The 576,716-nt window shown below is 37.7% G+C and overlaps 6 protein-coding genes and 1 long non-coding RNA gene across 17 annotated transcripts; 3 read left to right on the top strand and 4 right to left on the bottom strand.

Moving 5' to 3' along the window:
- Positions 1–15,258: 15,258 nt before the first annotated feature.
- FAM3C (FAM3 metabolism regulating signaling molecule C) lies at positions 15,259–45,086 on the top strand. The gene is made up of 10 exons (XM_079303074.1): positions 15,259–15,405; positions 28,535–28,594; positions 32,755–32,859; positions 33,917–33,946; positions 34,334–34,457; positions 38,215–38,273; positions 39,706–39,756; positions 40,234–40,318; positions 42,231–42,357; positions 43,309–45,086. The coding sequence occupies exons 2-10, from the start codon at positions 28,582–28,584 to the stop codon at positions 43,396–43,398; spliced, it is 684 nt and encodes a 227-aa protein (XP_079159200.1). The 5' UTR covers positions 15,259–15,405; positions 28,535–28,581; the 3' UTR covers positions 43,399–45,086.
- Positions 45,087–48,861: 3,775 nt separating this feature from the next.
- WNT16 (Wnt family member 16) lies at positions 48,862–59,872 on the bottom strand. The gene is made up of 4 exons (XM_079303063.1): positions 59,500–59,872; positions 59,176–59,423; positions 57,013–57,299; positions 48,862–50,604 (listed from the first exon to the last, which is right to left on the bottom strand). The coding sequence occupies exons 1-4, from the start codon at positions 59,868–59,870 to the stop codon at positions 50,140–50,142; spliced, it is 1,371 nt and encodes a 456-aa protein (XP_079159189.1). The 5' UTR covers positions 59,871–59,872; the 3' UTR covers positions 48,862–50,139.
- A 14,046-nt stretch (positions 59,873–73,918) lies between these two features.
- CPED1 (cadherin like and PC-esterase domain containing 1) lies at positions 73,919–214,736 on the bottom strand. Of its 4 annotated transcripts, none has more exons than XM_079303056.1 (23): positions 214,599–214,736; positions 213,654–214,119; positions 202,334–202,520; positions 180,957–181,063; positions 179,068–179,143; positions 169,149–169,290; positions 167,489–167,657; positions 155,361–155,503; positions 153,921–153,993; positions 152,151–152,318; positions 151,122–151,226; positions 149,862–150,031; positions 143,734–143,801; positions 143,361–143,405; positions 141,319–141,505; positions 139,054–139,222; positions 98,933–99,050; positions 92,294–92,430; positions 83,021–83,241; positions 82,658–82,759; positions 82,366–82,453; positions 80,383–80,529; positions 73,919–76,904 (listed from the first exon to the last, which is right to left on the bottom strand). In XM_079303056.1, the coding sequence occupies exons 2-23, from the start codon at positions 213,903–213,905 to the stop codon at positions 76,677–76,679; spliced, it is 3,102 nt and encodes a 1,033-aa protein (XP_079159182.1). In that variant the 5' UTR covers positions 213,906–214,119; positions 214,599–214,736; the 3' UTR covers positions 73,919–76,676. The 4 variants fall into 4 exon arrangements, with proteins under 4 accessions (XP_079159182.1, XP_079159181.1, XP_079159184.1 ...); XM_079303055.1 differs by having other exon boundaries at positions 214,588–214,727; XM_079303058.1 differs by lacking the exons at positions 202,334–202,520; positions 214,599–214,736 and having other exon boundaries at positions 76,556–76,904; positions 213,654–213,792.
- An 11,132-nt stretch (positions 214,737–225,868) lies between these two features.
- On the bottom strand, positions 225,869–242,499 carry ING3 (inhibitor of growth family member 3). 4 transcript variants are annotated; one of them, XM_079303064.1, is made up of 12 exons: positions 242,339–242,499; positions 242,099–242,170; positions 238,055–238,155; positions 236,633–236,698; positions 234,588–234,684; positions 232,391–232,462; positions 231,999–232,118; positions 229,901–230,058; positions 229,290–229,480; positions 227,977–228,169; positions 227,448–227,486; positions 225,869–226,814 (listed from the first exon to the last, which is right to left on the bottom strand). In XM_079303064.1, the coding sequence occupies exons 1-12, from the start codon at positions 242,364–242,366 to the stop codon at positions 226,698–226,700; spliced, it is 1,254 nt and encodes a 417-aa protein (XP_079159190.1). In that variant the 5' UTR covers positions 242,367–242,499; the 3' UTR covers positions 225,869–226,697. The 4 variants fall into 4 exon arrangements, with proteins under 4 accessions (XP_079159190.1, XP_079159191.1, XP_079159193.1 ...); XM_079303065.1 differs by having other exon boundaries at positions 229,901–229,959; XM_079303067.1 differs by lacking the exons at positions 242,099–242,170; positions 242,339–242,499 and adding an exon at positions 238,339–238,467 and having other exon boundaries at positions 229,901–229,959.
- A 23,316-nt stretch (positions 242,500–265,815) lies between these two features.
- TSPAN12 (tetraspanin 12) lies at positions 265,816–305,260 on the top strand. Of its 3 annotated transcripts, none has more exons than XM_079303072.1 (8): positions 265,816–265,983; positions 266,352–266,488; positions 277,741–277,823; positions 278,452–278,587; positions 291,583–291,657; positions 295,866–295,973; positions 298,317–298,460; positions 303,699–305,260. In XM_079303072.1, exons 2-8 carry the CDS (start codon positions 266,423–266,425, stop codon positions 304,002–304,004), a joined length of 918 nt encoding a protein of 305 aa, XP_079159198.1. In that variant the 5' UTR covers positions 265,816–265,983; positions 266,352–266,422; the 3' UTR covers positions 304,005–305,260. The 3 variants fall into 3 exon arrangements, with proteins under 3 accessions (XP_079159198.1, XP_079159197.1, XP_079159199.1); XM_079303071.1 differs by having other exon boundaries at positions 265,830–266,007; XM_079303073.1 differs by lacking the exon at positions 291,583–291,657 and having other exon boundaries at positions 265,833–266,007; positions 303,699–304,668.
- Positions 305,261–309,581: 4,321 nt separating this feature from the next.
- On the bottom strand, positions 309,582–568,734 carry KCND2 (potassium voltage-gated channel subfamily D member 2). 3 transcript variants are annotated; one of them, XM_079303060.1, is made up of 8 exons: positions 568,642–568,734; positions 567,706–567,821; positions 565,391–566,564; positions 329,103–329,265; positions 319,381–319,479; positions 317,727–317,822; positions 314,501–314,748; positions 309,582–312,755 (listed from the first exon to the last, which is right to left on the bottom strand). In XM_079303060.1, exons 3-8 carry the CDS (start codon positions 566,503–566,505, stop codon positions 312,578–312,580), a joined length of 1,899 nt encoding a protein of 632 aa, XP_079159186.1. In that variant the 5' UTR covers positions 566,506–566,564; positions 567,706–567,821; positions 568,642–568,734; the 3' UTR covers positions 309,582–312,577. The 3 variants fall into 3 exon arrangements, with proteins under 3 accessions (XP_079159186.1, XP_079159187.1, XP_079159188.1); XM_079303061.1 differs by having other exon boundaries at positions 567,706–567,812; positions 568,642–568,733; XM_079303062.1 differs by lacking the exons at positions 319,381–319,479; positions 568,642–568,734 and having other exon boundaries at positions 567,706–568,043.
- LOC306801389 lies at positions 504,166–507,051 on the top strand. Its single transcript, XR_013774077.1, has 2 exons — positions 504,166–504,335; positions 504,542–507,051. It is a non-coding gene; the product is annotated as an uncharacterized lncRNA (long non-coding RNA).
- Positions 568,735–576,716: the final 7,982 nt, after the last annotated feature.

The raw sequence follows: 576,716 nt of genomic DNA, 5'->3' as shown, positions 1-576,716 counted from the left end.
ATAAAAAAGAGCTGAAGATGTTTAGGTGATTTACTTGATTAATCATAATTAATAATCATATTATTTGCATGGGGAAAAAAGCACTTTAGTACAGGAACTAGAGGAATGACTCTTAATTTGCCATGTTTCACCTTGTTGTCAGGCTAAAATTCCTGCAGAGACTTTGATCAGCACCAGCTTTTAACTCTGAAAAGCAAAACAACTGAGATGTTTCCTAGTGTTATAGTATCACTGCAAAAAAAAATTATACTGAGGTCATGTATGAAAGACAAAAATTTTTGTATCTTTGTGAGGTTCTCCATCTTTTCACCCATTTGCCTTTTTTAGACCACTATGTGGTAGTAGTCTCTACAAATACAAGGGGTGTTTTACATACAATCTGAAAAATAAAACAAAAACAAAATTAAACCATCACAAACCAGTGAATTCACATTTAATGTGAATTAAATGCACATATTTTAGTGAGTATACAAACTTTTGTCCCCACACAAAAAATATGCATTCAAATAAATAAGTAAAAAAACCAAAATCTTGTCCTGAAGAGATAAAAATTATGCAATTACTTTATAATACTTATTTTATCTATATCCTCATTCTTATTTTTACAGTATCAATTTTGTGTTCTCAAAAACAGGTTTAATTTTCACAGATACTTGTTGAGTTTCCAGCAGTTAAATATTTAATAAGAAATGTCAAGGCTACAGCATTAAACGCTGTAACCTGCTACCACCATATTAATATTCCTTTCATCAAGCAACAGTTGCAAAAAAATCAATTAGGTATCTTTTTCCAAGGTCTTAAATTGAAGCTCTAAAAGGCACAGTATGATTGAAACTAATTTATTTTTTAATCTGCAGTTTAAGTGAAAACTGAGACAGTTATCTCACACAGGCCTATGTTTAGATCACACTTGGCCCATGCTGGGGATCAAAACAGCTTAGAAGCTCTACATCCTGACTGGAGTACTTTTACAAAACAAAGTGGAAAAACCTGTATCTGTATACCTCAAGCCAGTGCAGTTCAGATTGAATTGATATCACTTCACAGTTTTCTTTACCAGTCTAGTGGAAAAAAAAATAAGTTATTTCCTGGTGATGCAACACCAGGTTGATGTCTTGCAACAGAAGTTATCTACAAGTACAAGTGTGTGTCAGTAAAAAAGGAAGAAATAAGAAGCAGTAATTATATTAGTTTCTCATAAGACCCTCTGATGGACTTTTTACAAGGACAATTATTGATAGAACTCAAGAAAGTGCCTTTGCACTGAAAAAGGGTAGGTTCAGATAAGATATTAGAAAGAATTCCTTTGCTCTGATGGTGGTGAGATACTGGAACAGGTTGTCCAGATAAGTCCTGAATGTCCAGTCCCTGCAAGTGGCCAAGGCCACGTTGAGCAGGATTTTGAGCCAAGAGGTCTAGTGGAGGGTGTCCCTGCCAGTGACAGGGAGGTTAGAACTGGATGAACTGGAAAGGTCCCTTTCTATCCAAACCATTCCATGATTCCACTAATGCTCAGGTTACTCAAAACTAGCCCTTCTACAATTGAAATTATTACAGTGGAAATATACTGTACCATGCTCATATGTGCATAGCCCATTCAAACTCAGAAAGTTCTGTGGGCAGGTTTGGTGGTTTGCTTGCATATTAAGAAAACAAAATTACTTTTTAGCAGCTATTGCATCACTATCTGTTTCTTCATTTCTTTCAGCATTGAAGCCTAAGATTTTGGTTTTGTCTGATACACAGGCTTAGATTTTATTCCTTGTTTTGTGTTGTGTGAAAGAGTTCTCAAAGCATTGGGATAAAATGACAGCATCGTGTCCTTACAGTAAGTCAGGAAAGTTTCCCACACACTGGCTATGTAAGGCAGATAGTGATACCTCTTCATGTGACACATTTTCTATTCTGATCATGTGGCAAATACTCATCTTGGTCACACAGGTTTGAGGGAGAGGTCATTCTGTACTGCCTCAGGTCTTAAAGAAGTAACAATTCATGCAGAGCCATTTATTCTGAATTGTGATTGTGAAGTTTTACATAAGTTTTACCAGGGTATGAGACTGAGATGAGAATACTTTTTTCCTTCCTTAGTGATGAGCACCCTGACTCTCTGATTTAAAACTATCTTGGAGCCTTAGGGAAAGGACCTACATTGCCTGAAACCAGTGATATTGAAAACATATGTTGAGCAGCATGTCATTCTGCTGGTGAACACAACAAAGTCACAGGAAGACTGTCATCTTTTCAACCCCACTTTTCAAGCCTACTACCTCTGCAATCTTCTTTCAGACTGACACAGATCATATGTGTTTGCATATGTATGAAGCCTGATGTATCCCAGACACAACACAGCTTGTGCATGTGCAGACTGAACTTCAATACATGTGCTGCAAAACCAGTGTTCAAAATGAGTCTTGCTTCCAGTGCATGCAGAAATCAGTGGCGCAGTGGATTCCATATGCCATAAACCTCCCAGGCTGTGCCTCCACACTACAGCACAAGTAAGCACTAGAGAAGTGTCTGTATGTCCTGGATTTTCATCACACTGAGATACTTAGAAATCCTTGACAAATGACAAAAACCCAAGTAGTTTAGAAGGTGATTCATGAAAGCAGTAACCAACTTCTAAACTTGGTAAAGCAAGAGTGTGCAATGCCTGGCAGAGCTGTGCTGCAGACTAGTTTTCCATTATGGTCCCAGTGCAAGCTCAGTCATAATGCCAGACTGCAGTGTAATCAGGGAATGATGACCATTTACATTACAATGAAACCAATTTAGATTCTTAGATAGTTTCAGTGAGCTTGGAAACTGTTTAAACATTTTATACACTAAACTGAGAATAGGAGGTCTGAGTGGATATATTTGGCTTGAAACCTGTGTAAAAAATTGTGAGGATAGGTGACTAAACTTGAAGATAGGTACAACTAAACTTCCACTGATATCTCTGACTCGTCTGGATGGGTTCTCCACTCTGTGCCAAATTAGATGCCTTTTCAGCTGTGCTTTTCTGACTGACCAGGTAGTCAATAGAGTGAAGCACTTGGTTCTCTGGTCAGTCAGAAAAAATAACTCCCTGTCTTGCTCTTGAACCCAATATTTCCTTTTCCTATCCTGCAGCAGTTATAAGTTCTAAGGTTGAAAAATCCTATCCAAGAGCAAGAAAACTCACCAGTGGAACTTCCAAGCACTGCAACATACAGAGAAATGAGACCTGTTGAAGCAAGCCAAGACAAATAGGAGCAGGAGCCTAAAGATACACAGATTTCAGATTGAGTCAAAACCACACAGAGGTTTTGCTTAACGAAAACCCCAGAACTTTATTTAAAAGAAGCCCATTAAATACAAAATGTTGCAACAAAGTACATGAAAATGTATCCACAGAGGGACTGATTCAGCTTGGTTTGAAGTCAAAGAGATGAAAATTGGAGATGCAGTATTTTGGAAAGAAGATCATGAAATAAGATCACCCTTGAGGCAAGAAACTTGAGTGTAGGTTAGCCTAAGAATGCTGTAACACAGAGAAAAACCTCAGTTTTGAGGTAGGCCCAGACAGCAGCCTTTCATCTGCTTCCCAGTCATTCTGTCTTTTCCATCTATGGAAACATACATCATAGTAGTTGTTATCCCATAACATGACTGGATATTTGATTAAGCAAGAAATAAGGTTTAATCACCACATAACAGATAATTTGATACTAGATACAACTCTGTCAGCAGATCGTGCTCACTTTTGTCAAAATTTGCCTCTTGTGGTTCATAGAGTCATGTCCATACCAGCTGTTGGCCAATAAGAGCAAGAGGAAGTTTGCCATGATTTCAAAGGAGTCAGGATCTCCCCTATATTCATCATGTGGCAGTGTATTCAGCATGACAGCAAAAGTGAGGATACTTTAAAACTCCTTTAATTTGTTCAGGGAGTATTAGGTAACCATCCAATGGCAAACTCCCTCAATGCCTCGACTTTGCCAATACATATCTATCCTCCAAAAAGCACACTATTTTGCATAGTGTGGTTTCTAAAATGCTCATATTCTCTATTTTAGTAGAGTGAGTGGTAAATTAGGACTGTTTTACAACCTCTTAAATGAGCAGATTAAAACTATATGCTTGAATACTGTTCCACTGAAATGGATACAAAAAATGTTCCTGAATGTTGCATAATACCAGGATTTATGCTGCCTCAGAGGCATTATCTGAACATACTGTGTCTATCAGTTGTGGCTGTTGACTGGATGACAGTCAGACTTTTTGTTATCTTCAGCAAATATTTACATTCCACAAATGCGTAAGAGGCATTGCTATTTCCCTTAGGAATCTAGAACCAGTATTTTCCTTAATAGACAGGTCAATGGTCCCTTTAGATCTGTATTTGACAATAGCTAATACTATATATTTGTGGGGGAAAGGTCAGGAAAAACCATGAATAGAACATATTTTTTCATGGCATATCCTACCATAATATCCTGGTTATTTGCAATAAGGGAACTTCCAGGGTCTTGGTTTCAGTAAGACAATTGGGTTGAATATTAATCAAATAAAATTGTTGAAAATACAGTTTTGATGGAATCATAGAAACGTGGAGGTTGACTGGTCCATTCTCACTCAAAGCAGGATTTTAGCTTGTCTCACCTTTAAACCCTCCTTCATTAAACAAGTTAAACTAGCAATTGTATTATTCTCTTGGGTTTTTCTTCAGGCTGGACAAATCCCTGACATGCTTCTACCCCATCACCATGTTAGTGGCTCATACTCAATCTCACATCTACTGTGACATCCACCATGAGCTCTTCTTATCAGTGCTGCTACTCAGCCAGTTAATTCTCAGTGTATGGGGTAATCCTGCTCCAGGTGTAGAACTTTGGACCTCTACTCTTACAACTCAAGCTCTCAAGTTTCCAAAAGTCATCCTGGACTGAAGCCCTACTCTTTGGCAGGCCACCTATTACCCTGATTTAGCAGATTTTTAGTAGTTTTCATCACATTTAGTAGTTCTAATTGTATATTTGACATCGTGCATCACAAAAGGGATATTGGAGCTTTTCCCAAAACATTTTAAGCGTGAGAATACCAAATAACTATGAAACATGTAAGGAGCAGATTTTTTGAAAAACTTGGTGTGGCTTTGAAGTCGCTGCTTCCATCTCCTGTTTGTGTAGATCACCAAATCAAAGTAGCATCAGTACCCAGGTCATGTTGCCATGTTAGTTTGAGACAGGAGCAACTGCATCACATAGCATTGGAAAAGAAACAGAACACATAATCACTCTGTGAGCTGAGTTGTAAGAGCTGTGAGTCCCTTGACTGCAAGACTAGCATGTGAGAAGTGAAAAGTAAAAAGAGCAGGCAAGGAAGTTATTTTCTTTGGCTGAAGACAGAATTGGATGATCATCAAAGGCACAAAAGAAGGCATTTAATTTTAACTAAGACACTTAATAGAATATGCTGGGCATTGTAATAGTAAACCAGATGATAATAATATGTTTTGTGGTTCTAAAAAAACAGTAACACTTCCATATCTTTTTATTTTGCTTCTAAAATGGAATATTATATATTAGGACTTCAAAGATATATTGAAGGAAGTAGCCAGTTATTAAGTACTGTGAAGAAGGCATTAGCAATAGCAGTGCTATATGCCCACATCAACTGCTGCCTTGTGGTGTGGCGTTTGTCATTTGCATGTCTATGTATAGTCATCCTGCCAGAACTCCATTAATATCTGTGTAATTTTATACAACAGCTTGTAATAAATAGATATGCACATGCTTACAGGATTAGGCTCTGATCTGGAACAGACTCATTAGAGCATCTGGAAGAAATGCAAATTTTTTTTATACAATAGAAGATTTTAATATCTCAGAATTTGGAATGAAACCAAGGAGTGTTGAGTCTTATGCCTCAGTTCTGGGGAAGCTTGTTGCCCCCACATCAGGGGAATCAGGATTGCCAAGAAGCCACGCAGTGGAGGGTCCTTCCCTCCCAGCTCTCAGCCCTCTGTCAAACCCAAGGCACAGCAGACTGTGAGCTCCAGTTCTCCTAGAACCAGCCAAATGGCTGTTAAGAAGAGAACTGGCAGGCTCATTTGTCTTGGAAACTTGCCTAGATTCCATTGGAAATTTGTCAAAAATGGAAATTCTTTTGTGGAACATTTTGATTTCAATGAATGGCATACCCTGATGAAGAAATGTTTCATCAGAAATATTCTAGCCAGATTGTTCTCTGTTGGAAGCAGATAAAGCTATTTTTATGGGTTGTTTTTTTATTTCTCATGTATTTTTTCTACTCCCACACGGTTTGGTAGGATCAGGTTAATGAGCAAAACACTCTGAACATTCAGTGGCATTTGATTCTAAGGTTTTGCTCCAGCAGCTCCTCCCTCTAGTTGAAATCTAAGTTCCAGCTCCATCATTCAGGCTTCACTTAGAGAAAAGTGAAGCTGATACCAGGAGATAATTAATTGCTCTCTACTTACCCATTCCATAAATGCTCTTAAGTTCAGAACAATTAATTGAACTAGAAGCCTGCCTCTGATTAAAGATGGGCATTAATACCAGATTAGTCCTAAATACAGAAAAGGGATATTTCCTATAGAAATCCTGGTATATCTTGCTGTAAGTAGTTTTTATTCACTTAGCTCTTAATAGTGCTACAAGAAATAAAATCTTGTAGCCCCAAAAGCAGGTTCAAAAAGTGTAGGATTTTCTGGTTATCTCAATTCTAAAATGGTTATAAGTAAAAAACCACTCTGTGGCGGTAAATATATTTTATTGGTAGGTGGGCAAATGTCAGATTAATGTCATTTGTTGCTATGAAATCAATGAGCAATATGTTAATGAAGAAGAAAGGTTTCTGCAAACACCACAAGGACTAAATATCTTTCCTCAGTTATCATAATGTTAAAGAGAAATAAAATTATTTATGTGAGTAATCTAACCAAGTCAACAGTCTATGCAGATAGGAGAAATGTGGGGCTGTAATATGGCAGGAGGGTTGTAGACTCTGTCTTTTTTGAGATTTTTAGGTGTCATCTTGGCACACAAGACCTGAAGAAAACTTCCATGACATAGGTGCAATACTGCTGGAAGAAAAATGCACTCATCTGTGTTATGCCAAAATTCCTATGCTACTCCCAACAGTCTGTCCTGTCCTGGTTCTAGTGAAGAACACAGCTCCCATTGGCACTCCGGATGATGGAGCATTGCATAGCTAAATAAGGAGCTGCAATCAATCTGTAAGAGCCTGTGAGGGTTTTAGAGAACAAGAATATCTTCAAAAATATCTTGGCAGAGAACAGAATGATATAAAAAAAGCTCAACTTAGAGTTCAAATAATCAGCTGCATAAATATAGGACTGCAAACTCTCAGCAGGGTAGTAGATCCCCAGATGAGGTTGTAGGGGTCATACATAGCCACAGCCAAGCATCACTAAATGAAGCTGCTGTGGCAAAAAATGGAAGAAAACATCATGTAGGAGTACTGTGTGCCATAGATAATTTTATGTTGGTGATGGCTAAATAGGAAAGGTGTATTGAGGTTTGGCTACCGTTTTAAAGAAACTGCAATCCAGAGAAGGAGACTGAAAGTCTGTAAAACATTAATTGTGAATAAGAATTAAAGGGAGTGTGGCTGTTTTGTTTAGGGAAGGCTGAGACAAAACAGAAGAAAAAGTCTTCAAACAAGAATAGCACAAACAAGAATAGCAGAGGCAAAACAAATATGTGGTTCTCTGTACGTCATCACTGCAGATGAGAGGAAGAAATGAGTGTGCACTACAACAAGGAAGGTTAGACATTAGGACCATAAATATAGATAGGCAATGGCATGGATGATTTAGAGAGACCAGACTCTGCCTCGCCACATGGAGTGTGAAGGAAAGTTTCATGATTCTGATGGGAATTAGAAAAGTGAATTAGGAGACCACCAGAAGCCCCTTTCAGTTTCTTCCTGACATCTATGAAAACTGTGTCTTTATCTGACCAACAAATCAGTTCTAGCAAATTCTGAACGGAACAGATTTAGGGATAATTTAAACCGTTTTACTCAGCGAAATATCTTCAGTGAGCTTGTAACAAAAATACAGCACTTCAAGCAGGAAAGTACATTAAAGGGATACTTTGTAACACAAATATCACAGTAACACAGTAAGTAACACAGTAGTCTAAGTGGAGTGACTTAATTTCAGTATGTCCTGTCTAGGAACTAATTGTTCAAAAGCAGAACAGACTTTCACTCCTCTGGTATTTTCCTTTCCTCTTCCTTTATGCTCTGTTTGAAAGAGAAAAGACTGATTGCAAGAAATAAAAGTTTAAAATTCAAATCTTGCCTAGATTATTTTTAAGTAGTTAATGGATTTTCCTTTTGACAAGATTCATGGCTGAAAATCAGAAAAAAAAAAAAGAAAAAAAAAAACCAAAACAGAACACCCCCCTCCCTCCCCCAAAAAGAAAAAAAACCCAAACCAAAACAACACAAAAAAAGAAACCAAACAAAAAACAATCCCACAAACCAATGAACAAAGAAGAAAAAGAACCACATTCAGGCAAATACAAATGCCCAAACCCAAAACTGTTGTTTGTTTTGTTTTAGGAGTGTTGCTATGAGGGACTTTTAGCACTTTATTTCAGAAGTGCAAGACATTTTGTGCACAAACACTGCAAGACACGTGCAATGTCACATTCTGTAGAACCAGTGAGGTTTCCAACAGAGACACAGGGTCACCAGAGGGGCCATGGTCTGCTGTGCAGACCTGATGGAAAAAAGTTCATGCTTTGGAGAAGTTTGACTTCCTTTGGATGTTGTGCACCTCATCATTTTTTTAGCTGGGGGGTGGTATAGGAAACTTTTCTGTCTGAACAATCTACAAACTAGTATTCAAGTTGAAATTTGAACACAAGTTTAATAAACTGGATGAATAGACCCAGCAAAAGCAAAGCACAAAACACCACAGCACCAAGGGGTACCTGCCTTGGAGTAACTTACAAGCTGCATCTTCTCACACTTCATGAGCTCTTTCTTTCCTTTGATGTTTGTACAGCTCATTACTGCAAACCAAAGCAAACTTTTTTTTTTTTTTTGTGCCATTGCTTGAACTAAAATGTGAGTTATCTGTGGTAGCATCATATGGAATATATGTTTTTTTAAATTCAGTAAAAATCATACTATTCTTTTGTCAGAAAATCTATCACAGTAGGCTTGTACACTGTTGAAGCCAGCAGCATGAGAAACAGTTAAAAGAGCTGATGCATAGGAAGTTGCTGTCCTGCTGCAAAAAGGAGGCATCAGTTCTGACAGGGTACTGTGCTTAATGAGACCATTATTAAAATTGACTGGTCTCATATTATACCACTTTGGCTATTGAGATAAGCCTCCTTCAAAGATATCTGAGTTTAAGTGACCATGTCAACTCTGCAGTAGAAGGAAGTAACCAATGAGAAATAGTTTTTCGTCCTAAACTGCTGAGCTCAGAAAACCACCATGCCCATGGTGAATAGAAAGTCTTCACTCATTTGTTTTATCACTATTGCTACATAGATACAAAGAGGCATAACACCCATGTGAAGGTGGCAAGAGAGCAGTATCAGAGGGGCATATGGGTTAAATGAGGAGCCTGCAACTTCCAAGTTATCCCAGAAGTTCTCATGTTTCCAGTTCCTTTGCCCACAGCTGCAAAGCAATGCTTTCTAGCCTCAGCATCCAAACTACCATAGCTTCAGAATTTTAGTCTCAGAGTACTGTATCTTCTGGCCCTTGAAGAAATCATTTTTGGTGTGTGATCTTAAGGCTGGTGAGCCATAATCTCTGCTGCATCACTACATATCTGTTCCTGGAGTGTCCACAGTTATCAGAGATCCTTTGATTAGAGCTGCCTGTACTAGCTTGAGCCTAGTCTAGTCTCTAGATAAATCCCTTTGACCTGAAAACTTCTGCATTTTGGTCTGCTGCACCCAAAGTGTGTCTGCTGTCCAAGTTTTCTTTTTCACTTTCAAGGACATTCAGATGCCTCCACTACCAGTTCTGTAACTATGTAGTTAGAGCTAGAACCCCCTTTTCAGGGCTGTGCCTACCAATCTAGCTAAGGAAGCAATTTCTTTTCTGTGGTCTAGCCAAGCATGACAGTAAGGATGGAATGATCACCACTGCCTCTGCACTTTTTAATCTTACTCATCATTTGAAGCTTAGGTGGATGGGATCTGGTCATTCCATCCTGGTGAAAAATGTGTGAGCTGGCAGAATCCTTAATTATACAGGCTGCTTTCTATTTCTGGATACACAGGATTCAACTTTTTTTATTATAGTAGCACCTAAGGGCCTGAGCACAGTCTCCATCCTGCAGATATTTGCTAAGCTGCCCTGTCTTTTTGCCCCATCACCCTGACAGTTTTTTATCAGATTAAATTCTTTCCTTCCCACTAGAAAAACACAGACATGATGATTACTGAGGATGGTTTATAAGTTGGTAAGACAGGGGGACTGGTTATCTTGATTAAGCACTAAGGTGTGGGTGGACATGGAGAGACTGTCCATCAATTCCTTTCTCATAATTTGTGATGTGTTGCCAAAAACAGAGCACATTCCTCACACATTCACACAGGTGGGGGGAAAGAAGGCTGGAAACTTGTGGAGGAAGGTTCCCACTCCTGTCTGCAGACCTGGACCTACAAAATGCTGAGTGCCCTGGCAGTGGGGGCCAGGAGCTTGGTCCAGGAAAATAGTTGAACCAGTTAAGCCTGAATCTGCAACAACACCAGGTGGAACATGCAAGTGAGAGCAGGGACAGACTCCCTGCTATGGGGAAAAAGGTCCCCACAGGCTGACCTCACCTGCTGGCAAAGAGCATTCTCTTCTTGCTGGAGCTTGTACCTCAGATGCTGAAGAAAGACTTGTGGAGCCTTAGACTGTTATCCTTTGATACTCTCCCACATGGGCAGCAATGGTATTTGGCCATGGGGAGCTGTGAACATATCAGGCATAACCATGGCTCAGGTAGTGAGGGTTGAGGACATGGTGGGCCAGGTGGTTTTCTGGTTGATCCTGCCAGAGAAAAGAAAGTCCAGTCTTGAGGACAAGTGGACAGACACTGCAGATCATCAGCTGGCATCATGCAGCTGGTATCAATAACAGAGATCTGGCTTTTAGGATTATAAGGTCCTATCTGAGTGTCAACAACTCCTGTGCACAAACTGGTTGTTTCTGTTAGCAAAGCTGCAGCAGCTCTGCCAGTCTCATGACTGGCAAGCATGGTAAGGAGAGCTGTCAATTAGGAATGACAAAACAACAGGGAGGGAGATTGTGGCCTGCCTTTAAGTGAGGAAATGGTGTGGGATGAGCTGTGATAAACAGAGGAGGGTGCAAGAAGTCAACTTAAGCAAATATGCAGCAATAAGAGAGTGCCAACTATGGAAAAACTTCATATCTTTTTCTGAGACATCATCTCAACATGGTGCCTTATCTGTCATGCTTGTACATGAATGCATGCAGCATGGAGAATCTACAGGGGAGATTAGAGATCTGAATGCAGCTGCAGAGCTACAGTATCTCATTGGGATCACCGTGATGGCACAGTTCACACATGGGGATGCTGCAGCTGATGGATACAGGTACAGGCAGTTTAATGAGGACTGGGAGGGAGAGGAGGAACTGAGATTATTTGAGAGAGCAGCAGCATGGAGCTCTGCCTTAGGAAAGGTAGGATCTGGTTGAGAGCCTGTGGATCAGGAAAAATATCTCACTGAAATGAAACATTAATAAACTTGGAAGCAAACTCCATATGTTTTCTATGATGAAGAGTTACATTTGGAGGAGGTTTATTGTGTGGAAGAATTCTCATACTGTCACAAGATGTTCAGAGTGGTGCTCATGACCTTTTACAATGCAGCTCATGAACAATACAATCTGTAGTCTGTCTTTCTCAGGACATCTACAATTTCCAGCTGCTGATGCTTGTTCTTGATCTCCATGAGTACAACCTCACTTGGAAATGTTCCTCACATGCTTTTCATCTAAAACTAGAACACTGATTTTAGTTCTATACCCACTGTTACCCAGACATCTCATATCAGACCTGCTATTTTGGCTGCTTGAAAATTAACTTTTGATAGCAACAGGGTGAAGTCACAAAAATGTATACTGCATGTGCATATTTTAAATTCTACCATATCACTGGACAAACACTAAATAATACATCCTCTTTCAGACACACACCCATACTGTTTATATAAAACCAGATAACACCAGTCAGAAAGCCAACAGGACATCATTTTAAGGAAGATTTTTTCATACATGTTCTCACATGTTTGGAAGAGGTGGAGAGAAGAGAGGAGTGAGCTTCATGTTGTACTTATACATTTCAGTTTCCATTCATAGTTAAAAGACTCACAACTTGGTGAAAATCACATTTTCCAATTTCTTAAAGGCAAACTGCCTGTAGCATTCTCTAGGGAACTTTCTTCTCTTCTATTTCTTTTTTTTTTCCTCTCTATGATATTTAAAAGAGGGCTTAGGGTTGCATTTTATTTATCACAGCACTGTAATACTGATGCTAACAAATGCAAAGTTTTTCTTATGACTGTACTACTGTGTTGAGAAAAGTAACTTCTATGCCACAGATATTCCAAATTTTGGAGAGCTGGCTCTCTGCCAGTAATCTGAGTCTGGCTCTATTCATGGAAAGATTTGCTAGGGCAAAAGTATTAGTTTGCAGCATATGAACATGAAATGTAGCCTTACAGGGAAATAGTACTTTTAAAAGTCACCAGAAACTGCTCTGATTCCAGAACTGAGAATCGAGACTGATGACTAATTAGCAGAACATCTCTTGCCAGAGGCAATAATCAACAGAACAAAGATAAAACACCTGAAAGGGTTTGCTTCTGTATTTTACTTTATTTTCATTTATCCCTGTTATCCCTAGGATGCTAAATGAGGCTTCAAGTTTTTCTGTAACTACATAGAGGAAATTCTTTCATTCTCAATAAAACAATCATAGTACAATGCTATGATTTCACTTAGTGAAAAAATGAGACAGACGAGAAAGTTCAGTGTCTAGAGGCACTAGCAAAGAAATTTGTCAAAAACACAAATAAGGCCAACAAGGTCATCTCTGTTCAAGCCCTATGCGCCCAAATTCTTAAGGTACTTTGGTTTCTGATGCTTGCAAAATAAATAGGTGTAGTATATGTTTTTCCTAGACAGTGTAATCATAAAACCAAGTTATTTTGTTGATTTATCATTAAATAAATATAAACGTTTTGGAATAAAAATTGTGACTTTAGAACATATTGGGTCATGATGAAACATTTAGAACATACGTAGCTATGAAACACACTGTTTCATGACAAACTTCATCTACAGAAGAAAAAAATGGTCAATTCATCACAGACAATAATAAAAAGCAAACTCCTGGAGGTATAGATATTTATACTTCTTATGGAAGACCTCTACTTAATGGGTGTAACAATTTTAGTATATGAAAAAGGGACAATTATGGACAAATTAGAAATAATAAAGGAAGAGAGGACCTGTGAGCCTTCTTGAGACACTGGGAGAGCTGGCATACTCCTTTGGTTCTGTCAGCTGCCATGTTTCCAGGGAAATATGACTCTACACACTCTGTGTGTTGTGGCACCTTTTCAGCCAAGTAAATAATCAATGGGATTCAACTGCACCTGTTCTCAAGTCTAATTTATTTCTTTGACTTTGATACAGATGTATTCTGAGGTATTGGTTATTGTGCAGATAATGTTATTTCTTTGTTAAATAATTTGATATTTCTACTTACGTAATCTTTTTTAAATGTTTGTTTCAATTGCAAACATTTGCTTACCAAAGGAGTTAGCCTCTGTTAGCATACCAGCCTTACTAATCTGTTACTGTAGACAGTGCCACCTAATTAGTAATCAGGGGAACATGGTTAATTTTAATATAAGCACAAACTGTCAAACTATTATATATCCATATCAAAATTTGGAACTAAAAACTATAAATACCTTCCTTTTGTCTAATGCTCCCACTGGGATCATTTTGCTTTTTTTCAGATTACAGTATGCCTGAAACTTCATTGTATTGTTAAAGTTCACTAAAGAAATTACTTGACTGATGTTCAAATAACCATCTCATACCAAGGACCAGTTGGTCTCAAAGCATGCTATTTTAAAACTAATAAAAGAGATATCTATTGCCCAGAAGTCGTTAAAATAAGACACAGAAACTTCCTTTTGTCTACCTCACACTGATGATGTGTGATATGCCCTACATTTTGGCTGTGGCTTTGTCCCCTGCTAAGAGAAGTGCCACACTGATTTTGTAAAAATGCTCTCTTGCTGGTTTGACAATAGTGGAATTTACAAAGTCTGGAGCTCTGCTTCCCCAGCACTTTCCATACCTACCCCAGCAATAGTCCAGCTGAGTTAGGCTGCTGGAAATCCTTCACAAAATAAAATGCTGTTCCCAAATGCCCCTAACTCCCTACCTACCCCACATGGTGGGACTAGAGGAAAATCAGTGGGAAAAAAAAAAAAAAAAGACCTTTTCTTCTTATGCGATAACACAGATCACAGATTGCTTCTGTCCTGCTGATGATATTGTTTTTGAAAGAAAAAGGTTGGGCTTCATTTTAAGCAGAAAATGCGGTAACAGAAGATAACTTCTGGTGTGCTTGGGTAGTAAAAAAAAAAAAAAACCAAAAAAAACCCCCCAAAAAACAAAAGTGTGTAAAATACGAGAGAAAACAAGCAGAAAAAAAAACCTGGGTGTCCAAGCCTTCCCCGGCCGGGCACCAGGCTGACGGTGAGACACGCCTGGCACGCTCTGCCAGAGGCGCACCCGCGCAGCGCCGCGCATTCCCTGCACGGCAGTGCGCATCTCCCCGCGCATCCCCGCGCATTCCCTGCACAGGCAGCGCGCATCCCCCGCGCATTCCCTGCACAGGCAGCGCGCATTCCCCGCGCATTCCCTGCACGGCAGTGCGCATCCCCGCGCATCTCCCCGCGCATTCCCTGCACGGCAGTGCGCATCCCCGCGCATCTCCCCGCGCATTCCCTGCACAGGCAGCGCGCATCCCCCGCGCATTCCCTGCACGGCAGTGCGCATCCCCGCGCATCTCCCCGCGCATTCCCTGCGCAGGCAGCGCGCATCCCCGCGCATCTCCCCGCGCATTCCCTGCACGGCAGTGCGCGTCCCCGCGCATTCCCCCGCGCAGCCCCGCGGTCCCGGGCGGGCGGGCGGGGCGCGGGGCGGGGCGGGGCGGAGCGGGCCCGGTCCGCCACCGGCAGGGGGCGGGTGCGCCCTCCGCGCCTTCCTCTGGCTGCGCGGCGGCGGCGGCTCCGCTCGGTTCCTGCTCGGGCCGGGGCAGCCTTCGCGGCGCGGCCGCCGAGGGGACGCTGCGCGACCGGTCCGCGCCCTCCGGCCCCGGTGAGTGCTCGCGATCGCCGCGGGGCTGCGCGGCCCCCGCCCGGCATCCCGCCGCCCGGGCGCGCATCGCTCTCCCCAGCGCGATGGGGGCAGCCGCTGGCTGCCAGCCCCAGCCCCAGCCCCAGCCCCAGCCCCGCTGCCGGCTTCCCCCGGCCGTGCCCCTCTCCGGGCCGCCCGGCCCTTCCCCCGTCCCTCCCGGCCCGGGAAGGGCGGGCTGGGCCGGGGCGGCGGGCCGGAGCCGGGCGGGGCGCTGGGGGGTGTCCGTCCCGCTCTCTCCTCGGCGGCCCGGCCCGGCTCGGCCCGGCCCGGCCCGGCCCGGCTCGGGGGCACGGAGCGAGGCCGGAGCCGCGGCGGTGCCCGAGGAGGAGCAGGAGGCGGCGGGTGGCCGCGGTCGGGCCGGCAGGACGCCCCGGTCCGGGGAAATGAGCGGAACGCGGGCAGCGTGGCAGCCCCTTCCTGCTGGAACACACTCAGCTCGGTGCGGGTGTTCCTCGGCTTTCTCTGTGCAGACCGGGTCGCCGACGCTGTTGCCTCGTAGGTTGTAGGGCTCAGCTCTTGTTTAACTAAAACGCTAAATGCATCTTTGCAGAGAGCAGCCGTGAACTCGTAAGGAAGTTAAATGTCTGTTTGCAGAGAGATGCTTCTCGAAGCATCCTATGTGCATTTGGTTACTGGCCTCCGACTTGCTGAAGTTGGAAAACATACAGAATGTTTTTTTTTTTTTTTTTTCTCCCTCTTAGGTAAATGCTACCAAATGTTAAGTCACGTGTTTGGCAGAGCCACTCACCTGATTTGTTTAGCTTCCCATTTTATCACATTTAAACCGGTTAAACGTCAAGGTAACAGCTCCAGACTTGGGTGAAGGTCTTTGCATATACCAGGTATTTTAAATATTCTTCACGGCCTGTTATGCTCACAGACTTGGGGCCCATGGTGGCTCTTTGCTGATGAACTCAGCTGACTGTTCCTCTCTTTTAACAAGGTATTTTTTTAATACTAACTGGGGAGTTATTTAGAAAAAGTATCAAAACCACAAACCCACACCAGCAATGGCTATTTAATGACTGTCATGTTGTTTGGTTTTTTTTATAGCTTTTGAAACTTCTCAAGGCATGAGTATCTTCATTAGCACATTTTTCCCCTTAGGGTTTCTTTTAAGTATGAAGAAATCTTGTTTAACCATTGATTTGCATAGTTGTTTGTGTGGCAAAACAGGTTGTGTGACTTGCTTTAAGCCTGCAGGTAGGCTCTTCACAAGCTAATAGCTTGCCATCCTCATGTAATAGCATCTAATCACTTCAGGATGGAGGCAGCACCTGCTTCTTGTAGGCGTTGCTTCCATCCCTTTGCAAAAGTCCTGACCACTTCACCCAGTAAGAGTGCCGAATAAACAGATAATAATAGTTGCTTCTCCCAACCACAGGTTCCTGCCCAGCCTCTCTAAGCAGCCTGAGTGCTTCAGGGTATAAAATAGTTTGGGTTAGAAGGGCTCTTAAAGACAATCTATTTCCAGCCCCCCTGCTATGGCCAGGGCACCTTCCTTTAGACCAGGTTGCTTAAAGGGGATGGATTGCCTGCCACCTCTCTGGCAAACCTGTGTCAGTGTCTGATCATCATCCCAACAGCAACCTGTGAGGCACACTGCTCTAATCCTGTGGACACTGGGCCACTGACTGCAACTCTTGGAGTGCAACCATCCAGTGGCCACCAACTTTGGAAAATTAATATTAAAGAAGTGAATTACTGAATGTTTAGTTTTCAGCTTTTTGGGGAAAATACTAACGTGCAGGAAACAGATTTTTAAATTTTTTTAAATAAAATCATAAGATGGATTGATACTGTGCAAAAATACCTTTCTACTTACAGGTTATATTGCAGCCTGAAGATTAGGTGTCCGTAAAATGAATCCACAGCAGACACAGAGAAGCTGTTCTTGAAGATTTAAATTGATCAAAGAGAATTTCTTATTCAAATAGAACTTAGTTTCTGGTTTTTAAACTTGTGGCTCCAGTGGAGTTAGGGGATTGACCTGTGAGTGTAATGGCTGCAGGTCTTTCTAGTTAGATCAGTAATCAGTATGTCCATTAGATAAGTCATATGTATGTTTAGTTCTGAGTTCTTCACTGAAATTTGCTGAGACTGTGTAGGGCTTGAGGAATAATTATTATAAAGCTCCATGTTCTACCTGCCAGTGTCCAGCTGCATTAACCCCGTGACAATTGTTTTGCTGTCAGCAATACTGGAATTATTGTAATTGTTTTCAGTTTGGAAGAAGCTGTCTGAGAAGTCCTGCATTGATCTGAAACCAAGATTGTACATAAATTCTCAGAAAAAATGTCATTTGCATTAGTGTCAGGAGTCTGATAATCTTGCAGTGAGATCATGGCATAGTAAGCAAAGCTAGCAGCCCAATGCTGCTGCACTTTGCCTCTAAACACTCTTGAAAGTTGTCCTCCAATCTGTTATAAGCTATAGTCTCTTTTACTACATTGTTTCCTTAGTGAGCAAAATCATATGAGCTGGAACAGCCTGGCATGTGAGCTCACCTATCTCCTCAATTTTTATGCATTTTAATATGCTTCCTGATATGTGTCTGAGGTCTCGTGGCATGAAGACATGATAGAAGGGTAATGAGGAAGTAACTAAACTGGTATTGCTGCTTGAAATCTCATTTCATAGTATTTCTTAGATTAAGCATCTGCAGTCTATAGATAGGTGCTCCTGGATTCCTGCATCATCATCTAAAATTCTGTGTCTAACCATGAATCCAAGCATAGCCTCCTCATACTTTTGTTAAGGGTATATTTATCCTGAGAGGACTTTAGGCATTTTTTTGTTAAAATAAATAGGTTATTATTTTTTTGAGTAATTTGTAACTAATTCCACTCTGGTTTTTTTTTCCATGTACCTGCTTCTTGGTGTTATCCACAAATTTAAAAATCTTATCCTTCATTATTCATTGATGTTTATAATAAGCAATGGATGACTATATTAAATGGTATTTCACCCAAGGTTCCTGAAATTCAATCACACTGAAGTTTTCACAGGGCATTAACAATAGTTACTCTTTTGGAATTTTTCAACTATTTTTGCTCCCCATATACAGTACTGTATTTTTATAATACAAAAAATAGTTTTTGTATCTTAATGTGCACAATGAGCTGCACTGTAGCATTTTCCAGCCTTGGCCTCATATGTCCTCAGTGCCAAGAGACAGAGGAACAGTCTTTGAGAAGAGAGGAGAAACTTTATAAGACTCTCAGGATAGAGGGAGCTGCTGGAGTAAATTTTGCCCTGCATTTCATGTGACTATTGAGTCAGTACTAGTGGCAGAAAGCACAATATGTTTATATGTACAAACATGTGCTAGTTCTCATCACAGTCCAGTTAAAATCTTAACATGGAAATACATGACACTCTCCTCTCTATTCATAAAACTTTCTTTCTTGTGACTGGCTGGCTTCCCTTCTCCCACCCTCTCTCCAAGTGTCTTCTGTCTGAGAAGAAAGTAACCATCTCCTAGTAGCAAAGGTTTATTTTCTTTTTATTTTGATCTGTTTTGGTATCACCAGTTAGTTGAGTCACTGTTTCACAAATGTTTAAGCTGGTGTTTGTTAGTATGGCTGATGCTAGAAAACTGCTGACCTGTTCCCAGACACTTGCACTTTCCAGGAGAGGTGGCTGATGGAACTGCCACGGCTGCCTGTGTGCTTGCTGGTCAGCTGAATATCAGTGACACTGAATGGCTTTGGAACTGCACTGGAGTTGATTCAGACAGAGGTTCATTAAAGGAGTTCTCGTAAGAATTAGATAATTTCTCTTAAAACAGCATGATGCAGAGGGCATTGCATTGGTAGCTGTTAGAGTATCAGTGGTTGCATACCAGCACATCAGTGGTGTATATCAGCCTATCTCTGTGCATAGAGTCTCAGTGGTAAGGTCACTGATATAAGCACCTTTCTGTCACTGAGGGATGCCATTCCTCAAAGGAGTTTATATGTTCCCAATGTGAAAAATTTCTACATAGTTAATGACATACAGTGAATTGTTATGCAGCATAATTTTAGATTTCCCCACTCATGATGATGCTTAGATTATATATATATATATATATAGATTATATATATATATATCAAAGGATAGAAAATATGTATTGGATTTAAGTTAGTGGGTGTATACCAGTTGTTAACTAAATATTATGTAAATATATAATATATAAAAAGAACACATTGTCCCTAGAATTTTTTTTTTCTGTGAAATTATTCCTCACAGATATGGCTTATGGTTTTGGTAGTGGTTGCTGTAAGATTATACCAAGCCAAGATGTAGGTTGTAGATCTTTTTTCTGATATCTTCATGCTTAGAAACCTAGAAACTACAGGTTTTTGGGCTATTTTGTGTGTCTTCAGTAGGAAGAAGTGAGTCACTCTAGCGCTGTTAAGAATCACATCACTGACTGACTTCCTCTCCATCTTCAAGCATCTTTAACCTCATCACTCACAAAAGATGGCCTGTCTAGTGCTAATATGGACCAGCACTGACTTGCCTGCACTGCAGGAACACTTTGGTTCTGGGTGCCTCATGCACATGAGTGATCAAGCACCAGCAGCAGTCCCATATTTGCAGTGTGATCCTGTAGGCATAGCATGAACCTTCTGTGTGCTGAGCCTGCTGCTGCCCTTCTTCCCAGAGCTGATGTGCAGCACTGCCTCTGCTGGGTGCTCTGCTCAGCCAGTGACATGCTCTTTTAATCCTGCAGAGCCAAAACCTGTCCAAATGCTTCCTCACATGGGAGATAAGTAGATGAAAAAGGGCTGTGCAGTGGAGCATGGATTTCAGTGTCCCTTAGAACAAGAGGAACTAGAGATGCCAATAATGCTGTGAGCAATGACTGTCACTGTTCTTTCCCAGTTTCCTGATGAGATGATTGTGCTACCGAGCAAAGGTTAAAATTCCTCTCCAACATGCAGCCTCAGATCATGCTGAGCTTTTGTTAAAGAAACTTAAATGCTTGGTGGGTACAACAGATTGGGTTTTATTGTATGGAAATGTCCCTTGTTATTATTAGTGGTCTTAATCCTCTCTGCCTTGCAAAGTATATACAAACTCCATGTTTGTAGTCCTGGGATGAGGTTAGTGTGGCGGTCTGTGCAGTAAATTAATCTCATTCAAAGGATGATCATCTCATTCTTATACTTTAAAGCTACTGTCTAGAGTCTTATTGTGGTTGGAGAGAAGTGTGGAGGAGCTGATCAGTTTTCCTGAAATAAACCTGGAACTGTAAAGGAAGTATTTGTAATGCTCCTTTCCTCTTCTTGCTTGATAAATTTATGTAAAATGGGCCTCTGTGTGAAATGATGTTCCATAACCATACCATCAAGTCAATTTATGTGGTGGTCATATGTGGTTTTATCAAGTTCTCAGTACATGAGAGACATGGAGCTCCTGGAGCAGGTCCAGCAGTGATGGTTAAGGCATGGAGTGCCTTTCTTTCAAGGAAAGGCTGAGAGAATTGGGCCTGTTCAGCCTTGAGAAGATGACTGAGAGGGGACCTCATCACTCACTGTCTGTCAGTATCTGAAGGAAGGGGTCAAGAGGATGGAGCCAGGCTCTGCTGGTGGGGCTGAGCAGTAGGACAAGAGGCAATGGGCAGAAACTGATGCATGGGGAGTTCCAACTTAATAGAGTTCTTCTGAGGAAGAACTTCTTTACTGACAGTGACCATGCACTGGAACAGGTTGCACAGGGCAGTTGTGGAGTCCCCTTCCCTGGAGATATTCAAGAACTCTATAGCAAGGCAGAATAATATTGCTTGATAGTGATGCAATATTCTAGTAAGAGGCTTGGTGTTTTTATTGATGTAAATGTTCTTGTGTATTTGAAACACCTGCTAGATTCTGGTAACACCTTAAAGTGAGAACTGGTAATCTCACAGATTAGTGTGTTGTAAAGTTTTATTTACTTCCTGTTGTGGAAAAACTGGACAGGCTTTGCTGTCTTATGAGATCAAGGTCCTAATTTGTTTCTTAGGAATATTACAGAAAATAAGTAATTAGTTTTGAACTTTTGAACAGTTGGTAATTACAGCAGTGTTTCAGTTATAAAATAGTTCGAGGTACCTCATTGTCTTAAATCTTTATTATGAGATTTATGTAGTTTGCTGTGATGAAGTGGGGAAGTAGGTGAATAAAGTTCAGCGATTTGTCCTTGATTGTTTTATCTATCTGAACTTCAATATGTGATATTATCCAACCCTATGAAACACAGAGCTAAGATTCTCTTCATTAGGTATGTCAGCAGAAATGGTATAATTTACTTTATCACATATAAATAGTGTGGGGTTTAGAGATCATAGATCACATTCTTAACTATATGGAATTTTTGTAATAGTAAATTTTTGTAATAATTGAGAAGAGTCTTTGAAGTATGGATTGGGTGCTTATAGGACAAAAAATATTTTTTGTTGTTGATGGGTTATGTTGCTTTTGTTTTCCTTGGAATGGTTTGGTTTTGTTGTTTTAATTGAAGGAATGTGGGTTGAGTTTCGGTCTCTTTGGGAAGAAAGAATGCCTCAGTACTTTTATCTCAGCTTCTCAGGATTCAGAAGAATTTTTCAGTGTTTGAGACTGGCTAGTTTGTGTGTTGCCTAAGGTGAAAGTACTGGCTTGATGCCACTAGCAAAAGCTTGCATGGTTAGTGATTTGACATGTCATTTGGGAAGCGTTTGTTTTGCACATCAAGTTTCAAAACACTCCAGCATAATCCTGCTTCTCATGTGCATTTCCTTTCCTAAAAGTGAAACCACAGAATGGGAGTCACAATACAGGACATGCAACATGTCATAGCTGGATTATCTATTTCTAACTTTGGAATAAGCTGGAGTTTCATTTCCTACATTTATCTACATTCATTTGTTGTAGATATAATTTGATAGAAGTAAAATAAAATACAAGCAAACACTTTGGATCTGATTCAGTTGTCTGGAATACCAAGATGAATCCTGATATGCATATGGAAGAACATGATTCTTATAAGAATTCTCATTTTTATAAGAAATTCATAATTTTACTCTGTGGTACTATTTATCACAAAAGAGAAAATAAAATATGTATTCCTGAGTCTCTAATTTTTTCTGTGTGGACAAACCTTTTCCCTATGTGGAGTTCTGCCAGAACCTCAAAGAATTTGTATGGATTTAGGAGTGCTGCCTGTAGAGTGCAACTACTTTGGTCATAGCTTGTGTTTGCAAAAGACACAAAGGGTGCATGATTATACAACTGAGTTATACTATTTACTATTTCAAAGATATAATTCTTTTCCATGTGTGTCCTTTACTAATTTCAAATTAAATTAATTTTGTAAACATATTGGAAAAACTATTCATAGCCTAGCAGAAAAGTAAGCAGTCATCTGGATAAAAAAATGCCTCCTGCATTTAAATAAAAGAGTCTTGGATGATTTTGGATGTCTCAGCTGTTTTGTCCATAGCATATAATTCAGGTTGGCACAACCACTGGTTTAAAACCAGAAATCACATAAGAATAGCTAATGCTGTCCTTGACAAATCTAATTCACTGTGTAATATTGAGGGGGGAAAAAAAACCAACCAAACACTGCTCTGAACTGCTTGAATACAACACACTGAAATATCTTATCAGCAGAGGCTGGATTAAACACAATATTGTTTCATTGATTATATTTTACCAGGCATGAATAGCTAGTTGTTGGTTTTTTGGTTGTTTTTTGTTTTTTGGTTGTTTTTTTGTAGAATTTTTTGCTGTTCTCTGACAGGAGTAAAATGTATCTGCTAATCATTAAGGAATGTAGTTTGTGCTAAAAAGGGAAAATAAACCCAAAACAACAAAAGATAATATCCTAATCTGCTAAAGTCTTGGAAATAAAAAAAAAAAAAAAAAGAAAAAAAAAAGCTCAAGTGTTTTGTTTTTGTTTGGTTGTTTTTTTGGTTTTTTTTTCTTTTTTATGGAGGGGTTGGTTTTTTTTGGTTGGTGGGTTGGGTTTTTTTGGTGCCAAGTAATTTTGAATGCTTGTTTAACTGCAGTGTAATGTATGCTATTCATACAAAACCAGGTATAGCATTATTTGACCTTGCTGGAAAGTATACAAACACTGGTCTGGGGGAAAACTTTCCCCCTGAATTGAATGCAAAGCATCTCAGACTGCCATACATTTAATATTACATAATCTGGGTACAGTTGCATATACAGTATTTGCACTACAAAAATGTGGGCTTAATATTGAAGAGGACATTAGCTCACACCTTGTAGACTACCTGTGTTAAGAAAAATTGTCTCTTTCCAGACTTTTATGATGCTTTACAGCCTCTTTCTAAATTTTTTGTTTATCTTTGTAACTGTAAGGTTGTTTTTCTTTAATATTATAACTGCAAATAGGTAAGCAGCAGCCAGAGAATACTGAGAATTGTTCTTATCAGCATTTACAAAAAACTAAAATATATATTTAATGTCTAATATATATTTTAGCTTTGCTATAAATAATAGTATTTTTAAATAGATGTATTTGCTTCCAAAAATTTTTAGAATAACACCTTGAAGATTAGAGATAAAGGTATCTAATCCTGACTTCTCTCTTTCACAGTTCCTTATAAAGCATACTTGATTCTTTTATCCCTTAGTTGGTTTATTTAGGTCATGTAATTCTTATCTAGATTCTTCCATTTGGGGATTATGCATTGAGATAGACTTAGAAAAAAACTGCACATGGGTCTTAGTTAAAAGTCAAGATAGCACACAGAACAGGGTATTTTTTGTTTATTTAGGCAGAACAGAGTAATTGCTTTTTTTTCCACTACACAGCAGTCCTATCAGTGCAGTTCACAAGGAACACTTACTCTTTTGTGCCAGTATGACATTGTTGACCCCAATATTAGAGAGCTGCTATAATCTCCTTTTTCCATTTCTGCTGCTTGTTTTGCAGCACTTGATGTCAATTTTGGAGTGCATTACTTTCTGTTTCATTAAGTACTGTTGAATTTGGGACCTCTTCCTAATCAGCTAAGGTCAGAATTCAAAATTATCTTGACCTTCTAAATTCTTCCTCTCATCTTTGCTTGTTTGTGTGTGCCCATTTTGTAAGCATAATCCACACACTTTATCAGGTTGCTAATGGAAGTGCTATTATCCTGGGAGTGAAATGGACTAATCTACATGTTTCATTATCATCCTTCAAAACATTAATTACAGTCATATTTGAAACTCCTTTTAAACCAAAGTTAGTGGCAAGTGGCCACAGCTTCCTGCATGGTAAGTAGGGCAGAGGCTGTGCTCCTGTGACGTGTGTCCCACAGCACTGCCTCTGGACAAGTCTGGAGAAAAGCCTGATAAAGAATTAACCACATTGAATTGCATTCAGCTTGGCACTGAAATTTGCTCTTCATTCAGTGTTATGTCAGTGAGGTAGGATTAATAGGAACTGTTAATTTGTCTCTAATGCAGTTTCCTCTTGCACAATGATTCTGGGAGGAAAACTTGCATGATGACCATTCTGTCTAACACATTAATGTAGAAAGAACTCAGCCTTGGTGTGTTAGAAACTTTATATTGTCTAACAGAATATTATGATGATTTGCTTGGAAGGATTATAGACTTGTGATTTTCCTAAATGAAGTCATATTATAAGCTTCCTCCAGCAAGGACCTAGCAGGGTTCCCTCAAGAGACACAGTTTACTTTTAAAAGCAAGCATCTGCTGGTCTGCTGATTGAAACTAGTTAGGGTATGAACAAAAACACATGCAGTAGTTGTGGAGTTGTGTATTTAATTTTTTGTATTTGTGTTGAGTATATCATAGCACACAATCAACAAGTAGAGCAGAGTGGGGGAAAGCCCTTTGTTTTTCTCTTCTTTTTTTTTTTTTTTTTTTTGGTTTGGTTTTTTTTTTTGTTTTTTTGTTGTTGTAAGCTACTGTTTTCTATGCCCTATGGAGAGCTTTTTAGTCTGTCATGGAAGTTGTTTGGGATGCACAAGGATGCAGGAAAAAAGGCAACCAGAAACCTCAGCTCCCAGCTGTCTTTCCATGTATCCTCTCCCTAGCTGTATGCAGAATAAATAATTTTTTTCTGCATGGATGGTTGTGCAGCTCCATGCAGGGAACTGGACAATGACATGCCAACATTCAAGAAGGATTTATGATCTCCAATTTCTTGTCTTCTTCTGTTCAGGTTCTTTTGTGGATTACTTTTCATTTTGATACACTGCTGCACGAGAGAATTTTTGGTTTCTTTCTGCTGTCCAAGTTGTAGACCTTGACTGAAAAACCTCCTAAGTTTTGTGCTAAGAAAACAGTCTGAAAAAATAGAAAATTTGTATTTAAGTCACATAATGCTTCCCAAACCTAGGCATTTTTCTTTGCAACTTGAAGATGTTGATCACTTCTGATGCCTGTTTTGTGGTGTTTTCCTTGGTCTTTGCAGCTCTGTAGGGTTCTGCTGTACTCACTGGGACACTGCCTGTCAGCCCTGCTATGGGCTGCACCTCCTGCCCCAGTCTAATGAGGGATACTGGGGAGCCTTTTTGTACTGCCTGACAGAGCATGGTGTAGTAAGAAATGATTATTTGTGTTACTTGGCACTCATAAGTCAGGAGGATACTAAGGTTCTAATTCTTCTGCCTCTGCTTGATGGAATCTTGAAGAGAAAAATAGTCTTTAGGTTATTTTGGCCCATTTCTGAAGCAATCAGAGGAATGTTTTTAGTACTGGTTTTGTTCATCTGACTTTGAGCAAGCTCAGTTGTGATCCAGTGTTCTTTGTTTTTAATGATCCTAAAATATGCGCTATTAAAAATTCCAAACCAATTTTCTAATAATTTCTCTAATTTCAGTTATGAAGTCTAATATTGAAGATGTGGAGTGATGGTCCATGAGCATTTATAAGGGTTCACAGCTTATCCTGTTTTGTCTTGAAATACTTTTAAAAAAATCTTAGATAATAAGTGTAGGAAAAGGACTTGATGTCCATAAATTATTTTCCTGCAGCTGGAAAATGCTGTGCAACACTTGCCTGTACTGCATCACTACTGTATTATTATATTATACTGCATATTCATGAGGTAAATGAAACCTCATGATTTTTCAATATGCCGTAATTTAGAAAAATAATCACTAATTTTTAAAATTCCTTTCAAGTTGAGGCATAGCATACTCATTTTTTCTTTTTCTAAATCAAAATGCATTCCATACTTAAAGAAGAATGCATATTCTTATTTGTTGATTGCAACAAATAATGGTCTCTGAGATGGGTGAAAGGGGATGTTGGGATAAAAGCAGTCAAAGTTAGATCAACAATTGCTTCACGTAGATTCTTCTTTCTGGTGTTCATATTCTTGTTTTCATTCTTTGAATTGACGTTGTGTTTTTGTTCAGAGTAAAACAAAAAAAACCCCTTTTTTTTTCATTGCAGACTTAAATCAAGCTTGTAGCTGTTCAAATTACAGTCAGTGTTTATTGTAACATTGATATATTTCTGGGTGTCTTGAAGAAGCCTAGAATAATTCTGTTCACAGACTTTGAAATAAAATTACTTAATCTACCCTGACAGATTATTTTTTTCCTTTTTGTCTTGCCTTTACAAGACAGATAAATACTGGGGTTTCACTGAAAGAAGTTATTATGCGAGGATATGATATGTGTGGCTATAGTTAAATGGATATATTATGGTCTATAATAGGCTGTGAGATTTCCTTTACAGTACAACATTAGCACTCAAAAACATTTGTCTGCTTTTAGACTTTGGTGATAAGTATTTTGAAATTTGAATAGATTGGAAATAAATATTTCTGTATTTGCAATTCTTTTTCCTGTTTATTTCTCTGCTGACCATTTTCTTGTAAACTTTAAGGGATAGAGCAAAATGACTGAGTCTTTGAGAAAGAGGATCTGGATGCAAATCACTGAACTTGAAGATACTGAAGGCAAAAGGTTTTCTGCATACTACCAATTTTTTCCTCCCTAGTATAGACCATAAAACTGTTGGTGTTTTGGTGCTTGTGTCCAAATAATTTGTATTTCTAATAACAGCAATTTCTGTAATAATTTCTGAAGAGAGTGTTTTTGATGTTTCATGGCATAGTACTGCAGAGGGCTAGGGATGCTATAGCTTTTGTGATGGGGTCTGGGACAGATCCTTGCATTAGACTGATAGCTAACTACATGTTTTCAAATATTCCTTAGTGTAGCTGGTTCAATGAGATCCCTGCACTGGGGGAAGGTGGGGGCAGGTGTCCAGGCTCAGTGCAGTGAGGGCTCCAGCTCTGAGCAGGAGCATGGTGCAGAGCCCCTTGGAGCAGCTCTGCTCTGGTGTGGCCCCTGCAGCCTGTGTTACCTGAGGAGGGGGAGGAGGGAGCTTTTGTTCAGAGCCTGTGGAGTTTGTGGCCCATTTTGACTCTGTGTGGTGAGCTTGTGGATGCTTAGGCACTGTTTGCTTAGAGTGGTTTTTAGTTAGTTCTGAAATAATTGGAGTGCTAGGGTTCATGCTTCTGTTGTTCTTAACCATCATGTTATTCTTTTGGCTGAACCTATGAGTGACAAGTGTTATGTTTCTGTAATGCATAGATGAAAGTGTTGACCTTCTTTCAGTTCTGTTGAAGGCAGGTTATGTAGTATCCTAGAGACCAAAATGCTTAAATATTTTCCCTCCGAAGCATAGTTTGCTATGCTATGTTGGCAAATAGTAATTTGCACCCAGAAGCAGGTAGGGTTTTGAAGCAGTGGAGATGGAGTTGTTGGCTCCTACCACATAGCCTAAGGAAACTAAAGACTGCTTGGATAGAGCACTGGTAAGTACTTAGGTCACAAATCGAAGGACTGAAAGTTAAAATCAATTTGTAGGGTATTAGATTAATTTAATGTTTTTTCAGAACACTTGTTTTATGGAGAAACAAATAAAAGCAGACATCTGAAATCCATCTTAAATTTTCCCTTAACTGTGAGTGTTAAGAAATAGGTATTCAGAACAATTGTCATTAATTATATTTACTAGAAAATCAATGGGGTTTTCTACATGAAAGTGCTTTTTTGACTGTAATTATTGTGAAGTTGTTTTTTTTTTTTAGATTTTGATTTATGGGCTTTTTTTTTGTTGTTTGTTTCCTATAGGTGGCTGTTTTAATGCAACAGTATTGTTAACTGTCTGAAGACTAAACATGAGAATAGCAGGTAAGTACACTTAGTAAAATCAGACTTTGGTCATTTATGAAACCACTGCTATGGACAACGTTAACAAGTTGTGACAATAAGGTTTTAAGTCATAGAATCAGAGAATACCAGGTTAAAAGGGATCTCAAGATTTAATCATTTCTTGGCAGAAGCATGGGCTAGATAAGATAGTTGTCATGTGAAAAGTGGAGATTTCCTCAAACCTTTAGTGTTTGGTTAGTCTGTCAGCACACCAGGAAAGCCAAGACCCTTGTGTTTGACTGGTCTGTGTCCTGTTATGGGCACCCTTCCATGAACTTCCTTCTCATTTGGGGGGATCTCGAGTGACTCTAGTAATACATACTTTTGTTACTCTTTGGTGTAAAGTTCTCTTGCTTTGCTGTTACAGAAATAATCAATATATCATGCTCAGTGAGGGATAGCCATACATTGGAGGCAGGTAACTATGGGATGATAGTGTGAGTTAATGTTTCCATTAAGTTGCATAGAACCAAGTTCATCTCAGAAGAGTGATTTCACCACAGTTGTTGGTTCAGTGGCAAGATACTTGCTCCTGTCTCCCTTGGCTGATGGGTGCTGTGCAGGTTTATCAGCTACAAAGTGCCATCTGATTTCAATAGTCTGGCTAAGGTGTTTCCACTCTGCTCCACACCCTGTTTCCCGTTAGCATGTGCTTGAGATTATAGATTGTGTGTGTATGGAGTCATTGTGGGAGAGGTTTTGAGCATACTCACAGTGTTCCATCCAGGAAGTAGCAGCTGTATTTTGCCCTATAATTTTCATACTGCTATAACTTTCTCTAATTTGAACCTTAACCCAGCACTCTGTCCAGACAGATTTTAAAATGGCCACTGTTGGGGAGTTCACCACTTCCTGGGGAGATTATTCCAATGTCTGATTGTTCTCATTGTGACAAATTTGCCATGTCTAACTGGAATCTTCTCCAGAATAACTTGCATTCACTACCCCTCTTGTTTTCCATGTGATTCCTTGCAAAAGGAGAGTCTCCATCTTCTTTGTAGCCACTCTTGAAATACTGGAACATGGTACTAAGTTTTCTCTAAGTCTTTTCTCAAGGCTGAACAAACACAGCAGTCTCAGCCTTTTCTCATCTGTCAGGCTTCCCAGTCCTTTGATTATCTTTGTGTTGAACGGTCTCTAGATTGTCCATGCCCTTGTCTTTTTTCTTTTTTTAATACCAGGGTCCAAGACTGAGGGGAGTGTAACAAGTGTGGCCTGATGAGTGCTGTGAAGAGAGGAATAATGGCTTTATCTCTCTCTACTGGTGATGCCCTTATTGATACAGCCCAGCATCCTGTTGGCTTCTTTGCCAGCACCCTCCATTTGTATTGAGCTTGTTGTCCACCAGAATCCCCTAGCCTTTTCCACAGAGCTGCTCCCCAGCTGGGTAGATTCCAGTCTGTTCTTTACTGCTGGGTTATTACTTCTGTGGTGGAAGACTTTACATTTGTCCTTTTTGAACTTCACTGTTAGTGTTAGCCTGTTCTTCCAGTCTATCCAGGTGTTCTTGTATATTGACTCTCCCTTTAGACATTGCCACTGCCACTCAGTTTGGTATCCTCATCAGACTTTGTCAGGGTACATTTCATTTAACTGGCATATCAGGCATTGCTGTTCTACTTCATTGGTATTCAGTGAAACTGGTTTTGGGATTGGGAGGGTCGAAGAACCATCACCTTGTTAAAATGCTGTAGCTGATCTGCAATGACTTCTTAAGGTGCCATGACTTGACATATTTTGGCTGCTATTTCTGTAAGATGATGAAGGAATAAGGAAATGGCAAATGCTTGTCTGAAGCTCTTTCTTGTCCACCTCACTAAAATGGTTTATGTGCTGTTTTAAGTGTCTGAAACTTTTTGAATTGTTGTTGGGAGTTTGAAAACTATAAAAGCCTTTTCATAGAGCTAAGTTACTATAGTACAGGCTTTAAGAAACTAATTCTAGTTGACAGAAGGTATAGTGGTTGTAAAAATAAGATCTTTGCTAATAAAATATTGAAAGAAAATATTATTTTAGACATTTTGTCACAGTAGAATAGCCTGTGTAGCAGTTGAACAGTTTTGAGTTTCTGGTGCATTGCACTTTTATCAATAGTTAGTGTTATTTTGCAGAAGGAGAAACTGTTGCCTCTTCTAGAAGAAAATAACACCTTTCCAATTGCTTGTTAATGCATCCAACTTTTCTCACTACTCCTAAGTTTGTTTTATTAACCACAGTATGTATTATTGGGAGCAATTCGTTAAAGTGAATCTGATAAAGAACTGGAAAATGCTCCAATTTTTATGTGCCTGATTCATCTGGAAAATCACTTGCCAAACATGTTTAGGTTTTTTTTTTCTTCCCTTCCATCCAGCTTTTTTTTTTTTTTTTTTAATTTTTTTTTTTTAAAGCCACAAAGTAGCTATGGCAGTTCCTATAGAATGTTTCACCTGTAGTAAACATGTCAGTTTTGGTTCAAATGCTTAAAGAACCTTCTAGGAGATTTCTTACTGTTCCTTTGAAGGGAGCACTTGCAGTTCAGTTGAAAAGCTCAGAATATAGAGTAGAGGGGATGGTTAGTCCTCAGACTGAGTTCTTGTTCATCTCACATACTGTATACTGAAACATGCTCTCCAAATGCCACTTGCTAGATGACACATTCCAAAATCTGGTACCATCTTGTGGTTTTAAGCAGTGTTGCTTGGAAAACCTTTATCCCATTTCTTAACTTATGTCCAGATCTGTTTCTCCAGTGCTTACACATGGTTCCCTTTCTTTTAAGTGCAGTGATCTTTGGAGTTCCAGCATATTTTTAAGTTAGGTTTGCACCTCTGTTTTCTAACATCATAATATGTATGTGCTCACATATGAAAAAGACTAAATTACAAGCAAAAAACCCTTGTATCTTTCTTCATCTTTCTGTTCTTTTTCTATCCCCTTATCTTTTTTTAGCCTTTTGGGAGGATTGATTAGCATCTCTCATCCTTCTGAAGGCTGAGTAATCTGTCTATTTTAAGATTTTCTGAGCAGCCCATCACAGCAGTAGTCTGAGATCTGCAGGAGTATATAAGTGTGGCTTTTTCTAAAGGATTTGGCTGGCAATCTGAAAAAAAGGCTTGCTTTAAGGTTCCTTCTTTCAATTAGTTTGACATACTGCAGTAAGATAGGAAGGCAAGAGGTTGATCAGATGTCTGCTCACCTGGCTTGTTCTCACAGTCAGTATTTTACGTTCAGTTAAAGAGTGGAGGATTCTGTAAAAATGTATTGCAAATTATGCTGAGAAATGTTGAGGTTTGTAGCAGTATCACATACATTTCCATTTCTGGTGTGAGCTGCTGTGGTTGTGTGCTTACAGCTCTTCTCTCAGGAAGCAGATTGACCACTCAGCACTGCAGGAACTTAGCCTTGTAAAACTTAGAGCTGCCTATTTCAGTATATTGAAAGAGGGATGGGAGAGGTACTGTTTTTTTTACTTATTTTAAAATAGCCTTTGAGTCATCAAACTTGCTTTTTGAAGGCCATTAATATAAATTTCTTGATAAGTGAGAATGCTTGTTTCGGGTTGGCTGCCTTTTTTTTTTTTTTTTTTTTTTTCTTGTTGTGGTTGGTTGCTTTGTTTTTTTAATGGCATACTCAGAGCTGACTGACCATAGTAGCCAAGCTGCAGTATATAAACTGATCCATAATCACTCAGTCTGGGCCATATATTAAAACTGAGGTAGCTCAATTTGAGGAGAAACAGTATTTATGAGCAGAAAGGAACCAGCTACTCATGACTAAGAACATGAAAATGGAATGGGGAAGGTGGAAACACCAGATAGATTATTTTATTTCATTTGGTTAAACTGGATTTTCATGGCAGTCTGGTTTCTCCTGGCTGCTGAGCTGAGTTGGTGTACTATGGTGTCAGACAAGCATGAAGGGAGTGCATCTGGTATGGTAACCTGATGGATTGGTGCAGTTACATCCTACATTATAATATCCATCCATAATATCCATCCTTTTTTTCATATTTATTATTCTGTTTAGTAGGTCCACAAATGATCATCCTGTTTCTGAGTTCCCCAGAATGTTATCTAGTACATTTCTCACTAATTTTGGTGAACTAATGTTACCATTTGCAGATATTTTTTGAAGTGTTTTTTTTTTTTTCTTAACAGGTGCTGCAAAGTTGGTAGTAGTCATAGCAATATTTTTATTGACGTTTTATGTCATATCTCAAGTGTTTGAAATAAAAATGGATGCAAACTTAGGACACATATTTGGTAAGTGATGACTTTGTTTTCTCTAGATATCTATTAATATTTACTTGAGCCTTTTTCAAGAATATTGTATTTGTTTGACCTTAGGCTCTTCAACTTAATTCTGTGTTTATTTTTAATATGTGTACTTGTTATTTTTTTATCTATAATATCTGCATTAAATTATTTTCCATATTAAATATTTAACCTACTGTTTTAATCAGTTGGACTCTTTTGTCTACCAAGGATACATAACTTTACCTTCCTTTTTATTTAGTGGAAATGCATTCTTAGAGTAATAAATTAGGTGACTTAAACCATGTTTCTGGAAATTTGTGTTCCGCTTTACTACTGCTAAAGAGATTTAGAATTTTTTTGGGGGGGGGGGCTTTTTCTCTTGTGCAGGTATGCTACTGTGCAAAATTGAATGTGTGGTAATCAAAACACTTCAGATGTGCCCAGGTGTTCTATGCAGATAAAGATTAGCAGTTGAGGGTATCAAATTTCAGAGTCACCCCAAATAATGGGTGGAGTTAGTGTTCTTTAGCTCTGGATGACTGCAGTGTGAGCTGCCATCCAAACCAGTCAGCAGAAACATCTTCAGTAATCATTGAAGAGAGAGGCTGTCATTGTGCATGGAGGGGGCACTTGTGTCTCTTCCTGTCTCAGGAAAGGGAGTCATCAGTGGTTGGGTTGAAATACACCTGAGCTGCAGGCTTCCAGTTTAGGTGAAAGGAACCCCATCCCAGTGAAGCTGTGAGGAGGGAATTAATTTCACTTCAATGCCCTGAACTCCATAAATTCCTAGAGGTTTTGTATCTCTGTGGGATTTTGACTCCACAGCTCTCAAAGAGCAATAAATTAAAGCAGTGCTTCTGAATGGGATTCCTAATCACTTTCATTCTGTAATGCATAAAAGTGGGGTTTTTTTATTGGAGTATAATATTCAGGTGTATTTGATATTTCATTTCAGCCAGCCTGTTTTTATAGGGGTACAAAAAGATTTTACATTTATAGGATATGAAATAGCAGATGATACTTTAATAGTAACATCTTGTAAATCTTTCTTTTTTCATTTTAGCTAGATCAGCACTGGATGCAGCTGCACGCTGTGAGTATTCATAGGCATATATTACTTGCTTTTACTAATAACAGAAAGACTGATGAATTTTCATAGTTAAGAAAGTCTTAATTACACTTCAGATGCAATCAGAAACTAATTTTCCTCTTCTCCTGATTTTCCTAAATTTCTAGTAAAGTTTGTTTTGTAGTATTGGATTGTGGCTTTTGATGACAGCACCAGAGCAACCAGCAGGGTGACAATAAGAAGTTGAAATAATGAGGTGCTTCAGGAACTTAGATTTTTTTTAAACTGATATGTAACTACACAAGCAATAGTGTTTGTATTTCCTCTCTTCTTTGAATTCCCTCAGAATATATTTATCTGTTTGCCTATCTGTGGTATTCTCTAAAATCTTGGTTTCTTTCCTTTTGAAAGCTACAAAACCTCCAAGATACAAGTGTGGAATTTCTAAATCTTGTCCTGAAAAGCATTTTGCATTCAAAATGTCAAGTGGAGCAGCGAATGTAGTTGGACCGAAAATTTGTGTAGAGGATAATGTGTAAGTATTCTTCCCTGTGGTTTTAAGTGTATTTTTCAAATACTTAGGTCACTTTGCACATAAAATCAGCAGTTTAAGACATGTTAGTGTTGTTGGAAGGAGATTTTTTTTTTTTTTAGTATCGGTCACACTTAATGTCTGTGCCTTCCATGTGCATTTAAGCTACTCCAGTTTAGGTGTTTCTCAGCTCACACTGTATTAGTACATTTAGCATGCACAGCAGCTAATGAATTCTAGAGCCCATGGCAACTTCTCTGTGAACAGCAGAACCCCACATAGTAGAGTAAATAGGATAATTCATGTGTAAGAGAAAAAAATGTGTTGGTAACATTTTCCATCACTTTACTCTCTAAAGTAACTATAAGACTAGTCTCAAGTGGTCTTAAAGAGAAGCTGTTTTGAGCACTGAGTAGCAGTCCTGTGTGAGGCTGGCTTAGCTCAAGCTTGCTGGCTTGTGTGGGAGTCAGTTTGCAGCAGAGCATCCTGGTGCAGCCTGGAGCACATGCTGGGGAGAGCTCACCTTGGCAGGTACAGAATACAGGCTGCTCCTGCTTTCCTGCTTCTTTACTGGTGACTTGCTTGGTGACCTTGGGCAGGCTTATCTAATCTCAGCATGGTGTTGCTGCTGGTGTTACAAAACATGCTACTGTCTCATTCTGGTTGCTTAATATAGGAGGCTTAGTATCTGTGAAGACTTAAGCTGATTCAATGATTAAAAGTTGTGAGAATGCAAGTAATATTTTAATTTCAGGATTTTAGGGTTGCTCTCTTTGGGACTTTTCACTTTTTTTGGGGTTTAATGTTTTGCTGACTGATGAACTAAGAAGAGTTTTATTTCTGTCCAAAAAAAAAGGAAAATCCTCTAATAGATATTTTGCTGAAGGAAGTGATTAAAATAAAATAGTTGCTGGAAAAAATCCTCTAAGTGGGCACTTTAGTGCACAGCTATTGTATTCTAAAGTCCAGCTTTGCATGGCAAACATCTTTCTGAATTCCTTCAGAGCAAACTGGTTATGTGTGTCTTAAGTGTCCACCAGAAAATTTGATTGATTTAATATGATTTCCTGCTTTGCTGATCAGAGGTTTTATTTCTCTATCAAAAACTCTCAACTTGTTTGCTGTAAATTCTTGGAAGAATTCTAAAACTGATGAAGGGCTGCCCTCCTGTGAGAAGCTGTTGCATTGCAGCCTGTTGTGTTTGATAATGCACAGGCTGGCTCAAGTGTATAAAGTAATATAGCAGAGCTCTGAAAAAAGCTCATTTACTCTTGAGCTCTTTTTTTAGAGATATTTTGTGAACTCACACCCACAAAAAGATTTTTCTTTTTCTGATTACTTTGTGTCCTTCCTACTTCCAAGACAGGACACAGGAACAAGTTTCCATAACTGGTGAATGATTTATGCAGAGTAGAGTATTTTCCTATGTATTAAATATAAGGATGTCACTTGACTTATGAAAGCACTAAAGTTGCTGATGCAATTCAGCATGCAATTTGTCAATTTTTCTTTTTTATTATATAGATATTTTAATGTGAAACAGGAGTTTTGCTTTATACAAGTTCAGTTATAGATAGCCTTGTTCTATATTGGGAGGCCATAATCCCAATAAGAAAAAACATGCTGGACTCATCATCAGAATATTATATATTGTAGTTGCTACTTCATGGGCTTTTTAGAAGAGGCTGTATTTACTTCTTTACCAGTAACTTCTCCATGCAGTTTTATTTTTTTTAAGAAATCAGTTGCACAGTAGTGCCACAGTAACCCAATAGCAGGGTTGTATGTATTGCATTCCTTTAGTAACTAGCAATTCTTGTATTCAGAATTGCAGATTTTATCTAGATCCATTATAAATTCATGCATCTGTGGAGTTTTAGTGTCTAGTCACCTTAGTATTAAATATGTTTCTACTGGTATTTATTTACAGAAAATTTTATAGTCCAAATGAGAGGAAGTTCTTATTCTTTGTGTTAAATTAAATGCCTACTACATTTTGCAGGAGGAAAAGAATCGGTTCAGAACTTCATTGCCTTTATTAATTTATGTTTCAATTTTTTATTTGCCCTATGTTTTTCTTGTTTAGAATGGACGTTCAGACATGATATGAAATCCACATGATGAGAGCAGAATTGATCCTCCAGTGGCTAAAATACTTCTGGAGTTCCCTACTAACCAGAATTGAATTCTGAATTTCAAGTATTTCCTTTCAGAAATTACTTAATTAGAGTTTTAATTTAAATCACAGTTTTTAGCAGATAGGATAACTTAAGGGACAAACAGAAGAATATGAACTCTATCATTTCAGATTACTAGTTCTCTAAAACCTTTTAAATTCACTCTGCCAAGAGTTGCCTTTATCTGGTAGTCTTTCACAGCCTCTGAATACTGAGTGTGTTTCTGATACTGGTCTATTCAGTTTGTCATTCCTCTAAATGTTGGCTTCTGTCTTCATCCTGGGCACAAGAGAGGGCAATAGAGAGGAAGATTTTTTACATACTTCTATGATAGACCATTTCTTGTTTCTAGCTCTATCACTAAGAAGTTGACATGGAAGCTGTGTGTGTAAGGATGCATTGCTTAGAGTAGGTGTTCAGACATGACCAGAAAATCATGTTGCTGCAGAAGAAATGTGAAAAAAATTTGAATGTTACAGGACTGTACACATGTGCAGCCCCTTCCTAAAGCCAGCCAGGGAGGTTAAAGAAATCCTGATGAGGATGTAATTAAAGCATCTTCCAAAGTGTGTTTGTAACTAATCTGTGTGTGCAGCTGTATGATTTTGCTGGGTTGCTTTCCTTAATCTCAGCTGAAGGCTTCTTCATTATCTTAAATTATGTGATTATTCCAAACTTCTATTTGTCCTGTTATGTTACCTCTCTTAATCCTTGCTTCAAAATGTTAATGCTGGGATATTTGGGGCCTGAAGGCAGAACAGAGCTCCTCACATTGTGTGAGCTGCCAGTGAACAGGGGTCAGGAGGTCTGGAAGCTTCTCTCACTGGAGTGGTGCAGCCACCATGGTCTAAGGCAGCAGAGCATCCTGCCTAAATGTTAATGTTCCTGTTACCTTTATACCACTCTGCAGGGCTTCCATATCACAAGGGCACTCTTCTTTTCAGTCCCTTTGCCCCTCTTGAGTTTGGTCAATACATTTCTGTCATAGATTGTGACATTTTTTGGGGATGTGTAGTCCAAGACTGTATGCAACTTTTGCTTAAAGTCCCATCCATGTGCTAACTATTTTTCTTGCAGTTGGGTTTCCTGTTATTTGTATGAGTAGCTAAGTGCTTTGTCTTTCTAGTTTCTTGATATGAATTTTAGGTGCTTCTGTTTGGTTAGCTTTTAAACTGATTAACACACTTTTTTTCATTGTGTGCTTACAAAAGAAAGATTAAAATATTGATTATGTGACTGTGCTGAGCTCCACAAATTAATATTTGGTTATTTTTTAATACATTAATAACATAACTGCATAAATAAAGCTATTTTTTGTGACAATATATAGATATACTTGGAAGCCATGATTAAGCAATCAAATCAAATCAATACAGCTGGGGATACTTGATGTATTGTTCTTAATTCAATGGTGCTTCAAGAACACAGATTAGTTCAAGGAGATTTTGCTGTATTTAAATACTCATGAACATGCAGTCTTTTAACTATGTCTCTCTTAGAACTTGATCCTATTTGAAAAAAACAGAAATATTTCACATTAGAAGGTTGTCCCATTAAAAGTCAAAATATTTCTTTTGTTTCAGTTTAATGAGTGGAGTTAAAAATAATGTTGGCAGAGGAATAAATATGGCCTTGGTCAATGGTAAGTCATACTTTAAGGGATCAGATTGTTTTCATTTTAAAATTGTTTCTGAAATGTAAGGTGAAATACTATGGGGTGGTGAAAGTCAAGGACCAAGGAGAAAAGCAAGTATTCAGCTTATTTATACTGAGATAATATCAGAGACTGGCACTTACACTTTTTTACAAAGCAGAAAAACTCAGTGCATTTTTGCTTCTTAAAATGGGTTGTAAAAGTAGTAATATGCAGTTCTGTGGTGACTGCCTTGTTGATACATCATGTGAATTCCTAATGCACAGGAAGATGGAAAAAGCCATGAGATGCATGCTAGCTGCTTCTTTTGACCTTCTGTGTTGCCACCATAAATTAAACTGTGGACTGTATTCTTCTGTTGCTTTGTTTTCAATGAGACTTCTTTAGCATCTTTAACAGTTTTGTTACTGCACAGAACTTGAATCAGAATATTTGATAGATATTGTCCATAAATACAATGCATTTGGTAATTATGTTCAGGGTTTGTAATTTTCATTAAAACCTAACAAGTTTAGCTGTGTGTTATGTTGAAAGCTGAACTGAATGTCAGCAGTGAGATAGCACTTTGTCATTTTGCTGCAACATAAATTCTTATTTGTGGATTGTATTCAGATTTACATCATCTAAATTATAACTTGAACAATATTTCCTAATCCTATGTTGCTTTCTTCAAATGACTTAATCTATTCAAATCCAAAATACCTGTCTTTGTATTTTGTTGCTTCACTCTGTCTTCCAAACTTTAAATGAATGTATATATTAAACTACCACCTTCCATCAAATACTCCTTTATAGACAGCATAATAATAAAAAGTATTGAGATATAGTATTTGTCCACTTTTTCCTATTTACTCTGGATGTTAAATCTACTAACAATTTCCAGTCTCTAGCAAAACATGAGTATAATTTTAATCTTACTGACTTTCTATGTGGCACAAAAAGCAGTCTAAAGCTGTACTATCTGTTTTTGAAAAACCAACTTTAAAAAAAGCAGATATACGTACTGAATAGTCTTTGTCGATTTTAGAGCCTGTGAGGTTACCATTTATTTTAGATTCCACTTGAAACAAAATCATAAATTTGCCTAAAATCACAGACTGATCTCTGCTTGAAGGGATCTTTAAGATCACCTAGTTCCAACCCCCTCTGCCATGGCAGGAACTCCTTGTACTAGACCAAATTGCTTAAAGCTGCATCCAGCCTGGCCTCCAACACTTTTGTGCATCTTCTCACTTTTTTCCTCTTACCTTTTCCTGCACTTTTTCACAGACCACCATAAAAAGTTACCATAATTCATTTATCTAGTGTCTTCTGCATCACTTTGTCTGAAAGAGTGTAAGAGGAGTTGGGCATGTTATCTGTAAAATAATTTTGGCTATATATGATGGCATCAATTGGGTTTTTTTCTCTTTTTCTTCAGGTAAAACAGGAGAATTACTAGATACTAAGTTTTTTGACATGTGGGGAGGAGGTAGGTGCAATTACATTGGTCAGAGAGAAACAAATGTGCTTTTTTCTTTCTTCTTGTCCAGACTCCATTTGCTGTGTGATTTAAGGTGATAGTTAAGAGATAGTTAAGAGGCTTCACCTCTGCCTTTGTGAGGAGAATGCAGCTTTAAAGAAACACAATTCCCTCTCACCTCCAACTATTTGTGTGGTTAATCAAACAGACTTGTTCTCCAGAGTAGTTCTCATTAGTGGTTATGTCTTTACACAATATGGATTAAACTCTTCCTATAAAATAAGAGTTCTCTGATGCATTTTAGCTCTCTCTCACTCTGCATTTTTTTATAAAGATATATTAACAAATATTATATATGTTTTATATATATAAATATTATCTTTACAAATATTCTTAAAAGTAATGTCTTTGCAGAAAAAATTACAGGTATTTAAATACAGAATTGTTGCCTATTATTAAACAGTTTTATGTTCTCTTTCTTTTCAGATGTGGCCCCACTTATTGAATTTCTGAAGAGCATCCAGGATGGAACAATTGTGTTAATGGCAACTTATGATGATGGTGCAACCAAGTAAGTAACTCATTTTAAACAGCAAATGTTACTTACAATTTTACATGCTGCTTTATACTGAAAAAAATACATTATCACACGACCACTTTTTTGTTCTTCCAAGGTGACAGATTTGAAACTATACTCTCAGTTTATTAGTTTTCCAATGCAAATATTATTTGGGCACAACAAAAACTAAAACTAGGCAGATATACAGGTGTGCTGATTTTTCTACTGCTGATAGCTCATTCTGTCTTAGGCTAGAAAATTCAGATAGGTCCAGACGTAGGAACGTGATTATGAGAACATACTATGGTGGAAAGTGTCTATTCCATCCAGCACTTTTTTCAGATCAACTCCAAGACAGAGTTTGGTGGTTACAGGATTGCAGCCTTTCCCAACCAGCCTTGCCTGTATCCTTGCATTTAAAGTCACACAGGTTACTGGTGTGAGCCTTGAAATTTTTGGCCTCAGTGTTTTACTGTTTCACTCTAAAGCTATTCAGTTTATTAATCTAAATGCCTAAGAGGGTGTAGGTCTCTCAAAGCATTGTCTTCCAACCTTCACAACTTGGGTCAGTTTCAATAGATATTAAAAGTTACTGTAGAATATGTATTACAATCTATTCCTCACTGAAGTTATCCTATCCAAATGATTGCTTTTCACAGTGAAAATTGAAACTTCTTTCCTTTTTCTCTGTTGTTTTACTAATGACTAACTTTTTTGTTAGTGTGGTCTGTACATTTTTTCCCCTCTTTTGGTTCAATTTGTTATCTACATCCTGTCTGTATTTTTGGTATAGAAGCAGCTTCCCTATGACTAAGTCCTGACTTTGCATTCACAGTAAATAATCAAGTGTGTTTACATTCACTCCTTTTAGGAAAGAAGAAAGTAATGTACTGGGGTTTTAGCCAAGGTTGGATCTTCTCTCTGTTGTTCTGTTCACTTGATTTTACTTTACATTTTACCTGGTTCCTGTTCTTCAACATTTTAGATAATGAGTAGGGTTAGTTGTGCTTCAATAATCATGTTCCAGCTGATATTTTTGAAAGTTTGTATGTTGATAGAATGCATCTAAACAAGAAGTTGTATTTGGCCTTGTCACACTGACAGTCTACTGCTTACTGACAGTACCAGAACTGCCACTGGTAGTTGATAGTAAATATAAATGCCAGTTCTTGGAAGCAAATTTGGGAAGAATCAAGCTGCCCTACTGCTTGAGAAGGCTGGAGTATGGGTTGGGCAAATAACCTCCACAGTATTAAACTATTCTTATAATTTTGGCTGAAGTGAGTCATACAGCTGTATCTCAATAGCTGGTAGTAATCAGAAGTTTTGTGTCTTATTTGATAATCAGGCACATTTAGTAACCTAAAGGAAGAAATAAAGAGCTGTTACTTGGAGATTTTGAAATTATATCCAACAGAACTGTTTTCCTTTTGATACTTAAAATTACAGGCACTGAAACATGCTGTGAGGCAGCATTCTGAATTTTTAATTAACTGCCCCAAGCAGATGAGAACTTATTTCAGATATTTATTTCATTCTTCTAATCTGAAATAGCTTTTACCTTTATCTAGACTTCAGCTTCAGCCTGCAAACAGTGTTTACCTTAAAGGCTGACTTTTTAGTTGCTTGGAGAACTGCTAACAGAACTTGAGATGTTTAAATTCTCACAGGTGAGGGTTCTTGGCTTTTGTTGGTGTAGTGATAGGTTTAAGTCCTGGTTCCTTGAGATTATAGTGTGAAAGAGCAGCCCTTGTTGCATCAGGTGATTTCAGAACTAGCCTTATCTGATTCTGAAAAATAGATCTTGCCCAATATTGACTGACTTAAACTGTATTAAATAAGATCAAAGCAGACTGGTTCACTGAGCAGTGAAATCTCTAAGGCATGTGTTTTATTCACATACTGAACTTCTCTGTTTTTCAAGGCTTAATGAGGAAGCACGGAAACTGATTGCTGAATTAGGAAGCACCTCCATTACTAACCTTGGCTTCAGGGACAACTGGGTCTTCTGTGGTGGAAAAGGAATTAAGACTAAAAGTCCATTTGAACAGGTTTGTGATTCTGTAACTTCCTGGAATTTACCAGCTTGCATTAATAGAGGCATAGTATGCTTTATAAATGCCATGCATTTGTTCAGGATGGGTATCTATTGCAGTACTGGCACACAGGGTTATTTTCAGGTTTTTTCCTTGAGTAGCCTCCTCATTTTAAACATACAAAAAAAAAAAAAGATTCTTTGGTGACTCCTAAATGATTTAAAAAAAAATATATAGGGTAGATCTTACTATGCCAGTAACTAGATTATTCCTCTTTTTAATGAATTTAATTAAACTGAAGAATTCAAAACTTTCTGCCTGAGTTGTATTTTAGATGCTCTAAGAACAGTGAACTTTCAAGAGATAAGTGGATAGTTAAGATGTTTCCAGTTGTTAGCTTAGCTAACAATTCAGCATGTGTCAATATTGCCTTTAATTGCTGGTAAAAGTAGCTTTGTACTAGCAGAGTAAGGAACATGTGATCTCTTCTGCCAGCATATAAGAGAGGGGAAACTAAGTGCAGAAGCAGTGGCAGACTCTTGGAGGCAATAATGTCTTACCTGACTGCAGATGGTTGCTTGGTGGACAAATAAAATGTTCTTTCAAATCTCACTATTTGTTTTCATTGCCTTGTAAGCTTAGTATCCTTATTTATTTTTACCTAGTAGTTCATGCTTTAACGCAGTTGATATTTCCTTGCTTCTCTCTTCCGAAACAAACATCTGTAATAAAATTTAAAAATGTTTTCCCTGTATGGCTTAACTTTTTACCATATACTTGTCTGAGCAAGTTACTTTAAATGGTGACTACTTAGAGATTGTTATATTTGATTCAAAACACAAGAAGTTAATAATGATGTATTTTCTTTGTCCATGGCCTGAAAATAAGTATCTGTCTTAAAGCTATGAGTTAGAGCAAAAGGATAAATGACTTTACATTAACAGCATTGATATTTTCCATTTACAGCATATAAAGAATAACAAGGACACAAACAAGTATGAAGGCTGGCCAGAAGTTGTGGAGATGGAAGGCTGTATCCCTCAGAAGCAAGACTAAATGAAAACAGAGGAAAAGGAAAAAGACTATGGAAGAAAATGCACTTTCTGCTATTATTAGAGAGAGGGCTATGAAGGAGACTGTACTGTAAAAATTATTTTTAAAGCATGCAGCCATCTTGTCAGTGTGTGCATGAGCACTGACATTTTGAATATTTGGATTATTTATTGCTAACACACATAGAAATTCTTTTTGTAAATATGTCCAAAATAAACGAAACATCCAATCATTTCTATGCAGGTTTCTTAAAAGCACAGTATTTAGTTTGCCTGTGGTAAATAATACTTGTAGATAGCTGGCTAATAAATTACATATGTGAACAATAAACAGATTGTGACAAATGTACTGTCCTCTTAACAGTGCAATGTTGCTGTGACTATGTAAACTTGGTGGAATATTGTAGATTTTAGTAATACATTAATAAGGAGCTTTAATTTTTTTATCCTCTGCCTTTTTAATGGCAGCATCAATTTTTATTAAAAATATTTGGTTATTGTAATACCAAGTGCTTAAAAAATTTATTTTGTAGTCCCCCATCAAAACTGAATAATCAGCAAAGGAACACTACATGATAGTATAACACAGATATGCCATGAAAAGCACAATAGAATTTTTTTTCTACCTTTAGGGGATGAACTAAGGTCAATATATAAATAGTATATGTGATATTTAAAAGCAGCTTAGAAGAATTTGTACTTGAAAGTATTTACTTTATAGAAGGGACATTAAGCAGCAGTACTGTGACTAATTTTTTCATTTTTTTTATTGCAGTTTTTGTACTGCTGCTAGCCATTGCTTCTCCCTTATGGCTGTTCTGCTGCAGTGGCTGGTCACACAGTGAATGTGTTTAATGGAAGAGCTTCCTCTTTCAGTTCTAACATCAGGAATGAATTTCCCATCACAAAGAGCCTGTTAGAAAGCAGACTGCCTTTTAGTGAGAGTTCTTTCAGGGTACACAGTTGTGCACCTTCACCAGCTACAGTACATCCCATGAGCTGAGGCAATCTCTTCAGTGGAATGTCAGAGCATTGTATGCAATGTATGACTTGTAAGCTTACCTGATGATGTTTCCTTCATCCTTTTCTTTAATGGGAAAAAAGAAATGGACCAAGTTTAAGTGGCCTTATTCTTTATCTTAGAGCTGTGTGAAGACCTTGCTTTATTTCTAAACTTGTATTTCTTTTAAGTAGGGCCAGGTTGAGCTTTTCCTGAAACTAAGTTATACCATACTGACTGTGTCCATATTCACAAAATTAGGGCTGGAACTTTGTGTCATAAATTCTGGTATGTTCCTCAAAAACTTCAAGCTAGTAGTATGGGGCAAAAGCCACAATGGATTTTTCAGGAACCCACAGTGAGTTTAACACAGATGAAATACATTAAAAATGGTATTATTGTTGATGTTTTCTGAGTCAAATTCTGTGCACTAAAAATTTCAAGAAATATTGAGAATTACCGTATAAGAAAAATAGATAATCTCTGATACCAGAGCAAGACTGGATTCTGAGTTGTTCTCTATGTTTAACTAGCTTTTTAAGTAATGTGGATTTCCCTCAATATTAATGTAAAATATCTATAAATGCATCTGACACAGTGTTTTTGTTAAATCTTGCAGATTTTCCTGTGTAGGAGGGTGTGTTAAAATCATATGTATTTTTTCATTGAAGTAAAATCCCCTTTTCTAATCAGTTTGAAATTCTATTTCATTACTTAAGGGTGTAGTGAAAAACTAATGGTGTAATTCCTGGGATTTTCACAGAAAAGCAGTTCTGTTGGTGTACATGCCAGTATTGCCTATGTTGCTATCCCAAATAATACCAAAATAATTTGAAGTTACTCAGCAGGGTTTTAAGAGGAAGAAACCCTATTTGGCTGCATTAACAATTTCCCTGGACTGCACTTGTCTTCATTCTTTTTGGCCAATGAATATTTCATCTTTCTTCAAATTAAAAAGTTCAAATCTCCTCTACGAAATTAAATGGAGAATGTGTGCCTTTATTAGCAATCCAAGTTGAGTAAATATGATTCTCTTAACCCATTAAAGTTGTAGCTGCAACAAACCTTTTAAGCAATGTATTTTAAAACAGTAGAATAGTAGCATTTTTTTTACATCCTAAATAATTTGATTCTTAAAATTTTGATTGAAATCTTCCTCTTTAAGCTGTGTCCTCTTTAAGCTATATGCTATCATATTTAATAAGATTCTTGCCAAATATTTCAGTCATACTGGAGTGGCCACACAAGTGGGGTCTCCTTGCTTTTCTCCATCTTCATGCTCTGTTCTCTTGCTGCAAAATTGGTCCTGCCCTCTCTGCCATGAGTGGGCAAGCAGCTGTGTCCTGCTGAGATGAACTCTCTGAAATCCATGACACTTTCTAGTATTCTGTAGATTTAATTTGAGTTGCCAAGCATGAAGGTGACTATTCTGTCCTCTCTCCAGCTGGGGATAGGAAAGCAGTTGCAAACATAAAGGTACAGGTGTACAAAAACCTTCGTGTGTGACAAAGCTTCAGGATCCGTATTTTCCTATACACAGTGATGGGAATTTTTTGCAGCATCTTGTAGACTTGTTGAGAGCACAGCAACAGGGGAAGGGAAGAAAAAGGTTATGAGATGTCTGCCTCAAAAAGTAGAGCTGTGAGAAGAGAGGGGGAAAGACACAAGGTTTTAACTTAATTTTCACCAAGGAATATCCAACTGGGATTCAAGGCAACTGAAGATGACTTCAATGTAAACCACAGCTCTCAACTGCTTTACTAGTGGTGCTTTAGATGGATTAATAGGAGTCCTAAGAAGGCAATGGAATGGGGTCTCTGCCCTGATGTACCCTTTGGACCTTCCCCAGTGCCTTTCATGATGCAACTTTTTTTTTCCCCTTCTGGAAAAAGCAGACCCTTTTACAGCCTTAGTTTCCTGATTGCCAGTTTGGAAAAGGCTTTATTTTGCTCAACATGTTTTGCTTTCCAGATGTCTTACTGTGGCACTTCGTTTCCTCCATCATTGAATTGACTGCTAAATGCTTGATGCGTATGTAATGTCTCCTGAACTGTTTGGGTTTTCTGCAGTCTGAGTGTTTTTCAAGAATAAGTGTGTTAATAAAATAAGAAGCCAGGTGGGTGATTTCAGAAGGGGAAATAATGCTGCTGCCATAGGTGCAGACTGACTTTCCTGTGTGAGAATGGGAAGGGCTGCAGTGCCTCCCTAACTGACTTGGGTTCTGGCTAAGGTGGATACTAAGCAAAGGAGTTTTTATTGATGAAATTCTCTTCAGTTTTAAGGCTGTAAGGGATGGGAACTTTGAGGCTGAAGCAGGAAAGTGTGAGAACAGCTCTTGATGTGTTCAGTGATATCATGGGGTGTCAGTGGTTCTGATGCTGTACAAGGGACCCTGTTCCTCACTCTCTGAGCAACAGGGCACAATCACCTGAGTTTCAGCCACATCCTGCTCCTGCCTCCCTGGGGGGCTGAAAAAGGGAAGAATGGCAAGAGAGAACATGCTCTACTTGGGCTGTTTCTTTGCATTTCTGATAACATTAAAGCCACTTTTAATTCCTCCTTGCTGTATCTGTGGTTACACCTTTCAATGTTACAAAGATGTAAGGCATCCGTCATAGACTCAGGTTAAAAGAGATTCCTCAGATATCACTTCCTGTGCCTGAATGTTCATGTAGGTGGGTTGGCTCATGTGACTCTCCACTTAGGTATTTTTTTACATTTTTCTTTGCCCTGTGTTCTCTCCAGAACACAAAGCAGTTCCTTTACTCTTGTATTTCAATTGATATGATCTCTAAATCTGTAATCACCTGTTGCCTCAGAAAGGTCTGTTCCTTTCTTAGGGTGTTGTTCACAGCATGATACAGTGACAGGCTCATGCAAAAACATGAAAAAGGCACTTAAAACTGGGGAGGAATCATGACTCCTCTTTGAGCTTGATGGATGGCAGTGGAAGACAGTGCTATCTTCTGTGGAACATAGCTTGCGAATGTTTTTTCCTACCAAATGCTACAGCAATCTTCACTACTTACCCTTTTCAGACTTGAATGTTTCAGCATTGTTTTCATCAGTACCAGTTCCCAGGTCTTGGCAGCTGAATCATCCCATTGAAAAATTTGGTGGATGTCTTGATTTCTGACTTTTATATCTTAGTTCTCCTAGATGCCTCAAAAGGATCTAACCCACCATGTAGATAACTACACCTTGTGTTATGTTTTTTAATATATTAATTAATAAAATGAATATAATCTGTTTATTATCATTTGAAGTATGCAGGTATGAAAACTTTGTTTCAGGGCATTAGAATATATATGGACAGAAGTAGGGATCAGCACAGAGCACTGTAATAGTTCAACTACATTGTCTACTGTGTAAAATGCATGGAAATCACTCCATATTCTGGGAAGTTTCTGATCCCTGGAGGCAGCCAAAGCAGATAATTCCTTTTCTCTTGCTGATCTTGCAATCAGTGCACAGGAAAAAAAAAACCAAAAAAACAACAACAAACCAAAACAAAATAACAAACTACTGAGCTCAAATAATATTTCAATATTATTTTGGTGGTCAAAATTGTATTATCCCAAGTGTGGTCTCAGCAAGAGAGTATGATACTGTTCTGTCTGGACTTAATGCTGTGTAGTCATCTCCCATCCACGCTGTCAATTGGTCCTGTGGCACAGCCTGAGGAACCTGTGGGTTTATTTTCACTGCTGTAAAAACCTGGGGGCCCAAGTCTCTCTTCAGGGTCTTCCACCATGATATCTCCTCCCTGTTTAAGTTTTCACAGAGAAGGTGTTGAAACCTCCTGTGACAGTGCATTCTGAGCACCCTTCCCACAGACAGCAGATTTTGTGGTCCCAAGATAATATTTGGTCAGACAAACAGAGATGGACTGGCCAAATGTGGAGTAAAGGTCCAAATGGCAGATAATATACTTCACTGTTGCTGAACTGATGTTCCTAAAATAATCCACATAAGGCAATGAAATACCACATCAGAGAAGATTTTGTTTCCTTCTTCCTGACCCACACATCCAATAAAGAGTCACAGTTCAGAATCTGGTTACCATCTTTCCTGGGAAAATAACTGACAACTAGGAAATCGATTCTTTAAAGGAACTTTGAAAGCCTCAGCCAAACTGTCCCAAGTTTCTAAAAACTGGCTGTTGGTATGGAAGAAGTTAAGGGGTTGCAAACCCTTCAAGTTCCCTTGATTTCAGTGGGAGTACTTACTGCTGGAGCTGGGATTTCAGTGTTGGTAAAATGCATTGAAGAAAACAATAAAAAGAAAGTATGCAGAATACTAATTAACCAACCATTTAAAAAATCATAGTAAGTGTTTCTCATCAGTGTGTATGAACTGCAATAGTTATAACCACCCTGATGATTAAAAACCCTAACATTTATGCAGTTCTCTGACTAATTTCCCCCAGCACATGCAAATAAAAATCAATTAAAGGCTACTACAATATTAACAAATGTCTACCCAACAAATCTTAAGGGCTGTAGTCTTATCACATTAGCTTTGGAAACCTTTTACATAACTTGCATAATTTAAATATTTACAAAATATAAACTTTTTTGTTTTATCAAAAATAGTACTTTGCACAATTAAACAACAGTAATCCTTTCACATGATGCTTTTAAAGCCAGGCATTAAATCACTGCATAAAAATAAACAACCTTTTACAGATGAAAATAAAATTAAGCCAACATATGGAGACAGAGAAAATGTTATCATTAACAGTTTAAATATTTTAGTGGTGTGTGCCAATCCATAAATAACATTGTGCAGTCAGCTTACTGAGGATGCAGCCTAATTAAAAATTCTAGCTGCTGATTCTGTAAAGAAAATATGTTTTAAAAAAATCCTTTGTTTCATGGCAGATTCCTTTGGGCTAAATCTCATGTGGTAAATTTTGACAAGGATGGTGAACCACCAGTGATATGGTTGAATGTGGCAGGTTATTGCATAGAATTCAAGAGCAGCTGACTCTCAAAATATGTGCTCAGATACTCAGGAAATGCCTGCAGAGGGTTTTATTTCCTTCAAATATCAAACTGTATTTCTGCCCCTTCTCAGACCTGTCCTTTGTATGTTTGAAGGACATCCTATCAAAAATCCTGAGGCTGCTATTTGGAACCCCATTCACACTCACCAAGCTGTGCTCCTGCCTCTCTCCCCTGGGCACAGCTTGACGCTCCTTTTCCAGGCAGACACTGCTGAGCTCTCTGCAGTCTCACACGTTCCTCACTTCCCCAAGCTTTCCTGCACACTCTGCAGAAGGCACTTTTCTGAACGGCTGCAAAGCAAATGCTTCGTGGTCAACAGCTGAACCCTTTCCCTATCTTTGTGGGTTTTTCTGAAGTCTGCAGAAATGAGCTATCTGCTGGTTCCAAGTAGCTCCACTTTTAAAAGCACAGACATAAGGACTATATCTAACGTGTCTTACAAACTCTCTGGCTAATGAGATCTTGAGATTTCTCCATTGTCCCAACCCACCACACGGATCTTCAGGACATTGTGTCTCTTAAATACTTGCAAAGTTCAGCATCTGTCCCTTCTCATGCAGTAACACGTTCAAATGTTCCATCAGGAGTCCTTGTTGCTGTTTAAGCTGTCCCTGCATGCAGCCAGCTGTGCACTCAGCTGTCCTTTCAGTCGAGGCATGCTTGCTGGCTGCCAGCACCTGTCCCCCGGGGCGGTCCCTCTGAACCCTCCTGGTGCCATGGCCCCGCTCGCTGTCCCTCACTTGCAGGTGTGCAGGTCGCTCACGGTCTCGCAGCGCCGGCAGCGCACATGGCAGCACCAGACGAAGCTGCAGTGGCAGCGCTGCGCCTGCCGCACCAGGCGCGTGTTGTAGCCGCGCCCGCAGCACAGCAGGCTGCAGCCCTCGGGGCCCTGCGACGTGCGGTTACACTCTCTGCCCTGAGTGCCAGGGATGCCCAGCTTCTGGTCTGCCACGCAGTAATTGGGAGATTTGTTCACATACAGCAGGTCCTCCTTCCCTATTGGTATTTTCCTCTGGCTTTTCTCTTTCCTGCGCAGCTTTTTTTTCGGTCTGTCTGATATTTGTATGCTGTTTTCATACTTATCCTTTAAGAACCGGCCGATCTTTTCAAAGGATGACATGGTTTTCCAACAAGTTTTCACAGCACAGGAGCCAGAAACACCATGACAACGGCAATCCACAGACATCAGCTTTGCTACAGCCTAAAAGCAAAGGAAGAACAACATTTGGATGTGGTTCTTTCATTCATCAGGAATGCTGCCTGACATCAGTAACACAGAGGTTTGAGAGTATTTAATATTACAGCTGCCACTGCCATTTCCGTAACAGGGAAGTCAGAGCACATGTTAGGAACCAGGTTTCCGGTCCTGGACCCCCACCATGAGAGGAATGATCTTCAGATGTGCTCTTCATTTGCAGTTTGTAAGGGCCATAATGTAGCAATACTGATCACAACAGTGAAAGCTGTGATTTCTGGATAGCTTTTCATTCTGGAGGATCCTAATTACCTGAGTGACATGTCCTGTGTCGCTCCTCCCACCGCTGGAGTGCAAAAGCCTCTCATGGTTGAAAGGGTGCAGTGAGGAATAGCAGGAGGGGAAAGCAAGAATAGGGCAGGTCATGGCACCATCCCTATGCTGGAAGACATTTACTGGGCAAGTAAGTGCCCAGTTACTTTGCCTTTTAAGGATACTTACAGCTACCATGAAGATCACTAAACATTCACAACCCTGTTTGTAACTAAGGCCACAGGAATGGCTGAAGTCACACAACAGTGTCTGGGCAGCCAGTGAAGCTCAGTACCCAAAGCAGCACAGGAAGAGGCGCCTCAGGGCAAGCTGTTGGAAGAGCAGGAGGATGCTCACATCTCTGAGCAGCTCACATCTCTGAGCTTCACAAAGTCTGTCAAAAGACCCACCAGGTGTCTTAGCAGAGGTGTCTTTGGCTCAGATATTCTGTAGTAAATTTCAGGTGCTTCTCACTTATGGTCTTAAACCCTGTTCTTTTAATTTAGATATAGCTAGTTCTAGTACGGGTTTCCAGTGTTGCCAGTTTCATAATGGCTCTCTTTAACATAATTAGACAGTTGCATTCACATTACTTTTATAACTGTCAGTGTTTTAGCAAGGTTTCCACAGTTCTTGCCAACACTCAAATATCCTTAGCTGAGTTCCTTCTCCATGCCCATGCAGAAGCAGGGGCTGGGCTGAGCAGTAACTGTCTGACCAACAACGGGAATCTGAAGCCTGTGTTAAGTTTTGTGTAAGACACAACAATTTTGGCTCAGTTTATAGGATATCAAGCCTCAAACAACTGGAATCTGTAAACCAGCAGTAACTTCCTTTATCTGATATCTTTATTTTGAGACAGACTCAAGCACACTAGAGACAATCAGTGCAATACTTCCTTCTCTATTATCAATCATAGCATAAAATCATACCATTAGTCTTGTGACAACCCTCACATTAGAGTTTGAAAAAGGCATTGAAAAATCACACATGTACAGATGTAGCACAAGATACCATAATTTTTGTTTTGTTTTACATTTGCAATAATGCTTTCTGGAGCCATCCTATGGACTCATATGGGCCATTGGTTAGTAGTGTGGAAAGCCCATGTTGCCATCTTCCACTTTACTAGCCTTTCCCTCCATATTTAATTTCCACAATCAAAGAAATTGGGAAATTTAGCAGTAAGTGTGGATTTCAAATCAACTCATTATAAGTGTATCTTGAAACTTCTCATGCATCACTGCCAATGCTTTTGAAGGAACCACTTTTACCAAAACATGGGGAAAACAAGAAAAAAACCCAACATCCCAACTACATGATGTTTATTAAATTTCATCCTAAGCCTTCACTTATCCCTCAGCCTCCACAGATACTAAGTGCTGTCAGTCTGTGTCTTTCTGAAACTGAATTAAAAAACCAGAAGACACATCTAACATCCTCCTCTGGTTGCCCTTAATAAAGTAGTTTCATTTGTGCCAGTTCCTAAGCCTTGATTCTGCAGTAAGATCTGAGACCTGAAATCCTACCAAGCCCTTCTGGTCCTCTGCAGGACCAGAAAAATCACAAGTCCCAGACTCCATGCTGGTAACTCAGGCAGCACAAATGCCATCCCCAAAATTCCAAAACCAGTCAAGGTATAGGGCAAGTCAAATGAGCTATTTCTGATCTATGTGCTAAACTGGGACTTTTCACCATGGTGACTGTGGTCACTGAGGTTTGGGATGAGTCCAGCAAGGTTGCTCCATTGGTTTCAGTGGGCATCGAGGCCTCCTGGCACATTCTGCCCCAAAGGTATTGACACAATCTTGAGCTGGCATTTGCAGAAAAGTCCACAAACATTTTAAGAAACACATGACCAAAGTGTTTGTTTGGAAACACATCTTTGGTGAATAAACAGGAACAATTTCTAGGTTGAGGTTACTATGGAAGTCAAATATGCAAGACATTCACAAAAAACATTAGCAAGAAAGAGCAGGCATATGCCCTGACCTAGAACAGCCATTAGCCTTTGCAAACTAAACCTGGTGAAGAGGTGCACCTGTACAGAACATCCTTCCACATGCTGTGGGCTGCTTCTGCAATTGCAGATTTTTCTGCACTACTGGAAGAAATAAGAATATTGCAACAAGCAGCCTCTCACCCATGAGCACACACAGACACTTTTAGTGGCAAAAAAAACTTCTAGTTAATACTTGTAGATACTTACCATCTCTTCTACATAGACTAATTTATCTTTAATAGACAGACTTGACCTTGCTCAATCTCATGAATCTGTCAATAACAAAATCACTGGGTAGTCAGAATATTAATCATTTAGATGCACAAGTAGATGAGGCAGATGAAAATTTAAGATCCAAGGTCTGTCATAAGACAGATGGTCCAATAAAAATGTGAAGGAAAAGAGAAATACAATATCAAAAGATAAATTTTATGCACAAAATAGAGAGGATTAATAAAATAGAAAGGATTTAATAGTATTTTTCCAATTTTGAATGATAAATTATTTTTGTCAAGTAACTAGAATTTTAAAGTAGTTTTAAATCATATTGTGCTATTAGATTTGTAAAGTTACAGATGTGTTCCTTGTTTTCACTGCAATATGGTAAGATACTTACTAAGGGCAGAAGAATCCAGAAATTGTCAGAGGAAGCTCTGGACATGCCTGCTAGGTGCTAAGGGTGAGTTTCTTCCATGTGGGCAAGTAGCCCAGCAGATGACACTCAGAGTCTTTCTCTGAGGATGAATTAAACAAAAGTAGAGGGAGACAGAGTTTCCAAACAGGAGCAGAAACTGATGTTGAAGTCTTAGATTGACATAAAAATACAAAAATGCAGCATACATTAGCAGTGTACAGATGAGCAGATGAATGCAAGAACTTACAAATGTGGTTCAGTGTCTTGCTCCCCAGCTGATGGGATGGGAAAATTTTCAGCCTAGACTCCAAAATACTTTAAGTTGCCAACACAGGGAAGTGACATTTTGCTTTGCCTGATCACAGAACCTGCTACTGCATCTCAGTCTACCATGTGAACTTCAATGAAAAAGCTCCTATAATTGAACATCTGGCAAAATTTAGGGATTAGGCATCTTCTCCTGATGTTGCAAGCAAACCTAAGACTGTGCCTATAAAGCCAACATGGGCTTCAGGTGGGATCCAGCTGCAGCACACACCTGTGTCTCAGCAGTGCACAGTGACTGCAGAGTTACTGGGACCATGACCTCCAGACTGACTCCACTACTAGTGCTCTGTTTCACACTTTAGATTCAAACAGTGAATCTGTTCAGATATTCGTGAAATAGTGAGAGGATTCTCACTATGAGACAAAATTCCATGGAGAGCCTCAGAGGAGCACTGTTACAGAAAACTAGTGGATAGATGTGTCATTCTGACCAAGCTGGGATAAGCTTTCTTAGGTGGGTCATGGAGCTGACTGATAGCTAGTGAGAAATGACCAGTGGGGAACTGAGCTGGGCCCACAAGCATCCTGGTCAGCCAAAAGCCCCTATTCCCACTCAGCCTTGGTGGTACAACACACATAACAAGAGTGCAGGGGTAAGTGATGAACAGGGACCAGCACTGCTCTTTTTTAAAATTAAACCTGAGAGAAAGATAATTTTTAAACCATCTTCCTTTTGCTGGTCCAACACAATTAACAGAGGGAGCAGCAGAGGGTGGGAATCTGTGGCTAGAACAGACAGATGGGGCAGAAAGCAGAGACTGATTTGCAGCAAAGAGTGTCAATGGAATCACAGTTTGCATATCCTCTAATGCCAGTTAATGCTTAACATGTCCAAGTTAAGCTTTCTGTTTGCAGGCACTGTTCTCAGCTGTGACACAAGGACTGCCAGTACTAGTTTTGTCACAGGAACCGATGCCTGTAATCAAATGTCCCAGTTTTAGGCACTGGTAGAACTAATATGATTGTTCATAAAGACAAGCACATGTTCCACCAGAGGTGCATCACTTAAGAACAGTTCCAGACTTGGTGAGTCTCTTACCAATCCACAAGCATCAGTAAAAACAAACTCTCCAAACAAGCCCCACATCAAATAAATTTCCACAAGTGGAAAAGTAAGCTGAATTTTTCCAGCAGTAAAATAATACTAATACAATGATAGTCAACCCATAGTGCCAGATGCAATCTGAATCTTCTGTGAGTCAGATTAGTGGACAACTCAAAACACACACAGTTTTAAAATTGTCATATGTTGATATGATAACTATGAGATGTGGAAGTATTAAATAACATTTTGTACTGAAATAGGCAAGAAACAAGAGAATTCTGCACATACCAGTTCTGTTACTAATGCCAAACAAACACAGAATATTGTCCCTGGAAGACTGCTCTTGCAAGACACCAAACCAGGAACATGATAGTATTTATTACAAAAAGGTCATAAGATATCAAAACATCCTTCTTGTAAGCCCCAAAACATGAAGGCCACCATTTTCCAGCATCTTCTAGTTAACATATAAAAAGGAAGAGTTATGCTAAACTTTACTTTAGATAATATTGCTGCTAGAAATCCCAAGTACCAACAATAAACATTCTTTTTCATTCTGGACAGTTATCAAAATATTTGCTTTATCCTACATTTTGCCATTAAACTACAAAATATTTATGCATGGAAGATGACTATATACTTCTTCCTTAACCATCTCGCTCTACAAACATGATGAACAACCCTTTGCTCTTTCCCTAAGGAAATAATCATTTAATCTTCTGTTCCTCTTATTAACATCTACTACTGCACTGCAAGATACCAATCACCTTTCCTTGGAGATGATTTAGCTGACTAGTCTCTAATTAAACTCATAGTAACTGTTCTCAGTTTTTACTTAGGTTAAAATTTGCTTCTTCAACTTCAGTTATAAAAAGGGTCTTTGTCACAGTACCATGGATTCATGGATGGTTTGGGTTGGAAGGAACCTGAAAGATTTTCTGCTTTCCCAGCTACATAGCTTAAATGAAATAACACCTATTACCTGTGAATATTACTTCAAATTAAAGTAATTTTCAATTATACCACCATGGCTCTTATGGTGGCTTACTACTGTGATTCCTTATCTACAGCAGATAGGAGAGTTGATTACAGTAAAAGCCATTGATGCTGATGTTGCTTTCAGCTACAGGAAATTTCAGAGTCACAATGGAGTACATCAATATGTGTAGCCAAAACCAGAGGTTTTTCTTTCCTTTTTTTTTTTTTTTTTTTTCTTTAAAAAAAGGAAAAGCTGTGTCACTGAGCAGAACAGATTTAACATATTACTGGCCCAGAGAGAGCCATTAAAGATAAAATCTACAAGGTAAAGCAGAGAAAGTAACTTTAAAGGAAAAATAAGAATAAAAATCTCTGCCATTCCAGATGTAAGCTCCAGGCACTCAATTTTACAGTCCCACATCTCCCTGTATAGGCTATTTCTGCTCCCCTTTTACATCCTCTGCAGGACAGGAAGGAGAATCCAACGTCACACACTCAAACACACAGTTTTCCTCAGCAACCCTGGGTTGGAAGTTCTTTGGGCTGAAAAAAAGCCATCCAAAATCAGTTTCCTTTCACTTCTTTAATGCATGTCCTAACCAATGAGCTGCTTTGAAGGTGTCACTTCTATCCCATTTAAAGAAAATATTAACTCTTGATTTCCCCTCTGAACAATGTTAAACTTGCACTCTCAGGTGTGGACTGCAGACTGCAGATGAGTAATGAGCCTTTTGTCCAGCTGGCCTTCTCATTCAGTGTTAGAGAGAATTAAAAATGCAGGCCATGATAGTGACAGAATAATCAGTAACAAAAATCATATCGTATTATGCTGGTAACAGGACTATTTCGAGTTTGCAACTGAATATCAAGTACCTAATTAAGATAAATTTACTATTTAAGCACTGTTGATCTTTTTCTTATTTTGTGGATTTTACTTTAGCGTTGGTTAAAACCAGCTCTGATTCTGAGTTTGTCCGTGTTTCTTTGGTGATGTTACTGCTGTTCTTGCCCCTGGCCACACGAACACCTGCAGCCAAGGACACACCTCCTTTGGCCGATGCCACTTTGTCACTGAAGGAGATGGAGCAGCTGCTGCCACATCTGGGCGACACCTACCTGCCTCCCAGCCTCGTTGTTGTGCAGGTTCATCGCCAGCAACCCGCTCCCGCTCTTGCCTGTGCCGTTCGTGAGAGGCAGGTCCAGGAACATCCTGCTGAAGGACATTCCGTAGTGGATGTCGTCGGAGCAGCCGCCCCAGTGCCAGCCCTGGCCGGCCGAGCCGCCGTGCCGCAGGGAGCCGTCGCAGGAGCACTCGGTCACGTTCCCCGCGCTGCACCAGCGGGTCACGGCGTGCACCACGCCCGCCGCCGTCACCGCCGACACGAACGCCACCTCCTTCGTGCCTGCACGGACAGGGGCAAATGTCACTGCACAGCTGCCTCTGAGCGCCTGTGCCCGGGCTACAGACAGCCACCTCACAGGCCAGCTCATCAGCTCGGTCTCCAGCGTTACCTGCTCGAAGCAGAGGATGCTCATACCCCAAAATGACTTCATGACGATGCTATTAATGGTGGTGTTTCTGTACCATGCAAATTTGGGTAACTTCTTTCTAAATCTCATTTGCCACAGAAATTTTCAAGCCAAATAATATATATATATAAAAAAATCAAACTCAAAACTAACCACATTTCAAATCTCTTAGTCTCCACTCTGCTTTTCACTATTCATATTGATTTGAAGAAGAAAAGGTCAGTTTAAATCTCAGAGAAGCTGTCATGATCCCAGGTTACTTTAGTGCAGTGCCAAAACTTACCTCATGCTAAATTTAGCAAACATTGATGTTCTTCTAATTCACAAAAGTTGCAAAGATCCCCAAGAATCTTAAACAAGGAAGAAATCAGGATGGCACAAAGATTTTTTTAGGCCATGCACTTTCCCTAGAATAAGATGGCCATGGGAAAGACAGCAGCATGAAAGGCCTTTACTTGCTAGATTATATCTCAGAGGAGTCATGGAGGGACCTGCCAGGCCTTTTTATGCCTGTGCCATTCTCTGAAACTTCTGGCATAACATGGTACACAGCTTTATACTGTGTTAAGCAAGCCATACTGTAAGTACACTGAATATCAGTGAGTGATGAGTGAATGTAGCTGAAAGTTTACTGGAATGGGCCAATTTTCACTATTGTGAAAATTCTTTATTTCCAGTCTCAAAGTTCCTGCTCATGGGCAGGAAAATTTCTGTTTGTCTCTCCTGTTTACATTAGTCTGTGGTGCCAGTACCATCATAAAAGACTTCCACATTACACACTAGTGAAGCTTTGTGGGTGAACAGTGACACTCATTTATGGGTCTTCAGGAACAGTCCTTCCTGTTGAACAGGATTAACACACATATAGGTCCATGCATTGTGGAAAATTATCTTTTTTAATTTTTTTTTTTTTATTTTTCCCCTTTTCTTTTTGGAATAAGCACCACTTTTTATCCCTCGCTTAATATTTGCATTATTAAAGCTTGGGGGGTTTTACACTGTTTCAATACAAAGTGAAGATTGCATGAACACGAAGTGGAGATTGAATGAACACAAAGTGGAGAAGTGAAGTACCACAATGCTTAAAATCACATCTATCAAACAATCAGTGACCAGGGAGCTGGGAAAAAAAAAATAATTGCAAGATCCTGGCAACTTTCAGGAAAGTTTTGGTGTGACACTTGATACAAAAAAGTCCTCCTTGTTGAAAATTCCTGCAATTTCGTAATTATTTAATGCAACAAAAAGCAGCTTTGGTTTCACTGTGCTGATCAATACCACATAACTGAGCACATATATTTTAAAGCATGTCACGCTGTATTCTGTGCCCTGAGCAGACTTTTTTACCTGCTAGTTACCTTTGGAAATATGCCATAAGCCCACTTATTTAGTAACTATGACACAAGGGTCTAAACCTAACCTAAGTCTAAGAATAACAGTATTTCAACACAGTCAAGTGGATCTACCTGCGGGCAGTGTCATCCACGGACGTGCTACGCGGAAATGTCAAGAAGCAACAAGGACATTGCAAAGACAAGGGCAGGTTCGTCTGCTCTGCGCGTTTCGTGTGCCCGCGGTAGCTCCCGGGCCGGCCGCGGTGACCCCGCGGGCTCTGCCCGGCTCTGCGGGCGGGCGCACGGACGGACGGGGCGCACGGACGGGGCGCACGGACGGACGGGGCGCACGGACGGTGGCTCCCGGCCGCCCGGAGCCCCGGGCAGCCCCGGCGGGGCGGTCGCGGTCACTCACCGCTGCTGAGCTGCTGCCCGAAGGCGGCGGGGCCGGCGGTGCCGCGGCGGGCGGCGGGCGGCGAGCGGCAGTCCCAGCGCTCGTGTCGGAACTGGCTGCGGCACTCCTGCAGCCCCAGGCGCGCTCCCTCCCGGATCGCGGGCATCAGCTCCGGCTTCTGCTCGCACAGCTCCTGCTGCGGCCGGCTCAGCGGCGGGCTGGCGCAGCCCGGTTTCTCGGGCCCGCCGGCGGCCGCGATGCCCAGCCACCTGCGGAGGCAGCCCCCGTCAGCGCCGGGCCCCCACGGACCCGAGGGCAGCCCTCCCGCCCTGACCCCGTACTCACATCCAGGTGCCGCCGGCGGCGGGGCAGAGGGCGAGCAGCAGCGCTGCCCGCAGCAGGCACGGTCGGAGGGGAGCCCCGCGCCCCATGGCAGCCGCATCAACCCCGCCGAGCCGCCCCTGCCCGGCCCGGGCAGCAGGGACCGAGGGGGCTGTGCCCAGCGGCTGTGGGTTCTGTGTACCCGAGTCCCTACTCGGGCTTCTCTCCCTCCAGGGAGGGGGCGCGGCGAGCCCCGGCCGTCGGACGGCCCTCCTTGGGAGGCTGGGCTGCCAGGGAGGGACACATCGGGAACCCTCGCTTCCCGTCAAGGTGAGAAAGTTGGGATTGATGTTTTCCCCGGCTCCTTCCCCGGCCGTGCCTCCCCGCCCCTGCATTGGCCGCCCGGGGGCCGGGGCGGGCCGGGCGGGGGCGCGGAGGGGACTCCGCAAAACACGGACCGCAAAACACCGCTGCACAAAACACCGCTCCGCAAAATACTGTTCACAAAACACCGCTGCACAAAACACCTCTGCACAAAACACCGCTCCGCAAAACACGGACCGCAAAACGCCGCTGCACAAAACACCGCTCCGAAAAACACTGTTCACAAAACACCCGCTGCACAAAACACCTCTGCACAAAACACCGCTCAGCAAAACACCGCTGCACAAAACACCGCTCCGCTAAATACGGTCCGCAAAACACCGCTCGGCAAAGCACGGCCCCGCGGTGCCGCTTGGGCTGCGAGCGGTGTAGCGGGGTCCGGGCGCGGCAGAGCGGAGCTGAGGGCAAAGGAACCCGTTGGTCTGCAGTGACTGAATCCACAGAAACGAGAGAGATGTTAATGTATCATAACATTCCCTACACTTTTTATTCAATTTTTCTAAGGCTTTGGCAGTATTAACTGAGTCAGCATCAGTATTCATTAGGACAGCATTTGTTAATTCCTGTTAACTTCAGTGAGATGGTCTTATCAACTGCTCCCTCTATTGCTAGTCCTTAGTTACACATTAAAAGCCAATGAGTCAGCTAGCACCTGATGGAGAGCTGGCGTTGGCACTCTGGACTTTCAAGTCCTCTTTGATCACAATATATTGCTGCTTCCTTCTGTGTAAGCAAAACACCTGCACTAAAAATAATCTGGATAAAATGACAGGTCTGTAAAACTTTGATTTGACACAGCTGTAAATTAGTGAGTGAAATAGCTCCAAGTGAAGAACACAATAAATCATCTCAATGACAAATGAACATTTTTAAGAGTACAACATGTTGGGAAATAATCACGTAGATGTGCTGTTTTCACTGCCTTTCCCCCCATTGAATGTGCAGAGATGTTTTAAGAGCACAGTCTGTTGCCTATTTAGATCTATTTAGATCATATTTAGATCCTTCCTATTCCATGCTCTCAAAGCATCTCCAAAGCATCACCAACTCTGGGCAGATTGCTAATGACCCCACTAGTTATTTAAACCTTTCAATATAACTTGTTTTATCTGTTCTGAATTTCAGTCCAGAGAACATCTGCTTGTGGTTGCAGAGGAACTCAGACCAGAGTGAGGGACATTGTAACACAGGGAACGAGCCATGAAACAGGCCTGAACCAGCCAAAATGTGTGGGCTGTGTCAGAGAATCATCTAATTATTCCAGGACACATGGTTCATTTTATCCTCTTTGCTGCTTCCTGGCTCTATCTTCTAAAGTTAATTCAAAGCCTTGGTCTAGCAGGCATGGATTCCTTATGTGCTGCTTTATCTGCTCTATGAATTTATCATCTGCTCTGAAATTACTTTTTCCTGCAGGTTCTTTGAACAAGTTTCTTTTCTGTGATTGTTTTGATTTTGTTGTTGCTGGTTGTCTTTTAAATTTTTTTTTATTTATTAATGTTAATATGGCTCTTTTGGTTCTAAACTCTTAAATGTGAATTCTTCAAAGAGGCTACAAAATCTTATATGCAAATAGCAATGTAAGATTTAAATCTTACAAATATTGATTTCAAAAATTCCAAGCCTATTTGTAGCATTTCATATATATATGCCCACTTAAATAGATAAATTACCTTTCTATTGGGCTCTCATGGGGAACTGATTTTATATACATTTTTTGCTACAATAATCTTTATCTAGTTAGAGTAACCCTTTGATCATATACACTGTAAAGTGAAACACTTGCAATTTGGAGAGCTGATGCTAAACAAAAATTAATATTTATTGCAAGGGACTTCTTGAGATCATCCAATTCAATCACTAGCAATGACTGGAAGCAAACTACATTTTTCCATGACCGACTGATTTTAAAAAGTTTGGGTTACTGTGTGTTTGAATGCTGATCTCCCATCTGCCTTTCTTCCCATCTGTTTCCTTACAACCACTCCCCTGTTGCTGTTACAGCCCAATTCCCCACCAGATCCCCATCCTCCACCTTTCTCCTGCATTTCAGCTTCCTGCCTGGCATTTGCACCATCTCTGCTTTATTCCCTCCAGCAATACTCTCTTCCCCAGGCAAAGGCAGCATATGCAGTGATATTTCTGCTAGTCCAGAGCTCTGTGTCTGCATGCAGGTCAGTTGGCTGCCAAGAGTGGGAGGGCAAACACTTTGCTTTGCACATTATGTGCTTTACAAACCTGCAAAGAGAAACAATTTAGTAATGCCTTACTGATCTACCCAAATTTGTTGTAATTTGCCAAATGTTTCTGAAGACTGCAATTCTAATTCATTAATGCTTCAGAGCCCTCTGTGCTGGTAGACCTTTCACTCCATCACAAACAGCCACATGAATGGGATGCAGAGAGAGGGAAGCAGAATCCAAGCCAAGGTCAAGTGCCAAGCTTCAGTGAACAAAACTTGCTATAAATCAGGGAAGATATATTTGACTTTCTGCTTATCTTGCTTTCTCTGGCCATGGTGGGGCTGTCTGTGGCCGTTCATACTAAAATGCCTGCATTTTTCATTAAAAAAAAAAAAAAAAGAAAATCAAATATTGATAAAAGAAAAAAAAAAAGGAAATGTGTCTATGTAGGTTTTTATTCATTGATAGGATATTTATTGATTTAATATTTAATGAACATTACTGTGATCCTGACAGGGTCAATTACATACATACTTACATGTATGTATGATTCACTAAGATATATAACAAAATACTCCTGTGCAGGCCTTGTGGAAATAAGCTTTGCTTCACAGATAAGATGCTTCAGAGACAGACTAATTATCTCTTTAAAAAGATAGTGGCCAGTGCTTTCACTATAATCAAGGTTTGTTGTCTTATTATATATAAGTACATAAAAAGTTAACTTCTCCTAAACAAGACACCCCTTTTGAAAGCTTTATTCAAATTATTTTCCTTCTCCTGAACTTCTGATGCCCATCAGGACCATGATTATGACAGAACAAACTGCATTATCCTACCTGTACATACAATGGGGTCGTTATCCCCTTATCTTATAAAAATGAACAGAGGGCAACCTATATCAGGTTATCCCTTCAGCAGACATAGCATATGAGTTCACAAATGACTGGGACAGCAATTAAAGTGCATCCAGTAGTGACATGTTGTCAGATGGAGACTTCACAAACAGACCCCACAATCATGTAATGATTCTAAAGCTACCCCTGAATATTATGTTTATAGTAGCTACACAAGACAGTATACAGAACCACATTTTCTATGTGTATGGATATATATAAAATAGAGAGATGTAGTACCTGGAAGGTGAGGAAAGAGCATGCATGCTTCTCACAGTCCCTTCTGTTCTTTCCAAAGGATCCAGAAAAAACTAAGCTTTCTGGAGCCCATAACTCCAGGTAGTTGCTGAATCAATTGCTGAGCAGGTCTTCTGGCAATGTGCATTCTCTGGTGATGTGCTTCCACAAAGCTGGGGCTTAGACAGGGAGAACTCAGCCTGACTTTAGAGTATGATGTTTCCTGTGGTCACAAATCTAGAAGCAGTGTCCTGGGCTTGCCAATATTTACATGAGTGCTTGAGAATTCCTCAGTTTTGGGGGAAGCCTGGAAGTAGGTATGGGTTTCTTCTGAAGTGCTGCTAGCAAACTCTGTTCTCTGACATGGACCATCTAAATATAGGTATTTTCTAGGGTTACCTCAGGGAGATACTTTCAGCATACTATTATTAAGTAAAATTCATTAAGGGAATGCTGTAAATGCTCCAAAGCATAGTGTGAAAGATGTGGGAATAAAATCCACTTATTAATTCTGATTTCACCCAGACTTTACTTACTGTTGAAAGCCAAACTTAGTAGTAAAATTGTATTTGATAGCAGTGCACGTTTATGGCATCAATGAATTTCCCTGGTTGTTTTGAGGATGATGAAAAATGCTCTTGGCAACAGGACACAATGGAAAAAGGAACTCTTTTATTGACTTAAAGTTTGCTTAATGTTTTCTTTGTACTTAAAGCAAAATAATTTAATTTTTTGTTGTTTTTTAGATCAAGTGTATGAGATTAGAGTAGGCACTGCTGGCTGGTGTTACAGAAGTTCTAGAAGGTAATTGTGTAGTTTTTTCATTGTTGCCTGTAAGAAAACAATCTGTGCCTTCATAAATGCTCATTTTAACATCAAATAGTTACAGGATGCTTTACACTAACAGGTTTTATAAGATTGTCAAAATTTTTGATTGGGTTAGATGACAAGCATCAATTTCTTCTTTGAATCTTACTAAATCTTGCCAAGTGCTGCATGTTACTTGTTTCCTGAGCCACTTCCTTATTTTCTCTCCTCAGTGACCACTTTCTTCTCTCTTTCTAATAATTTTTTCTTTTGGCTGGGCCTGGCACCAGAGTATGTGAACCCACTTAAACTTTTTAACACTGTTGTCAAAGAAAGTCTTTCAGCTTCGGAAACCTTATCCTTCTTATATTCCAGCAGCTGTGATATCTCTCCACTGTTGCATAAGACAGGGTGGTTGTGGTTTAAAATGTGTGTAGCTGTGGGCAAGATGCCAAAGTCTGCAGGGTTTAGACTGCCCAGCTAATTGAACTCTGCTAAACTGGCAAGTTATCAGAATTGCTGGGGTTTAACATCTCAGCAGCCTTGTAATAGTGTTGATCTAAATCATGCAAAAGTTAAGGCCATGGGGATAGAAAGGGAATAGTTTGAGTTGTTTGGGGATTTTTTTTTTTTGTATTTTTCTGCCTTTCCCATTGGTAATTTCCTATTGTGCTTATAATTATTTATTTGAAAACTTCCTTTTACTCCAGTGTTCTGAGGTGTTTGAGCAGCTCAACAGCTGTGACCACCAGTGAAAATGGGGTCAGTGTGGAGCTCAAACACCTGCAATTTCCCCTGCTCCTGTGGGGAGAGATGAGTATTCCTCAGCACGGGCAGTGGCAATCGTGCCTCAGGGTTTTCCTGGAGAAGGGGGCCAGACACCCTGCACCCCAACCATTTCAGGAGATAATAGATCCAAGCAGTCTTTGCTGGAAGAGACAAGCAGGAGGTACATGGCCCAGTATTGCCCTGGAGCATCCAGGTGATGCCAGAACTCCATAAACACCTCTGATGGAAGTGCCTCTGAGCCTTAAAAGTGCAGTGGTTAATCCTGACTCCCACAGTGGAGCTGGGCAATTTGTCACTTCCTCTGCCTTTCCTCACCATCCTGCAGAGACAGGGCTGCTGCCCAGACACCTGAAATCTCTTGCTTGTTGCAGGTGCTAGGGTATGTGAAAGATTCCCCAGATAAAGTGTAAAGGCACATCTGAAAAATTAAGTGCCACAGTGCCATAAATATCTGGTTTTAATAGTGCACACAGTATTAGGTTTCTCTCCTGAATGAAAAAATTATTTACAGCATCAAAACCAAATTAATGACATCTGTCTAGAAATAAGCATATTTCTATAGTTTGGATACACCCACAGAAAATGCTTTCAACCTCTGTTACTGCTCAGAAAATTCAACCATGTTGTTTTTGAAAATTTTCCTGCCTTTTAGGTAGTGAGTGACAACAGGCAGGACCATCAAGTCCTTTAATTTCTCATTTCTGTAAATATAATCTATTTTGCTTTCAAATTATCCTCATCAATTGCATTAGAATTTGTGTGGGCTCACCATTGTCCCAGCTGTGCTTGGTACTTTTGCATGTGAGACTCTGACAGGTGCTTCATTGCTGTTGCTGATTTTTTTTTTATATTTTTTAATATCTGTGGCTATTTCTGTGGAAGTGATTAGGAAATATTTTTGGATAAGGAACTCGGAGAGTAAGCTATGTGTTATTCCTCAAAATTGTTTTCCAGTGGCAGACATCCCATTATCTGTCTTTTAATGGAACATACACCCTCTTCAGCTGCTGTGGGAGGTGTTATCTGCAAGGATCCAAGAGAGTCCATTTGGTCATGGACAAACATCATGATGATGTACAGCAGGCCTGGTCCACACCAAAAAAAGGGATAAATAAAGCCTGTTTTCCAGAAATTGCTATCTTTAGATCTTTACATCATCTTGTGTTTTCCAAGGCTTGCTACACTTCCATATCTGTTGGAAAAAAGAGAAAGAAAGCCCTACAGGCTTTCTATTTTTATTATCACACAACTGACTTGGTTAGCATGCAAATCTAGTATCTGTGTGCACTTCTGTTGATCTCATCCTCAGGCTATCCAGGATGTCATAGCATGCTGGCCAATAGTACAGGGAATCCAACAGGAAAGATTTTTAAACTGACTTGGTGATACTTGTGCTTTGAAGTACAACTTAATGGGCACATGTGATTAAAAGCTTTCATGGTTGTAGAGGGAGCTTGAGTGTGGGATTCAGGTGCAAAAATACATGAAAGAGAAGTCAATATATTTTTTTATTGCAGCTGTCACATATTTAATATTATCACAATTATGAAGAACTGATATATTATTTTTATTTTTACATTTGAGACTGCAGATGATATTGTTCAGCAGTATCAACACTAATGTCTCCTTATGATAAATGTAGATATTGAGAGTTAAGAATATACTGACAAAGACAAAACAAAAATATTAGCTGAATTTAAGGACAGAGAGTAAATACTGATCGTGTATCTTTTCCAATAAATTACTTTTATAGAAACTGGTGAAGACAAAAACTAATGCAGCATATCTCAAAGGGGAGCATAAATGCAAAATGTTAAGTGAATCAAGTGTATTCAAAGTGGAAAGAAACATATTCTCAGATCTGATGATAAAATCTTCAGAGCTTGCAAATATTCCATATGGTCTCAATTTTATATCTGTTGCTACTTTCAAGGAATAAATGGTGCTTTCTGTACAGTATAGATAAAGCAGAAAAATAAATGTCTGGTGAATCAAGCTATATCAGGCTATATTTACATCATATAAACTTACCCCTAAGTGTCTACTGGATCAGATCCATGCAGCAGTATTGGAGGACAAAGATTCATTGTATTATTTGTGCCTATAGAAGGGCTGTATATTAACTTTAAATTTACCTGCCTTACAAAAATAAGCAAATGGGCTTAAAAAAATGTAATCAAATGTTAAACTACTCCCTAGCTGCAGAATCTGTCACTTTCAGAAAGTGGCCAGGAACTATGGAAACAGCATTTTTATAGAAGCTTTAAGACCCTTAAAGCTGTGTGCTGAGGTGATGTGTAACAAGGGGCACTGCTCTGCAATACGACTCCTGAGACCACTTATGCATGTGTGAGTGTGAGAGTCAGTGCAATTTACTCACCAAATCCCAAATCTGCCATGTTACGGGAATACAGCTCCACCTATTCAAATCAGGGGTCTCCAACTCAACAAAATATAACTTTCCTTCCTTTACTACACTGTCCCTGTATTGGAATCAGCTAAAAAGGAGACATGGCTGTGTAAATACACCATTTATTTTTGCCTATACAGGCAAAAATAGTTGGAAGGGTAGGTAGGATATGGAGAGGGAGGATACATTTCTATGAAAATAGGAATTTGATGAAATTAATTAGCTGGAGAATAAAATGAAGGAGTGTAAAGAAGAGATGAATCTTATAAGAAAAAAATTAAGCACTGAAATGCATTCCCACCTTATTTTAATTTTTGACTTTTTTTAGTAAGGAATATTCAAAGAAAGGTAGGAAAAGACTGGGAATGCTTTTATAAAAGGATGACAATTATTTGTTTGCAGGATTCATCAAGATGTACCAGGAGAATTCATGAATTCCTTGTATGCAGTCATGTCCATAAATGTGTGCACCTAAGTAAAGCATGAGCAAATTTGAAGAACTTTGGGTTTCAGAGGCTTGTCATTTTCTGCCCACCTGGAGGACCTTGTTGGGGGATCATTTTAAACAAAAATGTAAATGGAAAAAGGAGTCTAGGCATGACCAGGTCCAGATATTGTACCTATGTGTAAGACACAGTACTATCTCCGTTCGTGGCTAGATGGCCATAAAATCTTTATGTATCCAGGTGCATTGATTGCAGTTGAATATGTGACCATAACAGGGCATTTTCCTAGATGCTTTCATAACTGTTGTCTCTAAATCTGTCACAAGTAACCTGAAAAGGTACAGAGAGTTTCTGATGGATATCTATATTTTCTTCAAAGTTATCATGCATGAACAAGCCATGATTGGATTTCAGATTTCTACTTCAGCTTGCACTGCCATTAATATTGTTGGATGATTTGAAAAATCCTGCAAAAATTCAATCTGAAAAAAAAAAAAAATCAATCTTGATCCGTCAATATTATTTGGTGAAAGATTTGAAGACTCAAATCCCTATTTAAAATCTACCAGTTTTGTGTCATAGCATTTTTACCAGAGCCCTTGTGAATCAAGCCTTGATTTTTCTTTCATTTTATGTTACAGTGCACTGCCACTTGGACATTAGCCATACTTTTCACTTCAGCAGCTTGTCTGTGGCTGAAATACTGTCAAACCCTTAAATGTTCTATAGGACTTTTCTCCTCAGATCTTCAATGCTCTGTGTAGAAAGCCTTTGCTCAGCAGAGGCAATGACAGCTTGAACCAGGCAACAAGTATTCAGTGTGGTATTTTCACTTACAAACATCCCAGAAAATGTGTGGTCAGGATGATGGAAAAGGACAGGACCATCCCAGCTTCCCCAAGCCCCAAAAGGAGACTGAGACCTTATTAGTATGTACAGAGCAAGGCTAGATCTTAAGTTCCCAGATGGAATAAACTGAAGCAAATCAAGTAGCATCTCTTCTGAACAAGAGAAGTCTTTCTAGATGTACAAGTGCAGCTCTTGTCTAGCATAGGGCAGTCACTTTGCTTGCCAAAGATGGGGCTGTGCTACTGCACTGACTCTTTTCCAGTAACTGCAGGACCATGTTCTGTAGTGTTGAGATGGTGGTGCTGTTCTTTGGAGGTTGGGAGCTTTTAGGCAGCTCTCCACCTCATTGACCTGCCCACAACCAAACCAGATTGTCTGCAGTTTGTCTAGTCAAAACTAGAAATTACTGTGAGCTTGAGGGCTGATATTCTGTCCTTCCTGCCTTAGGAAATAACCCAAGTGCCCAGGCTGGAGGAGCATGGAAGATGACATACCAGATACAAAATGTGGTAATTGCAGCATTGTCTAGACAGATGCTCTGCTCCAGACTGGCTCCTGTGGAGTGATAGATCACTCATTTCAATGACTTGCATCTCTACTGAATTTTAATTAACAGAAGTGTGAGGAGCAGGTGTGAACTTGTTTTATAGATTCACAGTAGTCCTTCGGGCTCCCTAGACACAGTTAGATATCATTACCAAACACTTAGGAGTTCCTGCCTCTGAATCTTTTAATCTCATTTACAAAGTTGTATTTGTAGCAGGTACTTATTCATATTAAGAATGTTACTTTTCAGCCAGGCATTTACACCCCAGGAGGTTTAAACCAACAGCACTTCAGTGGGGATGGATGGGGTTTCACTGCACCTTACTCGTGGGGAGATTGTCAGCTCCCTTCTGGCTCCTGTTGCCTTTCCCCTCTATGTCTTCAGGGATGCCACCATTCACCCTGTCATAACTGCTATCTCACAGCTGCCCCACTCAAATCATCTGAAATTGCACAAGTTAGTTTACACACTACAATTCAAAGAGGTCTCTTCCATACTGTATTGTTTTGAGCTGAGTAGAGAGCAATTACATGAACAGCTACACACAGAGCAGTAATGTTGGGGGTGTATTTGTGTGTGAGGTGTGGAGAGATGTTAAGGGCAGTAAATTCTTCATATATAAAAAAAATAAAAATGGGGAATGTGGCCAAGGTTAGGCTCGTTTTTTAATGCCTATTAGATATTTTTCCTGTACAGTGGTCACCAGTCCCTGAGTTAGTTGGGCTCACAGTGCAGTTCTGGTACAGAAATAAGTGCTAGAAGCTGGGGCTCTCAGACACCAACCAGGTACCTATCTCTGTTATGACCTCTAAACTTGAAAAATAATCTCTGTTGTTTTCTGGAGTTAGGTGCCTGTCAGCTTGGCTTTTCTCACAGAAACAGACATTCACCTAGCCCTCTTGTAAGGCAGTAGGTGGAGTTTTGTTCTTCATTTACCTAAATGAAGGGTCTTAAATCTGTTTATCCCATACTACCATGAAATGTTCTGCTCACCTGCAGGACTGGGACCCCTTTGATCCAGTGCACTTTTAAACATACAAGTAGCTCCAGGAGTAGATGTTGAGAATGTTCCATGTTATCCATGCTGGAAAACATCTGGGGATGGTGGTGGTGGGCTTGTGATCAAATTCCCACAGTAAAGGACCAGAAGAGGGATGTAGAAGCATCTTTTACCTGCATAATGAATTCCACAGACATTTCTCTATTGAACTGAAATTCTTCTCTCAAAACTTTAGGCATCAGTCAGAAAAATCTGAGTTTATTTAGGTTCCATTTACAGTAAGCAATATTGTAAAAATAATAGGCACCTCTAGAGAATAATTCAGATTTTGGTCTTTGTGTGATGGTTACAAAGCACCTAGTGTGACCACAATCATAATTACAATGCTTCTATTAAATATGTAAAATTAAGCAGGAAACCAGGTTTTGGTGCCTGAGAACAGTCTCTAGAAGCTGTTGTCCTTGACTTCTAGGATGGCCTTGATCCAACAGGCAAGTTTTAAGTGTGCCTGCTGGCTCTGCTGTATCCATTTCACAGCTGAATGTGTGTTATTTAGATAATTCCATCAGGGCTACAGTGCTGAAGTGATCTAGAGACTCAGGAGCCCTGGATTAAGAGGTTACTAGACCCTGACTCCTTGTTGTTGCACAGAAATGATGCAATGTAGAATTTAGGGAACAGGAATGGGTGGAGCAGTAAGACCTGTTATGATTTAACCTTTTACCATCAGCAGTAAATCCCCTTGTATGTATGTGTTTTATAAGAAGTGGGCAGGACACAGTGTCAAAGGGTGTTGAAACAGGATTTTACAGTAGCTAATGGATACCATTTGCTGTAAAGTGAGCTCAACAAAGGCCCTGAGATTAAAAAAATACATCTATCAGTCCACACAAATAATGTTTAAATTGTAATCACTCCAGTGAAAACTTAAATAGAACACAACTGTGTTTCTTTATTTCAGAGGAAGCCATTTGTGGCTAGATCACACTGTGTGCTGCATATCTCATGGCTTGGAAGGTCAGGTTTTCAAGGCTTAAAGTGTTTTCCATCCTGTTAGGATAAATAAGGATTGGCAGGTTTCTTTGAATACATTTTGGGCATTAGAGTTATCATAATTAAAGCTTTCTGTAAATATAAAGAAACTTTGGAACTGGCATATGGAAGTAAAGGAAAAATACAGTTCAGAACTAATAAAAGTTCTCTCATCTGATAGATGATTTGACTACCATCTGAGGAGGCTGCACAATCATTGACAGGAGAATAGAAATATTACTTCCAGCTTCATAGTACCACAGAATCATAACAGAAATATGGAAGTTGATAATTACAAGAACAAAAGAAAATATAAAATGTGTTTTTGGAACATGGCAAGTGAGAAACTGCCAAACTCAGATCAGATCTTCCAACCCTCACAATAATCCATATAATATACTAACTTTAAAGGGCTCCTGACAACATTAATTTCACACATCTGATCTGCAGTGAGCTCTTCATAACTGCCCTTTGTCAAGAGGTGTTTGAGTCATTTTTATTCCTCACTCAAGGATTTTAGTTCTGCAGTTCTGTCTTCACCCAGAGTCTACTCAGTCCTTAGAGCAGCACTGGGACAAGCAGTGCTGGCAGACACTGAGCTATCCCTTTTAACCACATGGACTGTGACTGCTCAAAACAGATAAAAAATCACAATATTGAAAACTCTATCTGCTGTGGGAATGTTGTCCCCACAATGAGGTATGGGAGGGAAATGCCCACTGCAGTGGCACTGTTAGGCAGGAACATGCAGAGCAGTTCCCACCCTTCATTTCAGGCAAGCAAACAGTGGGAAAAAAGTTTGTACAAAGTTAGGAAAACACCTTGGTATTTGAGTTTCAGCTGAAAGGGAATGAATCCTGCTCCTCATTAGGGAAGTTCAGTACTAGAAGAAATGCAGGTGATGCTTAATAGATGCTATGTTTCATAAAGACCTCAGATTTTATTTAAACATGTGCTTGATCTTCAGCTCAGGGCTGCTTAATGTGGTGTCCCTTGCCAAGGCTGTTGAACATGCTTGAGGGATTGCAGGAAGGGCTGCCCACAGGTGCCAAGAGCTGCCCACAGTCAGAAGAAAAAACATAGAAATGGCAGAAGACCATCACAACAGAAACCTGTGCTGCAGATGACACTGCTGTGCCTCACAGGCTCATCTTGACCATCATTAATTAATGACTTGAGGAGTTTTCTAGGACACTTAGCTCCAGGTACTGGCCTGGACTGACATGTAGCACTATTTTCAGTACAAACTTATCACAGGCAAATAAGCCTAAAATGCACAGTGTCTTGTTACTGTGTAGTGAGAGCTTTTCTATTCAATGGATACTATGAAGGTACTGGCAAATACCAGCAAATATGTACCAGCACCAATAAAGAGTTATTCCTCCATTTATACAGACTGTTCTTGTGTTTGAAGATTTACACAGGTAAAGACAGCAGTGGAGCTTGAAAGGTGAATTATTGCTTGGCAAAGGCAAGCTCCATGAAGAGCTAAGTGCTAGTGCAAATTAACTACTTAGTACAACACAGCTAGTTTAAATTAATCAGAGAAAATCACTGCTTTAGATAAGAGGCTTGCTCTATCCCTACTGTATTCTAGTGCTTTTGTGCTTGTCAAAAATGTATTTTGAAGATTCAGCCTACTGAATTTGCATCAAGATATCTCAGATTTCCAGAAGTTGTTAGTCTGACAAAACACAAATTTTTAAGGTCATCTGAAAAAAAGGCTGATGTGGAGTAGAGCAGGTGCAGATATTCAGTGGGGTAAAACAAGCCAGATGCAAAGCTAGCAGGCAAACAAAAAGGTAAGACCATATTTTTCATGTGACCCTACAGACTTGTTTAGCAGTTTGAGTCTATGCCAAATAGTTCACTGCACCTCTAAAAATTGCTTTACTCTAAAAGAGTAATCTGAAAGATCCCTGGACTGCAGTCAACTTAATATCACACATATCTGCATCTTCAAAGCATTCTCTTTGGCTCAACATAGCAACAGAATCATAACTATTAGTGGTTATTTCAACCTTGAGGTAATTTGATGCCTCACTACCCCACCCACTAAGCAAATAAACTTACTTTGATGTCCCTTTAATGTGTCACAGAGGAGAAAAATAAAGGCCTTGTATTTAACAGTGTGAAAGAGATTATTCTAAAGATTATAATTTTCAAATGAATACCAAGACTAAATGTTGTATTTGGAGTCCATTCTAAAAACTCTGATGACAGAGATGACTTCTCAAGGCATTTCCCTATGATAAGGGAAATATTTTTTTATTCCAAAGTTAGTTATTCCAAATATATTTATTAAGATGGACTTGATCGTGGTGGCCAGGTTAGACCCTGCAAGGCTATAACCCAATCACTGTTCAACATCTATGGAATTATATGAGAGGTGAGGAGCTGCAACCCACTGGACCCTGTAAATCATGCTCCAGCTTCAGCTAAAGACATGCAATAATAACCTTGACTACTGCTCTGTATATCAGAGTATTTGTTTATCAACACAGTTCTATTCTTTCCCTACCTGTAGCTTAAAGTATGCCCTGGTTCTATTCTAAGCTCCACATGCTGCTGAGCAGACATTGAGCAGGAAACCCCACTTCTCAGAGTACTTGCTCCCCATCTTAAATATTTCAATTCTACCACTAATTCTAGGGCCACTCATGCCTGTACTAGGAGGTGGAACTAAACCTGATAGCTAAGTCCTTTGTTATTTTAATGGCAAGTAATGGGACTAAGGTAGATATATGGACTATAGGAACACTTTAAGGTTTATTCAGGTAAAATGTCACAGCAGATATAAAAATTCTAGAGTAAACTGTAGATAGCAATATGTGATCTCACTGGAATTCAAACACAGTAATCCTTTTATTGTCTTAATCCTTAAATTTTAATGCATATGAGCAAGCAATCCTTGCATGTCAATCTCAACTCTCATCTTTCACACACATAAAGATACTAGATATATTTTAAAGTTAAGTAACAAAAATGTAGCTTAGTATCCTTTGTTTATTCCTAAAACTACGTAGATCATACATAGTGTTGGAAAAAGCTTATTCAAAGAACTCGTTTAAATAAAGATCAATTTGCAAATTGTACCAATGACTTTGTGCAGACAAATAAATGTACATAGACATGTAAAAAATAGAAAACACACAGGAAAATATGCACTTAATACATTTGAAAAATATTAAGATTTGGAAAGCATTAAGACATCTGGGTGTACAACACATGTAAACCATTTTGTGGTGAAACCAGAACTGATGAATTGCACATTCACTGATATCCACTACAGTATAACAAAGTCAGCTCTTTCCTTTTCATCACTAAGCTAATGCTTCAGCAATAGGTTTTGGCTAAAAAAAACCCAAAACCAAAAAAAACCAAACAAAAACATAAAACCCAGTTAATGCCTTAAAAACATTTGTGTACAGAACAATAACAGTAACAGCATGTGGATTTAAATGAGCTACAAAAATATTTTATCAGAGGCAGAACTGTAATGCACCTATCATTGAACATCTTAATGCCAAAGACATCTGGCTGTATTTTGCCTCTGCTAATATTAATGACAATGTTCTATCCTTCAGCTTTAAGGTCATCCAGCCCTGGATTTCCAGACCCAAGAGAATATATTACATCATTTGCATTCAATTATATTCTTTGGATAATCATATTGCTCAAAACCAAATGCTGATATTTTCAGTATTTATGCACAGCTCCTGACCCTTCTTTCACTAGATCTCCATGCCAGGGAAAACCTTACATTGATATTTGGGGATATTGCTGTAAACAAACAGCAGCATATTATACAGAAACAGATATAATCATACCATCTCAATAATTTTGTCATTATCTAAATTAGAAGCTTTTTCATATATAGAAAAGTGCCTTAAATTAGGTATGCCAGACTATTTTGGAGGATATTCTCTGTCATCTAGGATGCCAAACTCCATATTGCATGACATTTTCCTATTACAGCTTTACATATCATACCTGAAGAAGCACAAATTCACAAATCTATAGCTGGGCATCCAGACTGTTGGTAGATACAGGATGTTAGGCAAATACTAAATGCTGTGTCATGAATTGCTAGCCCTACTTCTATACAGGGCAGTCCCTCTGTGTGCTACTAAGGCAAATAAGATGATGATTAACTCCTTGCTATAATTTATTTATTCCCTGACATTGTTTGTGGTTTACTTTCCCAAAGCAGAAGCTAGTAGGGGATTATATGTAAAATTGTGACAGGGAAGCACGACACAGAACTCAGCAGATCCTTTGTTGGATTGCACCTGCCTGGTTAAAACACCCTTCTCTACTGCATGGTGGTACAGTGGTGTCTTGATTGCCTGCTGCATGACTGGAGGAATAAAAATCCACAGCTGGATAATTTGTAGGGACAGCAGTACTACAGGTTGCCACTAACCTGTCACCCAGCTGCTAATCCTGGATCGTGCAGGTTTCCATTGGGCACTACAGCTGTGAATGAGTGGGCTGCCAGTGCCAGCTTCTCCCTGGGTGACACCCACAGGAGGTCTGCAAACACTGGGGATGTAGCTGGGCTGCAGCATGGAACTGCAGTTCAGAGAAGGTCTGAACTGAAACTGCCATTCAGGTCTCGTCCATGCCAAGCAAGAGATTCTGGCACTACATTCTGCTGCCATCACATCACACACTTCTTATGATAGATAAATTACCAGATCCTGAAATTCTTATGTGTGCTTGCAAGTGTGATTTTTGCTATGTTTGTGGCATTGGCTTCACACATTGGAAAGTATTTTATAAAAAAAAAACATTAAAGAAATGCATTCCTTCCATGCAGGAAGAATACTTGATTGGCTCACAGGCCAAGGTAGATACTGAAGCACTTACCTAAGCATTCTTCCTGCATATGGACACTCTCCTAAACTGGGACCATAAATAAATTTATGTTAACAAATTCTCTATATTTACATGTTGCATTGAGACAGTTACAATCAATCTCAAGTGTAGGTAACCTATCTCCCTATTAGCTTCAGAACATGCAAAAAAGTATATTTCATCTAAGATGCAAAGAAGAGATGTGTTTTCACTAAAAACACTAGAGTTCAAAACTCAGCATCACCAGTAAAATGCTAATAGACATTTTCAAATTCTATAAACCAAGTGTCTAAACAGAAAATGTTTGATATGGAAGGGAAACCTGTCCACATTAAATAAAACTCTTTCAAACGGAATGTTGTCAGTTTCTAAATACATTCAAATATTACAGTGTCTCTATAAATAGAAAACTAGATAGTGCTGAAGAACTAAAGCAGCCTTTTCCAAATGTTCAAGTGAATATCTTTTTACTATCATTAATACACACTTGCTTGAACAACAGCTGTTCTAGTCTTTGGAAACAGTTCAAGTAACTTCCCTTCTTCTCTCCTTTGTTACCCTCTATCTTCCATTTTCACACAACTGAGTCACCAGGGCATATCTTAATTTCATAAGGTTTTTGGAAAAATACCAGATGTCCCAAGCTCTGTGTGTGTGTGTGTGCAGTCAATCAAGGCAGCATATCACAAATCCACCGTGGTCCTCCCACTGTGACTCAGGCAGTGGCACTTCTCCAGTCTCAGTGCTATATCCAAGGGAAGCTATGTGCTGACAAACTGCCTCTTTCTTGCACAGAGCCTGCTGAGAAGGATTTCAGAATACACTTGATTTATTGGGCCTCGGACATGATAGGGGGACTGAGAATTTGCAGCATAGTCCTGCAGTTGTGGTGGTTTGCTTTGACTGCCGAAATATTTCCCCAGCGTGTAGTGCCTCGATAACGTCATTGTTATGTGTGGCCTTTCTTCAGAGGGATTGGATTTCACCACCTGCAAAAGAAATGACATATGTGAGTGCTTTCTGCCTGCACCTACAAAGACAGACACACAGCTGTGTGTGCAGAAATGCTGAGGCAGTTGTCCATGAAGCAGGTCCTGATACTCTTACCTTGAGGCACAAGTTGCTCATAAATATTATTTTAATGGCCAACTTGTTATGTTGCAAACTAACCAAAGAGCAAGATCTTAATTTTTGAAATCTACATGCATAGGCTCATTATACTCAGTCATTTGACTTTGTAATGCCTTTGTGTATTAGACTCTGTTCTCTTCATTAGAGACAATTTACCTAAAACAATAAAATTCACACTCAACAGCTTGTTTGTATATTTTTAACATGTGGAAAAACAATGACTGCTCCAAATTGCAGAAAGGTTTAAATCCTCCTCTGATACCAAGCACTTGAGGCACATATACTGTGAGAATGCCTCATTCTGAGGTTTTGATGCAAACCTGGCCCAGCCCCACACTGAGATAAAAACCCTCGTGTGTTGTGTTTCTTCAAGAAGGGAGTTATTGTGCAATTTGACATTCCTCTCCCTAGAACACCACAGAGACAGAACCACAACATGATTCAGTAACTTAGTATTGAAGAATGCTTCACCTTGGCCCCTGAAATATGCATAAAGCTCTGGAATGATCGTGTTCAACTTGTATGGAATAAAAACATGCTCAAGAGACTAACAAGTGAGAAAATGAAAGGTATGGTTGTCAGGAGCTTAACAACTGGGGGGTGATCTGTGAAATGCTGAAGGTCTTGTCTCAGTGAATACCCAGTCACTGATGAATAATGAAGCAGCTTTGAGAGAGACAAAACTCTAGAACCTTGCACATATGCAGGACAGAGGACCTCATCCCAGGCAGTGGCAAACCCAGAGAATGCAGAAAAGGTGGATAACTTATTTTTAAAATGGTACACATATGCTGCCTTGATAGCTCTGATGCCCACGAGTTTTCCTGCTAAATCAATCACAGCAGACACTTGAAAATGCAGAATTCATTCATTAATTAACATATTTATGCATGTTAGTTTTAAAAAATATAATGTATATTTAGTGTCATTGAACAATCAGAATCAACACTCATACGTGGTGAATAAATGAAATAAATCATACAAAATTAGGTATGAGTGAAGAAATAACATGTGCAAAGGCTTGAAAGACTGAGCAGAGAGACAGTGAGGGAGCTGGCAGAACTGAAAAGAGGAATTATCCAAGTAGAAAATTAATATATCCTCTGATCAATTTCATACAGCTAAGCCAAGGGCTATTATTTGTTTTCATGCAATTACTGTAGGTTCATTTTTCTAAATGAGTGCCTTAGATCTTACAATTATTTCAAAATGATGCCACCTTGAACCAATCACCCAAACTGCATTCCTGTTAGGCATAATCTCCCAGGAATGCAATCTAATGTTCACCCAGCCAACAGCAGCCAGACACTGATCAAGATACAAAAATCCCAAGGTTGCTAATTTTTTGGTAGCAATTATGATTTCATTGCCATTAAAATATGAAATAAATCCAAATTAAAAAATAACTTCTGTAATAATAGTATAATGCTGACCAATGTCTATAAGAATTTTCAAAGAATGAGGTAGATAAAAAATCAAGTTTTCATGTGTGCATAGACCTAGAATTATGTTGGCCAGTAAGTGCTAGGGTTATGCATGGTATTTTATCCCAGCTCAGTAAAATCCCTTTGAAAGTCCAGATCCCCTAGAAATCTGAGCAAAGATTGTAGAGTCTAGAGAGATGGAGATTTCTATGCCATCAGGGACACCTGAGAAATGCGTTGGTGGGAACTCAAATAATTCTTCAGGCCATTCAGAGGAAATAGCTTTCTCTTCAGCCAGCTAGTGGGAACTAAATGAGAACTGCTGAAGGCATTTCGGTTCTTGATTTTTGACTGCACAGACTGCCCAGTCCTCCATTCCTGCACACCCATGGCATTTACAGAGGAGTGCCATCTTCTCAGACTTTAGGAATGTCCATTTTTAAGAGAAAGAAAGTGAAAGTGCAAAGTACAATATTTGATCTGTTTCATCTGTTTTCAGAAAACATGGAAAGTGCTGGAGTTTTACATAGTGTTCTTGGCTTTATCCTTGGGGGCAAAATGCCATTTTTGTGGTGCAAACTGCTTCAGCACCTAATGAAACTCCACTAGCCAGGATGCAAAAATAAGCTGATGACAAAACTATTAAAAATAATGAAGTATCAAAAGAACTCAAGACTTTCTTTTTGCTTTCCTCAAGGATCAAAACTGGTTTTTGGTGCATAATGGATTCTACTGGGCATATCTATGGCTCTTTCAGGCACAATGACCTCTTAAGCATCATTAATAACACCTCTGTGAGCCAAATTCTCCCCTGATCCTCTCCAGAAACTCATACTCTATTGAGATTCCTTCAGCAGAGAAGCAAGACTAAATCTGCACATGAGCTCATACAAAATGATGGAGGAGTACATGAAAAATGCTGATGACTGATCACACCCTGCTGTTTTTCCACCCAGTTCCATACAAAGTATTTGAAATATTTCATTTTGAAGCCCTCTGTTTCACTCACAAGATCTGTGGAAATGGCAAACATCAGCAATCATCGTAAAAACACCAGTATCTGGGTTCTAGATAAAAAAGGGTCAATACAGCTGTCTGGGTAAAATAGAGGGAAGCATTTGGTCCACGGGACTGTTTATCAATCACATAAATATCTACTCTGGGACTTACTCCCTCCTTTCCAGCTTCATTTGGACTGAGCTATGTTTGTGCCTCTCAAGTATTGAGCAGAGTATATTAAAGGAGTGGTTAACTAACCACACCTGTTGATGTTGGCCCCAAAGCAGGATAGAGGCCATGGCACTGGCCTGAAAACACGTGAGCTAATGTGGAGCCTGAGGTGGAAACCAGTGGTGAAGTTGATGCATGGCACATGAGCTTACTTGAGTCTGATAACACTCCCCCAAAAATTCTATAGATTTTAGTCAAGAAAACAGGACTACCAGTGTGAGAATAAGAAATCTACCCTTCTGTTTGTACAGTGGATCATGGTAACTACTCCAGATTATTTTTTCTCAGACATAGGAAAACAGATATATAGCAGTAAGATTGGCTCTTCAATTTTAAGGTCCATTTTAACTGTAATTATGGCTGATGTGTGCTGAGCTGTTTAGTTAGAAATACATCAGTCAAAAACCTGTGACACCGAGTAAAAAGAGAAACTGAGTCCATGCAGAAGTAGCAGAGATATCATAAAAAATAATACAAGAACCTGGAAACTGTGCAACATCCTTTTATGTGAGTTACCTTTGCAGAAGGGCCCCTTTGTTTTTATTTCACCATGCCAGCAGTTTTGTATTCAGGCCTAACTTTGAGTGAAAGATGCTGATCTTACCACATGCCTTCTTCTTTCCAAGATCTGAAAGTTAAAATATCTTAAATACCTGGGACAGATATAAGCATAAACTATTACCTCATGGAAATGGCAGCCGCACTTCCCTCGCAGGAATTCTTTGTAACGTCCCATGGTGATGACAAAAGTGTCAACCACTTCATAGCCCAAATTTTTTGCTGTGTCCAGAATAATCAAGTTTTCATTCCACAAGTTTTGCACTTCTGCCTGCATTTCAGATAAAATGTTGCAATGTCTTGTCAGAAGGATTGTTTAAAGGTTATTGTGTCATGGAAAAAAATAGCAAAACTGTGTTTTGAATAAGCAATTATGTTATAGTACAGACATGAATTACTGTAAATTCACTCTTGATAAAAGGTACTACTCCAGGACTGATGTAGGGTTTTTCATAAATTATAATTACTTTTCAGTAGATATGCAGCTTCCTTTATAGGAAGATTTCATGACTGTTTGAAATATAATTTTTGGGTAATGGTTTTTAACATGTACTTCACTAATATGAGGTGTAATTCAGAAAAAAATCCATTTATAAAGTTTATCTGTAACAAATGGTGAAACTGCTCCTTTAAAGAAAAATTCAGCTTCAAATCAAATTCATTCAGTTACTTAAAAGGAACTATAGTGACATAGGTATCCTAAATATGATTAAACTGAAGAGCAGATTATTATTTCTGAATATACTTCAGGAAGATCAAGAATTAAAAAAAAAGTTAGCCATAAAGTTGGCAAGGCAGTGGATTCAACACGGCAACAAAAGGCCTTTGAGAGTAGCTGGGGTAATCCTGAAGCCTAGAGCATACAAACCACATGGATAATTTGGCATATGATTCCAAAACTGAAAGGGAAAAGAATGTTGGTTATGCACTGTAGCTGATTTCTGGAGTTTTGTAAATTTAATGAATGAAAATACAGTCTTAGGAAGTCTTTAATATTCTATCTTTGCGTCACATACCCTGGATTGAAGCTCTTCATCCTAGGACTGAACTTCACTGAAAACTATGAAAGGAGCTATGAAAATGTTTCTTCATGTTGATGACAACTATTTCTTTACTTTATTCTGTTTGGGTCCTCCAGATAAATTAGGAAAATGGTTTGAATCAATAAGGCAGCATTCAGTAGAGACAAGGCAGATAGGCAGTACTAACTTAGAAAATACGGGAAAATCTGACAGAGCAGTCTCTGTAGCAAGGAGAAGGGTGAGAGTAGTGGGAAGTCACATGCTGAATGCAGCAGTGTGTTATGGTTGCAAAAAGACGTGGGCGCCAGTCCCCAGCACACAAGGAGTGCTGTACGTAATCTGTGAAAGGTAGTAATTTTCTCTTTTCAACACCTGGGAATAACTGGAGCATGACACACATCACTGGTAGGCATCACTTACTCCATTCTGCCTTCCAGTGCTTCTCATCCATGCATTTTATGTGTGGTCAATAGAGAATCATTGTCCAAATTGTAAATAAAAATAATGAATCGAGTGAGTCACACAGTGCATTGAAATCAGCACATTTGTTGCTCTGAGAGACCTGGATGTGATTTAAAACAACTGTAACATCTGATTAAAATGCAAATAACAGGCTGGATTCCCTGGTACATTCCAGCTGCTCTGTAATGTTCTGCCTTCATAGGTGGTTTAAGATAGATTTATTGAGTTGTACAAACCAGACAAGTCAATTGGATGCAGCAGTAACCATGGAGGAAGCCTGGGGAGAGCCTATGTGCAATGTGGTATGAGGAGCAACCTGCTTATCCCCAACACAATCTCTCAATTTTGGCAGCAGGATTAATATTGGAGCTTCCTCTGGTTCTTGGGACAGCTGACCAAGCATGGTATCTCAAACAGCTCTCTGACTGCAGCAGAATCCATGAAATAAGGAAATTGGTTTGAATCCCTATTAGTAAGCAGTATGAGCAAATACAAACATTAATCAGCCTTTGATCCACTTAAAATGTGCTCAGCAGACATAACATATTTTGACCAGACAGCAAAATTAATGATGGCATGACAAGTCTTTCATGAAAATGCACTCAAAATGTACTGCAGCTTACCTGTGATAGAGAATGGATTCCATCCACTGGAAGGTGAAAGCCCATCCCTATGGATTTGACAATTACCAGGATATTTGATAGATTTTCCCTGTTTTGCAAATTTAAAAAAAAAAAAAAAAAAAGCAAGGACACACTTTTTACTTGACATATCAAATAAAAAGGCATGTTTTAATTTTTTTTCAAAGTCACTTAAATACATGCTTATGAAAGAAACAAATGAAAAGTTTGTATTTAAATTTTTTGTTGTTTCTCATAATCAAAAATTTGAATGACACCAAGTACATAACATTACCTGTTCAACACCTTTTGGATAATTTGCAGGTGATTGGAATTAAGCCACTGAACACCACCTACAATTAATACAGTCTGGTCTGTATTCTCCAGGGGACGTGATCTGAAACCCAGAAAAGAAAAACAACACATGTTGCTTTAAACAGATGGCAAATACTTTAACTACATTGCTTTGCATTTCACTGAACTGTATCTGGCACCCTGATCAGATGCCTGATGTAATTTTCAGCTATTTTTTAACCACACAATATGGTCTATGCATGTTATGTTTTATTGTTTACTGACTTTAGCTGTAAAGCATGTTAAACACATTTGTGAATAGAAAGATAATACAAACAAGGAAGATACAGAGTTTGTGCAGTACCTCTGCAGCAGCTGTTCCAGTGCTTTTTCAAAAGTTGGTCTCTGGTTTGCATTCATCCAGAACTGGGGGTAGTAGGAGTAACTGATAAATGTTTTCCCCTCATTGATATTGTGATAACATTTAACATCATGAGTCTTCTGCCATTCCTGAAGAGTCTTATTCACTCTTTCTATTAGATAATACATCATGCCTCTGTTAGTTGAGTCACCTATAAAAAGAATCTTCAGATGGAAAAGATATGATTAGAAATTGCACAATCCAGAAATCAAAAGCTAAGAAAAGAATACAGCTGGTTGGGAGGTTTTTAAATGCTTCTCTTAGTGCTCCAGACATATCTTTGTAAACTGCAAGTACCCTAACATCTTAATACTAAATTTAGCAAAATCTGTGTGATTTGATTAATAAAAAAGCTGTATTATGTATTTTAAAGACAAAAAGTGCAGTTTATAGATGGCTATAGCTGCAAAATTAACCCTGAATCTTTCATCCTTGGTGATAATTTCTTTTGCTTAAGTTTATATTTACTTCTAATTGCTAGCACACAATTAGTCTCATGATTACTTGCAGCTTCCTGCTTTTTTTTTCCTACAATTTTTCATGTGGTTTGCATATATTGGTCTTCTTTAAATGGGATTCATTGGAATTTATACCAAAGTAACACACCCACACACCCACACCCACACACCCCATGAAGAATGCAGCTGCTGCCTTATTTGTAGAGAGCTGGTCTTTCTGCAGGTTCAAAGGGGAAAGAAAAGAGGGTTATTTGGGTGGAGGATCATCTGAACAGAGTCCTGTCATGTGTGATGTGACCACCAGAAAGCATCATGGCCTGAAGGCAGTTAGAAATCCTGCCAGGATGAAGTACTTTAATTATAGCAGTCTCTGCTGGAACTACCCTGAACTTGCAAATGCATAAAGAAGTTAAATCTGGATTTGCTCCTACTCATTCTGTAGATTACTCTGAAAAAAATAAACATGGGGAGTATGAGGTCTCTGTATGGGGACACCACAGAACCTAAAGTGTTGTGGCAATTTCATTTTAATGCTATTGCCCTATTTTAAGTGGATAGGACGAGCATTTCCTTCTGAAGAAGCAGGTAATAGAAGACAAGTCCAAAGAGTAAGAGAACCCAGGTTCACTGTGGTTTGCCAGTGAAACTGTGCAGGATCAATTACGACAATCAGCTCAGACAGAATCCACAAAGAAGAGCAAACATGAAAAACTGGGATTAAGAAAACCCTCAGAGCCATCACACAGTCACAGTCCTGTTCTCTGCAGAGAAATACTCAGCTTCTCCTACCTCCTCTGGCACTTCATCCTGTACCTTGGGATTTTGTTGTTTCATTTCTTATTTTGATTTGGAGTTTGATATTTTACCACTTCCACCTTGAATATTTGATTATGCAAATAGAATTCAGATTACACAAAATGACATGCTTAAGGATATATTTCCAACGTTTTTTAAGAAATTTTATGTGGTAGAGGCATTTTGGACTATGCTAATCTAACACATTTGTCTACCTATTTATCTATTCCCTTCAGGAATGTCACAGTTTTGAAAACTGATTCCACTTCCCACTATAAACCTATTGTGATTAAAAAAAAGACACAACAGTGTACCCATGATATTTCCCACAGAAGAGAAGGAATATCAAATGAGCCCTCATCTGGTGTTAGGGCCAAGAATGGGCATGACAATGCCTTCAACTTCCCATGCCTTTGCCCACTGTGGGCTGCAGAGAAGCCCTTGATAGATTGTGTATAGTAGTAAACAAATAAAAATTAGCACTGAGCTCACAGACTCCCATCCTGGACTTCTAAAAGCCACTTCATAGAGGAAATTCTTAAACAGCTGCTGCTCATGCTTGTATTGCACAAGCATTTCTCTCACATGCAAGGGGGTTTCCAGCTTTCCACATCATGTCAGAAGAAACCTCTTTAAATCAAGCATAACATGACTCACAGAAGTCAAGGATCCTTGGATCCATGGAAGGACTGATTGGATATTCTCTCTTTCCCTCTCTGACAGACACATACATGCATAAAATGATTTACAATTAGGAAGACAGTTCATGCTTAGAATATGTCCTAATTCTAAAGTAGGTTAACTTGAGGTTTTAAGCAACAATTCTTTTATATTGCAAAATCTCTTTATTCTCCAGCCTGTCTATATCCATGTCTCTTTAATCTCCATTTCATAAGCCCATCACTGTAGTATCTTGATGCATATCTATTTAAAAAGCAGTTCTCAGATATTCACAAGCAAGGACATCATCAGCTTGTAATGTGGGTGGGAACATTTCTGTAAAAACCCAACACATCATTAGCAGAATAACAAACAGGCCCTACCAAGTTACACACATACAGCAGTTAGTAGAACATACAAGATTGCTTCTCTTCTGGTATCATATTACACCATTTTATTATCACAGCACATGGGAATTGCAAAGAAGCATATTCAGCTATAAATAACATGAAATTGGCAGATAGGACATTTTTATCTCATTCTAGTGTGACTAGAATTCTCACCATTGTTTTCTTCTAGCTGTATTTGACCTAGTCTCATGTACTGCTGATTTCAAAAAGCACAACAACTTCCATGGAAAAAAAAAGAAGAAAAGGACCATGGCCACTGTCAATGAACATGATGCACAGATGTCTTTTTTGTCAACACTGCAGTTTAGGTGTGAAGAGTCATGCCAAACATTTCCTAAGTCTCAAACACTGCAGAGCATCAAAGAATAAGATCTCTTTCCCATTTTTTTGTTATGTCAAAATTCGAGCAAAACACATACACACATCCCTATCTACACTATTACATTATATAGCATTTGAAGGCTTTGCAATTCTTCTATACCTACATAGGTACATACACATAAACAGTGGACCCATGAATGAATTTTCAAGTCTGCCCTGGGGGACCTTTCTGGCCAGGTCTGGAGATGGAAGGGCACCATGTACAGTAAACCCCTACCAGAAGAAACAAATTAGTTACGATCATGTCTTAAAGTGGCAGCTCTAGTCTGGAAATGCCATAATACTGGACACCTTATGAAACTATCAGGTGGGTTTTAGCATATGACTATTGTTGTCCTGATGTTCTGAGAATGTGAAATAGATGTCAGGAGTCAGAGCAGATTCCTTTAGAGTAATTAGCACAACTAGATGAAACAGACAACTGTTCAGGCACTGACATACTTCTTCAAATGCCATCACAAGACTGATGAGACTGCACTCAGCCTATTTCCAAATCAGGAATAAGAAAGACAGCAACATCACACTGAGTAAGAATACATTTTGTACCACTAGGGAAATTAACTTAGACTTTTGGAAATAGGCCTGCTAAGAGAATAGTCAAGACTTGCTGCAAGTGGGAAAGAAAGAAATGAGTCTTGTGGTTGTACAGAAAGACAGATCAAAAGGGTAGGCCATCCTTAAAGATGTCAGTCAATTATAGTAACCAGATTAGTTCACAGTCATGAAATCTTTGATTGTTCAAGTAGGGATGAGCCCCATCAGGACTGTACCACTGGAATCAGTCAAATTTGTTTAATTCTGTCTTCCACAGTGAAATCACAGGTTTTTTGAAAGGTATGAAAACTAGGACTGTAATATGTGAAATCTATTGCCCCTGCCCTCTAGTTCTGGGAGGGAGCTTAAAGTCTGCAGTCATCATGAGACAATAGCAGCAATCATCCTCTGGAGACTGTGTGATTTTGAAGGGAACATTCTCTCATAAGTCTAAAGAAGATCTCAGATGGAAAGATAGGTGTGCATTTCTGGTAATTTGATGCACTCCAGGCTGGTGGATGCTAAGCACATCATCAGCACATCTGCACACACACTGCATCCATTCATTAAGATTTTGTCTGCATCCAACAATCTGCTTCTACCCATTGTTCAAGCATGATGTGAGATGTATAAATCCTGGACAAATACCCCAAATTCTTCTTTTTCTTCTCCTTATAAAAAAAAAAAAAAAAAAAAATTGTTGATGAAGAGGAAATCCTAGGTAATCCTACCCTCTTTTCAAACTGCCCTTGTGCAGAGCTGACTAAATACATTTTGTTATGGTGTGCAGGCCACTAAAAAGCATCTTTCAAAGCCCACCTTTTGCAAGTCAGCTTCATTTTTAGCAAATACTTGGAGGACTCAAAGGTTAAAATAAGTGGTGCTTAGCCTGAGGAAGAAAACCTATGTCCTTCAACTAACCCAAGACTTCTGATGAATTAAAATAGTCTCTCGATGTAATTGAATGTATGGTAACTAAACCCACATTTTTTTCCATACAGTTAGATAAACTCACTATAGTTGGATGTGCCATGTAGTATTTAATATGTTTTGAACAAAAGGCTCCAGGGATGATTCTGTATTTATCTCTATGATAATAATGAGGAACATGATGGCTTAGGTGGGTAGAGTAAGCCATATCTCCTTTTTTTACAAGTCTGGCACAAGACTTATACATGTACTGTTCAAGTTGATGGGGCAGTTATCTGCAGGATGACTAAATGATCAGACAAACATAAGGTTATAATTTTACCAGTCAAATAACAACTCTTCCACACAGACAGATGTTTTCACTGTCTTCTGTTGCAAATATTTTGTGTGAAAAATTCCATTATAGCTTAAAGGCTTTGAAAGATTGTGTAAGCATAGTGGAATTCATATCCTAACCAGACCTATCATTAAAAATTAACCACACTTGGGAAATTTAAACATCTGTAAGTTCAAAACACTACTTAACTCTAAAATATTATTAAGAAATCATAAGTTTAAATTCCTGTTTTAACAGCTGAATTTTAAGTACTTCAGCAAATATTGCCTTTTCATATTTCCTGTTCTTAATTACACATGACTCAATGGTATTTTATTATAAGACTAAACTCTGGTTAGTACTTCTCAATGATAAGCAAAATATATATCCCTCCTGCTATTGAGGCCAACTTTCTATATGCTGCTAATTGGATAAATAATAACCTGTTAGAACCCATTTTGCTTTGCCCATTTTTAAAAGTACAAAATCAATTTTGTACAAAAATCAAAGCATTATCTTAATATATTTGTATATGTCTTACAGCAAGAAGTTACTAATCACATCTACAGAGGATTTTGTTGAGCCAACATAATGCAGATATAATATTTTACTATGGTGTATAATATTTTATTATGATGAACAATTTATTTGATTCAATTAGAACATATATATGGAGTTCCCAAAGAATGAAACAGTCATCTCATTATCCTTAAAGTGGTAGAGAAAAAAGACTGCTGATATTAAAAGTGTACTGAAAAAATCTATTCAGCCAGCCCCACCTTAACCTCAGCACTTCCAAATTTTCCTGTTTACTATGTATGAAATACAAACATATGACTGGCTATTCTTGCTAACACATCATAAAGCAAAATAAGGCCTCATAAAACTGTTTCTGGGCATGTACATATATTCTCATGTCTCCATCAGCTTGGGTGTTATTCTTTCACTACAGGTGGTCTTACGGTTTTATGAGACCAAGTGTCCTAGTTTTGGGTGGGATAGAATTAATTTTCTTCCTAGTAGCTGGTACAGTGTTGTGATTTGGATTCAGGATAACAATAATGTTGGCAACACAGATGGTTTCATTGTTTCTGAGCAGCACTTACACTAAGTCAGGGACTTATCAGCTTCTCATTCTTCCCTGACAGAGAGGATGATGGCATGAAAAGCTGAGAGGGGACACAGACAGGACAGCTGACCTCAACTGGCCAGAGGGATATTCCAAACCATATGGCATCATGTTGAATGATAAAATTGGGGGGAATTAGTTGGGGGGCAGCAGCTGCAGCTCTGGGATGGGATGGGCATCAGTCACGGGGTGTTGAGAAATTGCATTGTGCATTACTTTGTGCATTATTACAATTATCATCATTATTATTATTACTATTTTCCCTTCCTCTTCCATTCTACTAGACTGTCTTTTTCTGAACCCACAAGTTTTACCTATTTTCTGATTGTCTCCCTCATCCCTGTGGGCAGGTGAGTGAATGGCTCTGTAGTGTTCAGCTGCCTGCCAGGTTAAACCAGAACAACTTAGCTCAAACAGTTTTATATGCACACAAACTAACATAGCAGTTAATGATGATGTGAAATCAATTGGAACTCATAGCCAGGGAAACAGATCTCAGTTAAAGATTATCAAGCTCAGATGAGCTTTGCAAAACAAATCAATTTTAATATAAGAAATAAAAGTAGCCTGGAGTTAGAAAGCAAATTAGAAAGCATTTGTGAAGGCTTGATTATGATGCAGATAGGAAAGAAGTGCTCTGTTTGTATGACCATAAATATATTTCAGAAAAATTGACAAATGAATACAAGAAATTAGTGACAGATACCTGCTGCCCTTTATCATTGTTATATGAAACACAAGAAAAATAGAAGGGCTGCACTTAAAGATACAGTTGGTCTTCCATCTGCTGCATTTTAGTCAAAAAGAGCATTCACTTTACATCTTAATTCATCACTTGCTGGAGTGAACACAAGTCAGGATCACAGCACAGCACTGGTTAATCGTTGCCTGTTTCCCTTCACACTCATTAAAAGTAGCAATATAAGTAGGCATTTTTTCATCTTTTTTTCTTCCCTTATAAAACGAATGGAGAAGCACATGAAAACAGCCTCCAGCTAACAAAGATGAAATCTGACAATGGTATAGAGATTAACACCTCCTATTTAAATTAAAGACGTAATCACAAATTTATGCTGTTTATGTCTTCATGATCATAGAATCATGAAATGGTTTGGGTTGGAAGGGACCTTAAAGATCACCTAGTTCCAACTCCCTGATATGTGCAGGGAACCTTCCAGTAGTCCAGGTTGTCAGAGCCCCATCTAGCCTGCATCTAAGGATGGCAAGCTCACAGCTTCTCTTGGCAACCTCTGCCAGAGAAAAGGCCAAAGTTACACAAGCTTAATATTCAAAATCCCTGAATAAAGAGGCACATGGAGGCACACAGGCTAGTTGAGCCCATTTTGAGAGGACACATGGATCAGTTCTGTTGTTCTTAGCTAACTTCAGCAAACAGCAATGTAAATCAAACAGTATTCCAGATCACCTTGGTATCCTCACTTGGGTTGATGACTTCTGCCCTTTTGTTTGGCATTCATGCTATTTTTTGACATCTGATTTGTTTTTGGCATTGAAACTTTCTGCCTATTTTATTATGGAAACTATGGTACCTTCAGTTTGAGATGTCAGTGATCTCTGTAGTGCTTAGAGATAAGGTATATAATAAATCAAAACTAAAATCACAATTGAGAATAGATAAATACTTATAGATGGTTATGAAAATCTCTTTTATAGATGGTTATGAAAATCTCTTTTAAAATAAACATGTATTTGTTCTCAAGAATTATGCCTTCCTACAGCTCAATAGTGCCTTCATAAAAGATCCATATTACTTAAACCTGTGTAACACAAAAGTCTTTTTCTGTAACCAAATGAAAAAGAATCTTTTTCTACTGTATCACTTGGGCAGTGTAAAGTAATTCCAAAGCTTGACTCATCAAAGACAGAATCTGGATCTTATCAGCCAAAAAGGAAACTATTTTTATTCATCTGACTTTGGTAGGAAGAAAGCCTCTCTCAGTTCTTAAGTTGTATTGACATAAAGGAGTTGATCCAGGCTCTATATTTATTTATTTGGTAAAAGAAGCAAAAATGCTATTGCAAAATTTCAGACAAAACTAAAATCACTACAAAATTATGACAAAAAATAACATCTGAGAGAAAGAGATAGGAAAAAATATACCAAAAGGGGAACATGCTTTAGAGTGATGACTTTAAAAGAATAAGGAAATTCAATATATGTCTGTGTGAAGGTAACAGAGGTAATTCAGCAGATTTCTACAGAGCAGTAAAGGTTATCAGACAGTGTCAGGAGACTTCTGTAAGATGCACAATTGGAAACAAGTGCTATTAGTCACAGAGATTTTTTCTCAAGGTGTTAATGTAGCTCACTTAGGATCTGGCTGTCATCTGACACTAGAATAGATCAATAACCTTAGAGAGTTAGAACATAATGGAATTTGAATTGAAAAATTAAGCTTCACAGACACTCATTTCATTTACTTGGTTTAAATAGACCCTTTACAAATGCTGTCCTGTTTCTGACACTGATGAATATGAGCAGTCCAGATTTGGGATGTGGAAATTCCAGCAAATACTCTCAGCTATACCCTGGCAATCCACTTCCATAGTGTCTTACTGCTCCTCTGCTGTCCTTCAATTGCCTGACCAAAGGGTCAAATGTCAAATGTCCACAGAAATTAAAGACCAAAGCAAAGCAATCTAATTCTTGAATATTTTTTTCCTGTGGCCAATCCAGAAGAGCTTTTTTTTTTTTCTTGTACAGGAGGAGCAAATCAAGCTTCTCTGTCATAAAAAGCAGTATTATTTTAGAAATACATTCTAGGAGTAACCTGCAGCTCTATAGTAACAGAGAAAACCACAGGCAGAAATAAAGAAAATGGCAATAAAGTACTTCATAAAGTGCAGGCAAGAAATTTATCAGAAATTAAGGACAAAATATTAACTGAAAGACTAATATTTTTGTCTATATGGAAATGCTCTTGGATTATATCAAAATACCACTTTTAGTAACTATTTTCTTACCTAGACAATATACTTTAAAGAGGTGGACACAGCTTTATAACAATTAATTACTTACTTTCTGGATACTTGTATCCTCAGTAAGGTACCTGAGCCTCAGATCAGAGCTCTCTCTCAACAGTATAACAGTCATAGCATGCTTATTAAGGAGACCTTGTGTTTCCAAGCAATCACTTTAGAAGCTTCACTAAAAGAAAAGAATGTGCAAGAAGACTTGGTAAGATTAGTGTGCACAAGCAATGCCATGCATTAGGTATGGAGCAGAAGAAAACCAATTTGCACGTGAGACAAAATTGTGACAACAATGCAAATACATCCTCCATTTGCTATCCTTGTGTACTCACTGCAAGTCTGACTGGTAATCACATACACCACAGGTCTTGAAACTCCAGTGGTGTGAGCTAAGATCCTCCGTGAAACAGCAGCAGACAACTGTGTCTGCACATGAGGCTGAATTATGGACAAAGGTTGGTTTTCTTCCCTTTGAACTTTCCATCCAAATATTTCTCTAGCTAAAAAGGGATTTTTGCCACGTACCAATCTTAAAAATATTTGAAAGCTGTAGGACCCTAAATACCCAGGTGAAAAGGAATGGATTGAAATGCAGAGCCTGGTACTTACCCTCCTGCCCTCCACGCAGCGCTGGAGCTCGGGCTTGGCCAGTACAGAGTATCGGCAGCCGTGGGGCTGCCAGGTTATTTCTCTCCAGTCACAGGTCCTGTTGTCAGAGCAGCTGAGGCAAGGGACAATCCACTGCCCTGGAAAACAACAATGAATATCAGCACCTCCTCTGAGTACTTTACTACACAGGAAACAAGATATTTTTGAGTATCTTACATATGTATGAATAAAAAAAAACTCATAAGGGAGTTTCCCCTAAATTAAATGCCCTCCAGCCCTTTGAAGAGACTATTTCCTTTCACTGTGTTATGCTCTTTTCATTTAGGTTGGAAGTTTTCTCCTTTCCCTGAAAGACCTGTGAATGTTCAAATTTGACAGCTCTTTTGTGGGTTCATTTCTCAACCTTGTCCTTTCTCAGCAGAAGGGATATGAGAAAGAGAAAATGGGTGAGAAGGTTGGATGCAAAAAGAAAATATTGACATTCAGACATGTCTGAAGATTAAGTCTCATCTACAATGGAACATCTAAAGGTTGGGTGTATGGTTGAGAGCAATTGATATAAAAATGAAGCAAGATTAAGACTTTACTTCCAAAATACTAATTATCTTTCAATTTTTGAGAATTCAGAGGAATGTCCCAGACTACACAAATTTCAGAAAATGACAGTAAGGGGAAATGAGTAACATATCTGATTTATTATAGCCTGATCTTATTTATAAAAATGATTTTTATGATTAGGAGCACAAAGTGGCATTGCTAAAAATCAGTGGGTTTAAGTAATCCCTTATCTAAGGTTAAATGGTTTTGTTATTTTGATTTTCTAAAACTATTCTTTCCAAAATCCTACTGGAAGCTGGAGGGATTTAATTTCTGAAGGAAGACAGAAAACTTTAGAGCTGCTTTTGTATTCAAATAACCAAAAGAAACACTTTTTCTAGCTCTTATAAGTCCACAGTGCTGGCAGTATCTCCCAGTGCCTATGTAACTGCCAGCAAAACCTACTTTTGCTCTTATTAAAGACATTAAACAAAGGAGAGTGCACAGGCCTAAGGACCTTGTGTCGGTGCTATCAGGCCACAGATGGGTTTCTCACCACAGCCCAGAAAACAGCCCCAAAGTCAAATGCTTGGAGACCAGACCTGGAGATCAGGTCTGTCCCCACCACTGCTACCAGGCAGCAGCTCAGAGCCAGCTGTGTCTGATGGATTGCTGCTGCACAGAAATCCACAGCACAACCCCAAGGCTGCTTATTGACATTTCACCTGGCCAGGGACTGCGGGGGAGGCTGAGCAAAGAAACCCTGAAGGATCCCAGTGGCCTTGGAGAGTCAGCTGCTACCTCAGGAGCAAGGGAATTTCCAGGGAGGCAGCCTGTGCTTGCACTTAGGCAACAGTCCAAGTGACTATGTTTTGGTAAGCAGCAGGGTGAGTCATCTTAGCAGATAAGAAGTCCTTCTAAATAAAATCATCAACAATTTTTTTTTGCATGGGAGCTCACATGGGTACAAATAAGGGACAAACACATCCCACAGTGCCACAGCCATGTTTCTGTGTACCCTGTACAGCTGCCCCTATTCCTGCCCTGTGCAGAACATGCCCACACCACCCTCAGATGCACTTGGAAATGACTTGGAGACAATGATAGCAGAGTGAAGCTAAACCCTGCACACTGGCTTTGAGCACACTGTTCAGTGGGCATAAGCCAGCTGCCCCTGTTCCAATGGGCACGGGTGCCTTGTGGAGACTGTGCTGGAAGGAGGGACTCAGGACCATGGTGGGAGGGTGCAAACAGGAAGATACTCCATGCTTCTTGCTCAGTGGAGTTTCAAACTTGCATTTTCTGCATCCTAATCATGCAGCTGTTAGGGGAAATATTTCCCACTCAGTTGAGGACCACTTTAAAGTTCAAAATTCATTATGACAGGAAAGTAGCATGCTTGTAAGCTGGTAATTTTTGTGCGAAAAGAGAGATCTGAACTTTGCTCCCAAAGACAGATTCTATGTAGAGTTTGTATCAAAGGATTAAATTGAATTTTTATCTGAAGAAATGGATACTCAGGTTCTGGAGCAGGGAGTTCTCTTCCAAATGAATCCCCTCCTCAGCTGGGACACCAGAGGCTGAATTTGGACAATTTCCCTTACTGTAACCTCCCAGTGCTGGCTGTTGTGGTCCCTCACTCATGCTGACCCTCCCTTTTGAGGTCCCTTGTTCCAGGCTGTGGTCTCCTCCATTCTTTGAGCCTCCAAGATTTCTATTGCCACTTGTGGATCTTGCTGTTGGCTCCCACTTTACAATCCATGACAAAATGGTCATTCCCAGCTTCACAGTAGTCTCATGAGGAGATTGAAAAGTGCTAGGTCTCCAATAACCCACCAACAGGTACCATGCAAACACCTTTTACTGCTTTCTACCTTTTTGAGTAATAGTGCAGGGACAGAATGGTTGGTTGGTTGGTTTGAAGTCAGGACTGAGACTCTGCCACTACTCTAGTGGTCTTAATAAATGATCTGAGAGATGTTTCAGGCAGTGACTTATATTTTAAAATTATATGAAAACTCAGTATTTTTTTCCTGATGTTGTAATTTTTCTTTCAACCCAAACATATAAAAGTTCTGGCAATGTCTAAAACGTATGAGATCCCTCATTTTATAGAATTTTCTTTTAAACATCCCATACTTTTATGAGCTGATTTGGTTTAAGGTAATAAACTAGAAAAGTAGAACTATATAAAATGAATATTGAGGAGGCAAAATATCTAAACAATAAAAATTTAAACTTTGGCAACTGAAAGTGATAAGTAACTTTGAAAAGCTTATTTAAAATAGTTTGGTTTATGTTCAATAGCTACCTAGGTATATTAACAAAAAAAAAAATCAGTTTTTGGCACATGCTAAAGGTTAGTAGCAAATGTAAAAAAGATCTGAGAACATGGATATATGGAGATAAATTCATATTTTTAATAAGCACTAGCATTTATTGCTAACAGAATAATGCCTGGTTTTATACTTACATAGATTTTTTATGATGCATGTAAATTTATGCATTTTAAATCAAACTATTATGAACTTTTCCTGTCACAATTTCCCAACAGTTTGTCAATGCATTCTTAACCTTCAAAAATAGGATTGTATTAAAATATAAAATTGATCTCATAAAATAGAAGACAACAGCAAAAAATTTTAAAAAATATTAGTTTGGAAATTAGCCTTATATTCTATAGCAATTTTAAGTTGCTCTTTCCTCACTTATATAGTTTAGCAGCACATAACTAAGCACCATTTCAATCAGGCAGCATTTTGTGGTGCTTCAGGCAAAAGCATTAACATTGGATCTTCCAGGCAAGGACAAGCTTACCAACAATTAAGTGAATGAGAGCAAGAGACACACACTCTTATTTTCTTAACAAATTAAAAATTGGCACAATCAAACTTTTATGAAAACCTGTAAGTAGGAGGTTTTCACAGGAAGAGTGAAAACTGGATTTTTGGCTCATTAGTTATCAGTTGCATACATAAATCTTCTGCTTAAGATACGAGATTAAACATTGCCAGTACTCCCTAAAAATACCCTCATAAAATGGCATGAAAAGAAATATATTTTCAAAATAATTAGTCAGGACTGTTTACTTTCCATTTGAAAAAAATACAGCCTAAAATTGAAAGTTTTAAGCAATAACAGCTGTACACTTGATAGCTTTGCTTTTTCTTTCAGTGTCTTCTTTTTTTTTTTTTTTTATCCTTTACATTGTCATAGACACAATTAAACATATTTTGTTTCCAGATTTAAAATCAAGGCTTTTCTATAGTGCCAAACTATCATCCATATAAAAAGAAAATGGGATTCTAGCTTGATAATTCAAAATCAAAATATTTACCTTACACTGAGGCTAATTTGATTTAGGACTAGCTTACTACTGTATTTGGTGTTTATTTGACACCCTAAGGTCTTTAAAAAGATTTTTCTCTGGGAATAGGCTGAGGAAATATTTTTGGTTTTTGTTCTATCTGTATTTATGAAAAAACAAAAGTAAGAACTACTTTTAAAAGGACATTATTTGCTACAGAATAAATGGCCTTAGGCCTATGGACTTATTTCCAAACTGAAATCTAGTCCTTGTAACCAAAGGACACATTCATTTTGCTGGACATCAATTTATGTCTCTGCTGGATCCAAATCCAGACAGGTGTTGCATGCAGAGAGAGATCACAAAGAATTATTTTTAACTGATACCGTTGTAAGAAGAATGGAAAGTGATATATAATTAAAACATATACATCACAACAACAGAAAATTAGAAGTGAATCTGCGTTATCTCACACACCAGATTTTGTTATTGCTACAAACCACATTTCTACAGACTGCAGTAACCTGATTCACCTGCAGGAATTTAGCACAAGTTGGGTTCTCATGGTCTCTTTCAGTTCTGTCTCTCCCTCTGAGAAGCCAAGCACATGGTTAACGTTTGCTGACTGCTGCACTATCAGTAATGCAACAACATTGAACAAAGAATTAATTTTGATATGACAGACTGGTTCAAACCAGACGTGAATCAAAGAACTTGTGAAAAAAAAGATTTTTTTGGTAGAAAAATTGTAATTTTATTCCATGATATAAACATGAAGGAAAGAAACTTCCTCTGCTGTATATTCTGATTTGAATTTATTGATTATAAGAGGGACAGAGAGAGAAAAATTGTGTAAATTAAGTCGGTTTTTGGTAAGGTGTTGAGCTTTCTCTAAAGAATAGTGCCATGGTGACTAGGAGAGGAGGAAGTCACTTCTGTCTTTGGCTGGACTCTGAATTACTGTCTCTTCTATACATCAAAGGATTAAAAATGAGTCATGAAATCCTGGTTGTACTGAACTATAAAGCAGCCTTCTAAATTTTACCATTAATGTCAGAAGAAGTAAGGTTATATATTTATCTCTGCTGTTCTCCCTCTGTACAAGGACAGTGAATGACACCTAGTTACTTTTGCAGAATTACTGAGTTGCCTTCTGAGGGGAAATGACATTGCTTGGCTTCTCTGAAAATTTAACTTATTTAAGAAATATTACGACTTTAGTAGGGAATTTGCCAATTGTCTTTCTTCATTGCCAGGATTGGTATATAATTTGGCTGCTACAAATTTGGAATGATTTTCCACACAAAGCCATGCTGTCAAGTTCCAGCTGGAAGCTGAGACACACATTAAAACTATACACACACTTGTTGCCAGATACTGCAAACCCCTATTCTAGGCTCATTAGACACCTTTTGGCAATATTCACTATAAGCACAAATTATTCTTCCCTGTTTAATATACTTGTCCTTTGAGTATACATCTCCTGAAGGTTGTTTGAACTTTGTGTATATTATTCACAATAAGGCTGTAAAATATACTACATTCATCATACATTACTTAGCTAGATTCAGTATCCAAAAGGACTATGTTGTACATCAGAAGGAGTTTGTCTGCCTGAGAAAGGATTCAGTGGATTTGGTTTGGATTTTCTAGTTTTGAACTTTATGTTCTGATATTGTTGCACAGAATGATACGCAATTTGTGTGGTTAAAATACTCTGCTAGTAACAGCAGTGTCTCTTTTGGGCATTTCCTCCATATAAGACAAATTTATTGTTTGCCTCTGTTTCACATGAAGTGATGCATTCAGGCAGTTCCCACATTCCTGTATTTTTTATTGACTTTTCAATGAGTTTATGCAAATTTACTGCTGAGAGAGGCTGCTCCTGTTTATAGCAAGATAAATAAAACAGTTGTGTCAGTAGACTATAGAGGACTATTGGTTTATTTTTCATTTCTCTAATAAAGAATGGAACAAAATTACTTACTGTCTAATACAGCAACTTAAACATGAACAACAACTTAAATATGAACAAGACCCCATACTTGAGTAGTTAAAGTACACTTGAATAAATCTTCATGAAACTCTGGCTTTCACATGAGTACCTCCTTGACAAAATCTGTTGTAATCTGAATTCTCACTAAACCAAAGGCATGTCTTGATTGTATTGGTTATCATATAATGTTTGATTTGTCCATCTTGTGTTTTAGGGTATAAGTATACCCAAAATTAAAAACTAATTTTGTGTTTTGAATATAGCAGTGGAGATATTCAATTCAAATGGATCGAAGTGTTGTGTTCCTTTTCTAAAGTTAATTTTTATTTTGAGTAGAAAATCCCTTCTATGTAAGATAAAGCATTTTTATTTCAAGTGGTTTCAATGGAATATTTCAATGCATTTTAAAGAATACATGATAATTGTTATGGGCTGATGTTTGGACTGGCTCCTCTCCTTGCTTCTTTGCCATATCGAGTACTGTCTCATACACCTCATCTCTCTTCATTATCGCTAGGGCAGACGCATGAAGCAAGGAGAGGAGCCAGTCCAAACATCAGCCCATAACAATAATAACACATGCAGTGGTGGATCACTGATTAGAAAATTATTAAACAAAAAATTCTCACATAAATAAATTATTCTGATTTAAAAAATCAGTAACTATTACAAGTGATTAGTTCAATTTATTGTGCATAGGTTAGTGAATGTCTGCAGCAAAGAGTTAATACTGTTTCTAGTTTTTCTTTGACAAGGTGCATGAGTTAATTTTCAGAAAAAAGGGGAATAAAGTACAAACCTTTTGTGTCTCCAGCTTCACAGGTCTTAAGCATTGTCTGTGAAATTGCTGAGAGGTATTCACGAGAGAGAGGCTGCAAGCCACAGGACTCTTCTGGGCGAATTTTGGAACCACAGTCCTGAATTAAAATAGAATATGTGAAAATGACAGCACTGTGACCAGCCACATCACCTTAAAATCCTCTTTAAGAATAAAAGATATTTGGGGTGGTTCCACGATTTGGTCATCCTTAGCTCTTCAATATATAGTTTAGTATGAAATTTAGAATGCTTTTTCCATGCAAAGGTTTTGCAATAAATTATCCCAATCCACAGTAAACATACAAGATACTACATTTGCTAAAGATATGAGAAAATGTATTAAGGCAAACATACATAATTTCATGTAACATCATGTGGTCTCTATATATTGTATAATCTCTATCTATTTGCCCTTAAGAATTGTGTATGCTTATTTTTAGTCACATGGAATCCATTTCTGTGATGAAATGCCCCAAATTAGCTTCAGGAGATACAGGTGCTTAAAGGAAAAAAGAATTCTATTTTCTAAAATGGTGCTAAAATTAATTTCACAACTGTTATATATTCACTGTTGCTATTATATTACGCTATATCTATGATGCTGTGCCTAAATTGCACCAAAACACAATTAAGTCCTAATAGAGTCAAGGTGCTGACAGTTAGTAAAATCTGTGCCACTGATATGGATAGCGATATGAACACATCTTGGAATTTTGTAAATACTGGTGGTTCTTGATTATGCAATCAAAAGGCAAAATGAAATAGTTGTCTCACAATTATTCTGATCTCATTAAAGTCCATGGTGGTGAAACAAAAATGTAAAAAAATCTTCCCAGTGACTTCAAAGGTTTACAGTAATATCTGTGTATAAATAATCAACAAAATAGTGGTTATGTGTGGGTTGTCCTGTTCTCTGCTTAATCTCTCTAACTAGGGAAAGCTGTTATGACAAAATGAATGGGACAGTATCTTCTAATATTAAACTGTGTTTTGGAGTCTCTGGGTCTGGACATGCTATATTGCTCTTTGACATATATAACTTCAACTAACATTAATATCAGAACTTTCCTTCCTTTCAGTAAAACAATTTGCACAAGACTTCACAAGAGAGCCCCAAGTTCCTGAATGTGCTGCCATTGCCCTCAACATAGTGCCATAAAATAACTGGGATTTTGTCATTCATTCTGCCCAGAGTATGTGTTTAAGCAAACAAAATTTTATTTTAATCACATTTCTTGGGCAATAACATTCACAACAATTTTATGTTCTTTGTTTTTTGCTAATTACAATCAACATGCAGGGAACTGTGTAACTGATTCCCTTTGATTTTGTTGTGTTTTCAAAGTAAAGGACACTGCTTGCATTTAATTTGTATTTCACATCTAAACTGTCATGTCATGAGATATTGTGAATCCATAAACAACTTATTTGTTTTATTTTTACCTTTGTACCAATCATTTACCATCACTGACATATTTAATATAATATGCAAAATGAATCTATTGCAGCTACAGATTTACTGCAGCTCCACAAATGTATGGCACACTGAGGGTTTTTCTAAATGAATGTATATTTTCTATTGTTTTCTTCAGGTGCTGTGGTGACATGACATACTTTTTGCCTTGCCCAAAGATGAAACATCTTGTGATCTTAAGTATGTTTACAAAAGATCACTCATGGCAAAGATGAGAGCCAGACATGTAAACTTAAATGATAGTTGTTGCACTGTGTCTGTTCTTCCTTCAAACCTTCATTTTTAGAAAGGACAAGTAACAAAGGCCTTGTAATTTCTGGATTAGAATCAAAAGAAAAATTCCCTTGCATTATGTACTTTAGTGCACATTAGGATTGACTACAAGATCAGCCTGGCTTTTCACTAGTAAACTTTCTTTTATCTTTATGGAAGATTTTCTGGACAATAGCAAATAAAATAGGAACAAAGCTTTTTCTTTACATCTACATAGCTTTTAATCACCATCAGTTAATACTTAAGGAAAATTTTTGAAGTCCATCTACTATGTGAAATGACAATTTCCTTGACTCTTTCAGATCACACTGTAGCAAAACTGATTCTACATGTTTTAGTCTTCCAGAGAGGAAACAGATTTTCAAGCCTGTTACTCAGTTTTCTCAATTATTACCTTCAAAATATTTGGGGCTATTAGTTAATGATTTTATTTATTTACAGTCTGGATACCTAATTTAATAAGAATTTTGCTTGTTTAGTTCACCTCTCAACAACCACACTGTATTTCTTCTCAATTATATACTTATGAATATAGATATACATACATAGTTTTACTCAGGCATGCATAAATACTAAAAAAAAATCATAACCAGTTTTAAAATGTCACAGGTGAATACAGAGAGAGAGATTGAACAAAGCATCATCAAGCCGGCCCACACTGATGCAGCTGATGTCACGGGATGAATGTTGTGCAGTAAAGACCATTGTAGATGCAGTAATGCTTCAGATTAAGGAATATAACTTAATTTTTAGTTGCTGTTGTACCTCTTTCACCACCTCCACCATAATGAAAAATTATTTCCTCTGAAATGCAGCAAAAGGAAAGAAGGTAAGAAGCCCTTGACTTTCCTGGGAGAAGTCATATCAGTAGGGAAAAAATGTCCATCTGTGTTCATCTTAACAGTTGGTGCTCTAGCAGGGACAGAGGACCATTAAAAATTAAGTTACTTTTAACATCTGCACCTGCTGCTACCTATCAGCTCAATAAGGCATTTTTAAATAGAAAGGAAGGATTTTCAGTATTTTTATGGAATAGTCCAAGTCTGTTCATTCACAGCTGTGGCTAAAACCATGATTTTTGATGGAAGTAGACTTATATTAATGAATTGAATGCTTTGGAAACTCCCACCCAGGATGCCTGTATACAGGCTCTACAGTCAGCTACCCAGTAAAAGTCCTTTCTGTATTTTTATGAACACCTCTAACAATCAATAGGAGTGGTAGGCTCAACACTGGAAAACAGCAATTTCTGCTTCAGTACTCATTTCTGAAATTGTACCTAGCCCAAATACTGAAGACTTCCCCTACCAAGCTAATAAAGGATCAATGTTTTAAACTAAATATCAAGAGAAATATAACTAAGATCACAGAAATTCCTTTTAGTGTTGCATGCAACCAACAAGTAGCCAAAATCCTGCACCTTTTTGACATCCGGAACCCATGCAGGGCTGAGAACTAGTGGATGAGATAAACTCCACTGAGTGTTCTTGGTAAAGAAGGTGTGAGACCTCTCCACCTGTCAGCTCTGACCCTGTGGTCTCCTGGCCAGCACTGCCCATCAGCCTGGGAGGTCACCCAGCCACCTCCTCCAGGCACTGCAGCCCTGCCTCCCCTCATGGTGCTGCCAGGGCTGTCTCACTCCTTTTGAATACACTTCAGACATGACAGAATAAAGCCTCATGCAAAAGAGCTAATTTAAAACACTTTTCTGTTGGTCTTTGTAGGCTCACTGACTGAACTTTATTTGATCTGGTTCTATTTACGATGACCTGAGTTTCCCATGAAGTCCTTTCATGTTTCTTTAGTTTATCTTTTTCTACTATTTTACACATAACTAAAACTGCATTAAAAGTGATTAAAAATTATGGACTTCTAATAAAATTAGTCAAAGAGTGAGCTCATGAAATAGTGAAACTGTATCTTATTGCTAGAGAATAAATTGTGAGCAGATGGATTAGCTCCACTCTATCAACTTTCCTAATACAGCAGGAATAAATGAAGGAACAGTTGGCATATTGACCTCTATTCAACTGTCTCCCTCTGTCCAGCTGTACCTTTACTAACTGCAAAAGAAATTTTGAAAATCCCAGTAGATGCCTCTCCACAAAGACTTAAAGCACTTACTGTTTATATGGACAAATAAATTTCACCCTGACACTACAGCAGATGCAGTGTCTTCCTCTGCACTCAGAATGTTAACCTCACAGACAGCTATGAGACTGTTTCAAGAAAACATTGCAACTTTCATACCACTAGTTTAGTATCTTTTATGTGCATGGAGAATATAAAATAATCTTTTTAATCTATGAAGGATTTGGATTCATTTCCATTTTATATGCACGATGTCAGTTAGACCCCATCTGCCTTCCTGCTCCCAAACACTTCAAAGTGCTGCATCTGAGAGCCACAGAACAAAAATATTCACATGAGACCTAAAAAGTATGACTTTTAATCCAGCAAATTAATTTGCTTGTGAATTATCATTCTGAACAGCTCAGAGATCCAGCAGAATCAGTTGAACTATGACAACTGAATGTGAAATCCAACTCTAACTCCATTTAGAACAAAATATTATAAAAAAATTTTGGAAAATGTTTCAAAATTTATATTTACAGGGAAGTTTGGGTTATTTTTCAGTAATCATAGTCAACATCTGCATGGATTTTTCAAGTGCTTTCTTAGCAAACAACCTTTCCTTATGAAGGTAATGATACTTTTCCCAAGCAAGAACAGTGATGATTTCCAGATTGTATGCTTTATAAACAAAGTACACAAAGCAAGAAAGAAGAGGAATTAAAAGAATTTAGTATTTCCTCCTCCCTAAAAAGGAGATAAAACAGGAAAAAGAAATCACAAATAAAGAGAGGCATTTTGCTGTTTATGTTCTGGTGTTTTTTTATTTTAAAAAGTGATATGGTAATGTTGACTTGGTGACTTTTACAGCTGCATCAATTTTCGATTACTATTTTATCCTCTTCTCTACATTTATCTTTCTAAATGCAAGCTCTGAATGTGAACTGACTTGAATTTTGTCAAGTCCACTATCTGAAAATGGGGAATAGCTTGAGAAAACCATGTGTTTTGACAGTGCAAAAGGTAAATGCTTTAAGAGATAACCAAAGGAATTATTATGTACTTATGGTTCTCTCAATAAATGCTGATGTGACCCTGACTTTTTTCCCGGATAATTAGGTAAAAAATGTTCTGTACTAGCTGGGAAATCCCATGGCCTTATGGCTTTTCATAAGGAGCATTCATTTGAACCCTCCCATGCTCAGGGTATATGGCATTCACAGATCACACTGCAGGGAGGTCTATACTCTAAGACTCCTATGTGCAAGAAGCACTGGATGTCTAGCCTTTGATTTTAGACTAACACCTCTATATCACAGCCATGATAACCACAGCAGAGCTTCTCAGACTGAAAAAACATCACTACAATCAGAAAGTATGAAAAGGTATGAGAGAAAGAATGAGTTGAAAAGCATTACTCTTCCTTCATGATTTCTTAAATTAAAATACTCTGACAATGAATGCAATGCATAGAAAAAACATTTCTAGGACTTGGTCCAGTGAGTTATACATCTGCCAACACTACTTTTGAAGCTGTTTTTCACAGTAAGCAAGGCTTGCAGATATGAATTCAGTTTTTTAGAGTATAGTGTAATGAAAGTACTTCTTTTTCATTTCTAGCATCTAATCCTTTAGATGGTGAAGTATTTTTACTAACTTTTTATTTGGGGCTTGGGAGATAATAAGGTTAGGATTCAAAGGAGAGATTTAGGATGTTTGAGTCCAATTCACAACTCTGCCTCTTATTTTCTGTATCTTGGAGTTCCATTCAACAATATCCACGCTTGTAATGTATCATCTCAAAACCCTCATTCAGTTACCACCATCCTCCTAAGTGCCTAATTTTCTTGGATTGAGCATAGGCAAAGCTGCCCACAGCTCACAGAGATATGTAAATCAGCCCCTTCAGCACTAACAGTTTAAAAATCCATTTGCAACAATGCTTGATCTAATAGGTGTTCTCAGGACATGTCACTGGAATGTGCAGTGCATTAAACATTAATTGGTATTCCTCTGGCAGAATATTTCTCTTGATGTAGAAAACACAGTTTAAAGTCTTTTTTCTTTAACTGACTGGCAGCAGAGATTTCAGTTCAAGCTCCCAATGTTTTCCTTCAAGTCAGGAGCATTCTGGTCAGTTCTGTCTCAGGCTCTCCCAAGGAAGCTGATTGCATTTTCTTTGTACACATAATTAAATGCTGACTTGAAAAAAGCCTTGTTCCTACTCTGTCCATAGACTAGGTGTGTGTACAAGGAACATAGGCTGAAACTGGATGGAGGGAGCACCACTAGGCCCCTGATAACTGCTGTGTGAGAAAGGACTGACTGATGTAGGTACTTAGATCCCTGAGAGATCACATGGCAATTCAAAGTGGAGGACAGGTTTTCCTGTAACCTAAGACTGGATGTTTAATTCCCATAGAAAGGTAAATCTAAGATAGTTTCCTTTCTATATCACTGCCTGTGGGGGAGTATATCTGACTCCTTAATCACTGTGTTGGCATGTAGAGAATCTTCTAAACATTTACAAACTGAATTCTTCTATTTCTATAAACAATGGATTGAACCCAAACACTTTGTGTGTGTGTGCACTTTCCTCCCCCCATATATATCTGAAATTCTACTAGAAAAACAATATTAAATCTTTTTCTGCAAGCTTTACCTCACCAACACTCCCTCAACAGTATATAATGAGCCTAGTTACCCTGCTTGGACATGTCCTGTTTCCCTAAACCCCAGGGTCCCTAAATTGTTCTCTGTCTCCAACTGATTGCCCTGGATTCCCCTTGGCATTACCTGAACACCAGAAAAGGAATGTAACATTGATTTTTTTAAGCAAAATATTAAGCATGAATAGCAAGCCTGGTGACTGCAAGACAGGATGCAAAATAATGGAATTCTGCAAGATCAGTTCAATAGGAGCACTGAATCTGTTTCTTTTGCTTCCTTTATGCGACAAAAAAAAAAAAAAAAAAAAAAAAAAAAAAAAAAAAAAAAAAAAAAAAAGAAAAGAAAAAAGAGAAAAGAAAAGAAAAAAGGAACATCAGTATTTCCTCTTTTATTCTGATTTTTCTAAACTGAGCTTAAAGGGGCTCAAAGGGCTGAAAAGGTATTAGTGAGCCATGAATAGACTGAAGGCAAGATTTCAGAATGTAATGTAATGTACATAATGGTGGCTTCAGGGAAAATTAAAATGTTTTTTTGTTTAAGGAATTACTGCACACAGTTTTATTCAGAACTTTTATACAGAAATTCAGCTCTCCATGGTATACTATGTATTGGAACACACATCACAGTCACACATGGTCTGGGGAATGTTGAGAAAGCCATTAATGCAGGCTCAGAAACACCTAGTAGAAGACTTTTGAGACTGTTTTTCCAGACAATGCCAAAAAAACCTGTGAGTTCCTGCCTTCCATGTAAAGACAGAGTGTACATATGCACTGAAGCTTCACTCTAAAGGAAACTACACTTGCATGTGTGGGCAACAGGAGGAATTTCCTTTGACACATTTACAGTCTGCACTGGCACATGCTTGCAGAGCAGCCATGGGCTTTGATGCTGACTGTCCTCAGTGGTGTCCCAGGGAACACACAGGGTCAGATCCTCAGAGCAATTGTGTTGAACACTTTATTCATTTGAGTCAATTGCCAACAGCCAAACACCCTCCACTTCAGACAATAATACTGCTGGTGAAAGGACCTACTCTTGCTCCCCAGTGAGAGTGTTCCAAATGGCTTGCTCAATGTTCTGCTCAAGCATGAAAAAGATTACCCAACTATATACAGACAGTCAGGGGGTCACAAGGCAGTGCCATTGGGTCACACTTGAGCCTGGGGACATTTTTCTGTGGAAGGCCATCTCATCCACTACTGCTTCTCATCCAAAAGGTGCCAAGAAGAAAAGAGGCACCTGAAAAAGGCATGTGCCCATTGTGATGTCCCCACTCTGGGCAGGAGTGATCCCTACACCTTGAGCTTTCCCAGCAGCTCAGTGGGAGGCACGTCATAGTGCCTGGCAGTCTGCAAGCAGCTGCCTTACCCTTCTGCATTTGGCTTTGTTTTTAAAGTGACCTTTGATAAAGAACCATCTCTGATAAAGAATCAATCTCTGAGGCTTTTCTGGCCAAAGATCAGGCCCTTCTCTTATTAAGTGAGTTTTATATTAAGTAAGTTGCTTATTGTTTGCTTAAGTGAGTCGAGACCTTGAGAAAGTATATTTTTAGATAGAAAGCATTTACACAAATCTTCCTAACTGTAACCAGCAAATACATGATGAAAAATCTATTACTGATAAAAAGTTAGAGCATTGTTGCCTATATAACAAAACGTGAGGGCTAAAACTAAGAATGTGGCAATGACACTAGAGAAAGTATCTGTGCAAATGTCTGGGACACATGGGCAGTGCATTTACAGGTCTCCACCCAATACTATCCATAATTCCATCTGCAGCTACTTATATTCAGAAAGTGCTGTACAAGCCCATGGTAGTGCAGAAAGGATGACTATTAGTTTATGTTTCAAAGAGAGTCAGACAATAGGAAGATTTAAGAAGTGATGGGGGTTTTTTTTCTCCTTTCTTCCTCTTCATTTAAAAGCTTTGGTAAAAATAAAATTACTTGAATTAATTCAACATCATTTGAGACTAAAGTTTCTTGGAAAATAGTCATAACAGTGACTGTATCAAAACAGAAAAGAAAAATACATTTACAGTCAGAATCTGGTTATCATTTCTGCTTCCCTTATACTGCACTGTGGCTTACCATAAAAAAAAAATGATGTCATGAAGGACTGATTTGACTTTGAAAATCATTATGTATTTCATTCAAAACAGCCTTTGAGTTAGAATATTTTCATTGATGTCTAATAGCTGTGGCCAGCACTAAATTTCACATATTCCCAGATACTCATTTAATATATGCAGCTGGGACACAAGAGTAAGATAGGTAAGTTTGTTTTCCTAGAACACCTAAAAATCTAGCCATGTAATGATTTATTTTCTAAACTATAATGGGTTTGAAATTGACTCTAGTGAATTTGCAGCACACTGGCTGCTATAATCACAGAAGTGAATAAAATGGATTTTTACTAATCATGATCTCTTTTAAAAGATACTGATTAAAGGTTTGCCTTCTGGTGCAGAGCAGACTGAAAAAGCAGGATTACATCTTAATGGCTCACTGAAAGGAGACTGCATGCAGGCAGCTCTCACACATGGACAGAAACAGACTGCATGCAGTTAGTGCCAAATAAGCAGGCTGAAGTTAGAATTTCCCATGCTTTCAGCCTTCTTGAAGTAATTTATATGTAGTTTTCATTAAGCTAAAGTAATCAAGCAGCCACTAGTTGAACAAGGTCTCCCTCAAAAAAACCAGCTGCTTCTGAAAACTGAATAATGTGCTTAATGATTGTTTTTATTCTATTGCACAAGGCATAGTAAGTGGTGCTGAGCTGAAGTCTTGCTTTGATAAATATTGAGATCACATTAGCATAGATATGGGACATAGTGAAAATAGAAATTAAAAAAAAATTAAAAATAAAAATTTAGCATCTCTATGGTATTAAGGCAGAATTACATCTTGTTGGACACTGAATTTCCCCTGACCCATGCAAATACTTTGATACAGAAATTCACTCTCCCTTATAGGAAGACATCTGGAAAATTTCTGTGAATTACTTCAGGTCTGGGGAGCAAAGAGGAGGCAGATAATGCAGTTGGCTAGCACAACAAACATAATTGAATCAAAGTGACTCAGGTTGTTTCCACTGAGATGTTAGAAACATGCTAACTACTGTTTTTCTTGTAAGGACAGAGGCTACTCTTGGATCTGGGCAATGTTCCCAGCCCAGGTGCAACTTGCTCACCAAGATTCAGCACTTCAAAGAAATAACTCTCTGTAGAGCTAGGGACTTCTCCACCTTTCACAAGTATTTTGAGTCAGCCTGTGAGGTATTTAGTGTTTAACCTTCTTATGTCCACGAATAAAATTAATAACTGTAAATTCAGCTTTCTGGAGATGTAGAACAAGTTTTTCCTACAGCAGAGTTGGCATGGATATATTCACATCCTGTAGCAAACCCTCACATATTATAACTCACATTGTTTTTCTGACTGAAAGAATTATTTGTTTATAAGCAACACTCCCTGAGCAGTTCTACAATAATAGATTGAATGTTATCTTATAGTTTTAGTATTTTTTCTTCACACAGTCTAACTGTGCATCACCCTAGACCTGCCCAGACTCTTAGTTTTTAACCATCTATTTTTCATCTTCCTACTCTTCCTCAGTAAGATAATGGTTATTTTGAATAAGAATTTTATGCATAGTGCCTTCCCAATAGTAAAAAGGCTCTACAAAAAGCCCAAAAAGTCTTGAACCAGTCATACAGACCAGATTCTCTCCAGGGACAGCTGTCTTCAATGTTGCAAGGAACTGCAAGAACATACTGTGGACACCGAGACTCTGGCCCTGCTGCAGACTAGGCTGTTGCAGAAAGCAAAAATATTTCCAGTTTGAATCAGACTTAGAGGATTTACTATTGAAAAAAGGACTGAGATAATGAAAAGGATCTATTCCAACAAATATTAGATTACAGTGTATTATAATAAAGCATATATTAGGTTGTTCCATTATATACTGTATTCTGTAATCTATATAAAATACATATTCATTTAAGAGAAGTTAAATTAAGTATTAGTGCAAGGATGTTGTCATCTTGTTTTTACTTCATTTTAATTCCTTCCTGCCACATCCTTTTTACACCTTTTTATCATCTGACAACAGTAGATATTGTATAAACTTTACAGCCTTTTTTTTTTCCATAGGATTACACAGATGTTGAGTAATTTTGCTGTGCTGATCCTCCCAGTAATCTGTTAATAACCCTTTCCTTCATAAAAATGGCAGTTCTGCATGATTGGATCAGAGGAGGATACTTATAGAAAAGTATTGATGTTTGAGAACTTCTTGTATTTTTCCAATTATTTTTTTGTATTATCAACATAAGAAAGACAATAAGAAATCTTGAGGGAAGGTCAGAAAACAGAAAAGTGAAAGGTGAAAGAGAAGATTATGGGTTAAACAAACAATTGTTTCATTAGAATACATGGCTGTCTAGATGTGCCATGTTTTGGCAATTGAATAGCATTGCTTAAATAATTATTTTCAACTGCTAAAAATATTTGGAAATACTTTGAAGTTCCTCTATTTTGCAATATTAAACCTACTATCCTACAGTGTTGAAAGAATAACAGGAGGAAACAGCATGAGATTGGCTGCTAGTCTGGAAGCACTGCATTACTCTTTTCATACTAAAGAGTGAACTTCAAAGAAAACATGTAGTAGATAAAATCTAGCTTACCATTTTGCACTACAAAATGTCCACACAAAGCCTGCCCTTAATAAAACACCACACAGTCATGGTGGGGATGAAATAAGCTCCTTCCAGGCTGATGAACTTCATCATCTATCATAGTGGGGAACTAAAAGGTACACAGGTCCAACAAATGACCTCAGTGCAGCTATGAAATCCCAGACATGCAGAGGCTCCACATGGCCTTCACACTGCCAAGTTCAATGGCTTAGGGATGATCCCACTTCCTCATGGTAAAACAGCATAAACCTCTTCACTGTATCAGAATGCAAAAGCAAAGGTTTATGTAAATGAAAGTTGGATTTGGTCTTTGAGATCTTTTCCTACCTTAATGGTTCTATGATTAAATGAGACTTGAAAGTGCTGTAACACATTACATGTAAAGCAAAGAAAGCTCTCCTTGGTCCTATTCTGCTTTTCTCACCCTCCAGTAATTGACTGAAGCAGTGAAGTTAGTTCTGAGTTAAAGCCAAACAAAAACTGTGCTATAATTATTTATGAGTGCTGGTGGTCCACTGGCGGTGTGCTGCTCATAACCAGTTTTTACAAGAAGTTGGACATTTCCCAAGACATTTTTTCTCTGTCTTCTGACTGACTTCAGTGTCAGCTGTTGGGTGCAATTATTTCTGAGGTCCACAAGATGAACAAGTACTTCTCCACAGCAAATACAGCAAGTTACAAAAGTAATTTCTATTGTTACACCATGCTTTATCTTGAATGTCACAAATTCCAGAAGCTAAAGCAAAGTGAAATTTCCTTGCATACTCATGTTTGCACCCTACTAGATACAACTCATATATATGCTTTTTTTCCAACAGAGCAGCTCTTTCAGGTCTGTTTGTCCTTCTTTTCTGAAGCACAAGTTCCTTAATCTGAAGCTTTCCTCATACAGATGTAATGGTAGAAAAAAATACTGTAAAATTATGATACAAAGTTTCATACAGATGTAATGGTAGAAAAAAATACTGTAAAATTATGATACACTGTCAGAAAAATGATGAAGTAGAAGCAAGCTGATCATAGTTTATCATGATTTTATCTGTAATAACTTTCTGCCTGCAACACCCATGTGTGCAGTATTTAAGGGGTTGTCTAACCACATATTGTTGCTCTACATCTGTCATCTAAGAGTAGAGATCTGTTTGCACAGTACAGCACTCTAGAATACTGTGATACTTCCACAAGTATTTCTGGCTTACAAAGCAAGAAATGGGTTACCTTGAGCCTGTGGTATGTTCATCTGTATTTTATATGCTATAGTTGTAACACTCTTTATATTTTATAAATTATATAACATACTTCAAATGTCAAATCATAGAATTTCAAAACAAAAAGACACTTCTAATCATTAATTTTAGCAAATACATACAGCTTTGAATCTTTCACATGACAATTTGCCACAGTCAAAGAGCACATTGGGTTTGTTTTATCCCCCTCAAGCATGTGCATCTTCTTCCATACAGTTCATAGAACCAAAGTGTCACAAAATCATTCCACTTGGAAACACCCTCAGGAGGTCTCTAATCTAACCTCCTGCTCCATGCAGATTCAGCTGTTAAATCAGACCAGGTTGTTCAGATTGCTTTGCTGTTCTGGTCTTTAAGACCTCCAAGAATGGAGCCTGCCCAACCCCACTGTGCAGCCTGAATCACAAAAATTAAATGTTCCCTTATGTACTCCCGGCCAGAAACTGCCCTGGTCAATTCATGACCATCAGCTTTTATTCAGCTGTGAACCTCTTCCATAAAAAGCCTGGCTCCCTCTTGTCAGCCTCCTCTTGCACAGAAAAGGTGCCAGGAACTCTCATGGAGAGCCATTTTGAGTCAAAGAATTGACAGTAGTAGCTTCAGAAGCTGATTTGGATGTTGCCAAAATTAATAGCCTTCTGGAAGAACCAGAATAATGCCCATGTGCCACAGAGGGAACTTACTGTATATATCCCCCTAACAGAAATGCTCCCATGAAGATCTGATGCAAAGAGAATGCTCCTATCAAGAGGAATGAACTTGATCCAGGTCGTTATTATTATTAATTAAGTTTCCAAGCTTCTTGAAGTCCAGCATTCACTCAGCAAGTGAGATGGTCAAAACCATATCCAAACTAAAGTATATGATGTGCTCTTTCCATCTTGACAGAAATCTACACCAAGACTTAACACCATACATTTCTTTGTTCTTCCCATGAAAAAGACTTTTCCAGATGGTCCTTACTTCTTCTAAGTTGTTATTTAGGATTAACAGACACTTTTGAAGAGCCTTTTTGGCAGGCAGGAACTTAAAAACCTCAAAAGAATAAAAACTGCATTTTATAACTTCTATACTCTATGTTAATTTGCTTTGCTATTCATATAATTCTATTGCAAAATAATAAGAGAAATAATAATATTTACAGGTCAGCTTTTATATTTTAACAGCTTTTGACAACTAATAATGACTTTCACACCTAAAGGTAGGGAACAATCACAAATGTGACTGGAGCAAAGTTTCATAACTTTATAAGGTGAGAACCGAACACTCTGAATTTTCATTTCATAGAGACAGAGCCTTCATTCTTATCACTAGTGGGTTTATTTTTCTATCATTTATTTAAATCATACATTAAATTCCTAACAGATGATAAAACTCTGGATGAAGGGTAAAGCCTCAAGCCATAAAAGGAAAAAGTAAAAAATGTAATGAAATTATACATCCAAATAAAATGATTGTTGGAAAAGTGGTTTCTCTGCTCAGTTTCCTTCATCATCAGTCTTCTTTCTACCCCTACCCCATTTTTTCTTCTTTCACTTCCTTTTCCAAAACAAACCTTTATGCAAAAATCATGTTACCTCTATAATGACTGGACTCTGTATTATTAAAAGAGTTTTAGGAATTTTTTTTCAGGGGGTGAAGAACCTGATCCAAGAGAGATCCAATCTGTTAGGGTCAAATGTTTTCATTCTGCTCAAGTACAAGCATACACTGTTCAGCACCCCATAATTCTTCAAGTCTGAATTTCCATCATCAGATACTCAGTAGTCACAATGTGGTACCAACTGTTAATAACATCAGATTTGAACTATATTTATTTCATGTGCTAATGAATGCAACCAACATTCTGCTAAAGCAGTCTGTATCACATTCCCTACCTCCTCTGCATGTGAGGCTCATGTAACTTTGCTTACATGACATTTTTTAGTCAAACAACTTTTATCCAGATTGCTCAAGATATAAATTACAGAAGATAGGTTTTATATGATCAAATATTAGAGGCTGAAATATAGACACTATCACTTTATAGCTAAGCCACTCAGACACAGATAAAATAGATATTCAGAACTGATCAACTGAACAGTGTCTTAAAATTTCTAATTAACCCCAGCATATAGGCATCCAAAGGAACTAGGTCACACTGTTGAAAACAGAAGTCAGGAAAGATTAATCCCATGCACAGTGTGCAGCCCAAAAATACTTGGGTCACAGAAGATTTCCCCTTCCATCCCACTGTCATATTTTCATTTTTGCAGAAAGCAGGGACCAAGCAAAGTGTTTGTTACAGAAGATCAATATAAATTGTCAGCTACAGGAGCAGCTGTCAGAAATGCACATGGTAGCTCCTCAGGTACCATGTCAGTTCTCTGGCAACTTATCAAACAGGTAACTTTTAAGGCTGCTGTAAAGCACAGATGCAATCCACACATCTCCATCTTCCCCACTGTAAGAACAGAAGGCAGCAGAAGATACTGCTAATATTTTTTCCTATATCAAACCAAATATAAAACTTTATGGTCCACAATAGGCAGCAATTTCTTTTGCAGTCTGTAGGAGAAGCAATCAAAGAACACAAGAGCTTTGAAAGGGCTTTGGAAACAGCTAATTGTGGGCAATAAGCCACAATTCATGAAAAACAGAGCTTTGAAGCTAAGCTATTTTCAACATCTTGCTTTCAGAAGGAACAATAAAATGCATTTTGAGGAGACAATAGACTTTCACATTTCTTTTTCAGTGGATTTACGCATTTTTTCTGTGCTTCTGTCTAAAGTTTATGATTATTAGTTTAATTTCTTGCAAAACAGAAAAATTAAGTTCCTATAGAGTGTGACATACTTTTGATCCACGACTCAGTTTTCCATCTGCTCTTTGCTGAAAACAGCCATGAAACACGGAATTATTGAAGTAGAACAAAACAATTACAATACTCCCTTTTCTTTTTCTGAAACAATAGTTTTTCTATCAAAGGTCTCTGTTTTATTGATTAACCATTCAGACACAGCCTGGTCTGTAATGCCTCATCTTAATTTGGCCATTCAGGCATTCAAACTCTGTCAAACAAACAACAGGGAATAAAGAGTTTATTTCCTAACATAATCTCTGGTGGAAAGAATTAATAAAGAAGGTGTGGATGATGTATTGACTCTGCTTTTCTGGGTTTGTGCCTGGAAGAGATCACTGAAAATGTCCCTTGGCTAAGAACATCACAATTTCACCTACCTGGACCAAATACCAAACTTGCACAATAAAACCTGCAGCTATTTTTGCCTTTCCTGGAATTAGCCAGCAGAATTGCCCCACACAGAAGAACCAAGTTGACATTTTTAGATTTCTGTGACAATTTTTTAAATCTTATCTAGGCTTAAAATATGTTACATGTTAATTTCTGTTACATTAATTAGTCAGCATTTTTGCTGAATAACCTAAGCATAATCTCAGTAATTGAGACTGTTATTTTACTTGTTAAAAATATGTGAGCCTTGAGCCTTCCTTCACTGGATTAAAGCATCGATAGAGTGGAGTGTGTTTAGGTAAAATCTGCAACACAGTGTTATAAGAGGAAATAAGGCAGCCCAACATATTTCTGCTTAATGCTGCATATGCAATCACAATTCAAATTTTATTTTCAGAAACACCTGGATAAATCCTGAAGTTAATAAATCATTATACTTTTTGACGATATATTCAGATCTTCTGGTATCTGTGTGTGGCATTATTAAAATTAAAAAAAAGTCATTCATTTTTTTACTATTTACATGATCACAGGTCTTTCTGCAGCTGTGTTTTTTTTTGTTTTGTTTTGTTTTTTGGGGTTTTTTTGGTTTTTTTTTGTTGTTTTTTTTTGTTTGTTTGTTTTTTGGGGTTTTTTTTTGGCTTTTGGCTGTTTGTTTTTTTGTTTGTTTGTTTTTTACTGTTTCATTTCTGTCCTATTTCTGTTCTTCTCTTTCAAAAGAATAGAGTTTTAGAAAGTGTGGCTATGTTCAGAACACTAGAACTTACTATAAGTTTAACAAAAGTAAAAAAGCTGATGTTAATAGACACAAATGTCTCCTAAAATAGTTTTCCAATTTATGTTGGAACAGATGTTTTACATCTTTTTGTGTCCTTGGACACTGGCCATTCCACAGGACTCTAACAGAAGGTACAACAGGAACTGTGTGGCTAAAACATGTTTAGCCATATTTGTCTAGCAAATGCATCTTCCTTTCAGATGGAATTACCACCAATATCAGAGGAAAAAAGAGGGAAAATATTAATAATTTTTCTTAATTGTGCTCAATGGACCAGAAATGCAGATAAAATGTTAAAATTTTCTTATGAAATTAGATTAGAACTTTACCTCTTGTGACTATATATCTCTTCTCATAACCATGCAATGCAGCTTTCTTTAGATGAAAACAGGCATTTAAAAAACAGCCTACCACCTTTCCAATTTGGTTTTATGAAGCCAACACTTAGAAAAATTTTTCTGGGAAATTCAATTTTTAGTGATTAGGCAGAATTTCTGGAAAAGCATTAAAGCAGCAACATATAGTTGGAAATTACTTTGCTAGCAAGTAAGACATGTCTGAAAATGTCTTTGTTTTCTACTACATCACAGTTTATTAATTTTAATTAGATGTAGCTTGTTTTGAACAATGGATTAAAGTAATTGCTTTGCTTTCATACTTTTATGTTAATCATAACACCACAGTTCTGTTGACCTCCAACAACCTCATAAGTTTTCAGCAATCATAAATGAAGTGTTCAATTTGAGTTGAAATCTGTATCATGAGTTTGCCTTTAATTCAGAAATTTCTTTTCTCAAACTCTTCCTTCATTTCCCTAATGTCCATATGTATGGTTAAATAGCTTCATAACAGAATGTTTACAGGGTCAAAAAAAAGGGAAAAGCCTCATTGTTCTAATGATGCATCTGTTCCAAACCATATTAGCTACAAATAATTGCTTCCTAAATTGCAATTGTTGGCAAGGAATATCCTGGTTTAAAACCCTCTTGACCTTTAATTTACAGAACAAAGCATTTGTGAACAAGATCTCTGCCAATAAAAAGTCTCTAAATTATACTTCTCTCTTGTTTTACTTCTTAAAAACTGAATGGAAAAAGAAGTTCTTAATCTCAGATAGGATAAATATAAATGATAAAATCATTAGCAGTTCTACTTTATTTCCAGTTTAGACTAACTAAATGTAGCAAGGATAGCACAGCTTTTTACAAAAAACTCCAACAAAAAACTGAGTTGTGAGAATCCTGGACACACAAAGCAGGACAGAAACCTAGAAAGAAATCCACAGGATCATTTAGTTCATCTTCCCATACTGAGGCAAGATAAAGTGTACCAGCAGTTTTACTAATCTCACTTAAAGTCTTCCAGTAAAGGGCATTCTACAACATAGCTAAAAAGTCTGTGAGAAGCCACATAATCAAACACTCATGAAATGCTAAGAAACAGCAATTGGCAAAAGAAATGAGCACTAATATTCTTTGCCAAATATCTGTTTCACATCTATTATTTCTTCTCTATAGGATCTTCCCTTGTTTCATAGATGAATCTTTAACTAACCATTAGTAGAAAGGAATTAATTCACAGGACAAATAGCAATTCTTTAGAGATTAGCAAATAAAAAGTTAATTTAAAACAGTGCAATACAGAATAGACTCTGGCATGAACAAGTCTTCCTTCAAGCATAAGAAGGATTCAGAAAAAAGTGAATTCAGAATTCAAAACCAAAAGACCTGCTAACAGAAAACTTTAGGTTATTTATGTTCATTTCAATTAAAACTATTAAAAATATCAATTCATCTAAGACACTGATTACTAACCCCAGCTACTTTTATGTGAATATGATCAAGAGACAAATTTTTGTGAGTGGAATTTTGGATTAAATATGACATGAAGGAGTACATTACATCCTTTGGACCTTCAATCAGCTCCATCCTTCAAAATGTCAGGGTAATACTAGAGAAACAAGATTTGGGTTTGGTTTGGTTTTTTTATTTTTTTTAATTTGAATGTGATGAACATAAACAGTTGTTTGCAAAACTGTAAATACAACTGTATAGAAAAACAATATTAGTGAATGTGTTCCCCTTTCTCAGGTGGACTAACTTGCATGAGAGTGGTAGGATATAACTTGTATCATATTTAGCTTCACAGCAAGGCAATTTTGGCACGGCTTCTAGCTTGCTGAGTGGGGAGTACTTGGCAGATGATGCTTCTGCCTTGCATTGCCAAAAGTCCAGAGGTTGGAATCTAACTGCAGCTATGTGTGGGATATATACACAGCAAGTCCAATATCCAAATCAACCAGTCCCTGCTAATGAGTTCTATTCACTGGTACATCTGATTGCCAGCTGGCAGCCACACAGTGTTATCTGTGGGATTTAGCAAACTGGAAGGGCAACAGTCAACCCAGACCTTCAAAGATAGGTGAAATTTTTCTAGATGTAGAAAATATTCCCTGTTTTACTTCTTGGGATAAATATACAAAGGAGGTGAAAAAACTCACCTGTGATTCCTGTGTACAGGAATTACAGAAAACACATACTATGGGATGGAGTTAATATTAGTGTGAAGTAATCCATGGAGCTGAGGCATTCTCAACAGTTTTCACACTCAGCTAATTTTCATGGACTCTACACTCTCAGACTCAGAATAATTTAGGTTGAAACAGACTTTAGGAGCCTCAAAGCAGGCAGGAATGGAATAACTCATTTATTGAGGGCTCCAAAGTATTTAAACTTCCACATACTGCAATCTAGCAACTTGGCTAGTTTTATTTTGCAAGAGTGTCAGAGAATTTCTACAAGAAGTGACTGCATGTTTGCTAAAGAAGCAGCACCAAACAGCTGCTGAAAATGTTGAAATATTTGAAAGCAATACAGCAGAGACCAAGCACACCCCACTAGCTAGTTAACATACTCTAGCCAAAGATGTCCCAGTCAAAGGTTTTTACCCATTCTATAAAGAACTTTCTCAATCTAGTTTTGTCTGATGTTCCTTCTTGGAGTCTCAATCTGAACTATCATAAAAATATAGAATACCAGGAAGGGACCTCAAGAATTACCTGGTCCAACTTCTTTGTCAAAGTCTAGTCAAAATGACTCAGCACCCTGTCCACTGAATCTTAAGTGCCCAACGTTGGGTAATCCACCACTTTGCAGTTTGTTTCAATGGCTGACCTCATTGTGAAAAATATTCCTCTATGTCCAAATGGAATCTTCCTCAGAGTAATTTATATCATTACCCCTCATCTTTTCCATGTAACTCCTTGTATAAAGGGAGTCTCCATCTTCTTTGTAGCCATCCTTTAAATACTGGAACATGGTGCTAACCCAAACTCCCCTAAGTCTTCTTTTCTCAAGACTGAGCAAAGCCAGCAGTCTCAGCCTTTCCTCATCTGGCAGGCTTCCCAGTCCTTTGATCATCTTTGTGCTGGACCCTCTCCAGCCTGTCTATGTCCTTTTTGTGCAGTGGGGACCAAAACACAACTTTCCAGGTGCAAATATTTTGTCTCAGATAAAATCCCAAACAACTGGATTTTTTTCTTGACTGGAAAATTAGGTTTGCATGGTATTTAAGGTGACAGAGAAACATCTTTTTGTACATCAATCCATCATCAAACTATGTAAGAGATCAAATCACAGACACAGTTGCCTTAGGACAACTATACTGCTTTGGAATTGTGGAGAATTCTATAAACCAGTAACAGAAAGTTTCTCTGAAAACCAACTAGTCAGATATTTTGATCCAGTATGACCACTGGAGTATTATTCAGAAGGAGCCCCTAAGATCATCAGCAGGACATTTATTTAAGTGGAGTCGTACTTCTCATGAGGGAAAAAACCAGTCAGGAGGGGGACACAGCAGTGCTCATCTGGCATCCATCTAAATCTCACCTCACTAATGACATATCACCAATGAAACTATGGGCCAGGAAGCAAATCATTCTCTCCTATCAGAGAAAAGAGCTTTCTGCAGAATATTCTACCTATTTTGTTACACAGACAGAAGAACCTGGAGCAGATTGAGAACAACAGGAGGAGGTCATTAAGAATGAGGAAGACAGGACAACTAAGTTGGAGGAAGAAGAAAAAGAAACCAGCAGCTACATTCTTTTTTATATTGGGGTAAGACTGGAGGAAGCAGAAGGATATTCTGGGTTGAAAGTTCATTTTAAGTAAAACTCACCCAATTGCTTCAATTCCAGTATGCTGAACCAGCCTTCAAAAGAAGCCTCTTTGGATATCTGATAACCAAAGTAGGGGTAGGAAAACTGAAAGCCTGGACAGACAATGAATCAGTATTTCTGAACCTAATACATGCATCAACTAACTTCCAAAGGAATTATTCACACTTCATTGTAGTACTTGCCAAGATGATTACAAAAATATTTAATGCCTTCTGTTGAACCACTATTTATGCTTTATCCCATTCTTTAAAATAGAATATTTAGTTATATGCAATAATTCAAATGTGCAATTCAGTGGTTTCTGAAACCCTAAGTACAAAAACTCACCTGTCAAATGAAAATTAATGATCCTGTCTCAGACCTAGGGTTAACAGTGCAAATATTCAAAGCAGCAAATATCTGTTTAGTTTATTTATACTTCTAAAGACAGCCAGCGGTATAAAAAATTCAGCTTGTTTCATTCAATTTTTCTAATGTGCTCATTTCAAATGGGAACTCTGATGTTCCCAGGAAAATTATATTAAGGACACTATATCAGTCATTCAGACAGTGAATGAATGGTTCAGTCCTTCATGTTGTTTTCTGATTTAAGATCAGATGCATTGTGATGCCCTCACTCCTGTCTTGGAAGCTTACTCGGATGCCTAAGCTGTTTAGGTAAGGTGCTAAAAGTTAGTCATAACCAAGCACTAGATTCAAAAAAGGACATCTTATCCAGTCTCCAATAAAACACCCTTACCCAAGCTAGCAATGAACAAAGATTAGGGACAGAAATGTAGCAGTTCCCAGACATTTGCATTTAAGAGTGCTGTTAAGAAAATGGAATATTATATGTCATAAAATCATCACATAATGAAAGCAGTAACAATGAGTTATGGTTTTGGCACCGATCCACCAAAGTTTCCAGATGCTTTGCAAAATGTACAAACCTACAGTCTGTACTCAGTTACAAAGCTTCAGTTACTTTGCAGGGGTTACACCAGGCTGGCACAGTAACAGCTGAATGCAGGCTCAGTCCTCATTTGCAACAATAAAATGCAAAAAGAATAAAACAGCTTAGGAAAAAAAAAATCTGAATTTACTATGGATTACAGTAAAGTGCTTTATAATGTCAGCATAAAGTATGCAATATATCTGAAAAGAAACACATGAATATAAGTAAAATAAAGACAATAATCTATTCCTTCTTTTACACAGAAGAATTTCATGAAGTTAATGTTGAATTCTCTGCTGGACAATTCAAGACCCTGTTTCTCACAATCTGAATTTGCTTTCAGGTTGTTTTGAGTATGTTAGTCATCACATATTTTTAAAAGACTTCTGAATATTCATTATTAGTTTTGGAAATGCATCCTAGTCATGTGTACAAATCATGAAATGTGTGGCCAAAGCTCTGTGCACAATTGAAATCAGTACGTGCAAAAGTGTGTTTTTAAAGTAGAAATAAAGATGGTTGGAGTTCTGTGAGCCAGGCACCTTCTCATACCTCAGCAAAAATTCCTTAAAAAAAAAAAAAAAAGTGCCATTTTATCCTTACAACTGCAAGTTAACAACTGCTAATAGTGAGACATTATGCAAGTTTCTCCCACTGTGATCTACAATGCTTTTTTTTTTATGTTCATATTAGGCCTTTAATAGGGATGTCTTTTCTTCTGGAAGATTTTTTGCCAGGTAGCATGCCTCATCACTCTAGCAGCTCTCCATGCGTATCTAAGAGTTAGCAATACTGAGAATTGGAAATCTATAAAAGCTTACAGTGCACTTTCTCTGAGTCTTAGCAACATGCCAAACAAACTCTAGAGAAACCTTCCATGGGCTCAGGTAAAAGGAAACAGAGTGCCTCCCTCTGAGTTTCTACACCATCCAGAAAACTGGAAGCTAATGGATCTGCTTAGCCAAGGATTCACAGACCATGTCCTTACATCCTGTTCACCAACAGCCTCTGAAGTGCTCAGTGATTTGGTGCAGTATTTAATAGGGCTTAACCCTGTTTGAAACAGAGGGAAAAGGTCAGCATTGGAGGGTGTCACAGAATTCTGGGTTTCACCACTTTCCTAGGTGACCTTACAGTCTCTTTTGTACTCATCTTCCAATCCTTCTTGGACTGCAATGCAATCTGCTTGGACTATTGCAAACACATATCCAATCTATTTTCAAGCTTAAAAATTTTCTGACATCTACTTTCCTCTTGCAGCTGGGGCACTGAAAGGTTTGTGAGAGTGGAAATTGTGTGTAAACTTCCACAGTGACTAAGCTGACAAATGTTGTACCTCATCCCTAAGGGAAAATGGATGACTGGAACATCAGCTCGTGTAGAGTTAATTTTAATCTCATTCTCCTCAATCTATATACATGCTCAGCAGAATTCTCAAAGGAAACAAGAAAAGTGAGAATGCTGAAAGAAAAAGGGAACGAGAAACAAAGAGGAAAATATAAGACCTATAAAATTTCATACAGGAGAAACAAAGTACCATGACCTTGTACAGGTATTAATTTTATTTTGCTACACTTACTCTAAACACAAGACTTAGTTTCTCTAACTCCCTGTAGCAATCAAAATATTACTGTGGAAGACTGCATACACAGCTGAATAGGGAGCAGTAGTGGCAGAGGTTATCACAGACAAGGAACTTTGAATACCAGAAATGAAATAGCAGTGGAAGTGTGCATGCCAGGGACTGAGAGCTGCTGCTATAGATGCTGTTCTGTTCAGTACATTTACTGCTTGTAAAGATAATTTTCCTTTGGTCACTGTAACACATCTGTATTATTTTGATCTCAGGGTTACTAAAACACTAATAAATTCTTGAGTTATGTGTTCCTGCCATTTTTTTAGTGGTAAACAGTATGCAAACTGCAGAGCCTAGTCCTGTACAGCCACAGGAAGGGACTCTGCTCACGACTGGCCCTGCCTACAAATTCCATTTAGATTTCAAGTTTTAGGCACAAGATTTGAATTTTAGCTTTGAAGAATCCCCAAACAAACCAAAAAACCTCTTCTAAATTGTTCCACATTGTTCTAGGAATGCAAAAGTCATAAGATTTAAATGTGAAGATTAATACACAGACCTGCATGATGCATCTACACATTTTTGATGTTTTCCTATGATCAAGCCCAAACACAGAATTCTTGTTGCATTTTTTTCTCATACTCTTTTTGTGGAATGTACAGACCTTCATGAAGACTTCAGTTTAGCCTCTGCTCTCATTGCACAATCAGCTAGAAGATTCCAAGTATTGTGTTTATTCCTAAATTAGACTTGTCAACTCATTCAGTGAAAAGAATACAAAGATTTGGCAAAAGGAAAACTTGAAGTATTTAACTGGAAACACAAAGAAACAGTAAGAGGAATGGCTGATTTGACAGTAAACATTAGTATCTTGCAGAATTTAGGAGAGGAACATCATAAAATTATATTTGGCAAAACACATAATGTGCACTGTGTAATGTTTCAGTGCACTGCACTATTAAAAAGTGCTCCAATTATCTCTTGATCAGGTAAAGCATTCTTTGTATATATTTTTTTAGTCTTGAATAAAAGTATTTGAAAGCACGATTGAAATAATATTCAAAGCATTTGATTTAATGCTTCTGATAAAATGCTTTTATGGAGAAATTTTAAAGGTACAAGCAAGGAACTTATATCCAGTTGAGTACTTTTTTATTCTGTTCATAAATGAGTGGAAAACATGACAACTTGAGGTCTGAAGAGTTACCCAAATATGATGCTTGCAAGGTAAAAGATCAGTCACTCCAACACAAAATATACAATTAAATTTTCGCCCTCTCCTTTTACTACTTCCCCTACTTGCCAATGGAAGTAGGTCCAATGGGAATTGAGACAAAAATTCTAAATCCACTTGAGGATTTTCAAAATTACATGTCTTTGACCAGTTTTCCCCCTCCCCAAGGTTTGATCAAACTTCATTATATTACCAGATGAGGAAGACTAGCATTTTTCATTTTCATAGTTTTTCATTTTGAAAGGGACATTGATGGCAGACCTAACGGATATTTTTCCACCAACATGCCCAAACAAAATAACCAAAAGTTAATGATGAACACATAAAAAGGAAGAAAGAAAGAAAAAAGAAGGAATAAGAGTCTATATTCTTTCTTTGTTGATTCTGATTATTCTAGCAGATTATGTTCCACCAATTTGTAAAGACTTCAGGAAATCCCACTGTAAAACTAGTTCAGAAGACAGTATCCAGGCCCCATATGTACAAGAAAATCCTTGATACTTATAAACTCTGTGTAATAAATGAATGTGCTTCTCTGAATTAATAATGTGATAATTCACATAAAAAAATTAAACAGCTAATTTATTTTTCATATCTAACAAACTGGGTCATTTTTCATGTCATCATTCTAAAGAGCAAAAAATACATAGAAGACAGAAGTCAAAGCGTTGATAGATACTATAAATATGTTTCTGTTTTAGGAATAAGTAAATAACGACTGTCCTGGACAAATATGAACATGGATACAACTATACACATTCCAGAGCTAATAAATACAGCTTAAGACTTTGGGCCTGAAAAGATGGAGACATATGGTATCATTCAGAACAAGCTATCCCACTGATTCCAGTGGAAATGTCCAGTGTGGGAAGCTAAGCAGGCACACCACTTTGCAGAAAAATGCACTAGATCTTCATGTTTTCTCTCTGAAACCTCATCAAGCCATGGGGATTAGAGGTCCCTGAAGCATTTTCTGTCTTTTTGCTGTTACCATATTGTTGTTTAGTACTACTAGTGTTCCCTTTTGTCTAGAATTTACTTGGCAGCTCGAGATTTTTGTTACTATCATAACCAATTTCCAGCACATTCACACTCTCTCACAATAAAATTCTGAAGTGTTAAACATCTGCTTTTAAAAAGCCCCCCAAAACTAAATTAAAATTAAAACTAAATTAAAATTGTGCAACTTTTCTGTCCAGCATTTCATCTCTTGAAAAATATATTATGGCATATTGCACAATAAGTTTGCTTAGGAATGTTTTAGTTTTGATTAAAAGAAGATTATCCCTCAAGAATTTTTTTCCCAATATCTTTATTTAATTTATATCTGTAGCTCAGTTGTATGAAAAACATTAGGCTGTTGGATCAGAAAAGGTACAGCACAATGGGGACAGTTATCAGTAGTTTCAGTAGGGTATTCAGGGTTTGGTACCAAAACACAGATATCTGGGGTCACTTGGATTAAGGTGTAAACAATTATTTTGAACATACACAGTTCTGTGCCACTTACACAGAACTGGCAAGATTGTGCAGTCAGTTTCTTTGGGATCAGCTGCTTGAAGGAAGATGTGATACCAAGCTTCTGATGTGACAAGAAGTGAATACTGTGGCAATTGATACCTGCTCCCTTTCTCTTCGTATCCTTTTCACATGGCAGTTCCTAGTAGGTTACTTGATCATTTTCTAAAGTGATTACATTGCTAAAGATGCAATAGTTGGGAACTTCCCTGCTGAAGCTTTTCCTTTCCTAAGAGGAACTCAAACTAAGAGATCAGAGTGACTGGAAACATTCCTCAGCCCTTCTCCCAGCAGAGCCTGGTTTGGCCAGGGAAAGGCTTGTGCTTTTGTACTCCACTGAGGTCATTAAAGAGAAAGCTGACTAAGGAGAAAGGACCACCTTGAGATATCAGGATAGCCATTTATTTAAACTTTTAAGCCTTTCAGGTTCTTCTAAGGTTTTGGTTTTTTGGGGTTTTTCACCGTTGTATGTGTTATCCATGAAGAAAACAGCCACACAGGGCGTGTCTGAAGGCAGAAGAAAATAATGTGAAATCCCTAAAACACAGGAGCAATGATTCCATAGGAGACCATAGGCACTATATATATATATTGCAATCTATTAGTGGTATGAACTGAAGATGTCGCAGCTGTCCTAAGGTATTTTATAAATCAAGGCATCCTACAGGACTGTAAAGGGTTTGCATGGCAAGTTTTTAGTACTGGGGAGAGCTATAGGGGTGGTTTCTATGAGAAGCTGCCAGAAGGTTCCCCTATGTCTAATCAATGAGCCAATGACACCAGATCCAAGATGGACCAGCTGGTCAAGACTGAACCAGCTGATCAGATATGGTGGTAGTGCCTCTGGGATAACAGAATAAAGAAGGATATAAAATATTTATTGTGCAGAAGTAATTGTGACCAGAGAAGAGAGAAGTGAGAATATGTGAGATAAACAACAGTGCAGACAGCAAAGTCAGTGGAGAAGGAGGGAGAGGAGGTGCTCTAAGTGCTAGAGCAAAGATTCCTATGCAATACATGGTGCAGACCATGGCATGACAGGCTGTGCCCCTGCAGACTGTGCAGGGCCATGGTGGAGCAGATATCCATCCACAGCCCTCAGAGGAACCACAGACTGGAGCAGTGGGTGCCTGAGAGGAGACTGATCCCACAGGAAGCCCCACTGGAGCAGGCTCCTAGCAGGGACCTGAGAACCTGTGGAGAGGAGCCCATGCTGGAGTAGGCTTGTTGGCAGGACTTGTGATTCCATAGGGGACCCACATTGGAGCAGTCTGTTCCAGAAGGCCTGCACCCTGTGGAAAGGGACACATGCCAGAAAACTCATGAAAAACTGCAGTCTGGGGAGGATTCATACTGGAGAAGTGTGAGGGGGACTGTCTCCTGTGGGAGAGATGCCATGCTGGAGCATTAATAAGGATTCCTTTCCCTGAAGAGGAAGCAGCAGCAGAAACAACACGTAATGAACTGGCCATAAACCCCGTTCCCCATCTCCCTACACCACTGGGGAGGAGGGCGAATTTCTGAAGAAAATTTCCTTTTTCATGGGGTTAGACAGAGGAGGCAATGTCTTCCTTAGAGACAAAGGAATAACAGAATGACAGGCTGGAACAACAGTCCACCTGTACCACATATTACTCAAATTCTTTACTGAAGTCCCAAGGACTTCTGCATGTGGTAGCTCATTGTCATGGCTGTTTCACTTTCCATGCCATGCTTAGACATTAAGCCACTCACAACTGCTCCTTCTTAAATAAACTCCAGAAGCCTTTGATCTCTTTTCTACAAGGCCTCCCAGCAGATTTTGGCATCTACTTTATTTTTCAGACAACACCAATGGAATGAGATTTATGAATAACTTCTGTCCTCTGAAGCAGTCTGGTTGCAAACAGCTGAGTACATGCCACTCAATGGAAGACTTATGATCAGCAACAGAAGTTTGTTCCCCTCCTAAAACTTTTATATTTTTCAAGGTGAGAATCACTGCCAGTGTGGCCAACACATGAAGACTGACAATTTTACACTGAAGATCCAACTGTGGTTGACACTAATTTGGAAAATTTGTAACCAGATTAATGTGCAAGGCATCTTCAGATGATGCTTAAAGAGGAATTTTAAAATTCATGTATTTTATTACAAAGTACAGGCATTAGCTTCAGAGCATCAGGTATCTGTGTTTGCATTATCAGTCATAAAAACACCAAGGAAAAAGTCTCAGGTTCTAAAATGAATTGCTGCAATATTGAATCCTGTCAGTAGCATATTGCTGTGTTTCATATAGAGCTGTATATGTAAATGAACAGTCTGAGATAACTGGAAAATGTGCTTGATTCAACACAATTAAATGAGAAACAGAACTATGTTTAATCATAACTATATGAACAAAAAATCTAAATAAATAAATGTACCAAAAGTACTGCAAAATATACCAGAATAGACCACAATAATTCTTTATATAGAGATCTAATATCGCAAAACCTAGAGATCCAAACATAGCATAAAAGGAATGTTTTTTTCTTCTTTGAAAATACAGTGAAATATGCTTCCAACCAATGTTTCTCAGCAAATAGGCTGACTTTCTTTAGTAAAAGGGCAAGGACTCATTTCAAGAGTGGTAGTATACATAAAAGTAGGTAAATGACCTTCAAGACTCCATTTCAAGTTCAAGCTCATTTTCTCCCAGTAACCCCAGGTCACCCTTGCTGAGGTACTCCTGTATTCCATTCTGTTTTCTGCAATGCATCCCATCTTTTCTCTATTAATTTTGTCAAAACTTGTCACCATTTTCATTGCAACATTCTGCAAATAATTTAGGTAGATTATTATAAATATTTATATTTATTTCAATTTTACCAAATAAAAATAGATCACTGTGTAAGATTTTAATTCATAATCCTTAAGTTAAAAAGCATCGGTAATGGCTGGACCCTCTTATCCTAAAGGGAACAAGACTGGACTTGATGCTGATCTGACTGCACCTACTCTGATGCAATTGATTTAAATTTTTCCTTTGTTTATATCTACACGCTCTAGCCCTGAAAAAATTCAGGAACAGTTACTGTCCACCAGCATTCCACAATCTTTTATGTTGCACTATGTTTAGTAAACTCTTAATTGACAACATTCATCACACAGGTATTTCATTTTATTTGTGCAGCTAAACAAAACAGATTGAAAGCACACACACACTAGGATTAAATGGCCTGAATTCCAGATGGCTTGCTTGCTCCATAAAGTAACAGTATCTGCTGAGATGATCATGGTAGTGTAGCTCTTTCTCCTTACCAAACACAGGCAGTAGGAAGTTTTCCTCTGCTCTTTTGTCATCTTCTTTGCTGCTCTCTTATTTCATGACCTCTGAGTTAATCCTTCTATTCTTCCTATTAGTGAGTTTAAGCAGGCAAACTTCAAACAGACTAGTGATGGGTCACAAGGTTTAATGGGTATGTAGATAATCATCTAAATTACTTTTCTACAGCTGATGGGCCAGACAGGCTTAGAGAGTAACTTTACCAGCTTTCACTGTTAATCAGCAAGGATTGTGTGTCTCTACATATCTGCCTTTGCCTGCCTCCCCGAGGGCCTGGGTCATACTGACTGATTAACAAAGGCAGCTGCATTAGCTTTCTTCTCCTGAAAAGTGTGGCATGGAGGCCCAAATGACTTGAAAGGCAAATGTGACCACAGCTCAAACACCAAGCACTCTCTTCTCATCACTGTGGAATTGCTGGCCCTCCTCTTGCAGGTTATGATACTCAGCACAACAGTTGTTGCCAATTTTCATGATCTGTTAACACTTAGGAAGCCTTATGCTGAAGGCTCCTCTTTCATATCTATTGTGGTATCATCAAGGGGAGAATTCAACAGGCTATTTCACATTTTCAGATGAATTTGAGAGCGGTGTATGAGGTGAACTGACAAGAATACACCAATTGAACTGTCAATAATGAATGCCCTGGATTTCAGCTTTGAAACACAAACTGTAGAGGGCCAGGTAAAGAGAATAACAACTCTCTGCAGGATACTGAGGTTTTAAGCTACAGAATTAGCAATGGATCTATACTGTGAATCTGATTTTCTCAGCAAAGTGTATCAAATCTGAGTCTCTGTCATATATGAGTGATTGTGTTTTATACCTACCCTGATTCCAAAAGGAACAAGAGCAGTGGTGGATTGGCTTCCTGACTTTGGCAGAAGTTTGTCCTTCAGGTGTTGGGCTCATCTTGCATAGTAAATGCTTTTTACTGCTCTTTATCAAGTTCTCAAACAAACCCCAAATCAGACCATATGAACTACAACTACCCATGCAAGGACTTTCACCATCTTACTCAGGAGAAACATAGGGCAAAACCAGCAGTCTTTAGAACAGTAAAACCTTTTTCATACATTTATAGTTCCATAAAGGAATATGAAAAGCCAGCTAGTATTCTATTTTGGACCTCTATTAAGAACATCCTACAAGAAGAAGCTACTGAGGAACAAAGTAAAATAATCTAGAACACTGACTTCCTTATTTGTTGAACTTCGAGAAAATAAGTTGGATTCTGAGTTTCCCAAGTTTTTTCTAGATGAAACTACAAAACATCTAGGTTTCTGTGACCTAGATACAACTACTTCTGACTGAAGTTAGAGACATACATGAATTAAGCTACATACTTCTATAATTGTCCAGTTTATGAAGTATGAAATTTCTCAAGTTTCTTAACAAGGGTGACCAAATTTCCCACTTTTATCATGGACAGGCCCAGAAGTCAAGGACTGACCCATATTGTGATAAAATCTTCAGGTCTCAGTTTTGTTTGAACTATTCACTGAGATAAGGAATTATCCCATTGCCCATTTTTTGTGTGGTGGCCTGAGTAAGTTAGTGACACCTAGAGCCACAGCATCCACAGCTCTTTCAGGAAGAAAAAAAATGGTCAAACCTCTACACCAGATCATGAGAACCCCCTGGCAGGATTTTGGTCTTGTCCCATCTTTTTTACCAAAGCAGTGCACAGGGAAAACAATCTGCATTTCAAATATGCATAGTGACCATATAGCTGGAAGGGGTGACAGCCTTCATGGCGTGCAGCAATAAAACACTTCACTCTTCATTGTTCTATTGTGCCACTGCAGAATATTGTGAATTACAGAATTATCCTTTTGCCTTTTATTTTACCAAATTAGAATTTTATGATTGCCATTAAATATCCAGAAAAATTGCTATTGACTTTTAATGTCATTACTATGTTAAGTTTAACCTTAACAATAACTTTTGCTTCAGAACAAACTGCAGTGACCATTTATAAACACCACACAGAATTATGCTCAACATATGCATTGCAAATACCTCACCCATATGCTGTACCGATTTGCCTGTGATTTATAAAGTGGCAGTCTAATCATGGTTGCAATATTTTCTGTGCTGTCATACAGTGCAAGCTATTTCTAATTAATGAACTTTCTCTTCATGAATCAGACAGAATTCAATACATTGACAGACTGCAAACACTGACACAGCTATTTACCCAAATCATAAACTAAATATTAGAGTTCAGAAACTTTGGATGACCCCTTCTTCCCTATCCCCTTCAATTATTGAACTTTTAAATGTCATTGGATTTTCTGGAACTTGTAAAAGAGAACTGCTTAACTCAAACTTTCAAATTTCATATTTAATGTGGTTCATTCAAAGACCTGTAAGGTTTTATGTTTTACTGAGCATTTAACTTTTAAGTCCTGATATTGTATAGTTGGAAATGGAAGAAAAAAGGTTATGAGCTTCACTCTATCTTCCTAATTTAGCTAGGTAATGTAGGCAATGCAAATTCTGACCCAGCATGGTGATTGAGACAGCTAAGCTAAGTTCCCTGTGGAATCACAGAACAGCAGCTGGTAGAGGGAGACAGAGTCCTCAAGTACATAATCTGTTCCTCTCCAGAGATCTCAGGTACCTTCACAAGGAAATATCATCAGTACAGCAAAGCTCATGACTCAAGAGAATCCACCTCTGCCTGCCCAGTGTCTGGCTCTGGCAGTGCCTTTCTGCAGGTAGGAGCAGCCAGAAGGGAGCAACCCAACTGGTCAGGCTGGGCCAGGACTCCCCAAACACTCTCTTGGCTGGCCTCAGGATGAGGTATTTTGAGCATGTGGCTCCCTATTTTCCACCAGTCCACCAAGCTATAATTTTCTGCCTGAACTGCACCACAATGCAGCAATGCATGGAGAAATTACTGGCTAGGGCAGAGAGAGGAAGAAAAATAAGCACAAAATAAGTCTGTGGTATGAGGAGTCTTTTGCAAAAGTTACTGCTACCAGTCCTCTAGCAAAATGTAATTGATTTTAGTAGTGTTACTGGACCTGTATTATTTTAAAAATATCAAAAATAAGAGCAAAGGACCATAACTGAAAATCTAAATATGTGGGATGATTGGCTGATAACTTAGCACAAACAAAAAACCACATATCTGACAAAAAATATATAAAAAGAAGTTTTCTGATAAACTCTTCCAGAGAACAGTATTCTCCCAGGAGCTGAATTGCCTACCCAGCATTTACTGTCATCTGTCTCCTTTCACAGCCACCCACAATGATTAGCTGCTATTATTTAAAAAGACATTTTAATCCTTTGGTTACAGGCAAGGAATCAGAAAAACCTGGATCTCTTCCAGTCTGTACTAACAGTCTGTCATGGGCTCAGAGATAGCAGTGCATCTACAGAATCTGCACCCACAGCACTTTATCTGCCTCAGCATCTCCCCATCCTGTAGCACTGTAGGGAGCAGCTATTATAAGGCTGAAATGGCCAACCATACACCTCACTAGCACCAGTAGGATTTTGTTCACCAGTTGCAATCATACAGGTCACAATTTAACTCCTTGATACTTTTAATAATGTAATTATGAGTTTCTCCTTGGCTAGTTTATGGGCAGATCTTAGTTTTCTCTATCTTTAATGTGTCATGCACGCTCATGGGATGACATCAGTAATTGTATGAAAGGGAAGAATGGCCTGAGCACACAAAAGAATGAAATTGCTCTGTCAGCTCATTTACCTGACAGAGGTTTACCTTTTATCACTACTGACATTTTTTTGCAGCAGCATAACGGCAAAAAAACAATTCAAGAGTCACCTAACAGAGCATTAAGGAGGGTGGCATGTTCCTAGTAAGACTGCTAAATTGCAAACACATAAAAGAAGAAAATAATGTTAGGGGATATTAATTTTTCTCCACTGCTGAGGTAGGAGGTGATACAAACAACTCTAGTTGTGTCAATAAATTCAGTGGTGCTGAACAGTGATATCACTCCTGACTTAAGAAGTTCTTATCCACAAGAGTGCCAACCAAGGAAAAGGAACATTAGAAAAACTAAGGTTGGAATCTGGCTAATTATTATAAGCCAAATCAGTGTGTTGGTGTCATCCCAGTCACTATTGAATCATTGAACCAGTATTCATATAGATTGTCTCAAAGCACTGGTGGCAATTTATCCTTCAGTGATCCATGTAACACACCATTTCCCAAGTACACTGCATTACAACAATGACAAATGTAGTTGCTGCTACATGGAAACATTTGCTCTCTTCAGTCTCTGCCTGAAACTTCTGGAAAGATTTCTTGGAGACTATCTGGTATTAATCTTGAATCACATGTTAAACAGGAAAATTAACTACATAAAGAAGACTAAGGACAACAAATATAATTTAAAATACAAAATCAGGAGCATAAGCAAAATACTGTAACCTGGAAGACTGTAAACTTTTCTTTGGGCAGCTGGAGCCAACATGAACTTGAGCTTTAAAATTCAGGCTCTGTAATGTGGCATCCCCAAAGTATTGGAGAGGAGGATGATGATCCTAATCACACACAGCCTACTGGAGTTACAGAAAAAAAAATATTCCATGCTCAGGGCAAGAGATGCCCAAATAGAATCACATACAAACCCATTATTTTATTTCTTTCAATTTTATGCCCAAGTTGTGCCCATTTGCTCTGTGTGGCCTCTTAAGAGTGCAGATGTCTCACAGAGAGCACTGATTATGTGAACTCATGACTACCAGATGATAGAGCAGACTGTCTATGGACAGTAGATAGGTGAAAGACAGACTTGATTTCTAGAGCATTATATTGATTCCCTCAGATGATGTATTCCCTCTGCTGTGTTTTTGGGATGTTTCCTTAATGCAGCACATGCTGGCAGCTGATTAAGGTGTCAGCCTAATAGCAACATCAGGATTCTGAGATCCATAAGGAGTTTAGCACAGAACTGCATAAATAAAAGGATATCCATCACAATGGTTAATTGTTTCTCTGACTCATCTACAGAGCCATGCTTTAAATCATCACAAAAGTCTTTGGTATAATTAAGAAAATGTGGTGAGCCTTCTCTCCCCAGTGGTATAGATGTTGACAAAGACAGAACACGCTGACTCTACAAAGTTTGCTCTGAGATACACATACACAAATTAACCCTCTACATGAAAATTAGCTAAATGTATTTATTATTTATATCTCTCCCTTGAGGAAAACTACTAAAAAATTCAGCAGTTTTATGCACTCCTAAGCATTGCCTGGCAGATATAATGGAAAAGAATTCAGCTGTATATTTCTGTCAGGACAGGTACTCAATCAGTATAATTTGGAATTACTCTCCTGTAATTAATTGAACCATGTTGACATATAGAAGTTGAAGATGTAAGACCTCAGCCTTCTTTTTACAGCAGTCTCTCTCTGTTAGCTCTCTATTTTGTAGCTTTCACCTGAACTACTGACAATTTAACACATGTTCAGTTTGCTACATATTTGCTCCTCTAGGCTATGTGAACCTCACTTTGTTTTTCCTAGGAAGAGGGTTTCAGTCACACAGAAACAAAATAACTTATAGGTTAATAGCAATGCAAAAGTACTTCTAATGGTTAGTGTGTTTCCACCTAGAAATCACTTCAATTTTTGGACATGAAGCTCCTGCTCATTTAAAACCAGCAAGAGCTTTAAACCCAATCTCAATGTGAATTTTTTCATGAAGAAAAACTATCTGCCTTAAACAGCACCCACTAACCCTCCTTCTGTGCTCAGCAGCTCATTTCTGTCCCTGCACTTCCCCCCTCCCTTGTGTTCACATAGAATGAGAACCTTACCCTAGAAACTAGTTCATTTTTAAAAAAGTTTTCCCATCTGCTTCATGAGTAGCTGCAGGCAGGGAAAGGGATGCTTAAGTTGGCATTGCTCCTGGAAAACATGATTGTCATACTGTGCTCTCACCAGTGTTTCTGAGGAAAATTTAGACTTGGCTATTTCAGATCTAATGAGTGAGCTTTTTGGTCATCCCAGCCACTCCCTCCTTGAAAAGAGTTAGAACTCTGGACTGTACAATGGCTAAAACATCTAACAGTTGTAACAACAGAAATGCTGAATGCTAAAATTTTTAAGTCAAATAGTCCTCACTGAATCAAAGAATTCTCTTCTAAACAACAACAACAAAACCCAACAACAAAACAACCTCGATTTTTGACATCTGGGGAATTTTTATGGTCTTTTTTCTGAAAAATTCAAAACCACTGAAAAAAAAAAATTCACCAGCTCTGTACCTGAGAAGGCAGAAAAATGAAGAATGCAACACATGATTGCTCCTCTAATGGATACTCTTTTTTTTCTCTAAAAGGCAAGTAAGCTAACTTTGCCAATAAGATACAGTCTGGTTGCTGATATAATTAGACTGTAGTTCCAGAGATGCATTTTCCAAGGCTTTTTAAGCATGACACTCAAACTCAGAACTGCCAAGACAGTCAGCTGCTGCTACAATAACCACTGCAAAACCTAAGAGTCTGCTCACAGCATTTACAATGTCCTTAGGACAGAAGACATGGGTTGTTTGGGTTGTGACACTGAATCTAATGAATATAATGGGAAATTCACAAGAGACTAGTGTGCATCCAGCCTGTCCTGTAGGACAATTTCTTTCTTTCTTTACTAAGCTGTTTGGTTGGGTTGAGTTGTTTTTTCGGTTTTTTGTGGGTTTTTTTTTTTTTGGGGGGGGGGGGGGGGGAAGGTTTTTTGGTTATTTTTGTTACATTATTTAGTATTTGTAAAGTTCTTTGAAATCACTGAATAAAAGTATTAGGCAAAGAGTTAATACCTATTTCTATAATTGACAGTTTTTACTTCTACTGTCTTGTCTGAAAAGCTTTGCAATGGAAACAGCACACATCTTAAAGCAAAGTAAGACTATTTTACTTTCCTTTGGAAAAGTATAACTTGAGCTGAAAAAAAAATAAGTATTCTCATATCTTCCTAAGCATAAAAGTGAAATTACTTCCTTTCTTTTTTTTTTTTTTTTTTTTTTTTTTGTCTTCTTCCTTTATAAAGAGCTTTTTTATCTCTAATCCAAAAAACCTATACTAAAGTTAAACATAGTTAATATGCTAGTCTTAGGTCTTAATTGCTTTTTGATCAATGGAAGTTTAATAGACAGACAGAGAAATAAACATGTTCTTTCTAGCACCTTGTTTCTAGCTGCATTGCAGCAGTCAGCAATGCTATACCTCATCATAAGCTCTGTTGGCTTTCTTAAGCTATCAGGAAAAGAATATGATAAAAGGATTTACAAGAGATACAAGATACAAAAATACAAGAGATAATAATACATAAGAATACGATGTTCTATAAAAATCGGGGAAGTTTTTGAAGCTGTTCAATCAGTTCATTCTTTGGAACCTGTAAAAGCTGTAGGACAGCCAGAACATCAGCACACTGCACTGCACTGACTTTGGAATCAAATGTACAAATGCACAAAAGAAAATGACAGAGAATGAAACACACTACGCTATAAAATACAGCATTAGATATCCATTGCTGTCAATATAAATGCAAACCCAAATAAATAACTGCATTATTAAAATACAACAACAAACCAGACCCAAACTCCCACTACCAACTGACCAAACAAACAAACAAATGAAACAAGTCATGTGGCAAGAGAGCACTGTAGGTACAAATAGATACAGAAGTTCACAGGGTCAAAAAAGCTTCCTTAAGCACATCAGCATTTAGTCTCCATGATTGCACCTAGGTAAATATTAACAATCAAAGAGGCACCATCCACAGATTTCAAATGAGGCATAGATAGATCTTTGCATTTTAAAGATAATGGACAATTCAATAATGAATAAAGTATTTTGTCCTTTATGACAGTATGTACATAGTCTGGGATCTTTCAGTTGAGAGTGATGCTGATAACTCTGTCTTAAGAGCTCAGTGGTTTTTCTGCTGACTGCCTTGGATTCTGACTATCTTCCATATCACAGCTTCAGAGGTGATAATGAAATGGTACTACTTCTTTCAAGGATACTTAATTTGAATGTTGTCAGCAATTGCACAAAAGTAAGTTCAAGCACAAATCAATAACCTCTTCATTTGCAGTCCAAACAATATTGTCAAAACACAGAACACAGAATAGAAGACAGCCAAATCTGCTGAAGGTATTCTTGTAAGATGACAATTTATCCTCCACTAATTTGGTTTTAATTGGCATATTATAAAGTACAGGAACTATCAAAAAGTACAGGAGACAATATTTTTTTCTCTTTTTAGGGGTTGCAAGGCTTAGAACCACACACTTCTCAAATCAATGCCTTTAAATTAATCCAGGATTATTCAACTGCATGAGAATTGTTAGGCTGTTGGAAACCACATCCCACACTCTTGTCTTTTCATTGTAAGTTTCCTTTAGTATCATCTTGCAGTGAAACCTGAATATCCTAATGAGATTAACCACAGAAGAAATTGAGAAAAAAGAGCTGCTGGATTACAATTTTAACTGAAGCCTTCTATGAGAAAGACCACTCCACTACCAGTGGCCTTTCTCTCCTCATGTGTGCCTAGTCAAGTGTCCCAAGGAAAGTCCATCAGATCAGGCTGTGTTTATCCCTTTTCTCCTAAAACAGGGTCTCCTTACTGAGAGAACAAGTATTCATGCCACTGATGGGGCTGTATCAACTGGCTTTGCAAGACTGCGCAATTTTTTCTCGTATAAAGAGCAAAATGCAATGATGCTGCTTAAAATGTGAGTTTTGTATCAATAAAAAAAATAATTTTAAGTAAAAGGGAATACATTCTGTTCTAACAAATAGAAATGGTATTCTAAAACACTTAAAAGTCTGCATTTTTTCCTATCTCCAGCTCCAGCCTTTGTTTGTTTTTTAAAGTCGCTCTCTGATAAGTTTGCCTCTAACATATCTAAAAGTTGTTTCAGAATCTCATACTGTATCTTCACAGTGCTTATTAGATACCACAAGAATGCTTTTCATCTCATTTTCCCTCTAAACTCCTGAAGTCACCCCTAGTGCTGAACAACTATGTTAGTTAGAGGGTGGTTATTCGCAGAGGAGCAGAAATCCAAGCTCAATCAAAAGAAATTTTTAAAACACTTTTCATTTTTATCAGTCTAGATCTCTTTGCCTTCACAGTGCTTCAAAGATTCATACTCAGTCTCATAAATGGTATCATAGAACACTAACAACAGTGTAACCTCTGGTGTGGGAAGATATTTTTGAGGTTGAATTCCTGTTCCTACACTGAGATATGTGTCCCAAATAAGGAAACAAAAAGAGCTTTTCTCACATTTTTGCACAGTGTGTTCTCCTAGCAATATAACTCCAGTTCAACTTACTGCTGTTCTCCTTTTCATAGTAGGTCATAGTTAAGATGTTATGCAGGTTGCTGTACAACTGAACTGAAATCTCAGGTATTATATGTGTTTATTCTTATTTTACTAGTAGCAGCTACTAGATGTAGCATTGAGTCATTGCAAATAGTAAGAAGACGGTCCTTGACCTTTTGAGCTTGTGAGAGAAGTGTAAGAGGAGAGACAGAGACTAGGTGGAGGGCCAGACAACACCACAATCAGGTATTCAGGTCAGCAGTCAGTACACTATGACTACAACCTACATTTTCTCTGGCAATTCTGATTTGCAGGTTGAGATAATTATTGTTAACACAGAAATTGCTATCAATATTTATAATCTCTTTGACTCATTTTAAGCCCTACTGCTTATTTCTCCAAACGAAAAACAAAATCCCTCTTGATCTGCCCCATCATATAAATGATCTGACTTCTACCACCCTGATCTCTCAACCTCTTCTGCAGTATATGGAAAGAAACCAGGGAAGGGAAGCAAAATTTTGCTAAAGGATATACTAAGACCTTCACACAGACAATAAATAAAGATAGGATTAGATATTTGACATGAACAAGCATGATAGTTTCAACACAGTAGTTCTGAAAATTCTGCTTCCTGGTTGCAGAATTATACAGAATATATTACTCCTTGATGCTCTGGAATGAATCCAGCAATCTTTTTAATCTGCCTAAAATTCCACAGAAAAATGCACTGCCCATGGTAACCATTTACAATGTCACTTACTGCTTTGAACTGGCTGGTTTATCTTTGTCAATTATATCAAGCCGCAACCAAAATTTAGTCCTCAAACTTTGAAATATTAACAGCTCTGATCCAGCACGTGTCCCAGGTTTTCTCTCTCATGCACAATATTTTTATCACTCTTGTTTCACTCACTGAAACTGTTTCACTCTCTTCATTGTTACTTTCATTAGCTTTCTTCCATTTTTGTGTCTAATTTAGCCTGAGCTCAGCTTTCCCAGTCCTTATTGAGCCATATTTGGTCCTTTTTTCATTCAACAGATCCACTCCTTCCTAAGGACAGTTATTTGTAGGAAGTAAATGATGTGCATTCCCAAACTTGTATTTGGACAAATGTGATGTAAGCAACAATCATCCCTACCTTTGGAATTATGAGTGAGGGTGTTTTTATTGTGTTTATTGATCTAGAATAAACAGTTTTCATCCATAAACTATGTAGCAGCATTTGTCTTGAACACTGATAAATACCAATGTCATCCTAAATATCCTTCCTGGTAAAAGGATTTCCATGGCTCCAATGTCAGAGAGAGACAGTTAAGAAAAGTTATAAGAAAGTTTTGGCTCACCAAGGTAAGGATTAATTAACCTGGAGTTCTCAAGTATATGGTAACAGGTACTTAGGCTGGGCTTGCCTTTTATAGCCAAAATGTTGTGTAAATGCTGAATTTCGAACAATCTCATGGCTCTGCATGAGCTTTGGCTCATGTACCCTAATTTATACCATGGAATGAACAGAAATCAGCTATTTCTATTAACGTGTATAGCAAAAGAATGTAGAGACAATACCTGCACAAACCCACATATCATGTAGTCATCAAACAAAGGGAGACTAGGGCGGTCTTCTCGATAAATTGTGACTTTGTAGCTGCTCACAACCTCAGGGCTGGGCTGCGAATCATCCGTTAAGACAATGATGACTTTGTTCAGCCCAAGGCCAAGGGGGTAGTTTGCAATGCTGTATGACAAAATAGGAAAGAAGGGCAATAAGCACTAAAGAAACAAAGATGTACACTCTTTTATCTATGGCTGCTAAACTTGTTCCTAGAGGCTGCTATTTCCAACATTTTCTTTCTCTTACAAAATACAAGAGATTTTAAATAAAAACAGTGTGAAACAGGATTTTTAAGACAAAATACTGAGAGTGAAAATGAGTGAAAACAGTGGCAGGAGCAAATATTCTAACATGAAATCTGTGATTGAAACCATTAGGGACAATAATTCCTTCAGGCCCAATTGTCCACTAGCCAAATGTGATGGATTCCCAGACAAACTACTTGGAGTGACAAACCAGAGCAAAGCTGATCTTTGCTCTTCCTTTAGCAGGGAAATAAATGCTGAAAAATAAATAAATGCTGAATCTGCACATGCAGGGTTTTTCAGTGTAAAAAGCATCTTGCTGCTCTTTCTCATTCTACTGAAAGAAAAAAATCTTTGAGGTTTTCACATATATTCATGTTGACTGCCAAGGCAGTTCACATTAAAACAGGAAAATGTTGGGGGGAAGAATATAATGACAGTTTCTTTTGAAATTATTAATCAAGACTGATTTCTTATTGAAAATAGAGGAAACATATTGGGCATCAGATCAGTAACAACTGCACAGACTTTCTGGTTAAGTAGCTGACATTCTAGGTCAAAGAATCTGCTTCACAGTCAGTCAAAAGGTAGTGTGTTGACTAAGCACTTCATGCCATGAAGCAAAGTTAGCTCTGATATGGTTAAGAATTTTTCTTCCCAAGTAAATCACTGTCCCTGCTCTCACTAATGGCTAGTATGTAAATAAGCCAGTTCTCTGGTTCTGAGGTACCTGACCCAGATAAATAAACAGTTTTTGTTCCTCCCAACCTTAAAAACTAGGTCATACCCAAAATGTCTGTTGATATTGTCCCTGGTACATGTTGTTGTCTCTGACAGAGCTGGTTGGGAAAGCCAAAACCATGTCAGGGTTCATAGCAGCAATTAAACATTGTGGTTTATTGTGGATCACTGCTCAAATATGATATTTAGTGATGACTCTGCTCTCTCCTCTATTGTCCAGCTTTATAGTTCTCTAAGAGATCTCATAAGCTGGGACTCTTGTGGATGACAAGATGACCTACTCAGTGGATGAGAGAAGGGCTGTGATTGTTGGCTACCTAGACTTTAGTGAAGCCCTTGGAATTGTTTCCCACAGAATTCTTCTGGAGAAAACAGGCTGCTCACACCTTATGTTCACATCCATTTTGCTGGGTAAAAAACCAGCTGGATGGCCAAACCAATCATATGGACATGGAAATTAAGGGAACCCTCAGTCAATTTGCAGATAACACTAATGGAATGCACATTCCATTTGGGGTGGGAGTCTTGATCTGATGGGGGGAAGAAGGCTTTGTAGAGGGATCTGGATAGGCTGGATGGAAGGGCTGAGACCAAGGTAACAGGTTGCCCAGGGAAGAGGCTGTGTCAGCATCCTGAGAGTAATTTAAAAGCTGTGTAGATGTGGCACTTAGGGATGTGATTTAGTGGTAGGCTTGGCAATGCTGAGTTAACAGTTGAACATGATGATCTTAAGGGTCTTTTAAAATGTGACTTCTGTGATTCTATGACAATCCCTTATGACAACTATGACAAAAATGGATTGTTCTGAGTTAGTAAATTTGAACTTATTTCTTCTATTGAAACCACTGCCCTATTTTGACCCATGTAAACAGATCAAGCACAGCAGGGCAGTAGATTAGGGCACCATGCAAAATTAACACCTGGACACAAAAGCTCAAATTCTCTGTCATCTACTGTGTGCAATGTAGTCATAGTCTGTTCCCAACCAGCTTTGATGCTGTCAGTGACTGCAGAAGCTGGGTGAGATATTGGAGCTGGATATTGGTTAACTATGACTTGAGGATAACATATGACCATTGCCTTTAGGATGCTGGAAATAAATACAAGTCTCTGTGTTGAACTCCCTCTGACTATTCTGTGACTAATCTATTTGAGTTTTTGGAAACAAAAAAAATCTGGAACATAACATATTTCCAAAATTAAGTTTTTTCACTCATGTTTTGTTGCTCATACCTTGGCCCTTTCTTGTCATCGAGGTGTACGTGGCATTGGCAGTTAGAGGGTTCTGCTCCTATCTTCACTGTCACCATGTCAAATGGCACTTCTGCATAGTATTCTCTGATCCTTGGGTTAAACTGAGGATTCAAGTCCAGTTGAGGACTGGTGAAGATCTGTCTGATATGAGATAAGGTATCTTTATCTGTTCCAAGAAAGCATCAAAGAAAAAAAAAGTGAAATGTATGAATATTTGGGAACAACGTGCAACTTCTGGCAGATTGAAACCATGTACAATGGCAAGATATTTAATGCCTAGTGACTCTGAGACTCATAATCCTGCTGCAAAGTTTTAATGGAGTTTGTAGTGGCACTTGAGAGAAATCTGTAGGCCTTGGAGGGATTTTAAGCATTCAGTGTCCAATCACTTTAGTCCTAGTCACAGAACTCAAAGCCTGGGTAAGCCTTTGAAAATGGAAGGATTAAGTCTGGAAGATCTGTCTCTAGTTAGTTAACTGAAACTTAAAGAAGAGGTAGGCCAAAATTCATAACCTGCTTAGGTACCAGGCTGTGTACAGGGTTTATGTACAAGTGCAATTTTCAATAAAAATCAAAATAAGTTAGACAGACTGTTCATAAGAACAAGTCACATGGAGATATCAAGACCCATGGGGTCATTTGCAGTACAGCTAGAAGAATGTTTTATTAAAATTCCTATATCAACAAATTCCAGCCTCTTTCCTTGTGCATGAAATCTCCACAATCAAATCCTATTTGCTCAAATGTGTCCTTTATTTCATAGTGTTTGCCAAATTACTCACGAGAATAATTAGTTTTTGGCAACATACTTATGACAAATATTTTAATCCAGCCTATTGGATTCAGATTTACAGTATAATACATTTAAAATTGCTTTACACATGTATTCATTAGTATATGTTTTAAATTGGATACTTCAGAAAATATTACAGATAGGAAACTCCTTTACTATAACATCTGAAAAATCTTGTGAATTAAAAGTGTCAAAAATGTTGCAAATATTTTTATTTCTACCTTGAAATATCTGCCTTGAGAAACTAAACAAGGCAATTTGAGAACTCTCTTGCACAGATTAAAACTTAACAGAAGACGTTCCAAAGGAAGAACAGAATTTGGGCTAGCTTTGTAGGAGAATAGAGTTTCATACATTAACACACAGAAGTTGTTTTAGAAAAACCCTACAGATGAGTATAAACATTTCTCCATATTCTGTACGCTTTACTTACATTTTTTTTTTCTCACTACTAGCTTAAAAATTAGGAGGAATTTCAAAGTAAAATTAATTGAGGTATTTTTAAAATAAAGGATCATGCAATTAGAATGGTGATGCCAGTCAGCCAGTCCAGGAGTATTTCTGGCCTCTGTCTGGCACAACAATAGCTCCTGGAGCCAGAATATCAGCAACAGGGGAACATGAGGCCCAATGTGAAAGCAAAACCTTTCCACCACATATCAATGACTTCACATTTACACACGTGCCTCTAAGGTAATTTGGGAATGAAGCAGCAGAAAGGTTTTATACCACCAAAGAAAAAATATTTTACACCTTTACACATCTTTAAAAATGCTTTAAATATTCCTACAAGCAGATATTTTAGAAAAATCCTCATCTCTTAAGCAGCTCCTTAACACTCCATTATTGAGCTGAAGAAAAAGCTTTAAACAAAGCTGATTAAACTCCAGACAAGTACAAAGGTTTTTCCACAAGAATGAATGTATGCTGAATTTATTGGAAAGAGAGAGGCAAAATTCTACTGAAGTGTGACAAGGGATCAATGAGTGCTGGAATACTCACATTAGTATGCACATACAGCAATACTTAATTTTGGTTTTGAGGCTTATTTAACACAATAGCCCACTTCTTGAGTGTTTTATAAACATTTTTGACACTTAAAAATTATTTTTTTTTTCTCAGTAAGAGCCTACAGATACTGTCTTCACTTAGAGATTATGTAAAGAAACCCAAGAAACTTTTTCAAGAATTTTTTTCCCCTCTGTGGTCTAGAAAAATCTTTACTTACCATAACTGCATTGTCTTTCTCCTGTCTTACTGGGATAATGCAATGCTGAAAGATAAACAGAAACAGCTAATAATTTTCTGTTCTCACCCTGATTACAGTCCTATCGGAGAAGCAACCATCTTTTACTTTGAAGAGACACATTGTACTTTTATTCTTCACAGTGTAAGATTTTTACTTTAGGCTTCCAAGTGCTGCTCATGGGCTCCACGTAGCAACTTACATAAGATAAGGAAGAAATTGGCCTTTGATATGTAGTAAGCTAAGGCTTTCCAGCTGGACTGCAAGGCAATGTGATCTAAATCTACATGTTATCAGAAATAATACAAATAAGAAAAACATACCATAGATAAGATATCTTACTCTGAACCCTCACCTTCATGATTCTTCCTGAAGTCAGAAGGAACATTCTGCTTAGGATTCATATTTTCTTGAGAAAGTTGCCTGTCAATTCAATAGCAGACATATTTTTATATGAACGAGAGGAACAGAAACAATGAAATATTTTGCAAAAATTTCTATATAGAACCCCAAAGCATATGGTATTTTAGTACTCTCAATAGAAAAATGAACTTTCTGGATTCATATTCCCAGCATTAGAGATATTACCTGAGTGAACATAACAGAAAAAGACACACATTCTATAATACATGCAACACATCACATCAAAATGTAAAAAGGAAAGCAATTCCAAAACATAGTTGCATTGCTGGGAAAAATGGATATAGCCAAGAAGAAAATAAACCAAACCATATCTCAACTGCTTCTATGATAGTTTTTTGGGGTTTTTTTGGTTTTTTTTTTTTTTTTTTTTTTTGCATATATTTCAGATTAAAGCTAGACTTTTTTCAAAAATAATTAAACAAAAATGAAGGGATGTCTCCAGGGGATTATCTGTACTGATATTAGCATAAATTCCTAAAATGGAATCTCTACCTGTTTGGCTTTGTTTGCAAATTTAAAACAAATCCACTTTGTGTGTGTGTGTGTGTGTGTGTGTGTGTAAAAAATCTTGGTGAAAAAAGAAGTCAATTGCAGCAAATAATCAACACATCAGTGCTGCCCATATTGTGAACTGCAGATTTTTCCTTTCAAACAGAATTTTGGTAGCATGGTAGAAAAAATGGACTAGGCTTCTCCTCAATCCAACTCTCTGGCTGATAAGACCTTTTTAGAGGTCCATTAGCATTTCTTGAAGCTTTCACTAGTTTTCCTCCTAATGTTTCCTTTAGGAGTTCTCATAACGCAGCTTCTTCCTGGATAATGCAATTTGGACTTTGAAGGACACAAAGCCACTGTCTGTGTCAAGGAAGGGAGGTGGCAATATCGTTCTGTGCAATCATCCATCAGTAATGTTTCAACAGCAGCTTCTAAAAGCAGTATTGAAGTCAATCATGGGAAAAGTGATAAAACAGATTTCTGCATTAACTCAATGAGCTAAGGAAAGAAGCAGCTGGCAGATCTCTGTATCTTTGTGTGTGCAGGAAAATGTAGTTCTGGGCTTGCAGTATCTAGACACTACCTAATTTCATGTAAATTCACTACCTACTTCAAAGGAGGCACTTAACAAACTCTTAGAGGGCTTACTTTCCAAGTTATAAGTAATTTTTCATTCCCTCTTTCTGCTTGTCGAAGATGTAATAGCTAAAATCTGTCAAATACTGCTGCATATAGGTAAAGTCTTGCAAAAAAAGGGCCTTGTAAAATCATGGCTCAGGAGAAGTGGACCATTGGAAAGTGACTCGGCTGAATTAGAGGTAGAAAAACAAGCCATGTAACCATTATGTGTTCCCATCATGGTGGTTGGTTGGATTATGTTTGTTATGATTTAAAACTAGTTTACTGATAAAGGCCTGGCTGCTTGAAAAGGCCTGACTTTTGCAAAAAGGCAGCTCTCCTTTGCACCTGCCTGGGGACTCTGTATTGCTTTGCTTCATACATCTGGCACACAAACAAAATACCATTTTCCTCTTCACTGTCCCTTTTTGTTTGTCTGGTTCCAAATCCTGTTTTACAGTGAAAGCAACATGACTTAACTCTCTAAAATGACAGACTTTGGTTTTAGTCAGAGAACACCTCAGGACTGTGTCTTTGTAGTGGCAGCCACCACAACTACAAGGTCCCTGCTCACAAAAGAACATCATGACCTGTCTGAATCTCAAATCTGTAGAGACTGCAATTAACTTAATTAAGCATTAAGAGACATACAATAACTACATCTGCTTACTACTGGGTAACAAAATGTAATATTTAGAAATCATATTAGAGAAAGATACTCAGATTATAACATAGCCAGCAGGACTGGGGCAGTGATTATCCCCCTGCACTCAGCACTGGTGAGTCCACACCTTGATCTTATGTTCAGTTTTGGCTTCTCACTACGTGAAAGACACTGAGGTGCTGGAGCATGTCCAGAAAAGGGTGATGAAGGGGCTGGAGCACAAGCCTTATGAGGAGGGGCTCAGTGAAGTGAGGGTGTTTACTCTGGAGAAAAAGAAGCACAGGGGAGACTTGATCAGTCTCTACAACTCCCTGAAACAAGGCTGTAGCCAGGTGGAGGCATTCTCCCACCATATAAGTCATAGGATGAGAGGAACCTTTCCAATATAAATGACTCTATGGTTCAATGATTTATCTCTGCTGCAGCCTGAGCTTTTTAATCATCAGCCCCATGAAGCTTTCCTTTGTCCAAGCTCCTTGCAATGAGCAGACTGAGATGCAATGAAGTTATGAGATTCCTCCTAATACAGAGGACTTTGCAGACTCCTTTCCTTCACATGCTGTTACTCAAGAAAGGATCTTCATCTGTTTGAGTGGCTCCCTGTTTACCTAAGCATCTTGGAGGTGCCAAGTACAGATGTGTTCTTTGCCTATACCCTTTGCAGTTAGCTCTACTGAAACTACTGCCTGAATGCCAGTACCCTTGGTGAGTGCATGCTTGTGAAGATACCTGTGGAAGGATTCCAACGTGTACATCACAAACTATTGACTTTGTTCTTTAGGAATCTCTCTGATTCAGCAAATAAAAAAATCAAAGGACTGACAGTAGCAATATTAATATAGCTCTGGTTGTCTATGCAATCAGACATAAGCAATGAAGGACATACAGAAATAGAATATTTCACAAGAGTAAAATATAAAAAGAAAAAAACTAGTCAGATTTGGTGACTCTGATGGATATGTTAGTTATGAATGGTGAAACTTTTAAAGGGTCATAAACTCAAGATTGAGACCATATTACAATATTCAGTAAATTTTTTTTTTTTCTTTACATGATATCATGTAGCTCTCTCTTCAAAATTAGCTCTCTATTTTGTAGAGTGTTTGTCTTCAGTCTCATAATTTCCATGAGGGCCTTTGGGTTCTTAAATGAAATACCTTGTGCTGATCTTCAGAAGAGAAATAAAAAATTCAGATGTAAGTGTGGGATTAATTTCCTGGCACTTCATCCCAATTTAGCTTTACTCACTAATCTGATTTTTTCATGCTATCTGATATAACCAAATACACTTTCAATGACACCTCATTGCCCCTATTCCAAAAGACAACAGCTATGAATGTCATAGTCATATAATGAGTATAAACTGCAAAGAGTTGAAAAAAGTGCATAAAAAATGCCAATTTTTTTTCAGAGCACATGTTAAGTGTAATATCTTATACCAATGAACCTGAGGGGTCATTTTCACCTAAGATGTAATTATTTCATTACAGTTTGAGATGAGCTTCTAGAGTTCTTCTTACTTTTTCTGTAAAAGGAATTCAGAGAGTTCACTAATACTATTTTAAGTTTCAACCCTAGTCATATAGATGAAATGAGTTAAAATATGAAGACTAGGAAACATCTTTATATCCTGATTTCAGCCTTTGGAGTCATCATTGGTAAACAAAGTTATTGTACAAGATCTCAGTCAGAAGTCACTATTTTTTCCCATATATTTCTTGTCTGCTTGGACAGTCAGTTATGGAATCACTAGATTTGAAAATGGAAATACCAGTTTTCCACAGTCAGAGAAATAAGAACTCTTAAATCAGCTTAACAACCTGGCCTTAACTGAAGAAATTCAGGAAAAGTGTTCTGATATACAAACTCATCAAATCTGAGAAAAAAAAAAAAAAAAAAAAAAAAGATTAATCAAAGCTCAAAGAGAATGCATACCTAAGTTCTTTGGGGAGTCAGCACAACTAAGCTCTTTCTTCCTTCCAATTAAGTACAATCATATGCATGTCTGACACATGCATCACCCTCACATGTATGTAGCTAAAAGAGTGGAATATTCTGATTTAGCAATGTCAAGGGACATGGTTTTTAATACAGTGAATAAAGACAATTGGTGTCATTAGCTTAGCCACTGCAGAAAAATACAGAGCAAAGAAGCAGATTGGCCTATGCCCTGGAGAAAGGTCATGGTACTTCTGCATATTTATACACATACAATAATGTTGAGCTTGAAGGGAAAAAAAAAAGGCCAAGGGGCTTGCTCAAAGTGGGTGAGTGGCACAGCTCAGATTAGAACAGAAAGCTCCTAAAGGCTGGTATGCTTTGATATGCAAACCTAAATATTTCTGCAAAAGGGCAAGGGCTTACATGTGAATGCAAACAGCTGCATCTTTGAGCTCCTTCTCACAGAGTGATCAGAGTGGTCGGCAGTAACAACAATAATTAAGCACTTTTATGGAACTGTGTATATTTAAAACACCAATAAACTGTAATCTAAAGTGATAAAGTGTAAGCTCCCCTTAATAGTAAAGCAAACAAACATACAGATAATTATGATTTGCTGAAATCCACGCCCAATTCAATGAGGAACAAAATTAAAACTTAAGAAATCTTACAGATGCCTCATATACTCACTACAGCATTTTCCCAGCAAAATGTACAAACTAATATAATTCATCTTGAGACTCAGTCAAATGGAACATACACATTGTCTAATATGCCTCTGTTTCCAAGTCTTTGCAAATCATAAATGTCAGTAGTCAATATGGCATATATACATATGAAACATCATTAGCTAAGAGAGAACGAAAACAGAAAACACATTAGAAAAAAATTTATACTAAACATACAGTATACTATAGGTTTCCTTCCTTCCTCCCTTCCTTCCTTCCTTCCTTCCTTCCTTCCTTCCTTCCTTCCTTCCTTCCTTCCTTCCTTCCTTTCTTCCGTCTTTAATCCTTCTCCTTCCCTTCCCCTTCCTTCCTTCCTTCCTTCCTTCCTTCCTTCCTTCCTTCCTTCCTTCCTTCCTTCCTTCCTTCCTTCCTTCCTTCCTTCCTTCCTTCCTTCCTTCCTTCCTTCCTTCCTTCCTTCCTTCCTTCCTTCCTTCCTTCCTTCCTTCCTTCCTTCCTTCCTTCCTTCCTTCCTTCCTTCCTTCCTTCCTTCCTTCCTTCCTTCCTTCCTTCCTTCCTTCCTTCCTTCCTTCCTTCCTTCCTTCCTTCCTTCCTTCCTTCCTTCCTTCCTTCCTTCCTTCCTTCCTTCCTTCCTTCCTTCCTTCCTTCCTTCCTTCCTTCCTTCCTTCCTTCCTTCCTTCCTTCCTTCCTTCCTTCCTTCCTTCCTTCCTTCCTTCCTTCCTTCCTTCCTTCCTTCCTTCCTTCCTTCCTTCCTTCCTTCCTTCCTTCCTTCCTTCCTTCCTTCCTTCCTTCCTTCCTTCCTTCCTTCCTTCCTTCCTTCCTTCCTTCCTTCCTTCCTTCCTTCCTTCCTTCCTTCCTTCCTTCCTTCCTTCCTTCCTTCCTTCCTTCCTTCCTTCCTTCCTTCCCTCCTTCCTTCCTTCCTTCCTTCCTTCCTTCCTTCCTTCCTTCCTTCCTTCCTTCCTTCCTTCCTTCCTTCCTTCCTTCCTTCCTTCCTTCCTTCCTTCCTTCCTTCCTTCCTTCCTCCCTCCCTCTCTTCTTCCCTTGTTCTGTCCTTTCTTTCCTCTTTTTTCTTCTCTCCTCATAAAAGTTAAAACTTCTCAACAAAAGTTCACTGGATCTAACCTTATCATTACAGCACTTTTTCCATCTTTTCATAAGGAGTTAAATTGAGGTTCTCGGAGTATTATGCTCTCTGATCTGTCTACTGTTGGACAGAAAATTTAGAGCAAATCAAAATTATTAATTCGTTCGGAAAAATCTTCACCTGAAATTTTATATTTTCTTTACAGTTTTGCTTTTAATTGCTGCACAAATTAAGACAGTCTTAACCCTGGGAAAGGCTCCTAATTTAGGGTTTAAAATTGTTTGCAAGAAAAAAAATGTACCTAATTAATCTTTCTTATAAAAATTTACAATAGTTCCAATTAATTTTCAATCCAGAGTCCTTCATACTAGATAGAGAACAAAACCTGTTCTATTTAGAAGCCTAGCTACAGTTCTAATGGCAGAATGGGTGACAGGGCTTCATATGGGATGATTGACCTTCATCTCAAGGGTTGCAAGTCATCTTCATCTACTGAAGGGTTGAGCTCACTGGAGATACTGCAATTGTATAACTCGAGAAGCTACCCTCAACATATATAACAGTTATCTTACCACTCTGAAAGATTTGTATGTGCCTCTTTATTCATGAACTGGAACTGTTGAAGGACATTGGAAAGCAACCAGTGCAGAGTCAGGACTGAACTAAGCCGCCTCATTGGGTCTACCATTCGATAAAGGTCGTGCAGCAGCATCTGGATCTTGGGTGCAGAAGAAGGGAAAAGCTGAGAAGAGAGACACTGATTTGAGACAACATAGTATGATATTTGTAGAGTGCAAAGATGTGAAAAATGATCAGAAGACAGTATATACAGCATAATGCTCATACATTAATGCTCTTTCCCACGTGTTTGGAAAAGGACTGTCATGCCCAGCATTGCAAATCAGGATTAGCAGTATTGATGTGGAGGTTGATTTGCTCTGCCTCTGAACCGGCCCTCAGGTTTCCTCAGTTGGTCAAAGTGTGAAACTAATAATGCCAAGGTTACAGGCTCAATCCCTGTATTGGCCATTCACTAAAGAGTTGGACTTGATGAACCTTCTCAGCCCCTTCCAACACAGATGATTCTATGAATTCCAGATCTATTAAACTCAATGCTTCTTCAGAAAGTGTCATCAGACTCCATCCCTAATACTCATCCACGAAGTCTCACAGAAATCCTGATATCCTTTCTGAACAACAGATCCAACTGCACATCCTTTATTTCTGAATATTCACCATTTCTCTCATTAACTGTGTCTATTCACAGACACTGATTGTTACTCCTCTATCTGTGTTCTTCTCCAAAAATGAACACAAAGCATGAAGAAGAAAACATAACATATTCCACCTGTGGTTTTTGGGGCTTTTTTTGTTTGGTCTTTTCAGTTTTTGTGGTTTGGTTTGGTTTGGTTTGGTTTTTTTGCCACTTTTTCATCTATATCTACTCTCTGGTCATGATTTCAGTATTGTACTTTCTCTAGTCCTTCCACTCACTCCTGCTTTGCTTCATTATCATTCTATTTTCTTACCACCTTATTAGTAATTTACATAGCTTTCCTTCTTTTCCTTTCCTTCTATTTTCTGGTCTCTGTTTCTGCTTTAGATGTCCTTTTCAGTGGAAGCTCAGGTCAAATACTCTGTTATATTTCTTTATCTATTTTAAAATAAATTCATATGATCCATCAAAGTAAGATCAATGTTATCTCTATCTTCTTGCTTCTCTGCCCATCCAAATTACATTTGCCAAAGAAAATAAAGGATGGGAATGAAGGAGAAATGTTAAGAGATTTACATAAAATATATATCCAATAAAACAAAACTATATATTTTACCAGCTCAAATTGTCCAAGACTCTTCAGCTCCTTTATGAAAGCAATCACTGAATTTATCTCTTCCAAAGAGAAACATTGCTCATCTTCTCTGATGTATGTTCTGTCCTGTGAAGAAAAGAATGTTGTATGTTCTGGTGACAACAATGTTGTTTCATTAGACCCCAATCCCTTCACTGATCATAGGAACCAGTCACAGCAGATCTCACCTAGCCCTAACCTCAGCTTCTTGATAGCTCATGATGTTTTTCAGTCTAGAATAAAGCATAATGTAGCTTTGTGTAGAAACAAACCCATAGACACTACTGCTCTCTGGAACACAGGTTGGGGAACAGGATCACTACATGTCTGGATGTCTGCAGCTTTCTACTTTATCCTGACATAAATTTAGAACCTATGACCCTGTCCTAGCCACATCTGTCCAAGAGGTGGAAGTTGCCTGGATAATTTAGCCTCCATAAGTCTTTCAAGCATGGGACTCCTCAGAAATGTATCCTTAAAAGTTTCCAGACTGAGAGAAACACTGCTAAAAGAGATCTCAGCTTGTCAGAAATGGTTTTCACTGGTGAAGCAAAATTTATGCAGATTCTGTAAATGTAGAAAAATAAATACTGGGACTGGATATTTCATTGAGAATAAGACACAAAGTTGTAAGAAACAAAATTTAATTCTGATGCTCATGGATCTCCATGCACGAGTAAATCACTTCTAGATGAAATTGTGAAAAAACACAAATCTGTATATGAAAAAAGGGCCATTTTAAAAAATAGTGGGAAAAATAATTTTTAAAGCTTTAACTATATCCTTCAAGCACAGTATTTTGGAAAAATGAGATAATTTGAGAGTAGAATTTTTGCAAAAGAAAATTCAATTGTTCAATTTAATTACAGTTTTATTCCTCAGAATACAATGAAAGATGATTTTGATTAAATAAATCCATCACTTTATAAGTTGGTACCAAAAAATTCAGAAGCATACAATTTAAAATGAAATATTTTCAAATAACAATAAGAAAAATTTGAAATTAACTACCTTGTTCACAGATGATCCATATATTTTCTGCAAAGCTTCTATGAAGGTGGATGTTGAAGATTCATTAGATAAGAGAAATTTAAATGTATCTTCAAATAGAAGTTCTTTGGAAATTTGGTCCTGAATGTTCGTTTCATTCTCAATTTGAAAGTCAAAGTTTTCATGCACCTGTTGGAAAAAATTATAAAAATTTAAAGTTTGAAACACAAGTCCAGTCTTCTCATAGCAGTAAATACTAAACTGGGACTTTAAAAACAAAAGGAAATAGCAACAGAAACGGACAGGATTATAAACCAGCAAATGCTGTGCCACATTTTTTGCCACAACTGCATAACAAAATGTTTGCTGCCCTCCAGTGGATAGTGGACAGTATTGCAGACACATGTGAAAAGCTGTTTTTCTATATTTGATTTTAAATTTGATTAAAAATACAAAATGTCAGATTATATGTTAACATAACTCTTGAAAAACTAATTTTCCAAGGTTTATAACAGAACATCTGTTATTATGGATGAAAGTATAAATTTTATATATATTGTATATAAACAATGAGCAAATCCATGGTTATAAAATATTACTAAATCATTATTTTAGCATAAAGACAAATACATCATCAATATGAATAGGCTGTTTGCATACTATAATTTCCAAGTTGTAATATTCAAAGTCAATGCTGCATTAATTATCAATAGTTATTTTCTACAGCCATTTGTTTTTCTCACAAGAAACTACTAAATCCTACTGATTTACTATAAATTTATGGAAGCCAGATAATGGTTGAAACTTCTATACAGGAAGGTAAATATTATGTTTATGTTTAGTTTTTTTTGAGTTCTTCTGTGATAATTTTTTTAAAGCCTGGTATATAATGATTGAATTTTTATGACATACTACATTTCTTATACTAGCTAAATAAGTAGTCTTAGACTAATTAAAAATACTGTCTTCATAGCTTGTTAAATTCTGCAAATTTCCATTCATATGTGCATTTTTCCTATGTGTTTAAGGATTTTTTTTCTTAAAAATGCAGAAATTGACTGCACTGTTATTACTAGACAATTGAACAGATTTTAAGTGGGGATATATTAATTTAAAAAAAAAATATTTGCATATCATAAATATAAAGAAACATTTTACATACCTAGGCATATGCATATTGATGTGTATACATGAACTAATGAGAACAGCTGGAAAGCAGTACAATAATTGCTTCAGGACTGGTTGCTCTGAGGCAGGAGTGGTACAAAAACCATCACAGGTTTCATTTCCCTCATTTTCCCTAAAAATAGGTTTTAAGGGCCTTGTGGATAATCCAGGAAGAAGGCAGCACAATGGAGGTCAAAGCAGGTAATGAAATGAAGAAGCACAATCCAATTTATGGAGAACTTCAATTTGTATTAAAAGCCAATTGTGGTTTTTTTAACTTCTTCCATTCATCTTTGTTCTGTCACATTTAAAACCTAACTCCACTTTCATGCAATGCCTCCTATGGATTTTGTTTCACTGATATTCATTTGTGGTAATAGTTAGTCTTCTAATGTAAACTGAAAAGTTTGTACATTTTCATAGTCTGATGAATTTCATCACGGGAACTCTGACTCTTAGAAACCAGCTTCTTCTACAGAAATTCTTCACAATCAGCCATAATTATTATTAAATTATTGGTACATTTCTTAGACATTTGAGAGTACCTGTCAAAGAGGGTTTTCTGCAGTGTTCTTCTTGGTGTAAATTTTTTGAGTCAAGCAATAATTTGTGCGATTTTCTCACCTTAAGAACTATTGGGTGTATGGACATGCCAAATCCAATGTCAAAGGTTAGCATTTGAAAACATTGGCTGCATCTGAAACACAGTATAAAAGGAATCAGTTTCTGTGAGATTAGGTACTGTTGTGAAATACAGAATCATAGAATAATTTAGGTTGGAAAAAACCTTTAAGATCACTGTTTCTAGTCATAAATCTAGCACTGCTAAGTCCACCACTGAACCATGTCCCTGTACACAGCAAAATTCAATACACACACGGGTCCAGAGAACACATAGAGGAAAATAGACACACATAGGTCAAGAAACAACATATGATACAGACTAAATAAATTCCTAAGAAGAGACAGCAGCATTACAAATGGAAGAAGGCAGATTGTGAGGTGATGAAAATAGTGCTATATAAAAGGGGTTTTAATGATTGACAGAGAGGGGGATGAATTATGGTGAAGGAAGAAATGCCTTTGGAAGAGAGTGAATGAGCCTGCAAAAGAGTGAAGCCTGCAAAAACTTTGAAGACATTTGGAGGGGAAGAGATGGTGAAACACTCCAGGCTTACTGAAGCCAAAGAGCTCTGCTGCAGCTATGGGGATATTTGGAGGCATGGGCCAGAAGATACACAAGTCTTGTGTTACACAAACAAGACAATCCATTTCAATGGTAAAAAAGAGATTTTGGACCACTGTCAAAATAGCTTCATTGCCATTACACTCCTCTCCTCCTTGCTACCCTCTCCACTCACAATATAAGCTTTATTCCCAACTTGTGTAAGTCAAATAATGATTTTTACATTACTGCTACTAAAACACCTGGTTCTCAAAATAGCTCAAACACATAAATTTAATAAATAGTAACTTATTTAGTACTTATCATAAAAATGTCAGGGATGGGACATAACATACATAGAACAAGTATAAAATTTATTTTGTAAAAATATTACATAATTGAGGTGGATTTATGTGTAAGAATTATAACACTAATAGTAGTGATTACACACAGAAATGTGGCTGTTGGTGCCTAGGTGTATTTCATGACATACACTTCATAAAATGCTTTACAGTGTCTCTTGTTCAGATTGCCTGCCAGAGCAGCTCTGAACAATCTGGGCTACTCTAGTATTGATATTTGACATATGACAGAATGCTCACTGAAAAGAATTACAGCTTTATATATGTTAGGACTACCCCAATTGTAAGAGATTTCTGTTCATTTGTGCTGCCTGAAACACTTCATTAGAACAGCAGCTGGTCCTAAGTATTGATCATAACCTTTCACAAACCAGAAATACTGTGGATATTGAAGAGTTGTACTCCTTAAATGCAACATGTCTATACTTTATAAAGAAGTATGCCATAGATGGGAATTTTTTATCCTCTGCAATTTTTATTCTGTTCTAAGGAACTATCTTGACACTAGCATTACAATGACAACTGCAAGTCACTTACTGATTGAAAGAATTTTGTCCTGAGGCAGATGATTTGCTGAAGACCTCAGTTATAAGCAGAAGTTTGTTTATAGCCTCCTTCATGTTGTTGAAGGCCTGTTGGGGAGAACTGTTTCTGAAGAATATCTCAAAAAACCTTTGCAGCTGTGAAAGAGAATACATATATTTTTTAGCATTTACAGTGTATCGGTGTCTAAAATTATAAATTAAAAGGCTGATATAAATAAAAACTGCCTTGGAATATAATTTTCAATTCTTATTCATTTGTACAATAAGAATATAAAGCTCCACACAGCATACTAATAGAGAATGACTTTATTTACAAATAAGTGTATCAGAAACAAAAGTTGAATTAATGATTTTAAAAAATATTGCTCAGAATCTAGGCTTACTTTGATAAAACCTTTTTCTATTACTGGTTCTTAGCAAATAAACTCAAATTCTTGTATCTTCATCAGTGGATAATAGCACACTCAAAGTAGAAGCCTTCTTTTAACATACTGTGGCAAGGGCTACCCCACTTGACTACAAATCCTTACCCCTGGACAAAAAGCTTTAAATAGAATATAGAAGAAGGATGTTGAAAAAATTACCAGCCACTGCAGCCTGTGTTTTGACCAAACTCTGCATATTCTGTGGTTTTCAGACTCACAAATCCTCCCAACAGCATATTTACTGGCCTGCAGAGCACCGTCCTCAGATGCTTTCATCACTCATGCAAATTCACCCTATCACCACTTCAGACAGAGATTCAGGGAAACAACTGGAGCAGCACAGAGACCTAATGAAGAGTGGGACATAGGCAGGTTTTGTAGTATCAGAGTCCTCAGTGTAAGAAAGGGGCTGCCTTTGAACCTTATTTCCATTAGAGTTATCATACAGCACAAAACCCCATTAAGGTCTGAACTACAGAAAACTGTTAGATAATCAAGTAGCTCTATATTACCAAAGAAACACTTTCATATATAGCAAAAAAATACTGTCTTCAGAAATGAAGCATGTAAGGTATATGAAGAACACATTTTGTATTAAAAAGGAAAATTTCCTGATTATTTCTGGGAATTTCTCTACTACATTTATTTAGAAATGCCAGTATATATATTCTAATATCACTTATCACCCACTTATACATGCCCCAGAGGGGCAACATGATGGAAGCATGTAGGATTCTGTAGACAACCTTCCTGATGACAGATATGCTTGGCACTTCTCTATCTTCTCTATCTCTATGAACAAATATTTACAGCAGATGGGCCTCGGTAAAAGTCCACAAAAAAGATTAATGTGATATTTTGGATACAAAACATTACAGAATCACAGGGAGCTCTGGAGGTCATCTGGCCCAATAACCCTGCTTAAGCAGGGTCATTTACAGTTGGTTGCCTAGAATTGTGTCCAGAAAGCTTTCAAATACCTCCAAGGATAAAGACTTCCACAACTTCTCTGGGCAACCTGTGCCAGTGCTTGGTCACCCACAAAGTAAAAGTGTTTCCTGATCCTCGGAAGGAATGTGTCATGTTTCAGTTTGTGCCCATGGTCTCCTGTTCTGTCACTAGGCACCACTGAAAAGGGACTTTGTGCTCTCTATAGCCTCCCTTCAGCTATTCATGAATTGGATGAGGCTCTGTCAGCCCTTATCCCCAGTCTGCTGAGGTCCTTCCAGGTGGCAGGATGATCCCCTGCTGTATCAGCCACTCCTTTTAGTTTTCTGCCATCAGCAAACTTGCTGAGTATACACTCTGCCCAATCATCCAGACATTTAATGAAGATATTGAACAGGAATAGACCCAGTAAGGATCTCTGCATACAACACTAGCTTCTGGTGATGTGCTATGATGCATTCACTGGGCTCACACCAGAACTTACAGCACACTTCACTACACCCTGGTCCACATAATTTTCTAGGTGGTTTTCAAGTCTCCCCTTGTGAACATGAATACTTTTAAGCACACTGGTCTGCACTGGCACTGATGAATGGCTTTCAGTTTTTTCATGTAGCATATTGCACTTAAATGTAATAAGCACTGTGCAATTTATTTTTAAAAAAATATTGTAACATTGCTTATAGCCAGCCATGGGAGACATGCAGAATATGCAGCTAACATTGTTCCTCCTTTGCTTTTTGCTCTCTTCAGTTTCATTAACTCCATTCAGTTGTGCTGCTAAATAACTGAAGGGTAGGAATTTGGTCTGTTTGCTTTCCTGTTCTTATCAGCTCTGTTTTTATTTCTGCCTTTCCAAGTTTTACTGACTAAAATAATTGTGACCCATGCACAGATCTATGCTAAAGGTTTATAGTGTCTGGGACTTTTCTTTGTCTTTTTAGTAAAGCTATTTGAAATGTAGGGAAAAAATGGCAACAATATATATGGCTGAAGTTATAAAATTAAATTTCTGACTGCAGGAAATGGTAAAGCAAAGGTTACACATATAGCCTCAACTCTGTTCTTTAGATATTTGCATTATATCAAAATCTTTAATTAAATCACACTGTATTTTTATACTGTAAATTTTTTCTATGTGTACTGCAGTTCCATAAGTGTATGGGGTAAAGGAGCCCCAGATGCATTATTTAGAGTTTATGTAGCTCCTTATATTTCATCTCCAAAACAGTCTGAGAAGGATTACTTGTGTACTGAAATCTAAGACCACCAAAGCTGTGTTTCTCCCACAGAGTGGTACAAAGATGAAGCAGAACAATTGTGGAAGAAGAAGCTCCACATTTTTCAAATCAGTTCTGATTCAGATTCATCTCCAAGAGAAATTGTTCCACTTCAGTTCCTTGGTCAGGACAAAACCAGTTAATTAAACTGGTTTTCATGTGAAATAAAGGAAAAAATTAAAATGAAGGCTCTATCGCCAAGGTGATTCTTCAGCAGAATTTTGTGATTATTTCCAGCACTGCTGCCAGATTCTGTGCACAACTCATATTCTGTGCTACTCTGGCTTGCACTTTTTCTCTAACTTCCTAAATCTTCAGTGGGTATTAAAAGATTAAGTGAGAAGATGTGCTATTGTGCTGCACAGGGAACATAAGGAGTGGAAGAGTTTTATAAGGAGAGATGGGGATTACTGGAAGGAAGAGCAAGAGCACCACTAGCTCATTTCCTCCCTCACTATCAATCAATTCTCAAGCACTTTAACATAAAGAATACATAATTCATACATTTCTAGTAACAATTGATGAAGACAGGCTGGCTTGGCCTGCTGGTACCCATAGCATGCTGTTGGCTATAATTGCCAACTGTTGCCATCCGAACAGGCATTAAAATAAAACTGGCATCTCCAGGAAACTGCATTTTAGTTACAGCTCTTCTTAGCCAGCCTAGAAAAGAAGCATTGCTCAACAGGTTCTCATTAGAGGATATCAGGTTTTAGACCAATGTTTATTCTAAGCTAATGGCAGAAAATAAATATTTAGTCAGGCTAGTTCAGGTCCAATAGAGATGAGATGAATACTTCAGGTTAAATTCCAATTCATAAAAAAAGACCTATTTAAACAAGTTCAGGTTAAGTTTGACTCCAACATATTCCACAGGATTTACAGCAACACATAGGAAAAATTTTAATTGTATGGATTAAGGGTGATAACGTGTGAAAATCTGCAGAAACCTTAGGTTCTTCTGAGTGAAAAAAAAGTATATAAATATCTGTGTTCAACCGCAAGATACTAAAGAGCTGAAGGTTTCTTCAAGTGACCACCAGTGATGCTGATCCTCTCACTTTCAGAGGAAACAGACTGCCTGTCCAGAAAAATGCACCCTCACCATGGATAAAGTGTGATCAACAGAATAGAACAATTTAAAGCATCAAACAATTTCCAGAATAGGAAATACTGCTGGCAACTACAGGAACCTATTCTGGGAGAAAGCTGACCTCTGTCTGGCTAATTTTTAAGCAGAGGAATAGGGTTTAAATTTTAATAGGCTTTAGTAAGACTAAACACAGATATGTGCACTTATTTTATACAATGACACCATTATATACAGAATTGCAAGACTTCTCAGAAGCTTGAAGGTGTTCATCCAAATGCTGGACTCAGACAGTTGGAGGTATGCTCCAAATATTTATGTAATGCCTTACAGAAGTGTATAAATGCAGTCAAGTTATATGAATCAAGTACACATTTTCTGTAAAGGCAGAATGAACTAGAAATGCCCTTTAGATTAATTTAAACTCATTGACCTTTCACTACCCAATAATTTCTTCTTGCTTTAGGAAATGCCACTGGGGAAAAAAAAGGCTAGTCAATATTAAATTTATGACGTGTTTTCTTAAACCCATTTTGACATCCAGTTCTTAAAATCTGCCTTATAATCTCAATGACATAGATCCCTCTGCCTCCTCAAAAATACATTGAATCATCAGGTAAAGGTCTGACATATTGAAAAAATGCAATTTCATTGACAAAGGACTTCTGATTTGCTGGCTTCATGCACAGAGTCATGGAGCCTGAACAGTGGAAGAGTGTGGCACTCACTGGGCTGGATGTTATGATGACTGTAGTAATTCCCTCAAGAAGATTTTCCTGGGAAAATTTTTCTGCAAATTAATTTCTCAGGAGAGCTACTAGGGCAGCCTGGGGCAGTTACCTGGACGTTCAGCTGAGGATTGCCCTGAGAAAGAGTATAAAACCAAACTGTAGTGATCTTCTGAGATTGCCTTCTAGTTCAATCATAAACAATTTTGCCTCCTAATGAAACAAACAGGAAATATTTTTCTTAACTAACCTTGGGAATGGCCATAAATGCAAACTTAGGACACCTTCTTTTACTGACTGCACTGATTAGCTCTCTGCTGATTGTAACAGGGGTTCAGAGACACAGTTCACATGAAGACAGTTCGCTCAGGTGCCAATATTGTAGAGGAATCCCACACTACAAAACTACACAGCTTATGTCTATGTACAAGCTAAATGTCTAGGTTCCCTTTACACCTCAGTGAAGAACACAGATGCTTGAAGAACATAATTTATGCCATCCTAAAGCAGATGTCTCAAAACAGTGACATTAATTGCAATCTAAAATTGCTTGGTTCCCCTGGGGAAGCTAAGTGAGACACTGAAGACAGGAGATCTATCACTGGAGTGCTCATGCAGCCTGCCCATGGACACCACCACCTGTGTGCCTGGAATATGAAGAACTGTCTGCAATGATGTTTGACAACCTATGATAAAGACGAATGCAACCATCAGCAAGGTTAAACAGTAACCAGGAAATTATAAAGTGACTTTTGAAACAAAGAAGTAGTCAGCTTGGGAAATAATTGAAAAGGAGCATGAAAATTTGCAGAAGGGGAGAGACTCAGAGTGGAGAAAGCAGCAGACAAAACCTGGTCAAACACTGCCACAAGTCAGCCTGCTGGCACCACAGCTTCTGCCTAGACTTCAGGGAATACTGGGATGTAAGGCACGGGTCCAGTGTGGGTACGTGTGAAATGGGCACCCACAGAGCAGGGTGAGCTCTTTTCCAAGCAGAGGTACATGAAAGAAGGGAAGCTGCATCCCAGGAGAGCAGGACTGTGTCTGTAACCTGTGCTGCCTGTGAGATGGAGCCTGGATAAACATGGATGAGTGAGCAGATGTCATTAGAGCTTCAGAGAGTATTTACAGAAGGATGTTCAGAAATGTGCAATATTCAGTGAAGTGTTTTAAGTGTCTGGTATCATGATTTATTATCTCTTCTGTTACTTAACTTTTGAGGACGTGTATTACAATTACTGTCTGCCAGTTGATTGCATATCATCAGTTAGACACCTCTGGGTTTGGTTAAACAATGTGAACACCTGCATTTTTCCTGTAACAGTAATTCCCCTTTGGAGGCATAGATGAGCTCTGGACCTACCTCAGAGGCAAGAAGGTAGAAGAGACCACTACTGAGTACTTTAACGCAATTTTGGGGTTTACATTTTGGGATTTAGAACATCCTACTTTACAGTATTTATAGGAATTGATTTTGAAAGATCTTGCTGGTTCCTAGTAGCCTTCAAAATGGCAGACAAAGTTTTCAGGATAAGAGTTGAAAGTAAGGCTTATGTCCGAGGGGTGAACTTTGTTTTTAAAAAATTACCTTTTTTGAAGTAGAAAAGGGCATCCTTTCCAGATTTTTCTGCTATGCACTGGAGCTGTTGCACTGTTTCTGGTCAGCTGGATCTTCAGGCTCTCAAGATCTTACAGTAATTACCTCTTCTTGAAAATAACTCAAATAATATAAATCTTGAATCAATAAATCTCTAAATATTTTCAACATAGGCTCTATTCTCTCAGCTCACTTTTGTACATTCATTCTTCTTACGGGTTCTATCTTTGGTAAAATTTCTTCACCAGGGCCAAATACTTTTGGGCATTGTTCATAGGTATAAAAATACTGGTTTACACACAAACAAGAATCTCCTTGATTATATGTATGGAAGTATCTAAATATCTAACATGTCTGCAAGAATAAAAACTAGTTCCACACAGAAGGCCAAGAAGAAACATACTTAGCAATGAAGCTATTTCGTATATTTTCTGCTAGAACAGGTGAACTTTTCCACTGACCAGAGTGTATAGAAACTGTCAAAGGCCAAGTAATGGGAGAAAAATGTACCCATGAACCATGTACCAATGGTTCCAGAATAAAATAAAGAGAGATCAGTTCAGTAATTTATCATAAGTTTATTGCATTACCGTCAGGTAGATCTGTTTATTCCACTCCTGATTTATTGTTATGATCTGCCCTTTCTCTGCAGCTCTAACATGGCACTTGAAAAGGGAAATCACATTAGGGTCCAACTGTATTTTTCAGTAAATTTCCTACCTCTGTATATATTTTTCATTTCATAGGATCTTCAAAAGATTATATTAAATTATCCAGAGAAAAAATTGTTCACAGAAAACCCCAACATCTTTCCCCTTAACACTCTCAGAACTTAGTTACATGGAGAAGAAAAGGCCATCTGAGAAAGGTTTATTTTTATCTAAATCTCCTTGCTCTTAAGACTAAGTCCAAAAGCAAAAAGCCACTCACCATCTTCAGCAACCATAAAAGTTGGCTTTTTGAGTGAGATTGAACTAAGAATGGTTTCCCAAATCAGCCCTGACTTCTTAGTGGGAAGATAAAGGTGATTTTCTAACAGTATTTCCCAGGTTGCTGTGAGAACCAAAAGGGTATCAGGTTGACTAAGGGCAGCTAGAATTAAAAAAAAAGGAAAGATAAGAAGAATTAAGATAATAGGAGACAGGTCTAGAAAAGCTGGAAGCCACAGAAGGGCATGCTTACAGAGCTGACTGGAACAGCCAAAGCAAGAGCCTATGTGAACAAGAAATACATAATTGTGTAAAATTTTATGACATATCCACATGTTATGGAGGACAAACTGTTTCAAGCTCTTACTTAGCTAAATAGAGATGTTCAGAATTAGAAAAGCAAAAAAAAACTCCAGAGAGAATTTTATTTGTGCATTGCATGACAGGTTGACACAGAGGAAAAAGGCAAAGAAAGATTTCTTATTTTTTGTTTTAAGACAAGAATTAAGGATATGAAATAAAGTGATATTTGACTTTGCTGAAGTTTTATAGTAAATAAATACTCTTTCTCAAGCAACACATAAATAATCTGTACAGTATCATGGCTTGAAGACCTTGCTAAGACCAAAAGCATATAAATTTAAAAATCTAGCAGAGGATTGCTTGCATAAAAGCCCACTGGAGCTTATTAAACACCAAGACATATATTTCACTTCTAGTTTTGTGTTTCTAACCCTGCATGTTACCAGAAAGAGATATAGTCTGCATAAGGACCACTACCACTTTATGTTTGTTTTGTGGCACAGCTTCATGATGCTCTCTAGAGTGGCACAAATGGAGTGCCAGACTAAGCATGTTTTTGATCTTCCCCAGTCCAGAGAGACTTCCATTCTTATATCAGTGAAAAGAGAAATTATAGATCCATGAGGGAAACAAAAAAAAAAAAAAACAAAACCAAAAAAAAACAAAACCAAAAAAAAAAAAAAAAAAAAAAAAAAAGGAAAAAAAAGAGATGGCATTTATATTATGCTCATTCTCCCAAAGAGAAGAGTATTACAGCATTCTAGCAGAACCTAATGAGCAAATTTAATTTGAGTCCCAAATAACCCTGCAATGTAATTCATTAAGAAAATTGATGGTAATTTTTCTTGTGTGTTTGCTCCTGTAAGTGACCAGGCAACGATATGAAACTGAAAAACAAACAAACAAACATAAAACAAAGGGGAAAATGCCAAGCCTTTCCACTGTTTGCAAGCATTTTGCTCTTTATTGGTAGGTATGTTTGCATTCTATCTCCCTTTAAATACTTCAAGTAGTATCAAAGCTCGCCACTTGAGGGCAATACTGCAACTTAATTTCCACCAGGCTCGGCTCTAAGCCAGACCGCCACGTCATATTAAAAGATAGACGTCCTGTAAAGGTGAGGGTCCAGTTTTATTTGCATGTATGTTAAGCTGAAAAAAAATTTTTTTACTCAAGTTTCCAAGTGCTTAATACACTGAGTGTCAGCGACGGTTATAGTGATTCACATCACAAGCTCAGCAGCAAACTGCTGTAATAAATTATACTTACTGCACTTCACAACTGGAAAATTACCTAAGAACAGAGTTTCATCGGAGAGCATCAAGGGTTATGCAAGAGCACTAGTCAAGGAATTCAGCCCAGGAGGCAAGAGTCTGTTTTGGATGAGCAAAAGGATGATGAGCCATAGCAGGGGCCACAGGAAGCTGCTGACAGCAAAAAGAGCCTTCCCTGAGAGGCAGGATGTGGTACTTCTGTCCACAAAAGTACATCCCTTCATAAAACACTGGGATCAGGTTAATGGCAGGGCAAAGGAAGCTGTTCACAGTGTGTTAAGCCTTGAAATAATTAATCATAAATTACTGGTTTGCACACTGGCTTCTCTAAAAGACATAATTATTCAGGGGTCAGCATTCTTCTCAATACACATAGATAATGTCTATTAACACAATAGGACTTATTGCATACATTGACAGAGACCCTTCCCTTAATTGATAAAATATGCAAAATACAAAGCTTCTATTTTATTAATAATTTTCAACACACAGACGGTCTAAATAAGCGGTTTCCAACTCCCCTCAAGGAAACAGGGCTATTATACAAGTCTTATATCTAAACATCTGTGTGGCAGAAAGCCATTCTCTACCCTGCATCTCTTGCATCTGCCCACGCTGGGCCCAAATCTGGAGTCTCACTTCTGTTACCCCTTGACTGCACACAAAATCCTCATGCCAGCTCAGGATTCACCTTCTTTTGCTTTCTGAAATGAAATACTAAAATCTATATAATCCAGAGAAAACCTGGCAGCTGGTGAGCAAAACACACTTGAACTCTTCCTGAACTGCCATTTGACCAATGCTTATTCAAGGAATCATTCTGAAGCCATGCCACTATGACTATAAAAAGAAAATATGCATTGCAAAACTAATTTACAATAGTTTACTAACAAAAAGGCAGTGGGGAACAGTATTTTTTAATGAAAGTCCTATTTTTTCTTTACACAGTTTCTCTCAACCATTGACATCATATAGATACCCCATCTCCAGGTCTTTTTTTTTAAATCTCTCTTTCATATATCCCACATTCTAGTAACTCCTAGCCACCATATGGCATTGTTGTACATGGGAGATCAAATTTTAAACATACTTAACATATTGAGTTTGTGATAGTAAAAGTAAGTTAACCACAAATGTGGATGAATTTCTCACTAAAAATGTTGTAATTATACTGGTATGAGAAAATATTTCCTGACCAGAGGTCTATACAAACTGAGAAGGACTCTAAATTATGCTATAACATTACTGAAAGCAGATAAATTAAATCATTCTCATCTCTGCCTTAAGAAACCCAAAAACCCCCCCCCAAAAAAACCCAAAAAACAAAACCTCAGTCATTTGTGGAAAAACACTGGCAAATTTTTCCAAATCAAAGTCTCCTCTCTAGGTATGTTGAGTTACTGATGGGTATTCTGTCAATCAGTGGAAAAACAGGTCTTGGAGATTCTGTCTGTATAGACTATTGTCTATATACTATTGGTTGAAGCTTCAAAACATGGCAATTTCCACCCTATACAATAGAACTGGCAGGAACCTGAAGCTTAGGAGCTTTCTGGACCAGGCTCCTTGGCTGGTACAACCATGCATTGTTCCACTGGCTACTTTGGGAAAGATGACTCCTCTGGCAATGTATGTTGCACTGGCAAGTGATGGAGGGCTCCATGAAATTTATGAGAAATTTGTCAAAATCTTTTTAACTAAGGATATCAATGGCTAAATTCATACCTTCTCCCAAGTATTTTCTCATGGGTAACCTTCCTGTTCCCCCTGCATCAATCACAGACCCTTTATATCGTTTTCCCAGTAGTGCTTTCTAGCACTCTATGAATTCCCAGTGTGTCCCTTCTCCTGGAGGCTCCCAGTCCCCTTCTTTACAGGGCACACTGTACTGAGAGGCAGCCTTACACACTCCATTTTCCATCACTTTGTTAATTTACATTTCACTATCTACATCACTGCAAATGTGCTTGCTTTCACAAATGGTGCCTATCTTTTGTGTATTTTTCTGTGGAACATCACAACAGCAGTAAACAGACTAGAACCACTGTAGATGCACTGCTACTTCCATCTATCATCTTTATTGCTTCTTCAGCTGCCAAAGTGCTCTGTAAATGGTGGCTGGCACCCTGTTCAGCAGACTTCTCTCAGTGGGAATTGTTTTTCAGAGCCATATCACAATTACTAATGACTACCAGCCTTCAAAGTAGTCCCTACTTCAGCTGCAACAGTATTGATGCTGGATATTGTGCTATTTTAATAAACATAAAGCAAAACTGAATCCCAGAGTTTGAAAGCAAGTGACCATTACTCTTCATAAATGTAAATGGAGGAAAATACATGGCAAAGTAATACATCTCCATGGGCTTCCATAGCTTAAGTGGGAGAGAAGAGAGAAGTAGATTCAGCTCACCTAATTTTGGCAATCTAGAATTTGCCATGTTCTCTAAGAATGTCATAGCCCATAGAGGAAAGCAAACACTTTCACCAGGAAACTCATTCCAAAACTGCTGTTTAAATTAAGTGGGATGATTTGTTCTCTAGAGGTATCTGTTTCTCCAGTGACTAGAATTAGATAATGAGCTTAAACCAGGCACTCCACTTGGCAAGAGCTAAAATTGTAGAACGTTCCAAATGGTTGATATCATCAACAGTCCTGACAGTGATACCACAACACTCAGACTGATCCAAAGCCATGCCCTCTCCTACTCAAGAAGGCTACATGGGCAAAGCACACCCATCCCCTAACAGCTGCTGCAGGAGCTGATCTGTGTGACCTCAGGAAAGCACCGCCACATTGTGACCTTAATTCTTCAAAAGGGAAGAAGCAGTGGCACAACTGGAGCTTCTTCACAAAGAGCTGATGTGTTACAAGCACAACACCGTGCTAGAAGAAGAAAGGAATGGGAAAGCATACTTTCAAATCCATAGGACTGCTAAGCAAGCAAGATGGAGAGAGAGGGGAATCTCCATGCACTTGGAGATGTCCAGAATTAAACTAAGGAACATACGAAACATCCTTCTTCATAAAATTGAGACCATGAGGGAACCACCCTACCCTTGGTATACTTCCTTCCCCTTATTTAGAAGTGCCTTGATCCTCTTCTAATCTGTTTTACTGCAACTAAAAAAGGAATCTAAACAAATTTAAATATTTACTTTAATTTAAAAATTACTGCTTTAAATATTTACTTTCCCTTTTCAGAACACTTGCAATATCCCTTGCAGAAGTTGCTACTCTTTAGCAGCACTCACACTGTTGAGCTTTAGAGAAAACTCTGATCTTGCTACTGCTGTCAGATGTCACCAATAAAAATGGGCTTGGAGACCTGCAAATCCCAGGCCTCCAGAGCACAGGGCAATGCTTTCCTGCTTCATGAAGCAAACCCCACTTGTTCTGAGAAATGAAAACTGTACATTACAAGAATATTCACTGTAGGCTGTGGACTGCTAATAACAAAGAAGTAAAAGAGAATAAATATATTCTCTAGTTTTCTGTCTAGGTACTTTGCCTGAAAGATGGAAAACTGAGGAAATTAAATGTTTTACCTTTAGGGTAAAATGTTTCTTCTTGGGTGGATTCCAGACAGTGGCGGTTGAATGGATGAATGCCCGTAGAGGTGTTAAGGATGTCACAAGCACATATGCTTTGATGATTACAGAAAAGTCTTGAGCTTTAAGGATGTTATTGTGGTCTGATGTAGTTGATACTTGATTCCTGGAAAGTAATAAAAATATGTATATGTAGCATTATTACAGTTATTTTGCAAATGAGCTATAAGAAAATAGTGAAATAGTGACATTAGTGGAAATAGGAAATTAGTCCTTTTTCCCCCAAGTTAAGCAACACAGATTAAATCAAGTAGACTGGAACAAAGCTTTATATCAAGTCATTTTACTGATTTCAGCATTTTTAACTCTTAGTTTCCAAACACAAGAAGCAACCATATTTGAAGGGAGTGATGTTTGAGAGTACATATGGATAACTGCATTGTGAGAATAATTGTTACAAATCCAGGATATTCTGAGTGCAAGATTAAATCAAGACTAAATTAAACACTGAAGAAATCCAAACATCTTAAATAACAGAAATGCACAGTCAACGTATCCTATTTAATGCTGATTTGTAGTGAATTCAGAAGAACACCCCTACTCAACCCTATGGAAAGACTACACTATTGTTAGCACTTTCTTCTGTAATAAAAGGAAAGAAACATGTGGTGCTGCATACTTCCCCTAATGAAAGCCATATACAATCATTCCAAATATTATGAAAGACTAGGATACCTAGAAATGACCCACAATAAATCAGTAAAACCTAAGAATTCTGCAAACAACTTTGTTTGAGAAGGGACACAGCTCTCTAAAATCTGGGCTACAGGTCTCATAGTGCACACAAAGAGAGTCAGCCATAGAAACAGAATAGAAAAAAAAAGCAAACCCAAGAAAAAACCTATTATTTAAAAGATCATTACTTGGGGAAATCTGGGCTATACTTGTGCATATTTACAATGGCATTATTAATCTGTCTGTTAAAATCTCTGAGTACCAGTTTACCTAATAGAAAATTCAATGGGAAGATGACCATAGAAATAATGGGTCTCTAAGACTGATTACTGGTAAAAGACAAAGGGCTCTTCTTCAATTTCTGTGCAATTTTTAGCAATATGTGGCCTTTCCAGACCTCAACTTTGCTATTTGTTAAGTAAGTCTAATAACATCTATCTTAAAGAGAACCTTTTCTCTCCTCTGCAGAATAGCAGATCCTCAGAACATAAAATTTGTGAAATAGTGTGATGTAGGAAACAGGACATGATAACAGACAAATTATCAAGTACTTCTTGGTTCTTCACCTTAAGGGAGGATCTCTGTCAAAGGACTACATATATATGTGTGTTGGTAGGGGCAAAGCAGGGATAGGAGCAGGAAACAGCTCAGCTACTGTGAGGCCTAAAGATTCAGGGATGTCTCTGGGTCTGTATCTGTTGAGATGCTTCAATGTCTCAACATAAAAACTTAAGACATTATACCCAAAACATGTGCAAACTTGCCTAATACAGAAACATCATTCTGCAAGTATGAGATGCAATACATCCAAATGCTCCATCTGCTGTAGTCTCCTCTTTTACTGCATTCTGCATCCTTGAGTCCCAAATAATTGTGTGCTGAAGCACAGGCAGTTTCTGAGGGTGGGTTATCATTAACTTACAGCTTTGTGCTCATGCTCTGCTTCCACCAGTGCTGCAGATGGGAGGGAGGTGTCAGCTCAGTCATTGTGCTGCCCTGGGACACATTTCTTGACAGTCCAGGCTGACCAGAACAGTCTGGGGTGACAAGTGGGAGCTGCAGGTCTGAAAAAGTACCAAGGGGTTGAGAAAGGAAGTCAGCAGAGCATTGAAAGCAGGGATGCACTCCTGCTGCTAAGGATTAAATGTATAAAACACAAGAGACAGAGAGGAGCTACTAACATCAGATGAAAATGTAAAATAACAAATGCTAATATGATAAACCTTTTTGGATCTGCTAGCAGAGAGTTTCACCCCCACCAAGCATCCCCTTCCAGCTGCAAGCCAAAAGGCTTAGCTGCAATTCCCACTTTAGAGGTGATTTAGCAATACTGCATGCAAAAAGCATCCACTTTTTCCTTCTAAAAAAAAAAAAAAATTGAAACTCTTAATTTCCAAATATAGAATACCAAAACTTAGTTTTTCATGGAGGACTAATTACAGTTAATGGGGATAAGAAATTTCTTTGACTAAGGACCAAGGGACTTTGCTACTGTAATAACGTAGCTCAATAAATAAGCACATATCCTTGTTTCTATGTTCACCATTAAGGCTACAATTTGCAGGTACTGAAACCTATGGGAGTCTTAGTTCTGCCACCAAACACAGTGGGAGCAGGACTGATGTTCTCAAAGTTATTGAGGCATGTGACTATTAATAGTAATCAAAATATTGTGATGTGAGACCAGCCAAGGGGTGGCATGTATTTTCTGCTTTTAGTGTGCTTGATAAAAAAGGCACAAAGCCCTTATGTAGTGTCATTATTTCATGCAGGGTAGTTTTCATTAACTCCAACACACCTCACATTTCAAGTTCTTAAGTAATGGTCAGGAAAAATCAACCTGTTCAAATTATTCCCAAACCTTATTACTTTTCTTTTTAATGACATATTGCTTTGTGCTATGTTATAAATTTATTTGTAGAGCTTCTTTTCTAAAGCATGCACTCTCAACTTTGGTACATGAAATGAAAAATAAAACTGAAGTTGTTTTCCACATGATGACCTGTAAACAGACATTTAAAGAAAAAAAAAAGCTATTCATTTTCCCAGAGAGCCTATTAAAATAACATTGTAATTGTTTGTATTTATTGGCCGTTCATCAGATCAGCTCGGTTCAGCCTTCCAGTCTCAACTGGGATCTAGAATTAATCTAGTCCTCTGCCTTATCTGCACCATTTAGCAGCACTAAAGGCTCTAATAATCAAAACCAGGCAGTTATTTAATAGAACATGTCATGTTCAAATTATAATCACACTGACATCCTTCTGTTGTGTTATGCATTATAACTGATTTGAACCTTACAAGTGACTACCTGGTTTTTGAGAGTACAGTGACAAAAGCAGACTCCTCTACTTCTGAATATGCATAGCAACCACATCTTTATAATCAAGTTGTAATTTTTTCCATATCTGACTTCATGTAAAGACACAAAGCCATTTTATTATTGCAATTTCTACCCTGGAGATAGACAGAGTCATTTCACCATGGCAATTAGCAGTGGTCCCATATAACTACTCTTATGCATCACTTTAGCTACTTAAAAGAAAGTAAACATTTTACTGAAAATAATAACATGGCAGAGAAGGGCTGTACAGATCATTACACAAGAAAAAGCAGTGTGTCTTTTCCTTTTAAAAACATGTTTCTAATTGTGTTGCTAAAGCAATAAGTAACAACTCACAAGACAGTTTGAAAATAATGAGATGAGGCTTGTGTACCTGTATTTATCCCTCTTAAATGAAAGTTTTAGCTGTTACAGGGAAAGAAAAAATATTATTTTGACATTAATTTGTTTGTTACTACCCAGTGGACCATTTCTTGGAGCTGGATATAATAAAGTAGAACAAATGGATAGGCACAGATGAAAAATAGAACTGTTCTGAAATTCTCAAACTACAGGGTAGAAGATCCTTAGCATTGCCCCAAGGAATTGCAAACTGCAACTTAAAAAAAAAAACTAAACAACAAACCAACCCAAACCCACCCATATCTCCCCCCCAAACCAACCAACCAACAAACAAACAAACAAAATCACCTGCCATGTCTAAAGAAGAGAAGGTTAAACAAATTTCAGGGTGCTGATGACTAGCACTGAAAACTAAAAAAGGGCAATGATCATAAATTATGCCTCTCCTATGAAGCATTCTGTTTGTATGGGGCCTTACACCCCCTTTATTGGTTTTGTGTTGGCAACCCCCTGGGAGACAGCCCATTGTAAGGGGGTTCTAAGAAGTGACATTGTCACTAGGTGCTTATTGCTTTGAGATGACACAGAGCATGTACACCATCAGACAGAGTTAAGAGGGAGTGAGAGTTCCTCACTTTGCTAAATCTACTCCTAGCAATCAATGAACACAATTATCATAATAAAGAGACATCAGAAGTGTTGAACTGAGCACACTCAGCTGCATCAGTTCTCATGGCAACTCTTCACCTGCTCCTGCATTCAAAAGCAGTAACAGTGTTTATTAGAGCTGTGTATTTGTTAATCAACTTTATCATCAATGAAAATTAGCCTGCAGTGCCTTTACTGTTTGCAGTAATTGCCATGTTTTTCCATCTTGAAATCACTCTACAAGCTGTTGTTAATTAAGCAGTCCTCTTGAAGTATGTAAACAACATCAACATTTTTTAGTGGAAGAGGTGAAGCAGGCTAAGCAGCTGATGTGTCAGGCAGCTTGGGAAACCAAGTAAGAAACAGTCCCAGCACCCTAATACCATGTCTAGACTACATCTCCTCTTTCAAAATTCCACATCGTATCATTTGTAAATAGTAATTTTTGTAGCAGATTCTAAAGATCAAAGGAAAAAAATAAACAAAAGGAGATCATTTTTCTTTTTACAGTGGCTATGCAGTAATGGAAATGTTATACAAAGTGTTGTTTTTCCTGAGGAGCAGCTGTAGGCTTTGCCACAAGTACTTTTTGTTGCTGCCATTTTTGATGCTCCAGTGTAAAGCAAAAGACCTGTGGCTGGATACCTGCTTTCATTTTGAAAAAAACCCACAAAGCTTCATTTCCTTGAAATTCTGGCTTGAAGAAGTTTTCTGATCCTGACATCTCTGGAATGGTACCATTGAAAACACTGACAACAACACCACTTTATCTCTGCCTATGGTGTTTTCACTGTGAGGTCATGCCGATGAGTAAGGAGGCCACTACATGTTCTCACCTGGATTCACACATTAAACACAGTAGCAGATAAAACACAACCTGAGTCATAAGAACAGCTGCATGGCATATGCAAAGAGGAGGTATAAAATCCACCAAAGCAAGTCACCACCTCTAGATCAAAGAAAATTAAGCACCTCTGTCACACGAACCAGTGGCAGATGCTGCTCTGTAAACTGCAATGTCTCAAAGAAGAACAGTCAAATGGATCAGTTGCCAGTGACAACTGATCCCTAAAGCAGCAGTCTCACTGACTTCTGATGAGGCCTGTCAAGTGTTTTACACAGCTATGACTTCTTGCTCCTTCTCCCCCCATTTCCAGCCCACAAGTAATTTACTTGTCTTTGGTTCAGAGTTCTGAAATATAACATGAGATTCAACACACACACTATAAAGAATAGCTGATTTAAGAGTTGCAATGTGTGGCTGAACAAAGGGTTTACCAAGAGCTAGAAGTGCATTTGGACAAATAAAGAACTGCTAGAGCAAAGCCAGACTGCAGCCATCTGGACTGGTAGCAAATGGAACCTGGTGATCTACAAAGGCAAGGAATTCAGCAGGAGAATACCCCACTCCTTGAACTAAGTAACGTTTGGTTAAAGAGAAAGAAACAGAAGATGAATAAGGATGTGCCCTCTTCTTCATCTTTCCTTCTATAGTATCCTTTGATGTTACAAGGAAGGTTATGATATGGGTTTCTTCGTTAATTTAGATCAAATAGACTATATTTTACACACTTCAAACATGGAGCAAGGAACAATTAAGACTACTGTATGTGAGAAGAAGGTAATTCTGTTTCTCAAGTGTCCATCAACTGCCAAACCTGTTACAAACATTTCAAGAGCAATTGAGACACCGTGGGAGCTCCTGGTTATTTACTGAAGAACAAAGCTAGAGATTGAATGAAATGTAACAAGTGCTGTGCTTTTTTCTGAGCCCAGCACATTGATTTTTTTCATAAAATGAAATTGTAAACTCAGCACATTTGCACTTGCAAGACATTAATCCAACTGCTTTTCTTTTTATCAGGAAAAACATCATTCTGTTCTGGGACCATCCATTTTCCTTACTGGTGTGGGCTGCTGGAGCACAAAGAGCTTATCTGTGATACAGACCAGGCAAGCTGTATTGCTACAACCTGGTTCTCTTCTAGAATTTACAGATGGCCAATTTTCCAGCCTCTTTAGGTTGTAAAGGTGTGCTTAACAGCTGCAAAGATTGCTCCACATCAAGAGATGCCTAAAAAGCTTTCACAGATTCTTAGACAGACTTCTGAGCCCTCCAGGAGAGGGAATTTTGATCAAAATAAAGCTTAGTAACCTTTGGCCCAATCAGGTACAGCAAACCACTTGAAGCTGCATAACTGTGAAATCAATTAGCATTGAAAATGCAACTTTTTTCCATTTTTCAATGTTGACTTTGGAGGACAGATGATTTCACTGGAACTACTACCACTACATGCATTGAGACTTGTCACAGAAAGCATATCTATCCCATTCAATCCCCTCCTGTTACCCATTTGATTTTTAGATTAAAAGACTGAAACAAAGACTAGTACTATGTACTACTGAGGCAAAAATGTACTATGGCTTACACATTATGCCCTGAGGTTGCTGAAGAAAAAGAGAGAACCTTTAGCACTCAGTTTTATGACCTATGCATTTAGAAAAATGTAGTTGTGAAAATCAAAGTAAATGATGACTATCTGAAGAAAACTAGAAACACTAGGGGAAATCCTGGCCCCCAGTAAAGTCCTGGAAAAATCTGCATTGAGTTCACTGGAATATAGTTTCTTGCCTGAAATATATTATGTGATGGCCTTAATATGCATTATGAGCTTTATTTGTGATGCCAACATTGATGCAAGTCCAATATCCTGCCCACCGCTGACTTCTGATTCAAATGCCCTTAGAAGCTTTTCACATTAAACAAATGTAGTGATCCCACCCTCTGCAATACACATAATCTCAAAGCAACCCACTCTGGATATTTAGAATGAAGAAATGTCAAAGTACTTGTCATTTCTGGAAGTTTAAACTATTCTAAATAGGTTTAGTGCTAAAACCCAAACAATTTCTAGTAAAACAGATCTAGAGGTAAGTTAATTTAAACTGTGGGTTGAAATGTACTGAAATTTATTGTGAAGTTTCAGAGTTAAAAAATAAAATTATGACAGTGCTACATTTGTTTTTCCTGTGCTGTTTGCTTTTCACTTTAGAAATACCAACAAATGCAGCTTCAGTTTAGCTTAATCACTTACCATGTTTTTGGCACCTCTGTTTTAGCAGGTGCATGAAAAACAGCATTTACAGTATCAAGTATAGTGTTTGTTTCTTCATTCCTAAAACATCCTAAGAGTTAGAGGGCTTTTCCCAATTTTTTTCTAATATTTTTCAGAAAGGCTGCTTCTTCTGTGTGTACTCTTCATACTAGAACTTAATTACACTTAATAGAGCTTAATTGGATAAGCTATAAAACTTTAGAGAAAGTAACCCAGTGAACATGCTGGCTGACTGTTGCATGATTAGATCCACAACCCTGTACTAGTGACAGGGCAGAATATAGAAGAGTATAGACCAAGTAATTAACTAATTTGACTGCTTTACTTCTTTTCAAACTACTAATATTTGCTGTTTTGTAGCTGTTCTTACCTAGCTGAGATTTGACACAGCTGTAAAACCAATGAAATTCCTGCCCCACATAGCCTATAATCAAATTAACTGGAAAAAATCAAATGTTGGTTTTATTGGCCACTCTTGAGGCTCTTAATAACTTCAGTAGCAGAAAGGTAATAGGCACAGACCTGATCAAACCTGGTGTACAAATATTTATAAGGGCCAGCTGCCAAAAGAAAGAAATGCCTCTCTCTATAAAAAATTTGGTTCCTGTCTCAAAGATATTAAATTGTTACAACAGAAAATAAAATTGATCTATAACTTCTCTCTTCCACAGGTGTGTCTTCTGCTGTGCCTTGCTTTCTACCCTCAGGTGATAATCTTTCATGTTGACTTCAGAGTAACCTAAGAACACTGTGGATAGGCAGTAAGAGAAGACAGCTAGCACAGGGTTAGCACCAGACCATAAGCATTTCACAGAGTGGGAGCACAGTCACACAGCTGGACTGTCTTGGCTCTCCCTCCTGTACAATTTCATTAGGCTCATGCCTATCCCAAGACCTTCTGTGTGATTAACACTGCTGACCAGCCCAGCAGGAGATCATGGGACCTCACAAGACTCATAAAGCCTCTGCACTAGTGACACTAGTAAATAGAAACACAGAAGGAAGGCATATGGCAAAAGTATGACTAAAAAAAGGATCAAGGATTTGCATGGGCTGGGCACTGGAAGTGATGAAATGAGACATATGCTTACATAGAAAGACTGGCTAATTTGGATTCCTTAGGGAAGAGGAAAATTAGGGAAGCAATGCTATAAGCAGTTCCACTGCTTTCCCAGGCAAAACCTGTCAAATATAGTATTGTGCATGCATCAAGATGCCTCTTCTGTGCCCTACACTGAGCCTAGGCAATTCTGCTCACACGGTGGACTTTAGTCCTCTCCATCTCTTGGCTGGGAGTAGTTCCAAGAGACAGCCAAGCCCAGTTCTAAACCCATATATGGTGGGCTATCAGGTTTGAACACCTGAAATGTCTTTGACAGTCACTCTTCAACCTCAGAGAGCTTCTATGTCATTTGCAGGAAGATTTTATTTCCAGATCACTACAACTACTTCAGCTTTTGCTGACTTGAGCAATAAATTTCAGGAGCCTTCCTTGCTTATCCATTAGCTATATTTGAACTTTCTCAAGGTCCAAGTCCCATACAGTGAGCACACACCAGGCACTTGAGTAAAAACTGGGCCAATTACCCTGCAAAAGCAGAAGTTCAAACAATCCTCTCAGACTGTGCAGCAAGTAGTCTTCCATGTTGAATTCTAAGACCTATTATTATTCTTATGCCTCATCACAAATCTATTGCCACAAATCCACATGCCCATCTTCCAGCAACCCTGTCTTCAATGGTAATCCAATTTATCCACACATAGCACGTATTTTTAACCTTTTTGCTCCTCTAGTCTTCTTCCAGACTGATTTTCCTAACTTTTTTCTCTTCCCATCTTCTTTCCTAAAAAGCAGTCATCACTGGTACATGAATTATTTCTCCCTGCCCCACAGAGATAGAAGCAATACGAAATGTCAGACTGACAAAAACATTTTCCACTATACAGAAAGAGCAAAGAAACAAACACTGGCCTAATATTTTGTATAAATCATTTCCTTCCCTATAAAACAGGGTTATGAGAATGGGTGTGCTGTCTTAAATTCCAAGCCTAGGAGTTTAAGAATTGCACAACAAAAAATAAAATAAGGTTAAAAAAACCCCAAACCTCTTTACCACAGCTTATGAACATCAACACTGTCATAGCCACAGTAAATCCAGTAATCCCGTTTTCTCAGCCTTGCTGCCTGGTGTTTCTTTCTACAACTTAGTAGGTCTTTAATTAGAGAACATAATTCTTTGTGTTTTCACTTTTACAGGAAATTGCTTGGCTCCTTGAAGGCTGACTAAATGACAGGAATAACAAACCAACCGATCCTCTTGGAACAGGAATTGCAGAGAAACCCTGTTGACTGAAACACACAAGAGTGAAAGACTACAAAACTGATTTGAAAGGAGATAAACTGTTCTGCAGAGGAAGTACTGATGAGAACTGTTCTTTCTGTGAATAATTTTAAAATTGTGGATCAAAAAAGTCCTGCTAATTGTCAACTCTGCTGTTGTTGGAAAATACAAGCAAAAAAAAAATAAAGTGGAAAGACCTGGCTTTATCAGATGAATAGAAAGAGGAGTATCTGAAGTCTCACTTCTAGATTAGCTTGCTTTAACTTATGTCTTTTTGTCCACTGAACCTGAAATAAAATTATTTACCCTTCTGATTCTAATTTCACCTTTTATGGATGAGTTCCACTCATTCTAAATTACATGTCACATATCCAATGGTACTGAATGGATTAATTCATGGGTTGAAACCAAGGTCTGGTCTATACAGTGGTAAGCCCACTGTGTACCACAGTCTAAGTTCCCATTCCTGTCACTGTACATCAGTATAGTCTATACAGTCAGTGTGGAGCAATACATCTAACCCTGAATTATGCTGAAAATAAATGCTCCTTTGGGCTTGCTTACTCTAAATACCAAGTGTTGTACTCAGTATCCAGAAATAGATATCTACTGCCATCTAGGATACCACAGGCTATCCCTCTGAACCTCTAGCTGCTGGACCCAAAGGAAATGGGTCCTATGCTGAATCTGCCCACTCTACTGGGCATACTGGACTCTCCATAACATCTTAAGTGTCATGAGAACCTTGTGTTAAAATAGCTATCTCAGCCCTAGGCCACATGCTGATTTGGAGATACACAGATTTAAGAGATAAAAATATTTTATTTTTTTTTTAAATACTTCAGCTAATTTAAGTTCAAAACCTTACTTATTGGTTACAGAAAAGTGAGGGTTTGGCCTTTTTCTGTATAATAGCTCTTCAGTGGATTCCTAGAATAATCCTCCTTTGCTGTATGGGTAAGATTCAGAGCCCTGCTGCAAAGCACATGTATTACTTTGATTTCAATGGAATTTCAACATCAGTCACAAGGCCTTTTCTCTTTGCCAGGAAAGCTCTAAAATATAAATAAGGAATAAGATGCTTACAAATGGCCCTTCCCTGAAGACAAGATGTGGGAGGTTGACCCTGGTTATATGCCAAGTGCCTACTGAAGCCTCTCTATCACTCAGCTGGACAGGCAAGAGAAAATGTTATGAAATGGTTGTGAGTCAGGACAGGGAGAGATCACTCAGGCAAAAAATGTATGGATATTAATTGAATTTATTACCAATTAAACCAGAGTAGGATAATAAGAAATAAAACTAAATCTTAAACACTTTCCCTCTGTCCCTCCCTTTGTCCCAGGCTCAATTTTACTCCTGAGTCACTACCTCAGTTACAACATACCTAACTTCTATATGGTTAAATGAGATGCAGAGAATCCTTTCCTTCTCTTAAATTGAGCAGATATACATATAAAGAGAGGGAAAGAGAGGGAAGTTTAAATAGACCTAATAGAGTGCACAACAGTTTTTTTTCTAGTTTCTATTCAAAGATTAAATTTACCCATGGTAAATTAGAATTCTTTGGAAACATGCCCATAACCTTTAAACTTTTCTGGTTGATGATCTTAATACACAATAAAGGCTTTTTATCAGTAAATTATGTCTGGATGGGAACCAAACTCTGACTCCTACTCCTTCTCCATGCCACAACATTTTTGCAAAGCTGAACAAACATATTACACCAAACCCAGGGCACAGAAGTGTAAATACCAATACTATATTAACACAAAACAGTCCAAAACCAAGACACTTACAGCCAAATTATTTCTGCAATATGCAACATCTGAACAATGTAGTATCTTTACCTGGAAAGATACTGTATACTTGTAATCTATATTTAAGTGTGTTTAAAATAGATTATCAAACCATCATTTTTTCCCTATATGCATTCATGGCCAAAAATAAAAAGAAATTGTAAGCTTGGCAGTCTCATTTCAGGAACTTCCTGTGACAACTTATTAAAAGACCATTATCACATATTCAGATTTGAAGAAACCAGATTACCTGAAAAGGCTTTTGTTATCTGGCATAATCCCTCTTTTCTGCAAAGAAAATGCTGGATTTCTGGAAGTATGTTTACCTGTATGCAAAAAAAAAAAAAAAAAAAAAAAAAAAAAAAATAGAAGCTTTAATGATTTCACTGAGTTTGTGTTTCATTTATCAGAGACACCTCCTGAGCAAAAGTCCCATCAGTGTCAAGAGGAAATTATAACTTTGCTCTCCCTCCAATGTTGGAATAATTAAGTTAAGGTGTGGACTCTTCCTCCATGTCCACAACAAGGCAAAATTTTAGGCCTATATTTCTACCTCTGGCTGCTGAGTGTTGACCCATTCCCTGTCCCTTTTTCAGTCTCTGCAGCTTCTCTGTTCTGTCCAGTTTCCAACCACTGTCTCTCCCTGCATGGAAATACCCTATGCCTCTAGAATTGCTGTGCTTGGGATCAGAAATAAGCTAATGTAGCTGAATCACAGGCAGGCTCTGCAGCAAAACACTGTTGCACTTTGGTATGGACATGCCAGCAGCAAGTAATGTTAGTTCAATATTTAAAGTTTTCCAGAGGAATGGGCCATCTGGTTTAAGTCCCTGCTCTGCTGCAGACTTCCTGAGAGAACTTGGACAGTTCCTTTGATCACCTTGGGTCTCAGTTATTCATGTGTGACACATCTGGACATTGCAGAATGCTGCCAGGATTATTATATTGCACAGCATTAGAGGCTCAGATATGGTAATAGAGGCAGAAGAAGAAAAAAGCAGTTTGCAGAAGCCTGGGGTGCTTTACTATCTGAGAATATTCAAAGCATGTATATTTCTAGCAAACTGTAACTGCCATGAAAATTTCACTTTGCAAACACTTTGATATGGCATCCTGTCCCAGGGAACCCCAGTGTATGTGCCTGAAGCTCTGACTTCTGTGGACACCAGTGGTTTATTGCATCACCAGAGGCACCTTTTAAAAGCAGCTCCATTTCTCTCAGACCCTAAAGCTGGAGTCAGTAATTTAGAGTCTAGCTATTATTGTCTGTACTATTTTACTCAAAATACAAGCCAAGCTGTATGTGTAGCTTGGTCACATTTTATCAAAGACTTCAGTTTATATCACTCACACACTTTTACCAACAGGTCAGGTGCTTACATAGAAATTACATATCTAACTAACCCAAACTGTGCCCACAACATGCTCAAGTGAGAAAAAACCAAAAGGCAATTCCGAAAATACCAAGATAATTAGTACTACTGATGCTTTGGACAATGAGGATGCAGGTTGCAGTGCCAGAGCAAAGAATTCCCTCAAAGGCCCTTGTCCAGATTACACATTATTGATTGTAGGAGCACTGTCAGTGTTTGGAGAAGTGCCTAAATTGTGTTTACAAAGGAGGGATTAGATTAGGTGAAACTCAGTAGTGATGTAAGATATGAAGCCTAAATTCATCCATCTCTATCTTCTGCCTACACTATCATTCTGAAATATTGCATGAAATTTTTAATTGTTTCTCACTGTTTCTAAATTCTCATTCCCAATGGGAAAAATTGCTTAAATAATTTTCCTTGTAGACACTTTTGCAGCCACATGTGCTGGTTGAGAGTGGCTAAGAATGCAAAAGTTCAAGCTAAAGAGGAGAAAAGAGAAATTTGACACTGAGTTGCAACAATTTTCAGTATTTACACTGAAATACTTACAACCAAACTAACATACTATGTTCTAATGAGAAATTGCTTTTGATAACTGGGTGTGATACAAAGAAGAATGAAATGCTGGTACCTGAGAAGTATTTCTCAGTAAATAGAAAACATAAAATAAACATTTGATACTTCTCTTTTTATGAGTGAGGGCTGAAAATTTGGGCTAGCTTGTCCTCTCATTCCCACAAAGGATAGTACAACAATCTCATACCTTCTGGAAAAGTTCTAGATTATGCAAATCTTCTGTTTGAAAGCAGCCAGTATCACCATTTTTTCTGGAAGATAAGCAGATGAAAAGATCCCAAGGGTTCATACCACCTATCCAGAAAGAAAAGAAGCACTTTGAGAAAGAAAATATCATGCAATTCTTATTTGCATAAAAAATACTTAGAGCAAAATCCTGAAGAACAGCACACTGTTGAAGAACTAATTACATGAACAGCTACAGGTGGCAGAAGGATAAAAGACATACTTGCTACCACAGTTCAAGCTTTGGAACTGTATTTAGGTGTTTCACAGTAGGAATTCCCTGTTATTTCTGCCTACTGATGTCCAAACCCTGCTGTTTGGCCTGCTTATCATTCAGAAATTAAAACGTTTGGTAACACGATGCTGTTTTAAGTTGTTCTTTTCTTTCTCAACATGCATGCTTATAACATGTGTCCAGTGTTATTTTAGTGTAGTGGATTCTTAAATATTAGACACCAGACTGCCTGATCTAGAACTGGTGCACAAGTGGGAATTAGTTTGCTAGCTTCCGAGCTAATGTGATGCTTCCTTCCTGGGCAAAGCTGACCTGAAGATACAAATAGATCTTGAACTTGCTCACATCTCAGCATGTGATGTGGTAGAAATGCCACTGTTGCTCCAAATAACCTTGGACAGCTTCCTCACATTTGTTTTCCTCTGTATAAAGCCTTTGTTATCTGGACCAGTTAACAGATAATAGAGATGATGGCAGCTCACAACAGAATTATTACATCTGTTGAGGACACCATGAATATGTTCAATAAAGGGTAAATTATTTCACTGAGAGGAAGACAATCAGTAATTATGAACTTACAAACAGAAAGCGCAGTCAGAGAAGCACTGCAGCATTCAAGGGCATAGAATCAGGTTTCAAACCTCCCTGCACAATAGCTATTTCAGGGAATGGGCTGGTTCTTTTTACCAAGGTTGGGAAGATTACATGTATTTTATTCCATTCTGTGTTATCCATCTGTCATACCTTCTTAATTTTATTAGGTTAGCTTCTTAATTTGGTCCCACCGATGGCCCACAGAGGTATTTATTTTATTTATTTTCTTTATTTCGTTCTCCAGAATGTATTTTTTTCCTATCCCAATCATGATTACAAATGTCAAGCAGGGTAAAAATTCCACTTAAGGAGATTTAACACTCAATTTATGTTAAGTACAGTAATGAACTGATTGTGTAGAATGGATCCAGGACCATGAAAGTAACTATCACTTTTTTATGTTTATAAGTAGTGCGACAAAGCTGAAGAGATCAATTTTCAGTTACGCTGCATTTATTACTGTAACAAGTTCTTCAATTTCACATTATGAGAAGCAGTACTATGGTATAAAAGCAATTAGGCAATATGAAATTTAGGCAAGACAGATTCACTACATGCTTCTTTGTGAAAGAAACAACAAAAAAACCCTGCAGGTAGATAAAAATGTCACAGATAGCAAACAAACGAAGCATTAAAGAAATGTACAACCAAATACCTCATTTTAGTGCAAAAGTTTGGCAGTGCTAACAACCTACTCAATGACCTCACCAGCTATGTAATTATCAGATAAGCAAGATGTTATGCTTCTGACTAGTAAACACCTCAGAATAAATCATTATAATTACATATAAATCACAATGCCTAGTTGTGTGCAAATTGAAAGGGAGCTGGAGGGAACTCCATTTCTCAGAAGCAGCTCATTTCCTTCCCTTGTTTATTGTGACACGTCCTGCCCTGGGAAGAATTTGATCCCTGAATCCAGAGGATATGCTGCACTCTGTATTTTGCCTTTAGGATACATCAGACTGATCAATATGAATGTACTAAGGGAAGAAAAGGAAAATGTACCTTCAGATCAGTGCTTCTGAGCCAGTGCCCAGGAAGCAGAATAATTCAGGAGAGCTTGAATGCCTGCCATTACTTGTGTTTTCTATTCAGAGTAATTAAACCTCTAGCCAGTTATTTCAGTACAGAACAATCAGAACTGAAACATGTCTATTTATAGAAGTCAGGAGACTTCCTATGAGAAAAACAGTGTACACCTAGTGCTGTCTCTCAGATTCAGCCTGACAGAGCAGTGTGACTTCTATTTAAATGTATTGATATATTCCTGATAAATTCTACCTGAAAACACATTATTGGAAAACAAAACCAAAAAAGTCATGGATTACAATAGCTATTTAGTTCTAGAACAGGTTCCTCTAGGAATCCATTTTGCCTCAGATTAGTCCATATCACTCCTTCCAGAGCTTAACTTTTTGTGGAAAATGAACATCTATGATCAGGAAACCAACCATCTGTCTTCCTTCTGCATATTTAATAATAGCAGAACTATATCTCAGGAAAAAAATTGCTACTCTTTTATTAGCATTCCAACAACATCGCATGGGCCATGCAAAGGACCAAAGATTCCTTTCACAGAAGTTATTTCTAAAGTAAAGCAAGATACATGTGAGCTACAACTTTCTACAATAAAAGAGAAAGAACAAAAGTGATAGTATTAATAAACACCATCTGCATGGAAGGACTCATGTTTCAAAATGTTTCTAGAGACTTTAATTAAGAAGCTTTAATAAAGTCCATAATATTCCATTTTCAATGTACACACTGTTTTGCTGATTTCCCGCAGACTTCAAACCAGAAGCAGGCTTTTACAGGATATTTGAAGGGAAAAGTTAAAAAGAATGCCTCATATTTGAACAACTTAATTACTAGCAATTTGCATTAAGCTTTTCCCACAGAATGAACTTTGTCTCTGCTTATGGAAATCCTGTTTGCTTTACTCAGCAAACCAGTGGAGCTCAGCACACAGGAGCTGTAGATCAGTTAGACAGGATGAAATCACACCTTAGGAGATACTCTCTACTCTTTGCATTATTTTGCACTTGGACAAGTAAAGGAGTGGTAACAAGATGAGAATATGCAATTACATGTTCATCTGCTCTCTTTTCAAATCAAGAGAGTTTTGTTTAGCCTGTTAATTAAGGCCTTGCATACACAAGGAATGCTCATCTGCAGAATTATATCTAACTATGTAGGCAAAGTGAGCTTTAAGTGAATACATGCTGGCAGCACCACACTTTTATTCAGCTGTCTTTTGCCAGCTCTTAGCTTCTCCTCTCCTGCAGTCTTTGTAGCCATCACCTAGTCCCATCTCAAAAAGTATTTGTAACTGCAATGTGTATCTCATGTTTAGCTAAGGATAACAACCCGAGTTTCTACTTCAATTAATAGTAGAACAGCAAGATTTGATTGAAATCTGATGTGATCGCCTTTATTCTGAATGAGTCAAAAAACATGCTATTCAATTCAGAGAGCAATAACCTTCAACTGAAATTTAATGTTATGTACAAATTCTAATTTTCCATGAGATAGCACTGTTTTAGTTGGCTTTGACGCTGATTTATCATTTGAAATAATTAAAATAGCTAATGTGGAAAAAATAATTTAAACTATAATAGTCTAGGAAGAAAAGCAAATATTTTTTTTCCGCAGAGGAAATAGCAATGCAGACACCAATAAAATTTAATGTTTTCTGTAACAATATTCTGCAGAGAGTTTTTGTATTTTGATATAATAAACCAAAGTTAACAGAAACCAAATGTGAGCTAGGATTTAATGGGGTTCCAAGTTTATAGATAAAGTTCAAGAATTTCTGAACGTGATTTCTAAATTATATTCCAAACACTGAAACTATCAAATTCTCCCCATGAGCTATGGCATTGAAGGCTAAATTTTGCAGGAAAACTGTTAGATGCATGCAAGTCTGGAATATTTAATCTCTTAGGCATATATTATTTAATTTAATCAAATGACTAAGTTCCATTTCACTACCACAGACTGAAATTTCATTTTGCAGTATTAATGTTTCCATCCTGAATTTTGAAATGAAAGAATTTTGAAAATCAAATAAAATTTTCATCTTGCATGTTTATCTTCCTGTTTTTCATCCATTCTGGGAAATAATAATAAAAAAGCCACTTGTATTTATTTTTATTTTAATCTCAAGTCAATTTTTAATTTTGCATTTCCTAACACCACTACCATGAAATTGATCAGTTTATTAGCACTAGAGGAAAAAAAGACAAGAAACAACCAGCATTTGTTTGTCAAAAACATATTACATAAAAGTATCTATATTCTTCTGACAGAGTAACTGATCTAGTAAACAGAAATCAGAGTAACTGATTTAATAAACAAAGCAAATATTAGCAATGAAACAATTTGACTTTAGCAAGTCTTTAGACATTGTTTCCACATAACATACCTATGAGGTGATTGCACTGTTATTTTAAAAAATGAAGTCTAATCCACTATCAAAGTGATGTTTTTCTGGAGGAGAACCTCAAAGATACTCCTCTGTACATTCAGTTCTGATCAAATTTTTCAGTAACAAATTGAATGATGGAATAATAAGTGCATTTATAAATAGCAAGTGACACCAAGTTCAAAAGAAGTATAAGGACTTAGCAAAGCATAGCTAGAATTCAAAATAATTGTGATAATTGGTCCAGATTCAACCCAAGGAAATCCAAAACTAGTTAAAAGTGCTATAGTTCAAAAGAAGAAATCAAATGGAGAGGAACAATTTACCATAGAACACTACTGCAGAGAAGGATGAAATTTAGAAATTGCATATGAACTAGAAATACAATATTGTTGCCAATAAAACCCCCCCAAAAACCAAACAAAATATAAACCAAAATTTAAAAAAACACACAAAACCAAAGCAAATATAAATAAATCTTCAGTCGTTGGCAAGTATTTATCGATGCTTTAAGAGTTGAATCCACTCCTTTCAAACTTCAGTTTTAATTTATTCCATGCCAATTCCCCACAGAATTCTATATAGTAGCCCTGCAGATACCAAGAATTGTAACCAAACGTGCTTATGAGGGTTATGGTGGTAACAATGATTGGGGTTAATCCTTCTGCTTCATTTTGTGTTGGCCATACCTTTCCAGTAGCATTGTTCCCCAGTTTTGGAAAACATGGTTTCAGTAGGGGGATAGAAAAAGGAGATAGATTTTGGAAGACCTCCTACAAGGGCTGCCTTGGATGGAGTCAATCCTTTGTCTAGCAACTCACAGAGTGATGACTGTTTGATCTGATATCAAACCAGTTTACAACATGCCACTGTTTTAATTATTTCTGAGTGTCAGTGCCCTCTTGGTGTCTCACTGACCTGCACAAGGAGGCAGGGATGGTCATGAGGCTGTAAGGGGACACAGCAGGACAGCTGACCCCAACTGGCCAAAAGGATATTTTGTTCCATATGATGCTGTGCTCAGCAGCAAAAGCTGAGGAAAGAAGTAAGAAGGGAGCAGGGGGCAAGTCACACATATTCAGAATGATGGCATTAGTCTGTCCAACTAACGGTTTGTTCCATCCATTATAAAGCTCCTATCCTGGGGATGGCTGAACACTGTCTGCCCACGGAAACTGGTGAATTAATTCCTTGTTTTGCTTTGCTTGCAGACAAGCTTTTGCATTCTGTTCTAAACTCTCTATCTTAATTCATGAGTTTTCTCTTTTACCTTCCTGATCCTCTCCCTCTTCCCACCAGGGGGAGATGAGCGAGCAGCTGGGTGGTGCTTTGCTGATGGCTGGGGTTAAACCACAACACCACAGAATAAATTGCTACTCATCCAAAATAAGTTGTCTCTTTAATCACTGGAGACAGGATACAAAGTAAGCATTTTAATTTTCAGCAAGGTATATATAAAGAACAGTTTCTAAACACATGCATCAAGTAGTGGAATATCTAATTCTAAGGAGGCTATAGAATCCCTGCTAAGGGACATCCTGAGGTTTGTACAGGATTCTTTTTTATGATAAATTTGTGTCATCTCTACTTGAAATATATTTTCAGGCACCTCTAAGCTGCATGGATGTAAAGAGAAGATTTTCAGGAAAAGCTATTGTTTACATATTGATGCATTCAACTGTATTCAGTTACAGCATGTTGTAATCCTGATCTGTAAAAAAAAAAGTGTAAGTTGTAGATTAATGTAAGTTTTAGCTTTCTGAGTCATGAGTGCTCGTAGTATAGAAGGAAAAAAGAAGTCAATCTCCTCTGCTTCTTCATGGTAATGGAGGGAGCACAGATTTTACTGAGTTGGGTGAGGAAGCACATACACATGGAAGTAGCTGTTTGTGCACAAATCCTACTTTAAACTGGACAGGGGAATATGCTGGGCTTCAACCCTGCCTTGTAGTCAGTTTATAAGAGCAAATAGTTTGCTAGCCAGGAGTTTAGAGTGTAACTGCTAACAGATATCTAAAAGACAGAACTTCTGCCTCACTGACTGCCTCTAGATTCTAGACTGAATTTTATGCTCTTCAGCATCTCAGAGGGCAGCAGCATCAGGCAGGCTGCATGACGGGGTCTGGGGATGTGGGAATTCTACACCTCTGAAGATCTGAGCTTCACAGATAACACTCCAGGGGAAGATATCCTTTGAAGCCTATTTCTGGTTACAGCAGTTTGGCTGTCTTGTTGTGCAAATATCAGAATGCTGCTTATTGGACTGAATTGTTTTTCTTTGCTAATGACACGTCCTCTTGCAAGCTTTGATATGACTGTTTAATTTGTAAGACTTTCCCTAAAGGAATGTCTCACACCTAGGTGTTCAGGAATTTTCTCCTTAAAACAGTAGTTATTGGAAGCATTTTAATTTCTCTTTTGGTGTGACCCTTGAGAGTCACAGGCTATTAACAATACAGACTCACTGTGACAACAATGAAAAAGCTATCATTTCACATGAGTGATAGCACAGGACAAAATGGTGAGGTTCTGATATTTTCTGAACTGTTCAGGAAAGTAGCTATTCACCTGCCCATATGCAAATCTTTCACAGTTTCAGAGCGTGTTCAGACTGACTGTACTCTGCCATAACACATAGCCCCATAGCCACTAGCTTAGCTGGATAAATTAGGCTGAGATCTACTGTCACATTAATCGCACTGGAGTATTTTAAGTGTAAAAAAATACCCTACCCTACATATGAGGCTGAGATGGTTGGACACAGTCAATTCATTCACAAAATACTTTGTGTAGTTGCTGTGTGGCTGCCAGGGAAAGGCTGAAGGAATCCTGAGGACAGTCACTACTCACTCCCCTTGAGGATGATCAGGACTCTTTTTTTGGCTCAATTACTCCCTAACCAAGAGGATTTGAAGTGTCAAGGGAAGCATTCACTGTAGAGGAGATGCTAGTGTGAACCAAATAGAACCAGTTTAATTCCAAGGACAGTTTATCTGTCTCTGAACAGCTTAGCACAAAACATTGCCCTATGCTCAAGAATTAATGCACTGTCACAACTGAGTTCAGAATTTAGGCAGTGAAATAGGCATTTGAAGTTGTTTGCAGTGCCTCTCATAAAAAGAGTAATGCTTGACTATCCTGTATCTCTTCTGCAAGTGCTGTGGAGGTATATTGGATCTAAATACAAATGGAGCAGCATAATGATTCCGCTCTTGCCTGAAAGAATTATTTTGTTACTGTTTATTTGTATCAGGGACAGGTTTCAAGACTGTTTTCCTTTTCAATCCAAAGGCAAATCTTAAAAGTAAAAAAATGAGCATAACTAGCCAAGAGCTACCTGTTTCTATCAGAAATATTCTCAAATGTGTAAAGATATTTTAATTTCTCCACCTGGTCTCTAAAACTGCCTTAGACCTAGCTACCAAGTCAAAGAGTTACCATCTTCCTTACTGGAACAGTTGATAATACAGGGTAGATGACTTTCTCCAAAAGAAGTGAAAGAAATCTATTGCAATCATAAGTACAAGAATGAAGATCATACAGGACAATCCTGTCTCCATTTACATCACATTAGGTCATGCAATAGATTAACAATCCTTTCTTCAATCAATAAATTAACATACTATAACAGACAACCTGAAAAGAATTTTCAGACCTGCAGCAAATATTTTGAAGTTGAGTTTTCAATTTGCAGATAACTGTTGGTAAGACAACAAAAGGTATCAAAAAAAAATTTAACTGCAGTATTACTAAACTATATCCATAGATTTTTCTGTGCAAATGAAGAATAGGCCAAATATTGGAAACAAAAGTACATTCAAAACTTGTATTAGTCTGACATGGGGAGAAGAATACTGCAGTATAGGAAGGCAAGTGCATTAGATGGTTCTCAGTCTTTCCAGGAAAGACTATCAGGCTAAGAATTATTTCCCACTGAGTTATACTACAGACTGCAACTCTAACAACCTATAGGCTTTGTCAACTCAAGGTATGAAAATATGCTGTCAAAACACTTTCTGAGCTGCAGTAGAGTTCAATAGCAAATAAAAGGAAAATATTCAGTTCTGACCCAATGTCAAACACACTGGGGCAATTCAAACACTCAAGTCTGTTATTCCACTTCTGTGCATCCACTTCATGCTTTGGATGAATATTCAGATTACTCTGGTATGTTCTCCACACATGGGTATTTTCTGCAGAGCAAGCCTCAGTGAAACCAAAAGCTCCTAATAATCCAATATGATATGTTCTTCTTGTATGCAAGCTACAATAACTTATAACTTCAATTGCTCTCAAATGCTGGAATTCTTACTTTATATGTATTTAATATACAACAAAAGCTACAACAGTCAAAGCTGCTATATATGTTTCTCACCCACAGATTGTGGGAGTTAGACCTAACTTCCAGTGGAATGGGAATACTTGGTACCTAGTTAAAGCACAGATGCCACAGACCCACCAAAGCTCAGCTAAATCCATCTGTGTAGGTGTTTTCTTACCTTCTGTGAAGGTAGAGGAGGAAGTTGCCTTACAAAAAAGATTGAGAAATATTAGAGACAGGCTACTGAGAGTAGATTAGTATGAAGAACCAGGTGAAAACTGGAAGGAGAGAATGTGTATGTGGGAATAAGGGTCATGCAGCTGATACATGCAGGGACCACGCTGTGCCATGGAACCCAGAGAAACTGCAGCAGGTGGGAGAATTCAAATAGCACCCTGCTATCTGCTTCCAGGGACATTGCAGGAAGGGGATCTGCACACAAAATACTCTTCTCTCTTATGCACATGCACACACACGAAGGAGTACAGAGGCACAGTGCTGGGTGGGGTAACCCCAACAACCCTGTCAAAAAGACACAAGCCAATGCCCTGGTACCCCCAAGATATCCCTGGGGAGAATCCACCACACTGCTGAACATGATGAGTGAAAAGGAGCCCCAAAGCACCTTGTGGACCTTGTGGAAGCACATCTTAACTTGGATGAGAACAATAAGAACAAATGGTACTGAGGCATCTTCCTCACTAGACTATTGCAAAACCTGCAGAACTTACTACTTTTATAAGGAAGAATCTGAGCTTTTAGACAGGCACATGCAACAAACAGAAAGAGCTGAGGGCTGGAGAGAAAACTGAATTAGAAAGTAATTCCTAAGGAGGAGGAGTTCTGCCCAAGGAAACCAAATGGCTGGCTTGTGATTACTTTCCATCCTGCATTTCACCCAACATTTCTACCACTCCCACTCTTTGCAAAAGAACATGAGGTACCTGAGCTGAGAAGCACTCTGAATGATGGCACTAATGAGAATTCATCATTGACTTTAAAAGGTAGAAACTGAGCTAGAGCTGAGAAAACAGCCTCTTTCCTTCCATGGATATATAGCAACCTCAGGATAAGCAGCTAAGGAACAAATGGGTTTGTCTTAATCTTCTGTCTCATTCTAATTACAATGAATGAGGATACCAATTACAATATTAAAATAATGATGTTAAAATAATAATCACATATGCAAGAAATAAAACCCTATATTTTAAGGTCCAAATTGCAGACCTTGATCACTGCAATTACAGCACTCAGGAACCTATACCAATCCTTATTAATGTGCCAGATTCTGTAATACCCAGGAGACATGAAACAATACTGAAAAAAGAAGCTTGGGAATAAAGGCAATAGCTAAACTAAACAGTGTCAGGCCACAGGCTCAACCACTGGCCTGCTATCATCTACTGTGTTTGTTTTCCTCTCCCTGGGTGGCCAGGCTATGCCCCAGGAGACAGACTAAGCCAGTGACAGTTCCTAAAATTCAGCAAAAAGCAGGCCACCCTCAGTCAGGGGAAAGGGTTTAGATACATGGGCATGAGCCATACTGCATCACTTGTCCTAAGAACTAGGGAATTGACCTATTTTATTTATGAGTTAGACAAAACTGCAGAAGACAGTGATGCAATAATTAAGTCCTGCCTAATGTAAGGCTTTTCAGCTGTACTTCACAGATTCTGGTTTCTATGCATCACTATGCTGCCTTTCACTTCTACTCACCTGGTGTGCCGTGGGGTATGGAAATCCATGACAGATATCTGGACTGCCCTGTAGAGCATCCATAAAACATGGACTCCAAAGCAGACCTTAAAATTATCTCTGAAAACATTTTCAAGAAATGTAGGGTCAGACCTCACATTTGAAGTTCAAGAGATACCTTCACATTGTTATATTTGCAGGAAAAAATGTGTACTGTAACATCTGCAGTGTAAATCATATGTGCCATTGAGCTGGGTAAGGGAAGAAGAAAACCTGATGCTTTCTCCTACTTCACATTTCATCCTGTCATAAAAAAGGCAACCTAACTAGTCTATAGTTACCTTCTGAGCTAATGCTTTCCTGAATAGTTCTTTTCTTCTACTCTCAGAGCTTTGTTTAAAACCCTAACACTACATTCCTAGGGAAAAGAGGGCTAACATGTTAAATTCTATGTATTTAAAGTCCTTGACTTCAGTCCCATCTTTATAGAAAATGACCTCAATTATTTTTGGTTGAAGAATGACTTCTAAACTGGCTCCACTGATACTTGGCTTCCCTGTGGCTGTGAAACCTGAAGTGAGAAAATTTTATACACTTGCTGAAGCCAAATAGGAAAAAATATTTAAACACCTAAGTCCCATTTAGACAGACAAATGCTTCTTGATTTGCTCCAAAATAATCTTATTCTTATTTTGTCTATCAGCCTGTTGAACAGTACTTTGGTATGCTGACATGTTTTCTGTTTTACCTATTGAAAAAAAAAAATTGTAGTGAACTGTCTTTCTTTAAAATAAACAAAAAAAAAAAAAAAAGATCTTGTCTTACTTCTCCATTTTACACCAAAAGTCCTTCTTCAATAAACAGATCAACTGAGCTGTTTTTTATCAGATCCAAAATAACTGTGGTTCTGCCAGATTCATCTTGCATTTACAAAACACAAAAGAACGTTCTGTAAGCTCTCTCTATATATAAACTTTTAGTAGTTGCTATAAATTAAAACTGAAAATCCTTTTTATAGCTAAATATTTATCTTTGAAAGCATTACCACAAATGTCAGAAACAAAGTCATTACAACAATAATCTTGTTATAGAAACACCTTATGACTTGAGCAATTTGGTTCAAACTTTCCAAAATGCATACCACTGAGCTCCTTTGTGCTTCCCTCTGTTAGAGTAGAACTGTATTTTATTTATGTAAGGCACTATTGAGAAAATATACTAAGACTATATTTTTTTTAATCCTGTGACCAGTTAAAGTTGCTCAAATCCTATTTCATTGTTACTTTTTAATGCAAATCCCTTCAATATTTTGCCCTTCTGTTGTGAAAAATGGACATTGTTTTGTAAGAAAACATGCCTGCCAAAAATGATAGAAGTTAATGACGTGGGGTTTTTCTTTTTTAATCAAAGAGAGGGTGTTGCTTTTAGTAATAATTTTCTGCAACAATTTTTTTTCCAGAAATCTGAAGTTTCATATGACTAACTTGAAACTGAGAAATCGTTTCAATTTTTGATTATGTCAGATGAGCCTCTATTCTCTTTGGCATCTGTGCAAACTAGGATTTCCTCCAAATAGACAACTTCAGGGGCTGAGTAAAAACATATTCCATATCACATTGAAAAAGTAACTCTGAGGCAGTACAATGAACATCAGAAGGGTAGAATAATCATTCCCCTCATGAAGAAGAGGTTCTCTTTTGATGTAAAATAAGCCAGCATAACAACAACACGTTGTGTGAAATTTTCAGAAATGTTCTAAACAGTGGGTGGCTACTGCACTTTTGATGTCTGGGGTGGCTCTGGGATGCAGCATTCAAAAGAGCTGTCAGCTGAAAGTGGATGCAGCTGGAGAAAGTTGGAATCTGAACCTAGGAATGGCGTGGGCTGGCTGCAAATTACAATGAAGGCTTACACAGTGCATAAGCTTTTTGCTGCCTGAACCAATAAAAGTCATGATAGCCAAAGTTAAAAAAATTAAAAAAAAAAAAAAAAAAAAAAGTTTTTGTTTCAGTGGTATATAATGCCACTACCTAAAATGGGAGCAGTGATGAAAGGCAGCAGCACACTTCTCACAGCTGACCAGGGCTCAGAGCCAGTGACTACATCAAAAAGGGTCCACAGCTTCCAGCAGCCAAATCACTGAGCAGTGCTGAGCAGCAATCCCTTACAGAGTGTGCTCTGGCAGGACGGTGACAGGCTTCTGGCTAGACTGACTCACATTCTCCCAGCACCTACATTAGCAGACAATTATCTGACATTTAGGAACAGACATATATATTTATAAACCAGAGTCTCTGTTTGAACTCTATCAGAGCCAGGATTCATTTCTTAAAGGGAAGCATTTTAAAAATACTTAGAAAAGGAATTGTATGCTGTTACCTTCTTATCTGACATGCTACAGTTATAAAAAATTGCCTCAATCTCTTTTACAGGATTTGCATGTTACTAGCATATCACAAAGCTGGTACACTGATGCCTAAATCCCTTGTATTTATTTAAGTTCAGTAGCTGTGAACATTGCTGCTTTCCTTTGGCCGACGTGTGGATCTTCCTGGACACTGGTGTTTTTCAGATTCTGTTAACATGACATAATTTATTCCAGTAAAGTTTTAATTTTAGCTCAGTGTGTAATCAGAGTGTATCATTTTAATTATTGTAATCTCTAAGTCAGTGTCTTAAATACCACTCTCCACAGGACTGTATGTTTTGTTTAAAAAACTAAATAGAACATTCAGAGAAATATATGTTTGGTATATTTAAAACTAAATGCTGTATTTTGGTTTTACCTGGCAGAGCTCAATGTCCTTATACTTTTATTATAAACAAATAAAGAATTTCACTTTCTAAATGAAAAGAGTGCATTTGAAACAGAGGATTCAGTACAATTTTGCAGAGGGTTTATTTTAGCAATACAAAGAAATTGTTTGTGTACTCTTCTACAAAGCATGAACATGTTCTGCTAGTGATTAGGAAGAAGAATACATATTGTTCAGAAAAATAAATGATGCCTATAGATTTTCTAACATGAAACCACAGCATCACATTAGAGATCAGAATTCATTTGGGTGTGTCAGAAACTTATGTCTTCTACTGAAACCAGTGATGTGTGCAGCATAAGATTAATTGCTAGAAGTAAAATGAAAAAGTGATCAAGGTAATGCACATTTCTGGTATGCATTTCCTTCCCAAAATTAAATGCATTTCCATGCTATGGAAGCAGATTAAATCTGTTACATGCTTGTAACTCAGTATGCTCTGAGCATCACTTTTTTACCTATTTAGCTTGTTGAGGAAGCTCCTTGTTTAACAACATACAAAGAAGTGTTTCTAAACTGTGTGTATTATTTGTATACTGTTGGTTATATATTCATATTTACATATTTAGCCAACAGTTAACCAAAAGGATTTGGGGAAGAGAAGTTACATCTGCTAAATTTGAATATACATGTGTATTTGTATGGTAACCCACAAAATATTTCTGTGGCTAGCTTTACCATTATTATTTTGTACTTAGTATTTTAAATTACTTACTTATAATAGAATGATCTTGTGCTTTTGCTGGCATGCTAGGATCTCCAGTCCTGCTTATTTAACCTTACCTCCACAGGGTTGTTTACACTTTCAGAACCTGATTTCAATTTACTTTAATTTTCTCAGAGACTTTTGTATTTACAAAAGCTGAGCATCTAGTGACCTCTCTATTCCTGACATTTCCTTTACTCTCCATTATGAAAAAGAACAAAAACCCCAGTGTCCCATTTCTGTTCCAAAAAAACTAAACTGCTTCCTTCAGTGGGTTGGTCCTTGTAATTGAAAATGGCAACCAGATGTTTACAGAACACACAAGAAATTTTCCTTGGGGCCTTTAGTCTTTATAATTGTTTGCTAAAGTTAGTTGGATTTCATGGAAACTTGTCTGAGGCTGAAACAAACAGCAAGGAGGGGCTCCTCCTAACAATATTCTGAAAAATTAAAAAAAAAGAAAAAAAGAAAAAAGAGTTAAAACTAATGTTTCCTGCTCTTGTTGATGTATTTCTAACTATATAGAAAACCATTCACTAAGGGAGAAAAATTGGTTCTCTTAGTATACTTATTTTACATGCCATCCCATGAAAAACATCCCTATTTCACAACAAACTATTTGCTTTCTACTTTCTCAAAGTTCAGCTGGCTATTATCTAACCATGACTGATTTTTCATCCCTTCCCTTTTCTCCATTCCCATCAAGAATATAGTCTCATAAATTTTGGGGGTTTTGAGAATATTTTGCATTTTAAGAAAATGCTGTAAACGACATATTGTTTGTCCCTCCAAGACCTGAGTCACCACAGCTGATTAATACCTAAAATCTCTCAATCTTCTTCAAAAATCACCATTTTTCCTTTTCAGCTTTTGTCTGCCTGATTTTCTCAAGGCTAGTCATGTATTCCAAGAACCAAGACCATCTTTTTACCCCAACAGGGGACCCACTACACCCAATAAAATCTCTACCTGATATTTCAAGACATCTAAGATTGAATGCTTCACAGCTCCAGGGAATCCATTTGATTACTTCATTAACTTTGCTCCCAAACCAGATTTCCTAATAACAACTTTGTTGCAGTACATCATGCCCTGATTACTCCAGGCACAAAAGATTGCTCTTTTTTCCTTGGCAGCAGAATTTGTTAACACTTTGTGTTAATAAGCACTTCTGTTCACCCAAACATTCCAGTCTTCATACTCACTGAAGAAAGAGCATCTCTGTGTCCTCCTGCCTCTACCACCTTCTCTCATTTTCACTAATTTTGCTGATATGGTATGTCTTGGAAAATGAAAAACTGATGTCTGACAGACACTAGTCGTGGCCCCAGGGGCCTTCAAAACCTACGGCTGTAGTTTATTCTCTGGACTAATTAGCAGCTCTGAGGAAATTGTTACTGGCTGCACTAACGAAGGAGCACTTCTGCAAGTTCCTACCTTGCTGCTGGCCAGATGTCAGCAATTAAGCTGATACTTTTCCTATTTAGCCTCTGGTGAAAAATATGAACAGTGAGGGGGAATACAATATGCTAAAGGAATAACATAAAGATACACAGCAAAGAGCATGCATTTCATCCTAGTTCTGACAGTGACTCATAAAGTTTCTATCCTAGTTTTCTCCATCTCTAACTGATGAGGCAACATTTTCTGGTCTTTTAACTCCAACTGAGGAGCAAAGTGAACTGAGTAATTTTCTTTCATGAAAAATGTAAATTTCCCTTTAAAAGTAATTTTTCCAAAGGATACCAAACAAACCAAAATGAAAAACTGACAAAGACTGACTTGGAAAATTGTTTTTGGGGAAAATCAAATGAAAATTTTCTTTTATCTGTCCTCAGCTGCTTCTTCAGTCATGCAGTACATAGAGAGACAGAAAACTTTGCAGCTAGCATCACTCCACATCTGTGAACACCTGTGCTTGCTCCTACAGCCTCATGCCTCCTGACATTCCCCAAGCACCAGCTTTTACAGGAGTGAGCACCACTGGAGACAAAGAAGAGACACAATTGTCTCTAGAGAGATCCAAGAGGGGGACAGCAGAGACCTTATTTTCCATAATAATACAATTATCAAACTATAATTTTACAGCAAAATGAGTTATGCCTGAATATATTCAGGTGGCTTTATCAGTGATATACAGAAGTAGGTGCCACTTTAAATATCAGACAGATCTCTTGACCTGAGCACAGAAAGAGAAAGGCCAAGATTTGCTCAGATTTGCTCCCACGGGTCTGTTGCTCAATCATCCCTTCCTGTTCCTGGTGCAGCTCCACCCAAGCACCACTCCCACATCTGCAAAAAGCCAGATCATCCTTAGTTAGTTGCTGGAACCAGGGCTTAGTTTACACAGCCAAGAATTTAAACACAGCATGCTCTTAAAATGGCAGAAAACAGAACAGAAATCAGTGTATATTGATAATGTCAGAAAAAAGGAAATAACTTCAGATCTAATATTCTTTGCAATATATGTAAATTTAAGTATCTATCAAGCATATGATCCCTACTTAACAATGTCAGGAAAATGAATAGGACATGAAAATGGTACTGATTTCTGTGGAAATTGACAGAAAAGCTAAATATTGACCAAAGCAAGATGGGTTTAATACTCATCCTATGGAACAATAAATCACACAAAAAAAATTCCAACTCAAATCAATATTTGTCCTGTAGTGATCTTTCTAATGGCATAGCTAAAATTTAATCTTCAATGGATGTCACTCAAACTGCAAAAAGAGGAAATCGTAAAGTTTAAATACTTAACAGCAGTATTCTAAAAATAGGAAATGATCATGCAAAAGCAAGACTAAGAAAATGGTTTATGATTCTTTTCTTAAAGTCCCTCATTGCAGTTGCAAAAGCTTCCACTAAATTCCTAACACCTTAAGGCTGCAGGGAGAATATAATGTTACACTGCACTCAGTTTGTCAGGAGCCTTAATACATGTGCTTTTTTCCATGGCTAAACTGACTGGCTACCACTGAGCTTATGCACACTCTTTTCCATCCCAAGAACTAGTGGTAAGGACAGAATTTTGCATGCTACTGCAGAATGAATTAAAATTGGACAGTCAGATCTGTAACATACAATTGCACCTATTTCTTGGAGCCTGAAATTTGCTGAGATTTGCTTAACTAATAGTAAAGGTGAAGAATTGAGAAACTAAGGAAATGCCTATTATGGGAGGGTCACCAAAGACTAATGAGGCAGGCACATTCAACAAAGGACAGAAAAACTGGTAAGAAAAGATATAAGCAATTTATCTATGTCATCTTGGCAAAGCATGGAATTCAGGAAAGATTCAGGCAGCAGGCAGTAACTAGGAACATCATTTTTGGAGGGCAGAAATGTCTACTAGCAAAACATATTTCTGAGATAAAAACCTTCCTTTTAAAAAATGTGAAAATGTTGGCAGGGTGGCACAGAGTCATAGGGACATACACAACATGCTAATCTTTACTGTGGTAACAGAGATGAGAGCTTCTCAGACTGGAAGAACAGGGAAGAAGGCAGAAGCCACTGGAAAATATTTGGCAAGTTCTTCTCTGGTATTTGCCACTCTGGAAGGATCTAAGGGGGCTCCAAAGCCAGGTGGCTCAGCCCACTCATCTCTGATAGAGCAACACAGCTCTGTCCTGGGCTGAGGCAAGGAAGCCTGGACACTTGTACAGCTCAGTATGGCAAATCTCCCCTGAGAAACCCTGGAAGTGCAGGGCTTTCTGACTCCTCCTTGTGATCCTTTATTTATTTTAATAATCCTTTTATTATTTTCCACAAGATTGTGACACCAATTTCAACACCCTCCAAGTCTGTGGCAAAGTCATGTCTTTCTAGAGGAGAGACAGACTTTCACATTTTGCAAACAAAGGAGAAGAGAGAGGGAGGGAGGGAGGAAGGAAGGGAGGAAGGAAGGGAGGAGGGAAGGAGGGAAGGAGGGAAGGGGGGAAGGAGGGAAGGAGGGAAGGAGGGAAGGAGGGAAGGAGGGAAGGAGGGAAGGAGGGAAGGAGGGAAGGAGGGAAGGAGGGAAGGAAAGGAAGGAGGAAGGAAAGGAAGGAAGGAAGAAGGAAGGGAGAAGGAAGAAGGAAGGACGAGGAAGGAAGAGAAGGAAGGAAGGAAGGAAGGAAGGAAGGGAGGAGGAAGGAAGGAAGGAAGGAAGGAAGGAAGGAAGGAAGGAGGAAGGAAGGAAGGAAGGAGAGAGAGGAAGGAAGGAAGGAAGGAAGGAAGGAAGGAAGGAGGAAGGGAAGAAGGAAGGAAGGAAGGAAGGAAGGAAGGAAGGAAGGAAGGAAGGAAAGGAAGGAAAGGAAGGAAGGAAGGAAGGAAGGAAGGAAGGAAGGAAGGAAGGAAGGAAGGAAGGAAGGAAGGAGGAAAAGGAAGGAAGGAAGGAAGGAGGAAGGAAGGAAGGAAGGAAGGAAGGAAGGAAGGAAGGAAGGAAGGAAGGAAGGAAGGAAGGAAGGAAGGAAGAGGAAGGAAGGAAGGAAGGAAGGAAGGAAGGAAGGAAGGAAGGAAGGAAGGAAGGAAGGAAGGAAGGAAGGAAGGAAGGAAGGAAGGAAGGAAGGAAGGAAGGCCAACCAATGATACTACCTGGCAAACCGAACATGCCATTTGTAGATGTGCTGGCTAATACAATCTGATGTCTTTCTTATTAGAGCTGTTTGCTCATCAGCAACTTCTTTTGCACTGTTTACTTCAAAACAGATGTACCACAGATACTTACTGGAGATACTAACCCTGTTAAATCAGATTTCCCTAGGTGGTAATCCCAGGTCTTTGCAAAATCTGACTATTCCATCATCTGCTACTATCATAATTTTAACACAGTTATACCTCTCCATCTCCATTCCAGCAGCAGACTGATAGATGTTAAACTTACAGCAAACTGGCTCATTTAGGGTTACTGCAAAAGGAAGTCTCAAAGAGCTCAGAGCAGGCACAGGTATCAACAGTCCATGGACTTTTCCCTCCATGTGGGTTAAATTGCTAAGCAATGGTGAAAGCAGCACAACTACTTTTTGTTCAAGCAAAGATGCCTGAGAATTTACTGACAAAGCAATTTTTCAGTGAAAAATTAGGGGGTTGAATAATTTATGTTTTACTGCAGAACACATCTGTATGGATTTTTCACAGTAAACCCATAAACCACAGTCTCTTTGCCATGATATTAAAAAAAAGCTATGTTTTTCCTTTTTAGACAACTGTTTTTCAGTTACCAAAACTCAAAATGGTTTTGATTGGTTTGTAAGAAGTCAAAAATTTCCACTGAAAGAAACTATTCCCCTGATGTTTCTCTCTGACAGCAATGAAATCAACCCAGTGCTGCAGCCCAGGTGTGAGGATCTTTCTGGAAGATCAGTGTGCAGAGCTGTCACATTTGGGTTTCAAACAGCAGCAGAACTAGTCACAAAATTCTTAGCAGGCCAGCACAAAAAAAAAGTTAGGAATGTTTTGTCGTGAATTTTTTTCCATATATGACTTCAGCCAGAGTCTTGGCTTTCAGCCACTCAAAACAAAAAAAAATCCTTTCAAATTTAGAGTGAACTTTGAAAGATACACAAGTAAGAAAGACTGCACACAAATAAAAGCACCTGATTGAACTGCTAAATAATACCAAGTAATAAGAAATTACTCTTTTTATAGATTTTTCACAGTGAACATACTCTGTGTTCCTCAGCTCCCTATCTATATATTTTTAATTGAGGCTGAAAGGAGCATATTTTTAATAACTTACTCCTATTAGAAAAATTTTATGCCAAAGAATAGCTCAAAATACTCTTCTCAAAAAAAAAAAAGGAATACTATCCCATCCAGAATAATAAACCTCATCATCTACTGGGGAAGAAAATTAACTTTGAATGTAATTTGCTTAGCTGTAAGAAAAGATCAGTAGGTTGGTATGCAGACATGCTCTATTACTTACTTCTTGTTTTTAAAACATAACCTTAAAGCTAGACACTTACATAACAGAGAATAGTTAAAGGCAGATTTATGATGCCATGAAATGGAATTAGTAGAGTCTCACTCTTTGCCTCAAGTTGGCAAGCATTTTACTTTTACATAATACAACATCTGCTGGAAGCTGTAGGATGTTCCTGGAAAATACCTGACCTTTTTATTATTTTTTTTATTATTATTACTGGAAAAATACTACAGGAAGTACTGATTCTAGCCTGTAAAGTATAAATATCCACAGTTAAGCTCATTTCTGCAGAGGCAATATTTGGAGTGTAAAAACTGTACAGGGGAACTTCAATCTGAACTCAGTACTGTAGGAAAATCTAGTACAGTCCTTTGTTTGGTTTGTTTTTTTATTTTTTTATAAGTTGCAACTGAATTTGGCATACCCACTTCCTTGGCTATTTGAAAAAAAAAAAGTATTTCACAGAGATGGTGCACATGGTCCCCAGAGATACCAACTTTTCTCTGCAGCCCATCTGACATTACCAAAGCCTGCAGACATGGTGTGTCTTGTCACTCTGAGATGAAAAGTACTCAAGGCAAGGAGTAGCTGAAAGGTAACTATAAAACTAGGTTACAGTAAGAGTGAGATGAAGACAATTTACGTCTGCCAAAGAAAACCGCATGTACCTCGTTTTCAAGAAAGTTTCTTAAAGAAACTTGAAATTAGTGGTGGAATTTTGAGCAATCTCAAGCATGCTAAGTAATTGTAGTTTTCATCTATGAAATTATCTGGTTTGGTTAAAGATCAAAGCAAATCTGAGCTCTCTGGTAGCTCCAGAAGTGCAAGCCTGAATGATGCAAACAGCAATCCCTTTAGCAAGAGAAATATCTTACTTCTTTTCTTCTGACAGAATAGTAGCCTGTCTATTTTTTTCAAGGCCTTCCATTTCCTGAATTGACTTCCAAGACTAAACTGGCATCACAGTTTCAGTTCACACCTCTGAAGTGTACAAGAACACTCAAACATGGTCATCACATATCTAACTGATGCCCAACCTTCTCTATCAAGCACAGTGTAACACTACACAATAAAGCTACAGTGTCAGAGATCAGGATTCTGGAAATGCTTGAAATATGGATCAAATTTTAAGAGGAACTGAGAACCAACAGTAATCTATTGCAGATTCAGCATCAAGTGCAAAATGTACTTGTCCTATATTGTGTTCTTCAACAACATTACAGAACAATCAAAACATTACTAGAGGAAAAAATAACCTTCACACATACAAATTTTCTTTAGGAGAAAAAATGATATGGAAACAAATGTAGCAGGCATGTGTTTTGTTATGAAACATTGTACTGAAAATCCCTCAGTTGTATTGATGAAGTTGGTATGAGAAGTCATCAGGAACCAAACTAATCTGATTTAGTTGTCAAGACTATGATGATCTACTTTGCTGTATTTTTTTTTTTTTACAGAAGGATATAGCTTATGGAAGAATCACCTAACTGTGGAAAATTATCCACACAGCTGAGAAGGGCTAGAATTTGGCTTTTATCCTTACTCTTATCAGAGTTTATGTTTGTGGAGGAACGCTGGATCAATTCTACATTTAGTGATCACACAAATTAACTAACTCAAATTATTCTTACTGTGATAAGGGCCCTCGTGCCTCAGATCTTCCACCAGTCTCCTGTTTTCAAGGACTGTGACTGTATATCCATGTTTTGTCAGGATGCGCTGGCAGAGCTGGCGGTCAGTTTCATGGTGAGCAGGCGGTGCATAGAGAACTGCCCTTCTCGTGTGGCTTCCAAAGTACTGGAGAATGGAGGCTTCAATCTACAGCAACACAGTGAAAAGACAAGGGTTGTAAGACAGGAAATTCCTCAGCAGTATAAAATACAGTTGTTTTTCACAGAAAGAAGCTAGTAATTTGCTGTGACAACAGTGAAAATAGTTCTAGTCTCATTAAGAATTCTTTTTATATCATGGACTTTGGACCACAAATTCCATCTTGTCTGCCTCTCTATTTTTTCTATCTTCATTTTGAACTGATTCTATAAAGGTTTGAAAGTTCTGGTTAGCACTCAAGGATCTTTAAACCATGTTCTTCCCTTTGTGGAAAAAACTTTTCCTGAAATCTGGGCTGCTATGGTGAGCAGGTAACAGCAATTGCCATCTGACTTTGACTGTGGCTGTAGTCACCTAAACAGAGAAGTCTTGGTACGTCCCATGTGAACTGTTCCAGTAAATGTGAGTACTATGCAGGTGGTAGATGCAGGCAAGCATCTGAGTTGTGCTATGCAGCATTATTAAGAAGAGTAAGAAGAGTACTGGGGTAAAATCATACACAGGAATCCTAAACAGAACTGGAGATTACTGTGCTATAGAAAGTTAAACGTAACCTTGCCAGTCCTTTATTGCCTTATTAGTCCAACATAACTAGCTCATAGGAGGACTGGCAGAGAGACTTGCATACAAGAGCAAGTGGAAAGGAATCTGATGCCTCCAATGAAACCAAATCTCAATTCACCTTTCCCCCACCTGTCTGTTCTTCCCAGGTTCAACTTCCCTCCCAAATTCTCTCCCTCTGGAGAAGGGCAGCTGGGACTGGGGGCTTGGTCAGTTCATCACACATTGTCTCTGCTGCTCCTTCCTCCTCAGCAGGAGGACTCCTCACATTCTTTTCCTGCTTCAGTGTGGGGTCCCTCCCATTGGAGGCAGTCCTTCATAAACTTCTCCAACATGAGTTCTTCTTACTGGATGAAATTCTTCACTGGGCCTTCTTCCACAGGGCCCAGTCCTTCAGGAACAGACTGCTCCAGCATGGGTACTCCATGGCCTGCTGGTGGATCTCTACTGTGGACCTCTGTGGACTGCAGGGGACAGCCTGCCCCACCACAGTCTTCATCACATTCTGCAGGCAACTCTCTGCCCTGGTGCCCTCTTCCTTCACTGACCTGGTGTCTGCAGAGTTGCTCCTCTCATACATCCTCATTCCTCTATCTGATTGCTGTTGCACAGTTGCTTTTCTCCCCTTTTTTAAATCTGTTTTTCCAGAGTTGCTACCACCATCCCTGATGGGCTCAACCTTGGCCAGTGGCAGGTCTGTCTTGGAACTGGCTGGCACTGACTCTGGGACATGGGGGAAGCTTCTGCTAGCTTCTCACAGAAGCCATCCTGGTAGCCCCCCCTACCAGAACCTTGCTGTTCCAACCCCAGTAAAATAAAGCACAAAAACAGAATACTACATGTGGGAATTAGGATACTAATATCTGCAACAGTCTAGCTGTTATTTTGCAATGAAAACACCATTAAAAACCAAGACTTTCTTTTGGTGAAAGATATTTGTCTTTAGGATTGAAATACACCAGCAGGGATTAAATTCAGGACAGGAATTTAGTTCTATACAACTTTGTGAACTTCAACCTGACAGCTGTCAGCAGTTTAAAAACTAAATTATGGAATAACTTCTAATTTTAGTAAGTTTATCACTGGAGATAGGAAGCAGTACACAAACAAGTCACCACCATTTTTTGCACAGTAGACTAGACTGAGAAGAGACAGATGCTTTGATACAGATAAATATTCAAGATGTGTCCAGTTGTTTATATCCTGGGATCCAGTGCTAAAGTCATTCTTTTCAGCAGTGCATCCCCTGTGTGTGCAATGCTGTTTTACATTGTGTTTGGCTGAAGTATAAGCTTTTCTGCAGCAGTAAAGAGAAGAAACTATTTCAGAGCTTCTAACACCCAACGCTCTTTTGCTCCAGAGCAGTCATTGCCCATGGAAAGTGTTAGCATTATTGAGGAAGGGATGTTGAAAAATGTCAATACAACTCTATCAGAGTCTTCCATATTTGCTAAATGTGGAACCCAAAACTAGTTTAGAAACTGAGATATTCAAGCAAAGGTTGATCACTTGCTGGCAGGAGTAAGCACACATAGCACAGGGTGAAGTCATCGGAACTGGGTTAGGTCACCTGTTTGACAGCACTCCTGACATACCAGAATTTTCAAAACACATTAATCGGGTGGCAGGCACAGTGTTAGTCTCAGATGGCCCTTGCCCATCACAGCAACGTCACTCTCGTCCCCTTCTGCCTTTGCCCCCCCTCCTCTCCCCTTATCTTCCCTATTTCCTGTTCTCTTGCAGTGCCAGCAGCTGCTGGCAGCCCTTCCTCTCCATTTCCCTCTCTGTTCCTAAATCCAGCCCTTATCCCAGCCTCTGTCTTGTGTTCTCTCTCCCTTCTCTTCCAGACATTCCAGCCAAATGCTTCCTACTTTCCATTTCACTTGCATTGTGGAAGAAACCCAGAAGACAGAGACACCTCTTGCTTTATTTTGCAAGAAAATTCCATTTTCCATCCCACGTGTGCTGCAGGGGCCAGAGCTGCAGGGTGAGCTGAGGACGTGTGAGGAGCACAGAGGGGCTGCAGACCAGGACCCGTCCCTGTTCCTATTCCATTTTTGCTGGCAATTGTGGCTTCTCCTGCCTCCGTCCCTCCCAGCGTGGCCTGGAGCGAGAGTCCTGCCTTGGATATGCCAGCACTTTGTGTGCCTCCTCCTCACCAACAATAACCACGCTTCTCTTATGCCATGAAAACACACCTTTCTTCGTGGAAGCAAAGCCTCCTGCAGCGTCACCTCTGAATATTTTGCTTCAACCATTCAGGGCTCCTGCCTCAAGCCTCCGCCATTCCCCCGTGGTCAGTACTCCAGGGCCACCATGCCAGGGCTCCCCCGCCCCACATGTGCTGCAGCAGATGGCCCAGAGCCCTGCAGCCCGAGGGACGAGGCACAAGGCACAGGAACCAGCCAGCCCCGGCGTCCCCAGGGGCATTGCCAGGGGACATCTCCCTCAGCATCACCCTTCATGCGGGAGGCATCTTCCTCAGCCTCTGGGAAGGAAGGGCTGCAATGTTTACAGTGCTCTGCTTTGGCACTGACCAATGTTCAACAGAAAACTGATAGCAGCATAGGAGAAAGGAAAAAAAAAAAAAAAAAAAAAAAGAGGGAGGGAAGTTCATGCAGTGGCAGTGACCTGGGTCACTTCCACAAAACACAAAGGAAATGGCCTTGAGTGGCTCCACAGGGCCCACGCAGTGTCCGGCTCCCACCAGGCGCTGTCCCCTAAATTTAACAGCGTGACCTGATGCCTAATCTGGTACTACTAAATAATATGAAGTATCTCCACACTTTTTAGGGTACTTGCTTTTCATCCATGCTTAGTGTTGTCAAATTTATTTTCTCTGCCCAGTCCTTTCATAGCTATTTGCAGTCCAGGTTATAAGATGCAACATGTCCCCTCTGTTTGCTAAGCCAGTGTGGTGTAGGGTGGGTTTTCAGCTACACAGATTTTTTTTTTGTTTTGTTTTGTTTTGTTTTTAATCTGGCCAACTGCATGCTTGTAGCAAGTGATTCCATACTTTTTTCCAAAGCTTTATACAAAATGCCTTACATCACTGGACATGATGATCTAGTTACTACTAGATGTTTTTCAGAATTTCCAATATTATAGCAGTAACAGTCATGTTTATATATTTAAAGAGCCTGCTGGTTTTCATAAAATATTTCTCAATCATAAAAATGAGGTCTGGGCAGAGAGTTAATACAAGAGAAGCAGCGTACAATAGATGAAAATAAGCTGTTCACATATTTCCACATTTTATGGTTCTGATTTTTTTTTTGCAATTCCTATGATTTTAATGTACAACAGACTCAAACACACACACACAAAAAAGATCCATAACATGTTAAAAATTTGAGAATAATTGGAAAATGGTCAAATGTTCCCACGTCCCAACCATTTTTTTAGCTCTTTCTCAGTTTGAAGGCTCAGACTATTTGTTAGAAGATGAGTTTATTACAGACTCAATGTATCTTATGTGAAAGGAATTGGTAAGAACATCTGCAGCCCATGCCATATCTGGAAAATTGTGTGTTTGTGTGCACAGAAATTAGTGAGGCTTTACAGCAAGGCTGAGATCCCCATATGATTTTGGATGAGACTTATGTCAGCTTTGATGTGATATACCTGCTCTTACAGCTTACAAAATACAGCACTTAGCTGAGTCACTGACCTCATCTTAGTGCAATTGGCTGTTACACAGATGATGCACAGCCTTAACAACTGGTCCAAACAAACCAGAGTGGGCTGTAAAGTAAATAAAAATGCATAAAATGAATTTTGCAATTTTGCTTTCAGTTTACAGAATAACATGAAAAACACAAAAGAAAACAAATTGAGCTCCATTAAAATTTATTTAATATTTTTCAAAAAAATAATTGTATCAAATCTATACTTCTTTGATGTCTTAAACAAGATAAAAGGCCCGGTTTATATAATATGAAAGCTGATGAATTATGTAACTATCCTTGTGCAACTGAAAACACATCATTTTCAGAGCTGCAATTCTTAGTTCAGTCTGTCTGCAACTTCCAGGAAGCTGTGAAGTTCTCTATTAAATAGAAAATGTTTTGACATTTCCCTTGAAACTGGTATATCCAATTCTAGGTTATGAATGTATAAGGATATAATTGATTCTAGTAGTCTCTGAAGCTTTCCTCTATTGTACAGAATTTCTGGGTTGTTCCAAAAATCTAGAATTTGGTCAGTAACTGAACCTTATGATGTATAATTACTGGTTTTGTTTCGGCCAAGAAGAAAATTGTGAAGATATTCCAAGTTGAGGAGAGCAAAACACTTCCTTGGCAGTTCTTAAAGATTCCAAGAATATTACATAATTCTATAAATATTGATGCATTGTCTATGCCTGGAAAAGAAGCAAATACACAGCTTGAACTGTTGCCATAGAATTTCACTGACCGTCTTCAACTGCAGAGAAAATTCTCCATCCTAATGTAATGGATCAACTCATGTCATGGCCTATGCTTCTCTCAGGAAAGAACTCAAAAACTGTGAATCAGCTTTCAGCTACCCAGTTCTGGTGTCATTAGTTCTTGTGTTGATTACAAGCATCCACTTTTCACACTGAGCTAGCCAAGACTGTCAGAGACTTGGTCCAGTAGCTTCAAATAACTTGACTGCAGCTTACTTTAACCCCATGCCTCCTGCAAGTACTGAGCAGCTGCAAAAGAGATGTATGAGCCACTGTGCAAACCAAAATGCCTTTTCATGAAAGCAGAGTGCAACAAAAATACCACAAAAGAAAACTAGCCTTATAAAAACAAGGCCAGCATTATTAGCAATATTCACAAGCAGTGAACGGCCTAAATTCCCATTTAGCTAGCAAAGGAAGTCAGCATCCACCTTTGCTACTAAATACCACCTAGCAGAACAATATTACAAAAAATACATGAATAGGATTCCCAGAATATACTGCTCTATTATTGAACAGCATCAATAAGAAGAGTGATAATAAAAACTTAGCATATGGTTCTAATGCCCCAAGCCACTCATTTATGGGACTATGCAGATGTTTATTAGCTCCAAATGTGACTTCTAAATTTATTTTTGTGTTTGCATAAAAGTTCATAGAAATAGTAGGTTGTTCATATTACCTTTATATTTAAGTGTGTATAGCTGCTGTGTCAAGAAGTAAGAGAGAAGTTAATTTCCTGTTTCACTTTCTAGAGGATATTTAAATGTGTTTGCTTTATGTTCTGTTGAATTTCCTAATCAGAAAGGACTGGGTTGTAGAATTAAATGGCTGGAATGTAATTCTGCTTTGAATTGTTTGTTGGATAAATACAGAACAAGCAATTAAATTATTAGCATTACTTTGATGGCAGTCTTCTGATGACTTTATAAATCCAAGAGCAAAACTTGAGTTATTTGCACAGTCATCACTAACACTCTGAGGAGGAAGTACAGAGCTATTTTATCAAAATGCTTTTCTGCTGTATGGCTGCATGTAGTACATGGTACCAACAGCTCTGTCTTGAGAACAGACAATGAGCCAATCCTACCACTTATCAAAACACCTCGTTAGGGAGGAAGTTGCAGTGAATTATATGAGTGAGATTCTGCCTCCATTTGCTCCTCATATGTCCTTCTCAAAGCTCCCTTCCTGCAAAGTCTCCACCCTGCCCCTCTTTCCTGACTGCTACCACAATAGCCTTGCCCTTTATCACCAGAATATCTCTACCTATCTGCTCAGTAAAAATAGTTGTTTCCTTAGTGCCATTTCATTTTTCATTACAAAAGTGGAAAACAAATATTCTGCTGTCATAGGGCACAATGTGAATATGGTATCGTTTCAAGGAAATCAGTCACTGATACCATACCCTCCTATGTTGACTGCTTTCTGGTTGCAACAGGTTTCATACTAGCCAAGTTCTTTGTTCTTTTGTGAAAAGGTTCTCATCCCCTTACTTATTCTCTAAAATAGCTTTTAAGTTAAATTTACTTTAGAAATGTATCAAGCCCTAAAAATGTATTCAACCTTATTATGCATGATGTAATCTTTTCTATCCAGAGCTTTCGCTGTGCTCCATTCCGCATAATAGCAAAAATCATCTCATTCTATCATCCAGCTTCAATTCTCCTTTTTCAGATATTTACATTTCAAAAGTTCTCATTACCTTTGTCTTATTTTCTTTCTATTTCCATTCTTATCTCCCTTTCTCTTCCCTTGGCAAAATTCAGCTGTCTCTGTACACAATCTCTTCTGTACTTTCTGAGGTCACCATTACTTTGCAGCTGTAGTTCCCTACTCTCCTACATCTGCTTCCTTTCCCCATGCCTTCTTCCACAACAGACTCTGCTTCTATCTCCTTTGTTGACTGCTTATTCTGTCTAAAGTGGGCATATTCCATATTAAAAAAAAAAAAAAAAAAAAAAAAAAATCAATAGAAAAGGAAACGTGTCTTTAGAGGATGAAATTCACTAGATTTGTTTTAAATGTCTGCATTAATTCATGATTAATTTTGCATTAGACATGTCATTTCCATTGACTGTGAAGTCCAGCTTTCTGCCTCTGACAGAGTGGGCCACTCAAGCAAAGAGAGGGTAATTCCACTCAGGATGTCCTGTGTTCTAATGTTCTAGTAACTTTCTCAGCTTTTCAGTAATTTCATTGCCAATTTTCAACTATAGATGCCTGGGCCAGTAACCAGGTCTTTCTCTAGATGTTGGTTAAGACTAAACCATGATGTTTCTCTTTCTGTTTTTTTTCTGCTTCTTTTTCTACATAATATCTTTCAGATATGGCCACATCAGGCTGCCATTATCTTGTATCTTTCATGCTGTCCACTTCTAGGAAATTCTACTCTATCCTATTTGCTCAGAATGAAGCCATAAAAAGCCTTTTCTTATCCTTCCTGCTTGCTCACTTCAGTATTCATCGAGATACATCTTTTACACAAAACTTAAGTGACAGGTTCAGGGCCTTGAAAAGAAGATAGCTTTTTGTTTTTTCACCACACCTGTATTTCATTTATTTGGATGCCAGCCTAACCCACTCATCAAGTTCTCATATAATCAGCTGTGTATCAGCCTAAATGGCCAGGACATGTGAAGTAAAAATCTTGTGAGTATCTATGAAATAATCTCCTTCAGAACCCAATTTAAAATTGAAATTTTTTTAGTTGGTTGGTTTTTGTTTAAATACATTCATAATGGTTGGAAAGCTAGCATGCCAAAAGAAGTGCCTATCACTGGAGTAATAACTATAAAAGGTGATTAATAATTTCCTCCTTTTTTTTCAGCTGTGGAAGAAATAAGGAAAAGAGAGAATTTTGCTTTCCAGGACCAATCAGAAAATTCCATTGCCAGTATGGTGAACTAGGCTCACAATTTCAACCTGGATGTAAAGCTCAATGATTTGGGAACTGGGCCTTTTAAGAAAAAAAAGGAAAAGTGGTTTTGGGTCTCTTCTGGCTGGAAAGCAACTGGAAAGTGTGCATACTAGGTATCTGCCCTCCTAAAAGAAATACAGTCTATATTCCTTCTACCCAGCACAGGTACACAATTTACCTGGGCAAAATTACTTGTGTGCAGAGACATCTAAATTGTCTCTGGCTGAATTAATTCTGAGAGTGGAAGCACAGCTTAACCAGATAATTAGCTCTTCTCAAAACTGGCCGAGAAGCAGAGTGAAATTACTTAAGGTAAATGTAACAGTACTACAGCTGGCAGAATATTTCTGGTACAACACTGTGCCAGGCAAACTACACAGAGGGCTTGTATGGGCTTTATTCTTTTGCTTGATACCTATTCCAGTTTCAGTGCTACAGCACCAGCTCTTCTCTCTGCTATATGCATTCCCCAGTATTTCATCATTCAGGAGGTAAGAGTCCCTTGCTAAACCTGCAGAAGTTTGCTATTAGATGGGCTATCACTCTTTAATGCCTTTAATGCTGGATAATCAGAAATAAGCCTTCTATATTTCATGTATCAGATATTAACATTTAATTTTGTACTAGAAAATGTTGACTCTTGTTTTCCTTCCTTTGCTTCCAAGAAATACCTCTTAAAAGATGCCAGGGTTTTTTTGTTTATTTTGGTTTTGTGAGGGATTTTTGAGGCACTTAGTGCTATGCATGCTCTAAATGAAGAAATTATTAGATTTTGGAAGGGGATTTTGCCCCTGTAATAACAATCAGAACCAAATTCTCACAACAGGCTCAACACAGTACTGGTTGTTTTTCTGAAGAAGGCAAGAACAAAACCTGCCTCTACCCAGAAGGGAATATGCTATCACTCAAAATCCATATGCTATGTGCATAATAATCCTATGTGCTACCTAAAAAATATTATCTCCAGCAGGGTCTTATTTTCCTTAAAATTTATTCATGAAGTTTGATTTCATAAGACATGATGCAGTGTTTGCTTAAAGTCACTGTTTAACTGTATAATAGATCCTTTTTAATGCATTTGAATTTTCTTGCTGGGTTATTTATTCAATAAGGATACATATATGACTCATTAATTACAAATTTGAATAACTATATTTTAAAGTATTTTTCCAGGTTCATACATGAAGATTTTAACCAGAGCTTTAATGAAAAGTTGTTTCCAAACTAGCTCCTGTCAGTGGGCACGTGACTGTAAAATAAAACAGTGTAAAGTTTCAACAGTGACATCTGTCTTAGATGTTACTGAGTGCCCAATAAAATCAAGCCAGATAACAGTTCAGCTATCTGAATAAGCAGTGGGTGAAAACACACAGTTCAAGAAAACACTTTCAAAGCAAAGTGGTAGAGATTTTGGCAATGTTTGTCTTTTCTGTTCTCTAAGATTATTATTCAGCCCACACAACCAGCAGAGAAGTTGGGAAACAGAGAGCAACTTAGAGTAACCTCCCAACATGTGCAAGACATTTTGTTCATCTTGCTCTAGAGAAGAAATTCAAGACAAACAGGGAGCCAGCTATGGGTGGTCTTAAGAACTTGAAAAGGAATGTGTTAAGGTAGCACAGCCCTGGAAAAAATACCTATAAGGGTTAACATACACACATCTGCACTACAGGTCCAGCATGTGCATGTCATAGTCACATCCAACCACGTATGCTGGAGAGCAGTAAGTACAGCATGCTGTAAAAACAAAAGCTTTCTTCTCGTTTCAGTTGGCCAGCACACCAAGTTTGATGTCAATCTGCATTTTTTTCTCAGGCAATTTGCAAAAGATGCTACAGATATTTTCAGCCAAACAGCAGTCCAGCAAAACTTTGCCATTATTTCACCAGTTCTTACAGACATTAAGCAGCCTGAGGTATGAAATGTTTTTTGCTATTACAATAGCAACGGATAAAAAGGAATGGACTGTTTCTGTAGACATAATACAATGCAACCCACATGTGTCAGCTGTGCTTATTTCCCTTTAAGCTGTAATTATTTATATCATACTGCAGATCAGATCTGAATCTGGGTACCTAGTGTACTAAAAGGTCATTAAAATATGAAACTATGACAAATGCAGCATTCACTATAAGAAAAAAAACCAGTATTTTAAGAGTTAATGTTAAAGAGTTCATGCCATGGTTATTCCCCATATCTGTTTTTGATTGTTGCAGAAGATGCACTTTACAGCTGCTCTCCTAAAATCAATATTGCTGACCTTTTAGACTATGAACTCTGTCTAATCAAAGAAGCAGCCTGGTACATTTTTTTTTTTTTTAAACATACATATTTGTACTGCTTTATGTGGTTGCTGTTCATAATTTGTGATGTAGCAAATTTTTTACCATTCAGCTACAGTTATACGTTAAATGTTAGCATAATGATAATTTCATGGTGTGGTATCTACTGCACCACTAGCAGCTCCTCTATAGGACTGAAGGAAACCTGAAACATTTGTGCTAGTGCTGATCACAGATTCCAGAGTAAAAATAACTACCTCAGTCTGGAGACCATTTAACAAAGTACACTTTCCAACAAAAATAACTGTGTCTCCATTTGTTAGGCTTTAACACCCATCCTAGGAACCCTATACAAAATAAACATCAAGTCAAGTAACCTGTGGACAAAGTAAAATTTGTGAGACAGAGATTCCAAAGTATATAGTGTGATGTGAAAATATTCTTTTATTTCTGAAATGCAGTTAAATCCAGGTTCTCAGCAGAATCCCAGTAAAGTTCAGAGCTGAGGAGCAGATAACTTTAATACAGGGCAGCTGCAGTCCCTGTGCCAATTAACAGCCTCTGTCACTTCCATGAAACCCCACTGGCTCCAGATTTACGTGCCTGTACTGTAAAGCCTCTAAACCAATTCCCAAAGCCAAAATAAAGCATGGTCTGTGCAGCAAACGGAAATCTTGCTGGATTCACAGAGCAATGCCATATTTCAGTTGAAGATTTCAGGATTCCTGTGTTAATAACAGCACACTGAGGAGCTGGTGATGGGAACGTGCTTGTGCATATGCCGCTGTCATTAGATCACCCATTTGTTTGTATACAGATCCCAGACTTCCAAGCTTAGGCTAATTTTAGCTGGACTCAGATGATCCTGCCAGACTTGCTATCCCTTGCTTTGCTAATTATTGCTCAGCACTCTCCTCCAGCTGACTTACCTTTTTCACTGTCTCTGAATTGCTGCCAGGAAGGAAGCAGTGAATGGTGCTTGGGGAGACCTCCTTGAATCTTCCTTGATGTGTTTTAGTCAGTTTGTTGGGTGCAATCCCATTAACAACTGCTGAAAGGATGCTGCTGGTCATGAGAGGAGTCAGGGTCTGGCAGAACAGGCAGAGGGCCACCACTAAGGCCAGAAGGAAGGGACGAGGGCGACAAAGCCTGCGGCATCTGGGGACTTGCCCACAAACCATGGCCTCACTTTGCCCTTCGCCACATTGCAGATGCAGTCCAAGTAGCCACGTCTTGCAAGGGTAAAAAAAGTCACACTTTACCCAAAACTAGCATGAATTTTCCCATTTCTATGGGAAAATAGAGTGAGTGTTTTCCTGGTGCCAGGTAAGACGTCACAAGTTCCAGAGGAGCAGAGGTTTGGGGAACACCTTCCCATGGAGGTACTGGAACAACCTGTGAAAAAACAACAAGTGAGCAGCAGCAAACAGCAGCACACCATGGGGCTTCCTGCAAGGAGCTGTGGAGAGCTCTTCCACTCCATGCTCTCAGGAAAACAAACCTGCCAGCAGACAGGTGAGGAGCAGGAAGCTTCACCCCCTTCGCAAAAGGAATTACTTACTCAGCCTGACAATAGTATTCGAGAAAGCAAGAGGTTAAAGCTTAACATGTCCTGTCCACAGCTGAAAAAAAAGTAAGAGAGTGTACCAACTTTGTGAACAATCGTTTGCTGTTTTTTCTCTCTTGCATTCTCAATTCCCACTTTGTTTTTACAGTTTCCTTCATTCCAGTCCTTTTAAATTTCCTCCTTCCTGTTAGAAGGCACAGCTTTCTCTCTAAAAGTGATAATTTATCTGAAAACTGACAGACTATGAAGATTTTAATTTGCTTTTGTTTTGCAAGTTCAAAGTTAGGTTTACTTACTCGGTTCTTACCCTGTTTGAAGTTTTCCGTTCTCCTCTAATGGGCTGCTGATTAAAACCACTTGGAACAACCCTGGCTCATGATCCCAGCTCGTCTCACACACTCAGGAGGCAGGCACACGCACATAACACACGCCATCTGAAGCCAGTTGGACCACAGACTTCATATAAATAAGGGCTGGACTGCTCAGAGGGTGGAGCTAAACTGGCTCTGCTCGGAGCAGGCACAGGGTTTGGAGACACAGCCTGAGGACTGGATGGGGAGCGAGAGGTGTCCTTACTCACACTGCATGCCTCGAAGCCACCATCACTGCAATTTTTAGAAAACTGCTGTTACAGTGATTAGCCTGATTGAAACAATATTAATATCTTTCAGGGAAAAGCACCTGCAGTATTTTAATCCAGATTATCAAAAAATGTTGTAAACTAAGCAGATTTTCTTGGATGTAAGCGTCACTGACAGAGCAGTTGTCAGTAATTTTCAGTAATAGATATAATATCTCAGAGCAGAATATAAATAAAACTTCTTGCTGATGTCAAAGAAGGAGAGAAAGGAGGGTGGACAAAAATACTCTGATGAAAGCACTTAGTATCCAAGCCACAGAAGGTCTTAGTTACTACTTCCCCCTACTGACACAGGACAGGGACGAGACAGATGGGAACAGTTCACAAACTCTGTAATATTTATAGACCAGAACTTCTAATATAATCAAGTTCTTTTAGCTAAAAATATCTGTTTATAAGTAATCTATTTTATCTTCCATCCTTAGCTGACGATTTTTGAAAAAACAGTTCTTCCTACACTACCTCATGTATAAGAAATGAATGTTGATACGATAACTTTGAGTCAATCTACACTGTTTGGCAGCTGCAGCAACACTATCAAATTAGAGGCCTATAAACAGCAAGGAAGGGTAGACTATATATTTTTTGAAGTGCTGATTTTTATTCAGCTTAAAAATTCCTTCCCCCCCCCCCCCAAAAAAAAAAAAACCCTAAACCTATCAGTTTGCAGACAAAGAAAAATGCCATTAAAGTGATTGTATACCTCATGCAAGACCTCAGTGGTCACACACACTGCATTTTAGTTTTATGTCTGGGATTGTAGTTGCCTAAATTAGACTCCTGGGTTATCCTGAACAAGAAGAGGCTACTCCAGCTGCCTGTACCCTGCTGTGATAGTTGCTTACAAGTTACAGAGGAACTCTCATTTTGCTCTCTGGAGACATGCTGCTTTTGCTCCCTCCTTCCCAGCATACCAGTTCACATCCTCAGGCCCTGCTCCAGCCAGCCTGTGCAGCAAAACCTCTAGCAAACCAAAAAATCTGGCTAGAGGGCATCCACAGAAAACCATGGGTGCTCCCTGCAGCTGTCTATGGGGTAGGTCTCTTCCATCCAATGCAGAGGGATACTCAGGGAGCTGGTACACCCAAAGGAGGATTGCAGAGACACTACTGCCAGCCTACCTGGGAGCCACAGTGATGCCATCAACAGGAGACTTGCTTTATTGTCATAAGGTATTGTCCTGCAGATTTTGGCATGCCCTGATTTCTGGGCCCACAGCCACCAGCTGTGTGGGTGGCATTTGCATGGTTGTCAACTTCTCTCAGATTCCTAGTGAGGGTAATATAATCAGAGCTTTATGGGCTATTCCTAGAATACTTGATTAAAACCATTTTATAAAGATTTGGCTTAACAGTTGCTTCATAATTTGGAGCTTGTACCTCCTTGGAGAATCCCACACTAGAACAAAGTAATCTTCTCTGTCCCCACCTCCTGCTCCCTCAGTTACCTTCAGCACAGCAAGTAATTGGGCTGTCCCTCCAGCCCAATATGATGTTTCCTTTTCAGGAATGTCAGTGGAGTCTTTATCCTCACATTTTCCCCAATGTCTCAGTGTCAATTCATCCTTCCTGCAACCCCCAAACCATTCATGTGTCTCAAGACTCCAGGACAAAGGGCCACATATGAAGGAGTTAGCAGAGGGCAGGTGGATCAGTCTGCCTCCTGTATATTCCTGGGAATCATCCTTCTATCCATTTGCTTTCCCCAGATGTTCTGAGGAGTGAGCAGGATTTTTCTCTATAATTTTTCAGTTTTTTTTCGTGACAATAGCATGTAATTCTCTTTTCTTTCCTCAGTCACAGCTAGAGGGAAATGAACATGATTCCTGTTATCTTTTGAATCAGGATTCCACTATATCTCTGGGCTTACATATCTACTGACTTACCTGGCCCCATTCTGACACTGCAGAAATTAAGTCAGGACTATTGCATATGGGGACTAATTCCCCTGGCATTAACTAGCAATTTAGGAAAAGGATATAAGTGAATAAAATGTCAAGCCTCCTGCATCTCAAATTCATAAGAAACATTCTTCAGTATATAATATTCAAATAACTGTTGGTAAGATCAGAGCTACCCAGATAAGTATTCATAGGTATATGTGTGTATTTCAGAATTTCTAGCAGAAAGGTATAAATCTCCTCTCTCTGGAATACAAGACAAGCTTAGTATTGATTTCTTGTTTGAGATTCCCTGACCTGTTCCTTCCAGTGGCTGCTCCCATTGTGTGGATTAAGGGCTCTCTAGTCTGTTTACCTCTTCCTATTTCTCCCTCTCATTCAGGACTTTTTGCCTGGCTGCTCCCTACAGCAGCCAACTGCTGTCCTGCTCAGCATGAGGCAAAGTCATGCAGGGATCACCTCTGGCAAAAGCAGCAAGCCGTGTCTGTCAGAAGTGATCTCCAGTGCTTGCAGACAGAGTTCCAGCTCCATCTGCATCATCTGGAATCGACTAAAAGTGTTTAAAACTATCCTGACATATAAAAGGTGAGAGGAAAATCACAAGACTTGCTAAAAATTACCAGGGACTGGGATTTGAGAGGACTTAGCCAAGGTGCCATGCAGGCATGTAACATTCACTATTCATCATCTCACTGAGGTTTTAAGCAACTCAGTTCAGACACACACAGCTTCCATTTTACATGAGCCTCCATGTTTGTCAGTGGTGAAAGCTAGTGACCACTGAAAAATTATTACCATGATCTAAAAGGTAAACTGGAACCATAATTGCCAGGAGCAAGGAGAAAACATTAGGCACAGAAAGTTAACAGGAGTTTAAGGTCAGCTGAATACATCTTACATCTTTTCATGCTTAGCTTCACTCACAGATCTGACATAGACCATAAATTAAGTCTAGGTATAAGTGCTTGTAAGATGAAATCTTGATATAAGAAAACCATTTAGCATCAATAATTTCACTAGAGAGGCTGCTAAAAAGAAAATATGTTTTAAAAAAAAAAATCTTTTTTCCAATTGCTCTTTTTCTGGAGAAAGTTTCAAATTTCAAAGCATAGCATCCTAGCAACCATTTCCATGATAAATGAGATAAATGAAAAATAAGTGCAAATTGATAATTTCTAAATTAACTGATAGTCAAGTGTTTGTAATCATCTGTCATCTTCACAGAGCAAACCTACATGCAATTTTCATTGTTTATGCTCAACTTTTAAATTTCTTTTTTTTATTTTCTAGTATGCTAAAAATTGTGCCAAGAGCCATAAATTCTCACTAACTTCAAAAATTAGTTAAAAGCTTCAGGAAGAATAGGCCTCAATAGCACTGTAAATATTCAAGCAAAGCATCTTGCTAAGCTGTGTTGGAGAAAACCAGCTCAGCAGCACCCCCCTGATTTTTTACTTTTCCTTAAATTCAATCCAGACTGCATTAGATTTGTGGTGTCTTTAATCCTGTGTGTGGTCCCATTATAAGCAGTGAACAGAGAAGAACGGAACAAAATGAAGAAAATAGGAAAAATACATTACTGTTCTGCATATTAGAAGATTTGATACCACTGAAGAAGTTAAAATCAATCCCAGCATAATAAAAGCCCAGATTCTCTCTCCTTGTCCCATTCATAGAGCCCTGTAAGCATTAGTGATATTATGATTTTGCTCTGCTCCAGGCAAAGATTCATGTCTTAATCCAACTTAAACTCACCTCTCTGATTTTGGCTCACAGTAAAAGCAGGCAAGCAGAGAATCACAGAATAACAGAATATGCTGTGTTGGAAGGGACCCATAGGGATGATTGGATCCAACTCCTGGACCCACACAGCACCATCCCCAAGAGTCACACCCTGTGCCTGAGAGCATTGTCCAAACACTTCTTGAATTCTGTCAGGCTGATGCTGTGACCACTGCCCTGGGGAGCCTGTTCAGTGCCCAAACACCCTCTGGGGAAAGAACCTTCTTCTGATATCCATCATAGACATCCCTGACACAACTTCAGGCCATTCCTTCAAGTCCTGTCACTGGTCACCACAGAGAAGAGATCAGTGTCTGCCCCCTTCTCTTCCTCTCATGAGGAAGTTGTAGATTGTGATGAGGTCTCCCCTGTCTCCTCCAGGTTGAACAGACCAAGTGACCTCAGACACTCCTCACACAGCTTCCCCTCAAGGCTCTTCACCATCTTCATTGCCCTTTGGACACTCTCTCATAGCTTTATATCTTTCTTATATTGTGGCACCCAAAACTGCCCAGAATATTACAGGTGAGGCTGCTCAGAGCACAGCAGGACAGTCCTCTCCCTTGCCCCTCTGGCCATGCTGTGCCTGATGCACTCCAGGATAGGGTTGACCCTCCTGGCTGCCAGGGCACTGCTGACTCACATGTCAGCAACCAGGACCCGCAGGTCCCTTTCTGCAGTGCTCCTTTCCAGCATCTCACTCCCCAGTCTGTACATACACCCAGGGCTGGCCCATCCCAGCTGCAGAATCCAGCACTTTCCTTACCTCTGCTCCTGCTCCTTCCCTTCCTCTCTTCCTACCTGGTAGTGCTGCTCATTAGATCTTTCATGGCAAAGTACAGCTGGGCTGTTTTCTGCTGTGAGGGAATTGAATTGACAGGTGGAGAGGTCGGTCCAGTGGGCCCTCATGCTGGTACAGGTTAAGCAGCAGGAAAACATCATTGAAAGAGCAAACAGAGGAAAGAAACAGGACCTTTAGACGGTGGCAAAGCTCAATACTTAGCTCATCAGATTACCAAACCTACCAGCTCCCCTAAAGCTTAGGTAGAATCTGGGCCAATTGAGTTACTTGTTTAGAGGCATCTCTTGTATCTCAGCTATGTTTTTCACTACTGTGTTTTTGCAGAAGAGTTACAGTGAAAGAGGCATCTATTTTTTATGTATGTTAATAATACAGCAAGTTGCTTGACATGAGGATATGGGAAAGCATTTGAAGACCAATGTCTTATTAATATACTGGTTCCTGCTTAAAAGGCAAATTTTAATGTCATGAGGATGAAATCAATCAGCAAATTCTCTGTTTCTCCCTGTCTACAGTTATTTGCTGACATAATCCCCTTGAAGCAGTTATTCAGAGATAACAGAGATTTATGGATTTTGTAGCCAGTTTGATTGCTCAGACTCACTGATTACTGCTGAGAAATGGATAAGAATAAGTGGTAATCAAAAAGTGCCCAGATAGGCTACAAGAACACAGAACAAAGTGAAATACCTCATGACCTCTGACAGCATCTATGCTCCTTTTACTTTAAGAATTGTTTTATTTTGTGATGTTCCACATAATTTCTCTGACATCTAATTGGTCCCTCTCTTCTTCACATTTCAGGTTAAAGTATTTGAACTTCTATTCGCAGGCCTTGCCCTTCCTACAAACTTTTTCTGATTGTATATCTGTTGTCTCTCAGGACCATTCTCTTATTTTAATACAATGAATAATCTCTTTGTTTATGTGATCTTGCTCCTTCTTATTGTCTTTCAGTTACATTTTCTGGGTTTATTATATTAAAGGCATTTGCACAAATACTCTTCTACTTTCTCATGCACTTCTGTTACAAGCAGAGCTCTTCACTGCTTTCTACCTGCAGAAAGGGTTTTAAGTGCAAAGCAGTGCTTTAAGTGCACAGTAATATTTTCCTTGCAGTTTTTCCTAGCTGCATATATTCAGATGAAAATGTTATCAAAATGACCAGTGGGAGTGGAAAGAACACAAGAATACCAGTGTGGACTCTGTCCCAGCCACTCCATGCCTGCTCAAATGATGTCTGCATGATGTCTGAGAGTATCTCTATTCCTCACCAACTGTGAGGAATTCCTGCCCCACACCAGGCCTGTGCCCTCCTCCCTTAGCACCAGGCCAGAAAAGCTCCCATGAGAAGGAGATGGGGAGAGGGGAAGCAAGAGGTGGGTGCACCAGTTTGGAGGCTACTGCAGAGGGGAAAGACCAACTCCTCAGTCAGACCTCCAGAGTGAGAGCAGGATGTATCCTAAATAGTGCCCTATGCAGTGGGAATGTCTGATGCTTGCAAGCCAGCCATGGAGTTGTTTGAACAAGAGCAACAAATATGAAGAAAATGATCATTTGGTAAGGGCATTTTGCATAGGGAATAGAAGCATTTACAAATGTTTTTAATTGTACTGTTTAACATTCTGCATTTGTTTGCTTGTTTTTATTGTTCTAGTTTCTGTTTCAATAAACTCCAAATGTAGAATTGAAATGTCATAGTCCTCCAGGTACGGCCACAAGATCTTTCCTCTTCTTCTGTGTAAACTATATAATTACATTGCCATGTTGCCTTTTCTCTTCAGCCTGGCCTTATTATGTAGGTAGCCAAGACTAGTGGTGTGCTTATTTTATTTCTTCTGTTCTACACCTTAAGTGGACCCAATTCAGCCCAAATATGAAGAAAGCTAAGGTTACCCAAGAATTCATGACACTCATCCCCAAGCACTGTTTTTTATACAGTTGTCTCTCAGAAGCAGTGTCAGTTTCAAATAACTCATTTTAAGAAGATGCAATAGGAAAATACAACTAGACTCCTCATTCTGTTAACACTAATCTTTCAATTCACCCCCTAAACTGTGCCTGATTCTGTCTCCTTATCTTTGGATGCTTTTCTTCTTTCTCATTGCTTATATGATAAGGAGCATCCTCTCTTTTTATAACAAAGTGGTTGCTTTGCTGAGACTGCTCAAACTTTTGCATGACTATCCCAGTATCTTCTAGGTTCAGCAGTCCTCTGATGCTTTTTTGCAGCAAGGAATCAAATGAAAGTCTCCTTTAAACAAATTTTGTCACCTCTACTGTGTCCATTACACAAGGGTGAAATGCTCTCAAGTACCTACAGCTGTTTGTGCAGTCCTCTAGATGATTTAGTCTGTGCTGGTGCAGATGAGGTGCCTGCCACCAGCAGGCTTGACAAACAGGCTCTGTAGTTTTGAACCAATTTTTCCAGGTGCCAGTCATTTCAGACATATTGGTCATTACATTTTTGTCCATCCCAGTACAGTAAATATCCATGCAAACATAAAAGTTAAAACCACATCATGGCCTCCACTGAGTTCAGAGGATGTTTTAGGCACAAAGGAACAAGAACTTGATTTTTTCCTATCAAAAGGCTTTGTACTAGGGAATATTTGTTTAACAGAGCTCTTCTGTTATCAAGGAGAGTTTTAAGACAACCACATTACACGGAAATGTTGACTAAATGCTCAACAGTGCCTCTCAAGGCACCCATAGATTTAACTAACCCCATCAAGGCCAGACATTATTATATATGCTAGAGTATATGACAGTTTGTTGCATTCTCATGATGCTGCCAGAATACACAATAAACCAGCACAGAAATGTCCCACATGGGGCACTGCATGTGAATGTATATGAGAAATTATTGTCTGAGTGAAGAGAATACGTGAAGATGCAAGACATGCTATTTTGTTGTTCTTATGGATAGGCAGGAAAAGATAACAGTGTATTTCTTAACTTCTTGATCTGATTATAACAGTGCAGCTTCTCTCACAAGTCCAGCTGCCACGGAATGATTGCTGAAGGACAAGATAACAGCAACCACTGTAGTATAGAAGTTATTTTACAAACACTTTAAAGTACATTATATCTTTTAAGCACTGACTTTTGACAACCCATTCAATGTGATCTTTCTGAAAATAAAGCTGAAAATCAGATTTAACCATTTTTACATCTTACAAAGCCAGGTGGCCTGAATAAATGAAGGGGGCCACACAGAACATCTGCATTGCAGCTGGCATGAGGTCTGATGAGTTCGTTGTGTTCTGCCCCATGCAGAGTCACTACACTGCCTCTCAGTTGTGGCCTCATGGGCTGCACAGCTTGCTTAAAACGTGCCTGATGGGCTTGAAAGCTGAGACTGGGAGGGACATCATGCGGAACCGCTGCGGCACAGCTGGGAGAAGGCTGGACATCACTCTGCCAGTGGGTGATCCTGACCACTTGATAAATCAAACAGGTCATATATACAACTAGCATTCCAGGCAAAGGTCTGTTGAAAACCCAAGGTTTAAGGAAGATATTTCTCAGGTCTGAGACATCTAAAATGTTTTGCTGTCATTTTTCAGTATTTCACGCATAATTTGAATTGTCTAGAGGGGCTGACAAGTGAATAAAAGCATTTTTGTTCTTTGTCTTGTTACTGGTTTGTTGAGCCTGTTTCTTTTGTGGGTTGCTTTGTTATATTTTTTAATTATGGAGTTATGTTCTATGACTAGAGGTAGATGTAGATGTAGATGTACATAGGATTTGATTTTGAAAAAAATTAAAATTTAACCAAAATATAACCAAATCAGAATTGTTCCAAAATACACTACAAAGTAGCTGAATAGCCTTCTAATACATTCTTTTTATTTAATCACTATTTCTGTACAACTGTGTTTTGATGAACTTTCAAAACTAAAGCACGTTAAAGACTCTTTGCTTTGGAAATAATGTAAAACCAGGTAGTGCCAACACCGAAAATTAATGAAATGTGTATAAGACAGATAACTAATGTGCTTGTTTTAAAAGAGTCTTTGGAGAAAGAATTACACACAATTTTTGGGATTGATTTAAAATGACTCTATCATTTGCTAAATAGGAAATCAGGTTACAATTTTATAATGTGATGATGAAATTAGGAAAAATACGTTTTGGTGTCTCTTTCCTTCATGAGTTTAAATATGACTGCTTAAGATTCAAACAATATGGAAGAGGAAAGCTTTTAATCTTTTATATTATAAGGCTTGTCAGCCTCCAGAGAGAGAAATTTTTAGTACATTCCTTTCACCTCCTTAACAAAAGTCTGTAAGTAAATAGCTGTGGGTGAGTGTTTGGAAAGTGAAAAGTACTTCAGTATTGGAAAATCCTGAACATTAATGCAGATACTAACCAAAACACCTTAAAGCTGGATTTTAATCTCTTTTCTGTTTTTTAGAAACATCTTTCATTTTCCTGTCCTGGGCTGAAACTTCAAAACACACACCTTTTCCATATCACTTCTGAATTTACAGATCCCTGTTATATCCTCATGGAGCTGCCTCTTTCCCATCCAGAAGAGTCCCAGACAATTCATCTGCTTCCCAGCTGTGTTATCTTTATATAGCTTTGACCCTCCAATTTGAGCCTTTTCTTAGCTTTGCTGTTTTTTTGTAACAGAGCAGAATTTTACACCACATTGACCTAACTGCACCATCAATTTACAGGGTATAAAACTGTTTTCTGTTTTTTTATCTCCCACTGAGTCATTTTCAGCACTGATGTGACCTGCTGCTGAACAGTGAGCTGAGGTTTCCATAAAATTACTAGATAACTTCAAAACCACTTTCCTACATCATAATTGCTACTTCAGAGGACTGCTGCAGGAAAAGTGAGATCTAAGTATTATTTTATATATTATTTTGTATTTACATTATTTTAGCAAAATATTGAAATACATTTTTCACTTTATCAGCCTGTAATAAGATTGGTCTGATACTTTTAGCAGTTTCCATTTTTGGGTGGGTTTTTTTTTGAGAAAGCAACATACATGCAAAGATTACTATTTAGGCCTCTTTAACTGATCTCTTCTTTAACTCCTGAGCAGCAATCTTGCTCTTCTTTATCAGTATGTGTTGGAGATATTGCTAATTTATTCCTTTACTCTTTATTATTCTATTTTGCAAATAGCAGTGTGGACGTCCCAGTCAAAGGACCCCACTCTTCAACTTCCCACTCATCACTTTTTTTAAAAAAGCTGTAATGAGAGACACTGCACCTGTACTTCTCTACTCAGGGAAGGGTCCAGCAACTCTATTGAACATAGACATGAACTCTCAGTGTGTAACTACTCTCACTGCTCAGTGCTTTTACAGTCAAATCACTTCCTCACCTATAAGCTTCTCTTACAGGCTTCCTATTTAGAAAACAAAAGTATGTACAGGTTTGTTCTACATCTTTGACTTAGGTATTGCATTTTTCCCCATATTTTCACATTTGTCCATTTCTGTTTTCTTGACACTAAATACTAATAATAAGGACAAGTTTTTTCCTCTTGTGAGTGCTCTAATTTCTCAATGAAAAAATAATTTACATTCCCCCAATGAAACAGCAATCCAATATTCACACTAAAAATTGAGATTTTATTTAGAATTTGTAGTTTTGTTACCATCTCAGGTATGGTTACAGCAGAATAAGAGATTTTGCTGTATACAGTCTTAATTCTCAAGGGACTTAGTTCATAGCCCTTGGGACAGACATTCAGTGTAAGGAGAATCTAGATTACTGATTGCTTATTTAATTTCAATTTATAGCATGGCACCAGTTTCCCACAGAACAAACACTGTGTTATCTGTGCTGTCTCAACAGCCTCACTTAAAACCAGATATTCTAGTCTTCAAGTGTTTTTTTTAGACTGAGATTTACACAGAAATATATACACAGTGGGTTGAGTTCCCAGTTTCAAGAGAACCTTAGTTAACTGCTCCTTGCTGTTTATTTTCACCAACTTCTATCCTATTCTTTTGCCAAAGTCTATTTATCATCCATAATCACATTTCCCTTCTTACACATCTACTTTGCCTGAGTTCATGGACTTTAAATGCCTACTTTTTTCATTTTTAAAAGCATGCAGTGACAGAAGTTGGTATCATTCTCTGCACATACTCTTATTACTAATGCACCTATCTGTTTTTATTCACCTGACACTACTTGCATGGTCATGCAATGGAACACTGCTTCTCTTCTCTTCATGGCTCTGGAAAGCTACCATATGACAGCCACAGTGTTTCAGCCTAACCCAGGGGCTGAAGTAAAATCTTTTTTCCATTTTTTTTTTTTAACAGTGGAAAGGAGGAGGAGGAAAAAAAATAGGCATAAACCCCATCTTTCTGTTCAGTGCTGCTGCATTAAAGGGCCACTGAAAAAAAGCCAATCTGTGAAACCACTCCAGTGACGGACCTTTTTTTGACAAATGTACAGAAAACATGAATCTGAGGAGTTGAGGTTCTTTTATTTTACACCTAATACAATTCAAATTTAAAGGATTACTTGCACAAAAAAATAAACACATTTGGTATAAAAATTTATTGTCACTTTAACACCTTTTTTTCTTCTTATAGCCCCCGCCTTCTTGGAGCAGAAACATATAAAGACTAATGGCACAAGTTTGTTTTATTCTACAGCATTTTTTTTTTGTTTTTACATACTCAAGTATCCTAAAGGACAACAGCCCGCTGTATACAAGAACCATTTTCTTCAGCCTGCTGAATTAAGTTTCATAAAGAACCAAAGCTATAAAGGCATTTTAAAAACCACTGTCTCTTTTTCCTTTCAGAAGCACTGACTTTTTGCACTATTAATATACATAGTGTTACGTAACAGCTCTTGAGTACAGTACATGCAGCAGAATATATCTGTTGTATATAAAACATACATTTAAAATCTTGACTTATCTGAATTTTTGGAAGATTGAGTAATTGTAGAATGCCCACTGCTTAAAGAAAATGGTTTGATAGTACAAATGTCTGCATATGTTGGCCACTGGAATAATCCAAGGCTCACTGGAATAGTATCTGTAGCACATCAAGGTGCGTAAATAATTTACCTACAATATTCAAACATGACTTAGCAAAACCAATAGTTCAAGATCTTATGACTGGGGGCTGGAACTTGAAGATCTTTACGGTCCTTTCCAACCATACCATTCTATGATTGCTCTGTTACTCTCCAGTGGTTGCAAGAAGTGTGGTGAGAGTTGCCCCTCTCCTCCCAAGTCCTTTATAAAACCTTTAATATGCAATATTTTTCCAGATGAAGGAACTTATTTATGTCTACTGCCTCTTCTCTTCATTGCAGCTGTACACTGTGGACAGTACCATTTCCCTTTTGGTGCTTCTGTCAGTCCAACACATCCATAGTGGAACCACTCAATAGGGCACTATAAAAGAGTTAAAAAACATGGTTTGGGACTTGGGTTTTTGTTTTTCAAAATGCCTATCACAACTACAATTTTATGAAAACGAAAAATAAATTGAAAGCATAGATTCTGCATTTCACATAAGTCACAGGACAAAACAAGGAGATGGAAGGATCTGCAGCATACACTCAGTACACTAAGAAAAATTATACAAATTCTAGGAGTCATAGATGGACTTGGATGACAGAGCAAAGTAAGTAGGTTGTGCTTTGAAATAATTATTTTGTCAGAGTAAGCTTATCACTTCTGTTTAAATGTAATTGTATCAGTAAATACATGATTATATTTAATTTCCTTTGAAAACTTTTTTTATTTTAAAAGAACAACTCATTAGCAGTAAAACAGGTATGAATTCACAGAAATCAAGAATATTTTGAAGCAGGGAATTTTTCAAACTTCTAGCAAAGGCTGAAGGTTTCTAAAAGACCCTAGCTTGTTTGAAGAGGTGAGAACGTTCTTGAAGGATGGTTCAAATCATATGCACTTTACTCTAAAAAACTCTACTCAAAAACAAACTCTAAAAAAACCCCAACTCCTACAAGCAATAGTTATATGCACAAGCCTCTCATAAACCTTTAGAACTTTGTTACTTACATCTTGGTTATCACAGCCTACCATTTCACCATAGGACACCTAGTAAAATAAGAAAAAAACAACTCTTAGCAATTAACATTTTGAAAGGACCAACATCCAAATTTCTTCCTCTGAGGAGTTTTTCCACTAATATCAGTAACAACATTTTACTTTTGTTACATAACCCAAACACCACATATTTATAGTGAATTGATTTTCAAAAATTGTTTATGCAGAAGAAGATACATCTGCATATTCTAGATTGGATAAAAAAATAAACTCACTGTGAACCCCCTCAATTTTTAAATTTAATTATTCCTGAAGTCTCCATTACCGGATTTAAAACTCGCCAAGGACATTACATCTTTAAAAAATTGACTATTTTTGCTTCAACAGTTCATTATTCACATCACCGGTAAGTAAAAAAATACAGATCAGAAGTTCAAGAGTAAAAGTACAGATTTTTCTCAAAATTAGCATTCAGAGAAGAAAGTTCAGCTACATCAAAACAGCAGCTGTAGCTGTACTTCAATTTGGAGGCTATCCTTACCTGATTACAAATACAGTAACGTGGTTCATTTGGATCATAGGTCCAATCAACCTGGCTATTAGAATCAGACTCTGGTATTACAGCTGTTTGTTGAGACAGTTCTTGTGCCAGTGCAGATGAAGAAGAACATGATGATAGAGAGGAAGAAGAAGATGATGAGGAGGACTGCTGACTTGACGATTTGTTGTTGTTTCTGAGGAAGAGTAAAAAAAAGGAAAAAATACATTATTTATTTCCTGCCAAGTGAAAGAATCACTAAACAAGTACTTGGTTGACTCTGAAATACTGCAGCATGTAAATCCCAAAGCTATCACTATCACATTTCATTCAACCACTGCAAGCACTGGAATGCACCCACTAAATGCTCTTGGAAAAGGAAACAAGTCATACCAGCCTACAAGTGCAAGACACGCTGTTCTAATCAATGGAATTTAACAGCTCTGAACTGTCAAGTGGCTTTAAAAAATGCTTTTCTTCACTAAGTTTTCTATCAACAGCCTTGGTGTCAAATCCTTATAAAAATTATGTTACCAATAAAATAGGAATTTACATATAAATAATGTCATATGTCATATACCATAGATAACTGTTTTGCAAATGACTGATTCTCTGTTAATCTCCACTCAAGCATCAGCAATCACTCCATAGGAGTGGTGCCAGAATAAAATTTCTCTGCATTTGCTTATAGGTCAGACCTGACACCCAAGATATTCATAGATGAAAAATGCTTCTAAAACAGCATTATTAACTGAGTTGTGAACATACACAAAATTGAATGAAGAAAAAAACTCAAGTAAATTTAAAAGGATGGGCATTTTGAGACAAATTCTTCCAAGTTCTGATTGTTGAATGTGTTGAGACATTGTGTTGTTAGAAATGTCTTAAAACTTCATTTCAATCAGAAATAAAATTCATCCCGTGTTCTAGACAGTCAGTCATTGGAAAGTGACACATTTACTTGAAACTGGCATCAATTAGATCTCCAGATTATTTCAAAACCATCTACAAACCGTTGCACAGTAATTCCCAACATTTGCTGTTAGATCTAATCTCTCCAAAACAATAGAAAAATGCGGGAAGACACTTTGTCCCTCAGATAAGAAAGCAAATCAATGGAATGAGTTTGCTTAAAAAGAAGTGGGAGACTAAAGAACACAGCCCTGAATAAAAAATGGCCAACAGGCAGTAACTTCTGCTGATTCCCCTCCACAACCATTAAGTAAAATGTACTTCTAATATGGCCCATGACCTTTTAAAAGAAAGCTCAGCTGTCTTAAAAGTTATAATTGCAGTCAACAAGTAAGAAAACCTACTTGCTTTTTCTGCCACTTCGTGAATCTGAGGTTGATGAACTTAAGGTCTGAGTTAATGTAGATGCCAGAGCTGATGATGAATATCCAGCTGAATCTCTGGATAGTGAGAATTCTCTTCCAAGCTGGAAATCATTGTTCTTAAATGCTTCATAGCTGGCTTTTAGACTGGATGTTCGTCTTCCCTCCTTCATCTGAAAGGAATACTGGCACTGTGTCAGATTGTGCAGTAAAGCTCCTGCATAAGGCTGCTAACTGCTAATGATATGCACAGGTTCACTCGTCACCTTGTTAGCGAAATTATGTACAACAGGCAGTTAAATGTGTGAGAATACCTTCCAGGAAAAGTCAGAAAACAAGCTGTCCCTTTAGGCAAGTTATACAGGATGAAACTGTCATATTTTAATAAAGTTCTAATATGAGAACTGACTCACATCAGCTGAAAGTGATCATGGGAATTCAGATTAAAAAAAACAAAAAAAAAACCCAAAAAAACCCCCCAAAAAAACAAAAAACAAACAAAAAAAAAACCCAAAACAAAAAAGAAAGCAGTCACTAGCCTTTCTTCTTAATCTTAATAGGATGGCAGAATGACAAGAATATTTTGACATTACCTGTGCTGTGGCTTGCACTGCTTGAGCTGCTGCCATGGTAATTGCACCGGCCCCGGATCCTGAAGATAATGAGCCCAGGTTATATGATGCCAATGGTTGAGAAGAGTTTGTATTGTATGCATTGTTTGAAGAGGATGATGAATTACTGTTTCGACACCCTTGATGAATAGAACACATTTATGAAATTCAAAATGAAGCTAAATTCCTTTGCAATTTAAGAAGAGTTATATGACAACCAGTGAAAGAATAGGAATTCTGTTTATGCATCAGAGTAGTCTAATCATTTGGAAAATGGTTTTAGAGGTAATTAGACAAAGCTAGTATTTGTTTATGGGGGGGAAAAAAAAGAAGTTTGTTCCCTACCTATCCTCATATGCAAGGAGTCCTTTTAGAAAGTCAGCTCTCACTATGATACTCAGCTATTGAAGAACAAATGCAGCTGCTATACCTATACCTACACTGAAACAATTCTTTGTATAATCTCTCTCTATTCTCCACTATAATCAACAAGAAGAGGGTAAGAATGATTATGCACCTATACTGTGTCTGAGGTAAAACTTTCAGCAACCTTAATTCTAAAAAGTACAGATCAGTTTTAATGCTACACAATTTCCAGGGTCATCTGCAGAATGACAGCTGCTCAAATATAGCTACATTTCATTTGCAGGCTCATATGAAGTTTCTTCAAAAGAAAATTGAAATAGACATTACTGAAACTATTTAAAACTGACAAACATTACTGAACTCCAAAACAAGGTAGTTGACTTACTCTAACTCCTTAGTCTTTTATTTTCAGAAAAGAAACTATGAAACTCCTTAATACTGAATATAGGCAGAAGAAAAGTTTTGGTTTTTTACACACTATTCAAAAAGACTTCTATTTTGACATAGACAACACATGAAAGAGTTTTGTTTTTGGACCAACTCTCAAAAAAAAGGTGTGAAAATTATTTTCCCTCACTTTGGAAATTGTGGTATGCATTTTTTTGTGAAAATGCATTGATCTCTTATATTTATACTACTAGCTGAATGAAACTGTACTGTTATCTTCCTAAAAGTGTAACTAGAAAGTAACAGCCATTATACAGCTGTGAAATGACAACAAAGCAGACACACTTCATGGACAATACAGATGAGTAAAAATGCCTGCAATTTCTCATGTTTCAAGTGACTGAAAATCCTAGGGAAAGGTGTCTCAGCCTTTGATTGACTGGCTGAATGGCAGATCCCAAAAGGTCTAGATGACAGGGTCTAGAAATTCAAAGGGAAGTGCAGTGCACCTGGAGAGTAATAACCCCATGCAGAGCTGTGGGCTGACATGCTGAAAAGCCACCCTGTGGAGAAGGACCTCAGGGTCTTGCTGGACAACAAACTGTCTCTGAGCCAGCAGTGTCCCCTGGGGTTAAGAAGGCCAATGGTGTCCTGGGGTGCATTAGAAAAAGCACTGCCAGCAGATTGAGGGAGATGGTCCTGATCCTCTACTGAGCCCTAGCAAAGCTGCATCTGGAGTGCTGTGCCCAGTTCTGGGCTCCTCAGGACAAGAGACATGGAGTTCCTGGAATAGGTTCAGTGGAGTGAAAAAAAGATGATAAAGGTACTGGAGCACCTCACTTATGAGGAAAGGCTGAGGGAGATGAGCCTGTTCAGCCTCCAGAAGAGATGACATTACTGTCTATGAGTACCTGAAGGGAGGGTGTCAAGGGGATGGAACCAGGCTCTGCTTAGGGCACCAAAGGGCAAAAGACAAAAGGCAACAGGTAGAACCTGATCACAGGAAGTTCCAACTGAATATAAGGAAGAAATTCCTTACTATGCAGGTGCCCACACAGAGGACAGGTAACATAGAAACAGGCTGCCCAAAGAGCCTGTGGAGTCTCCCCCACTGGAGATATTCAAGAACTGTCTGTACACAATCCTTTGCAATGTGCTCTAGGATGACCCTGCTTGAGCAGGGAGGCTGCACCAGATGACCCACTGGGGTCTGTTCCAACTTTACCTATTCCATGATTCTGTGACTTCAGAAGACTAACTCACAAATATAATTAAGTTTCTCTTCTTCTGATTAAAAAGCAATGAAATGAAAGACAACTAGGATTACCTGGTGTATTTTCTTTAGATGCATCTGATGTCAGAGTAGATAGAAGAGCTTCAGATTTAAACTTCTTTTCAGGAACATGATCTGTTGTACTATGGTGAGAAGATGGATTGTGTTTCCTTTCTAAATAAAATAAATGAAGGGAACTTAAGTATAAAATCTATTCAGCTTGAAAGTCAAATTACGCTAGCCCTTTCAACTAATTCCCACCAGCAAAGCCTATTTCATTCTTGCACTTCTTCTTTAAAGACATTATTAGCATTTATTATGTTTTGTTTTCTCCCTGCTATGATGGACGGAAAAATGTTCTGAACCATCTTTTTCCTGATACTACTCAACAAAAAAACCAAAGGAAACATAAAAAGTAGCCATCTTTATAAGTTTCAAATACTTACTCTCTACTGGAGTGTGAGAATGGGAGTGATGGTTATTCACAGGCTGTGCTGGCGTATCCAGCTCCAGAGACCCTAAGAGGGAGGTAAGCAGGACGTGAAAATTGAGAGCTGGCACTGTTTCAACTTTTACATACTAAAGGAATCTTTAAAACATTAACCAAATCACAATGCAGTTATATTTATTTTAATTGAAAAAAAAATTGCTAGAGTTGAAAGCCCTTTCTACAGTACAACCAGGAGCCAGTGAGATTAGTTCTCAAGTAAAAATTGGTGACTGCTACTGTCCAACTGTTGGAATCAAGAACTTAAAACCAAGGCAAGTAAGAACCAACAGCGTTGCCCTCAACATGCCACTTACTGAAATGAGTTGCAGAATGGCTGCACCAAAACTACTGACAATCTACACCAATATGAAGACTGAACAATGTAAACTGTATGAACAAGGAATCTTGTCCTACTGAGTCCACCTTGTCACATTCAGTCAAAACTCAAGAAACAGCCGTTTCATCTTTCAAGATGATTTAACATTCAAAAGAAAAGGCTGCAGATCATCATCCAGATTTTCTTAACATTCAAAAGACACACAGCAACAGTACAAAAAACCCAAAACCAAACAAAAAACCCCACAAAACCAACAAAACAACAACAAACCCCACCCCTATCCTCCCCCTAAAAAAAAGGAAAAAGTCAGACAAGCATAAATCCAAGTCTATATCTAAGAAGAAAAAATTCTTCTAAGATGAGGCTAAATAATCACAGCACAGGAGAGACTTTGACTATAAATTTAGAAAAATATACAATATTTTGTGTGTCAATTTCTAACAAAAAAGATTTTGAAGTAGTTGCAATACCAATTTATATTTTCACAGAACACAAAACAAGAAAGCAATTCACATTCATTTTTCAAAATCTGTAGCTTCAGCATTTCTTTACCTCTTGCAGTACTTTTTGAAAGCACTAACATATAAGAATATATAATACATAAGTATTACAAAAGTTTAAATATAATTATTCTAGAAGAGGAAAGCACAAGAAGCTATTTTGGCTGAGTGAACTTCCATTACATTTTGAACTTGCCCAAAGGCTGCCCTCTGGTGGGACTTTATGTATCTACTCTGAAAGCTAAAAATATTAAGTCACCTACTTTTAGCTTCATTTAAAAATAAAGGAAACAGAACTCTCAAACCAAGCAAACCTTAAAGATGCAACATGCAGTCTAGCATTTCTCTATTTTGAATTATTGAAATCCTATCTAGCAACATCTCCAAACACATGGTTCAACAGAAGGTAGCATCACATCCTAAAACTAGCTGAGATTTAAACTAAAATAAACTAGTCCTTTTCTGTAACTGCTAGTCAATTAATAGCATTTAGAGTTTCCTTTTTTTGTGTCTGTTATTTGTAATAGAAACTACAAATAAAATAGGCCCAAACTCACAGCTTATATAACACAGTCACAAAAAGTTCCAAGAAAAAGTACTTATTCCTAATATCCCCAAGTTACTTAAGTCAATTTTCACTATCTTTGGCTATGAGGACAGCCACTACCTCCATAACCACAACAGCTAAATTAACTTGTACATTTATCACAATCACATTTGAATTTGATGTCTAAATGCTGATTAGCTAGATTCTTCTACACCAAGCTGGCAAAAAAGCTGTAACTTTACATTTTCATTTACATTCTGAATACCAGTATGGTTGCATTTAATGTGCAGGTTTCTTACCTAAAATGATTTTCCTTCACTGGCCCATTACAGAAAAGCCCATTCTCAGCCATTTAAAGAAGAACCACCAAGTACATGGAAAACTAAAATAATGACCCTCCTTAGTTTGGTAGCCATCAGTTCAAGGAAGAAATGGTTCCCTTGCAACTGGGTAGGTGGCATGCTTAGACCAAAGTACTTGGCTTTATATCTATAATCATTAAAATAAAGTTTAAAGAATAATATATCTTACTGTAGCAATTCACAAGGACAACAGCTGTATGCAAAAATTATTCTATTGCTCAGCTCATTAATCTGTATTTTGATTTCACTGGAATAAATTGAGGTTGAAACTAAAATTTGAGAATCGCTGATGAAAAGTGGGCTAAAACACAGGTGAAAATACTGGCAGCTAACAAGTATATGATACTTTAATTCTGCAAATTGACAGAAAGTTTGTCAAGTTCTTAAAGAAAATCATGCATACTTACGTCTCTCTAATATTTCTGTAATTCCAGCATTATCTGCTTCAAGTTCCATTTTGAATTTAGCGAGTTCCTGGTCCAGTTTTCTCAAATGACGGTCTACCTGTTAGATGAAGCAAAAATAAATAGCATCCACTTCTGGAACAGGAATATCTACATTCTCAATCTTGGGCTTGCTATGCATTTCCCTTCCAGCAATTTTGTGCCACACAGCACTAAGCACAATAATGCACAGAAGTGATCTTTTTGGTCATCTCCACTTCCCTCACTCAGCAAAGACACTGCAGTTAACACCAAAACAGCATAGGCAGAGCTCCAAGACACTTCTTTTCAGAAATAAAGATGAATAAGACTTGGAGGTGCTCTGCTTATGCAAACACAAAGGACAAAGAAAGAACAGTACATGACATGGACTTTAGTAGAAATTGGGCTGCTTCAGGGAAATTGCAAGTTCTGAACTGAAACCTGTGTGCAATTTGTGTGCCATTATAAACACCGGTAAATTTGGTGTGTACTGGGTCTTAACTGAAACTGGGGACTCCTGTGTGTTTCAGCAAATTATGACATGCTCTTGGGTATTAAAAATTAGCCAAAAAAATTCTCAACTCACTATCACGAAAAGAAACACTGCATTCCAAATGCCTTCTACATCTGCAATCATAGAGCAAAATTTACCGTCTTTATTGAAAACTGGGAGGCTTTTCCAGTTACCAGCTAAGCAAAAGAGAAGAAGTTCCAACTTCTACAACAAACTTTTGGTTCACTGTAGTGAAACTAAAGCAGTTGTTTTATGTCTTCTATATTTGAGTGTAGTCTGACTTGCAGGTTCTGTTCTCTTGAGGAATGTAAAATAAATATACTTAAACTTTATACTTTAAATCACATGCCATTCCTCTCTGGGTCTGGCCATCCATCCAATTTTTTACCCAATGAATAGTGCACCTGCCCAAGGCATGAGTAGCCAGTTTCTCCAGGAGTGTGCTGTAGGAAACAGTGCTAAAGATTTTAGTAAAGTCCAGGTAGGCAACATCCACAGCCTTTCCCTCATGTACTAAGCAGGTCACTTCATCGTTGAAAATTGAATCAGTCAAACAAGACCTGCCTTTTCTAAACCCACACTGCCTGGGCCTGATCCCCTGGTTGTCCTGCTTGTGCTGTGTCATGACACTCAGGACCATCAGCTCCATGACCATACCCAGGACTGAAGTCAGGCTGACAGGCCCTGAATTCATTCCCTAGATGCTCTTTCTGACCCTTCTTGTACATGGGCATTGCATTTGCTAATTTTCAGTGAAGTGAGACCTCTGTTGAACATCCAAAAGTGGCTCAGTGACCTCTTCCACCATCTCCCCCAGAGCTGTGTGGTGAATCCCATCACAGCCCTAGACTTGTGTGTATCTAAGTGGCACAGCAGGTTGCTGACCTCCCTTGAATTATGGGGACTTCATTCTGCTCCCCCCCAACACTTCTTCCAGTTCAAGGGGCTGAGCACCCTGAGAACAACTGGTCTTGTTATTAAACATTGTGGCAATGAAATACCTGCCTTTCTTCATCCTCTATCACTATATTTACCTCTGTATCCAATAAAGGATGGAGATTTTCCACAGCCCTTCTTTTATTGCTGATATATTTTTTAAAATATTTTTCTCTTTCATAGCAGCAACCAGATAAAGTTCTACTTGGGCTTTGGCTCTTCTAATTCTGATCCTATACATTTAAGATTTCCTTTTTGAAGAATGCCCAGCCTTCCTGGACTCCTCAACACTGCATCCCAAGGGATTCTCTCAACCAGGCCAAAACCATGCATTAAAACCTTATGATGTTTAATACTATTTCTGTTTAATATTTAAGTGACACTTACAACCCAAAACCCCAAAAATTCTTGAAAGTCAATAAAACATTAACTGTTTCTTCCAGCAGCAAAACATCTGTGTACATCTGTATGTGGATTACTCAAAAGTACAGGCAGCATGGCTGCAGCACTCAACAATGCTTAGAATTTCCTAGGGTATAAACTCAGGGAATTCACCACAGGTAATGTGTCCACTTACCAGATCATATATTTGATTAGCCAGTTGCACTTTTTCATCTGCATCTTCCAAAGCCTTATAATAATCCTGTTATGAAAAGAATTATTTTTAAATTATGAATGCAACTGAACTAATATCAGTAAGTTTAAACTACTGTTAGGAAGCACAAAATATAAGTCAAAAGGACAAATTTAAGTCATTTTTCAGAAAGACTGCGAAATTTTACTGTAAACAACCATCATCTGAAATAGGTATCAATTTATTTTCTCTGTTTTAGAAAAAGCAGAATTATAAGATGGAGACACTTCCAACTAGACTGATATCTAGATTTCTACAAGAAATGCTATGAGAAATGAAATAATCTTGGATTTATTTTACATTACACAGCATCATGGTATGGACTTAAATATGATTGTGTCTTCTACTCCAGGACCACCATAAATCCTAGTGCTCTTCAACATGATGCTGAAGCACTCTGTGGGGAGGCCTTTCCAGCACTCTAGTTAAACCAAGGTAATACTGTATATCACTTAAATTACTTTTAAAAAAGCTTCTTTAACTCATAACTGCATTCTACATAATTTGACTAAAACAATCCAAAAGTCTCCTCTAACCAACAAAATTTCACAGATGAAACTTTTTTAAAATGTCTATTTTAATTGTTTTTACTTTATATTTGAACAGATTTTACTGCCTTTTAATTCTCAGCTTCCACTGAATAGTATCTTATGCAAAAACTACCTGAAATTTTTATTCAACTAAAGCCAAAAGCAAATTTTTTATTTATTCTAGTTAAGTCAGAGCTCTGGCTTTTTTCTTTTTCAGAATTTAAAAATCTATTTGCATTAATTAAACAAGAAAACAAGCCTTACCCAAATTAGGGGCTGAAGTAGCCACTGTAGGAGACTAGAAAGATTTTTCCTGACAAAATGATGGACTACATTGCTAACAATACCACCACCAATGCTCAAATATTGAAGGATAACACAGAACACATTCATATTCATGTTCTTACTCCTCCCTCTCTCAAGCTACACAGACCATATGAATAATGTGTGGAACATAGGCAGAAAATCCCAGGAAATGCTGAATGGAAGCTTGAAAAGTACCCTCTAAAAGAAAGCAAATTAACTTGGGCAACTTCATGTCACACAAACAGAAAAAAAAATCTGAGTTCAAAATTTAGTACCAGGCTTCCTCATCACTTCAGGATTACATTTTTTTAAATGCTAGCAAGTGCTCAGTAAAACTTGAGAGAAATTCTTCATCAAAAACACCTTTCACTCACTTTTCTCCTCCAAGGTAGTTCTATCCACCTCTGTGAAAGCCCAAGGGAAGGCACAGTTCTGAACACTTAAATCTCCCATCAATCATAAACTATTTTTCCTAAGGCTGTCTTAGTTTGCAAAAGAAAAAACTGACCCATTCTTGTGATATTCTTACTTTTTTGATTGATGTCATTTGTTCTTCTCTCCATTCAGGTTTGTTTTTCTTTGCATTCATAAAAAATTCATTTACCCTCTGCTCAAGCTGATCCATTGCATCTGTAGCATAGGAAGAGATTGAGACAAAGGTTATCTTCTCATGTACATAAACATTAGAAAATAAGGGGAAAATTTTTTCTCAAACAAAGTTGACAGGACTGAGGTGCAAACTATTAGAGAGGAAAAAAAAAAGAAAAAACCAAAACAACCAAGCAACAGTGGACAGTGGAGGGAAATATTTACCTTAATTTCCAAGAAGCAGAATTGCATTCTGGTAGGATTCTCATCAAGGTTCTTGTGCTCTCCAGCATGGGACAGGCAGGACTCCAAGTTCTAAAGGTTTTTTGTCCCTAAGAGCAGTGGTAGTGACTTAAAGCACGACCCAAACTCCTCACCCAGGGCTCTAGACTGCTGACTTTGGAACATTCTAGCCAGTTACAAACTGAGCAGGAAACAAAATGTTCTCCTAAGAGAAATAGTCAAATAAAACCAAATAATTGAAAAAAAATTAGTGTCTCAAAAAGGCTGACCAACTGAAGAGCAAAGTCACTGCCTTTAAGTCCAGGGCCTTTCCATTGCTTGCTAGGAAGGGTCAGGGCAAATTGAAAGCACTCACAAATTATTCCCTCCACCCCCAGAGGAGTAAATGCACTGAAGAAGTATTATTTCGATGGGACTCTCTCACTTCCATGAAGTTGAGAAATATTGCAAGGGGGAAAAAAAATAAAACCACCCATTTTCTAACATGAACTATCGCTAGAAAGGAAAATATCAACCACAAATTATTTTTTTTCATTTCAGACAGGAACAGGGATTCCCTTCCCCTTCATCTCTACCCTTCTCCCACTGAGTTTACTATTTCAACAGCTGGCCACTAGTGCACTCAACAGCTTGCACATTTCCAAAAACATGCAGGTGCCTCAGTCAAACTAGCTTGAACAGCCTTGCTAGTGTCAGGGTAGATGACAGTATTGAGGTTTTTTTCCTAGCATTCTCAGTGACATTGCCCAGCTATCCGTTTTAAATTAAATGTGACATGTATGTATCACCTACAAACTTCAGGCTCTGGCTACAAAACACCTAAGAAACTTTCCAGGAACCACCATTAAAACTGGATCACATCTTGCCAAAACAATATGCAAATTAATTAATTAATTCAATAAGCTCATAAATCCGTAAGTATGATTTACTCTTAAAATCCAAGAGGCCAAAAGTCTTCTCAACTCTGTGAAAATTCACAGCTAGGATTAACTATTTACACAAATAACCAAAAATTATTCCTACTAAACAATCAAAAATATTCATCATTCTTCCTTCCCTGTGCTGGGAACATTCACCATCAAAGCCAAAAGGAACCTAACAACTGACTGTACAGAGCACCATTAATCCCAAGCTGTAACAGTCGTGACATAAGTTCACATCAACTTTATTTAGACCCAGACAAAGTCATTGAACAATTCTGGAGTAAAACGGGCCAAAGTGGGATAACCTGAGCAATAAGCATTTTCCACTTGCACCACATAGAGAAGATTAAAAAGCCTGAGAGGCAAGCAAGAAGCACACACTTTATATGGAGGCTTCTAACATCTCTAAAGATGTTACATCTTTACATCTCAAAGAACTCTAATTTGTACCAAAAATCCAACAGACAAAATGTTCTATTTCCTATCCTGTGAGAACAAACATCTTAAGTGTTAGTAAAGAAAAAATGATAAAAAGTATCTTCCCTATTCACTTTTTATTGAGGACATGTTAGCAGTCTGTGTGAAATTGCCTAGGGGAAAATTTCCAGAAACTTAGTCTCTTCTGAAAGAGCAGAAAAGGCAAAGGCAAGTGCAGGTCAGATCTATCAAGTTATAGGGAAAGTTCTCTCTGCTACACTCAAGTTTGGATATTTTTTTCTCATGATACTATATTCTGAGATACCAATTCCTTAGATCAAATTTCCCAAGAGAATTGCCAAAACTTCTACGAGAACAGTCTTTTTTTCCAGATGTTGACATTTTACCATGAAAACCTGATAATTCATGAATTTAACTTGAACAGAGAAACATTTTATGCTTCATGTGCAGCTCAGTTAAAGCCCAAGAGTCAAGTCCTAGCTCAGATGATCTTTGCTTTTTCCACAGTAATCTTATCAGAATATACAGCAGATAGACACGCTTTATTTTTTCTTCCAACTACAAATAGCAGAACCTGCCTCATTAGGAGTAAATGTGGTCCAAACAGAACAGAATACAAAGTCAGCAATGACACTAAAGCAGAGCAGCAGAGATATCTCTGAATTACAAATCATGTGATTTTCTGGGACAGTATCACTCATCAAAGTACTGATTTCAAGTACTTGTGAGACACCAAACAACCTCCAGGTTTGTAGTGTTCATCAGGCAGTTGGGCAAGTGATGCTGAAGAGGTGCAAGTCCAGAAGTTTCATAAATGTATTAGGACATTCAAATTGTTAATCACTGGACAAGAATTATAGAAGTACCAAGGTCTAAAAAATTTTTCTGTACACTGAAGTTTGGTCCATTGTCATTTATTACTTCCAGTAATACAACATGGAGTGTTATTTGTTATTTTCAGTTAAAGCAGATGAAATGACAATCTGCTGTCTTGGTGTTGCTAGTTGCCTCAGCTCTCACATACATCTAAAAAAAACCCCTATTATCTTTTTTGCCTTCTTATGGAACAGAAGGAAAATATATGAACTTATTCCAAATGATCCAAGTCATGGAGCTGCCCACTCCTCTCATGATGCCCCCTGGTGATAGCGACTTCAGAAGTGTTATCTCCCAGAAGGAGCTATGACTGTTCTCACAACTTTAAGCACTGAACCCAAGACAACCTTTGGGTCATAATATACAAAAAAATCCTATCAATAATGCCTGTTAAACAGACCTGCTGGGTTCACTAAAGTAAATATCCAACAGGAATACTTCAAAGTATTATAGAGCAGTTCCCACTTAGTGCTACATTTTGTATGCCATACAATATTCCCTTGTTATTTCAATCTCTGCTCTTTCTCTCATTCCCCTTTACAATAGACTGGCCCTTCCATATTAATGACTGCTCTCTTCTTTTGTGCAGTAGCAGTTTCATGAATGAATACTTTTGGATCACAGTTATAGGTAACCATATTAATTATGCATTAAATGACTGCAGCAGCTACCCAGGGTGTTACAGGACACCCAAGTCCCAGACGAGATTGCATTAGGAAAGATGAAATGGCAATGCATCCTGAAAACAGCCTAAGGCAGTGTATCACATCAGGATATAAACAGAGAGACACAAAGTGGTCTACAAAGGAGCCTGAAGTGTACTTACAAATGTATTTTGTGTAATATATTTATACAAAAGTAGACCTTTATATAAAATGTAATTTGTATAAAACCGAAAGTATACTTATAAAGTAAATTTGGATGCGTGTCAGCTAGGGCACAACGGGCCGAGCAATAGCAACTTTCCATACACTGTTATTAGGGAGCTGGCTGGAAAGTTTCAGAGAGAGCACGCCGCTGCCTACTGGAAGGAGTGGGACATAACTCATGTTCCAAACCACCATCACTGCTCTTAGGGATCAAAAATCTGAAGAGTTTGGGACGTGCCACCGAAAATGCCCTTGGGAGCAGCACAAGTCCAGGAAGGCGGCTCGGGGCGGGCGGGGCTGCAGCGCCGGGGCCGGGGCCGCGCTCCCGCCCCTCGCTCGGCGCGGCGGCTCCGCAGAGCTGCGCCCGCGGGAGACGAGCCGGCCCCGGGCCCGAGCGGCGCCGCTGGAGAGCCGGGGCAGGGCTGGCGACGGGGCGCGACCGCCCCGGGGCGGCGCGGGGGAGCGGGCGGAGCTGCTTCCTCGAGCCGCAGCGGCGCCGCTTCGCTCCCTCCTTCCCCGCCTGCTCGGCCGCGCCGCCGCTGGCGCCCTGCGGCGGGGCCGGTGCGGCGGGCGGGGCGGGGCGGAGCGGGGCGGCGCGCAGGGGCGGGCGGAGGCGCAGGGGCGGGACTCACGTACTCTGCACCTGCAGGTCCATCTCGCGCATCTCGGTGAACCTGTCGCGCAGATCCATGGGAAGCTGCTCGATCACTGCGGGGACACGGGGGAGCGGGAGAGAGGGGGGAGGAAGGGGGGGAGCCAGTCAGTCACTCGCTGCCGTGGGGGAGGGGGGGCGCCGCCTCCTCGCCGCGGCTTCCCCCGGCTCCCCCGCACCGGCCGTGCCCGGCCGCCCGGCGCCCCCGCAGCGCACACACTCACTCTCCAGATAGTCCTCCAGGTACAGCATGGCGGCGGCCGGGCCCGCGCCCAGGGGCTGCTCGAGAGCGGGCGCTCGTCCCTTCCAATATGGCGCCGCCGCCAACAACACCAGCGCCTCGACTCAGCGAAAACAAGATTGGCGGCGGACGGCGCTCGCCCCGGCCGCGCCGCGATTGGCTGCTTGGGCTCTGACGCACACCGCGGCCCGCGCTCTGCCGCGCGGCCTCACGGGAACTGTAGTCTGTGCCGGGCGAGCCGGTGGGAGGCTGCGCGTCCCGCCAGGCATTGTCATTCCGGCCGGTCCGCGGCCGTTCCCCCCATCCCGGGAGCGTTCCCCCGATCCCGGGGTCATTCCCGTCATCCTGGGGCCGCGGGGCTCTTCTCCGGGAGCAGTTTTCCGTCCTCCGGAGCGTCCCCGGCGTGACTTCAGCGCCGCAAGTCAGGCGGACGGAAAGGGAAAACTTGCAGCTTCTTGACCAGTCTCGAGGCTTTTGTTTGTCCGTTGTTGTTTTAAATGTTCGCAGCCGGTAATAGGTCATTAAAAGCGTAAGAAGTGGTAAAACTGATGAAATTGCTTCACGGCACAAGGTAAAAAAGCTGCTCCGTTCAGCACAGGTGCCAGGTGCGGACAGCATTAGGAGAGAATGACTTGGCTTTAGAATTTCTGTTCAAAGTGCAGAACTAAAATGGGCTGACAGCACTGATTGCCATCCAGTTACAATGCTCCTTAATTCACTTTTACATGTTTGGGTCTGCGGTTTTTCACACAGTTTAATTCCCCCGAACAGCTTTTTTCATCACTCTTCTATTGCTGTTATTTGCTGCTTTAGGCATGGACTGATACAGACGTTTTTTGCCTGGAGAAAGAAATTTTTGGGGCTTGCATGTTGTCAGGTGTAAGTGCAGGACCATAGGAATTGTGGTAGCAGATGAGCTTTGCTTTCCACCGTGTTTTTTGTTTCCATGTCTTTATCTGTGCTAGATGTATCCAAGCAAAAAGGAAATAAATGCTTAAGCCAACTATGAGTAAAACTTGCATGGGATGTTTTTGATGGTCAAGATCAATGGAAAGTGGTGCTTTTCTCATGTTTGAAGTTCACGCATTGTGAGTAGTTAAAGATGACAATTTTGGAAAGTTGTCTACATTGTCTACATAGATTTTACGAGGAGCAATGGTAGTAATGTATTGGATACACATGGATACAATTCGATACACATCGTATAGCAAGCAAGTTGAGGGCTTTTAATTCATTTGTCATTAAATATGGGAGAGAATGTAAAAGGTTTAAGAATAAACTTTTCAACTTTATGAAGAGTGCTGCTTTCAATGTGGTTATTTTCCATGCTCCATCATCAGCCATGTAGTCCGCACTTCCAAACCAGAAATATCAACTCCTCTCATACATAGAAATGGGGACAGATTTTAGATGGTCATTAAGCTGAGTTAGACTTAGTGGAAATAATCTCTCTATTATTGCTCATACAGATCGCTTTCCTGTGCAAGTTCTGACACACTAATGTAGGCGTAACAGTATTTTTAAAGTTTTATTTGAGAAATTGCTTGGCTTCAGTTTGGTATGCAAAAGAGAAGATTGAACCTTTGTAGGAAGGTAAATGCCTGCATTTACTGAAGGGAAAGTGTTTGATGCAGCAAGAGAATCCATGCAAAAGCACAGCAAAGTAACGACATCCTGTATTCATTAGGAGAAAAGATAGGTGAATTTAGGGGAAATCTGAATGGATAGCATCACTTTCTTTAATGCTTAGCTGCAGCCTTAGTGATTTTTAAAGAAAAAAAATGCTCTAGACATGTTTGGGAGAGCATTTCATGCAGTTGACGTCTTAGAACAGTACTGTAAACAAGATACCACTATTAGAACCACAACTGAAATACGGTCCTACAGTAAATCCCTACTCTTTGCCTCATGACCAACATCCCAGGACAGCACAGACATTGGGACATTGATCCTTCTCCTCATCTTTGCAAGTTCGGGGATAGCTAGCAAAATTCTCAATGAGGCCCACTGTGCCAGGGTGTTTTATGTGTGTTGTGATGCCCAGACAAAGGAACACAGCACTTGGGGCTGTGTCTCAGTCATTTGGTAATGGCACGTGCCCTGTGTCTGTTAGTGAAACAGGAAAATGAAACTTGGATATGCCAGCAGCATAACAAACTACTAGTGGGGCTGGCTGCAAAGTATGAGTTCCCCCTGTTTATGTGTAGTGGTTTATTATAATGTGAGAGATTCTTACAGGGGCTTGCTTAAAGAACTGCTCACTGTAGTGCTTTATAGTAAGGGATGTCATGGCAGGGGATTGTGAAGTAAACTACAGAGGAAAATACAACTCAATTTGTTCACTGTCTACTGAAAAGAAAACAGGAACTTATTTATCTACCTGTAGTCTTCTTTAGTATTTTTAGACAAATGAAGGAGCTCATATTTTTCAATTCTGCCCATATTAGTTCATGTTGTATAGTCAAATGACTAGCCACACCAACTGTAGTAGGATTACTTGTGTAAATGCTGTTTATCATGACACACCAATGGCACTGAGTTTAAGCTGACATTTAAGAAGTGATAAGCCAACAGACCATGAAAAAGAAACTGTTTTTACAATAGAAAACTTCCTGTTGTTTATAAATGCAAAGAATTAACTCTATTGATTAACTCAACTTTTCCAACAGCCTAATTAGAACAGCTCCTGATAAGGAAACAGGGATTAATGACTGTTTATTCGAATGCAAATACAATGAAAAAGAACTAAACACCAACTGTGAACTCAAGGTAAAAAGAAATTCAATTTGTGAATTGCAATCAACATTGCTCAAAAAACTCCTTTGCAACTACAGAGCTGCTTAGCACAAAAGTGAAGGGAGGCCACAGGAGCTGCTGTTTTCTCCTATTTATATGGTGTTATTAATGTTGATGGCATTTCTCAAGCAAATGTTTTACATAGATCATGTTTCATCACTGTGACGGAGTGATGGCATAAAGGAGTATTACAGATGCCCTGTGAGCTACCTAGAGCTAATTGCTTGCTTGGGTATCATTAGTTTTCAACTGACAGGGAAAAAAAAATATTAAAAACATAAATTTATGTTCTGATGCATGCTTCTCAGATGGGGGTTTACATTTTCAAATTTCCCTCTCTTCTGCACTTACCCATTCTGTATCTCTGTAATGTGCTTTTTCTATTCTAATTTCTTCTGTCTCTTCCCATATGCAGGTCTGTTTGACACATCTAAGTCTATCATTTCCATCTTTGTGTTGCATCTGCTATCTATCTGTTGATACTGCTGTTTCCTTCTTCCTTCCAAATCCATTATATCTTCTGAGCTGTATGATTGCAAGATCTTTTTGTACCCATTACATTCCCATTTCCATATTTACATTCCCAGTTCCGTATTTACTTCAGTACTATGTTTTGTAACTCTTGTCTAATACAGTGTTTCTGTTTTGTCCTTACGTTTTGTTTCTTAGTTTGCAAGAAGGACACATTTCTAATTATATCATTTGTAGAATCAGGAGGAACTGCCTAGCCCATCCCTAGATTGATATTCCAGGTCTCAGCTGCTGCAGATGGGTTCCTGTGCTTTGGTTTCTCACAGGGGAGCCTCCCTGCCTGTGGCACACAGAGGTTTCAGATGTACATCTGTGTGTTTCTCAGAAGAGCTTCAAGGCAGAGGGACAGCTAAAGAGCATCCACCAGAGCCTGAATAAAACTGCAAGCCTGGCTCTTAAACTACCAGGAGAGGGGAGTTAGCTTTTCTTTGGCCCCTGCTGCTGCTCTGGAGCAGTGCAGTGTGGCAGGCCAGAATCCATTCAGAATCCATTCAGAATCCATTCAGGTGTGCTGCTGCCAGCCTGTGCTGTGGGTGCAGCATTCCCAGCAGCTCTGGCTGCCAGGGTCACTGCCAGCCCTGCTGGTCTCCTCACATGCTTTCAGATAGTTCATTGTAATTCCTCCTCACATCCTGTTTGTTGCCTGCTGTTTTTTCTGCTGTTGCAGCTGTTTTTTCCATTCTTTCCAGTCCACCCAGTTTTGCAGTCCAGCTGTCCCTCCCAGCTGCCATGGACTCCACCATGTCCCAAATTCCATCCTTTCTGCTGCTGCAGGGGCATCACCCACAGCCTCACTCTCCCTCTGCAGGAAATAACTATCATTCCTGCTGTACTGCACACCATGGCTATTGGAGGACATTAGTTAAATAACTGAATTGTCTTGAGACTGAGCACTATGTAAGGATTACTGCATGATCGTATTTTTTCTGAGCAATCAACTTTGTGTAATGGGAAACTCCATCCAAAGCTGGATCTTAGGAAAAAAGCTGTGTCAGTTTTAAGTACATAATGTTACCCTAGTCTCATGCAGCATTATGCAGGAACTTCACACTTGCATAAAACAATCCCTCAAAACAGCAAATTTGGCCCAGGAATATTGTATCTGGATGGTAATCTCTCTTGAGAAATCAGTTTCCTTTTCTGCTTATTGCAAACTCTCTTGGATTCTTTGATTCACATTCCTGTTTCTGGAAGAAAATCCATGACCCCAGATAATTAATTTGCTTTAACAGTCAACAGGAAAATGGAACTGCCATTTATCTTTCAGCTTGACTTTGTGTACAGACTCAGGCAATTATATCTCCATCTTTTAGATAATTTTATCTGCTACAGACTCAGTTAAATTTGCTTGCAGATTTCAGTTATTTCCTGAAAATCTGCAGGATATGAGCAATTGCTGTTTATATATTAATCACTGAAAGGTTTTACCCTGACTTCCTAAGGAAATAAAGCTTACATGAGCAATCCATATGTTTGTGTGAATACTTCTTTTTCTGTTTTTTTCACTCTGCCCTGTCTCTATAGAATTGACTAATTTCAACCTAACTGAAAAAAGTTGTTATTTTAGAGATTAATTGTGTACTTATTAGATGCTTGCCTGCTTCTAATAGATTTTGGATTTTTTTTCTCTGTTTCACTGAGGAGAAGATTGAAATATGAACCTTCCATGTATTAGAATCAACAAAATCTACTCAAAAAAAAAGAGTAACCAAACCATAAAAAAAAATTCTGCTGCTGAACAACTTATGCACAAAGAACCAACATAAGTAGTATTGTTGCTAACAGAATGTCCAGGTTTGTTAGCTTGATTTTCTTGCCATCCTGAATATTGGACCATGTGGCAGTAAGTTGGAAAGTGATTATCTTAATGATTACTTGAATATTTAAAGTAAAATTTGGCACTTTAAATGCCTTTAATTATTTATCTGTAATGGAAGATATTTTCTGCATTTTTCTTTTCAGATTTTTACATGTATTTTTTTTTCATGACACCAGGAGATGTTTCTGCCTGGAATTGGGTCATATCTACTAGTTTCCACCAAGAAATGCTATAAATTTCTGGTGTGCCATGAGTGGCACAGAATAATGTGGCATATGACACCATCTATGCCCTGTGCTGCTCAGAAGATGTGTCCTCTGAGAATTGAGGTCTACAGATGAAACAGGTTGAAAAAAAATCTGAACAGTCTTGTGCTCAGAGCACACATTTAGGAAATAACAATGCAGTTGTATTACTCTCCACTCAAATTCATGCTCTTGTAGCCTTCTTTGTCCCTGGAGCAAAATCACAGAAGTTGCAAGTGGCAGCAGGGGAAGGAAGTAACTGAGAAATTTGCCAAAATAATGACATTATGATTGACTGAAGTAGCACAGCTGACCCAGGAGAGGATGCAGACTTTGAGGGCAGGCATGAATCTTCACTGCTTGTGGCCTTACACTTCCACTTAGATATGTGAGGATAACCCAGGAATCACCTCCTGCATGGTTTCAAGAGCTGTGCAGAGACTGAGGCACTCAAGAAACTGGAGTTCAGACTCAGAGGAGTTATAGGACAGGGCAGTCCTTGTGACATAAGGAAAATACCCTAACTTCTTACTAGGGAGAGAAGATATACTGCAATTTAGCATAAAATAAAATTGGGACAAGAAAGGGAGAACAACCTTTTATTGCTTGAATCTCCTTGAAATTTTATTACCATATGTATTCAAGGTGGTTGATTCAAGAGGCATTGTGGCTGAGATACTCTCAAAGATACAGGCAAGTGCTCTTTTTGGGAAGCTAACTTAGATAATAATTACTTTATTAAGATGTAAACAATTTATGAAAATACAGACAACTGAGAGCACAGAAGTTCCTCTCCACCTGCCCTATTGACTTCTGTTGTCTGATTTTTTTTTTAACTTTCACGTGATAAATACACCTGTTTTGTATATTCTTGGTCAGATTTGCATTAGGATTAGAAGAATAGCTTATTTTACAAATGATAATATTATTCCTTACTGGCTTGCATCAGCATACTTTAAGGTTGTTATGGTTTATTATTTTTGTTCTGAAATGCAAATTCATGGTCTCAAATGTGGTGAGCCCTGTCATGTTAGTTCCTACAGAAATAAAGAATAAAAGGTGATGACAGGCTAAGTTAATACCTAATTTGCTTTTCATCTCATGCACTTGATGGAGTAACCTTACCAAATTTTTAGATGAATTCTAAAGGTTTGCAATCAGCACATACCATAATGATGTAACAAATTGCCTCTTTTTTGCATATATCCAAAAATCCATAATGTAAGCCTGTACAAGGTTATTTGAAAATGCACCATGAAAGCAGAGGAGGAAGTAAGTGCTGCTGCAATCCATTTTAGAAGGATTGCTCTTGTTTCAAGTTTTCAAACATTTCCATTATTCTGATGTATTCCTTTCCAAAAGAGAAATGTAAGTCTTAAACCTTCAGTATTTTTTAGTGCACATGGAGAGTTTGCCTCTCTATGTGTCAGTATTGTATTTCAACAAACTATGAAGAGAATTCCACAGTCACAGTCACTTTGGACTTCACTGGCACAATAATAGTTGCAATGAACAGCCTACTTGCAGAGTAGCAAGTGACAGGAATTCCACAGCTTTTCTAACATGAACAGAAGATCTTACTAACAAGAGTCAATTTTGATTAAGAGGTTCTAATGAATAAATTTTTCACCTCTCATTTTCATCCATGTTGTTGCAAAACTGTCTGGTCTTTTATATTTGCCTATGTTATATCTATTAAATTCATTTGTATCCCAGAAGTTATAAGATATAAGGGCTTTACTAGAAAAGAGAACTACTTTGAAGGAGGCCACAAGTTGATTTTACAGAAACTCTAACCTAATGTGGCAAAGGAACATATTTTTTTAAAGGGAAAAACTCCTTATTGATAATTATCTGTCAATAATTTATAACAAAAGTACTAATATCAGTGCAATTTTTTATATCAAATTCATTTTGAAAACAAAGAGGGTTTTTTCCTGTTAATAAAAATCCTGCATTCCACTTAGTTACAACCTTAGGTCTTCTTGGCTTTTCAATGTGTCTCTGCCTTTAATGCAAAACACTTGGGAATGCAGTTGACTGGGAATTCTTCATTGAAACAGTTTTTTAGCTGGAAAATACTCAGTAGAAACTAACATGCTTGCAAGAACCTAAGTGCTTCAACAGGGCTTTTACTGAAATGCAATACTCTAGAGAGTGAGAGGCATAATAGGTAATAGCCTTGTGGTCATGAAACTCCTGGGACTTATGCAATAAGCTCACAAGTGTCTTCTGTCTGATTTAACTGTTAGCCCTGAGATTTTTTTCTTCTTGATCTGCCTTGTGTGAGAGAAACCACTATGGAGCTAGTCCAATATTCTGTGTGGTAGTGATTCTGAGTACCCAGCTTTACAGCTTTGTTGCAGAGAATCTGAACAAAATATACAGAATGTCATAATCCATCTCTAGAAAAATCACTGTAGGGTTGATTTCCTGGTGTCTGGAGCATGTTTCTGGGACAGAAAGAAATGGCACAACCTGCAGACTGAATCAGAGCCCTTTACATTCGAGGTAAATTTCTCTTTTTGCCAGGCTATTGCCTGTGCACTCATTAAATCCCAAGTGTTTAGTGATATTTAATAAAGACAAGGGTCATTTAAGAAACCTTAAAAAGTTTTACAGGATAAAAAAGCTCCATTTCTTAGTCTAACCTGATATTGAATATCTTTCATTGATAGGGAACTGTTTTAATTTTAAAAATCTTCTAAATAATTAATAATTCATTTCAATTTGACTGTGATTATATTTATATTCTGATACAATTAACATTAAGAATTACTTTTGTTAGCAGTGAAATCTGGTCCTCCATGATCGGCAGTGTTATCTACACAGAAAAGGGGAATCTTTCCTAGAAAAATTGACAGAACGTGTGAAAAGCTTCATATATCTTTCAAGACTGTTTTACAAATTTTTGAGAAAAATCCAGTGGCTCTTGGATTATGTGCCTAAGGTATAATTTTAAAACTATCAAGTCACACAATGTTGTAATTCAATAACAAATATTTATAGCATAGTAAGTGAAAAATGTTTGGTGAAGATAGAAATAGGTCTTAATTTTTTTTATTGTGTATGTCAACCTTTCTTTGCTGCAATTATGTCTGGGCTGTTTCTCCATTTTGAGGCTAAATGCAAATTCAGATTATAAATGATTCCTTCTAAAGAATACTTACTGGATAAAGAAAAGCCTAAAACAGTATGTCTTAGGAGTTATTTTCTTTTGTAAACAGGATCAACACAAACAGTACTGCCAGATGATGATGATTAATGGTTCAAAACACTATAGATCTGCATTATGTAATGCATCTCATATCCCTGAAATGAGGATTGTAATTTGTCATTGTTGTGCAGAGCTAAAATTACAACAGGTAATTTGCAAGAATAGATTGTAGTGTTTTATAATTGCTTTTTAAAATTCATATAGTCTTATATTTGAATAAATATTAGATCGCAGAGCAATGCATTAATTTTCTGTGTAGTGACATGCAACGGCTAGATAATCAATTATACTTTTTATTTTTTTTATTTTTTTTTACCTAAAATGACCTCTATCATATTTTTCGTCTGGTGTGGTACCCTATAAGTATTACCAGAATACAAGAACACTCCTCCCACCAAGAAGTACTCACTTTCTACTTTTATTTCTTATCTCTACTCAACCATGTGACTGGCAGTGTTCACAGCTAACCCTCCAAGCACATTGTGACTGCTCATGGGAATTACTTTCTGGTCTCTTGTCACCATGCCCTTACAGGGGGCTGTTTTCTCATGGGCCCTCCCTGGCACCTCTTCTTGCCACCACTGTGTGCCCCTCTTTCAAACAATGGCCTTGGCTCATACCAGATATATGGTTTATTGTAGGCTGTAGAGTTCATTAAAAGGTGCATGATAATTCAACTCAAAGAATTTTTCTTTCTGAACCTTTCTGTACTCAATTACAGGATTGCAATAAAAAAGAATTATGTAAGAGATGCCAGATAGAAAAACCTGATTCACGGCAGTTTGCTTGGGGTGTTGTTGTTGTTGTTGTTGTTGTGGGAATGCACTAAGAATCCAACATTTTGTGTTGTGATATGGTCAAATGTGCTGTAATAGAATGGGAAATTCCATGAAATCACTAACTTGTGGTTCTGGAATTGCTCAGTGACCTCAACTGCTGGAGGACAGCTGTAGCCTGCCTTCTTTATTTTCTGATGTTGGCTCATAAATATATCTTGCTAGCTTGGACAACAGAGGCAAGTCCCTTGTGGTCCACTTTGTTGAACTTGACTGAGGAAATGTCTGCCCCTGGAAAGAAAAATATTTGGTTTCCAACAGAGAACTAGAAGTTTCTCTGCCAAAGTGTTTGGAACAAGCTAAAATGGAATGGAAAGACTAAATTATCATGCTAGGACTGAAAGTTATTACATAGGTACCTAAAACTGAAATATACAGGTATTTGTTTACTGTCAATGTCATCCCTTTTCTATTTTCAATCAGTGTTAACTGCATTAAACTAATGTATAGTCATTCCTTGGTATTTTCTTTCAAAAATACAGGCACATTTTCTTAAATAGGCAGCAAGCAATATGGTCACATCAAACTGTTTAAAAGAAGACAAGTGCAGCTCACATCAGTCTTCAAAGACTTTACAGAGTCCGGAAAAAAATCATAGTAGCCAGAGTTAAATGCCTTTGTATATAGTGTCACATACAATTAAAATACAGTCTGAAAGTACTTTGTGTCTCTTGCCTGTCACAAAGGTGTGAGAACTTAATCACTATTAACAATAAATATATTTTATGGCTTTTAATTCAGAACCAGCATATATGAATCAAGGACAACTGTTGCCATGTGATGATGAGTTCAGTTTTAATCAGTCAGTCAGAATTTATTTAAATTCCTCTTCCAAATACACATCCACTCCATATGCATATATGAATATATGTATATATATATATATATATCTGTGTGTGTGTGTGTGTGTTCCTGCATAATTCATTTCACTTGCCACAATATAGACTTACAGATTCAGAAACTGAAAGAGATAGGAAAAGAAAATAATGTATATTTTCAGTGAAGACATCTGGTTCTATAAAAAATTTTTTATATGACTGAGTTGAAAAAGAGCAAAGAGAACATTGTAAAGGTAAGGTATAGAATTTAATGGAATGTTATAACTTTGTTGTATTTTATTAATTTATTTTAGAGATTACATGAAGAAGTAATAGTCACATTATATAATCTTGTGAGATAATGTAAAAAAATAAAAAAGACACACACTCATGTAAGCTCTGTTAGTTTTAAAGTAATCTCAGTGGAACCCTACTAACCTCCTCACCTCTGGTGAGTTCTGAGGGATTTTCTGTAGAGACTCTTCTTTAGTCTGTTCACTGGAAGGCTGAAGCCATGGATACAGACACGTGCCTTATTCAGTTAATTGCTAGTAGCTATCATTTACTGCCTTACTACAGCAGTGACAAAATAGTAACAGAGCAGAACGCCCATATCGGGTAACATACACACACCAGCTGTCCCTTTAACCCACTGCTCTCCTCATTTCTCATAAAACTTTTTTTCCCATCTTTAAATATAACATGTTTTTCCCTTATGAATAATAGTCTGCTTACAATGTCACATCTTAAATACCCAGGGAATTATGAAAAATTCTGTTATTATAATGGAAATGAAATACTTCACATTGATAAAAGACACAGGGAAGTTTGCCTTTTATGTAAGTTAGTATTTGTGCAACTTTAAGAAATGTCTCTGCATCATACACACAGGTGCCATATGATGCAAGGAGTTACCATGGACACAACAACATTCAATGGCAAAATCAGGCTTCATAATAGCTTTATCTTAATCACCTTCAATTTCTCCATATTATCCAAGTATTTCAAAACATGTACTGAACATGAAGCATAACAGATGTGTGGATTGAAGGATGACAAGTTTCACTTGCACAACTTTTCAATTACCATCCTGTTTGAGTAATAAAACGCTTTTGTTCCTATCATTGTATATTAAAAAATAAAGCAAGACAGAAAGCATGCATGTACTTTTTCTGCATATCTTCATAAGATAGTGTGAGGCAAATCTCTCCCAGTGGAGACTTCACTACTTTACTCTGCGTAAATAATGGTGGACCATAAAAGGTCCTTCACTGATGCCACACCGTGTTTTATGGAACAAAGTTATGGTAGAAAATGGTTAGTTTGAGAGGGGACCCACGGAAGCACAGAGCCTGTTACTAGGTGAGCACAGCCAGTGCTCTGTCACTTTCAGACCACTATCAAAGGATGCTTCTTCACTGAATATAAATTTCAATATGAAAGAGCTTTCATTTCATTCTTTGCATTGTAACATTTTCTTGAAAGAAAAAAGAAATTGTAAAAGGTAGAGTGCTGTTCATAAAGAACATAAACTAACAATTCTGATTATTACTTCCATAAAATTGTATCACTCAAGTTTAGTGACCAGCCAACAGAACTAACAAAACATTCTTAAACCTTCATGTTCTCACGTTTAGAAAAGAATAACAAACAATGGTGAGAAAGTGTCAAAGTTTAAGAGTAGAACATATAGCTGGTAAATATATAGGTTATATTTAAGACTGACAATAGCTTGAAAAAACACCAGCACAACTATAAATAATCAGATACACATTTAAACGAGAATCATATCAAACATAGCTCCCATTTTTGTTCTTCAGCCACCTAAATGTTTAGGCAGGGAAGGTTTCTTTTTTTCTGTATAGCTAAGTAAAGTAAGTCCTTAGCACCTTATATATAATGGTTTGAGAAAATTCTGCTCAGCTCCAGCTGCAACTTAATCATCTCACAACTTCAGAGAAGGAAGGCACCAATGTGGACTGAAAATGGGATATAGAAAGAGAGGAATTTTTAGGAGGTGATTTCTATGACATCAAGTGGTAGAAGCAAAGTTTTACTGAGGAGAACTTACTGCAAAATTAAAGAATTCTCTGACCTTCTGAAAAAAAAAAAGAGAACGTAAGAACTGTCAATATGAGAAATAAAAGAAGAGCGGAGAAGCTTACAGTGAGGATCCCTAAGCTGCTGTAAGATTTGTCTAGCAGAATTCAGGATAAAGAAAATAAAAGGAAATTGCTGATGATAGCATTGGGGGAAGAATAAAAAATACATTTATAGGTACAAAAGAGAAGAGGGGGAACATGGCACAGCGTAACACAGGTAGACAGGAAAGAAGACTGAAAGAGTGCTGGACAGTCATGGAGACTCATGAAAGGCCAACATAAAGCTAGTAAACATGTTGGAACAGTGGTGGCTGGTCAAACATAGTTTGGATGGTCATCTCCTAGATTGATCAGAATTTTAATGAATAGAAAATTAAACTGAATGTTACTTTGGCAAAAAATGCAATGACTAACTTTAACATATTTTTTTTAAAGTGGTTTCTCTCTTCCTTCATCATTAAAAAATTAAAACGTATTATTCTACTGTTGAAATTGTGTTGTCACTTTCCTTTACCTCTGGTTGTCTCAAAATTTTTGCCAGTGAAGCTCTTCCCTCTCAAGAAAATGTTCTGTGCTTATCTTGGCTTACTAACAGTCAAATATAACACCTGGCATTAGATTTTGACAAGTGTGTGGACTCATTAATTTATAGAGCCATATAAAAATTGTCGTCCTGTAGTTGGTTACTATTTAGGAAATGGATGTTATAGGCAATAGAGGATGTTTTTTAAAAACATAGTTGAACATTCTGCAATGAAAACTGTCATCCCAGTTTGCAGAAACTGGAAAGTGTATTCTTGGTGCTCAGTGCAAGGCTGTGACCAGCACTAATCATTGTAGCCCCAGTACAAAGAAGGTGTTGTTATGATGAGACACAGATGAAGTTCTTTTTGCTTATCTCCCAGATCCTGTAACTCCTTATAAATCTAAGATGTCCCCAGAAGTGTCCCCAAATGGTCTATTACTATTTTAATCTGTTTTGTATCTAAAATACTGCTGCATGTAAAATTATTCTGCTTCTGTTTTTAATGTCTTACTGGGTTGAATTAAATATTTTTCAATAATTAGGGATTATGAATACCAGTCTAGGTATTCAGTTGCTGAGAAACCTGAAAATTAATTTTGACTTGCAAAACAGATTGACTTATTTTTCATTCATAAAAAAAAAAAAAAAAAAAAAAAAAAAAAAAAAAAAAAAAAAAAAAAAAAGGGAAGGTAAATCACAGACTAAAAAGATTACCTGGGGCAGGTCTCATTTGCAAAAATAGCAGCAATATAAACATGTATTACATAAAAGCCAAAGTAATTAATATCTGTACTGCAAAGTGCATAAAGAAAGTAGTTCATACACAGTGAGAACTATAGCTATTAAACTAGCCTATTAATCTGTAAAGCAAATTTTGTGATCAGTTAGCAATTTTTCAGTCTCGAATAAGACATTTTATGGGAGCCTAATTAGATTTGTGTTTCAGCTCTGGGAATACCACTGTGTGTGCTTTTTCTACTGCTTTATAGGCCATAACAAGTTGTTCCCAGAACACTTAATAGACAAGTCACATTTTCATTATTCACTGGAGCCTTGAGTACATTTAGGACACGTCCTGCAGAGCTGTTCATTGTAGTGGTTCAAGGACACCTAGTGCTGTGGAACAAATGCTTTATTTACAAATACAGATTTGATGAGTTTCTGAAGCACAGCAAGATATCCTTTGATCCTGAAAGAGCTGATATGTACTAGTGTGGTGCAAACAGAGAAGACAATTCAAATTAAAACATGTCATAGCTATCAAAAGCATCCCAGTGATGTAGTAGTGAAATAAGTGTTCTTTGACAAGCAATCCCCTGGGACTGTAATGCCATTCTAGCATCTTCCATGGAAAATCATGGATAAATGACAGCAGGTAAGTGTCAAAGTCACTGATATGTTAGCTCAGAGTGAACAATTCTCTTTAATAATGGTGCTCTAGTGTCGTACAAAATTGAGCTTTAAGGCACTTGATTTTCTAACTGTACTTTTCAGAGTTGCCTACAAAGTCAATTTACACTCATTCTAGCATTGCTAGGATGTTGTACTTAAGCTGTACAGCAGTCCTGTACCTCTGTTTGTGCCCAGTATATGTTATGTGGTGGATGACATAGCTGTGTCAGTCATGTCAGTGCCAAAGGGTGGTGGCACAAGAGCTGATGATGTCCTGCACCACTGAGTGGCAAGCCAGTTCTGCATGCTTATGTCTGCATGGCAAATCCAGCACCATTCCTCAGTCCCTCAGCAGGGTGTCATCCATGGGAGTAATGCATCAACATTTCAGTAGCACATTGATTACATAACAAGCAGCCAACTGACCCTTGAAAATGGGCTACATTTAGGGAAGGTAATATAAAGAGACTCTTTGTGGTGGGATTTTTACCAAAAAATGCCATACTTTCACAGCTGCCTACTTAAAATTCAAAATACTTGAGGATTAAAAGTACTTGAGAATATAATGATGTTTTGTCTGGATGAAGCTGTATTTCTGCTGTATGTATTTATGAAGCAATGCTGTTTTGTTGTGCAGCAAGGGTGTAGAGGCTTCACGGACAAACCAGAGCCTATGCAGAACACTACTTACAAAGCACTAGCACAGAGATGTCTCAGATTTAGGGCACAAGCAACCTACTTCAGATAACTTGCAGGAAGTAGAAGAAAATATCAAAGAAGTCAGAGTCATCCAATGTCCTGTGAAAGATTGTTTTGGAGGCTAAATGAAAGCTGGTCACTTGCTGACTCTCGTGATACTGGCCCAATAACTCATGCATCCAGTTCTTCATATTGCAGAAATGTGAAACTGATTGCAACATGAAGGAAAAATATGGTAGTAATCCTGGTGTCACTCATCATTCTGTGGAGAAAAACAGTTTTAGCTTAGATAAATACCTAAATATGTTCACTTCTTTCACATGTAAGTTCAAGGAAATTAAAACCTTCCATTTGACAATTTAAGGTATGCCATAAAAGAAAACATGAATTGGTAGGCATCTTTCTCATAAAGACTTGCCATGCCTTTTATAATTTTTTTCTTTAGATAAGTACCTTGGCAGGCATATACCTTTTTTCCTATAGAGATCCAGTTATCACATGTCAGAGTTAAAAAGCCATGGTAAAATCTGTGTCTTCTGATAGGGGGAAAAAAATCTATATTAGAATCAGAATAAAATTGTAGCCAGATAACTTACTTTTCTTTACTTCTATGAAGGACATCAGTCTAAAGCATTTTTGTTTCACACTTCCTGCCAGACTTTGTAATAATAGCAAAGTAATACATAGTTTTTCATACAAGATGTCTTTCTGTTTTCTTTTCCAAGCCTCAACATCCCTCTATCATTCTCCTTTTTTTGCATTCTCTTTTGTCTTGCCTACTCTTAATGTCTGTTCATTTCTACTTATTTCTGTCATTTTAGTGTCCTGCTTTCACCTGCATCTCACTCAAGCCTCCAATGACAGTTTCAGCAGCAATTTTCATGGGAACTGTGAGCTAGCCAGGGGGACTTTGAGATCCAAGGAGGAGACGCCATTTATCTTAAGGCACCTCAGGTACTCTTGCTTCAGGCTTTGCCATCAGAAGACTTTGGTGTAAGTGATTTCTGGTTTCAGATAGAATAAGGTTAAATTTTTGTGCTAGCTGGGAAGGTTTGTGGCCAGACCTTGTTGTTATTCCATACCACCCCAAGTCATTGCCAGGGGCAGAGTAAAGGGACTCTTGCTTCCCAGGAGAAGGGCATTCCTTTCTCCAGGTGGAGAAAACAGGCAGATGGATGGAATGGTTCAGTATTCGTTTACTGGTTAGTTTCTTTGTCTTATACTTTTTGTTATTGTTACTGTTCATTTTCTTATCTCGTTGCTGTTTGCAATAAATTGTTCTTATCTCAATGTGTGATCTTTGTCTTTTGGACCTGCCATTATGGGGGTGGGGGAAGGAGCAGCGTATGGTCTTTTTAGGGGGAAGTACTGAACAGTGATCCAGAAAAAGCCTCACCTCAGACATTTTTTAATATGTATCCTGGATAACAATGCAGAGAAGAATCTGGACAAGATACTGCAACAAAAAAAGGAAAAACAGACTTAGCAGCAGAGGACATAGACTAAGAAAAGAAAAAAAAATGGAGATTAAAACTAGGACAGGGATCAAAAGGAGGAAGGTGAAACAAATGAAAAGAAAGGAAAGACATCTCTTCCTTGAGAGGTTGCAAGAAAACTGATGATTACTTAAGTAACACAGAATTAGATTTCATCACAACCAGTAAGTTCTCTTCTAGTTGTTAATCAGACTTGAGCTCTGAATCCTGTTAGCTCTGAATCCCAGCGTAGTTAGATGGAACAGTAAGGTGTGACAGGTGACTGAAAGGCAGCTATGTGCAGAGCAGCATATTCACCTCAGCTGGCAAGAGACTTTATAAAAACATATTTCATATGCACATTCCCAAAGAAAAACTGCCAAAGGAGATAATTTATCAAACACTGAAAAATAAGGAAGTGTCAGAGTTAAAGATGTTAGCAAATCTTTATTCCCTTATTAAAGACACCAGCTTTAGTTACATAGTCATGCACATTTTTCTCCTTGACTCCTGCTTCGTTATGTGCAAAGAATGAGCTTTTTGGAGTATTCTTTTAGCCTCATTCAGCATGAGGTCCATATACTTTCCACTATTAAAAGTGTTTTAGCTGTTAGGATAGCCATGCATTTCCTGCTGGCTTGTTTTGTGACTCTCATAGCACATATATTTCATGAACATCCCTCCCCATTTTTCTGAAAGAACAGAGTTCTTAAAACTCTGTTTTATCATCTCTTCCCTACAGCTGGGAAATTCAAGCTGTACAACACAAGTATCTGAGAATTCAAGCTAATCCATCTGAGTAGTTCACAATGAGTTACATTTCGTATTTTTAAAGGGCAGTTCCCAATAGCTTCAGATATAGTTGTGAATGTTTAGCATTTATCTGAATCAGCCTGTGAGATCTCAAGCTGGACAATGAAAAGAGAGAACAAAATAACCGCCTGGGAAAAATGTGATTAAAGAAAGTTGCCACACAGGAACTTTGCAGTGGAGACTGACTACAGTTCTCCAAAGCAGCTACTCTCCAGTGATGGGATCTCCTTTGTATTTCCCTACAGCACCAGGGCTCTATGATAAGAAGTGTCAGCAACCTTGATAACTAGCAGTGTTGTTGACACATCACAGATAATAAAATGTGCTCTTTGCTCAAGTAAAATCCCCTGTTGTGCCTGAAAAGGAAGTGTGGACTATAATCCACAGACTCTGAAGACCACTGGTAAGAAACTGAAATTTAGGAGACTTCAGAGGTGGGCCTGTGCAAACCTCATGAAGTTCAACAAGGCCAAAGGCAAGGGAAATCACAAGCATAAACAGAGGCTGGGAAGAGAATGAATTGAGAGCAGCCTTGAGAAGGATTTTGAGGTGCTGGTGGACAAGAAGCTCGATATTACTTGGCAGTGTATGCTCACAGCCCAGAAAGCCAAATGTGTCCCGGGTGGCATCAAAAGAAGTGTGGGCAGCAGGTCGAGGGCGGGAGGGAATTCTGCCCCTCTGCTATGCTCTGGTGAGACCCCATCCATAGCATCTCACACAGACCTGGGGTCCCCAGCATCAGGACACTTGTTTGCCTTGTCACTGCTGCTGCTGTCCCCTACTTAAGCAAAAGGGATGACATTGCTCCCCAGTCAAGTGTGACCTTGAGGAGATTCTAGAGAGATACCGATGGCCAGGACAGGGGAAAGAAAGGAAATAGGCAGAAACACAGGTTTAGAGAGTAACCTACATTTGAAGGGACCAGCTGTGAGGTCAGACCATGTTGCTCAGGGATTTATTAATCTAGATCCCAGAAAAAAAAACCCTGCTGAGTTGTTATTTCAATTCAGAGAGCCTAGGAAAGTTGCTGAGCTAGAAAGCAGGAAAGACCATTTTCAAGAGCCCATTAAGCCAAAATGTTTTTGAGACTATGGTTTTAATTACGTAATCTTGTTAATCTGTATTTTAGTAATGTCAAAGTGCTGCTTTATTCCAGACTGTTGTTTACATATTCAAGTAAAACTAAGATGTAGAGACAGGAAAAAGTTGGTGTCTTTGCCTCAAGAGAAAGAAGGGAACTTTTACCTCATGATAGCAATGCTGGGTTCTGTTACAAATATGCATTTACAAGACATGACTATTATTCCTAAGTCAACTAGAACACCTTTCATTTTAAAGATGATTGTGTATCTGATAATTTTGTTCCTTATCAAACCTCCATCCTGCCCTTGACATTAAACCTGTCATTAGAGAGGGATATTTATTGGGCAGACAGTCATAACCAGTGCCAATGACCAGACAAGAACCAAGTTTAAAAGCCAGGCAAACCACACACTAGAGAATTTAAGAAAGGCACCAAGCAAAGAGCTGGAGAAGAGAAACATAGAGATAAGGGTTCTAGAGAAAACAGCTCAAGGAACAAAGGAAAGGAAATTAAGCAAGACCAAGTGATGAGATGCTTACTTGAGACACTGACAAGTTACCAGCTAGCTTCAGAAATCCATCCTGAGTTCAGTGTTGGCACAGTTAGTCAAGAAAATTATTCACTGCAGACAGAGGTCAGTCATAGAATTTGCCTGTCCAGGCTATACCTGGCAGGGACTTGGAATTAAGAAGCTGTTTGTAAAAAGAAATGACTTAAGGATCCTTGAAACTTTACAAATACCATGGAATTTAAAGGTATGACAAAATTTTCACATCTAACAGAAAATGAGGTAGGAAAGAAGTATTAATTCATTAAGAACTGCCATGGTGCCACCAAAGACATTTTGTAGCAGGATTTCTAACTTTTACTAAAATCTTGGAAATAAACCTGTCCATAAACAATTTGTTAATTGGAGTAGACCAAGTAGAGTAGATACATTACAGAATTAAAATGAGTATGTGCCAAAGCACATCCATGTATATGTCCCTCCATTCACTGCTCATCTGAGTAAATTTAAATGTTATGGTGGCACATAAAAGGTCATTATTAAACCAATCACTTTTTCCACTGATGAAGTTTCCTGCCAAATATTAAAAGGTAATTATCAACTATAAATTTGCATGCATGCCTAATGCTATTCCACTTGATCACATGGATTAAATTAAAGACACTTTCAGCCATATGCTGGATGGGTGTCTTTAATATCCACTGCTCTTTGATTCAGGTTTCCTGATGAGGAAGAGCTTACAAAACCATACTGTTGTATTTATGCACACTAAATGTCTGTCAAACCACACTCTTCTAATAGCTTTTGAACCTGCTGGGTAATTTCAAGCACATTTGACAAAGAGGAGCTAACTTACAGATATTAAGTTTCCATACATCAAATTAAAATAGGCTGATAAGCAGAGGAAAAAGATTATTTGAGCTAATTGAATTTCTATCCTCCTCTTCTGTCATTGATGGAAAGACTGTATCATGAACATTTTATTTAAGACTAGAGAATTCATATTAGAAAGCTATTGTGGATGCCCTGTGACAGAAAAGAAAGCTTCTCAGATTGTAGTTATGAGGCATCAGAGAATCTAAGCAAAAAATACCAATCCACAAGGCTTTCCATGTTCATAAGTCTCTGTGCATTAAATAAGCATTACTTGCTAACAGCAAAGACGTATTTCAAAAAGTTATAAAGTGCTTCACCATTACACTTCTGTTTGTAAAAAATCCTCTCTTGTCTTGCCCTAAATAAACAGGTTATTCTTTAGAATGTATGGGAACTGCCTGTGTATTTCTTTCCCAGTGCTGACATCATGGAAATATCTCAAAGTTTGACAGCCTGGTAGAAAGCAGTATTCCAAAGAGACCTTGCTCTTGCCCCTATAGGGTTTAGCAGGCATTCATAAATAGGACCTGCTTTCTTTAGATTTTCAACAAAATCTCTTCTGGACAGCTAATGATATAGCTAACAACAAAATGACAGAGAAATTGTTTAACCAATTAGGGGACCCTCTTTGTGATGAAGTTGTTGCAGTAGAATAAAAGAAAAATTAGTCTGAGAGCGTCTTATGACCAAAGACCTCAAGGAATGAAAACTTAGAGACATAAAATCTTGAAGTGCTATTTTTAGCAGGATTTTTAACATGCAAGATGTCTAAGAGACTGGATATCTTTTTCCTTAATTTTCTTGTCATACTTTAGGCATAGTTTTACACTAAGCCAAAAAATACCTGAAACTAGTACTAGTCTTGTATGCTATTTTAGGCATGTTCAAAGAAAAATCATGGAGTGTAAGATAATTGAATATTTTTGTAGTTCCTTTTTTTACAAAATTTTGCTCAAGCAATTTGCTGTCTTCCCAGGAGCAATCAATAACACAAAAACAGAACTCCAGTTATTTTTATGTTGGTTTAGATCAGATTGGATTGTTCTTGGAGCCTTGTCAATTTACAGTTGTAAATTGACACTATTTTTGTAAACTGGCATAGGTTCACTGAAAATACCATACCTGTTCAAGATCTAACTGTGTTCATGTGAAGTCTGTAGTAATAAAAAGAATGAATGGTATGTAAACAGCAGAATGAATGTACAATGTCACCTTTTAACAGTATCTGTTGCAGCTCAATTTGCCTTATTTAGGTATGGAATTATCAACATTCACTGAATATTTTAAATGTGCATACTACACTTCCCACATAGGCTCATGATTTCACAGAGGATCAAAATAGCAGTTAAAGCTTAGCAAATTTCAATAATGAAAAATCTTCACACACTACATTTCTGCAGTATTCTTAACTATTTGCAACTTTATTACAATTTTCACTTCTATAAATTTGTCATAAAATCCCTGTTGCATCGAATTTTATATCCTTCCATGTCCATTTAACTTTCTTTTTAAGGAGGAGCAAATACACATGAAGAGTCCATCTGCCCCAGTTCACCACAAATACATGAAACAGTGAAATTAAAACTGAGATCGAGATTCCACCAGCAGTTTCAGTGATAAGCATTTGAATATCTGGACTTTGTGTGGTTTTTCCCAAGACATTTTTTTCTTTAGGAAACAATTTTCTTTGGTCTTACAAGAGCTATATTTTATCCATTACATCCTTTTTCCTCTTTCTCAGGTTTAAATTTTTTTGAGATTGTTAAAACAATCTTTATATAGCATGAACTCAAGAGTATTTTCCTGTTCTAGTTAAGAAATACTTTTCAGTATATTTTCTTCTAATTTTAGTGGTAGTGGCGCTGCAACAACTGCAACACCTTTATATGTATTAATGGAATTTGTTACTAATCTGTATGTAATTTTGAGATTTAAATTAAAATTGTTAGTTTTAAATATATATATATATATATATATATATATATATATATATACACATATACACACATTGCAACAATACAGATATCAGTAAAAATTAAATAGAGTAGGTTTAGACTGGATATTGAGAAAAAGATTCATTGTTGTGAGGGTGGTAAAGCACTGGAACAGGCTGCCCAGAGAAGCTGTGGATGTCCCATCCCTGGAGGTGTTCAAGGCCAGGCTGGATGGAGCTGTGAGCAACCTGGTGAAAGGAGGTGTTCACTGCAGAGGGGCAGAACCCCTTCCACAGGGTGTTGGAATTAGATGAGCTGCAAGGTCCCCACTCATCCTGTGGTTCTGCAGAATCCTACCCTGATCTCCAGATGCACACACACTAATGCATTTTGTGGGAGTCCAGGGTTTTTCCCTGGCTCCTTTGGGGGTGCAAAAAGCCCCCTGGCAGACCCCTCAGAGACCCCCGAGTGCTGCCCAGGAGCTGCAGGGGCTGGATTTGGCTCCTTGGGAGAATCTGCCCACATTGAGAGAAGAGACACAGAAAATAATGATGAGTAGAGTGTAAATTAGAATGTTAGAACGTAGATAAATAGGTTTTCTTGAATGTTTATGATAAGGGACACGTGGCCAAGATGGAGAATTTGGGGGGTGGACACCTTTTCCTCCTTCTTCTCCATGTCATCCATATTGGGTGACACGTTGGCACTCTTGGATTGGTTGGGGTCAGGGCTGGTCCATTTAATAAAATTGTATTGTACTGGGAAAATTTTGTAAACATGTAATACGTAGTACTAACTATATATGATAAGCCCTGCCTTCACCAGGCAGATTCCACCATGGATGCCAGGCTGAGCAGACCGCTGCTGGCCAGGCAAAGTGTCCCAGAGATAAGAAATAATAAACTGTCCTTGGGAAAAGAGAAAATCGTCTCCGGCAGTCTCTCTTCGGCGGCTTCGGGGAAAATCAGGGTTTGAACCACCCTTCGTGTCCCTCTGGGGTGATCTCGGGGAAAAGGAGAAACCCCAGACTGGGACAGCATTTCAGAAAAGGATGACCTTCTCCAGCTCAGTTGTGTCATCTGTAAGTTCCACGCAGATTACAGGGCAAGTCAATGGTCATTTTTTCTAAATAATAACTAAAGATTCCGACCATTTCTGGAACAATATCTCTCCAATATGGTTGTTTCTGAATTTGCTGTTTAGCAGTGGACTGCTAAACACTGCTGGGAGTGAGTGCTGGGCTGTTCATGACCAGATTCAGGTTCGATGTTGGCAGAGGTTAATTTCTGGTGCAGATGCTGGAACTCTGCAAGATGCCTGTGGAACACTGCAAACGCGTTTCGTGTGGCCTTTGCCACCCTGGCCCAACGTGTCACAAGAAAGGGAATTTTGTGTCATTCAACTCCAGTTCAGCCCGTTGCCTAAGATCTCCCCTGCAGCGAGAAAGGTCACCAGCTACGAAACCCCACCACAACGAGGGTACCGGGCACCGGTACCGTGTGTGCCGAGGGGACACTGCCCTACCCGGGGAACAAACAGCCCTGCCGAGGGGACACAGCTCTGCCCGGGGCACAGAGCCATTCCAAGCACACACAGCCCTGCCCGGGGCACAGAGCCATTCCAAGCACACACAGCCCTGCTGAGAGCACACAGCCCTGCCCGGGGCACACAGAGCCCTGCCGAGGGGACGCAGTCCAGCCGGAGTCGCCCGCTCTGGGATCGCGCTGGCGGGGCGCTAGGACCTGGCCGGCGGCGGCGCATGCGCGGGGCGCGGGTGCCGCGGGCTGGCGGAGCGCTGCGGGCGGGGCGGAGGGGCCGGGGCAGCCGCGGGGCCGGGCCGGGCTGGGCCGGACCTTCCCCGGGACCGGGCCTTCCCCTGTGCCCGCCGCAGGGCATGGGCGCCGCGGCTCCGCGCTGCGCTGCCGCGCCCCGGCCCCATGAGTCCTCGCCGGAGCAAGTGAGTGCGGGAGGCGTGCGGGCGGTAAGTGGCCGCTGTCCTACGGCCGCCCTCCCTCCCCAGGGCAGCGCGTCCATCCTGAGCTGAGAGGGAGCTGGCTTCCCTGGGCCGTGCCTCTGCTGCTCTCAGCTCAGCTCCGCTGTCCCGCTGGGGTAGCCCGCGTCTTCTCCCTGCCCGCGGATTTATTATTTTCACGGGAACAGCTTGCCCCTCGCTGTCTCCGGGCGGGGCGGGAGGGGAAGGGAGGCTGCCGGGCTCTCCGCGGGGCGCGGCCGGTCCGGGCTCGGCGCGGCTCCGCCGCCTCCACCTGCGCGCTGGTCCCTGTGCAAGGCGGGCTCGCCCACCCCTCTGCCCCTGTTCCCCTGCAGGGCGCCGGCGGCCCGGCCTCGGGAGGGAGGATGTGGTGAGAGAATGGGGCTGTGTCCCGCGGGGGCTCGCCATGGCCAGGGAGGACTCGGTGAAGTGCCTGCGCTGCCTGCTCTACGCCCTCAACCTGCTCTTCTGGGTGAGTGCAGCGTTGCGGGCAGGTGCCGGCCCCGGGCTGTCCGCCCGCGCCGCGCCGGAGGTGCCGCCCTGTGCCCCGGCCCCGGGCCAGGCAGCTCCCGCAAGGGAGTGCTTTCCACTGGGGGAAAGAATGCCTTGAGAAACTAGTGGGAAGCAAAATTCAATTAGGCTTACTTGTGGGAATTTGTGTACCTGTAATACATAATTTGGGGAATGTTCTCGGGTGGCTTCTTGACTGGATGAGTTTCAGAGCGTCGTGTGGCCCAAGGTAAACTCCAGGCTCTCACAAGTACTTGAATAATCTGCCCAGAGTCTTTTTTTGTGCATTTAGTGGACGGATCCTAAGTGGCAGGCAAGTCCCCTTTTTTTGTTTTGAGGATTTCAGTCAAAGCTATATTTATAGCAGCAGGGTTTCTCACTCTCAGCACCAGTGGGTGTGATCAGCTCTTGTTCCTTAAACTTTTGGAGCTCTGAAGAAACAGCAGGATGGGTATTTTTCAGAGTCCTCATTCATTTGCAACAAATGAAATCTCTTTCACCTGAATAGATGAGATGTGTGTACGCTGAGGATAAGATGACAGAAGGGATGACATTGCACACCTATTTATAAAGGCTGGCACCTGAGGTGCTATAGACTTGAATGATACAGGGATAATGCATGGGCTGGGACCAAACCTAGTTTATATCTGATTTTTTTTCTACCTGAATGCAGCTCTGGGATCCCCAGCACAGGAAGGACATTTGACCTGTTGGCATGGGGAGGGCCACCAAGATGGTTAGAGGGGTGGAGCACTTCCTCTGTGAGGAAAGGCAGAGAGGATTGGGATTTTTCTGCCTGCAAAAGAGAAGGTTTTGGGGTGACCTATTTGTGGTCTTCCAGTACCTGAAGGGAGCCTACAAGGATGATGGAGGGCTATTGACTAGAGCATGTAGAGCTCAGGACAAGGGGGAATGGCTTCAAACTGAAAGAGGGTAGATTCACATTACATATTATAAAGGAAGACATTCTTCCTGTGGTACCAGTGAGTCACTGGAACAGGTTGCCCAGAGAAATTTTGCCTTATCCCTGGAAGTGTTCAAGTTTTGAGTAACCTGTTCTACTGAAACATGTCCCCAGCTGTGGCAGGAACTTTGGAATTGAGATGAAGTCCCATGATTACTGAAAACTATGTGGAAATCAGAATATGAATGGGAGAGAAAACTGTTAAACAGCATTTGGAACAGAATGGTAGTTTTTGTGCAAAAAGGATTGCTTTGTTCAACCTGTGGGCATGAAGCCTTTGAAGTCCTGAATAAAACTGTTCAAAAGTCAGTGGACACCATCTGGTAAGGTCTGACTGTCAAGCTGAACATCTGAAGTAAGCTTCAAAGTGTGTCCTGTGTGCAGCTGTCCCAGTGTGTGTGATGGGACTTCAGCATTTGTCATTGCCAGCTTGGTGAGGATAAACTAGTGCATATGAAGCTCCTTAAGGTCGCACAAGTGGCTAGTCTGATCATGAGTACTGCTGAAAAACTGGAAGTGCAGATGGTGGCTGCAGAACACTGCTGTCTGCGTTATTTGGTTGTTTCTGGTGCCTATGGAAGCAGAGAAGTGAGAGAAGTCAGTCTGCTGCTATCCTGGTAGATTCTCCATTGTGTTGCTTGTAAATGTACAGCTGTGTGCTCTATTTGAAAATAAACTTTCTTTACTGGGCTCAGCTGATGAGCTGTGATGTACCTGTGTGTGCATGAGAGGGAGGCAGGCAGGAAGTGTTGCTCATAATGCTTTCTGTCACTTTTGGCCTAAAGTCTGCTTTGCTGTAAATAATCCACTAGCAATCAGCTGACAGCCCAAGTCTCTGTTGTAGTGGTTCATCCTGTTTCATAATGAACCAGTAAATCTACTGCCTTTACTGCTCCAGAAAAACACTGGTTTTGTGGAAGTGAGTGGATTGGTCATTCAGGACCTGCAATTTGCAGAAAGCCTTTCTTCTTACAAGATGGAAATAAATTTGTTGTCAGTACTCTAACTGTTGTTGGTTAAGTGATTGACACTGGTCATGGACCTGATGATAACCTTCTGGAAGCTTTTTCCATGGTCAAGTGAAGCATGAAGGAAGGATGCCAGGACATCTTCAGTCTTCTAATTTTTTTTTTTGGCAGTGTTTTTTTCACAGTGTCCTGAACAAGGAATATCCTTCAGACTAAATTCTAAAGTTAAAATTTGGTTTTGTTCTTCTGCAGGCCTCATATATGTATAAATAGACAATACTTCTTAGCTTAATTTAGCAAGACTGAGAGATCCAACTTGATTCTGTATTCTGTAATGCTGCTATTTCCAGTATATTAAATTCTGGACAGCCTAATAAAAGAGAAGATCTCCAAAAATGCATGATTTGGTGTTTTGTGGTCAAGGCTTAGTGCTTAGCTAAGCAGCCTATCTTAGTGGTTCTTGAGGGAAGATGTGTTCCTACTGCTTCCTATTTTTCTGTTCTTAGGGACAGTACTGGTCTTTGTTATATCTAGATAGTATGTGTGTTGGGACTTGGAGAAATTTAGTTTTGATAGCTTTACAAATATATTTTATGCAGTTTATGAGACTGCAGCCTTGACTGGATTGGCAAGCTCCTGACACTGTCCCAGCTCAGTAGCAGTCCTGGGCATAACATGAGTATCCTCATTGATTTTGAACACTGTATGACGTGTCCTCACAGAATCCCTCTTTGCCACAGTTTGCAGTGCTGCCATTGTTCTGTATTTTGCTGTGGTTGTTTTCCTTCTCAAACCACCTTTGCAAGCATTTATACTAGGCAGATCTTCAGTCACAAAAAGTAGTCAGCCTGTAGTAATGACATAGACTGGAGTGCAGGTATCCCCGTGGGTTGTGCTAGAACAGGAATACAGGGAAGTGCACAGATGAATACAGGGAAAATTCAGCCTCCTGACTGCTTACAGTAGTAGGGGATTAAGCAAAGCAGTGGTTTTGAGATGTACAGGCTACCATCCTTTGCAGCTTAGCCATGTATGTTCTTTTAAAAAAGTTATTCATGGTTGAAATAGATGAACAGATAGTGATAGTAAATGCAACTAAAAGCAACACAATAATTTTATCAATTGTCTTAATTTTCTTTTTTAAGAAAAGCAAAGTCTAATGTGGAAGAAAAATTGCATGGAAAAAGTCTGTATAAACTTTCTGTCTTGAGAAAACTAACTTTTTTTTTTTTTTTTTTTTTTTTCCTGGTGAGCATGTGAGGCAGGAGCAGCTGCTGTTGTGTTGCTTGTAATTGAGGATGACTGCACTGTAGTGCTGCAGACAAATCAAGGTTGTAAGTTGCAGTTGACTGTGCCACAGGTGGTAAGGATCTCTTAACTGATGATTAATAGTGTCAGTAGATGTTGAGCCAAGACAGCAATGTTGCCACTTTTCTTTCACCTCTCGAGTATTTTTTGCCTAGGGATTGGCCGTTTCCGTTGAGCAGTGTTTAAGATTTCCTTCAGCAGTACCATCTGATTTCACTTGTGTGACTGCAGCCAATAAACACTTCTGGCAGGTAGTGGAAATTGTTTGCATCTATCTGGTGCTTGTGTTTGTGAACAAAGTTAAAAAAAAGTCACATAAAATGAAAGTGGAGCAAGTTTCCCATTAGTTTTCCTTTGAGTACTTTGCACACATAAGTCGTCTACTTTTGCCTGTGTGTACTAATTGAGAACTCAGAGCAAGTGAATATGAGTGTTGTGCTAGGAAGTAACTAAGTGTGGTTGGAAGCAGTGATATTTTATTTCCTGTTTTCTCCAAATGCATTTGTTGAATCTGGTAATTTTTTTTCTATATTTTTCAAGTTTGTTGTGACACAAGAAAGAAATCAATCTATCCTGCCTTCTGTGAAAACAGATTCTGCATAGAGGTTGTTTCTCTTGTGTTTTGAATTCCACTCTTGTTGGTGGGATTTGTAGATATTTGGAATGAAAGGTTTGGATCAATGTTTTAAGTTTAAGTGGAAAATAATGTCAATTGAAATGAGCACTGCCTGGCCAGGTACCTGCAGCATTGTAAAAACTGTATTTTAGGCTAATATACTCCGATTTTAGAGACTGCAGTTAAGACATGTGCAATAAAAACCTGATTTTCCTTGCATTCTTTGTATAAAGAAAATAACTGTGGCTTCTGTGGGAATATGCTGTCTTTTTGAAGGAGCGTTTTCAACAGAGGAAGCTATAGGAGGAGTTCTAAGGGACTAGCAGTATTTTTAATTCTGGTATTTGAGATAACTCTTATTTTTTGTGTCTTTAGACTGTAATATTTATACAACATCTTTACATTATTAGACTATGTCCTAACAAAGTAGAGTTCAGCCATAAGTCAGCTTTGTGTCTACCTCTATATAACCTTTTATTTCAAGTATCTTTGTAGATGATATTGCTCACCATGAGTGGCCTATCAGCTGTGAATTTCTGGATGAGTTTCTGTAAAACTGTCCTGAAAAAGAATGGCTTAATGTGCTAATGGAAAGGAAAAAAACAAGCCCAGACCCCACCCAAATGTTAGAAATTGCATTAATATGCTTTTTAATTGGTATTCAGAAAGAAGTGAACCACAGACACTTTTTTAGTAATGCCCACAATTAACTCTGTGGAACACATTACATCAACCTGGAGGATGAATCACAAACCTGTGCTGACAAGATTGGAGCCCATGGCTCAGGGGGAAGGAAAAATTTAAAGCTATGTGCTTACACTGGTACATCACAATCTGGAGCAAAGTGGAAGGGCCCATCCAGCATGTAGGTACTTGTATATTCTTTCTTTATTTAAATTCACATTTCCTTTTGTAGAAGGCAGCTATCCAATTATTCATGAATCTCCAGTACCCTGTACCCACTACACTTCTGTACCCTGAAGATTCTGTATCACCTTGAGTCTGTGGTAGGCTCTAGATAAAGCTCATAGGAATAATAACAATTTTTAAGTATACTATAGCTTTTTCACAAGGTATAGGTGACAGTTTAATTTTGTGTATTTTTATAGGAATATGTGATTTAAAAAAAATGTAGGTTTATTTTCATCATCTTTGTGTGCTCATGGGTATTCATGAGCAGGAAAGTTAGGTATAAACACACTAACAGCTAATGTGTAGTCCTGTGAATCATAGCAAACCCATGCTCTTTTTAAGAATATGTATACATATATGCTGGGTTTAAAAATAATTTGCCTGCATCTCTGAGATTGACTACTGTCCATGAATAAAAGCAAACTCTTAGAGAAACAAAATTAAGAGTATTTTGTGTATGTGTGAGGGCATATAGTCTTGATGGTGATGTGTAGATTGTGATATGGATTGAGTTACTTGAGCTGTGAGCATTGCTCTGGCTTACCTGTGATGAGCAGCACATGCCTATTCCTCCCCACAGCAAAAGATGTCTTGACAGTGAGATGGTTACTTTTGAGGGAAAAGTGGCACAAGTCATATCCTAACAAGAAGTGCAGTGCCTGTGTAGTCATAGAAAGGGTGGTTGAAGAAATAAATACATGCACTTCTTTATCACTCTTTGCTTTTAATATTCTCTTGTGCTACACAGCTTGGAGGCTGATGTGGGTCAAACGCGCAGTAGAACTGTACCTCAGCCTTGTTTGTGTGCTTGGGCTCTTTGTTTCTGCTGTGCTTCCTCTGGCCACCTTGAACAGCCACCTGCTGGAAAACTGGCTGGTGTTCCCCAGGAGGGTGACCCCTTAGCAGCCTGTCAGTGCTCCAGCAGTTGCTTACTGCAAAGTGTGCGAGTTCCAGCCCGTGCCAAATGTGGAGCAGGTTGCTAACTTACTCTTGCAGCTGTGCAAGCAAACCCGGATTCAAAGTGCAAATAGGAGCGTGCTTCAGCTGTTTACTGATGTGGGAGGAGACCAAGGCATAACCTTGTAGGAAGCTTAGCTAAAACGAAAAGTTGGAATATCTGTAGAATAAAAGGTGCTTTTTTTGGAAATAGAGAATTTCTCTTTTTTGTAGGCAATTCTTCTTTCTCTAAACATTTAAATGGTTTTGCCAGGTAATACAGTAAAACAAGGCTTCTTGCCCCCCCCTACCTCCTTTATGTCCCTCTGTCCCAAAAAAATGTAGCTGTCTGTTTATCCATGGATCTGAGTTATCTGTGTTTGTTCAATGATCTGAATATTGAACCTAAAAGTGAAAATCCTGTGGAGGCATTGCAGCATGCTCATGACCTTGTAATGATGTATCCCCCATGTCTCTTGGTAAGGGTAAGTCATAGCTCAGATTACCATAATCAATTTCACCAGGAAGATTTTCACAAGGTTTATTTTGTGTTTTGGGGTTTGTTTGTTTATTTGTGTTTTTTCTTTTGTTTTGGTTTTTTTCTTTTTTTTTTTACTACAATTATAGAAATTATAGAGCATATTCTGATGAATGTCGTTCTATCTTGGGAGTAATTTGTAGCCAGAAACCTTTTCATGCAAAGCAGGTTGCTCTGTAGTGCTGCTAGTCAGTGTTTCATTATGGGTATCAGAGCATGGCCTCAAGTTGTTTACCCCATCTGTTAGAATAAAAGTGATCGTGAGTGATTTTTGGTATGGAAGTTACTTTTAATCTTTCCTCCAATTTAATAGTTAAAAAAGGCATTTCTCAAATTTGAGCAAAAGTAAAATGAATGTGTTAGAATGTTTCAATGAAAAAAAATTATGAGAGGGTGAACAAGGTGTGGATATAGCAAGATCAATTATACTTCCTCCATTAAAGACAGAAATCCATGTTAATTTATTAATTGGAAATGCAGATTTATTTTCCTGTTTAGATATGGCCTCACACACTAGGAGTAGAATTTTCTAAAAAAAATGGCTTAAAATACATACTTAATGAATTGCAGATGATTTTTTTATATTTTCATTTTGAAGTCTAATTTACATAAGAGATTTCCAAAAATTTAAACTAAGCTTGGAAATGGTTGTTCCTAATAGCTAAAGTCTGTTGTTGGATATTGTCTGAGAAAACCTTAGCAGCTTAAAAAACTTTACATTAGAAATTAATTTGGAAATTTGATATATTATTGCATGCATATTGTTCATATATAAAAATAGAATTTATTACCTATGTTCAATCAGTATGAAAATATATTTAAAATAGAGTATTACAGCAGGCATCATTATGAGCTCCTCAGTGCCATGTTGATGGCTACACAACATACTGTGACAGTTCAGAATTAAACCCATAGTGACTTGTGCAGCCAGCTGCAACAAATAAACATGTTTTACTGCACACTATCATATTATATTTACAGCACAGCAGATTGGCTGTCATCAGAGAAGCTTGAATGCAAACTTTTTGGGGAAATTATGTTCCTGCTAGTATGAGAATTATCTTAGCAGTTTTATTTGTCAAACTTGTGTTCTTTCATCTGATTGCTTGATAGAGATTTTAGCTGTATTTTACATACATATTAATTACAAAGCAATGGCTGAAGAGGGGACTGCCAGTTTTTTGTAGCCACCATTTTACCATCCTTCAAATGAACCAATAATGGCTGTCATCAGCACCTTGCTCCTGGCCATGACTTCCTGAAAATCACTTGGCAGTGATGTGCCTGGTGGCACTTGCTGGTGGGTTTGGATGCACACCAAGGTTTTTGGGGAGGCTGTAATTGTTTCTCCCTCCTGGGTGCCTGGTTTCATTTGTACTGCTGGACTTCCTGTGCTGCTGGCTGAAGATCTGTATGTGCTGTAGGTGATGTAAAGTGGTGGATACCTGGAGCTTTCTTGATGTCATCTGGCACTGGAGGATGTTTAATGCTTTTACAGGGCAGCACATTTGCACATGGAGTCAGCAGGAGGCTGTGGAGGCCAGACGTGTGTTGTGTTCTTGTGGCTATGGAGCAGGTGAGCAAGAGGATTGATGGATGGGAACTAGTACTTGATAATCTTTTGTCGCTAAAATAAGCATCAGTCATTATGCAGGACAGTCTGGTGTTGCAAAGGCATGTTTCATCTGTAAAGGTATTGCTGTCCTGAGGCTCACTGCTGCTGATCAGAGGGGATGTGACTTTTTCCCCATCATTTCCTTCTGTTACTGATGAGCTGCCAAACATCTTGATGTCTTATGTGCTGTGGAATGCACCTTTTGTAATCAGCTTACTGTTGAATTGCTATTTTGAGTTGCTCTTTCATAGGCCTCTTTTTTTCAAGAGGAGCCTCTTGAGTATTTGCCTTCACTTTCTGACCCATGCCTTTCTGCTGCCCCAGCTTGGAGACTGATTTTCATGCCTGTGAATGAAGTGTGTCGCAGCACTCTGACTTTCAGATCATTCAAAGTAATAACTCACTTTGGACTTTCTTGAAAATATGGTGCCCAAAGGTGCCTCACTAGGAATTTGATTGGCATGAGAGTTTCACAGGTAATCTTGTAACATCTGTGTAGCAGCTGGGTGAGGCAATGTGCTTGCACTTTTTTTCAGTCATGCTGACGTAGCTCTTGAGCATTTTCAGAGTAGCAGAAATCAGTAACATCTGAAGCAGTTAATGGTGGTGGGATCATGCTAGGTAGGCACAGAGAAGGTGAGTGGTTGAGTGGTAGCCTGGCTTTCACAGACTTTATAGGTGGAAGGTTCTTGTGTGTAATTTACATGAGCAATAAACAGTAGTAATTGTTAGTTATTCATACTAAATGAGAATAGCCAGGGGGGATCTAAATGGCTAAAGTCTTTTCTGAATGATGCAAGAGGTCTTTCATACAAAGTTTGTTCTTATGAGCTGATAGGGTGTTCATGTAGTTACATTATTGGTGAAAGTTTTGTTCCCTAGGTTGAAGGAAGCAGTCATTTTCTTCCAGTTGCTGTTCATAAGTGAAGAGGGAGTGTCATGTTCTCTGATGTGATCATTAAACATTTCTGTAGAAGTCACAGCCATGTGTTGGCCTTAGCTTGGTGATGCATCTGCCTAGATTTTCCATGGATTTTATGTGGGTAAAAATACATATCTAGGTAGAGAAGACTCAATTTAGGCAGACAGAACAGAAATGAAAGTTCTTGTCCTTCCTGATTTGCCTTTGCATGCAGGTCCTTTTCTTCTAGCGAACTGAATGATTCCCTTAGTGACAGGACTCTGCTCAGTACTTCTGGTCTCCAGGAAGTCCTTTCTGTCCCCTCTGCCTTTTACCTGGTTGCCCTGTTGCCTTTTACCTGGTTGCCCTGTTGTCTGTGAGTAATCTGCATGCTTCAGTGTGCTGCCAAATCTTACCTCTGGTGAAAGAGCTGTTTTGCCTTCTTCAATATGCACCACCTCTCACTGCTGTGTACAATGTGTTGCTGCATACTGACAGCTGAAAGAAGATTGGTGCAGCCTGAGAGTGCCTAATGGACAGCAAGGAGTAGATCCACCAGTCTGGTATGTGAGGAAGAATATTATTTAGAAAGCTATCATTTTTCTGCTACTGTTTTTGTAGCAGAACCATATGGTTCTTACTAACAGTTACTGAGCAGTGTTTTGATGGACTTCTCACTTCTGAACACCACTGTTGTAAAATGAAGTAACCGAATTGGGTTATATCTTAAATATTTTACCCTATACAAAATGGATGTGTGAGCTAATGCTTTTCTTTGTGTATCAACAGGCCTTTCAGGGAGATGTGAAGGGTTAAAAATGTTTCCTATTACCCTTTGACAGCAAAAAAATAGGCTGGATGCTTGTAGTCTGCTTTACCTCCCTAGTATTTTTGACTGCTTGTGTGGTATGCTTGTGTGATGCTTTCTTCAGAGATAGGTGGGAGGAGTTTATTTAGGAGGAGATTCCAGTCATCTTATTTTCCTTGTTCCTGCAGCTTCCTGCTAATCATACAATAGGAAATGTTCTTTACTGTTTCCAGCCAAAACAGATCCCACGGAGTGTAAAGAGCATGAGTGAGTACAGTAGATGTGCAGCATGCACTGGCTTCCAGGAGTATGCTTGCAGCATGCCAGGCACCCAGCTCCTGCTCGCAGCACTCGGAAGCAGGGCAGAACCTGTACTTTATGCACCAGGAAGAAGCTTTGGGATAGCTACTGTGACTTCTGTGAAATTTTAAAGGCAGAAGTAGTCTGCTGTGGGCTTGCTGCAGGCTAAGGAGCCAGTGAGGACATAGAGTGACTTTCCCTATTAGGTTTGAACCACTTAACTTGGTCTTCAAAACAACTTCAGGGCAATATGAGGGCATGTGGAAAGCTAGATGTTGAGGACAACAGGGGAGTTTAGAACTTCTTACTGATTTAAGAAACTAAGTATAATGCTGATGTGTCCTGCCATACCCCTGTGGAGTTCATGAGAACTAGCATTCAGGAGAGTCAGCATTCTTTGGACTCCCTCCCTCAGCCAGACATTGGTGCTTCTGAGGTGCTGTGTCTTCTGTGGTTCAGGCCTAGGTGCCCCTGTGAAACTGAATGAGGAGTGCCTCATCCTCTAGCAGTATCTGCTACTGCAGCAGAGCTGCTGCTGTCGCAGCATGGCAGATTCTGAATGTGCTATTTGGGTTTGGCTTCTCAAGAAAATCAGAGGTCAGAGCTTCTCCTGGTAAGTTCCAGTTGTGCTGAAGTGTACAATCATCAGGTGACAGAAATCCATATCTACTGAGGTGGTGGCAATTCTAGGTGGGCACAGGCTTGGGGATTTACTTCCTGTGGGAGCTGTCCTGGTGAAAGCGTAGTGACTTTATGCCTCTGAAGTGCCTGATATGTTAGGTATCCAATTGCTTTATAGGGTTTAGAATTGAAATGCAGTTAGTTTTATTTTCATTTTATGGTTCAGGAAACTGAGATACGGTGTTCATGGTGTGACTCTGTCTGAATGAACAAGAGAATCAGATTCCACTAAATTTAACCCAATAAAGATAAATCTCCTCTCTTGAGTGTCAGTGTATCAGGACTGTTGTATCAGATTTTTCTTCACTAGCTGTGTACCTGAGCATAGCTTCATGGTTTCATGCAGTCTGAGTGTATCACTTGTGAGCCCTGAAGAGTTACTGATTTTAGCAGTGTAAGCCCTCCCTGTTGTTTCTATGGTATCTTGTGCAGGGGTGGGATAGGAGCCAGCAGTAGCATCACTAGGTGGAAAAGATGATTATTGCCACTGGCACCCTAGTACTTAGGCAGCAATTCTGAGCATATAGAAGTACAGCTTTGGGGACAGTGTGTTGTTCAAATAAATGAATGCACAAAAGATGTTAGTGATGTCTGATCCTCTACTTATATTATGCATAATCTTGCAATTTGCATTAAACACATAAGTAACTTAATGTTTTCTTTTTAGTTGATGTCCATCAGCATATTAGGTGTTTCTGCTTGGCTGAGAGACTACCTGAATAATGTTCTCACTTTAACTGCAGAAACAAGGTAAAGCTTTAATTAAACTTTTAATCTGTGTGGGTTACTGATTGGGGAAGGTGTTGTTCATTCTGTGTGGTATTCTTCTTAATTAAGATTTGTAGCATTGAGAATATTTCAGTTAAAATCATCATTGTTTTTTTTGGAAGGTGCATTTTTTTGCCATGGTTTTGGGTATAGGTTGAAATTCCATGAGGAAAGATAGGGTTTCAGTCCTGTGCCTTTCTCTTCTGACAGGGATGAATTTTTTGCCTGTTGACAACATGTAATCAATCATATTTTATAGCTGTTTAGTTTTGAATACTTACTTCAGTCCAGAGATTTAGAAATTCTAATAATTTTATTACAGCAGTGCTTATGAGCCCTGGTGATAAAACAGGGCCCCATTGTGCTGCATACTGTGCAAGTGTAGGGCAGGAAGATGACCTTCACTCCAGAGAAGTTTTGGACAATGCGATTTTTGGAACCTGAATGCAGTGTTTGCCTTTAGAACCATGTTGAAAAGATTTTTGTGAAAAGTGTAAGGTGCTGGAAAGAATGCATCTGCTAATCAACTGTTTTCTTCTTAATGGCTATATATATATTTTTTTTTTTTTGTGATTGTGCTCTTTTGATTATTGTTCTGATTGCTTTTTAGGGTGGAGGAAGCTGTCATTTTGACTTACTTTCCTGTAGTCCACCCGGTTATGATTGCAGTCTGCTGTTTCCTCATCATAGTTGGAATGCTGGGATACTGTGGAACGGTGAAAAGAAATCTGTTGCTCCTTGTCTGGGTATGTTTCATAACTTCTGTTTTGTTTCAGGAGTGTTAGAAAGGTTTTAATCCACAGGCACTAGATAAATACTGATTATTTTTTATTGCCCTGTTGAGTTACTGTATCAGTGAGGAATTGTAATTGCAAAGCACACGGTAGGAAATAATTTATTGCCTAGACTGCATTATGCTGTGACTGAAAGACAAGCAGTGTCTCAATTGCAAAAATTCACTTCATTTGTAGAGGAGTTGCTGAAGGGAAAAATAACTCAAACTCTTTAGTACTGATAATTACAAGGACGTGAGTCTGAGTACTCTGAAATAAACCTGGATGTGACTGTTTTGATTCCTAGCTGTGGAATAGCTACCTAACCTAGACTTTGCTTTATTCCATTGTTGACTGTGTGTGTAAAGTAACAGCACTTGTAGCTGAGGAAAGTTATTTTTGAGTATGTTCAGAAGCTTTGTCTTCTTCCACATGGATGTGGAATTTTGATTTTGAACAAATTTAAAAATAAATTCCAAGTACCCATTTTTTCCCTTCATTTGGAGAGTATATGACTAAGCTGACAACACCTGAAGTGTAGTAGTCTCTCCTGCACAAGGCTTTGTGTATAGTTTAACTGTGATGTGGCTTTGACTGTTAAGGGAGCCAAAGAGCATGTTCTTCCTCTGGAAGTCAGTGAATTTGAGGACAATTAAAGAAAGAGTCAACCAAAACCAAAATGCAAACAAACAAAAATAATGCCACTCCAACAAAAGCCCATCACATCCACACAAATTTTAAAGGTTTAGAGTTAACAGTTTTTAGGCTGTTGGCAGTACTGAAATCCAAGTGTGCCATGTATCTGTATGCTTCTTAAAAGTGTATCTGTAGCTCTTTGCAGCGTTGGTTTTTTAACATGAGGATAAGCAGGATTCCAAGCACTTGGAAGTCTGTAAGTCCAAGAGAGTGGGAGCAATGTATATGAAAGAGGTGTATCAGACTTGATTCTGTAATTACAGTAGGAGAAAGTGGACAGATAGAACCCTTCAGCTCTTGAGAATATCCAGGGTCCCATACAATAGAGTTGGGCTCCTGCTGTTTTTGTAGTGTAGTGTGTAGTGCATGTTGGATTCTCAGAGTGCATTCAGTCGAATTTTACTTGTGGATCTGTGCAGGCTTAAGTATGTGGCACATAAACCTCAAAGATTTTGCACAAAATGACTGTAAAACACTGTAAGAAATTAGCTGAGGTTTATGGAACCTCTGCTTTTCTCTATTAGAAATATTCTAACTGCAGAATAAACAATTGCAAAACTGTACTGGGATTTTGTATTAAAATTTCTTTTTTTTTCATTTGAGAGAGTTGGAGAAAGGTTTATTTGATATTTCCAGCTGAATGTCTGCAATGGAAGTGTTCCTCAATTGCAAGAGGGCAGTGCTGTTTCTCTTTTTGGCTATTTTTTTCAGCCTGTATGCAATGGGAAGATTATTCTTCCAAAACTATATTGTTGAGGAAAACTGTCATTTAAATCTGAACATGTTAGGGTAACAGAAAAGTAATGTGTTTTTATTTCTAGATCTTAACATTGCAATGTTAAAATAAATGGAAACAAGTTCTAAGACAATTAGCTAGTTGTGGACGTGTGTAAGAGTAATATAATTATATATCATATAATTATTTCTCTAGCAATCTTTTTTATATACCTTAAAAGGGCTTGGTACATATTTTTGTTTCATGTAATAGTGAAAGTATTAAAATATGATAAACTTGCTAAATGTTAGGGATTTTTGTAAGGGTATAAGATTACTCTCAAAATGTGTTTTTATTTTAGAATGGTGGTAGTTTTTAATACTAATTAAATTAGTTAAAAGGTAAAAACAACTATATGATGTAGATCAATGCCACATAGTATCTGGGGAAAGAAAAAGTTATTTGTTGTATAAGCTGTGAAAAAACCCACCTCACTATTGCCAGAAATAATGAAGTTAAAACTTGTTTTGGCCTTCCATTTATTTACACTGCAAGTGAAAAGAAGAAATAATTTATTGGCTTTACTACCATCTGGAAATAAATCATTTGAAGTGTGTTTAGGCAGTCAAGTTACACTAAATCAAAACAAGACATTTCTATCATGTTGCAATATTTCATTTTCAGGAGCTTGAGATTTGTTCTTGCTAAATAAACTGATAAGCAAAACTAAATTATATCTTCCTAAGTATGTCATTGTCTTTGATTGATTGTTAAATGAATGCAGTTATGTTATACCATACAGAAGTATGCAGACATAAGTCAATGCTTCATTCATCAGGCTAATGAGAAAACTGATGGATCAACAAAATGAGCTTTTGTTCAACCAGATGAACTAAAAGAAAAGAACCTTCATGTAAAACATTAACAGCCTCTTCAATTGTGCTTTTAGTATTCTTTTTGAAATATATGAAAGCCATAATGATGGCATGAACAGATATTTGGATACAAGTCTTGATGTTCCTGGCAGCATGCTCATTGCTAGTGCTGATGTTAATTGAAATGAATTTTTGGAAAATGTAATAAAGTGTAAAGACAATAAAATAGATATAGTGTTTGGTTTTAGTGCACTTGAATACATAATCATTTTCATTTGTTTTTGAAATTTTTCTTGCAGTTAAATGCTTGAAACCTTTCTGTCTTCACATGGGGGCATAAGTATACATCAAAATCATGTTTGGTCAGCTTAATGGTAGGAAAATGTAAAACCTCAGTCTTCTTAGGTAGATGCTCTGGACTTTTTGTAGAACCAGCATTTTAAAGCTATGATCATTTAATTTTAATTACTTCAGAAGTCCGTCCTGAAGGGAAATTGGTCTAAAGAGTCCATCTGTACCTTGAGTTTCTATATGGGTTTTCTTTTGTTTGTTTTTTGTGTGTGTGATTGACCAGCATTCTCATGTAGAAGTAGCTGTGATGCCAGCCTGAAGTGGAAGATCTGAGCTCATACAAGTCACTGACTTGGAAGTGCAAGCAGGGGAAAGTAGAGTCCTGGTTTTATGGTGGTTGGTACCATTCTTTAAACAAGATTGGTTCTGGATTTAAAAAAAAAATACTTTGCCTCTCTTCTACTGAGGCTCTGTTTTAGATTGTTTTCAAAGTTTGTTGTGCATATTGCCTATCTGAAAAACCAGACCCTAACAAAGTGCATACATTCTTTAAGAATAGTAACCCTAAGATTATGTGAGGGTTTTTTGTTGTTGTTTCTTTTTTTCTTTTTTATATGTATATTTTTTGTTTGTTTGTTTTCTGTTGTTGTTGGGTTTTTTTTTGTTTTATTTGGTTTTGGGGTTTTGGTTTGGTTTTTTTGGGGTTTTTTTGAGTTCTTGTTTTATTAAAATAGTGAAAGTAAGCTCTGTTGCTTGACAAGAAGAGTTTCATGAAAATCCTATTGGAAAATACTTCCTGGCTGAAATTTTCATTGTAAGTTCTTGAATTTTTAGCCATGACTTTTCTGTAACTGCAGCATTCAAACAGCACAGGATTCAAATTTGTCTCTGTATATGTTTTCACAAAGGGAAAAGTTGTTAGAAATATTTGATACTCAGCGGGGCAAATCCTGTTACTGATTTTTATCATATAGTTGACAGGGTAATAAATATTCCTCAAAGCTAAACATTGTTAGACCCTGTTAGTGTGTGCTTAAACAGCTTATTAATTTAGTTATGGTGGAACCTGGTTATAAATTGGACCCTGGTAGACTAAGCTCTGTATTGAGTTGAAAGACAACCAGGCAAACCATCATTAAACTAGTGGTTTCTGTGAAATCCATCTAAAGAATGCTGAGATACTGTTGACTGTATTACCACTTGTGGCAAATTCTTGTATACATATACACCTATTTCAGTCCACGTGGATGCAGAGATGATAGGGGTGAATAAATTTGGACATCTGCTATGTTGCAAGATACCAATAACTGCTAGTGTTTTCTTCCTAGAAGGCATTCTTAACTCTGTGGGAAATGTTAGCTGCATGTCAGTACTGCAGAATCAACTATTCTGTAGTATTTATGACTAGAGATGGAAGACTTCAGTGATAAAAAATTTTTCTGCCTTTTTTTTTTTTTCCCTTTTTGTGGCAGTTTCTGCAGTAGTACACAGTATAGGTTATTTGCTCTCTAGTAATAGAGGATATTCATTCTTATCCATGTGGACTCAGCACAGGTACAGCTGCTCCAATACCTGGTACTAACATTTGGCACTGGAATTGTTATTTACCAACTAGAAGTACTCCTAAATTATTTAGATGCCAAGCATTAAAGGGAAAAAACAACTAATAAACACACTTAGTGTAAACCCATGCAGTTTAGTATTCAGACATTGTATTTTATGACTTTTATCAACAGCTCATTTTAAAATGTAGTATGAGTGGGAGGAAGACAGAGATTCACAAGGCTGGTTGGCCTACCTTGTTTGAAAGACTGGTTTAAATGTGTTTATAATACTGTAGTTCAGATTTGATGAGAAGACAGTACTCTGCTAAACCTCTAGCCAGTTTCAGATAGCCAGTGAGGAACTAAGGGGCTGGACATACAGCTTGCATTCTGATGTTCCACTAGTAAGAGAAAGTACACTTCAAATTCACCTACTTTTATTATACTCCAGTAGTTTGAAATACGAGCAACTTTCTCAAGAAAATAGATTATTTTTGTTCTGTTTATATTTCTAACTTAGAACTCAAAGTTAAACTGATGGATATGATGCCTGTACTAATTACTATACATCACTTTGCCTTGAAATGGAGAGCGTGTATCTTTCCTGTTTAGATCATGGTTTTTAAGGTTCAGACAGGTTGTTTGATTTTGGGATGGATTTTGGTGATGCCACAGTGTTACCAAAGAGCTAAGCCAGGCTTTGCAGGTAAGTGTGCACTCTGTAGGGCTCCCATCTCTGTGGAGTACATTGTCCTGGGGTTCAATGCCAACCTCTCTTGCTGCCTGTGTCAGCATGCTGTATTTTGTTGACCTTGTCTTCCCTGATATAAAAAAGTCCTTGTTGTGTGTCCTTAAAAGACTTTTTCAAAGGCAAGTGCTTTGAAACAGTGCGTAATTTCCTGAAGTGGGAGAGGGAACCTACAGAGGAGACCTGAGTTGCTTGTCTGTGTGGGATATTGGGAGCTGTGCAGCGATGAAGGAGCTGCCTGTGGGATACATGGCAAGCAAGAGCAGCTGTGTATTTGAACAGCATGGGCAAGCATGACAGGAATTGAACTGCTGGGAGTGTCCAGGTCTTCTTGCAAGTACTTGACTTAAATCCAAATGTTTGCTGTGATCATGGTGGTGATCTGCTGCTTTCATCCAGGCACTGAGCAGCTGCCTTGAATGCTCAGCAGTGTTGCAGAGGCAGTGTAGCACTACTTGGTGCCATTAGGGTTGACCAAGGAAACATTTTTATGGTGTGTAATTTCCTTGGTAGAAAATAAAGAGCAGGTAGACAAATGAAGGAAGCTGTGTTTTGAAAAATCCATGCAGAATAGGAAACTTCAGGTTTTGATATAAATCTTATGAAATAGGGGAAGTAAAAGGGGAAAGGGAATATGGCAAGCCATTAGAAAATTGTGCTCCAATGTCCTTCACCTATGTCCTGTCTAGTACTTTACCATCACCTTGTAATAACCTTTCTTGCAGAAAGTTCACTGACTTGAGGTGATTGAACCCTTAGCAGATAAATCCTTATAATTTTTTTAAGTGTGCATTTGCTTATTTCCAAAGTAATACCAGTTTACATATATAAGCAAAGGTAACTATTCAAGTAAAAATTTACAACAGGTGAAGAATATCACACAGAAGAGTCAAGATTGTGAACAAAAATCTAACCATAAATATTTTTGTTTTTTAAATAAACAAATGTCATAGTAAAAAGAACTTGGATACATAGCTTTAAAAACTAAAATGTTTATTGCCTTAAAAATTAATTCAAAAATTACTTATGGAGTTTTACAGAAGAGAGGTGGACTTTGTAAAGATCATAGACTTTAAGACATTTTGATAAAATTTTGTGATCTGGGAAACCAAATCTAAGATTGTAGAGATACTTGATCATTTTTATGTGAATTGTATTTATTTTGAAGAACTGGATGACATTCCATAGCTTATGTTGCAAGTAGATGGTGGTTTCAGCTCATTGCCCTGCTGACTTTTGGCTGCATCTCTCACAAATTTCTGTGTCGTCAAGCAAATAAACCAAATTTAAAATCAAAATAACTAATGAACTGTTAATTCCTACAGGGCAGAGCTGAGGGTGAAGGGGAGGGAGGCAGGGGAAAAATTTGTACTGCTGAGGTGGATAAACAGGATGTTAGTTTTCCATGCAGCTTGTCTAACTCTGTTTAATGATTTTTTGCTCCTTTTTAAGAAAGATAGCTGGATTAATCATTCAAGTAACCTTGTTAGCTTGTAAACTGACAAAAATAGTGGAAACCCGTAGATTCTAAGTTATCAAAGGAGGAAGGACTTGTTACATTTTACACATTTGCCCACAATTGCAACAAAAAAACCATTTCTGGTTCCTGTTGGTGATCAGTGGTGATGGTCATCTGAGGTTTCCCAAGGGCAGAGATGTTTGGATAGCTTGCATCTCAGAAGATCAAGGCTGATGCTCTCAGGCTGTTAGCCATTGGGAAATGCTATGCATAACTCCTAAAATCTGCTGGCATTTGCTTTACATACTGTATACTCTGCTCTTTTAGAGGTTACAGTAAGGTTCATTCTGCAGCTGCCCTCTTGGAATTTCCTTCAGCCTCTGTCCTTTCCAGAGCTTTCTTCAATTCTAATGCCACATGGAACATGTTGTTCAAGAAAGCAGTGTGAGACAGCAAGCTGAAGAGAATAGACTTGTTGATCAGCTGCTCTTCATTTGCTCTGGCATAAGGACTGGATGTTTTCTTGAGTATGAGGTGGAAAAAAAGGGTCTTGTATCTTCTGAAAGAAAAGTGTTTGGGAGGAGAGTGGTTAAGCTTGAAAAAAAAAAAATGATGTTTTTAAATAAAATGTAGATAATGTGAATGATGGTTCCTTAATAAGTACACAGATCTTTAAGGAAAGGTGCATTTAATCAGAAAATGAAGGATTTCTGCAGTCTTGTAAAAGAGGTTTTCCAAAAGTTCCCCATGCTTTCTCTTTTCTTCACTGTATTGCAACTTCTGGCTCCCTTAGTTGGCTCCTGCCTGCCAGTGCTATTTGCTTTCATACACAGAATGCACTCTTGTTGCTTTCTCACTGTCTGGAAGTGGGCTTAAGGAGTCAGTATTTTGACTGTGTTGTGTGATGGGATATATTTGTTCTCTGGGGATTAATTAAGTAGATGGTGAAGTCTCTGGTTAGTAGTTAACTAAGGAGCTGTCAGAACAGGAGAGCATGATGCAATGTAAAATCTAAAAGGTCTGAGTGAGAAAAGAAGAAACTAAACCATTCTTGTGCCCTTATAGTTCAGATGAAATTTGGGCTGACACAGAACCCTGTCTCTGTTCACATTCATGGCTCTTGCTTCCAAATCATACTTGCAAATGGCAAACAAAACAATCACTGGTATGAGCAGCCTCAAAGGAGCATGACTGGGGGTGTGTTCAGGTCCTTGATTCTCCTTGTGTGCATAGGCTAACAGCACAGTTTTACTGGTTATGGTATCTGATGAATGCTGATGAAGCATTTCATAAGTCATTGGCAGCAAATTCCTGAAGCCATCAGTGGCAGAGTGAAAAAACATGGGAAGAAACCATCACTTCCAGAATATACATAAGTACAATCAGCTTTATGGTACAGCAGCTCTTACCTACTTGAGTTGCTTGGCAGCAGAGTGCCATAGTGACTTGGTCACTAAATACCCCAAGTCACTAAATTTCTTACAGAATTCCTGGCCTTAGCTTTGTTTCTGACAGAATGTTTACAAAGGATTCAGAGGAGAGTTGTGCAGGTTGTGTACCTCTGCTGGTGGGATCATGTGGGTGGCTGAAGTAAGGCACTGGCTGTTGACATTGCTGTTGCACTGATGGAAACTACTGTAGGGCACTAGAGTTTTAACTCCAGTTTTCCTTTGCTAAATGTAATTAGAATTCAGTATTTCTGCAGTGAAAAAAACCTCTGAGAGGAATTTGAAATCTCTCTCTCTCTTGCACTGTGTTTTCTTAGTGTTCTCCATCGTCTTGTTGCCATGTTAGTAACAGAAATAGGTTATTTTTCACCAGTTCCTTTCACCTCTTGCCTGAAAAGCATAGACAAATCACATTAGTTTATTAATTGCAGGTATCATGTGCATTCACACAATAGAAAACACAAAATCTCTAGAACTACCTATAGAACTATAAGAGTTTTTTAATACATATCTGCAAAAGATTATGCTTTGTGTTTTGCATAATTCCCTAAGTTGCCCACAATTGCAACAAAAAAATCCTGTACTCTGCAGTTGGAAAGCCACGAGAGAGAGATTTGATGCTAGGAGACACTTCGTGTGTGTGCTCTTTGCTATTTATCTCTGAACAGAATGGGAGTAGTTGGGAAAAAGACCTTCTAAACAAATATGAGATGCCCTAGATTCAGTAGTAGTGCTTTTGTGCTTGCATTTGCTATTTTTGATCAAGAAAGAAATATGTTTCTGGAATATATTTGGTGGTGGTGGACATTAGCTTAGTTTGGTAGAATAGATGTAATATCAAAAAAGCCTGTTACAATTTACTTAAGATAAACTAATTTTGTGACTTAGTTTTTAGCCTTAGATGGAGACATACAAAGACATTTTGAGCATATGCTGTAGCATATATGCTCTGTGTATGGAGCACTGGCATGCAGTGACATGTATGGAGCTTGTACTCTCTTGTGGGATGCCACTGTGGTGTGCAGAAATTTTATTCAGACTAAAATTTTTGATTTTATTTACACAGCCTCTATAGATCTTTACAAAAATAGGTTCAATATTTAATGCCTATCTGAAAATACCATGCACATTTTTTAGTGTTTTATCAGGCTCTGATAACCTTTATCTGATAGCAGATAATGATTCGAATTAGGACAAAACCTGTTCGGCGCTAACTAGTTTTTTGGTTTGGTAAGTGTTGGTTATCTTTTGGTTTGGTTTTTGTCATTATTTACTTGATGGTTACTTCTCTTCTGTGGCTGAAATTCATCATAATGTGATTTGCATTCACTATCCCCCTGTCATTTCTGTCTTATATATGAATTCCCTGTAGATGTGAACTTGGGGTTGTTTGACTTTCCCAGAGCAAGAGCTCTGTGGAGGCTGTTACAAGTTGCAGTAGGTGAGTATAAGCTGGTAGCATCTCTGCACTAGTAGCTAGTATTTCAGTGATGGGATTCCATGCTTTTGCTGCATGTGGTTTCTGCATTGGAGGTTTCAGGACTTGAACATTGGCTGTGGTCACTTTTGTGGCTGTACCACAGGAAGAGTATTCTAGCAGAACAGGGTCTTGTGATGACATACGGAATATCTTTACTACCTTTCCTAGGCCCTTCATGCCTCTTTACATCTCTGAAACTAGTTTTCATGGTAATGACTTTGTTTCTATTCCCACTTCTTGAATATTTTGTCTCTTGTATAAGATAGGAAGGATGAACGTCATTCTCCTGAGTCCCCAGGTCTTTCACCTCTTTCAGGACTGATGTGCAGGAAAAACAAGAGTTGTTTAAGCCTCTGCAGTCTCTCAGTGCTGCAAATCCAAGTGTTTGTGCAATGTTCCAGGTATTATATGAAATTTTCCTGTTGGAAAACTACTGCTTTACAGAGCTGCTGCTTCCCTCCTTTACCCCTCCTTCCCTTCCAGCCTGTGACCCGTGGTAGAGCAGGCTTAACAAAGAGGTTGCAGGAGACCAGCTCCTGCAAAGTGACAACATCCATTTTACAGTGAAGGGATGCTGAAGTTGAGTATCTTAGCCACAAGCATGATGTATGGAGCAGTAAATGGCTAATGCTTTATTTAAGTTGGCAAGTATTTTTGCTTTGATTTATTACTCTCTAAAGAGTGCTTTCTGCCAGCATTTCAGTCATTCAGCTTCTCTCAAGGAAGCAACATTTTAGGTTTTTCACAGTTTTGCTGGAGGAAATTCTTCAGTGAAACTGATGGGTTTGTAACAGGATCAAGGCACCACTCCAATTTTCTGATTACTTCACACATAGTCTAAGGAGAGAATGACAGTCATTAGCAATTGTCTACAAAAGGGAAATGTCTGTAGGATTTGCCTTGTAAAGGGTCTCCAGTTCTTAAAACAATCATAACTCTGCTTTTATTTTATCATAGCTAGTAAATATCTTTGCAAAACTGTTCACTCCCTTATGCCCCTTTTCATTCTTACCTTCTCTCTACCAAGGAAAGAAATGAAGAGACAGTAGAAAATATCTCAGCAATGGCCAAGAATACTCTGAGGGAGATGTTCTGTAGAAGGCACTACCAGGGACCTCCTGGTGTGGTTTTGAGTGTGATATAGAACAGTGCTCCTCAGTGAGTTACTCATCTTTATGACATGTAGCCACTCAGACCACAGGAAGAAATGTTAAGCCTGCTTCAAAACCAAATCCCTGTTTCTGGCAAGAACCAGAAGCATGGAAATGCAGGAAGATGCATTTAGCTTTCAGACTCTTGTGGGAATGTAACTGGGGACAAGGAATAAGCATTGAAGCCAGTAATAATGTCTATATTTGGAAGATGGAAATTAGAGGTAATACATTTAAATAATGCTTAGAGGATATTTTTCCCTCAAAAAAAAAACTTATATAAGAAGTATTTGTTTTGCAAACCATTATATAGAGATAGGTCTAATACTCCCCTTCAGTAGTGGAGAGAAGCAACAACTTGTGTGCGAGTTCAGGGTGCCTGCAGTCGCTCAATTCAGAGCATGGCCTTTCATGTGTGTAAACTCATTGTTTTCTCTGTTATGTTATGGATAGAGATGGGCTTTCTCAGGACAGAAGGCTTGATTCTGCAGTGCCCTGATGTGTCTAGACGTAGCTAGTCAGGAGCGCTGGGTCCCTGGCAGAGCCAGAAGTGGTTTATGAGTGAATCTGGCTAAATTGTTTTCTATCTTGGGCTCTATTCAGTAATAGGAGAAAACCTTGGGTTTGGCTCTTCTGTCTCCTTTTACTACCACAAACGTTCTTAACTTAGACACTGAGAAATATGAGGAAGTTTCAAATGTTAAGCTTGATGAACAAATTAAATGTTGCAAAGAACTGCAAATTAGGAGTTTTGCAGAGAATGCCATATGTACACCTCCAGATGTATCGCTTTCACCACAGTGATTTTTGTGTAAGATGGCAGACAGTCCCAGGCTTGTTATTCAGTTAGAGCATAAACACACTGAAATTTCTTCTGACAACTGAGAAGTGAAATGCACTTTTCATTGAAACCTTTAGTTGTTCTCCCTCTCAAAAATGTCAGTATTAGTCATAATGCCCTTAAACATTTTTTATTAGAATTATTAAGAGAGTATGTGGCACTAAAGCATGTGACATTCTTTTCTGCTTTTGAAGTGAATACTTAGAAAAGTAGATTTCTGTGTTTGCTTTTTAAGAACTCTCTGCCTAGCTATTAGACACTACAGTGATAGTAGATACATTTCATAAAAGCTCATTAATTTAATTTTTAGAGAAAGTACCATTGTTTTTGGAAGGTGTGACTCATGTTTTCTCTCCTATAGACCTTGGGAGGATGAACATTTTGGTTATTGAAGACCTATACAGGAGCTCTGTGTGTGCTTATGTGTTGATTTGTAAGGAAATGCAGTGTGTTGTTCAGCTGTAGTGACTGTAAAGATGCCACGTAACACGATGAAGACTAGTAAAACAGGAATCCTGCTTTCAGTACCATCTTTGTTGGATAGACCTTTGCAGTGGGAGGGTATGGGTACAGGTTTCTCCTGAAAATTAACATGAGTACTTTTACATGCACTGTTATACATCTCTGTGCACATCTAGATGCCTAAAATAAATTCAGCGAGTTAGATTTGGTGAGCAAGTGGAGATTAAGGCAAGACCAGTAGCTGCTAAGGTAGCTGTGAATTACTGAGTTCTAGATCAGATAAATGGAAAAGGTGTTATGTAGAAGACTGTTAAAGCCTAACATTTGTGGATTTAAGCTCTGTTTTAAACATCTTATTTACCCATTAATAAGTAAGTAGGTGTTTTCTGTCCTAAAGAGATTCTAGAATGCAGTAACTAAATTAGGTGCCATATGGCATGTATCCTAGTGATGGAATTATATTTCTATTCTATTCTATTCTATTCTATTCTATTCTATTCTATTCTATTCTATTCTATTCTATTCTATTCTATTCTATTCTATTCTATTCTATTCTATTCATGTTTCTTTGATTTTCAAATTAAATTAAAATCCATGAAGATTGTAACTTTAAAGTCTTGTGTACCGAGAGCAAAGGGAAGCTCCGTCCACTGACACAGAAGAAAGTTTGGAGTCAAGAATGAATGAGAGTATACTTCTGCTTTAAATAAAAGATAAAAGGGTTATTTTTAATAGGGAACACCATTTAAAACAGCCTTAAATTCCATGTAGCTTTATCCTGCAGTTCAGAAAGGGTTTGTTGATGCTATATAGAAGATACTCCTGCTCTTTTTAATTGCAGCAACCAGTTTTTCTTAAGCATCATTACCAAGGTCTGTACTTCTTAATTTACAGTTGCATTTCCTATTTTTAATTGGTTCAAGGGTTGTATCTTCTAATAGTAAAAGATATTTCAATTAATATCTAAGTATTTGTGCAGTTAGACCTAACCTCATATACCCAAATCACTTTGATAAGAATGTAGTTTTGAAGAAAGAAATGTCCCATAATCTTAGCTTTTATAAAGTTTACTGCCTGACTCTTTCATAATTTGCTTATAAAAATGTGGTTTTGTTTCCATGTCTTAAATCATGTGAAATTTTAATAATATTTTCAGATGTTCTTTAACGTTGAAAAAAAGACTCTACAATATTAAACTTCTCTTTTATTTTATTTCAAAGAGTATAAAAAATAGCTAAGACCATTCTGTTTTCTGCAGTATTTTGGAAGCTTGCTTGTGATATTCTGCGTTGAACTGGCCTGTGGTGTTTGGACCTACGAGCAGGAAATAACGGTGAGTCAGAAAAGGAGACTGCATTTTTTCAGCAGAAGAAAACTAGGTTTTCCATTAGCTAGCTGTTTTCTAATTGCTGTAGTGTTTATCTCTGTTCATTATTCTGACAGTTTAATTTCAACTGATTGCCTTCATTTTAAACAGAGAATTCTCCTGGGAGAGTTTGTCTGTCTGGAAGTCCTTGTCTGGGTTTCTCCTTACTCCCTCTGTATTTGACAGCCAAATCCTTATTCCCTCCATTTAAGAACTTAATTTTTTGTTAATTCTTGCTCAGGTAGGTTCTCATTAAAGTCTTTGATATTTTTGAGGATAAATTATGAACTTCAGGCTTAAATAAGGATTTTGAGAGTGGAGACGAGAGGATTTGAAGGGATTTTGTCCTAAAACTTCTTTGCATTTTAAGAGTGTACTACAGTGTAAACAGACAGCATGTTCTTTCCATAGAGGACTTGGTGTCTGCTAAAATCTGCACACTACCTCCACAAGCTATAAATGCCAGTTTAAAGCAAAACATGTCTTGACTATAAAATACTCTTCTGTAAGCTTGTGAAAAGGTTTTGTCTCTGTCTAGTTTTTGTAACTACACCAACCTTTAATTTTCAAACTGAGGACTTGTAACCATCATGCAAGAAAATAGGTAAGTGTTGAGCAAATTAAACTGAAATGTAGCTGCTGGCTGCTATATCCTTACATCTCATACTCTGTCTGGTACATTTTTATGAATAGAGGGACAAGTATTTTTCTCTCAACTGCCAAGATATGCCCAATATAATGGTCTTTCCAACAGTTGATGACAATTATACTGCAGTAAGATGTGAGGTAGCTTTCTTGATATTTACACAGTACTTGGATGAAAGGAATTTCTGGCAGATCTGAAGTCTGAAGTTATATAGCTGGACTTTGCATCAGAATTCATTCCCCTGCAGTACAGATTCCAGAGAGCCATTCTAATAGAATAGAGATTAAGGCTATTCCTTTGCTTTAAATGTCAGCTTGTGTTGATTTATTTTTAAATTGGGAATACAGACAAGAGACATTCTTCATGTTATGGGCACAGCTGCCCTCTGCAGGGGTTTTGCCAAGGATGACTGTTACAGCTGACATCCATCGTTCGACAAAAATCTTGTCAGTGGAAACTGCCTGAAATAACATAGCCTTCACAGCACTGGAACACACTTTTTCAGCCTTCACTGTTTAGTTAGAAAACCTGAAGTTATGGTGTGCTTTACTCTGACCCCCAAGCTTTTGTTTATCTGCTGTTCTACTGGAACCCAAACCTGGGTCAGTTGGATAAAGGCTGGTATAGCCCTGCCATATGTTATGTTATTGGTCATGCTGTTTCCCTGCAGAAGAAAACATGGCTGTCCCTTCAGCCTTTTGCTAAGCTGAACAGCACTGGATTCTATGTCTGCATCTTCTGCAATGGGTTACAGCCAGCACAGTTGCTCTTTTTTGGTTTTTTTTGTGTATTTTCTTCTCTCCCTATATATGTGTTTTGTTTACTTGTTGTTTTTTTTAAATTCCTTGTGAAATACTGTTTTGAGTTGTGTCTTTTGGGAGGATTTTTTATTGTTTTTCCATATGATTTCTTATAATTCACTTTGTCCTAACACTACTGCTCTTCATGTGATGAGGTGGATTTCTTGCTGCTAAGAACCATAGGGAATGTGGCAGTCATGAAGAGAACAGTTGTTTTTCAGTGGGTCTTCCATACCTGTGTAGGTCATTCTGCAGAATGTGCTTCCTCCTACTGGATAAGACAATTCCCTCTTATAACCATGGAGTTGTCTTGATGCACTATTGGTTTCAGTGTAGCATTAAATCACATGAGCCCCTGGTGGGTTTCAGAGATCAGTTGGTATTAGTGTAGGTGGATGTGTAGTGTAGTGTGGGTGATGTTGTCAGTAATGTCACTGAGGCAGAACTGCCTCTGCTGATCCAGTGTGGGCTTTCTTTGGTATGAGGACAATTTGATCTAAGAGTCCTTGCATAAACAGCTTTCCTTCCAGCTCATGATAACTCTCAGTATGCAGTGTGCCTCATGACTAATTTATTCCACCCACAAGATTGAAAAGCCAGTGTGGGTCCTTGGCTTATTTAGGCATTGATCAAGCTTTGATAGTCATTAGAAAAATAATAATGAGTAATTAGATTTCAGTGGCTGACTGAGCTTTATAGAACTTGGGCTGAAATCAAACCAGCATCTCTAGGATTTTTTTGTCTACATATGAGTATTTGGTATATAGTCAAATGAATGCATCTCAATCATGTATTACTGTGCACTACTGTGTATATGAGCTGACAGGAAGATATTTAATAGGTGCATCAATGTACCTATTACATGTATAGTTTTACCTGTTTGCATTCTTGCAGCAAATATGCAGATTCTTAAATCCCTTCTTATCTCTAGCAATTAAATTGCTTTACTGTAGTGGAATTTAGATTGTTTTACTTCGCTTTTAATTTATTTTTCTCAGTTCTTGAGCACTTTTTTCCTGCTTTCCATTGATTTCCTAAAGAAGTTGGATGTATTCAGTTGCAGATGTAACCTTGGAATGTGCTTAACTCAAGTTAATAAAAAAATAGTCTAACAAATATGAGCTTAATTTTGCAGCACTATCAAATATTATCCAAAGAAACCAGAGTGCTAGCTTACAAAGCAGAGTAAAGAGAAATGCATTGAGTACAAAACTAAATTAATTTATTAGTGACCTGTATAAATGTTTGTGCTAGAAATATTCTGTGATAATGCTTCTATGAATTTTTAGTACTCTACTGTTAACCTGTTTTTCATGTGAACCATCGTGAGTTCAATGCAAAAATCTGCTAAATTTCTGGAACCTTATTAATATATGGACTATATGAAGGTTTACTAGGGCATCAAAAATGTTTTATAACTTAGTGGTTCCTAAATGTTATCAAATGTTACCAGTTTGTGTTAGGGGTTCAGTCAGGCAGTGATTGTCTCTATATTTTTGCAGAAGATCTAGCACAAAGAAAACACGGTTCTTTGGGAAGTATCGTGCAAATTTTCTTTTCTTAGATACCATTTGTTGCTATTTACAGAATGCCCTGTCTGTTAGCTTCAAATTGAATAGGAGAGCTAAGTCATGGCTTCTAGAGGAGCTGGGCTCCCCTACCATCCAAGTGACAGCTGATACTGCAATTGTGGTTTCTTTCACCATGACTATTAAGGTTGATGGAGACAAGTCAAAACTCAGCATGGATAAAATATGGTGACACAATGATGACTGCAGTCTTCAGATCCTTGTTTACTTTTGGCACACTGAAATTTGTGCTGCTGAGTTGAAGTGAGATTTTGATTTTTACTCATAACTTCACTACATGCCAGGTGCCATCTCTGCAACAAATTGCTAACTGAGGTGTCACAGTCAGACAGTGGAGTGCGCCAGCACCTCACTTCGGAGTTGTCACAGTTGAAAGAAAAATACTTCAGGAATCCTTTCAGAAGAAAATATTTTCACAAGGCTGTGAGTGTATTTGGGAAACAAAAGGTCATGGGGCCTTGCCTATACTTCTTGGTACTGTTTTCGAGCAAGTTACTGAAATGGTGCACATTCAGGATGCCTGTGTTGCAGGACTCCAGACAAAGCCAGAAAATGGCTGAAAAAACTCCAGGGATAGAATTCATCTCAATTAATTTTACATATGTAGAAGTTAGACACTTAAAGTTCTTTCATCTTAATGAGGTGGATTTGAGACTTCAAGGGAATGATGCATCTGCTCTGTTTAAATTATTTATCTTGAGATGAATTTTCCCATTTGGCTGCCTATTTATTTCTACTATCTAAAGACAATGCCACAGGGATACCTGAGCTAGGGCAGACAAATACCATCCCTGACAACTTGGATGGGACTCAGTTCAAGGTTTATGCCAAGTAAAAAATCTGGCAATGATATCAATAAAGTGTACCAAACCATCTCTGAGTCTCTCCAAAATGGAACTGCTTTTCAGTGTATGTTTATTTGTAAGCAAAGGAAATTAATAACTTTTCCTTGATATTTTAAGAAAGGCTTGTAAAGTATATTAGTATCATATAAATTGCAACACTTGTTTTCCTGTTTTGATTGTCTACATAGTTATTTTAGTCATTTCACTGGAAAGATCTCAGTATAGATGGAACCTGTGGGTTTGGAGCCACAAGCCTATTGATCCACTGTGAGTCACTTCCCTCTCCTTGTTCCAGGTTCCAGTGCAGTGGTCTGATATGATCACACTGAAAGCCAGGATGACTAATTATGGCCTACCTAGGTACCAGTGGCTGACCCATGCTTGGAATTTCTTCCAGAGGGAGGTAAGATGCTGGTTAATTCATGAACTAAAGTAGTACCTGCTGAGTGAGTGTTATTTATCTCCTAAAGGAGCAGGTTTGGTTTGAAGTGAATAGGCAAATAAGTGCAAGTTCATTTAGTATAAAAACACTGCATAGTGATGCTGTTTTTAAACATCACTTGATATCCAATTCTTTGGATTTTGTAGGCCCTAAAGGTACTTAAACACCAAAATCAGAATGTTAATAAATTCATTTCAATTGCTAACATTCTCATATCCTTTTTCAGTAAGGTTAGGACACCAGTACCTTTTAGGATTACTATAGCATTAAAGCGTATGATGTATATAAAGTGAAAAATCTGCAGGTAAAGTAAAATGACTTTGTCTATATGTTGTTTTAATATTAAACTGTGCTCCCCTTCCCATAGGCTCTGTTAGTTTCCTTTCATGGAGCTGTCATGGTTAAGATATGTTTAGCTGGAAAGGAATGGGAAAGGAAGTTTCCAAAAAGATGCCAACACTGTCTCTTTGGCCGAGGTTTGTGAAAGTGATGAGGGTTTTTATTTCCTTTGACTGGGGGGTGGGAAACAAACCAAAAAGCTTCCTTGTGTATTCACAGCTTTGCCCTCTAGTCTACTAAAATTCAGGACTGTTTTTATAGAATGAAGTATTGTGTTACAGAAACACGAAATCGCCCAAGGTAAAACCCATTAACTCCAAATATAACTCACGTGCAGGAAGAGAACTCTTTAAATGCCTGTCATTGTGCTGCCCTTGTTGAAATGTTGAAATCTATCATTGTTGCACAGATTTCCTGTTTATTTAAACATTTCCTGGCAGCACTTGGTTAGTCTGTATTTATACTAAAACCCAAAAGAAAGAGGCTGCACACCAGCACCTACCCCCCTCCCCCAGGTTCTTGCTCTGGCCATGTGAGTGCTTTGTGAAACTGAGTAATTCTTCATATACAGGTAGAATGTTTATGTCTGTTCTGTACCTGGGATACTATAATCAAATGGTCTCAATCAATTTGCCTTGAATAGAGCTGATACTTGGTTTAAATGCCTAGGTCAATTAAATTAAATAGTGCCTCTTCTCCTAGTTGTTGTAGTTTCATCATAATGGCTGGTTATAATATGAATGTTAGTAATAAACCTTCAACTAAGCCTTAATTTTTATGGGGGAGAAGAATTTCGTTCAGAAGTTAGAACTTTTCCTTATGGCACCTGTGACCAGATGAATCATTTGGGGAACTGAGAAAGTTCTTTTACAGTTACTAATTAATTGGTGGGCTCTTATTTATACACCATCTACTCATGGTTTAGATGCTGGGTGTATGCGTCTGGTATGTGTGTGCCAGAATGTCTGGGCACTGATCTGCTCAATTGTGAGCAATGAGTGATGTGGAGTACAGGACCCTGGCTCTGAAATGTGTAAAAAGGGACAGCTGTGTTCCCAGGCCTGTGGATCAAAGGACTCAGGGTATTACACTCAGGCTGGTCCTGGAGGATGTTCAGGCAGAGGTAGTATCTTGTTTCTGCAGCAGAACATCATCTCAGTCATGTCAAGTCCACATCCAGTGCCAAACCAAATCTAATGCAGCTGCTTCACCCTTTTCTGTGTGAAAGCAGCTGCTGAAATGGGGTAAACTGGTCATTTGGCTTTAAACCTCAGGGTGTGCTTTGCAAAGAAGACAGGTTGTTTGTCCTGGTGGGTTTTATAGCCAATTACACCTCATCTGCTTTGCAGCCAAAATTCTTATTTTTATGGTTGATTCTGTTGCAGTATTTTAATGTGATACCCCTTCCTTCCACTTTCAGTTTTCCTTTCAGCATTTGTAATTTCTATACATTTTTGCTTACTCTTAATTTTTTTCTCCTATATTCAGGCAAATTACTACTTTTTCTGTTTTTAATAAATGTGTCTGCAGTCGTACCCTTGCAAGAATAGTCCTCATTGGTATGACTTTTTTCTGCTACTCCATTCAGCCACATGTATATTTGATCATTTGTCCCCATTTTGGCGTGAAATTATGTTAGTTCCTTGTAGGTAGGATAAGAGAATCCAGAGATGGGACAATTTCTGTGACGCATCCTTTAAGGAAGCAATTGGGATTTAAAGGACAGAACAGTATTGTTGGCTTTTTCTGAAGTATTCATTGGTCATACATTGCATTTTTCATGTTGCTTTTATGTCAAAGTACAGCAAAACAAGATATATGGAAGCACTCATCAATGTTTTTAGTTCTGTGTAAATATTTTGAAAGTTGGTATTAGGAAATTTGTTAGGTTTTTTCCTTGACCTACTTTACCTATTGAAGATGTGGCATCATTATTACTGATCTTGGCTAATGCTTCCTTTGCAGTTTAAATGTTGTGGCGTGGTGTACTTCACAGACTGGCTGGAAATGACAGAATTGGACTGGCCACCTGACTCCTGTTGTGTCAAAGAGTTCCCAGGATGTTCTAAGCAGGCACATCATGAGGATCTCAGTGACCTTTATCAGGAGGTAAGAAGAAAAATATGGATATACTGGAAGGTTCTGTACATTCTGCCTCATCCAGTAATTTTTCAAATTCACCATTTGCAGTGCAATAGAGTATTTTTTTTTTTTTGTAGAGTAGTTGTGTTTATGGAAAGAGTTTATGGTTATTCTTTGCTAATGCTGAAGTAGAGGGAAGAAAAAAGGAAGAACAAACCCACCCACACTCACCCTTGCCTGGAAGTGAGATGAGCTAGTGGCAATGCAGTTAAAACCTGTGTTTTAAGATACGTTTAAACTTTGAAGTGTTTGTTTTATATTGGTTAGGTTGGAGTTACATTTTTTTTCCAATCCAAAAGCTATAAATTAGGTATGACATAATGTCCAGGCCTCATCCCATCAAACTACCACAGGTTAAGTGGAAGAGTACTTAAGTGAAATGTACAGTGAAGGATGCTTTTGAGAATTCCTTTGGAAGATGAGAGCACTCTTGTTAACAGGCCTCATGTCAAGAGGCAGATAATTTGTTTGTTTTGGTTGTTGTACTCTGAACATGTGTAGAAACTTGTTGTGAAAATGCTCTTTCTACATTGTAGTATGAAAATTTCAAAAGTATTGCAAAAAAAGCCTTAAAACGCGACAAGAACCTGCTTGAACTCAAAGTAGGTAAGGGAGGTTGTCATGGTAGCAAGATAGGGTGAAAATTATAAAAACAAGTAAATATGCTCTTTGCTAAAACTCTGTTCTCACAAATACTGTCTAGGTCACCTTTGTCTGAAAACTACTTTGTTAGCCAACATTTTTTTATGCTAGCAGATCTCTAAAGACCTATAATTGTACACACTCAGTAACAGCAAATGACCAACAGTCCAAGTAGCCCAACAACTGACAGAACATGTGGCTCAATCACATAGTTGTGAGGAGCTGAGAAGAGGTGCATTCTTCACTGGATTGCTTTTAGAGTAATACAGAGTGCTCAGGAAGCAGGATGGGCCTTAGAATCATGCTTTCAGGTGCTGTAGCATGAACATTTCTCCAGTAAATGGTGTAGGTCTGCATTATGGAGGAGCACCCAAAGAACCATGTTGTTTCTTCCAGTCTCAGAGGCTGTTTCAGTGCGATTCTTACAAGAATCTGTTGCATGGCTCTTGTTCAGGAGCTGTGGAGCAACAACACCTCTGAAGCAGAGGAGATTCACTATATAAACAAACCAAAATGAAGGTTAGCTATTGCCAGGAAACAATCAATGGGGAAATGAATTTGTATGGTATTGTCTCTATGAATAGAAATTATTTAATTTAATCAGGACTTTCATACATCCAGCCTAGGAGCTGTGTGCTTCCACTAGGGAGAGAGAGGATAGAGCTGCCAGAAGGCAGGTGCCTCAGAAGGCCAGTCTGTGCTAGGAACCTTGAAGACTGTAGTAGAGTTTGGGATTTTTTTTCCACCAGCTGCTTGCAGACCTTTTCTTGGCTTCTGGCAAGGCTCACAGCACTGACAGCACTGGTTGTGCTTTAGAAATGTCAGTCCTAAAGTGAGAAAGCCATTCAGGCTTCTTGTAGGGCCTTCCAGTCTCTTACACATTTTGAAAAACTAGAAATTGTGGCTCACTCTGCAATAATGGTTGCTTTTTGTAATACTGTTGCTACTGTTAATACCATACAGACAAGTCTCTTGTAGAGAGCCTCCAAGGAGCATGTGGAAGCTGTAGAACGTTCATTTGCCTGCCTGAAAAGACAAGAGTATGTAAGCAGTGTCACTCAGTGAAAAACTGCTCATTGAACCCAGGAAACTCAAAATTTTCTGAGAAGTATTAGTCATTGGAATGTAGTGTCCAAAGTGCAAGGTTTTCTTGTGTTACCTCTTTTGCTAACATTTCATGCCTGTGCCATATTCCAGGAAAATAGTTCTCTGAGCACTTCATATGTTCAAATTCTTTTGGTTCTCTTTGGAGAAAAACAATAGCCAAAGATGATTATTATGTGGAACGTAAGGGCTCTGTTAAGACCCACTTGATAAACAAATGGCTGCTTGGATTTTTTTTCAAAAGAATCTGAAGGGCACATGTATAGTTCTTCCTCTACTGTACCACAGAGCATTTTGGATAGATTCAGCACTTAACAAAAATTTATTTTTGGTTTTCTACTGCAGAATCCATTCCAGAAAGGGACAGGCTGTGCCTGGTAGTATCAGGCACAAAAATACTTAATTTCTATTTGAGATACATACAATATATTGTTGTCAAAATGTTTCTTTCAGTGGTTCTTGCCTGTGGGGTGTCTTAGACTTTTACAGTATGCTTGCTGATATGTTTATCAGTATTATGCAAAACCAGCTTACACTTCCAAGACTAATCTGCCTAACTTCTGCTCTGGAGAACTGAAGGAAAAAAGCTTTTTTTAAAAAGTGATTCAAACCAAACTTGCATAGTCTGGTGGTTTGAGAGGGAGCCTGATAAGATTAGCCTTGCTAGCCTAAAATTGGTTTATATAAATATTTGCAAGTCCGTACTTCAGAGAAATTCTTTGTAGTACTTCAGAAAATGAAGTTTGGTTTGTCTGGGACTGATGAATGTGTTTTCTTGTGCCATGATTTTTTGTTGAGAACTCAGAATTTTCTATAGTCTAAGTTGGACTCTTTCACAATTTAATTTTTGCTGAAAGAAAGGTGACTTACTGTTCTACTTGAAAGTACTTTTGGCAGGAATCACATTTACCCTGTTGGATATTGAAAGCTGTTTTTCAATTTCTTGAGTTGCTTTTGTTCTGATGAGCTTCACCCTTGGTGCAGTTTCATGAACAAACTGACCTTAGAAAGAGCCTGGTTGTGAGGGAAGTGTGAAGATGATGGTGTGGCCTTGGAGGTTTATTGTGGTCTGAGGACAAAATGAGCTTTGTCCATCTTGTGATTGGGAATTGCAGTGTAAATAAAATGATGGTGGAAGTTGATTACTTAAAATAAATCAAACTTGCATGTTCTTTTCTTTTGGCTTCTGGCATAATTCTGAGTATACTCAAAATTCATTTTAATTAAATGAATATTGTTCTAATTTTGTTTAAATATTTATTTTTTTGTTTTAATGTATTTTGTTTTAATATTTAATTTTACAGTTTTCTTTAATACACTTTTGAGTATATTCAAAATTTGGGTATACAAAATACTGAGTTTGCTGATGGCTTGTGTTTTCTGCTCAGTGAAGTGCATTATTTTGGTTCAGGTTCTTATTCTATGATGAAGTAAATCGGTAATATATGCTAAATAAAAAATACATGCTTTTTTCTATTTCAGGACTGAAAATATTAAGTGAATGAATCAAGCCTTTAATCTGTAGCTTTGTAGGAATCTGAGTCTTCTGGATGATTGCTGCAAAGTTTTATACTATATTTGATTTGTCAATAAGAGCTCCCCATTTAGTGACAAATTTTTGCTGAGGGAAGTGTATTTATGTACTGTTTAATTGCAGGCTGCCAAGTGTGAAAGTGTCACATAAGCAGAAATAAAATGCGTGAATGTGAAGTTAATAGGGCTGGCTATGTTTTCTCAGTTTTGAAACTGATTCTGAACTTACATTAGAGCAGAGTTCTAAGAACATCATTAAATGGAGGAAAAAAGTCTACCTAGATTGGGCATAATTTGTCTCAGTTATGTGTCTGTCTACTGTGGGATATGTAGGCATTAATGTTATTGCTCTCTGTAAGTGGGTGTTTTCTCTAGGCAACAAACAAACTGAGTTTGAATATTGCTGTCGTGGACCATTTTTAAATTGTGACCAGCATGTACCTTCATCTCTTTAAGTTATCAAAAGTATTAAAATGCAGACAGTTTTCTCTGTAATTAACAACAAATTTGGGAAGTAGTATAACTACAATTGCCTTCTAGTTGAAGAAAAGAAGATGCCAATGTGATAGTTTTTGTCCCCAGTCAAGTCCAATCACATTGCTCTTGCTACAGTGTTGTTTTTCTTCTTTTAAAATTTCAAAGAATGCATACTTGCTCCTTTTTATGTGTCTGCTGCTGTTTAGAAAATGAAACAGTGAAACGAGTGAAGACATTGAGATCCTATAATTTATTCTGATACAGTTATCCAAGAGTACATTAATTTTATTTAGATCCTAAATGAAAATCTGTTGACTACAGTGTGAATTTTGTATGTGTGGCAAAAATTGGACCTTTCATCAAATAAATTTAGGACTAGCATTTGGAATTGGCTTTGGGGAAATTGGCTTTGGGGAGTTTAAGTGTGATTGAAAAGTGTTATTTATCATGTCCTGCCTTCAGATTCCATCACTTTGATTGATTGCTTTATTTTCTTAGAAAATCTATAAGAAATATGGAGTGAGGATGTAAATGCAAAAAATAACATTCTCAAGACATTGCCCATTTTAGTGGGCTCCTGATGTCTGCTTCTGGGACCAGTGGCTATCCTGTTTGTTACTCTGAATTTCCTCTTGATATGTATGTTGCTCAGAATAGAGTACTTATGCAGAGTGGCAGAGGCCCCTCTCTTTATGGTTTTATGTCTCTAAGACACCCACCACCTGTACTGAGTGATGAGCATTGTAACTCATGCTTGCACTGTTAGCCAGTAATTCCCAAAGCTGCTGCCTCTTTGTGGATCCATGCAGCCTTACAAGGGCTTGGGAGCTTTTCTGAAGCCTTATGTGGTAGTTAGTTGGCCATGTAAGCAAATTCTATAGCTTGCATTGAAGGTTTGGAAAGAACTGAATTCCATTTCTATGAACATCAACTTAGGACATTTTAACATAGTTTTCATGGGATGTTTTCTGATGAGGTTATGCAGGTCCATAGATCTTTCCTACAGTACTATTTTAGCTTCAAAGTGTGATATTATCAGTAGAAAAAGTCTAAAAGAGTTTAAAATTATTTACAACTTTGGCGATCGTCAATTTAGAGAGAAACAAGATTATGAAGAGGATTTTAATGTCTTTTTTAAACCTTCACAAAACCAGCTATGTTTCTTTAAAAATTAGTGAGACTTGATAGGAATTCAGATCAATTTTGATTTCTGAATTAAAAAGTGGCAGAGATATCTTGCAGTAAAGTCTCTGTGTATGAGAAAACTTAAAGTTGGAATTATGGAAGCAGTTAAAAAGAAGACACGATAATTTTCAAAGTATTGTTTGAAGGAAGTAAGAGAGAGATTCTTGGGAGCCAGAAAAGACAGCAGTGGGTAGGATGAGCTAAGCCTTGGGAACTGCAACCCAAGTATTACTGAATGTTTTTTAATCTGTGTTTGTTTTACAGGGATGCGGTAAAAAAATGTACACTTTTTTGAGGGGGACGAAGCAATTGCAAGTGCTGAGGTTTCTAGGAATTTCTATTGGAGTAATGCAGATCCTGGCTATGATCCTCACTGTTACTTTGCTGTGGGCTCTGTACTATGACAGAAGGGATCCCAGAGCAGATCAGATCATGGCACTGAAGAGTGATACCTCGCAGGAGCTGTCATGTCATTCCATGGAGCTGCTGAAACCAAGCCTGACCAGAATCTTTGAACATACATCCATGGCAAACAGCTTTAATACACACTTTGAAATGGAAGAGCTATAAGTGATGCAATGAATCTGTGAAGTCACAGAGGATTTTTTTTGTTTTGTTGTTATTTTTGTTCTGGTCCATCAAATATGCCAAATACACCAGTCTTCTTATGTGTCAGAAACCAGCTAATGAATGAAAGTGAAGGAGACCAGCAAAGAAAGATGAGCCTGTTATCAGCCTCTCAGCCATGTCTTCAGCTGTGAAAAATTTTGTGTGTTTGTTTTTTAAAAGGCCACTCATTCAGTTGGGCACAGAAATACTCATTGTCACAAGCTGTGTGAAGTGTAAAACACTGACTCAATAGACTGGACCTGTAAGGAAGCATCATGGGAAGGAAAGAGAAATACTCATCTTCTGAAGAAACAACTGTGCTTTGAGCAAACAAAATGTGACTTCAGCTGAAATTGACTTTTAATAAGCCATTTGGAAAATGTCTTAATCAGGGATCTATGTATGTATAATTGTGTGTTTTCATGTGTGCATGGAAAGCAGAGCTACAATTCAAGTTAATACTTGGATTTAAAAATTTGCAAGATTTTTAAATCTTAAAAAGGGTGAGATTTTCTTTTTTCTAACAAAACCTTTATCTTAGCTTTTGTTCTTAAAGATGTTCTAAGACTTCTATTTTTATCTAACATAACAATTTTTAAATTTTAAATATATTAAACAGGGATTGAAAACGAAAATATAACTATGGACAATAGACTTTAGTTTTCTGGGGAATTCTTCTTCCAAATAGTTTGTTCTGTGGACTGTTTCTTAGTAAAAAGGAAGAAAACCTTAAATATTCTTTCCAAAATGGGAATCAGTATGGGAGTAGCACATTTTTATAGATAAATCTTTTCTCCTGTCTATGATTCCCCTGAAGCTAGAAACAAAGGACTGCAAGAAAAATGCTTACAGTTCTGGATGCTATTGCAATAATTGTAAAAGTACATGAGGAAAAATTTTACTTTGGTGACTGCTTCATTAAGAGCACTCTGGTGGCTTAAAATGCCAGCCAGAAACAGATTAAAATGTATTTATTGAGGTGGGGAAAGTGCATTTTACTGTATTTTTATGAATAATGTCTGTGTCATAGGATTATTTTTACAATTGGCCACGGTCTTGAAATATATATTTGTTCCACTGAGTCTAGTAGTTTGTGGCAAATGGGCTTCTTACATAATATTACATTTTAAAAATTATTTCATTTGTTTTGGAATTTGTAAAGAAAAAAGAAAGCAAGGTGTGATTTGGTAGACAATAAAATTACTTTTCTCTTAAAATTCTGTAATGGCTTTTTTGTTTTTAGTCCTAGAGTGGGAATGCTTTGGATGGGCATTGGCAGGGTCCTCCAGCTAGTATGAGTTGATTTCACTTGTCTTTACCCATTCCACTTACTCTGTTGTGAAGAAAGTGCAATGTTAATGTAATTTTCTTTTTTTTATTATTTTTTATTTTTATTGCTTCTGAGAACTTCTTAAGGGCTTGTGAAACTGAGCTCTTCAGTTGTGTGGGCTGTTTGCTTTTCAGCAGTCTGCTTCTGGGTGTAATTATTTCAAGGGTACAATTGCAAGCAAGATTGCCTTCCTGCTTTTGTACTTCTGTAGATGCTAATACTTATTTGAGGAGGTAAAATGATAAAAGATGATCCTAAAATTTTGCCTGGAGTATCTTTGTCAGGATATTTCCTTGTGTTTGCTTGGGAAGCCTTGGCCTGGTGTTACTGCACAGGTACAGCCGAGTTCCTCCCCTCCCACTGCTCAGTCTGGGTAGTGCTGCTGTAGCCAAGGGTGAGGTTCATGTGTAGACACAGAGCAGGTGTCTGACAAAGTTTGGGTGTAGAGCAGCTCCAGGCTTTGGAATGTTTCTGGTGCTACACAGTGCATTGAGGCGTCATTTACCCCTTTGTAAATACCAAAAAAAATAGAAAAGTCTGTACAAACCACAAATTGTGGGATCTTGATATTGGATTATATGTACACATGTGTATTTGGCAGTGAATTATTGATAAATGTAGGGAATTTCACTTAAGTAATGTACAAAAAGTAATGTAAAAAGAAATACTAAATTCTTTTTTTCCAGGAAACCTCAGCCCTTAAAGTTTTACCCAAGGAGTGTGTGTGTAAGCTCCTTTAGCCATGCTTCAGATATTCCTAGTCTTTCCATACAAGGACTGTTCAGACTATCATGGGGATTGCCTGTACAATAGTCCAGGTTAGAGCTCATTAAGGAACAAATATGGCAAGCCAAGATAGGGAGATGTATTGGGATTTAGAGATACTTAGAGCCCAGGTCATTTGGTTTTAGGCTGTCTTGGTGCTGAGGAAGCACCAAGTGTAGTCAGGTTGCTTTAAAAGCAGAGGGATTGCTCTGGAGAGGCCTCTGACACAAACCAGCCTCCCAAAGCAGTGTTTATGGACCTCCACAATAATGAACATTTGCAGTCAGGATAACCTTGCTTGGGCTTGGCTTTGCAAAGCCTGAGACAGTCTACATTCTGGGGAAGAGTCTATTTTGAGTATTTAACCAATTATGCAGAAATAGGTCTCCTCTGTAAATTGGAACACTTGAATTTTTTCTTTTGACTGCTCAGGCTATGAGGTGCATGTTTTCCTAGGGCTTCTTCAAAGAGCCTTAGAATTAATTGACTGGAAGCCTCAGTTTTACAGGAGTACTTGGAGAAGGATGGTGTGTTTTTTTTCTCGGCAGCATGAAGTATAATGAACTAAATATTTCTTGTTGCAGCAAACGACCATGGAGATGCTCCTTTAACATTTTTCACAGAGCACTTGAGTGCAACTGTACTACAAAAAGAGGTCACTTCCTGCCAGCAGCAAGTTTTGTGTTCAGCCCAGTGACTGAGTCCATGGGACTGTGCCTGCTGCTGTGGGGCTGAGCATGCTTTTAGGAGGCAAAAATCACTATTTCTGGCCCTTAGATAAGGTATTGATTCATCTGCCAGCTGGTTGTATGACAAGATTTTTGGAAGGAAAGAGCTACATTTTCTTCTTTATAGCTTTTGATTTTTGTGAAAGCTTATATGAATTTAAGGAAATATATAAAGAATGAATAGTAAAAAGAGAGTCTGTTGGTCACAGCAACCATATAGTTAAATGTGGTATAGGAAGAGATTTCTAGATAACTTCCAAAACTTCTATTGCAAAAGCATTGTATTTGTCTCAGAGCATGGTGCTAATAATGCTAAAGTTGCAAGCTCAATCCCTTATGGGCCATTTATTTAAGAGTTGGACTTGATCCCTGTGTGTCCCTTCCAATTGAGAATATTCTGTGATTCTGTAAACTATAGAGGAAAACACAGATTATTAAAGTCTTATGACATTGAGATACTAAGGGTTCACATGGCCTGGTAGTGGGGAGGCTACAGAGTGATTTCTGTGAGAAGCTGAGAAGTTTCCCCTGTGTCTGACAGAGCCAAGCAGCTCCAGCACAGACCCACTGCTGGCCAAGGCCAAGCCCTTTGGTGGCAGTGCTAACACCTCTGGGATAGCTGTTTAAAAAGCGGGAAAAAGTTGTGGCAACAGCAAGTTCAGCTGGAGAGGGGGACGAGAGAACTGCTCTGCAAACACCAAGGTCAGTGAAGAAGGAAGGGCAGGAGGTGCTCCAGGCACCAGAGCAGATTCCCCTGCAGCTCTGGTGCAGCCTGTGGCCCAGGCTGTGTCCCTTGGAGGGGCCACCCTCCAAGTCCCTGCAGTCCCTTGGCTGCAGCCCTTGGAGGTTGGTGGTGGAGCAGAGATCCACCTGCAGCCCGTGGGGAGCCCCACACCAGGGCAGGTGGGTGCCTGAAGGAAGCTGTGTCCCTGTGCATAGCCCCCACTGCAGCAGGACCTGTGGAGAGAGGAGCCCATGCTGGAGCAGCTCATGAAGATCTGCAGTCCATGGGAAGGACTGTCCTTGGAGGAGTTTGTGGAGAACCAATCTCCCATGGAAGGGAGCAGGTAAAGAGTGTGAGGAGCCCTCTCTGGGAGGAGGAATGAGCATCAGATAAAACATGATGAACTGACCACAGACCCCATTTCCTGCCTTCCTGCACCTCTGAGGAAGAGGTAGAGATTCCAGGAATGAAGTTGAGCTTGGGAAGGATGAGGGAAAGATGTTTTTATTTTTTATTATCCTATTTAGATTTGATTGGTAATAAATTGATTGCACCAACTGAAGTGTGTTTTTCCTATGGCAGCAATCAGTAAGTGATCTCTCCCTGCCTTTATCCCAACCCAAGATACATGACCCTGCCCAGCTGAGAAGGGAACTGATGGAACAGCTTCGGTGGACATCTGGCATCCTGCCAGTGTTGTCAGGCCACTACAAACATTTAACTCATGCAAAATGCTATTGTTGAAGTGAGATTTCATCTAGAACTTTCCAGCTTGTGCATGATTGATTAGCTCCTGTTAAAAAAAAAAAAAAAAGTGACATCCTAAACTTTTGAGGATTTTTAGACATCTAGTTCATTTTTATTCAGCGCTTTCCCACTTCAGTTCTTCCTTGTGCACAGACACTGTAAAAAAGTAGACAACTAGATGATAGAGACAGGTAAGAAACTAAGCTCTCTGGATAATTCCATATATCTTTTGTACATTGCCAATCTATATATAGTGTTCACTCCTGACACTCCTTTCAGCCACATGTTTATATATCTCATCAGTTGATGGCTCCTCTAGAACAGGTGATAGTCCTAAAATATTCCCATAGTCAATTGTAAAATAAAGCCAGGGCCTCAGAAGCAGCAAAGAGAGCTTATGACCTCCAAAGCACCCTCCCTCCCTCCCCAAAATTTAATGATCCTATGGCTTCAGTAGTTTGTTGTCCTCCAGATCAGCTTCTTGTCTGCAGGCCCCCTTTCTCTCTGCAGCAGCTGAGCTGCATCGTGTTCTCTGCTGAGAAAGCCTCTCTTGGTGTGCTTCCACCAAGAGTATATCCACAGCTTCAAAATGTAAAGTGTATGTTTTCAGTTTGCCTTCTGTAGCTATTTTTTGGGAGGACAGTGGCTCTCAAAAATGCTCTGGGATAGTTCAGAGACAGGTGTTAATTTTATCTTTCCCCACTACCCAGAGCAATGAGCTCCTTGCAGGGGCAGCCATCCCATGTGCCAGTGCTGATCAGCATTGTCTGCACCTGGTTGCCCTTTATTGGTGATCCATGGGGAGCTGTTACCCACTCTTATGCGACAAAAAGGGTTTGATCTTCTCTGTGCACTAATATTTTATCAAGGTAATTTGACACCAGGTATGAGGAGACTGTAGGTTGAGAAGTTCAGCAGAGGAGTTTGGTTTTTGTATGCACATCAGGGACATTTTTTAAAGTACAGGTAAAGAGGAGGAGCTCATATTGGAAATAGTGATCCAATTTTCTGTGTGCTGCAAGCTGGGAAGTGAAAGATGATATCTGGTCCCTCAGAAAAAGGGAAACTGTGTAGTGGAGCTGTTGCATGATGTGGTCTTGATGGCTCTAGTATGGTTTAGATACACTCACATCTTGCCTGGAATTACTGTCTAGGACATTTGCTGACTTCAGATTAAGTGCTCCTTCCAAGTTATTAGAGGGGGAAAAAAAACTTTCATGAATAAGTTATTGCAAAACCAGGTTGACCCATTCAAGCATGCAGATGTTTTATTTAAATATTCCTCAAATGTCTATTTATTCAGCATAACACATGTATTATGCTGCCTCCTGAAATACGATATATGACTGTCAAACAAAATTGTCAAAACAACAACCTTGGTTTCTTTGTATGATACACAGAAATAATTACATTTCATGTACAGTACAGATGCATTTTACACAGTCATCAACAGTCATTCACTACCAAAACAGCATTTAAATCACCTAAAACACCAAAAAAATGTGTATTTCCCAAATTCAGAATAAATTAATGGTTTTGCGCGTGACATATGGAAGTAGGAGACAGGACTGGAATTCTGAAAAATCTTACTAAATTATCTCTTAAGCTGCATTTTAAAAATGAAAATACAAGTTGCTTCAGGGGTATAACTGTTATGCAAGTGTATTGCTGTAGTGTGTTCTTTCTAGTGCCTATGAGAATAAAGAGCTTTTAAAAGACACATGACCTGATGGAGTCAGTAGGTTTCCTGGGTTATCTGTAGTCTGTACCAAAATAAGTCTAGTAACTGCCCCTTTGCATTATTTAGCTGATATAACTAGTCATGAAGTACCATGTGACAAAGAAGTTGTTTCAGTCTGCTGACATCAAGGCAGTTTTTATATGAATAACTATTTGGCAAAAGGTGGGGACCAAGTATGAGTAACCATGCGTAGAAGTAGGATGCAAATAAAAACTCTGATGTGTTTTGCCTCTCCTTTAAATGCATTAAAGTTTATGTAACCTACCAGCTTCAGCAGATCTGCTGCAGGGTGGGAGAGAAAGAGAGCAGTGCTGGGTAATGGACTTGGGCAGGGCTGCTCAGATGGAGCATCCTGCCTCTGGCTCAGAGCACAGCCTGTGCCTCTGCTCTCTGATGTTTGAAAGAAATGGAGAAGCTCAGATTGCAATGAGTAAATCTTTCTGATTTGAAAAAAAAATTGGGAAGTTAATTGCAAATTAACCAAGAATGCATAAGATAAAAGAGTAATGAATGGCATTATCTACTCTTTTTACTTGCAGTTTAATTCTAATATGTGATGCTGTATTTTGGTGTATATACTGTAGCATGATAGTCTATTATCTACTCTTCACTGTTGACAGGTAGAGAGAAAGACCAGTATTTGTGTGCAAGAAAAAGTGTATCACCAGCAAGTTTCAGTTTTTAGTGGGTATTTTAATGTAAATTTTCAGGTCAGTAGAATGCTAGCAAATACTATACTGAAACATACACTACTCAAACTATTAAATAACTGTGTTAATCATTTATTGTAATGGCATCTAATGCACTGAGCGTTTTGATTTATATGCATATTTTACTTTGCAGACATGCAATTATTTCTGATCCAGTGTTTTTGATGTATATATGTATGTATTGATATGCACATATTCTGTGTATATTTGATGTATATGATGTATGGCATGTCATGAATATAAGAAGCATTATGATACATCTAATGTACTCTCATAAAGAAAAATTACACTTTTTAATCTGAAAGGTTTGTGATAATATCAATGTCTTTTATAGATGAAGCCAAGAAGCCTTAACTTGTAAAGCCTTCATATTAGCTTTTAGGCCTGACCATGTAGGCAAATTCCAATTGAAATCAATTATATTTTTATAGCTTTGGGACTCAATCCATTATTCTATCATTGTTCTTAGGTAATTGAATATTTTTCACACAATATAAATTCTCAAACAAGTTTTAAGATGGAGGTTTACAGATAATTGCAAAAAGAATTTAGCCATCATTTTCACTGAATGTCTTTCAGTGTCTTCCAGTGTAGCTAATACTCTGGATGCTGCAGAATGTAAGAAAGGAACATTTGGAGACAAGTGTTAGCTGATCCCCAAAACACCTTTGTAGTAATTTTAATTCAAATGGGATTGCTCCTGTAGCAGTAAACTGTGACAAGAAGTTTGTTCTGAAAATACAGAAGAGACAAGTTGTCTACGGAAGAAAGGATTAATGAGTATCCTTGAAATCCCAAATGATACAGTCATGTTGGAGTGGACAACAGTGTCAGAGAAATAGAGAACAGTGAACAAAAGGAGCAATGGCTGAATAGCAATTTGTGGTGCACAATTTGGCTGTAAGATTTTTTAAATGTTTGCCATTAGAAGTTTATAGTGTAGATGAAGTTGTGTAAAATATAAAAAAAAAAAAAAAAAATCCTGATTCCTGATACAACAGGTGTACAATGACTTATTGCAGTTGTAACAGTACCTAGGAAGCAAGATAAAACAATAGTTAATATTGAACTAACTGAACACCTTTAGTTGACTAATGAGTGTTTGAGTAAGAAATACTGCATTTTTCAAAGGGAAATTATTTGTACAACTACCATGGAACATTAACAATCAGCTTGTTGTAAGTGCACGGAAATGCCCCTTTCTACAGTATTATTTTATCATGCCTAATCTGAAAAACAACAAAAGTAAACTGAGATCACAGCTTCAAATAATTTCAGCATGCATTATGGTTGTAGTTCTTTCAGTCAGTACAAACATATTTCATATGAGCATTTTTTCGTTCATTTTTTGACAGTTCTTCAACAAGTTTGTGGTTTATTAACAGGGAAAAAAAAGACACGTTATCAAAATGTTTCTCATTGTTTTGCATTCAGCAGAAACATAGGTTTCTATTTTTTCGTTTGTGTTTTTTTCTAAAAAGAGCTTTCATGATAAGAAGAAGCATCAGTGGGGACATTTCATTGTGCTCATATAGTAAGTCAGGATGGTCACAGAAGATTCCACCGCACGTCAGTTCGGACAGAGGGCAAGAAACTCCTTTTGGTTCACACCCTCTGACACCAAAACCCACAAAGTTTGTTTCTCCTGAGCCTCTTGCTCTGCGGCCGCTGGCACACTCGTCAAGGGGCGTTGTCTTCGTCAGCTCTCTCATTCCTCACGACTCCTTTTTCACTGCTCGAGCTCAGCTTGCGAGTGGTCTTTATGCTAATTTATAAATAATTCCTTGTTTTATAACGCAGATACTCTGACAATGTTTCCTCCCGAGTACTCGGGAGAGTCTGGCCTATCATCTCCTTCAGGTGTGGTGACTGGAGGCGTTGGGATGCTGATTATTGCTGTAGTGACGTAAGGCTGCTCACAGTTTAGTTTAACGCACTCTTCCACTTTGGCATTTAAGCTGGAACGGCTGGAGGAAGAAACAAAAATCCATGAAGAGTGAAAGTCCATGTTACCACAAACCTCTTGAGCCTGATTCCATTCCTTCTGCCAGCCATCTCCATCCTGCCCTGCTGGAGAGCTCTAAGTGCAGAGCAGCACCACCCCACTGCCCTGTACCCCAGCAGCAGGTGGTCCCCGGCTCTGCTCATGTCCACGTCCCTTTCTCCCTTCCTTCCACCATTTCAGCACTTCCCAGCCCATCACCTGTGTCTCTGAACAGGGAAAGCATTGCAAAGTTAGCATAGCCAAGTTGCTTACTATGCAGGAAAGTGGAAAATAAGGGCCACTCCAAGTCTCCTGCATATTCCTCAATGCCATGATTATTTAAGAACATTTGGATATTAGGAATAGTTTCTTCACTGAAATGGCTGTCAGACATGGGGACATTGGAAATGTTCAAAAGGAATGTAGATGTGGCTCTTAGATGTGTGTAGATGTGTCATTTCGTGGTGAACATGGTTAATAAGCCTGGTAAATAACTGGCTTCAATGAACTTGGAAGTCTTTTCAACCCTAGTGGTTCTGTGACTCTGTGTATATTCTGTTTCCTCGATAGTATGGCACTCTGTTATATGAGATAATTAAGCTTGTGTTAATATGTTCATGGAGTTGCTGCAGTACCTCCCCATGGTAAAACACTTGAAAAACTCAAACAATTTCAAGGTAAAACTGACATTTTGTGCTTGTGTTTTTGTTTTCTAGCATAAAGCTGATGCTTTTGGTTTTTATATACGTGGTGTCTGGAAGCATTGTGCAGGCACATCCTCTAGCAGAAGAATGGATCCAGGCAGAGTATTTCCTGAAAAACTAAGATAGATTGGAGCTTTGCGCTGGCCAGGAGGATTCATTGCATTCTAGCTGAAAAACTTCAATAGTTTCAGGAGTTCCAAGCAGTTAGATTGTTCATGGAAGTGAAATACAAATGTAGTAACTATACAAAGGAAGCTACTCAAAATGTAGCTCAACAAGACAATCTCTATAGCAACTTGTACTGAAAATACTTCTTTATTAAATGGTGGCATGCATGAGATCAACAGAAAACACTTTTGCATCTCCTGAGACCTTTGCTGTGTTTTCAGAGGTGATATTTGGATATATGTGAAAGCCAAATACTTTACTTTTGAGAGTGCAGGGACATTCAGTAAATTATATACTCTAAAACTGCACTTTCCACACTTTTGTAATAACTCCTCAAACTAGGAAATACATTTTTCTTATCCACCTCATATTTTTTATTTAGAAGAATCTTCCTTATGACTATTACACTTAGGACTCTGGGAATCAGTTTGATTTCTCTGCTGTGCAGAACTGCAAGTCTCATTTCCTATGCCTCTGAACCAAGAAGGGACAGACAGAGCACTTGCTTATCTTGTATATCTGAATTGGACATTCTTCTATGTGAAATTTTGTTTCGTATGCGCATAATATTTGGTGCTCTATTTTATTTGGGGTCCCTGGATGCTGTTTGCTGCAAATGGGGCAAAGTAGTTTGTGAGGAGGGCCTGAGAGGGCAGAAATGGATAGAGAAAGACCATTCTATTATTTTGGTTTAAGCTTGAAGCAAAGGATGCACAGAATATTTCAGTGCCAGCACCCATTTTTTGGACTCTCATCTTTAGCCTCGCCGCCTGCCTATGGAGGCCACAGCACCTTCGCATCCCTTCCCTGACAAAGCCAGCCCTCAGCTCTGGGTGTGCCGATGCCCACGAGGTACCTGTTGGACAGAGGCGTCCTCTCCACGCATCTGATCTGGATGGTGCTGAGCTCCTGCACGCTGCCGGGGCGGCTGCCGCTGACGGCCGTGCTGGGGATGCGGTACGTCTTCTTGTGCCGCCGCGAGCAGCACGTGCTGGTCACGCCTTGCTGCGACGACAGCGACGGGCTGTGGCTCGGGGGCCTGTTCACTGTGGAAACCTCCATGCAGCTCTCTTCGTAGACTTGCTCATCCACAAACTCGTGGTTCTAGCCCAGAGGAATCCAACAAAGGGACAAAGCGCGCACAGAAGGATAATTGAAGCGAACGTATTAATCGCGATTGTTTAACGGCTTAAATTGACACAACTGAATAAACCGGGAAAGTTAGCTTATTCTTGATTATAGTGTTTAGCCCGTATTAGTCTGGGCTGAATACCAACACAAATGTAAACACTGGAACAAAATTAACAAGAAAATGTTAATCCAAATTGTTTTGCAAAATAGCATGTGGTTGTAATGTAGTTTGCATTATAAATATCTGTATAATCTTTGAAGTGCCACAAAATAGAGGATTACGTTTATTAATAAAATGCAAGTGGTGCTTATGTAAACATTCTAAGTGCCAGTTGAAAATAAATAAGATTTATTATATTGAACTATAATATAATAAAATTCTTAGATATTTTCCAGATAAGTTTATAAGACTTCCTTTTGAATTACATATTAGTAATCAGGATCTGAAAAAACGTTTTTTTGAGGTATGCACCTATCTAAAAGAGAAATAGTAAACAAATAGAAATTTTGATTAGGGGAGACAAGATAGTTATTTAAAAGCATCCTAAAAGTTCCTAATTACTGTAGATGAATCCATTAAAAGCAGTTTAGAGGACTGAGCATTTTAGTTAAATGAAGCCCTCTTTGTTCATGCAGACTTTGCTTTATCCCAGCAAAAACAATCGTTTTATAGGGTGGTCACAAAGATGAATCCAAATTCACTCAACTAGCCAGTTTACATTAATTCATCAAGTGATTAGGGAGTATTTCACACCCAGCCCCAATTTCCACATTTTGTAAGTGTGCAAAAGAGTGTGAAATAGTGATGTTGCTTATAGTGGCAAGGGAGAGGAGGAGATACACAGGAGTGGGAGAAGATTTCATACTCATTTAAAACTAAGAGAGATTGAGATATGCTTGCATGAAGTTTGAGAAAACTTCATTTTTTCAAGAAAACTCTCCCCATTTGCTGCTGGAATTAGTCTGTGTATCCTCAGAATGTTATAGGGGAATTGTTTAAGGAGCATTTTCTGGATTGTTTTACAGTCTATTCAATCTCACATCAAATTTGTCAGCCTGTTGCATTTTTATATATTAAAATGGGGTAAATAGTTTTTCCCATAAAAAATTTTGATCTAATTGGAAAGGCGTTGATGTTTTTCAGAATTGCCATATGGGCCCAATATAAAATATGTAAACAAAGTAAAGGGAGTAAGAACTCTGGCCAAGTGTTTGTGACAAATGGAAATACCTTTGTAGGCAAAACATTTTTACTTCCATTTCTTCTGTTCTTCTTCACTCAGACATAAGTTTGTGTGAATTAAGAGGTGTTGAAGAATGCAAATTTCAAGTGATGAGGAAAAAAAGAACTTGCTTGACAAATGACTTTTATAAGGCATATATCAGTCACAATCAAGATTTTTGACATGATCACACAGTAGGCATAAAATTCAGGGAGAAAACCTAATTGCTCTTGTGAGATCACGTTCAGGGCTTGCAGTATGTTTGCCAAGAATCCTGTTATTTTTTCTGATTAAAAGTATTTTGTTCTTACTAAAACTTTTATGGAGTAATGATCAAAGAGTTTTATTGACTGAACTTTATTAATATAGAGTGGAAACATTTTGAAAAGCTATATAGGCACAAGTTAATTGGTTTAATTATACTTATTAATTAACTTTTCTTAAATTAGCTAAAAGTAATTTGTAAAATATAATTTTTAGTGCAATTAGTTTCATATTAATGTAATCTTCACGGAATTCCATAACATTGCCCACTCTGCATTTCTGAGGGTGGGTGAGATCTTATCCTATTGACTTTTCAGTGTCAGAAAAGGGAAAATATGCCTTTTCTCAGTATCATGATGCTTATACCACAAAGGATGGTGAGAGTCTTAAGAAGACACACCACCCTTCCTGTTCTACAATGAACCAGAAACTTGCCAGATTCCAAATGCTGAGGGCCCAAAATATCAAGTTCTCACTAAAATTTTAGGAATGCATCATCTCCAGAATACAACTTGGAATTGCTGCGTATATTTTTGTGTTATTATATCATAGGAACTCAGGGTGAGTAGCAGAACCCAACAGAAGGAAAAAAACCTGTGCAGATTCAAGAAACAAGATAATACTTGCTTTATAGACTTCATTTTGTTAAGAAAAAAAAAATTAAAATATTTAAGAGTTTTACAGACTCCCCATAATGATTAGAGGAAAGGTGACACTTTGGGAAGTGAATTCAGCTCCTACCAAATAAATAGAAATTTTTTCCATGATTTCTGTGACCGTTTGACAAGACCTGTGGTTGTCACTCAGATTTTTAAATATGTTTGCAATATTCAACAGTGGAAAAATTTTAAAGGCAAATTGCTATTATCATGTTCTGGTACAAAATGTCTCAAAAGTGTTTCAAAAAGACCCAGTAAGAATCTTAGCAAAAGAAGCCACAGTATGCTCTGAATAGGAAGTGAGACATTCTGTCCTACAGCACACTTTATAAAATTAATACTTCTAAAGTAAGAATGGAGGAGATATAAACACAACAAGCACTTGGGTGACGTATTGATAAGTGGCATAACAACTGGGTCCTTTTATTTCAAAGAAATACTGCCAAAAGGAAAACATTAAATTACACACATACATATATCAGATATTTTAATTTAGCAATGTTGGTCATGGGAAAAATGTTAAATCTTTTTTGTTTGTTTGTTTTATGGTGGGTGCCTGTTATTTTTTTTTCTTTTGAGAAAAAGCAGAAAGACTTTCACAGTGATCTCCATCAAATATAGCAGAAGCTGTATCTCTCTGTTATTTATATGCATTGAGTGTAATGCCTTAAAATAAGATGAAATGTCTTTTCTTCCAAGCTAACTGCTTTAATATAAAGGCTCATTAATTAGAAGAAATAACTGAAAACATTCAGAACTAGGCTGGTGTTGCAATTCACAGGAAAACACAGTTCTCTTTTCTTACCGTGGTTTTTTCCAGGCAGTGAAGCAGGTGGTGGTGCTGTGTTTCAAAGGAAGAGCCAGATTTGCCAACAAAGGCCTGTTCTTCTTCATTGGAGGACTGTTGATACACAGAAGTCTGTATTATTTTCAGTTTTGAACAAGAGGGTTTTTATCCAAATATTTGATCAGAACTAATCTGGATTGTACATGGTAGCATAGCTCCAATGCTTCGTCTACAAAGTATAACAGAAATTATTTTGCACCTTAATTTTCTTTTGCTTTTTAAAAAATCAAACTATATTTTTTCCTTCTCTTGCACCTCCTTTTAAATGTTTTCATCTTAAGTCTTTTATGCATGGATAAAATATCACAATTTACAAGTGCAATCAAAACATAAGCTTTGAATGTTGGATCAACACATGCTTAAAATTTTAATCAATTTAAGTTACAGTAAAATATTTGTTTTTTTCTGAAAATGTGCCTAATTTGAAGAAAAATAAAAATAATTGTCCTTCCAGGACAATTTCACAGCACTAAACAATTTGTGGTATTGCTGCTTACACAAAAATTCATGTCAGTGATCCCAATCTACTGGGTTTAGAAAGCGTATAGCAAGTGTTACTGACATAGAATAAAGAATTAAGTAGAAAGCATCTACTGTTTATTAATTGCTTTCATAATTATTCACTAGAAAGCAAAAAACTAAATAGGGGAGGAAGTGGGATAATAGAAAAGAATACAATTCAACCTTGGTATATTTGAAATCTGCATGGTAATTAAGCTATTTGGTGTCTTTTTAATTCAAATATTTGAGTTCTTTCAAGCAGAAGAGGAAACAAGGGCTCTGACTGCTCATCTTTTGTGCTAGACAGGACAGATGGACAGACAGCACTTCCTCCTCTTCTGGCTATAGGTTAAAGTATCCGGCTGTTAAACACACATTGAACAGAAAGGGCATAGAGGAACAAAAGCCTTCCTGTATTCCTCAGGGAATAGCCTAAATGCCAGAAAATGGCAGGGATTAAAAAACACTCTGTCTGCAGTGTTTCTCAGCTGGGCAGAGCTTTGGGCAGCCAAGGGGCTGTCTCCCAGCAGGTGGGTCACTGTGGATCCCAGTCCCAGGGCTGCTCCTGGCTTCCTTGGCAGGGATGAACAGGGAATTTACTTCAGATAGCATTAGATTACAATGTATTTGAGTTAATCACCAAGATTATCCTTAAACTCAAGCAGGTACGTTGCGGGAACACTTCACTCTGGAACACCCTTCTGTGCAAACAGTATTCAGGAGCTGCCTTTTACTGTACTGACGATGAAACCTGGCTTTGTCACCCATGTTCTACCTGTTTAAAGCCAAGTGAAACAAATCCAACCCACTCCTAAGAGGCTAATGCTCTGTACTTTCCCTAATGAGTTCCTCTACAGCATCTAACTCCAAAAATGTGGATTACATTGAATCTAGCATTTCTATCTGGACATTTCCTCTCAATACCCCACCATCGATTCTCACAAGCTTCCTTTAACAGTAGTAATTGTCCAGTCTATCCCCCCTTAATCTACCTCTAAAGATAACACTGCCCAAAGCCCCCAGGCGACTTGCTCTGGTGATAAGTAGGATAAACTACTGCTGGGCTGTCATTAAGTGGTTACTGCAGAGGTGGAGGGAAGAGGAAGATCACCTGCTGCAGCTGGTTGCTCAGCAAGCCGTTCCGTTTGCTCTGCATGTAGGCATTAGCACTCCCACTCTTCGCTGCACGGATCCGAGCCAGCCTGGCTTTCTGTGTGAACACACAAAACAAAGAGTGTCATTTGGACTCACAGCCATTATCCTGTTTATCTAAAACTGCTAATTGCAATCAGCTGCTTATGAATACCAATCTCACAGTGACTGACAGACCGCATTCATCCATCCTCCTGGTGGAGCAAATCACAAATGTCTTCCTATTTAAAATGCACATGATGGAAATTTTTATTTGTTTGCATGTATCAGCTACTAAGAACAATGACTTTGGAGAAGGGATTAGACAGATCAGTATGTGCTGCCTTATTTTGTTTTTGCATTGCTTCAACTGCCATTCCTTATGTCTTGTGGGGCAGAAACATGGACATCCATTTCAATTGCTATTGCGGTGAAAATCTCCTTAAAGGGAAATAAACAGTTCAGAAAAAATGTAATATTGTGACATCTATGAGTGGGTTTCTCAGAGTCTTCTGAGTTTTTTGAGTACCAAAATGTGATAGTGCTTTTATGCTGTCTCCCAGCCAAGTTCCTGAGTAATTGCCAGGCCATTTTAGAATCACAGAATGGTTTGGGTTGGAAGGGGCCTGAAAGGTCATCTCATCCCAAATCCCCTCATGGGCAGAGATGCCATGCACTGCATCAGGTTGCTCAGGGCCTCATCCAGCCTGGCCTTGAACACTTCCAGGGGTGGGGCATCCACAACTTCTCTGGCAACCTGTTCCTGTGCCTCACCATCCCCTTGATAAAGAATCTCTTTCCAACATCTAATATAAACCTGCCCTCTTTCAATTCAAAACAACTGCACCTTTTTGTGTCACTATATGCCTGTCTAAGAAGTCTTTATCTCTCCTTTTTTGTAAACCTCTTTTAGGTGCTGGGAGGCTGTTCTAAAGCCTCCCTGGAAACATCTCTTCCCCAGGCTGAACAACCCCAGCTCTCTCAGCCTGTCTTCATTGGAGAGATGCTCCAGCCCTTGGATTATCTGTTGCCCTCCTCTGGGCCTGTTCTAACAGGTCCATGTGTTTCTTGTGCTGAGGACTCCAGAGCTGGCTGCAGCACTCCAGGTGGGGTCTCACCAGGGCAGGGTAGAATGGCAGAATCCCCTCCCCTGCCCTCCTGGCCCTGCTGCTCCTGATGCAGCCCAGGATGAGCTTGGCTTTCTGGGCTGGGAGCACACAGTGCTGGCTCATGTTCAGCTTCTCATCCACAAGGACTCCCAGGCTCTTCTCCACAGGGCTGTTCTTAATTACTCCCTTTGCCAGCCTTCACTCATATGTGGAATTGTCTTGACCCCGGTGCAAGCACCTTGCACTTAAATTTTTTGATTTTCATGAAGTTCTCAAGGGCCTACTTCTCAAGTTTGTCCATGTCCCTCTGGATGGCAGCTCTTCCTTCTGTTGTGTCAGCTGCATTGCTCAGCTTTATGTCATCTGCAGACTTGCTGAGAGCCACCTGATCTCACTGCTGGTGTCATTGATGAACATATAGGAGGGCACCAAGACAGAGCCCTGAAAGACACCACTCCTCACCAGCCTCCACCTACCTCTTCATGTCTGTCAGTATAACTAGACTCAATACTCAATATTTTTGGTCATAGACTGTTCACAGGCTTTTGATACTGCAGGTATCTGAGAGAAATTTGTGATTTCTCAGGTAAGCCTCCTTGCTTGTGATGGTGACTGTCATCCAGAGTAGAAGGAGACTCATGAGTCACAGACATTTTGCATCCACTGAATTTTATACAACACATAGAACGCAGAATTAGGGGAAAGCATGAAGAGTGGACTCAATGATTAATGTGGAAAACAGAAGTTTTTATGGGATTACTAAGAATGGCATCCTGGTTCTGTATTTTTTGTAGCTAGTTACATGTATAAGTCAGAATCTGGGTCTATCCTCATGAGTAGATTTCTGATTGTGAAAACCAAATGCACAGCAGCATCTGGAATTAAATGGCTGCTGAAGCATAAAAGGGAAGGACTTGAAAAATCTAACTTTGAAATATTAGTAGAGGTTTTCATATCTGATATTTACTCAGTTGACATTTTCAAAAAATAGAGTGTTTTCCCCCTTCCTCAAATTTCTGTAACATAAAATGTCAGTAGGAGCTTATAGAGGGATCCAGCCCAGTCACTGCAGCCCCCAGATCTTTCTGGCATGATTAATAATCAACTGACTTAGAGGAATGGCTCAACACCATGTTTCTTTGCATTCACAACCTCAAACTCACAGATCTTCTCAACAGCAAACCAAGAAATTTATGACAGCTAACAGCTAACATGGATGAAATCTGGCTTATGCTAGGTCATGCATTCATTATCATTTAATTGTTCTGAAAGAAAATAAAGTAATGCTCTGCATGTGTGCATCTTTGAGCCAGAAAGCTCACATGAGAGGGTATTGACTGATTTAGTACTATACTGCCCATTTTAGGATTACACATTTGTTTATCAACTTTCTTGGTGAACATAGCATTTCCAGCAATGCAGTTAATGCATCTTATTTTAGTGGTAAAGAGAAAAGATCCCTGATGACATGGCCCGGACCCCTGTTACAGCTCCCACCCTCCTGGCTCACTTGGGCTCTTAGGTGGCACATCCAAGGCTACCAGCATGGTTAGGGCTCAGTCCTCCTGGCTAGCAATTAAAAAGCCACTTGGGCAGGCAGAAAATAGGCTGTTTTCAGAGTGGTGCTCCTGTGATGCAACCCCAGCATGCTGGGCTGAAGGGTGGGGGAAGGAGTTTTACCTGTACTACAGAACAGTCATGGGCTGGGACAAGTGCACTTGGTTATGTTCATAAATATATAAAAGTTTAGTCTTAGGAACTTGAGATGCTTTGAAGATGCCTTTAGAGGATGCAGCTGGGAGTCCCATAAATAAGTGATTTTAGTCACAAATGTTTTAGCTGTGGTACTTTTCAGTCTGCTTTTTATACAGGGAGATTCATTAGATTTAATGAACAGATATTTAACATGCATTAGTTCTGCTTTTCCTTTTAGCATGCATATTCATTTTCTCTTTAGTGATTGAAGTAATAATTATAGTGCAGCATCATTTAATAAAGAAATATGAAAAACATAACAGTCCATCAGACTACCTCAATATATCAAAGCGCTATGATACATACAATATGAAGGTTGCACTTTATATGTGAAGATTTAAAATTGCAAGTATGAATTTATTGCATCTTAGAAAGCTTTTGTGAGCTAGAAAGTAATAGCATACATCTTTCTAGCTGAGACTCATTCAGATGGCCTGAATTTATATCATTTACCAAAGAGAAGACAGTAAATCTGTTACCAAGAGAGGAAGCAGATATTGTGGCCTCCGTGTTTATACTACAGCTTACAGAAAATACTGCAGAAACTGGAGGTGTTTACAAATCTGTTAAAGTGATAATATTTATTTTCAGTGCTCTGCCTGATTTATATATGAGCCTGTAGCATGAGCAGTCTAGTGACTTCTCACATTTCCTATCAAAGCATCATTAAAAACTCATGTCATCCACAGGATTTTAAAGGCTATGCACTGCGGATAGAATTCCCATGAAAGGCATAAAAATGATGTGATGACATCAGGAAAACTGTGGTTACAGAAGTATGTATAACAGAATGGGAGTGACACCTGTTCCTTGTTCCACTGCAAAGCTTTCAACCACTCCTAATCCCCCTCTTCCACAGAATATCTAAGAAAAAAAAAAAGTATTAAGTTCTCCTGAAGTAGAAGATATTTTTGCTATGAAGATTTCTTCAGTATGAAATTTTGATTTTGGCAATTTTTACATAGGCTAGGACTAAAATAATGTAGATTAAATATAGTTCTTTTACATATTCTAATGAAATTCCACCCTAATCATCTCATCTCCAGCTTCCTAAGAACCTGATGACCAGCTCTTTTTTGCAACAACCCTTGTATTTGCATTGAACTTCTCTTTTAAAAGGATGTCTTTCTTTTTCTAGCTTTGAGTTTTGCAACATGGAGTTGGATCCTTGTCTATGGCTGCATTCATGGAAACCTCACAAAGGGAATTCACTGTTATTCAACAACAGTTAGCTCTGTCAGTTTTCAAAATATAAACATTCATTTTTCACAAGGTTTTAAGTAGCACTAAATGTAGCACTGTGGGGTATTTACAACATCCAGTTTTTATCACTCAGATGCCCTCAGCTGTCCAGCTATTTTAAGAGAATGATTTTATCAAGAAGACTTTAGGACAGGACTTATTGTGGTACTGAGAATAATTTCTGGCAAGATACTCTTCAGCTTGCTATGCAAGAAGCCAGGGTAGCCCAGGCAATTTAGTACTTAACTCCTGTTGTCTCCTTCTGCTCTCCAGGTTACATAATTATCTTAATATGAAAACTCAAAAGTTATTAATTACTTACTTCTTAGTTATTATAGTTTAATAATTTTGTGCATTTAAAACACTAAAATTCCTTCACAGTCATTCTGTGTGTGCAATTTTTGGTCACAACAGAGCTAGTTTTCTTCACAGGAGCTGGTATGGGCTGTGTTTTGGATTTATGCTGAGAACAGTGTTTATAATTCAGGAACAGTTTAGTTACTGCTGCCCAGAGCTTGCAGAGAGCCAAGGCCTTTTCTGCTCCTCTGAAGAGAATCACTCTGATGGGAACCACTGATGAGGCTGGGGGTGGGCAGAGAGTAGGGGGCACACGGATGGGACAGCTGAGCCAGCAGACCAGAGGGTTCTTGCCCACCATATGGCATCTTGCTCAGCAATAATAATAACCTGGATGCTGGTGGGGACTGGCAGGGGCTGCCCTTCCTCTGGGACAGGCTTGGTGCTGAGTAATCCTTTTCTATCACGTTTCCCCCCTGAATTTGCTTCCCTTCCTCCCTTTCTGGTGGTTTCTTTCCCTTCCTTATAAAAAGATTAGACTGCCTTTATCCCCACCCACAAATTTTTGCACTTTTACCTTTCTGATTTTCACCTGGGGAGGGGAGAGAGAGTGAGCAGCACGGTGGGTTTGATCTGCCTGCCTGTGCTGAACCACAATCCTGTGGCTCCTAGAACAAGGGTGAATATTGTCCAGAAAATCAGTTACATTTTTGTTTATATAATTTTTTGTTGTTTGAGCTTTCATGAATCCACCCTCTGTGTTTTTAAGCAAAAAAATCACACCCACATTTCATGCTCTGGTATTCTAGTTTTCAGTAATTACCAACGATTGATTTCATATTAGCTGACAATAATTTACATGACAACATGTAGGAGAGAAGAAAATGCCATTTACTGTGCACATTAATGGGTAGGGAATTAAATAAGGTTCATACATTTCTTGAAGTGTGCCTTAATTTCATAATCTATTCAAATTATTGTTCAAAAAGCATGAGTTCTACAAGATTTGGGTTTCTTTTTCTAAACTCAAAAATCCTGGATAAGTTATTATTAGTTATGTTTCTGCAATACTCCTGATATTAATAGCCTGTCTCATATAAAGAAGCTAAAAGGGCTAGCAGGGTTTCTTACTGCAAACATTCAGTTCTAGGCTGCCAGATGCTGCTAAGCAGTTGTTGTAGCAGTTTATCCTAGAGCTATTTATAATTAGCTAGTAACTGATTATTCATAACTTGACAGATAAATACATCATGCACAATTAATAAATAACAAAGCCAAGCCAATCCTCAGGATATATTTTGCTTTGTGAAGGTAGAAGACCATACTTGCATGAAAGATTCAGGTTGAAATTTATGTCTAAAGTGGAGTTTTCCTTTCCTTTCCCTTCCCTTCCCTTCCCTTCCCTTCCCTTCCCTTCCCTTCCCTTCCCTTCCCTTCCCTTCCCTTCCCTTCCCTTCCCTTCCCTTCCCTTCCCTTCCCTTCCCTTCCCTTCCCTTCCCTTCCCTTCCCTTCCCTTCCCTTCCCTTCCCTTCCCTTCCCTTCCCTTCCCTTCCCTTCCCTTCCCTTCCCTTCCCTTCCCTTCCCTTCCCTTCCCTTCCCTTCCCTTCCCTTCCCTTCCCTTCCCTTCCCTTCCCTTCCCTTCCCTTCCCTTCCCTTCCCTTCCCTTCCCTTCCCTTCCCTTCCCTTCCCTTCCCTTCCCTTCCCTCATGACAACTGTCATTAAATTTGCCCAAAGTTAATGGGCAACCAAAATAACAACCTCTTGAAGTTGTCTCTAGCTGAGAAAAGCTCCACAAATAGCATTCTTCAAAACTGTCTCACTACTGATAAAACTACTTGAGAAGAAGGCACAGTAAGACTCCAGGGCATAATTAGTTAAGCCCTGAATTTCAGTGTCTAGTTTGGCTTATTTATTCATCCATTTCTTGTCAGAATAGGCCAGATCCTTGGACCTTACTATCTGATAGAAAACCATGTTTTGATAAGCATGATTTTTCCTTTCTTTCCACCCCCTCCCCTCATTTTGTTTATATTGATTGCAAGGGGTTTCCTCTGCTGGAGCAGAAAGCTGGCCTATCCTGCCAACATTTTCTGTATTACAGAGTGGGATTTCATGGTAATTATGCCAATGTATTTTTATGGTTGGAAGTAGGAGCTTCCTTTAAAATGCTTTCAAAATGCAATGGTATACAAATAAATTTCTCTCTTCTATCTTCTCCCAAGCTTTAATGTGCAGTGTCTTTTTGCCAAAAACAAACAAGTGGAATTGAATAGAAGTGCAGAACTCAGTAAGTGTATAAAATGATGGTTGCATGGCTCTTAAAAATCCTAATGTAAGTGACAATATTTTTCTGTTGTAAATTGTCAATGCTCCTGGAACTAGATTTCAGCTCTTCAGCAAAGAACTTTTTCTTGAGTTTCCTTCCAGCCCAAGTGTTTTGCAGTTTGTGAAGTCTATCTTGATCAAACTTCTGTGTGAGATATTGATAAAGTTGCATAATGCAAAGGTACAACTGTCTCAGTCCAGTGAAAGCTGTTATAACCAGCAGGGGCTTGTGCTACTTGTGCTACTCTCCATGAAACAGCACCTTCTTTTAAGCTTATATTTTTCGGCCTCAGAGAACAGAAATAAGTTCAGTGCCTAGGGAAACATTTATTTTAGAAAATGGTGTAAGGCCTCTATTGTATTGAAAGAAGAAGGAATTTCAAACTTCAATAATGTGACCTTTTTGCCTGAATATCCTTTTACAATGCTGTAGAAACCCCCTGTGAAATGCAAGGCTATATTTCATGGCTAAATATGGACTATACAGTACCTATGAAGTGCTTTTTGTTGATTTTTCTTTTTTAGTCCATCAGAGCAATATTCAGCTCAATATCTCAGTCATTTTAGATTGAAAGAGATTAGTTTTGCAATAGCAGATATCAATGAAACACACATCCAGTGCTAAGTTAATCAGACCTCAAAGCCATTTTCTCCAAAGCAAGAAGGGCATAAACACAGTCAGAGGAGTGCTCTCATCCTTGCTGTTGGCATTGTTCTAGGAAGCAGAGGAAAAAAAGCTTGACAGAATTGCCATTCATCACTTTGTGTTCCTGTTTGAAACATACAATGAGCTCACTGTTTTGCAAGGAGAAAAAGTCAGTTATTAACTCAAGCAGTTTCTATTCAGGAGGAGATTATGGGGAATAGCAGCCAGACTACCAATCTAATTTTTGTGAGATATATTCTAGTGTCCATTTCTTTTTCACTGACAAATTGTGCTGGTTTTGGCTGGGGTAGAGTTAATTTTCTTCACAGTGGCTGGTGTGGGGTTGTGTTTTTATGCTTCCAGTTCTCTCCTTGATTCTGCTGGTGGGGGAGAGAGTGAGCAGCTGCATGGGGCTTGGATTCTGGCTGGGATAAACCATGACAGAAATGTAAAACAGGCCCAGAAAACTCAGTTTCGTGGCATGCAGTAGGAGACAGTTTCTATCTGAAATGGTTGTGTCTGCAGCTATTATGGGAGCTCAGAACAGGCACAGTGATTGCTGGGATGGAGCAGATCTGTTACCCTGACTGCCACAGTGCTCAGCACAGTCAGGAGCACCTGGCTCACATACAGCTGCTTCTCTGCTGCCATTCCACAAAAAGAATAGAAAAGCACTTGACAAAAACAATATAGTGCAGAAGTGACATGAAGTCAGCTGGAATTAGACTGTGGGACAAAATGGAATGCAGAAGAGTGGCTGGAGTTAGCAGATAGATAAAGTATGGGATTAGGATCTCTGAAGCAGCCTATATTTTAGATCAGATTTCTAGACATATGACATTCTTGTGATACACCTGGTTTCTTTTTATAGTCATTTTCCTCACCTGACAGCATTTTTCCAAGATGTGGCCATTGAAAGTTGCTGTATCTTCCACCTGGGCCTTTGAGTTTCTTGGCCATGTACCTCTATTTCTCCTGATTTTAAGATATTCTGAGAATGGTATCATGGCATACATTTATTTCACTGATTTTGGTGTTTTTTGTTTTTTTGTTTGGTTGGTTTTTTCGGACTTTTTTTTTTGTTTTGTTTTGGTTTTTTTTTTTTTTTTTTTTTTTTTTTTTTTTTTTTTTTTTTTTTTTTTTTTTTTTGTAATGAAGAAATCAGTCAAAAAGGTGGCCAGAGAGAAACACACAAACATTTTATACCTGACCATGGTGCTGTTGTTGATATAAAGCAGACGCAGCCTGCAACTACCTGTACTCCCTGGTCTATACATGCAGTCCCCAGCCATGGTCTGCCTGCACCTTTCCCCAGCACTGATCCTGCTCTCCTGAGATCACAGGAGTGTCAGGATCTCTGAAGAGAGGCCATGAGTCCACAAAAAGCCCAAGTGGTGACACCTCAGCCTGTGAGGCATCTGGAGCCTTCTGGCTGCCATCTGTGGAGGAGAGGAAGGAAAGGCATCTCAGCTCCCACAACAGGGCTTCAGGTGACTCTGAGAGCTCTCTGAGCTGCCTGGCACTTCAGAATTCATAGAAGTGGATTAGAACAAGTGCATTGGCAGTGATGTGGAGATGGAAGTGACTGTCCAGGCTTGGCTCCATCATTCCTGATAAATGCTTCTCTTCCCAGCCCCTGACCTTGTCCATATGTGCCAGGAAGGGAAACAGTCTTCTTGTATATCTAGTGGATATTTTAGTGAGAGACTCAGCAAATCAAGGAATCTTTTACTTTCATTTTTTACCTGATTAAGCTGTTTATCTGAAGCCTTTTAAGCAAAATATAGCTGAGGAGACAAGTTCCCCAACAATCAGATTTCCCCAGAGACTGAATCTGGGACTTTAACTAAACCTGGATTAGTGAAGCAATCTGTTATCAGAGATGTTAGAAATCATTATCAGGTTGAGGGTTTTGCTTGTTTGGTTATTTGTTTGTTTGGCTGTTTTTTTGGTTTTCTTTTTCCTCAGAAGACTGTGGTGGAAAGAAAGCTTTCCTGAAAAAGCACAGAAGAATCTTCAGTGGGTGAGAGACTGCAGTTATTGTCTATAAATCCAAGATCTAGTCTAACAAGTAGGATGAATTACCAAAATAATATGTCTGTCATTTTAACAGAAAAGATAAATGTATCAGTTTTGGTTTGTGTTGGGGTTTTTATCCCCACTAAAACTAAGACAGTATTTTTATCTAGGACATGGGTTAGGCATGTAGCACATACATATAGTGATCTTCTTGCTAAGAAATATGCTCTGTAATGACACACAGCATATAGAAAATCAAATTTTGTCTATTGTACAACAACATAAAGGGGAAAAAATTAGCAGCTCACCTTTTGTGCCCTGCGCTTGTCTGCTCGTTGATTCTGGTGGTATATACGGCTGAAGTTGGAGACAATCACAGGAACTGGCAGAGCAATGACCAAGACACCACTCAGGGAGCATATTGAACCAAAAATCTTGCCAGCTATTGTCTTTGGCACCATGTCACCATACCTGGGTTAAAGAAAACAAAAAGCTCAGAAAAGACAAAATCTCTTCTAGTCATTTAATTTCATAATTAATTAATTCTACAATATATTTTACTTCTCTTGCAAATAGTACTTGCTGCATATAGATAACGCTTTTACACATATTCTCACATGTACAGCATGCCCATTGTTGTGCACAAATAATTTTAAGTTGACATAAATTTTGGGTCTCCTGTCTGTCAAACTGGGGACAGGTAAATCACCTCTATTGAAATGGAGAGAGAATGACCTTGCTAAGAAAAAAAAAATCAGTGTTGAAGTTCAGTTCTTATGCTGTTTGCTTGTTGAAAGAGCTCATCAATTTCACTGGCAAGATCTCAGAGAGACCACTTGGTAAATTAGATACTAAACTGAATAATCTATTGTCTCAAGTTGATATAGTACTTTCATTTAGCAGGGTGACACATTTTTGCAACAGGTTTCCCAGGAGATCATGGACTTTCTATCACTGCATTTTTTCAAATTTGGCTAGACAGAAGCATGGCTGACCCAACTTGTTGATGACATGAGAAGCTGGAGTAGTTGAGTTCCAGATGCCCCTTCTATGGTCTAGGTGAAAGCAAACATTAAATTCTCAAGCCACCAGCAAGCAAGCAAGCAAGCAAGCAAATTGTAACTGCAATCTTGGCAGTGCTCAGAATTACTAAAGCTACCACTTTTCTTTATGATATTGGATGTTTTGTTCAGTGAGTAAGAACAAAGTGTTACTTATGTATGTAAAGGCACTCTAGTGACAATTTATTAAGAGATTTTAGCTCTTTGCATTTTGCTATATTCTATAGGGGACAAGTATATAATTACATACTACAGAGTTTAGTAAAAAGATGGATTACTTTCAAGTACCATTCAGTTTTTAGCTTTATTGGATTTTAAGTTATTGTGAAACATTGATTTTAGCTTGTGAGTTTAGTATGCTTGCGAAAAGAGAGATAGCACACTCCCTTTTACAAAGAATTTATAAACTCTTAACACGAGAAAAGTTAAGAAATAAGAGTGTGGGGGAACAGTGCTTAGAAAATACTATCTGGAAAATAAAACCTATCTGTTCAACAGGAACTGGAAAAATAGTAGAGAAGAAGGGGGAAGTCTTCAAGTCAGTGTCCAAATTGTGTACCTAATGACAAGGAGTGAGACGAGGATAAAAGAGTGAGGATCTGGGATAATGGAGAAACTATATGAAGTTGGAGAACACCTTCCAGCAATGAGAGCTCAGCTCATGTCAAAAGGAGGTGAAAATGAATGGTTTGCATTTTTTGGGATATGAAGAAAGTGTTGAACATAAATTTTCAAATAAGTTGTCATCCAGGCAGATATAATATAGATGACCAAGTCTTAGACTATTGACATAGATTATGTTGTGCTAAATAAATATTTGGTTGCTTTACTAAGTATGTCCACATGTAAAATAATCACATGAATAATATAATTCATATTTCTGCCAATATTCCCCTTCCTCCCCACACTTACTAAGAATTTGAATGCTATTAGTTTCTCATTCTGTGACATGGCAGGATTGCATGAAAAATACATAATTTAACAGAATCTATCTTTTACACAAATAGTATAATTTGTCTCAATTAAAGATATCTAAAAACTGGAAGAAATACTAGAAAGAATGTCATGCTTTCCTTCACATCAACATTTGTACCCCACAGCATAGGCATTTTTGATGCTTATCTGTTCCTAAAGCCTGAGCTGACTATCAATGGTATGCATGACCAGCTGTTCTTTTCTTTGGGCAAGGAAGTGGATAAATGACCTTTCAAGGTCTCTTTGACAAATGGGATCCCCAACACCTTGCTAACCCCATTTTTTCCAGGCAGAACAATAGAAAAGCAGTGGGCATAGGGCCAGGTTGGTGAGCTTTGTAAAGAACTAGGATCAAATCACTGGTAAACATTTCTGCTTTACACTATTCATTAGTTTTACTTCATTCTTACAGATACAAGTATTTTCATATATTGGGTCAAACTGTGTAAACAGAAACCTGACACAAACAGATGTTGAAATGCAAAATTTACACATGCCCAGTACTAGATCTCTTAAATTATATTTCTTAAATGAGATTCCTAAATCTATATTTAGATCTCATCACTTGAAATGCTAAACTGCTGAACCCCCATAAGCTTCCATTGTGACTGATGGCAGCTGTGGACAGAAGGCACTGCTGGGTCTAATTAATTTGGCTCAGAGATATAGTTCATCCTGTTGATAATGTGACACTAAAATTATATGAATCAAGACCAAACTGAAGCTTTAGGAGCTGTGACAGGAACCACAAACTCAGTGACATAAGCAGATGCCTTTTCATGATATTTTAGTGTTGCAGAGTAAAATAAAGAAAAAAAATTAGGATTGTTTGACACAAGAAGGTATTTTGCAATATTTTTCTTACCTTCTGGACAAAATGTCATACAGATGCTTAAACTGCTTACTTTAAAATAATTTACTTTCCATTACTTCTCTTTTTAGCATGCATCAGTTGTAATACAGCAACTTTTTCCAAAGGTAATGTTGTTTGTTATTTAGTGCTAGTAATACCTTTGGCATCATTAATAATTCTTACATAATTAGTTTTTCTCCTTTTGCTAGCCACTGTGTTGGAGTTGTTTAAATAAAATTATGGTCAGAAGAAATTAATTCAAATAAATTATCTCACAGGGTGAGAAACATATTTGGCTACTTTTGTGACAAAGCAGAGGTTTTGCTACATTTGCCCTGGTTAGCTTTGCTCTCCTCTGGGACAGTGACACAGATTTTAGTCCAGTGTAGCCATGACCAGAATTGCTAATGAAGTTCCTCCCCCTGAATTAAACATTACCTTTAGTTATACCTCATATCTCACTAAACACCACCAATGGAAACGGATGACATAAAATGAAGGGAAAATTCCTTCTATAACCCCAACTGCAATTGCTTTATTCTTTGGAAATTCTAAAGTAAAAAAAGAATATAACTCCATTTTCAGATGGCAGGGAAGCTTTGAGGTGCTAGCATTTCAAAGTGGAAAATTTATACTTGATCTCTAAACCAAATTCTAAATTCTGCAGAAAATCTGATTTCTTCAGCCATAGAGACACAACAAATGCAGAATCTTATTAAGCAATTTTCACAGACTCCCTTTTCAAAAGGCAATGATTTTAAGGTTTTATCTAAAGGTTTTATCCAGCCTTTTCTTCAGGCTGGAACTGCAAACATATTCTCCTTATTTGCTGTTTTTCCCTAGTTGCAGTCTTTTCATAGCTTTGTATGTCATCTGTTCTGCATATGTCTATTATTGTAGCCAAAGCTCAAGCCAGTCTTTGGGCATTTATGATTTGTACTGACAATCTAATTTTGTAATGTCACAAGTGTCATCCCAATATTTTATGTTCTGGATGAATGAAGAAAAAGAGGCTTGGTAATGATCCCAGATATCAATCAGGTGCATTCTACTCCAGTTGCCAAAAAGGGAAGGGAAAAGGCTATGACAAACTGTGTGTGTCAATCAAGATATATCAAACCACAAGTCAGAAACAACACGATCAAACTAACGCTGGGGTTTCACCAGACATGGTTCAGACAGGCCAGATGTGCTATTGCCTGCAGTCCATGGATATCTCCTCACTAAGGGACACTGTACAGGGATAATGGATGGATGGATGGATGGATGGATGGATGGATGGATGGATGGATGGATGGATGGATGGATGGATGGAAGGATTTAAAGGCATGTATTTTTGTCTCAGTTTGCATTCATCAGCTGACAGACCACTTTTGCATATTTGACTCCTCATTGCAAGACAGAAAGCAAGCCAGGGGATTCCTTTGTTTTGCAAATACTGTATGTTTCAGAGTGTTGATGTAACAAAGGTGTGATGCAGCACTTTGCATGACAGACTGTGGGGAATGAAATGCAGCTTGAATCACACACAGAAGATGGAGCTCTTGCAGGAACTTGGGAAACACAAATGTATTTGGGGTTACTAAAGCCCAGCCAGTAATCTCAGCACTGCCATGTCAGATCTTACCCATTGACATCCACCTGCCAACACACTACTGCTTTTCTAACTGATGAGTGGAATATATCTGGTGTTGCATACCCATAATTCAAGAAACCTCAGACAACACAGGCTCTATTTGTGGCATCGTCACCAATTCATCTTATTCCTGAATCTAATAAAATCCAGTTTTTAATGGCTGTAAGATGAAATATTTTGTAAGTCAAAGGTCCAGATTATAAATGAAATGATTCATACTTTTTGGGCACTTTTCCTTGACGTGAGAGAAAATATATTTTCTTTATAATCTTAACAAATGAGAGGGACAATGTTGCTTATTTAACTCCTGTTTTTTTCTTTGTTTGAACACAGAAGTAGATTTTTATCTGAGTGAAATATAAGTGCATTGTGGATGTCAAAATAAATAACGACAGAAATTGTAATTTAGCATATTATTGTGTGTGTTACATCAGATTAATATTTGAAATAGCTCACTTTGGGTCAAAACACCCCCAAGTGACCTCTGTATCAAATCGGTAAAATTGGAGAACACATATAGGAAGAATAAATCCAGCACTTGCTTTTTTTCAAAGCCTGGATTCTCTAGGCTGAGGCTGACACACAGTAAGGTTAAAAACCCCTCACTACGATAGGGTTTTCTGACACTAGAGGGCGTGAACGCCATTAAAACCAAATGCAAATGCAGAAACAATTTAAAATGCGTGTTACAGATACATATGCCCTCTTCCACCTCTTTCGAATTAATTTACATTCTTTAAAGAATTATTACATTGATTGAGGTCTGTTGTCTGCTCCCATATTATTTGCTGAAAAGGAAAGCTAGTAACATTTTTTGTTTTCAAACACGTAAAACATGTCAGAAAAGAATGGAGTTGTAAAATAGATGCAAAGACATTAGAATTAACTTGGTCATACTTATTTTAAAAACAAAGGAATTTATGACCAGAGAACAATGGAAATAGTATGAGATCCATGGAAACTAAACACTCTTTGTAGAAACCAGCACAGCTCATATTTTTGCATGTGTGGGGGACAAATCACATTTCCCAGTAGATTTAGTGGGACATCCAGGCAGAGATCAAGATTTCTGCGTGGGATTTGTTTAAAAGAACAGAGCCCTGCCTTTCCAGAGCAAGGGCTATCCTGTGCCTGCTCTGCACAGGGTCGGTGCTTTACCCACTTGAGTGGGATGATGATGATGCATCTGCTCTCTTGGCTCCTGTCTCAGCTAATGGCTCTTTTCCTCTCCTCCAGGAAAAGCCCCAGAGGCTGCTGTGGTGAGAGTCTCAGAGAAGATTATACAGCTGCTCATTGGCCCATGAGTTTAGGCTGCCAGCCACCCACTTGGGCACACATTCACATCCTGGAATAGGAGAGTGGGCAGGAAAAGCAATTCCCATCCTCTCTGACACTACCAAACAATAACCATGGTGAATCTGACTTACTGTGCTGGTTTTGGCCAGGTCTGAAAGTAGCCTAATGATTTTGGAAAAGCAATTTCTAATAATGCAAAATGTTGCTGGTTGTGTGAGGTGCAGAACATAGATTACTTCAAATTTTATTCAGCCTAGGGAGATTCTGCATAGAAATGCAAATAATCTTCCTGCTTTTACTGCTGTGCAAGGCCCTCTGCTGCTCTCTTCTGCCTAGTTGTGATGGACATGGTCCCCTCTGGGTCCACAAATCTTCCTTCAAGTGCTGGCCAGTATGATAATTCATGAATGATGAAAACCACATCTTCTCAGAAGAGGTAGTGCTCCCTGAGTCTTCCAGCCTGCAGTGCAAGAGAATTAAAATACTGCCCCTGCACCCAGATGGGTTAGCAGTTCCTGAAATATAGAATTTCTAATAAAAGTCAGGGGATTTGAGGGGGAGGAGGGTTGTAGTTTTTGTTTTGTTTTCTTTTCTTTTTTGTTTTGCTTTGTTTTGTTTTGTCTGTATGTGCACCAGAGTTTTTGCTTAAACATTTGCACAGGTGGACTTTAGTACATAGAGGAGCAAACACAGGAGCTTTTTCATCGAAAAGTTAAAAGGCTTGGCCAAGGAAACACTCCCAACTTCTTGTAATACAGACCAAGTATCAGATAAGCAAATTCCTTCTGTCTTCCTTTACCATAAAGTATTGAATTCAAAGAGATAAAAGATATCTTTTGTTGTCATCTCTCCCCTACTGAATAAGAAAAGTTAATATCCTACCTGTTCCTGAGTAAATCATCACAGAAGTGTGATGACTGCTCCATCCTGCATGGGGAATTTTTAAGCTGAGGTACAGCTCAGATGACTCCCAACAGCAGCATTACAGTCATAGATATACTACTGAGATGGCATTTCTGTTTGGTTTTTTTCCCCCCAGACTTCAGAACCAAAAATAAGAATGTTTGTTTTTAGAAAAAAAGAGAATGTTTCTGAATGGATGCAACCCTTCATAAGGATAAGAAAAGCAACATAACACTAAAACCTTTCTTGATGTAAAACTTGCAAGCTGCCTTTCCAAGTGTTTCCTAAGTCATGGTGGATGTCAGAATACACTGGCCATCACCCACAGGCAGAGGTTAAAATGTGTCTTCTTTGGAGTTTTCAGGCAAAGGGAGCTTTGCACAACCCTTCACACAGAACCAGGATTCTGTGGCAAGTGCAGGTGCCCTCAGCCAGTGTGGCCCTGCCACTGTCCAAGCCACCTCCTGCCTGAAGGCAACACTGACACTGTGACAATCATTTCAGAAGGTCTCTGCAGAAAGAGCTTGTGCTTCCATACTCCATATTTGCTTAAAGTGATGTAGATATCATGTCCCATTATTGAGTAACTCAGAACTGAGTCTTCCAGCAGTGGTTTTTGTGATGGAGATGCTCTCCTGAGAGAGCTGCCATGTTATTCACTGGGATTTTTAGCTTAGTTTAGAGGATGGAGGACTATAGGTCAGCAATAAAATTAATCAGCTAGACTGCCACACACTCTGCAAAGGATGAGGGGCTCGTTAAGCCTTGCCTTTGTGCTCCCATGGGCATGTGAATAAACCAATCTCCACTAGCTCCCTTCAGAACTAGCAGACTAGCTCTGGGACTTTGCTTCAAGGGAGCAAATACCAGTTAACCACTTTAACTTTGAGATCACTTGAAAAAAGACCATCAGTAAAAATATGGAAGCTAACCATTCTAAGAGTACAAAAAGAAGTTATATGCATAAATCAATACTACAGACATGTCAAATTACATTTGACAATTGCTAAATGGGGTCCTTGTCTAAAGAGAATGCTGTAGATTGTTATATAGCTGCTCCCTAGAGCCTTCAAGCTGCTTGGTAACTAAATGATGGTGAGTTGACACTAATTAGCCATTTATTTCAACATTACATCCAACAACAGATAATATAAATTGCTACTGGTAATAATTTTAAGTGGAATTTCTAAATAAGCATTTCAACTGTGTTGCCTTAAGGATTCAGCCTGTACAGTTACAATTTGGGAGCTAATTCTGTTTTTAAAACACTACTGTATGTGAATGTGAAATGAGTCAGGTTTGAAAGAATGAGTCAGATGTAAGTAAAAATGACTTAGTTTCTTAAAATTATCTTTACTTCTAAGAATAATATGATATCTGATTAGCATTGAATTAATTTATTACTTTGTTGTATTATTTTAGAATTCCAAATCTTTAAGATACCATGGTGATGAGTGGAGAATAAATGCTTGGCCAGATGTTACTTCATAAGATGGCCCAAAGGATTACAGGAAGAATATACTTTTTGGTGTCACTCAAATGTGCATTTTCTGGGGCCTGACACCAACATAAAATTTTTTTCATTCTATTATATGTGAAGTCAAAAGTAACTAAGAGGGAAAAAAAAAAAAAAAGACAATTTGATCTTTGCTCCTGTAATTCTGGCTTACTTCACAAAGGGAAAATGTTCCAGCATCATTGCTCTTAAAAATCAATGACTCATATTACTTAGTTCGGATCTAATTTTCTAAGAGTTCTTTTGTCAGAACATGAACCCACACACAAACACATACATAGGATGAACTGACCACTCTCATAGCTTATAAATGAATAAAAAATGCCAGTAATAGTTCAGACTTTCAGGCTTAAACTTCACCTACCCTAATATTCAGTGTCCAGAATTTAACTTGAAGCAAACAAGCATATAGGGAAAAAGAATCAGGTAAATATACATGATAACCTCATTGAATGATCTTCCATCCTTCAATCACTTGTAGTAGCAACCGAATTTTTTGTTTTTAATTTTGTAGTTAGTAATTGTTGGAGAAAGGGTTGCACTGCCATGGGCTTTATTTTGATCCTCTAAATCTGTGCACATTTCTGGCATTCACAGCCCTGGCTGTACCTTGGTGAGTGTCCTTTTGACTCTCCTGGCTGCAGTTCCTTGTTCTATGTGATGCCCCCAGCCAGATTTTTGCATTCAAAAAAGCATCTGGTGATATTCTCCAGCCACCCTCTTCCTACCTCTTTCATACCTACTTACTTTATCTATTTCCTAGGCTGATAAATGCTGCTCTGTTCATACAGAATCTACTCTCTATATTTGATCATACTCTTTGCTGTTTTTTGAATCTCCTCTATTTTTTTTACACCTTTTACAGGAAAACAAGACCAGAACTGCACACAGTTTCCTAAAAAGGGGTACAGACCAGCTCAGGATAGCTCATATTTCTGGTCCCAACTTGGACAGTGAGCCATTGTTATTCACAATGTTAATGTGTGATTTCCCACTCTTGTTATTTCTCTTCCAAGTCTTTATTGGTGGGAGCTGATAAAATTTGCCTTGCTTCCCAGTTATCTATCACTGAGAGAGGAAAGGGAGCTGCTGGGCTTCTGGCATAGCATGGGTATTTTGATGACTGTCATCACACAATTTGTACAAAATAATCATCAAAATGGCATAGCTCAGCCAGCACCTGTGCTAACAAAGAAAATGCACCCCTAGATTTGTACCAACATTTAGGTTAAAGGGAATGTATCTTTGTACTATGGATATGATTTTTTTACTTTTGGGTTTCTTTGGGTGTTTTTTCCTTCTCCCTTTGTTCTTTCAGAAAATCCTTTTTGGGAGAATTGGATTAAAAAGCAGTATAATGTTAAGAGACTGTGTTTTATATCTCATGGACAAATGAACAAATATGAACCAGGATGAACGCACACCAATCCCAAAGGCTTATCATTTAAAATAAATATATACAAATAAAGAATTTCCAGCAGTCCCTATCTGAGACATTGACTGCAAGCAACATGAACATCTGGCTATAAAAAGCCTCACCTTCAAAAGTAGCACCATTTGTAGCCATTCTTCTCTTCAAAGGTCAGAGGTAAAAGATGGGCAATGCCTTCTGTTCCCTCAGACACCTCATGAGCACATGGAAGATGACAACCCAACACAATCCTGAGTCCTTCTAGGAGTACACTTTGGCAAAATTTTTCAGCATCATGACCAAAATTAGGATTTAACTGTGAAGCATAGATTTTGGTGCAGATTCAAATGCACTTTCTGAAGCCTAGGGTATGTTTTGATGTGCCACCTTCTTCCAACAGAGTTTTCCTATTAGTTGTATGGTTAGATGTATTCTGGGCCCAGTGCTCATCCCAAAGTATTGCTGAAATTTTTATGTAATTCATTTTGCCTATATTTTTCCTTTTAGTTTCAATACTTGTGCTAAATAGCAGCAAATTCAAAACAAAGCATTGGTCTGCCAATCCAATCCTAAATTTCTCTTGAGTATATATTAGCCATCAGGTAAAACTGCTCCAAGTATAAATCACATTAACACTAAAAAGCACTGCAGAAGTTTGCAAGGACAGCCATGGCTCTTTTGTGACAGCTACTGGGTACAGCACTGAGATCTGTGAGCTGATTGCACTTGGGAATGAAATCCAGCTGCTCCCATGTTCAAGTAAAACTCTGACTGACAAGAGGTTTTAGCCACTGCTGACCTTCGTGCTGTTCAGCACTCTAATGGGCAGATCAAGATATAGGTAGGGATGATTCCCAGCAAATTTGCAACTCATGATTTTTTTTTTTTCAGCAGGGCCCATCCCACAGGGAATCTTGCTGCCTCTTTGGGCCCAGGTGAGGGACATTACTAGAAAATTCCATCATGAGATTGAAGAAATTAGTCCTGGAGCAATCAAAATAGATTTCAGGGCACTGGGGTATTTGCTCAAAGGTGTGTGTGCAAGGAGTGTGGTTCAGCAGGGCCAAGTGCATGGTCCTGAGCTTTGGCCACAACAACCCCATGCAGAGCTCAGGCTGGGGGCAGAGGGGCTGGAAAGTGGCCCAGCAGAAAAGGACTTGCTGTGGGTGGCTACAACAGGCTGCAAAGGAGCCAGCTTGTGCCCAGGTTGCCAGGAAGTGCAGTGGCACCCTGGCTTGTATCAGAAGTGGTGTGGCCAGGAGGGAAAGGGCTGTCTGTCCATAGTCAGCCCTGCTGAGGCCACACCCCAAGCCCTGTGTCCAGTTCTGAGCCTCCAGCTCAGGAGCGACATTGGGATGCTGGAGCAAGTCAGAGATGGAGCAAAGAAGCTGCTGAAGGGCCTGGAGCACATTCTAATGAGGGGGTCTGAGGGAGCTGGGGCTGTTTAGTCTAGACCCAAGAGGATCAGAGGGGACATTGCTCTCTACAGACACCTGCAAGGGAGCTGTAGCCAGATGGGGGCTGGCCCCTCCTGCCATGCCTCAGGGAAGGATGAGAGGGAATGGCCTCACATTGCACTGCAGGAGGTTCAGATTGATATTAAAGAAAAACCCCAAAACCTCTGAAAAGAGTGGTTAGGCATTGGAATAAGTTGCCCAGGGAGGTGGTAGAGTGACCATCTCTGGAAGTGTTCAAGAAGTGTCTGGTGTGGCATTTGGGGTTGTGGTTTAGGAGTGGTTACAGTGGTGCTGGGTTGGACTAGATGATCTTGAAGGTCTCTTCCAACCCTGGTTATCCTGTGATTCTGTAAAGTTCCCAGACTCCAATACAGGCTTGCTTTTGCTGATTGGCACACCTTCCAGCTTAAAACCATTCCGGGTCTTCTTTCATATATTTAGTCCCATTAGACAGCACAAGCTTAGTATGTTAAAATACTGATAGGAGAAATATTTTTAAATGTTTTTGAAATAAAAAATAGAATTATTTCTTTCTCCTTAAAAATAGTCATCCTCCCAACCTTCTATTTATCACTTGTTTTGCTTCACATATTTTCACCTCCCTTGAAAATAGGCTTTTGTGTCACATTCAGCACTGGCCAATTAGGCCAAGCTAATTTTTGCTTGCCAACACAACCACCAATGGATCAGTATTATTTTTATATTCCTTCAGGCAGAGCTGAAAAACATGAAATAGCTTTTGTCAGTGTGACACAGCTACTGGCCTAAGTCTCTAGGGATCTCTGCCAAATATTGAATACTTCACTTATTTTTTTCTCTAATGCCTACTTGAAATCTGTTCAACCAAGTGTAAAAAGTACTCATATATTTTTATACACACACAAACACATATGATAAATGATACAAGATATATCATTATATATGATACACTCTACATTTTATATTAAACATACAAACTTAGGTAAGACTAAGAACTTTCCCTGTAAAGTAATAATAATTCCATTGTAAATCTTTTGTGCACTAAAAGATTTATCCCAGTTCAGTCTTAGTGTCCCTTTCTAGCTAGTAGTCAAGTGAGGAATTTTTTTGAGAATATCTACTGCTATTTTGCATCAGAAATTAAGCTCTCTCCTTTTTATGACATTTTTCATGCCCTCATATTTAGAATATAGTTGAGAAAACATATAAGCTTCAACAGACCATTTACTAATTTTTATCTTGGTCTAACAATCTTTTTTTCTCTCTTTTTCAATTTCCAGAGATTTCTGAACTTGCTCAGGTAAGTTCAGGAGAATCAAAACAACTCATGTACTTCTAGTCCAGCAAAACAAAAGCCTCTTCTCAAGGCTCTGCACAATTCAGCTTTCCATCAGTGCTAAATCACTCCAAACCTTGAAAGAAGCAGGTGATGCTATAGCCTGGCAGAGTAATCAGTTCAGCTGAGCAAAGTTATATCCCCTTTCTTGCAAAGAAACCAAGAGCCCGTGTGAGCTGCTCTGCCCAGGGACAGCTTAACCCTCACCCTCCCAGCCACCAGTCACTGCCTCTCAGCCAGTAAAAGCTTGGTGCTGCACAGTATATGTAATTTAAATATGGAAATTGGCAACCACTACAGTTAAAAGTCGAATTATTGAATCAATGGTTTCAGTTGTCCTTTCTTCACCAAATTGTGCAGTGTGGAACTTGACTGCTTAACCACGCTTCCTCTGAGTCTCCACACACATTTGAATGTGTATCTTTGGAGATGGCAGTGTAGCAGCATGTTACAAAGAACAGAAATGGGTCTGCCTCTGCCAGCTCTGCTATTGCATTTTGTAATGTGACCTCTTGTGTGCTAGTAATTGGACTCAAGCCACCAATGAATCTCTGAACATTAGCACACTGCAATGACACAGTAATGACTTTCTGTCACTACTAACCCCATTCCTATTTGAATTCATGTCCCATGACTGAGAGGTTCTGTTTTTCACTACCAATCCTCTCAGTCATCCAGGCATAAAGCTTCATAATGCTGACCACTACTATTCTTTTCACAAGTAGCAAAGAAATAAATTTTCCATTTTTTTTCCCCATTTTAAAGAAATGTTTTCCTCTCTGTCATATACAACATTTTGAAACTTTTTTTCAAAATTCACCTTTTTAGAGATTGCTAATAAGCCTTGAATGGGTTGCTCAGAAATGGAGCTTCTGGACCACTAAATGTAATTTCATTACATTTTAAAATGCAAACTCTGTGAAGTTTCAGTATTCATTAAAAAGTCTGGAGCTTTGTAGAAAATTTGTCATATGCCAATGGTAAACAGAAGGATTTTGGAAGGTCGCATGAGACTTCTTTTCCCAGAGTGATGCAAATACATATTCCCTACATGTGTTGCCAAGAAATCATGCAACAGGGAATGCTGAAAAGGGATTTTCTCAATCTCTTCCTGTGCAGCCTGTATTTCATAAAATGCTTATAAACATTCAACAGTCCAACCCTGGTTTAATTGAATAATCAAACCATAGCTACAAGAAGTCTTGTTATTTTTTTTTCCAATTAATTTTAATTTTTGAATTTCAACATGAAGAAAACACTATCTGTCAAAAGTGAGTAATATCTTTGGAGGCTGGAGCTTTCATGAAAGGTCCAATCCCTCATGAAAACTTTTTGATCCCAGCTATCCAACAGATGGTTTGACTGCACTCAACACCAAGGCTGGAACTCAGAAGGAGCACCTGCATTTTTCCTCAGCTTTTGGAAGGAAAACTTTATTCTGTCTCTCCCTTCTTCAGGTTTTGAAAGACAATCCTGTTTCACTTAAGATGATGGCTCCTTATATTTTTCTACAGAATGCAGCCCTCCTTGTAGCATCGATCTGGTTTCTGTGAGGGACTAGGAATTCAGTCTCACAGCACTACTTTGGCTTTTTTCCCACCAATTGGCTTACACTGACCTTCCCCAGAGGGCAAACTCCATTTTTAGGTGTCTAATTCTCTTGTCATTATTTGGCACAGCCTGTGTGCAAAGTGTTATGCCTGGTAATTAGATACTGCAGTGCTCAGGGTTGTGACACAAGACTTTCTGAATCATTAATATTATGCCTCTGCTGTAATTCTTTGCCTTTCCAAAGGTTGTGTGTCATGCTCAGAGAAATGCTGTGGTGTGTCAGACATTGGCCTGAAAGCACTACAAAAGTTGCTTTTTTAGTAGAGATTCCTGTGCTGCAAAATAAGGGCTCCTGCTTATCCACCCGCTGCAGTGAGTTACCCAAATCAGAGATTCCTGAGCATTTTGAACTATGCACCAGTTTGAACTACTGCAAACCTTTAGAATTACATGGTCAACTGAGAGACTATAAAAGTTATATATTGCAGGTCATTTATCTTGGCCCTGCAGACTGTGTTTTTGGACCCCTAGATGTAAACAATAACAAGAAAATAAAGGTCCCCCTCACCAGTGCTCTTGCCACAGCTGAAAGATTATTTGCTGAGCCCTCTCTCCAGCTTGACCTCAACATTCACAGCTGCATCAAAGAATAACCTACTAGTCTCTACCTGTCTCCAAGTATAACCATATTTGATGTATTTGTCTTTCTGTATGTCAAAATCCATTGGGAACTCTAACCAATATCTGGAGTTCTCATGCTTAATTTTCCTGTGCCATTCACTGTAAGTTTTGTCCTTGGGTTTTAAATTTCTACTCAGCCTTTTGGTTCAAACTGTGTTTCTTTTATCTCTACAACAACAGACACGGTTTAATGAGTAATTCCAAACCCTCTCCTTTTTATGCATTTTCAATTAGTTTTGCTTCTCACCCAGTATAAATCACTTTCCAGAGACCTTTATATAGCAGGTATTCTGTCCTTTTCTGCTGTCAGGTTTGTTGTTTTCAGTGTGTTGAGCACTGTTCTCCTTCCTTTTCTCCTTGACTTTGTTATTGTAGTTACTTTCTTATTTGTTCCTACATTATAACTGCACAGCTTTGGCACTGGAGCAGGAATCCTGGGAGCAGAGTGCTAACGCTGCACTCCTGGTGCAAACAGAATGCACACCTCAAAGCTCTCCTTCTCCATGAGCCACCTGACAGCTGCCCCCTGGGTTCCCATGGATTTTCACCTCTGTACAGAATTTGTGTGTCCAGGGAGTGAGTGAAGAAATGACCTGCTGGCCTCGAGCTGTTACATGGTGCAGAGGCAGAAGAGTGACAGGCATGGCTTCACACCACTGCTGAGGATGCTGTGCTATGTTGCACACACTTATCTGCAGAAGTGACTCTCTGTTCTCCTGTGGGAAATGGTACCTGGTGTTTCACGATTGCAAGGACTCTTAAACCAACTTATAGCCCAGAGATTCAAGAGTAGTGTCTTCAAAAGTAGTATTTTCAAGTGCAGTATAGTTTCCAATGACTGATTAGGGTTGTATTCTAACCTCATTACTACAGTTTCACCTATGCCAGAGGGCTTTTTTGAGTATCCACTTTCAGCTCAAAGTATCTGATGCTTGTGATCTGACTCACAATCTGTATCTGATTGGAGAGGAGGACCCATCAATGCTGATAGTAATTCTCCTTCTTGTGATAATAAGGCACACTGCTTAATGAGGTAATTAGCATGATTCATAATAATTTTTATTTTCTGCAAGAGATCTCTCATGCTTTTGCAGAATATAATGTGATCTCACAATTGTGCTAGTCTCTTGTACCCTGCTTAACTCCACCTGGTACCAGACCAGAGGTTCTCTTTGATGCTGTGTTTCACCCCCAGCTACAGTGGCAGGATCCTTCTTATGGGAAGAACATGAATCTGCTCCACTGTCACAGCCACTGCCAAGATCACAGCAATCTTGTTCTTTTAATTTCCATACATAGGATTTCTTCTAGACCTACAAAATCTGAACTAATAATACTTTCCATAGAAAGAGCATGATTATTCAAGAATCTGATCTGTGACTTCTGTCATATTTTCTGGCTTTTCTCTGGTGCTTTTAAATCATCTTTCACCCTGCTGGTAAACTTTAGAATGTGAGATCTCAGAGTTACTCGTGCTGGAGAGGACAGATCAGTTCTGGGTGTTAAACACCTAAAAAACCACTAAATTACATTTAATTGCTTTCAAAGCAGAGCAAATTTTGGTTATAAATATTAGGAGACATTACCTTTCTTTTTACTCAAAACTGTGCTATTACAGGCTCATAAGTCAGCAATTCAGGCTCTCTCTCTCCAGGCCTTTCCTTCCTTAATGTGCTCATCAGCATTAACCACCAAATGCATTTGCCTTAGGATCTAGAAGATCTCTATGTTCTATTATCAACACGATGTCTTTAATAAATAGACATGCAGGTATATCACTGCCTGTTCCTCTTCAGAAAGTGTTGGAAGGACTGGAGAAAATGTCTACAGGAGGTCAATTCTCACAGGAAAGAAAATAAAAACAAAAATAATAGAAGCTTCTTAGGGAGTAATGCAGCAATTTCCATCTGTGGCAATAATTCTGAATGTGGCTGAGCAGTATTTTTTCTCTCTCATTTTACATTATGCCACTTTTGTTTTCCCCCCTCCCTTTTCCACCCCAAAAAGGTTCCATCTGTTTCCTAATCTCTGATCCTCCCAGTCATAAGAACTATTGTCCAGTCAGTGGAACTCAAATTTTAGTTTGTAGGATCATGGCTTAAAGGCTTTGGGATCCTGTTCATAGAAATATGTGTGTAACCATATGTGTACCATGAGAATAACCCCACAGAGAAGAACAAAGGGCCTGAGGGGGAGAAGAAAAAGGTGTCCCTATTCCTCAGAGATTATATACCTGCCTATGTGGACAGCCTTGCATGTGGTCCTCCTGCTCAGTGTTTAAGTGCTGTGAAAGTTAGGTGAGGGAACCATGTGGATGTGCTGGTCACCTTTTAAAGAGATTTATCAGCTTCAGCTCGGTGTTGTCTGGCACAGACCCCAGACCAGGAATGGATCTCATCCACTAGCTCACAGGGTGGGCAGAGGAGACATTCAATCCAGTGGCTGTACCTGCAGCATATCTCTACTCACTGCTGCTGGGATTCCCCAGGGAGAGAGGCACTGCTTCTTCTGTCCTTCACCTGAGTGAAGGACAGTCTGTGACCCTCAGTGGACAATATGGACCAGGGTGTGGTTGCTGGTGGCTATAAAACAGTGACTCAACTCATCTGCATCCATTCTATCATTCTGACATAATAATTATGCAACTATGAAAAATGAGCAATCAAACAAAAGCAGTCAGGGGGGATAGATTTCCTGAAACACGGAGCTCATCAAAGTGTGGTTATGACATAGTGGAGCAAAATTCCTGTTAGTACAAATGTTTGCTGCAGTAAGAGGAGTAAGCCTTAAATAGTACTGGAGAAACACTAAAGACAATCAAAACTTTGTGACAGTCCAAGTAATTGATGCATTTTAGCTTGTAGATAAGGGATTGAGAAGATTTACTTAATCCTTTAAAAAACCCCTCCACCTTAAGTAGTTTATAAACCTTTATAACATATTACTTGAAAAATAAATCAGAATGTGACGTAAACCAACAAGTGTAATAAATTCTGTTGTTCTTCCAAAAATCTTTTAGACATGTCAGATGTAATTACATTGATACTTATTTTATTCTATTCCCATAAAAGGGATGAATTTGTGGAGGTCATGTACTGCATTATATCTAGCCCTTTCTACTAAGCTGAGCTGTTATGCAAGAAGTTCATTAGGGCTACAGGGTAGCTCTTGCCAAAGGCCAAGTGGCACCATAAAAAAAGAACACTTAGCAGAGGAGACTTCATTAAAATATTTCTCTCTTTCTTCTGCAGACAAACAGTTTTGCTTTGTAGGAGTAAAAATCCTATTGTTAGAGAGTCATGGATGCTATTTTTGGTACTTGAGTCTGTCAAGGTCTCAGGGTAGCAGTCATGGAAGTCTAACATAGACTTTTTTGTTCATTTCCTATAAATAATGCCCTAAACCCCCATTCCAGATCTTATCTGCAGTACAGGAGGGCAAGAGGACCTTAAGAAGAAAGAGAGGGATATTTTCCCTGCAATGTGTTTGTCCTTGCATGTTCCCTCTGAGCTTATTCATTGAATTAGTAGGAGCAGGATTAGACCCCATAATACTCTTTCAAATTGACAGGAGGTGGATTAGGGCTGAAACTACTGATAACAACCTGTTTTCTTCAAAAACAATCTGCACATGAGTTTTCAGGATTTAAATGTATAAAATGGTTTGTAAGTATTATAAGAAACTACTTTTGAGTTGTTTTTTTCTGGAAGAATAATTCTTTAATGATCAACAAATACAAGTTTGTGTAATGAGTGTCTTTTAAACTCCAGAGACATAGTTTCCTTTGACTTCTAATATAAAAACATGTCATTTATTAAGTAAAGTTTTGTAATCATTTTGACAGGGAACCAAAGTAGAGGCCTTTAATGAAGACATATTTCAAGGTGGTGAAACAAAGAGTTTCCTTTTTTTGTGAAGAAGACTTTCACTTTTTGAACAGAAAACTGTTCACTTTGTGAACACCATGGACTAAATTCTAACCTCATGTGCACCAATGCATCCCCACTGGAATCAATAGGCAGTACCATAGGAAAAAAAAAAAATAGTGAACTTAAGTCTGAAAGCCAAACTCTTTCAGTACTGTAGTAAAATGCTCCCTAGTGACGATGAGGATTTATTACCAATACAATGTTACTAATGTTTATTTATAGACAGAGTATGTATATTTATAGGCAGTGTCTATGCTCCTAAAACCTTAGCAGAACTTATAGATAGAGACAGGAGATGAAAATGAAATGGAAGTTAAATTATATATTGTTACTTGTCTGAGTTTTGAGAGTGTTTGGGATAGGAATATCCTTTCTGTAGTAAGAATGGTGGGACACATAATTTATGGTTGCATAGTCCTTCTGGATTCTCCTCACTTTCCTCCAGAAAGCTATTGGAGGAATCAGAATCAGAGAGCTCTCAATTCTTAATGCACAGTTGACCCATTTCCTAAGACTTCAGGGTAGCATCTTTCTCACCATCATCTGAAAGCCTAGGCAAAGTCAAGTACTTTAACTATGGAGAGCTGAAAAGTTAAAGAGATGGATTTCAGCCCATACATTTATGTTCTCAGAAGCAATGAAGACACTCAAGCCTATGATGGTGTTCTTTAGAAGTTCCTCTTACTCCCTTTCCAAATGTCAAAATCAAAAGTATTTCTTCTCAGTAGATGAGTAAATACTCAGAGAAATAAAACTTGTATTTTCCTTTTATATGCACAGAACATTTTACTTGCACTTTTTTCTCTTTATTTGACTGTGCTTGCCTATTAGTACATGTGTACTTGCTCATGTAGAAGAGTATTAATCACATTTGGCCAGAATTTTAGGGAGTTTAATATAAAACATCTTTGTTTTTTGGAGTTTGAAATGATACTTTTCACTTTGTTTTTGGCTTACAGATGAGGTTGACAGGTAATTTCCAGTCTGAAGATATTCTAATTATTTTTTATTGCAATTTTTATTATTACTTTGTCTTAAGCAATCGAATATATATTTCAATATTTCATTCATTTGGTTTATTAAGATGCACAGTCTCTTCTCCTTTTCCTTTTGATCTTACGTGCCTATATATTTTTATAAGGATAATCTGTAAATCAGTTCATGATCATGTTTTATATTAGTATATGCCAAATAATATAGAGAAACTGCTCAAACCTATTTAACACACCAGACTGGAAACTCTCTATTCTGTGGTATCTTACTGAGTATTTCACAGGTCTCTAATCTCCATTAGCCTGAACAAACAACTACAACCCACACAAAACAGCTAAATCCAGGGCTGAATATTTACTGAAGCAGAAAAAATAATAATGTTTCTGCAAGTTGATATTAGCAAAATCAACAGAAAATTATATATGTCAGTAATGTGGTTTCCAGACATTGAAATGCTTTCTTTTTTCCTTTTCTTGCCAAAATTACATTTAAAATAGAATAAAGTATAAAGAACCACTTCACCTAGAAGAGCAGTCTGTATGTTCATTAGTGCTCAGCTCAAATAATTTCTTCCTCCAGGTAATGCCATAGTAAAAACTAATACCACTTCTTAAGCTTTTGGAACAATTATTTTAGCCTGAAAATATAATGCAATGGAATTTCTTTCAAGATCTGAGATGCTAATCTCTGTAACTGCTACTTATTTGTTGAAAAGGACCCAGAACCAGCCCCTGAGATATGGAAAACCATGTAAGCTGAAAGACACCAAATGAGACTTCTGGAGCACCTTAACCGCTTCTTGCCATATCCAGTAGGAATAAAGATGTGCCACCCATTTTGGTGTAAGGAGTATCATGGTGGCCAGCAGGGTTTGCAAGGCAGAATTCTGCAGAAGGGGAGACTGCAGTTTGGATTGGTTCATGTATCCCTTGGACAGAGATCTAGCATCTAGCAAATGCATCTACCAAACCCAGGCAGCATTTTCACCAAAAGTCATATAAAATTTGAGAGGGCAGAGTGCTATTCAAGTCTCTACAAGGGGGCTACCATGTGCTTATCATGTGAAATGGGACATGCTTCTTTAGGACACATTCATGCTGTCCTCTGTGGCATGGAAGGTACTGAAAATAACAACCCAACAATGTCCCAACTGGAATGGGACATTATAACAGCAATGGGAATGTGGTACCAAACTCCCTCTGTATTGCTCTCTCAGAACTTTGGCTGAAGAAGGAGCATTAAGGAAATTGGAGCCTGCTCCTGATTATGTATGTGACTGAGTGTCAAAGGACAAGGAAAATACTATTGTGTCTTTTTATTGTGCTCTTTACAGGCAAAAGTGCCTTTGCAGAGAGGAGCCTGCATATCTGGCAGTAGGCTTTTCTTAAACATATAAATTGCTTTGTCACCAGGAGTTTGGCCATCAGGATGAGTAACATTACTGTGGACCATTATTGGGTAATTGTAAAATCTTTTCTGGTGTAGTGTGTTTGATTTTGGACTTCCTGCTGCAAGGGATATGTTGGGAAACTGGCATAAGGCCACCAGTGTCTAGGATGTGGAGTCTTTGCCCTTGGATATGTTTGGAATTTGTCTGGAAAGGGTATGAACATTGTAACCTGACTTCAAAGTTAGCCCTGTTTTGAGCAGACTGGACCAGATGAACTCCAACAGCATTTTTTTCTAAAATTCTGTGATTATATAATGAGCCAGCAGCTCTTGACAGCAGGTGGACTCTCAGCACTCTCCTAGGGCTGAAGTACCATGAGACACGTACTCTGGATATATTCCTTTTAATTTCTGTTTCTCTTCCTTTTCTTTGACTCCTCCACTGCCCTTCCCCCCAAATTATGGACAGTTTAGCAGTCAGAGACTGCTGAAATATTGATTGGGCTAATAGCATTTGTGAATTTTTACCCTGTTTTCGATTGCTCCAGGCTAACTTTCCTAGTGAGATTCTAAAATAAAACAGATGATGTGAAACAGTTCTCAATTCATGAGTAGCTTTTTAAAATTAATTACTGCATTCCCTGATTTTTTTTCATTTAATTTTAGGCGTTTTTGAGCTTTGCTTTAGTTCAATACATTTTTTATAACTATATTTATTGACCAGCATCACTGATGGACTTAGCTTTTGGCAATAAAGTGTCTCTTTTGGAGCCAGGTGAAACTGGCTGTGCCTGACATGGAGGCATCTTCTGGTGTCTTCCCACAGAAGCTATCCCTGAAGCTATCCTTCAACTCAAAAAAATCTTGCCATGTCAACCCAACACAGTGGAGAACAGTGTGGTGAGCCTAAAATCAGTGCAACAAGGACTGAGCTTACCAGCATCAAGTGGCTTGCCCCACCTGAACTCTTGCCTTGCTGCAGCACTGAAGTTGCCCATTGCCTCTGAAGTAACTGTGGGCCCTAAAGCACTTGGTGAATTTGCATCTGGAATATCACAACTCTGCATTTCAGCAGCTGATGACAAGTAGACAACTCTGTGTTGACACTTCTCACTGTGCTCTGTTCAATTTTTCCCAGAACTGGTATAACTGTAAGCATTTATGTAAAGGGTTAAGATGAACTAAAAATAGATCAGAAATATCCTACAGGAGAATGGTCTAGATTATTTTCAGACTCATTCAGAATGACTGAAACCATTGGCTAAATAACAGCTTGACAAATACTTCTGAGCAGCGTGTCTCTTTGTTGCTTCCCTGCCCCTGAGAACAAAGCTCAGAGATCAACACCCTCACATGGGGTGGCCTGACGATCTCTGGGTCTTGAAAGAAGAAAAAGTCTGAAAGAACTGAAACAGCCTTTTTTCTGTCCAATTCAATGCATATAAAAATTAGTCTTGGAAGACAGGAGACCAGCCAGGGCTGTTTTCTGTTGCTCAGAAACCTTCCTTAACTGGATGGCAGTAAGGGTTTTCAACACCTCATTTGATAATAACCACTCATCACAACAAAAGGCCATTACAGACTCAGCTCTAAATTAGCTCTCACTAAATAGAACAGATGCTATAAACTCTCACCTACCGATCAGACAGCCACAAATGAACCAGCAGAAATGGTCTCCAACCCTGACTATGAGCTGACACTTCCCAGTTTGGCCTCAGGTTTGCATGGGTTATAGCTGGGGGTTTTTTGGCCCTCTATTCCATTAAACTACTGCCTTGTTTCCTCTATTCTGGCTTCCCATTAATTATCATCAGGACATTTGACAAAATTTTTAAATTTCAAAGCATGCCTTTTGGGAAAATGCATGCCCTGTGCTAACTGCTGTCTTTGATAACATTCATGGTCCTCTGAAACGACAGAACAACAGGCTGATGTGTGCAGGCAACAAAACTTGCAGAGCATAATGGACATTATCATGCCCTATTCTGTACAAGATAAGAATATCTACATTACTCTAAAAGCTTTCAGAACAAAAGATAACACAGCTTATTTTCTCTCAATAATTTGTTTACACATGCATGAGACACACATTTGCCCCTTATCACATAAATAGGTACAGACACAAACAAATAAACAGAGAAAAGCAGTTTCATCTCTGGGCTTGGGAGGAAAAGAAGAGATATATTTGTTTTCTTCCTGTTTCAGAAAACCAGAGGGATACACAAAGTCTGTGATGAGAATTATTCAGTATTAGGAGAAAAGGAAAAGAAAGAGAGAGGTAATGTAATATACATGTAATATGAATCAAAGAGATTTCAACCAGATTTTAAAATATCAAACTGTGTTTGTAGGTCTCCCAGAAATAAATATTTTCTTTTGACTGATATACTGAACTAACTTGATATGAAAGCAGATATTTGAAAGAAAAACATGGACACTAAAGTGTCACTCCGAGGAGAGCTAGGCTCTCACAGCATTCAGTCAAATGTGTAATTTGATGATGAACAAGCTCATTTGGCAAACCTCTTTTCTGTTATTCACATATTTGGCTTTTCTGCCATGAGTAGGTATTTCTGTGTTTGTTTCTTTTTTTTCCTTCTTCTTTCTTTATTCATTTCTTTTTTTCTAAACCTTAGATATGTCAAAGGCTGCCCAAACTGTCTGTGCAGGTGCTTTGGTGCCTCCATAATTTCTTCCAACAGACTTGGTTTCCTGAGGAAAATGGAATTACCTTGGGACATGGATGGTGCCAAAATTAATGGTTTACCTTCTTCCCTTTGCCCTCAAAAGCCATTACTGGTCAGGGATCTGTAAGACTCAGGAGGTATAAAACTGCTTGCTGCTCAAGGCTGAGCAGAGCCCAGGCTGGCACTGCACTGGTGGTCCCTGAATCTGCCCTTACTTTCATCTGGGCCATTCTACTCTCCTCCATCCAGGTGTTCCCATCATCCCCTGCCTGCTCCCTATTAAAAGAATACCCTATTTCCTTTCCAATGAACCTTCAGAAGAATGAAATGAATCTTTTCATTGAATTTTCAGAAGAAGGGTCATTCAGTTGCCTTTTTGAGCTCAATTCAGCAAAGATCCAGGTTGATACTCAGTGCTGCTCCAGCCTGTGCCTGTGCATTCCACCTGTGTGCACACATGTTTGAGGGGCAGGGGTCACAGGCTGCACAGGATTATACAGTGATGCTGTGACTCCTTACTCTGACCATGGGAAATGCTGTTGGTGCTGGGATGACTCAATTATCTTCCTCCTTTTACTGGAAACATGCTGAGAATGTTAAAAAAATAGCAGGAGCTGATCTGAGATGTGACCTATGCCCCTCAACTCCCCTCAGCCTCTTTTACCTTCTTTTTCCCCAGTAACTCAAGAGCATTTGCCTGCACTTGCTCTGTCTGTGTTTTCAGCTTCGTGCCCAGTTGCCTGCCTACCTGAGCACTGCTGAGAGCATGTTCCTCTGTGAGAGGAATGCATCTGTTAGCCTGTCTGCTTGAACCAGAACTATTTCTATGGGGAAAAAGAACAATTGCTGTTGAATTACAGGCAGGCACTTCTTTCTGCAAATTGTTGTTGTAGACAACAGCTGAGGTTCACTGAGGTGAATGTAAGGATGTAACTTAACTTTTACCTGCTCCAGACTAACTCTATCTTTGGTAAGGAGGGAGTGCAATTTTTTACACTGAGAGAATGGATTGTTCTAAAACCCTTAGTTTAAAAGGCATGAAATTGTGAATGGGATTCTGGATCTTTCCATAATCTTAATTGCAAGTTATTTCTTTTTATGGTGTGTAAGTTCAACAAAGAAGGTGAGGCCACAGCTGCTTTCTATGGCTTAAGCTCCTCACAGCTGACTTGTATCCTTAAAGGCCTGGAATAAGATCTGTGTCAAGAATAATTTAAAGAAACTTTTTTTAAAAAATAGTTAGGAGTAAAATAGTTTTGTGATTCTACCATCAGAACGATAGCACGAGGCCCTGTGTATTCCTTCTAGCTTTGTGTTACATTTTTACTATATGCTGGGATATGAAATCAGAATTTCCAGCGCTCCTTGCTAAAGGCATATAATGAACATCACATTACTTTTCATCTGCAGAACACTGCCAAGAGAGTGGAAAACAACAGCGTAGAGCAATATAACCCTTGTTGCTGCAGAAACTTAAATTGTAGCTGAAACTGAAACCTTCTCAACCATGTATGAATTTTAAATGCCCCGTTCTGAGAAAAGGAAATAGGCAAGTTCATAGAACTAGGAGCCATATCACATTATTAAAAAGGAAAATCTACAGAACAGGATTCCTTGTAAATTTTGTAAATAATTTCAATATAAAACCCATCAAAATATAATTCTGGTTTCATGAAAGTCTGAAAGCTTTCTATGATTAGAGCTGTATGGTCAAGGCAAGCAAATACAATTGAAGGTTCTCAGTTTATTAGAATTTCACCTAGAGGAATTGGTTTTGGCTCCTTTTAATTCAAGTTTTAGTGTTCTTTCTCTTATTATCTTCTTTTTCTCCAGGCAATGAAAATTTATCATTTCAATTTGCTTCCAGGTTTATGCCATGTAACTAAGATGCTATCTAGTACAGCTGGCCTTTTTTCATCTTTATCTTCTCCATTTCCCTAATATACCACTGAAGTCTACCCTCAAATTTCCTAAATCTTTTCTCTATTCCTCCAACTCTGCTTTGTGTTGCTGTGGAGTCAAGGCTATGAAACATACATTTGAATGGCACACTGACCATTTTCAAGTGGTCTTGGCTGACTTTTGTTTTGAGGAAATGGAATGTAAAAATAACAATTTTGAATAAGTTTTTTGAGCTGGAGGTGGTAGGGTGAACCTTGGTGCTAACAAAAACATTTGGGCTTCCACCTTGTGGGTTTCTCCAACTACTTTTCCTCTGACCTGATTTATGTGTCTGCCCAAATTGCTTTGGTAATTCATTCAACGTTTATTGCATTCTGTTAGGATAATGTCTGAGATTCATCCAGAATAAAATCATAGACATTTCTCTGACATGATATTTATAAGGATAAAACACCTCTCCAAACATTTTTCAGGGTAAATAGCATAGGCTGTTATCACAGACCTCAAGTTCTGGGCACTGAGAGATCATATCTCCACTGCTTGGCCATTTTTGCAGAGTGTTTCCTTGAGCAATCAGTATTCAGCCATTTGGTTTCTGTCACAGGTGACATGAAACTGTTCTGTTAATACTGTGTCATCTTCTGATGGCTTGCCAAACCTGCTCCTTGCCTTTTCCATGTACTGATTTCTTCATCTGCTCTCTAAATTAACTTCTTTCTTCATTTTTATTTCCCATTTAAACCTATTTTGCATACTTGTTGTAGATATATTGGTATTATTACATTTAGTCCTCAGACAGCATTTTCCATTGTTAATTCAATCTCCCGAATCAGAAAGAATAAAGTTTCCTTTTGTTATGTGATGAAGTTAGTCAGAGCATGTAAAAGTAATTTTAACTGGTACAGGGGCTTTTCCTATTTATAGGGCAGTATTTATAACTGCAATAAAGAGGTCATTTAGTAAGTGAAGAAATTCATTGTCAATGAACACTTTTCTTGAACAAATGGAAGCTGGGACAAAAACTTCATATTAGCATATTTCTCTGACAGCTTTTAAAATGATCTGGTAAGATCCAGGCTCTTCACTGTCACCAAATGGGGACTGTGCATCTTTGAAGTATTTTTACCTACTCTTTGTGATTTTGTTGTGAGATAAAAAAACTTTTGCTGTGTGGAATTTAATAGTTCCGAGTCTGAATACTTTTCTTAGTAATTTCCCTCACCTTTTGCTAATATTGTGGAAGGGAATCTAGCATGTTTTGAACCCTAGATTTATATGTGTCTGAAGCTGTGACTTGTTCCTGGAAGAAAGGAATAGCATTCTATTGTCATGGACAATGTGTCATTTTAATATAAATGGAACTATTCAATTTCTTTTTTGCTTCCACAAAAAAAAAAAAAAAAAAAAAAATCAATATGATCCACAACCATTTCACTTTTTTCCTCAAGAACAGATATCACACCAAAGTTGCTACATTTGGAATGACTATTCCACAGTCTCATCTAAGCAGCAGAATATTCTAAGGTGTACCTTGGACATCTAACATCTGAAGCAACCCTTACTCTTAAGAAATAAAACCTAACAAACTATACTTTAAAAATTAAAATTCCACAATGCATTCTACAGTATACAGCACCTTGTCAATCTAACAGACTCCTCCTGCTATCCCTCCACAGCATGCAACATCTAGTTCATCTCATGGCCCTAAAGCTCAACACTGAAGAAACATTAAAGGCCCTATTTATATACTATGTACACTGGATTTTAATTTTTGGAAGATATATAGCCTTAATTTTCTGTTCATATGCTACATTACCTGGCTTGGGTACATGGGAGGAGGAAAAATTCAACAGAAATTAGCACACTATACTTTGTTAGCTTTACAATCACATCTTTTCAATTTCTTTCAGGCCTCCTCTAGGTTTTGTAAATATTCATCTGAAATCTTCCCAGTTATTAGCATGTCATCCAGATAACAGACAACATCATTTACCCCCTGCCTTACTCAGCTCATTATTCTTTGAAACACAGCAGGTAATTTTCTGTTCCTACCTAAATAGCCCCTCATGTGTGTTTGTCATCAGAATATTTTTTTAATTCTAGCTGCAAAGCCACCTGCAGGCACTCTTGGGACCAGCCCTATTTGGTTAGCTCCTCCCCACTCAGCCCTTTGCAAATAACTGTTCTGCTCTAGAAACCCAACATTGCCTGGTTCGAGCCAAAAATGGTTGGTGATTTCATATTTCTGACAAGCTTTTCTCTATTGTCCTCCCTAAAGTACAGTTTGCTCAGTCCATTCACTGACATCCAGAGGAGAAAACAGGCTCTGTTTTCCAGTGTGCTGAGATATTTAACTACCAGGTTTTGCAAGGTTTATGGCACAGGTCTCCTCCTCAGAAATGTAGACATGATTTTATCACTTGCAGAGGACATTGCAGCTACAGCTGTTACTAAACCAAGCCTGTAATAAACACTACTTCAGTTTGAATTTTCCTATTACACAGTTGGTTAGCTAACTTCCACTACAACTTAAGCTTAGGGAAACAGTTTCTCCACCCCCTTCAGTTATGATTGCATTCAGTGCTAATGAAGTATATTTGTGAATTTCAGTGACACAAAGACCTACCCGTTAATCACCAATTGTCCTTACACTATCACAGTACAGTGTGCTAAATATGTTCATTTTCTGCTGTGCACAGCCAGTGCTTGGTTATCCACAGACAGTTTGTTTAGTTGACAGATTAATGGTGCCACAGATGCAGAGACACTGGGGGAGGCCAGCACAGATGTGGCAGGTTTATTCATGCAAGCACAGCTCTGTGCAGTTGTTGATACATTACTCTCACTGAGTGCACACTGACCCAGCCAGGGACGATGCCAAGGACCAAAGACATCTCCAGCCTGCTGCAGCATGTGCAGGACAGCCTGTAAGCCCAACCAGGTGAGTTATGGTTCAAGCAACCCCCTTGGATGCACTCAGGAGCTGACTCTGCTGCTGTGCTTAGGGGCTCTTACCACACTGAGCAGTGCTGTGGGAATTTGACAGCCAGCTTGGCTCCTCGCTTTGGCAAAACCTCATAAACTCTTACAGAGCTGTGCAACTTAATGCAGAGGAGCTCAAATAGTTCCACAGTAATCACCTTAGAATGGACAGGTACCACTAGTTCAGACTGAGGGTCTGACATACCACCTTTGTATTCACCTTGCTGGGGTGTTCCTCTATATAACTCTTGCCCAGGCTTCTCTGACACCCAGCGTGTTCCTGACCCTGCAAGCACCTCCTACCCTTCTGGTTCCACATCTTCTTAAATGAGTGATGCTCCTGCCTTGAGCTGTAGCACCCCAGGTGGAGATACAGAGAATGGACTCAGGTTCAAACATTTAATTTCCAGATTACTTAGCAATTTGGTCCATGCTTGATCAAATACTACTGCCAGCCAAATGGAGGCAGAGGCATGGAGGTGGAAAAGTAGGGTTGGGGTGAGAAGAGGACTGCCTCTTGGATGTAGCACTGTTTTGTCCAAATTTAAGGTGCTTGCATAACTAAGAACTTACTTTTAGGCATCAGAGTGCTTATTGAGTGTCTTTTAGAAAATATTATTGAAATAACCAGTAACAGAAAACATTAGACTTGCCAAATACCATAATAATGTAGCTTTCTAGCTGAAGATAAAACTATTGTTCTGTTAAAAAAACAGTGCAGCATAAGTTTTTAATGATTTCCTTACAAATTCTATAGTGTCTTTGTCTCAGTTAGTTCCACTGTAAAGTATAATTTTTTAAAATGTGCTTCATATCTGCCAATGCTAAGGAAATAGCTTTTGGATAGTGGAGCCTTCCATACAGTGTGTACAAATTTGCTGTCAAAGCCTGGATCTCTATCAAAACTTTTCCTGCTTGCATTATATATGTCCCTTTTACCCAATGCCAACTGTTTATTTTTTCTCTCTTTTTTAATTTTGAGATCTAATCCTTTGCCAGTTTTCTGTTTTGTGTTTTGCTATATGCAGAGGAGTTAAAAAGTAAATTGCCTACTGATTTTCATAAAAACAGGCTCAAAATACAGCTTTATTTCCTTAGGATGTAAGACAATAACTACCAACTTCCAGAAATTAAAGGCAACTAACACAGAGGAATAATTTATTCTCCCTTGCTGCAGGAATTGTAAATCATAACTGAAATTAAAGACTAAATCTTGATCACACACTTTTTATACTCTTGTTCTACAAGAGAAGAGCAAAGCCTTGACATTTAAAGCTGAGCTGAAATTGTGAAGCTGAAATTGTTTAGATTCTGTTAGAAGTGTCTTTCAATGCAGTTACTCTCTTTGGTCCAGTGGAATCACTTAAGGAGAATTTTATAGATGTACTCCCTAAACTTGTTATCCATTCTAACTCCCATATGAACACTTTAAATACTGCTAGAATCAAAATCTCCTTCTAAATTTAGAGGGAAAAAAATGAAGTACTGAAGGATAGTTTGGAACAATGTGGCATTATAAATTCAACCTAGATCTGGTTTACAGTGGTAAAAATCAAGAAGTATTCTCATTCCTGTAATGCACAACTGGGAAGGACCTGGCAGCAGAGGGAGAAATACTACTGCCTTTCTCTCTGGGCTGCATTATATAATCCCAAGCAAGAACAAAGCTGTGAACTACATTTATTAATCACAAATTGGAGGCAGTAATTTCTCACACCACTATAGGAGAGATATGATGCAGAAGTACTGTATTGATCTAAATCCACAGATTCAGGTCTTACTTTATAATTTGAAACACTGCTCAATTTGGTCCAAAGATTTCTAGCCTACTTTCAGCACAATAATTAAAGAATGCTGAAGGATGCTAATGCCTGTTGCTGGCTGACCCAGAGAGATGTGGTTTGGAAATGAAAAACTGAAGGAACTGAGTGGCAAAGATTTAGTAACAGTGCTGAGGAAAAAAAAAAAGAAGAAAATAAAGTAACAGAAAATAGACCATCCATTCAGTGAAGGTTAGGAAGAATAAAAAATCCTGATAAACCACTGAGAGATGGGGTCAGCTTCATCAAATAGAAGATTTGGAAGTGGAATAGAAAGGTAGTAGAAGTTAGAAGGTTTCACCTTTTTGCAAAGTGTTTTCTGAACTTATGTGATGAGTAAATATTTGAATTAACATAGTATAATTGCTTTTGTTGTCTGTCACCTTTGGGATAGATCAGAGGAATACACTCTCTACAAAATAAAGAGGTTGCACAGTTATATTTGCCTGACTATAATCCCAGGCCCATTATCTTCAGCAGAAAAATCACCCACAGCTTCATATAGTTGTAGACTTTTAAACCCAAACAGCAAATGGCTGAAATAAAAATAACTGGTTTCCTGGTAATTTCTATTTTTTATTTTCCTTATGTACTCCAGTTGCTCAACCTCTAGTATGTTTAGCTGTTTTTAAAAGACATTTAAGACAGTTCATTAATGGAATCTAAACTTACAGAAATTCTTAGAAAGATAAAACCAATTATGTCTACTTGTGAAGTCAGCACAGTTACATGCTATGTGCAAGTGGAGTGAATTTATTTCTAAAGAACTGGAAATGTTCGTTATGTTCCAGGTATGGTCAGATCATGATAACAGTTTCAAAGCAAAATGTAGGAATTGTAATAAAATGAGTACACTTAATAGACAAGGCTTCTTTTCAGAAAATGGAACTGAGGGGATTCTTGGTCACTGTTCACAAAAGGCATTTATTGTAATGATAGTTCAACAAAAAAAGGCTAGCAAATTAATGATTACACTCTCATTACAAGACACACAAAAATCCTGTTGAAAATATATGGACCGATGATTTATTTCCTATACTCAAAAATAAAGTTTCTCAATATTTCTATGAGATACAAGTTATTACATTAAAGGCAATGGGACATATTTTGTATTATACCATCTTTTAAAACTTATATTAGTGGAAGAACTCACCAAAGTTTTGGTCATGAGCATCTAAAGGACATTTTAGACAAAATGCTTCATATGGAATGAAAACTACCACACACTTCTTAAATGGACAGTGTTCCACCAGCTCCCTGCCTGCCCATCAACAGTTATACCTACACAAGACTGGTGCCATTATAAGCAGAGATAAAATACACATATGAATCTTGACTTTCTACTGCATCCAGGATTTCTCATTTGAAATCTGGGACCAATGAATGGTTTCAGAATAATTGCTTCCAGACATTGTTCTTTTTTGAGAAATTTCAGGTTGTGACAGTTCTAAACTGCAGGAATCATTTTTAGAAGCCCTTCATTATAAAACTTCAGCATCTGTGAACCTACTGGTTCATTATATTTTCAAACATTCAGAAACAAAGATAAGAAAGGCCTGGATGTGAAATTTAAAGCGGTCCAGTTACCATGGCAAATATATGTATGCATTAGCATTTCCAAGGGAAAAGAAGTAATTCATTGGTCAGGGCACATGTGATTTTTTATTTCTTAACTTATCTATAATGTTTTGGAACATTTCTTACTTCCACCAAAATAAATTGGACTCATAAACACTTAAAGCATTATAGAGTAACCACATTTTCTGGCAAAATATTTCTTAAAAATAACTTAGTTGAGAGATAGGAACAGTGCATTCCAGTATCTCTTCACTAAAAAAAGGAATGTATTCCCAATGAAATATAGTGAGTCTGTGGAGTAAATTTAATTGTTCAGTAACACTGTAAATTATGAAGGAAAGTACCATGGCTTGTAAAAAAACAGTACAATTGAAATTAAAAGCTACAGAGAAAGCTTAGATAAATAATGAAGATATTAATAGAATTATAGCACAGAAAAGGTCAACTGGTTCCTATTTACTTGATAAAATTAAAAGCCAATGCATCTGGTTCATCCTGGCATAGTTCCACATTTTTCATGGAGTTGATAGTGGCATAATAAAGATCAGGAAGCACTCCTTACTGCACACATTTTGAAAAATGCTAAAAGGCACCAATTCAGCAGATTTTGGAAAACATCTCTTTTTTGAGTAAACTAAAGGAAATGAAAGCTCACACTGAAACCATCTTTCATAAGGCTGTTACAGACCTACTGGATGCCCATCTAACTATGATATAAATTCTTCATGTATTAAAATAATACCTATTTTAAGAAAAATGCAGAGGAAAGGGACATCCTGGAGAAGATGGGAGTCCATTATTGCTTGCTCTACTATGTGCTGCTCAAAACAGGGCTGCTCAAACTCTCCTTGATAGCTGTGATACACTTTTTCAGAAATAATCCTTTTTCCCTCTTTAATAAGTACTGATGCAAAGGAAAAAGAGCTCTCAGAAACAGTCAATCTGTTGCTTAGATGGCATGACAAATTGTGCCCTTGTCAGGCTCATGCACTTCTCATTTGCTGAAGCTGACATGGGTCGCAGAGTTAAAAATGGGAGTGGAACATGGCTTCTCTGTAAGTGCCTTTCAAGGCTCTTTTCTTCTTAATTGCCCACCCTATTTTATATTTCATTTGTTCATAAGTGCACTTTGTTTTTCATGCAGCTTAGTTTTGAAGCTTAAGAAACTCTAAAACTGAAAAGCATTTTTGCTATTGAACTCAAAGAGGTGCATCAAGGCACTTCCCTTAGAATGCAGTAGTATTTGGAATATTTTGGTGATGAAGAAGAGCAGGGCTCTTTGTCCTTGAGTTACTTTCTTGGTTTATTTCCTTTTCAAGTGAATTTATAAATTGTTAAAGAATCTCTGAATGACAGCCTTGCTTTCTATTGCTACTCACAGAACAGGTACAAGCATGCACTTCTTTGCTTCTATGCTAAGAAAGTGGGATAGTAACCAGAGACACATGCATCTTCTACATAACTTCTCAAGCATTGTAAAACCAAGCAAGAATTGTTATTTATTAACATTATTAACATTTATTAACATTAATGCCAACTTTACAAGGAGACCACTACCTCTACCCAATACTGAACTTAAAGTATTGGATTGAATGTATTCCAGGAAATAGCAATCACATTGCTATTTCCTGAAAAATTTAATATATTGATACTTTTACAACATTAGTATTTATTTATTAAAATGATGATATTTAGGATATATATTTATCATATTTACAAGTTTGGGAAAATTTAAGTAATTTTTTGTACTCAGGTTCTCTATAACTCCCCAAACCTATGAGACATGTGGTGCTTATGCTGAAGTAAAATTTAATTCTCTCAAAGCCCACCTATCTCACTACATGTTTTTTAAACCGATTCAGTTTGCAGATAAATTTTAATGTTTCTTTATTCCTTCATTCTCATCAGATATCTGAAAGGAGAATAGCTTAGGACACATTTAAGATATATTTGCCTTCTTTTGATTTTTGTGACCTGTTTCAAATTTTATGCACGTTGTTATTTTCTTTCTTCCTTTCTTTCAGGATGGGAAGAGGGCCAGGCAGGTTGAGGTGCTGCCAGTGCAAAGTTAACCTCTAGCAGCTGCTACCTTAGTGAGCTATAGCAATAGAGAGGAGCTATCCTGAAAATCGTTACATTCCTTTATGCCCTTTTCAATTTGCCGAGACAAGAATGATGTTGGCACACAGAACAGTGTCATCCTGAGGTTCTTGCTAAATGGTAGGGTCTTCTGTTACTGGGACAGTTTTATCTACTGCCTTTGCCTGTAGTGCTTCTTTTGTGAAAATTATCCTTACCTTCTCTGTTTCCAGACAAAGCAGCCTGAAACTACCTGAAAAAAACCCCTACCTTGCTAAGTCTTTTATCCTCAGCCTCTGAATTATAGAGGCTTTTCATCAGAGAAGGAACTATCACTGGCAAGCTGGAGGAGCACTGCCCAGGGGCCACTCTTGTTCCAGATGAAGGTTATGCTGAAGCTCTGGAAACCAAACTTCTGGCATGTTTGGCAAGCTCACTTTTGTATAGCCTTTGCTGGTAGATCTAAGAAACAGGAAGATGTTAAAGGATGAAAGGAGATGAGCAATTCTTCAAATGATGCCAGTGTTAGAGTTTGTCTCAGTCTGAGAATGCACCAGATCTGAAAACACACCTCTCACTTGCTCCTGGTTTTAAATACCACAGTCCCAGTGGGGGAATGGGCTCTGTCTGGGGGACCCCTCCCAGCTGTCCTGGGGGGGCCCTGGTGCTCCCAAGAGGACACACAAATTACATGTATATGTAACTCCAATGTTTGGAAAAGTTCTGAAAAGGGGGAAAAGTGAAGTAGTGATCATGAAACATCTGCAGCTCTCCTGCATGAAATTGGTCCAGAAGACCAGTTCTCAGAGGTTTGGCTCACCTCTGGCAATTATGTTTTTGAATGGCCTTATATTGCTCACAAAAATACTTTTGAAGGAATGTCTGTATGTTGTCTGCTAAAAACAGGTAGTAAAAGATCTTCCATTGAACAGCTGTTGTGAAACCTTGAGCTGCTATAAAATATTTCCACAAGAAGGTGATCCTGCTTTATAGAGAAATAACAGATGAATGACTATGAGTGGAAGATAAAATTAAATTATGTAGTATTTGTATCATATATTTTTGAAAAGACTGTAATTTTATAGGTGACAAAATTGGCGCTATATTTTCATTGATTTGCTGTATTGGTTCCAGTTCTAAGTGGCATTTAAAAATATATTTTATGAAAGATTATTAAATGTTTATCTGTTATCACAGACAGAAATTGATTTGCATTCATTCCTTGCACCTAGATGAGCCAATAAGAGCATCAAAATCATTACAGGCATTTTGCTTAAGCATTACTTTCTTTCTTGGTAATTGCTTGGCATCTCTTGTCTAAATTTTCAAAGTGGTGAATTCTGCATTTAATCTACTAACCCACTGAATCCAAAGTCTTTAGTTTGAAAAAATTCAGAAAAATTCTGAATTAATTAATTTTGTTGCTTATGCTTCTTCTCAAAACAATAATTAATAATAGTATCATGAATGAATTCTCCTCTTCCAGGTCCCTGAATTAAAATATGCTCCTATGCAATCTGAGAATTCTGGGAAAAAAAACCAGTTATGGTTACAATTTATTTGAACTATTTTAAATTCCTGCCCTGTTTCAAATAGTGAAAAACTGCAGCATTACACATTGTGACAAAGACATAGGATGAAGGATAATTACAGAATGTGTTACTGCCATTCATGTGTGAAATCTTCTAGGGTGGAAAAATGCATGCTCTGAGGTAGTAAAAGAGACACCAGTTAAATGGATAACCTTGATGTGCAGAAAAATTCTGAACACGTCTACTTCTTCACCAGGTACTCATCTGAGAACACCCCCGTGTGCTGCACTGTTTTTTATTCTGTTTGGGTTTTTGCTTTTTCAGCACAATGATACTCTCTTAAGAAAAAATGCTCTTAAAGGTTAAATTATTGTTGAAAATTAATTCGTAGTTAAAATATTTTGCCATAGGTGGGGTTCAGGACATTTTTACTATACGAGTCCTAAATTCTTTCCTAAACTATGTATTCTATCTTGTTGAGGATACATTTTATTTTCTTGACTAACACTCATGAATGAATACTTAGACATTTTAAAATATGTATGTGTAAAATTTATGCAGCTATGATATTTCACTAGAAATTGCACTTATCTCTCACAGTTCATTACACAACCCACAAAGAGATAACTTATGAAAGAATATTCACTTAAGATACACAAGTCTTTTAAGCAAAAATAGACCCACTATCATCCAGTGAAAAATAAAACCAAAACCTCACTAACTCACTCAAAGAAACATCAATTTTCAGATAAATGCGCTTGCAGAAGAAACTGCTGGAAATAAAAATGTTTGTCAGATACTGCCATGAAAACATTTTGCAAGTGAAAAGCATTTTGAAAATTAAAAATTTTGAATTTCACAAAAAACCAAACCCATGACATTCTCATAGTTCTGATCTACAATGAATCAAGACTTTTGAGCTATGTGTTATCCATGTCATAAACCACAGCAGGGCAGAACATTCCTTTTCTTTTCTCATCTATTTATTTCACTGACCTTTGCTTACTCCTGGTTATGTTACTGCTTCTTGCATTTCAGTGGTGGTACCACTGAATTTACCACTGATGGTAAATTCCTCACAATCACTTCTCCTGGTCTTCCACAACAACATCTGCACCTTCCCTGCCAGACTCTAACTGAACTTTCTTAGTCCACCCTCAAAAGATAATGAGAAAGAAAGAGAAAGAAATGGGAGAAAACACCCACATATAATTTGAAATTATAACAAAGACTTTATATTTAACCTGGTTTTTAAAAATATTTTGCATTTCTTTTTCTCCATTCTGTGTGCAGAGCTAACTTGGATTCTTATTCCCTTCAGCCAAGGTGCAGATAACTGCATGACTTAATATGACATATGTAGTACAACTGAAGTCACTCAGAAGACTCAGTATTAAAATTAATATGAGTTCATTTTTGAGGGACCAAAGCACTTTCTGGTAACGTATTCTGAGCAGGGATGTTCTTTGCTGCTCAAATGACCCTTTCTAAATTCCTAAATATTAAATAGACAAGTAACTCTTTATAGGACAGTTCTCAGTGGAAGATAGTATCATCCCTGTCTTTCTGAGAGGCAGAAGCCACAGGTTTGATAGTAGGATGTTGGGTATTTTAGGTTAGTCCTTGGAAGGAGATTCTATTCCATCTACTGTAGAGGGACCCTAGGGAGAGCAGACTTTGTAAACTACAGTGCCAGGCTCAACATTTGAATGTTTTCATGGCCTTCTTGGTTTATCTGGAGCAAGTTACCAAATCACAAATATTGTTTAGTCAGCCATGACCTCTTCTTACATTAAAGCATTTATATGGGGTCTCTGCAAGTTTGGGGGTTGTGTTAATCCTATCAGGTTTCTGTCAACAGACTGTTTTTTAAACTACAGAGCAGCATACAATTATAGCATGTTCCATCTGCCTCCCTCTGCTTCAGATGAGTTTTGAAAAAATAAATCTTTTAAAGAACCCGTATGAAACAATCTGTTAGTCAATTAATATAAATAGGAAGAGAAATTATATTACTGTAGTAATTTTTTTAAATAGTAAAACTGTTCTATAAAAATTCTGAATTCCCTAGGTTTTTAACTAATTTTATTTCATCTTTACTGGCAACAAAACTGCATGCATATGCAACACCTTATACTCATGCCCTCAAGGAACAAAAGCTGTTAAAAACATTATGAAGAAAGCTTTATGACTTAAATCTGTTGTGTTTCTCCTAGTGTTGCACCAGCAAAATAGTCTACAATAACAAAATTACTTAATGAGGAGTTTCATCAATTTAGAATAGCAAAAATGGCTTGGTATATGTAAACTAGAGTTTTGCATTGTAAGAGCAACCAAAGCAAAAAAATTCAAAGTATATATTTGATCAAGTCTGTTTGAAAACACAAAGACGTGTGAAGCCATCACAGTCTGTATCTACCTCACAACTGCTCAGCAGTTGGTTTCTCAAGCTGTGATTTCCTATCACCCTTGGATGTCCCTGCTCAGTCTCTCTGAGGAGGGTGTCGAGAGGCAATGTCCTGACATCACCCAAAATAGGTGAGCCCTTCCCCTTGCTTTGCTCATAGCAAGTGGGAGTGATCCTGGGATTTCCTTGTTTCTTTTTCCATTAGTCAGGACCTTAGTCATCACTTTTTTGCTCTCACAAGTAGATGGAAAGGAGTAGGATGAAGGAAAATGTGTGCTCAGCATGCCTCTGCCTCTGTGTGAGTAAGAATTAGGGAGGTTTGGGCATTTTGACTCAGTAGTCTCTACTTTGAAAAGCTTTGAATACAAAATAAAAAAGTAACCAGTAATGACTGGTAGACATCAAATTTTGCTGAACACACTAGAAAATACCAAGAAAAGCTCATTCTTTGATACTGATTTTTTTTTAAATAAACATAGGAATTCTAGTTTCAGAAGTGGTACAAAGTGATTAAAAACTATTGCAAGCTTTTCCAAGAAAATTGAGAACAATGGATGTTTATAGGCATATGTTCCATTAAAGTATAGAAAAGACATAAATGATATTGTTAGTGTTTTTAAACAAGTAAGCAAACACTACTGTTCTGCTCTCCTCTTTCTGTGTTCTGTAACTAATACTTGGAGTGGTTTTTAACTAAGACAGATACTTCTGATATAAATTGGTTAATGAAGAGCAAACCTAATTTATGGAAGAATAATTTAATGTTCTGTATTTGTAATCTATTTCTTCTCTCTAAGTTAGTTTTGGAATGAAGCACACACAATAACTTTTATGTTATTGTTGTTTAGTATTGTTGCTGGACAGTTAATTTGCTATAAAATCCACACTATGTCATTGTTATTAATTAGAGTAGCTGTGAACTTGCCTTTCAAAAGCTATTAAATGCAAATGTTTAGTCACATAAAAATATAAATGTGCAGTGAAATTCTTCAGCAGAATAATGCCATGAAATAATTAATACAAAATAATTAAATCTTCATTGAAAGGAAAATACTTTATCAAGTTATGAACCTTACAGGAAAAAAAACATAAACAAATAAAATACTATGTCAACTGACAATAAATTGGCAAGAAAAACAATAATTGTGACTTATAAAATAAAAGGATCAGAACAATACCTTGAAAATTCTATTCATCAAGAATCTGAATAGGTTAATGTAAATGAAAGGATCTGTACTTTAGTCTGCATTGTGAATTATCAGGGATTTTCATAGGAATAAGCAACAAGGCAGACATGATATTACCAACCCCTTACATTAAATTTTTTCAAAGGCATTTCTTTTACAGAGACATGGAGCACTGTAAAATACTAAAGGAATTATTCCAACTGTGAAAGAAAAATTAACATTTTATCTAAGGTTTATAATTTCAGAGATTTATTCCAGAAATAATTCCTTTATAAGAACCTACCTTTACATAGTGAAATTATTTGCCTAAGTGCTTTTCTGAATAAAGAAATCTTAGAAAAATGCCTTTCTAATATATAACCTTAGAGTTTTAGAGACAAGGTTTGTTGTTTGCTACCATTTTGTACAAGACCCCATTGAATACTAGCCTGGCTTCAGGTTCTCCTATAATACCTTGAGATAAATAATGATTATGTATTAAAGTAATAACTTATTATAATAATGTTAATCAGAGAATGTGTGTTTGTGATATACATACCCTTGGAAAGAGAAATGCCAGTGTCAGTTTGAGGAATTCATCTGAATTATGGTCTGTCATGAATCTGGTAGGAAATTAGCATTTTTTAAGTAGCTAGAAAGCATTCCTGTAATAAGAGCTGGAATAACAAAGTTTTAATTTTATATGGTTGAGAAAAACTTATTGGAAGGTGTGTTGCTGTTGAAGATGTCATATGTCATTTAAATAGAAATTGCATCTGTTTGAATTGTAATATGTTGTAGTGAATATGAAATGAAATTTGGAATGTTCTATATATCAGAGAGATGCTTATAACAAAAGATTTGAGTATAATAGCAACAGAATGAAAAAGACCTACAAAAAACAAAGGAAAAAAAGACAAGAAATGCATACTCAAGCAAGGCTCAGCAAAGCAAGCTGCTTCTGAGAACGTTGCATATAATAGGCACAACCATTTATGGGATGAAAGTACAGCTAAAGTCATTTAACATTAGTCTTTTTCCAGGAACCCAGTACAAACATGTGAGCTACACTGAGTACTCCTGGCACAGATACTCTCCAGCTAATACATATTGAACTATAACAGATGAATATCTCCCCTTCTTCCCTTAGCATGACCTCTTCAATTTGGATTTCTGGTTAGAGTACAACACATTTTCCATCAATCTTATGCTAAGAGAAAGGTCACCTCTCAGCATGGCCAGGGCTCTGCAGGGGAGATGCTTCTGTGCATGTTCTGATTCTCTGCTTCTACTCAGGGTACACTCAGGCACTTCTAGTATAATTTTTCAAGGCAAGCTGTCTTTTTTCAAGCCCTTACAGGGAGAGGAAACAACAGGCAGTTTATGTTGCTGGAAACTCCACTCCAGCAGATTTTCAGACCACACACCTACCCCTGGGTATCTGCCAGTGGAAGCTAACAAATGTTTTGACTGAAGGCAGGCAAGAGATTGTAGAGATAAGAAACTCTTGAGAAGCTGTTTAGGAAAGTTTTGACCTCCATTACTCAAAAGGGGAGGAAAGAATTTTTCTGAACTCTCTATTTATGAATAGTGTGTGATGTTATTCAGCTTATGGAAAATACTCCAGATGATCATTTGGAGGCTCACAACCAACATATCCCACTTATCTTGCTAAACAAAATCACACTACTGGATTAATTGGGGTTTCCTGTTGGTTTCTCTGCTCACTGCAGTTAGGAAATTTGTTACAACCTGGAGGAGTCTGAATTATATTTGAATTGTTGCAATGGACACATAAACATTTAAGTAATCTCTGACAGATGATGGTATGCTTTTTGGACAATGTACAATGATGACACAGTAGGCACAACTGTGATTCCTTTCTAGCACAAAATTAAAATTCATTATATCTATGTCAAATTTTAATAATAATCATAATTTCAAAAATTAGGACTCCACAACCTTTCTCCTATTACTTGCATCAATTTCTTTCATGATATTTAAAAATATGAAGTCTTTCTGCATGAGGCATGTGCTTTTATACAAAATAACCTAGTATCAGTACTGCTTCTCCACATTCTCAAGGAAGAAGTAACTTCATTGGCATAAAAATTAACCATTTTCAAGGTGTAGTTAGGAATGCAACCCTGAGTAAAGGTTGGTGTATAAATGACTAGTGTCTGATAGATCCAGTTGCTTACAGAGATTCTTTATACAGAAATTTTCACTTTGATTATGATGCCTCATTCCTGTCATCAAAAGTAAAAAACATTCCTCTTGTATTTTTCTATTTTAAAAAGCTGACAATGCATTTTGGAATAAAGTAGTTGCAGTTCAATGACATTCTGCAGAAAAATACAGTAATATACAGAAAAATATGTGAATTTAGAAAGTATTATTGTACAACAAAAAAGACAGAGTTTTATGGATTTATAGTTATATAATATAAATTGTATATAGTTTTCCCCATAAATATATAGAAATGTCTCAGATAGAATGTGCATTAATTCTTAAAATGAAAGAAAATATATATATTAAGGGAGAGCTGCTAAAGTCATCATTAGAAATAAGTAGATATCTTTTCCTGGTGGATAAAAACTAGATTGGTTTTGATTGAAATGAGATATTATGTTTGGAGATGTTGGATATGATGAAAAAGAAAGTAATACATAATTTGAAATAAACCCAAAAATTTCTATAGAAGTATTTAATTAATGTCTTTGTGTTATAAAATGATTTTGAAACATTTTTTTTTTAAATATTAGGTCAGCTAAAATATTAATGTTGGAATAAATTTATTTTTAAAAACTGGTGAAAAAAAACCCCAGATATTTTTGAAAATCTCACTCAACATTTTTAACCTGTATGTTTGGCTAGATTTAAATTAGTTTAGAGAATCGTTCTAGCCTCTTCTTATTTTGGAGCAAATCTGTCCACCAAAAAGCAATAATTTAGCTTCACTTAGAAAAAAAAATAGTGCTGCTAAGTGTTTTCATAATTCCTCATGAAGAAAATAAGCATTCATTTAAAGCAGTTGCAAAAACTATATCTTACAAAATTTAAATAATGGCCAGTAAAGTAATTTTAGCTGAAAAAGCACTTATTTTAATCTATTCTACAATATGCATCTGGTTCAACCAATAAAAGAGGCTCAAAAAAGAATTGCACTAAAATGGGAGTGTGAAACACAAGTAAAACTCCAGCTCCAACAGTCTGCTTATCCTGGCTACAAAGAATTTAATTCAAAATGCACTCAAAGCCATGAAAAATCCAGGGGTATGCCTATTCATTTGACATTTCACAATGGAACACACCTTTTGGCACAGTATGAGGAGAGCTTGGAGCCAGAAAATAGAAACAGGTTTTCACCAAGCTGTTCCTCTCTACAGTTTGGAACTGAAGCCCTAAAGGGATCTTTTCTCTACAGCAGTGTGGAAACAAATCTAACAGCAGAGCAGCTGTCTGACTACCTAGCTAACCAACTACCCAGCTGACTATTTTTAGCCTCAGTACAGAGCTGAGATGTCTTTCAGCCATTATTAAAACCCAGAAGATTTATAAGACTAAGAAATGGCAACGTCTTATTGGTTAAAGTAAACACTCCCCCCACAATATCCAGTCTATCAAAAAATCCAAACTTCCAGTGTGTAATCACGTGATTCAACCCATTTCTTTCCTGTTTCAGGTGAAGTTGGATAATTTTTTTGCCAATCACTTTTCCTAAGGTTATAGGGTGGGTGTTATTTTGATTTATATTCTATTTTTCTTTTTACTGGCAGAGGCAGGAGAGGGATTTGTGAAATGTGACTGCTAGCAGGAGCTGTTCTCCTTTTGACCATCATGTTTCAGACCAAATGGCAAATAGTAAAATGTTTGGAAGTCTGTATTAACAATTAATTTTATCTGAAAGAGTTTAGTCATGAAGCTCTGTTTTAGTTTCAGCAGGGCCTGTCAAAACAGAAAGTCTAACATGAGGCTGTAATCTGCAGCAGAGTGCTCTCACAGAACACAGAGGTGCCTCATTCAGTTTGCACAGCACCTTGGTTGAAGAATCTGGATTTCCAGAGTGACTTCCCTTCTGTGTTATTCCTCAAACTCAACAATTGGATTCTTTCCGACCAGGATGGGCTGACCTAACAAGAGAATAAATAATCTGTTTCCTCCATAGAAGACTTTATGAAGATCTTTTGCTTAATAAATTCAGACTTTCTTCCTAGACCAAAAGTTGAAATCCTTTTATTTTTCAGTCAGAACAAAAAGAGAACTAAGTCCTCATCCATCCATATTTAGTTAAGCACCCTAGACCATGGAGAGGGAGGTGCTGCACATACAAAAATCTATCTTGAATTTTTAATTATTTTTCTTTCTGCAGTCTTTTCAGAAAATGGCCCTGGTGCCCCTCCATTTGTGGTTTCTCTTAGAGTTACTGACCATCAGTGTAGTTGATGGAGTGTTTTGTGCCAGTGAGCCCAGTGTGCAGCTCCAAGCTCCATCACTGCTCTGCAGCCTCTCGTGGAACTGCCCACCTGCTGGGGTAGCTCCTCATGCTCCAGTAGGAAATCATGTCAACCAAACAATTTCCTCCTGTTAAAACCTTAAGGTTTTTTTTTTTGGGTTTTTGGTTTTTTTTGGTTTTTTTTTGGTTTTTTTTGTTTTTTTTTCCCACATGTAATTTTCTTTGAAAATCTAGAGGAGCAGCTAATTAAGGCCACAGGCAGTCCTAGGCTAGTGAAACAGCTCTGGTAGCTGCTGTTATTTCCCCTGTGGCTCCCTGCTCCCTTCCAGAGGTTGCTGTGAAGATGAGTGCCTGGGATGCAGCACGTCAGGGCTCCTCAGGGCACTGCCTGGCAGCTTCCCCAGGCTTCTGCCACCACAGTGTGAATTAGTGTGAATAGTGGAGCCTGCACAGGACTCTCTGAGCACAGACTCACATTCTGTCATTTCACTGCACTCCCTGAGCTGCACCTCGGGATGGGGACATCATCCTTAACTACACAGCCTTTTGGCACACAGCCTCAGCTGTGTGAGCTGAGCACCATCCTGGGTGCACCCACCAGCACCTTCACAGGGCAATTGCCTCCAAAAACCACCTCACTTCACCACTGGCATTTAGCCCAGCTCTAGCCATCATACTGAGGATTTCCTTGTCCTGCCTTATCTGACCTGAGATTATGTATTTATCCAACTGTGGAAAACTGTGAGGATACTGTCCATGGCCCCCTTGGAATCAAACTGAGGAACAAATTCTGCTCATCTCCCAAATGAAAGGCAATTGCCTGCATGGGAGACAGAGACAGTGTATGTTTTATCAAAAGTCACTTGGCTCAGTATATTCCTCTAGGTCTTTGCTGAAGAAATTTGCTTCCTTAGTAGAATTTTACGGGAGGAAACATGGTATAACCTTAGCAAGAAGAAAATTCTTGGGTTTTAACTTTAGAACACTATAAGGAGTGTTACCACTTTTAAATTAAAACTATAAATTCTGGTAGAATAAAAAATTCCATTAACATGAAAGAGTAGATAAGGATGAATTTCTGGTAAAATGAACATAAAACAGCATAAAAGGATACACCAAACAAAATGTCTTAAACTTATAAAGAGAGTACTATTTTACTGTTTTTTTCCCCTACTTTTTTAATATACTTTGCCTCAAAAGACCAAACATGAATTCTATTAATGAGATCAAATATTCTAGGTTAATTATTCTTCCATTTGCTAGTAAAAAAGAATGCTAATATGAATATATTTCTGAGATCTAAAAACATAAATTTAAATTAATGTATAATGAATATCACAAAGTACTGCAGCTAATAAAAGATCAAGCTTACTAGAAAGCCAGTAGGAGGCTCCAAGGCAATCTGCTAAATTAGAAAACTGTATATTTTTAAGTTAAGAGAAAGTAGTAGGCAAACAGTCTAAATTGCTAGCAGTGACAACTTCTCAAAGAAAATAGGTTAAATTACATTTCTGCTTGTTTTCTGTGGCTATGTAAACTGATGTCCCCAATTCCATCTGACCTGTCAGTTTTCACTGTTTTTCAGTTTTAAGGTTCAATATCAGAATGGAATCAAACTTCAATACACATTACTGGAACAGAAAGTCAGAGAATGTTGTATAGGCAGACACGATATTTTGACTTTTCCATTGGCTTTGTATGCTCATAACAGAGATTTATATGACAATTCAAAATCAATGGCAGAACTGCTGCTGACTTTGGGGAGTCTGGGAGTTCACCCATGCCAGTCAAGCTAAGCTCAAAAAACTGGAAAAGCAGAGATGTAGTTAGAGACTGAGACATCTGTTTTTCAGAAAATGCTCAGAACTCAGCTTCTGACAGGCAGTGCTGTGCTTCAAGTCAACCACTAGAATCATCAATCAATGACTGAAAAAGTTATACTTATTTGCTGATATCATGACATGCTACAGGAACCAAAACTTTAGCTAGGATACAGAAGGAAGGACAAGGTGGGGGAAAATAGATATTTTGCTACAGGGAAGTTTGTAAGCATTAGAATAAAATCAGAAAGGAATTGTAAGATCCCACAGCCTAATTTTGGCATGGTAGTGTTGTATCCCAGAATACAGTATGCCCCAAGGTCCAACACTTAATATGTAGAGAAAATGATGCACCCCGACTTGGCACAAACCAGGAAGCCAACCAAGGCAGAGATAGCTTTTAGAAAAATGCAGGAAGGGAAATCCTGAATCTTGAAGGTTTTCAGTTCCCTTCTTGCAGGTAAGTAGCTCTGTCCAGGCAGGTCTGATGGTCCAGAAGCTTGTCCTGAATGTAGTTGCATATTTTGTAGTTTGGATTTTTATAAATTTTGCTCAATCATTCACACTGAACAAAAGAAAAAAATGCACTATCATATATGAAGAAGTAAATGATGTGATTCAGTCTTTCTATTCCTGTTGAAGAAGCTGTTTAGAACATGGAGATTTACAGAGGAGGCTAAGGGAAGGAATTCAGCTGTGTATTCAGCTGGGAACTGGGATTTCTGCTTGGGACCCAAGAGTTGCTCACCTGCTAGTCACATCCCCCATGTCTGAATGAATGAATGAATGAATGAACAAATGAATGGATGAATGAATGAATCTCTAGCACCAACTGAAAAGAAAGGCCTAATAGTGCTCTCTTCCACCATTGCTTTCACATCCTTTCCCAAGAGATTGGAGAGAATCAATACAGCCTAAAGGTGAGAACCCATAAATGCTTCACCTCTTAAAAATCTATGAGTGTATTAACCATTTGTGACTGGAGTTAAGGAATGAAAGAGCACAACTTGGTCATGTTTTAATAGAAAGTGATTATGAAAACAGTGCTTGCTCTTCTCTTTTTCCAGGTAACAAAGGATACAAATGGAAATGACCTCAATTTCTGCCAGGAAAGGTTTATATTGCATATTGGAAAAAATTTCGACACTAGAAGAGCAGTCAGCCATGAAACAGGCTGCTCACAGAAGTGGTGGAATCACTGTTCCTAGAAATGTGGATGTAGGGCTTAGGGACATGGTTTAGTGTGGAGTTGGCAGTGTAGATTAATGGTTGAACTTGCAGATCTCAGAGGTCTTTTCCAACCTTAATGCTTTTATGATTCTATGAGATGTGACTTCCCTGTTCCTGGAAAGCCCTCCTGCAGAGAGGCAGCAGGACACCTGGCTTCTCAGCTAGCAGAGCCCAGAGAAGGACTCCAAGCTGCTCAGTCTTGCCAGGATCAAGGTGCTTGTGGGCACCAGCAGACACAGCTCTGTACCTCTGCTCTGGGCTCTGCAGGGCTTGAGTCAGGAAGCTGGTTAAAAGTGTGGATGGCTTTCAGTGCTCAGGCAGTGGTAACTTTCATTGTGTGTACTTTGTGTGTTCACCTGAATTCTCCTTTAAGTGTTTAATTCTTTCTTTATATGTTTAGCATTTATTTCTTTAGATTAAATTTTATATCCACTAAAATTCTTGGGGATCAGTGTCTAATTATTGAATTGGTGATAATTCTGAATTTAAAATGCTCTCTCTGGCAGTTAAGAGCAGCTAATCATGCCAATCCCCTCAAGCATAAACTCATGGAGGATAGCAGAACAGTTTGGAGGACTAGTCAGGTACATTACGAAGTTTAAGAGGCATCTCTTAATGCTCCACTTTGATTTGAAGGGTAAGATTTTTAACAGGTCTGGGAAAATACCATGAATATTGACTTTCAAAAAAAAAGTCTGAGACAAACCTCTAAGAAGGTGTGAATTGGCTGAGTGCTAGCTGGCCATGGTAACTGCTGTTTTCAGAGGTGCCCTCTGGTAAAGCTGAAGCAATTTAGCTGTTCATGAAATAGGGAGCCATACTTGAGTGTTTCATAGTTTTGATTTTGCCACAGATAATGACAGTGCACAAACAACATTTTCTATAGAAAGACAGAACTCGCATTAATTGTGACAACTTTTAAAATTATACTTTCCCCTAATTTGGACTTCGGATAATTCCAGCCAAGATTTATGCTCCACCTGTAAGGAGAGAGTGGTCATACAATAGACATAAATAAGACTGTATGACAGAAATAAGATGGTTTGAAGAAGGTGGGCCCTAGGTTGCCTGCTGCTAATTCTGCAGATACTGGAAATAAATGAGTAATGAAAGTGGGATGAGGGAAATGAGGAAGAGGGAAATGGGGAAGAGAGCAATCTAGTGCTTCCAGAAGTTCCTGACCGAGTCATGAAACAAAGCCGTACACCAGCGAAGTTGAAGTGTGGAAGGGGAAACTGTGCACAGTCTGTTTCAAAGTTACAGCATCTGTACATCTGGTGTACATCACCGAGGGAGCTGCTATCCAGCCTGCTTGCCAAAGCAGCCCTCCAACTGGTTGTGATTCCAGCCCTTGGGCGGGATCACTGGGGCTGGTGGGACCCGCTGCGGCACTGAGGTGAGCAGTGCTCAGGGAGCAGGTGGATGGGGAGGGCTGACTCTTAGCCCATCTCACCTTCACTGTCAGGGGACACGTTTGGCCACCCAGGACTTCACAGCAGGCAGTGAGTTACTCAGCTGTTACTATTTTTAGCATTTTCCAAAGCGTGAGTGAAGCATTTCCCCGGCTGCTCTCAGCCCGTACCCTTTAAGCCAGAGCCGCCTGACATTTGGAGCAGTTGGATCCTGTGAGCAGGGGAACAATTCCCTGCAGATGCTACCCTACTAAATGACTTGAATTTGAACCATGAAGGGAAGGAACCATAAGGATGGAGTTTACAGCCCCAGGAATAATTTTCCTAATGATCTGAATCTCACTTACAGAGGCTGTTGACCTAATCCATATCTGCTACTGCAGTTTGTCCTAGAAGAGAGAACTGAATCCTAGTCCTAGGAAGAGTTATTGTATGAGGGGTAGTTTTTTCATACAGATGATATAGAGAAAAAAAAAATCTTAATACACTTATTAAGTGTATTAATAATGTAATCTTAATACACTTAATTCTTATGTGTATTGTGTAGAACTTTAATATAGAGAAACCATGTCCTTTCATTAAGAGAGCTCTTAGAATTTAATTGGGAATATCAAAAGCAAGTAGCAAATGTTTCAACTATGGCATGTTTTGATTTAACAAAATAGAAAAAGTAAAACATCCTTTCTTTTAGGACAATTTTATTAATTGTGCACATACTGCATGTACAAGTTAAACTGCATGTACTGCATGTACCACTAAAAGAACTTTCAGACATAAAGACAGTATTAATACACAAATTATTTTAATTAATATATAGGAATGACTTCATTTTAAAACGTATTTTATAGAGTATTATAAATATATTTGTAACTTGAAGAACTTACATAATGGTGGCACAGAGGATTTACAGCACCTCTTACCTTTAAGAGATCTTTTTACACAACAAGCATTTAGTAAAAATGTTCAATGAGGCTTATTGACATTTACTTTTCCCTTTGCCATACATTTATTAAGTTTGAATATCACATTCACATTAACATCAAACACATAAAATATGGAAAAGCTGTAGTGAACAGAAGACATATTTTAGTGCTTTGATGTTGATGCCAAAGTTTTAAGGTATTTATACATAGCCTAAGAAAGGATAATAAATTTTATTGAAAGCTCACTGTACTACTAGAATTTTTGAAGTCCACAGGGTAGACTGAAAATTTAAAACACTGCTGAACAATCAATCTTCGACAGCAAAGAATGTTTTTAGGAAAACACATTTAAGGTATCTAATTTAAATTGGATTTCTGAAAAGTGGAATGACACATGCACAACAGTTTTAGATTAGACAAAAGATTCGGTTTCATTTTCTAGTTTTCTTACACAGAGATTGATTGTTTCAAAAGCATATGAGGAAAAAAAAGCCTACTGTGCACACAGTCCTTACATGAAGTACAGAATGATTTAGTAATGTAATATATAGTCAAAGGTTGACAAAAACAAAGATAATTCCTTTGAATGAAGTGTTTGCTGGTTTCTACCTAGTTGAGATTAAATCCATTGGGAAAGAGGGGACAGGTGCATGTGTAGATTAAATTTCCCTTTATTTCTGTAGAGATAGTTGTGCAAGGCTAAATTATATTTGGTCTGTCTGTCTATAAGAAAGATGTAACAAAAGATTTTTAAAATAATGAAATTGTTTTTAGCACTTTTAGTGTTAGGTAGTTACCATTTATTGTTAAAAATAACCAAATATGTGAATTGGAGGTTAACACTGCAGCAAAAAATTCCATTGTGAAACTATATACATATACTTTACTGTGAAGTCAGGTTTCATTTGTTCTTGATGGCATTCAATTCAGAGAAAATCAGAGATGGGAAATTCAGCCAGCACTTTCCAAATATTAAAAAAAAAAGAATGCAGATCCACTTTGGATTAAAGGTTTTGGGCTTAAGGCTGCTCTGAAAAAGCCACACTGGAGGGTCTCCAAAGTGCCTTTACTGTAAGAGTCCTGGAGTGCACTGCCTGAGCTGAGCAATGCCAGCATACAAAAGCATTACATTAGACATTCTTCCTTCATGCCATTTCTGCTTTTGGTGTCCAATCCTCAGAGATTTCTGACAAAGAGAATCCTTAAATGCTGTGTTAGATTGGCTATGGTGATCCCTTACTGTCAGCACCATTAGTCTGATCCAATACCCTATAGCATTTATATCTTAAGAATTATGACTTTGTGATGTGTAGCCTCTCACTAGCAGATAAAGTCAAGAAGAATTTTTTAAGTTATCACTATGAGAGGAGAACTTATGAAACACAAGTTATTGGAAAATTGCAGCTGGCATCAGTTTACCTGGTTAGGCTAAAAGAAAAACATTCTTTTAGGTGCTTCTCTAATATCCTGTATAAATATTCCTAAAGGTTATGAGCAGATATTAAAATCTTCCCTGTTTATGTCTCCATTACATCAGATTTTATATCCTACCTTCCAGGTAATAATTTTATCAAATAGAATCCAGTTTATTTTGCTTCAGACATTACTGAACTCCCTACTTAATTTGTTCTTGCTATCTATTTAAAATTTGGATGAGCTCTGCTGTTTAGAAACAAAGGTAATACTCTTAACTATGATGAAAAAGCATTATGATCACACTAAGTAGCCTTGAATATGGAATTGCTTAGTAAATGAAGTTTGTGAAATCATTATTTAAGCTTGCATTAACCCCGTCTTCTGATCAATCATATTTGTTGTAACACTACCCAGGTGAAAATGGATCGAAAACATTACCTTGATCACATTTTGAGATAAACCTTTGGATATTAGATAATCCATTATCTTTCTGTCAACAGCTTTAGAAACAGTTGTTGGCAATACATATAATCTCTTTTAAATGGTAGCTCCTTAGGGCTGATGTGATCACCAAGCCAAAAGATTTTAAAATTTACAGATTTAGTTGTCAGATGAAATTAGCAGGACTCTTATATCATTAACAGTCATACACACCTAATGCCAAATTATGCCACATGATACTATATTAAAAGTCTGCTCCTGGCAAGTATAATTAGCATATTAATATATCTTATAAGGGAAAAGGAATTTTTTTTTGCGTTTTCCAAAGCTACTGGATTTATGTTGGACAGATAACCCACACAATCAGCACAATTCAGATGGTTCAGGTTTACTTTTAAAGTCCATCTATGATTAGATGGCTCCCTAATTGGCCTACTGCCTGTCTTTACTGTCCAGTTTATAATGAACAGTATTTACAGACCATATGTAATAATCAAGATGAATGTCTCTTGAAAATCTTTTGGGGCAACAGATAGCATCACTGTGCCTCTGCTAGACAACACATCTAGGCATTTCCTATTGATACAAGGATAAAAATAATTGACCTAAGTATTTGAGGAGGAAATGACAGACCATAGATAGTTGTCTGGGTTTATTATTGGGTTATTTTCATTGGCAAGTGGATTAACAGTATTAATAGCTAGTGTCCAGCCACATAATGTGCAGCATTTGAACTGCAGCCTAATCAATGAGGTTCTCCTAGGACTATGAATTCTCTCACTCATATTCTTATTCAGGTCTAAAACTTTATTTTTTCATACAATTCCAGTATTTTTGTTCTTAGAAAACTCATATAAATGAACCATATGTATCTAAATGCATAGGAAGGTAAGTTAACATTCATGTATGTGTATGTGCACATTTGTGGGCAGGAGGCAGAAATTGTACTGTCTTTACCACTTTAGGTGTTTTGCAGCTGAATAAAAAGTTATATACTATGAAGATCCAGAATGTGAGGTTTATTTCTCCATAATTATTTTGTGCTTTTCTGCAGACATTTTTTTATCAGTTTAATGAATTCATGTTTTGTTCATTTTTTTTGCCAGCCAGAATGACGCAAACTTAAAGTGAACATACTCAAAACAGTTGTACTATTTCCATCACAGTGAGTTTTGAAAACTGGATTAGATAATATTCTTAGCAACTTGCTCTAGCTAGTTGATCCTGCTTTGGACAGGGAAAGCTAAACTAGATGATGTCAAGAAGTCCCCTCCAAATTCAACTATTCTGTAATTTTGTGGAGTTTCCAGCTTCTTGTTTCCAATACAGCTACTACACTGCATAAGATATTTTTGATTATGAAAGAAAAAAGATAGTCAATTGGAAAGTTGATGTGGAGTATTCATAACCTATTTCCAGAGAAGTGAAGAACAAAACAGAGGAATTATTATAATAACTTGCAATAAACTGGAGACTGTGTAGACTTAAAGTAGTTTGATGGAGTAAGCAATCTTGTTCCTGCATTCTAACTAACACTTCTGGAAATCATGTTGTGGAAATATCAAATCTCCTTATTACAAAAATAGCATGGAAGCAGACAGAGGCACTGTCCTATCAGAATACTTTCTGTGGAAGACAACATGCAGGTACACATACACTAGAGTGAGTTCCAGTAATGACGTTCAGATGCTGGCTTAGTGTAGAAGTCATCTTTGCCAAAAAAACCTATGGAATCAGATACAAAACTACAAAAATCCCAGCCAACCAAACACCACCCACCCATCCCCCTCTGCCTTTCTAGAAAATGTAAAGGAACAAAGAACAAATTTTGACAGAGAGAATTATTTTCAAAGAAAATGTTAGAAATTTCTTGAAATATATAGAAACTTCTCGTTCTTTCAGTCCAAATATTAGGTCCAGATCTGCCAAGTTTATTTGCTTTCTGCCAGTCAGTGATGGACTTATTGTTATGAAATTACTCTTGCATCGTTAGAAGGAAGGAAACAGCTGATACTTTTCTAGTTGTCTCCAGAGAAAATATCACTATAAAAATGATATTACTGACAGGCACATGCGAGGGAGTGGGAGTGTTGTGTGGAACAGAATGTTACAGTAGTGTTTTTTTTCTTTAAAGCTTCAGCAGATTTATTCAGCTTCCAGTCAGAAAGCCTGCCAGAGGTTTTTTGTCACTCCAGTCTTCAAATCAATTTAGTATTGTTACTCTGTTTTGTAGTTTTGCTAAATTAGAAGGTGTTTGGAAGCCCTCTGAAATGATGATGGATAACCTCAGAACTGATAAAATAAATGTCAGTATGAGCATATAAGTGGGTAGATAACCACCATAGACTAATTAATCACTCTGTGTTCTTAACAGTACAGTCTAAGTTCACACTTAAAAGTTTAAAGTCTAAATAGCCTAGTACAGCAATTAGAGTTTCAAGGAGATTCCCTATTCTTCCAAAGGAGAATGCTAGGGCTGTGAAAAACATTTTATAGGTCAATATTACAGTCTGAGTGAATCATGTGACAGTCTTCTTTCAGCATGGACATAATGTCCTGAGACAATCTGAATCATAAGAAGCTTAATATTATTGATTCTCAATACTTTATGGCTTTGATTATAGATATGGAGGAGATTATCAAAATGCAACTCCCAGTTACCTAAAAGAAAGAGTGCAGACATGTAAAACTAATGAGGTTTTTTTTGGTCCTTCAGCCTAAATATGCCAATGAGTAGGTAGATGAAAAGACTACAGCTTCATCATGCTTCTACTAGTTTAGGTAGATGAAAGCTAGATTGTAAGACAGTCAAAGATAACACTTGTCTGGGAAACTGATAACTGAGAAACAGCAGAAGGAAAGAAGGCTAAGATACAACAATAAGAATTGTAATTCTGGGTTTTTTTTAGGGTACCTTCACCCAACCACTTTAGACTTTACCAAGGATGGTCAACTCAGTTTTATAATTGCGATTCCTACCGCTCTATTTTCCTTTTGCAATACATGAGTATATTGTACTAAAATGAAGACAGAATGTGAATAAAGTCAGACAGGCTACGTAGGAACTGAGTGTCAGATTGACTAATTTTTTCTGGGAATATTTAAAAAGATTATTACATTCTGCTATCAATACTTCTTTGCTGTTTTCCATGTGTTTCTTTAGTAGCTTAAGTCGCTTCATCAGGTTCAAATGATGTGTTAAATAATTTGATGCTGTGTACTATGATAAAGTATTACCTACAGTTACACATATTGCTAAATAAGGTCACAGAAACAATATAAATATTTTACTTTTTTCAACAATTAAGACCTAATGAGGGGACTCTTAAACATTCTGAGTAATTACTCTCCCTTTTGAATGAGATATTTAAATGCCCTATTTGTAATTGATTGCTGAAGTTTATCTAAAACACCTTGTCCCTTTCCTTTGCAGTCAGTCACTACTGACAGAACTTATATTAAGAATAAAGAAGTGGAACTTAAATGTGAATCTCCATTTGACATTTCCTTTCCCTACTTAAGGCTGGCATATGATGACTCAGTGCTGCTTTCATGAAGATTTGAAAAAACAATAAAAACAGTCAACTATGTCTCTAAGAATTATATTCTTAAGAGATGATGTTACTTGGCTTTTTTTTTAAAAATAAGACAATAATATTATATATCAAAACAGGCCCAAGATCTGATCAGTGGATTGGTTTTAAAGGGTCAATTCACAAAGCTCATAGTGGGAATTTCTCACACCTTGTCTAATTATTTTTCTGAATAGTATTTTATTGTATGTTCTTTATGTTTCGGCACACATAGAAAAAAATTAAAATTAAAACTGGAGTAATTCAGAGGTCAATTCTGTTCAACTATATAAGAGGTAAATAATACACTGACTTATTGGTCTACAATAATTAGTACTAAAAAAGTACTGATTTAGTGATTTTTTTTTTTTGCTTGCAGAACAGTTAGAAATTGAGCTTGTTTATTTATTTCATAGCTATAACTGAATGAAAAAGAAACCCAACATGAATATTTTCTTTTTCACAGGTTAGAAATCTTGCCACAGAACAAGAGAAATCGACATAAAAAGCTTGTTCAGATGGATTCCAAATTTTGAAAGACGGAAGCAGAAAATGCTATTATTACTATTATTTACATCTTCAATTAATTTTAAAAATACTGATGAACTTTTCAGCACTAGAATATAAATGTGTGAATAACATAATTTTTGATAAAAATTATAAATTGTTACTTAAAAAGTAAAATGTGTAACATAAGAAGACACTTGAGAATTCTTTCTGTGCCCATTGCAACAAGGAATTCATACTGAGAATTCAGGGTACTGCTAATTCTGTCTTTGTATTGTCCATATGTCCAGATGCACGTCTTCATCATATTCCATCAGTATTGAATTTTGCTATCTCTAGCATGAGGGTACCAAAGGCTGAAAGTGGCTGAAGTATTACCTGTGCTTTATATAGGTTTTAGATGAGTGCCCACTATTTTACTGTGCAACATTTGCCTAGTTCCCATTCTTTTTTCTTTTGGAATCAATAGAAAACAAAGGTGACATGATGAAAATATTTTCTAGCTCTTAAACAGAATCTTAATTAATATTCAGGAGTTTCAGCAATGGCTGCCAAATAAATATTTTAAGAGATGTAAATGGCATCCTTTTATGTGAAGTCAGAAGATTACCTATTCAGAAAGAAAAATCAATCTTTTCAGTAAATTCAGCATAAGTTTTGTTAGTTCAAAGTCATTATGTTTGGTTTAAAAGACATGAAGCTGCACTGTGTTCTTAGATGCACTTATCAAATGTCCCCTTTTATGGTGTTTGAAAATGTAAATAGGAAATGGCCCACTTGATTGTTTAAAAAATTGGCCTGATAAGTTCTGTTTCATTTCTAGGTTCTTTAGTTGAATGGACAGGAATTCAGCAGTGAACAGTGCTGAGCACTGCTCTTCCACTGTAACAGAACATGAACAGTCCCTATAGCTGAATTAATTTGTTTATGCTTTTAGAGTGTTGCTGCCATATTTCTTAGAGCAGCTTCATTTCTCAGCAGAGTTAAATACTTTGCACAGTGTAATCAGAAATTGTGTTCCATTTAGGATCTTACAACTTTGTTGTAAATACCTTAAATGCAGGCTTTGTAAGTCTTTTTGTCTAGTGTCAAAAATCTTAGTGAGAACACCAGTGATTAAATTAACACCACAGCATTGCCACCACTGCAGGTGCAGCCCATCCCAGGCCATTCAGCTCAGAAGAGACCCCAGCAGCTCTGTAGGCTTCTGGCTGCTGAAAGCAGACTGCACTGAGAGGTAAGAGCAGGATGCTGTTCCACTGCTCGACTGTCCCCAGGGAACTTGGCTGTTACTGACAGCCAGCCTAAGCCTCCCTTGACTCCCCTTGTCTGCTGTGGCTCATGCCCCCACCATACATCGCTAGGAATCTTTTGGTTCTGCCTATTTTGGTAACTTCACATATTGGGGAGGTTGTATCATACAACTGCTTTTCAGTCTTTTATTCATGAAGCTGAAGAAGCTTTTTACTCAGAAGTTTCTCTTTACAAGGCAAACACTCCCATCCTTTGACCTGCTTGGTGGCTGGTGACGCCCTGAGAGTCTACCTAGAGCAGAGGCTAGACAGGAATGAAACAGGTATTTATTAAAAGGCCTTCAAAGGATAAACCTTGGGCAGTACAAGAGCCTGGCCAGGGGTACACCCAAGACAGACTCAAGATGGATGATGGATGACATGTTTTCACACTTTTAAAATTTTTGGTCCATTTACATATTTTGGGTTAATTGTCCAATTACAGCTTCAGGTTATGACGTCCCATCCTGCCAGATTGCTCTCCTCAATTCAGTTGTTGTTTACACTTTTTGGGCTTGAATCTGCAACAGTGTCCTTGGCTCTCAGGCTGGAAAAGGATTATTTTGTCTAACTAAACTGTGGGGAGAACTTGTTAACACTGTATATGAAGTTCAGAGTTATATACAAATGCAGTACAGAATCTGGAAAATATGAAAGCCAAAATTTAAGGCGTTGCTGGTCTGCTGAACTCATATGAGTTTATAAGTGCCTTTCCCCAAATTGGATGCAATACTCAAAACCACTACAGTGCTGTAGTTGCTGAGTACAGAGTGAAGGTCACTTCCCTCAGCCTCCTGGCCATGCTGTTGATAATACAATCTAGGATAATGCTGCCTTTCTTAGCTGCCATGGCACCATGCTGCCTCCTGTTTATCTTGTCCTCTGCTGAGACCCCCACACCCTCATCTGCAGAGCTGCTCCCCAGCCAGGCAGCCCCAGACCAACCCTCAGACAGGGGCACTTCTTTCCTAGCTGATTGATAACTGAGGAATTCTGCTGGCTAGTAAAACAAACAACCCCAACAAGATTCTTTTCCATAACTTAAAATGGAAGTATCTTTAGCACAAGTATTCTAAGAAGTCCTATTAAATATAATGAGATAGATGCTCAAGATTTTTGTATTTCTTATGTTGTAGTCTCCGTGCAGGAGTGTCTGGATTTTGTGAGGTATCCTGTTGGTGGGCCAGATGAACTCAAAAGTAGGCAATGCACACTCAAGGAATGCCATGTTTTCTTAATAGCTAGCAAAATCATTGTATTGGCTACAGATAAGGACGATATAAAAGAAAGAGGACCAGGTTCCATCTGTTTTCTTTCTATAATTTATAACTGAAGGAGGGAACATAACATCATCAACCCCAAAACAATAATCTTTTTTTCCTTGTTTCCATTTAAAATAACGTAAGTATATGCCTCCTTGCCAAACTCTTCTACTGCTTTCTCAGCTCAATAGATTCGCAGCACCACTTTCCTCTATAAAAAATTAATCATCACCAGCTGTTCTTTAGATTGTCTTGAGTATATTGTGTAAAACTACAAACTATCTCTAAACTAGCATTCAGAGCACTTTTGTAAGTACATTTTTCACTTAAAGTAGAGTACAATTAATAATTTTAAAACATATGACTCACCAAGGCAAGTTTTCAATATTCCAAATTAAATACTTTCAATTTGTCATGAACTAACAGGTTCACTTCAGTGTTAGTTATGTGAAAGGTTTTAGGGATCTAAAGTATGAGATGTAGATGACAATATTAACCTGCCTTCTAATATGCTGGCCCCTCCAGCTAGGGACATGGAATACTTTGGTAACCACTCATTACCTCAAATATCTTGCTCAGATTATTTTGCTAAAGGACTGCTATCACCAGATCTACAAATTTTGTTACATATTGCTGAAGAGTGTTTGTCTAAATTAAACATTTATAAATAGGATTTGATTTATTTTCCTCTGGGATATGCACAAATATGTGTAACTCATTTTTCTGTCTGCTTCTGCCAACTTACTCTTCCTGCAGTCCACCCCAAATCGGCCTTTGTAATAATAAAATTTACTGATTCTTGGGTCAGTGAAATCTGAAAGATGTGAAACTGAAGACGCATAGTGCAGATGTAGGTAGAAATAAGTGTGTATAGGTGAGAAGGATCATGGCAAAGCATCCTGCACATGTTTTTGTGTTTGTGTGTGCCTGCTTTGAGGTGCCATGGCAATATTATGGTCTCAGAGCTGCCCTGGTGAAAGAGAAGGGAAAACCCTGTGAGACCTCAGGTCCAATGGATTCTGACACTGCTTAACACTTGCCCCTGATTCACAGGCCAGGCAGATCAGGACATATTGTCATGGTTTATCCACAAAATATATAAGGCCAGAAAAAATGGAATTCCTCATGGCAGATCCATACTGTGTTATGTAAGAGGAACAAGAATTCTGTAGATGTGAAATGAACAAAATGGGATAAAACATGTAGAAAAGAGAAAAAAAAAAAAAAAAAAAAAAAAAGAAAAAAAGAGAGGAAACAGATTTCCCACCCTGGGAAAAGGAGGAAAACTCCTCATTACTAGCCAGTCTTATGGGTTGGCAGCTCTCCTCTATGGGAGCTGGGAAAGATGTAGTCTTCCTTTGCATTCTATAACTTTTTGGCCAAATTTTACTAAGGAGGGAATGTGTTATCCAGTCAAGGACATCAGTACATATCAATCATTTCACAGGCAATACTCAGCAGTCACACCTCTCCTTTTCTCCTCTTGCACACAGTGTTTTAAGATGAGTAGGATGAAAAGTGGTGGATTCTGCAGGGTTGGTGAAGAGCTGTTTTCCAATTTCTTTGCTCTGGTGATTCATTAAAAACAGTGACTTTGTCTCTTGAGAACCTTGCTAAGAGGTGATCTCAGGGTACAAATTTGCTCTATTATGCCTGCATATGTTTCTACTCCTAGCATAACAGAAAAAAATGTCATGAAAAGGAATGTATTGTTTGGTGTCTCAAAGAATTAGAGGAATTGGCATTGAAAGATGACAGATGTAATGAATATGGTTGCACATTGTTGTGCCTCTTATGTTAGATACTGCCTAGTCTTCATTTGGCTTTAAGATCTACCCAGTGTGAGCACAATGTGAAGTCACCTTGTATTTTCTCTCTTTCTTATGTCAGGCTGGATAGTTTAGTCAGATCAAGACATTTGAACCTAATTTACTTGTGAAAAAGTTTTCCAACTGTCAATCTGCAAAGAAGTACAACTACAGAGCAACTTTACTTCTATCTTTCAGAACTTTTCACTTTAGGATATATAATTGTAGTCCTTAAATATATATATCTATAGCATTTCCAAGTCTGCCTTACTACTAATTTGGTACTTTAATGTCAGGCTACTTTGTGAACAAGGTTTAACATGAAAAGAAATTTGAATTAAAAAATTAATCTTGCTTTGGGCATGATACTACAAAAGAGAAATGTGTGAAAAGGCAAGCAATAAGCTAGGCAAAACCTTCTAGAAAAAATCTGAATGTAGGTAATCTTAATTTTGGTTTTATGAAGTAGAAATCACAAGGACCATCATCATCTGGGCAGTAATGGGAAGCCTTGTGTGTGGAAGACCAGCTTGAGAAATAGAGTACAGTTCAGAGCTCTGCAGCACAATCTGTAGGCTTTTTCCTGCAGGTTGCATGCTTCATTATGCCCAATATGGAGTGAAGCTGAAGCTTGACAAATGAGTATCCTCTGCTTTCCTTTGTGCCAAGACTTTAACATTTTGAAAGATGCATTAATGTTTTCTCAAAGACTTTCATATTGCCTTGGCAGATATTGGTGGCTTTCTACAAAACATAAGTTATCCTAAGGACAACTTTCTGTAAATCATGTCAGAGTAGTTGGGACTAATTTCTTAAATTCTTTTGAGAATTCTTTTGAAACTCACAGCAAAGCGATTTTCCCATCCCTACAAGGCCTTAGAGTACTCTTAGAGATTTATTTTCTCAAATGGGACCTAAAGCAACAATGATATTACAAAATAAATGTTCTTTACATTTAAATGTATTTGTCGTGGGTCTGGTCTCTTTTTTAAAGAGTAATCTATTTTCTGTGACCCAGCAATCCAATCAAGTATGAACCAGTCAGACAATTCCCTGCAGTGGGAGCACTGGCCTTTGGGCCTAAACCAAGCTCTTGGAGTTGCCACTGTGAGAACAGACTAATAACAAATAAATGAGGGGAGATAAAGAGACAACTGGGTTCAATGTTCTCAGCAAGTGTGTAGGATGGCTCAAGCTGAGATTTTTGACAGGATCATCAGAGAAAAAAAAGGATGCTCTTAGACTTTGTTTCACAAAACACATTATATTTATTTTTGCATGTCCTTTTTGTGGGCTGTTGGCAGTTAATACCATTCTTTTCCCTATTTTCAGCAAAACAGCATGAGTCTGTGAACTAATTACCATGATGGTAATTTGATTAATGGCTGTACTGCACATTAGCTTCTAGTACGCAGAAATTAGGAAAGTTTCATATTCCAGGAAGTTACCTGAGAAACCTTAAATTTATCTAATGCCACACTGATAAAAATAAAAAAACCTCTTTATTTAGTTACACCTATTTATTTGCACAAAGTTCAGACTTTGCCACATCATGCACAGCTGTTCTCTGGTGCACATATATATTTAATATTACTACCAAAAAACCCCCAAAAAACTAAGATTCCTTCATCTCATTTCTGAACTGAGCACATAGATGATAAACTTAATGCATAAGGTAAAAGAATTAAAAAGATAGTTTCTGCCAACAGCACAATTGGTGTTTATGGAAACAAACATTTTAAGCAAACCATGCAAAGAAGTAACACACTAAAAAATATGCAAATGAAAAAAACCTAGCTTTCCCCCATTCCCTTTCCCCTCTTCCCTTTCCCTTCAATTTTTGATAAAATGAGCTTCTTCCTGAGCTACTGCTTCTGTGTTATAGGCTACTGCATATTAGTACCAGATGAACTATATGGAATCCATTTCCTGTCAGTATTTACTGGATCACTACTGGAAGCCAGGAGGCAACTCATTTCTGAGCAGGTATACAATATATTGTCAAATCCATGACCACACAAAGTCATTGGGTGAAGTTTGAGTTCCATTCTGTGGGTTTGACATGATCAGGCAAGCTCAGTATTAACATGGAGTGAGGACAGCAAGTCCTAAATCACTTACTGAAGCAGGTTGAATTGCCTTCTAGAGGTGTCTGCCTCCATCCATTGACTGTAAAGCAACCTGGTGCTACCTGCCTCCTGATTCAGGAGGTTCAGTGAAGTCAAACACAATGAACCCAGATCTCCATTTCCACCAGACCCTTTATCCCTTTTGCCCCACTCCCTTGCTCTTCAATTTGGAAAATACATGGCAGTTAACACAGAGCTACAAATGAAAAGATGAAGTTATCACATCCCTGTCTTTCTACTCATCTTGTGCAGAAATGAAACACAGTGTAGTCCTTACTCTTAAGAACTTCATGTCTGGCATGGATAATGAGTCTTAAAAAGCTAGACTTCATTTTGCTTGCAAGGAAAATCAATCTCTCTTCCAGAATTTAAAAGTGACCAAACAGTTCTCTGTATTTGGCAATATCCTTATTGTCCCTTCCATTCTTCACAGTTGGAAAATATTTCTTTGTGCAATTAATGTAGATGCAGTAATAATTCATAAATTGGAAAATGTGACTTCCATGGTTTTTGATTTATTATAAGTTGTATGAAACTGGACAACTTTAGTTTCGGCAATTAATTTTTCTAGGAGGAGACACATTTTAAAGTTATCACATATTAGCAATATAATATTTAGAAAATAAGTTCAACTGAACCATGTGGAAGGCTGATATAAAGAGAATACAGTACTTGATGGATTCAGCTGACATCAGATTGGAAAGAAAGGAGTCTTCTTACAACATTAAAATCTATCAAGTGAGGAAAACATCAATTAGTGGTTAAAATAACAGTCTTTTGGCTCTTTAAGAAATCAGCCTCCCTATACATAATACTGTTTACTCAGGACTGCATGTATCATTTAAATTAAAGTGCATGCATCTGTAAACAAGTAGGATGCACGTGATTGTTTTATGAAACACACCACAATGGCATTCAATGACTTGTGGTCCTGAGCCAAGTGAACACTTAAAACTGAACCCTATTATCAATGTATTATTTCCCTGTCAGGAATAATCACTCATCTCAGACCTGGCTTACCACCTTTTTTATGTGCTGTGCAAACCCCAACTGCTGAGGGACTTTGCCATGTAAGAGCTTTACAAAATGCAGAATCCTTTTGGAATAACTTAATGAACATGTATGAGGGGCATGCTAACCTCATGGAGAGCAGACCTGCATCCTGCCCAAAAGGCAGAATTTTGGGGTGAGGGAACTGAGGAGACTGATAACAGAGTACAGAGCTTTCTGTTCCTTGCCTTAGTGAAATATATTAACTCACAGCAATTCTGATGTAAGGGAGAAAGAAAGGATCAGTATGTTTATGCACAAATTAACTGGTGGTGCAGGATGTCTCCATTTCCCTAATCTCCCCCCAAACCTCTAATTAGAATAACATTTTCTCCTGACACTGTTCAGACATTGTGGGCAGAGTGAGGAAAGGTGCAATTACTTCTTCAGGGTGAGAGTTATGTACATCCATCTCATGATGGTTACACTGGCATGCAGAATTCAATCTTCTGACTACCACAAGGTGTTGAGACAGCCTGGTAAACCAGAATGATCTGTACTGTTTTTTGGTTTTACAAATGGTTTTACAAATAAACTCAACTCTAGTATGTTCCTGAGTTTATTAACTAATTAATATTGCTTAAAATATCTTAACATCACCATGAGGGTTAGATAAAATAGATTCAAAAGTATTTTTTAAAAATAAAAAAGTAAGACAAATTAATTTCTGTTAAGTTGTTCTGAACATAGAGATGGATTTTCTCTGCATTTGCAAGATGGGAGGACTTAATGTAATGCAATGAAACACACAAGTTCTGCAACACAGCTTAGAAAGATGGTTATCATGACTGCAAAGCTTTTTAAATATGAATTTCACACTATAGCATGATCAGCATGGTTTTATAAAAACATTAGCAGTACTGTCAAATGATTTACTCTACAGATACCATTTGCAGATATGCAAATGTAGTGAGTTACACGTTCTTATTCTTGAAACCAACTCTCCTACTTTGCATGCACAATTTTGTGTTTCCTTGATGTTTAAGCAAAACCAGATTTTGCATTGCAGACAAAGAGAAGGAAAGATTTTTCACTTGATCAGACAATTAATACAGTTATTTTATTATTGGCTGGCAAATAAATTGTAATAGAGAATTTCCTAATTAGTTAAAAATTTTACAAATTATTTGCAAGCCAAAACAGAAGCAGATCACTGTCTCATAGTTGCATTAAGTTTACACTGGCAGTGATTGTTGCCACTCACAGAAGCAAATGTGAATAAGTTCATATGACTGAATGCTTAGAAACAGCATACCTGATGAATAAGATTTCACACAAGCAAGTTTCTAACCATAATAATCACCTTAAAGATATGACTGAAGAAATGTTAATTGCTGCATGCTTCAGTTATGACTCAATTAGAGCCCTCCTGCTGAATGAGAAATTTATGGAAAGGAGAAGAAAATAAAGATTGCCAAATGTCATAAAGAATTCCTTACAAAGTACTTATAGGATGGACATTTCAAAATGAGCCTACATGACCTATATGTGTAGGTGCCAGTGTCAGTGAATCTTAGGGTCATATTTCTTGTTTGAGCTATAAGTAGCTTAGAACTTTCAATGGGATGCCTGAAGTGATGCCATTTTTATCTGCTGTTTCCTTCTATATAACAATGAGAAATCCTGGATATAGCTGCTCTGGTTTTAAATTCCTGTAAACCTAAAAGCAACCCAATGGAGTTGTACCCTGATACATAGGGATATACTAGAGAAATCCATTCAGCTAAAGGGCACTCTGACAATGTCCCACTAATGCTTTTTTAATGATTGCTGCATAGCAGGAAATGAGAAACTAAACTGTATGGCTGCATAATAACAAAATAATATGTATTCTTTGTAAACAGACTTGTAACAAGGTAAAAAAAAAATCACTCAAAAATCCTAGATATAAAATATCTTCTTAAGATGATGCTCTACAATAAGAAGCTTTCCCCTTCTCAGTTTAAGGTACTGAATAATGAGCACAATATCCTGGGCCAGGCTGCATTTTTACTACAGCACTTTTCCTTTTTCTAAATTGAAATTATTTCTTCTTGCTTATCTGCCCGTCATCACTTTTGATTTGGTACTATGATGTTTTATGATAAAATAACTAATCTCATTCTGTCAGATATTTTTTACTGACACCCTTGATGTATATTTTAAGCTTTAATGTTTCATCTTTAAATTGCTTTCTGACGGATACTGTGCTGTCCAATTCTCACAACACTTCTGAATCACACACCTGTTCAGTAAGGTAAGTGTAATAGTTTAATCACAGCTAGCTGTACAATGTACATATGGGGTGACATCCCTCCACTTTCTGTTAGCTCCAATTAACTTTCTGGCTGCCATCACAGTCCCCTGCATGGTGCAGGTATGTTGACCTTGTTGGTTAGGCCTAAATATGTTTCCAAGTTTGAGCCTAATTTAAAACTTGAATCTTAAACTACTGTTATCTACAGTTTGACACCTTTTAGCAAAATGCTGGAAATGCTTTTCTAAGCTGAGCATGGATTTATGGATGCATGGAAAATGCTGCTATCTCACAACTGGTAGACAGAAAGGAACAGTGCTCCAGGAAGGAACAAGTGTAGTTTTTACACTTCTTGGAAAGAGAGAAGTCAAGTCTGTTATTTTCAATCACCATTTAAGACACTTCTTGATAGCTTTATCTAATAGGCATTTGTTAGGTACTACAGGACCATGTCTTAGCCAGGAAACAGCAATGCTGATTCAGAACACTTCCCAGGTCAGACTCAAAGAACCAAACCCAGACCAAGCATGAGAAGTTAAAATTCTGCGACTTATACACAGGGATTCTCAGAACAAGATGCACAGGAGACAGTAACATGAGCCAAAACATCCTGTTGTGACACAAAATTGCTTGGCAGGATGGGAAATTTGTGTTTCTCCTCTGTCAGAACTGTAAGCAGAGTTGAACAAATGTTCCTACTGATGACTTCTACCATTTGAAAAGCCATATCCAATGCACTACAAGATATTGGTACTGCATGCAAACCAAGTCCTAACATGTCTTCAAATGATGGACAGTGACTATCAGCAAAGTTTTGAAAATGCCATTACTTGTTAATCTTTGGGTACCTTTGGTACCTTTATAGAAATTAAGTAATTTTCAAAAGAAAGATTTGTAATCCAAATTCCCTATTGTTGGGTTTTGTTGGTTTTACTTCTTGGGGTTTTTCTGAACGTGCTGCACTGCTGGACTGTAGCTGATTGTGATAGAAAGTTAGAAATATAGAAAGTTGAGTAGTGCCATCAAGGAAAGAACTAGGATAACATAGAGACACTATTTTCAAACCTACATTGGCAGAGATCAAAATCAATAATGCTGCTTGCCAAGACATACATTTATGGGAAAGAGATAGAAAACTCTGCCAAGATCTAGCACCTTAATATCTGGGGGTGACTAAAGAGAAAAAAAGATCTAGTAGATACACTGTTATCAAAAGGCATTTGGGTAATGCTGTCACATGTGTTGAAATACTGTCAATAGCTGGTTTAAATAAAAGTAGTAGAACATGGGATGTGCCAATGTCATAGGTGATTTGGGCATGGTCATGTGCAGTTATGATCATGTGTCAAAAAAGACAAATTCAGAGACAAAACTAGAGCTAGGCTATTGGGCTGGTCAGTGGAGGCCAGAGCCTCTTACAGATCAGGAGGCAGTTTCTCTTCTTTCTAGCAGGGAAAAAGCAGCTGAGAGGAAACATGATGCCACTAAAGAATAATAGGCTAAACACTGGAAGAAGGGGTAAATAATTTTTAAAACAAAAGGATCATAGAAGAAAAACAACAAATGGGTATAAACTACTAGTCAATCTAGTCTTAAAGCTATGTTTCTAATTATGTGAATTATCAGAATGGTTAATCAGAAAAACATGAAACGAACCCAAAGCCCAAGCCCCCCAGTGTAAAATATAGGCAAATTTGTTATGATAACAGTTGGATCTGACAGTAAAGTCCTGGGTCCTATAATCAGTTCATCCAGTGTTCCTTAATGGGTGCTCTGGGCTCTTCTGTGAATCCATCTGGCTATCAAATAACCACAGTCAACATCACACCCGAGTGATCCTGAGTTTCATCAGCACTTGGATTAAACTTTAACCAGAGCATCCTTAGGTAGGCTGTAATAGGGTAGATTCATTTAAAATAACAAAGTAAGACACCTGGACTCCCTACTGTGCAAGAGAAAAAGAACAAAACTAATTTAATCCTTTCAGTTATTTTGAAGACAACTAGTCAGATACTGGTGCTACAGCACTGCTCATTAAATGACATCATTGCAATAAATATCTGAAAACATGCATAAAGTAAAGCTGCATTTATATTCTAATACATGGGGCCAAACCAAACTATATTAAATATTCAGTTTGGTTTACTTTTTCCATAACATTGCTAGCACAAAAATAATGTACACATTTAGTGTCATGTACACAACTTAGTAATGTACACATTTTTGATACTGAAATAACATCATTGTATAATTAGATAGGGCTGCTGCATGCTCTGTACCTTATATGGCCATCTACATAATTATAAGGTGAGTTAACTATTAAGGATTAAACATTAATATTTTAAAGGGCCATATTTTACCATTTCTATACTGTTCATAGTATTTCTCTTTTTTACAAGAATTCAAATATAAAATTATTGCATTCCCACAAATGTGAATCAAACATTTACACAACATTTTTACCTGTGGTGTCATATGTTCCTGGCAGGAGATTTAAATTGTGTGCATATGCACTGCATGTATTTTATCTGATGTTTCTATTTATTAATGTATTAAAGTTTACAGGCTATCAGATAAAAAACATTTGTTTGTTTTTTCTAACTCAATGTTGCATTGGCTCCCAAGGTGGATTTTTAAACCTATTCACACACCAACAGAATTTTTGAAAAAAAGTGATAAGGAAAAGGACTGTACAGAAGCAGTCATAAATAGCAAAGCTATACACTAGAAAACACTAGGGTTTTTTCTATGTCTAGTTGCCTTGGTCATTTTCATAGGCTTGATTACTCCCAGATAACCTATTTTTGTTTTTCCATCTACTCTTCATACGTTAAAAATAAAGAATCTATACAAAGTCTGGAAATATTGTGGGAGTTCTGCTGTTGGAGAAATTAGTTTACTAATTTTTAAGTTTTCTGACTGGGTTCCAATTTTGCATATCTATTTCTGGTACACTGTTCCATCTGTTTGTTCATCAGCCCTGCTTGTTTTTCCAAAACTGCAAAAGAGAAACTGGTAGTACCCTATAAAAGGACACCATATAGGTTATTGCCTGAGCTTTGCATAGCAAGATAAATTTGATGCAAGATTGTTTACCATCCTTCCACAGCAGGCAAGGTATTCACACTGTGGGACTTATTAAACAACAATGCCATCATGCATGACATTATAGGGGCTGACATGAGAAACACTAATGAGAATGAGCCATTGACACACTTTGGGCACAGGCATAAACACAGTCCATAAAATCACATCAGAAATAAGAAAATAACCAGTATGAAAGAAACAAAATTCTGAGATATCCATGTCTGGTTGTTAGTGCCTTGAGCTCTCTATTAGTATTTGTGGAGTGCTCTGATGGCTGTGCAAATTCCCTCTCTGCATCTTAATCTGTGTCAACATGCCTCTGCAAACTGCCACATAAAACTTGCTTATTCCTATCTGTACAGAAGAAAGTGTCCTGGAAATGCATGGATAAAATATGTCTCTTTCCCCTTACAAAACCTTATTCTGGTATAATTAATACACCTACTTTCTTCCTACTGCCTCTCTGAAGCTTGAATTAGGGAAAACCTTTAGCAATTCTCAGATAAAATGTTATATGTCATCAAGGCAGTGATCCATCCATAGCTAGCATTGTGAAATCTTCACCTGCACTGTTAATTGTTGTTCCACACCTCATATGAATGCTCCAGTGTCACGTTAAAGGACATTGACTGTCTGTGGTTCACAGCTCCCTGTTTCAATCATGATTATCACAGTCAGTGATTATCAGCAGTTGAGTCAAAAGCAGTGCTTGGATAGACATGCCAGTCTTCAGGAAATATTCTGCATATATCTGTGTGTGCCTTCTGAGAATTCACTTACCCATCTCAGCAGAAGTCAGCCCATTCTCCTGAGTCTGCTGGAACACAGCTTAAAAAATGCATGTTCCCCCAGGAACACAAGATTTACCAGAGGTGGAGCAGTACCCCTCCTAATGACAAGCATATTTACATATGCATATGTATACACATATATGGAGATAATTTGGAATAAATAAATAAAGAAATGCATATACATGCATATATCAATATAACTTTGAGATTAATTAGTTCCTTTCTCTTCCATCATAAAAATCCTTGTTTCAACTTGTTAGGTTTATTTTTACTTGCTAACAGAAACTAACAGTAGTTTGTGTCTCTGGTGTTATTTTTTTGCAGTGGTATTTTTTCTGAGTAGAAAGACCAAGTAAGAGTTCTGCTAAACATCTCAATACAGTGCCAGTGAAATAGTTTCTGACGTGCTTATTTCTTCTGCAGCCTATTCAATATTTTTTACTCTTTCCTCATTCTATGCTTTGAGTGATCAGCAATAGCAAACGAGGCACCAGAGCCTCATTACCCTGGGGGAGAACAGGTAGTTTTCTGCTTCCATGAATTTTTCACTAAAGTATACACAGGAGCCTCATTCTGTAATACAGAGATTGATTCATAATGGGATTTCAGCATTTCTTTGAAAGACTACTGCAACTCTGCTCAGCTCTACAGGTGATAAATGAAGGCTAATGCAGTTATTAACTAGACATTAAAAAAAAGCCCATCATTATATTTTTGTCATACACAAATCTATAAATTTATGGAGAAGAGAACAAGAAAACAATTCCTGGAATAGCAAGATGTTGGTTTCATTAGTAAATCAAGATACAGCGTACTAGATACTTAAAAAGACATTTGTAAGATCCTGCAAACGTAAAAAACAGAACATGATTTCATGTCACAGCACAAAATATGGAATGAAACACCTTAAGTTTACAGCAAAGTTTTATTATTTGGCAATTGTGACCACCTAATCAATTTTGCTATGTAATTGCAACTTTATGTGTTTCTAAAACATGATTTATCACCATAAAATGAGAGTTTCCTTTTGAAAGAAGGTTTAAAAGACTGAGTGAAATTAAAAGCTAATAAAGTCTGCAGTCTACTCTCCCCAGGCAGTTGGTGCTTACATGTCCACAGCTCTCTGGGACAGACAGGCCAGCCTCAAACACCAGCCTGGAGGACCCCAGCTAAAGGTTTATACAGTCTAGAAATGTAAGCAAAGGCTTCTGAAAGAGACAGAAAGTCATTCAGCATTTTGTCATACTGCACGGTTCAGGAAGGTGGAATAAATCACCAAGATTCCTATAATCTTCATGTCTACTCATTTGTCTATTTTTCTGTTTTCTTAAAGTGATTTGTTGTACTAGAATGTTATCTTGGAGTTAAATCAATGTTCATCTGGTTAGTATGTAAAATGGTAAACACATGCATGAGACGTCACTTGTAAATTCCCACAGAGTGAAGTATACAGCTGCCACCTATACATTAAAATGGTGGAGTAAATCCAATGACAGATTGATGAATGGATAAGAAGCCAATAGGTTTTCTTATAGGAATTAAAAACAAACAAACAAATAAATAAAGAAATAAATGATCTGTAGGTACTTGAAGCTTTTCACAATACAATTATAAGCAATACACAGGCATTTATTCCAATCATCTTGTAGAAATGTAGACTTCCAGGAACATATCAGTAAGGAAGTTGGATAGTTCCTTGCACATTTTTCAAATTGATGGACCCTGGCCAGTCTTCAAGGCAATCTGAGGCAAAGGAAGATGGTGCATTACAAACATGCATTTCTTCATGTTAAAATACCACCAGTCTTATTTCTCCATCATACACATAGAGGAAGTATGGGATGCCTATATGCAACTCAGATAGTTTCAGACATTTTGTAAGGCTTCACCCAGTGGAAAAGCTCCTATTTGTACCAGTAAATTAAAAATCAGAACAGCTGGGGGTATTAATGAAATCCACAAAACAGTCTAAAAGGCAAGCTCTCAGCCTTAGAAAGATCCATACTGGTCTAAAAATGCAACCTGGAGCACAAAGGGAATTTCAAAGAAGAGAGCTGTTCACTGAGATCTAATAATTACTGATCTCTACATTGTATAAACCAAATTAGTCAACAGAGAAGCTGAGCATTAAAAATGAATGTCTCAGTTAGGGTGTTTTGGCATCTCTTCCTATCTAGACATGTTCCAAATTATCTCCAGAAATGAAATAGAATAATTGGGTCAGATCCCAGAAACTCATTTACCTAAACTAAATGGGTGGAATGAACTAGCATTCTTTATCATCATTCAAATCTGGATATTCAGGAGAGCAGTTAGACCTTTTCATCAATTTCCTCTTAATTTAGTTACTAGTCAAAGGTTTTTCTAGTGTGGAACATTATTATGTTTAACACCTGCTGTGTTATTGCACAATTTTCTTTATGCTGACACTTAAACAGGGAGAGGAGAGTGAGGGATTATGTTCTAAGATACAAGCTATACTTCTGAAGATTTACTTCTCAGCAAGTAAAAACCAAAAAAATGAACATATTTGCATATTTGCCTTTCTCCATACTGAGGTGAGGAATACTCCATTCAGTGCCTTCCTATTTCTCACATTTATTATTATTATTACCTTCATGACCTGTGGAAGTTCTGCCCTGTAAATTCCTTTGGTGACAGCAAAAACCCTGATCACAGCCATGATACTGTTGGAATGGCAAGACTTAAAAATCAGTGGTTTGGGTAACTACTTCAACTACCACATAGGCCTAAACCTTGCAGTATTTCCTGAAAAGGCAATGAAGCCCTAGCAGTGGAATAATCTCCCTGGCTGGCTTTGAGAAACCCTTTGGGGCCATCACAGGCAGCTGTGGGGCCTCAATTTCTGGGGGACTTGTGGACAGGTCATCTGGGCTGTGGCCAAAGTGGGTGTGCAGAAAACCACCCAGCTTTCCAGGTAAGCTGAGAGGCTGTTTTATGAAGTCCCTGCCATGAGATGTGTCAGTGCTGCAAAAATTTTCATTTTCACCTAATAAGATACAGTTCCTTTTTTTAAAGTAGACTTAATGAGACTTAAACCTTCCTTTAAAATGTATATTAGATATCAGTAAGTGCACATACTAACAGAGTGTTTCTGTCAGGAGCTGTTGAGCAGGTGCAAAATAACACAATGCTCATTGCTGGACTGCCAGCAAAGAGGAACAGAGATTCCTTCAATTGTGGACATATAAGGAGGTGACTTATCTCAGACATTCACCTGCAGGGGACAGCAAAGCAAGCCACAGTGTACACTAATGGAATGCTGATGAGGTGCTCTGTGTGATGCCAGGATAAGCCACAATCATAAAAAATTCTGCAATTATAACTGGTGAAATGTAGACCAGTGTGAATTGTGGATGAGGATGCAGGGAGATTTTTGCTGTTTTATGACATCTGCAAAGATGTTTTATACAAACACAGAGGTGAAAGCTGTAGAGTCAGAGCACGGCTTGTTTGTTCATCAATGTAAGAACTGTACACTTTTGGCCTCCATCAGTAGTTTGAAGACAGAAGGTTGTCTGATTCAATTAAAATCCTCTTTATCTTTAAAATACAACCTTTACAAGGCTTCTCTAGGGAGATGGTGGAGAGTCCTTGTTCAGCTACAATGTTCAGTGATTGCCACTGGTTAATGTTAAAAGTGTCAACACTTTCCAGTATTTGAGGTTGCAACCGTGTATTACTGCTACATATAAAGAGGGTTTGCTCACCAACCTGGAAATAACCCAGAAATGATAAGAAGACTTGATCAGAAGAAATGATTAGAAGACTTGAAGACTTTTGTGTGGTGTTGGAGATAAAAGAATGAAACAGAAACACTCAGCCTGTCAGACTTTTTTTCTAATTAGTCTGAAAAGCTGTTAAGCTTTTTTTTTTTTTTTAATTTTTTTTATAAGATTAGAGTTATCAAATGAGCATGTGTTTAATCTTCTATAGTCTATATATAATCTATATATAATCTTCTACAGTGAACCTAGAAAGTTAATGGTTCAAGTTAGTTAAAATTCATGTGAATGTTTTCAACCAGCTGCAGGATGTAGTAAAGAGATTTATGAATTAAAGCATGATTGATGCTGTAAGAAACTCTTGCTGACTTTACAAGACAATCCACTCATTTTTCAGTTAATTTCATAGTTTAATATATCCAAGATAGGTTAATGGAACATTACATTCCATTTTCTCTTTTCTTTGAGAAAAAAGGGGTATTGGCACTACAGTGTTAATTGTTTAATCTTATGGAAATATTATTGCGTGATTAAATTGGATTAGTTAGATTATCAGCTTAGAAAAATGCATTTTATGTTCCTTCTGCTTTGGAGTATTTTAGAGCTTGTAGCATTAACAATTTGGAAATCACATCCATAAAAAGACATATTTGAAGGTTGCTATTGTAAGGTAAAACATAAAAAAAATCTAGTAGTTTGGACAAAAGGATACAGGAATAATTGTTTGGTACAGATAGTATTTTCCTCCTTCTTTGTTAGGAAGTACTTTTTGCAAATGAAAATTCATTCCAAAATGTAATTCAGGGAAAAAAACAAGACTATATTTTGGTACCATCTTACCTCCAAAGTAGTTTTAAGTTATTTGCAACAAAGACCAATAACTTCTGCAGTCCCAACTCCACCACCTGAGGCAGACCTGTCAACAGTTCTTTTTCTGTGCTGCCAGGTGGCTTTGCTAAGTGATGAATACACACAGTGAACATTCTCCAATCCTCTGCCTTTCCCTTCCTGCACCACACAGAACGAGTACCATTGCTAGGAATTCACCCTGAGTTTCTGAGCAAGGTGATAATTTTAGAGGCATCATGTCTCACATCCATGAGTCCTGTCTGCACCAGCTCTAAGAAGGTGCTGAGGAGGATCAGCTGGGGACCTGCTCACACCCAGGCATCCCTTTCAATGCACCCAGCTCTGGTGCAGGTCAGTTCCCCTTTGTTAGGCTCACACTCAAAGTTGCTCTTCCTTCAGTCTAAACAGCTCAAGAAGGAAGAAGGAAGGGTGATCACAAATGTAAATTTGCTTCACAAAGCTAATTTAACTCTTCCTGCATATTAGACATCCCCAGTGCAGTGCTTTTTACACTACAAAAGATCAAAACAAAACAAAGCTGAAATAATATTTCTGTTGCAAGAATTATTGTTTCTCATTCTACCTCAAATAGGTGGAAAAGCCTGCACAAATTTAACTTGGGCATATCAGTCTCAAAAGACTTGGTTGTGTTAAGCTCTGTCTGAATCATCAACTTCAGAGCCCTGTTTCCCATCAAGTGCATTTTTGTGGGTGAAATGTGGAGAACATGCTGTTAGTGGTTGTCATGGTTTAACCAGCAGGTAGCTGAGCACCACACAGCTGCTCACTCCTTCCCCATCCCCTGCAGTGGGATGTGGGAGGGAATTGGGAAGAAAAAGTAAAATTTCTGGGTTGAGAAAAAGTCAGTTTATTAGGACAGAGACAGATAGTAATAGTAATGTTGAAAGAATTACAGTAATCAAGTGCAATGCAATTGCTCACCACTCATTGACTGATGCCCAGCTAGTCCCTGAGCAGCTGGCCTGGCCAACTTTCCTCCTAATTACTATACTGAGCATGATGTCCTATTCCTTTGGCCTGTCTGGATCATGTCTCCATCTCTGGGTCATGATCACAGCCTCTTGTGCAACTCAGCCTCCTCACTGGTGGGGGGTGTGAGAAGCTGAAAATTCCTGATTTAATGTAATGGCTGCAACAGCTCAAACATCAGTTTGTATGTCCCTTCCAAAGTCACCCAATCTGCAGTTCTGTAATCCTGTGTTACCAACACTATTTTCATTATAGATCCAGAGCACAGTACTCTACCAGCTACTAGGAAGAAAATTACACAGCCAAAACCTGCATGGTGGTGAAAATTCATTCCTTGCAATAACAATCTTCCCAGCATCTGCTGTGTACACTTCCTCCTACTTCTTTTTTGCTCACATTAAGACACAGTGAATTTCTACTGCAAACCATAATCTCATTAGTAAAAAAAAAAAAAAAAAAAGCATATTCTGTCATATGACAGGTTTCTAAGCCTGGAAAATGTTCTTGATTAAATTGGCTTTGGCTGTGTAACCCCTATTAACATTAATGGCAGACACATGGCTGAAACTCTGAATATGAACTTGAGAATAAATCATTACAATCCAATTGTTTAACTTTTATTGCCCTGTATGTCAGTGATATTAACTCAGGAGGAAGAATCAGAGTTTTCCATGCAACTGAAGAGGTGATTTTACACATTTCTTGATATTTGTCACTAAGATGAAATTTTTTTTCAGATTCTTTATATTCTAAGTAGTTTTACCTTGTAAAAAAAAAAATTAAAGCTTTAACTTAATAGATGTAAATGGATATAAATGGATATATCTGCTCAGATTTTCTGCAGCCTTAAGACTCAGTTAGCATAACTTTTATTTTTAAGATCTTAAAATTGTTTCCAGATTTTGAAATGGACTCATAATGAATAAATTGATAAATACATGTCTTTTCTTTTTGTGAAAGCTTTTTTCACTCTTTAAGAAATAGCCTTTTACTTTCAGAAAAAAAATCTATTGTAAAGACTAGAGCAGATTTGCTGATTACATTTTTGTACCATTGAGCAGGCCAACTTTGCTTACATATCAGCAAATAACATTTCTGTGAGCTCTGAATTTAAATTCTGCAAATAGTAAATTAGCTTCACAAGTGCAAAACACTTCATGTCAAAGAGCTGGTCAAACATAAGGTTTATGATTTCTTCACATTCCTATCAAAATCAAAGAGACTAAATTTTTACTGAAAGCACTACTGAAGACAGTGAAAATTAGTAGGAGTTGGATAGCACCCACCATGGGAAAAAAAATCAGTATTCAACTCATGGGCTTTCAGTGTGCCAAGTTCATACACAGGGCACATCCACATCTTGCAGAATGAGGCATTGACTTCCTCCAGCACATGCAGGAGATGTCATTCGGATTTTAATTTAATCCCTTGTTGATTATTCATTGGTGTGAGGCTGAAGACTGGATAGAATACCAAAACAGATATTTTTAAAGCCATACAAAATATGTTAGACTCTTTAAATTGTGTACTCAAACTACAATAAAACACACTGTACATATAAACACACTACCCACACATGAATACTTGCTTTCTCTCTGTGTTTGCATACTTTCATATACATATATATTCATAAATTTATCTGAAAGAAAAGAATTTTTAAACCTTGAAAATTTTCTACTACAATTTTACTTCATGACTGACTCTTTTTGTGAAGTTTTTTTGGAGGTTTGTGTGAATGTGAATGACATATATCATAGGTCAGGGCAGACAGAAAACCACAGCTGGCTGGGGAGAGGAAAGATGCACAATGAGAAGGTAGTGTGGGAAAGTTTATCAAGAACTAATAACCTCTGTTGAGTCTACAAGAACTGATAAACTCATAACACTGTGAGTGAGTTTGCCAAACTTTTTCAAAGCCACAAACATACATTGATGTCAGTAGTTTACAGCTGTGGTCGATGTGTGCCTCAACTCTACCCCTAAACAGGAAAAGAGAGTTTATCATGTGTATTGGGAGTTGCCAACACGTGATCTATAAACTATTTTGTTTTTTTTTAAAAATATGTACTAAAGCATTCACTTTTCAGTGTTCCAACAATCCTATTTTCATGTTACTATGTTTGTGTTTTGCATCCTTTGGTTTTCATGTAGAAATGTAATTCTTGTGGCTAGACTCAGGCTTTACTTTCTATTAAAGGCTTGCCAAATAGCACTGAAATAAACAGTTTTTGTGTTGATTGATGTTTGACATTTATTTTATATTTGGTCCCAAAATAAATGTATGGTATCTCCTGGCTGCAGAAAACATCAAGATGCATGTGGCACACTCACCAGTATTGTCCTTCACCTTCCTTCTACTATTTATTGAGAAAAGTCATGGGGGCAAGAGAAAGTAAGATATAATGGTTTCCTGAGGGTGATGAGCTTTGTATGAGTAGGTTTAGCTACAGAGAGTCTGTAGATAGCTTTTTGTGTTACATGGCTGGGTTTAATTACAGAAACACTCTAGACAGCTTTTTTTGTTATATTTGATCTAAGCACAAATCTATGCTAGTAAAGTACTCCACTTACCCTGAAGTTTGAGGTCTTGAGCATCAATGAGGGTAAAGGCTTGAATACACATCAAGCATTGTGTAAAGAGGCAGTGTTATAGATTCACCACACGGGTGTTGACTTTTGCACTACTTGGTTTTCAGAGGATTAAGTTTAGCTATTCATTCATAATGAGAGGACTTGAGTACTCAGTGAGCAACCTAATGTTAATCTGTGCATTAGCAAAGATTTTTAATAAACTTCATAAATATGCAGGGCAAAAGGGAAGAGATTAAAACTGCCACGGTAAAATTAATCTTGTCATTTCATACATTCTGAGTATTTTATTTTTTATCATGATTGTTTACCCAGTATATAAAACACCAGGGAACTGTTGCATGAAACTGAGAGTAAATGAGGGAAGCAGGTTCACAAAGCAGTCTGAAGCCCTTGCCCCAGATGGTGCATGGTTTCTCTAAAATTTTAAAAGCAATCTGAATCTTGTGTGCTTGAGAAGAACACAATGAAGACTTTTTATGGCATGCAATTTATGTTGTGTGCGTAATGGTTCTGAGAGCAACGTGATCTCACAGGAAAGGCAGGAGGATTACATCAGTGAAAAATGACATGTGATAAAACAACAGGAGTGCAAACTAGGAAAAAAACCCTAAAAAAGGAGCAGAGAAGAGAACCTGCTTATTACACTTGCATTGAACAGCAGTTTGAACCCATTCATGAATAGAATCAGGAGGGAAAAAAGTTGATGAACATGATGGGGGGAGGAAGCAGGTGCTGAGGCCTCCCCAGTTTGGCTGTCTCAGGTGGCTGAGCAGGTCACTGTTCTTCAGGCACAGGTGATGTCAGCTAAAAATTATCAGAGAGGGAAAAGCTTCTGAGTCAGCCATCAGCTTACACATCATAGGCAAAGCCCAAAAATCCTGCATGACAAGTCAGAAAGAAACCTGATTCCTAGTACACCCCAAGGTTGGAGTTAATTTTTTAATTCCTTTCCCATTTCAATGTACACTTTTGGCATTGGCCATAACCTCATTTATTTACATATTTAAGATAGTACAATATTAAATATGAATTTAGATTAATTGGACAAGTGTGCATGTGTGTGACCATTCATTCATTCAGAGCAACAGATACAGTTAAAATTTTTGGTCAGGCACATCGTGGGAAGGGCCTGCAGTTTAAGCTCAAAGAAGCCTCTCTGTCAAGGTCAGCTTGCTGACTGCTGTGGCCAGAGAAGCTGCTGACATGAAACACAAACTGGAGACCTTTTAGCAAGAGACACACTGAGATCCTGTGCCCACCTTGATGCAGTGATGCTCCCTGCTTGTCTGCAGGGATGGAGGGCAGGAATAAATGGTGCTTTGGGAGTAGGGAAAAGTAAGAGTGAAAAACATTGCAAATGGTGCAAAGTGTGCCACTGACTGGATGAAGTTACATGTTTAGTGTGGGGGAACACTTTTTTCCTGCTTTGTACCCAGTAAAGGGAAAAAAAAAATCTACAACATATGACTACATGGAGTGGGATATCAGGGCTGTACAGGTGCTGACCTCATCCACTGGAACTTCCTTTTGAACTTCTGCTCAGGACACTCCAATGGTGTTGATTCCTCTTATTTTTCACTTTGCTGTCACCTCTCTCTCTTTCTGCAGACTTTATTCATCTTTTTCCCTCTTACTGATTATTGTTTTCCTTGCCTCTGCTCCCTCACTTCCCCATCCACCCCAACTGCTGTCTGCCCACGAGCTTTCCTCACTCTTGCTTGTTTTCTTCCATGGTCCTTCTCCTTCCCCTTCTTGCTCTGACTCCTCTTGCCTTCTATAGCAGAGTGCATCCCACCTCCACAGAGAGAAAGCATTCCTGCTGCCTGATCCCATGGTCCTCACCAGGGAGTCATTCACAGACGATTTGTACTGCTGGATGGACTCACCCATGCTTTGGGAAGATACAGGAACTATTGTCAGAGAAGAGGAGCTCTGACTTGGACTGTTTGTTCAAAACAAACAGTCTGGGAAGAATTCGCCTAATAAACTAAAGCCTTCATCCAGCTTATGTAAACAGAGTTTTTTTAGAATCACTGATAATGTTTGGGCAGCTTGTCACAAGGGCAGTAAAAGACATTGCTGCTTGAGGCAGTGCCCAGCCTTTCTCAATTTCAGTCACCTTTTCTCCACATAGAAGTGCTGGTTTGACTCCTGAGACTTGTCTACTTACTCCTCATTTACCATCTGAAGTTCCTATTTTCTGAAGATTATTAATTTTCTATTATTTACACATTATACTTAGCACTAAAATTATAATATGAATGCAAAGAGAGAAATCTCAGGATTTAACCAAGATCTATTATTGCTTCATTTGAGCTCTGAGCCAAAGGTGAATATGCCTAGATTTTACAATGATGAGCTGAAATAGTGTTTTAAAACTCTTATTATATGCACCATCAATCAGGAAAAAATTTTCACCTTTTTCCCAGGGTTGAAGAGTGGGTCAAAGAGGAGAGGAGCACAGATACTCATGCAGTCATTGCAAAATGCCCCTGATCACAAAACAAACTGCTTTCAAAAGGCAAAAGTCTCTTGAAAATTAAAATATTCTGACAGCATTTTGTGTGACCCTGTCTTTTATATGAGGGTTAAGTTAACATGACATGTAAAGTTTCAACTTAACATTCAACCCCTGCTGTGTGACTGCAGTTTGCTCGTGTGCCATGTACCCCTGACAGGCCATCTCTTGCTGCTGGTGCCATGTGGTCAAAGGAGATTATTGGAGCTGTTGGACCTCCCCAATGCCAGGAGAGTGTGCTGTGGGGCTGGGAGCTGCCAGCTGCAGCCATGCAGGGGCACTTTTCACTGGACAGCCCTCTCTGAGGAGGAGGAGGCAGGACAGGGTGGTTAAGTGGGATGTATGGGAGAGCTGGCTCAGCTCAGCATTGCCACAGGGGCAGGCAGAACTGCCTGATGCTGCCCTAAAAAGCAGATCTCCTTATTCTTGCAGGCAGTTTGGGCAGCTGTGCCCTGGGCAAAGGCAAGAGGAGAGGTGCCAGGGGTGATCTGGAGAAAAACACTAAGAATTCTAAGGAAACAGCATCAGAGGCATAACAGTGCACAAAGTATAACATGGTACAAAACATTGACATTGACAAAAGGCTATGATGCATGCTATAAAATCATTAGGTAATATAAAGCTATTTTTGTGGTACTGCCTAGACTAACGCTCCTAAATTAACAAAAAAACCTGCGGGGAATAATAGAATTTACAATATTCAGAGAAATACTAGAAAGGTATGATATAGAAGTAAAGCAGAAGCAAACAAAATTGAAATTTGAAACTGACAATGTAAAAGAAAGCTGGAAGACAGCTATTGGTCTGGGAATATGTGCTAAAAAAGCAGGTTGGAATTATCAGCAAGAGCACTTGGGAATAATAGAATGATTTGCTTGTCACAGTCTAGAGTGTCATATGATAAAGCACATGAAGAATTACCCATAATCTGTCTAAATGTTGAGAAAGCAAAAAGACACTGCAGATAAACAGCTGAAGAGATGAATGTCCAATATTTAACCCAGTCTGACGTAAAAGACTGAAGACCTCAAAGTCTTTAGACGGTCTGCAACTATAATGCTCTTTTCTTTTCAATAAAACATCCTAGAGAAAAAGGTCCATCACATGTCCTCCCACACATCTCAAGGAGTAATCAGAACAAGTGAAAGCCATAGACCTCGTGCAGTTACTATGCAATTGTCTCCTTGCAGGAGGAACAACACAAAAGAAAAATAAATCCCCACCACACTTACTTAGATTCAGAGAAAATTATTGTAGTAACCCAGAAAAGGAGGTAAAATATCATATTTGTACAATATTAGCAGTACAGTCAATGGGCTATGGTGATCATCTTGTAAAAGTAGAATGATCAAAGTCCTCAAGTTGTGCTCCATTCTTCAACAAAAAGCAACATTCAATGGAACATTTAACCACAAAAAAGTTAAGGAAATGTATTCCCAGCCCTTTTGGAGATAAGAAGAAATTTTTTGTTCTTGGTAGAGAGTAACCACCAAGAATGTTCACATTTCCCTTTAGAAAAATCACTTCAGCCAGTGCAATCACTTTTTCTTTTTAACAAGGTCCTTCAACTTCAAAATAAGTAAACAATATATCCACAACCCCTCCTAGTTCAAAATTTCTGACTTAAAAAGACCTTTTTCCATGATGTCATTTGCTTTTCTTAAACAGATTAAGAACTTTCCTACTAGTGTTAATATTGACAAGAAATTCCTATTTTCTTTTACACACAGCAATATGGGCCCTGAAGCAATGCAAAGCCATACACTAGGGCTGGGCAACTAACCACTGAATTCTTGTCAGCAGCTTCTACAGAAAGATTTAAGATCAACAGGAGAGCTGAAAAACTAAGACAAAAAGAAATACAAGCTTAGACTGAAACTTTGTCAGAGAAAAGGAAACCTGATTTTTACTCAGAGGAGAGGATTCCACATCCTGTGGCTCAGTAACTATACTCAGGCCTCAATAAAAACACTCATTTGGAAATATGGGTTGAGTTTACATAATATAGGGTCTTGTTAACTCTCCTAGCTGTGATTGTTGCATTACTGTTTGCAAAGTGGACTTCTCTGGAAAGAAGGGGAGACATATTCATCCCTCAGAATTATCAGTAGATTTCACTTCAAAATTACTTCAGTGGTAACACTGTAAACTAATTCAAGTTAACCCACTCTGTGTCCTCCAGGCTGCTTCTTTGCCTTGAGAATAACTCACCCAGGGCACATTCTAAACTAGTTAAGGAATATTCTTTATCACACTTAAATTCGATAGGTTGTTTTGGTACTCTATAATTTATCTTTTTTTTCTTTCTCTTCCATCACACAAAAACTATGGAAAAAGAAATTTAATTACATAACCTTGTGCTGTCACATGCCCAGAAGATCTAGTATGTGGTAGGAATGCCTGCATTTTTGTTTCATGCCAGTCACTCCTCCAGAAATATAAGAAAGTGAATATAGACTATTGATTTGTATCCAGACTAGTTCACGTGTAGTCCAAACATAAGATCTTGTTCAGGCTCAGTATATGTTAAGATTTAAATGCTATCTAGCATTTGTTCAAGCAAGAATTCAGTTGCTTGATGCCTCTGAATGTAGCTTTCATAATAACGAGATACTGGGTTTTTTTCAAGTTTTAGGGTGGACTTAATGAGACTTCAAGTTGAAAGTGATGACTTATGTAAAGATAGGAAAATATAAGCAGAAAGATAGCTAGTGCCTCTCAGTTTAGGGAGGAAAACTGTGTTGCTCAAATATTCATCCCACTGGAAAGTACAATCTAAACAGTATATCAGAAATTCTGTAGGTCTCAATATCCAAAGGATCTTCTATAACAGTGCATTTCATTTAAACAAATGTTCTTCAATATGCAGAGAAATCATGATGACCTTTACAAGTATCACTATTCCTAGAGTCTTCTTTACCCTTTATCACATCCATGGTACAGACTATCTGGAATGGCCTGAATGAGAAACTATAAACCACCAAATGTCAAGTGAAATGTCATCATTAACTTTAATGTGTTACTGTTCATCATAATAAGTCTGATCTTGAAACAACTTGCAAACTTGTGCAGCTTTGGTGGCAGTGAAATTTCTCATTTACACAGATCACAGAAAAACCAGGAATGCACTGGGTATCCTAAGTCCTGCAAAATTTGCCTTTTGTTTGAAAAGTTTTGTTTTTACAGTGAGCAGATAATTTAATTTTTACTGCACTATTCCTTAAAATGAAATACTTTGGTAATGGCTTTTCTTCTTTTGAACTGAACAATCCTTTTGAAATATTCCAGTTGAAATGAGCACATGCCCTGCCAGCACACAGAGAAGTCAGGAAGGATAAAAAGTCCAAAGTATGATTTGTTTTAGAGCCTTCAAAATAAGAATAAATCACATCAGAGCCTCACAATAGAAAGACATTTTTTTTTTTTGTATTAAAGCTTTGTATAAAGTTCTTATAATCTAAACTCTCTCCACTATATATTGGAAAGAATTACATTTTTAAAATGTAAATGTACTTATAGTAAATGCACATATATTAAACCTAAATTGCTCTGTAGTTTGATATGCATTTCACTTTTTTTCCTATAAAACTTAAAATCACAAAATAATACATGTCTTCAACATTACAATAAGAAAAACAGAAAAAATCCCAAATCTGATTTCAAGTTTCTTTTCCTGAATCCATTTGAAATTTCATATGACACATTTAAACCTTTTGCTATAATTGTTCTTAGTTGTTAGCCTTTGCAGGACAGACACTGCATAGATAATGTGCCAGCAGCATTTAATTATAATGCTGTGTTCTGAACACCCAAATAACATGGCTTCAGCACATGATTCTTTTTGATAATGATTTCTTAATTGCCTTGTAGCAACTTGAGCATGATAAAGATTGTGAGGCACAGCAATGAGCTGGATTAGAATACCTTGCTGAAAGCAACATTTTATTTAGTTTCTCCTCTGTCTTCTTCCCATGGCTAGAAATCACACTCCTATTTTCTCTGTTAAGATATTTCAGACCAATACATTTTACATAGAAGAATTCAGCTTTAGTTTGGAAACTGACAAGCCACAAAGAACCTAGAATAATTGAAGAAAGTGGTGAAGTTTGGTCCATCAACATTATATTTTCTTTTTTCCCTGTATCTTCAGATACCATCATAGTGGATGAAAGGACGTCCTGGAGCCACTTCTTGCCTTGCATCTACGTAACCTTGATTCCAAAGCTGCTTAAACTCTCAATAAGACGGTGTGGATAAATGTCTCAAGTCATCTTTTAGTTTTTCTGAAATCCAGAGTTTTAGGGACCAAAATAAAATCTGACAAAGAATACTTCTTTCCACAAATGTTTAAATACTTTTTTCTTATCAGCTCCACTATCTAAAATAGCCTTAACCCAAAAGAAACTGGGCTGTAATCCACTTAGAGGACAGCAGAAGTACTTGTTCCCCTTCAAATGCCCTGTTTGGTCCTAAGAGAACACACCTGACTCTCTGAAGCAGTTTCATTCACTCCCCAAAGAAGAACCTGGAGAACGTGGCTGCAGTTATATTTAAACCTCACATACAGGTTCTCCTGGTCCCTTATGAGCATCATGAACTGAAACAGGCTTCAGGGAAAACAGCATATTTGATAATTAGTCCCTTTGAAAGAGCCTCTGTTTCTCTAAATGCAGCGTACTTCAGAATATTTTGATGACTGTAAAAGCAATCTAAAGACCATGAAGTGCCAAAAATTGTCTCATGGAACAATTCAGCCTTTCTGAGCACCTACAGAATATATCATCAGGCTTCAGGTGACACACCAGCCTCCCTGCACTTATCCCCCAGACTTCTAATGCTCAAACTATTAAAAAAAGATGCCATGTTCAATTTCATGTTGAAAATTACAGTGCCTTACTCTGCTAGCAGTGCTTATCCTCACAGGGTGTCTTCCTCATATCTGTCCCTCAATGCAGGAGACTTCTTTACCCATTTTAAGAGTAACCCCTGTAACTTTCTTGAAAAGTAAGTTGACAGCCATGTATACCCCATACATTAAAGCCTTGAGCTCAGTGTGTGGCTCAACAAGCTGCAGGCTGCTCTGTCCCCTGAGATTCATGAATTTCAGCACAGATGTTGCAGCTATTTACATCCTGGAGCACATGAGCTCTGAGCCTGGCAGCCTTCTTTTCCTCTACATCTATCCTGGGAAGATAGATCTGGGATTGACTGTTTTGCAATGCTGTTAGCTGCCTCCATTCAATTCACCCTTGGAATCAGCCTTCCAGTAATAGGTGGCAGAATAGGTTCTGAAATTGATGACTCTGGAGCTCACTGGGATTCTTCCTCCAGTCTAGATCTACAGTCTTATCTGAGCTGATTTTCAATTCTCCTCAGAATTACTTTTCTCCCTGCTTTCCAATCATATATCCTGAGCTATCCAGCTGTTTCCTGGGCTGTATCAATGAAGTGGGATCAGCAGTTTGAGGCAGGTGAGTCTCCCCCTCTGCTCTCATGAGACTCCACCTGGAGAACTGCACCCAGCTCTGTGGATCCCAGCACAAGAGGGATGGGGATCTGTCAGATCAAGGTCATGAAGATGCTCAGAGGGCTGGAGCACTTCTATGCTGACATGCTGGGAGAATTCAGGTTGTTCAGACTGGAGAAGGGAAGGCTCCAGGGGGCACAGCCTAAATGGGGCCTAAAAGAAAGCTGGAGATGGACTTTACAAGGGCAAGTAGTGACAGGACAAGGGGGAATGGCTTTAAACTGACAGAGTTTTAGATTGGATACTCAGGAGCAATTCTTTGCTGTGAGGGGGGTGAGTCACTGCAAGAGATTGCCCAGAGTTGTGTCTGCCCCATCCCTGGCAGTGTTCAAGGCTGGGCTGGATGAGGCTCTGAGCAGCCTGGTTTAGTGGAAGGTGTTGGAATTAGATGATCTTTAAGGTCCCTTCTAATCCAAAAAATTGTCTGCCCCTGGGAGGGTCATGTCACACCTGCCCACCCTGCACACAGACCGAAAAAGCACCAGAGTGCACAGCACCATGTTAAAATGTTAAAAAGTCTGCAGGCTTTTGACTGGAAGAAAGGGAAAGTGGCTCATATTTTCCTATTTGCTGGGGAAAACAAGCATGCTTTTGAAGAATTGTGTTTTTATGTTTTTCAAAGGCTTTCCCATTTTTTGCTTTAAAAAAAAGCAGCCTTAGCAGCAGTTTGCATTGGAAAAGAAATATCTAATCTCAAAAAATGCAAAAATAACCTTAGATCTTATGGTGATTTGCATTTTTCTTACAAATATTTTGCTTGGTGTTATTAATTTGGATGTGAATGAGTATACTTAGGTATACTGTGAATCTGAAAGGTTCCTTTTTAGCACGAGTTCAATTATCATGGCACAACCCAGTACTCAGACTAGGGAAGCAAAATTTGCTGGCATTCTGCCATCCCCAGCCATCCTCCAGTTATATTTATAGCCTAGGGAAGTCCCAAAGCTACTTTTACCACATATGTGCAGTACAAGTGAGAATCTTTTGTTGCTGGGTTTCTTTTCAAAGCTGTTAACTTGGGACACTACAGCAGGCACTGTCTGGGAAGTCACTTCCCAGATAAACCTCCTAGTCATAGCAGAGATTTAATGGAAATTCTGCTGAATGCACTGCACCAGTTTTCTCTTTAAATTATGCTACAATTTGACTGGAGCAGAAACGGTGAGCCAGACTAGAGCTTTCATTATAGGTTTTAGTTTATATTTTGCAGTTTGCCACAAATTGTTTGGCATTTCAATACAAAATATCCCTACTGCTCTTTATTAATTTATAAATACAAGCAACCCTCTAATGTGCACAGACAATATGTGTGTGTAATACAAAGCTTTTGCCTAGCAAGCTGCAAAATAAATATTCCATGTATTCACTATATAACATCCTGTGCTTAACTGTAGAAACGTACAAGGTAATTCAGTCTATTCTTAGAAGCATCGTAACAAATAGAATTAATTTATGTCAACAGAATTCTGAAACCAATTAAAGCATTTGAACAGCGTGCAAACAAATCTTAAAAAATCCATTCCTAGGAATGCTATTGTAATTTACTTTGATATGTTCTTAAAACTAATCTGAACCGTGACAGATTAGAAAGCAGAGGACAATACACATTATTAAGCTCTTGCTTACAGACTGGCTGCTGTGAATTTGCTGTCATGCAAGGCTGTTATTTGAGCAAGGACAGAGCAAGAACTGTCCTTTAAAAACCTAATAGCAGCATGCAGCTTGGGTTTTGTCATGTTTTGTTTGGAGAACAAACAAAACATATCATAGTCATAAACAGATGCTGTAATTTTTTTATTTACTGCATTTAAGTTTTTTATTTTTAATTTTTACAGAGATAATGTAGACAAGAAATTTGTCACATATACAAATATTTTCCTAGCAGCCAATATACTGAAGAATGAGTTCTTACATAATGTTGAGAAGCATGTTAAATTGTCCTTATCTCAAAGAGCCCAATACAGTATTCTGCAAAAGGATCCTTGGCTGTCCTCATGATAAATGGAAAAAAAGGAAGCAATAGAAGGTAACTGTGACAGCAGCAGTGATGTAGCTGTAATGTAACTGAATTTAAGTGAAAAATTAATTACTACAATTCAGAAAGTGCTGTACTAGACATGGCTACATGACAAGCTGTGTGTGCTGGGTCATCATATAGCAAAAATGCAGCTAACATTTCTTAGATGCTTCAGTGCTCAAAAGTTAGTTTAAGAATCCATAACTAGAAAAATAACATTGCCATTTAAACTGAGAAATGCTGGCAGTCTTCCCAGCAGCCCTAACGACAGATAAAGAGCAAAAGTGGGAGGAATTTCCATACCTATGATATTGATTAGGAAAACCTTTTGTTCATGTGCCTGAGTCCTGAAGCATGGAATTGTACACAGTATATAAAATCCTTTGGAAATGCACAATTATACAGAGCACAGAAAGAAGAGATTCTGTGCAGAGTTGTATTTTATTAAACAAAGTTTAAATAAAACTCCATTTTCTTTGAGGCTAATTTTCAAGATAATAAATTAAATAAATCATAAAAAGAGTCAGGAAATTTGTTCCGAATTTATTAACACTGGACATATTTAACAGGAATCAACTTCCATATTTCTGTACAGGAATATGAAGGAAAATGAAAATGGTTCTCTTTAAAGGGATGTTCTAGGAAATTCTAGGGGGTTCACATATAGGATTTGGAGCTTTATTCCCATGCTGAAATGTTTATGAAATGAACTGTTGAAATGAAAATGAAATGTTTAGAATGTACTAGATTTCTGCTTTACTGGTCCGAATTTGCAGTTTTGTGCTGTCAAGATATAAGATCCTATTGCACACCTTATTAATGAACATATGATATCTCATAAACAGAAAAAAGATCAGACAAAACCATACAGATTTAGGGTTTCCATAAATAAAAAATTGTTTGCTGGCCCTTCTCTATCCACAACCTTATTTTTAAATGTAGCTCCTCTCTCGTTAACTAATCAGATGCTTCTTACTAAGCCAAGTATCTACAATTTTCAAACATTTATGTGGGCCTTTATGTGGGCCCTTTGCAAATGCAGTTTTTGTCAAACTTAAAGGTAGTACCTGTCACAAAGCAGAATCCTAAATTAGCTGCAACCAATGGTGTATGCCCATCTGACTTTAAAAGTAGATCTGTTCTGTCATCCAGCAAGTGGAACTGCCCTTGAGGAAGGCTCAACTTCCAAATTTTTTGCTTCTTTTTGGTTCACTGTTAGATTCAAGGTGTAACACAAGGCCTGTATTTTTATACCAGCTTATTGGACACATAGGATAAAGAAAGGGAAAAATATGTTTGTTTATAATTTTTCAGGATAATGTCTATTGTATTTCAGAGATTGTCTTTTATTGCTGTCCTCTAGATCTGCTGAAGCAAAGAACAGGTAGCTCCCTTTTGAAGCTCAAGAAATGCATGTCATAGCATTTTTATGTACAAAATATTTTATTATCTTTTGCTATTAAAATTCATTGCAACATCTTTTCAGTGAAACAATTTCTACAAATGCCAAATATACAAGACATGAAACTACAAAATTATTTTTCTGATAGGTAAAAACCAAAATTAAAATCTTAAGTTTCTTGTCACTCTTCTGGCAAGTAACTGGGCTGAGGTTTTAAGCAGCTCAGTGTCAGATTTTAATTCTCCAGACTTTCACTAAAGAGATTGCATCAAATCACCAAAATCTGATTAAAACAGACAACATCTGGATATTAAAGTAATAATGCATGTAACTGGCGTTGAACTTAAAGACAGGTCAGGGTTTCCTTTTTTTTCTAAATGACAATATTTGTAGTATTTTTTCAGAAAACATCATATAGTGCTTTGCTATTCTGTCCTTCTGTTCACTCATACAAGGTGTCTTTTTTTATTTGCTGCTTCTGAGGAAAAACTGCTAGGGCACCACTCTTTTTAATGCCAAATCATTACAATGGGAATTTAACATGAGTGCAGCAGCAAGGAAACTTGATGTTTTAGTTAAAAAGGAAAAAGTGCTATAAATTTTCCCTCCAGCTGAATTATTTATTTCTCCAAAGAGAGAAGGACTTGAGTTCTTACAGCACAGTGTTTTAAAACTGGATGCATTGTCTTGATCTTATGAAAACTGTTCCTGTCCTTCCATCTCTGCCTTTTTACCATCCCAGCCTCTTTCTCACCATCACCCAACTAAATTCACACCAGCTAGGGGAAAAACTCCATGTAACCATTTGCAACTTGCTTCTTCTGCAATTTTGGGTCCTTTTGGTTTAGGTCAGCCTTTCAGAAGGGTGAGACAAAAGCATTGAGGAGAGACAACCATACTCTGAAGAAGCCTCTTAGTCAAACACTCTTCTTACTTTTAGAAAGCGTGCCACAGCAACAAATTACTGGGGAAAGAGGAGGAAGAGGGGAAAAGATATCAAAGACTCACTTGGTTTTGAAATGCTAATGAATATAAAGGAATTTAAAAGTGTTCCTCTTGCAGAGCAAACTGCTAATGTTTTGTACCTGCTACGCATACAATTAATTTCAAAATAATTAACTAGTTACTTCTGGGATGTTTTGAAAAGAATTATGCAGACATGCAGTTGAAAATTTGAAGATTATTAACATATTACATCAGGAAATGGTGTGGGCTGCAAAATTAAGCGATTTTCAAAAAAACTGAACACTGTTAGTGGTTGGATGTGGTTTATAAATAGGGTATAATCTTGAGAAAATTGGACATATAGAAATATTTTAGAGAGAAATTAAAGATCGTTTATGACATAATTGCAGAATAAAATTACAGACCTGAAAGTACATTTCTTCTCTTATTTAGTTAATATCAATGATTACCATGCTGAATTATTTGAAAATACTATTTATATTTAAAAATAATTACTTTTGCTTTCAAATGTAGAAAAATAATTTCTTTATATGAAACTAATTTAAATTTAAATTAAAAAACAAGTAAAGACTCTCTAAATTTTGGTAAGATTTGTTAGCTGAAATGTGGGGTAATAAAGTCCTCTTTTGGTATAAAAAGGTATCAGGAAAATTTTCTCTTTTTCCAGATGATGCCTTAATACCTGGGTTCCCAACCACATTTGCAAAATGAATGCATGGTTTATTATAGGAATCAGTCAAGCACTTAGAAATTCATTAGTTGTAGTAGGAAAAAATACCTTGGATAAAAAAAAAAAAGAAAAGGAACGATAGATTTGTGATTAAGCACTGGATAAGGCTTGGGAAAGAAGGTTTCATTCACTTGGTCTTTTGCAGATTCCCTCTGGGCACTTGCTAAATTTCATTGCTTTAATCAGTGCCCTAACACATAAGAACTGCAGCCAGGGAGCTACATTGCACTAAATGCTATGCAGCTCATAAAGGAAACTGAACTGAGAAGAGTTTAGTTACTCTGTGTACCCATTACCTACCAGTAAAATAAGAACTCTTTTTCTAGGTGTATGCAGATACAATAACTGGAGAATTTTGTTGTTGTTGTTGTTGACAAGATGCATTTTCCTGATCTGTTCTTGTTATTCTCTTCTGTTTTCAGTTATCTACCACCTCTAGATTTCCCTATTCTTCTCTGGTCCTGATAGTATTATTTTTCTTTACGTTTTTTCTTTGCTGTTTTACAATGCACTTATCTTTTTTCCTGAAGGTTTTTCTCTCGTTCAACTCCTCTTACTCTTTATGAACTCAATAGCATGTTGGATTTTTTAATCCCTCAGAAAATCACTTGGAAACTGACGATATTTTCTTGACTGTGTACAGAAATGGAGTTTAGTCTGCAGTGTTCTTTCCTGATCCTAGGATACGAGTTCCTCTTGATCTCAACAGTGCATATTGTGGTAGAACTGTGGGATTCAGGTTATTTTCCTGGAACTCCACAGACAGGTTGCTAAGAGCTCTGTAGTATACCCTGTACAAAACCCTCTGTACAGTGCTCACTAGATCTTCATCCAAATTGTCTAGGGAGAGAACAATTATTACTACCATGTAAGGAGTTGGAAAACTCTGGAAAAAGAATAGACAAATAAAATTCTAGGACTTCTTTTCTACAAAGGACTCAAAACTGTCTAAGACATTGGTACAATCACAATAATAAGAAATATATCCTTCAAGTTTTTATGATTTTTCTTTACACTATGGTTCTCAGTGTGTCCAGATATTATGCTATAGCAGTGATCTTCAGCAAATTATGTTCTATTAACTTTTAGAAGCTTAATTGATAAATTGATGAAGCTTTGTGATAGACATAGACTACTTTGAAACCTGTGAATAGATAATGATTTCCACTGTCTGTGCAAGGTTAGCTAGTATTTCAGTGTTCCTTTTAGAATGAAGAGGTAAATTTTTTAGATTGATTAATCTGTAACAAGTTTTATTTAATAAAACATTATACAGTGTCATTCCAGGGTCTCAAAAACCAGCCAGGGCCTCTGTGGAAGCTAGCCATTTTTACATCAACATTGAATGATTTATGAATATGCTTTGGGGCAGAAGATAATTCTGAGAACCTAGAAAAGTATCGTGCCAAGATCTGGGGTGGGGGAATGTATATTAAAATGTTCACTTTCCATCAATCACATACTCATTTTCCTAATAGAAGAAGATTAGATATTCAAGTCTAATCATGTGCTATGAAAAATTAATTTAAACTTAGGCCATAGTAGTATTTTTCACCTTAATTTTCCCCTTTATTCTAGCAGTGTTTTTTCTTCTTTAGATCTGGATTACACAGTGCAGTGCCAATTTTCACAGCAGTCTCAATATCTACAGTGGCTTTATTAGGGCTCTTCTTAAAGAACTATTTTTCTTGTAGAACCTGCAAAATTTTCTTGGGATCAAATCACTGCAAAACCCCAAATTACTATGTCAAATAGAAACAGATGATATTCAAATGCACCCTGCTTTAACTTTGAGAGATGCAGACTGTACTTAATGCATTTTTTGTATTAGTACTGTAGGAGTGGACTAATGTAATCTTTACATTACTGAAATAATACTAAATTAATCTGAATGTGCTAAAAAGTGGAGAGTGTTCTGTGAACAAATCTGCAAGTTCCTGTTTCTCTTAAAGGAAATTTTTAAGTTCAGTAACTGCTACTGCAGCTGCTGTTACCATACTACACTCGTGATGTTAGAGGTAACTTTCAGGTGAAGCCAAGTCCAGCTCACAGCCCCAGCAGGGGCACCAGGTGGAGTCACAGACAGCAGGTCACAGGTGTCCTCAGAGGGAGGAATACAGCAAGCAGCAGGGAAAAAAAAAACAGCAGGAGCAACAAAAAGCCTTTCAGATGGTCTAGTGCTTCCAGGATCTGCCTCCATTCTGCTGAGAGAATATGGAGAGCTCACATCAGCTTTAAGATGAAGGGATCCCTAAATTCTCCTTAAAGGGAATGAGAACTTCCAGCTTGTAGCTTCTTTCTTTGTTATTTGAATTACCAAAGGCTTATGTTTCCAACTAAACATCTCTGCCTTGTGATCAGTCTTTATATTCAGGCTTTGTAGCATTTAGTAAGTAGACTATGCTTGAGGTAAAAAGAAGGAGGGTTTCATACTGTTATCTTTTAACTGCATTAAAATGGTACTAAAAAGGATAACAATACTACAGAAAGTACTACTTTAAACTAGTTTAAATTTGTTTCTATGGCTATAATGTTATTTTTCTATGTGCTGTTTTGGATTTTTTTTTCTTATGTTATGATGTTAAACTCGTATTCATTTTTCTTCACACAAAACAATATGTTTAAAACTCCTTGTCTAACCTTTACCAAAGATTTTCTCCTGCTTATATTTTTTCTTTGAATGCTTTATGTTTGTCATGTTTTTCTTTTTTTTTTAATCATTCCTTTTCTTTCTGTATTAGAAAGTAAAACTATTATATTTTTTGAAGTGAAACTTGCATTATAGAAATTGCAACTCAGAGTCCTTAAAGATACATATTGATTTAAGGCATCCTCATACAAATAAAGCAAAACAGGCTCTTAGAGCTTCATCAAATACATAGCTTTAAGTGACCCAAGAAAAAAAAATTGCTTAGTTTCCTTAGTCTGCTTACTAAAGGAACCCAAAATGTACTTTTACAAATGTGCTATTTCTGAGGATCTGAGGACCATTTCCATCACCGTTTGTCATGTAGAACAAGTGGCTAAATGTTAAACTTCACAGTGAATTTAACATCTCAGTAAGAATGCCTTGAGGAAATAGAAACGTGCTTCTGACAATGTAATGTGATTTTAAAATTTCAGTGTATTAGATTAACTCTTCCCCCTAAGGGATTAAAAGGGAAAAATATTGCAACAACTGTATTTTACAAAGTTTTCTGAACACCATCACTTCTGAAGTTAAAACCTGGTATGGGCTATTAGGAGTGTTGCCAATTCCTAATTTGATTGTAGAAGCTAAAGTTCCTACAGTGAAGTGGCCATTTGAAGAAAAAAATTCCAAATTCAAATATGTGAAAAACAAGCCTTAAGTAATTCTATTTTAGGCGCTTCATTTAAGAAGACAGACTCTAGGTTTCCTCAGTAGTCTATATGTAGAAATGGACTTCACCTGAGCAAGATGAACACAAAAAGAACAAAAGAACACTTTTATTAGATTTACTTTTCATTTGCACTGTGGAGCCAGTCTTTCTCCTCTGGTCACAGTGGGACTGTAAAAAAGCAACCCTTATTTTTAGGGCATCTGGATGTCATGGCTGTAAGAAAACATTCAAAGTTAAATGTGAATAATATTGAAAAATGAAAAATAAAATTGGTCTTGGGTAAAACCTTCTATCTTCTTTGTTAAAAAATTACACTCCTTTCACATAAATTAAAGGAATAGTAATCAAGAAGAAAAGTTAATTAGGATAGGTATATTTTGCCTGTCTGAATAACCTCAGTTTCTAGCTTGTACCATACTGGTAAGCTCTAGAACACTTTGCAACATTAAACTATTTGTTTGCTGTATAATTTCATAATGTCATGTTATGGAAGTTAATGGTCTAAACCACCAATTCATCTAAGATAAGCTGTTTCTCTAATTACCATATTGATATTTTTGACTGCTCCATTGATGCACAGAAAATTGACACATTCAGAGCAGTTGTGGAAGTTGGATGTATATTACATATTGCACATAAAATGAACCCTAAACCTTAAAGCACTTTTTTATAATGCAGCAATAAGACCAAATGCCTTTATAATAGGAAAGAGATGTCCAACATTTTCATCTTTTATTCCACTATCATTTTTATTTCACTTAACATTATGATTAAGAGTTCCATTTGCAAATAATGTGACTTGCTTGAAAATTTAATCTAGCACCTGATTGGATAAATAAGGTCAATTTAGGATGAAGCAAATGAATACTATTAGACTGAACATCTGTCACTCTCTTGCAGCACAATTCATCTGATAAAATGGTTACCTCTTCATCAATTTCTTGACATTATAAGAATGAAGTCATCATAATAGAGCACTGTCATAAGATCAATGTTTTCAACTTTGAAAATAAATGTCTTGGCTCTGCCTCAGCATTAATGTAGTAGCCAGAGACTATTAACCTAAGCCAACTTCTGTTTCCATTGACACTATTTCCTAGTAAAGAACATACTTCTGAGCACTTTTTTGGGGGGGTATGAAGTTTTTCAAATTAATTTTAGGAGTAAAACCCCCTGTGTTGTATAATTACGTTACTTGAAGGAAAAAATTGCAAGTGGAAGGAAGACTTTAGGTACAAGTAGCCATATCTGCAAAATTAAATTGCAAGAAAATGCAATATATAAATACGAAATATTTGTAATTAAATATGTTGAATGATAAGTAGTGCCAATCACAGTAATGTTTTGCAACCATAATCTAGGCAACATATCATGTTGTTCAAATTTTGTATGCAAAATGGATATTAATATGCTCATTTAAGATTCTTACCTTATTGAGATTAATGACTTAACACATATACACCACTCAAGCTAATGCAGTTTTTATATTCTGAATTTTATTTCTTATTTACTTCTGGTTAAGCCTAATTTCTGAGGTAATCACAAACAATGACAAGGTTGTTGATAATTATGCAATCCTGTTTTATGTTCCCTGATTCCAAGAAATCTATATGACTTAACATAAACAGTGCCATATGACTTAAGTAACTAGCCAAAACACAGCAGATTGCCAATAGCACAAACTGAAATTAAGTTTTGGGAGATATTCCAGTGTTTTGTTTAAAATTTGTATGTAGAAATATCTGAGCACTGAAAACCAGTGGAAAAGAAATAAGAACCTTCCCTAAAGATAGTTGATTTATTTTTTCGTACACTTATAGCATCTCTTCAAAGTGGGAAGCAAAAATTAATAACATGCAGCTGCAATTATCTGCTTCAGGAGAAAAAAAATACTATCAGAATGACTGGAAAATTTATGATCTTCACAGGGGGTGCAATTCTTTAAACATTTAGGTAGAAGACCAAAATGCCTCAGAGCTAAAATGATCCAAGAGACTACTTAATTCTAAAAGATTAGGAATCTCAAAGATGTGTTATAATGCTGCCTTGTGTCCATGAGGAAGTTTTCAAGTTTCAAGTTCACAAGTTTTGACACACAAGGGTATTCATATCACCTGGAGGTAAACAAAACTTATCCCAACTGAACATGTGTAAAGTTACATGCTGCTTTTAGAGGCAGCTCTTTCTCTATATGCTCTGTACATGATAGCCCTGCCACCTAATCAGGGGTATCAATTCATATGCTTTATTTAACCTCTCACATCACTGGAATGAGCACATCTCTAACCTTTGACTAGATGCACCAGCTGTCAGACTTCTCCCTTCCTCTGCACATCTTCCAAAAAATGCCAGGACAATTACCCTCTTCAGGTATTTCATCAATTTTAAGACACACTCAAAAGTGACTGCATGGGACATGAATGCAAAAGTCATGACTTTTGCCTCTCATGACACTTTTGCAATAAATAACTTGGAGGGGAACTGTGCAAGCATATAACTCTCACTGGTCAAGGCTGTGTTGAACATAACTACATGGTAGAAAAATCTCTAGAATTTACTTTAATTCAAAACCACATTCAGCTCTAAGCTGTAGGTTGAATACTTGAACCATTTCCTAATGCTCAGAAGTTCCATCATAACAATTTGAGGAGGAGTATTTGGAAAAAACCAAAATGTGGATCAACATACACATCAAAATATGAATTGTCATCTTTCTTGTTATTTCTACTAGAGGAATATGTTGAACTTATGTATCACGGTGCTGATCTATTATCAATAGACAAAGGGTTGTAGAGAACTCCAATCTGCTTCAGAAAATTGTCTTCCATTTACCAGAGATTAAATTTCTGTTTTCTTTTGATTAAACACTTTGCAAGGAAAAAAAAAAATCCTTGTAATAAGAGATTGTGATCTCACAGGCTAGTTTAGAGAAGACAAAAAGTGTGCAAGAATCTGAAATTATCTCTTACATATTTGTAAAACTTAAAACAGATTTGTTTCACTATAGACCTAACTTAGCCAATGTAAGCCATGCCAGCTCTCTGTTGAGCTCTGTGAGATCTGTAAGGCTTAAGAGTATTTATTTTAACTGAGTGACAACTGGCAAAGTCAACTTCAGCCTAAAATTAAAAACTGGGAATATATACTGTGCATAGTTATGTCTAATTCTTCCTTGAGACCTCAATGTATGAAAGTCTTAGAATTCATTACTCCATTTTGCAAAGAATTTTCATTGAAAAAAATTCACATAGATGAATGGTGCAAAGTCTGGTGATGCAATCCTGAGTTTACAAGGTTTTAGGGTTTCATGGCTTTCAGAATTTTTTTTTTATGATGGTGTTTTGACTGCAAAATGAAAGAATATGAGCACCATATGTGTCCTCATTTATTAGACATTAATGTGACTAGAATACTCTAGTGCTATGTCTGTGTTGGGATTGACAAGTGTAGGTTTTAAATATATTGCATAAAGTTTTCCAAATGAAAAGAAAATTACTGTTACATAACTCGAGGACAAAATTTGCCTCAGAGTGACATCTTTGCTAGTGAGTGAGGTGTCCCTGGTGAAGCTGCCCCAGACCATGTGTGCTGCCCAGCTGTGACCATCACTCCTGGCTCAGCTGTGCCAGCCCAAGGAGTCCCACAGAGTGCCAGCTGACAGTGCAGGGAATGGCCTGTTCCACACATTCTTCCCATCACTCTACAAGGGAAGAAAAATTGTTGTTGTGTGAATGTGAGCTGCACCACAACTTTAAATTTTAGAGCCTCAGAATGGTTACAGCACATAATTTTTAATATTATAGACACAGACACAATTACGCTTGCATTAAGCTTCTTCTAGAAATATGGCACCATATGTTTGTGGCATAAGTGGCTGCACACTTCCAATCAAAACTATCATTAATTCAGGAAAAATTTTTCTCAGGTGTAAAAACTTCTTTACAGAATTTAAAAAAATATTAGGTAGTCACTGGTTATTCATACTTCTTAATGTTAACTTGCTTCCTCTATAAGGTTGACATAACCCTCTCCCCATAATTAAAATTAGATCTTTTTCCCCTCAAAACATGTCCACATTCTAATTTGTATTTCATAGCAGTTGAATTCAGATGCAACAGTCAAAACTTTTTTATTTTCAGAATAAAGTCACCAAACAAGGTTGATGAAGACTGTGAAGAATTTTCAGAAATCTTGATTCCAGGAATGCTTCAAGAACTTTGGTTGTGGATGCTTTTTCTTCAAGAGCAAAAAAAAAAATATTATGGAAGTGCTGCTTTGTTTCTGAGATGTCAACTGCCAGGAATCTTGTCTTATTCCAGGGAGAAATGAATTGTACAACGCACTACAAAGAAATTTGTTAAACAGAGTAATTTCCTTTGTGTATCTTGTTGCAAACACCTAAATCCTAAGCAGCTAAAAGGAGCAGGCATGGTAGTTTTAAAAGAGAAAAAAATCAGTGCAAATTGAGACTGACAATTCCTTTTGTTATAGAGAGATTTTTAACAGTATAATGGGCTTTAAAGAGAACAAACGAGGCTTTAATTTATTGACACTTCAATTGCTTCCTTTACTAGCTCTTTGCAAATCTTAAGAACTTACAGTTCATATGGAAAAATGGATTTAGGTTAAGATTAGCTCCATAAGGTTAGGGTTTGCACAGCAGCTCAGAACCCAAATGTCACTTTGACAACAAAGTGCAAAGTGCACACATTAAAACCACAGCTCTGGCACTTAAATACCTATAAGGAAAACTCCTAAGCAGTCAAGTTGCTGTGACTACAAGCCATACACATAGCTTGTTTCAATGGTTTTCATGCCAAATGGTCAGGCAATAGCCCCAGTGGAAATACAGAGTGGATGATATCTTACACATGTTGCTGGATTGGATCATCCTTAAAACACAGCAAAAATCTATTTAGCTATAAAATGCATAGCACTTGGAAAGAAAACTGGAAGTGTGCCAGCTTCTATTGCCTTTTAGCCCAATAAATAGTGACCAACTGAGTTGTGGGGTGGTTTGGTTTGGGTCTTCTCCCTGTCTAGGCTAATCAAAGATTTGAGAAAAGATTTCCCAATTAACAGGCAAATATTTTGTGTATAAGAAGGGCTTGGGAGAGGAAGACAGCATGACAATCCTTCTGTTGGTACCATTCTAGAAAAGACAGGGGGATTTTCCAGTGTATAAGTACCACTGGGTATTAGGAACAAGGTGTTCAGTAATTTTAAAACCTGTCCAGTACCAGAACAGACAGTCCTGTAGAACTTTCTTTCACTGGAGATTAAGGATTAGAGGATCCAAATTTTCAATTTTTGTGCCTGATATTTGTTTGTTTTAAAACCAATTGTACAGAAACCTAATAGTATGAAAAGAATTAGGGAAAGACTGAGATGAAGTAATTTCTTACTTGTAATCATAATGTAGTTTTGGTTTTTGTGATTTTTTAAGTTCCTCATATTATTTAATTAATACAGCCCTTAAGGTTCATTTATACTTCATGTAAATCAAATATAAACGAGCTGGAGATACTACCATGGGAAATGGAATAAAATTAATTAATATATTACTTGATTAGTTCTTATCATTAGTTATTAATAATTAGGGCTTTTTTCCTTCCTGTACAAGTATGAGAGGCCTGTACTATAGGAAAACGCCATAAAAAGTTAGTGTGTTTTGTTAAACATCACTCTTGGTCTCCAGATACCCCAAATTATCAGCTATTATAGAAGGATTTACAGTCTGCAACAGCCATGAGTTGGCACTATTAGTCATCTTCCCTTGTTGGCTGTTATTTCTCAATAGTGTATTGATTACCAGGAGAATCAGTATGCTTATCAGACAGTGTGGAGATTTTTGGCACATTAAACAGATGTGGTTTTTGCACAAACATAGCCTGGTAGTTAAACCACTAGTTCTGAGGAAGATCTGTTATCTGCTGGATGTATTCCTCTGGAGCTTTCTTCTCTCGTCACTCATGCTTGTTTGTCCCGTTTATCTTCCTCCTCTCAGATAAGGTCTGACAACAAAAGTGGTAATACATGGTATGACAGCCAGAATATAAAATCAATCTCTGGAAGGCTGTATACCCTGAATGCTATTATGTTACACAGAACCAGTACAAAACATCATGAAACCACCGGCATATTTACTCCCTCCCTGCTTGGTGTGATTTCTGAAATGACAAAATTTGTAATGATTAAGCAACAAGCTTTCTCTACATTGGTGCATTTCCCCCATTAATAATGTCATACTGAGAATACTCCAGCACTTAAGGAAAAAAAAACTGGTCAGTGAAAATATTTTGCAGTTCAAAAATTGAACCTGATACAACATATGCATAGCCTAAAAAAATATATATTAGTATTCACTTCAGTTATACACAGTGTGGTAGGCATATGTACGTTGACAGAGGCAAAGCAAGATACTGTAGATGTAGCCTCTACAATCAAGTCCTTTTATTGTCTTTTTTTTTTCAAAGCAGGTAAAATACTAAATGTTTTAGAGACTATACTTAGAGACCTAATATAGGAAGATTAGAGCTATGTATGTTAAATAGACTCCTAATGAAAGATTTTTTGAATGAGCATCTTAAAGACTTTTAAAACTGTATTGCTAACAATACTGAATTGGATAATTTCCTCTCATTAAAAGTTCAGTTTTATAGGGAGCGACATTTGCATTGGTCTCCAATCATTACAAGCACTGTAGAAAAATGGGAAATATATTTTAAAATAGCTCAACACTGCTATTCACTTCATCAAGAAAAATTCACCATGAAATATGCTTTTCCCAATGGAAATCTAGTACAAGAAAAACCCTACTCCGTCCTTGCAAGTGTCATGTTTAATGAATGTATTTGACAAATTCTGAGATCTTTAGTAATACATAATGACACAGAACAATTGAAACAGACTATTAAATATATTCTCACTGTTGAGGTTCAACTTAAATTCCGTACAGAACAGGTACAGATTTCATTTTAACTGGTGATATGAAACCCCCAGAGCAACATGTTTATCAATTTATGTACAGTGCAGTTAGATATGTCACACTGTCCTATCAAAGACAGAGTTTTAAGAGAAAATAAAAGAAACTCCTTTTCTTGTTGAATAAATTAGAATGAACACTATGCATACATGATACAGACATAAACACTGTCTTAATTGTGTGAGAGAGTTTGTGAATAACAAAGGAACAACCATCTTTAGGAAGGACCTAGCATTTTCCACTTTTGGCCGTTGACTGAGAAGAACAAAAATATTCCATTATGTATTTACATAAATGATTTCCACTCAGACTTCTATATGAACTTAATGGTTTCATCTTTTTCTACATTAACTGCTGACAACATGGATATTCAAGCTGTAAATTTAAATTGACTTTATCTAAGTTTACTGAAGGTTAATAATTTAACAAATGGAAAATGCACTTTTTGGATTAGCATGAAAATTTGAGTGGATGGCGTTTTAGAAGATACAAATACCAAAACAGCCAATTAAATTGTGTTGAGCTTTGACTTTGTGATTTTTCCTTTTCATTTGCATCTTGGGCAAGGTTATGAGCTGAGTTGATATCGCTGAAAATAAAGTTAAGCCAAAGAAGAATGTTTTTGAAATACTATCTAATACCATTGGGGTACAAAAGGACAAAATGAGCCCTCGCTAATTGAATAATTTTCTTGCTTACCTCATTTATGTTTACTGCATTTAGGATTTGAATTAATTTCTGTGTATTTTTTGTACATAATAGACATGATAAAAAGTCTGTTGACACCTCACACAATTGTAACAATAATAATGTGAAGAAAAAAACAAGCAAGAGAAATTTGTTGCCAATGTGAAGAATTTTCTTTAAGTAAATCCTGAATAAAAAGGCATGTCCTTTACCTTTTGAATCTATTCTGAACCTCTGCTGTAAAATTCTTGACGATAATGTGCTTCAATATTTGCATTTTTGCAGACCAAAGCATGATTTTTATTATTATACCCAAATTTATTAAAATGCATAGTTAAAATAAGTCAGAGAAAATTCTACTGCAAGCAATCTACTTTCCATATGGATTATTAATAATAAAAGAATGATGCTTGTCAGTGATTAAATGTTTCAGTCTACTATTTTTCAGCGTAGTAAGCAGAACATTTAATATACTGCACATTATTTTTCCTTTTCCTTATTTAAATCTTCTAGTAAGCACACACCATGACAGCAGGAGACACAACAATGACTGAATGTGCACAGCTACCACTAGATCATTCTCCCTCTATTAAAAACCGAATTGAATGTAGCAATGATGTCCTGGCAGCTCAGTGTTATTTCTGGGTCAACATCATATCTCTCCAGGAAAGGTGTTTTTATTGTTGGCCTGACTCTCCCTCTTTCTGATTTAACTGACATAGTTGAAACCATGCCAGGGTGCAAGAGCATTTCGAGTTCAGCAATGAGGAAAGCAGCTTGGGTAAGTGCCATGAACAGGCAGCTTTCTGAGAGACATGTGGAGCAGAGATTCAGTGCCTGGTATTTTTGAAACGAGGAAGACACACACACCTCCACAGTGAATACTGCTCTTCCTCTTTCCTCCTTTTTTTCTCCCAGAGAAAACAGAGATCAAAGACCGTGTAAAACGTTGTATTTCATTCCTCCCAAAGCACTACACTAAATTTTGAATTAAAATCTGAAGATAGAAGTATTGAAGTTTAAAAAAAAAAAAATGTGGCAAATCCTACCTACAGACAAACTTCTGAAGAAAAAGAATTCATTTGCTTCAAGGTAAAATGAGATTTTCTTCAAACAAACCCAGAGAAGAAAGAACTATCATAGCATTTAAGAAGAAATGGTATTGTTACAATAATACCTCCTTCTGTTTCCCTTATTAGCAAGCTAATCCAGGTATTAGGTACTTTATTGTTGTTTTCCATTGTAGGTATAAAACCTGGAAGCAGCACAGGCAGGGTTCCTGTGTGCACTGCACTAGGGACTGTGCAAACAGAAGAACAGCAGCAGGCAATTTAGATTGAAGACAGCTCATCAGCCAGTGCAGGCAGACAGAGACTGCAAAGGCACTCTGAGGCAGCACTAGTCAGTGTGAGTGACAACAGTTTTGTCAGGGGTTGTGTAAGCATTGCAGCAAAGGAAAGCAGAGTTTGTGATTTGAAGGAAAACAGCAAGGCAGGCTGGCAGGTGCTTATGGGGTGTACCTTCAGGTTATGGATGAAATCATGAAAGTGCACACTGGAAAAATCTGCTGAAAGCATCAGGGAACCAGCTGGGGGATAAATGAGTCTGGGTCACTCTGCATCTCAACAGTCCTAAAGCCACAGAGATACTTGTAATGTTTATGGGGGTTAAAAAAGTGGCCCAGCAAAAAAATACATTATGATTTGGTGACTGTCCTTGTCAAGGCTATAGAAAAAGGGTCTTTTAGTCATTGAGGCATAAATTGAGCCATTTAACAGGGGGGAATGTATGTATAGAAAAAAAAACAAAAACAAACACTTGCATGATTTGTCTTCATTTGAAAGAAGTTCCCTCAAACATTTTCTGTAGGAAAAAACAGTCTATAGTAATAGACCTTAACAGAGATCTGCACATGAATTAATCTTACTGTATGTTTAGTACATTAGTAAATGTGACATTAAAATCCTACAGTAATGTGATAGACAGCAGCAGCTTGTGATGCATGATTTCCCTAAGACTAAATATTATTTTACCAGAGATTTTTAGGCTAAAAAAGAAACAGAGAGTGTGCATTTGGCATGCTGTACAGCAATGGCTGGACAGCAAAAGCTTCAAGATCTGGGGAAAAAAGGCAGGGAAGAGAAGGAGGAGGGAAATGGAAAGCAGGAAGCCAGAATATTTGCAGAAAAAAATGGTTGCAGATTGGTAGATTGGTTACAGGAATTTCCTTGAAAGCTTTTTGGCTGCCACTATTATTTTTTTTTTTTTTTTATGCCAGAACATCAGTCATGCTTGTGTAGCTGAGATTATGTCTGTGGTCTTCACAAGTTACAAAGGGTATGATCTCTTCAGCACAACTTGTTCAATGTTCACCAGCACAATTCCCAAAATAGCCTCCCAATCAAGATCAAATATAGTTGTGATTTGCAGTCTGTATTGACTGACAAGCCAGCTGACTAAGACAGCTGGTACATGATAGTCAGGGTTTAAGACATTCCAGAATTTCAATTTAATTTCAAAGGTTGCACTATAATTAGGCACAAAATAAATAATTTGCATGAGAACAAAGATAATCTCTGGAAACAACTATGGTATTCATAAATTATACAGTTATAGAACAACTTCTTGTTTATTTTGTCTGAGCACAGTAGAATTGTTGTCAGTATAATACTGTAATATACATAAGGAACATTACAAATGCCTGTGCAGAGCTTTTGCTGGTAGTATTATTGGTACCAATGATGAGAAAACACTTTGTCATCTACATAGTTGTATATGTGTATAAACCATCGACCAACTCCACAGAATTTAAGAATCCCATTTCACCCTTACCAAGTATTTTTAAATATGCCAACATTATGGGTCCACATCATAGAAACACAGCTGTTAAGAATTCATTATCTAAACATGAATTACAAAGTTTATTTCAATGGCCACTACTTTTGAATAATGTCACTTATTTTAGACACAAAGCCACCCTAGTTCTACACAAATCCTGATTGAAAGTTTCACAGCTAATTGTTTCTGTCTGTGACATGTAATCATGAGCAGAGATCCTCTTTGTACTGAATGGTTAAGCCCACCATCAACTCAGTCAAAGATGTCTTTCTTTGATATTTGGTGAAGTTTTGAGAGACTTCAGATCTAAATAATTCTAGTACTGGTAGAGGATGATTGGAATGTTTAAGAAGTAGGCTTTTGGGACAAATCCAAAAGGCAATTAGAGCAGCTAGAGCATAATTAATAGAAATAATGAGGAAAATTTAAAGTGTTCTTGTATAATCACTAATTCAGAATGGATAAACAGTCTCTAAGCTTCCTACAAAGGAACAAAAACACTTATTTTCCTGATATTCTAAATTTAATGTGCAAGTTTGGAATACAAAATCTTTGAAAAGTTTTCATCCAGTTAGATTACACATTTGTGGCTTCTCCCAAGGTTGTATTTCATAATCAAGCAAAGCCTGATTATGTTTCCTCAGCACGTGAGTGCAAGAGAAGAGAATGATGTGAAAAATTCCTCCCTTTTTCCTGCAGACATGGCAGGCTGGGCACAATGACATCTCTTCCCTGTTTCTGACAGGAGACCTTCATGCTTGGCACTGACAGGAGGAGCTCAGTCCTCCCTGGTGGCTGCTGCCTCAGGACCTGAGCACAAGGAGGGGACCCACCACAGTCCTTGGCTCTGGGGAAGTTGCATAAAGCTCCCTCAGGCTTTTTGGCTCCATTTCTTTCACTCAGACAAGGCAACTTCATAAAATGCATCAATACAGAATATAAATCTAAAAGGCAGGAGGACAATTAAGAAGCCTGTTTTGCTTCAGTTTAATGACCCAGGTGGATTGAGCTCCAGGTTTGAGTAGAAACCAATGAATTTTCCACTTAAATGTCATTCTATTAAAAATAAACCCCCACCACTTTTACTGCTGCTAGTTCAAAAATTCAGTCAAAAAAGTCAAATCACAAGCTGACATATGAAAGCTTTCTCATAAAATAAGTAATATATGGAATCCCCTTAGAGATTAAAAAAAACCATTACTATTGAAAAAATATTTTTTTCTCTGTGCAAATATTATGATCTTTAATAATTATGTCAATTTTTCATTTATATTCACAGCTCATCTTGGAAAATCATTATATGTCTTAACATTAACTTTGATTGCATAAATATTACATTAACTTTCATCATGTAAGTATTGCACAATCACCATTTAAATAGTTATGAAGGTGACTGAATAGGTTCCAATTGTGTTTAATTTAACTGGAGTTGGAAATGCTTTTCCTTTGATTTTTAAACAGTGCTTTTGATTTAGTTATTTTATATACAGACCACTGAAGTTTTAATTCTTCTATTAACTCATGAAAATGATAACAAGGCCATTTCTACAAGTGAGAGTTGAGGCTGACTACTACAAAATTATCAGAACAAAACTGTATCTTCCCTTCTATGGGATGACCCAGAAACTAACTCAGGTCCTAATCCAGAAGCCCTTTTAACACATATATCATAAGCTAGTGATTAATTGCCATGATTACATTCACTGGATTTCCTGGCTGTTAAATGCTTCTTCCATGCTCAAGGCAGTCTGTTTTATTGGGTAGGGTTAAGTGTGTCTTTCATACATTGCTGGATCTCAGCTGCAGCAAGCTCTGAGTAGCGTTTCCAGCCAATTGCTCTATGGCATGGAGGGCTTTGATGCCTCTGAACAAATGGTAAGGTATTGACTCACTGAAGCTGAGGCCTTTTATGCTACATGACTATCAAAGAGAGCTGTCAACAGCTGCCTTGAATGTGCATTAGCAGAGTCACAGGGTATATGGGAACTTCCCGTAAAGTAATGCTGATGTTATAAATGGCAGCTTGTGCCCTCCCTGCTTTGAAGAGAGCAAATACAGCTATGAGGATGGGATTTACTCATCACTCATCTGGCCTTTTAGGACTATTTGGGTGACTGTATTCTTTGCTAAGGTAATTTTCACCCTTCAGGTATGGTCTCTCAAGGGTATCCATGGTGGGACATTGTACTTCTGAAGAAAAGGCAGAGCCTCATCCTGTTCCTTATTTCTGAGGGTGCTATCCCTCACTTTTATGGAAAAGAGAGAAAGAACCCTCAGTGTCTGTCAGCTGCATTTAAGAAATAATGCTTTTTTACATAGCTATATATCATCCTAGCAAGCCTCTCTTAGGACAGCAAATGTCCAAAGCTAATGCACTCTTCTGCTGTATCTGTGAATTCTTTTCATAGATATGCACTATCCTTTACCCTTTTCAAGAAGGATACCATTAATGCCTCCTCCTTTGTCAGACAGATTCTTATTAGTGAGTCCCTCTTATGAGGCTCAAACCTCTCAAGACACCACAGTTCTGATCTGAACACAGCGAAGATAGAATGAAAAGCAGTAGTTTTAAATTTATTAAACATTGTCCTTGCTTTCTTGATAATCAGCATTCCTGCTCAGAGGTGCTCCATACCACTTCTGTACCGATGCCTTTTACTCCTGTCTGGCTTGGATACTTTCTCAATTTGCAAAGCTGCTTCCATGTCTTATGTTTTTTCTTTTCCCCTTCTTCCAGATTGAGAACTGGAATCCCCTCAGATTTCTGCCTTCTGCCTCCTTCCAATCCTTTCCTCTGCGGGCAGCCAGAGTGTGGAAGTCACTCAACCACAAGAGGCTGGATACATCAAACAGGGTTTCATTGCAGCTAACTAACAGGACTGGGATTTTGGCTGAAGCCATAGCAACTGTGCTAAAGATGCAAAATGCTGTCCTTAGAGATAATCTTATCCAGTAGGGATAGGGGATGTCTGTGTATGTGTATTGGGACAAAGTCTACTGCAGGCTATTTAAAGTAAAGAAGAGTTGGTGAGGTTTTTACATTTTACTTACTGTCATTTTACAGAGAAATGTATGTTTTTAATTGTAAATTCTGAGGCAAAAATAAAGATGGAAAAATTGAAAATTACTTCAATAGCTCTAATTGGTACACATTGGCTCATAATATTTCTGATACCAACTTTTATTTTCTCTCCTCTTTCTTTGGGGTAATTATAACTCTTTTAAATTCAGATAGCATTTTCAAAACACATGTTAATATAACCAAAAACTTTGGCTTCATATTAAATTTCTTAAGCCTTTAGAACATAAACATACAAAACTGGAATAATGCTACTTAACTGTATTCATGCATTAAAGTCTGTTTGCAACATGCATTACACTTTAGTTCTTATATTGCAGAGTTTCTTCAGGAAGCATGAATAACTCAAGTAGACAGAACAGCAATTGAAAAATAAAAATAAAGAGCAAATGGGAACTGATTTCAATGTATCAAGACAAAAGATTCCTTTCTCTGGAGGATGTAGTATTGAAAGAGAAATATTAACAGCTTCTTTTACAATATTTAACTGTACAGATGTTTTAAATAAGTCTTTGCCTTGCTGCAATTCAAGTAGAGAACACTTTCACAGAGATGTAAGTCATAATTGATCATAACAAGCACACATTGTCTATAAATAACCTAATCACGATTCAGCAAGGAGTTGCATAAATGAGCCCTTCTACATATTGCACCTTATAATGAGCCACTACACAACTAATGACTTATTAGTGCCACGGGCAATGAATGACTAATTAGTCAATTCAAAAGTACTTTTTAAGGGTATAATTGCTACCTTTTCTGATTTCTGAAGGTTAGACAGAATTATGCCATGTTGGTATACTAAACCTGATAAAGTAACAACTTTGTTTATCAACAATGCACTAAGAGCAGGGGTTGTTTTTGAGGGCAGGATTCCCTAAGATGGGACTGCACTCCTGTTAGGGGTTCATCAGAATACCTTTGAGTACTTTTGCAGTGAATCTTGGGGAAATTTAGGACAGTGGCAAATGAGAGCTGGGAGTGCTTGAGAAGATAAAGGACTCAGATCCCACACACCTGCTGCTGTGCCCAGAGTGAGCTGCTGACTTCAATTCTGGGACATAACTCATCTCCTCTTGCAGCTGCTGCTCTCCCCTGCCTCTTCTAGCTCCTCATCTTCCCTTTAGCAGTTATATATCAGCTTTGGAGGGATATGGACCAGACATTGCTCAGGCCCCTGAGTGAACAGGACATTGCACAAATGTTTGTAGGAATGCAGGATAAACAGGCATTAGACTAAAAGCAACTACCAAAGGAATAATTTTCCTTAGTAAAAACTGTGCTTGGTGTAAATGCAATTCTAGGAAGGCTTTCAAGGTATCAACAGACAGTATTCTCATTCCTGGTAACACACTGACTTCTGTTTGAATGATCCAAAATCCACGTAAGACAATGGAAAGTGTCCTGCTGAATCCAGTGGCATTATGTAAGGCAATAAGTGACAGAGAAAATTTAAACTTGATTACAGTGAGCTCTGCACTGGAACAGAAAGATGTAGTGATCAAAGGAGCGGATTATTCTGCAACATTTGTGTTTTCATGTAGGGGAGTTAATAGAAGGACTAAAAGAGGAAACATAAAATCTCAAATTGTAGCATCACTTGGCCTTAATTCAAAGTTGTGAGGCAGGAGCTTGACTAGCAGGCAACCTGTTCTGCAATTCAGCAGTCTCACAGGGTTAATGAGCAGAGTGTCCCTTCCAACACTCCTCCTCTAATGCTCTCTTTCAAAAACCTCCAGGTACAATTGCTGACATGACATCAATTTATAAACTGATGTCTTCAGTAAAGCAAAGCTGCTTCATACACGAAAAGGCAAAAAGTATACCTGGCAGAGTAACATAGTAATTAATATAACTTTAGAAGTTTTTGATTGACCAAAACTAAGTTGGTACATTATTCCTACTATGACTTTATTCCCATTATTAGTACAGAGGACAAAACAATTGTTTCTCAGAGTAACACATCTAACCAAAATCTGTACACTCAGCTTATACAGATCACTTGCCAATGAAAGTACTGAAGTTAGAAGTGGATAAGAATGCAAAAGGAATACATCAATAAGCAACACAAAGGGATCACATCTCTGTATCATGCATATGCTTTATTTAGGTTGTTGAGATCCCTTGTTTGTGGGGCACAGCCACTCAACTGACAGCATGTGGCTTCCTCATATCCCTGCACCTGCTGCACTGCTGGCTGCAGGAAGCTGGGAAGTAGCCACTGCTCTGCTTGTTTCACTCAGAAGTCTAAGTGGAAAATTAATCCTAATTTCTCACCTCTTTCCTGTTCCTAAGTATTACTTTCAATTTTCCCCTCCAGTTGTCAATTGGCTTCTTCTAAGTAACCAATGATTAGTTACTAGACACTTCTGATTTTGAATACCTATAAAAAATGCCATTCTGCTATGAATGTCTAAAAAGGAATAGGAACATTTCTCATAAAAGGAAAACTTCAGATTTTGTTTTAAAATATATAGAATTACACACTTATTTATAATTAAGGCCCAATATAAGCTTTAAAGTAAGCTTTGTTCATCATCCAAAAGTTATGTCCTCTTTTCCATGCTTTATTCTTGCTAAGGCTTGGGTAGTATTTAGGTTTCCTCCACATTTTTTCCTGACTTATGAAACCAGTTCCTGTGGCCATTCTTATTTCTTAAAGTTCCCAAAAAGGTTCGCAAAAATTTCCCTGCCTATGAAGATATTTCACACACTTTTGCTTTGTATATGTGTTTTTTAACTATCCCTCTGTCCCTTAATTGTTTTTACTGAAGATAACTTTTCAGTTATTTTCTCCACTTACTGAATAACTGGTTGTGTCAGACACCTTTGCAATATTATTTTGCTGTTTTTTACATACTGAACTTCACTGTTCAACTTCGCTAGTAAGAACACCATCTCCTTCCTTACACCCTCTCTTGAATCATTTATGGAAATAAAAGACCTGCACCAGGAACTGAATTACAATGAGAGCATTTTATCTCATGCACATTACAATGTTATATCCCATGAATATACAGAATAATACAAAGAATTATCTGAATATGATCCATAGAAGTATAACATGATTCAATAGCTGTGGTCCTTCCTTGTAGCCATTGGCCATTCATTGGCTGAGAGGTTTCTTACAATACTGTTATATTTGCTGATGAAAATGTAAATGCAATTTTGCTAGTGAGACCAACAAGGACATAAAAATTTTGTGTTGTTCTCACAGTGTTGTCCCCTCTCTGTTGCTGTCCATGGTTGGCAGATGTTGTGACAATGCCTGTGGTCTAAGTTGCCTTTTTGACAAACAAGTCCCTATAAACATAAAACAGCCAAGAGCAAAAGCTCTGCAATAAGGCATATGCATTTTAAAAAAGTAATTAAAAAGGATTTGTTTACTGTTTAAAAATCATTAGAAACAATATTGTTCAAAATCTTAATTATGACCTAGGTTGCTTTTATGTTATTTTTTCTTCAATAAAACTCTAATTAGTAGCTAATACACAGTTGCATTACACTTTGCATATAAGTGAATAGACAATAAAAACACTAAGGTTCATTAAAGTGATCAAAGAGAACTGCATACTCTCCACTCCTTTCAATAACTGTTCTACAGAGAACTGGAAGGTTTTTAAAAAGCCTGAGCAGTCCTTGCCATTAACGTACTAAGTGTGTATAATTACCCAAATCAAGAGAACACAACTTATTTGCAATGAACTTTCCAAATTAAAATCGTTTCACTGCTAACACAAATGAGATTCTGTTCATGAAAGGACCATTATAATTAAGCCAAAACTAATACTTTAAACTACCATGAACCCTTAGGACAATGACCTGAGTTTGTTGGAGCTGTTCTTTGTAATACTGAAACCACTAAAACTGATTAGATGGTTTTCAGTTTAGAAAGATGCTACTCAACAGCATGGATCTAAATCCACATTACATCCACTGTGAAATTTATTGGGTGCAAAGAGATCTTTATGGGTTGCCACTGAACTGAGTGCAAAAATATGATTAACTTTTTAATTACAGCTAAAAATCTCTGGGAAAACTGTCCTGAAATTATGCATGAAGATTCAAAAAGAGAGAAGCAGAAAATAGTATAGTCAAAAAGAGAGAAATAAAGCAAAACCATGAGGTGTTGTCACAATCAAAAGAGTCACAATCAACATATCTAGATGACTAAAAACAGAGGACAGAAGAAGAGTAACTGAGAAACTATCCCTGAGCTGTTTTTTACATGGGCTTGTTATTGTAAAATGCTGGTTTGGATTCTTTAAAAGAGAAAAGTAAACAGAAACACTCCATAGGTATTTAATTCAGTAAGAATTATTTAAGACCATGTCTAACTGCTTTTTAAATCCATATAAATTTGTAACATGTAAAATCCCTGAGAACAGCTCTTAAATCTGAGAATTTGTGCAAAAATGGTTTAGAAAAGTAGAGCACTGAAGGAAGACACTGTGAAAAAAATACAGGAGTTCTAAAAGAACAAGACACACAGTTTTGACTTTTAAAATACTAATTGTGTAATAAATAAAATCACAAATTTCTTAAAAAGCGATAAGTAACAAAATACCAAATCACAATAAACATTGCTACCTGAATTCAGGCTCAAGAATGCAATGTTAAAGACCTAATACAATTATTTTATTATTTTAAATTTATTATTGTATCTATTATTTTTATCATTTATTATTATTTGTTTAATTTTTTATTTCAATTTTTTTTTTAAGGAAAAAATACCATATAATTTGATAAGATTACTCTTTCATGTTCAAAAATAATGCTAGACATTTTTAAATCCCAGCTAAGCTTAGGAGGAAAGAAGAAGAAAAGGAGTTTTAAAGTATGTAAGTCCAAGACTTACACAGAGAGAACCAGAAGTGCTTGGATTTGGTTAATAACTTTATAGTTTATTGGAATGGGACTTCATTAATTAGAAACAAGATATTTGGTGTTCATATTAAAATATATTTCCATGATGCATCTAGGTCAAATTGTCTTATTTTAATACATTGATTACAAGGTAGTATAATGGAGTACTGCACAAGCATAAGAATAGTTTTAACTAGTGGCTATGTTGAACACATTTTAACATGAGCAAAAACAACATTAGAAGTACTAAATCATTTCCCATTACAGCACAAATTTGCACAAAGCTCGCAATGGGAAAACTCTGGAAAATAAAATTATTCATTCAGCAAGTCTTTGTGGGATCAGTCTCTGAGTCAGTTTTTCTCATTCTCCACATGACTGATTTTGCAAGTAATAAGATGCAAAAATACTTACAAAAACATAGTTGTAAAATTATAAAAGGTTCCCAAAAGGCTTAAATTAACTTATGTTATATCTGTGTGTATCTACACAGACATTTATTGCCTTTGTACAAGTCTGATGGCATCTGCAAGCTGCCTCCAATACTAAATGTTTGAATGTAGGTATGTGCAGAAGTAACTGTGGCTATCCAAGCATTCCAGCACAGTCCAGCAGCTCAAGAATTTGTCCAGCTTTGCCACAAGTCCCTCACTGATGCCACTGGCCTGAGTGAGACCCTGTGCCAGTTTTACTTCATCTCAACTGTTTAAATCACTCAGTGATCTAAACTTCCCAGCTGAGCAGTAATGTTGTTTTAAGGACAAATCCTGCCTAACAGCTGCTCCCAAAGCAGCGGGGTGAGAATTTTTTTTACACCTACACATGAGCTTAAAATAGATTGAGAAAGATAAGAAACCATTGTGCTTTCTGTCAGCAAATGGAGCAACAGAACTGACACACTGTTCTCAATGCTCTTAATTCTGAATTGGTTGGGAATTACAGTAAAAGCCAAATCAAATTAATAACACTCCATGAAATAATGTCAACCATTTCTCTCCCATTATTTATAATCTAAATACGCACACTAATATTTTCCTAATTTTAATAATGATTGTTTCACATGGTCTTGAGGATGGCATAATGCCTGGAAACTGTTTCACCAAATTGCATACCATAATGATCTACTCTTTGGATAGTCTCCAGGACAAAGGTCATGAAGTATAATTAAAAGGAACTAATAATTAACACCCATTAAACATAAGATCAAGGAAAGGAATGATAAATTTAGTTAAGTACTGCAAGTAGCTTTAGCACTTTACCTCTCATGGGCTAAAATACCTTTTCTGGTGACTACTGGTGTGTGCAAATATGCCAAGATAAAACCTGAAAAACATGGCCAATTTTTATTTCACTACATCTAAACCATGAAATCAGTACATCTTAATGAGCACATAACTGTTCCATTTTTTTTTTTTTCCTACATGCCACCTTTTATCAGAACTGTAACACTTACAGTTTTTGGGGTGTTTTTTTTTAATTATTTACAGTACATTTTACCTGGAGACATTTCAGTGCATTTTACATGGATACTTTTCAGAACTGGTGTCACAGGAGCACAGAACCACAGAATGGTTGGGCTTGGATGATTCAACCACTTGCAGTCAGCTGCCCAGGATAATGGGCAGACAGTTTTTGGATGGAAACTACACAATCTTGCTGAAAAACCTGTTTCTTTGCTAAAAATTTCAAACATTTACTTCAGTGCAAGCAAAATTTTTCATAATGCAACAGTATGAAAAGAAAAGGAAACATATCCACTAAACATGCTCCAATTTAATTGCTCATAAACTAAAGGTACTAAATGTACTCAGTCAAGCTGTTATCATTTTACTCATCCTGTATATGAACTTCTACACATATATCTATATATAGGGAGGGTTTGAGTGTTCATGTATGTCTTCAGTTACTACATAACAGCAGCAGGCTGGCCAAGTGATTTTGCTTTCACTTGCACCTAAGTAAATTAAGAGCTAAACTACTGAATTCCTCTCTTTATCAGAGCTGTGTGATGTGGCAAAGCTGAGAATAATGCCAGTTCTCCTTGTATTTAAATTACCACATTAATGACAATCTATTTTTAATGACTATAAATAGTTGAAATACTAGCATATAATTTACTAAAGGTTACTTAGTCATTAATGTATCAACACAGCATGGTAAATAATGCAGTAGAAAACTCCAACATCTACAATAATGCCAGGGTCACAAATGACAAAAAAAATGTATATTCTTTTAAAGTCTGTTTGTGATACAAACCTTGTGAAAACAATGAGCAACAATATATTTATCTTTCTACTACATCTTTATGAGTATGATCCCTACCTAAAAACATATTTATTAGCATGGATTTACAATTGCAAAAATTAACCTTAACTGTTTTCAAAATATGTAAGTGACATCATCTGCACTATAAATTTTGTGGGGCCTACAAGCCATTTTGCAGTCATATATAGTAAATTTGTGTCCATCAAAAATGACAAATGTGAAGAAAATAATCAAAGGTGTTGCAGAGAACTACATGCTCTGATTCCATAGACAGAGAAGCTGCTGTCTTCTTGATATGCATTTGTTCTTTTCTTCATATCTTCCACTACCTTAAAGGATCTGCCATATAAATATTTCTAATGATCAGTCAATACTGACAGTGTTGTCATCAATCACTACAGAACAAGTACTATTTCACACAGTAATCACATAAATCCATCTTCCAAGATAATGTAATTCTTTCAGACACACCTCTTGATCTTTGGCAAGGTCATCTCATTTCTTGAAGCCTTCACAGAAAGACAGTACATGTCAAAACTCAAAGATGGATGAATGGAAGAAAAAAAGTAGATTCAGTTTAAAAAAAAAGTCAAAGTAAGCAAACCTATCTCTTTAACAAGCAATGTGTAAAAAGCATTTGTAATGAAGAGTCTGATGTTTGCTATTAATAGCTAGTATTCCTAATATTTCCTCTATATAGAAATAAATCACAAATGCTCATTTGGAATATTGGTAGGAATTACTCAAAATTTTCCACAGAGCTCTGGAATGATACTTTATCTTTTAAAGGTAATTCTCATGAGAAATGTGTGTACCTGGTTAAAAAAAGTATCTGAGCATCATTTCTGACTACATGAAGGAAAGAAATATGTTCAAATTATCTTAAATTTATAGCTGTTGCTTCAGAATCTAGGACATAATTAGAAGTATTACAGAATCATGGAATGCACAAGGTTGGAAGGGACCATAGTGGGTCTTCTGTCCATCCCCCCTGCTCAGGCAGAGCCATGCTAGAGCACAAGGCACAGGATTGTGTCCAGACTGTTTTGGAATATCTCCAGTGAGGGAGACTGCACAGACTCTCTGGGCAACTTGTTCTAGTGCTCAGACACTGCACAGTAACAAAGTTATTCCTCATATTCAAGAGGAACTTCCCATGCAGCAATTTCTGCCCCTCTCCTCTTGTCCTACTGCTCAGCACCCCCAGGCAGTGCCTGGCTCCATCCTTTGGACACAATTCCTTCAGGTACTGGTGAGGTCTCTCTCATTGTCTCTTCCCAAGGCTGAACAGGCTCAGTTCTCATTGTCTAATACTAGTAATGGACAAAACTGCAGAGCATTATGGGCAAATCCTTCTGTGCTTTTTCTTTTAAGAATTTCCTTATTTTGAGCACAAGATACAGTCATTACACAGCATTTTGCCTTTATGTTTCTATATTTGAACTGTGGGGTTTTAGATGAAAAAAATACTAAAAGCAAAACACAACGAAAATCTTCACTGATTGCTGTTGCTTGTCTTGCTTAAAAGTCAAGAGAAAAATAAGGTATAGGGAGAAATTATTCTGCAGCAACATCATTACAGATCAATTGCTAAGAAATGAATTCATGTAAAACTGCTTTACAAGAGAAATTGTCCACGAATGAAAATTATTTCAGCTGATGAAAAACAAGAAATAATAAAAAGACACTAATTTATGAAATGATGCAACATACAGAAGAACAAGTTTCCTTTTAATATATTGTGCACTTTTCTGAATTCACAGGTCACTTCAGTTTATAAATCAAGAACAAATCTATAGTGACATAAAGAGACATAAGTAAGTAGGAATAGTCACCTTGGGGAAACAAATTGTTGTTTGAATAGAGTTTAATGGCCAATATCCTGTACTGAAGAAGGAGCTGTTGGTGCCTTGAAATGATGCTGAAGTTACAGATAAGAGTCAATCAGAGCAGAAGATGCCAGAAAACAGAGAAGGAGTGAACTGGTAATATTACTGGTAATCAATACAACATGTTTATTGTCTGGGGAAATAGCAATCAGTTAATAGTCTGCAAATAAAGCCCACATGCCTAAAATGTTTACTCGGAGATAACACAAAATAAAAACAAATGCATAAACCACATATATAAGCTGAACAAGAACACCTGTGAACCTGGTACATGAGAGGTGTTCTGGAACATTTAGGTACCTTCAATGCAATATTTCCTTCATAATATTTTATCTTATCTATACTGCAGTAGCAAAGAAGCATTCACTTCCAGCCAGCTTGATTCAAATTAGGAATGCAGTAAGGCAAACTCATCTGAATTCCAAATATTTTAAATTGATATATACAAGAGAAGGCAGGTTCTGTGTCTGCGGCACAAGACAGAAACCAAGAAAATAGATTCAGACCTCTCTCTACCACAGTTTTCCTCCATGACCTTGAGGAAAGAGTTATGATCAGACTGTTAAAGAATATCAAATATAGTTTCTAGACAGGTCAAAATAAACAAAGTCAGATTTTTTTTTTTTTTTTTTTTTTTTCCCCAGACAAAATGCCATTAAATCCATTGCTGCATGACATTGTGCATGCAAAAGGTGACATTGGATCAAAAACTGACCAGGTGAATTCCTGTAAGAAATATGCTACAAAGACTATGAAAATCCAGAACTAAAAGTCTGTGACACTCAGACTGCTGCTATTTTGAACAGCATTCCCATGGAAGGGATGCTGACCCTACTCTGACACTCTGCTCCAAGTCATGGATGCGTACAAGATGTCAGACTGCATGGATCTTTGGTGTGGCCATTTTTGGTATTTGTACATGATTTTTTAACTTTCTGTCTTGGGAAGTGCTTTAGTGTACATATTACAAAACAAAATTCATTTATTTGAGAAGCTGGGTAAATATTGATATAGTTGCCTTGCAGAGAATATTATGTTGTCACAGTTTCATTGTTGGTACTGCAGTCAATGTAATGCTGGCTTATATATGCATTAGTTGCTATTCAACATAGAAATAGCTTTAGATATCTGTGATGTACTTGTACAAATTAATTATGGACTATAATGTTATACCACAAAATACATTTTGGGATGAGTTACAGAAGCTGTAACTCTTGGTGCAAACACAACTGCCTCATATGAGCATAAGTCACAAGTAGTGAAGGGGATACTCTGCCACCTTGTGCCAAAGGGTTGGAGCAAAAACAGGGACTGTCAATGTCAAAAAGCTGATGCAGCATAAAACATATAATGCCATAGAGACTCACTACTCTATCAGAGTTCTATATCCCACTGATTTTCAAAAATGAAATTCACCCAGGAACATTGTCATATTACCATGATTTAACAAGATATACTGAATTATCTGGGCAATTTTAAATGTTTGTTCATTTAGTCTTAGCCAGTGGCAAATATAAGTTAATGTTGTTTAGCCTAGCCTGAAATGATTGAAGTTCAAGCTAAGCTGATGAATGGTTACATGTTGAGCAGTAGTAACCTAATTGTGTCTCTGAGTTCCCAGGTTCCTAAGTCTGCTTAAGTCACTTTGGAAAATTGGATTTTGCCAGTCATTTATAACAAGATTTTGCAAGGTATTTAGACATTTTGCTCTCATCAAAATCAGTGGGAGATAGATGTCACAGTGCCTTTAAAAATCTTTTTTGTAAAGCCCTGTACTGCTGAGAAGAGAAAATAGAAAACGAGACCTGCACCTGTAAGTTGTTTTTGGACAATGACTGATTCCTGGGCACAAGAACACAGTGATGACTAATTGAGGACAGACAGACACAAAATGCACTCATATAGAACCTCAGAGGAGCATCAGGCCTCAAATATATGGGTTAAAGTAAAGGTTGAGAAGGAGAGACTGAATTGCAAAAATAAGATAATACTTAGCTTAGGCTGATTCCAAATAAAACTTTCATGGTTCTGAAGTTCTTGAAGGTTAAAACAGACCAATAATTACGTATGCCACCATTATTTCAAGGCAATTGTAGCTAGATGGTTTCTTGGCATCGTAGCAGATATGAATAAAAAATTGTATTTCCTGGGTTTTTTTCATTCCAGTATTTAAGGAAAGTCCAAAGTCATGGCAGACTATGGTCCCCTTTCACCCTGTTTAGATGGTGACTGGAGTATCTCACAGTGTTTGGAAGACCAAAGGAGTCTCTGTGTCATTAGAGTATCTTAGAAGTCAAAGAGTAAAGCCACAGCCCAGGGTGACAAGGCTAGCTGGTGTCTGCAGCAAATAAAAACTAAAATGAACAAATCCAAGAAATGAAATAATGATGAAGATATTTCCTTCTGAGCTATATGAAGAAAAAAACCATGAATTTTTAATGTACTGACCTCTGCCACTGAAAATTATCCTTCACTTTTCTTGGTAGCTTAACTTAGAAGTGAGTGGGAGTTATACACCTGTTATATGTGAGAAAAGAGGGTGACCATAAAGCACCTCTCTTTAGAGGTACTTTTAAAATATTATGAGATGTAAAGTGCAACCTCACTTGCTCAAATGCTTAGTGTGCTTGCAGATGTCTACAGTGTTTTCACTCTATTAACTACTTAACAGCAACTGCATTGAAACAACCCAATAAAGCCAAATATAAATAAAACTGAACTATTTGAGCTATAAGTAAAGATGAATGGGCCAGAATTAGTCTCTTCCTAAATTTGCTATCCTTCCCAGTCTTTCAGAAGAACAGAGAGACAAGTGAGAAGCACTGGTTAAGTCTCACTGAAAAAAGTGCCAACCCTGTCTAGTTTTACTCAGCATCCCAACATATAAAGGGTAAAAGACACTGTTATATTTTATCTCCAGTGTTGTAGGTGTATGCATTGCAGATCAGAGGAACCTTACATAATAAGAACATAATTCCTGCATGATGCAGTTAACTCCTATCTAGGATAAATTGAAAGAGTTGCACTTCTCAAAATACTCAGCTAATGATACTAACAAAATTATGAAAAGGTAAATATTACAAACATTCAGAAATGAAACTATGAGCTACAGGAGGTGTGCTATTCTTTTTCTCCTACAGTATCTAACAAATCTTGCAACCTGTAATGGAGCCCGAGCCTTAATTATGCTAGTCTTGAAAAGTGACTGATACAGAAATCATATTCAATCAGAAGAAAGACAATCTCAGAAACATTTAAAAGGAAATGAAAATATAAGTGGCTAAGGACTTCCATTTTTACTCATCTATTTAACACTTAAAGTACTTAATGAAGAGACAAACTTTCACTGATTTATAGATCTTTTATCTATTACAATGTTCCAAGGCTCAGAAGAGCAATTCAGACATAGTAATAAAGCAAATGTTTTTCATCCTTTCTTATAACCTTATAGATGAGAATTCTAAAGTGAACATTATAACAATTATATGCATGCTTATCATCAATTTCCTTGTGTGAATGGAATTTGTCATGTGTATTAGCATGATGCAGGATATATCATTATATGCTTCTTACATAGAAATATGTAATATAAATTGCAGTTCTTGAGTCAGACACAACTGGCATCATCACCAATCTCTACTAAAAACTTTTCATGCCTTCTCTCTGTGGACTTCTCTGAGGCAGCTCCACACAGCACTGACTCCTTTCCTTATTAGCTGCTCCACACTAAAATGACTCCTTCCCTCTGCAGGTTTCCTTCTACCTTCTGCATGACTGGCTAACCCCAGTGTGTCCCTTACCTGGCCACCCTAACCCTGTCCATCCCTCACACAGCATCTTCTTACCTTGTCACATAACCCTTATCTCCTCACAGCATAGCCAGCAGACTCCATCCCAAACTGCAGCAGACTCTGGATCTCAAGCTCCAGCTAAATCTCAGCCAGCTAACCCACTCTTTTATAACTCCCATTCTCACTGGGCAGGCAAGGCTGTTTTCACTCCTCAGCAATCAGTTCAGCTGTAATTCTTTGGGGAAGACTGCCTTCTGCACTATCCTTACAAACCATCCTCCCATAAATATACACAGTGCAATCTTGTCAAGTCAGTTGTTACACTCAGCTGTCACAATTTGAAAAAGATTTTCAGATTTTGGTTCCCCTTATATGCCTGTATGCATAATTCCTTGGGTGAATCTGATTGTTCCTAACTGACTGCTAAATATTATACTTACAATAAGCAGAAAATGGAAGGAAAATCCTCAAAGTATCCACAGATTATCACAACTGTATCATTTCCTCATGGTCCACTAATAATGACCCTAAGTGCTGCTACCACTTCAACCTTTATCACAGAGCTAAGCTGCCCAGTGAGATGGCACATAAAAGTCTTCAACCCTGGTATAGATTTGTAGATTATTTTACTCTAAGGTCCTCAATCTGGTTTTTGAAATTACAATGAAAAAATATTCCTAGAGATGTCTGCAAATTACTAAAATGCTGCTTGTCCCTGGGGTTCAGCTGATGTTCTTAGCAGACAAGCTTATGAAACTCTCTGCTGCCAGGCAGAATTCCTCAGAACTCAGGATGCTCTGATAGCCTTAATTTCTCCAGTTCTCTTGCTGTAGCACAGAATAACTGTGGCTTTCTACTTTTCATGGAACCAGTAATATTAAAAATTTGTAAAGCATAAAGGGACTATAGTTGTAGGGCTTCCATTATTGAAATGAAGACACTTAGTTCTACTTTCCAATTCCCTGTGCTTTTACACAACTATCTGTTTATCTTTCTATCTATCTATCTGTCTATCATCCATCCATCCATCCATCCATCCATCCATCCATCCATCCATCCATCCATCCATCCATCCATCCATCCACCCATCCATCCTTCAATTCTTCTGTTTCATTAAGAGGCAGATTGTAACACAATACTATGTTGGGAGTTGTGAAAAACTAAGCAGGTCTGGAATTTAATGTGAATTTTAATGTTGCTGCATATTTCTGTGCAAAAATTTCTGTGTAGGCATTTTTTGCCTTTTTTAGAGGTAGTTGGGAGAAGTCTATTTCATGCTTCTAGAAATTGTTGGACATAACATAGCAAGAAGTGCCTTAGCCTGCACTCATGCTGTAATCTGCAATACAGGCACAGTTTTGGGCTATGATATAAAAGAAATATAATGTGATTTTAATTTAAAAAATACAATTTAATTTTAAGAAACTATCACATTGCTGTATTTTAGCTATCACTGAGTGTATGTTACATGATTTCTGTAAAGTTTCAAGGAATCCAAAACATTATGTTGATGATTATGTCTATTTACACTAATTATGTAATTACACTAATTGCACAAATATAAGGCAATATATATTGACTGAATTCAAAAACTAATTACCAAAATGAAAACAACATGAACCCAAGCTGTGAGCAAAACTGAAAAGAAGTTAGGTGTTCATTCCTCAAGTATGTACAACAAAGAAATACAATCTTTCTAGTCATTTTCCCTTGCTGTCTTCTACTCAAAAAGGGACTCCTCTCTCAGACACAATTTCAGGAAAATTTCCTTAAAAGTCTCCCTAAGGCTTGTTCCATATAACAAAGCTGAACTTGAAAAGATGCCTAAGTGTTGACCAAAATAAGAGTTGAATTACATTCTGTAATAACACTTAGTTGAGTAACAAAACTACAATTTTGTTTTGCAAATATCTTAATGCAAAAATCATTCCAGAGAAGCGTGGACATCTGTTACTGGAGTATGCATCAGTGTAAGGCTGCACCCCATGATTGTGAACATCCATCAGCTCAGCAGGGCCTCCAAGCTACTCCTTCCAGGGATTTTTTAAGGTGCCATCTACACCATGAATACATAAAAGTGTTGTCACTTTCCATGGGTGAAGTCTTACTCAATTCTTTGTTTTTCGTACATCTCTTGTTAGTGTGTGTGGGATGCTGTGTTTCAAGAATTCCATGTAAACATGCAGGTAAACATTTAAATAAAAAAAATGACTAAGCAAATACTTCAGTTATACCATAATTCACCATTCAACTAAGGGTCATATTTCCCACACAAAATCAACCTCAGAAATATTTCACTGTATGTAGGTAATGTAAGCCAATTTATGACCGTTTCCAATCTCTTTTCCTCCTGGTTGAACCCATACCCATTTTTTGGTGCCTGTTGGACTTAGAACTTGTGCTTCTGTAAGAAAAAAAAAATCAATTTGTGTTAGTCAGTGTTGTTGTGATGTATATATTTCAGGTTTATGTCAATTAATATTTTGGTTTAATGTGTCTTATTTGAGGAATTACTTGTAGTGACTGAAACATTCATTTTCCTCCCTTTCTCCAGAACAAAGACTACTACTGAATTTTGGTTGATGTAGGGAAATGAAAATTACTCTCTTTGCTAAGTCATCTCTCTGCCTTGACAGCTTACAAATTATTCCAATGAAAATTGGTGATACTTGTTCAGGAACATGTTAGATGGAATCCCTGACGTCTGTGAACCACTCATGCAGAACAGTTTCCCATGCCAGTCTAAGAAAGTGACTCTCTTTCCATTTTCTTGGCTGTAGATGCCACACAGGGCAATATTGTCCATTAAAGTTAAAAGAAAAAAAATCTAAAATTCATGGTGAAATACGATTTATCTAGTCCAAATTACTTATAGTTTCAATTTTCTTTTCCTAAGGAATTTCATGCATGCCTGTGTTGCATCAGTGAGTCCTTAAAATACAGATTCATACTTTCTTTCTTTTTTTTCTATACTAAGAAAAATTAGCATACTCTTAAGGACACATATTGTTAAATTTTAAAAGAGCTGTGGTAGATTTAATTAGGGCATTTAATGGCATTTGCTAGCAACATTTAACTGTAATCGACAACATGTCAACATGATCTACCAATTCCTATTTTCAAATGACTATGGGAGAAAGAAGTGAAAATACCACTAAGTGAAACTGCTATAGGACTGTCCATTAGTTCATTCAGGTAAAGAAACCACACTAATGAACAACCAGATTTTCAGGTTTCCTTTGAGTTCATTTTTGCAAGTTGTATTTTTAAGTAGGGAGAATTGATTTCTAAACTTCAGGGTTTGCATGAGGGTGTTATTCTGTCTTTTCTGAGAAACATTGAAACATATTTAAATTAAAACTTGAAAGAAGTGCAATTTTGACTAATTATTAGAATAATGATTTAATTTTTGCAGTAGAAACAACAATTGCAATGAGCATGTACATGCAATGTACATGAGCAACTTTTAAAAATTCTTCTTATTATTTCATTATCACTTGGAGATTTTAACTAACCTGAGCAATTGATTTTTTTTGGAAATTTGGGGTTTTTATTTTACATCTATTACCTGCATTCATTTAAGACTTGTTCTCTCCTCTGCTTTCTGTCAAGTCCACTGAGGCAAAACAGATTATCAAAAGTAGGAAATACAAAAGAGAGGGAGTGAAACTATAAATTTAGCAATTAAGGAAAAATCATTATCAAGTGTTTATTACAACAGCTGAAGATTAATTAAATTGTCTAGCAATTTTAAAGAGTTATAAATCAATGGTGACATCCTCATTTGGCAAAAAACTATCAAAGTCAAGACAGAAGATTATACTAGGGTATATAATATAAACATAATAAAAATGGGGAATAGCTGAGTTGAAACTATCAGAGACAGACAAACTGTATAATGTCTTAGGTAACTCCTTCTGCAGAATAAAAAAAATCAAGTTTGATGGTTATTAAAAAAAAAGAATTCAACTGATTATTTCAAAGCATATAGTTTTGGAATAAACAAAACACTTTATCCATGCATAAAGTGATGAACTCCATTTGAAAGTATCAAGAACTTTTACTGGGCTTTTAAGTGGTTGCTAAAGGTCAAAGAATGTATTTTCAATGACAAATCGTGAATAAAATGTCATAGTATAGTCCCTAACCAAAGAAGTTTCTTAATTTATGCTATAACACTAAGGCTCAGATTCACCCTATTTGCACTAAATGAAAAACATCTTCTAAGTATTTTCTGTTTCTAGCCAAGGAAGGAAGTAGGAATCCCTGACTATGACTATGCTGTCTGGGCTCCACTGTGTCTAATGGAGCTAAATGAAAAAAAAAAAATCTAGATCCATGGATTTTTCTGCTTTGAAATATAATTTGACATAGCTATGCTTCAGTTACCTGTCTACTTATAAAACCATGAGATGTTCTTATCCTTCATTTACAGGGAATAACCACACACTTTAGAAGTGGATTAATGTAAATCATGTTAAGAGCTTGATGTCAGGTTTTTAAGCAAGAGGTGCCCTAAGAACCTCAAGAGACAAATTTACTGGAATGAAAAGATTTTATCAAGACCAAAAGTGATCTGATTGTGCAAATTACCATATATCAGCTGATTTTGGAGAGCTGTCAATTCATATGGTCTTACCTCAGGACACAATTTGGCAAATTTCTTGACGTAAGTAATCACAAGCAGAATTTTAAGTACATGCTTGAATCCTTCTGAGACTCAATACAATTTGAAGTTCAAAGTTGAGCATATGCTTAAATACTGTCTTGAATATGCATGAGCTGCCTAGTTGGGCTGTTCAGTGAACATGCCTCCTCTCAAAATTGTTTGCTAGAATATTTGCATAAAGTGAATTCACTGGGGCCACAGACACATCCAAGTTGTTTTTGTTGTTGTTTTTTTTTGTTTGCTTTTTTTTTTTTTTTTTTTTTCCTAGTTAAAATAAATGCTCATGAATAAGTTTTGCAGTATTTGCTTAACATTTCTTAAGGGAATAATATCTGCCAACTGGCCTTGCCATCAATAAGAAAGTAACTAGATGCTAAATGTCAATATATATCGCTCTCTCCAGACTACACATGTCAATTAAATTTAAAAGTAAATTGCTGAACATCTGGCTAGAACTCTATTTTTAAGAAGTCTGTTGTAGTTCAAGTCAGAAAACCAGAGAATGTTTCCTCTCTACTCATACATCTGCTGCATTTTACAGCTGCCTATTTCCAAAAACTTTGATTGAGCCAGGAACTTAAGAGGGCATTTGAAGATTCAGCTCATGTGAAAAGAGTGGTTGCAGGGCTACAAGTCACAGACAAGGATGAGGATTTCCATAGTTCAGCAGTTGCACACACTGATTGCAGTGACCTGTGCCTGTGCTACAGAGATCAAGTGTCCTATGGAAGAGAAAGGAACCACAGTGGGGCTACAAATCTGCAGCAAACATAGGGCTGGCTAAAATCCCAATAGGTTATTCTTATTAATTCCAAATTCAAAATATCATTTAGTCCTCTGTTAACTATTTCTTTCTTGCTCATATACTGAAAGATAAGAGTATACATAAGACAAGACTTAGTATGACACCAGAAATTAGGTTGGGCTGGTGTTTGTGAAGTCTTTACTACGAAATACCTGCACAGTGACAGTATGGAAAAATGTCAGACACTTAGCAAGTACCATAATATTTAGGAAAATAAGATTAGAATTATTTATATAACTTAATAAATACAGTTTTTAAAAAGTAGCATTTCCATTTAAAAATTGGCATCAGTTTGTACTGAAGTGTTGTGCAATTGATTCCACATTTACTATTACTGACTGCTGCACATGAATCTGGTTATTCTTGACCTTATCATTCTGCCTAGAATATACTAATTAATTATCCAGAATTCATTAAAGAACACTGTTCATCATGACACTTAAAAAGAAATTATATGAAGGATATGATAAGGTTTAAGCTTCTTATTCTTATGGTAGACCTTGAATGTTAGTGTAGGGATATTGAGTATAAAGGTAAAAGATTTATGAGACTTACTGATGTGCACTGCCAGTCATGTGAGTTATGATCTACCTGGAAAGTATATTTGTGAGTAAAGAGACCTGCTAACTAGACCTAAATTGTCTCAGATGACTGCCCAACAAGCACACTTAATCTAAACTCTCTGATTCCATTGGGGAAGGTAGTGCTGAGCACAGAAGATGCAAATTTTGAATAAACCTCAGAGTGGAAGGGAAATAAGAGGCAAAGTGTGAAGGTGTATTCGACTTCTACATGGATGAAAGCACCGAACATATCAGAGATTTGACAGAAATTTAGGTGATAGAGAAAAACCGAGACAGATGAATGCAGTGCTAGAAAAAGTGTGCTGGCTGATCTGTGGTGCATATAGGGAGAAATAAGTGATTTATAGTTTTCAAATTAAAAAAAAAAAAAGTTGCATGGCTGCTAATATTCAATTTGCAACTCTTTGACTTCAGAACATAGGAACAGATATTGCCAGTGTTTACACTTAGATATAAATAAGTAAACTGGGTACACATATCACTCTTTTTGTGGATGAAGAAATAGAAACTTTTTTGAAAATCCTGCTGTCTGCTATAATTGCAGTTAGGGAAAGATCACTGTCGCAAAGCAGTGTGGTTGCCATTGGTGAGCAAACACCTATCCAATTAATATAAAGGGCTTCCAAACCATTCTTGCTTATTGATGTCTAGAATGTGAATTGCAACAAAGAGCCTGGAAGACTGTTAAAAAATTGAAAGGAATATTTACAGCCCTATGATTCAGACTCCTTTTCCTGAGAATAAACAAGCCATTCTGTGGAGAGCAAAGCCATCAGCAAACACTTGAAATTTATTAAATACTTTTCTACAGCTTATTCCTCCACCTCACTAATTGCTGCAGCTGCTGCTACAAAAGCATTTCAATTACAGCTGAAAGGAGAGGTGGCTTATGCAAATCTTACAGGGAAAAAAGACCCCTGTGATATTCATCTCTGGTGTGGTCCAGCACGAGAATGTTTGTGTGTCCTCTCTCCACAGTCATTGCTGATTGACATTCTGGCTATGGTACAAATGGAAGGACTCCCATTGCCTTTAAGGAACACCATTTCACCTTTTGCTTTTTACATCATATAAATGCAGAACTTCATTTTAAGAGTGAAAGCTGTGAATTGTTTTCTTCTCTGTTACAATAAATTCAAACTCAAAGAAGATAACCATAGCCTTAATTCTAAGTGTCAGTTAAATACAGCAACCAAAACTGAATGTGGACAGGTTTGATCAATTTCAGTTAAGGGAGTCAGTGTACATAAATAATAAACCAAGGATGTGCTGTGGTCTGCCCAATTTTTTCTATGCTGGGAGTCTCTCTCCTGGACATTGTGATCAGATCACACATTCTGGGAGGTTCATGGAATTTGCTGTTTCTCTTTGCAATGATCCAAGTGGTATAACTTAGATTTCATAACCATAAGGAAACCTATCCTATATCGGGTCCAAACTGTTTCCTGTATTTGAGATCTCAGGAGTATTTCTAGTCAGCTGGGACTTGCAAATGAGGTAGGTGAGATATGTTAGTTTAGTTTTCTCTCTGCTGGCTGCAAATGCAATGCAGAGTGCTTTATAAAAGAACCATCAATGAGGAGGAGGCAGCTGCCCTTTTTCTTTGTCCTAGGTTAGGAAGAGACACTAAAACATGCAAGGGAATGCTCCTCTCCTGGAGGCAGCTTATGATGAGCTTTGGGAGTGCTCATCAGCACACATTGCCCACAGCACTGGCTCCCACATGAGTCTCTGGTGACACAAGAGGAAAGTCTCTCTGGGCTTCTAAGAAGGTGGTGTGAAAGTTTTTGCTATCCAAGCAGTCAGTGGGCATTGGTGGTTACATAGGTTTAAAGAGGGGAAAGGTTTCATAAACATTTCATTTCAGACTTACTAGAACTTTCCATATTTTAGTTACTCCATTGCAGTTTATTTTCTAACAAAACATGGCTTTAAGGAACAATTATACCCCCTGTTTTTTTTCTCCTTTTTTTTTTTAAATAGACTTCTAGGAAATGTTGTCTTGATTTTAAACATTATTGTTATTTTGCATCAAAATATTTCTCCTCTGCTCTACTCTGCTCTTTGCTCTTTCCTTGTCTTTGGTGTCTTCCTCTCCTTAAAAAACACCACCCAGAAACCATAAAGCAACACTTTTCCACAGTTTTAGTATGTCATAATTTATATTCCAGTCAAGAAAAATAGCACTTATTTGGCCAACTGCCAAAATTAAACACCTTTATCTCATTTTAAATCAGACAGTCACAGGAAAATAAAGATGTCTTTTTTTCAGGAGTATGGTGGGTAGGTTGTGAAGCACTGACATGCTGTATTGATCCAACAGTACTAAGTAGAGAGAGAGAATTTTGCTCTGCTATTTCATGTTTCAAAATTAGTAAATGAGTCTGGTTTTTTATCTGGAATAGCATAATTAAAACTCATTGCATAGATATTTTTATTAGTCTGCTTTTCCTTCTATTTGTTGTTTTCCCACTTGGAAAATAATTTTAGGGATATGTTAAAAACTTATGTAGAACTCAGAACTCACATGAAATTAGGTAGTTACCAGGAATTTCTGGGCAGTTGCAGTACTCAACATATTGATTTTGTCTGAATAAGTGTCTAACCCAAAGCACCTCAGAGTGAATGAAAAGTCAATGACCTCTGTAGTATATGGGAACATAATTTAGATTTCTAACATTCTCAAAGCTGTGCCATCCTGTTGTTTGCCTGCTTTTTTTCTATCATCCTGTTTCATAAATATTTTTTAAATCAAATACAATAAGGAAAAAAAAAGCCCCAAAACAGCTACAACTATGTATGTCTGTGGAGATCAACATAAAGAACTGCACTTGTGAAATTCCAATAGCAGCAAAAAAAGTTCTAAAATAGAATTGAATTTAGATATTGAGCTATGATTTATAAACATAATTAAACATTAAACTCCTATCACAGATATGTTCATTAAATAAGACATTTTTGTATGCTATGCATTTATTTTTAAGGTTTTCACCTTATTTTTGTACCATTTTATTTTATCCTTTGGCTATTTATATAACATCTAGTGCTGCTTTATTTAATTTATTTTATTTTAAATCCATGAAGTGCTTTGATGAACTGTGTTCCATATATAAATTAAATGCTGTGTAAATAATGCCTGAGGTGCTCAGATCCATTCCTCACATCAGACAATTAATGAGACACCCAGAGTGAAAGACTGCCATTATCTTTCAGAAGAGTTTGTATTGGGCTCTTTTTCTTTTACAAATGATTTCCTTAAAAAGAGAGAAATTATGATGCTTGATTTTACAGGGGCTGTTAACAGAACTGAAATAAAACATCTCCTACTGGTGCAATAATAAAACCACAAAGTGATTATACAGCAGTTAAATGTATTTTAGTGTGTAACACACATCTGATGAATTATTTGCAGATTAATAACCATGTCTTTTTATTACAACAGTGGTATGACAGAGATGAAACACTGAGCTCCAGAAATAAAAGATTATAATTCATTTACTTCTATGATCTACACCTGCTCAACATCTAAAGGATTTACAGAGTGAAGTGTAGAATGTCTCAAAGCCAAATAAATATGTAATCTTTAAAAAAAGTGGTATATTATCTATATATTATTGAAATTTGCACACACATAATTACAGAAGGTACAATACAATACATCAGATTTGGTACAGATTGAATTTTGAATCTTGGGTGATCTGCAGCTAGGTCAAAGTGCAGTGACTGTCTTTGGCAAAGGATTGCAGAATTATTGTACTCTAAAATTAAAACAGTGCAAATTATACCCTTATATAGTATATCTTACTATATGTAAAACTCATTGTTTCATCCCAAATGTACTGATCACATTTGTTTGTTTCCTTTTTCCTTCTTTAAGTAATTAGTGGAACTTAAATTACGCAAATATGTTTAAATACTGCATCACAGAACCACAGAATATCAGGTTGGAAGGGACCTCAAGAAACATCTGGTTCAACCTTTCCTGGCAAAAGCATGGCCTAGAAAACATGGCCCTGCACTCTGTAAAGCTGAATCTTGAAAATATCCAATGTTGGGTAACCCACCACATCCAGCTATGAGCATGGTCATGCCAGCTAAAGAAATTCTTATATAAAAGTATTCAGTAACAGACAATAATTCACCTAACCATGTTGCAAAGCTAATTCATTACTATTATTCACCTGTCTTGATGCAGTTATCAAAAACACTGAACCTTTGTGGAATAGCCAATTCCCACTCCTTTGCTGAGGTGTTACTGCTTTACATTGGAGATCTGACAATAAACTTGATCATCTGGCTCTGTAACTGATAAGTTGTGCTGTTTATCTGTACTATAAAATCTCTAGCATGTGTCTCAGCATCTAAAATCAAAATCAGATGTTAAGAAAGAAAAATATATTATGAGAAATTGTGTTTGTTAAAGGTTAAAAGAGAGGATAAACAGCAAATTATTACCATTAAGCAGACTCTGAAGATATAACATTTTGCCAGTATAGAAGCTTGCACAATAAGTAGTTAATGAGCTGCTGTGTCTCAAACACTGGTAGCCATTCCAGTGGTCAAGTTAAAACAGGATGTGGCTGCACAGAGGTAGGATAGGACCTTTTTGGGGCCACTTCCCCATTCTGGTTCATGATAACCACCCAGTATAAAGGACTGTACAGGTGTGGCATCAAGAGGCATGAACTGTGGGATGAGGATCAATCCAGTAGTGAGGAATCAAGAATACCAAAGACCCTCAAGGCCCTCTGATCCATTTCTTGAAGGATCCAAGGAAATGCATGCTAAGTCATTTGCATAAGTGAGAAAACTTGCTTCAGGGCAGGGAAAACTTCTTTTATTTCTCGCACTATTAGAAGATAGAGGCAAAACACATATTGATTTCCATGTCAAGTGTGTAGCTTTGAGAGCTGTTATGTGTCCTTCTGGCTTTTGACATTGTTTTTGGCCATAAGCATCTACAAATCTTGGGTGTTCCCCTCTGTCTAGGAATGGGATGCAACACCTGTACTGGTGTCACTAATAGGATGCTGCTGTGCTTGAGAACCATGTGCTGCTACCCATGAATAATGAGGGGGAAATGGTGGGAAGTGTCCTTTAACTGTTAAGATTAACAGTGGGGAGGGATCTGAGCAGTGGCGAGCCATGGTGACCCAAAAAAGTGAGTGCTTGACTGCTACCACATTTTGGAATGACTTAGAGAACATGATACCTGTACAACATCCATGGGCATGTAATGGACAAATGGAAGTTCAATAGCAAATAGCAATGAAGGGATTTTCATTTCTCTTTGCTGCTTTTTGCTTTACTCATAGAAGGATACGTTTGTCTATGACTGCTATGATGAATTCCTACTTTAAACACACTATTTCAAAAGGCCTTTCCCTGAAGTTTCCTGTTAGTAAGGGAGGTTGCAGTTAAGGGCAAATTTCAGAGTCACTGTTTCACTGACTGTGACATCTTTATCTCCAAGGTGATACCTTTACAGAAGGTCAATTCCCAGCTAAGATTTCTTTATACTTTTTAAGAACCCTGTGGTCTTTTCTGTATTAAAGGAGCCTTTAAAGGACATGAGGGTTCCTTCTCCTCCTAACGGGATCCAAGACACTTTTTGCAGCCTACTTTCCTACTTGTTTTTTCTAGTTTCACTACTGAGTATTAATGTTCTCAGGTTCAGATTGTTGTATTCAAGTACAGTGAAGAGAGGTAGTGAAATCAATGTTTCTTTGTAGAATTCCACTTTGGATATCAAGTAGTTGACTACTTGTGACTTTTGGGCACTAAAGTTAAGCTTTTTCTCCTAGATACCTGCAGAAGTACTAGAAACTGAATCAACAACAAAGAAAGAATAATGATTTCAGCAGCTAATAAATGATCAAGAGCAATGTCAGCAATGCTACAATAGTGCAATCTTCTTTGTTACAGGATCATTATGGGAATTGACTTAATAGCATGATTATTTGTGAGCAATATAAGATTTCTGAGCCAAACAAAGAACACTAAAGATCTTTAAAAACTCTTAAAGTATTACCTTATTCAGAACTAAATTCTGTGCTGAGTTTCTAACTGTGCACCTTTATAATAACCACTGGAATTGTACAATTGAAAAGCCACGCAGGAAGTAAGCTGTAATTTATGATTTAATCCAATTTTTACAATAGAGCCTTTTTTTTTCAGTCACATGGTACTATGCCAAAATAAAATTAAAAAAAAAAAAGCTGCATGTTCATGAGCTTAAAAGGCAAAGAGAAAGCTGTGAACATTTAGTCCTACATCCTGCCCAATATAATGATACAACTAATCTAGATTATGTCTTATAATTGTTAGAATTTGTAGTAGCCATGGTAAAAATAGATGCATTTTAAAAAATGAGAATCTCATTCCATTATTTCAAGTTCTATCACATGAACAACACACTTTGCTAAGTAACTTTGCTAAAGTTACTTTCTGGACTATTTAAATGAATGTCTGTGAAAAATCATCTAGAAAACATCAAGTTAAAATAATAATCAGACTATCTCCCTATGAACTCAACTCATGGCTGCATTTACAATTTGGTACCTAAAAATCTTGATTGAAGTTAGATCTCCTGTGGTTTTGTGCCTTCACCAGCACAGTGAGAATCAGAAGACCTCTTAGGAGTTGTCTTGATTTAGCATTTGCAAGTTTTCAGGTGAACTTGCAGCCCCCATAACTCACACTCCAAAAGGAGACAAACAAACAAACAAAACATCCAAACCTTAGCCAGTCTTATTTGGCATTTAAATCTGTGAGCCTTGATTTCTCAGATTGTAATCTCTTATAAAATTTCTTCTGGACTGAAATACTCCCTACTATTAAATTTCTTTGAATTTCTATGGTTAAAGTATAAATTAATGGACTAAGACCCTTGATTTTCTTTCTGTATGTTTTTCCATTAATTTAATTCCCCCTTTATAATTTCAGTGAAGCTCATTAATTTTGAAATCTTTTCTGGAATTTTGGAGACAAATGAACGCAGCTCAGTAGAAATGAGAGGTACAACATGCATTGTCAAACATGCATTGTCAACATATTTTCTCAAAAAAACCCACCTGTATATACATTTGTCATCTTTGTGTCTTTGTCCTCATTTTCAGTAAAAATAGCATGAGAATTCTTTGTAGAAAATTTATATGGAAAACATAGGCCCTAAATGCTGAACTAGTCTCCATCTATTCTGGGGAATTCTACTGAGAAAAATTTGTACTCTTACAGCGTCACCAAAATCATAACACTGATTAAAGCAAATAAACAAATCCACCAGTGCCCAAATTTAATTTTGCAACAACGAAAACTTCCATATTAGCAGCCTAAATGAAGTCTCCCCATTTCAGGCATGTCATGAGGGATCATACGTATGTCTACTGCTGGGAAAAGATCCCATAATGCAAAAAAATAACTGCTCACTTAAATGACATATTTCTGCTTCCCAGATCCAAAAGAATTAAATAATTTATATGAGAAGGGTGAGATCCTCCCCACCTAAGTTTATTCATTTGCTATATGGATGATCTAAAACAGACCAAGCCTTCCAAACTCCTCGTAGGTGACGAGGTGAATTTCATCCAGAGGTACAGTTGTGACTAATCCAAGACAGAAAGATTGGAAAAGAAATCCATTGCTGAGTACTATTTTCTCTTGACCACAAGTAATATCGAAGCTAGATGTGAACATGCATGTTATGGATACATAAATTGATGAGATGCATTGTATCTATATTAAGAGTTATTATGAAATTGGTGGGAGAAAGTAATTGAATATCCTGGGGCTGGGCTGGGGAGAGGGAGATGTGGGGATGGTGGGAATGTGTATTAAGGAGCTATGATGGAAGAGGAAATACTTATCAGTCTTCTCTACACCTGAAAATGAAAATTATCTTCAAAACATCTCCACTACCTGAGTTAGACACAGAATGAAGATAAAGTGCACAGACGTTGAAGTGACTTCAGGAGAAAAAAGTGCAAATTGTGAATTCTTTTTTCTTTTGACAGCTGGGTAATTTCCAAGCGGGTGAAAGGAAAGAGGTAAATACAAAGTATAATGGTAACCTCTCCTCAGAGCATAATAGATCATTACTATAGCCAAGAATTCACAGCTGTGTAAGTGTGTGCAGAAGATGTGCAAGATGAGCTGAAGATGGAAGTTTAAAACCAGCTTAATGAAAGTTTTTGTTCCTCTTTTGTTTTTGTTCCTCTTGGTGACAACAGAACTTCATTTAACTCACTCAGGAGCAGCATTTCCCTGCATTGGAACAAATGCTTGAAAACTCCATTTTCTGTCAAAATATGGTATTCGAATAACGGTTTGGTTTGGATGAAGTGTCAACACTTCTTGGCCCAATATGATTGTCCATTTGCTTATCTGCCCAGGGAGCAGAGCAAGGGCTAGGGATTCTTGGTTGCCAGACTTCTGGCTGCTGCAAGGGCAGGATGCCCAGCATGCAAATATGTGAAGGTTATCAATAAAACTGTGGATTATCAACCCCTTACACTTGCTTAATGTTTGTGTTTGTTTTGGAAATGGAGGTAAAGTCTTCCTAACAAGCATGATGGTTGACAAAAAGCATTGCTGCCAGTTGTCAGAAGGCTAAAAGCACAAACAGCCTGGTAATTAGAGGCTGATCAGCTGAGATGGCTAAGACCCTAATATTCTGAATTAGCAAGGGATTGAATGGAATTTGACTAATTAGAATGTAAGCACTTTACTGAAAGAACACATGTCCATTGAAGCAGACATGGTTGAGATGTAGGGTTTCAAAATCAGAGAGGTAAGAAGGCAAAAGGCTTGTTCTGATACACCTGAAAGGGATATTTGCATGAATTGAGACAAGATTAAGAAGCAACTGTTTCCATGCAAGAACATAAATATCCTTTAATTAACTCAAGCTGCATTAAAATGCAGCTTTTTATGCTGGGTCTGAATATTTACATGGCATCCAGACTGGTGGCCAATGAGCTCTTTGGAAAAATAGTAAGTTTTTTCTCCTGTAAGAGTAAATTGAATTTTTTTCATCTTTAACAGCTCTGCATCAAGTCTCGTGCTGCAGTTAAAAAACAGTTCCTTAATTGACTATCTGCATATCTGTTCTTCTACTATGATAGAATTTGGAAACCTAGAGTATTAAATATAAAGTAATGGTTGCACCTTTAAAGTTCTTTGAAACAAGCTGCTCTAAGGAGACTGATCTAAGATGAGCATACAAATTGTCACAAAGTCCCTCTTAGCCCATTAGCCTATTTTGATAACTTTCAAGAATACAGGCTTAAGTAAAAGAACAGATACACAGTAAGAACAGCTTATGTTGAGCATGAATAGTGTGCTCCGTCTGGTGCATCCTTTCAGATTCCTGCAGTAAGTAACCTGAGTCACAAATTGCATCTAAAGCATTAATAGCCAATATAAGACATATTCTTCATGAATTTCATTTTTGTTTAACTTATGTATATGAATGATCTCCTAATCACACATACTGGATAAAAGCAACATATTTTCTTTGATCAATACAGATCTGTTGCCTGATACTTTAACCATTTTCCTCCTAATTCCTCTATTGCCAGAAAATTAGAGAATTTTTTTCTACTTTGCCATCATGCCATTCACAATTTTCAGGATAGCTATTGTATCTCTTTTCCAAAACAAATGGCCACAATCTTTTGTCTTTGCCCATTCAAAATATTTTCCTGGTTTCTGATAAAACTTGTCGACATCCCAGGCAGTTTTGTACTTCCTACTTAATAGCAGATTCCAGAACTTCTTCAAAAATATTCTGTGTCCTGCTCAAAATATCAGGCTAAGTTAATGATTTCTTTTATGAACTGTTCAAGTTCAATTATATACAAATTTTTATATGAAAATCTTTTGGAGATATATGGGTGCTTACAGTATTCATAATAAAGATGCACTACAGGTATGTTATGTATTTTTCTCAAATTCTACTCAAATACATAACATTACATCTACATAAATACAATAACCCACTTTGGTTTTGTTGACATCTAATCACTGAATTATAGTTTGAGAAATTTGTTCATGATAATTCTTTTTGGAGTGACAAAAGTTCATTTAAAGCACTTCACCATATAATTGTTCTTAGATGTTTAGGGACATAATAATTATATAAATTTATATATACAATTATATAATTACATATATATTATATATAATAATTATATAATTTTGCACTTATCATCACTTAGTTGAATCTTTGTTTCTATTATCTAGTCACTCAGTCTTTTGGAATTCTGCAATTCTTCAGTTGCTACCTAGGGTAGTTGAAAATGTAAATACCTATTACTCTTTTGCTTGTTCTTTTTTTTTCTCCTTATTTATTATAGTGCTAAATATCCTGTTCTGGCAGAAATCCCTATGGCAGATATGGAAGACAATCTATTTAAGCCCAATTGTTGACATCAAACAGCAGTCTAGGTATATAATGATTATTATTCATATTCCTATGGTATTTTTTTATTTTTGTGCATATTAAGAAAACATTTCAGAATTATTTCTGTTCTAATATTTCCCTTCTGTTAATACTGTGTGCAACTTAAATGGTTGTTTTCAGATGCTGCTGTCATATGCTTTCTACAAAAATGCATATTCAGTATTACAAACTGAATTTCCCAGAGATTAAAGTCAAATCAACGATATAAAAGAAGCAAGATCTGTAGCTATTTAAATTTTTCTAATATTCATAACATAACATAGTAATTAATATCCATTTATATGTCTGAAAATCAAATGATTTTTCCATTTTTATTATGGACGAACAATTTTATCTCACAGTATTTCCTATGCTCCGATATATAAACATTGCATGAGTATGACAGGGATTATTGTAAATTAATACTCAATCAGATATGCCATCTATGAAGGAATATAGTATGGTTAATAACATTTGTACTTGATTTCTTTTTTTTTGAAGTTTTCTCTTTCTGTTCCTACTTGTCCTTGACAAAGATTTCCCTGCACTTACCAAAGAAGGGAATCAAACTGTATGTTCAAGATCTTCAGCTTGACAGCAAATACCTAAAGGAACTGGAGTGTTCATGATTTTTCCACAATCATTTGTTTAGTGGAAACTGCCAACTCCTTGTCTATCAGCATGACCTCCTTGTCACCTGACAGAACCGAGAAATTATTTTCCTTGCAGCTTTAGATTTCCACATCCTAGGGCCAGTATGGTGAAACATCAGGATTAACTGCCATCCAAATACAATGCTTTTATTTCAAAACAACCCTTTTCAGCCATTCTTTACAAACACATTTTCTCTTTCCTGTCTTTCCTTATCCTGCCCAGAAAAAAGAGTTATAGCAGTTACTTTAACATGAGTAACTCTGACCACATAAAGAGTAATTACCCAGACCATTGAGGGCATGTAATGTCTTGTTATTTTAGCAGTTTAAATACTGCTTGAAAGAGTAAGCAGCAGTAACAACACAAGAGACCCAGTTTATTACATTTTTACTATTTTTTTTAAACTGTTGGAAACTCAAAGACATTGTATTGCAGGATCTGGCTAAGTATGTATCACCTCTAATCATTTCCAGGATGATTATTTCCTAATTCCTTTAGATTTCCACACTGATCGTCATTTGTCTTAGCCTAATGTTTAATTGCTTACAAAATATACAGAGACAGCTAAAATTACACCATTCAGACTAACTTTCAGTTTGAGATAGGCGTGAGGTCCAAACTACAAATTCATACCTGCATTTTGAAAGGGGAGATTATGTTTTCTAAATGTAAAACATGTAGAGAATATTGGGAAGAGCCAGAAGGGAGAAAGAGGATTTTGGTATTTTTAGGAACCACTATTTTAAGATACAATCTATAATTTTTAGTTGGACATTTTCTTCATTCAGAGTATTGATAAACTTCTTGACAACCTCATAAACTGACAGATTGGGAAAGAAATTATAGTCATACTGTAAATTTAGGAGGGCCTCTGTTAGTAGAAGAGTGCAATATTCCAACAGATATTGTTAACATTCTGGGACACCCAGTTTGTGTCCTAATTCAATGTATATGTTAGTTAAATAGCATAATTTCTTTGCCTCTTAAAGACTCCCTTAGACTATTCACCAATGGAATGTAAGCCTACACTTTAAGTATCTTTTCCAATATCTCCTTGAATCATAATTTGAAGGTTTCCCAGAGCCAAACCTCATTTGCTTTAAATGAACACTTGTTCAGTTAATAAAAATGCTTTTTACTTTTGTATAGACTGCCTGGCTCCTGAGTGCTCTCTAAGCTTTGTAATATATACCTTCCTATGGAGGTGGTACTTGAAGGTGCTGCTGCTCACCCAAGTAAGATTCTAGCTTTTAGTCATGCCCTGAATTGGGAGCAGCTGAAGATCATCAGAAGACCATATGTCAAACAAAGGTAAGAATTGTCCTTAATGTGTGAGAATAAAGATAGGAGGCTGCGATGCCTGCTCCAAGTAGGGATTTATTGATGGTCCTAAGGAGAATGTGCAGAATATCTTCTTCCTCCTCACATTTATTCAACTCAGTGAGGCTCATGCTCTCAAAAGATGCAATAAATAGATGTGTGCACAGTGCTTCCTGGAGAGGCATGCCCCATTTGTTCCTCATCTTTGTTTCCACCCAAGAGCATCACAGCCTTCACCAGTTTCCTCTTAATCTCTGCAGAAATGCATTCATCATAACATTTTTCACCTTTTTGCCCTTTGGGAGGATGACTCCCCTATCTCTACTTCTGTCTGTGGAAACCCAGAAACAATGGTCTGCATGAAATACAGACATCCCCTTGAAATAACCTACCTCATGGAGGTTCCAGCCTAACTCTTAGGAAGGTAGAAAATCCTACCCTCCTCCATTGATGACAAAAACGAAAATCTAGTCCTGTCCTTCAGAGGTCAACCAGTGTGATAGATTGAGCAGAGTGTAAACCCAGCCTCATGCCAAAGGGAGGCTGGAGCTGCTCATCTGCTACTGATGATTCTGGGTATAGCAGGCTTTAAAAACTCATCTAGTTGTCTGGGTGCCAATTGCTTATTAAGCCACATTGCCCATAAACTACTCAGGTAGTCTCCAGCTTTCTTCAACTGATAACTCTCCCTTTAAATTCTTCACATGTATCAGAATTTAAAAGTATATGCTTCAATGAGTTTTGTTTATTTTATTTTGAGTTCATTAGATCATCAGACTGAATTGAGAACCACGACAGACTTTTCAGTGCATGGAGGATTTTGTCTCCTCCCTGCAGTGTGACATTGTAGCCCATGTGGAGGCTGCATAACCCGACACAAAACATTTTGCTGAAATTAGCACACCTGCTGGGCATTAACTACAGGGTAAATTCAATAGTACTACATGGGTATAAGACACGACAGACTTTGGTCTAGGAATCTTATGGTGTTTATATCTGAAATGTAGTATTACATTTTTCAGCTTCCAAAACTCGGTTTGAAATTTGATATCTTAATATGATACAGAGGTTTGGAGAACAGTAGGGCTGCCTGTACTCTCATCTGACCAGCCAATTCTATTTTTCCTTTTCTGGATGTTCCTGGTTTTACAAGGTAATGTATCACAATGAGAGTGTCAACTGCATCATGTTACAGCTGTGCTAAATCCTTCTGTACACAATGATGTCCATTATGGTCCTGATGCTAGCAGGCTGAGTTATGAGCTGGACATGGAGTGTTGTGGAGTGCTGAAGCAGTCTGGCAGCCAGCCAGGGACATGGTACAGCAGAGTGTGCTTGGTGGAGTGCAGCAGATGACAGCCCATTGCTGGAAATTGCTCTTCTCCTGTGCCGTGCTGTTATGATAGGGTGAAATGACTTGGCAAGTGGTGGCTGTGATTTTATGGTACAATTGAACTGCAATATGAAGCACGATGAAATTGCTTAACAGCTTTAGTTTGTCAGGATTTGACTTAAACTATTTTTTTCCTAGTCATGAACTAAGTCAGAGTTATGTGGTTCAGTACTCCAGGAATGTGGCCATTTTCTTCTTCAGTTATGAGTCTAGAGATGCCTAGGTAATTTTAGTTTACTTTTGCTTGTTTTTAGTTTGAAGAAATAGCATGAATTTAGAACAGATAATATGGGACTGTCTAGCATATGCTAGACACAAAACTTTCACTCAGGTGAAAGAATATTAGTGTTCACACAATTTCTATCTGTAAGTGTCTTTAGGGAGCTTTCTGCATTTAATACTGACTCATCCCTAGGTCACTGCTGTACACATGCACATGTCCTAATGAAGTAGTTAGGCTCCACTCATCATTTCATACAAACACATCTTACTGGATCACAGTTGGCAATTCCTTTCATGAATTCCTGGAATTGGTGTCTGGTGTTAAACCATGACAAAAGGAAAAAAAATCTCACATGAATCCTTAAGAGCTGTGGAAAAGGAAAGCCTCTTGCCCTATTCTTTATTATATTATTTTGTAATTAAAAACTATTGATCCTGCTTATATGGAAGAAATATTTTCCTGAATGTAGATGAAGTTTAAGGAGATGACATTTTGTGGGGTTGTGGTTGACATTTTTTTGTAGATTGTTTCTCTGTGTGTTTGTTTTATTTAAAAGGATTTAAAGACAACCACTGTAATAGACTATTATTTACATATTAGAGAATTCCCTAAACTCTGGAACCTGTCTGCATCCTGTAATGCAGAAAGGAACGAGAAATTAAATATGAGTAAGCAATTGTAGAAAGAAGAAAGTTTTTTCTTCCAAGTAGGAGAGATTGAGTTCTTTAATCACTAAAGGCAACATTATCTTCCAATATGTGGATTGTAGAGTTTTTCTGTCTAATATTCCCAATAGCAAGATGTCACCGGGCTCTTCACCAAATATCTCTTCTGCTTAACTCATAATAAAGTATTTAAGCAGTCTTGTCTAAAGATAGCAAAAGCATGGGCTCTGCTACTAAGTTTCATACCTGAAAATATGTGAAAAAAGCATGGTATTTCATGAGAAGAATTTTAGACTTTATCCTTTTTTATTTGGGAGACTTTCCATTAGTTTTTCTCAAAATGCCTGAAAATGTAGGAAAACATGATTTTTTTTTTTTTAACAGTCCAAGTGTCTGGCAAATATTCTATATTAGGAAGACTGCCAAAATACCCACATGCCATCATTATCTCCTCACTTTTTATCTCCTTTAGACATGAAAAAGCAATTTTCTTTCATCAGTGTCCTGACTGATGTCAGTAGAATATTTAATACAACAGAACCATGTAAAACTGTGCATCATCAAGATGCTACTCATATTTCAACTGACATCTACACACCAAATCCTAGCAATCTAATATACATCTTTTTAGATTTAAAAAAGATGACAGAAGCTTGAATCTTCCTTAGTGTGAAAAAATAACCCAGCACTAATTTCACTCAGTCTGAAATGAAAGAATGAAGGAAACATAGGAGGACCTTGTCCATGCCCACATGTATGACCAGTTTTATGATGCAAACTATCAAAACTACACAGTGGTTTCATAACAGCAAGAACATTAATATTTGTGTGACATCAAGAAATCACATGGCAAAGAGTGCTGATGTACTGCAGTTGAAAACCAATAATCATATTTAGAGAGTCTCTCCTATCATTTTCTGTTCTAACTTTCCTGGAACCATGAAGAAAAATCAAAGTGAAGTGGCTAAAAATCAACTGACAAAGTAAGACTGACTGATGTCACCTACTTGGAGTTCAGCTTTCAACACGATCCCACATGACAGCCATCCTTATCTCCAAATTGGAGAGACATGGATTTGAAGGGTGGACTACTCAGTGCATAAGGAATGTGCTGGATAGATGCAGCCAGAGATTTGTGGTCAATGGCTCTATATCCAGATGGAGCCCAGGCATAAGTGGTTTCTCTAGAGTCTTTCCTGGAAATGATGGTCTTTAATGTCTTTATCATTCACGTAGACATTGAGATTGAGTGCAACATCAGCAAGTTTGCAGATGACACAAAGCTGAGCAGAGCAGTTGACAAAACAGAAGGATGGGATGCCATCCAGAGGAAAATGGACACACTTGAGAAGTTGGCCTACAAGAACCTGATGGTAAGTGATGTACTCATGTCAATCCCAGACATGAGTACAGACTGGGAGACAAACTCATCGAGAGCAGCCCTGCAGAGAAGGACTTTGAGGCTTTTGTGGATGAAAAGTTAAACAAGAAGAGTTGTAGATGCTCCATCCATTGAAGGGTTCAAGACCACAGTGGATGGGGTCCAGAGAAATCTGGTCTAGTGGGAGCCCGTGACGGTGGTGGTGGTGGGGGAGCAGGAACTAAATGATATTTAAGGTCCCCTTCAACCCAGGCTTTCCCATGATTCTATAAAAAGCCAACATTAAAGGTTCAGTATTTTTATTGATGACATGGATGAGGGTACTGAGCTTTCATCAGTAAATTTGCAAACAGTAAGCTGGGAGTGTGTTGGATCTGTTGGAAGGGAGGAGGGCTCTGCAGAGAGACCTGGAACAGTTGGATGGATGGGCAGAGTCCAATAAGATGAAGTTTAACAAGTCCAAGTGCCAAGTCCTGCATTTTGGCCACAATAACCTCCTGCAGTGTTACAGGCTGGGGATGGTGTGGCTGGGCAGTGCCCAGGCAGAAAGGGACCTGGGGGTGCTGGTTGACAGCTGACTGATCATGAGCCAGGGTGTGCCCTGGTGGCCAATGGGTCAATGGCCCCTGGCCTGTGTCAGGAACAGTGTGGCCAGCAGGAGCAGGGAGCTCATTCTGCCCCTGTACTCAGCACTGGTGAGGTCACACCTTGAGTGCTGTGTCCAGTTCTGTCCCCTCAGTTTAGGAAAGATGTTGAGGTGCTTGAGCACAGCCAGAGGAGGCAACGAGTCTGGTGAGGGGCTGGAACACAAACCCTGTGAGGAACGGCTGAGGGAGATGGGGGTGTTCAGCCTGGAGAAAAGGAGACTCGGGGGTGACCTCATCACTCTACAACCTCCTGAAAGGTGGCTGTAGCCAGGTGGGGGGTGGTCTCTTTCTTCAGGCAGCAATTGACAGAATCAAGGACAGAGTCTTAAGCTGAACAAGGGAAATATAGGTTGGATATTAGGAAAAAGTTTTTCGGAAAGAGTGATAAAGTACTGGGATTGTCTGCCCAGGGAGGTGATGGAGTCACCATTCCTGCATGTGCTTGAAAATAAGACTGGATGTGGCACTCAGTGTCATGGTTTAGTTGAGGTTTTAGGGCATGAGGCTTTAGGGTTGGACTTGATGATCTTGATGGTCTTGTCCAACCTAGTGATTCTGTGATTCTGTTTCACAAGAAAATGAAATAAAAAAAAACAAAACAACTTTTAAAAATACTTTTTACAGCAGTTATCTTTCAGAACTTATCATGTAAGAACTTGACCACACAGAGTAAAATGTATATATGTTTTCTAAAACTTACATGTATATCACTTGCTTAAACTTTTTTCTTATTAATAGCTGTTATTTATTTTTCTGGGTACTAAGCTGTATTAAATGGGATGAAATTTAAAGCTGCTTTTAAACTTTTTCCCATTAAAGATAATGTGTTTATCTTGCAGTCAATCAAGACATGTAGTTTTAATTTTGTTCCACTTAGATGTGTGTGGATTTCTACTTTTATTAATTTATTGAATACTGTGATGTGCTAACATTCTTCTTTGTCTTACAGTCCCACTTCAGAATATCGTACTATTATAGGAACCAACATCTATGCTGTAATTTCTGTGTGTTTTTGTGTTATAGCTGCTCTGAATTTAGTTGGTAAATTTTAGACCTAAAAAATTATATATACATATACACATACACACACACACAGATATGCATTTATTAAATATATATTTAAATATATAGTCCTTATTTTTTCACATTTTGTCTCTTCCAAGATAGTCAAGACCCCACAAGTTCCTGACACCAGTACAGTGACATCATTCAAAAGAGAATACTGAGCCTCTGTTCTGAACATGACACTATGTTCCAAACAGGAATGAAACTAGACTTGTAGCTATTATTTCAGCAAACACCAAGCACATCTTTTGCTTCTTTAAAGTTTGTTTGCTGGATCAAAAAAGTTTGGACTGTAACTGCAGAAGATCTTGAATTGTCCATGGTTATGGAGAGTTCATCCTGCAACTGCAACATGGAATCCAAGTGCACCACTAAGTATTGTCCACACATAGAATCATAGAATCATAGAACATAAAGCTTTGGAAGGGACCTTAAAGATCACCTCATCCCAAACCCTTCTGCCATGGACAGAGACACCTCCCACTGGTCCTGATGAATACATAATGTATAAATAATTATATACATATAAAATATAATCTCATATACAAATAGCTTAGCCCAGTCACTGTGTGGTCAGTCAGAATATGTAAGATGTGCCATCTTTAGCCATGAGTGTATACTTATGGTTATCAGAATAAATAATTACTGTCAGACTAACAGTAAAAAGGATACAAAAGGTAACATGGGACAGTTTTTTTTTTCAATATACACTGCTATCCTGGTAGTAATGATTTGTAGATTTTTTTTTCCTTTTAAATGAAAACATGAAATTTTAAATCAAACTATACACAGCTTTTCTCATATGATAGTTGCAACCAGTGGGGAGTCCTGAATTTACTATATTGAGGAAAGTATCTTGTAATATATTGTTGCTTAACTAAAAGAGTAAACTAAAAGCTGTAGTAACTTTTCTTGTTGGCAGGAAACCCAAATAATGGACTGTGTGTGGCCTATGAACTGGCTGATATTTAATGTAAAAATACACAGGCATCATAAACAACCTTTCCTTGGATGGTTTCAAATTTAATTTGGCTTTATTCTATTTGAAATTGTGTACACAGTCCTTACTAAAATACATAGCACAGGATGAAACCAAATTTTGTCACAAAAATAATGCAGTATTTTATGATTTAATTCATGTATCACACCATAACACCTCATTCATAGATCCATCAAAGAACTCTTTGCTCATGGGAAAGATTTTTCTGGATAGGAACCTATTACAGCAACACAGTAATTTTGAATTTATATTTTTTGACTACACCAAGCTAGGAACAATAACATTTTGTCTAAATGCTTAATGAATTTAATAAAACATTTGTGGTATCAGTCCCCTAAAGTGCTTTGCACTATTTATCTTGTTTTTCTCCTGCATAAAGGTTGAGGAGTTTATCTAAAAAAACTCTCTTTATTTTAAATTTTTGTTCCTCCTGGAACTAAAGGAGAATGATAGCCTCAATATTAGGTTTAGTGCACAGAGAAAGAAACAGAGCTTGAGACTAGTAGATTAACATACTCTCTATTCAGAAAAAGGAAATTGCCTTAGGAAGGATTTGAAACTTAATAAATCAGTATCAAGAATAAGACAGAACCCTTTATTGTTGTGCCACAAAGCTTCTTTAGGATATACTGATGTATTTCTACTGTCTACATGCAAAAAATGTAAAGCGAAATGGTGGTTATAATAGCAGAGAAACACTTTTTCTTGAATATTCAAATAGACAGTTTTAACCAGGAATCTGTTGACATCTATTTCCAATCATCTCATGAAAACCTCACTGTGGCAGATGGCATCCAGCCTGCCTGATGTGAATTTTACCTGCTGTATATTCACTGATGATTTAAATCTCTGATAGCCATCTCTGTGTGCTTCCACATACACATCTTAGCCTATCTATCCTTATCTTGAATTATACTGCATGTAAAAAAACCTACTTTACTGGTATAATAATGATGGTATAGTACAAATATTTTATACTAGGACATTTTATTTCTTACTTTTTTTTTTTTTTTCTCATTTAATTTCTAGGCAGAATCTATGACCTCTCTGGGCATTTCAGTTCTTCTAGGTGAACATCTCTCATTCCTCTGGATCCTGTCAGAAGAATCCTTGGCACAGTTACAGCATTCAGTCCATTTCTTTTTGATCAACTCCATTTTTCCACTTTCTCATTCTCTTGATATAATTCGAATTCCTTTTCTTTCATTTTTGGTCAGACTATTTTCAATTGCCTCTCACTTGATATTCTGCTACAGCAACTAAGTCCTTTCTCCTTTCCTTTCTCCATCTATACATTCTCCTCTCATTACCATGCTGTTGGTGTTCAGCATTCCTCCCTCACCTCACACACGTGGAGGTGTTATCTCTTACTCGCCTCCTTTGATTGCAGCTGCCATGAAAGTGCTAGAGCAGGAAGGATGCCAGCATTTTAACTACTGTGTTGTCTAAACCTGAGCAGATGGTCTTCTAATCTCCTAGGAAGGGGAAGCTCAAATGTGTCATAGTTAAATTTTTTTAGGTGAATTTGTAGAAAAATGGAGGTTTCTGAAATACATGGTGCATTGAGGGCAATGTTTTGAAAGGAAGCTGAGAGACACTTTTACTTTCATTCCTCCCTTTCTTTGGAGCTTCACTCTAAAATTTAGCCATTGCAAGGTGAGGCTTTGGTCATTTTAATTTCACACAAACCTATTATATGTCCAGGATGAAGAGCACATCATCTTTTCTACTAAAAATCACAGAAGCTTTCCTCAGTAAACAGCGTCCATCTTCCAATGTCACTGGTGCATAACCTCTCTCCTAGGGTTCCTCTCAGCAAGGACTACTTTTGACATAACATGGTTGTATAATCTTGTCTCAAAGGCTAAGTTGTGAGAAAGAACTGTGTAAAAGTACTGAGCTAGAAAAGAAGGGTAAAATGAGAGGCAGAGGTAAGTTTGCTGAGACAGGGATAGTTGGCATCTCTATGATTCCAAGACAAACACACTGACACGACAAGGCATTAAGATGGTGCACCTGCAGCAGTGAGAACTAACAGTGTAGGCTGTCTGGCCAGCACAGACTTGCTGCATGATTTACAGGGGATTGTAAGCATATTAATACTTATCCTCTTTTATTTTTTTTCCTTTTTTATTTTTTTTTTTTTTTTGGTCCACATTTTCTGTTGTGCGTAATAGTCAAAAATAACAGTTTTATACTCTTCCTGCAGTGTCTTTGTTCATGGTAAAAGTTGTTTGTTTATGGTAAAACACAGTGGCACTGAGAAGGCAAGTTACAGACATCAGCTGAGCAAAAGCATCAGCCCATCAGTCAAGCCAAAATGTCAGGTGATGATTAACCAAGAAGATTTACATAATAGCTACTGAGTAGGAAGCTTCTCCCTAGAAATAAACATCACTGAGAAAAATTTGGGCCATAAAAATTCTTAACATATGTAAATGGAGAGCTGAACACTTCACTATCATTCTTCTCTCAGTGATCACTTAGAACACTATGCCACTAGCACAAAAAAGAGAATGTTACATTAAGGAAGCAAAGCAAAAAAAATTTGCTTTTTCAATTCCATTAAATGGCTGATACTGACCCTCCTTGCCCCAGTCTATAAAAGATACTGATGGAATATATAAAGAAAATAACATTTTCCTATTGCAAGCATATTGCACATTAATGATAAGACTCTGGATTCAGAAATTTCTAGGCAGACGTTTTTACCTTCTATATCTGATATCACATCATCCATGATGATTCAGGCAGCCACTTTCATACACAAATCCACAAATGAAATACTCTCAGTTAGTAGCAAGAATAAAACTTTGTTTCATTCAAATTTTCAAAGTCAGATGACCACATAGATCTATAAACTACTAAGTATTTGATCAATCTTTATTTAAATATATTTTAAACAATGAAGATTTGTACAGGGTAGTATTGCACAATGACTGAGAAATTTCTGTAGGATACACTTATTTTAGCACTTTATAGTGGTTCCTGCTCATTCCTGAATAAATCTGAAATAATTAAATTGGCATTAAATCACATTATGATTTTTACTCTTCTTTTTTCATTTAGGGATGCTCTTTTTTGGGGTAGCCTTTTGCATTTTAGAAGACAAATGTACCCAAATGAAATGATGTGACTAAAAAATGAAAAAAAAAGACAAACCAAAAAGCAAATGCACAGGCCCTGTTTGAATCTCAGGTCAATACCTACAAAGGGTGGAAAATAACCAATTAAGATTGAATTCAACTTTTATTCCTGTATCAAATGGTATTTCCCATGAGGCTGTTTCTTGAAATTTAAAATGTTACCATGAAAAAATACTTGATATTCTTTTTCCTTTTGCTATTCAATATATGTGTCATGATCTGACTCTAGAAAAAGAATGTATCCATTAAATGGCAAATCATTTTTATAAGTGTCTGATGGAATTCAGATGATTTTAAGTTGTTCTCTGCATTTGTGGCTCAAGTTTGTCCATATACTCTGAATATTTTAGAGCTTATTATATTGTAGCACAGTTTTTAAATATGAAATTTATATGGCTATGTGCAGAAATGTTTCTTGTACAATGATAGCAGTGATTTTTCTAACATTCTGGCGCTTTTAACAAAATTTGAGGCCAAAATTTGAGGTCAGCAGTTTTCATGCCACACGTTTGTTTCATAATGACTGTTATTGAAAGAACAAGAGGGAAGGAACATGGAATGAAGAATAAGAGAGAGAGGTTGTTTGAGAAGTCTTTTAGAAAGCAGTGCTGACTGGAGAGGGGAACTTGAGCAGCTCCTTGGGATGTAAGGGGGAGAGCAGACATGTGGAAAGATGACAATGAGTGCAGAGTCTGACTGCTTGAATCAACAGGAATAGCTTGAGAGGGAAAATACACAGCTGGTGTGAGCAGCTGAAGCAATCCTGGACAGGAACAGAAAGGAGGAGAAGTGGTTGTAAGGCTTTTAGCATAAGGGAAGAGATATAACAGAGATCCACAGTGAGGCAGGATTCTTCTTTTGGTATTCTTAAGAGAAACAACAAATTCTAATGACTTCTTTCCCATGTTTTGAACACTTTTAAAACCTCCTGGCTAAGCCATAGATGAGCCAATATTATTCTATATAATTAGATTTTTTTAAACTCTACTTTACTTTTTAAACTTGCAAAATCTGAAACCAAAGAAACATGCTGCTTCAAAGGAATGTTATTCTCTTCAGAAAGTCAAGTACTCAAAGCTTATGTAACAACATAATTGAGATTGAACTTAGTGCATTAGCTCAGATTCTTTCTGTGTTTATTTGTGTGATCTATTTTGTTTTCCAGTCATTGGGGTACTGGATATCTTCATAATCATTTGGATTTCTATCTTCAGAGCATTCTTGTGAACTGCTTCTCAGCACTGGAAGGGTCACACCAGGGCTGTGTCCATTTCTGAGCTCCCCAAGACAGGAGACACATGGAGCTACTGAAGTCCTCTAAAGGGCCACAAGGATGCCTGCAGCACCTCTCATATGAGGAAAGGCTGAGGAACCTGAAGCTGTTTAGCCTGGAGTAAAGAAGTCTTGGTGGGGGTCTCATAAATATGTTTAAATATCAAAGGAAGGAAGATGATAGAGTGAGGCTCTTTCCAGTGGTGCCCAGTGGCAGGAAAAAAAAACAATGGCCACAAACTAAAACAAAGGAAGATCACTTTGAACATCAGCAAAGACTTGTTATCTGAGATGGCGAGCAAGCACCAGTGGAGTTTGCCCAGAGAGATAGTGGTATCTTTATCCACAGAGAAATTAGAAAGCCATCTGGACATGGTTCTGGGCAACTGGGCTTTTTCTAAACAGTGGTGTGCACCAAGTGACTTCCAGAGGTCCCTTCTGACCTCAACCATCTGTGATTCTGTATGAGAATAGTACCTCAGAGTGTTTCTCATTTCTACATTAAAAATCTCAGTAGTAAGGATGGGATCCAGACCACTTAAATTCACCAGATCTCTTTCAGTCTGACCTGGAATTTCCCTTAGTAACTACAGCTTACCCATATGTGACCCTTTTCTGTCCATGTAAGAAGGCTGAAATCCGAGTAAGAACTTTTGACCTTAATATTTATATAATATGCTTATATTCCCAGCTTATAGGAATTGCAAAAAATCGGGGGTGGGGAGTGTTTGCTTTCTTTGGGTTGGATTTTTGTTTGTTGTTTGCCTGTTTGTTTGTTTGAATTTCTTGTGCATTACCTTTCCCATTTTCCTCTGAATTCCCTCTCATCTCTCATGCCCCCAGCTGCTGCTCCCCAGAGCCTCCCCAGCCCCTGCTGCCACTCATCACCTGGCAGACAGAAGAAGCAGGTAGACCCCAGGGCTGTGTTTGTCTGCTGTGGAGGATAATTCCATGTCCTAATTCTGCCACACATGCCATGAGCTCACTATCACTGCTTATTATAAACCATGGATGTGCATGTAGACTTGTAATAAGAAACCCCATAACCTAAGGCTTGCATGAAGGTGGACCAATTTTTGGAGACACTGCACTTCAGCAGCTCTCATTGACCTCAGTGATGGCTTCTTTGTTAAAAGGTGTGCAAAATACACTTTTAAAACCAAACACACAAAAGAACATTTAAAAAGATGAGTAGCCTTAAAAAATACAGCAAAATAACTTAAAAAATTTACAATATTACGAACTGATTTAAACTTCATTTTCTGAAAAGAAAGTGTTTTAAAGTTAAACAGTGAGTGCATAAAACCTTAATTATCACAGACATACCACATATAAATAAACATATATTTACATATATATGTTTCCATCAATCTACCTTTAGCAAAGTGAGCTGTCTGCAGTATTTAATACCTGCTATTTATGATTTTATACCAAGATTAAAATGTGTATGTTCATCCAGGTATGGCATTCTGATATAATCTCTGCTACAGTAATAAAGACTCTCTACTACAGTTTACTCTAGTTGCTTGTCACTTTTTTGAAATAGCAGATATTTAGGGCTGACTAACTCTGAATTTCCTGTTGAAGCACCACTGAGTATGGAGCCTACAATCTTAATTTAGGTCCCCAAGTTAGATGCCAGAAGTTGGATGGTGTGAATACCCCCTTCAGAGTAGAAGCCATAAAAGGGAACAGCAGCTATGTATAGAATGCAGAGAAGACTAATATAAATGTCCTGAGCAAAAATGCTCTCTGTCTATATTTGGCGAGTGCAAGCTTGTTCCAGGGAGCTGCTCACGCACTGCAGCTCCAGTGAGAGCTCCAAGAGGAGCTCTGCACCTCCCAGCTCTGGGCCTTAATAGGCTGAGCATCTCTATCTGCTGCTGTGCTCCTCCTTGCCTCATCTCCAGCAGAGTTACTACAAGAACGGGGATTACACATCATTTCCCTCTACAGTACTTTGAATTATTTAATCAACGTGCTTTATTCCACAAGCTGTTCCAGCCATGCTTGTGAGGGTTTAAATCAGAAGATTGCACTGTTACATGAGCAATCCTTGGAGAAACAAAGTGCCCTGCTGCATTCTCAGTTAGAAAAATGGCATATTCTGCTTAAAGCCATTGCACAAAAGATGGTTCCTGGCCTGACATCTGACATATTATTCTAATATTCTCCCAAGTTTCATTCTGATATAAAGTTGATCATAATACTGTTAGTAAATTCTGGAGCAGCTTGCTTCCTGTTGGCAGGTGTAGTAAGAGAAGATCCAGCTACAGCTGATACTAGGCCTCTGTCATTACAACTGTCAGGAAGATAAATACAATAGATTTTTACTGGCCAGACAAAATTTCCCAGAATTTTTAGCTTCTATGCTGTGTCTTGACATTATTATTAATGTTAAAATGGATACTTTGATTATGAACATGAGATTTTTAAAGTAAAACAATTGTAAAAAAGGATGCACACCTTTCTTACTCTAATAGTATCATTACAGTCCTTCTCTTTTACCATCAACATTGATGACCATTTTCAATTTTTAATTCTACAGTCCATACTTCTATTTATAAGAGTACTTTGACAGTAAAAGTAATATATTTTTAATCTTTAAAATATTTTTAATTCCACTGCATGACTTATTCTACTTATAATGATTTGTTTTAAAACTTCAACATTTACTCTAAGTTAATTACTGCTTTCTGATGTTCACCAATTTCAACTAATTAACAAACAAACCTTAACATGTCTTTCAAAATATATTTTCAAGGCAAGAACTCAGTGTAAAGGGGAGACACAGAAAGTACAAACAAGCTGGTAATGGTGATTTAAAGCATATTTATTTCACCATTAGTCCTAGAATTTCAGGACAGGACCCTATTATTTGGATTCAATTGAGATTATCAATTTTAAAGTGGCTTTCAATTCAATATTTAGGGACTGTTGCCAAAGGACCTGCTTAACTAAATCAGAAGCCGTGTAAAATATTACTTGATTTGGAATATTTATCTAAAAAGAGTGTAATCTTTGAATTGGGTGGAATCCTCTTGAAAGAGAAAATAATAAATGCAATAAGGTGCAGGTCCACAAATGGCATGTGCAATTTTGGACTGAGTTAAGTAACAAATGACTTGTAATTGTGACTCACCAGAGGAAATCAAGGAAACAACCAGTTCTGTGAGGAGGATGAGCCATAGTTTCCTTGTTGTGCTGGCCAGATACACAGGATTTTCAGCCAGCAGCAGCAGTTCACATCAGTATCACAGGCACTGCTTTTCAGTCTCATATTTGTCATTGCCTTCCCCCAAGATAATAAGATAACTACTTAATTTCTCTCACACTTGGCATCCCCTCATGTGAAATGAGTTGATATTTTTGCATATCTCTCTAATGTCAGGAGAATATTTTTGTAAGATATTTTGAGGTCTATTTACATAAAGTTCTAAAAATGTTTTATTGTTTACTAGTACACAGGGAGAAGTTTCAGACATCTTAGCTGCAGAACTTGATAAAGGTTTAACCTAAGACAAAGGTTGTATCTGGTATCTACATTGTGTGTTGTTGATGCTTATAAGAAATGGCAATTTGAATACTTCCAGCAAAGTTAATCTCTCACCATTCACCCTGAGAAGAGAATCTCCACTCTGTGTCTCTTATTTCTCAGGAAAACAATTTATTAAAAAAATAAATCAGGTCTTTTTTTCTTGTAAAAATATATTTCAGTTGTTCAGGATTTTTCAAAACATGATGATCATGATGAGATTTCAGCATCAAGGAATTAGGCTACATGGAGTACTTTTTTTCCTTTCCTTAATGATGTCCAACAAAATGAACAGTTTGCCCCTATCTGGTCTTCAACATTATCTTCTTGGTTTTTGGGTATTAGCTTTAGAAATTGCTTTCTGTGATGGTATCTTGGCCAAGATACAGATTTTCATAAATTCCTAGTTCATAAACCCAAAACAATCTCAGCAATCATTATTGCTTACATAATACAGATTTCAGGGCTTCCCTGAGGTTAGTTCTTGTCCAAATGTGATTCAGAACAAATGATTGCTACCCACAACATCAGTACTGTCACGAACAATTTCACTTGAGGTTTTATTTTATAAAGGTAATACACAGAGCTCCCTCAGTCTTTTAACATATATTTTGCTTTTCGCATGCTTAAACAATTTATGAAATTTCTCTGTACTCTTTCTGTATCAATATTCTTCATGTGGTTTTCAGGTGGGTACAAGATCACTGGGGAATTTTATCAACACTTAAGATTGAATCAATGGAAGAACTTTACCTAGGGATTGATATAGGTCCATGCATTAAATCTGAGGATCTTATTTGGATTTTGCCACTTTACTTTCTATAAAATAGAACATTTATTTCAACATTTATCAGTACTACAATTTCTGTAGTAAATGAAAACTTTATATTTTTTTTTGCATATATCTTTATTCACTATATATTAACTAAGGAGACTGCTTCAGAATAGCAGAAGATTCCTTCTACATTTTTGTTTGAGATGTACATGATTTTGTTATCTAGCCCTTTTGAATTATTAGTAAATTTTTATTTCCCTATTTTTCGTATAAAAATAAATAACAATGCTAATTCTTTGTCTTACATTATTTTCAATATAAAATATGAACAATATTTATAAAAAAAACCATTATTATCAAAATGAAATTCTATTTTCATTTTATACAGGGAATAATTTTTATTTTCTTTCTGATTCTCTTTTATTACACTAACCTTGGTTAATACTTTCTTAATTTAGGTCCATTTATTGTTGTATCACTTTTCCTGTAAGTTTATACTTCCCAGGTTGCTTATTTACTCTCCTTAGATAATGATATAACAGCAATTATCTTCCATGCCTTTCCTAGTTGTTCCAAGGAAAATAAGAAATCACTAGCAATAATCCAGAGAGATCCTTGATTTCCAGGTTCTTAGATGCAAGATAACTACAGATGATAACTTGAAATTGTTTAACTTCAATAGCTTCTGTTTAACCTCTAGTTACAATTCAAGCAGAAAATTATTTTCCTTATCCTCTGCTGACATGAGAGCATTTGGCCTCTTCCCCAGAACAGAAGTACTTATTGAACTGCTTTTTTTCTTCTTCTTGAGAATTATTACTATGCTAAACAATTACCATTTTGAGTGATGTGCACTCATACCTGTATCATAATTAAACTACAGTCCTGAGTTATTTATGTTAATTCATGAAGCTATGCAAACCAGTTTCAGATATTTTGAGTCAAACCCATGAAGCTCTGTGCATCTTTGTGAAGTAATGAATATTCTTTGCATGACAGGCAATCCTAATTGATAATCAGTATCTCAGCAATCAATATTGCTGGGAAATTAGGAAGTCTTAAATAATTCTGTTTACGGATGCACATGCATACACACAACACATGCACAGTCACTTTCCTTTTATACCTGTGACTGACAGAAACTGAGCTCGCACCTGAAAATATCTTTCAAAAGACTTCAAAGCTCAGAAGTTTTTACAAGAAGTACAGACATGTCCCCATTTTCCTTCCATATGCTGGGGAGACATTAATATTTAGTTCAATTCATAGGTGTATAGCACCTAATGCAAACATTCATAGTTATTATTTTGATTTTATAGTACTATTGCATTTGCAATAGGCACATATAAAGGACTACACGAAGTGCAGGGCTCTAGAGATACTAGAATATGAAAAACAAATTATTCTAATCAGGATATGCAGGAAACATCAACACATTTATAATGTCAAAGAAGCACCCAAAATTAACTTGAAATAAGAACAAAATAAGAAACAGACAACATCCAAATGTCTCTAGGAAACATAATTCCACAGAATTTAGAAGAAAACTAGGATAGATAGCAATAGCTAGAAGCCAGAATGGTATAGGATGCACCTGTGCAAAGAGTTTTTTTCAGGTTGCTAAATATAGGAGATACATTCACGCTTGATATAATAAAAGATCAGACCTTTTACTTCAAAGAATCTAAGAGGTATAAATAGGAAGACAGAAAAAAAAGTGTGTACGTGTGTGCACATGTGGTTTCAGTTTATGAAGATGCAAGTCCTCCTGACGCACAAGGGATAAAGCTCTAACAGGCTGCAGTGCTCAGAGGAAGGAACTCTGGAACTCTCTGTGTCTAATGCTGGATACCATGTATTTCTACTCTCTTTAATGGCATGGTTGTATATATAATCTGTGTGTTGTCTAGGTAAACAGATAGCCTGTGCTTAGGGCAGATATGACTTCACAGTTTATTCTTTTATATTGTTTTGACAGAATCCACTTTAATGAGTTCATAAGACTCACTGGAAATTCTTAAAAATCTGTTTGTCCTGATGAAAATTATGTTAGACATCTACATCTGGACTGTCTTGTAGTTTTGTGAAAAAGTGCTCTGTAAGTGGTGATGAGATCAGCACAGGATCTTAAAGAAAATTTGAAATTCAAGCCCTTATCCTTTGTCTTTTTTTGCTCAAGTCTGCTTGTAATGGTCTGCTTACTCCTTACATGATCCTTACAAACTGGTAAAACATGCTCAATGTTCAAAACACTTTATTTCCTTTCATTATTTTAAACAGCATTTAAGATGTGCCCAAATAAACGGTATTTTGCAGAAAATCACTCAGGGGGACGCTCCCCTGAAGGAGGCAGTTGCTGCAGTGTAAAATGCTGTCTGGGTGTCTGAGAGCAGCTAGCCATGGAGCAGATGAACCAGGGAAAACGCATCGGCAGTGCCTGAGTGGCGGGTGACCTTTGGCTGCCTCTGTGATCCCAAAGCTGCAGTTCAATTTTCCATTTCAGCTTTACCCAGTGAACAAGGTCAGCCTATACTGTCTGTGACAGATTGATATCTTAGATGCACGGACATTTCAGGGGGTGCACAGGGTTCCCTTACATAACCCTCCCTTCTCTCTGTGGGAGCTTTCTTTATTGTCTTTATTAAGCTACTGTTTATTCCTTTTTACACTATGTATTTTCAAAAGACAAAATAAAAACAATATTTTAGCAATGATTTAGGGACAGCTTTTTATGTGATATAGCATCTTTTTAGTTTATTTTAAAGCTTAAAATCCTCACAGTTGCAGCAAAAGGATGATGTAAATTAAAGTTAAAATGTTGACTGATGAGGTTATTATATATCACTTTTGTGTGATGTAAAATCGTTGTGGCTGTTTTCTCAAGGGCTGTTTCTTATGAGACTGAATTACATCATTGCTTCACTGAAAGCATTTTTCTGCATGATCAGGAGGCACACAGGGTGAGAAAGAGATGACTGTCAGCAGCCAATGGGAGATACTGCTTCTTACCATTGCTCCATGAAGACATGCTCCTAAGGGCATGTTTAATTTTGAGCATCAGTGGTCCCAATGAAACCTTGAAGACTAGTCACGGGATAACTGTTCTTTTAGGATGTCCTTGTACATTTGGGACATCTGGGGGACAATAGCATTTATAAGCAGGTTTCTCTCCCCTTCCTTTTCCCATTCTTCTCTTTCACACGTTTATAATGCACCAAAACCAATACCCTCTATTCAGTTATCTCTGCTCCAAGCAACATAAGCACAGCAAGGACAGCAGCTCTGACTCTGCTCCTTCACTGCAGATGTCACTTATCTTAGTGTGTACCTCCATGTGCATTTAGAGGGACACTGCCCACCCCAAAATTACTCTATTAATGACTCTAACATGGGCAAAGACAACTTTGTACATCAGAGTGATATTTCTGATCATATATAACCCTTTCCTTCCAAAACTCAAGTTTACTACTCATTCAGAAATAAATTCTGTCATTGACAGTGTCACACAGTATTTTTTAACAACAGCAAAAATAATACTTGAAAGTAAAGGAATGTCATGGTGGAAGTGACTGAAGGTTACTTAGTAAAGGTTTGATTGCATCCATGAGGTGCAGTCATTTCTTGGATTACTATAGAGTTCTGGCCTTAAGAAAGAAAATGGGCCACAGCAAAAGCTTTCAGAGAGAAGAGCCCATGGGCTTTTGTACCTTAATCTACAATTATTTATTTCATTTTCCACTGCTATACAGTGTACAAGAAGACAAAATCACAACTCCCCCTTCATAGACCAGCAGGTCCTGAAGGGGAACGGGAGGAGAGGGTGACAAAGTGAATGTGAGGTCTCTGTGCAGAGCCAACTTTTCTGGCAGACAGAACAGGTGAAGGCAGGGGTAGAAGGTTGTTTGTGTATGCCAGCTGTGCCCTCAGAGCTCCAGGACAGGATATGAGCTCATTGCAAACTGTCCTGAGTGGCTAAACTGCACTAACAGACAAAAAACCCTATTTGGCGGTGTGATATTTATATAAAAACTAAATAAAAATAATACTGAAATGATCTGTTAGAGCTGAAACACTCAGATATCCCTTCTGTCTTAATCAACATAAGGCACACCAAGCTCATGCTTCAGAAGCAGCATACATATTAGAACCCGTTTCCTTACAGGAAAACCACAAAAGTGGAAGAACATATATAAAGAAGAAAAAAATCTGATGAATTCTACTACTATCAAAGTATTATTTAAGCCTTTGAAAATCTTGACTATGCTGTTAAACTGAGAACATGGCAACATGGACATTTATATTGGTAAGGTGAATTTGGTGCACCCATCCTCAGCCCATTTCTTCTTACAAAGGTTTCTGGGTAAAGGGTTATGAGAGATACTGGGTACACGAAACTTACTTTGATTAGGGCAAAGAGGTGTCTAGCCAGGATCCTACATGAGAAAAATGCAAAAACTAAGCTTATCCCATAACAAATTAATGACTTTGCTTCAGATATGAATCAGTCAGCTTGTTTTCAGACATTGTCTTCTGCACACGCCTCTTTTATAAACCTTGTAGCTGATGAGTTCTTTCTTCCTCACTGTCCAGCCCTGCAACTGCCTCTGTGAAGTCTTTATTCCCTGTCAGCTTTCTAACTCTGGGTGCTGTTGCTTCCTGCAGTTCTGCTTTCCTCTGCTGCTGAGCACCCAGCAGCCCTGAGTCCTCAAGGAGGTGCAATAAAAATCCCCAGTAAACCATGAAACAGCAATACAGAGAGTATCAGATGTAAGTAGTGGTGTCTTGGAAAGGATAATGCCTTCCTGTTCTCATAATCATTTTAGTTCTCTCTGTGCAGGAGCATGGATTCCAAGATAAGAAACAAGGCTGATCTTGTACTCCAGGACTTTCCTATGATGCAGACAATGTTGGTGTCTGCTGCTCTAGATGCATGTAACAGGAATCAAGGACAAGTTTATTCCCTTGAACAAAGGCAGTTGGTTTTCTGCAGTGTTAGTTTGTCTGTCCTTCACTGGATGGATGAGTGCAGGGGTTCCTCAAATCCTTGCATGTTCTGTGGACTGCCCAGGCTCTGTCTGAAGGACAATCTTCAGACAGTCAGTCTAGTCACGCCCACTTGCGCACAAACTATTCAGTGTGCTTGGACTTGAAAACATCAGAAGAGAACATCAGTTCAAGATGCAGCATAGAAATAAGTTCCCAGAGAGAATTTACAGAATGCTGAGAAACGCACTCCCACTCCCTTCCTTTCCATGCCGTCCCAGGCAGAAACCAGCACCAGAGCTGTGGGGTATCCTGATACCATTAATGCTGCTTGGCTCCTTATCTGCCTCTGACAGAATGCATACAGAAATCTCTTGCTTGGTGACTGGTGGAGCTCTGACCACTTTGAGTAACAGTCTTTGAGACTGACAGCCTTCTGTGCCTGAAGGGATCACAAATATGTCTGGGAAACAATTTGAATCCCAGCTCTGACACTGCTTGTCTGCATGACATTAGACATATCAGCATCTTACCTCAGGGTGGTGTGTAGGTGACTGTGGAAAATAATAATGCATCATCCTAAATCCCCCAGAGACTGGTTCATACATCCTAAGCCAAATTGCCTCAGAGACAAGACTTAAATCATATTCTAGGGGGTATTAAGCTCTGAGAGATATCAGAGTGTTTATGAGGTCTAAGCTGAAGACTCTTGCCAATTCTATTTTGAGAATAAGCTCTGCTACCTTTCAAGAAAAAAAGTTTGGAATGACACAAAAAAGCAGCTCTGAGGAGGCCCCTTTTCTTTCCACTCTTTGCTACTGTTTTTCTGACAAATTATGTGACTCAACCCCAAAAGACTGTACTAGACTGAAGCTTCCTATGAGAGCTATATTGATCAAGGGTGACATGCCTACCTAACAGCTCCCAATTATAGTTTGATTTATGCTCCTTTGTGCTACTACATATACTATATTCTCTCTGTCCTATATTCAATTATACTCCTATATGTTTTGTTCCTATGTCCCATAAATAAGCTGTACCTGGTTTAGCAGAATTGGGAAAAAGCAACAGCTGTTCTTCTAGCTAAACCTATTTCATCTTATTTGAAAAGATTCAGCAAGTATAAAAATATTCCTACTCTTTAAAAAAGTGTTTTGTCTGTGCTTCTTTCAAGAAGCCTAAGGATAACAGATCTGATTCTCAGTAGATGAGAAGGATGAAAATTCAAGGAGAACTCCACTGTGTTGTGCATCAGAGGAAGGAAAGTAAGAATCTCAGATGTCAAGGATGAGAAAAATATAGGTGGATGAATTTGAGAGATTAGAGAAGTACCAGTGGAGAACAGGGCAATGCTTGGAGTGACAACAGTGATGGGAAGACAGTGGGAACCAAAACAACTTTCATGTCCTTCAACCTAACTTTGTGCTCAGAATAGCTGCAAATGGAGATTAAGTTGCTGTGCTTCACTGAGACTGATTGCTATTTATAGACCCATATTTGTCCTATTTCTGCAGCATTTATGCATTTTTTTCTTACATTAGAACAAACACTAAACCCTGAAAACATTTGCTCTCAATGTACAACGCACCATAGAGAAAATATTTGAATTTTAAAAATGGATTTTGATACAAAGCTGTGATTTTTAACAATTTCTAGATAGGTAATGCATATAAAGTTTTAGATCACATAGTGTAAGAATTATCATTTGTAAAAATGTTTTAAAAAGTTGAATTAATTATATCTCACATTTATTTAGGAAGTAAGTTTTTTTGACATTAGGAATTTTTCTGTTTATTTTCACAGAGAAAGAGAGAACTTTAATTTTAGTCATTTTTCAGGTTTTTCATCTTGCATCTAGAAATGACCCTTACTATTCAATAAGTTGAAAATCTCAAGGTATTCCTAATATTCCTTAGTGAAATAACTTGACAAATATAATGCCAATCAATTTACCCAGTGTCCTAGCTTTCATGGGGTTTTTTTTTAAATTCAAGCTCATATAAGAAATTATTTAATCATATCAGCTTTTAGTCAGAAATTTTCATCCGTGTAAAAAATGAATGATGACCTGATATAGTTTGTTTCAAGAATCAAAAACAGAAGACTGTGCATTCACAAGGCAACCATTTATTATCCTTCTGGAAACATTCCAGTAAGAAATGGAGGAGCTCTGTTTATCAGTAACCTGAAATAAAATCAAGCAATCATCTTGAAACCTTCTAAATTTAAATCTTCAGTTGTCTGCACAATCAGATTTTAAATAAATGATTTAATTAAATTTTGCCATAGTGAAAAGAAAAGAAAAATTATTTCTAGAATAAAACAAAGCTACAAAGAACAGAGATGAGTAACTCAAACTGTGACAGGTAATCTGCATCAATTATTAAGAATGTAATATTGGTTTAAATGTTAGGTAAGACAAGAAGGGCTGAATTTGGCTGAGAAATGCATTCCAGCACAACAATTTTGGTACCTGAAAGTATTATGGAGGTGGGACTGGCAGAAAGGAAACACTGGAGCAGTAGGCAGGAGGTGAGAGGGGCTAGTGGGAGTGGTAAAGCTGAGGAAGTAGATGTGAGAATAGCCATGAGTGAATGCAGAAATGTAAGATGCATAAAGGCAATTGAGAGAGCTGCCTCAAGAAGATGAACAAGATACAGTGCTCAGAGAGTTTAGATGATGGTATATCTATAATAAATGACAATATGATAAATTAGGAAAAAAATGGGGCTTGTTTCCTATTTAGATGATTTATAACCTCAGAAACACAAAGGCTCATCCTGTTATTGTTCCAGTAAGGGGACAGGGGTGGAAAAGACTTATGCCTTATTATTTGTTCTGCTGTGAGAGAAAATAGCTATAATCACCAATTTATACCCTCTATTTACAGCAGAAGGTTGTGCTGATTACTTTTGAGGGAAAAAAAAAAAAAGACATGGTCATCTGGAATGATGCCTAATGATTAAATAATGTAATAAACTATTGACGCATCTTTTCTCATGTAAAGAAGAGGAAAATGAAGTGTTACAATAGCTCATATCAGACATGAGACACAGCCAGCTCTTTGTACACTATTCAAGGAGCACTCAGCTCTCCTGGCTGTGAATGCAGAGCCTTGGCATGCTCCCTGCCCTGACTCACCCTGCTAGTTCATCTCAGGTATTATGAGGAAAGAGACAATGCTAGGCACAGGAAGAGACAGGAGGACAAGGAATTGATTGAGACTACAAGGAAAAATAGAGGAAAGACTGAAAATATTAGAATGGCATCCATCTCAAGAAAAATTATTTAAGCCAATTGAAACAGCATGTCTTGCCATGATAAGAAAAATGTACCCTTGGAAAAACGTCCTAATATCCATCATGATTTTTTTGCATGAGCTTGCGGGACTGTTAAATAAGCCATGTGGTAAATTGTGATGCCTTATTATAATCCTTAATTTCCTCTATGATGTAGGGATATTTATGCCTCTCATCTGTTGTGGTCTTTTTAGTTTGAGAGTATGAGCTCCCTAAGGACTAAAATCAAGGGCCAGATTTCCAGATAGCATAAAATGTTGAAAACATCTTGACTCCAGCAGCACTTCTGTTTTGATGGTAGCACTAATAACTGGTCATGTTTTTTATATACTGCCTAACACTCTGCAGGGTACCACAACAATGACTGTCATTAAGAGTTCAGGAGAAAAAAAAAATCTACACTATGGAGATACAATATTTTTCCACAAGAAAAAAAAAATATTGTTGCATTATTGAAAAACAGATATAAACATGCAGTAATTTAGAAACCAATGTTTAGATGTGTGTCTTGAATAATTTTCTTAGAAGACTTCCCATTTAAAAGTCTACTATCAAAACATTTGATGGTTCTGGACTTTCTGTTCTCTCTGAAAAATCCACAGAGATATATTAAAAAAAATTCTAGAAAATTTGCATGAAAAGTATAGTTTAAAATTACTTTTGTCCTTCCCAGGTTATTACAGCATTTTGAAGAACATCTGTGCTTATGTAGTAACATCAACAAAATAATCTTGAGGGGGGAAAAAAAGCTTCCCAATCATTCCTTATAAAACAGTTATAATTTCATGCTGGTTTTATAACTGGCTCCATAATAAAACCCCATAGAAACAGTACTGCAAGGATTTAATGTCTTTTAAAAACAGTTTTTAGGAATGGATGTATTATGCCCACTTGGCATAGTATGGGATAACAATCAAGCAGGGAATTGAATATTTTTCCTTAAAAATACTTTTACTCCAAAAGCAAATGCAGAAATCCCATTCTTTAACTTGATTGTATTATAAAATGCAATGTCATGAAGAAAATATCCTGTCATACATTTTACATGTAAGATATGCTTTATAGTGAGTCTACGGTACACAATGCGTGGTAACCTCCCAAACCCTTAAATAATAAAATAAAAGGATAGAAGATGACCTTTTTCTGCTCTCATATATTAATGGATTTTTAGTTATAATGCTAACATAAATAGAGGTCATAGAATGCTAAGATCCATAAAATGCCTTACTGTAACAGTCATATTTGAGGAATTTGTATGTTAACATTACATAAAAGTGACCTTTCCTTTAATTTACTGGTATTATCATTCCCAGTATGAATGACCTCACTTTGAGACATCTTATTAAATAACAGCATTTTAGAAGACACTCCCTCATTTGCTTCTTAATGTAATTTTTGAGATATTGTAACCCAATGACTGCTATAATAGCTGTAAAGCTTCCTTTATGCATCTATAGGTGACCTACTCACATTGCTTACTCTTGAGAGCAAAATGAACTGACCCTCCTCCAGCAATTTTTATTGTAACAAGAATTTTCCACTTCTTTGCCACAGCACAAGTATTTTAAATAGCCTCAGCACTACATACATTAGAACATTCCATACCTGAAGGATATAAAGTGAAAATCTCTGTAGAGTATAGTAGAATATACATGCAGCTATGTAAGTGAATTTGTATTTTTTTATCAAGGTCAAAAACTGAGTAGAAGCAATGTCCTAATGTTCTAAATCCTTAGGTCTTGAAACTGAGTTCTAATATTTACCAAACCTATAATTTTATGCTGTTTCTTGGCCAATTTAAATGAGAAGTAGACCCCCCAAAATCCAAACAAAAAAACCAAGCAAAAAAACAACCAAACAAACAAAATCTCAAAAATACAACCACAAACAGACACTCACAGCTGTTCTTACTTGTACTTCAGATACCTCTGGTTTCCCCCAAAAAGTTTACTTTTATTAGCCTATTTCACTGCAGAGCAGAGGAGCAATAATTCTACAGCATAATTTACTTTCCTGAGTATCCTAAAAGGGTATATGGACAGAAGGAAAGACAACTGTGTAGCTGCCTGGAATAAAACACAGATTGCCTCTAGCAAAGGAACATAAGGAGCTAATTACCTTGAAGGTGCAAACTAATCAAGTTAGGGTGATAGCCTCCCACATTATTCACAGGAATAGCCCAGATGAGGTTACTGAAAATAGTGAGAAGCTGCTGATGAAATGGACAGTAACATTTCACAGCACATGCCCAAAGGGGCCAGTCCTCAATCCAAATCCACTCTGTTTTACTGTCCTAAAGTTCAGATGTCCCATGCACCTGAACTGAACTTCATATGTAATTAGGAAAACATGAAATTGTTCTTTCTTCACATGTCTGTGGCAACCTGCTGCTTTTCCAGCTGTTCTCCTATCCTGAAATGGAGCAACTGTATGTAAAGCTTGAATAAACAAATCTATATAGCACTAGTATTGGTTCAGCTGGATTAATCTGTTTGCATAACGTAGTCTTTTGCACATACATGATTTAAATATTTAGGACAGAAAAGGATCTTGAGAACCTCTCTAATAGAGCTGTTTCATGCCCAAAGGGTATGGTTTAAAACCATAACTCCTTGAAAAAAATGATTTTTAGTGGACAGCATCTGTTTTGGATAGGCAGGTCTGCATCAGTTTCTTTAGGTTAGTATTATACTGCTGTTTTTTTGTTTTGTTTTTTATACATTTATAATATAGAAAGATAAGGCTTACAGAAATTTGGTTATTTTTATATTAGTTTATTTTATATTAATTTCTATTTCAATTTATATTAGTTTATATTTTCATATAAAAATTCATCATAGCTGAAATTTTTTTTCATTTTATAGTTTCGGTAACAAACTAAAAGGAATTAATTTTTTGCACTTTTGGTAATAAAGTAAAAGAAATTAATTTTTTTTTTCCAAGCACTTCTTGTGATAATAAACTTCATTAGTGTGAAAAGTCAGAAATTCAAGAGCAGAATGTTATTTTTAACTGAACTCAATATGTATGAACTGTCTGAAAATAAGGAGTAAGATTTTTTTAAAGTAGTTTGATGTTTATCCAACTCTAATTTTTTTCAAGGAGATTTCAAAGTATGTCAGAGATTTAATCACATTATCAGAGACACAGTCGATTGGAGATAACATTCAGCCATAGTTCCTTTAAATTTTGATTCATGATTAATAGACTGATTTAAAATTGGTTCCTGAAATATTCCTGAATACTTCTGTCTTTGGTACTCATTAAGGAAATGTGTGCATGCTTTGGAAAACAAACATTATCACTGGAAATTTTGTTGCTTTTAAAAACTAGTATTTTTTAACCAACATGAAAATAATGGAAAAACAAACTTTATTTCTTAATTGCTTTTATTCACAACTATTTTCTGTATATTTTGAAAAAGTATTAGATTTAAGAAACACAGGAACAATAACTTCATTTTTTCTTTTCTTTAAAACAGGCCAGATTATTAATCAAATGTTAATCACATCTTCAGCTCTGCTTTCACATATTGACAATTATAAATTTTGGTGAGCTATCATGCACTTTTAAATACCTAAAATATTTTCTTGATTGCCTGAAAACCCCTACATCCTGACAGGGAAAAACAAGTAGAAATGACAGAAAAATCCGCGTCTGTATTTTGGAATATTTCAGAAAATGCCACAGCTGGGAGACACTGGCTACAGCACTCTCACTGATTTCAGTGCACTCTGAGGGCCACCTCCTGAAAGAGCAGACTGGCAGTGCCAGTAATTGTGCTGTGATTGTGGTGGGGGCATAGCCAGAGCCTGGTGGCTCAGGGAGCACTCAGAGGCAGTCTGAAGCTGAAGCTTCAGTGAGGTTTTCAGGCCAGCTAGACTTTGGGGCTCTCAAGATAATGTGTCTCTACAGGTCAGCTACTCATGAAGTACTGATTGTTCAGTTTGGAGAACCATGCCCAGTTTATGGTTAGTTAACCACATAGATTTTATGTAATTATATGTATATAAATGGTTATGGAAATTGAAAACAGCAGCACTGCATATATAATTTCAAATTTAATTATTATTATCTTTGTAGAGTTGCTAATTCATTAAGGGAAAATGTCTTTTTTCAAGATGTAATTTCAATCTGAAAGAGACACATTGGTTTATATTAAAAAATGATGCCCATAAAAAGCACTGATATGTTTAAAATGAGAGCAAAATTTTATATTTCTTCTGCTATTTAGATCACTAGACCAAGTGTTTGACATGAGTGTGCATTTTTAGCTTAGTGCTTTTACTAATGAGAAAGTTACAGGTTTCAATGTAATTTTTGTGGTACTAGTAAACTGTTTGTTAACTTCAGTTTATCATTTATTTGATTCACACCATATTGTTAGATTCTAACATGTGGGAGAACATGTAAACATCCAGCAGATGGTTTTGTTCTACAGTCCAACTCTGTATTCCTTTCACATGTTACAACATGGCTTTGCATGTGTCTCAGCACAAAATTCTGATCCACAAACAACAGTTTTAGAGTCTGATAGGACCATATTTTCCAGGAATTTACATTTGATTAATGATTGTAGCAGTAAGACAGAACAGGGAATAAATGTGATGACCTGTGGGAGAGGAAAAGAAAAGAAAAAAACTAATAGCAGATTAGCAATGATCAACACATCTGGCTACTCCATTCTTACAAAACTATTTAACACCTTTATTTGCTCACAGACAGGTATATTTTTTAATACCTAGGACTTCTGCTGTCATATAGCTTTCACATCAGAGTTTTCAGAATAACACCTAATGTTAAAACTCTAAGTGTCAATACTCCAGACAACAGGCAGATTTCACTGTAAGAGATCTTTTGATCATTTTGAGTCCATGTTTATACAATCAGAGAAATAGTTTTGCCTGAATTATTCTGCTAAGGTTCTGCAAAACTCAGCACAACCTCAAAAAAACCCAAACTCTTTAAGCAGAAATAATAATTGTTAGAAAATGCTTAAATCTACATCTCGTGTTATGCATCTCAATAACTCTCCCAATGATCCAGTTTAAATGAAACAGAGTTGGCTTGACTGTTCTAGCCCCTGGCAAAGCAGTTAACCTTATGGTGCTGGACCCTCTGAATACTTTTGGAACTAAGTATTTTCCATTTAGAAATCTGTCTTACTTTCTATAAGTGACTATTACAATTTACTAGCCATTTATTTCAGCTTTATTTTACTTTCAGCTACAAAGGAGCTATTCACTTAAACTGACATAAATTTTCTGCACAGACTAAAGGGGAAGACATGAACCATTTACTTCAGAGAAATGTAATATTATAACTATGATTATATTATCCCTTCAGTCTCTAAAAAGCCCTTAACATGCCAAAATTATTAATTTTACATGTTTATCAAAATAACTATCAGATAACACCAGCCTTTCAGAGGGGAAGATATGCATTGTCCAGGAAGAAGAACATTTGGTTTGAATTTCACTGTACTTGACAACAGCAGATATATGATAATGTCTCAAAAGATGGACATTCCTGTAATTCATTCTTTTTTAGCTTTAGAAACACTCTATTCTGCTGTGTTGGGCCACTTAGAAAGGATGAGAAAGTTCTTAAACCTGGGAGTCCAAGCCTTATTCCTTGGGTGCCAAATTCAGGGCATTAGTCAAAAAGCATACAGACTGTGTCCATTCTTTTTGTACTCCAATGCTTTGAAAGAGTGATTCAATTATCCATGCTCAAAATGGATCACAGACTTTTATGCATCCATTTACCAGGATATGGATTTCAACCTAGTAGATGCCTAGTTCAGGATGCAAGTTAACTTTTCTAGCATTTCTAAATGTACTTCCATATCTTAAAAACCACTTAAAAAACACTTTAGGTGTACTTGGCTGAATGCTACCCAAGAATATAGTTGAACACAGCTTGGAACCATGAGGGTAAGCAAGGATGGTGTGTTTGTGCACCATGAAGAGGTATCAAGACAGCTGGACTTGAACTGCAGGTTAGATTAGTTATTGGATTGTGTAGCACTGAAGTAGTTTTGCTGTTGTCAATCTGGAAATCTTTAGCAACACTAACATATGGGTTCATGTGCTCTGTTTTATTGAGCATAAGAAATATGATTTATGAGCTAGACAAGATTTGTTCAAAATTAGGACATCAAACTCCTTGAGGTGTGAAGCTACAGAAAGAATTATGACAGAGATTATTTTTTTTTCTGTTCTTAGAAGAACTTTTGCATTGCAATACAAAGCAAAGATAGTAAATATCAGTAATAACTCTGCATTTTACAAGACTCTGAGAAAAATTTTAAAAGGACTTGTACCATACAATAAACCTTTCTTGATTGATTTAAACATTTTGAAATAGAAAGGCCTGCATTGATGTTTTCACATCAAACATAAAAGTAGCTGTTTCGATGCTTGAGGAAAATCAAGATAGTATGTACATTAAAAACCAAATGAAAAAATAAAGAACCTTTGCCACACTGGTCTCTGGCTCCTGCATTCTTGACTTTTTTTTTTTTTTTTTTTTTTTTCCCAGAGCACTGAAATTAAATTAAAACAATCTAGATTTAAATTGTCTGTCCATTTTGGTTTCTTGTACTGTCTTGACAGCTTTCATTTCTTCATTGTGTTTTCCTAAGTTCAACACTCAGTAATTCACAAAGGCCAAAGTGCTAGTTGGTAAATAGAAAAGAAGATGATGTGAGACAGCTCTTATTGTCCTTCTTGGGACAGAATGCAATGTAAGCCTACTGATCCTTAGTGCAAGAGCCTCTCAGACCCTAAGGGCTGGATCCATTTCACACCATTTTAATCATCCTAATGTTAGTTACTTCATAAACTTCAGTTATCTATGCTCTCGTTATAATCAAGGAAGAGAAACAGATACTCCCAGAGGGTAATGAAAACAATATGCACCCTCATAAGATGCCTTTTCCTTTCTTCAGCGATTGAAAACTTCCACAATTTACGTAAAATATCTAAACCCGTTTCTATAATCTTAATTGAGATTACCTTCAAGCCAAAACCTGAAGATAGATGCTTAAATATGCCATGAAATTGTACATTACTAAGGTTATTTACATGTCTTTTTATAGGTTTCTGACGTATGAACTGAAAAGTCAAACTTAAGTGAGTTACAGGCATAAATCATTTACCAATACATTTACTATGAATCACAATTCTACTGACAAACCCGTGCCTGCTTGTATGGATGTGGCTTTGGTAGAAACTTCTATCTCAATTTCTATTTTGAGAAAAGTGAAAATTTACTTCTAGATTGCTAGGGATATTAAAGTCTGAAACTTGATTTGATCTTGAGAATGACAGATACTGACTCATTAATCTGTTTAGGAGCCTCTTGTGTTCCTTGTTTTGTTATGAACAGGAAAGTTATGAAAAGAAAAGAAATCTGATTTTACAGCTGCTAAAGAGATTAAAAGAACAACCAGTGGTTAGTTTAATTGGTTTTAAGTTACGGTCTTTCTATGACATTGACTTTGGATTTTTTTGGCACTCTGTTTAGATGCTAGGTCACTGGCTTATTTCAGCACTGTTGTGTTTAATTTTTAAAGTGTCTTGTGAGCGCTAAATATTATTTTTATGTTTCTCCTAAAATAAATGCTATTTTCTGTGTACAATAAATACCAAATATCTGACTTTGAAATCAATGTAAAATTGATATGCAAAATGTGATAGCCTCTGATTTGAGCTCAGAAATGCCATAAGTAGTTAGGAAAGCTGGTCTTTTTGTGATAAAATGTTCAAGTTTATAGAGACAATTATTCTAAGCAAAGCATGCAGATTCAGAATTTCAGTCATTTTGTAACTGGCCCTGGGATTCAGCATGTTTCAAAATTCAGTGCTGAATATTAATAAATACAGAAACATTGTGTTTTTTCATAATCTAATGGCTAAAATTAATTTTAAAACAATCATATTTTTATAAAGGTAAAAGTTATGGAAACATGATGAAAATGTTGGAGACATTATTTCTGTCCAGGTCCAGTTCCATGCTACCCAATTTCAGAGTCTTTCAACTTGGCATTATCTAGACCTCTGAAGACATCACAGCAATCTGAAAAACATATTGTGTCAAAGTAGAAATAGTTACTCAGGCATACAGATTTTATCTTCCTGTAGTTTCTATTTTTATGTAATCTTTCTTGCTTCATTTCAGCTGTTATGGTAGAACCTACTAAATTTCTTCAACCCTTTCCATAGCTGTGATCTCCTTATGACCTCATATGCATCAAGATTTCAGAGGCAGAGTTAATTCTAACTTTTGTCAAGAGTAGATGTGGGATCTCTTAGTGGATTTTCACCAGCCAGCTTGCAGCCTAACACATCAGTACCTCAGACTTACCCAGCCCTGGGTGGCCTAACTAATATGAAAAATAGTCCTACCAATTCTGCCTCCATTTACATTACATGTAATCATTGATCCTGGAAAGAATTTTATGATTTTTGTTTTGTTGCTGCTTCCTAAAAAGTAACATTTGAGAAATTTTGACATTTTGACATTATTAATCATATAATATTGCAAAAAAAAAAAAAAAAAAAAAAAAAAAGCAAACCAGGTTAACAAAGTTTTGACAAAGCTATCTTGATTACAAAGCTATTCCTAGCTGGAATAGTAGTTAAAGCCTGAATTCTCTAAGAAAATCAATGACCTTTAATTGAAGGACATTACGGGGAGCTTCTTGTGTCTTTGTAGATTAGTGCCATTAAAACCTCAGTCCCACTGGCCTTTTCTGCTCTGAAGGACTGGGTTCAGGAACGTGCCCAGATTGACCACTCCTGCCCAGCTGTCAGTGCTGCTCTCGACCCCAGGCTGCCCTGGAGCTGCTCCTGTTTCTCCCAGAGCTCCAGGGCAGCAGCAGAGCTGGCTGTGCAGAGGGACAGGTGGGCAGGCTGCCTGCTCAGTGATGCCTCCTGGCTTGGCTTCAGCACAGACACCTTAAATCCCAGCAGAACTGCTCTTCTGCAGTCTTAAACTCCAATTTCCTGCCCTTTTCTGTGCATTCTCTCCCTTCTGATTTGCTGTTCTGTAGGGAAGTGTTTAGATTTATCTTCTTGGAGCAGTTCTGTTTTGTCTAAGTAATTATCTAACAATTGACACGGAAGTTTGAACTTGGGCTGCCATTCCCTGGGGAAATTCTCCACAGATGAGCCATAAGTCTGGCCTTCATTCTTTAATATTTACAGAAAGGAAAAGTTCCACCAAGCAAGAAAGCACACTCCACAGTTTGTGGAATCCAAGGGACCTTCATCTAGCAGGGAAGAGCTCATGTCTCCTACATTCCTTTAGATATTCCTCCCACTGGCTTTTTAAACAGAGGAAGGGCACGTTTCCTCTAGATGCTAGGATGATGCTGTGAGGGACAGAACTGATGGTTGAAGCTGCTGAGAGGCTGGAGGCATTACTGACCTGACTTGGCTACACATATTTCCTCTCCACCATTATCATTTGCATTTAATTTCAGCCAGCTGAAGCTGTTTGTCATTTGCTGTGGGTATTCAGCAGGCCCAGGTCCTTGACTCTCAGCTTGTGATGTTTGCTGGGCTCAGCCCTTTCTGTCCCAGTAAGACAACAGCAAAGCCACATAGTCCTGGGCAGAGCACACCAAATAAGATCCTGAAGGAAAACACTGAGGTGAGAAGCTTACTTGACAGGGGCTTGTGCAGTGGATGAAGCACCAGGGTAAGCATCAGCCATGGATGAAGATGTGCAGACTAATTTCACAATCTTGATGATGTATATAGCACAGAATGTAAGTTTTCTGCTATGGGAAGGAAAGCTGCCTCCAACCCTCCCAACTTTTCTCATCTTTATTCCCAGCTAATTAAAAAAACAAACCGTTTCCCATGGATCTAAACAAGGATTCCCAAAATAGATTTCCTATCTGGAATTCCTGGATACCTTATCCCTAACCCCTAATTTACTTATTCTCAGTTTACCTTTATAACAAGTTGATATAAACTTTGTAAAATAACCTCGTCCTGAAAATTTGCCTTCTGTGATCAAATATGAGACAGATTGTCACAAAAGAAACTGTGAGACTCCAAGCAGCCCCATAAAGCAGAACTGTACCCCTGAGTGCAAATTCAGTTTTTGAACTGAAGAGCAATGTTAGTTTAAAGTACATTACTCTTGTTTGTTCTACCTCTGATGGACATTTTGTTTTTCCATCTGGCCTCTTTCCAACATTTTTGTTTTGAGCATTTATGTAGCACTCCAAAGAGTCAAGGAGAAAACACTTTTATAAATAAAAAATGTGTTTGTATAATTACTAGGTAGAGAAAATAACTATTTCTGGGTTTAGTTTATTTCTTTTAGAATGCACATATAAGGCCTACATTTTTCCTTTCCACTTTTGGTCAATGGCCAAAGCTCTCTTTAAATTCTTGATATATGAACAATATCTCAAGATATTGCATGGTGTGATAGTACTTATAGAAATAGTGTTACTTCTCTATCTTTCTCTTTAGGTGGCCAGCTGGAAAGCCTTTTGGATTCTGTAGCATTGTGTAAATTGCTTGGTAAATTGAAAAAAAAAAAAAAAAAACAACCTAAAATTGAAGGGTTAGATATTTTAGCTATAAAAATAAAGCCTTAAGGCATTGGATAAAACTGATTTACTCATTTTAGTGTTATGGCTTAAACAGCCTCTTTTCTTATTTCTCTCAAAAAATTCAGCTGCAGATGAAAGACTGAATAAGGATGACAGAACTTCTAGGCCTAGCATTAAAGCAAAAATAAAATAATGAACTTTGAATACATTTTATGAATTATTTAACTTTTTTTTTTCTTTTATTGATATTGAAATAATTTTCTTAAAACAGTATTTTTCTTCAGTAAAAGCAAGTAAGATGTGGCAATATTCTTCACCTGTATCTTTATGATGAAATACTACAAGACTTACACATCACAGTGAAGAGCACGGCCAGGTTCAAAGCTCACCTTCACTTGATCTTTAGTAAAATATTCATATTTTTTTCTTTCCTGTAAAAATATATGCTTCTACTAGACACTCAAAACTGAGGTGCTGTGGAAAAGAATGAGTTATGCATACTTAGCAACACAGTCTTGACTACTAAAAAATTAGCAAGATATTATCTCAGAAGAATGTGTTCCAACATAGACAAATTAAGACACTTATGGATCCATACACTATTCACTCTTGAAAATTTCTTCCAATATACTTGTTCCTCATATTTCCAGTTGGCATCTGCTCAGTGATTTTACAGTAAGGACAGCTGTGGTTCAGTGGCACCTTTTGAACCCTGTGTTTCTCATCTTACTCTCTTGATGTTGTCCCCCTTCATAGAGAAAACTCAGCTATCACCCTGGCCCATAACAAGTTCAAGCTAATTTCTGAAGTTTAAGGTGATGCAAGGAAAGAGGGGATGTAACAAAGTGTCTCAGAAAGGTTGGGAAAAGGTACAGGAATCTGGGTTGGGATTTTGATTTAAGGGAGGTGAAGTGTGCAGGGGGTTAAAAGGGATACTGAGGCACAAGAATGGGTTCCTAGTTTGGAAGGTGGGGAATTCAGAAGCAAGATTTTTTTTTGTTTGTTTTACAATGAAATCTGGGCCCAGCTCTAAATCTTTACACTGACATAGAGGAGGGAATGAAGCAGGTAGTGAAAAGGGAAAGGACTTAAGGTCACTGCAACAGGGCAGTAAAAAGACACAAAATGAGTATAAAAAAGGACCTTCAGGTACCTTGGGCTTTCTTCTAGAGTCTTGCCTTCCCATCTATATCTAAATTAAAAGATCTGCCTTTAATCCACTTGTTGGATATTGAAGGTATGTGATTGGACATTTATTTTTAGAATTAGATAAGAAATAGGATACTCTGTGAGAGGCCAAAAGTCTATTTGATGTTACACTTGATTAATTGGTAGGCTGGCCTGAATTAATTTTAAGACTAACTTTGTTTTATTTCCTTCCTGTGGCATTATGTCAAGGTGAAAATGTATCGACTTAGATTAATTTATTTGGTCCTGGCACACTCTGTGTATTCAAGTTAATTTATAAATGGGTTGTTATAGTCTGGTTTGTCACATCACCTTGATAGTGACTTTTGAAAGGTACTGGTTAATTCAAATGCCACTGAAACTCTTCATCAGCTAATATTTCTTTTTTTTTTTTTTCCTTTTTAAGTACTGCAATCCGATGTAGAAATTCATTATTATTCTGCCACCCAGTCAGAAGGAGGACCCTTAGTTAAACACAGCTTTGAAAAAGGAGGCTTTATAATGATTTACACCAGATCACAAGCCAGTCCTAACTTCTTAGCATTGTAACTGCAATCTCAGTCATTCTAGGAAAGAAGACATAATAGTAGTTTCTATTCTACCATCCATTTCCTCAAACCCTTCTGAACAGTCTGTCATCTTCTGAGAACAAATAATCTGGACACAGAGCTTCATCCTTCATTTCTTGCTTTTTGTGCAGAAAATAACTTCTGTGCAAAATGAATTGCAAGCTGTGTATAATACAAAACACTAACAATCAACATAGTTTTATGAGGCACAAAAAGGAGTATAAGAAGGCAGGGGAGAAAATAATATCCTATTTCATTAAACTTTAGCAATATGTGACTCAAATATTTTAGTAGTTTAGTCAAGCACAGAGAAAAGTTTTTCCCATTAAAAAAAAAAAAAAAGAAAGCAAAAAAAAGTGGAGTGGTTGTGTCATAAACAACTTAATCACTGAAAGGCCTGAAAAAACAGAACCCCCCATTTGCCAGTGAAAGTACTCTTAAAAAGGACAAATTTCCAGCTGAAATTGCATTTGAATTGACACCATTACACTTCACTGAAAAATTCTCTCCATATAAGCAGAGCAAACTCTAGGAAATGGCAACATTAAAGAGCCCTCCAACAGCCTCCTTCCCTTGATTTCAAGGGAAGTGTAAGAATGTAAAATACTGCTGGATCTTTGGGAAATCAGACTACTGATGACTGTGCACATAGAACATTGGGTAATAAAGCTGCTTTAACTTTTTAGGAATGTAAACATTTCTCTTGAAATCCTGTGTTGCTCATCTCTCTCGCTACTTTTCTATAGGGAAAGAAAGTATTTCCATTTGAGTTGAGCTGTTATCTCTGAAAGTGAAGGGTTAATACAGAAAAAGAGGAGGGAAAAGGTGGAGATGAAAAAAGAGAGAGACCATACTGAGTGGGAAATATGGGTAAAAGATGGGAATGGATAAATGCTGTATAGAGTGCTGGGATGTGAAAAATATATTGATGAGACTGGAACGTGGTACTGACTGTGAAAGCTGTGTCTGAGATAAAATTCATAATGTTTCTAACAAGAACCTTACAGTTCTGAGTGGAGATAACAAAATGTGTGATTTGCTTGCTTCAATTATATCATCCAAACACACAACATGTTATACTAGAGTCCAGTAAAGCTCTTATTTTAAAAAGCTTTGTGAGACTCTGGGATCCTGGATGCTAGTAAGTCAAATTATGTGCTTATAGTACCACAATAGAATGCTTTTATTTGCACTAATGTAAAAAAAAAAAAAAAAAAAAAAAGGGTTGTGTAGGATAACAAATTAAAAATAATTTCAGGAATTCCAGAATTCTCGCTACATCTATATGAAGTCTTTGCATGTAGTGCTAAATTATAATGGGACAAAGAACAACATTTTAACAATTCTTAGGGATTATCCACAGTAAAGTCAGTGCATTAATATTATGTCATACATAATAGACCTAATATAAGGTTCAGTGCTGCATTTTGTGTTTTATTTAGTACATGCCACTTATTTTTTCTTTTCTTCCCTTTCTTTTGTCCTTTTTTTTTCTTTCCTGTTTTGAGACTCTTAGGTAAAGAAATACAGAAATGCAAAAGTGAAAATTAAGTAAGCACCATGTGGCATCTACAGGACAGTAGAAGCAAAATAAGGATGAGAAAAACCAGAATCTTCTGGCTGGTTCAGGCTGACAAAGGACACGGGAAAGTCCAACACCTCAAGTCCTTCTTTTCTTCAGTGTCTACTGAAGCAAAGGTAAGACTTCAGGAGTTCCAAGCCCCTAAGAACAGAGGGGAAAGGAAGTCTGCAGCAAAGACTTACCCTCAGTGGAGGGGAATATGCTCAGGAAACATTTAAGCAAAGTAAAATCCACACAAGCTGATGGAATGCACCCAGGAAGGATGAGAGGGGAGAGGGATATTTGGTGTCATTGCAGGATCACTTGCACTAATTTTTGAAAGGTCCTGGAAAATGCTGGAGATTTCTGAGGGCTAGAAGACAGCAAATATCACTCCTGTTTTTAGGAAGGGCAGAAATGCAATTGGCAGAGCTACAGGTCAGTTACCTTCATCTTGATCCCTGCAAAATTGATGGAGTAAATAACCCAGGAAACCATCTCCAAACATATGAAGGACAAGAGGAAGAGTGGGAACTGCCAGTATGGGCCCAAAATACTTCTGCAATGAGACTGCTGGGTTGGTGCATACAGGGAGAGGGGGCTGATTTGTCTTGACCTCAGAAGGGCTTACAGCAGTGTATCCCATAAAATCCTACTAGAAAACTGATGAAATATAGGCTAGGTAAGTCTTGAAAACTGGCTGAACTGTTGGGTTCAAATGATTGTGATTAGGAGCACGAAGTCCAGAGGAAGCCTAGGCACTAATGGTGTACTCCAGTGGCTGATACTGGGGCCAATATATTTCATTATCTTCCCTGATGACCTGGGCCACAGGGCAGAGTGCACCTTCAGCAAGTTTGTAGATGATAGAAAACTGAGAGGAATGGTTGATGAACCACATTGTTGTGCTGACATTCAGAGGAATGGCAGTAACTTGAAGAAACACAACTGGTTGGGAAGCAGCTTTGCAGAGAAGGCTCTGGTGGTTTGAATGGACAATGAGCCCAAAACATGCCCTTGTGGCAAGGAGGGCAATCAGCCTCTCCAGGATTGCATCAGGACAGCATCACAATGCCTGGAAGCTGAGACTGTGAACTGCTCCTGAGCCTCTCCTCAGCACTAGAGAGGTGACACAAGGAATGCTGAGTCCAGTCCTGAGCTTTCTAGTATAAGCAGAACTTGGATGTAATGAAACAAATCCAGCCAAGAGCCACGAAGATGATGAAGGTATTGGAGCATGTGAGCTGTGTACAGAGGCTGAGAGAGACACCACTGGTCAGCCTGGAGTGATAACATATCATGGGCATCTCAAACATGTGTAGAAATTCCTGGTAGGGGTAGAAGTTAAGAGCATGGACACAGACACTTCTGAACGGTGCCCAGTGACAGGGCAAGATGCAGCAAGCAGAAACTGGAACACTGAGGGCATCCAACTACAGTGAAGAAAAGTTAATTTTCCCTATACATAAATACTAAAACAACGAATACAGGTAATGCTTAAACATTGATTAATAAACAATATCCAGTATCCTTCACACTTCAGCTATACATTTCTGCAATTTTGGCAGAGCCACAGACACCGTTCAAACATTCTTTGAAACATGCACTTCTCTGCTAGCAAAATTTCATTTGAACTGGATATTTGAAAGGCTGAAAATCTTCTGTTTGTTGAGAAAAAATTCTTCTTTGTCAGTTGACTTCAGCTAGACTCAGACAGAATAATCATAGAAAAATTCTTGCACAATGGAGAAATTTAAAAAGTGTGGCATTTCTAAATGCCCTTGAAACCAATCCAGAAGGTGATGTCATTTGTGTTAAATTATATATATATGCAGATAATAATGTTGGGTCTTTACAAAACAGGTCATTTTTGAAATGCAAAATTCCTGTTTATTCTTTTTTTGACAGCCTCTTTTTTTCTTATTTCACATTTTTAGTAAGAATCCTGGACAAGAATGTACTTCTTCCCCCCAGCCCTGTTGTTTTCAGCACAGCTGTTGCTTTCTTCATGATCGTTTAATGAACCAGGGAAATAGGGACAAATGAGAAAATGGATAATAGCATGAAAAGAAGAAATCTTTATACAGATAAATAAAATTTAATCTGTGAGGAAAATAATTGATGAGGGAGGAATGGCTGTGAGCATTCCTGTAAATCACTCAAGGAATACTGGCAAACAACACCATAATTCCTATGGGATTTTCCTGTGTATAATTAAAAGACAACATATGCAATACAAATCTAGAAAAGTCAAGGGATTTTTTGAAAGATTAAAAGCGTTTTTTTTTCAAGATTGAAAGTAAACATTTTATCCTGAAAGGAAACTTCATAATGAAAGATTTAATGCCCACTAGACTAATCAACTTTTAAAAGCAAACAGAAAAAAATCCCTAGTTTCCCCTTGAATCTTTTCATGTGTTAAACGGAGTTAGTTAGAAAATCTTTGACAGCAGTTCCAGGTCCAGACTACAACACATAGCTCTGATCTTTTACTGTCTGACAGTGCTAAGTTTAGCACTTACATTGTTTGAGATTTTTTTTTTTTTGTCTATTTTCTAGAACACTGGAGAAAAAAGAAAAATAGAAGGTCTGTCAAAGGATTAGGAAACAAACTTTCTGGTGCAGTGCTTTCTCTATTTCTCTGCCAACCTACTTTGCAGTATTAAGATGCAAGGAAGAAGGTCTTAAGTGAAACCCAGCAAAAAATTTTTAATCTTTTAAAGGTAATGCATTATGTTTCCACTTTCACATCTCAGAACAAATAAAGTTTAGGATGGATTTTCAGTGAAGCATGTTTTTAAATGCCATGATATTTTATAAGTAAATAATTAATAAAGAAATTAAACATTTAAAGAGTAGGTTGTGAGCCCTGCAGTGTGCCTGGGTAGCATTTGCAGTGGATGGAACACACCCTGCCTATGTCCATGGGGTAGGGGTAGGTAGAGACCTACTCTTTCTGTCACCACTGCTGGTGTTTTTTGAGTAGAAATGGTTCTAAAAATGAGCAGAGGCCACATCCAACCTCAAGTAAAAATCTCAAATTCAGCAGCTCAGAAAGTTCTGGCTAGGAAATTCTTGCTTGGTTGACTTCTTTTTTCCCTTCCTTGTCTTTCTATTAAGTTTACATTTTAGAAATTGAAACACCTCTCCAGCACCAGGATCAGACAGAGGATCATGTGGGACAGATATTAGCCACAGCAGGTAGTGTTGCAAGATGTCAGGATTCTTGGTGGATGAGCACTGGAGCAGATATGGAGCCAGCAGCTCCAGCAGAAGGAGCAGTGCCAGCTGCCTCCTGAACTGAGGGAGAAACACAGATCAGACTTGAGCTACACCAGTCTCTTTCTAAAGGACCTAAGGCCACATAAAAATCCTCTATTTTCTTGGTGAAGTTTTTATTGCTTTGTCAACTTTCCTCATGGCAGAATCTAGCCCTCATTAACTCTGTGTTAATGAGACATTGCTAAAGATAGATGAGAATTACTGTTCTCATTGAATAGCAATTTCATCAGGCTGCATTGATACCTTTATGTAGGGGTCATGGAAATAATATTAAAAAGACAGCCACGTAAAACACTTAAATACTGAAATTACTTACTGGTGTCATACTGAATATGCAATGTAGCAGACTTTAAATAAATCTGCTCTAATTTCTTTTTGTGAGAAGGATCATCTCCCATGTCCTGAAGTTTTATCTGCCTGGTCATGTCCCTGTGCAAGTAGTTTTGACCCAAAATAAAAAGACTGGCTTATTACTTCAGACCAGGATTTGGGTGGGCTTTTCCTTTGTCTTTCCTTACTTTAAATCTGGTGAAAGAAATGCATTACTTCTATTTTGGCTAATGGACTTTAATGAAAGCAGGATTGTGACTTGGCAAAGAAATGCAAGCTGGAATGTGTAGGCATGGAAAGAAGCCTGGAAAGAGTGATTGGGGACAAATGAAGAACAGGTGTTGGTGGCATGAAGAAGAGAAATGCTATAGGGAATAATTCTAGAAACATAGCTTGGGGCAAAACTTTGAGGGTCTTTCAAGGCAAGGACAGAGTCTGAACTCAAGGTGAGGTATGTGAATAAAATTAAATAGGATTAACTTCCTCTGTGAGCTCTCCAAATACACATTATAACAAATTTTGCACTTCTATTTTATAGAAGTGAAATTTAAATAGACAGAAGCTCAGTATTTTACACAGATTCTGATCTGCTCTCTGTGAACAATTAATATATCTTCAGTGTCTCAAATAAAACAAGTTGCATTCCAGAAGCTGAAACAAGCTGAGGAGAAGAGATTCCCAGGTACAATGGCCATGTTGTGCAGTTTCCAACTGATCATCTGCTCAAGGGGTAGAGACTTTGGAGCAATGTACTCAGGAACAGCCATGTGCTCCAACACTCAGAATTTGCTCCCCTTTTCCACCAGAAGTTGTCTCTCCTGCAAAATCCTAGAAAAGAGAATGAGGGTAGGGGTAATGCAAGGAGCCAAATGAATGTTGAAACAATTTTTTCCAAAGAATGAAGACAGCAGTTGCCATGAACCTGCAACTAAAACTAGGATTCACAGAAAAACATTATTTTTTCTCTTTTTGTGCTACACAAAACACTGATGAAAGTGCTGCAAGCCTCATCATGTCTTGAAACAATGGATTATGGTTTTACTGTCACTTCATAGGGTCACTTAGTAATGTACAGGATAGCTTTCATATGTGATTAACAAATTTTGGCTGATATGAGGTGGTTCTAAATTTGCCCTAACAGAAAGAGTCAGCTAAAAATATCTGGAAATCTAAAAAGTTAGCCTTCACTTCAAAGTTGGTATTGTTACCTGAACAAGGTTCAAATCCATAAGAATATGTTTGAAATATATATAGAATAAGCTACCAAAGATTTGTAACACAAACTCAAAATTATGTCAGCAGCTGGGGAATAAAAGACAGATAAAAAAAGACACCCTGGTGGACAACAAGCTCAATATGAGTGAGCAGTGTGATGCCACAACAAAGAACAGGATGCTGGGCTGCATTGACAAGGGCATCACCAGCAGAGAGAGGAAAAGTCATTATCCCTCTCTACAAAGCACTTATCAGACCACATCTCAAATACTCTGTTAAGTTTTGGTCCCCACTATAAAGAAAAAATGTGGATAGGCTGGAATGAGTCCAGAGAAGGGCCACAGAGGAGAACAAAGGACCAGGAAGCCTGCCAGGAAATGGTGAGAGAGCTGGGTTTGTTCAGCCTAGAGAAACGATTTCAAGGGAGCCTTAGGACCACGTTTCTGTATTTAAGGGGTAGCTACTAAGAAGATGGAGATTCCCTTTTTAAAAGGAGTCACGTGGAAAAGATGAGTGGTAATGGGTATAAGTTACTGCTGAAGAGATTCTTAAGGGACACCAGATGAACATTTTTCACAGTAAGAACAATCAGCCATCGGAATAATCTGCCCACAAAAGGGGATTCTCCAACATTGCACATTTTAAGATTCAGAGGGGCAGCTTTTGCTAATACAGTTTCTATGATTCTCTGATTCTTTGATTCTTCTGGGGAAGCTATCCACATTTAACTTTAAAAAATGTTAAGAAGATTGTATACATTCACCATTATTCTTCCTAATATCAGAATATCACCTGATATGTAAATGCCTGTTGTCATAACTAGAACTTTCTGCATGAATCTACTGGATTTGATTTGGGTTTCTTTGGACTGATTCCTTGTATCCAGACCTGAGTAAGTACCAGAGAACAGAAATAAGTCCAGAACACAAAACTGTGCTAGTCATCAGTGCAGCCACATTAGATACAGAAAAAAGGGATTTCAGCTAATTGACTTTAAGGAGGTGATTTGTTGAAACTCTTGTACATCAAATGACCACATTGGAGGAGGAGATGCTACAATCTCTGATGTCAGAGACACAGGTTGAAGCTTCTTCTCTCTTTGCAGGAAAAGCCTCTGACTTAAAGGTCAGGATAATAACACCCCATGTTTCCATTGACAACTTCTGCTGTTAGGCTGTTGTATGGAAGGAGATGTGGCAATAGACAATGTAAATAATTGTGATCAATCCCTTCAGATGCCACTTTCGGTATTGTATGACTAATAACATAAGGATCTGTTTTCACTAAGATGGCTGGGACCTGGATATCAAAAATAGGTTTGAAATACAAACTCTGACCTGAAGAAACAAAGATCCTGAATTGTTATTAGTTCCTACCTCTCTCCCTTCCTGTGGCTACCTTTCAAAGCGAGGGGTTTTTTTTTGTAGGTAAAAAGATGCTTTTTATATTTTTAATTCGGTCTGGAATTTACTTGAGATTTTTAGTTGTAGAAAATCCACACCAATGTTTAGAATGAAGTCTTTAAGTTGACCAAAACCAAAAATAAACCACGTTGTACATGGAAAAAAAAAATTAGACATTTTTATAATTTTCTTGTAAGCTGGGATAAAAGGATTTTTTCACATAAAGTATTTGTTTGCCATTGTATAAGATAAGAATAACTGACTTGTCTAAAGTTATCTGTCTTGTGAAAGAGTAATGATTCAACCTGTAATCTCTGATCACACAGAACATAATCTTTCCCACCAGAGCACTCTTTCTTTCCTAATCACACTTTTCAAAGCCTCTGTTTTTCAGCAACACCTCCTCCACTGTGAAATGCTTCCAGAGACACAAAACAATGCAAATTCATGCTAACATATTTTGATAGTAACAGAGCAGCTCTCTTTCTCTAGTTGGACACAGATAAACACATACATGTGGGCTTGGAGAGCTGTAGATATTTACATGTGCTTATGAACACATGCTTATATTCACAGATTATTCACATATGCACATACAAAGACTCTACATTTAAGGTAAATGTAATGGATATCACTGCTTTAGATCCTAACAGCTGCACCAGCCTTGTCTCCTTTCAACTGTAAATGCTTTTCATATCTGCTGTTTTTGATCAGCAAACCAGCAGTATCTTCTCTGGTTTAGATGTTATCAGCATCATACTTTGAGAAGGCATCTGCAATTGGGTATTGCTTCAGAAAAGCCATAATCTGTAATTAGTGACGTCAGTCAACTTATTAAAATGTAATTACAGAAAGCACTTTAATGATAAAACACTAGAATGAATATTACAGGTCTTTTTCAGAACCATAAGCACAGTGAAAAAAACCAAAACTGTTACCATCTTTCTCTTTAGGTTTTGATTGATATGGTTTGAGTATTTCATTCATTTACTCACCAAAATAACCTTAACCACAGTTTTATTTCTCAATAAATTCAACTGGCTTAGAAGGTAGTAAAGTAATTAGGGGAAAAAAAAAGAAAAAGCATTTACCATATTATTTGGTGTCATATCAGAGGAAAGCATCCTGAAAACTGTGTGCTTACTAAAATTGTAGGAAGCTAAGGACTCAATCTGAAGCACACCCAGAGACCTTCACAGCAACTGAGGATGGACACAGAAATAAATAAATAAATTCAAGGAGATAAAATACTGAGACAGGATGAGTCATTTTGTATCAGTCAGTGCCAGCTCTACATTTGCATTGTGGAAGGTCAATTATCTCACACTGAAATATAGCTGAAACGATGAACTCAGTAGCTCTGGGCACTTAACACTGTTTAGATCTGTACTTTAATACTTAATTTAATATTTTTCCTGAAGGGAAATGATTAATAATTGCATTCAGTGAAGCATACACTTTAAAAGATTGACCCTTACAAGCTGTTGTTTTTTTTCAGGATTAGAAAAAAGTAGCTGTTTCCCCAGACAGTATCCACTTATTTTACATTTTTTACACTTCACAAAGCTGCTGAATGTAACATGCTAAAGGCAAAATTTTAAAGATAACTAATTAGAAGAGTACTTTGCAATTATGTTTTAGACCATTCAGCAACAAATAAGATGTTATTTGATGTTGAATTTGATATTGATGAAATTTCAGACTTTCCCCCTATTAAATTCAGTGCCATGTGTCCTCTACAGCTTAACTGGAGCCAAGGAGCTGGAAGGAAACCACGTCCATTAATTCTTTACTTTATATATTGAGACATACACTCTGGATCCTTTGGAAATCCTTGAAATCTTTTTGAAAGGGTTCACTCCTACATAGAAAAGGATTTTGGCTTCAGCAATACCTTGCCAGACATGAGATATATCCCAAGTGTGTTTTGAGAAAAAAGAAAATTTAAGCAATAAGAAATGTTAATTTGGGTCTTCAACTCAGCATTCATAGTGAATGAACTTGCCTAGAGATAATGGTGAGTGGACAGAGAATGGTGCACACAACGGACAGAGATATTGGTTAGAAACTGTCTTTGAGAATCTAGCTGCTTCTGCATAGAACAACCCATGAGTTTCATCATGATGGTCAAAAAAATGTTGTAATGCTTTCATCACATCTCAAGTGTGTATCTCATGCCCTGCCAAGACTGCTCACAGCCATGTTCACTGTGTTTGTATTTTCATATATGAATCCAAAGCATGACAATGCACACTGAAAGCTTAGCCACCAGCCCCAAAGATTTCCAAAGAGCCATTGCTGGGCCATAACTGTAAGTCCACATCTGCAATAGCTAATCTTGACATGGCTTTAAGTGCAGGAGGCTCTGTGCCCCATACCAGTGCTTTCAGAATATAATGGAAAGAACAGGCTGTTCAATCTACTATAAAAGCAAATATTGTTAAGCAAATGACCTTTACTCTCTCTAAAAATATTCCTACTCACAAATTTATACAGAAGCATATAATGCAATTATTAACGTGATCTACTCTGTAATCTGAGTATGTGGCTCGAATATTATTTTTCAGTATAACTGAACATCATTTCTGTCAGCACAGTGGTAAACTAAAAGCTGAAACTTGCAGCTGGGCAATGCCTAGTGCCATGCTTTTCACTAGAAGGGGAAAGTTATGGTCAGCCAATATAATTTAAAAAACACTATTTATTTTACTGCTAGTGATTGAAATGTGATGTGTGCAGACAGATGTTGCACAGCATACTGCATGTCATTTCACACATCCTCTGCAGTAAATGAGGCTTCATTGTTTGAAGTATCTACAATGGAAAAAAAAAAAAAAAAAAAAAAAAAAAAAAAAAAAAAAAAAAGCTTGAGAAATACAATTTACTTTTCCAGTCTATAATTATCACCAGATTTAATGATACAGCCCTTTCACACAGTATTCCTTCAGTTCCTTAAAATAAAGCCCAATTCTCTGATGCACATGCTTGAAATGAGAACAAAGCTTTACAGTTTTGCAGTCAGATGTCTGGCTCTCATCTACTTCCCTCTGTCTCAACCTACCAGATACCACAGAGGAGTGAAAAAGTGTCACCAGCAGGTGATACTCATAGTGTCATGGATTCTCTGATTGAAGGTAAAACTGTTTCCCATTCTTTCTTTTCCATTTATTCCTACTTGCTCTAGGGGTAAGAGGACAACAGATGAGCCTGAAGAACAAGCACATGCTTCTCTACACATCCTGCTTAACTCAGCAAGTAAACAGGTCCATTTCCCAGCAAATAAGAGATTAATGTCCCTCACTGTCACTGCATACATATTTATTCTACACAAGTCCATTATATTCTGAGAGCCTGGAGAAACTTAAGTGGGACTTTAAAAACCATGTGAAGAGGCAGACTTTGTTCTCTGCTTAACTCACATGCAGATAAACTCAATCAATGAGGTGGCCTTCATTAGCATTCTGATGCTTGAGGGTAACAGCAGGCACCAAGATAACTATTTCCAGCACCATTAATTTTCAGGAATATTTTTAGAGAGATCCTGCAAGGATGCTCCATGGCTTTCTTATCATGGCTATTTCTGATTCAGTGCTCCAGCTATACAGTGCCAAAACTATTCAAAACCTGTGCCAAGAGGATTTCTGCTACCCTGTAAGTATTACAACTTCTGAACTGAACTCTCAGTGCCTTACCTTATTTCCCAAGTTTCAAGCCTCTTCTCATATCAATAGATTCCAGATTTTTTGCTGTTGTTGCTGTTTTGTACGGATACTGAACAGTTTCTATGACTAAATTTTGAATGCTTATAGATTATTCCATTACAACTAAGTGGTGGATGACACTTGCTTCTTTGAAGACCTTAATTTGCTTCAGTTAAGGAAAGGAAATACCATCCAAAAGACCTTACAGAAGTCCAAATTATTATTCTCACCAAATACTAACTCCCACTTACTCCTTTTAGTAAAACTGATCAACAGAACAGAACAATTAATTCCTTTTGCATGATTACAGTCACAGATACATACTTATTAAACAAAAGTCCAAAGTGAAAAAAGTGCAAGTTCATAGTAAGACAATTTCCTTTAAAATGATAATCTATCAAAGCTTTATTCCTGAAAAAATTCTAATTGAAGAACACTTTAAAATCAACACACAGAATAACCAAACAGTCTTGCCTGAAATATAGCTTTTAGAACCATTTTGTCCTCCTTCTAACAAACTTGTCAAGCAACATTTCATTCCAGCTATCTTATTTAAGAGGTATAATATTGATCATTCCCAGTATGCCAATTAATCTTTCCAAAAAGTTTAGAGGAAATGTAGCTATATTTATCTCTAAATCAATATTCAGTCTTCTAGTTACAGTAATTTTTTTTTTTTACTTTAAGCAAGTTTAGATGGTTCAAACTTACACAGTAGAGAATTTGAGACAGGAAATTATGAACAAAATACTTATTTGGTGTGTCAAGAGAAAGATGGATGTAATGTGTTTTGTAATAGGAGATATTAAGTCACTGGGATAAAATAAAAAGAAACTGATTATTATCTATAAATAAAATAAAGGTTTGTAGATTTCAAGTAGTACCAAACAAAAAAAAAATAGGATATATATTTAAACATCCACAAACAAGATATTTTCTAGAGAAAAAGAATTTCATTCCTTTGTTTCATATGAATATTTACATTTGCCAAGTCTCAATATTCAAAATACAAAGATGTGATTTATTTTGTAAAAATATTAAATGCAGTCAAGTTACTGAATACGAAGTGAACGAGCTGACAATTTACAACAGAACTCTAAACTTGTTTATCAAGCTTTTAAGTTGTTTATTTAATGGTGTGTTATCAACTTTCATAGCACTCTTATAAGGGACATGAATTGAATCTGGCTGACACCTGAAGCTGAGTCTTTCCAGCACTGTTAAATGTTGCTTGCTGTGTAAATAAAGGCTATCAGAAATCCCTCACTACATTTGGGCACTTTCCAGTGTCAGAAATCTTATTTTGTCAATAATGGTCAGAATGGTCTTTTTAGTGAGAATGAGGCTTTGTGCTGTCCACTTCCATGATTCTTCTGGAGTCCCATGGCAAAACTGCCATGACAGTTTTCTAGATTTATTCTTACTACAGTTCCCACATATCTCCATCTTCTTCTTGGATATATTTAGATAAAAAATTGTTGAGTCTTATTAATATTTCTTACATATTGATTTAAGGTGATATCAAGCACTTTTCAAAGGTGTTTGCTTTAGGAAGAAATTCTGTACCTTTAATGGATTTACATCCTTCTCATCCATATGTTAAAATGAAATAATATCTCAACTGCAGATTTCAGAATTTTATCTCTAAATAGTGGACTTTCAAAAGCCTAATTATTTTTAAGATGATGATTTTAACTATGACCTTTCAAGTCAATATTCTTCTTCTTCCAAAATACCCCATGGGTTTGAACGTGATGGCCAAAATACACAAACTGCTTCACCACTTGTATTCCTCCAACTTTGGAAGAAGCACAGGTTGCAAACTGGCAGAGAGTTGATTAGATACTCCAAGCTAATTGCTACTTCCATTTTCTTGGAATTTCGGATTGGATTTTCTACGTTAGTTAAGGAAAGAAGTCAGCACACAACTGTCCTTCCTGTAGCAGAGCTCTCCAGGCACAAGCAGCAGGGATCACTTTGAACAAGAGCAGTCACTACCTGCTTTCCAGTCAGGCTTCCCTTGTGGTGGCTGTCTTTCAAACAACAATAGAACAGACAAAATATATTTAAACTTCCTACTGTAAAGCTTCAAAAGAATTGCCAGGAATTGTCATAAGCATCACATGTCGTTTCTGCAGCTGGTTTTACTTTGTTTCTCCTTAGCAAGGCAAAGAAATATGAATTGGTTTTTTACTCAAGAGTCTGTTCAGCTGGTAGAGTGAGTACAAAACTGGCAAGTTTCATGTATTTTAATTTTGCAAGGGTGTATCCCTCTGAATTACCCCAAAATAACCCTGATTAATTGACTTAAAACCTCATTATGATCTCTGATGAACCTGAAAGGTGTGCATACTGCTATACTCTGTGATAGCACACAGGCTCCTATTGTTCTTTTATGCACCTAGAACAGAAAATCAGATCAGGATGTCTCCAGTTCTTCCTGGGCTTCTGGTATTTGCATGTTGTCACCTTGAAATGAGAACATAATGGTCTTAAAGCTTTCTCTTCTTCTATTTTTTTCCTCTTTTTTTTTTTTTCTTTTTTTTTCTTATCTCCCAGAAATACCTTTTGATATGGAAACAATCTATTTAGAATTTGGGATGGGATGTGGCACACAGCTTCTTCTCAGCCGTGTAAGATATTATCATCTCTTGTTTATTTCTATTAGAAAATAATCTGTGGTTTTCATCAGAGTTTTAGCACAATTTAAAAGTGTCTGTCTGAGGGATAATTTATGGGAAGTACCAAACTGGCATGAAGGAACCTCCTCCTACGTGTCTCTCCTAATTGCAGACTTAGGAAAGTCACACTTTGGATGAGGTGAATGGGCACATACAGCTATTGCAGGAGAAGCACATACTCAGACTGTGTCTGGTGGTAGCAAAGAGCCTGGGCATGTTGCCTAATAGTGTTAAGAGCAGGAAGAGGAGGAGTAGAGGGAAGGAAATTTCTAGTGGAATTCATAGGGGAAAAGGTCCTGTATCTTTTGCATTTATCTAGCATTTCTCATCCAAGAACATCAGAGCCTTCAGTCTTGGATGAAAAGAGAAAAAAAAAACAACCTTCAAGATCTTACTGCTACAAGCCTTTATCTAAAGGAGAATTAAACCCATGAGCGTTACCAGTAACAGGCCCTAAATTTGCAGATGATCAAAGGCAAATGATCAAAGCAAATGAGCAATATCTGAAGCAGGTTGGCATAGTACCTTCCCACACAGCTCCCTGAATTATTACTAAACAATGTCTTTGCAATCTGGAAGACATGTTTCCCAAAGCAGATTTTGACAAAATATGGAAAAAACCTCTGTTGGGTTTATGGAACAGGATAGATATGCTAGTATACTTAAAAGGCAGTCCTAAAAATATGATGTGTGAAAGAAGTACAAATCAGTAATGTCTGTCAGAATACTTTAAATTCATTAGCTGAGCTTTGTTATAGTCCCAGTGAGATGGGTAATGAACAGATTTTCCTTTTTCTTGTGATTTCTGAGAGTCACAGGCCATAGCCACTTATGTCCTAGTCTGAGTAGTATTCTCCTGCAGTGCATGACATAAGCAGGACATGGCTACATTTTGCTAGTATGAAGTTGATTTGACATGCTTTTGACAGTGCAAATAAATGCTGACTTGACAACAAAATATCTCTTGACAACAAAACAAATGAATACATCAAAGCATATAACAAGACAAAAAGGAGAGAAAAAATTAATGCACTCACAAATTGTGTTAATTGCATTAATATTTAAACAAACTATTATTTCAAAATGTTACACATTTACAAAAGGGTCCCCGGAGCCTACTTATAAGTTATGAGGGAGATTATTGTTTAAGCATAAAAATGTTGACCTGAAAATGCAAAAGTATTCATCTAATTCAAATGTGTGAAGGGGCTGATTAATGCACACCTTCAGTATGTTAGGGGCTCTCTTCATAGACAGAGCCTTGCATATTCATCTAAGGTATATTTTAATCAGAACTTTTGCACAGTTTGTCAACAATTTTCTTAATCAGTGTTCCCTCTTGAGGGTTATGGGTATTTGCTCATCATCATTGTCATTTTAAAAAGTGCTTTTTAATGCCAAATAATTAGTAAAAATCCCAGTAAAATGTTTTGTGTGCAGTTCCAAATGAGAATGAATAACCTTTGTAGCAATATAGTTAAATTTTAGTCTCTTCCACTCTTTGCTATGAATAAAAAGCTTCTCTAGAGTGTGGCTGTAAAATAATGCCTCTGCTTTAATTATGTGCCTTACAAATTTTTTCAGTCTGCAAATCTGTTTTAACATCTGAGCTGGTAGGAGAGAGATCTAAGCATCCAAGTGATAAATAAAGAAATAAGACTAAATCCCCATTTCCCTTGACTAGGAGAGTAGCCTGATTCTCAACAATGACTTTGATTTATGGAGATTGAAAATATTTCTCATCAGATTTAGGTTAAGTAGCAAGGAGGAGGAAGATATTTTTACACTTGCTAACAATTCAGATACACTAGAAAAAGAAGAAAATAACTTCCAGAAATGGTAAATGCATTCATTCATTTAAAATTGGAACCTGAAGATAAACTCTCATTATTGAATCAAGTCTTAGAATTCTCATAAAAAAGACATCCACATGTACATTGAATACATTCTTTCTGAACTACAACATTCTCATCTCTATGATTCTAATCTCCTGATAGTCCTCTTGCTGCAAAATTCAGTGGACTTTGTGATAAAAACATTAATCAACATGATGAGTACAATAGGGTCAAAGTGCAAATCATGTTAACTAATGAATATTAATTTCAGATATAAATATAAACATAGATTTATGTGTATACATTTTGACATACAAGAAAACAGGGAATGGATATGCACATGCATATTCTTCAAAAATCAAATTACTTCAATTTTGCAGAGTAGGCAAAGAAGAATGCTGGCTTAAATGCTTACAAAAATAATTTAATATAAAATAGTAGTCTAAGAACTATAATAATAATTATAATAATAATAAATAGTTGAAGAAATTCACTAGCAAATTCAGTAACATTTTAAATGAGAAATATTTTAAATGAGAAATATTCTAATCTAGATTATACTTTTGTTTTTATAGATGCATATTAACATGCTGTAGTATATTTAAATTTGGGTTTGTTTGCTAATGCATTGCACTTGAATCTTATCTCCTACCTGGAATTTCCTGAAGGATATAACATAATAGTTTTTGATCATTCTAAATTCATACTTTTGTGTCTCAAAAAACCTTGATTTTCTAGAATATTAAGCTTTAAACTCATGTAAATTAAATACGTTTATAGATGACAAATCACCCACAGTAATTTGACTCTTGTACTAGAAAAAAATAATCAAAGGATAAATTAATTTAGCTTTAAAAGGAACACTTGTGGCAGTGAAGCTACAGGTAGAGTTTTTAAAAGCGAGGAATGAATCCAGCTTATAACTTGACAGACAATTATGGCATTAACAACTAACAAGGATTGGTTCAGAAAGCAAAGATAATAACATGGAAATAGACTACATGATGGACAGTCAAGCTTTTTTGAAAGCCTTGTAAATGTTAATGCTATCTTCAAAATAGGTGATGCAGCATGATGCCTGCAGATGATCTATTAACTATAGAACTCAAATAAATGGTATCTTAACAGAGGGAAATATAATTCCTTACATCTTATTTTTTACCCCAAAAACAAGCAGAAAAGTTTTATTATATTATCCTAACTCCATTTAATTTTTGCACTTAGTCCTAAAAAAGGTTCTTTCTGCCTTCAATGTATACTTGGGACTTTTTGGCTAAATATAAAAAAACCCCACTCATCTATATCAGAAGTGAAACATCAAACAGTGGCACTGACGAAAATGAGACACAATCTAAGTGGCTCTTTTGACACATTTAGCAATGTTTGAAAACCAAAGAGCTGTTGGCCAATTAAAATTATGGACTGTAGATTTTTCTTGGATTATTCATTAATTTATAGAATCAGTGACCAAACTCTGATAGGAATTTCAATAATTTGTGTGGCTCAGCTATCTTTTCATATAATGAAAAATATTTTCATCATTCATCATATTTACCTCTGAACTTCATTGCCTTTACCATTTTTTAGTTTATTTTATTGTTCTTTCAACTAGGAGAAAAAAACAAATGGGGCAGTGGGGTTAGTAATATTGCCTTGTCTTTGAGAAACTAATCCAATCCTTTAGGTGGAGGCAATGCCTGTTAGCTTCTCTTACAGCTGCAGCTGTTTACACCTTTATGCAATTTGGCCAATCTGGGCAGGACTAACAGCACTAGCTGATATTAAATTTCCCAGGCCTTTCTGGTTACTAAGATTCTGTGCTCAATTTCTTATATTTTCCAACTCAGAGATCACTGTCTTTTTACCCTCGGAATCTGCTCAGACTTTATCTTTCAGCTCTGGTCTTAGTTGTACATGGATCAAGATTGGTAGAGCATAGCCTAAAACTGGTGATAGGTCAATTTAACCCTCTTTTTTAAAAGGGTAAAAGAATGCAGAGTAAATCACATTAGCAAAAGGTGTCTTAAGCTGCAGTGGTGATTTGCATGAGCATAGGTGGAGTCAGCAGCTGCAGTCTCCAAGACAAATATCATCACAGAAAAAAAAATAGTACAAAGGGGTGACTACTACATCTGGAGAATAGCAACTAAGAAAACAAGTTTAAAAAGGCAAAACAGTTTCTCTAATGAAAAGGTAATACGTTGAGTTGGAAGTGCTTCACTAGAGATGCCTCAGAGATCACCTCAGATTGTTCTTTTTTTTTTTTTTCTGTCTACTCTAAAGCAATACATTCAGGTGATTTATGCCTCAATTTCTGTTAGAAGCCCCTTGGGTCAAGGATTCTCTTGGAAGAGTTGGAGCCCATAGGAGAGACCTATGAAAAAAAAAAAAAGCCAGCACCTCCAGAGAGGTCTTCAGACTTCAGACTAGCGCCTTCAGGACTCTGCAAAACACTAGAGTTTCAGGCAAATATTTTCTGATAAATTGTCATTCCTAGCAGTGATGCCTTTGGGGAATGTAGCTCTTTCCAGACATGCCCCACTGGGTGTTTCTGAGAGAGATATCTTACAATTTAGAAATTTGGATATGCAGACATACACAAAAGAGGGAACTCATCAGAAAAACTGGATATGATTGTTTTCCCATATCATGCCAGTTCATAAAAGAAAGAAAGAAAGCATCTATTCAAGATTCAAGAAAATTGCTTTAATCACTTGGGAGCGGCCAGAATATCTTTATTGAAAACAATGACCTTCAGTCTTATGCCCTTGTACACTTTACAAAAAGTGCAATTATCTTCCCCAAATGCATCTTGTATCATATCTTTTTGCATAAATGAACAGCGTTCTTTCATCCAAAGATAAGTGGGCATGGGAATTTTAAAGAAAACATGAAAACAAGATGTGCATTTCAAAACAAACCATGAAAAATAGACTGCACCTCCTACTCAAAGCTGCAACGAACACGATAAAATGGGTAAAACTGGATATTCTTAGAGAGAGAAGACAGATACTCAAGGCTTAGAAGAGTAAAGACACACACTGAGGCTAATCTAAAAACAACAGACAAGAAAATACATATGATTGTTCCTTTGAGAGATATCTGTTGTTATCCTAAAAATATTTTTAGGGGTGTTCTGGACATGTTTTGTTGATTAGATATGCAAAAGTTTTGACAAAATAATTAATTTATGAACATCCTTGTAGAATGAAATTTATCCCAAATCTTTTATATTTTCCTTAGCCTCAATCAGTCCTATGACTACTGAAACTTTGGTATCATCAGCAGCCAGCACTTGAAAACATAAACCTCATTTGTGCAGATGGAGGAAGGATTTCTTTACTCGCTTGCATAGAAATAGTGTAAAAAACAGAATTTAAAGCAATTTTCTTCATAAAAACATGCCTTATTTGCAGTGTTTGATTGTGTGGAGTAGCCCTTCAGTGACTTGCTCTAGAAGCACTGATGTTATTCATACAGCTGCATGGAAAAGTGACACTTAAGCTTTGCAGAAAATAAGAGTTGTGTTTATGAGTTGTAGAAAACAAGTTCAAGGGCCTATTTCATAAATAAAACAGAAGAAAAATCCCACTTCTATCTTCCATATCATTAAAATTTACACACATGAAAGAAGATCACTGTTGTGAAAACCTGTTTTCTCAGGAATGTTTTCCTTCATTTCTTTCAGCTGAAATGGGTTCACTAAGATAATGTATATTACACAAAGTATTCATGTAAGGTGGTATCTCTTGAATCAGCAATACAAAGTGCTGAGTAACACTGATGTCTATTGGAGTTAATAAGAGTTAAAGCTAATGTTTTTTACAGGTAGCTAAAGTAGTGGGTTTTTTTCCTAATTGACAAAGGAATAGTTTAGTCTGATATAAAAATGTAAAAGAGTATGTATTACCTTTACATTCCCATTTTTATAGAATCATGGGATCATTTAGGTTGGGAAATGCCTATAAGATCATTAAGTCCAATCATCAAACTAATGCTGCCAGGTCCACCACTAAACCACAACCCTTAAGTGCCACGTCTGCCTGTCTGAATACCACCAGGGATGGCGACCCAGCCACTTCCCTGGGCAGCCTGTTCCAATGCTTAGTAACTCCCTTCATGAGGAAATACTTCCTAATAGCAGTCCAAACCTCCCCTGGCACAACCTGGGGCAGTTTCCTCTTGTCCTGTCACTTGCTACCTGGGAGATGAGACCTACACCCCACCTTGCTGGAACTTTCTTCCAGGCAGTTACAGAGAGCAACAAGGTCAGTTGAGGAGACCAGATCAAAAGGAGCCAGAGTTGCACCTGTGTGCAGCCAGACAAGAAGACAGAAACCTTCAAAGAACATTACCAGAGCACTGTATTCGGTTTCCAGACCTGCCACAAATTCTGCAAATGCCTGTAAGCATCATACTCTCCAGGTCCCTGTTTTTCCCCACAAAATGGGAGGAAGATATTTTATCTTTCCCCTACTGTCTACCTCTCTTGCTTAGTGTGGTCACAAGTTTTTCAAGGAAGAGGCTGTGAAATTGAATGGTTCTTAACCAAATGATTAGTGTATACATAATAAGAAAAGTTCATCCACAATAGGAAAAATGTTGCCTAGAAAACCCACATTTTTACTAAATTGACAGTGTTAATTTACTATAAACATAAGTTATTGATTGCAAGTATAGTATTGGTTTGCAGGCAAGAGCCAGAGGGCTGTTGTTTGTTTTTTAGTCAGCTTTATGGAAAAGGCTAGGAGAAATATTATATTATATGCTAATAGGATTTAATCCTAGCCCCACTGAAGCAGAACTCCCACTGACTTCCATGCTGCTAAGATTTTAACCAGTGTGAAAATTTCTTCTCTGAATAATTCTATTTTGATTCAAGTTTCCAAAACAGCTTTGAAAAACAAATGCAAATACCTTCATATGCAAGAATTAACATCTGCATAAAAATTGATTCATACCACTCTTCACATAACACAATTGTTGCATGAGTATGTACTTATTTTCCAATGCTGATCAACTAGAAAAAAATGCAAATTTTTAGATAGCCAAAGGGAAGAAATGTGCTGTCATTACTGTCAGTACAGAAATCCCACTACAAACAAGCAATAAATAATGTCAGGAAATGTCAATTTCAGAGGGGATGTCACCATGGAAAATAAGCTTATGAAATGCTGAAATACAAGTGGTATTGCTTGTATTTTTTAACTTTTATAGTAGAAATCAAGCCAGTTTAAAGGTATATTCCACTGGAGACAGCGTGAATATACCTTAAGATGGGAAATTCAAACAGAATCACTTAAAAATAAAATACTGAATATGAAAATTAATGTCTGAGGACTTAAAGATTTGAAAATTTTAAGCATTGAAGATATAAAAATAAATACTGCATGCACAAGCACACTGATAATTCACAAATTCATTCAAATTCTCCTCATGTTAGAATCATTGTACTATTTCTTCTTGAGTCTGGTGAAGTGACTCACCTGAAGTAAAAGTTAACCTTTTACTTGTTTTCTAGGAAAAAATACAAGCCATTTTGGAAAGCCAGACTTAATTCTCTGGCTGTTAACAAGGATACTGCTCACAGAGTCCCTTTCAGGCCCCAAATAATGCCTGGTCATGTCAGTGAGAATAACTCTGGTGTGCTGCATATTAGACCCTTCCAGAGCATTGCAAATGACACTGTTCCTTTCCTTTAGAAAGTTCCAAACAGAATGCTTACCCTGCTGTATACAGCAGGGAAACCTCAGAACAGGTAGATTCATGGGAGCTGATGTGAAAATTAGATAAATGTAGTGAGTTCAGCATGTAGCAATATTCTTTTTCCAAAGAAAGCTTCTCTAAGGGTATAAAATAAATGCTTTTTGCAAAGAGATACTCATCATTTAAGAATAGCATGACAAAAAAATATTCTATAGTTCTTCCTGAAAAAATGTAATGTTACTAAGGAAATTATTCAAACAAGCTACAGAAAAGAGCTTGTCCATAATTTCAGTCACTGGTACTATTAATGGGAATTTCATTTTTTAAAATTCTTTATTGCATAATTTTATTTTCCTATGTTTTGCTTACTGTCTTTGTTTCAGATGGAAGGGTTTTTTTTTATTTGTAATAAATCATGAAGACTCACTTAATTTTCTCCTGGACACCAATTAATAAGACTAGTATTTTTGTTGTTGCTTTTGGAAAATTATATATTCTCCACTAAAGCCTTTTAGGTTAACAGTGTTTCCTTCCAAAGTTGACAGTTCTCTAGTTTGTTTTTTAATATATAGAATATTTGGCTACTATTGATTTATTTTCAAAACATAAATCTTTTGTTTCTAGAAAGGACTACGTATCTGAGAAGTCTGAAGTGCTAAAACAAAGGTTTTTCTGAATTGGGACTTAATAGACAAAGCTAGAAATTACCATGAAAGGCCATTTTAAGTAATTTCTATGTCTGAGATATGCACAAGTTCAAGTTCTCATTTCTAAAAGAGACCTTCATGTGATTATGGGGGTTTAACAGATTTGTGATGGTATTTTCAAGTGAGCTAAAAAGAAAAAAATCAGGTGTTTTTACAGCTAATTCAATGGATTCACTAGTGAACTGTTAAGTTATTCATGTATTTTGTAGTTGGATGTGCGCCTGTAACAGTGTAAACACATTTATTTTCCAAAAATTTTTATTGAAAGTGAACAAAATATTACGACTGTAACATTACAGGTTAAATATCTTACTCACAGAAGAAATAATATCTTTATTTACATGTTCCAGAACCTTCATCTTCCAATAATCCTGGCAGAATTTCAAATAATCCTGGCAGAATTTCAAGAGCAATGTTTTCAAGAAAGGATTCACAGAAGCTATAAAAGAACATTTATGTGTAGGCTTTTTCTAATCAAACTGAGGGTGGCAACTTTAAAAGAATTCTGCAAAAGAAGATACAGTAAATCTCCAGTTTTACTAATTGCTAGTTTTCATCATTTACAGGCAATGACATACAGTGTTTTACATCACTATGCTAACACGCTCTCACAGTTGAATGTAGTTTAAGTTAAACTTAATTGCTCTTAAAAAACCAGGTATTATGTTATGTCATATACTGTGGAAGAGGCTGGTACACTTAAATTTGACTTTGAAACACAAGACTTAGAAACACATACAAATAGCATGTCAAATTAAAAAAGCAGTATTTGAATCAAGTGCTAACAGCTTTAGGTGGAAACTGCATTTTCAGTTTGAACTTTCACATTTTCAATACATACTTAATACACTTTTCTTAACATTAGCCTTAGTGTGAACTTCACATATTCTGCATTTTCTGCTGGGGCTGTTCCTCAGTTCAGCTGCCACTGTAGCTTATTTTATGTACTCTCTGAAGGTGATTCAGTTGTCTAACCTCAGGCAAGTAGCTGTGAGTAGGATGGCCTGGGGCATCTGACCTCTCCATCTGCTCTTCCAAAACAAGGACTCCTGTAGGTCTGTTAGCCCTCTGTGGAAGCCTTGGAGATTCTAGGGTGTCACACATGGCAGTCACTACACACCTTCAGAGAACTGAGATGGCATCTCTGTCCTCTCTCATGTCTTGTTGATTATGACAAAAATGTTTTTGTCCATGCACACAAACAGGGTGGGTTTCTTATATCATATTTGATGCAAAACAGGAAGGGGATAAAGATACACCTCCCAGTTTATCTTGGTGCAGAGTTGGCTTCTGGGAGATTGTGTAGCAGTATTTGGTACCATATAAATGTTCCAGAGTGATATAGTGAAAAAGCAGTACATCCAACCTTTTAAACAGCATTCAGGGAATAAAGACAGGTGACTTGAAGGAGTCCTGAATCCTTACTGTTTATCCCAAGTATATCTATCTATCTATCTATCTATCTATCTATCTATCTATCTATCTATCTATCTATCTATCTATCTATCTATCATTATTTTGCAAGCTTATTAAGATAAGCACATATTGGGAGAGAATTGCCTGACAAATTTTAAAATCCTTGATTCAGCATATAATTACTATTGTTCAATGTATGGTACAAGGACAGCCTTGTGATATTTTAAACAGCTACTGATTATATTGCAAATTATATTTTCCCCTAGAAATACTGCTAAACCCAGATATTTTACTTGAAAGATCACTCACATTCAGCTTCTCTCAAAAAAAGAGAAATCTAGGACTGCTAATTTTATATAGACAAGTATACTGTTTGCAGTCAAATGAAGATTCATTATTAGGTACATTCAGCAATCTGTGTTGTCCCTGAGCTAAATGTGATGTCTACATTCAGTATTCAATGAGGCCAACACACAGATGAGTTGAAAGAAGGGGCTACCACACTGGGGCTTTTAACTGGACTAATGTGAAAAGTGTTTCTGTTATGTCTAGAGGGCAGGCATTGCAGGGCAGGATTTGAATGAACATTTTTCTTGAAGTTCTTTGTTGCCCTAAAAGTGAATTTTCATGGTTTGTCTATAAGCAATATCAGTAAAGCTTTTGATCTTCTGTAGCAGTAACAGAAAAGAATTCTGGCAAGGCTTCTTAATTCATAATTTACTATATTTGCAGAATAAAAGGACAGGTAAGTGTGAGAAACACACCAGGAAAGACAGGGTTTGTAGCAGAGGCTCCTTTCACCTGCTCTGCTGTTTGGGCCTTTGCAGAGCAGTAACATGGTGTATGAGCAAAGCAGGGAAGTGACAGCAGTGTAAATCCTGACCATGAGCAATGTGACAATGTATGAATGTATGAAAGCTTCCATCTTACACCAGGTCAAGCTAGTGGCTCTTTACAGGCTCTGAATGTGAAGCAAATGCTGCATGTACCCTTCACTCTTAATATGAAGCATAAAGCACTGCAGTTATTTTAGTCCTGTACCTGGTGCAAGGTAAATAGAAAATCTGATTTAGTCCATCTGCTGAAGACAGAAAAATATGAGTTGACAACCTGGCTTATACAGGGGATTTACATTATTCCAAAATTGTATCAACACTATTTGCATTTTTGTCATTACAGATATTAACAGTGTCCAGGGATTTTAATTTTATAGGGACCAGTTTATGAAAGAACTTAACAAATGTAATTTCATTGTCATGCTGTTTTTTTAATATTTGATTTTGTGTTTTCATTATGCGACAGCAGCTCAATGTTTATTAATTAGTGGACATATTGACAGATAAACTGAATATTTAATTAAGTTAAATACAGTCAAATATTTAACTTCCTAGTAGGAATTACTGTGATATAAATTTATCAACTCTGTGATGAAAATAACATGTAGCAAAAAAGACTATTGAATTTTCACACTCAAACATACCAATTATAACACTGTTAGAAATATTTAAAGGAACACTTGAGTTTGTAAAACCATTGAAAATTGATTCAGGGAAATGCAGTATTTCAGCTGTATAAGTACAGCACAGCCAAAAATGGGGAAGAAGGATTATTCTTCCCTGTGTGCAAGACCAAGACCTACTGTCTTGCTTCATGTTACATATGTTTCACTTAGATGAGAATATAGAAGTTCAGCAAAACTTATCAGATTTCCTTGCAATTGTCAACTTTACTGGCAGCACAAAACTTTTTCCTGTTGAGAAACTGTTTTAATTATTTGCAAAGTATGATTCAATTTAGTAAAATTTTTATTCAGTATGGTAGAATTTTAACAGGCAGGTTTTTAATTTGCTATATTTTTCTGGTTTACTGATTCAAATATTTGCATATTTTATTCCTCCACTACCATATATAATGACATTTAAAGTCTACAAGAAATATTTCACTGCAAAATCCAAAAATAGCTTTTTATATCTTATATTTGGTTTATTCTAACTAGCAGAATTAATACTAGTGTTAGTTTTACTGTTTAAAATACATTCAAGCTTTTAAAAATTTCAGAAAATAGAATCAAAAGTAAGCATACAATGTTGTTTTACATAATGCACTGTGTGCATGTGTCTCTCTGTGTGAGAAGGAGATAGCATTAACTTGAGCTAAGCTTGGACCCCTGACCTTGGTTGCCTACTTGGATGAACTTGACACCAGAGAAGGTTGCAATACCTAAACAATTAGGCAGAAACTAGGGTGTAAGGGAAAGCAGAAGCTTCTACAAAGAATAGGCTAGCTGAGGCAAACACATCCTCAGTCTCTGCCACATACTATGCAGCAATCAGAGGGTTTGTATTCTTATACATACAGGTATCCATACTTACTGAGTAGTTTTTTCATAAGGAAAACAACCTACAGAACAAAATTAAGAACTTCTGCTCTTCATCTGAAAGGCACAGACTCATTTGTGGCTGAGCTGCAGTAGCTAGTGGTGGTAACTGGATTTTCATGGAAATAAATGATCACTTATTGTGGTTGAGTTCATAAAGAATTATAGCATTGATCTCCTCAGTGGACTAACTAACAGTTCAATAAAGCAAGATCAACTTATTCCACAAAGGCTTCAGAAATCATACAAACACAAGCAAATGCATTATAGTTGGCTCTAAAACAAATAAAAGCAGCACATGTATATTCTAACTACAGTTGTTTCTAAAGATATAAAATAACGAGCCCAAACAATATCCTTTCATACCAAACCAGAAAAGAACAGTGCAGAAATACATAAAGGAGGCCACTGTACAGAACAGCTTTCCTTTCAGATCTTTCCATTGATAATGTCAGAAGGTTCCACTTAGCTTTGTTTTGCTAGAAGTCAATGAACAAAAAAACCTTTTTCCTGATCTGTTCTCCAGTGTAAAGCAATGAAATATTAATTAATTCTACATTCAAATGGCTATTCAGTTTAGAATAGTTCATTTTTCAAAGGCAGAAAAAAAGTAATTGATATCTATGGGCAGGTGTTCCCCATGCCAAAAAATGTCTTTCACTTATTTAAAAAGCTGGGAAATGCACATTTGTTTGAGAAAGCCATTTATCCAGTGAAATCTTTAATTACATGCACCATAAAACAGGCACAAAATGCTGTCTCCTCAGACCTGTAACTTTAAGCCATTGCAAAGCATGAACTGCCTAATTTCACCAAAGAATAACAGTCACTACTTTGCTCTGTTGTTGCATGACAGCTGGATATGAACAGCAACTCTCTGCTATGGAGGGATGCCACATGACTGGAGGCAAAGCTCTGCATTGTGTCAATGTCATTTCTGTTAAAGATCTTCTTGTAGCCTGACATCCAGAATGGAATCACACATTATGTACAATGGATAATATTTCTGACAATATACTCTGGATGGCCTTGAGCTGATTGCCACTACTTCTTCAGAAAACAGTTGTTACTGAATTGTTTCCTTTCAATAGAGTCTGCCTGAGGAAAAATAGCAAGCGAGACGGGATCTTTAGTGCTGGATGTATCATATCTTTGTAATTGCCCTAGTTGGGTACTTGAAAACAATTCTTGGTCAAGGACAGGAAACAGCTTGCCTGTAGGTGCAATAATGGAAAGTGTAGAGCTGATCTAGATGAGCATCCTTAAGATTATCTCGTGTTTACATAATAAAACTTTTATCTAGTTAATAATAACAAAATCAGGTTAAAGGCAAATGGTATCTTCAGAACTGATGCTCAATCTTTCAAGCAGGGCTTTTCACAAAACCCTTTCAGTATATTCAGACAGATTATTGCTGCCTATTCAGCAAGATGTTTGACTTGACAACGCCCTACCTGAAAGGTGAAATCACTATTGGTGTCCCACAATAATTCTATTGTCTGATATCAATCACAGATCTTGCTTTACAAGCAGCTTATGGATAGTTTTTGAAACAAGAGTTGAGTCTCAGAACTGACAGTAGAACTGTGTAGCGTGGGTATTTGGGACCATTTAAATCCTGTGAAGAGGTAAGGCAATAGGGTGACGAGGTGACAAGATCATGATTTGCTGTGGAGCTCAATGACAAATCCAGCTCAAATTTCTAGAAGAGAAGGGATATGTAAAAGTCAAATTCCATCTCTTGCCTATGAAACAAATCTAAAACATGCCCTTTCTTCCACTTTCTGAGGTGTGCAGCCATTAGTCCTTACATTTCTCTGTACTGATCAGTAAGGTCAGCCAAGATGGTTATCCTGTCATATCGTTCTACAGCAGCAGCCAGATTTATACCTACATACCTGTTATTACTATTTTTACAATTATCACACCAGTAGAGATGAATTTTCATCTAACATTTATTCTTCTATGAGAGATTTTTCATAACAATTTATTTCAGAGACAAAAAGGCTCATCCAGAACAAAAATCTGCTAGGAATTAACGAGTTCAGGAGCTTCAGCTGGGATGATTTCTGAGGAGTCTCAGCAAGTGACAGAGCTCTAAATACCAGCTGATCATAACAAGCACTTAAATAAACAACAGCTTCCCAAGAATGAAATCCATGGCAAAACTTAAAATTCCTTAACTAGGAAAAGAGCAACTGCACTGGACTCTCTATGTAGTTTAGAAAGACCTTGAGCAGCTTAAAAGAGGAGAATCAATGAGCACTGAAAACAAAAGCTCAAATGAAAGCTGCATAGAAAGGCAGGAAGTAAAGAATATGAGATGGATGAAACATCTACCTAATGCCAAACTCCTATCATGCGCTCCCATGTTGCCTAAAAGAAAGTTGAGAGTTTGGCAGAAGAAGCTAAATTCACTGGTACAAGAACAGAATATGGCACAACTCCATTTGTTATGATCTTAGAGGGCCAAAAATGTATTAACTGTGAATAGCCTGACTGTTCTTTTGTGATTCTAGTATATGTGCACTCTTTAAATCATCCATTATTTATATAGTTCTTTGCTTAAATTCCACAAATGCTTTTCCTTACAAAAAGAATTTTATATAGGTATATAAATATGTATACAAATATGTATATGTACATTTATATCTATATGCAAATGTATATATATACACACACAATTACTGTTTTCTCTGATATTCATTTTCAGATTGCTGTGTTGAAATGTTTAAGTTAACCTAAGCATCTTTCCCATTAACATCTTTCCATTAGATCAGATATTGACTATAATCCTCCTCCCAGTAAGGTCTAAGGACATTTGACATCAATTTCAACAGGCACAGGAATAAGAATTTTTTTGTGTTTTATAAATGCAAATATAATTCTGTTTCTTTAATGTAACAATATTTTCCTTCTCTATTTTAATCCATATCTGGACTATAGATCCCAACATATACCTCTATCCACACAATTCCAAAAAATGATCTGGTAATCATTTTTTTTTCTATGCATAAAATAATATAATTCTTCTTAATTATTTTCCTTTAATAGGAGGTATAATCTTACTGTGATCACTGTGCTTAGAAATGAGAAATGTATCAGCTCATTAACACATCCTGTAGGAGAGATACCTGCGCTGTTAAAATAAATAGAAGCAAGTGTACATTCACCTTTGAAGTTGCTAACTACAGTCTGCATTTTTTACTCAAGAAAATTCCCACTGTGAAAAAACTGACAGTATCATAGAATCATTACAATTGGAAGGAACCTTAAAGACCATCTAGTTTTGACTTCCCTGCCATGGGAAAGGACACATTCCACTAGAACAGGTTACTCAAAGTTCCATCTGGCCTACTTTTGAACACCTCCAGGGCTGGGGCAGCCAAAATTCCCTGGGCTATCTGTTTCATCATTACCACCCTCATAGTAAAGAATTTCTTCTTAATATCTAACATAAACCTATCCTTCTTCATCGAAAAGACATTGCACCTTGTTCTTGTTGAAAGTCTCTCTCCAGCTTTCTTGTAGGACTCCTTTAGGTAATGAAAGGCTGCTCTAAGGACTCTCCAAAGCCTCCTCTTATCCAGGCTGAACAGCACCAATTTTCTTAGTCTTTCTTCAAAGGTGAGGTGCTCCATCCCTGTGATTTTGGTGGCCTCCTCCGCACTTGCTCCAAGAGGTTGATGTCCTTCCTGTGTTGGGCACTCAAGAGCTGGATTAAGAGCTCCAGGTGAGTGGAAGGGCACAACCAGGGTCCATCAAAGGGGCAGAATCCCCTCCCTTGACCTGCTGCCCACACTGCTTTTGATGCAGTTCAGGGAATGGTTGGTTTTTGGGCTGTGAGGTCACACTGCCAGGTCTTGTTGAGCTTTTTGACCACAAATACCCAAAGTTCTTCCTCTCAGGGCTGCTGTAGATTCATTCTCTGCTCAGCCTGTATTTGCCCCTGTGAATGTCCCAGCTCAGGGGCAGGAACTTGCGTTTGACCTTCTTGAACTTTGTGAGGTTCACAGAGCCCCACCTCTCAAGCCAGACAAGATCCTTACTAAGCCCTTCCTCCAGGGTGTATCAGATTAAGACTTAAGTAAAGACTATCTAGTTTGCTCACTCTTGTGCACAATATGCAATATACACAATCTGCTTGATTAACAGGACAGTATTTCTCAGTGCACACAATATTTCTTTCTTTCATTTATCTCAAACAGCTTTGTGAAATATAGTTTTCCAATTATCTTGAAATTTCTGTAAACCTCAGCTAGACCTAGAGCAGATATTTGTAAGGCACAATGCAAATGATCAATGACACTGACAGCATGCTTCCATGGTCTTTATGTCTCATGAAACTTGTCTTGACTCTCTACAGTCTATGGAAGCTGAGAACATACCTATCAAACTATTCATATTAGGTAAATGAACTGTGCTCTAAAGAGCCTATCACTCTCCACTGGAAAACCTGCTCAGTTGTAGATAGACATCTAAATTAAAGTTAGGTGAGAAGAGCTCCTTCATTTGTATTAGGAATGTCACATATCTTAGAACAGATATTAAAAGACTGTGACAGACTCTTCACTGATGGCTCTTCAAATAGAATAGGAAGCACTTCTTATACTGTGGTCTCAAATTTAAACCAGAACTAATTCAGAATACTCCTTTACCTTTTCTCAGATATAAGATCTAATGCAATGATCACAACGGTATTTTCTGACCTTAAAAAAAATATTGCAGTTAATTTAATCCAAAAAGGAGTTTGCAAAAACATTTCTTCATTAGTTCAATTTTGCTGCTTTAAAATTGTGCCATGAAACAAGTCTCATGATGTGCATAACCAAACCTAGATCTTTTATTTCTGCCTCAGCTCTTCAAATTCAATTTTGAGCTCTAACTGAAATAAAATTAGTTAATAATTAATTCCCTTACAAAGACTGAATGAATGGACTTAAAAAAAAAAAAAAAAAGATAGGAGATGTAAAAATAGCTTTATATCATCAAACCTCTAATACTACGGTCTTGATATTCATACAGAATTGCTGCAGTTGCATTTCACAGATGCATTACTCTTTTATCCTTTCTTGATAGCAATGTTTATCCTCATGGGTTGGAAATACTATTTCTTTATCCATCCACAAATATTCACTTCTGTCTTTGAAATCAAGTTGTACAAGATAAAATAAGTGCCACATGTAATCAAATCCAACAACTTTGTTGCCTGCTTTTCATATTAACCTTAATTCAAAAACTAATTACTCAGTATGTTCTTCTGTTTCAGTCTTTATTATATGCCTGCAGAATTTGATACTCAGTGCTGAAAGAATTCACTATATGCACACTTCAGTACAAGCTGTGCTCATGCCAAAGGAATTCTAACACAGAACATAGAAATGCTCTCTCCTGTCTAAAAATTAAAATGTGAATAAGTTTTCAGGCTTGTAACCACACTAAATTATAAATGTGACACAGTGCATCACATATTTAATATCAAAGTCCTTAATTCGTTTATTAGTTGAAAATATTTTTGGCTCAGGTTTTAATCTTCAGCATTCACAACTCTTCTTCCTTAGTTTTTTAATTGAGCTTGTAGTTTAGAAGAGGTACTATAAACTTTTAAAACATACTTTCATGTCTTAAATCCACCATTTTAAATTTCACATGATAAAACTGGAGGTTCAACTTACTTATTTTTCTTTTTTTCTTTTTTTTTTTTTTTTTGTAGTTATGTGGGAGTATTTTAGTTAAACTCAGAAGTGTGAAGCAGGTCCAGAGGTGCTTTAGATACTCACACTCTCAACTTCAAAGTTGTAATATAAGCTTTGGCTTACAACCATGTGGGACATGTTTAGCTCTGGGCATATATCATTTTGTAACCTATATATGGCCAATGAAAAAGATCTACTTCTTTCCATAACCTATTTTCCCCTTATAGAAAGAGTTTCAATTCCTATGAGTAATGAGAATCACATAAAATAGTTTCAAACCCAATTTTAAAATGGAAGAAGTTAGATTGAAAATATTACTTTGCTTATGTCTCATCCTCTTGTTTTTGTATTGGGAAGCTGTCTCTCTGACTTCTAAGCATTAAAAAGTTTTCTGCCCTTTCCCTAAGTTTTGAAGACAGGAAGGAGGTGTTCAGTGCTTTCATCACTCTCCTGTATAGTTGGCTCCTTAAACATTTGTACGTGATGAACTTTGATAGTGACCATGAAGACAGAGAAATCAAATAATTCTGGAGCATCTGAAGGGCAGATGAACCACTGGTGACGGTGAAACAGTTTCTTGGTATGGTGGCAGTGATATGGCTGCTCCAGAATTCAAATAATCCAGCCAGTAGTACAGGACCCAGTGAGTTGTACTGTTCCAGCTATGTGATGCTCCATAAATAAGAATTAATCTCCAGAGGTTAACTTCTATAACCTGTAAATGTTTATACAGAGCTTCCAATGATGTTTGTCAACCCCCAGAGTTTTGGTTTGGAGTTTTGTTTTGTTTTACAAACCATCTTTGGGATTTGCAAATGTGTAAATTCACAAAGATCAGCAACATTATTTTGCCTACAATTACATTTAAAATTTCTTTCAAATTCTCTCCACACTATACAAGATGTTGTTTTTTAGTAAGACTACCCAATCACCACATTGCTAGAAGAACTGTATTTTTCTTAATGTGAATTTCATCTTTCCAGTTCAAGGTGTGATTGGAGAAATCAGTAAATAAATATAAAATAGATTTAAAGCTTAATCTTTTTGTACTGTTTTCTCTCACAATTATTTAACTTTGAACCTTAATTTTTATCAGTCACTAAAATGTTTATTCATAACTATGGTTAATATTTCACATATTCCTTAAGACTTTTTCCTCCTGATATTTTATTCAAACCATTACTGAAATGTATTGGTTTCATGTTCTGACTTTTATTTCACTAAAATTTTATATTCAGTTTCTTCTAAAATCAGATAATTAATTTCTAAGCTTTTTCTATATGCTCAGCCTTAGAGTGACTTTTGCATGTTCTTATCTTCGTGCACTGGATAAAACCAAGGTTCAGTGAAATTATGACTTTGAGTTCAATGCTACTAGGACAGGATAAAAAGGAAATTTTTACCATTTGGTGCCCAATTATTCAATTCCCTTGCTTTGTTTGAAAGTACTTCTGTGACTACTGCACTGTTAAGGTAGAGGTTTTTCTCAAAAATGTCTCTACCTCAAGATGATGACAAATTAAATTTGAAAGAAGAAAACAAATAAGGAAGGTGAATTGTCCTCTGTTTTTATAAATACGGAGGTGATGTCATACTTCTGTCACACTCTGAAAATGACATTATTTAAAAAATATTCTGAAGGTTCTAGGACTTTTTTCAATATGTAACTGAGATCAGACATTCTTTTGAAGTAGAATTGCCTTTGCTCTAATGCTATTTTGGTTAAAGAATTAAGGAATTATTTGTTCTGTTACACTCATTCCAAAGCATAACAAATGCAGCATAGCCACTGCAAATGACTAAGTGGTACTGTATCACTTGCACTTAATAAGGGCAAACAAATTTTTAGAAGTTATTTTCGTGGCAAATAGAAAAAATTACTAATGAAGATAAAATAATCAGCTGAGAAGTTTTAGTTAGGTCCAATCTCATGGAATAATAGAATGCTTTGGTTTGGAAAGGACAAAAGACCACCTAGTTCCAACCCCCTTGCCATTGGCAGTAATACCCCCCACTACACCATGTTGATCAAGGCCAGCCTGGCCTTGAACATTTCCAGGGATGGGGCATCCACAGCTTCTCTGGGCAACCTGTTTTATGCCTCACCACCCTCTGAGTAACAAATTTCTTCCAAAAGTCTAATCTAAACCCATTCCGTTTTAGTTTAAAGCCATTCCCCCTTGTCCTGTCACTATATACCACTTTTACATGTGTAAAAATGCCTCTCTCCAGTTCTCTTTGTAGCCCCCTTCAGGTAATGAAATGCTCTTCCAAGATGTCCCCAGAGATTTTTGTTCTCTGGGCTGAACAACCCCAACTCTGTTGGCCTGTCTTCATAGATGTGCTCCAGCCCTCAGATCATCTTTGCAGTCCTCCTCTGCACTCACTCCAGCAGGTCCCTGTCCTTATGCTGGGGGTCTCAAAGCTGGATGCAGCACTCCAGCTGAGGAGAGGGCTCAAGCTGCTGCCCACATTTCTTCTGAGGCAGCCTAGGGTGCACCTGGCCTTCCTACTGTACCTGGTAGTAAGTACACACTGTTGGTTCATGTTGAGCTTCTTGTCAGTGAACATCCCCAAGTCACAGAATCACAGAATCAAAGAATTAATTAGATTGGAAAAGACCTCTGAGATCATCAAGTCCAACCTTTGAACACCACCATGTAAACTAGACCATGGCACTGAGTGCCACAGCAAATCTGTCCTTGAACACCTGCAGGGATGGTGACTCCACCACCTTCCTGGGCAGCCCATTTTAGAGTCCTCCTCAGGCCTGGTGTCAAAAGATACTGAATTATCAAAAATTTATTAGTCATTATAGTATTGTTTCTATCTACAGTGGACAAAAGTAACTTTCTGTTGTGAACTTATTAATCACACCAGATTTTTTACTTTTTAATTTAACCTATTGGCATCTACCTGATCTGATGCACTTTAGTGGGAAACATTTTACTGAATATACACAGCAACTCAAAGCTCTCGTATTCACATATACTCTATCATTGCATGGGGTCAGGGACAAGGAAGTAGCTTTTTAAAATTGGCACAAAAAGATATTTTGCTGGACTTCCTCAGTACATAAAAAATGACACTGCAGCTGGAAAAGGTACCACTCTGAGTCCCAAAAACGACCAAGAAAACTTGAAGCATTTTTACTACAAGTGTTGTCTTCAGAGAAACTTCTCAAAACATGTATCTTTTAAATGGCACTTCGTGATGTCTGAATATTATCACGCACCAATCTTAAGTCTCTGCAGCAAAGTTAATTAGTCCAACACCCACTCACAGTTAAGAGTATTCTAAACTGTTTTACTCATTTGAAAAAAAGTCCTAAAATGGCATAAATATACATTTTGACTTTATATTGTATTTGTGTATAATAATTACATTTATATATTAAAATGAGCTTTCTAGATATGATATTTATCTTTTGAATGAAAGTTTCATTTGAGAGTTGCAAGAAGAAAGATCCAGGTAAACTAGTCAGCCTAACCTTCACCCCTGGGAAGGTGGTGGAGAAAACCACCCTGAAAGCCCTTTCCAAACACATAATGGACAAGTTGGGAGTGATCAGCAGAGATTTATGAAGAGTAAATCATGCCATAAGAGTCTAAAATCATTCTATGGTGAAATGACAGAGGTACTCAGTGGATGAGGAGCTATGAGCCTGGACTTAGCAAAGCTACCAGCAGGGCCTCCTGTAATACCATCATCCCTGGAGGAGCTTGGAAAGCAGATAGACATGACACTGCATGATATGGTTTAGTGGGCACGCTGGTGCTCAGGTAAATTTTGGACTTGGATGTCTTTTCTAGACTTAGTGATTATATGATCATATTGTCCTCCACAAACTGATGAAGCACAGGTTATATCTGCAGGCATTGAGGTGAGCTGAAAGGTGGCTGAGCTGCTGGGCTCAGAGGCTGTGGTTGGAAGCATGAAGCCCAGAGGAAGGTCAGCCAGTGATGGTGCTTCCCACAGGCCACTGCTGGGGCCAGCACAGTTTAATGTCTTCAGTAATTACCTTGATGATGGGAAAGAATGCAAATTTGCAGATGATTTGCAAACTTGGCAAGACTTTGACACAGCAGATGATAATGCTGTCAAAGGAACCTTAACAGGCTAGAGAAATGGGCAAAGAGTAATAGTCTCAGAACATTAAAGAAAGGAAATACTAAATCCTGAACCTGGGGAGGAATAACTACATGCACCAGTACTGGCTGGGGACTGAATGGCTGGGAAGCAGCTTTGCAATCCTGAGAGAGCCAGCAATGTTCCTTTGCAGCAAGGAAAGCAATTAACTTTTTCTGGATTGAATTAGGAACAGGTTCTCACCACCTACAGGTTGACTGTGTGATCATTCCTCAGCACTGGAGAGCCACAGCTGGAGTCCTGGGTCCAGTCCTGAGTTCCCTGGTACATGAAAGTGAGTTTAACTCAGCACAATGAAGATGAGCAAGTGTATGGAGGATGTGACCTACACTGAGAGGCTGAGAAGCTTGGCTTGTCCATCCTGGTAAAGATATGCAGGGGCATCTTATTCATGTATTCAAACTACTGACTAATATGCAAGTTAAGACTATGGAGCCAGGTGATTTCTCTGAGAAAGGTCAAGTGGTGGTAAGCCACTACTGGGATAGAAAACTTCCCTTAAAAAAAATCATGAGAGTATTCTAACACGAGCAGTTGGGCAATCTCCACCCTTGGATATTCAGTAGCTAGCTGGACATATCCCTGAGCAGCCTGCATTTGGTGACTCTCCTCAGAGCAGGAGGGGTTGGATGAGACCATTTCCAGGGGTCCCCTTAAACCTTAACTCAATCCTGCAATTCTGCTTTTCAAACAGAATATGCTGTGCTACAAGTGTATATCCCCTACAATGTAGTGCTACTTGTGGGCTTAATCATAAGCTAGATTTTCCCCAATTTATGACTGGTTAGAGACAGTCAGGGGACTTCAAAAGGATCAGAATACTTACATGTCTGGTAATTCATCAGGGTCTTTAAAACGAGCTTCTCTCCAGTATCTATATGATGTATAGCTCTAACTAGAAAATTATGACAGTAAAAACCAGATCCTGCAATGCTACTTATGTCCTGAAATGTTACTTATTTTATTAATTACCTGGTCTAACAAGTGTTTTAAAATGTTAGAGGTAAGTTTTCTGAGAAGTTAATGGCTTCAAATCCTTAAAAGTGTTTTGAAAAGATATTAAAAATTTCTGGATTTATATTTGCAAGCATTAACACAGTTCTTATAGCCTTATAAACAAAAAGGTTACATACACATTGCTGATATCCTGTTGAAGCTATTTAATTTTAAAGGCATTTTTTTGCAACTTTCTTCAGTAGTAAGATATTCAAAAAAATCACTGGAAATAGCAGTTGAGGACTTAGAAACATTTTTCATTGTAACATCCATCTAACCCTTTTTTATCCAATACACCTCTTAACTTCTTGCTAAAAATAGAAATGCCACAGATAATAATTGATAATTAAAGCAAACATAATTCCTCAGATTATGTATGCATTAAGCAACGTGTATATTGCTAACTGGAAATTTCATGGCAAAAGTTCTGTGTTGATATGAAACTTATGATGAGACAATGAGATGATTATGCATTGAATGCAAAATATTTTATTAGAAAATCTTGAGACTTCTGGTGACTCATAGAAAGTAAAATTAGGGACATTTTTTTAAATTTTGGAATCTCCATTCCTATAGCAAATAGGCTTGGTGCACCTACACAAAACATAGCAATTTCATGCTCCATTGCTTTTGATGTGACATAAAAACTTAAGAATTCATACATTGTGTCAGATCAAAGATATATCTAGGCCAGGATCCTGTGGCCATTACTGACTGCATATAGAAGAGTAAAACACAGCAAACATATCTGATGCTTTCCCTTAATAGTGTCTCATCTTCCATCTGTTTTCAGTTCAGGGATTTTATGAAGTAGATTGCTTTTCTATGTACTTACAAACATCAGTGAATTTCTGTTCAATGAATTTGCCTAGGTATGCCCTTGAGTCAAAGTAAGTTTTAAATATCTATTATGTGAGATTCTGCAGAGCTCAGTGATTTTCTGTTTTGTTGAAAATCTTAAGAAAAAGGTTGAGTTCCTAAGAACTATAAACTCCCTTAATACAGGATGAAAGTAAGGGTTAGTGAAATGTTCAAGCATTCATAATCAAAAAATCTAAGTGTCAGAAGATATTTTTAATGCAATTCTTGTCCACAGATTTTACAATAGCAAAACTGAAAATTGTAAAACTATGCAAAATGTTTAAAGTTTGCATTTAAATAAAGTCATAAAAAATTACTCTTAGATTTTTAAAACTCAGATATTGCAGCTTGGCCTACCATTCAGCAGACATGTGATCTGATATATAATCATATTATATATGTTCTTGCTCTTCTGTATTTGTACAATTTTAGAAAACATATTTTTCATCATATTTATTCCCTGCATTTCATTTCTAAGGTCTTTCTAATCATGAGTATGTCTGATGAATATTGTTGTTGTTATGTGATTGATGAGTAAGTTAACATTAAAAAATTTCATGGACTAATTCTCTAGGCTTCTTGCAGAACATTTTATATAGAAGGCATTGGGGTTTTTTTTTATGCCTTGTTTACAGTGCTTTGAAAGACTGAGCATTGAAGCAGCCCTTGCAAATATTTAATGGCATCAGTCTGCTAAAACCAGACAGATACTTTAGGCTCCCAAGGTTTCTTCTACCCAAATCAGTGTTACTTTTTATCTTTCTTATCTCACTGAACTGAGTTAAATAAATGTTCCATTTTGTCCCCTGAACCTCAACCATGACTGACCCCTGGAAAGCAAATTCTTTTCATGACTGTTCACTGATTAGAAACCAGTTGAAAATGGGAACTTACTTCATGCATAGCACCAAACCAAAACAGCTCTTTGTGTCCTCCAAAGACAAAACACATGCTCACACCAGAGCTTGACCCACAGTGGACAAGGGCACCACCTGCTGACACCTGTCCTTTGGATGACTCCTCTACTGCCCTGCACCGAGTCTGATCTCCTCTGTTCATGGGAAGAGAATCAGCAATTTTCAAAAGCCATTTGGATATTCCATATTTTGACAACAAATGCTTCTTCAGGTTCCTCAGCTTTCAGCTGCACTTGTGGGTCTTGGATTCTTGGTCTGAAATTACTCATTTCTTTTTCCTCCACATTCCACCATCTGGCAATGCTTTTTCTCTCAGTTTTCCAGAACTGAGTTTTCCAGACCAGCTTCTTTTCGATTTTACACAGAATTCCAGAAAGCATTAATCTGGATATAAAAGTAGGAAGCCATTACATGCTAACCTGTGAACAAAAGCATTTCTGGATATGCATATTTTAGACTACAAAAGTCAGAAGGACAGCTTTAAAGAGAAATGTAGATCATAAAATACTCCTTTGTTAACCATTTTCAAGATTTTTTTTTTATTTTCACAAATTTTGCCCTCCCTTTATTGAGATAACAGAATCACTAATGGCTTTTGAATCAGCCACTAATTTACTTACCATTTGCCTAAAGGACACATCTTTAACTGTAGTTATTTTTCTGTCATTAACAGTCAATTTAGTTTATATTCAAAATGCTATAAAATTATTTTGTAAAAATGTTATCTTTAGTTTTAAACAGTGAACAGATTTTGATTAATTTTAGGATTACTAGAACAAATTGGCATGAAAGTAGGTTAAAAAATCATAAAATGCCTTTGATCAAGAAAAATTCTGGGCTCCCTGCCAATTTCAGAAGAAAAGAGAGATGTTCAAGGTAAAGATGTTGGTGTTTAGCTAGTGTTTCAGTCAGAATCTAGAAACAGAGACCCTTAAATTTTGAGCCCTTACATATACAAGAAGCCTTGCTGAAATTAACTGGGGAAAAAAAAGTTTCTGTAGCAGACAAAAGTAGATGCAGATAAGACAAAAATAAGAAGCATTTTCAGGATTAGAATATACTTGTACATAGAGAAGTATATATAAGCTATAATGCTAAAATATATAGTACAATCTCATATAAATCTTGTAGCATGTGTAAAGAAGAATTTAAATAGGCATTAAATTAGATTTGAGATGCGTCAAACATGTGTTTTTTGTTTCTTTGGGGTTTTCCATTTTTTTGTGTTTTTTAAGGAAGAGCCAGGAAAATAATAGTGTAGTCTTTCAAAAATAGTTGTATGAGGGACCACAAATAGTTCAGGAAAAAAAAAATAGGATGAATCGTAGTTGTTTGGAAGGAATAAGCCAAGGAATACCCATTTATTATGGGTAGGAAGGTATGTCACCCCTTGGGAACATAAACTGAGAACATCCTTTAGATTAAGGTCATGTAAATCCTTGCAATCAGTGTTCTCTTCCCATCAGAGCAGAGGGTGTCAGGCTGTTCTGACAGAACAACTCTGCACTAGAAAGGGAAGGAAGAAGTCTTTTTAATTAGGACCTTTTTCTATTAAATATTTATGGAATCGGAAAACTTTGCAGTAGGCAAAAAAGGGACTCACAAGGATATATTTTCTGATAATCAGATCTTTTCCTGAGACTGGAAACAGAAGAGAATGAATCCACCAGTCAGCTAAACAGTCTAATAACAATCTTAGACACCTTTTTCTCAAGTTGTGTTCTATACATAACTGAGAAAGTATTAAAGCAACAGGTTTTTTATTGACTTTCAAAACTAATGTATGTACTTAAAAAAATTCCTGACAAAGCAGTTCATGCATAAGTCTTTACTGCATATTTATTAAACAATATATGCTGAAAAACAAAAATCTCCTCAAATGCACTTTAAGAAGGAATGCTTGAGCTATGCTTTGTACTTTATATCGTTTAAGCAACAGTAAAATCTGCCACACAAAAGGTTTTTGATCCCTTTTTTTAAAGCAGCTTATTCAAAACTTATAACCGCTCAGAGGAAATTAGATTAAGCTACACAACATTATGAGTATGGACTATCTGGGCTCATAACTACCATCTCAGAAGAAAGAAAAGGCAAAATGTATATTAAAACACACTTAATACTTTATATGATTAATGAATACCTACTACTTTTGATGAACAGAACTGTTTTATGGCATTTTAATGTACATTCAGTATTATTCTCCGTAAAAACTGACCTAGAATTTGCCAACCTATTTAAGTACATTCTTTCTGAAACAAAATTATTTGCCAAAATACCTTGTAGTATTATTAAACATGGGAGGTAATGAATGCAAAATTATTCTACCACAAGCCACTTGCGGTAAAATATGACAGTGATACAATCTATTGCCTCTCTTGCTTGAAACTGCAGGCTAGGGTCTCCATTTCTTATCCTTGATTGTACATGTGTGGCTGCTTTGACGAATGGACCAGTGATAAAAATAATCTGTTAAAGGCTCTGTGTCTCAGAGACCTCCCAAACAGTAGAAAAAAGATAGTTACAATGATATCTAGTATCAAAATTAGACGCCCAAGTTCAGAAGAACCAGTAATTCGGGGATATTTTTCCATGATGGATGATGCAAAATGTGCAAACAAGGAAAGGTTAGCTGTAAGACCAGTCCTATGAAACAGCTGACAGAAATGGACAGATATGATCACAACATGAGTGTCATCTCCTTTACTTCATGATCATGTGTTCTGTAGTTTACTAAAATATATGAGAAAGACTGGACGTAACTATTTTTGCAGAACTCAATGATAGTTTATTCAGTGCTTCCTCAGTGACTTGAACTGTTGTAGACAAAACCCTACTTTTTCCAAGTCATCGCTCCACTGCTCAATGAAAAATGAACACTTCATTTTCTTCAGTCATTACGGCACTGCTGGCTCCGAAGAGAAATTTTAAATTACAGTAATAATCATCACATAATAGCTAGAACAGTTGACGGAAATTGTTTCCAACCTTAAAGTTTTATATACACATCACTTGAGTCACAATAGAATTGCTTCTCTGTTTCCTACTTCCTACTACTTCTTACTCCAAATGAATTAAAATTGCATTTTGCTGGCAGTGCAAAGGCTGAGCATGGCAGATCAGGCCTCACTCTATTTTCACTTTACTGCAAACCAGGAGACACTTGTGAAACAATAGATTTACACAGCTATAAAATTATCTAAGTGGGTTAAGCAAGCAAAAATAACAAGCCCCGGCACCCCTTCTGAAAATGCTTGGAACTCCTCCAATAAAAAAGTTATGATTCAGACAATGAGCTTAGTCTTTAGATGAGGTGGTAATGGACACTATAAACCACAAAACGCTCATGGCTGACATCCACACATTTGTGACCTCAACATTTGCCTGCTGCAACAATTTCTAAACTACTGACCCAGAAGAAACGCTGATTGCTCCAGGAAAAGTAACTCGTGCAAATTGTAAAATAATGTTTACAAAAAAGGTGGCTGGTACCATGATGATGGACAGAATATAGGAACCTAAATAAAACTTGCTGGATCATTGTGGAGCTCTGTCTTCTACAGTAGCTTTATGCTAAATGAGGAGGCAAACCTGAGGTGAAGAATTGTGGGGTCATGATATCTAGAAATAATCCCAAGTCTAACCAATGAGATTGCTACCTCTTTAGTCACCATAGTCGCTGAGGAAATTCTCAATATACTGCATGATAAACCTCTTAGTGAAAAGAACAGCAGTGAAGACAGAAGAGGACAGTGCTGCCTAAATCTGGATCTCAGTTCTACATCTGCACTTCAGAATAAGACACATTTTTCTCTTTTTAATTCAGATACAAACACACACACACACAGAGTGGGGGTGGAAAGGTAGCTGTTATTTTAATCAAGAAAGCAAAGCACTGAGAAGCCACAGTGGACCTTATGTGCAAGTTTTTGTGCAGTGTTGGGACAAGACTACCACTGAGAAGAAAATATGCAAAGAATGAATGTCAGAAATGTTCATATTTGTGGAACAAATATGAACATTGGAAATTTTGAATTAGAAAAAGACTATCTTTGTTAAAAAAAAAAAAAGAACCAAACGAAAAATAACTGAAGGGAGAAAAAAAAAAAAAAAAGAGAAGGAAGATTTATTCCTTAGTAACTTTGTATGTTACTGTAAAATAGCAAAACTGAGATACTGTTAATGATTTAAGACACCCACTTGTCAGTAGCTAGCACACTAAATTGGTAATTGTTCACAAAACCAGGTAAAACATATCTATTGGTTTTACATGTACTGGTAGAGAAGAACTGGCACCATAAAACACTAAACCCCACAAGTTTTTAGCTTCTCTGTCACATCTCAGTGCATTTAATATCCTTCTGTCATATTATTTATGACTTCACAAAGAAACCAGTTATTTCCCATTATCTCTTCAATAAATAAGTAAAGCAGAGCATGCTGCAGCTCTGCAATTCGTTAATGAGATGCCTACAAAATCGTCACGGTGTCTGCTCTCAGAAGCTTGCACAGCATCTAACTATCAGAGTTCACCTCATCCCCAAGGAGTAATTGCATTTTTTACACATTGATATGTCCCAACCTGATGGCTGAGACACACATTTTAAAGTGGATTCCATAAAGTAAGTAAACCTTTCCATGACACATTTAATATTTAAAAACCCAAAAATTCTACAAGTGTTTTCAGATTTCATTAACATTTCCACCCGTCTATCATAAGAGCATTGTCTTCTTTTCTTATAAGGAAAATAGGTCACAACTTGGATTTCATGTGGGAAAATCTGACACTCCAGTTCCCACTGGAATGAACTAATGATATAGAAATGTTACAATATATACCATAACATATAACTAAAATCCTGATCTAAAACCTGCTGAAGAAAAAGAAAGCCTTTCCATGAGCTCCTAAGGGCTTTGACTTCAACCTCTAATACTGGTAGAAATTAGTACATTTTCCACCTATTTATCTATATTGCTGCTTAATAAAAAATATACAGGCAAAAATGTTCTTTTTTTTTCCATTAGATCAATAAGACTGTCACAAATTGAAAGAAACAACCATGAAATGACTTCTACATTTAAAATGACAAAATATTTACCAATATTTTTCAAATGCAGCAAGTACAGTGTTTCCTGTAATTTCTATGGGCTTTTTTTATCACCAGACATAGTGTTCATAATACATATTTCTTTAGTTTTATTCACTGTAAGTTCTCTCATTCCATTTCACTAGTTTGTAGTACAGTTTCATAATATTCCTGGTACATTCTTTTCTTCTAGCAATATTTTATATATTGGAACAAAAATTTCGGTTGTGTTTTCCACTGTTTATGAAATGTACTATTGACGCTTTAAGTTTTAGCTTTTGTATTTTTCAGATTCTCTGCTGCCTTGTATGTAACTCTGAAACATCATGTTAGGTGCTAGTGAGCTCTCTTCACAAGGTAGTTAAACAAAACAATCCCTTCCCAGCTCAAGAATCAAGGACAACCGTTATCCAAAAAGGATAAACAACAGCAAAGGGAAGGGGGCAAGCCAGGGGCTTGAGACTGAAACTGTAATTAGACAATAGACCCCAATATGTAAAGGGACCAAAACTTATAAAAGTGTAAAAACTCATGACTAGGATCCATTTTAGATCCATCCTGGGTGTAGCCCTGGCCAGGCTCTTGTACTGCCCAAGGTGTATCCTTTTAAGGCCTTTCAATAAATACCTATTTTATCATTTTAACTGTCTAGTTTCTGTTCCAGATCAGCCTCTCTAGGCATCACTATCAAGGACAGAAGATGTAAAAGTTGTGAGGTTTTTATGGTGTTCCTCTTTTATTCAACTAGCAGAAAAATATTTATCTGAGACTCTCTAAATACATGTACAGAGGCTACTGTAATATAACCATAATTCTATCAAGAGAACATAATTTTTTTCTGAGATGACATGTTCAATATATTCTGAATACCTTTCTCCTGAGCAAGTTGCTGTCACTGTTTTGAGTGGACAATGTCATTAGGGAAAAGCACCTTGGGCAAAGAAGCTTGAAAATGGAATGAGGAACAACTAAATTGCATGAGACCAATAAACAGAGCAGGACCCCCAAATCTGAGTGGGGGAATAAAAGGAATAAAGAGAAGTAGTTCTTGGCTCTGACATCATAACCATTTCACTTTGTTCTCCTGGAATGGGATTCAAGCAGAAAGTGAAGACACTTTTGGTACATGTATGTAGGTTTTCGTACATGAGTTAGTATTGTAGCTCACGTTCCAGTCATTGAGTGATATACCTCACCTGAAAGTAGAGATATATATATATGAGCATTTCACCTGGGGTAGTACTTAGACACTCCTAAAAGAATTTGGTTTGTTTCTTCAAGTATGTAATTCAAGAGAAACAGAGAAAAATCAGCATTATTTACATATAAGATGAGGAAAAAATAAATTTCTCTGGCAGAAAAGGAAATCAGACATAAGATGATTGGTAAAATTTCTTGAAGACTAAATGTCAGCAGAAAAACCTTTTTAGTCAACAAGTAATCTCGGAAAATAAGTATAAAGATACATGTTTATCCACAAAACTCATTTACACATGCGATATGATTACTGTTTAATAAGCCATTTCCTTCCAGGAAACAGTTGTGAATATGCATAAAGTCATTCATGCACTGCATTCATGTCAACAAAGCTGCAATTTTCTCTGAAATGGAATAACACTCAAGAATAAAATCTAGTCTCTCTCAGCCCTTACAGGATTTTCAGAGTATTGGAATTCATATCACTCACATCAGAAAAAAATTAACTGCAATTTTATTTGTTTTTCATTAAAAAAATTATTTGTCTAATAGTCATCACGTGTTGGAGGAACCTAAGGAAGTGTGATGATCACTTGGAGTGATGGATTTAAACGTGGAAAGGCAAGCAAGACTTTCCATAGGACATAAGTCCCTATATTTGTGCTGTTGATAAGTCTCAGCCTGCCTTTCATTTTAACTGATTGATTGACAGATTCTTGTTAGGGAAATGAGGTTATTTCCTTTATACCCATTTTACATACCAGATCAAAGAATCATCTAGGTTAGAAAAGACCACTAAGGCATTGAGTTGAACTGTTAACTCAGCACTTCTGTGTTCATCACTAAACCCCAAGTACCACATCTACAAGTCTTTAACAGCTCAGGGATGGTGACCCAACCACTTTCCTGGGCAGTCCATTCCAATGCTTGAGCTCTTCCAATTTTTTTCTACATCCATTCCAAGCCTGCCCTGGAACAACTCAAGGCTTCTGGCTCAAGATTGTTACTTAGCATAAGAGGCCAACCCTCACCTGGCTACAGCCTCCTTTCAGGCAGTTGTAGAGTGATAAGGTTTCCCCTGAGCCTCCTTTTTCCCATGCTACAGAACCCCAGCTCCCTCAGCTGCTCCTCATACAACTCACTCTCTAGACCCTTTGCCACCTCCATTGCCCTTCTCTGGACATCTCCAGCTCCTCAGTGTCCTTCTTGTAGTGAGGGGCTCAGAACTGGACACAGTCCTGCCTTAACACTGCTGAGTACAATATATGACCTTAACCTAATACAATTAGCAGGACAATCCCAAAATACAGGCAGAACTATCCATCCAAATGTCCTTTATGCCAGAAGAATAATGAGGAGATGTAATATATGACGCATTTTTCACTGATCATTTCAGTAAACAGATCAACCAAGAGATAAAACTTTTATTGCTCTAAATAGCACTCTTATACCAGTCCAAAATTAGATACATCAGGCTCTGTCTGTCATGTTCTCTTATGATATTAGTACGTGATATACTTTCAAGGTTGCCTGAAAGCTTCTGTGAGTTAGCAAGGCTTTTGATAAGCTAACAAAAAAATGCCAACTTGTTCCCCTTTTAGCTGTAAGAAACTCTGAGCAATTTCTCTGCTCCAGTGTTGATTATGACCATTTCTGTGAAATACTCAAGGTGGAATATCATGCATGACTTAACATCCATGTTAGCAGAGGAGATGCTCTATCATTTACTTCCCAATAAGATTTTCCTGACATAAAAACAGATAAACCTGTTATATCAGAAGTTGGACTGTACTATCTTACTGTTTTCCTGCTGATGAAACTATGCTTCAAATACATATAATTAAACTCTATAATTTGTTTTTCTCACCCTGTGTCTGCATAAGGTACTGAGAGAAATACATGTATTGGAGGAAGGCCTATTAACACTCCCATGGATTTGGGATAAAATCCTGAGAGATCGACATAATTCAAGAAAGTAATTGCTGTCCTGGTCAATGTCTTGCTAGAGGTTTTCTAAAAAAAAGTTGATGCAGAGGCCTCTCAGGTCAAACCAAAGACTATTTGATTTCCACAGGTTTTGGATCAAGTGAATAGCACTAAATCCTGCAAGGCATTCAGGGTCTCACAGATGCTGCAGCATTTATGCACCTTACATTGAAATTTTGATAAAGTTTTTGTGTTCTGCAGCTGACAAAAGTTGCAATCACCTTGTAGATTATGACCTTTGATTATATAAATAGCTGAAGAAAGCAAGAGTAGTAAGAACTACTTATGAGTTTAAAACATCTGTTTTCCTCTTTGAACAGTATTCAAGCTCTCTGATATTCTTGGAGACTCTGAACCTTTACTTAAGAATAGCTATAATCTATCCATTGTCCACAATGCTTTAAAAATTATTTGAAAAAATACCCTATTTCCCTAATCTAAGTTTGATCCAACTCACAGTTAAGTTATTTCCATTAACTGAGAACATGAGATAAAAGAGATGAATTAGATGTAAAACTTAGATGTAAAGCCCTGTCCATGGCTGGAAGTAAATGACATGATTAGGATATAAGCAAAGGCAAGAACACCATGATACTACATCAGTTATATCACCAGCAATATGTAACTTCTACCCAAGGCAGAAGTTGTATCCTTTTTCTTTGATGTGCACTGGTGGATATCTTGCCATTAATTTTTCTAATTGTTTTTTAAGTCAAAGAAAGAATGGACCAGTCATGTCTGGTTTATAGCCTTTCACCATTAGATGAAATTGTTCTTTCATAGCATTGTTGCTGAAAGTATTCTCCATTTCACACATGGATGAAAAGTCAAAATTGCTTTGAACTGAAATCCCAAAAGCAATTCGAATCAAACAAGCCAAATGTGTAATTTTTTTTCTACATTTCTAAAAGAAAATGAATAAAAAGTAAGTAGGTTTCATTCAAGTATTTTTGGAAACAGGAAATTCATAAATTATATTTTCCATCTACATTTTACTTTGATAAAAGTCTCACATAAGAGAAAAAGTTGAAAGACGCCTGAAGAGATTTTCTATTACCTTACATTGCAAAAACTCTTGATGTTTTATTGTGAAATTTTTAGAAGAAATAAGGTTTCTTTGGGAAAACGTTTTAGATATTTATTTGAACATATTCAACTTACTCTGGTATTATCTTAGAACCACAGAACATCATGGCTTGCAAGGGACTTTAACTATCATCTAAATCCAAGCCCCCAATCTTGGGCAGGGGCACCCTTCCACTAGACCAATCCCATCCAACTTGGCCTTGAACACTTCCAGGGATTCCAGGGGCATCCACAGTCTCTTTGGGCTACCTGTTCTCATGCCTTACTGTCCTCCCAGTAAAGAATTTTCTCCTCCCATCTAATCTAAATATCTCCTCTTTTAGTTTAAAACCATTCCTCCTTGTCGTATTACTATTTGTCCAAGTAAAAATTTGCTCTTCCTCATTTTTATAAAGTCCTTTAGGTACTGGAAGGTGTCCCTGGAGCCTTCTCTTCCCCAGGCTGAAAAACCCCAACTCCTTCTGTGCTGTCTTTATAGGAGAAGTTCTCCAGTCTTCTGGTAATCTTTGTGAACCTCCTCTGGACCCTCTTCAACAGGTCCACGTCTTTCTTGTGTTGAGGACTCCAGAGCTGGATGCAGCACTCCAGGTGGGGTCTCACCAGAGTGGAGCAGTGGGGCAGAATCCCCTCCCTTGCCCTCCTGGCCATGCTGCTCTTGATGCAGCCCAGGATGCAGCTGATTTTCTGGGCTGGGAGGGCACAATGCTGGCTCATGTTCAGCTTTTCATCCATGAGAACCTCCAAGCCCACTCTTTAAGTCCATGTCTGACCAGCCTGGAGGTAAGAATGTTGTATGGGACCACGTTGAAGGCCTTACAGAAGTCTGGGTAGATGACTTTGGCCTGTCTTCCCTTGTTGACTGTTGCAGTTGCTCCATCACAGAGAGTCACCAGAGTGTTCAGGCATGATTTGCCTTAAGAAAGTCATGTTGGCTGTCTTGAAATACCTCCTTGTGTTGTATGTGCCTTAAAACTACTTCCATGAGGATTTACTCAATGATCTTCCCAGGCACAGAGGTAAATCACCAGTATGTAGTTCCCTACATCCTTCTTTCTTTCCTTTTTTGAAACAGGAGAGATGTTTCCCTTCATCTGACTGAAAAGTTCCTAGCTTTTTTATAATTGTCTGATCAAAGTCAGTAACCATAATCACTAAAAGTTACCAAATCATTTGAACAGGTGTATTTTTCTTTCCCTCACACCATGAACCCATGGTTATAGTGAACCTAACTGGAAGACCACAGTACACTGGAGAGTAAGTGATTTATGTAACAGTGAAACCAAGCAAATACAGCAGACCATGCTCAATGTCCACCCCAGCCTTCAGGCTGTGCTCTGTTGTACAGACACTTTGCCTGCAGGACAAATCTGTCCAGGTCACTGAAAGAGAGGAGCCTGCAGATAACTCAGTACTGGCGGTTGCAACACCTGCTCGATGTTGCTTTCAGCTAAAAAGTGCAGCAAGATGTTATCATGAAAATATCCTTTATTAGTAGGGTTTTTTATTGCAAAAAATAAACAAGAAGTATGCAATACCACAAAGAAACAAGAGAGAGATCTCTGCATGCACAGCATCTGTGCAGCATGAAGGGGTATGAGATTGACTACATAAATATATTCCTCTTTACTCTGTGTTATTAAAACATATATTTTACTAAGTCATTTCTTTTTGTACCTTTCTTGCCAAGATTCAGAAAAAATTCTGCATTTTCACTCTCTCACCTCACATCCCACCACTGCACCCTGCTGCAGAACACTATCAGGCTGCTTTGTTGAAGGACTAACAACTCCATTTTTGACACTGTCTATATCTATTTCTTTCTAAAAAACTAGTTAGGTAAATCATTTCTCTGCAGACTGGCTTCATAGGTCCCTGTTCTCAATTTGTTTTGAAAGGCAGTGGAAAAGGGGTTGGCATAATAAAATTATAACTTCAAATCTCAGGAATATATAAAAAACTTGTCTTCATACCAGGACTTGTTCCAAGGACAACTTAGAAGAAAGCAAGCTTAAGAAAGTTTCTTTTTCATCATTACCATCACTCTTCTAGTTTTGCAAAAGCATTAACGAACTGAAAATGGGAAGAGAACTATTTTTGAAAAGTATTAAATCAAAATAATTACCCCAAATTAAGAACAATAACCGTTTCCCCTCAAAAGAGAAGCAATGTTTCATTAGTTATCCACGATAGCGCTTTTTCTTTAAAACTTATTTGGAAGTTTATGATAAAGCTGGAAAGTTGAGGGGAAGATAAAAGGGGAAATCTTGTTCTGTAGTTAATTCATCTCTTTTGACAGACCCACACAAAAAAATAACATGACATTTAATGCATAAAAGAGCAAAATTTCATTAACTTTTACACACACAAGAAAGGGAACATACTAAAGGAAATGTTAGTTCACACTTATATAGAACTAGCTGGCAAGTTTGAGGTTTGCTGTTCTGGAAAAGCCCTTACCAGAGAGATTGGTGTGATTTGCAGAGAAGTGAGCAAAGTTCAGAAGGAAAACAAGGAAAACATAAACTCTGAAGCAGTTTTGACAGCAATACCCTGCCATGGCCTTTAAGGTTCTGTAGCAATTCAGTCTGGAGGCAGCTTTAGAAAAAAATGATACCTTTTTCATTGAATTACATATGAAAATGAGTTGAGTGTCCTTGCTGAAATTTATTGTAGTGTGTCTCTAAAATTTTCAGTCTGCTTCACAGCTATGCATTGGCACTGCTTAAATGAAGTCTGGAGACGACCTGGAAGAGCAGTGGCATGGGGGGATATGTCTGATATGTCTCCATTGGGACACTTTGGAAATGGACAGTGGTGAAACAGCTAACAAGACCACATGTGGCTTGGTCTAAGTTTCCCATTCAGAGGAACAGAAATAGTTTACAACCCTTTGAAGGGTAATCAAGGTATTCAAAAGTTCTCTATCTTAACTCACAAGCATTGCTATTTGAAGAATTACTTCTTTCCTGCAGAAAATTACAGTGGATACTTACATTTTCTTTCCAATTTCTAGAGACTTCTTCTAAACCAGCACAAACATTATGTATCCTTTTTTTTTCAAATTTAAAATTTTTGTTATGCTGTTTGGAAAAGGACAAAAAATTGGCAAAAGCACTGAAATGGACTTCAGGGTTACACAACACAAGAATATTTTGAGTTTAAATGTAGTGGATATATTGCTTTTTTGATGAAGAGTGAATTACCATTAAATGCCAAGCATGTACTCTGCTATGATCTTTGAAAGGAATGTGTTATGGGCCTTTCACAGTTATATAACTTGGAAACAAGGAGAGTTGATCAAACCAACTGTCCACAGAGCTTGGGATTTATCTCATCCATTTCCACTTGGTATTTAAAGTCTCCACTAATTATAATAAATTTCAATTATACTCAGTGCAGAGGAATGAGCACATCCAGATGCCTGCTTCTCTTCATTACCTCCTAAGTGAGAAAAGGATGACTAGTTCAGAACTATTTAACTTTTGGAGGAGTAAGTTAAGACCTATAAATATCTCACAGAGATAGTAAGCAACTGGCAGAGAAATAAGTTGGAATTCCACCTCCAGATTCTTCCATAATAATTCTATTGTACATCATGTCCTATTTATCTCCTTTAAAACAGTTTTATGTCCTGATTTTCCTTCTTAAAAACCACACACCTAAGATATGATCTCTAAATTCTATAGCTATACCTCTCCATGCAAACATAGGACTGGAAAACTACTATGTATAGACAATATGGAAGGTTTATTTAAGGAAACTTTTCTGTTGCATTTGGATTTGAAAACAAGAGAACCTCTGAGAATAGCTAGTGAGCTAGAAAATTGGTTTCAGAAAGTATATTAAAGCAGAAGATACACCACTGTGATAGACTAAAGAGATTAAGCAGTCTGTTTTCAGCCTTTTGATATAAGCATCCATTTATGTGGATCTAAATCCATACTTCCACACGTTTTTCTGTCCAGTATTCCAAATTATCTGTCACTTCTCTCTGTTTTTACTTAATTTGTTTGCAAAGACATAGCAAGCAGTGCACACTAAATGTTGTGACTACATGGAGTAATAAAGAAAGCTCATATACAGTCTGGAAAAGTGTTGCAAGACCTCAAACCTCTTTTCTATTGCATGGCCAAACCCACTGTAAATCCACCCTGTGGATGATTGCCTGACATTGTGCTGTACTCAGGGTGTGAATGGGCTCAGGGCAGACAATTGTCAGAAGGCAGCTGCATCAGAGGGATTGGGGCAGTCCACTCTTCTAGGCACCTGAAACAAAACTGGTTCCTGTCTTCCCCTCCCACAACTAGGATTTTATCTTGCATGTGCACTGTTGCACAAAGATGTCTATAATTTAAAATCATTGGTCATCTGTGGCAGACCCGAGGAGTCAGCACCATCTCTGGTGTGCAGCTGTGCCTGTCTCCAGAGGAGAGAGACTGTCAGCTCTGCCAGTGCAGCAAGAGGCTGAGCTGCTCTGAAGGGCTCACCAGCACGACTAACAGCATTGCTGCTCCCTTGAATTATTTAATGCACTAAACTTGGGAAATTTAGGCCTTCACAGGAAAGAAACTGTAGGCTAAAGGAATGATGATGGCTGCAGCCTTTCAGCAGCTGCAACTTTTACAGATCTGACTGATGGATGAAGGGAGAGAGGTCTCAGAAGTAGAACATGGTCTTGAGAAGGACAGCATAGATATCACATATATCACATATTACCTGGGGCTTTTTTTTTAGGAGATTACTTTATAATATTTACCTCTAAAACCTGGCACCTTTTGACACATACTGTAGGTTGGTTACCTTGTTCACAAGCAAATCAGATAAAACTTGAGCTTCCCTTTCACTTAGAAAGTAACTAATACTGAGCATGTCAAATCATTAATCTGCAGACAGATTTAGTCTATCTGTGGGAAGGCTTCAATTTGTACTCTTTCAAGCTTCCATCCAGATGCTAAAATAGCAAATTCCACCTTAATTCTCAAACAGTCAAGATTTTACAATATTGGAAGTTTCTTTTTTATATAAATACACATCAAATAAACACAAGAGACAGCTGCAAGCATAGCTCTCTCTAGGTGTGAGAGAATAGGTTCATGCACTCTGTTTGCCCAGTATCTCATGATACCACATTTCAACTTGGATTTCATCCACTGATGTAAACAAATGTATCAATAACAAACCCAAACGAAAAGCTTAGAAAAACAGAAAACTTTCAATTCTAGAAGCGGTACAGAATACTGTGGTATTTATATTACAAACAGTTAAAAAGAGTTGTTATTAAAGATTGTTTGATGCTGCTGTGTCTTCAGTAAAAAGGCCACAATTCTTAACCACTGTTGTATACCAACAATGAAGTGATTAGATGCCCCAAACCAAAAAAGTATATAGGCTCTTCACAATCAGGTTTGGAAAACATCTTCAACCTCTCTGCTTTTTATTCCTCTGTGGGAAGAAGGAGAGCTGGGGACCAGCATGTTGCAGCTGTCATCCACCATGTCAAAGAGCATCAATTTTGTTCCTAAGCAACTCTGCACAGTGCAGTAGTTGCTGCCCATAACTGATAAGGATGCTCAGGGAATTGTTAAGTGGCTGCAAGTGAAAGAGATAAAAGTTGCAGAAAATGAAAGTAAGGTCACTAACACAATAATAAAAGTCCTCTTTTGGGCTATGAAAAAGGGGGATATGAATATTAACAATGAAAAGCTAAAGATCCCACTCACATTACATGTGCTCTCATACAGAAAACTCTCTTGATTCATCTTACTGAAAGAAACAGTGAGATAGGATGCAAAAGACACATTCAGAGTGTAACCTTTTACACAATCCTAAATTAATTCCTTCACAACCTTACAGTGTAACTCTCAGCCATTTACAGGGAATGCCTGGATGGCCAAGCTTTCAAGTGATAATTTGAAAAATTGTTCCCTGTGTATCAGCCAAAATATTTTGAGAATCTGCCAGTATAATTCATAGAAAAAAAATCCATATCTCTGAATACACATTTGAAAAAAGTTAGGGTTTGGCCTGAATTTTTTTTTTCCAAAATAATAATTATTTAAAGCATGCTAATATATTATCATAAGATTAGGCTATGATAGATACCATTAAGGAGGTTCACAGTTACTTCTTAATCCAAAATTAATTCTCTTAATCCAACAGATTTAAAACTGTAGTGAAACATACTTTATTTTAATTTACTAAAGTTTTCAGAGTAATTAAATAAAATCTTAGAAGTTTATACTGCCTTTTATACTATAAGAAGTCTTACCTAAGAACACATAGTTTTCAATAATCAAACAGCTAAGTTTATTTAGAAAGATACACATTTCATAACATTTTTGTTTTAATGCTGGTATTATAATAGATTGCATTTAAAAGAAATACACATGTTCTCAATATTGCAATTTTTTCTTCCTATGTTATTTTTTAATATAAATCCTTAGTGCAAGTGGTAGTAAGTACAGAACTGAGCTAGACACCATCTGGTTAAACATCAGCTCACAAATCACAATGCTTCCTCAATGTAAAAGAACTGTGATATAAGATGCTTACATCAGGAAATTTTCAATTTTTTTTTTTTACAAAGAAACAGGAATAAAAACCAGGAAAATGTGCTTTAAATATGCTTCATTTAGGAGCAGAGATTAAGGTAAGAATCAACTAGCAGAGCTGTAGACTCCACTTACAAAGTTCATATTACTGCACAAAAAGAACACCCAAAGGCAGACAAAGTATTCTCATACCTCCTACATAAATCTACAAACAATCTGCATTAAAACAGACAAAAATTAAGAATGTTTGCCACCACACCAGAGAAGGAGATAAAATTGCAGTGGTCAGAAGTGAAAATTACTTTTTCTTACCACACATCAGCATCTTAACAAATTTACTGCATGTAAGTTAAATGAGACCAATTGAAACAAATAAATCCTCAGATTGCATGCTTATTTGAAAATGGAATCACCTACCTGACATTGTTTCAGAGTTTTCACACTGTTTCTAAAAATGTTTTCATTAACAATATCTACATGTCATAGCTTCCATTTCTTACATATCTTTTCATGCTGAACTCTTGGTTTGAAAACAACAGACAGAAAATTAGGATCAAAAAATATATCCCTTGGATAATTTACATTACTCTTTCAGTTACTCTTCTGTTTTTAACTCAAATTACTCATCCCTCTTTCCTAAGCATATCATACACACAATACTCTTATCTCCTTCTTTTTTTTAATCTTCTATTTTAACAGGACCTGAACCCTAGCAGAATCCATGTGATCCTGATAGGGGCATTTGATCCTGCTTCTGAGACATATCCAAAGTCTGAGTGAAGAATTCTATACTTATTTTAGAAGTGACTCCTGTGCACATAAGACTATTTTCTAAGGTAATTAGGTACCTAGCTTCAACTGTTTCTAACACCCAAGCCTCTTCTAAAAATTCAAGTTGAGTGCCTGTCTTCACCTCCAGACACATTAATGCCTTTAAATTCTTCCTTGTAGTGTTTGGGTCCTGTAAATGAATAAACCCAGGAGATCTCTATGTCTGTGAAACTTGACTTCTCAGTTAAACCAATCAGATCAAAGAAACCAGTAACACAAATGAAACAAGAAAAAACAGGGATAAATGCAAAACTACTATTCCCAAATACTTTAAATATGCAAATTTTTACTTGTTCATACTAAAAACGTTTTTTCTAGGTTGTTTAGAAACCTCACATTTTCTGTAACTGAAGAATCATGCTCTAAGTACATTTACACAGTAGCCCCTAATGCTTTCACCTTCAGGATGGAGATCTGCAGATAAGTATGGAACGATACTGCACAGTGGAATACTGCTTTTCTAAAAAGGAAACTGCTTTTCTAAATACACAAAAAATACAATTGCTTATATACTGATATCCTTGTATCTTTAATAGTCAGATAGCAGTCTTTTGCTGTTTTGTTAGCTTTTGTCAATGCATTTAACTGACAGAATTTGAACTCATGGTAGTAGCAATGCTGTACTGATAACGAGGTACATTAAGATGTATCTCCCTATAATGCATAAGTTGTGTCTATGCTGCTATGAGAAAAGGAATTCAGTCTCATTTGAATTATAATAGAAATGAATTCTGTTAGATTTTATTCTTTTGATGTGTTTTTATATCATGAATCACATAATATTCATAGGTGTTCATGTTAAAACCTGAGCCTGCATAGGCCAGACACCTGAGTAAATTTTTGTATTCAGTATTTTTCTATAGGGCACTCATACCTGTTACATATCAGATGCTCTAGTCAAAAGCATTATTTTTTAATCTTAAATTACATGTATTTAAGTCTATGCTGTGAAAATAAAACAAATTTCACTGTGTACTTTGGTGAAAATTGAGTTTTTTTGTCAAAACAAGCCCCACAGCTTTTTTACTTAACAAGACATTTATAAAACATTTCCAGAGGCCCAGCACGATCAAAATCATATGCTTCATAAAAATATATTAAGCAATAGTGGTAGAAATAAAGGCTTCTAACTGTGTTAGGAGTTGAAGTCCAAGCATGGTGACTATTATTGTTCCAGGAAGTCTGGAGTAGAGCTATAATTTTAAAGCACTGTCTATAAATTCAAAGACCTTTTCTCCACCGCATAATCAATTTAGAAAAAAAAAATAAAATATGTCTCAAAGACTATGTCTTCCAGAAAAAAACCGTGCTCCTATCTATTGCCCAATAAATGATAGGTACAGAAATATACAGAAACTTTCCCATCACTCTGTCAGCTCTGTTGTCACATAACTGATGAAACCTGTTAAGGCTGATTCTAAACATTTTCTGTATTTCTAATTTATACTCCCTCTTTGGAACAATCTATGACCTTAACCCCTGATAAATAAGATTCTTCTCTAGTTAGCTTACCATGACGAATATTATGAACTTCTGGCAATGGACTATAGTGTCATAAAAATCAAGTAAAAGGAGTAATTCATTAGACTTGCTTTCAAATGTCTGCAAACTTAATTGTTACCCTGAAGTTGCAAGATGTTCTCAACCTATTTTGAATAGTCACTTTATTTCTGTGGTATTGATGTTCCCCTCTTCAGACTTACAGTTCCATTTCCAGGTTTGTATTTTTTTTTTTTTTTTTTTTTTTTTTTTTTTTTTTTTTTTTTTGCAAGGTAGGTGCAGTAGGCGCTATGTCTATGTCTAGTACTTATTCATAGATTTACATGGGTTTTGTATTGCAAATTTTTCATCTTAGAAAAAGGCACAATGATTGTCATCGCTCATCACTTCTTGGGTTTGACCACTTAAAGATTTGACTAAAATGACAGAATTCACTGATGATTACTTGAATGATAGCCCTAGTTAATAGATCAGGCACTAGTCATATTTACTCTCTGAGATGATTTGTTTTGCTGTACTAAGCATATTTCCATGTTATATCCAGGTCCACAGTAATCTAATTGTACTTATTCTTCTCTCAAAGTAACAACAAGGACACAAAATTCCATCTTTTTCTACCAAAGGAGCAAATAAATTATATCCTGAGCAGAAAGATCATTCTGTTAAGCATCACCTTCATGTTGTTCATAACTGAACTAAGGAAGTTCAAAACAAATGAGTGAAATAAGTTAAGTTCTTTTCCTCTAAGAGATTTTCAGGATTTTTTTTTAAGAGGAAAGTTGGTCCCCAGTGTAACTAAATAAGAATACAATTACTCTACTCTCTGTCAAGCAACAAGGGCTCAATATAGCTTCAGTAATCTTTTTGTTATAGAACAAATAATTTTTTTTACTGCTATCAAAATGACCCTTAGTATAACAGATTCTCCCTGGAGCCCTTTTTGAATATCTAGTAATGTACTTTGAAGGTGATCACAACTACACTTTGTCCCTTCTCTGTTATATAGGCTAAATGCCTCTGCTGTGAAGAAAAAATAGATTGAGACATCAAACACATTTGTAAAACACAAAATCCACTAGGTTGTATATAAGAAGACAAAAATAGAAAAATTCTGTTTGAAACTGGGTTGAAAATATCAAATAAAAAATGAATGAGACAGACATACGTACAAGATACAGAAATAATACTCTAACTTTGTGAATCCTTACATTTGTAACACGAATCATAAGAACACATCCAAACTGCTAATAAATTTTTTCACAAAACAAAGATTTTGAATTTTGTTCTCGTCAGGTTTTATTAAACTCAGTGGATTATTTCAAACTAAAATGCAGAGACTATAAGGAACTAAACACACTGAAAAAGGCACAGTGGTGAGAAAAGAGAGTATGTGTAGCATTTGAGAAAAAAAGTGTTGATTTGGAAATTTTATTATGTTCATAAGGAAAAAATCTATCAAACAAAGGTCAGAAAAAAAAATCTTTCCTGAGGTAAGTTCAGATCAAATGAATGACAATGGTGACAAACGGAAGATTTGATCTAGTAATAAAGGATGAATTAGGAATCTGGAACAAAGGAGCAGAAGAAGAAAAAATAAAGCCAGCAGAGTCTTATTACAAATGTTAACCTTGTCTTGAGGAAGGGAGGAAAGATATCAACCAGTAGACAAACTCCAACCACTAAAACTATGGAAAATGGTAGCTGGAATAAATAATGGAAAAAATAAATAGAGAGAATATACCAGTATTGATAAAAAAAGAATGGGAAAAGGTCTGAAGAGGGCAAAGAACATGAATATGCAGGAAAAGGAAATCCTTTCCTCTCTTCCCTCGTTCACTGTTTGAGGCCTTCTGTTATCACATCTAGTCATCTATTTATTATAAAATCTTCAGAGAATTTGATATATCTTAAGTAGGTTTCCTCACATATTATGGGCTATATTAACAAATAATCAAAACAAATAGTTGCTTTATCTTTTCTGAAAGACACACCTCTAGTTTATACAATGAAAGCAAATAAATGAGTAGTTGAGTTTAAGCTTCCTTTCATGAAGTATTGTGTTCATCTACTGAAGAGTTTGACTGGATAAAGCTACCCAATGTAAAGGCTATAAAAATAGAATTTTAATATAGCAGTAAGATTGCTTTAGAACTACTCACAGAAGAGCACTAAGTTCCTTATTTAAAGTATAATATCTTCATAAAACACAAACTACAGTACAGCTTTGACTGACTTGGGAACAAACAATATCCTTACACCCTCAAAACCTTACCAGCTATTCCAGCTCATTTGCTGGCTCCTGACAGGGCAGACAGAAAGTTATGAGATTGGCATGTTATAAGGTGGCATCAGAAAGTGACATTACTGTCATTATAGGTGGAGATGTTCACAACCCCTAGGAGGGGCCAGTCCCAGCGGAGGACTGCCAGACCCAGTTCTACAGACTTGAGCTTTTCTCTCTGCCAAGCTTCTCACTAGCCTGATTCTTGACCTCTGTGTTTCCACTATTTTCTTGAATCTCCATAAAATATTTTGTGACCTCTTACAATTTTATTCTCTTTTCTCCTCTTGTTTCCACTTACTTTTGCTGCAATTAATCCTGAAAAAACACTAGTTTGAAGTTTAAAATCAGACAGTTCAGTTTCTGGAAGTGTGGATGCTGTTTTTCTAGAGGCATCTTTCTCTTTCTCTCTCTGCCTTATCTTTTTCTTTCTTCCCTTGCTCTTTTTTTCTCTTCTTTTCATTTTTTTTCAGCCCTTTCATGTTACATTTCCATGTACATGTACTACTTGAGCTGAGAAGTCAAGAGCAGTTAATACCTGGGATATCCTTGGAGGCAAAAACATAGTAATATTTGAAGTCACTAGCACTCTGCAAAGGAAAATGTAATCTATGTCTTTTAAAGACAATTTAATTGCTCAGCAATCATGCAGAACTGAGAAATATAGCTCTGCTTCCAAGGTAATAACTCCCCAAATTGCAAAGGTCGCTTACTCAATACCCTTGCTGTCTAGAAAAATACGACAGTGACACCAAGACTCAAAAAACTCAATTTTGTGTTAATCTATTATTAGCCATTAGCTTTCATGAATTTTTGCAGTATTTCACATAAGCTGCTGTGTGATACTGTCATCTAAAACATAAAGACTTCATCAAGCTTTGTTTCTAAAAGAGAGAGGTTGTTCCTATCAAGTCCATTTTTACACCCCTGATTCAGCTAAAACTAAAGTTAAAATGAAGAGGAGCTCTGTATTAGTAAAGAGATGGTAAGCTTCAGCACATAGAAAAGGTATCAGTGCTAATTACAATCAGCTTTTACTGACCCTTGGTGCTTTTCCCTGTAACTTCCTCCTCCTTTTGTACAATTATTCCATCAACTAAAAAGATTTCAAAGGTTTTATTATGCTAATTTTATTTAAATTATTCACACATATATATTTAACATTTAAACACAATCTTTATACAGTTATCATGATGTTATTAAAAGGACAAAATCCAGCTAATGCACTGATTAAAGATTTCATAAAAATTGGAGATGTCTGTCATATCTGAACCTGTATCACACCTGAACTCTTGAGGGTGAGAACTGGAATCTCTGTTCAATCTGCTCAAAAGTTTCTCTGCTCAAACTACCTTGAAAAAGGTGTCAAGCATGAGAGGATTCCCTTTAACCCTTTTTGGTCCACTTGGGACCAACACATTGTGTCACTGTATACTTAAAAACAGGTTCTTAGGTTCCATTCAAAGATATTTGAAATTATGTTGAAATTGCAGAAGTACTTTTGAAGATTTTACTCAAAGTAATACTTCAAAACCTGGAATTACAGAACAATACTCATGAATGTGTGTGTGTGTGTGTGTGCCAAAGAAACAAACAAATCATATTAACACCAGCTGTGATACCATACCTGTGTTATAATCAGTTGCAATTTGAGTAAACCAAGAAAAGTTTCTGTTCAGTACCATGGACAAGTACTTTCCACAGTGTGCATGAACATGGAAACAATTTACTCAGAATTTACCTTTTGTTACAAAAATAGCCATACCCCAGCTTCTGTTTTTTTATATTAACATACCAGTCAATTGTTTCTCAAAAACACCACCGTTCTAATTAAAAATAAATGGTAAAAAATATCAGCAGCAGAAAATACAGGAATGTGGATCTAGTTATCATGCCTGACTTGTTTCTTCTGCTAACTGGTCCCTTCCATTTGTCACCAGCAACAGAAAATGAAAACCAAAAAAAACCACCCAGGATTTGAAAAGGACGGTTTAAATCCTCAAAGCTCTTGTCACTCCTTTTTAGCATAACTTGCCCTTACAAGAAGTATGAAATATTTACTATACACTATATTTATCTTCATTTGTTACATCACACTGAAGATAAAAGCCTTGTATAAAAAATGGTGGCATAAGACATTCCTTTTATCTTTTTCAATATTTTGTATGCGTGTTTCCCAAGTAAATTACTATTGCACATAATAAATCAAGTTTTTCATAATAGTTTAATAATGCACTTTCATTTTGTTAAATCTAAAAGTTACACATGTTTCATAAATTTCAACAGTCCCAACAAGATATGGCAAAGTGATAATAAAATTATGGGGTTTGTGCTAAGTTTGTAATTTTGTATCTGTAATGATTAAATAACTAGTCAGTTTGTAATGAATCAACAAATTTTCAGTTTTATAGAGGGTACCATACAACTCAAAATTAAGAATAAGGAAAAATTGTCATCTCAAATTAGTCAACCTTCTAAATCTCTGTTGTAATTACACACAAATGCATTTTATAACTTGGTGCAGATAATCAGCTGATCCAATCAGACTCTGGTATCAGAGACTTCATAAAATAACACTCTCTCCCATCCTTACATTAAACTGCATTACATTCTAATGACAACAGTGACACTTTTTAACCCCTGTCCTCTGAAAGAAATAGTATTGCCATTAGAATTAGGTTTAAAAACACATGCTTGATGTGTCATATATCTCATACTTCCTCAGATAATTTTCCAGAGTGTGTCTCCAGTCACAGAGTGTATCAGTGTAGCTTGACACTCATAATTTAAAAGTTACAGGTCCATGAAAATCAAAGGAAATGTGTTCAGTGTCTTAAATAAAACCAGGAATATATTTTTTTTGTAAAGACAAGATATGATATTAATGAAAACAAACTACTTTGTAATAACAAACTCAATATCCAGGTCTACATCAACACATGGCTTAAAACAAAATGGCAGATCCACAAACTGATCAAATTAAAAACTTGCACTTCAGTTCTCCTTAAAAATATTAATAATTTACCAACACCGTAACAGGTTCTGCCAGCAAAGACAATACTTCATTAAAAATCCACAGAAAACTCACACACACTGATAAAATATTCCAATTTCGCTGCCCAAAACCCAACAGTTTAAAGACTTTTTTGCTTTGCTTTGTTGTTTGCTTTTTCAGGGTTTTTGCAGTTTTCGGATTTGGGTTATTTTAATTTCAGCAATGCTCTTAACTCACTTAAACATGTAAAACATCTAGAAGGAAGTCACAAGTTGAATTCTTAAAGTTCTGTAACAAAAACTTACCCTCGCTTTTTTTCTAGCACCATTTTTAAAAAATCAAGTATTTTCCATTTGTGCCAATACACTTGTTGAAATGCTGGCTGTAGCCAAACACCAGCTGCACTTACCCCAGTGTTGTCATGGTGACGATGGTGTACCAGAAGGCTGCAGGGATGCTGGTGAACTTGCTGGCTGATGAACCTTTCTCTGCATAGTACATGACTGTGGCAAAGATGATGATGGCCATAGTGAGTGAGAAGAGGAGGAAGCCTAACTCCGAGGCACAACTTTTCAGCGTGTAGCCCAGGATGCGCAGACCCTGTGAGTGGCGGGAAAACTTAAAGATCCTGAAGACACGAAAGACTCTTAATGTCACAAAAGCCCCACTGACATCCTCATTATCTGTCATCACCAGGCCAATGTAATATGGCATAATGGCCACCACATCAATGATACTCATGACACTGCGCACAAATTTGTAGCGACTAGGAGCAGCCAGCAGACGTAGGAGATATTCAACTGTGAAGATCATGACACAGGCAGTATCCAGACAGAAGAAAGCCACCGCATACCGCTCTCCACAGGGCAGCTCTTTGATGCGGCCTGGGCTCACCCCACAGGGCACTGTCTCCACCACATTGGCGATCACGGAGACGGCAATGAAGAAACCAGTGACATAGTAGAAGACTAGAGCCAGGGTACTGGTGTGTGGGTTTTCAAAGGCCCGCCACATCCTCTGACGAGCTGTCATGGAGGGTAGGGAGCTCTCAGCTACGTGATCCGTGTCGGCATCATCCTGCAGGCGCTCAGCATTCTCACGCCGGCGATCCTTGTACTCCTCGTAACAGCAGTCTCCAATGATCTCAGGGATGATGCCAAAGAAGGCCAGCTCCTCATCATAAGCTGAAATGCACTCCTGGCGGGGATAATGAAGCTTCCCAGTACGGTAGAAGTTGAGAATGTGGCGGAAAATGTCAGGGTCCCGATCAAAAAAGTACTGCTGCGTCTCAGGGTGGTAGAAGAAGTCCCGCTCTGAACTGCCCAGCAGAGTGTCAGGGTAGCGCTCTAAGGTGTCCAGCCATGTCTGGAACTGGATGCCACTCACATTCAGCACAATCAGAGAGTCCTGGCTTCGCTTTCTCTCCTGCCGTGGAGCAGCTGGCATGGGACCAGTAGCCACTGGCATCCATCCTATGGCTGCTGCCCTGGCAAAGGGTAACCAAGCTGCTACACCTGCTGCCATGGTTCCAAACAGCTATTACAGCTACGGGAGTCAATCTAGAGACACTTCTGGTCCAGCCACTAAAACAGAGAGGGAAAAAAAAAATACAAATTCTCACACATTCTTGAGGCAGCAGAATTCCTAAACGTTTTTGCGATATTCAGTATTAACTGAAAACCTTTCTGCTTCCTTTTTGTTTCCTCCACTTTTTCACCCCAGAATATGGTCTCCAGGTGCTGGCCACACTGTTAGGACAATATATTAAGGCACTTGGAAATCCCTGTACTCAAAGCAGCTTCTCTAACAGCCAGATCCTTTGGATATAAGGTCTCCATTCGAGACCCTTGGACGGAAGCAACAGTCCTCAAATCACTAGCCCCTGGAGCCGGCTAGTAGCTCTAGTGCAGCTGTGCAGCCACCTGGAAGGAGATTTTCCTCCCGGCACGATGCAGCCGGTCCCCCGCCCCTCCTCCGCTCGCTCCCCGCCCGCCGCCGGAGCGGGGCCGCGGCACCGGCGGAGCTTCCCGGGCGGCTGCGGCGGGGCCCCGCGCCCCCCGCTCCCGGGAGGGGCAGAGGGGATGGGCCGGGCGGGCCCCCCCTTCCCGGAGCAGCCCTGGAGCAGCGGCGGGAGGAATCCTCTCCTTGACCTTTAATCGCCGCCCGGGGACTCCTCCAGACCCCGGCTAGGGGCCGGGGGAGCCGGCGGGGCAGGGGGAGGAGCTCCGGGCGGCAGCATTAAACTTTAAGGCAAGTTTTCCGTGCAGGAGATGTTTTGAAGGACAGAGGGATGCCGGGGATGGGGCGCGGGGAGCGGCTCACAGAGAGGGAGCGGGCAGAGCGGACGGAGCATCGGGACACGGACAGGGGCTGATCTGCGGCGAGGAGACCGGGGTCGGGCAGAGCCCCTGCGGTCCTGGCGGGGGCAGGAGCGGGGCTTTGGAGACACAGGCACTAGGTGGGCTGCACGGAGCATCCCCGGGGCGCCCGAGAGGGCGGCGAGAGGCGAAGCCGGGGGAGGCTGGCCGTGGACCGGGAGAGGGGCAGGAGCTGCCTGGCGGCGGGGGAGGCCGGGGCAGGGGTGCGGGTTCCGTAGGGCTCGACGCTCGGTGATGGATCATGCCCCCATACCCCTCCCCCCGTACCCCCGCCTCCCTCCTCTCGCCCCTTCCCCTCGGCTCAGTTCTCAAATCCCTCCAGACGTGCCCAGTCTGCGGCACCTACCTGTGAAAGTCTGGTGAGAGCGCTCAGTTGCATAGAGACTTTTGGAAATACGGGCTCTGCCGCTAGATCTCCGCGCCCCGCCGGGAACGGCGGGGAAGTAGTTGCTCCTGAGAAAGCTTGATCGCATCCAAAGGGACATCGATAATAAGGCTTTCCCCCACCCCCACCCCCCTCCGCCACCGCCGAGCGCCAAGCAACAAGTTCAAGGGGTGGGTGGGGGGAAAAAAACAACGTAATCGCGCCTGGCAGCTCGTGGAGCACGTCCTTGCGGGGCGCGGATCCTGCGGCGCGGGGCCGCTGTCAGGCGCGGCTGCGGCTGCGGCCGCTGCCCCTGCCCTGCCGCGGGCTGCGGGCGGCAGCGGCGAGGCCCTGGCGCGGCCGGGGGCGGGGAAGGGGCTTCCCGCTGCCTCCCCCGAGGCGGGCGGGCCGTGCCACCCCGCCGCCGCCCGCCTTGGGGCGAGGGGCGCAGGGGCGGGCGGCGGTGCGGGCGCGGGGAGCGCGGAGCGGGCGGGCAGGACATCGCTCCGCGGGCGAAACAAAAGGGCTGCGGGCAGGGAGCGCGGCTGTGCCGGTGTGTGTGCCGGTGTGTGTGCCAGTGTGTGTGTGCCGGTGTGTGTGCCGGTGTGTGTGTGCCGGTGTGTGTGTGTGCCGGTGTGTGTCTCTGCGGGGCCGGGATCGTGCGGTCCAACCTCTCCGCCGGCAGCGCCGCACAGACCCTCTGGAGTTCGCGGTGCTTTGGGTAGGGATCGGGCGGCGATAGCTTAGGTGAGGTACCGAGGGGATTTCTGGGGAGCGCTAGATGCTTTCAAGGGAAAGGGAACCGTTCACAGCAAAAGAGGTGGAATGAGATGCCGGGGAGTGAAGTGTAGCGATCCTCCTGACAACCCGCCCCGAGCCACTCCGGAGTTGTGGTGGCAATATCCAAATGGCTCTTACCAGCTTTGGGAACGGCGAGAGCCGGGACGGGTGTGGGAGCCTTTCCCTCCTCCTCTCGGTTCCGCTCCCGTGCCGAGCCGCGTCCCTTTTCCCGACGCTAGATGGCGCGTGGATGACGGGAAGTGCGCTCCCGCCGGGAGCGGGCGAGCGGCGCTCCGCGCAGCCCCGCGCAGCCCCCGCGCTCCGCCCGCGCCGCCGCTCCAGCCGCGGCACCGCCGCAGCTCCGCGCTCGGCGGGCACCTCATCCCGAGCTCTGCGCGCCGCTCTGACACTGCCGGCAAACAGAGGGAACCGTCTATATTTTTCAATCGAGATTCTGAAACCGCTCTGTGTCTTCTTCACAGACCTTGCAAGAACATACGGAATGTCTTCCTCCTTCTAATGTGCCCGTGTTCCCGTTTGGTAGTAAGAGATTTCGAATAGAATCACTGAATAAATAGGTTCCTTTATATGTCAAGTTTTTACGACCAAACCTTCCATTCTCATAAGCTGTTTGAGATATCTGCCGAAGAAACCCAAAGCAATAAAATACCAAATACACACGGAAGCTTGAGAGTTTACTCTTTTCTTTATTTTAGTAATATGCTCAGCTTCAGCATATGTTCACGTCTAAGTTCCCATGAAAAAGATAAGCGCTTCCAGTATAGTAGCCTAAGTTACAGCCTAAGCTGTTCCTACAAGTTATACATGAAAGCACAGAGAGAAAATGCTTAAAAATGTTTGAGTGCAAACTCTAGCATAGGAAAACTTGTGGTGATGACTGATTACATATATCAAGTCACTTGAAATAAAATATCACATAAAATAAAAGATACTTTCTATATATATACGGAAGTTGTTTGTTGGTTTGTTGCTTTGTTATTTTTATTCTAGTTCAAATATTCAGTACATTATATCCTATAAAATAATCCATTAAATTGAAATCAGTTGGTCAGCTATAGGTATTGAGCTTTCAATGATATGGATATTCTTCTCCCATATGAAATAGGAGGTTTTGTTTGGTGCTACACAAGGCTGGTCCTGTAGAATTAATATATCCCAATTTATGATCCTGTAAGCTCAGCACTGAGAAAATAATACTTTCCTGAAAATCAAGAGGTTTCCTTGTCAGCTATAGATTATTTTTGTAATCAATAACATTTTTAATATGCCTAGCTTTACAAAAATCAGTTGCTGCTTTAAGCTGATTTTTTCTTTGCATTTTTTCCTGAATAGAAGTCTCGCAATAAAGGATTTTCCATCCATAGAGAGAACCCGTGAGAATGGGTTCCATTAAAGAAACACCTGGATTCCTGTTGCAATCTTCAAGTTGTCTCAGAAATCTACATGTTTCATCAAAAAAAATGGAAAAAAACCCAAACAAACTCTATATTTTTGGAAAATTTTGTGTACCATGTATAACATTTAGTCTGTTTTAAGTCAGAGGTTTGAAACCAGTTGAGGTTTTGAGACTTTTCTGACACCATTGACAGGAAAAATGATCGCCTCACTTGAAATTTTTGTGGACAGCCTATATATCAGAGAGCATCTCTTCAAAGCAGCATTTTGGAAGGAAAAGAGTTCACTCTATTGACTCCATAATTAATATGTTACTGAGAAGCAATAGCCATGGCTTGTACCTTATGCTTAGTTCATTAAAATTGTCTGGCTGAAATATTCCTTGCTTTGTATGTTTCAGAAGGACTAAATCTTGCTACATAAGGTGTACCTAAATAATCAGTTCTTCCTAAGTCAAAATCCTGCCCGTGAAATCAGAATTGGCTAGAAAGAGATTGGTATGATGTAACAGGCAGGATTATGACTTCAAGTAGGAATTAAATAGCAGGGCCTCAAATGAGACAAAAATCCTATTTTCAAGGGAAGAAAATAAATCCTAGTAATTGTAGGAAAAGCAGAAAATGGTACTAAGGGGAATGTACAATTGGCTCTAAGATGAGCTGTTTCTTAATTCATTCCAAAGTCATGAGACACAAAGAACTCTCTGAGGATTAAATAAGATACCAGCTATGATGCAGAAGCTTATATTAATGAATTTAATTTAAAAATATTTTTTTAAATATTTAAAATGTGAAACTGTAAGTTTTCTTTACAGACTGAGAGTACATGTGTATCCCCTCTTTTTACTTCCTTTAGTATTAAGACAGTTTTCTTCCCTTTTGAGGAAAGAACACTGCAGATGGTGTTTGGTTTTGAGATTTGATTGGTTTTTTTTCTTTTTTTCTTCTTTTAATGAAGGGAACATTCCTGACGCCTTCTAAGTAGTAAAAGTCTAATATAAGAATTTCTAGAATGTAACCCCATTGAAGAACTAGGTTATGAGATTAAGAATGTGTTTCACAAAGGAAAATGTTTGATTCTACCTTGCAAATATAAAAAATAATGCTTTGGTCAAGCATGCCATCAGCCCAAATACCTGTAGTCATAGCCTGCAGTTTCCTTGCTTTCTTATAATTTTTATTTTGTCTAAATCTTGCTGCTTTTTGTGCTTTGGGCCAGACAGAATAAGTGGAAGGCTTTTGATAATTTTCCCAAGACAAAAAGGCATCTTTCTGGGAGTTTGCTAAAATAGGCTCAGGTCACTCTGCAGTGCAAGTGCTTGGTGTCCTTTTTTCTATGTGGGGAAATGGATTGCTCTGGACAGTAAAAAATGACCTCTCCCTGGTCAGGGATTAAGACATACTTTGGTGGGAAGTACACAATGTGTAACATTTCTTTCAAATTCTCAAGTCAACCTAAGAGGTAGTTTAGCCACCATTAACCTAAAAAAAGACCCTTACTTCTGTGGAAAGAGTTTTTTTAAGTATTTATTACAGGTTTAGAGAATGGAATATGAAGGCAGAGCTGTTGGCATAGTAGCTTCTTTTTTTCTTAAAGTGAGGTTAAGTCAATACTTGGAATAATCTTAAGATAAAACCTTACACTCTTCCAAAGAGACTGATTTGATCACACAAAATATATGTTCTTTATCTTCTCTAAACCAACAAATACTGATTTAGTCCTTTTATATGTTTTTCTTGATGTATAGGATATTATACAAAACATTAATTCTGTTAAACTATATATTATCATATGGGAATTCCTCTTCAGATTAGCGATATTGTACCCATCAATGAAATGGTAAGTAACTTTTAAATTTTACTTGAGATTAATACATGTTTCTCATATTAAATTCATGTTTTGTTTCACATAGTATCTTCAAACAAATAACTGTTTTGTCTGTTTTAGGAGACCAAATTTCAACTAATTTAGCTTTAATTACCTGTGATACCTAATTAGGAGCCTAATCTCCATGAGTTCTTGTAGTCAACATAGGCAGAAACAACTCCAGAAAGCAATCTATCCTATCTACAGTCTTAGTGTATGTAGGCAGGTGTGCATTGACTATGAAGAGCAGTCTGGGATGACTGTGGTCCCTAAGTTATGAGTCTTTGCGTTAGGATACTTTGCATTTAGGCAGAATGGTTCTGAGACTGAGAGCCTGAGCCAGTCTGCTTAGTCAAATGGAAACTACCCTGGACTTCAAGTGTCTTTAAGGTCACATCCTTAGAAAGAGAAACTAAGAGTGAGTTCATGCAGACAACTAATTAATGGCTACAGTTCATACTCCTGGTTGCACTGAGGCACTTTGGGAAGTCTTTGTCAAAGATGCCTCTTGCCAGGCTTACTCTGTGTTGCCACATTCCCAAGCGCGTGCAGAATCTTCGGTGTCATCAACCACTCCTGTTTCACTCCACAAACAAAATTTTAATTTTTTTTTTTTTAATTTCACAGTTTTTGACTCAGCTGCCTTTTTTTTTTTTGTTCTCTATAACATACAGCATGGTAATCTTTCAATCTGCATCCAAACACTACCATTTTAGATACTGCTTTTTTCTTTGTATTCCAGGAAATGTAGGGTTTGGATGCGAGCCACCTTCCTCTGCTCCTGCAAAAACCTCACAACGATCAATGGCTCCTTGCCTAATTAGTTCCATCTCTCTTATACTGTGAATCCTTTCTAAACTGTTTTGTTACTAGATTGGCTCTGCTCTTCAATACCTGACATGGAGGGTACCCAGAGAGGGGTATTACAGCTCCAGCTGAGAGTGACTGCAATTGTATCCTTCCTGTTTTTAATAACTGATTTCCATTCCAGCAAAGCTACCATCAAGTTTCAGCAGCTTTATAGGAATTCTATATGAAAGAGATGAATACGTGGAAAAATATACTTAATAGAAACAATGTGTCATTCACTGGCACAGATGAATATAGAACATTTTTCAGAAGTTAGTAGATTGAATAAAGTTATTATCTTGCATTGCAAATCACTTCCTTAGTCCAGCCAGCTCCCAGCAAAGAAAGAAGCCTGAGGTCAGGCAGATTGGCATGAAGCTGGTAGCTGTTCAAAACTGAGAACATCTGGAGAACTGCCTGTGGGGGCACCTTTTATGCCAGTAATTGCTAATAGCCCCTGTACCACAGTTCAGAACAGGAAATAGAAACCTTCTTTCATGTTAATGATTGCTTTCTAATTGCTTAAACAGCAATGAGATAGCAGTCACTTATAGCAAGCTACTCCTCCAGCTCAGGGAGGAAATAATTTTTTTGTGATGTTCCTGGTGGCATTGCTGTGGAGAATGTTGAGTCCAAGCTTCCAAAAGGGAGAAAGGATGAAATGAAATATCTTTTCAACAAAAGTGAAACATTACTCATGGGGTTTTTTGCATGAAATAAATTTTTAAATTTAATAGAAAAAAAAAAATTAAAAATACAAATCAGAAAAGCTAGCAGTTTTTCACAGCAGTTTTATTAGCCTGGAGCAGAGTGCACAGTTTACAAATCCTGAGAAACATTTAGTTAGAATTGATGTCATGATATTACTGGATGTCATCTGGTCCTAACAGTTGTAAAATCAAGATATTACAATTGAAAACTGTGCTTAGCTTAGTGTCATTATGCTCTACATAGTCCCAAAAGATACATGTCACAGAGAGATTTTTTAATTATTTATCTTCATCACAAAATTAAATATTGCATTGCTTGATTAGCAATACTTCACCTCAAGGACAGTTTTCAGCACAAGCTATTCTGTTATAAGTTATGCTGCTAAGACAGTCTGACAGCTTGCACAAAATTATTACTGTCCAAGTTAAAAGAAGTATGTTTCAATGAAATCATACTTGCTTCATAGGAGGCCATATCTTTATTTACAGTTAAAGACATTATTTTGCTGTAGTTTGACCATTCATAAATCAAACAACAAGAAAATATCTAATTAGAATTATAACATTTTTAAAGCAAGATCGTAAGAAACCAAATCATCATCATGTCAGGTATTTCGCTTCCTTCCACTTTTGTATGTAGCATAGCCCAGTCATTTGAAAGGATTGCTATATGATATAACATAAAACAGCCTCAAGAATACAGCAGTTACAATGTAGACATTTTAAATACAATGGTGAATAAAATAAAAAATCAAACAAAAGCCTCTTCAATCTAATTGAAGTTAGTGCAGTAGAAAGCAGATGTATGAAACACTAGACAGTAGACACAACTTAAAACCACTTGTTTAGCAAAAGATCCCCAAATCAGTGAGAGTTTGAAAATGGTTGAAGCCTATTTGCAGCTTCTGCTCTGCTCCCATTATCGTCTGCAAACCGATAATTCACAGTGAGTTGGGTCATTTAATTTTATCTGTTGTACTGAGTGGAAATGTTGTCTAGATGGGACAGAAGTCCTTCCAAACCCCTTACCGTACTCTTCTATTTCATCCTCCTGTTCTAGCAATTAGGGCAGAAGATAATGTAACATGGAGAGCTTTAAAAAGAAGAGTAGCACTGTGCAGCATAGCTATTGATGTCTGATTCCCCGCCTGTCTGATGTCTAAGGGAGGGTGATCTCATTAGCTTCCTTCACAATGAATAATGTTAGGGTGTTTCGTCTCCAGCCACTTGCTAGTTTTCATGAAATTATAAAAACTGCTTCTCTTTAGTCTCTTTACCCCTCTAAAATGACATTCGAGAATTAGTGTGAGTTTGACAGAGTGACATGGGGAATTACTGTATTCACTCTATTATGAAATCTACTCAATTACCTAGAAAACTATTCTAAAAATTGTCATTTCTCTTTATTTTGATGGTTCATCCTGAGAATTTCTGGCCGGCTTACTCAAGAAAAGAGAGATCTGGACACATTCTTTTCCATTCTCTTTGTAGTGGGCTTTTACATTTCACCCCCCTTGGTTGAAACTCTAGTTATGTTAGGCAGTTACAGTGAATAGCACAAAGGTTGCCCTTGTCTGATAGCCATAACCCTGAAGTACATCAAAGGATTATAACTGAGCAGTGTGAATCCCTCTGCAGCTTTTCCACAGCTGCTAGCATAAATAATTGCAACGAGCAGCCAGAGGTGTGTGTAGATCAGCTGTTCCTGACCACCAGTTCTTCAGTTGCCTGTCCCCTTCTTAGACCCTAGTCCAGGACAGTTCAAGCACTTTGTAGCTTTTGGGGATCTCAGGAAAGGATTCTGTAATAGAATTGTGTGCATATGTGTATATGTTTAAGAGAACATCATAAAAGCCAAGCACAGTACAGGTTGCTCATTACCATGATTTGTTGGTATATTATCAAAAATGCTTGTTTCAAAGGTGGAATAAGTGGTTAATAGAATTCATATAGCTGAAGAAATCTTTCTGTTATGAAAGAAACACTTTTTCTGCCATAAATATTCTCCTGATCTCTTTTCTTTGACTAACAGAAGTGAAGTGCAATAAGGAATTAATGTTTCTTTTTTTCTGTCTTAATGTAGCATCATGAGTTTGCCTGCTTTTTTCTGAATTCGTGATCTCCTACTGTTCATTACATATGGAAATCTCAAACACGTATCTGGTTAAACACGCTAAGCCTTTTAGAAAATTACAAAATCCAATATTATGTTTGAATAATAGATACTTTGCCATTTGGTTTGTTGAAATGTAAATATCATTACTCTATGTAAAACAGAAATGACAGATGGAGAAAGCTGTACATGCTTACACTCAAAAAAGTAAGAAGTGTAAATTTGTGTCATTTCAAGCTTGATCTAGAGAAGTTTTACACAAAGTACATTTTTTATGGTAAAACTAGAAAGGTAGATAGACTACTGTTATTGCTTTCTGGTTTTCTTTGTTTTGCATTGGATATGTGACTGCCAAGCTGGTAGCTTTTCAAAGAAAAGATTTTATGGTTGGCAGTACAGTAGTAGAATTGCAAATAACTGTTTTTATTTCATCTTTTCCCCCAGTTCAATGCCTGAACAAAAGAATTATAAACCACCGAAACACTGTTGCATATTGACCAAGAGCTAAAGTTCATTGTTTGCACCACTGAAAGAAAAGAATGAAAACAAATTAACGTATTAATAAAATTTTGTTAGAAACATTCATTTGGATTTTTTAGTTTACTTTTAATTTTTCCTCAATTTTGGCATTTAATAAATCTAAAAGTCATTTCAAAACAATGTAAAAGAAATGTCAAAAAAATCTACTTTTCAGATTTCCCCTTTCACACTAATCTGTTAAAAGTTATTTCAACCCGAAGACTTTTTTCAGAGAAAAAGAAAAATCGTAAAACAGAGATTACCTCTTTGCTGTAGACTTTTCAAAACATGTTCATTCATTTAGTCTTTGATAGACTTTTTGCTAAAGTGGAATTTAAAATTATGTCCTCCGTTTGGTTCTGGTCTGTAGTAACAGCTAATTTCACTGTCCTTGTAAGCACCACAAGCTTTAGCAGGGCCTGTGTGATCACAGGGAGATTCAGTGCAGAAATCTTACTGGAGGACCAAGGCCCAATTTTAAATATGAGATTCCTTGTGCAAGGGCCCATCTGTAAGCAAGAATTTATTCACAGTGAATGTTGTCTTAGGAAGGAAATCTGCCAGATATGGCAGCCATTTGGAAAATCCAATGTTCTTTGAAGCAAAATGTGTGTGCTTCCCTTACAGCTTTGTGCTGTGCTGTTCAGTTAAGGCTATGATTGTGAAAGAAAACATTTTTTAGGCTTTGATCCTTGCAGCAATTGCGTACATGATTAATGCTATACCTATTAATAGGTATC

The sequence above is a fragment of the Erithacus rubecula genome (genome assembly GCF_903797595.1).
Source record: "Erithacus rubecula genome assembly, chromosome: 4".
Lineage (NCBI taxonomy): Eukaryota > Metazoa > Chordata > Aves > Passeriformes > Muscicapidae > Erithacus > Erithacus rubecula.
Note: the sequence above shows the minus strand (reverse complement) of the source record. Positions and strands in the feature narration are given on the sequence as shown.

Excerpts from the sequence above, each read along its gene's own strand:
- FAM3C (XM_079303074.1), top strand. Across the intron at positions 39,757-40,233 it reads TTTTGACATGTGGGGAGGAG|ATGTGGCCCCACTTATTGAA; the intron begins GTAGGTGCAATT and ends CTTTCTTTTCAG. Across the intron at positions 40,319-42,230 it reads TATGATGATGGTGCAACCAA|GCTTAATGAGGAAGCACGGA; the intron begins GTAAGTAACTCA and ends CTGTTTTTCAAG.
- WNT16 (XM_079303063.1), bottom strand. The coding sequence starts at position 59,870 with ATGCAGGGGCGGGGAGGCACGGCCGGGGAAGGAGCCGGGGAAAACATC. Across the intron at positions 59,424-59,499 it reads GCCGCCGGCGGCACCTGGAT|GTGGCTGGGCATCGCGGCCG; the intron begins GTGAGTACGGGG and ends CTGCCTCCGCAG. Across the intron at positions 57,300-59,175 it reads CGGGCAGCAGCTCAGCAGCG|GCACGAAGGAGGTGGCGTTC; the intron begins GTGAGTGACCGC and ends CTGTCCGTGCAG.
- CPED1 (XM_079303056.1), bottom strand. The coding sequence starts at position 213,905 with ATGGTTTGTGGGCAAGTCCCCAGATGCCGCAGGCTTTGTCGCCCTCGT. Across the intron at positions 143,406-143,733 it reads CTTCAGGAAGAATCATGAAG|CATTGCATTATCCCAGTAAG; the intron begins GTGAGGGTTCAG and ends TTTATCTTTCAG. Across the intron at positions 141,506-143,360 it reads AGAAAGACAATGCAGTTATG|ATAAAGATACCTTATCTCAT; the intron begins GTAAGTAAAGAT and ends TTCTTGGAACAG.
- ING3 (XM_079303064.1), bottom strand. The coding sequence starts at position 242,366 with ATGCTGTACCTGGAGGACTATCTGGAGA. Across the intron at positions 230,059-231,998 it reads ATCTAAAGAAAATACACCAG|GGTGTCGAAACAGTAATTCA; the intron begins GTAATCCTAGTT and ends CTATTCATCAAG. Across the intron at positions 227,487-227,976 it reads GTTACTGTATTTGTAATCAG|GTGTCCTATGGTGAAATGGT; the intron begins GTAAGGATAGCC and ends TTATTTTACTAG.
- TSPAN12 (XM_079303072.1), top strand. The coding sequence starts at position 266,423 with ATGGCCAGGGAGGACTCGGTGAAGTGCCTGCGCTGCCTGCTCTACGCC. Across the intron at positions 277,824-278,451 it reads ACTTTAACTGCAGAAACAAG|GGTGGAGGAAGCTGTCATTT; the intron begins GTAAAGCTTTAA and ends ATTGCTTTTTAG. Across the intron at positions 291,658-295,865 it reads CCTACGAGCAGGAAATAACG|GTTCCAGTGCAGTGGTCTGA; the intron begins GTGAGTCAGAAA and ends TCCTTGTTCCAG.
- KCND2 (XM_079303060.1), bottom strand. The coding sequence starts at position 566,505 with ATGGCAGCAGGTGTAGCAGCTTGGTTACCCTTTGCCAGGGCAGCAGCC. Across the intron at positions 329,266-565,390 it reads GTCACCATGACAACACTGGG|GTATGGTGACATGGTGCCAA; the intron begins GTAAGTGCAGCT and ends TCTTTAACCCAG. Across the intron at positions 312,756-314,500 it reads AGGACGCCTCTGTCCAACAG|CCGTTCCAGCTTAAATGCCA; the intron begins GTACCTCGTGGG and ends TTCTTCCTCCAG.